This window comes from Excalfactoria chinensis, chromosome 2, assembly GCF_039878825.1.
Source record: "Excalfactoria chinensis isolate bCotChi1 chromosome 2, bCotChi1.hap2, whole genome shotgun sequence".
NCBI classification, from domain to species: Eukaryota; Metazoa; Chordata; class Aves; order Galliformes; family Phasianidae; genus Excalfactoria; species Excalfactoria chinensis.
The window spans coordinates 44,035,537-44,612,252 of NC_092826.1; the positions used below are offsets into that span (position 1 = coordinate 44,035,537).

The 576,716-nt window shown below is 41.3% G+C and overlaps 11 protein-coding genes and 1 long non-coding RNA gene across 27 annotated transcripts; 4 read left to right on the plus strand and 8 right to left on the minus strand.

Annotated features, from left to right (window-relative positions):
* Window positions 1-614: 614 nt before the first annotated feature.
* Window positions 615-1,854, minus strand: LOC140249231 (uncharacterized). The gene is made up of 3 exons (XR_011902969.1): window positions 1,746-1,854; window positions 1,539-1,640; window positions 615-748 (listed from the first exon to the last, which is right to left on the minus strand). It is a non-coding gene; the product is annotated as an uncharacterized lncRNA (long non-coding RNA).
* OSBPL1A (oxysterol binding protein like 1A) lies at window positions 1,641-74,955 on the plus strand. 8 transcript variants are annotated; one of them, XM_072330638.1, is made up of 28 exons: window positions 1,641-1,659; window positions 6,335-6,457; window positions 9,374-9,459; window positions 11,502-11,576; window positions 12,697-12,808; window positions 14,546-14,631; window positions 16,167-16,311; window positions 17,033-17,100; window positions 17,189-17,233; window positions 17,836-17,909; window positions 17,992-18,055; window positions 19,086-19,187; window positions 20,587-20,712; window positions 21,943-22,024; window positions 25,408-25,514; window positions 46,858-47,020; window positions 55,445-55,601; window positions 60,338-60,413; window positions 61,992-62,126; window positions 62,389-62,486; window positions 63,430-63,612; window positions 64,116-64,223; window positions 64,316-64,405; window positions 64,632-64,758; window positions 67,407-67,523; window positions 68,251-68,374; window positions 70,602-70,692; window positions 73,790-74,955. In XM_072330638.1, the coding sequence occupies exons 1-28, from the start codon at window positions 1,653-1,655 to the stop codon at window positions 73,890-73,892; spliced, it is 2,874 nt and encodes a 957-aa protein (XP_072186739.1). In that variant the 5' UTR covers window positions 1,641-1,652; the 3' UTR covers window positions 73,893-74,955. The 8 variants fall into 8 exon arrangements, with proteins under 8 accessions (XP_072186739.1, XP_072186740.1, XP_072186742.1 ...); XM_072330639.1 differs by lacking the exon at window positions 1,641-1,659 and adding an exon at window positions 1,794-2,056; XM_072330641.1 differs by lacking the exon at window positions 1,641-1,659 and adding an exon at window positions 1,805-2,095.
* CABYR (calcium binding tyrosine phosphorylation regulated) lies at window positions 74,942-78,847 on the minus strand. Its single transcript, XM_072330646.1, has 5 exons — window positions 78,725-78,847; window positions 78,225-78,397; window positions 78,080-78,133; window positions 76,922-77,708; window positions 74,942-75,448 (listed from the first exon to the last, which is right to left on the minus strand). Exons 2-5 carry the CDS (start codon window positions 78,361-78,363, stop codon window positions 75,409-75,411), a joined length of 1,020 nt encoding a protein of 339 aa, XP_072186747.1. The 5' UTR covers window positions 78,364-78,397; window positions 78,725-78,847; the 3' UTR covers window positions 74,942-75,408.
* Window positions 78,848-80,927: 2,080 nt separating this feature from the next.
* TTC39C (tetratricopeptide repeat domain 39C) lies at window positions 80,928-116,330 on the minus strand. The gene is made up of 14 exons (XM_072330293.1): window positions 116,016-116,330; window positions 104,988-105,036; window positions 103,255-103,383; window positions 102,223-102,337; window positions 97,629-97,983; window positions 96,198-96,366; window positions 91,733-91,826; window positions 90,467-90,574; window positions 89,880-89,989; window positions 88,977-89,100; window positions 86,372-86,469; window positions 85,376-85,480; window positions 84,098-84,136; window positions 80,928-83,511 (listed from the first exon to the last, which is right to left on the minus strand). Exons 1-14 carry the CDS (start codon window positions 116,159-116,161, stop codon window positions 83,422-83,424), a joined length of 1,731 nt encoding a protein of 576 aa, XP_072186394.1. The 5' UTR covers window positions 116,162-116,330; the 3' UTR covers window positions 80,928-83,421.
* A 15,686-nt stretch (window positions 116,331-132,016) lies between these two features.
* Window positions 132,017-243,339, minus strand: LAMA3 (laminin subunit alpha 3). Its single transcript, XM_072328221.1, has 78 exons — window positions 243,061-243,339; window positions 238,056-238,208; window positions 229,822-229,939; window positions 228,821-228,939; window positions 227,203-227,373; window positions 224,404-224,501; window positions 222,803-222,918; window positions 217,434-217,552; window positions 214,155-214,245; window positions 213,017-213,148; window positions 211,614-211,670; window positions 210,337-210,378; window positions 210,075-210,212; window positions 208,960-209,092; window positions 206,311-206,447; window positions 204,599-204,736; window positions 204,096-204,142; window positions 202,639-202,738; window positions 201,706-201,758; window positions 201,268-201,373; window positions 199,232-199,331; window positions 198,288-198,444; window positions 195,293-195,431; window positions 193,481-193,623; window positions 191,877-191,977; window positions 191,622-191,772; window positions 190,132-190,292; window positions 188,114-188,222; window positions 187,125-187,222; window positions 184,715-184,880; window positions 184,193-184,319; window positions 183,969-184,108; window positions 183,429-183,544; window positions 182,686-182,897; window positions 181,646-181,850; window positions 178,039-178,183; window positions 177,151-177,291; window positions 176,459-176,623; window positions 173,797-173,898; window positions 172,968-173,051; window positions 171,520-171,750; window positions 167,862-167,975; window positions 164,508-164,617; window positions 162,694-162,774; window positions 161,193-161,299; window positions 158,493-158,543; window positions 157,962-158,113; window positions 157,352-157,462; window positions 157,137-157,248; window positions 156,408-156,575; window positions 155,103-155,299; window positions 153,739-153,855; window positions 152,865-153,019; window positions 151,595-151,736; window positions 150,969-151,068; window positions 150,376-150,492; window positions 150,113-150,292; window positions 149,142-149,284; window positions 147,965-148,141; window positions 145,841-145,992; window positions 145,580-145,742; window positions 144,967-145,100; window positions 144,307-144,457; window positions 142,836-142,955; window positions 141,609-141,748; window positions 141,184-141,304; window positions 139,893-140,033; window positions 139,394-139,524; window positions 138,439-138,570; window positions 137,347-137,491; window positions 136,909-137,072; window positions 136,312-136,501; window positions 135,561-135,710; window positions 134,911-135,070; window positions 134,649-134,776; window positions 133,362-133,455; window positions 132,879-133,001; window positions 132,017-132,714 (listed from the first exon to the last, which is right to left on the minus strand). The coding sequence occupies exons 1-78, from the start codon at window positions 243,337-243,339 to the stop codon at window positions 132,569-132,571; spliced, it is 10,359 nt and encodes a 3,452-aa protein (XP_072184322.1). The 3' UTR covers window positions 132,017-132,568.
* Window positions 243,340-248,769: 5,430 nt separating this feature from the next.
* On the plus strand, window positions 248,770-279,698 carry ANKRD29 (ankyrin repeat domain 29). Of its 2 annotated transcripts, XM_072330264.1 has the most exons (10): window positions 248,770-248,882; window positions 253,120-253,230; window positions 255,551-255,649; window positions 257,376-257,474; window positions 263,210-263,308; window positions 266,327-266,425; window positions 271,581-271,679; window positions 272,536-272,631; window positions 273,673-273,771; window positions 275,079-279,698. In XM_072330264.1, the coding sequence occupies exons 1-10, from the start codon at window positions 248,871-248,873 to the stop codon at window positions 275,160-275,162; spliced, it is 897 nt and encodes a 298-aa protein (XP_072186365.1). In that variant the 5' UTR covers window positions 248,770-248,870; the 3' UTR covers window positions 275,163-279,698. The 2 variants fall into 2 exon arrangements, with proteins under 2 accessions (XP_072186365.1, XP_072186366.1); XM_072330265.1 differs by lacking the exon at window positions 266,327-266,425 and having other exon boundaries at window positions 275,079-279,692.
* A 5,826-nt stretch (window positions 279,699-285,524) lies between these two features.
* On the plus strand, window positions 285,525-312,346 carry NPC1 (NPC intracellular cholesterol transporter 1). The gene is made up of 25 exons (XM_072327589.1): window positions 285,525-285,746; window positions 292,261-292,383; window positions 293,620-293,726; window positions 294,339-294,514; window positions 295,383-295,550; window positions 296,197-296,446; window positions 298,462-298,538; window positions 298,994-299,364; window positions 299,675-299,901; window positions 300,369-300,469; window positions 301,411-301,513; window positions 302,228-302,417; window positions 302,799-302,981; window positions 303,696-303,810; window positions 304,325-304,452; window positions 304,544-304,684; window positions 305,157-305,246; window positions 305,357-305,547; window positions 306,328-306,443; window positions 306,992-307,121; window positions 307,909-308,109; window positions 309,025-309,256; window positions 310,231-310,344; window positions 311,101-311,263; window positions 311,865-312,346. Exons 1-25 carry the CDS (start codon window positions 285,666-285,668, stop codon window positions 311,945-311,947), a joined length of 3,861 nt encoding a protein of 1,286 aa, XP_072183690.1. The 5' UTR covers window positions 285,525-285,665; the 3' UTR covers window positions 311,948-312,346.
* Window positions 312,347-312,376: 30 nt separating this feature from the next.
* On the minus strand, window positions 312,377-325,500 carry RMC1 (regulator of MON1-CCZ1). Of its 2 annotated transcripts, XM_072327593.1 has the most exons (21): window positions 325,184-325,500; window positions 323,495-323,571; window positions 322,202-322,286; window positions 321,763-321,819; window positions 321,138-321,224; window positions 320,376-320,516; window positions 319,012-319,115; window positions 318,424-318,513; window positions 318,219-318,324; window positions 317,112-317,223; window positions 316,723-316,767; window positions 316,290-316,343; window positions 315,383-315,511; window positions 314,977-315,083; window positions 314,142-314,261; window positions 313,909-313,986; window positions 313,662-313,766; window positions 313,508-313,576; window positions 313,292-313,373; window positions 313,148-313,200; window positions 312,377-312,564 (listed from the first exon to the last, which is right to left on the minus strand). In XM_072327593.1, the coding sequence occupies exons 1-21, from the start codon at window positions 325,361-325,363 to the stop codon at window positions 312,502-312,504; spliced, it is 1,944 nt and encodes a 647-aa protein (XP_072183694.1). In that variant the 5' UTR covers window positions 325,364-325,500; the 3' UTR covers window positions 312,377-312,501. The 2 variants fall into 2 exon arrangements, with proteins under 2 accessions (XP_072183694.1, XP_072183693.1); XM_072327592.1 differs by having other exon boundaries at window positions 312,387-312,564; window positions 313,148-313,373; window positions 325,184-325,499.
* Window positions 325,501-325,788: 288 nt separating this feature from the next.
* RIOK3 (RIO kinase 3) lies at window positions 325,789-337,217 on the minus strand. Its single transcript, XM_072328956.1, has 13 exons — window positions 336,980-337,217; window positions 336,047-336,168; window positions 334,629-334,774; window positions 334,414-334,518; window positions 334,217-334,326; window positions 333,873-334,016; window positions 332,263-332,390; window positions 331,037-331,225; window positions 330,421-330,580; window positions 329,418-329,498; window positions 329,241-329,330; window positions 328,770-328,877; window positions 325,789-327,105 (listed from the first exon to the last, which is right to left on the minus strand). Exons 1-13 carry the CDS (start codon window positions 337,184-337,186, stop codon window positions 327,004-327,006), a joined length of 1,692 nt encoding a protein of 563 aa, XP_072185057.1. The 5' UTR covers window positions 337,187-337,217; the 3' UTR covers window positions 325,789-327,003.
* A 2,079-nt stretch (window positions 337,218-339,296) lies between these two features.
* On the plus strand, window positions 339,297-392,555 carry TMEM241 (transmembrane protein 241). 3 transcript variants are annotated; one of them, XM_072328958.1, is made up of 15 exons: window positions 339,297-339,433; window positions 340,171-340,217; window positions 342,744-342,821; window positions 347,542-347,623; window positions 350,845-350,922; window positions 352,305-352,330; window positions 353,770-353,821; window positions 355,052-355,100; window positions 356,570-356,615; window positions 357,553-357,588; window positions 364,809-364,843; window positions 366,076-366,145; window positions 369,266-369,359; window positions 389,051-389,115; window positions 391,856-392,555. In XM_072328958.1, the coding sequence occupies exons 1-15, from the start codon at window positions 339,362-339,364 to the stop codon at window positions 391,914-391,916; spliced, it is 891 nt and encodes a 296-aa protein (XP_072185059.1). In that variant the 5' UTR covers window positions 339,297-339,361; the 3' UTR covers window positions 391,917-392,555. The 3 variants fall into 3 exon arrangements, with proteins under 3 accessions (XP_072185059.1, XP_072185060.1, XP_072185061.1); XM_072328959.1 differs by having other exon boundaries at window positions 352,308-352,330; XM_072328960.1 differs by having other exon boundaries at window positions 347,542-347,572.
* A 10,244-nt stretch (window positions 392,556-402,799) lies between these two features.
* On the minus strand, window positions 402,800-468,009 carry CABLES1 (Cdk5 and Abl enzyme substrate 1). Its single transcript, XM_072330160.1, has 10 exons — window positions 467,071-468,009; window positions 440,099-440,170; window positions 437,445-437,537; window positions 429,894-429,971; window positions 420,297-420,396; window positions 418,637-418,793; window positions 417,671-417,774; window positions 408,338-408,444; window positions 407,261-407,468; window positions 402,800-405,787 (listed from the first exon to the last, which is right to left on the minus strand). The coding sequence occupies exons 1-10, from the start codon at window positions 467,559-467,561 to the stop codon at window positions 405,647-405,649; spliced, it is 1,551 nt and encodes a 516-aa protein (XP_072186261.1). The 5' UTR covers window positions 467,562-468,009; the 3' UTR covers window positions 402,800-405,646.
* Window positions 468,010-492,669: 24,660 nt separating this feature from the next.
* On the minus strand, window positions 492,670-523,806 carry RBBP8 (RB binding protein 8, endonuclease). Of its 5 annotated transcripts, none has more exons than XM_072328504.1 (20): window positions 523,709-523,806; window positions 523,183-523,294; window positions 521,859-522,085; window positions 517,394-517,436; window positions 514,498-514,593; window positions 513,232-513,344; window positions 512,485-512,560; window positions 509,136-509,305; window positions 507,640-507,738; window positions 506,473-506,570; window positions 505,711-505,838; window positions 504,202-505,087; window positions 503,994-504,120; window positions 502,945-503,042; window positions 501,942-502,056; window positions 500,751-500,921; window positions 500,064-500,133; window positions 498,937-499,033; window positions 495,039-495,180; window positions 492,670-493,341 (listed from the first exon to the last, which is right to left on the minus strand). In XM_072328504.1, the coding sequence occupies exons 3-20, from the start codon at window positions 521,968-521,970 to the stop codon at window positions 493,244-493,246; spliced, it is 2,739 nt and encodes a 912-aa protein (XP_072184605.1). In that variant the 5' UTR covers window positions 521,971-522,085; window positions 523,183-523,294; window positions 523,709-523,806; the 3' UTR covers window positions 492,670-493,243. The 5 variants fall into 5 exon arrangements, with proteins under 5 accessions (XP_072184605.1, XP_072184609.1, XP_072184606.1 ...); XM_072328508.1 differs by having other exon boundaries at window positions 506,473-506,504; window positions 523,709-523,803; XM_072328505.1 differs by lacking the exon at window positions 523,709-523,806 and adding an exon at window positions 523,519-523,706.
* Between the last annotated feature and the right edge of the window lie 52,910 nt (window positions 523,807-576,716).

A 576,716-nucleotide genomic window follows, 5' to 3' on the forward strand; every position in this document is an offset into this window, starting at 1 on the left:
GTCGCAAGATTTGTTTGCCTGCAGCAATGAATCCAACCAGTTGATTATGCACTACACAAAGTGGAAGCTCCCTGTCTAAATAAATTTCTCCTCAGGCAAGGCTATGGTATTACAGCTTCACATTCTGCAGTCAGGTTGCCCTGTTGCCTCATCCCAGAGCAGGACATAATGCAAAGTATACTGTGAAAATAATTGACAAAACAGTTCAGTAAGTTCTGTGCAAGGCTGTTTGCCATTGCGTTCAAACCTTAGCATGGGAAGCATTTCATGCTTTCTGCATCACTACTGCACATCCGCTGCCTGAAGAAAGAAGATAGAAGGTACATTCACAACAGACAGAAGCCTTGATATTAGCAGCCCTTGTTTACATTTATACACTTCAGAGTCCAAAACTCACTGGATTGTTACTCTGGGGTGTGTAAGGAGGCAAAGCTCTTGTAAATAATAGATGCTTCTTGAAGCACAGAGAGTGTAGTGATGCTGACCAGGACATGATTGTACATGGAAGAGTCATTGATCCACAGTACAGTTAATCCGAGTAGGCACAGGTCTGTACTGCATCCTTAGGCTGTGCAATGGTGCATAAATCCTGTATCCTCAGGATAAATTCCACCAGCTCATTACAAAAGAGAAGCCTGCGGGCAGCTCCCACTCTGTATTGGTGATTACAACACTAGCATGGCCTTGCTTTTATCTGGCAGTACAGCAAGAGGTTCTCATGCAAGTATCCTCTATAATAGTTGTTTTCCTGTAAGAAGATTATATAATAAATGCATGAAAGGGGATTCAGAGAATCTGAAAAGTATCATAGTATCATAGTATCAGGTTCACTATCTGTTTTACTTCCCTTACTCTGCCTTATTGAAACATTTGTTTTTCATCAATCCATTTTTAGTCAGGTCTTTCTTACTGAGATCCAAAAGAACCCCTGCACTGTTGTTGTCTATCAATTCAATGCCCTAAATCCCCAGTGCAGGATGGAGCTATACCATAATTAACTGGCTAAAGTGTACTATAAATGCCGTACAAAAATACAAGAAATATAACAAAATATGTAAACATTTAATGCTTGTGTATGTATAATATAATAAAAACAGGAAAAGGAAGGGAGGCTTGGTTTAACAGTGACGTTGCTCAGGGCAGTTATGGCATTGCAAAAAGCGGCTCAGTGCCAGAAACAGGGAGAAATAAAAAGGAAAGAAGCTCAGATAGATAAGAGCAAAGGAGCAGGCAACAAAAGATAGGAACATGGGCACCAGGCAGCCAGCTCTGAAAGTAAGGAGTGCAACCCGAAGAGCTGTGGAATTGCTGTTCTTTTTGGCTATTCATTTGTAGCGAGTTAATGATACATATAGTTACAGGTAGTGGGGGGAGGGGAAAGAAAGAAAGAGAGAAAGAAAGAAGAAAGAAAAGATAAAGAAAACAAAACAAAGCAAAAAACCATGACTCATTATGCCTCATTATTTATGTCCTAAGAATTTCCCAATAACCACTCAAGTACACACATGCCTCTTTTGGAACAGAAACTTCATCCTAACCTTTAGAGATACTTTCTCATGGCACCCACGGCTTTTCCAGCATGTCATGAGCTGGGCCGCGCCTCAGCACCACAGAGCTTCCCTGCCCTCCTGCCAAGCTCTCTGAGGAACAAGATGAAAGGTGATTACGCAGGATGAAAGCGATTCCCCAAACCACCTTTTTTCCCCACTTTTTCACTCGGAGACCTCCTCCAAGGTCGTTCTGACCCGGTTCTCCGCTCTTCTCGGAGCGCGTCCCGCCACCCCTTCGGTCCCACGGCTCCCTCAGGAACCGCAGCCGCTCGCCTCCTGTTTTCAAACAGCCCCGAGGCCGCAACACTCCTCCCTCCCTCGCTGGGAAGGGCGGTCGCTGCCGAGTTTCAGGCACAGCGAGAGGGCGCAGAACTACGCCTTGCCCTCCCCAGTCCCTCGCATAGCTTGCAGGCGGCTCAGTCGGCCCTGGACCCGCGGAGCGATCCCACCGGCGCTGAGGGGACGGCGGCAGGCAGGAGGCGGAGCGGCGCCCGCCCTGTGCGGCGGTGAGGGAGCGGCCGTGGGACCGGTCTCGAGCGGGGCTGGTGTGTATGGCAGCGGGGGGCGAGGGGCGCGCGGTGTTGAGGCTTCTGTACGTATGTTTGTACGTAGCATGTGTGGGGCGGGCGGCGGCAGTGAGGAGCGGAGCGCTGAGTGGGGCGGCAGCGGTAGACCGGCCCACGCGGCCCGGCTGCGTTTTCTTCCGCGGCGCCCTCCTGCTGCGTCGTTGCCGCCGTTATCGCCCTCACGGTTGTCCCCAGGGCTAGCAGGCAGGCAGGCAGGCCGGCTGGCCGCAGGAAGGGGGGTTCTGGCCCACCAGAGGGCTCGGTTCTGTATGGGAGTGGAGCGCTGCAAGGGTGGGAAGGGGGGGAGCTGCTGAAGTTCTCTTCGTAGGTCCCGTACTTGTCATAAACCCGATTCAGGGCTCTTGGGCTGAAAGAAGGTCTTTGACAGACATCTAAGTGCACGCAGCAGGCTGCTGGGGGTGCTTGGGAACTGGGCTTGGCTCGGTGCCTCGGCGAGAGCGTGGAACAGGTAGGTATGTGTTGTGCGTCCGTGCCTAGTGGCTGTCTGCCCAGCAGAGACGGTCCTTCAGCAAGGCACATGGAGCGTGATGAGGCTGTGCACATGGTGGGAGTGTGTTCATCCCGCTAACTGGAGGTTAAAGCAGCCACGACACTCGGCTTGGGCTTGTGAACAAGTTCTGTCTGTTGGTGCGGTTTGGTGCGTTTTGACCCCTCCTTTACAGCATTGCTCTGTGATGCGCCTGCTGGCACGTGTGAGGATTTTCCTGCAGGAGTCGGGTTTTTATTGCTCAAGAGAGATCTCCTGAAACAGCAGCCAGTGTACCCACTATCAGCCTTACAGGGACCTCCCCTGTGCCATGGGCAGGGCTGCCACCCAGCAGCTCAGCTGCCCAGGGCCCCGTCCAACCTGGCCTTGAGCACCTCCAGGGATGGGGCACCACAGCTTCTATGGGCAGCTGTGCCTCATCATCCTATAGAATAAGTAGAATGATGATAGAAAAATAGTAGAATAATGGTAGAAGAGGATTTGTGAATTGAAAGGTTCCTATGTTACTCTGCTGACTCAGAGCCTTAAATTGGGCAGGGTCGGTCATGTTTTTGTTGCTTGTAATTACTTTTTTCTTGTTTTTGCTTGGGTTCTTCTAGCAGCTAAGTAGCTGTTTCCTATACTAGCAGCTGTCAGGTGATTTCTGATGGTTAGGTATCTCAAGGAACTCCTTACTAAGCAGGCATGCAGGTAAAGTGGTATCCTGGGCTCTCTTGGGGTGGGGACAAACAGCCCCTCTGTGAAGGCAGATGCTGTAATTGAGGGAGAGGATTGCTCTGGCATAGGATTCATAGGGGAAGGTAAAATGAAGCATCTTAAATGTTATTCTTTATACCTTCTTAAAGGATAAGATTAAATTAGCAATCAGGTCCTACTCGGTTGGTTCTAATGAGTTCAACAGAGGTGCCTCACAGTCATACCTTAGTTATATAAGAAGCACTCAATATTACATTGCTCTTATGTTATTTTCTTGTGGTGTAGCAGTGACTGTAGAAACTGGTGCAGAGGCCTTTCAACAGCACTAGGCATAAAGATGAGCCATGAAAGGCAGTGTAACTTGTATCTGAATGAAATGAGTTAATGATAGCAACATCTGAGTGTGAGCAGATGTCAGCTCTCTGAAGTGGCTGGTAGCTTTGCATACAGGCAGCTCAATGCATATAGATTAACCTGTGAGTAGTATTGTATGACTGATAAATCCAAATTAAGCCTCCAAGTTTTGCCTTGGTACTGGCAATCCATCCCACTACTTTGAAGCCAGTTGGTGAGGGTTCTGGTGCTGTATTGATGCAGGCTGTGTGACTAACCAATAAGCACCTTTCTGCAGTGGGTTGCAGGCACAAGAAATAAAATTGCAAGTGCATGCAGTTTGAGTGCCTCTGTATTGATTTCTTTCAGTACTCTCAGCTTGTCACTCAAAATTCCCCTGGCAGTTGCTCATCTCCATTAAGCAGCAAATTATATTGCTTAAAACAGAGCTGGGAAGATGATGCTAAGTTCTGAAAAGAGTCCCTTTGCTGCCACTTTCATTTAGGCGCTTAATTTAGCTAGTTAGCTAAAACTTTAGGTTCTGTATCGCTTATCTAGTAAGTAACTGTACACAGATTCACTTTCCAGCCCCAGTAGTAGGAACAGTTTCCCATGAATGATCCTTCTATCTATGACTAATATCCAGACAGTCATTCTTCTGCATCACTGCATACTTCAGCATTACAAAGTGTATTTGAAATCGGAGATTTGGCCTGAGCAGCAAAACAGTAAAGCAGACAGACCTTTCTTAGCTGCCATACCATGGCGTGTCTCTTTTCTGGTAACATTTGCCATAAGAGTACAAACAAGTCACAGCAACTTAAATCCAGGACTATTTGTGGGGGGAAATCACATAAGTAGTTTTACCAAGTGATTCAGCTTTCTGTGTATCTTAAGCTGCTTAACATTCTGCTCGTGTACATAACTGGCCTTACTGCGTTGTTGTGCATTTGGATCGGTTTCTTGATTCCCTTCCCAAGCAATCTATTCTTCTTTCCTTCTCATTGGTACCAAATGGAAGCCGCAGGTTCTTAATATGTTGAAAGTGTATTGCTTTTTCTTCCTGCAGTGCATGTGGGTTGCTGACAAATGAGAGAAATACAATCCTGTTGTTACTCTCTGTCATCTAATATATTTGAGAGATTGCTGAAGATATACTGGGGGAGGAGGGGGGAAATGAAGGATGAGCTTTGCTTTGTTTCTCTCCCCGCTGTCCCTCCCCTTTCCCAGAGCCAGCAAAATGAGTGCTGTCTCTGTGTCCCACTGATGTGGTATAGCACAGCTTCAAAAAAAGCATTGCTTATAAGTGCACAATATAATTCTATGTAATGCATGATATGAATGATTATGTATTAACGTATTTGATTTTTGTTCTTCCACTGGACACTGGTAGAACCGATTCACTGGAGAAAACGGCGCTGTCCCACTAACAGCAAACTGCTGTGCTGCCTCAGCAAGTGGATAGGCTCCTGTTTAAAGGAGAAGATAGCTTTAGGGCCTGAAGGATTTCTAGAAGTACTAATGCTGTTTTTGCTGGCAGAACTGATAAGCAGGCACCAAGAGTATTGTTTAATCAGTATTGCAGGAGGTGGTTGTATGTTATGTCTGTAGTAGTTTGCAGGAGATCAGTCCAGTCTGTTCTTTGGAAATGTGCTGGAAAGATCTTGCTTAGTCTTTGGCAAATCCCTCCGTCTGAAAACTGATTCACCTGATTTCCTACTCCCCTCCCCTCTGCCCCTTGCTGACTGAGCCAAAAGATAGGGGGAAAACTCTTCTCTGCTTTTCTGGCCATTTGGCAATCTCTCCTGCTGTAGATTTCTCTTTTTCTGTCTCTTATGTTAACAAGATCTGTTGCTGTTACAGGCTTTTTATTTCTTACACAGTGTTCTCGCTGTCTTTTCTTGCTGAGTGCTTTCCCATCTTACCATGGTGCAGGAGCTCCCTGCATGTGTTTTAGTTCTGAGTGTACGTGGTGCAGTCAAGCTGCCTCTCCAATGCAATAGAGCATAAGTGTGTTGTGGGACTGATCAAAACCTCTGCCAGTATAGGAAAGTTGACCATTTTAGACTCGTCATATTCTTTGCAATCATTACCTGACTAGGAATTTTGATTCTGCAGGCTCTGGTAATCTGTGTGTGTCAACCAAAGGTACTAAACTGGAGGTGCTAAATTTGGGCAAACTTTTACTGCTGTTTTTAAGAGCTATAGATTGCATATCGCATCAGTGTCTTCTGAGACTGCTTTGAAAACCTGAGTTCTTTTATTGTACTGCTAAAGAGAAGGTCAAATCTACAGAGCTGAGAGTCTGACTTCCCTTCAAATCAATTTGAGGGGTCAGGTTTCTGAGTTCCAAGAGATGATGGCATCAGGCCCTGATGGGTATTTGGAGTGTTAGCAATTAAAATAAGTTTCTCTTAATTCTGAAGACATACTTGGGCTGAAACATGTACATTTCTCCTTTTCCCAAGTTCCCTCTGAAAAGCTTAAGTGCTTTGCTAATATGAAGAATTTTAATGCTTCTTAGTGGCATAACTTGACAATTAAGAACAGCTTGTGCATTAAATGTGTTCCACATAGGAAATAATAGTCTTTTTCATTCTATTTAAGGGAGAAAAGAGAAATAAAATTAAGCAATATCTTATAGCACATGAGACATTGTAAAATTGATTCTTTTTTATTAGAGATGAGTACTGAAGCAGAACAGCAACTTCTCCATGATGCTAGAAATGGAAATGCTGAAGAAGTTAAGCAGCTGTTGGATACCATGACCAAAGGAGAAGTAATCTTCGACATCAACTGTAAAGGTTGGTAGCCCTCCTCAAATGGTTGTGAACTCACTGCTAAAGCTACTGACAGGGGAATTGTCACTGATAGTATATTTATACTTTCTCTGTAATACTCAACAGAGTAAAGTAAAACACTGATACAGGTGTTTTTACCCCAGGACTCTTAAGGCTGTACTTAGGTAGAGAGGGTACTGTAGGGTAGAGAGCATAAAAACAGAGTACAGAAAAAATGTACACAAACTCTCTGAGTAATCCACAGAAGACAGAAATGTCAACAGGATGAAAGAATCTGTACCTCTTTCTGCCTATGTTCAAGCTTATACCAACTTTGAAGCTTTTTAATGGTAAATAAAACTGACCATGGTGCCAGGGGGTGGTTCAGGGAAGCATGGAGTCTTCATGAAGGCTGCCGATCTGGTACTGTATTTGCTCTGCTAGATACGATTTTTAGGCCTGCATTTCATCCTTGTGTAGTAGCAGCAGTGCTTAGTTTATCCTTTAGTTCAGCAATGCACAGCTGGGCAACTAATACAAGCTTGCTAATGGAAGGTCTAGGAAACTAGAGGGAATGTGCTAGAAATTGAGTTAAAATATATATATATATCTGAATATGAAATGCAGTGAAATCAGTTATGTTCTGGTTCTTTTAAACATTAGAGGGCACAAGTGCCACTAAAATGGTCTCTGTAGGAACTGTTCTGGTTGTGTGATACCCCAGGGTTGAATCTCTGTTCTTCTATAGTCACTTTTTGGAGACCCTCTTTCAATTCACTCTCTTCCAGTAGAGCACCTTGTTGAAAATAGTCTAAAACAAATTGAATCCTGACAGCCTCTACCATCTTCTTGTTACCAAAACTACTATGTATTGCTATAAATCCCAATCTGTTGAGTAGTACTGGATAGTAATTAGACAACTACATGGTAATCTACTAAAATGCAGCCTTAAATCTCTCTTCTACTTCGTCTCTTGCTCTTCTGTCAGTGTCTTCTGGATAATCACAGTTCTCCCTAGAAAGTCAGAATATAGGGATTGTCTTCAGTGCTACAGCAGTTCCTTCAGGAGCTAATGCAATGATGCTTGGCTAACAGGAATGAAGTACATCTGGAGCAGGTGGGTGGCTGTGCAGGAGGCAGTGTGAGCTTTTGAGTGTGCTTTGGGAGACTCAAGTCTGAGAGATTTCCATGCCTGGGTGTGAAAGCCTACTTTCAACATCTTGAATAAGCTGGTGTTCTAAAGCTGTACTTTGGATACGCAACATGAAGTCTAACAACAGTGTTGCCAAGCACCCCTATATCAGACAGGAGGAAGGGGGGGAATACAAACTTAGACTTTGCATACTAGCTGTGCTGTGGCTGGGTTCTGGCCAGTCAGTGCTTGCAAATAAGCAAGATGTACTGGACAAAAATCTAGCTAAATGATGTGAACTCCCATTTCCAGTTTTCTCTGTTCACCAGCATTAAAGGAAGATACCCCTCATGAAAACAATGCCAAGCCAGGGTTTCATCCAAAATGGTCACTCTTTCAAAGGCTGTCTATGTTATTCATTCTCCTTAAATACAAGCAAATAGAATATTTGCTGTGTCATCATTTTGTAAACAAATGCTACTATTTGAGACTTACAGCTATCTGACATCAAAGTCAGGAGTTAGGTAGGAGAATTGTTCTTTTTCTGTTGTGTCTACTTTGCTATCCCTGTGTTCTTACCAGTACAATGATATGTTGTTTTTAAATAAGTAGATCAAAGGCATCAAAATGCAAACATTTGTGGTTGCTTGAACAGAAGTAACAATTGCCTTGGGCTTGAGAAGTCACTTGTCACCTAATAGCAGAAGTATAAGCTTGGAGTGAGTGCAGTTATTGGATGAGAACTGAAAAACTGAACAGTTTCCTGAATTTTTCAAGACTGGATTCCTTAGCAGCAGCATTCTCTTGTAAGGCTATCTTGGACTAATTGCGTGACCCCTTTCTGTCATCTTTGGAAGAACTAGCTGTTCCACTAGGCTGAGGGATGAATGATGTCCATTTATTTGTGTCATTCAGTATTTGTAGTCTCAGAGTTAGTGATCCCCACACTATTTATCTTCTGTGGTACTTGAGCCCATCGGTCACACAAGGCAGGAACAACTGTAGGCTGGAAGGAACGGGGGAAAGGTTAAATCTGGAGCAGTGGAAGGAGCTGAGAGAAAAAGGAAACAAATAATGAAAGAAACAGCTTATGAAGGATAGAAATGTTAGCTGGAAACAGCTATAAGAAATAGAAAATTATTTCAGCTATGCACCACATTTTAATGTTATTTTGTAAAATGAGAACAGAAAGAGAAAGATGAACCTCAAAGGCCAGCAGTTTTCCCTTTGTGCTACTGGCTTATCTCCTTATGGCAAATTTAAGTTGTGCATCTTCCCAACTTCAATGCTTGAGAGTACAGGAAGAGGGAAAATATGAAAGTCACAGTAACTTAAATCATTTTCTAATGCCTCATTTTAATTTTGCTTCCAAAAAGAGTGATAGCTGTTAGGTGGCACTCAGAATGCTGTGTGTCTGTTGCTTACAAAAAATGAAGCACAATCCAACTTTTCTTAACATAGTTGAGTGTTGTAAATGGAAATTAACAGGACTTCATCAACACAGTAATTCCTAAAGCTTTAATGTATTAATTTTAAAGGAGTGATTGTATAATTCTGATCATACAGCCAATCCTCCAGGACATACTGTACTTTTAAATAGTCTTTAAGAAAGACTTTGTGGATTGAAATGTGTTACTTTTTCAAAGCTCATAATAGTTCAGATCATATGACTGGAACTGATGCTTCCAGCTTCCTTGTTCTTCTGTTACTTGAATATGTGCAAACCTCCATGCACGTGACAACAACATTTTTTTGTGTGCTGTGTGTGACCAAAACTTAATTTACTGTTTCTGTTTTGTATCTTTTAGGAAGAAGTAAATCTAATATGGGTTGGACACCACTTCACCTTGCATGCTACTTTGGACATGCTGTTGTGGTAGAGGATCTGCTGAAGGTATATTTCTGTTTATCTCTGTCTAAAAGGCAGAAAACGTTATTCTAGAAGTGTTTTGTATTTATTCATTTATTTATATCTGCATATAGTAAGCTCGCATCTCATACTAATAATACAGGTGTTTCAAGGGCCTAAGCTATCTTACTGAAAAATATAAGTATTTAATTTAGGCAATTTCACTTCTTGAGTTGTAGGAAAGGACAAAATGTTTCAAGTGCTGCAGTCTGTTACCTGATTTAAATTTTGCATAGGAATGTTTGCAGAGTTCTGTGCAGAGTAACTTGTAGGCGTTTTTTCCTCTAGGCTTATGTTAATGTAATTTGACTCTTTCTTTCTTCTGTCTTTGAAATGACAAACTGTTAATCTTAACTTCAGTATTTGAAAGATGATTACAAGCAGGACAGGAATCAACTTTTTACAAGGGTAGACAGTGATAGGACAAGGGAGAATGGTTTTAAGCTCAAGGAGGAAAGGTTTAGATTAGATGTCATTGGGAAGTTCTTTACAGAGATAGCGGGAAGGTGCCGGCACAGGTTGCCCAGAGACAGTCTAGATGCTCTGTCCCTGGAAGTACTCAAGGCCAGGTTGGATGGAGCCCTGGGCAGCCTGATCTAATACCAGATCTGGAGGTTGATAGCCCTGGAGGTGGCAGGGAGGTTGGAACTTGATCCCTGGGGTCCCTTCCGACCTGAATCATTCTATGATTCTATGATCTGTGGCCAAAACTGAACTATTTTTTTCTTCACAGTCATGTCTGTACTTTGTTTTGAGGTGTTTCTGGCTGAGTATGATGTTTTCTTTCTTTCTTTTTTTTTTTTTTTTTCTTATTCCTCAGCTCTTGGGATAACTTCAACCCAAGCCTGTTTGAAAGATTTGCTGTAGGTGGTAGGAACATGCTGAACAGTCTCAAATATAGAAGTAGCTTATCTAAACTTGAATTTCATTCAGAATACAGGCTACCAACTGTAATTGTGACTCCAAAACAGGAAACAAAGTTTACATTTTTTGAGAATTTCTTTGCTAGCCTACACACCTGCTTGGAATATAATGCTGTTCTCAGTCCAAGTGGGCTACTTGAAGCCAAAGGTAGAGCTTTGTCACTTAACGCATTTATTCGGATTTTCAGAGCTGAAAGAATATATGCTCATCATCACTTGTAGGGCTCTTGGAAGGGTATTATTTAGAGAATAAATGGAATAATAAAGGAGACTGTGCACCTTGGAAAGTTAAATGTATGCAATGTGCTCTGTGTACTTGTGCCTAGAGTAGAGCTCTGGAACGAGAGTCAGACAGCAGTGGGCTAGTTAAATAAGGTGATCTAGACAGGAAGGTAAATATGTTCTACCTTCTTTCTGATCTTCTGGGAGGTTAAATAAAGTGGTATGTGAAAAATGATTATAGAAAGACAAATAAGATTTTTTTGGTATTTTTTTTTGGAGGGGGGGGTCTATGCAGTGTGCCAAGCAGTTTTCCTTTCAGTGAAGCAACATGGTAAGGACAAAGTGTGTGATAAGAGAAAGAGGAAGAGAAAAAGGTCAGGTTTTAGATAGGTACCATCTTAATGCTGACATGGAAGTTTTGGGGTAAAAGAGCCACAATAGGTACCTAGAAAGAGTGTTATTTTTAATCTGGCAGTACCAGGAGGCAGGTGCTACTGCATGTATACACCTATAATAATAAGTGTATGTGTGTTTTCCATTACTATTCCAGTACTTTCAGTAAGTTTTTAAACAGCACAAGCAAGCAAAAACCACCAAAAAATCCCTATAGATTATTAAGCTCGTTTATTATGCTTATTTTCTGTTTATCACCTTCTCACAAGAGAGAGAGGTGGCTGGGGAAAAAAGGGCACGAGGCTTTTCCTTTTGGAAGCAAAATATAGAATTATGGCTATGACACTTGCATTGTATTAGAGTTCTGATCTGACTTGCCACAAGACCTGTGTTGGTGTCCTGTCTTTTCCTGCCCCATTTAATGAGAGAGAATAACTGTGCAGTTCATGTTTGAGGGATATTTAGACATCTTTTGCCTTTGCCATTTAGGCTGGTGCAGATGTGAATGTGCTGAATGACATGGGAGACACTCCACTCCATCGTGCAGCTTTCACAGGGCGTAAGGTAAAGCATGTTGCCTTTTTGAAGCCTCACCCATAGGTTTGTTAAAGGAAATCCTACTAGTAAGATTTACTACAAAATGTTGTTTTGCAGTTTGTCTCTAAAAATGACTTCTTGTCATCTGTTTTGGTACATTGTGCTCAAAAGAACAAGGCACATTGCATAGCTGATATAACTGTCCAAAACAAAAACATGGCACAAATGTCTTCTTTGCCCAAAGGCAGGAAAAGGCTGGTGTGTGTTGGTTTCGGTTTGTTGTTGTTTTTGTGCTGTACTTTGTCATATCTCTTTCAGCTTGCTGTTGGTGACAGTGTTACTGGAAGACAGAGAAAGAAGTTGTAGTATTTGTCTTCTATGCACTGTGCATTAGCTGTGTGGCTAACCTAACTGTTGCCTGTGCTCTGCGTGCCAGAGGAAACATCTAAGTGTGTATCTGCAGGTGCTAATTACTGTGTGGAAAACAGTATAGGAAATCATGTACTGCTGAAGTACAGCAGGCTAATCTGTGTTTGTGCCTGGTATGCCTGACACAGTAAGAGGAGTAGGAATTGTTCCTCTTAACTAAATGGAGGGAAAACACATTATTTTAATCATAGCGGCTTTTGAAGGGGTGAAAATGTATATTAGGACACATTGGTCTACTTGGTATCTGTAAGTGTGGTTTCTTCATAGAAATCTACAATTAGAGAGCTTCTTACAGGTCTGTGGTATGAGGCTAGCTTGTTCTGTTCCCTGCTTCCTACCATCATTCCCAGTCTAGCAGTACCTCTGTAATAATCTCTTGGCTCTACTGAAAAGGGTGAGTGTTTGGTCACAAGATTTCTCAAGAGCCAATCATACTATTTTCCTGTATCAAATACAGCATTTATACTGGCTACACAGGCATGTTTTTAAATCAGAGTGGGTCTGTTCAGCCATGTTCCCATTAGCTTCCTCAGCCTGGCTGATGTGGAAGTGAAAGTCACAGTTAATTCCTCTCCTCAGTCTCTCTAAAGCATTCCTTCCTGTTTTTGTAAGTGATGATTGGCAGTTTTGTAGCCCTTCTTACAGGATGTCAAAAGGTGGATTCTGGCCTCACCATGACTGGAATAGATAAGCAGTGTTTTTTCAAATTCCTTTCCAGGAGGTGGTGATGTTACTCTTGCAGTATAATGCTGATACTTCTATTGTTAATGGGAGTGGAGAAACGGCAAAAGAAGTTACTCATGATAAAGACATAAGGAATATGTTGGAAGGTAACTTTAATAGGTTATAGACTTTTTTAAACAGTTGCACCTTCTAAAAGCTGTTCTTTTCTGGCAAGTTACAGAAGTTCAGTTGAATTTTCTCTTTACATTTTGTCATTAGAAATAAATAACTTTGTTTTTTTTTCCTGAGGTTCTGATGGATTATTTGTTGTGGTACTTCTTCAAGTAATTTGGAGAGTGAAGTATTATAAATCCCAATAGCACTATTCAAGTAAATATTTCAGTCCTGTTGAATCCTTGCTACAGCTCTGAATGGGTATATAGCAGTCAAAGCTGTAGCACCCTGGAAAAGGAAAAACTGAAGTCAAGAATACTAAGTGGCTTTGTCAATAAGATTGCAAACTGTTCAGAATTTTTCCCCTTAACAAAGGTGACCTAGTATTAGATCAAGTTTAGAGCTTGCTGTTGCAGCCTTGGAAGTTACCCCAAAATGAAGAATGAAAGGGAAACAAAACAGCCTTCCCCATGTTTCTTCTACCATCTTCCAGGTGTTGAAAGTGAGGGGGATAAATGTTGAAATACTCGCACAGGCACTTGCACATACGGTTTTGGAGAGTTCAAGATCTGCTGCCTCCTGGTATTGCTATGAACTGCTTCTAAATACTGTTGAAGCGCTGTGTCCTGTGCAACAGATTGTGTAAGAAAAAAGTGATCTCTTCTGATTTGTCATTCAAATGCACAGTTAACAGTCCTTTCCAGTACTGAGCTGCTGACAATGAGCCGACAGTGTGCCCGGGTGGCCAAGAAGGCCAACGGCATCCTGGCTTGCATCAGAAACAGTGTTACTAGCAGGAACAGGGAGGTAATTGTCCCCCTGTACTTGGCATTGGTGTGGCCGCACCTTGAGTACTGTGTTCAGTTTTGGGCCCCTCACTGGAAGAAAGACATTGAGGCCCTGGAACGTGTTCAGAGGAGGGCTACAAAGCTAGTGAGGGGTCTGGAGCACAGGCCTTATGAGGAGCGGCTGAGGGAACTGGGATTGTTCAGCCTGGAGAAGAGGAGGCTCAGGGGAGACCTTATAGCTCTCTATAACTTCCTGAAGGGAGGTTGTGGTGAGCTGGGGGTTGGCCTTTTCTCTCGTGTAGACAGTGATAGAACTAGAGGGAATGGTTTCAAGCTGCGACAGGGGAGGTTCAGGCTGGACATTAGGAAGTATTTCTTCTCAGAAAGGGTAGTCAGGCATTGGAATGCACTGCCCAGGGAGGTGGTAGAGTCACCGACCATGGGAGTGTTCAAGGAACGTTTGGATGTTGCATTGAGGAATATGGTTTAGCTGGGAAGTATTGGTAATGGCTGGACTAGATGATCTTCTAGGTCTTTTCCAACCTGAAAAATTCTGTGATTCTGTGAAACCCTAAATAACTGCTGGGAGGAGAGGAAAATAAAACTTCTGAGTGATGAGAGGAATAGAAGAGAAACTGAGAGGAGCGCAAGGAAGATCTGGTGGGGCTAACATGTAGTTTTGCTGTTTTCCCTTTTACTAGAGGGTACAGTGCTGTGAGTATATACAAATAATGAAAGTATGCATGTGTTTGTATATCAACTTGCACATCTTTTCAACTATCTCAGTTTTTGACATCAGATTTTTACTCTGACTCTGGCTTTTCTGAGTAAATATCCCTCTTTTGTCTATCCCAAATAAATAATACTAGAAATGCTTCTTTCTTCAGGTTTTGAAGCTGTAGGGTTTCATATAGATAACATTTTATCCTATGCTTTTAACAGCGGTTGAAAGGACACAAGAAAGGAAACTTGAAGAAGAGCTATTAGGAGCAGCAAGAGATGGGGAAACAGGGAAACTGTCTGCTTTGGTAAGATTTCAAGTTCTTGTAATACCTCAGTGTCAAGTGGTTGAAGCTATAAAGCTAATATATGAATAACATGACATTTGGCCTTGCGTTTTGAAATGCTGTGACCTCAGAGAGTGAGTGCTTTGCACTGTATTGTGTAGGTAAGATGCTGAGGCCTTTTTTGTTGGAAACACTGTTTTGCAACTTTCAGAATCTTTGATGTTAGTTTCCTAAATAGTCCTCATGTGATTATAAATTCCAATGTAAAGGTTCTGGATCTCCTGATGCAAGCTTGTTATTGTGGATACCTTCATGTCAGTTTTACAAGTATATGTTTTCACTACAGTATGACCTCTATTTTCAGTCTTGGAAGTAGGCTTTTGTCAGTACTGTCCATCGCAGCTGAAGTCTCTGGTTTTTAACAGACAACCATCTGCATAACACAATTCCATGATGAGAAACACTTAAACTTCTTATGTACTGTACTGTGTGCTCATAGTAGTTTAAAATGATGGTACTGTAAGACTTCCATGGTTAGAGAAGAATTACAGAATTGAGATTGGAAAGTGCCTCTGCAAAGCATCTAGTCCAACTCCTGTTTGAAGAGCAGTTGGTTACAGGGCTGCTAGGAACCACATCAAATTGGATTTTGACTGTCTCAGTGCTTGAAATCAAGTTATTTTTGAGAGTGCCAACATTCTCTTGGAAGTTAGATGTGTAGTGTGAAATACTTTGCACTTGATGGGCATCTTTAGTCTTTAGAGGTAATATATCAGAGTAGTCTGAATGCTCTGTTTACTTTTATGGGAAATGCACAAATGTGAGATTCTGAAAGAGTGGAAGCCTACATGTGCTGTGGAACTCAGGTGTTTAAGACTTCAGTGTTAAAGAGCAACCTCTTCTACAAGCTGTCTCTTCCTGACTTCATTTTTATTTAATCAATTACATAGTTACTCTAATCTCCAGCTCCCACTTAGACTTGTACAAAAGGTTCTATTGCATTCTTAACAGACTACCTATAGTAGGAGCTTTTAAATGGCCCAGAACAGCTCTGTCACCAAGACTGGCAGGCCATCCACCCTGCCTAATGAAATTCTTGTTCTCTGAAACTGGGTGGCCACACAAACTTGTTTTGGACTTACCACTGGCCTGTGCTAACTTTCAAACTGTACTTGGAAGTCTTCCACAGATAGCAGTAAATCTTGGCTAGGGCCAAAAATCTGAAGGAGTTGTTCTTGCAATGTAGATGACTGAACTGCAGTCCTGGTGAATTCTCTCTGGCACTGTGCAGCTTAGCAGGGTAACAGCTTCTGAGCAGAGCAGTAGAGGTGAGAGGAGTATAGCATGTAGAAAACTAAGGAGTTTCCTACTATAGCTCAACACTTTCCTTGACTGCTGTAGTCCTCGTCCTTCTCAAAACATGCTATGTGCCTGCTTCGTTGCCAGACCTATGTTAAAGTGTTCTAGTTAGGAACAGATAACTTTAAAAGGAATGAAGGTGGCATTTGGAAAAGGAGAAAAACTGATATGCAAACCAGTCTTTTTTTTTTTCCCAGTTAAACAAGCCTAAACCACCTGATATCAATTGTGTGGATCAGATGGGGAACACGCCATTGCACTGTGCTGCATACCGTGCCCACAAGCACTGTGCACTGAAACTTCTGAAAAATGGAGCAGATCCTAAAATAAGAAATAAAAATGGTGAGTACCAAATGAAAGCATATGAAATGTTAAATGTCGGTCTACTCGTAACAGCTTCTATAAGGTATGTTACCTACCACTTAACGCTGAAAGAAAATCTAAGAGTGCTTTACAAGTGTTTCATCACTAGTATAGGAAGCACAATTCTGTCTAAATTGTAGACTTACAAACTGCAGCAAAATATTTACCACACATGCTTTTATATCCCTAACTTGGCTCTTTCTATGAAGTTTGTGTTGTCTATCTTAATCATGAAAAAACTCGTGCTTGGCTTTTACTTTCTTAATGCTAAACTTCAAACATTGGGACAGTGGTAATAAAAGTGATACAATTGAAGACATGGTCCAGAAAATTGCTTCTTATGAAAGCGTGTCCAGGAAATGTTTACACAGATGTTACTCAGCCTGTACTTGTCATCTGATAAACAATGTTTCTATTTTGATATTTGTGAATGTTTAAAACTGGTTTATATGGCTGAAATGTTAAAAACAAACAAATGGCTAAGAGCAAAGGTCCTGTCTGTGGCCAGTAGAACTCTGCAAAGCAGTTAATTGTACTAAAGTACAGAGTACTTTTGCATCTTCTGCTCCTGAGGGGTTTGTACTCCCTAATTCAAATGTCTGTGGGGCTAATGGGGTATATGCAGGGTGGTTATTTTAAGCTGATTGCACCTAGGTTTATTTGCATCAAATTCTCATGCCTCATCTTGGTTACTGAACAGATCAGACACCTCTTGATCTAGCCCAAGGTGCAGAAATGAAGCTTATACTGGGAGGTAAAACTGGAAAGGTAAGAACTTTTATACCAATCTAAAATGCCACTTGCTGAGGTTGTCAGTTTGGAGCTATTTCCTACATAAGCTTTAATTTCTCTACAGGTTATCAACAAACCACTGAGACGATACGAAGGTCTCCTGTGGAAGGTATGTCTTATTTCCTTTTCTAAAATAACTTATAAGATATCCAGGTGTGTCATTTTCTATGCTTAAGTAAGAGCTGTTGAATGAGGAACCCTTTCAATAATGCATTTGTTAAATGATGTGGCTTTTTACTTGAGTATATTGAATCAATTATAAAGGACTGGCTGAGTGTAGCTATATTTATGGCACTCCGGTCTTAACCCTTAATTTTTGCAGACTTTCTGAAGTTTTCTTCTGTGTGAATTTTCCTGTATATTCATACACACATGTAATATAAGGAACTGTTATTTAAACTAGAACTGTGTGTGAAGTGTAACTTTTGATATCTTAATGTGTTTTGTTCTAATTTGCTCTTATAAAATAGAATTGTATGATGATTAACAATCCCTGTAGTATTTAAAAAATAATTGGTATTTCAGTTGTTATTGAATAGCAGGCTTGGCAGAACTTTTCAGATATTTCTAAAAAAAGAAAGTATTCTCAGATTGTTGCGACCACCAAGATATGTAGCACATAAAGTTGTCGGTCATAAGGAAAATGTTGATTGCTTTTAAGTAACCCTTTAGCTGTTAACCTTACCTGTTCCTGTGTTTGGGTTTCTTTAGAGCTCACGATTTTTTGGTTGGAGACTCTACTGGATAGTACTAGAGCATGGAGTCCTTTCTTGGTATCGAAGACAGTAAGTTCTGTGCTTGAATTTCTGATTAGCAAATTTAAATAATTCCCATTTTCATGTTATCAAATCTCTTTTTCTTTCAAAGAGCTGATGCAGTAAATAATGAGCATCGTCAGGGATGCAAGCATCTAACACAAGCTGTGTGCACGGTAGGAAGTGAAATAAGACCTGTAATTCCTACTTCTGTTGTTGGGTTGTTTTCTTTTAATGTGATGGTGTTCTATGCTTAGCAACCTAGCTGAAGTTTTCATTGACTAAGCATGTCTATTGTTGTTAATAATAGTTAAGAAAAAAGGCTTGTGCTGTTGCAAGAAACAATGGCTTTTGTCAAACAAAGTATTCTATATGCCTTTTCATCTCTTTCTCTTCTTTCCAAAGTCCTGAGGACTTAAACAATTATAAGACTTCCTGATAGCACACCTCCTTTGATGCTGTTGTGTACAACAGTGATTTGGAGCATGTTATAGAGAATAGCAAATAACTAGCTCCTCCTTGTAACTATCACAGGCTATTTGTAACTGAATGTGTAATTTAAATTCTTCTCAGTTAAGGAACTGATTCACCTTCAGTTCAGATATGCTTGTGGGCATCTCCTTTGGGAGAGGAAGGAGGGGAGACCAGGTGAATATAAGCCAGGTGTGACAATCCACCTCCTGGGAGGAAATATTTCAGAGTTTCAGACCACAGGAGTGTTTGAGATGGAAGGAACGGTGTGTAATGCACAGAAGGGTGAAGTTCTCAAGAGGAATGTGTTTAGGATAATCTCAGTGCTTCTTATAGAGCTAACACGTCTTTGTTCTGTAAACTGACACCACAAGCTCTGTTACTTATGCTCTTGTATAAAAAGTGATTCTTGCCTTTCTATATCTACAAATTCCTCAACTTTGATAGCTTTGCACCATTGCTGAGATCTCTGAACCAAATGGTACTCTGCAAATACAGTATCTTGACATAAAAAACCTCCGTCTTTTTATTCATGAGGTAAAGTGCAAGACTCTGCACTTTTTATACTCTACAAAATGATCCTAAGAAAGCTTTTTGTAAAACTTTACCTAGTTTGCCTCAAAACTGAGGCAGAAGCTTCTGAATTACAGTAATTCCTCAACTTTACTTTCTCTTAAAATCAGTTTTCTAACTGTTCTATTGCACTCATTTTGTCTCTTTTTTCTATTGCTTTAGGTCAAATCTACAGACAGTTGCTTCTTTTCCGTCAGGTGTTTTGATGACACAGTTCATCGTTTCAAGATCCCTAAAAACAATCTTCCATCTCATAGTAGAGAGGTAATAATGAGCCTTTATTAAAGGCTTTAAGATGTAATCATTTCTGTTATGAAAACAGTTTGCATACAGCTAGTTATGGGTGCATGAGCGGCAGATTCAGTGTCTTTACTTTCAGGGCTTGGTAATGTAAATGCATATGTTGAATATTAGCATGACTATGGACTACATTGAAAAAACTGTCAGATTGTAGTCCTGTGCTGCATTGTTTTCCAGCCTCATGCCTGTATTATGACTTGTAGTTTAACTTTTCCCTCTGATAGATTTCTACTGTAATTTTATTCTGTTGCTCTTTCTGTCATAGTTTGTTATCCTCAAATAAAAGAATGTTTGATGCATTCTACTCTAGCTGGTCTCCTAGATGAGCTGATGAATGATATTTAAAAAAACAAAGTTTGGGATCTGAAACAGTGGAATAACTTTTTGTTCGTAGGGATTTTTGTAGTTAAGTTACTACTGCACTTCTGTAGGGTACTAACTGGAGGTGAATTGATGGTGAAGGCATCTGGAGTACTGTGTTCACTTCTGAGTCCCCACTTGGAGAGGCGTAGGGATATACTGGAGACAGCTCAGTAAAGGACTACTACAGTGATTGAAGGGGCTGGAGTAGCTCTTCTGTGGGGAGAGGCTGAGGGAGCTGGGACTGTTCAGCCTGGGGGAGACTGGGTGGGGAGAGGGATCTTGTCAATGTCTATAGATACCAGAAGATAGAGTACACAGAGTACAGAGATCCCAGAACAAGAGGCAATGAGCACAAATTGAAATACAACTGAAGACGTTTAAATAAATAACATAGTGATGGTGATGGAGCACTGGCACTGATTGCCTGGAGTGATTGTAGAGTCTTGATCCTTGGAGATATTCAAAAGCTGCCTGAATATGGTCCTTGGGTCAGCCTGCTATAGGTGACCCTGCTTGAAGGCTTGGGCTATGTGACTTCCAGAGGTTCCTTCTAATTTCAGCCTCTCTGTGATTCTATGAACAGGAAAAGAATCTACTTCTTAGCTATGATAGCACCTGAAGTTCTGTATGCAGCCACCTTCTGCATGACATTGTCACAGGGACCTTGTTGTCTGAACAGAAAACCAAAGGCATAATATGTGTTCTCTATACTCTTTTATTTGTTGATGTGACATTTTTGAGTTTGGATAGACTTGGAAGTGGTTGGCATTTGTACTGAGTCTTATCAGTTGAATCCTAGTAGCAGTCTGAGCATGTTGTAACTTATCTTGAATAAATTGTAACTTTATATAGTTACTTTTCAACTTGTTAATATCTCATTTTACTAACAAATATATTACATAGCAGAACATTTATTTATTTATTTATTTTCCTTTACATTTATGTTGCTTCCTTCAAGGGATGACCTTTGAAATGTTCTTAACTTTGTTTTTCTGATCAGAATTGGCTGGAAGCAATAGAAGACCACTCTGCGTACAGCACTCACTACTGCACGCAGGAGCAGCTGAGTAGCGATGATGAGGAAGATGATACAGTATCTGTTACAGACCTACAAGAAACATTGAAAGTATGTACTGAATACTTACTTGTCTCACGCATTTAGGCAATGGTAGACTAGTGCTGCTCTATGGAGGGATACTTCCATGTACTTTTGGTCCATATCTATTGATTCATTCTTCACAGTGGTGCAGAAATGTTGCCTTTATTTCCCACACTTCTTACTGTGATGTTTTCCAATTTAGACTGTATGTGTAAAATATTATGTTTATTGTAGCTGCAGTGAAGTTTCCCAGTTTTACCAATGCTACCAGAAGGTAGAGAGTTGTTTGAGACTTTCAGCCAGGAGAGGGAGCCTTGTGTATTGTACTTGTCCTGCAGCTTTGATGTTACCAAAGCTGACCTTCAGCTATATGCGACTCTAAAATGCATGCAGTGAAATGATGTAAAATTGAGCATTTAAAACCTTCAGTCACATCCGGGTATGTTGTACAGTGATTCTTCAGACCTCTAGTGTAAATAAGTTGTCTTCCATTATTCTAGCATCCAGGCTGTGATTCTTCCTTCTTGCCATATACATGCATTAAAAAAAATAATAATAATAATAATAATAAAAAAAAATAAAAAAAAAAAAAGCCAAAACCTTTAAGGGAAAGCAGGCAAAAGCACTGCAATACAAATAAATAAATAAATAAAATCTTCATGTGACTGAGCATCAAATGTCTTATAACTTACCTTCTGGTATAATAAGAACTGGAAGTGTTTAAAGGAATAAAGGACATTAGAGGCAAACTGGCTCTAGTAGTTTCTGGCAGCCTACTGAAGGTGTTAGTAGTAGATGAATGTCTCTAAGTTCACATGCAGGCCTGAGATTTGATCTTGGGATGGGTTCCTGTATATATCTGTACTTGCCATATGCCAGTTAAATTATGTTTTGCTTACTCTTGTGTTCCTGATCAAAGGGCAAGCAATGGCTCTTCCTGGGTTTTCAAGCTTTTTATTGAGAAAGTGGGTGGGGAGAGAATTGGAAAAGCAGAACATACATAGAAACTTCTAGTTTTGGTTTGTTATGCTCATTTAAACAAAAGCTGTTTGTAATGCAGTGTGCATGAATCTGATTGCTTTTGTCTTTTAACATACTTAAGTAACTTTCAGTTGTAACTTACGAACAAAGATTCCCAGTGACAGACTGATATTTAATATTTCCCAAGTTTAAACATTTCTGTATACTTAAGAGAATGTATTTATACTTGCCCTAGAACGAGATGCTTTTGAAATTGCTGTCCCTTCTCTTTTTCAGAAAGCACAAGCGTGCCAACAAAGGCTCAGTAAAGAGATTTCAGACTTTCTTGCAATGGTTAAATCTTTGGATGCTACAAAAGGTAAAAACTGCTCTTATAAAAACCAGTTTGTTACTAGGCAACTTATTCTTTTTTTTCTGCTAAGCAGCACGTGCTTTAATTTCACTGAAATTATGTATTCAAGCTCCTAAAAATGTGCCTGTTTTCCTCACTTAAGCAGATTCAAATGAAGTAATGTGATTATAATTGAGAGTAACTAAGAATTCAGATCTGCAGAAACAGATGTGTAGATTTGAAACAAAATTTACTTGGGTCTGTAAATGTAAAATTATCCTTAGATATATTGCTTACTTTTAAAAACCGTAGTTGGTAGTTTACTGCAAAGCATAAGATTCCTCTGAAAGGTGCAAACAGCTTGCTCTCTTCATGTAGCTTTCTCCTCAAAGAATCTGTGTTTTAGCAAGTAAAAACACATTGGAAGCTGGGGCATAATAAACAGGATGTGAAATGAAATTAAAAATCTATACAGGGAAATGGAAGCATGGTGTGATGGAATGTATTCCACAGACCTCTGCCATGAGTTTCTTGCCAGCTTTGAAGTGTCAGGCTTCCTTTTAAATAATAAATCTTAAAATGACATCTACCTGAGACATCCACAGTATAAGTGACTAAAAGCAGCAGGTCAAGCTGTTAAAGATTAGAATGCCTTCAATGTGTACAAAATTTGCTCATGTATTAAATGCACAAAGATATCAATTAAGAACACTTAACTGTTGCTTCTTTGTAACTCAGTCTTATTTACACATTGTGACTAAAATTCATAAAGCTCAAACTAGAGAGCAATTTGTTTATCTGTACAAGTCCATAGACCACAATAAAACAGCAGTTTTGGGGAAAAATTTTCTTTTACCATTCCTGCTACACCTCAAAAGGAGTTGTTCTTCCTTATGCTAATTGGATCAGTTATTGTGTGTGATGTTAACCTATCTTGCTTTAACTGTATACGCTGAACTTTTACTTTGCAAAGTTAAAGTTTTATAATACTTATGCATATTTTATTAGGAAGACTATGTAGTTCATAATGCAAGAAGACAACTATCTTAGTGTCACGGAATGGTTTGGGTTGAAAAGGACCTTAAAGACCATCTGGTTCCAACCCCATGCTGTGTCTAGGGTTGCCATCTACCGATCAAACTGTCCAGGGCCCCATCCAACCTGGCCTTGAACACCTCCAGGAATGGGGCAGAGCTTCTCTGGGTGACCTGTTCTAGTGCCTGGTGACTCTCCAAGTAAAGAATTTCCTCCTAACATTTAACCTAGTTTTCTCCTCTTTGAGTTTAGAGCTGTTACTCTTTGTCTTGTCACTAAGCTCCCTAATGAAATTCACTCTTTGTAACTCCCATAGGCCCCCTTTAAGTACTGGAAGGCTTTTATATTAAGCCTTCCCAGAACCTTCTCTTCTCTAGGCTAAATGATCCCAACTCTCTTCTGCTCCCTTCATAGCAAAGATGTATCAGCATTCCAGTCATCCTCCTAGTCCTCCCGTGGACCGACTCTCAACAGGTCCATACCCTTCTTAGGCTGGGAGCTGCAGAACTTAACGCAGTACTCCATATGAGGTCTCACAAGTGCAGAGAACCACATCTCTCAACCTGCTAGCTATATTCCTTTGATGCTGCCCAGGGTACAGTTGTCCCTCTGGACTGCAATCTTCTATAGTCAATTCATGTTGACTTATTTATTTATTTATTTGCCCCTCTCCCCCTCCCCCCCCAATATCCTTAAGTCCTTCACTGTAGAGCTTCTTTCAGTTCACTTACTGCTCAGCCTATGGGATTGTTCATACCTAGGTGCAGGGTCATACACTTGGCCATGTTGAACTGCATGTTGGTCAATGGGGCCTATCTCTTGAGCCTATCATGGTCCTTCTGGATTACAGCCTTTGACTCCAGTTGTGTTGACCACACCACTCAGCAGTATCATCTGCAAGCGTGCTGAGAGCGTACTGAATCTCACTGCCCATGTCACTGACAAAATATTTAAATAATACCAGATGTTAAATAATTATTCACACAATTTGTAAATCAGTATCGAGGAGCATCCCTTTGACAGATAAGGAAAGTTTTTCTGACCTCATAATGTTGACCTGAAAAACCAGTGAGGAATTTAGCTTTTTTCTAAAAATATACAATTTAAACAAACAAAACCAGAATAAAACCAAACCAGATACTGTCTCTTTCCAAGAAACTACTCATTTTGGCAAATGAGTAAGTTCCTGTTTTCCTACTAATGAGTTTCTAACTTCACGGGCCAATGAATTGTGTACAGATTCATGCATTATCTCCATAGGTCTCAATAGAAAACTGCTACAGTTCTCGTAGATCTCACATTGGATGTCTTTAAAGTATTTGTGTCCAGGGGCTTATGCCAAGAGTGCAAATTTCTGAGCTAAAAGTCCTTTTGTATTGAACTGCTGAAAGCCTTTGAGTAGTATAAAATAGCTATACTAAGGCTAAGTACTTAAAATTCTTTCCCTAGATGTCTATCAACATGCTAGTCTAAATCCAGGTATCTTTGGAATTTATTCGTATTTATTACTAACATCTTTCCAGCTCCTGCATTGAGTGTGCTGCACCTCTTTGTAATGTACTAGCTGCTCCAAGCATGTGGACTCTTAATTCCAATGAATTAGTGAGCTGTGTTATCAGAGCACATATTCACATAATAATGGTCTTTGCCTTGCATCCCACACAAGTTGCAAAATAAATTCAAGAGGATGTTTTAAAACTGTCATCACCAGGCGCCGCACCTTTACTTGTGTGACATCAATTTAAAGCACCCTTTATTTCATGATGTCAGCTGATCTAGGTGACTGGAACCACTAAGGGGGCACTGAGCTTAATAGGGACAAATATGCTCACTTGAGAGAATGTTTGACTTCTGAGGAATTGCTGCACTTCTCAAAAACTGAAATATGAGCTCAAATATAAAAGTTGTAAGCTTTTTGTCTCCTATATTGTGTAAGTAATGTGATAGAAGGAAAAAAAGCCCTATGGTTCTCACATTACCAAATATTAAACCAAAGTTTAGTGTCCTTTGTATTTGAATTCTGGTTCCTGGCAACTCTGGAGCTCTTAAATCTAGACAAAGATTAAAATGAGATTGTTACTAATCCATCTACCAGTGTCTTGCTGCCAGTTTGTCACCTCAGCTTTCCAAGCCATGCTGAAAGAGAAACTCTATCCATTCATGTGCTGCTTATACAGTACTGTGTAAAGGATGCAAAAGAAAGAACTTACATTCCCTCAGTGCTACTTTTGTTTGTTCTTTCCTCATGGAGAACTTACAGCACCTTCCTGTAGAATATGTGTGTTATGTCTGTGTTATTTAGGAAAAGAAATAGCTAAAAGGATCCTGTGGTTCATAATGCTCCATTAAAGCCACTCATTCTTTGATGCTTTCAGGAATATGTTCTCCCCTTCTGCAAAAAGTTGATGTGGTCTCTGAAGTATCCCAGGAAACTTGTGAGGCCCTGGCTGACTGCCTCAACCTATTCACAAAGCAGGAAGGGGTATGTATTTGTGCTTGTGGGGGCTTATAAAGGGTCTGAATAGCTTAGTATATTTTGCTAGCTGCCTTCTTAAAAATAATTTTAAAGAAATAATACAACCTAATTTTGTAGGCAAGCTGTCCTTTCACATGCTAAACATTTAATAAAAGCTCACTGTTCTAAGGAGTAGCTAAGTTCCTCTACAAAGGGATGTCTTGGTATCCCTTTGTATACAGAGCATACAGAAGAACCCCGGATTTTGCTTGCAAACTGCTGCTTACAGTGTTCACACTGGATTCAAGAAAGCAGTTGCTTTGCTGATTCAAAGGTTAAAATAATGAGAAAAATCATTATTTTTTTTAATGTGTGCTGGCCAACTGAAGTGTTGAAGAGTGTTGCTTCTGAATTTGTTTTTCAGACCATGTGCTAAGTGGGTGTACAAATGCTGTCTGTTGAACTTCTGGCTTTTCCAGTGACAGATACCTTGTATGGTGTTAAACAAATGCTTCAGTTTGGGAATACGTGGTACACTGATTAAATCCTGGGGTGGGAGGGAGATTTGGTGTTTTCACCGCTCTAGAAGACACTGTGGTACTTGGAATAAATTTTTGTCTGGCTGTACTGTGGTAACAGTTATGCTTCTTTTTTGGCACTTGTGGTCAGCAAGCTGTGTGTCAAAGTGGGGTTGTGTGATTGCTGTTAGTCCTCTAGTTATTTAACTGTGAGCTGCTTTAAGGTTGGTTGGTTTCTTTTTCATTCCTTTCCAAGCCTTTTTGTCCTCAGTCACAAGTCTTCTAGACTTGCTTGAGTCAGTCTCGAGCAAAGTGGAACAAGCATTGCTGTTTTGCGTATATATATTTTTCCTTTAAGCAAATCTAATCCTGAAGTTGCCAGTTCCATTTGTAGATGAGGAGGAATTGTTACAATGGTGGGTGTATAGTGTTAGCTAGTATTCCTTAATTGTGTTGGCATCTCTTCAGGAAAGACTAAAATAGGATATCAGAGCGAGCATGGCAAAACATATGGTAAAATGTAGTTTCACCTTACTTGAACTTGAGCTGTCTCTGTAGGTGGAAGAGGCCTCGTTTTGATCTGGGTGCATAGGGCTTGGGCACAGGGAGACAGGCTGAGGTGTGAGCTTGGATTTCCACCATAGCCGGCAAATCTGGAAGATGTGATCTGGAAGAGCTCTGTGTCTCGGTATTTTTAAACTTCCAGCTATTGCAATTTCAGAGTAGAATCCAGTGTTTTAAAGACACTGTCACCTCACAAGGGAATGGAATTACAGCAGCAGTCTCTCCCTAAATCTTGAAACTCTCCAAAAGTTATGTTCCTTGAGCATTACTATTCTTAAACATACGGCTTTTTTTTTGTTCCCCCTTGTAAGGCAGAGTGCTGCTATTTGCCGTTCAGTGTTGATTTATAGGCTGGAGTTCTGCTGGCATTGCAAAAGTGATTGTTTTCCTGCCTTAGCAAATGACCGCTTGTAAATGCTGTAGTATTTTCTTCAAATATATGGAATAGTAAAACATTACTCTGCTGAGGTATCAGACTGTAATATCAAAACACTTTTGACTGTGATGTCAGTAGAGGGTGTTGTGACTATGAACAACTGCTGGGCATGCTGTGCTGTAGCAAGCACTGACTCTATTAATGTGAAGCTTCAGGAAAGGGAACTTCAGCAGTTGGAAAGCTTCTTTTGTGCTTGCCCTGCTGTTCCAGGCCCTTAGGTTGCCTGGTTTGTCTTATGGCAATGAATGGAATTAAATCCAGCTGACAATTGGTCACTAGTGGTGTTCCCCAGGGGCCTGTATTGGGACTGGCCCTGTTTAATGTCTTTTCTGATGATGTGGATGAGGGGATTGAGTGCACCCTCAGTAAGTTTGCAGTTGTCACCAATCTGGGAAGAAGTGTTGATCTGTGTGGGAGTAGGAGGGGCCCTACAGAGAGATCTGGACAGGTTAGATAGCTGGGCTGAAGCCAGTGGGATGAAGTTAACAAGACCAAGTGTTGGGTCCTGCACTTTGTTCACAACAGCGCCAGGCTTGGTCACAACTACAGACTTGGGGCAGAGTGGCCAGAAAGCTGCATGGAAGAAAAGGATATGGGGGTGTTGGTGAACAGTTGGGTAAACATGAGCCAGCAGTGGCCAAGAAGGCGAGTAACGTCCTGGCTTGTATCAGAAATAGTGTAGCCAGTAGGTGCAGAGAGGTGATTGTCCTTTTATATTTGGCACTGGTGAGGCTGCATCTCTAGTACTGTGTTCAATTTTGAGCCCCTCGCTACAAGAAAGACATCAAGGCCCATCAAGGGTGTATCTAGAGAAGGGCAGCAAAGCTGGGAGGGGTGTGGAGCTCAAGGCTTATGGGGAGTGGCTGAGGGAACCGTGATTGTTCAGTCTGGAGAAGAGGAGGCTCAGGGGAGACCTTTCCACTCTCTATAACTCTCTGAAAGGAAGTCTTCTCCCACGTAAGTAGCGATAGCACAAAAGGGAATGGTCTCAAGTTGTAGCAGAGGAGGTTCAGGTTGGATATTAGCAGAAATTTATTCTCTGAAAGTGGTGAAGTATTGGAACAGGCTGCCCAGGGCGGTGTGGTGGTTCCTGAAGATGTTCAAGAGCCGTGTGGATGTGGCACTTAGAGACGTAGGTTAGTGAGCATGGTGGGGAGAGCTTGATGGCTGGACTTAGATGATCTTAATGGTGTTTTGATCTTACTGATTCTATGACAGCTCCCCAGTAGTTCTTCCTCTGCCTTGGAGGCACTGTTTGCTCTGCAGTGCCGTCAGCCATATGGCGTATGTCCTACAGAACCTGTCTCTGGAGCAAACATGGTTGCTGGCTCCACACCCTTTTCTTTCATCTTTAAGGAGGACTCTTTTGTCTCACTGGAATTGCTGGCATACCAGGAGCTGTCTCTCCTCCTGTACTGAGTCTGCTCCCTTCAGCGGGGGTAACCAACGCATCCCCTTTGCTTAGGATGATCCCCATAGTTAAGGTGTGTCAATTGTAGTGCATTATGCTGTACGCAACTGCACTGCTGATAGAGCACCAAGAGGAGATGTGGAAGAGAGCCGCCTTCCGCAGCCTCTCCATCTGCCTCCCGCAGCGTGGGCACCCGGCGCGGGGCCGGAACGGGCGTGACGTCACCGCCGCGCACAGCGGGGCCGCCGTGACGTCACGGAGAGAGAGAGGGGCACGGTGCCCACGCGCCAAAAATAGCGCTGCGGAGGAGCCCCGCAAGCAAGCGGCCCCATGCGCCGCCCGAGCCCGGGGAGCGGCGGGGCCGGCCAGGGGGAGGCGGCGCGGAGCCCCGCCGGCCCGGAGGAACTCCCTCGGTTCCTTCCCGCAGCGTTAGCACGCGGGGCGAGGTGAGGGCCGGCGGCTGCTGCAGGGCGGGGCGGGGCGGGGCGCTCCGGCTGCCGTCCCCCGAACGCTGCCGCGGTGCGTAGCGAACGCCGGGCCGCCGCCTGCTGCCATCGGCGGAGCCCCGCGGTGCCGAGAGGGGATGGGCGCGGAGACGGCTCGGCGAGAGATCAAAGCGGGCGAGGAGCGGGGGAACTACAGAGGGGCTGCGGGCGGAGCGCTGTGAGGCTCTGCTGGCGGCGTAGCGTAACTCGGAGCGCTTCTGCAGTGACTTTGGCACAAGGTTAGTAAGTGCTGCTTCCGAGCGGGGCTTCCCCTGCGCTGCTTCTAGCAGACCGCGGCGTTTCGTTCTAAAAGCAGTCCGGTTCCAGCATCGGTATGTTCCGTGGGAGCTTTGTGTAGCAGTAGCGAGAGTTTAACTGAAGGTTACGATTGCATTCGCTCCTTGTGTGCTGTTATTTTTGGGTAAGTTTAAAGCCTGTCCGTGATATGTGCGTTCCATGCGCTGAAGCTGTCAGAAACTGAAAGGGATTTTTTACTTTCTTTTTTTTTTTTCCTTTCAGAAAATCAATCCGTTTTTTGTTTTCTTCTAAATGTGTTTTCCTCGTTAACCAGATCTAGATAAAGCGTGCTGATAAGTGCCCCGACTCTCCTAAGTTTCACTTTTACCATCAGGGGTTTATACTTAACCAGCAACTGCTGGGTCTCATAGCTCAGAAGGGCGGCCGCCTTCATTTGCAGTCTGTCAGCATCTGAGGTCTTCCTTTGTTTATAGGTGGTGTTCTTTCTGGCTGTTTTGTTTTGTTGTTCATTTTTGCAAAAGACGCTTTGTTTACAGGCTGACGGCCAACAAGATCGAGGATTCAGGAAAGAAAAGTTGTTGGTTTCTTTACTAGATCAGGTTGCCCAGAGGTTCTAAACCAGGTTCTTCTCCTGGTTTAGGAGAGCTGTGGACTTGCATAGAATCAATGACAGCAGAGTCAGTTTGTCATTTTTGCAGGAACTTTAAGGTCAAAAAACTGCAGGTCGTAGTCCTTGAAGTTCGTTTACCTTTATCATGGTGTTATATGTTATCTGCTGCGTGGATCGCTGATGTACTGCAAATAAATACAAAAGTTCATGTTGTTTAACTAACAAATGTTAATTTTGGTTTAGAAGTTCAGCATGCGTTTTATTTCACAATTCTCAAATATCTTCGAATCAGAACTGAATGTCCAGGGGTGAAGTGTGCTGGTTCATGTTTCTGTGAATGAATGTGTGCATCTCTTTGGGATACGAATGGCTGTCGTTGAGCCTCCGCTATGAGGTCTGAGGGATGTGCGTGAGCACGGTTGTTAGCACAGAGCTGCTGTCTTACTGGGTTGTGAATGAAGATGCTTGTAAGCTGCATCCAGGTGGCCTTGGAAGAGATTTCTCCTTATCAGTCCCCTTTTGCAGGTGGAGGTGAGGGAGCTGAACTGACACTCAGCAGCCAGGGGAGAATACCTGGCATGGGCAGCTGGGGCAAATGTGTCTGCAAGGAGCCCTGTAGTAGCTCAGCACTCCTACCCTGCCTGGCCCAGCACAGTCATGATGACCTCTGACCGGTCTTAGGGGCTGCTGGGGAAGGAGAGGTGAAGGACTCAGCTGAAGCTGTGAAAGTAAAGAAGGCAGTTCTGATTTCCACATTAGAGCTGGGGATGGAGGTCGTGACTTGGCTGGCTGCTGTTTTGTACTTTACCATGTCAGTCCTTAACCCTTAAAGTCGTGACATCAGTGCCTTTTCCACATTTTGCTTGAGCCCATGCAGCAGCCCTTTCAATCACCAGAGTACACTAGAACTCTTATGCTGTCCACTGAGCTCTGCAGCCCTTGTTGAAAGTAGTGGAGGCCGAGGTGAGACCTCAGTGTGATATGTGGCCTGTGGGCAGTATTGCAAACAGCTGAAATGCTGTTCAGCTTGCAAGCTCAGGGATGGGAGGAGAGCAGGTTTCAGTTGGTAAATGGTTGCACCAGGCACTGCAAAAGCTGTCTGGTGTTGAGAGACTGGAGGTGTGTCTGTGTCAAGGAGATTTTTATTGGTTGCGGATGTCTCTGACATGACCCTATTCCTTCTCCTCCAAATGAGTGGCAGTGTACTAGAGATGCCTCGCTGAATGAATTAATCTAAATATGCCTGAATCGTGTTTAAAAGTAACAAGTTAATTGGAAGGTTCTCTATGCTAAAACAAATGCCAAAATAAAGGCTGACAGTATTTAGCCCTGAAACAGGAGGGCAGGGGATGTAATATGCTGCAGAATGGCATGTAGGCATGGAATACAAGAGAACAAAGCTGCTGGCAGAAGTCATTTGGCTGTTTGTTTCTCTCGTCACTTGAATGTCAGTGGTTCTAGTCATGCCTTGATGATTCTTGCTGTGCTAATTTTTGGATACTTTACATACATATGTCTTGCCTGTGCAGAACCTCTAAAGATGAGAGATTCAAATCAGAGCAATGCGATGGTGAAATGTTGCAGATGGCATCATGTTGTTTCTCTGGAAGCGTTTTCTTTACTGTACTGCAGCCTCACAGATAGAAGGCAAACTAAAGGTCTGTGAAGACAGCGTCCTTGTCAGTGTTATGTAAAGAGAGGAGTTTAGCCAGTCCAAAGTATCCAAGAGATAGGGGAATTCAAGAACGCAACTTTTTTCCAGAGACTTTCCCTACAGCAGCCAAGACTGAGTAGGTCACCAGAGTGGGAAGAGAAGTGAGCAGCAACCCTGATGGAAACTTGTTGAAGTAACAAATACCAGGGCTACGGTTAGGGAGAAGATAAGTAAATATCACTCCTTTTTTTGGCTTTTGCCAAAAAAGGATACACTGTATATTGACAAAATGCTTACATTCTAAAGTAGGTGGTAGGATCTGTGTCCAAATACTTATGTGAAAGGCTTCTGGGCACCAGACAGTCCCAGCTGCCAGCAGCATGCCTGAATGTTACTCTAGGATAAAAAATACAGGCTGCTGGGCTTTGAAGTGCAGCAGGCTCGCAATGTTGTCTCCTTAAACATGGAGTCATAGAATGATTTGGGTTGGAAGGGATCTCAGAGCCCACCCAGTTCCACCCCGTGCCATGGGCAGGGCTGCCACCCTGCTCAGCTCCCCAGGGCTCCATCCAGCGTGGCCTTGAGATCGTCCAGCGATGGGGCACCATCCTGCTTTTTGGGGCAGCCCATGCCTCACTGCCCTCTGCATGAAGAATTTCTGTCTAACATCTAACCTGAATTTCCTTCTTAGTTTAAAGCCTTTTGAACAACATATGCTTCAGAAGTTAATCTTTTTTTATTTATAGGTTTGAATATAATCTATTGGCAAATCTATCTAATTTTTAATGGCAGGGGAGCAAACTTGCTGACTTATATGCTCTTAGCAGCTTGTGTGAAAGCCATCACATAACTTGTCTGAAGGCGTTCTCCATTACCACACTGCCCAATACGAAGCAGTGCTACCCTGTTCTTGTACTGCGTGGACTTATTTTTTTTTTCCAAAGCTTGGCTTGCAGATTTTTTTCTTGGCGGTTGTTAAGCAGCCTTGTGTAAACTAACATGGAATGAGTTCATGGGCCTCTGGGGAGGTACAGTGTAGAAGCATATTAGCTTGAGAGTAAACCTCTTCTCTGTGCTTCTGCAGCTTTGAATCTGAGGTTTGCTTCTGAGGTCTTGTCTACAAATTATTTAGGGTTTGTTTTTTTTTTTTTTAAATCAAAAATGGGCAGAAAAGGGACTGAACCGGGACTGCAAAGAAGATAAAAGAAGATAAAGAAGAAATCAAGTTTAATGGGATGATATTTGATATAGCAAGATTTTAGAACAGCAACTTAATTGTTTTTTGTGTATATATTTGAAAGTGGTGATTTTGTCTGTGTGTAAGCTGATAGAGAGGAATAAAAAGAAATACAAGGAATGGAAACTTTCTTTGTGCATCCTCATTCCCTCTTGCAATGAGGATATTGTTTGTTTTCCTCTCCACCATGCTTGGAAAACAAGCTGGAATGAGGAGGGTGCACATTCTTATTCTTGGACTGTCATTGTGATTTCGTAATGGCATGTAAAGCTGATCAGCTTGTTCTTAGTTTTCTGGCTTATTGCGTATCTGGATGTGTTTTGGAAGAACAGATGAGAAACAGAAAGCTTTGATGGCTCTTCCAGATAGTCAGTGTGTTGACCATTAAGGACTGCTAATACTTCAGAAGAAAATAAAGCAGTAAGAAAAACAAACAAACAAACAAAAAAACACATCAGGATTTAAGATTTAACCTCTGCATACAGCAGCATATCTGTTGACTTTGGTTGCTGGGGTTTTGTCCTTCAGTTTGAGAGCTACTTGACTGCAGTTGTAGTCCAGCTGTGTGGTCTGTTTTTGTCTCAGCTGCATAAAATATCAGGATGCTGAACTGGCTGACTGCAGTCGCACATGTTTACTAATTGTCTGGAGATGCATTCTCCATCTTGACCTTTGTTTCTTGAAAGTTAAGGTTTTAATAATGATTTTTTTTTCCTTGTAAAACTGATACAAGCTAGTTCGTTAGAATAAGAATTAAGTGGTATGTTCTATTTGGTCTCCTTACGTGTCAGTGATTTAAAAGTTAAGATCTCTTGCCTTATGACCTAGTACACTGTTGATGTGCAGTTGTTTTTGACTTTTCTTGAATCGAGGAAGTTGAGTCTGAATTTCCTTTTTCCCCTCTTCTTCAGTTATGTAATTCTGATCTTCAGCTACAAAGAAAAAAAGTTGTTGACGTAGTCTACCTAGACTTCAGCAAAGCCTTTGACACTGTGTCCCACTGTATTCTTCTAGAGAGGCTGGCAGCCTGTGACTTGGACAGAGTACGCTCTTTTCTGGGCAAAGAACTGGTTACGTGGCCAGGCCCAGAGAGTGGTGGTGAATGGAGTTAAATCCAGTTGGTGACCGGTCATGAGTGGTGTTCCCCAGGGGCCTGTATTGGGACTGGCCCTGTTTAATGTCTTTTCCAATGATCTGGATGAGGGGATTGAGTGCACCCTCAGTAAGTTTGCAGTTGTCACCAATCTGGAAGGAAGTGTTGATCTGCTTTGGGAGTAGGAGGGGCCCTACAGAGAGATCTGGACAGGCTAGATAGCTGGGCTGAAGCCAATCGGATAAAGTTCAACATGACCAAGTGTTGGGTCCTGCACTTTGGTCACAACAACACCAGGCTTAGTCATAACAACTATAGACTTGGGGCAGAGTGGTCAGAAAGCTGCGAGAAAGAAAATGATCTGGGGTGCTGTTCCCAGACCAATTTGGCTAGACATGAGCCAGCAGTATGCCTGGGTGACTTGTATCCTTGTATCAGAAATAGTGTTGCCAGCAGGAGCAGGGAAGTGATTGTCCCTCCGTTGTTCACATTTACAGAGGTCATGCCTCAAGTACTGTGTTCAGTTCTGAGCCTCTCACTACAAGAAAGACATCAAGGCCCTGGAGTGTATCCAGATAGGGGCAAATAAGCTGTGAGGGGTCTGGAGCACAAGGCTTACGGGGAGCAGCTGGGGGAGCTGGGATTGTTCAGTCTGGAGAAGAGGAGGCTCAGGGGAGACCTCATTGCATTCTACAACTCCCTGAAAGGAGGTTGTGATGAGGTGGGGGTCAGCATCTTTTCCCACATAAGTAGTGATAGGATGAGAAGGTGTGGCCTCAAGTTGTACCAGGGGAGATTTAGGCTAGACATTACAAAAAATTTCTTCTGAAAGAGTGGTGAGACACTGGAATGGGCTGCCCAGGGAGTTGGTAGAATCACTGTCCTCAGAGGTATTCAAGAAATATTTAGATGTTGTACTAAGTAACATGGTTTAGTGGGGAAATGTTGCTGGTTAAGTGGATAGCTGGGCTGGATGATCTTGGAGGTCTTTTCCGATCTTGGCAATTGTGTGAAAATGGATGGTCCCTCATTTCGGTAGTATTGGGGGGTGCGTGTGTGGTGGGGTTTTTTTGTTTTGTTTTTTGTTTTGTTTGTTTGTTTTTTAATTAAAAACTAAATTTCACCTGACTGACTTCTCAACCGAAATTACCCTTGTCCCTACCTTATTCAGTAACACCTCAGAGCTGATAGCAGTTGTGTAATAGAGGTAAGCCGTTGTGGAATTTGACTTCTGTGATTGTCTTTATCTCATGTACTTGTTGGCCTGTCAGTCTCTCCCAAACTGCCAGTGACTTTGAAAGGGTATTTTTTTCTAAATATTAACATTCAGAATTGTGTTGGTGCTGTGCTGCCCAGTGAAGAAATGTGTTTGTATAGTGCTGACTGCTGAGTCACTGAGGTTATCACCGGAATTGGTAAATGGGCTATATTTGAAAAGTGTTCATGCAATGAAAATAAATCACTGGCTTTATGCTTTTCCTTGAAGGTACATGTAAGGCATAGTCATTAATGAGGGTTAGTAACCTGTTTCTCTAAGTAGTGCTTTCCCGCGTATTGTAAACACTGTCAGCTTTTAATTGCATCAGTAAGAGACTTAAAAGAAAAAAAAAGATAAAAAGAAAAAAAAATAGTGTTCCATGTTATTGGAACACAACTTGGAAATGGAGATCTGTGCTTATGTGAGGATAACTGATAAGCACACACAAAGCAAATAATACTTCTTTTATAGTAAAAGAGCTAAGCTGAATGATGTTGCAAATGAATGGTAAGATGTACGGGACCTTTGAATAAAGCATATCTATTTGTTATGAATATCCTGCAGAGTCCAGGGTAAGAGGACATGTAGCTTTGATGCAGGGATAGGCCTAATCTGAATATCCCTTGTCTTTATAGAATGCATTTGGGAGTGATGTCTCTGATGTGTGTTCACAAGCTCTGTGTTAAGCCACATGTAAGATAAATACAGACTCAGTCAGTGGTGTTGAGCAGGAATGGATTTCTTTCCTCTTGTACTTGTTACTGCTACATCATTAATGCTGAAACCTGAATATCAATGCAGTGACTTTTGGATCTATAGGTGTACTACAAAACTATATGAAAATGGCTTTAAAGTATATGTATTTGAAGGAAGTTCACAGTGTACATTATAATATAAGGGTACTCCTTAGCTTAGAACTTCAGTCCCAGGAGAAACTATAAACTTTTTTCATCTACTTCAGAGAGGTTTTTGCTGTCACAGCTTCTTTGCTTTGATGAAATCAGGTAGTTTAGATATGTTCTTTGACCCTTAAATAGAAGAAATACAGCTCCCCATTAGTCTTGGAATTTAATAGTGTTGCCTATTAGTTCCCATCCTCTTGCCCTCTCCATTTCTCTCACAAGCTATATAGTGAGAGAAATGTTTGGGAGAAAGAAACTACTCTCACCTTTCTGGAAAGCAAAAAAGCACCTGCAGGAACCTGAATTGACAGACATAAAGTTCACATAAAGCAAAAGCTCATCTGTGGTGATTTCATCATTTTGATGGAGAATGTATCATGATAACGGTTTAACTCCCTTAGGTAATGTGGTAATCCACATATGTCAGTAGCTTATACCTTACTGGAAATGCCAACACAACTATTAATTGTGGAAGCATTTTGCGCTATTCATGCAGATTGCATTGCCTGCTGTTCTAGTGGATCTAGTGGAACACCTTGCTGCAAGGTCAGACAGAACAAATTCAGGAGAAAATAAGCCTTCAGGAGAGCTTGAGACTTTAGGCAGTTGCATCTATCCTGGTGATTAGTGGAAATCTAGTTTTATCTGTTCTGTATCTCTACCACCACTGAACCCATACTTTATGCTAAGGTTTAATCTCTACTCTCAGAGAATCACAGAATGGCTGAGGTTGGAAGGCATCTTTGGAGGCCATTTTGTCCACTCTTGTTCACACAGAGCCACTTATAGATCAGGTTCCTTGTGGCCATATCCATATGACTTATGAGAATTTCCAACAATGGAGACTCCACAACCAAACTACAATGCTTGGTCATCCTGCTTGATGAAAAAGTGTCTCCTGATACTTAGAGATAACCTCCTGTGTTTCAGTTAGAGTCTATTGCTTCTTGGCCCAGCATTGGCACCACCGAAAAAGTCTTGGCTCCATCTTTGTGCCTTTCTTTCAGGTATTTATAGACATTAATGAGACCCACCCAAGCCTCCCCTCATATCTAGGCTCTCCCAGCTCTTTCAGCTTCTCCTCATAGGAGAAGTACTCCAGTCCTTTGATCATCTTGATGGGCCTATGTTGGACTTTGCTGCATCCAAATCTGTCTTGAACCGAGGAGCCCAGAATTAGGTGCAGAGCTGTAGGTTTGGCCTTCTGGCAGTACTTTTCCTAATGCAGCCAAGAATACTATTGTTCTTTGCTGCAAGGTTATGCTGTTGGCTCACTTTCAACTTGACATCTACCAGGACACTCAGGTCCTTTTCTGTAGAGCAGCTTTTCAGCTGGGTGGCCACCAGCGTGTATCAGTGTATAGCTCTCAGTTATAAGCTTTTTCTGGAGGCTGACTACTTCACTGGAAACAATTTGTGCATAAGCAGAGGCAGCTAGTTACATATAAAAGTCATTTTGATGTTACGTCCTTTGATGTAATGTCCACATAGTAGTTAAGAAGCAGCAGAATGTAGTCACTGGAGAAAATGTGAGGGAACTGTGTGCCATAAATCAGCTGATAACATACAGTCTGTGTTTTTTAACTCTTGTCTTTGCACCCACATACTATTTAAAGAATCTTAAAAGCAACCAGTCACTCTAAGCTATCAGATCCTGTTTCAGTTTGGGAGAGGCAAAGGGGAGAGTTTGACATTCCTCAGGCTCACGCTTCCATCAAATCTACCTTCTAGTTTTCTTCTGAGAATTGATGTTTTTTTTATTGGAGACTGTCACAGAAGAGCTTACCAGAAATATAAGCTGGGGCCATTTCTTCCTCAGAGCTGCAAATACTACTAGATTACACATTGAGGAATAATAGAAGATTTATCATTAAAAAATTTTCTACAGATTTAAGTCTAGATGAAAGTCCATAGAATATGTGACTGGGAAGTAGGTTTGTTTTATCTGCTCTGATCTTCGGTTACATATTGACAAAGAAAGTCCCAAGCAGCAGTGAACAGCATGATGAATTCTTGCCACAGAAAGAGTAGTAAAACCTCCAGAAAAAGGCAAAATTGATTTGAGATTATTCATAAGGAAAGAACTATTCCACCAAGTGCGAGTTTGTGCTTTCTAGGTGGTCCACATCATAGGGGTGATGTTGGATAGCATCTCTTTGTAATGTAACAGTAGATGTCATATTTTAGGCTAACAGTGGTGTTTGTTTTCTACCAAAAATGCAAACTGGGAAATGATATTTCACATTCTTGTTATGCAAATGTATTTTTGCTGGTTTGACCTAATGTTGGATTTCTGTAGCCTGGAGCACAGTTATCTGTCTGTCCTAAATGCAGAATGAACTTTGGTACAAGATGCTTGAATTCCAGGAAGTGTCTTAACAGCCTACCCCAGGCCTGGCTTCTGTCTGCCTGTTGTTGTCTGCTTTGGCATAAGGTCAGAACAGCTTCTTAAGAGGAAAAACTTCCCTATGGAGAAACACATTTCTTGATGCTTTAAGTCCTTCTAAAATCTCAAGTAGCACTGAGATGTCTATGTATATCTATAAACTCTCATTCTTTCATACTGGAAAGCTGGGAAGCATCTGTTCTCAGATACAGGAAGTGACTGAAGTAGATTTCATTTAGAAAACTAAATTCTAGCACTGTGTTGTGAAGCCCTCTGATGACTTCTAGCCTAGGCAGGAGTTCTAGCTTGCTTAGCACCTATACTTAGTTGAGTGTTTCTATTCTAAATTAAGAGCAGTGAATAAAGCATCTGAATTTTTTATAATTACAAAATACCTGTATGGTGTGCATGTTTGTTGGCTTTTATTGGAAATGCTTTTAGAAAAACTTTTAGGTAATCTATATGATGAACTAGATAGTAACTAGTATGATTAGGGTTCCAAAACCAGAGATTGTTGAGCTGACAACTGGCTTCAAACATGTTAATTTTTATTCAAAAGAAGCTGTGTAATAACACTGGAAAGCCAGTCAAAGCCAAACAGCAATAGAGCAAAAACGTGGCAATCACTTCAAAAAGGAAAGCAATAATATCAGTGCTTGCTGTGATCCAGCTTGGAAGAGGTGTGGAGGAAAGGGATGCAAACAGGTTGGTCAAAGTAGTCAGTGGTGTGTTGTGAGAAATACTTAAGGGAAGTGGTTTGATCAAAACAGCCTTAAGACCCGTTTTCAAAAGAAAACAGTCCTTAAGAATAAAAAGGAAATGTTTCCTGTGTGCATTCTTAAGAACCCTCACATCTTAGTTACACAGGGACCAGGCTAGCGAACTTCAAAGATGTCCAGAGCCTCTCTAAAGACAGGAAAAAAAAGTCCTTGTCACATCTGAAAACATGTAACAACATACTGTTCTTATGCTGTTGGCATCAATATTTATGCACTGGATTGAAGGAGGCACTTTGCTGGGTAAGGTTACTTGTGGCATCTGCCTCTGAGAAGATAGATGCTTAATCTCACGAGGGCAGCAAAGTATCTTGGGGTGTGGAGCTTTTTTGTTTTTATAGTCTTGCTGCTTTGCAACTTGAAATACACTTCCTGAACATGTACATCACCACTGATGTCATTCAGCTCCGGCTTATTTTGGCTTAACCTATTGGCAAACGTGAATAACAGCCATATTTAATTTCAGCTTGCCTCAGAATAGAAACAATACTTAGAAAATAAACAAAACAAAATCAGATGGCTCTTTCTTTTGGCTCCTTTTATTTGAGTAACTGTCATTGTAATAATACTGGAACACAAATAGACTATGGGATTTATCAGTTTACATTGAATCGTCTAAGTAAAATACAACTGCAAAAAATAAATACTTCAGAGAGGAAGACCTGGATGCCAAAAAGTTTCACCTTAGAAACAAAATGGAAAAGCTAACACTTGACCAGTGAAGAATCACTTGGAAGAAATGAGTTTCTCTGAAAGAAAAGCTGTAACTTGGCTCAGGGCTGCAGTGTCTTCAGTTAGTTAAAAACTTCAGTGCTTCATTGGTCTCTGAATAGATAAACTCTATTACAACCAAATGTGGAAACAAGAAATGGGAAGGAAGGCAGCAAGCATCACATTGAGGAAGAAGTGTCAGCCTCCTAGGAGGGAAAGGTGGGAGATGAAAAGTATTTGCCTCTAGCATGTGAGTAGTTCTCAGGAGTCTTACATTACGAATGTTGATAATACGTTTGTATGTTGAAAGAAGATCATACTCTCCAGCTCTTCTCTTGAATAGCAGTTCTTTTGTGCTTCCATGTCTACATGTGTTGGCATGATCTAGATGGGGTGGAAGTTCAGAATGGACGGTTACTTGGGTCTTGCTTGTAGCAGTGCTTCCTATATCTCTGTTTTATGATTGTATTTTGTCCTCCAGTAGCAGGATACTACTGTTTTAATTAATCAGATATAGGGAAGTATTCTAACTCTGTACCCAGAACATCAAAATGTAGCCTTTCCAAATGAGCCCTGCTAAACTCCTCCTCTTGAACTTTGAGGTGAATGCTGGTGGTTGACTAACAATGAATCCTTATGTTCATCTGGGGAATAATTGAGGCAGAGTCTTGTGACTCAATTCACAAAGTCTTTGGTTTATTCTATGGGCTTTGAGTTGGAATTAAAGTGAATAGATGACTCGGACTTCAAATTGGTATGTATGGGGTTTGCTTGCGCATTTGGGAGTCTTTCAGCCTTTGAACAAAAAGGAAATTTAATGGTGGCACTGCCTGTATATGAGTCTGTGACCCTGCATTTTCTCTTTTGAATTTGATGACTCTGATAAGCTATGTCCAGTGCTGTAGCTGCAGACTCAGCTGGCTAGGCTTCTGTGATGGACTGATGCTGTCTTGTGATACAGTAAGTAACCCTTTGGCGATCGTCAGAGAGCTCGGTTTGTCCTTGATTAACTGTTCACATCTCGTTTTGCATTTCGGTAATTGCACTAGCAGTAGTTCAAGTCGCTGGCAAGTGCTACCTGAGTATTCTATATTTAACTAAAGATCTGACAGATCTCTACCGCCAGGTAACTGGTAAGCTTATAGCACGCAGAGAGAGAACCGAAGCAATAATCAGTGATTGAAGTAAAGTATGATTTTCTTGATACAGTCCACTGTACCCCAGGGGTGAGCATGGGCCAAGTTTACAGGAACTACTTCACTGCAGAAGTTTGATACAAGACTTCAACATAGGTAGTGTGGCAAATGTTGCGTGTTGCTTTGTGGCTGGTAGTGATAAGAAGTGGTGAGTCAGCAGAGAAGCTCTGTGGAAAGGCCCGCATGTAAACAGATTAAGCTCAGAATGTTTTGTATGACATTTACATGTTTTAAGGCCTTAGGAATCTAGTGGTATGTTCATGAAACTGACTGTATCTGTTCGTTGTTTTTTTGTTTGTTTTAAACTAAGTGTTACCAATGTGAGCTGTCACCTTTGCAGTTTAATCATCTGTCATAAGAGCATTTGTAAAGAAATTGTTCTGTTCTCTGGTAAGTCAGATGCTGTACTTGGGCATGTTTGCGTTTCCCTGGTTGGGTTTTTGAGCAAATGGGGGAGGCTGGGGAGCAGGGTGGAAAGCAGGACTCGGCAAATTTGTATTGTATTTGTGCTTAGTGAAAGTTAAGTCCCATAAACAGAGATAAAAGCCGAGCCTTTTTTTCCCCTTCTTTCTGGAAAACTTCCTCTGAAGCTCAGGCATGTTTAAAACAATGAGAACTCCAGATGAAAGCAACTGGTTTCAGTTTCATTTCAATAGCTGCTTACGCAATGGCTGTGTACTGCTGTAGGTAGTAGGAAATTTAAAAGCATTTTTTCATAGAAGCATGTCTGGTGGAATTACAGTACCTGAACAGCGTGATTCAAATCTAGCCAACAAAATAAACAGAACTGTTCCATTTTCAAATAGAAATGCCTTGGAGGTCATTCTTGGTCTTCACGTTTCTTCCATGATGAAAATATATTTGTCCAAGGCGCAGGGGCAGACCTGACTCCCCTTAAAGGAAATTATATAGTTCTTTTTCTATGGTTAAGTGTAAAAGAGTAACAGATTTACTCATCAGTAGCTTAAACAAGTCATTGCAAAGAATTGGCTCGTGACTGGAGGCACTAGCAATAGGGACGGTATTGTGCTAACAGCAGAACCGCAACTGTGAGCTTGTCTGCTAGAATAGACAAACGGTTTATGTGTCTCAGACTCTCTTTGTTGAGGTGGCTAATTGCAAGATCTGAGTTTTGATTCAATTTGATATGAAGATCACAGAACGAGGGAAAGAAGCCTTATTTTTAATGCCTGGTGCTGCTTCTAAATAGATCTCTGTAGCATAATGAGTTGCAAGGCATAACTTTGCCCTTTGGGTTACATCTTTGTGTATACTGAACAAGTAGCTGACTCTGGAAGATTGACAGTTCCATAAAAATGTGTGAAACAATTGCAGGTTTGATTGACATTTACTTTGTTACAGAAAGGACTGCCTTTAATGTCAGAAGATATCCACTGAAAACTGGCAGTTCTGCCATACCAGTGTTTTTCTTCTAATTGTTTGCTTAAGTATTAATTTTATGCTAAGCGTTAGACCAGCCTTTAGCTTACTGCTGAAAACTTGAATCCTTGCACCTGTGCTTTGTGGCATTCGTGGTTCCATGTGCAGAGATGTTTTTAGGAGGAAGGAATTTCTTTAGCAGTTGGATAAAGCTGTTCAATTCGGCAGACCAAAGCTCCGCTTCTGAGCCACCAGAGGCGTCAGTAAGATACTAAGAGGCAGCTTTCCTGCCGTCAGCTTATTGCAGAGCAGAAGTGGTACGTGGTGTACTGACACTGTGAGGAGTCTGCCTTCAGATCCCCTGGTGGTTGCTATGTGAAAGAAGTGCTTCTTCCTACACAACTTGAATGTCTGCATATTTTGGATATTCTTATTCCTAGCGCTGAAGTTGAGTATTTTTGAAAGAAAAATTTAACTAAATCATACTGAGATGAAGTGAGGTCTGTCTTTTCTCTCAATCTGGGGAAACTTTAGAGCTAGGATATGCTGCATCCTAATTTTCTGTTTTAATGTTAAAGGCAGGTAGCTCTACAAATTGAGATTTGTGCAATGCTTTTCTTGCTTTATGTTGTCTTTAGATGATTTACTTGCAGCTGCAATAGCATGTTGCTGAGATAATCATTTATTAGCTGGCCGTACAGTGGTGTGACCCTTTCCTATCCTACAAAAGTGCTACTGTTGTTGGGCCTCAATTTAAATTAAAAGCATCCAGCACCACACAAAGCAAGTATTTTGTGTATTGTACTGAGTTGTCTTCAGGATGGACAGAGAAGCCTTGGTTTCAGGCTTCACAGATGAACTTCAAGACTTCAGCCTTTAAAAAAAGGAGGAGGAGTGGTGGTCTGATGCACCTTACTAGTCTCCGGTTTACCTCATGTAAACTAAAGATAGAGAGAGGAATGGGGCTGGTGTTTGTGATGCAGAGAAGGCATGTGCTGTTTTGGAATTGGCACCTGAACTTTCCTGCTAGTAATATGCAATGAGGGAGTTAACTTTTAAACTTGGATTTAGCAGGATTTCTAGTGGCGTGGAAAGACTATAGAAGTGACTGCAAACAGCTTGTTGCTTTCCTTTAGAAAATAATGATAGAGCGCTGACTGCTAAAATAACTAGATTCTACTACTTGAATACACGATTTAGTGCTTAAAGCCTGAAGACTGATGTCTATGGGGACTTCCCTTCAGCTAAACCAGAAGTGAAGCCACCTACCAGAATGTGGGTATCAAATCGTTCCGGTTGAGGTATTTAAAAAAAAAATAAATCAACTGCTGTGCTGACCTAGATACTGAAGTCATGTCTTGGTGGTTCTGTGTCAGTGTATCAGGTGAAAGTGGTGTCTATAGCAGGAAGGTTAATGAGTGTGTGTTTATTTCTTTGAGACAAAGCTGGTTAGTTTCCATCAGCAATTATAAATCTGATATTTTACTGTAATGATATTCCATTTAGAGATGAAAACAAGACTGATGCTAACTGTCACTGTTTAACAGGACAAGCATAAACCCGAGGTCCTTGATCAACTGCAATTGCTTTTGTACAAAGTAGCTTCTGACAAGGGTTGGATACGGAGCCTGACCAGTTGAACAAAGGTTTTAGCTGGTTTCGTGCTGGGCTCACTAGAGACATGCTGTTGTATAAATGTATGCTCTGAAAATATTGCAAATCTGTCCACATCTTTCTTAATCTTGGAAGAATGCCCAAACCCCTACTTTCAGAGCTGAGAGAGCTCCACACTGAGCATTAGGCTGTAGAAGCTCGTGTGGCCGTATCTGGGCTCTCTGGATGTGTAGGCCATCCTTTAGGCTTAGTGCTGTTGATAAAGGTTTTGGGTTGGATTTTCCTACCCCCTGAGTATTGAATTCAGGTTGCTTTAAAACCAGATCACTTGATCATGAATGAACATTCATAAATAGCAAGCAACAAACTTCAGCATGTCTTTATTAGCTTCTGGCTAGCATTGAGCTACTTACATAACAGACAAGACTACCGTGATATTGGTGGAAGTGAAAAGATCTGAATTTCTTTAGATAAATGTTTTCTTTCCATTTGCTGTTAAGTAGCATTGAAACTTAAGTTTTAGATAAATACTCGAGTCACTCAAGTAGTATATCAAAGCATTAGAGGAGATAACCATCTAACTCTTACAACTGCAAAACAATTTGTAAAGACCATCTTAATAACTAGTTTTCTTTTGTTGGTGTTTAATAATAATGAAAAGCAGCAGTTTAGTTGCAGTGCTTCATCCCCTCCTTTTTAAGAGATGGTAATAGTAATCTCGTTTCTCTAACTGGGCAGACCCTTAGCTGTTTGATAGCACATCAAATTTAACCTCCCTCAGAGCCTGCTTACCAACAGATCTTTTCCAGTGGCGTGTCTGACTTCTGTGAAGCATTGCAGTAATTGGCTTTGTTGGGACCTTTACAGTGAACTTTAATTGACAGTGACCATAACTAGTCCAGCTTTATTTCGTTTTGTTCAAGGTAAAGCTATTACATAGTGAGTGACTTACTGATTTTATTGCTTTCAATTGGTAACCTAATTTTGTACTCTTTAATTATCATTTAATTGGATTGCCCCTCTGTACTCAGAGCACGACAGCCAAAGCAGCTGATCTAGTATTTGACACAACTGAGGGGGTGAGAATTTCTTCCATAATTCTTTCTCCAGTGGTTCTATTACTGGCAGAATAGAAACGCCTCTCTGGAAGTGGTAGAAATCTGTTCTGGTATTTCTTTCCTAGCCCCTGAATTCTCATCCCATCATTTGTGCCTTGTGCTGCAAACACTGTTTGAGTGGTTGTTCCAGCAGAGGAAGGTAAAGCTCTTTTGTAAGTGAGAAGTGACCAGATAGGACGTATGAACAGTTCTTAGATTCAAAAAGGTAATTTTGATATATAAGCAGGTTGCTTAGGAAGATGTGTAACTTGTCCCAGTATTTGTTCCAGGAGATTTTCGTGCCATTGTGTGTTGTTAGTGGAGGGGGGAGTTAGTGACCTTAGAGAGTAAGCTGGAGGAGAAGGCAGTGGCTGGGGATGCTTGGAAACCTTTTAAACAGGGTCAGGAAGAGAGAGAGAGGAAGAGAAAGAAAGAGTAAGTGGCTTGGAGATTGGAGAAAGAGTGGCCTGTTGGAGCTCTGCTCTGCACTGGGCAGCCTCACCTTGAGTGCTGCGTGCAGTTTTGGGAGCCACAATATAAGATGCAAAACTCTTTAAGAGTGCCTAAGGGAGGGCTATGAAGATGCTGGAGGATCCAGAGGGCAATATACATGAGGAGCAGCTGTGATCTCTCCACTCAGCACAGAGCTGAGGAGCTGAAGGGAGGCCTGATGGCGGCTGCAGCTTCTCACAGGGAGCAGAAGGGCAGCGCTGAGCTCTGCTCTGTGTGACAGTGACAGGGCCCGAGGGAACGGCATGGAGCTGTGCCAGGGGAGGGGCAGCTGGACAGGTGCTGCACCAGAGGGCGGTGGGCATGGAATGGGCTGCACAGGGCCATGGGCATGGCAGTGAGCTGCTGGAGCTCAAGGAGCATCTGGAGCATGCTCTCAGATCTAAGGCTTGGATTTTTGGGTAGTCCTGTGTGAAGCCAGGAGTTGGACCTTGCGAGTCCCTTCCAACTTGGGATATTCTGTGATTCTGAGCTGATTCCACTCCCCTGAGAGAAGGAGAAGGTGGGAAAACACCCACGAAAAGAAGAAGGGTGGAGGGAAGGAAATAGGAAGGATGTGTTGCTCTCCTGTTACTAGTCTTGGACTCAGGATGCAGATATCATCCTCCTCTCTGGTGCTTATTGCATGTGTGGGCTTTAAAAACAAAAAAATCTTCCTTCCATCTGGTGGCTGGTCTTCTTCCCTTGTTGGCTTCTGGCTCCTCTGTAAACTGTTTTGGGAGTGCGGAGAGAGAGCTGTTTATATTGAAGTTAAATTTGTTAGCAGAAGAATCTCTTTTTTAACCTCCTTCTCTAATCCTCAGGGTTAAATGTTTTCAGCTCATAGTTCATTTGCAGTTATTTGTAGCTGGCTGTGCCATTTGCTCTGTAATTCAATTCAGATGATGCTTCTTGGCCCAAATTAGAGCAGACTAGTACAAGCAGCTTGGTGCATGTGGAAACTGATCGCTGTAACTCCATATTTAAGGTCGTCTGAGTAGAGCTGTAAATATTTCCCCTCAGTTTTAAGGCACAGTTATCTGATTTGAATTTACTTGTGGAATTTCAGTCTATGGTATCAAATGTTACCTGACAGTTTGCTCAGCTACTGAAAAATGCTGTGACCATGCTGTGGTCACAGTAATATTGTAATATTCTCATTAATCTGTGTGGCTTCAGTTCCAGCTGTTTGCCTTTGAACCAGTTACTTATTTATCAGTCTATTTTCTGTATAGCTTTCAGCTACGCATTCTCCAGAGAGATGAGATCTTATTCATACATGTATCTACTTATAGGTGAGGAATTTGAAACTGGAGCATGAGCAGGAGAAAAACAAGATCTTGTCAGAAGCATTAGAGACACTAGCTACTGAGCACCATGAACTAGAGCAGTCTCTGGTTAAGGGATCTCCTCCTCTCAGCATCATCAGTGAGGAGCAGTTCTATGATGCTGTTTCAGGTAAGTAATGATGTCCGATGTGTAGCCGGCATGTGCATGGTGATTGCATTGGAGGGGTGGGGAGAGCAGTCTCGCTTTATGTGAGATCTTTGTCTTTCTACTGTGTGTTTTAAGGAGAATGCTTTGTGAGCTCTGAGCATGCCTCTAAAATGTTTCCCAAGTTCACCTGTAGAATTGCATCGTTTCATCTGAGCATGACAGAAAGCTACAAAATTCAGGACTGTTATTATAGATCTGATTTCTCGGGTGTCTACACCCTTTTTTTAAATAGCAAAATATGTGACTCCTATTTTAGGGTATGTAACTGTATCTGGAAGCTTATGACTTGCTTTTCTCTGCGGTGGTGTTTCTTTTTTCTTTTGTTCCTAAGTGAAAATCCACTAACGAAGTTAAGAGAGGCTTGTTTTATTTCCCTTCTGTATACCTTAAGTGTCACAGACGGAAGAAGATCGCGAATCAGTATCTTTTGTGCATTTGGAAATATCTTCTGTCTATTCAGTGATGTTTTGTATTTTGTGTGCAGAACATGCAAATAAGGTTTTTGGTAAATTCTGAGTTGCATTATGTACAGCCTCTCCATAGCAATGCAGCTCAGTAATAACTCTAACTGGTTAATCCCACAATGCACAGCTCTTTTACAACTGTGAAGGATCTTGAAGACCTTGATGGTTAACATAGTCTAAACGTAGTAGATAATTATATTGGGATGGCATATTTCACAAGGAAGCGTGATCAGGGTTTACTTTTCCCCAAGTTCAACTGTCTGATGCTTCTGACAGATGAGAAAAGCAGCCTTCCCAGTCTTTGATGGCTTTTCTGAAGTGCACAGCTTAAATAAGCAGAGAATAGAACCAGGCAAAGTATGGAGTCTATGCTTAGTGTGTCTCAAGTAATGCACAGGAATTCAGTGAATTAACAACAGGCTGCTCCTTGGCAGAGTGAGAAGTATATCAAGCCTTCAGCAAGGAGAAGAGATTGAAGAACGCTAGGAACAGGTTCTTCAACCAGAACCAAAAGAACAATTCTGCTGGAAGGCCTCAGGCTCTGAGCTTGTTGCAGCAAAGCAGAAAATACTTGTTTATATGGTGCTGTTGGAATGTAGTCTCTCCAGACAGGCTTGCTTTCTGTATGTGAGAGAAGCTCAGCTTTTAGTGATCTGTTATTCTGTACCTGTCCTAAATAACCCAACACTGTCCTCTTGAATGTAAGTGTCCAAAACTGGCTCTCTGGTTGAGAAGTGTTTTTACTGCTTGAAGGTGCAAACAAATCACACTGAAAATAGTCACATAGCTGTGAAACCTTTACTTACACATATTTATACATATATATGTTATATTGAGCATGTGTGTGTGTATATATACATGTCAATTCTTGCTACTTCGGGAGAAGTTATTTGACATAATTCATCTTGATTGCAATTTAAATAATTTTCCAGGACAGCTCACTTTCTTCACTGTCTGTCAACCTCATCAGACTTAACGTTAGTCTCTCTTCTCTGAGCTGCTCACATGCAGTGCTTTGCAGCAATTTGGGTCCTCTATGTCTCTGAGGGCACATGTTTGGGGGAGGGGTACTCTGATTTTTATAGGCTAGGGAAGGGGGAATGTGACACGGTTTCCTGGCTGCTGGATGTGTCTTATGACTTCGACTATCAGTGCAAAAGGAGTGATTTGGGGCATGTTGTGCACTGTTTCCTTGTTTGTTTTCACTGGGATTCTGTTAATACTTTTCTAACCCTCTTACTTTTCTGCCATGTCTGTGGAGGCTCAGCCAGAAAGACTGTAAGGACAACAGTACAGTGAGAACAGACAGGTCAGGGGACATACGGTGCTGACTCAGATTTAAGGGATATGGATCTCCTTGTTTGAGCTAATGGGATGGGATATGGCAATGTTTTCCTAGCAGGGAACAATGGACTCAATTGTCAGAAGGAAAAAAGAAAGTCTAAGGTATTTGGACTTTGCGTCTTCAAAAATTTTGCAAAATCTCTTGCAAATGTCTATTCATTTTGGATAAACACACTATGAATCATCCTACTGCTTTGTAGGAGAGATTCAATGAACAGCAGTGTGTTTTAACAGAGCAACACGACAAGTTACAATGTCTGTCAGTGGCAAAATATTACTACTTTGAGAGTATATCTGTTGTCAGGACACCTTTTTCTAGGTATGTTGTTGTTGGTTTTTCTAGTTCTCTGAATTTTTAAATCTCCACTGTATGATTGAGTTTATAGAAGTGAGAGCATTGCATAAGTCAGCTTGTACTTTGAGCTAACAAATCCTTAGCTTTGACTTACCAGATTGAAAGAAAGAGCCACTGCTGTTACTTTAATAGAATATTTCCTGTGTGCTTTCTGCTTGTTTTATCTCAACAAAAGTATCACTGGCTGTGACAATTCAGAGCAAGACAACAATTTTCAAACTCATTTTTGAACATAGGGTGTAATAGAAAGAGTATGTTCACAGCAGGAGAAACTTGTCCTCGTTTACCAAGCTCTGATTCATGTTGTAGAGCAGTCTGAATGCATGAACTGGACTCCTGAATGAAGATGAATCAGAAGGTACAGTCCAGTTCCAATTAGAGACTCAATCCATGGTAGGAGAGTGGAGCTAATCTGAAGAGAAAACCAACAGAAATGTAGCTAGTTTGATTGCCAAGTCTTCAACACCATCTGTTTGGTGTGCAGATCTGCTTCAGCTCAGGCTTGCTATTTGCTAATGCTGGCATAGACTAAGCTGGTCACTGATAAGTCTGTTGGTGGAAACCGTGGGCACTATTTCAGAAATACCCTCTTTCTTTTCCAAAACCGGGGTCAAGAAAATGTTTATTGTGTGGTAAGACTGCTTACTGCAGTAGCTTATTTGCTGAAGTCTTCGCTATTTTCTGTTCTTCACTCTTTAGTGATACACTGATATCTGTGCTTTCTGTTACAGTAACTCCTTCCCTCCCTTTGCAGAGAATTTAGTAGACACTGAATGTGAAAGATACATCCCATAGGAAATGGGAGTTATGTTGTACTACAAAAACATAATATCCAGTATTAAAAACAGCAACATCAAGTGTGTTGTTAATCCAAACTCTGAGTTTAACAGGTCAGTTAACAGTGCTTCCTGGTGCTGTCATCTGAGCATCCTGGGAGTGGTGGAAATATGTAGTCAATAGCACATGGAGCACAGGAGCTCTTGGCTACAGGTTTGAGTGGTTAACATGTGCCAAACTCTCCTAGGTTTGTGGCAGACTGAGGAGGGAAAGAAGCACTGAACAAGCAGCAAAATTTACAAAGACTAGTGGCACCTTCTAGAGAGTTGGAGAAGTTTCAGCTTCAAGTGTACAATCCTCAGGAAGCATATGAAGGCAGACTATGAATGTGTAATCCACCTGCAGTACAGAGCTCAGAGGGCTGTGATTAGTGGCACAGAGTCCAGTTGGAGGCCTGTATCTAGCAGTATTCCCCAGGAGTTGGTGCTGGGTCCAGTCTTGTTCAACATCTTCATCAGTGACCTTGATGAGAGGATAGTGTCCACCTTCAGCAGGTGTGCTGATAATAGAAAGCTGAGAGGAATGGCTGACACCCTGAAGGCTGTGCTGCTGCACTGTGCGACTCGGACAGGCTGGAGAGCTGGGCAGATAGGAACCAGATGAGGTTTAACAGAAGCAGATGTAGAGTCTTGTGCCTGAGGAGGAATAACCACATGAACCAGTACAGGCTGGGGGATGACCTGCTGAAGATGCGCTCTGCAGAGAGGGACCTGGGAGTCCTGGTGGACAACAGCTTAGCCGTGAGCCGGCAGTGTGCCCTGGTGGCCAGGAATGCCGATGGCATCCTGCGGCACATTAAAAAGAGTGTGGCCAGCATGTCAAGGGGGGTGATGCTCCCTATCTACTCTGTCCTTATCGGGCTTCACCTGGAGTACTGTGTCCAGTTCTAGGCTTCCTGGTAGAAAAACGACAGAGATCCTTGGAGAGAGTGCATCTATGTGGATGGCCACAAAGGTGATAAAGAGCGTGGAGCATCTCTCCTGTGAGGAGAGGCTGAGCAGCCTGGGTCTGTTCAGGCTTGAGAAAAGAAGACTGAGAGGGAATCTGATCGATGTCTATAAATATCTAAGGTGCAGGACGCAAAGACACAAGGCCCAACTCTTTTCAGAGGTGTGTGGCAACAGAACAAGGGGAAACGGGCACAAACTGAAGCACAGGAAGTTCTACACAAAATGTGTGTAAGAACTTCATGGTGAGGGTGATGGAGCACAGGAGCAGGCTGCCCAGAGGCATTGTGAAGTCTCCTTCTCTGGAGATACTCAAGACCTATCTGAATGCTGACTTGTGCAATCTGGTCTAGGCAGCCTGCTTTGGCAGAGGGATTGGAGCAGATGATCTCTAGAGGTTCCTTCCAGCCCCTGTAATTCTGTGAGGGAAAAAAAAAAAGGCTAAGACGGACATGGACTGCAGTGGAAAGATACTTGACATTGCCTTGTCCCTTATTACCTGCGAATGTAGATTATATTAAACCCAACCTTTTGTAGTGCAGTGTCAGCTCTTCTACATGCTACTCATTGATGCTGGATTCATAAATACAGCTCCTAAATGGTATGAGAAGTGGTAGATTGGTTCTATTCGTGTTTTAGTTTATCTCCAATTATCATCACCATTAAAGCTTGGGAACTTACAGCTCTTTCCTACATATTTAGGGTACGTTGTCAAATGTCATTTTTGAATGTGTACCTCTGGGAGAGTATCGATTGCCACGGATTTTCTGTCTTGAAGGTAATTAAATGAATAATTTCAGGCATCTCAGAGAGTGGCAACCACCGGGTCTGTGTTGAACCTTGTCCGTGGTTAAACAATGCCTTTCTCAAGTGCATTTGTTCTTCTAATGCATTGTCCAAATCTTCCATCGGGAACTGCAGTCTGACCAGTTTTTGCAATTGAAGGTGACCCCTTGACTTTAGTCATAAGTTTCTGTTTTCCTTTGCTTTCCCAATTGTGCAAAATGTAGCCAGTGCATTTGCAGTTACTCTGACAATTTGGGTTTTGAGCTGGAGATCTTCATATTCAGCCTTTTCTCGTCTTGAAGAGCATTTAACGTTGGCTCCTGAATCCTGAGTCTTCTTCTGTCTCACCACCTTCACAGCCCACATCCCCTTCAGTTCACTAGAAAAAGAAAAAAATCTCGTTTTCTCCTAGTCATCTGTTTGACAGCTGCTCTGTAGCAACTTGTGAATATAAATCTTTTTTTACAGTAACGGGGGAGTATGCAAATCTTAATTCAGAAAAGAGTTAGCTCTAAGTACACAGGAAAAAACTCTGAGTGGCCTGTTGAATCAGACTCAATAAAATACTGGGCTTTCTTTGATACCTAGGAGAGCTCCGAAGGCTTGTTAAGCTCATTGGGTTGAAGTGGATAGTTGAGATTTTAGGGACTGGAAATGGAGATTTTTGGTGGCAGGACTTGCTGTAGACATATTTTTGCAATGAGACACATTTCTCAGAAAAATGGGAGAGGCATCTGTAGAGAGAGAATTTCTTGTATCGATGTCTGGTTTCATTCTTCTACTGTTATTTGTTGTATGTATCATGCTCAGCTGTTATTAGGTAAGCCACATGCCCTGTAGAAGGCTGTCTGGTCATTGTCCAGCTCTGGAGAGGTCTGCAGGTGCTGAGTCCAGTCATTTTGACATAATTTTCCCTTGGCACAGTGACATAAAGCCAGCATTTTGGAGAACTGAACACATATAGTGTTGAAAAATCCTTATGCTGAGAGGTGTATTGCAGTGTGATCAGTGATTCTGGTGAAGTTTACCTATCTTGTTCTTTCTGCCTCTGGGGTCCTAGATCTGTTGTAGACACCGGCCCCTGATGGTACAGAAGAATAAAGGTGTTGCACAGCAGGCAGACTGCTGTTATGTTGCAGGGTTTGCTTCATGTTTTAGGGTTTCTCTGTTACGATAACTGCTGTCACAGTTAAGCAGTTATTTCCATTGGACTTGACTTCCAGGGGCTTACAGATTTGTCATATGTTGGCTGTACAGTGTGGGTTGGGATGCTGAGGACCGAGTTGTCTTACGCTGCTAAAGAGTCTCTTCCTCTTTGATATTTGGATATGCAGCAATGTTTTTCTGAATATCTGGTCTTGTAGTCTCTGAAGAAATCTCTATTTTGTGTAACAGAGTTGTCTGCAGGTAAAAAATCATCTGCTTATCCTACTTTTTATAGGCAGTACCCACCGTGTTATGTAATAAATTGGCATATAACTAGATTGATACATTTGCGGAAACTTGTGAGAAGATTTTCTGGAGTGCCAGTCCACTTTTTTAGCATATCCTCAGCACCAGCTGGCAGCTCTTTTCATTCCCTAGCAACTGGCTTGATTTCAGTACTGACTTGATGAGAAGAGGAATTGATGTTTTTAATGAAACCAAAGATCCTCCCTTATGTTTTTAGATCTCAACTTTTCTAGAGACAGTGGAGGTGTTGTGGCACAGCCCATCCATGGATTAACAATTTGTTCTTTTCTTGACCTTTCTGTGGTCTGCATATTCATAAAATCGTAGAATTGTTTGAATTGGAAGGGACCATTAAAGATAATCTACTCCAACTCCTCTGCAGCAAAGAGGGACGCCTACAGCTAAATCAGGTTGCTCAGAACCCCATTCAGCCTTACCTTCCGTTTCTCCGACATTGGGGCATCCACCACCTCTCTGGGCAGTGTGTTCCACTGCTTCATCATCCTTATTGCAATAAATGTCTTCCTTATATCCAACTAAATCTTCCCTCTATAGGTTTGAAAACAGTTTCCCTTGTCCTGTTGCAGCAGACTCTGCTGAAGACTCTGTCCCCTTCATTTTATGTGAGTACCTCTTTAGGTACTGAAAGCCTGCTATCAGGTCTCCCTGGAGCCTTCTCTTGTCCAGGCTGAACAGCCCCAGATCTCTCAGCCTATCCTCATAGGAGAGGTGCTCCATCCCTTGCATCATTTTTGTGGCCCAGCAGGTCTGTGTCTGTCCTGCACTGAGGTCTCCACACATCTGGATTCAGTACTCCAGGTGAGGCCTCACCAGCACAGAGCAGAGGGGCAGGATCACCTCTTGACATGCTGACCATGCTTCATTTGATGCAGCCCAAGGTATGGTTGGCTTTTTGGGCTGTGAGGGCACACTGTGGGCTCATGTCCAGCTTGCCTCTCACCAGGTCCTTTTTGGCAGGGCTTTGCTTCATTCTTACATCCTGTAGCTTGTGTTGATAGTGGGGATTGCTGAAAATGTTGTCACTGCCCCCTTCATCAAAGCAGAGTTTAATTGACATGTTCTGGAGAAGCTGTATGTTTTTAAGAGAGAACAGGAAAGCATCTGGCAATGGACTGCTGTGACTCTTCTGGATGGACGACTGCTTCAGTGGCTTTGGATTGCTGGGTTTGAATTAGAATCAGCGTATGAGAGAGTGACTAATTTTGCAATTATTTCTCTGGGTATTTGCAGCCAAGAGCAGTAACATATGCTTGAAAAAGTGCATTGCAGGAACAATGTCTACTACAATCTGGGTTTGCTTTTCTCAGAAGTGAGGCTTGCTACCTCACTGGCTGTCTACCATTCATTGTTGTACCTGGTTCCTGCTGAAAGGTTTCCCAAATGAGGTAAAAACCGATGCATCTTCACTTGTCTAGAGCTGTTCCATTGCTTCCTGGGACTTGTACTTTGGATAATCCTTTGGCAAACTTGTCAAGCTTGAGTGACTAAAACATGAAACAAAAATAAGATGTTTTGCCAGGAAACTTTTTGGTTTTGAATTTGGAGCAAGGCTATCTTTTCTTGAGAGCTGGTTAAGCACTATCTGAACAAAACACTGGTTGGAAGTCAGGTGGTACTGTTATCCACAGTTTTAGCTGTGATGTGGATTGTACTATTAACCTACCTTCCAGAGTACAAAGCTTATTGATTGGTGAGCTTATCATTGTTGGGACTTGCATGGCTAGTGTAATCTTCATTGCATACAGTACCTCCTTTTGGTCTTTGTTACTTGCTCAAGAAACTGGAAATTGAAAGTTGCTGAAAAGCAGCGTCTAAGAGTTTAGACCAAACTGAGATCTTATATAGAAGGGGTCATCAGGACTTGACTGTTGAGCTGGTTAGGTAAGCTACTAGCATTTGCCTTAAGTTGTAGTAGCTTTGATTTAATAAAAATATCAGGTTATGGCTCTGTTGGATTGAAGATTTTTAATCTTCTCTATTCTTGTTCATCTCTTTAGTCTATTTCTAGATACAGAGCTGTAGCAGTCTGTGACAGTACTAGTTACTTACCAAGTGGATGCAGTCAGCAGGACACAGGAGCCTACTTAGGTTTCAGTTTTGTACGAGGAGAGAAGATCTGTTAGTGACTGAAGTCTAGCACTGGCAGTAGATTCATTAACATGCACCCGCTCTTTTGCAGATTCAGAATCTGAAAAATCATTAAGTGGGTTTGAAACTACAACAGCGTACTCACTAGAAGACAGCATGGATTCCAAAGATACAATAACTTCAAGCATGTCTGAAGAAAAGGTTTGTGGCAGTGGAGAGTCGATGTCTAACGGAATCAAAAAACACAGGTAGGATATTGCCTGTTCTTAAGGTATTATAGCATATATGAAAGGAGAGTGAAAGACCTCCAGGATCTCTGAAAAACATAATTTGTGGAAAACTTCTAAAACTTTGCTAGGGATGATTGAGAAGTCGTTATTCTAAGACTTTATGAAGAGAGTGTGTTTCCAAGCCTAGTGTTTTACTTTGTAGCTTATTCTTTGTTGATCTAGTCTGAATAAGTAAAAATAAAATATCATGTGCTATGCAAAAAATGAATAGATCTTATTGAGGTGCGTGTGGACTTTAATTCCTTCGTGCATCTTTAATGATCTATGCCTCTTATTGCTGCTTTAATTTCCAGTCACTCGATCCTTCTGTTGGTATTAGGAATGAATGAAAAATATTTCTAGCCTGTTATCAGAAACTTAAATGTGAACAAAGGGAGTCTTATTCTAAAAGTCTCATCTATGTTTTATGTGCTTATTTTGTGTTGTCAAATGATCCATTTTTGTTTGTTTCCTTGCCTGTAAAGGAGGACAATAGGTCTAGAGTTAATGAGCTGTAATAGACACCATGATTCTCAAGTTTCAGCGGAGGGCAATATAGTGTTTGTGCTGCAGATGAAGTCAAGCTTCAGTATGTTTCAAAAAGATTAATTTGGAAGCGTTTTGAACCTGCCAAACGATGATGAGGACACCAGATCTCTGTAAAAAACAGGGAATTAAAATTTAATTTTAGAGAAACAAAGACGTGCTTTAATTACTTGGTATCGTAAGCAGTTAAACTGCATGACTGCTGAAGCATGTGGGAATGTCAGAGACTTGGTGTCTCAAGGTTCAACCTCTGAATCTACGTCCCTCTTGTACCAGGCAGGCTAAGGCATATGAGGTCTTGGGTGGAGTAACAGGGTGGTTGGGAAAGATAACGTAAAGCAGCTGACTGAGCATACTGCTTTCTGCTGTTGTGTTGTTAGGGTGTTGTTTATGGCCCTGATTAGGTGCCTTTCCTAGTCAGAAGAGGCATTCTGGGGTGGGGAAGCACCAGGTGAACTTGGACTATTGTATTGCACTCACTGCCTTTGAAAGTGTGAGGAGGAAGGAGGCAATTCATGATCAACATAAAAACAGTGCATGTTGACATGCATTTTCTGAGGAGTTTTAAGAGCCATCTCGCAGGATAGAAGTTGTACAGTGTTTCTTGCCTTGTTTCTGAGGCTTGTGGTGACTGTGGTATTTGTCCTGGTAAGGCTTGCTGTGTCTGCCTGCAGTTCTGAATCCAGGACTGTCACCTAGCTGGAGTTTGTGGCTCCAATTTGTGCCTGTTTTGGTTTAGGAGTCAATTTACAGTTCATTTGGTCAAATATGCATCATCTGTGATGCCTCCTTAGCTACTTTGTGACATGCAGGGTGAAGAGAGCAGAATGTTTTGCCAGCATCTGCTTCCAATGTTTTACATTTAACTCTTTTTATTTAACTTCCTTTTGTTAACTGCTTGGAAGCAAGTTGCTTGGAGGCTTGATAAGAATCTTTTGCCTTGTACTTTCCAGTAGTTCGTCAGATGAATAGAGGAGCTGCAGCTGCATTTGAGTTGCATGTACAAGTACCCAGCACTGCTTATCTGTCTGTATAAATACAACTGTTTTCCTACCTTCATACAGAGAACTTGAGCTGTAGTCCACCTCTCTCTGCTTGAGTGGCGTGGGCTTTGTGCAGGGAGTTGGAAGCTGCTTTTTCTTGATTGGCTGTTGTTTAGGAGATGTAGGAATAAATCCATTGGATTCATAGAATTATAGAATGGCTTAAGTTGGAAGGGACCTCAAAGCCCACCCAGTCCCACCCTGTGCCATGGGTAGGGCTGCCCCCCAGCAGCTCAGCTGCCCAGGGCCCCATCCAACCTGGCTGTGAGTACCTCCAGGGATGGGGCACCACAGCTTCTATGGGCAGCTGTGCCAGCGCCTCACCAACCTCTGAGTGAAGAATTTCTTCCTAACTTCTAATCTAAATTTCACTCTTTTAGTTTGAAGCCACTCCCCCTTGTCCTGTCACTGTGAGACCATGTAAAGGTCCCTCTCCTGCTTGTAAGCTCCCTTCAAGCACTGGAAGGAACTTCAAAGAAGTAACCATGTTAGGATGTGCAGATGGATGAAACCTTTGCTTTTTGGATGTATTGCTAAGGGTGCTGTTGGTGGCAGTTACAACCTCACTTTCATCAGACTATTTAGCTTTTAAACTTTCTAGGTGAGTAATAGCCAATGAAACTTAAAATGCCAAGGCCTAGCTCTGACTCACAATTTGCTATCTAGGTCAGGTCTTATCAGAATAGCTTGCATGCTACTGATTGGTCATAGAGTGTCCGCGGTAGTGTTGATGATGTGCTTTGTAGCTTTAGATTGATTTGGGAATGGACTGCATAGTTTTTGAAGACTTCATGGGAGAGAGTTTGAGTGGTAGGAGTTTACTACTTTAAATAGCTTGGAATAATTAAAGAAAAAAAAAGAAATATCTCGAAGAAATTAATCTAAGCCAAGCATAAAAAACAAACCAACAGCAACAACAAACAAAGAAACAGCCGAGCAACAAACACCCTCACACAGAAACGTTCTGTAGTACCCATCACTGTGTGACATCCATTTGTTACAGTTTCCCTCTCACTGCTGGGTTTCAACACTTAGTTTTCCCTTTGGGAAACCTTCCAGAACCTTTCATTTGTGTTTGTGCTCTGCTCTTTGCGAGCAGTCAGGTTGTTCAGTCAGGCTTGCATGAGGGCAAGCTGAACAGGCCTTGCTCACACCATATGTCTCCTTCCCAGCAAGATTCCTGTAGTAGTTAATCTGCTAAAGGTAATGCTTTGGACAAATACTTTTTATCTGTTCTACTGCAAAGAAATTCCTGCAGCTGTTTTTGTCGCTTGCAGCTAAAACTAACTTCCTGAGCTGTTTCTGAAACTGACATCTGGAAGGAAATTTTTGCATTCACAAACCTTTCCCTTAATCACAGGGACTGGGTCAAGGTTAGTAGGCCTCAAGTCTTGGCTGCCTGTCATTTTTGCACGTGTCCTTACTTGCCCCCAGAAGCTGACTTGGTGGATTAAAAGTGTTCTGTTGCTTCAGTACACGTGTGCTACAAGGAGGAAAGAGCTGAATATCACAAGCTTGCGCTGTTACACTCACTCATAGAAAGAAATGTGGACGAATGGCTTGAACTTGAACGCCAGCTTCCAAGCAGTTAAACAAATTGAGTGGATGACGTGTTCACTTCAACAAAAATGTGAATTGCATGAAGCACTAATGGTACATTAGTGTTTTATGTGCAGAAGGGCTTACTTAAAAATTATCTGCTCTACTACCCTCCTTCTTTATCAGATACACAGGGAGATTCAGTAAAGACTACAAACGAAAATACAACTGAATGCTTGGTGGACACTGTCCTCTCCTGGACATTTGTATCAAAGCATCCACAGAAGTGTTTTATACTTATTGTTATTCAAGATTCTCTGTTTCAATCCACGTACTGATATCTGTCATATAGGGAATGGATGATACTGGGTTGATTAATTAAAGCAAATCCTCCAGTCTACTTATGCTCTCTGCCACAGGCAGTTAGGCTGTTAACAAGTAAGAGGAAACATAATTTAGTACCTTAAGGAGTTCAGGCACAGGTTTGATTTTATTTTTTGATAGAGCTGAAGGATCAACTTTGGTAAAGGTGTTTTTGCAACAGGTAAGTATGGGTGGTGACACAGCATATAGGGCAGCGGAAACAAACAGCCTAGCTTGGCAGAATTGGCTAATCTTTGAAATTAAATAGCTGATGCAGCTTGAGTGAGCTGTATGTAATTCTTATCTAACGAGGATTTTCCTCAGTACCAGCTTCACAGTCCAAACACTTGATTTTAGTGTTGCTGTAGCCAAAGGGACTTGATCTCTTTCTCTACACTAATGGCTTAATAGTTGAGCTGGTCAGTAGCAGCATGAAAACCAAACAAAATCTCTACTTTATTTCACGTAATGCTGATAATTACAGACTGTGTTGCACAGACTAAATGTGTAAGACTCGTTCCTGAAGCTGTTTTTTCTGTTTGGGTTTTTGTTGGTGGCGGTTTTGTGGTTTCTTTCTTTCTACGGGTTGTTTATTTCCTGTGTTGTTGCTGTTGTGTTTTGTTTTTGTTTTGTTTTCCCTGAGAGATTGTTTTAATTTGGGGCAACAAGTGCTCTTTGTGGTCACTGTGCAGGTGATTAGTAAAGTAAACCAAATAAATAGCGGTGGTATTTTCATGTATTTATGTCCCGTATCTGTTTTCTCATAGTGAATGTACCTACAGTGTCTTTCATAAAGAGAGATTCTCTTCCGTTGCTTTTATACAAAATGAAGGGAATGTTTCAGAAAGTTTTTGGGAAAAAAAACGCAACAAACCAACATTGATTCGTGTGCAGGTGAAACAGTTCATAGGCTTCAAAGTAGGACCATTGTTTCCCCTTTGGTTGTAATTTTACATGTATTAATTTGGAGCAAATAAAACTAAAATGAAACAAAGTTTAGTTTAAATGAGCTTATGAACATTAAAACTTAAGTGAGATTGGTGAAATGATTGATGAATTGGTGAAAGCTCCCCAGCACTTTATATAACTTGGTAATGGTGGTTTGGCTTTACAGCGTGGTTTGGAAAACTTACTTTCCAAGATAAGTGTTTGGGTTTATCCATCATTGTTAGTAATGGAAAACTTATGTTACTAATTCTCTTATTTCCTTATTTTTTTCTACAGAACAAGCTTGCCATCTCCAATGTTCTCCAGAAATGACTTCAGTATTTGGAGTATCTTAAGAAAATGCATTGGAATGGTAAGTAATCAGAAAGCCGTGATAAATCATTTGATCATAGAATCACAGAATGGTTTGGGTTGGAAGGCACCTTTAAGATCACCTGGCTCCAACTCCCTGCTATAGGCAGGGACACCTCCCTCTAGACCAGGTTGCTCACAGCCCCAGCCAGCCTGGCCTTGAGTGCTTCTAGGGAGGGGTCAAATGTTACTATTGACAGAATCATAAAGCTGCTCAGGTTGGGAAAGACTTTCAAGATCAACAAGGCCAATCTCAACCTAACTATGCTACCCTAACTCTAACAACCCAGCATTTTACTGTTTCATTTGATGCCTAAATGAGAATGTGTTGGGGAGAAGAATTTGTTTGTAGGTTGTTGGTTTTTTTTACCCACTTCTGCTTTACTTTTGCAACTAGGTAAGGTTAAGACTTAAATTTAACCTTTAAAGTACTTTATGGTAGTAGGGTTGGGTTTTTTTATTTGTTTTTCCACTTTTAAGGATATATGTATATTTTATTTTTATTATTAATTCATTTATTTTACTTTGCTCTTCTCCCTGTCCCCTTCGTATTCCAACCTCCCCCCGTACTAGCAGTGTTACTGGCCAGATGGTGGGCAGATCAGAGGTTGGCTGATTGGCACATAATCTGCTTCCAGCTAAGGGTGAATTGGAAAGAGGTCTACTCTTCACTAGATCCTCCAATAGGCTGAAAGTACTTACTGATAAACTTACAGCATCCTGTAACGTTAGCCTACCAAAAGGCACTAGCATTTCGTTGCTGTTCTCTTCTTTGTCTCCTGCTTTACTTAGGAACAGCACACAACACCAAGCAGTGAGAAATGGAAATGATAGGGAATGCTGTGTCAGCAGACTCAGGTCTCCTGAATTGTTATGAAGCATTCGAGATTTGTCACAGTGGCTCTAGCAGAGAAATATTATATCCCTAAAACACAAAGAACTGATTGAAGGCTTGACTTGCATAATGTGTACAGGAAAAGAAGAATCCTGCTATTGTGATTAAGAACAGAGATGTTTATTCCATACGTTGTCAGTGGCCATACTGTGCTTTTACTTTGCTACTGAAGGCAGCTTGAAAACTGATACTTCTGTTACAGAACCTTCTTTATGTCAGAATACAAAATTCCTGTGTTTTTCCTGTGCTGCCACATCTCTCTGTCATCTCCTCCTCTCCCCAGCCTGCTCATATGCCTAAAGTAAAGATAATGTGTTTAAGGAATTAGGTGGCCTATATCTATTTTAAGAGTATATGTAACATAGTCATCAAAAGGGCCCTTAATACCGTATTGTTTAGTCTCACTTTCTTCACGTGTTTGTTAGTAGGAAGCTAGTCGTTAGATGTTTGGTTTTCTTTTCGTTGTAAAAGTAGCCTAATGTGTCAACACAGAAGGGCTTACCCAGCTTATGAGGGTTTTTTTTCTTTTCAGCATTAGCAGTGCCAGGTCAAGCACATTGCATTAGCGCTAAGAGCATCATTTAGTTTTGTAATAAGCCAATTAGGATTGGGTTACTTCTGGTCACTTTATGGTCAGTGGATCTAATAGCTTGGTTTTTAACACGAGTTTCATTTGTGCATCAGGAGTTGTCCAAGATCACAATGCCAGTTATATTCAACGAGCCACTGAGCTTCCTTCAGCGACTTACAGAATACATGGAGCACACATACCTCATCCACAAAGCCAGCTCTCTGTCTAGCACAACTGAGCGAATGCAGGTACGTATAAGAACTGCTGTTATCAGCTGCATGTCAGATTCTCTTACTTTTTTTAGACCCTTGTCTAGGGAAGTGTTTTGCTTTTCCTAAGGCTCACTTTTTTGAGCCTTTTGTTTAGAACCCCATTTATTTTCCTCCTTTGTAAATAGAACCTTCCTATGCTACTTGAGAAGAAACATTCTATAGTACTGCGACTGCTGTTATTGTTTGATAAAGACTAAAATCCAGGAGATTAACTGTGTACTCATTTTCTTTTGAACAGTGTGTTGCTGCATTTGCTGTGTCTGCTGTAGCCTCGCAGTGGGAACGCACAGGGAAGCCGTTCAACCCATTGCTTGGAGAGACGTATGAATTGATCAGGTAACAAACAGGGAGAGGATGCATTGAAGATCAGAAGGTGGTGTTTGATGTATGAATGAATGTTTGATTAGATCAGTGAGGTAACTTGCATGCTGCTCCTTGGCTTGCAAGACGCTGTCGGATCTCATAGCTGCCAGAGGTGTGTGCTCTGTGTTGGTGTTCAGCCATGTGTCCCTCTGGAATGAGAAAGCACTGAAATTTTTGTCTCAGGAAAATGTTATAAAAATTGCTAGTAAAGGCAAGTTTTTATCTCCTTTTTATTATATACAAACAGTGACTTTTTACTGAAACTTTCTTAATGAAAAGATATGTATTAGATGTTAGAGTTGTTGTGGTAATTATGAGTGTCCAAGATGCAAATAAGCAATACTAATCTACTATTCTGCAGCAGCATTTAGGGCAAATTCTCCTCTCAAACAAATGACTATTTGGCCTGTGATTATGCAGATGTTTAAGGAAGAGGTTACTGCGAAAAGTAAACTGATGGATTGATTCAGTTTGGTTTGTATTGCTACACCGTGACACACGGTGTTAGAACCGCCGCTTGCAACACTGGAGGGCCCGGGTTTGAATCCTGCCTGTGGCGCAAGTGGTAGAACTGCCGCTCTGCTACACTAGAGGGCTCGAATCCCGGGAGTTGGACTCGATGATCTCTAAGGTCCCTTCCAACTCGCACAATACTATGATACTATGATGATACTATGATTGTTGCATGATAGTCTCCAATTACTTAGAATGAGGTTGTTATGCCTATGAGTTGATCATTTTGTATTACCTTAGAGCTTTAACTAAGTTTTCTATTGAGTACAACAACTATACCTGAGTCCAGCTGTCTGTTTCACTTGGAGAAAAGGGCTGCAGCTTCATTGTACTTTAGGTGCATGCTTTCTCATCTTTATTTTGTATCTTCAGAACACTGAGTTTTAGAAACTTTCTTTTGCAGAGATGATCTTGGATTTAGACTTCTTTCAGAGCAAGTTAGCCATCATCCACCAATCAGTGCTTTCTATGCTGAAGGTTTGAATAATGATTTTGTGTTTCATGGATCCATTTATCCTAAACTCAAATTCTGGGGCAAGAGTGTGGAAGCAGAACCAAAAGGCACCATGACTTTGGAGCTTCTTGAGTAAGTTGATGAATTATAATTGCATAGGTACCATGGCCACATCTGTGATGATTAGTGGGTGTTAGAAGTCTCATGGCTTAGGAATGGGAATGTCTGATGCTCACATCTTGATGTCTGATGGCAGATTGCTTTGTGGGGTGGAGGGAATGAAGTAATGAAAGCAATTGATGTCATTTGGCTTAATAATCTGTGTGGTAATAGAGGTAATAGATGGTTCTTACATCTGTGTTCTGCAGGTGCCTGGACATCCAGTCCAAGACTAGCACACTTGAGTCCTTTTCGCTTTCCTAACATCATTCAGCATCCACAGGGACTGCACTGACGTTGCTGTTTTAAGGAATTGATAAAATCAGTAGCAATAGGTTAATAAAATTCCTACTTTGCCTGGCTTATTGCCATGCCCATTTTAAGACTTGATGTGGGAGGTAGAAGATAGCTTGTTGCAGCAGTGACATTCAGTACAGAGAGACACTTATGGGTTGTTTTTTGCCTCCCTCCCTTAGACACAACGAAGCCTACACATGGACAAATCCTACTTGCTGTGTGCATAACATTATCGTGGGCAAACTTTGGATTGAGCAGTATGGAAACGTGGAAATAACTAACCACAAGTAAGTTAAGAATGTGGGAGATTTCACTTGCTGTGAGTTGAAAAAAGGAAAGTCATCGGCAAGTAATTAGTGCCCTCTTGTTCTGTCTGTAGAACTGGTGAGAAATGCGCGTTGAGTTTCAAGCCCTGTGGCCTGTTTGGGAAGGAGCTGCATAAAGTTGAAGGCTACATTCAGGACAAAAGGTAACAAATTCATTCCTAATAGGACACCAATTGCTGCCCTTTGTTTCTAGCAGTCATGCCAAGGGCATGAACTTGAAAGAGAGCGGGTTAGGAGTTGTGTAACACCAATAATGCAGTTTGAAGAATTGCTCTCAAAAAAAGTTTCTCATTCAATTATTTTTGTCTGTAATGAAATGAATCTCTTTTAGCTCCGTTGCAAACACAGCCTTTTCTTATTTTCTGACAGCAAAAAGAAACTTTGTGCGCTGTACGGGAAGTGGACGGAGTGTTTGTACAGTGTTGACCCAGCTACTTTTGAAGCTTACAAAAAAAATGACAAGAAAAACACAGAAGAGAAGAAAAGCAGTAAACAGGTATTAGTCCTTTAAGGGGCTGGTGCATCTTCATAAGCATCACGGGCCAATTCAGTGTTTTGGTGGTACTTAAGAGCATTAAGATTACTTTTCACTTATTCTGTCTTTCCGGGTGGGATATAAAAACAGATTGGATGGATATTAGCATTAAGGGATAAAATGCTTCTGCTCTCAAGGATTTGTATTCAAGTTTCCCAGACCTTGGAGTTACCTCACTACAGGGTTGTTCATTATCTGCCTCTTTTGACCAAATCATGTGGAGGAAATTGCGTATTTGTTGGTTGGATCATGGTTCTGATTGTGTGCAATAATTATTACATTTTAGTAGGAGGATTTGGACTTCTAGAGGTAGAATAGGCTGGCTTCTCATCTTGACCCCATTTTTCAGCTTTTCCAAAGGATGTTTATACTTTTACAGTGCTGTTCCAATCACAGTGAGGTTTTTTTTTCCCTCGGAGTTGTATTAATTTTCTTTTGGGAGAAAAAATTAAAGCGTTCTTAATTGTTACAGATTTCTGTATGCTTTTTATTTGAGGTGAACGGCGATGTTGGCAACGTACAGTGTGATGAAGAATAACCCTTCATAGCTGCTTAAAACAGGGATTGATCCCCTTTGATGACTGAAGCCAGACTTTGTTGTTGGTTTTGGTGTTGCTCGTTTTAATGTAAAAACAAGAGTGAGAACAGTTCTTCCTGTGCAGATTCGGATTGTTGCTGTGTCTGAGGTTGCTCCTGTGCCTGTCAGCAGGAGAGAGCTAAAGCACAGGGGATTACTGTTTCTCCTTGAGTCTGACCCAGTGAGCTCTAGGGAGAAAGGAGCAAAGAAAAACATAGCCAGTGTCTTTGTTCAGTCGCAGCTTCGCGTGTTCCAACAAAGCTTAAGATGACCTTTGCTTTTCATATCAAAATGAAGCACTCTGTTGTAACTTGAGCTTTATATGTGTTGTTCTGACTCTAGTAAAGCGCCCTGTTTGTTTTTTTTACTAATTTAACAGAACCCCATTTCTGTATTTAAAAAGAAAAAAAAAAAAGCATTGTAATGCACACCACGAAGCTTAGTCTCCTTTGAATGTGTGTCCCCACTGCCCCCTTGTGTTCAAGGAGTTGGCACTGCTGATGATAGTTGAGTTTCTAGGTGATCCACTTCTCGTGCGTGTCTGGATGCGGCTTCTCCCTTCATGGTAATTAAGCAGTCACTCGGTCAGGAAAGCACGTTGCCTTCCAAATTCCTTCTAGATGGAATTTTCAGATTTTTTTTTCTCTTCTGGTTGTTTTCCTGCTATTCTTTTTATTGGTTCTGAAGTAGACGTGCTTCTGTCTGTCTTTAGAGGATCTGTGGGGATGCAAGTCCTTTTTCAAAGGGACCCAGGATTCCCTCTCAAAGCCCTTTGATTTTTGTAGGGTTAGAACTACTGGAAATATGATTTTTGCCTAGTAATATGGCACTGGCACAGCTGCCCAAGTGGATGCCCCATCCCTGGAGAAGGTGCTCAAGGCCAGGTTGGATGGGGCCCTGGGCAGCCGAGCTATCCGGTGGCAGCCCTACCTATGGCAGAAGGTTGGAAATGGGTGTGCTTTTATGGCCCCTTCTAACCCAAACCATTCCCTGGTTCTACGGTGCTAGATAAGTTGTCTTGTATGTAAAAGTGATATTTTAACAGCATTATGATAAGAGTAGTCCCTTGGGTTAGACTGAGGTAATTCTATTCTGAATGAACTAGTCTTTTTAAATCAAGGTGGAGTATTTCAGGCAGATACTTCAGTGCAAACATATGGAAGAAAACGATGTAGCACAACAGCAGCTGTACTCATGTATGCCTGGTTACAGAATGATCGAGTAGTTCTGAGTACAAAATACTCACCATTGTGTGCAGGAGCACATGAAAATCCTTTAAAGGACAGGACAGGTTGCTAGCACAGCTCAGGCATCGTCCACTGAAAGCCTTGTTTAGCTTCTGAACCTGGTGTGTGTGTGTAGCTCTGTGCTTTGCAATCTGTTTGTTAAAACAGCACTGTAACCAAGTGCTCTGCAGGGAAACAAGATCCTTAATGCTACCTAACATGCTTAGGCATGTAACACATGAATCATCTCAGAGCGCCGTTGAGTCCGGTCTGGGTACTGGATTTTTTCTGTACTACCACATCAGTGTATGACACAACTGTCAGAGAGCAAAGCTTATTAGCAGCAGGATTAAAGCTGTTGGTGTGTAGCCAGAGTATTTAAAGCATTAGCGGCCTTTAAGTTCAGCTCTGTGCTCCAGTGATCTCTGAAATGTGCTGCTGCTGCTTTTAGCTGTGATAGTGACCTGAAGAGTATTATTCATCACCTAGTAGGCTTTAATTCAGTACTGTGGTGTAATCTCAGGTGGCTGGATTAATGTCATTACATACAGAAGTGTTTGTGGTTAAATGGGACGTCCTTCTGGTAGAGAAACTTACATTTCTTAACACATAAATATCCAGATCTTATCTGCAAAGAAATCGATGTGAGAAAGTTCTGGTACCCTTGGCTTGGGAAGGAGTACGTAGTCTATTTGTAAATGCTGCTATCCTTCTCATTGAGCGTCTTTGAAAGTTTGTTGCTGACATTATTTCCTTGACCAAAATGAAATGTTACATAATCCCTTTTCTTTCTGTGCTGTTTTCAGGTGAGCAACACTGAGGAACCCGATGAGATGCCATTGCCAGATTCTGAGAGCGTGTATGTTATTCCTGGAAGTATTTTACTGTGGAAGATAACTCCAAGACCTCCAAATTCAGCACAGGTCAGCCATGCTTCTGCTTACTGAAAAGTGTGTCTTTTATCCTGTTATTCTGCCTGGTCAACACAAAACAAATCCATTTGTCCTCTCTTTCTTAGTGGGTCTGGGTTTGCCTGTTCGCTGCAACAGCCTTCCCCACAGGCAGTTACTTAGTCGAATTTCTCTACAGCGTTGAAAGCTTTGTGCAGCCAGTGGTGCTTCCCCACTTCTCTGCACTCCGTTTCCAACACAGAGGCAAGCAGCTTTGTAAGAAAAAAACCTCTTCTGAAAGGCTTCCTTAGCAGGCAGACACTCTCTAGGAGATGCTTGCAAAGCCTGTTCAGCATAGGCTGCTGTGTGAAGGGCCATGAAGCCAGTGGGGAAGAGAATGAGACGTGTTCCTGTACGAAAATAGACTTGGAACAAGTAAAGGTGCCCTCTGTAGGTTAATCAAAGGGGAAATCTCTCTTCGGAGACAGGGAAAATACCAGTAGGACTGGAAAAAGAAGATAAGAGAGAAATAGTGCACTGAGTAATTGGATGCTGTCCTGGTTAAACAGAAGCACCAGGGATCAGCTACATTCTTCCTGACAGTGCAGTTTTGCTGGTATCTTGAGTATTCTTATCTCGAGTGACTAAATAATAAAAAAGCACTTGGGTGTTTGTTTTTAGACAGCTGCTCTGTTGTATATTAAGACTTGCAGCCAGAGGCTTTGTGAGAAAGTCACCTTTTTCTCTTTCACCTTTTCAGATGTACAATTTCACTAGCTTTGCTATGGCTTTGAATGAATTGGACAAAGAAATGGAAAGCGTCATTCCCAAAACTGACTGCCGGCTACGACCAGATATCAGAGCCATGGAAAATGGAGAAATAGGTAATCTGATTTCTTGTTAAAACTGAAGGACCAGGGAAAAAATGAAATGAATTCAACTTCTGAGTTGTTAGATGAACTGTTAGAATAAGTAGCTGCCCATAAAGATACAAGATGGTATTTAATCCTTGTACGGCTTCTAGTAAAAGTTACGTCACCTCTTTCTACTTCATGTATTTCATGGCTGCCTTTAACAGTGCTGTGTTTTAGAGTGGTGACCAAAGCTGTGTTGGTAACACACCCATTTTAGCTGCTGCTGAACAAGGAGGTATTCCATGCCATACAAGGAGGTATTCCAGTGACAGGACAAGGGGAAATGGCCTCAAGTTGCACCAGGGCAAGTTTAGGTTGGATATTAGGAAGCACTTCTTTACAGAAAGGGTAGTTAGGTACTGGAATAGGCTCCCCAGGGAGGTGGTTGAATCGCCATCCCTGGATGTGTTTAAGAGCCGCTTGGATGTGGTGCTCAGGGATATGATTTAGCAGAGAGTTTTTAGAGATGGGGTACTGGTTAGGCTGCGGTTGGACTTGATGATCTTTAAGGTCTTTTCCAACCTGGGTAATTCTATGATTCTATGCTGTTAACATGTTCAACAGTAAAATTTCGACTAGGAGGATGTTTTTCCATTAGCAGCTGTTGCTCAAAGGCTGGCTGGGCATAGGTGATACTGGTGGGTGGTGATGAGTGATTGCCTTTGCATTGCTTTTTCTTCCCCTTCACTTGGTTAACTGACTTTAATTCCAACAGCTTTTGCTCTTTAATTCTCTCTTCCATCCTGGACTGAAGTGAATGAGTGGCTTAGCTCCTAGCCAGGAATGCACCACACCACCTGCCCACTTATGTCCTCCTGTACAAGCTAGAATCCTAAACCTTATGCTGTTCTGTGCTCTCTTTAGCTTTAGAACCTTTGCTATGCTCTGTGGTCCAGCTCTATAGCTGGATAGTAAGAGGAGAGTCTTGGAGCATCAGAAGTATTTGTGATCTTGCCAGCTTCTGTTTTCATCAACCAAAGCAAAAAGAATATTTAGAGTGACAATTCTGAGTAATGCAGTCAATGCTACTTAAGCTGGGACGTCAGTGACAGATGTGTATGATGCAGAAACATTCCTCACTGGGAATCTGAACACTTTTGTTGTCTTAGGATTGTGAATTAGAAATGCATTATGAGATTCGTATGCTTTTTAGAAACTTCAGAGAGATTGTTACTGTAGGTGCCACAGAGTCTTAAGTGTCTTTTAGTCTCCTGACATGTGACTTGGTGTTAAATACTCGATTGTGGTTTGGAACAACCTCCCCCAGCCCTTTTTTGCCTCCTCTTGAAAGCAACGTGGCTACACTTGTAGACTAAAAGCACGGGGCGTTTTGGTTTTTATGCCTTACTGAGTGATTGGGGTAAGTCATGAAACCTCTGAATCAGTTTCACCTACATAAATAGCACAATAACTGTGACTACTTCTGATAAGCAGTCAGAGATTTGGTATGAAGAACAGTGACACAGGTGTACTACCGCACAGTTGTACTTTAGTGGGTTGTCTTCCTCAGAAGAAGCTAACTGCTGCTTAGAGGCTTATATGTGTGTATATACGTATAATACATAAAAAAAGAGCAGGTGAGTGAATTCCCACACTAACTCTCTTGACTGTAGGATTGTTCTGTAGCCAGTGGGATGGATGTAGTTGGTTCACAGCATCCCCAGTAACTTCCATGTCTAAATTCAAGGTGCAGTAACTATGCCTTTAGCAACAGGTCATGTTCCTTCGCTGTACTAACAGCATGAAGTTGATGTAGCAGATAGACCCATAACAGGCAGTGCTATTAGCCAGTAGGGTAACCAGGAACAGCTGAGTCTTTCAGGTGTTATCTGATTTGCTTCTTTTTGAGCTCTTTGTGAGGATTCAGATATGAAGGAGGTCACCCTTCACATAATCTGTTTTTCACTCTTCCTCAAGATGTTCTGAAGGGAAAACAAAACTGCCCTTTCTGCCAAGTGGAAGCTTGCCTTGGGCTGTGACCCATGCTAGCTTATTGCTCCAACAACAAAAGAATAAGGATTGATGATTCATGGTTTGGAAATGAATATTCCAACCCCTCCGTCGCTCTGCTCTTAGGCTGAAACAGATGCACTTCTGTGTTATGTAGAATGCTTTTTGAAGGGATAACATATTAATATGCTGGGTCAGATGGATTAATGACCATGTATTTTTACCCCTGTGTTTTCATTCCTTCCAGATCTGGCTAGTGAGGAGAAGAAGAGGCTAGAAGAAAAGCAAAGGACTGCCCGCAAAAATCGTTCCAAGTCAGAGGAAGACTGGAAGACAAGGTCAGTGTGCCTGCATGCCTATGGGTGTATTGGTATGAAAGTGTTGAACATTCAGGTTACCTGCAGGCCCACGCTGGTGGTGTGCAGTGCCAGTGGGAAGCTGACATCTCAGTATTGGTGGTGCTGCCATGATATATACAGACTGGGTCTGTGCAAACTGCAGCATCCAGAATCAGATGTAGTCTTTGTTCCTTTCTCCTCAGTGCTTGTGCACCCATGTTCATATGCTAAGTGTTAAAAGCTCATTGCCATCTCCAAGTGTGTAAAAGATTCTGCTGCTGATGGCTGCTTGTGAGGACAGTTGTTGCTGGTGATTAATGTGTAATACCTCAAATATGTATGCTCGGCCAAAGCGAGGAATAAACAACTCCTGCAGTGAACTCGATGGCATATTGCCCACAGCTTCTCAGATCAGTTGCTGGGTGCTGGCAACACTGTGCTCCTGCAGCATACAGGTTTTCTGGTTATTTCTTTTAAAGGGGGTGAAATGGCTCCATCAGCTCACTCTCCGCGTCATTTCTTCCTTTCCAAGACTGTTACTAACTATAAAAGTTAGAGGAGTTAAGGGAGAAGTTAGCTTACAAGGCAGCTGCCACTTGTTTCTTCAAAAGGGAAGTCAAGTGGGAGCTGTCAGGTGCAGCTGGCTCAGTAGAAGTCTTAAAACCACAATCAAATGAATCAAAACCAGGCAAAGCCTATTCAAATTTATAGCAAGAGATTGGTGGCCACTTCACAGGGGAGGAAAAACAAAAAGTAAACTCCTCTACAAGTAAGCAAACTTCATCTCTTCCCTACTAATCAACTGCTAATGCACCCAAACACCGTGGATTAGAAGCCTTCAAAATGTCTGTTTGTAACTATAAATCACTTGTGTTTGTGTTTGTTTTTTTTGCAAATGAAGTCACCCATCAGCCCAGAGTCCCAGGTTTGGTCATGTCTGACTGTTTTTCCTATGCCTGCTTTCCTGCAGTGTTTGGGTTTGTTTGTCCTGAAATTGGTGCAAAACAGTGTTCTTTTGTAATGCTTCTGAGTAGATGTGTGAGCTGGGACGCATACTGGGCCTGCACACACACCAGTTACTTCAGAGCAGCTGACACACACCAAGTGGAGGTTACATGGTAGTAAACCACGTGTGGCACAAGGGGTATCATAGTATCATAGTATCATAGTATCGTGCGAGTTGGAAGGGACCTTAGAGATCATCGAGTCCAACTCCCGGGTTTCGAGCCCTCTGTGTAGCGAAGCGGCACTTCTACTCCTGCGCCACAGGGGGGATTCGAACCCGGGCCCTCCAGTGCCGCAGGCAGCAGCTTAAACCACTGCGCCACTGGGGTGAGGGATTTCCACTGATTTCTGTTAGTTTAATCAGGGCAGAAGCGCCACGCAGGTGTTTGTTCATTTTACCACTGTGATGGCATTACACAAGGCATTATGTCCTACGTGCATCTCAGATCTTTTGGATCTAGCCAGAGCCTCCTACTGACCTCCCTGCCCTCTAGTATGGCACCGTAATGCTGGTTGCCTGTGAGCTTTTGCTCTTTAAAGTCAGTTGGTTGTAATCATAAGATCATTAAGGCTGGAAGTCTGCTAAGATCTAGTCCAACCATCAGCCCATCCGCGCTGGGCCCGCTAACCTGTGTCTCAAGTGCCACATCCACACGCTTCTTGGTGCTCAAATCAGCCCAGGGGCAGTGACTGCACCACCTCCCTGGGCAGTCTGTGCCACTGCAGCACTGCTCTTTCTGAGAAGAAATTTCTCCTCACATCCGACTTGAACCTCCCTCAGAGCAACTTGAGGCCAATCCCTCTTGTCCTATTGCTGTTACCTGGGAGAGAAGAGGCCAACCCCCCATCTCACCACAACCTCCTTTCAGGCAGTTGTAGAGCATTAAGGCCTCCCCTGAGCCTCTTCTCCAGTCTGAACCATCCCGCTTCCCTTAAGACTTGTGCTCCAGACCCTTCATAGATTCATTGCCCTCGTTTGATCCTAATGTATTTTCATTTCTGCTCTGAAAAGCAGAAAACCTAGAAAGGGAGAGCGAGTTAAAACACGCACATGCATGATTTACATCAGTGAGTGTGCTTGCTGCAGTGAGGCATACAAAGCAAGATCTGGCCATTATGGCCACTGGAGAGCTGAAAGGAAGCACTGGAACATTTATTAACCACAGGAGCTGCTCGTAAGCTGCCTGGTGCTGCCAACACAGCATGGCGAAACATAGCAAGAACTTTAACTACTGCTTGTCCTCTGGGGTCTGCTGTTGTGAGGCCGAAGATTGAGCAAGCCCCTAACAGCATTATATAACATAATGCTCAGTTATGCTGTGTGATGCAACTGCCAGCATTCTAGCCTTGTGAGGTGACACCCTCCATTGCTGACAGCCCCTCATCTCCCCAGACTGCTGTGTGTGTATGTGCACGGCTTTCCTATAAGGAAGAAGAAGAGGGGAAGAAACCAGTGTGTGCACGAGTTCAGTGTGTCCATCAGCAGCCAGTGTTGAAGCTGGCATGTAACTTGGTGCAGCTGGATCAGCTTTCTGGGCACTCACATTGGCCCTCAGCACTAACAGTGGGATGCAGCACCGTGGTGCTATAGTAAACCACAACTTTTCCTGCAGTCTGGGGGTGATGTTTCACCTACACTGAGGGTTGTTCTGAGTTCACATGTTACAAAAGAAGGTTTTGAGACGCTGGGGGAAATCTAGATACTGGGGAAATGGCGTTCTTCTGTTTTCAGGACTGCAGTGCTTGTGGTGTTCACATGGCTTGAAGAGACTGTTGTTATTTCTGCATGCCAAAACGATGGTTCACAACTGCTTTGAAGTGTAACTGTAGCTGTCCTTTGCTGTGAGGGTCTTGACTGCTCCAAAAGGACAAAATGCTGGTGTCAGTAATGTCACCTGGGAGCCACTGAAGTGCTGTGGGAACGGGGAAATCTGGCTCCTGAAAACAACTTTAAATATACTTCAGATTTTAAAGCAAGAGGGCTCCTGCAGTCATGGTAATTACTTGGAACAACAACAGGATGCAGCAAAGCAGTTCTGAACTACAGCAATGTATGGATAGCTTTGGTAACGTGCTGCGTGTTTCCTTACAGATGGTTCCACCAAGGCCCCAATCCCCACACCGGCACACAGGACTGGCTCTATTCTGGCAACTACTGGGACAGAAACTACTTTAACTTGCCCGATATTTATTAAAACGCAATAAGAAGCCTGTGGCTGCTACAAATAAGTCTTAATCTGTTTTAATGTTTTCCCTCATTTTACTTACCTCCTGAAAGAACTAACATGTTATCCAACAGAATATTACGCATCTCCGCAGTAAATCTGGCGGTACGTGACTGCGGTCCCTTAGGTAGGGGATTCACTTTTGTGGCTGGCAGTGGGTCTTATGTGGACAGAGTCAGCAAGTCGCCACCACGTACAGCTGCCTGGTTTGCTGAATACACCTATATTAGGTTGTGGTGTATGAGGAACGGAACACCTTGGCTGTTCTGTGAATACCTTCTTTCGTAGATAACATTGGCACGAGCGAAACTGGTTTTATTTATTCTGACACGGGAACGTCTAAAAGCACACAAAGTCATCGCAATATTCTGTTCTTAAAGCAAAGCAGGGCGTGTCACTTTTGTACAGAGGCAATTTTTCATAAAGCAACTTTTCTTTTACTGAAGTAACTCCCTTCAATCCTGAGCTCTGGTCACACATCCCAGAAGCGCGCCCGTCTCTGGAGCCTCCCTGCAGTTGTTGAAGCTGGTAACATTACTCAGAGGTATTTATTCCATATTTTGTGCAGTGTGTTTTGAATTTCGCTCTCCTGTTTTGCTACCAGCCTTATGGTTTAAGGAATTAAGAGCCATTTAAACACCTATGGATTGGATTTCAACTGCACACTAATAACAGGTTTGAAAAGAATCTGTTCAATGCACTATCAAATCTGGTGCCCAGCACCAATGCAAACAGGCAAGAAGTGGATCAGTCCAGGAACCCGGTGGGACTGTCTGCACAGCACAGGCTGCCTGGGAGGGAGCCTTGTGCATCTCAGAGGTAGGAAGGCACTTGAGCGAGGCCTCCCATGCACAGCTGCTTTTCCCCCTTTCAGTGGGGTGCGTTCAATCTTAGAGTGTAAGTTTATACTGAACTGTGTACAGAGCTTCTAGAGGGCGAGCTGCTCCTTGTACAATATTTTAACTGCTGTCTGGAGGTCAGTGTTAATTGAATAATTTAATTGCTACTAAATAAAGGCTTCAAAACTTCTTGCATCTAGTCTATGATGGTGTTTGACAGCGGTGACCCTTTCTAAGCAGGCCTCCCTGAGTTGCTGCAGTCAGGCTGGACAGTGTGCTTCAGTGACCTCTTTTCCTCTCAGTAGGAACAGTCTGCCACCAGGAGCTGGGGCAGAGCATTCATCTCGAGTGTGCAGCGAGACCACGGCTCAAGCCTTGAACGTGGACTCGTGGAACAGCTACAAAGGCAGTGAGATGCTTTCTGGTTTTATTCTGTGTGCAATTAGAATTACACAGGTAGGGCAGCTGTATTGGAGACGTCTGCACAGATGAGGAGAAATGCTTTTTTTTTGGCTGTACTTTGCTTAGTTCTTACGGTGAGGGCAAAAAATTGGATACCTCATCACTTCTTCACTGTGCTCAGCATTCCTTCAAGTCTTACCCTCAAAATTGCCCAGCTGTAAAGTGATCCTGAGAGCTGCGCTGTGTCAGTTCTTCAGCGTGTCATCCAGAATGTGACATTCCAATCTAGGAAAAAACAAAGCATTTAGTTCCTGCCTTCCCCAGAAGATTTAAGAAGGAAACCTCTACTCAACAGCAGGTTTTCTTTTGCTTCGAGGCATATTTTGTTTCCTCAGGACTGGGGCTACACAGCGAGCCTCCTAACAACTTCATCTTGCTGTGCAAAGACACAGTTGGGAATAGATTTACAGTCCTGTATGTTATTAACAGGAGAGCTCTCAAAAAAGGAAAAGTGGAACATTTTCCCTCTTGCTTTCTTCTTGCATTGCACAAATTGAAGCAGGTGCTTATGGTAGATTTTTGACCTCATCTCAAATAAGTTAGACAAGAGAGGGTCCAAAGATTAGAAAATGGTGGCAGTTGTCCCGCTCTGCTTGATGCCATGGCTACAACAATGAAAAGGCAAGAAGGCTAATAGCAGAAACAGTGAATTCCAGTCATACTGCAAGTCTTCATATAGCTGCACTTGGCAAAAGGAAGCATGTTAGAGAAGAAATCAGGGATAGCAAAGTAGATTTGTACATGGCTGCCAGAGCTGCAGCCTAGAAAAGCAAAGTTACTTATGGTCAAGAGTTTCTGCTGAGCAACCATTTGAGGACTCACCCATTTGACTTGTATTTCTGAAACCGGGTCTGTCAAAGTCCCCCCAAAGCATTTCTTGTTAATCAGCCAATATTTTTCATTTACAGTCTGCCTAAGCTCAGTTTTCTCCTACACCATTCTTTCTGTTACCTCACAACTGTGCTGGGACATGGCTTGGATGGACTCCACAGAACCAGGACACCTGGGACAGTGGGGAGCTCCACCCCCTGAAGTGTTTCTCCACCTGGGCAAGGGCTGAGCTGGGCACATTAGCACAGAGCAGAGCTGCTGGTGAGTGCTCCACCAGGACACTTGAGCACCAAATTTCTTCATGGCTTCAAACCAATTGGCCCCCTTGGCCCACCTGCAGAAACTCACCAGGCTCACCAAGACAGCACAGGCAACCACCACCATTTTTTTCAATAGCAAACCTTGTACATTAGTGCTGGAACATGAGATCATCATTCAAGAAAGTCATCAAAACTAGATCTTGCAGCTGCTGCATCTTTAGCAGCAGTACATGTATTACATCTCAGGATGCCAGTATCCATTTCAGAAATACACCTTGTTTTGAGCAAATCTATTAGAATCATAGAATCACAAGGTTGGAAAGGACCTACAGAATCATCTAGTCCAACCGTATTGGGGATCAAGAGCCCCCTTCCCATCACTCTTATCTGTATTTACCCACGGGAATGCAGGATCTTGCTCAGAGCTAGTCCCATTTCTTGACAGATTGCAGAGAGCTCTCACACACGTGCACTGGGGCCAAGCAGATGGCATGGATACAGCAGTTTCTTAGAAGCCATCTCCACCCAGTGTTGCACTGATGAAGGTGCTTTTCCATTCAATGAAGCTGAAGGGTTGGGAAGATGACAAGGGCCCAGGCTTTCTTACCTGATGCAAAAAGTTTGCTCAGTTGATTCCATCGATGCTACGGTTCCCATTTGCTCAGGCTGGAACATTGCATCATTAGCAGCCAGGCATGGGAGCGGGCCTACATTAAATGACAGCTGTATAGAAGAAAGAGCTTGTCCATCAAAGGTAATGATTATTTGACCTGGAAACTGCTGTATGCAGGAAGGAACCTCTGCATTCATTATCAGTTTATCAGTGGTTGAGGTGGCCTCAGCTGCGCTACAGGAAGGTGCAGCCTGCAACTCCTCTTTAGAAGGAGGTGGTTGTGGTAGAAGAGGTGAGAGTCCTTCCTGCAAGAGGACCGAGGAAAGCTGATTTGTATCAGTTGTTAAGACAAGGACCTGGTTGTCTGAGGGTCCTAATTCTCCACTCGTGGAGGACCAAGGCTGCACTCCTAGTTGTGACTTCGAAGCCTCTGAAACAGCAGAAACATCTTCCTGAATAGTCTGTGCAGTGGTTGCCACATCCCTCACAAGACAAACAGAACTACTGCTATCCTCCGCATTGGAAGGGAGCTGTTCAGGGTCAGAAGGCACATGCTCAAGTTCAGGAGATGAACCTTCATCAGGTCCAGTGGAGTGTTTGCTTTCTGGAATGGAACTTGTTGGTGATGAGCACGGAGTTGTTTCTGAAGACTTCACTTCACACGGCTCCAGAAGTTGGTCTTCCCCTCTGTCAGTAACTGATTCCTTTCTCTGGGACTCAGTAGAAGGCAAAGCCTCGTTATTATTTGATGTCTTCTCTTCCAGTTCCACATTTGAAGTTTCTGCACAGTAAAAAAAAATAATGAAAAGGCAGAAAACAAACATGTAATACCCACAACGGCAATGCATTAGCAAATGTTTCTACTTAAATAAAAACTGATTTCAATCTAGTCAGTCAGATGTTCTACAGCACAGTTACGAGGCTTCCCAAGAGGAACTTTGTTGCTTCCTATTACGAAGGGGAAAGAAAACTCAGAAAGCACTGGTACTGCTTCAAAACCACAGGCTCCTTAACCATATCCCTGATCCTGCAGTGGTGGCTGTCCTCACACACTGCACAGAGCTCACGTGCCTCTTTCACAGGCTTATATACAGTTGAGATGTACATAATCATCACCTGAAAATACCCTAGAAGAACAGACAGTTATCTTACCCTGCTTGAGATCAAATTTTTCAACCACTTCTGTGAAAGCCAAATTTGGATTCTCTGAAAACAAACAGAAGCACAGATTAAGCTGGAGTTAAGGTAAGCACTCAAAGAGCTCACGCTGCTCAGATAAGGAGCGGTACAAACAAACCTTTTTGGAAGTCGATGAACTGTTGGAAATAGGAAGCTAAAAATCCAGCAATATCTTCTGGTTTCTGATTTATGACAGCACTGTTCACACCCTCCAGCAAAGTCTTGAGGCAGCTCAGAACATTGTCTGGAGGCTCCATTGTCAAGCACTGAGGCTGGCTCACAGCTTCTCATCTGCAGCAAGAGAATGCCCAAGCTGAGCACCTGCCCATCCCTGTAGGATTCCAGCAGCACCATGGCAGCAGCCCAGGCCACCACAAACTCTTTTCCAGTACTTCCCAATGCTGATTTCCTTTGAAGGCCCCAATCATCATCTCCCCTCACTCTGTCTTTAAATGTAACAGGAAGTCTGAATGGCCATTGAGTTAGGAAACCATAACAGTAATTTAAAAAAATAATAACCCTTTTCAAAAACAGACAAAAAATCCAACAAAAACCAAACCACCACCACTAAAAGAACATCTCTTCTTCCCCCCATGATGTGACAAAAGACAAACTTACCTTAAAGCAAGGGTTTCCAGGGCACAGCTGCCATCCCCATACCACCCTGGTACCTGCTCCCGTTGCTGCCTCCCCTGCCCAGGGCTGAGCAGAGCGTGATGTCACAGTTCCCATGCATCATACCCATTGACATCCTTCTTCTGAACACTGTCAGAACTCCAGGTCTGTCAAACTGCACAATAAAAGCTTTGGAGATGTTTAGATACAGATATTTGTTTAAAAATGGAAGAAGTCTAATTAGAGGTCACAAAGCAGAAGCATAATTCCAGTCTAAGCATTTATAAAAGCTGCAGTCACTAACAAACGCATCTGTTCGAAATGTAAGAGCACAGCATAGGAACTTACAGGAACTAATTCACTGTGCTGGAACTTGAATGCCATTTTTGCAAGCCATCTTAAGAATGGTACCAGCTGCTCTACTAAAACACAATGGCCTTTGACCCAACTCTGGGGAGTCTCTCAGTCTGAGAGCTGTCAGCCTAACTGGAGACGGGCACCTTGTCCCACCAGCCTTTGACCCACGTGCAGAAGTAACAGCTTCTAGACAATGTTAAAATCTTACATGAGATAGAGGCCAGTTAATAGACAAAAGTTTGGTGACACAAAGTTCCAGACAAGCTTTATCCTTCCAAGAAGAAAAAAAATAATGAGTTTGTTCATTAACTCTTCATCAAATACAATTTACAGAAGATAAATTACACTGATCAGAAGTACGTTAAACAAATGGATGTGAATGAAACAGGGGTAGGTGTTATGCAAATGGTTTTTGCTCAACCGAGTCTAACGATCTCCCTTTCCTCCTCTACACCACTGGAACGCTGCCTTGGAAGGAGTCACATCAAGAGATAGACAACATTTTGGAACAAGCAGCAGTGAAGAAGCTCGGGGTAGTAAGAAAACTGTGTGAAAAGAACTTGAACAGAACTGTCTGCGGCTAAAGCATTGGTTAAAATACAGGGACTAAGTAGGTCACAAAAACTGTGGGTGATAAGGCAAAGATTCTGAGCAGGAGCATGAAGGCAACATGCAACTTCAATGCCGCCTACTCTGATGACCTGTACTGGGTTCCATTTGGGGCACCCAGACTTGCTAAAAAGATAAAAATGCATGCAGTGAAATAGGAGTAGTTCAGTATTTAACTCCAGAGAGCCTGAAGTGAAACTCATATCCTTACATAATCCCATCTAGAGACTTGCTGAGACTGGTTTTTGAAGCCTTTCCTACTCACCTCAAAACATCAGAATGAAAGACAGTGCTGTATAAGCATCTACAAAAGCTCTCATTAGCAGAGCTTTGTTTGACAGCTCTGTCAGGATGACAGAGTAGAGGCAGTGTATCTGTACTGCTCATTCCCAAAGCTCAGTGTAGTCCACCACTTACACTGCAGACTGCCTGTAGAACCTCTGCTGATCCAATGACGAGCCTGCTGTTCGGATGCCACTGGCTGCCCAATCCCTTTAAAAGACAGCTAAAAATATAACTTCTTAATGTTAGCTTTAATCTTATGTTTTTGTGACGGCATAATTCTTCATGAAACAATTGCTGCCACTGTTTATACGAGTACTTAGTAATGGCTGGAAAAGGAATTTGAATCTCATATGTGACACCCTGCTTTCACTACAAAAGTTCTAACATCACCCTTGTAAAACTCTACTTACTTAAAACTCTACTAACATCTACCCTTGTAAAGCTCTACAGCGCTGTAACACCTGCTCCTGTTCAACTTCCACATCGCTACAATGCAGCTCTGAAGCAAGAACACGATCAGTTACTGGGAAAACAACCAGACTGCTGTAAACTGAAAAGCAATTCAGTACCACATTAGGGGAATTTTATTTCAGAATAAAGCACAGCTAGAATAGGAAACAATCAGAGACAGGAGAAATTGAAGGGCTTGCTTTGGAGTAAATCAGAAGCATTTTTCCAAAGCGTAGGGATACAACGAACACACTTGTGTTGGGGTTCTCTTAGAAGCATGTTACACCTCATTGGTTCTATGGCTGATCTCAACACGACGCACGTAACTCACTTCCTAAACCAGGAGACTGCAATTATACTGGAAGAGCAGAAGCTGAGGTAATTACTGCCTAGAAAGCTTTCTTACAGTCACTTGATATCCCACAAGTTTTTCTGGTGCTCGACACCACCTTGTTGAGGAGGCCACCAATTTGAAAGTCAAATTCAAGGAGCCAGGGAACAGAACGCATGTCCACGTTTCTTTTAATTTTGCTCAGAAATATAAAAGTGCAGGTTCTGTAAATTAACAACATTTACAGTACGTCACAATAAATATGCCACTTGGTGACATCTATAAATCCTAGTTATTTATTTGAAATGAGCCATATTGAGATAAAAACTGCATCAACATCAACAAAAAAAAAACCAAAAACCTGACTCGGTAAAGATATTCTTAACATGTTAACTAGCAAGATGCATATCCTATTATTGCTATTAGACCATGCCTCCGAGTTCCCAAGTATAAAAACGTGATCGGTTTGCACAAAATACAGTAGAGATTTTGCTCATCACAGGCACAATCTAACATAGAAAATAAAGGTGACGTTTACGGAGCAGGAGATTCTCCCATGGAGGGAGGAGAAAAAAAAAAAGTTACAGAAACCGACGGTTCCATTTCAGTGACCATTTGCTAAATCCACAGAGAAGCTGCAACTTGCACAGAGATAAAACCTTTACATGAATACAGAGCGTCTTTTTGGACTCACTCGTGGCCCAGTGAGCAGAACAGGCTTTGTAATCAAGTTTACTACGGTTTGCTACCTCCAATGTTTGTAGACCCCAGGCATCCCAATAACCGATCACATGCAGGTGCTTTGTGTCCTGAATAACCCAGGTTCGTGGTATACTTAAGCAGTGTGTTTTAAAGGAGTTTTGCCATTAAATGCACTGTTTCTATCTATTTACCCGGAGCGGACTGTGTCTCTGACACCAAATATTAAAAGGTAGGACAAAATAAGATTTCAAGTACACCAAAGACCTTTCTTGAAAGTTATCATTTGGATTCTAAGAATTTGCTATGTATATACAGACACAACATACTGTTCTCTACTCAGTTCTTATTTGGGTTGACCAACTCAAGAAGTCTGAACACTCCTTTGTGATTCAATATTACTGACTAAATGGAATAGAAAAGCCAACAGCGTTGCCTCCATTTTAGACAAATAAACTCTCCTTCAGGAACTGCAACAGAAGAGTGTAAGCGCTCTAGGAGTGCAACCCATTTCCTTTGGCCTACCAAATCCAGCATTACTTTTCCCCTCATGTCAGCCTTGCTTTAGATGCAACCTCAAAAGCAAGTCAATGAAGGTTAGATGTGGGGCAAGGTATGAAACCTTGGCAACACAGCAACGTCTTCTGCACCAAGTTATTAAAAAAAGAAAAACATTTAAGCTAAGGAACTGTTTAAGGCAACCTGACCAAAGCAAAAATAAGGCTTTTCGAGAATGATTTCCAAAGATGTCCAGTTTTCTTAGCTTTGCAAATTAACATGATTCAATTGGCTTCCTGGTCAGATTTCCACTCACAAGTTACTTTAAAAATGTATTTACCTTCTAGGTAATGATACTAACTGAATACAGAACATAGGGAGATGCTACAGACAAAGTGTTTTTGGTTTTGTTTTAAAAAGCTACAAATGAGGACACAGATGGCCAGTAGTAAGAAAAGAGAATACATCTATGTGAATCGTGATGTAAGTTTCAAGCTCTCAGAGGCACTTCAGTACCTCAACACCACAATTTGGGGATATCATATAGAGACTTAAGATAGCACAGCATTGGTAAAACTACAAAAAAACAGGGCTGGAGGTGGGCGGTGGGTGTATTGTTTTGTCTGTTTTAATAGCTGTAAAAGTCACTGCGATAGAGGTTTAGCAGCTCCAATGGAAAACACGTAAAATTACTGTATGTGGCCTGCTTAACTGAATGCGCTGGTCAGGATATTAAGAGCAAAATGAAAATCACCCTCACTGTAATTACAAATAAAGCAAAGTATTTGGCTGGAATGTACCGGAATCAAAGATCCTACGCGTTGATAGAATTTATATCAGAAATAGGAGCCGAGTTGAAAGGGGAAGCAACAAAAAATGGAAAGGGGATGGGAGATTTTAAATTGGCAAATTATTCATCATGAATTCAATGAAATGAACCTCTAAAATTCAGCAAGATCTGCTCTTTGTGGCTATATGGTTTTCCTTCTCTTGTGTTTTGGCTAATGCTTCAAGAAAGTAAGTGTTCTGCCCGCTCCCTTCTTCAACATTCGTACCACCTACTTTTACTGTATGCTAATCAAAACAGAAACACTCCCCCTTTAGCATATTTTAGATTTAAATCTACTTTAAAATGTTTTTTAAAAAAAAAAAAATCCCATCTGCCAACACTGAAGTAAGCCGTGTGCTTGTTTAGGCTCCCCCGATGAGTCGCTTAATAACTGTGTTCCCCTTGGTTTAAACAATCTGAAAAGTTAAAATACGCAAGGTCACTTAACCTTCTGCTTGGTTGATTTACTTTCAGTTGAAATTGTAGTATTTTACTAAGCCGTACCAACTCTTAAACATACTATGAAAGTGTCTCTGGCACAAGTGGTTTCCAGAAGAAAAGCTGGTCTTCCCAACAGCCATTTCCTTCTGCTTCGTCCTAAAGTGCAGAAACTGTGGGAATGGACAACACAACTCCCGTCCATCACTGTGGAACAACTTCCCTTAGAGAGGCTAAGGCTGCATGGATGCGGACGTGCAATCTGTTCTCAAAGTCATAGCCTGTGAATTCCTCCTGAAATGAAAAAGAAAAGCAGGCAAATATTAGTTTCCTTCACTTTAGGATAGGAAAACAAGTTTACTAATAGTGCTTAAGAGGTCAGGCTACAAAACAGACTGATGAAGTGGAGATTCTGTATTGCTATTCATACCTCTGGCTTACAAAAGATCTAAGTTGGTGAAAAGAGCAGAAAGCTTCAATTTTCAACGTGTTGTTTGGATCCTATTCAGTTTAACACTACCTGGAAAATTATGCAAGTCTTACAGCTCAAGAAAGACCCCAACACACCCAAGTCAGGGACCAGAGGGAACACATACGCAGGGGTGAGCTGCTGTTTTCAAACTTTTACTGCTGAATCTTAGCCGAAACATTGGTAAAGCTGTAACAGTCCAGCAGAGGTCACCACTGTGAGCTCTGTACTATTACTGACCTATAAGCACTTACCTACAAAACACAAGTGCACTTCATATACATAAATATACACCAACTAAGTTAGCATTGTAGATTACAGGTGATGGACACTGACGAAAAAAACAAACCAGATCACCACAACTTCTCAGATACCCTCAGAATGCTAAGTGTGATGTGCCACAGTTTTTACCTTGGCTTGGAGAAGTAAGGTTTTGCCTCTTGGCACCGTCTACAAAAAGAAAAGGCGCTGCATTAGAATTGCACTGCAAACGTTTCAGAACATACCTCAAACATACAGCCTAGGCAGTCTAGAATAGCATCTCTACCTTGAAAACAAGGTATTATTTCTTATTATAGAGAACTTCTTTAATTGAAAGTATTGCAAATAACTATCAAAGTACCAAATAAGAAACAGAAAAAATTAAGTTTTCTCTTTCAGTAATACCTGGCTATAGTCTTATTTATTTACATCAGTTAAGTTACATTTGCAGTGTATAAACCATCTACAAAAAAGTTCTTATTATTGACATAGCCACACTAAAATCTCAATTAAATGGTTCTAATCAGGTTAATTTAACAGAGATGAATAGGATTGTATGACAGAGCCAACATATAATTGTGAGTCATTTCAAAGTAACATACATTTAATAACAGCGTGCTTTTTATACTACAATGCATAGCCTTCAATACACTTTCTTCTTTTACATAGTCATTACAGAGCTCTCAGATATGAATTGCACGATATCTCAAGCTAGTGAGTGCAATCTTCTAAAAACAGCACCACTTACCCCTAATTCTAGCTCCTGCTTCTCCCCACCCAACCCCATCTCACATAAGATAAGCAGCATTTGTTTCCTCACTAAGTGTCACAAGAGAAGGCTTCCTTCACACACTAAGTGCTATTTACCACAACAGCTACAAGCCAAGGCTTCTTCAGCCCCCAAACACCCAAAGCAAAGCCAGTTAACTGTGTGCAAATGCTATTTATAAAGCAAGAAGGAAAACGGAATGTTCCTAATACTCAGAGCCTTCAGATAATTTCACGATCTGCCACCCTTCTACTTAGCAGCAGTTGCAACAAACGTAAACTTTTCGGTGAGAAGGAATAAATAATAAATCAAAATACGGTGCTTTGCTCATCAAAATTCTTGCTTCAGTGCTGACTGCCCATAAACATCACAGCTACAGAAAGACAGAAGGTTTACTCGCGTTTATTTAACTGCTATAGAACTGTACCACCAACAATCAGGAATGTAGCAACTCCCCTGAAGAATCCCAGAGAGCCTAATAATTTATGTGAGAATAAAACCGCGTCACAACTAAGTACGGCATTACAGTGTTCACAACAGATACATTAAGCTTCTCACCCATAAACTTTGTTTCACTGTTTGTACAGTGCTACGCTGATTCTGCACCACACTTGTTTTATTCTTTTCTTACAGAGTTTAGAAGTAGGTGATACCGTTACCTCTGGATTGTCTAACAGAAGACAGCCAAGCTCATAGCAGGCATATGGCTGGATGTACAAGTTGTTTTGCCGGCACAGTTCGTCTTTAGCAGCCTGCTGAAAGTACTATAAAAAGAAAAGGAAAAAAAAAAGACTGAAACAACGTCTTAAAATGGAAGATCCAATCACTTAAAAATCCAAAAGTACCTTTCAACTTCAAGCATTTGAAATTAGCCCAAGTAACACGAGAATACGTTAGCATTTCCAATGGCACACATTCTTTAAGCAAGCACAGGGAGGTTTTCGCTAACGCTACTGAATCGAGGCAGAATTATTTGTTTGCATTTTTTTGCCAAGCAATATGTTGACCACGTCAAGGTTTTTCCAACATTATATTCTAAACTACTAAGGCCTAACAAGGAACTTTAACTTTGGAGATTAAGTACATGGATTGTTTAAACTACTGCTGAGGGCAGGGTGGGAGGGAGATGTAATACAGCTCTCTAGTTCCTAATGTGAATTGTATTCAGTCCTGGGGAGGGAAGGGAAAACAGAAGTTCTGCCTGCAGTAGCAGAACTATTATTTTGCATTTGCTAATTATCACACCTCTTAGTGTCTAATAGCTCAAAACCTCCAAACAAACAGCACATCCAAGCCTTTAAAGGTCGACCAACAAGTTCTGTGTTTTGTTTTCAAGGTGATTTTCTTTTTGTCGTACAGAGCAAACCCAGCAGCACAAGAACTTTTCCAACCTTCTTCCCAGTTTCCACGTAACTCTTGCTCCATAGGACACGTGAACTGCCTTGCTTGCTCAACATCAGACAATTGCTTTTACAACAGAATGGCCTAATTCAAGATTTGAAAAGAACCCAACGTATTGTGTTGGAATTCATACAACAGACCGATCAATAGCATTGAAAATTAGCAGTTTGCTTAACAGACTTCCTCAACAATATTTACTGATTAATAAAATTAAAGTTCACGAAATACAACTAATGGTATAATTAACAACTTACCTGAACAGCATCTTCAGAATTTCCCAAGCATTTGTGTATGGCACCAAGAAGCAAATTCCTCAGACCAACAGCAGATGAATCATCAACATCCTGACAGGCTTAATGAAAACATTCCAATAAACAAACAAGATGGATTGAAATCTTTCCTTAGACAAGAATTGCAATCTACACACTGATTTTTCACTCTTATGACCAAATTCCAGCAGAAAATGTGAGATGGCAATAGCAGTTGACATCAAAGTAATCTGGTTTCTTTTAAATACAACCCATAGAGCAACAAAGCTGGTGAGGAGTCTGGAGCACAGGCCATATGAGGAGAGGCTGAAGGAGCTGGAATTGTTCAGTCTGGAGAAGAGGAGGCTCAGGGGAGACCTTATTGCTCTCTATAACTTCCTAAAGGGAGGCTGTAGTGAGCTGGGGGTTGGCCTCTTCTCTCGTGTCATTAGTGACAGGATCAGAGGGAATGGCTTCAAGCTGCACCAGGGGAGATTTAGGCTGGACATTAGGAAGTATTACTTCTCAGAAAGGGTGGTCAGGCACTGGAATGGACTGCTCAGGGAGGTGGTGGAGTCACTGGCCATGGGGGTATACAAGGATCAATTGGATGTTGTGCTGAGGGACATGGTTTAGTGGGAGCTATTAGTAATAGGTGAACGGTTAGACTGGATGATCTTTTAGGTCTTTTCCAACCCTGGTGATTCTATGATTCTACGATTCTATGATTTTGTGTCAATCTCATCAAGCAATCTGTCATCAATGGTAATGATTCCTTATCAGGGATGAATTGGCCCTCTGAACTCACAAGCAGGCGATGCATTCTTCTCACATGAAGAGAACACATTTCTCTGTTTGTCCTTGAATGATCAGCTAGAAAGTTAAAGTCAAGAAATGATCTACTCCTCCTGGTGTGACTGGCAACTGGGTTATCCCAGACACTGAAAGAAACAACGCACAGTCCGTGGTCCAAGGAAAACAGGGTAAAATATCCAAGCATTTCAGATAAAGTACATCTGTTCTGAACTGAAGACAGTTCAGAAAGACACAGAAATCCACACTGGACGTAAGACACCAGATTAGAGAATTCTGGCATCATAATTCCCAGTGCTGATGAGTAGGTAAGGCTCATTGCTGGGCCAGACTGTGACTCAGCAGCATGGTGCTGTATTCACTGACACACGTAACCATCTCTAGATGAATCAGGCCCCATTTTAATCAGGCTTATTAGCACCAACTCAGAACAGCCATTACATCAATACTAGTTCCACAAGGAACCGTTTACACCTGTCTGCACCATCACTTCTAGAGACCCCAGTAAAACATGGGTGCCTACAGGACTTTTCAACCCTTCAAAAGGAGCTCTGGGAGTCTGGGAACAGTAGAGCTCCTTTAACTTCATATTCTGCCTCATGCAATAAACTCTGCCTGATTTAAACCAGTTCTGCAGTCAGCAAATAAACCACCTATGAGTAACTAAGGCTTGGCTACATTAAGTATTTGGACACAAAGGTAACCCCGGGGAGTCTCTTACAAGTCTCAAGTTCCTTGGTATTTTACTTGCAAAGATACATGTGGATACAGCTTGACCCCTACAAACCAGAGCTCTTAGCCCCAAGGAAAAGTCTGGCAATTCAAATCAGAAAAGTAAACCCACGTTGTCCAAGAAGAAAGGAAACAAAAAAAAAATTACTCCATCATCCCATCGTTCCTGAGATACACGTAACGTACAGCAACATTTTCACTGGGCAGAAAACCTACAACCAAGGACTGCTGATGCAGACCCATCAGTCAGTATCAAGCCTTACAAGAAGCTTATCTCTGAATTTTAATCCATATTGCTACTTCACATTAAAACATGCACCACCGGCTCCCAACTTATAAGAAAGATCTGTATTGTTTTTGAGTGTGCAAGACAGAAGTGCCTACTGCTTGCAAACTTTAAGATTGACTGTTCTATAGGAAAACTACAGGAAAAAAAAAATACCAGGGCCTATTTTTATATGACTAAATCTGATTTTATAAGCCTCACCGTTATGTTCTGGGACTAGTAAATTAGGGATACTAATGCAACTGTTACCACACAAGTTAAATGACCATAGCAAACTGCATACCTCACTTAAAATCACAGAATCATAGAACCACAAGCTTGGAAAGGACCTACAAGATCATCCAGTCCAACCGCCCTCCCATTACTGTAGCTACAGCAAACCACTAACCCATATGTTGTAGCTCCTTATCCAGACGCCTCTTGAACACTGCCAGGGATGGTGACTCCACCACCTCCCTGGGCAGGCTATTCCAGTGCCTGACCACTCTCTGAGAGAAAAAGTTCCTTCTTATGTCCAGTCTAAACCTCATCTGATACAACCTGTGGCCATTTCCTCGGGTCCTGTTTGTTGCCTGCCAGAAAAGGCCAAGCCCCTCCTCATCACAACCTCCCTTCAGGAAGTTATAGAGTGCAATGAGGTCTCCCCTGAGCCTCCTCTTCTTCAGGCTCCCTGAGCTGCTCCTCATAATACTTGTGCTCCAGACCCCTCACCAATTTCGTTGCCCTTCTCTGGACACGTTCCATAAATATAAATAACTGTATCAAGAATCCATATTATACCTTGGCTCATATGTTGTAGGTTGGAGAGGGAACAGTTTGGAAGGGCTTTCCACAAGTATAGCACTTCAATGGATGCCAGGACACAGAGCTCTTTGGTTGGCATTTGTTTTCTGAATCTATCTGCCTGCAAATTAGAAAGAAAGAAGAAAGAGGAAAGATCTGTCATTGGTCCTTCTACAAAGAACATAATACTCACAAACAGTTTATCAAATAGTAACTGTTCCGTGAAAACATCCAACAATTTTCTTAAGAATCACTGTTGGCAATTTAGTTTAAAGCTTAGGACTAATAAAAGACTTTTTATTTAACTTCGGGGTTACACATTGATCAAAATTGGAAGCTGCTTTATTTGCAGCCAAAATTTGTTTTCTTCTGTTTCACAATCCCAACTATGTACTAACTGGATGCTGACACTGCAACATCTGAAAATCCTCAGTTGGGTGATACTCAAATGAAAGAACCATGGCTTTAACTAAATATATATATACAGATATAACATCAAAAAGGACTAGGAAAAACAAAGCTAGAGAGATGATTACAATCACAGAATGGTCTGGGTTGGAAGGGATCTTTAAGATCATCAAGTTCCAACCCCTGCTATAGGCAGGGATAATCCCTCTAGACCAGGTTGCTCACAGCCCCATCCAGCCTGGCCTGAGACCTTTCTCTGAGTATCTGTATCTTTAAATGGTTACTTCAGTTGAAAAGCCAAATCACATTTTGTTTGACGAGGCTTTAAACTACATGAAACTACTTTTTTTTTTCCTCCCCTGAATCGTTCCCATTAATTCAACAAAGTAGGAGAAAACAGATACTTCATTCAAAAAACAAATGATGGTAAAAAATGAAACACGGTTATCAAATTACTGTTGTGAAACAAGTTAGCTTATGCTTAAACCAAACCTTCTTCACTGAAAATTGTTCGATCTGATTATTTTTTCTTTTGAAAAGCTTCTGAACTTCCTTGAACACATTCTGAGCGCCATTGACATCACCGGTGGCTCCTTGACACACTATGACACAGAAACAAAAATGTGTTAACACTGCTGGGATAAGAAAAAAGGGAAAAAAAAGATTAAACATCATGGAGCTATGGGGAAATAAAAGTGCACTTCTGCAAAGGACCTAAAATGGGACTTGATGAACACAGAAATCCCAGCTCTCCCAGGTATGCTCTGAGATCATTAACAAGTCTGTACTGTTTTCCATAGCCATTAAAGGACCTGCTATCACCCAACAGCTAAGGATTTATTAAGTAAATCTTTTCAGTACACTATCAGCTTAGCAACAGGTCGCGTAATAATCGTAGCTGGAGGGCAAGGGCATATACACATGCATTAATGAATTACATAAACACAATTACATAAGTACAGTCTGACAGACAGCTGCATAAGCAGCAGCGAGGAACACACTAAGAGCACTAGCCAACGCCAAAAGTATCGTATCCCGTCATTGATTTATCACTTGCAATCATCGCTGGAAATACTCACCTGCTGTTAAATAAGCGTAATAGCACTGAGACCACCTGGATTCATTCTTAAGCCTTTCAAAGGATTCAAAGGCGTCTTTGAAATTCATCTCTATCATGCTGCACCAGCCTAAAGGGAGAGACCAACGTACTGAAAGCACAGTAATTCAGACGTGGTATAAACATCACTGAAGCATTGCATCTGCTTATGAGAGCTGGAGCTAGCTTAACAATTATATCAGTAACTGGAAAATGTAAAAACAAAACTAATCGATAACACGTTCTAAATCTGCTTTAAATTAGCTGAAAAATACTGAGTTATTTGTGCTATACTAAGCAACAAAGCCAATTCACGCTGACAACAAATCTAAACAGACACCAAAAGCTCTTCCTCAGCTACTACCAGCTCCCTTATTCTTCTTTAACCAGACACACTTAAAGCTTCTCTGCTCTAAAGATTTCCATGCAAACTGAAAGCAGAGAAAAGAATGACAATTTCTGTTGATGTTAATCATTTCCTTCTATCGGTAGCATAAAATGCAACACAAAATATAGGTCCTGCAGTCTCTAAAGCTCCATTAGGATCTATTCATTTTTGACATAAAAATAGCAATTTCATTTTAAACAATCTCCTGCAGGTGAACAGTTTCAGAGAACCTGAAAATTATAAACAATTGTTGAGTGCTATTCAACCAAATAAGATGACAAGATGATTTGATGATCAGAGGGCTGGAGCACCTCTCCTGTGAGGAAAGGTTGAGAGAACTGGGTTTGTTTAGCTTGGAGAAGAGAAGGGCTGGGGAGACCTCACTGTGGCCTTCCAGTACTTGAAGGGAGTGTTTAAACTGGAGGGGGAACAGCTGTTAACAAGGGTGGACAGTAATAGGACAAGGGGAATGGTCTTAAACTGAGACAAGGGAGGTTTAGGTTAGAGATTAGGAGGAAGTTTTTCACACAGAGGGTGGTGATGCACTGGAACAGGTTGCCCAAGGAGGTTGTGGATGCCCCATCCCTGGAGGCATCCAAGGCCAGGCTGGATGTGGTTCTGGGCCGCCTGGTCTGGTGCACACAGCAGGGGTGTTGAAACTGGATGATCACTGTTGTCCTTTTCAACCCAGGCCAGTCTATGATTCACATTATCCAGTCAAGACAACAGCAAACACTCTAAAACCTTTTTTAAATAATCCTAAACAAAACCATTCATTTTCTTTAATGAAGCTATTAGTCAAAACTTTAAAGTGAAATATTTACCTATAAAGATATAAAGATGTAAAGATATCCCATTTACCTATTTCATATAAGCAGACATGTTGAATCTCCCTTTGGTCTGTTGCAAGTTCCAAAGCAGTATGAAACGAAGCCAAGGCACTATTGATTTGACACTAATAAAGGTGAAGAGAGGGGAGAAAAAGTCATATGTCTGAAGTTATCAAAATCATATTATCCATCACATTTTAAAAGAACACAATCAGTTTCACATTAATATGAGTTTAAATACAACGACAGAGTGAAAACAGATAGCACTGCCACACAGATTGCAGCCTCTGGTTTGATTAGATGAGAGGCAAAACATCCCAGTGAGAGGAAAAACTCAGAATTGATTTCAGATTTGAAAGAAATTAGAAGCCACCACGAAGCTACCGGTTTGAAAGAGAAGGGATAACACTCCTTTGTATACCAGCTTTACACTGCACATCAGCCACCTTCCCTCCTCCCACCTATTTACATCTTATCACTTTCAAATGGAAGCATGGGCAAACTGTGACAAAGTCTTTATTTACACCACTGAGCACACTTCCCAAATAGGTCCTTTGGTAAATGTATTTTTCCCTCACACTTCATATAAACGATATAAAACATAATGCAGAAGCCAGATTAAAAGTCAAAAAGGAAGCATCACTAATATAAAACAACTCCAATCTGTATTTAAATGAAATCTCACACAAGAACACAAAGCATGTGCCTGCAAAGTAATAATAATCAATTCTAAGACATACAAAAATAAGAATTAAAACCTAGGGAATGGAACCTGTCCTGTCATGTAAGGAGAGAAAGAAGGGGGAAGTGGGAGGATATTGCTGAAGCTTAATAATGTAACAGTGATCACCCATTACTCACACTCAGTTAGGATAATCTCTCAGCCTTCAAGATCAGTGTCTGCATTCTTTCTGTTCACTGTGAAGCCTGAAACTGACTGCAAAACCTGGTAGAGTTGTACCTCAGGACATGCCACTGCTCCCTGCCCTACCACCTCTAGAGTGATTTTATTCAGTTTCTTCATTTGTCTCATCAGGGAGAACTACGTGAGATGCTTCACACTGCATCAAGACAGCACAGCAGTTACAGCAGCTGTAAAAGTATAAACCATGAATACTACAAAAGGAAGCAATGACTGAACGAAGATGTTTTTGGTATGGCAGAAGAGTCCAACCCATCTGCCTTTCTGTTGAGCATATCTGCCCTCAAATTTACTAGGGAGTCCGTGCAATATACAGCTTGCTCTGTTTCATAGCAGCACATGCTCCTCAGAATACCTTAATAGAAAACACTGAAAAGCGGTGCCAAATGCTTTCTGTATAAGCTTTCCTTAAGCATCAGGCTCAGTAAATACGCTACAGAGATATTCCTCAATAACAAAGTACCAGTTATCTCCAGGCACTGGAACAACACGCAGAATACAAATTTCTACTCACGGTGTTAATTCTTAAAATAAAATTAATTACCGCCTACTTACTGTTTCAGAGAGCAGAACGTAAGAATTATGCAGGCAGATGAGTCAGCAAGTAGAGCACCAAGGCTGACTTTTTACTGTTAGGATAATGAGAGCTGAACAAACACAAACGTGCACACAAACGTGCAATTCCTTGCTCTTTACTTCTGCTTCTCACAGTATCACAGTATCGTGCGAGTTGGAAGGGACCTTAGAGATCATCGAGTCCAACTCCCGGGATTCGAGCCCTCTGTGTAGCAGAGCAGCATTTCTGCCACTTGCGCCACAGAGGGGATTCGAACCCCAGGCCTTTGGTATTGCAAGCAGCAACTTATACCACTGCGCCATCGGAGGCACACAATATTATGCTCTTGAGCATAATATAAAGACAGCAGAAAAGATTAACCCATAAAGCTTGTAACATACAGGGCTGCATAACACTGAAGAATATTATTAAGGATAACGTGAATACAATAACGCTGCATGCCTTGAACTTTCTATTATCAATCAGCACTATGAATTTGTAACGCTCTTAAGCAAGAACTGCTCTTAATTAAGGAGGAGTGAGGAAACAATAGCTAAAACCAAAAGGGGAACAGCAGCACTTCTGAAAATAAACCTTACATGTGAACTCTGTTGTTGTGGGTTTTTTTCTCACTTAATCACTATGAGTTCATTCTAAAAATCTCGCTCTCAGTTTCAGCGCTTCTTATTACCCTTGCCCAGCCTAGTTCTCCTTTCTACACTCTCCCAATCCTACATTAGGATGACGCTACTGACACCAAGATGTCTGTAAAAGATAACTGAAAAAAAGCAAGGGAACATGTCAGCAGTGTATATAGGAATGTAATATCACTGGACGTTTTTATTACTCTGCAGATTGAACGCTGTAGCACACCTGAGCAAACCAGTGGTGTTCTGCCAGTCAGTGAAGTATTTGGTACTCAACTATTTCAACAGAGTCTAACAGATCAAGCCTCAGAACACGAGGCTGTTTGTTGTCTTTTTTCTTTGTCCCAGCCCCAAAGAGGTGGTTATACATACACACCCAGAGTACAGGCAAAGAGAAGTGACCTTGCTCAATTCAGGATTCTTTCACGGTTTGGTTTTACCTCGTGCCCTTACCTCTCCCTCTTTTTAAGTATTTCAAACTGGGCTGTTTTGTTCAGTTTATAAAAGCAGATTAAGATCCTTAAAAGGCACTGCTATCTAAATAGAAGAGAAAGCAATATTGCAAGCTAAAAGGCAGAAATACATCAGACCCAGATCATTACCTTTCACAATTTTTCACTCAGAGTTTGGTGAGGCGCTGGCACAGCTGCCCATAGAAGCTGTGGTGCCCCAACCCTGGAGGCGGCACTCAAGGCCAGGTTGGATGGGGCCCTGGGCAGCTGAGCTGTTGGGGGGCAGCCCCGCACAAGGCACAGGGTAGGAACTGGATGATCTTCCACATCTCCTCCAAACTAAGTCATTCTATGATTCATAATATAGAAACCTATCTCATCATAAATATCTATCTACCAGCACATTAGCTTACAGTGTGAGAGTAAGCCCACTTCTGGTTCAGAAAGCTTCACAAATGCCACAAACCAATGCCCAAATCTGGAACATTTGTAACCAGAAGCGTACTGCGCAGAAACACAGCGCAGCTACCTGTACCACTGTCACCAGTAACATGCGTCTTTGTTATTGTGGCAACAATCTTTCAGCAAATAAAGCTTGTAATTTCTTAACAGAGCCTACAAAAGAGAGCAAGACATCTAAGTAAAATACTTATATAGACACTCATCAAACTCAGTGCTACAGTACCCAGGAGAACAAAGCAAGAGCAGGGAAAAAACCCAGCTGTTGAATGGTCAGCTCCCATGCAAACAGATGTACGTAAAGGAAAGGACCATTTTAATTCCTGTTAGCAACTAGAAAGCATTCTGCTGACCGAGGCATGGCTACAGAGCCTAACAAATGGTATTCTGCCAAGCTAACTACTTTGTTAACACTGCCATGTGGCCTCTAGCATTCTTTTACTCCGAGCTAAACCTTGATATCCATCAACAGCACTACTTTATACACAAACACTCCAAAATAACACTTAGGACAGTATAATTCCCTACTGCTTCCAGAAGGACAGAAAAAACACATCACAATAAATAAGCAAGCCACATGCAAGAGCATGCCTGCAAAATGATACAGGCCACAGAAGATCACTCCTCTGTTCTCTTGCTGCCGCTTATCTTCCTCAAAATTGAGCTGCATTTGTGAGAATTAACCGCAAACTGTAGCAAAAGAATGGCCACCGGTATCGAGTTCTTAAATTAGGATATGAGAAGAACGTTCCGGTTTTGTGCTCTTTGGTTGGGTTTCCTTGATGATATAAATGCTTTAGAAACATTCTGGACTGATAAACACAGCAGTGCAGTTGTCTGGTGTACTTTTACCATCTCGGATTATCCTTCAAGAATAACTGAGCCAAAAGCCATGAGGCTGCTGCTGCGTTTGAATAATACCATTCTGCAACAGTATTCACAACCACATTTCCATGGAATACGTTCTGCTCGGGTCACAGCTCACCATAGCAACAGAAAACATCCTGTTTTGTCCTCTTAAAAGCAAAAGCAATTATTTGAGGGAAATTACTGCAGATGATTTAGCTGCAAGCGAACAATGCATAAAATGAAAAGCAGAAGATAAATGCTATGCACTCAGTAGCTAATACTCAGATTTCAGCTTGACAAGCAAAACCCTAATGGCTATTTATGCCACAAGAAGTTACCAAACAAGGTAATTTACAGAACAAAGTTATAAACACATGTAGTATAAGAATTAGAATTACAAAGTGCTATTAAATCAGGCAGGAGCACAAGGCATGCAAAAGCCTGCAACTAGCAAGAAATTAATCCTCTCTTCTCACTTACCTTACTGTAAGCCTGTACATTCCAACACAACTTATTGAAGTCTACCCAGTTCATTCACATCAGAAAAATATCAGATACCAGAGGGAGGAGATGGGGAAAACATCAGCCAAAAGAAAAGAAAGATGCGGTACCTCTAATCGCTGTATTCTTCCCTTGAAGAACATGAACAGAGAAGAATTGGGGTAAGCAGATTCTTTCTTTGCAAGAATCTCTTTTGCCTCTTTCAATCCTGCCTTGTTATCGCTGCCATCAAGAGCAAAAAAGGGGCGAACAACTGTGTGGTACCACAATAGAGCTAATCTAAAAGGAACACAAGAGCAGAAATGATTACAGCTCATAAACAGAGACTTAAAGATAATGACCCTGAAAAACAAAGGATATGCGTCTTTTCTCATACAGCCTGACTATAGAACATAACACTATCACCATACACCACTGCATGGTGCATGTACAATTCACTGCACATTAACCAAAAGCAAGGTAACCAGCAGGCTCATGCTACAAATCAAAGCATCATATCCATCAACTCTTTACAACAGATTTTAAAACAGAGAAACCCATCAGCAAGCAGTAAAATGTAACAGTTCACTGGGAAACAAAAATAAGACCAACCAACCCCACTCCTCAGCACATACACACCCCTGAGATCAATGTAAAACAGAAATACATCTGGTGTTTAGAAGGGCAGTTTTCTACATGACCTACATCACTCACAAAACAAACAAGGGCAGAGCACAGAGCTTCCCAGGGCCAGCTGAAGGAAGACCTACTCCACCATCACACTGGGAAAAGAATGCTGCTTCTTTCCCCCCAGAAATGTCACAAAAGAAATCAAAAGAAACATTTAACCTTAATGGTTTTCTTAACCAAAAGTCTAACTCCTCGAGCAGAAGAAACCAGCTCTGCTGTCAATATTTCAGAAGTGCCATTTGGCTGTACTTAAGGTAGGTCTAGCAACAGAAGCATCAATTTGGAGAGGACATGATAACAAACTGCTCTCATTAATAGCTTTAAGTTACATCAGACTAACCCTTCATCCAAGAAAAAGACCTGAATGCAACACAAAGGTTCAGGGAAAAATGAGTATGTGAAAGCTCAGAGAACAAAAAGGCAGTAAGGAAACACTCAGTTTTCTTCAGATGCTAAAATTAAATTGCAAAGACTGTTGGTCAATATTAAGGATAAATAATTGACATCAATTACTCTCATACAAAATGGTATGCTCTCCTCATAGAAGAGCATAAGTCTACTGAGCACTCAAGGGGATGCTTGTATTTACTAACATATGGGTTATTAGACATTAGCATAAAAGGTGCAGCAACAAACCCCAAGCACACAAACAACTAACAGCAGAGAGATCTAGTGCACTACTAAGTGATGAATTCACTAAACCTAGGCACGTTCAACGACAAACTGCAAGTTAATTTTACCTGCTGTTGTTTTCTTTAAAGCAACATGACGGTTCTTTTTGGCTTTGATTTTTTTTTCCTTTTTTTTTTACCCCCATCTACTTACTTTCAGTACTAAGTTATCTACCAAAGCATTTCAATATAGCTACTCACGTAGCTAAAGGGGCCTTCATGTCCTTACTTTCACTTGCATACATCAGTGAAGAAAGCCCCTGTAGGCGGTCTCCAGGAAAACCCAGCAGGTTGATGATTTTGAGCAGGTTTGGGGGCACCATGGATATGCAAAGATGAAAAAGTCCATATCCAAAGCTAACAGCACCTTTCAGTCTGTTTAGCGAATCCTCCGTTACACCTTCTGCGGCAACATGATTATCATTTGCAGCATCAGAAGTCAAGGATTCCTGAGTAGTTTTCTTCTGATATATTTCCTGAAGCGTATTAATGTCCGTATAGCACTTGTTGTAAATCTTCCAGGCTTTTCGGAGGATCCATCCACCTTTTATGTATGCTAAATGTCGAGGAAAAAAACATTTCAAGAAACGTATTTCAGAAGCGGAACACAATCAGTAGGAAATGCTGTTTCATGTATCCTAGGAAGCTATTAGCATTAAATTAACGCCGCACAAAGGATTTTGCAAAAAGAGCTGCTACTGTCACGTAAAAGAGATCTTTCATATTGAGTAATGCAAACTTCAGTGCTTCTTAGAGACCTTTAAACAGTGCGCCACACAAAGGGACTTTCACAGAATCACAGAAATTTTCAGGTTGGAAAAGACCTAGAAGATCATCCAGTCCAACCATTACCAATACTTCCCAGCTAAACCATATTCCTCAATGCAACATCCAAACGTTTCTTGAACGCTCCCATGGTCGGTGACTCTACCACCTCCCTGGGCAGTGCATTCCAACGCCTGACTACCCTTTCTGAGAAGAAATACTTCCTAATGTCCAGAAATACTTCCTAATGTCCTGTAGGCAGGAAGAAATACAGAAACCAAAAACAACCTAATGCTGGATTCTGCCCCACTTTACAACGAAGGCAAAATCCCTGTCTGGCAGAGAAAAGAAATGCTTGAAAGAGGTTTTGCCTGAAGTCCAAATCACGTTCAAAGCAAGTTTAGGGAAAAATACTTAAAATGGAGAAAAAAAAACCCACAAAAATCCATCCCTGGGGTCAGACAATAACAATTTCAACATCATTACTACCCACATCCCCCAAACTGTGAAATACAGGAACTTCTAATTAATAATAATAATAATTGACAGAAACAGAAAAAAATAAAAGAATGATAAAAAATAAATAAATCTGTTTTCAAATATATTTCAGTTGCCTCACTTCTTAAATTTCAGATGCAAGCTGGGTACTTAAATATCCCTAACAACTTGGTCTTGTCCATTCCTAGTTTAGAATGAGAAGCCTGAGCCTCCCTGCCCTCTTTACAGAAGGACACGACAGCAGAATATGATGTCAGATTTATGTGCTTGCACAGCACCCATCCTGGTTACAGCACACCCCTGGACAACAGCACAAGTGGTGAACAGAAAGCAAACACAGAATATACCTGTGTGCATTCGCTGCAGAAGCTGACACAAGCATTCTGACTGTGTTTGAGCCCCAGGAATTACAAACTGCACTAACAGGACTGAAAATGAGAAAAAATAAAAGAATAGAGCACTGGTGTTCTAAATGGATACCACCAAGTTTGCAGAGATCAGTGTTGTAACTGATGTCAGATGTGGATTCAGAAACTGTACCTTATGTCAACAACAGGAAAATGCTAACAAAGCCCAACCTCCCTTTGTAAGTATTTGACATAATAACCAAGTAAATTCCAGGGAAAGCATCAGCATTGATTAATTGCTCCTTTTTCAAGCCTAATTATGCAGAGCTGGCTTGATAATCTTAAATCACAGTGAGAAAGGTGGCAAAATTTATTATCTCAGATGTGACAGAAGGGTGCTGCCAACATAACAAAGTACCTATTAAATAAATCCTGTATTTTGAGTTCCATATTAAACCATTACAGGAATAAAAGCAAACCTCTGCCATGAATCAGCTGCATTATGAGACTTATGTTAGTCCAGTTCTCAGCAATTAGGTCAATTTTTGCTGTGCAGAATATTTCAAGAATTTTGTGGTTCACCACAAGATGAATAATCAACAACTTCTAATAGTAAAGCAATAGACAAAGAAATCATAGAATGGCTTGGATTGAAAAGGACCACAATGATCATCCAGTTTCAATCCCCCTGCTATGTGCAGGGTCGCCAACCACCAGACCAGGCTGCCCAGAGCCACATCCAGCCTGGCCTTGAATGTCTCCAGGGATGGGGCATCCACAGCCTCCTTGGGCAACCTGTTCCAGTGCGTCACCATCTTCTGTATGAAGAACTTTCTCCTAACCTCTAACCTAAACATCCCTTGTCTCAGTTTAAAACCATTCCCCATTGTCCTATCACTATCCACCCTTGTTAACAGCCGTTCCCCCTCCTGTTTATATGCTCCCTTCAAGTACTGGAAGGCTACAATGAGGTGTCCCTGGAGCCTTCTCCAAGCTAAACAAGCCCAGTTCTCTCAACCTTTCCTCATAGAAGAGGTGCTCTAGCTCTCTGATCACCTTATTTGCCTTCTTCTGGACCCATTCCAGGAGCTCCACATCCTTCCTGTACTGGGGGCCCCAGGCCTAAACACAGTACTGCGACCTACCCCTTTTTTAATGCAGTCCAGAACATATTTGGATTTCTGTGCTGAAAATCGTCTAGTTTCAACCCCCCTGTTATGTGTAGGGATGCCAATAAGATAACCAAGATGTTTTACTAATCCTACAGATCACTGTTAATAGCTTTGAAATAGTACTACATTCACACACATGCACCAAACAGAAATGACATGAGGGGGAAACAGTTTAACTAGAGGCTTTACCTTCACCATTGTGCTACCACACTGTGACCAGAACATTAACAGATTTGATATGCCCAGATAAAAATAATCTAATGCAATAAAAAATTGAATTTATGATTCCTTAAACATAAGAAAGAAATCAAGCCCAATCACCGAGCTGAGGTTTCTCAGGAAGAACTTCTCAAAGTAGCTGTCATACCCATGACAGCAGCTAAGAAAAGGTAGTTCAGCATTGCTGTGGGAAGCTAATACAAGCTGCTGTATTACTAACTTCTTGATGAAACTATTTTTGTTACATCCATGAGGGTGGAGAGGCAAACTGAAAATGTGTTAGGCATATGAGAAAGCAGCTTGCATGTCATCATATGCTTCTTGTCAAATTGTTCCAGGAAGAAAAAACACAAGAAATTTTTCACTCATCATCCACTGATCAACAAAATGTACCCGCCTCTGTACTGGTTTGAAATGAGACTCATTTCAGTAATCTGGTTGCTATTTCAGTACAGAAACATCACCACAAAAACAAGATGCTTATACACAATCAGAAAGGTAATGCACTCGCAAAACCTAAAATAACTGACCCAACAAATGGTGTCACAATGGCAGTAACTAGCCGTCACTGACACTGCATTTAACTGCTTCAAATTCTAACTAAAGATTCCAGGTTTCTTTTTTCCTCAGTAGAATAACCCAAATATATTGCATGCTCTGCAGTTCTCTGCTACCCGCTTCAGTTCTCTGAGCGGCAGACAGGAGAGAAAGGGAACGAACGCCACTCAGTTATATTACCCAACCCAGTTACAAAGCAGGAGGGTGTGAAGGGAGACAAAAAAGCTACAACAGCATCAAAAATAAGAAAACCTTTCTGCAGCAGTAGACGTTGATACGGCAATCAAAAGCATGCCCCAAATTTCTTCTAGCTAAAACCAAAACATATTCTTGACACCTTTGGCTTGAAAGAAACCAAGTCTCTCTTACAGAAATAATTCTGCCCTTCACAGCAAGATTTTAATGTTTTAAAGGATCTGTGTGTTATTTCCCCAATTTCTTTCAGGGATTTCACTGATAGCCTGCTCTGGCTGCCACCCCTTGATGTTCACTAATACTTATGAGAACCTGGAAACGTGTTCCCTTTGCATGTGACCTTTACCACCTTTTCTGTAAACTCATGGATGAAGGAGAGTTTTAGGATTGTGCATAAGAGAACCCTATAAACAGCTTTTCAGACGAGACAAGGAGGTTTGTATTCAATAAGACAGGATTAACCCCTTTGGCACGCAAGGACACACTTTGGTGACCAAAGAGTATGAACTGATTTAGCAATTTAGACTTGAACGTGCTTCATTTAAAGTTACTTTCACTGCCATCTTGTCACCTGTGTTGTCACAGCCACAATGCATATGGGACATGTGGATTTCCCCAGGTGGCCTGGCTGTCAGCTCTTTATACCTCTCCTCTCATGAATGCCATGTGAAGCACACAGATGATAACCACCTCTGTACCAACTGCTCTAACACCTCTTTGGGAATATGGAAAGGATTCCAACCAATCTAAGGTGAATATGTTGGTTCCAAAAAAAAGAAAAAAAAAACACAATAAAAACAAAACAAAAAGCTGTAATCTTCAACTTATTCATCATACTATTGCATATACAATGGTAGAAAAATATCTCTACATGCTTATCAAACTTGGGACACTTACCCTTTGACTCAGATGGAACTATGCTCTTCCTCAAAATAGAATCAACTTAACTGATGTGAACAGTTACCTGGCCATATTAAGGTCATGCTTTACTACAAAGACAGTGTGCCAAAAATACATACAAACATTAAAGCCACAATGCACCTGATAATTCTTGTTTTACAAACGAGAGCACGGCCAAGTAGACTTGACAGTCCGCTACAATGATTTGTCTTTGCAGACGATCTATCATGGATAGAGGTGATTTTCGTCCATCGACCTGTTTGGAATAACACAAGCACAGAAATTCTAGCAAAGATAACAAAGAATACAAGTCTAAACCAGACAATTAACAAATCCAAAACCAACTACAAGCATTTTCATGGGTAAAATCATGCTAAAATGTCTTTGATAACTTATCAAGCAAGCTCCTGATTAATAAATAGGAAAACTTTGAATACTTGCTATCAGCTTTTTATTATTATTATTATTTTTTAAGATTCTACATAACCTCCGAAAAGATATAAATTCCATAACTTTAATGCACTCACAAACACCTCAGACATGCAACTAAAAGATGATTCTAACCAGAAGAGCAAAGAAAGGAGCATACGACAAGGCCAGGGAAAACACAGTGCCACTTAGGAGCACACGGGTTCATGACTTTCTATCAAGTAATGTAAAAGCTGAAGCAAAATGACTACTCTTTCTGGTGCAGATCCACTACATCACGTGCTCTTTCTGAATGCTTTATTCTTCTTTCATTATTTAGAATCAAAAAAATCTAGAAAGGGGAAAGCTCCCTGGGAACATGCCTGGCACTTTCACGCAGGCTCAGTCTCATCCTTAAAGCACTGCTAGAGTGCGTATGAATGAAAGTCAGCCTGAACCAGCTAGGCTAGGAGCTTCCTGAAATAACTCCAGTAGCTCACTAACTTAAGGTCTTAAGAAAATAACTACTAACATTAACACCCTGCTTTAAAAGAGTAAATGCTTAAACGTGACTACTTGATGACACTTAAGATATCTAACTGACATGTTCATCTTATTTTCTACATTTATTATTTATCTCAGCCGCCCTTCGTATATCAAAAACCATCTAGCAAAAAAAACCAAACCCCAACAAAGCACAGAAGGGGAGTTTCCAGAAATGTTTATCCAATATATGATTCCATATTTTACAGATAATGCTCTTACATTCTTTTTAATTTTATTCTTGATTGTTTCAATAACTCCAGCTTCGTCACTCTCACACAGCTTTTCTGTAGCCTTTAAGTCATCGCATGCCAGCTGCATCTTCTCCTCTTCAAACGTCATCATGGCATTCTGTCAAAAACAGAGCACAGATTTGGGAGATAAAAATGAAATATTGCTATTTCCAGAAAGGCTGCTGGAAGTTTTGGTGAAAGTTTGCATGAAATCTGACTACAAAATTTCCTTTTTCATTAACATATTAACATCAACACGTACATCAGCACGTGTACTACTACAAAGAAGCATCCAGACATCTGTGTGTGCCATAACAAAACCTTACAACCAACCAGATATATTAACTAAGACTTCTCCCCTCGTCTTAATAAAATCTCATATGCTACCAAACTGCGTATGTTGTCACATTGCACTAAGTGCAAGAAGAATTGTGAATTCACTTTCAACGATTGTTATGGAAAGCACCATTTGCTTCCATGCAGAAGATACTGCTTTTATATAACTCATTCACAGAAATAATGGGCCTCCAAAACCATAGAACCCTATCATAGAATCACAGAATGGCCTGAGTTGAAAGGACCATAATGGTCATCTAGTTTCAACCCCCTGCTATATGCAGGGTTGCCAACCACCAGACCAGGCTGCCCAAAGCCACATCCAGCCTGGCCTTGAATGCCTCCAGGGATGGGGAATCCACAGCCTCCTTGGGCAACCTAGTCAGTAATAAGCGACAGCTACTGCATAATAAGAAACATGAACAAGAATCCCTGCATGTGTAGGAATGAAAAAAACAATCAGAAAAAAGAAAACACGCATCAGACCAACTGATTCAAATTCAGAAAGAATTTAAGGACAAGTATCTTAATGCTTTATTAAACAAAAGCCCTGAATGACACAGACGTGCAGAGTGCTGCAGCTATGTTTAGAACAGTAGCTATGCAAGATTTGTTCAAGATCCACTGATGCTGCTCTGTGATGTTACATTGGTTCAATGCATCAATTCAAATAAGCAAACCTTGGAGATTCTTCCCCTTTCTCTTCTCCTCTCCTTTCCACTGACTCAAAACCAAATCACACGGCACAGATTTCCTAACCAATATTTACCCTTGTATTGCATACAGACATAGAGAGAAGTCAAATTAACTTCATTTACAACATAGGTATTTCCAGCATACTGCAATAAATTCTGTCTTTCAAAAGAATATTACCACTGGTAATTGCAGGTGCAATCTAACATTAAGCAGCAACATCAGGATAAAGAGAGCCTAAAATTAAGATCTGCTCACTTTAAAAAAAAAAAAAAAGAAAAGATATTCTTATTTTTAATACAGATTAAAAACAACAGCAAAAGCCATTACGAAAATGTTATGAGTATTACTTTAACAATACCTCTATGGCACATATAAAAGGGTTTTCTTAGGGCCCTTTTAATGGAACACATAAATATTTCATGTGTTTGAGAAGGTGAATCACAGAACATTTACTTTCTATTTAAACCACATCAGTCAACAAGATGTATATAACGTAATGACTTGTTTTCTGCATACCCTCCACCTAACTCTTAGAAAAAACTAAGTCTCATAAAAAGAAACAGATTCAGGCACTATGAACTCACAGATTCACATACATTTACCTCCACCATTATGAACTCATACATTAATGTACAAACATCAACCACAGGAGCAGGGATGTATGTTTACTCTCTGCTCCCGTCTACTCACCAAAAAACTGACAAAGCTGGCTCCAAAGCTCATTAACGGGCTATGATTTCTGTAAAGAAAAGAAAGAGCAGTTAACTCTATTTATACGCATTTCCCATTGTAAAGATTGATATTGATTTTGAATAACACATCAGTAAATAAATGTAGAGAATTTTTTTTTGGTTGATTGGTGGGGTTGGCTTGTTTACGTGTTGAGTTGCATCATTCCATAAAACGCAATGGAAACGGAAAGGCAAATTATCGTTATACATGGGCACATCTATTCATCATACCAGGACTTGAATATATCTACAAATAATTTTTACACACTAAGCTGTTGATTTTATTTATTAAGTGCAACCAGCGCCATAAAAACACATTTACAGCACGTCGGAAATAAATAACATCAAGCTACCAAAGCTTCAAAATCCACCAATTTTACTCTTCTTCATTATCTATCACTACCACTTTGACCTTGCACACAAACGTTAAGTGGTTCTAAGAAGAGATTCCCACCTCTCCCTCCACCCACAAAGCTAACTCATTGCAATTATAAATAATAAATCATATGCCACAGGAGCTGTTAGAAATAAAAGTCACTACAAAGCACAAGGGTGTTTGCTCCTCTATTCTAAAGAAAGAACATGTATCTTACTCCGCTACATGGAACAGTTCTAAGACAACTTGCTGCTTAAAAAACTAGATCAGGTATTTTCCTCTTTGCTATCAGCCAACGTGAATGGCCACCAATAAACAGCTCTACTATTATTCCCTATCTGGACTGCTGTCTACCAACAGCTGTGTTATAAAGAGCGGCAGCAATCAGCTACACAAGTTATACACGCTGCCTGCGGCACTCTCAGCACCTCCTTGCAACTCATGAGGCATGCACTTCCCAGCCTCACCACTTTGCTCCAGAGCATGTAACCTCTACCATACATCTCAAGGGCACACACACTGCAGCACCAACGCTGCACACCCACAGCTGCCCAAAAGACCAGCACAAGAAATGGTTACGCTCATGCCCTTATGTACAAAGTCACACTTACATCATACCTTCAAGAAAGCTCAAAAATAAAGTGAGTGTTTCCTCAGGGCGGTGGTTGAGTCACAATCCCTGGATGTGATTAAAAGCTGTTCGGATGTGGTGCTCAGGGACATGATTTAGCAGAGGGTTGTTAGGGTAGTTTGGTTAGATTGTGGTTGGACCTGACGATCTTTAAGGTCTTTTCCAACCGGAGCAACTCTATGATTCTATGATTTCCCAGCTTCCCATGATCTGTGTATTCAGAGAGACAGCAGGTTGGCCAAGACAACCAGGTAGGCAAATCTGGGATAAATATCTATATATATTTTTAAACATCATTTCAGAATCTCGATTTGGTACCTGTAGATAAGCAGTATTTCGTACTGAAATCCATTCGGAGCAAACTCAAAGTCGTCGCCCTCAACAGCCTTTTAGAACAGAGGGGGAAAAGAGCAACAAAGCCAAAAGGTGTGCCAGAAATCATTAATTCCTTTTTTATGCCTGTATTAAAACTTTGCAAAACAGAACCGAGATGGGGAAGGTTTGTTTCCTCTGCACGCAGACACTGACGGAATACGCTTGGCAACATTTGGCTCTCAGAAGGAAGCGGCATCCACACATTCCTTAGGACTTGGCAAGGAATATAGGAATCTTCTCACCAAAGCATAAATGCAAATTAAATACTGTGGAACTACAGAACAAATAGTAGAAGAGATCCATATGAAAATATTTGCAATTTGAGACTGTTATTTCTTTTTTTTAATGAACAGTTATAAATACAGATCCTTCTGTGACAGAAATAGCTGCTGAACCTTAAAAAGCTTGAAATACGTCAGATTTAGACATAAAGTGATTCCCTACCCATGGGAACAATATTTTCCAATAGAGCGATGTGAATTAGTGAGCAAAGCCGCTAAAATAGCATAAACAGAGCAACAGTGGAGAATGAAACAGCAGAGCATCTCATTCAGCAGCTCAACAGGAACATCAAACAGAGCAGGCTCCTCCAACATCTTCCAAAATATCTCTTTAGGAGGCGTAAGAACCTGTTCTTAAGAGTGCATATATATATATATATATATATATTAAAATATTGATGCCTACACATGCATTTTGAAAGCCTCTGTATTTCTTTTGGGAGAATTTGAATACGGCAGTAGTTATGTTTAAGACTCAACTGCTCTTCCAGGATTATAAAAGATTCTGAACTGCTTATAGCAAATAATAATCATTTCCAAAACCAAAAACCAAAAACCCAAAAAAAACAAACAACATGACAGCTCCTCATCTTGTTCTTTGAAATTCACAGTGCCCTCCCAGGAAGCACTCAAGGCCAGGCTGGATGGGGCTGTGAGCAACCTGGTCTAGAGGGAGATGTCCCTGCCTACAGCAAGGGGTTGGAAAGAGATGGTCTTAAAGGTCCCTTCCAACCTGAACCATTCTATGATTCTATGATTCACAGTTCTTACCACCTACCTGGACTTCAGTAAGGCCTTCGACAAAGTACCCCACAGCATCCTTCTCTCCAAATTGGAAAGATATGGATTCGATGGGAAGACTGATGGATGAAGAACTGGCTGCAGAACTGAGTCCAGAGAGCAGTAGTCAATGGTTCCACATCTGAATGGAGATCAGTGATAAGTGGGGCCAGCGATCAGTGCTGGGACCAATACTCTTTAATATCTCCATCAATGACAATGATACTGAGGTCAAGTGCACCCTCAGCACACTTGCTGATGACATCAAGCTGTGGGGCACAGTCAATACACCAGAGGTACCTAGATCAGCTTGAGCAGTGGGCCTTGGTGGACTTTATAAAGTTCAACAAATCCAAATGCAAGATCTTGTACCTGGGTTGAGGCAACCCCGATTACCAACACAAGCTGGAAGAAGAAAGGACTAAGTGCACGCCTGCCAAAAAAGACCTGGGGGTACTGGTGGATGGGATGCTGGGCATGAGCCAGCTATGTGCCCTCACAGCCCAGAAAACTAACTGTATCCTGAGCTCCATCAAAAGGAGCGTGGACACCAGTTAAAGGGGAGGTGATCCTGCCCCTCTGCTCTGCACTGGTGAGACCTCATCTGGAGTACTGCATCCAGATGTGGAGTCCTCAGTACAAGAGAGACATGGACCTGTTGACAGTGTGTCCAGAGGAAGGCCACAAAAATGATATAATGGATGGAACACCTCTCCTACGAGGACAGGCTGATAGCAGCCTTTCAATATCTAAAGGGGAGCTAGAGAAAAGAAAGGAGCAAACTCTTCAGCAGGGTCTGTGGTGATAGAACAAGGGGAAATAGTTACAAGCTCAGAGCGTAGATTTAGGTTAGATAAAATCTTTTACAGTGAGGGTGGTGAGGCACTGGAGCAAGTTGCCTAGGGATGTGGTTGATGTCCCATCCCTAGAGACTTTCAAAGCAAGGCTGGATAAGGCCCTGGGCAACCTGATCTACCTGTAGGTGTTCCCGTTCATTGCAGGGGAATTGGACTAGATGACCTTCAGAGGTCCCTTCCAACTCTAAGGATTGTATGGTTCTATGATAAATGGGATAAGAAATGCTTTACCATACTCCTGCCTAGTCACTGGGTAGAAATTAAAGTTGCAGCTTTGTGGAAAACTATTTGTAGAGTTTCAGCACTTAAAGTCCATTTTAAGCAACAACAGCACTTATTGCTCAATCTTCACAAATATTGTGCTGAATAATTTCTTCAACAGCTTAATCTTACCTTTATCTTTAGAGCTAGAAAAACACTGGTAACGGCACAGTACAATCATAGCAAACACTAACACACGACAGACGACCAAAATAAGTTTCTGAGAAAAGCATGCTTCCACGAAAATAAGCCTCCGTTCAATGTATTCTGAAGACACGGCTTTACATCCTTCTCAAAAACCCCAAAAGATGTAAGATTAAAAAGCAAACAACAACAACAACAACGAGGGTTGTTAGATTTAGGGTACTATGGTTAGGCTGCGGTTGGACTTCATGATCTTTAAGGTCTTTTCCAACCTGGGTAATTCTATGATTCTATAGAGGCTATACTGACACGGTCACGAGATGCAGAATTCAATTCAAATGAACCCTGGGATGCTGCATTATCCAAGTTGTCTTGATCACTTTGAAGCAATAGCCTCCACTGGGCAAAGAACAGTCACAAGACTTTTAGATAGCTCAAAGACAAAGGAAAATCTAGTGTCAGTCAGGTAAATCCCACACTGAAACCAGTGAACTACATTTTCTCTCACGAATTCATGCAATATAGTTTTGTGGACTGTCCCGTGTTATCTCTGCACTGTCTTCTCAGGAACTTCCTGCAGTTCAACAAACAGATAAAACAAGTCTTGCACATGGAGAAAGATAACCCCAGGCACTGGGACATGCTGGGGATAACCCAGCTATTAAGTAGCCCTGTAGGAAAGGACTGCAGTGCTCTGACAAACACTGAGGTAGATGTGAGCCAGCCGCGTGCTATTGCTACTGAGAAGGCTGCGTTAGGCAATGTATTGCCAGCAGGTCAACAGAGGTGATCCTTCCTCTGTATGCAGGGCTGGTAAAGCTGCGTATGGAGCACTGGGCCCAGTTATTTGCTCCCCAGTTCAAGAGAATTATGACATACTGAAGACAGTCCAACAGAGGAACACCAAGATGCTGAAGAGACCACAGCACCGATCTTGTAAGAAGAGGCTGAGAGAGGCAGGCCTGTTCTGCCTGCAGAAGAGGAGGCTCAGGGAAATTCATCAGTGTCCATTGAATGGCAGAAGGGAGGGTGCATTCCAATCTGGAACAGCATTAAGCTCAAGGCACATATCAACAATTTACTTATGTACAAATAACCTCAGCGTAAAAATGGTAAGCAGCAAAATGAGGAACTTCAAAACAGTGAAGCCTTCATAGTAAACCACCAATTGCCACAATACTTTTGCTCTTACCTGTGCCAGCATACAGGTATTGAATCAAGGCCAGGTGTGCAGCACAAAATATGAGGTCTCTGAAACTGTGTCTGTATCCACCCACCATTTAGCTCCATTCGGCACCAGGTTAAGTGCTTTGTGACCGATTCACCAAGGCTTTTTCCAAGCATAATACTTCTCTGTATAGAAACCTATCCTGATCACTGACAATCGAGCCTCATACCCATCTTAAGACTGCTACTCCACCTTGCACAGTTGTTAAGGCAAACTTCTGCAGCAGAACCAGACATCACCATAAACATCTCTGTTTGTATTTAAATGGTATCATGTTTCAGGGGCTATTCTCCCAGTGACAGTAAGTGCTTTTGATTTGCTAGTTAACCAAATAAAAAGTAACCGGCAAGATCTGAATTTACTAACTACTAATTCAAGTGAGTTTCACCTGCATCACATTTCAGGGATGCTATTCAAAGAAAGCACCACGATGCCATAATATCAGAGACCTGAAATACTGAAGGTAGCCACTCACTTTTTGCCAGCTTCCAATGAGCTGTATTACCCGGGCATTCTTTAAGGATGGAAAGTCAGCTGTATGCACCCACCATCTCTTTTCAAGGCATATGCGCTGGGAAGATCAAGTCTGCGCAATGTATGAGACATATATAAACTCATAACAACAGATAAGGAGTAAACACTGTTTCAGCACTGAGGAATTACTGCTTCCTTCAATCCCACGTGCGTGTTCTAAACAAACACATTCAATAGCAGGGGTAAAAAAAGCTCAGCGATACAAAGAAAGACTGAAGATATTAGACTGATGCTGGGTGTTTGGTACGTTTTGCTGCCTCAACAGATGCTGATCAAATGGAAAATAAGTTCTTTTATTACTGTTATCACCTTTTCAGTGATAAGCATTTGCATCACAGCAAAGTTCCCACCTTTGCTTTCTGTGAATACTAAGTTTACTAAACTTAAACTCACTGAAATAGATCTCTTTTCCAGCTATATATTTTATATGAGATGCTGCTTCTCCCAATTAATCCCAAGCCATTCACCTCCTTTCGTGGCACAGCTTCAAGATGACAACTCACTTTCAGAAGAAAGGCATTTACCATGCCCCATTTTTATGCACGATGATAACATTCGAGAGTTTTAAGCTTCTGTTTAATAAGGCTGACAAGATACGGCTCTATTTTATCACTAAAATAAATTAAAAAATAAAACTGAAATACATTAGAAGAAAAATCATTTCTTTTCCAGCATTTTTTCCTATACTTATTTCCATGATAGTACTTCCCCCTCCAAATTTATTAAAGGCACTACAGTCCAGCTCGCACTTAACTTGAAATAACACAGAGTGATTAACCCACCAATACAGCCCCCAGCTTTTCTAGGCACTGCCGCTTTTGTCACGACCCACTAAGAATTCCAGTCACACAGATGGCGACGCTCAGGATGAAACAAAACAAATTGTTCTCCTCCAAAGCAGGAGCCGGAAGCTTAATGAAAAATTAAGAATTTGTCTAAGTCCATAGATAAATATAGAAGCAGCTAATGAATATTTTAAAGCGAGCAGAAACACGACATACACACAGCAATAAGGAATTTAATGCAAAAAACAGATCACTCTCTCGGCCGAAGTTTTCTCTCAACTATATTCTAAATATTACTTATGAGAGTACAGACATAGGCTGGTTCTTTATACGAGTTCACATCTTGGCAGACACTGGCACATGAAATAGCTAACCATCCTTCAAAGTCAGCCTCTTTAAAATAAGTTAGCTGGCTTTAACATGAGGTCCACACACTAACACACCTCCTCTACAATCTCCACCAGTATGGCTTCTAACTTCTGTGCTAATAAGTCACATTTCTGTTTACCTTTCTGTCATATACCCACAAACCCTTAACTGCCAGATTTTGTTCCACTTGGCAAATGGATCTCTTCACCTCCCTCCATTCTTTTTACCACTTCATTTGGCAGCAACACCTGTTTCTGACTTGAAGGCCAAAAATCCATGTGGTGTCTTCAATGTGATCTCCTCTATGTATTCAGGTCAGTCTTCTAGTAACGTGCACCATTTAGTCCAATGCGCTGTCTAACCCCGAGAAATGAAATCTTACTTTAAGGTACACATTTACTACACATGTAAAACACTGCTGCTAAAAACAGCTTCCCTCATATCTATCTCTCCTTTCTATCTAGCAGCTGCTCGCCTGCCTCCGTCACAGCAATAAATAATAGCTCACAGGGTTGCTATCAGGGCATTCAGGACTTCTTTGCATGCTGTCAATCAGGATGCCATCAGCCTTCACCCCGCTGTCTTACGTCAGTTCCCACTCTTCTGTCCTTATCTTTAGAGAAGCTACTGAAACATCTACATTGCATTTTCCCTCTTAACTCTCCTTTGTCGAGCTCCATAAACAAGAGTTTCAACAGCAGCGAGACAATCTACCTACTGATCAATGCTGGCTTAATGTCACCTTGCATTCCCATTACTTATTTTCATCTGTGGTCTAAAACTCCAGGTTTTAAATATACGCCTACTAAGCCTTTCTCTTGGTTTTGTTTTCTTCCACTCTTTATTCTTCTGCAAGCCTTCCTTCACCCAAACAGGTCATACAGCACGTTTTTCTTCATTGACCCCATTCTTTAAACCTGCACATGTTTTTAGAATCATGCTTCCACCACACTGTCCTTATTTTTCTCCTGAGAAGACCTTATAGAATACAGCTCACCCACCTCCTTCCATTTCTCTTCTCATTTATGCAGAAGTCGAAAACTTCATTAATCCTTCTCAGAAGGAAGAGCCCATTCATAATACAGTCAAACATTTCTGCAGCAGGAGACAGAAGGCTGCTGGATTTCTAATATCCCTAATCTTCTGCTCTATGCTGTGAGTCAACGTTCAGTTAAAAAGCTTCTGATTATACTTGACAGTCTTCTCCCTTCTTAGCTGAAGGATGGGGTTTTTTTAAGCCATTTCTGAATTGGAAATGCTCTTAAAAAAAAAAACAAAGAGTCAGCAAAAAACACTTTTAGCATCTTCTATTCTTAAATGTTAAGGAATCTACAAAACAGGAATGCAGAAAGAACACTCCAATTCAGCATTCTTAAGAGTGCCAAGGCAGTCCACCAAAGCAATGCCACCCCACAGGCTGGCTCTGGGCTCCACCTGCGATGCCAAGTCCTTGGTTAACCTTCACACAGTACTCACCAGTTTAACCCCATCGGAACTCAGATGGTGTCAATACTGTTCATACCAAATAGAGAGATTAATACCAGTTCTGACAGTTTCAACTACGAATTTATACTGATAACGCTAAACAAATGAAAGGCAGTGGTGCCATCTGTTGCAGATCTATGAAAACACTGTATTTCTTCATATTTACCCCATGATCAGAAAGTTCACACTACTATCAGGTGGGGATTCTAGGTTTCTTAAAAGAAAGTCACAAACAAAAATATGCACTTATCAATGTGGCTTGTAGTTGAATTTTCAAGCCCCTATAACTTCTGTCAAATCTGGTGCAATGACAAACAAGTCTCGGGCCACACCTGACAAAAGACTAATGGTTTTATAGTGATATTAATCCAGTTCCAGCTACATGCTGCATCTGGCAACAGACACATGCATCTGACTTCTTTAGGTTCTAAATAGACATATACAAACCCTAAAGATCAAAAGACACAATAATTTCTTAACTATGTCTCTCATGAAACAGTAACAATGATTCTGAAGCCAACCAATTCAAAGGCAGGATTTTACCATTGCAGTTATATACACACTGCAGTTTCTACATCTGTTTCCTCAACAACTGCATTACAAGTATTTATGGGTTGTTTTTTCAGGACTGATGTGGGGCTCAGATGGGTTTTTGGAAGAGCCACAGACAGCAAGTAGCAAAGAAACCAGTTTCAGTTTGCTTTGGAACATCAGCTCTCCTTAGGGTCACCAAGGCAGTCCAATGTCTCAGAGCGGCACTGACTTCTCACAAGATCATTCAGATGGCAAGCCAGGAAGAAACAAAGGTAATAATGAAATGAAATGCAGAAGCAAAACCAGTAGCTTCTAAGGAACGATTCTAATTAATCAAACAACGTGCTTAACAGAACTGAAGTCTCACCACATAATTGAGTTTTCAAACAAATAACCCTGTAGGTTCTTGAAATGTTTCTGTAGCGTGTTTTTTTTCCCATTTATGCCTTCACTTTCAGCAGTTATCATCTGATAACTGTTAACACACGCTCACATCAGGCTATGTTCAAGAAGCTGCATTTCATCAGACAGCTTTGAGTCTTAATGTTGCAAGTGACAAACATCCACGCGGAACCATGGAGAACTCCCAGCAGCTGCTCCTTCAGCCTACAGTCCCATTAGGGAAGAGGTCCTACTTGATCATTTCAAGTGCATAGCAACAAAAACATTCTTATTTAAGGTTGTATGCAAATAAACACACAACTGTATTACTTAAGTCCTCGTAGGGAAGAACACATCCAAAACAAGTACTGAACTGAAAGCTATTGACCTCATTGCAGCCTTTCAATACCTGAAGGGAGCTTACTCCCAGGAGGGGAGCAAACTCTTCGAAAGGGCTGATAATAGCAGGACTAGGGGAAATGGTTTTAAGTTAAAAGAGGGAAGATTTAGGTTGGATGTTAGGGGGAAGTTCTTTACTAGGAGAGTGGTTAGGTCCTGGAACAGGCTGCCCAGGGAGGTTGTGGATGCCCCGTCCTTGGAGGTGTTCAAGACCAGGTTGGACAGGGCTCTGGGCAACCTGATCTAGTAAAGGCGTATGTTTGGTGGCCCTGCTAGGCAGGGGGGTTGGAACTACATGATCCTTGAGGTCCCTTCCAACCCGGGTCATTCTGTGATTCTATTGACCAAAGGAAGTTCCCCAGACGTCTCCAGAACTGGAATTTGTAGGAGATTAAGCATGTTTTGCTGTATTTTCCTTCCTACCTCTGCATGAAACTGTAATATACACCTAACCTGCATCCCAATAAAGGGCTGCCAGTTCCAAGCAAGAACCCTGCTGCATATTTTGGGACAAGGCAGGCGATTTTCACAGTCATTTAAAAAACAAGACGGTGATTATTAGTTTATGAATGGCAAAACCACTTAACCTGATGAAGGAATTCCAATTTACGCCTGATGGATAGTGCTCAAAGGCCCAAATCAAACAATACACTGAAGCTAGAGGGCACCTTCTGATAAAAATCAAACAAACAAGCCCGCACCTGGAAAAATATAAAGAGAGATAAGCTTCTGCACTTCTGAAGTGAGATCTATAGAAGCAAATGGTACAGGTAAACAAGAATTTGCAGAGGACATCGTTTCTTATCCTCTTCGTACTGCAGGGAGAACCAAGCTGCATTCTGAACACGGGAACCACAGCCATTGTACTCCCAAGCATTACTCTACAACATAAGAACGCTGCTTATCCGGGATTCCTGGACTGCTCCTAGATTCGTATCAGTGAGAGAAAGCAAAACAGAGAGGGCAGAGCAAGAAAACCTGTAAGATCTTCCTTAATTGGCACCCTGAAAGAAAGAAACAACCTATGACATCAGCCACACGAGAAACGAGCAACTCACACAACACAAGCACGAACTGCGTGCAGGCATATGAGGGATGGAGCTGGGACCTTCCTCATCACCTGCAGCGCCGCAATCAGCTCTACACCACAGAACCAGCTGGCAGCAAGGCAGCACTACGGAACAGGGCAGCACGTACTAAGGATGGAACAAAACCTTCCAGGCTGTGGCAGGTACGCAGTGATGCAGTACTCCGCTATGAAGGGGGAGAAGAAGGGTTCTGAAGCTGCAAGCCCAATTCCAGCCTCCCTTTCGCACCAAGCTTCACCTTTAGCAAATAAAACTTCAGCGCTGAAGTACAGCATCGCTGACGAAGCGTTATTCTAAGCCAGCGGAGGTATTTTTAATCACACAGACAACAGCCGCTCAGAGCACATCAATTATTCAGAAGAGATGCACGACTACAGCAGCCCCGCTCAGACTAACGCGAGGGCAGGCAGATCCTCTGTCTCCAGCCCGGGGCAGCTGCGCGGGTGCTGCCGATACAGGGAGGTGCCCGGGGGGCTCACCGGTACTTCTTGAAGAGCTGGTCGGATTCGCGGAAGCCGTTGTTGAGCAGCATGTTGATGCCGGCCAACGCCAGCTCCGAGTCCTCGATGGGTAACGGAGCTTCCCCGTCCTCCCGCCGCGCCGGCGGCTGCTCCGAGCCGGCCATGACGGTGAAGGGACAACGGGACGCGGCCGGCTCTTTCCTTCCCTTATCCCTACCGCGGAGGAAGGCGCCGTGTGCCCGCAGCCGGGCCGCGTCCCCTCAGCCGCCCTCCCGCGCTGCAGCGCCGCGCAGCTCCCTCGCGCCCACAGCCCTCGGAACCCGGCGGCGCCCGCCTCGCTCCACACCGCGCAGGCGCCGAGGGGAGCGCGCAGGCGCGGTGGCGGCCGGCCGTCTGAGGGGCGGCGGGTGGTAAAGGGGGGGGGGAAGGGTCCCGCCTGCCGCTCCTCTGGGTGGGTGAGGCACGAAGCGACGGGAAGGTTGTGTAGGGCTGGGGAGCTTTGGGAGTCTCTGTGGTGGGGATGTGAGCCTCTGGGTCCTCCCACCATCCCTCTCTTCCTCTGTTGAGGGCAACCAGGTGAGGAGGATGACGTTAGGATTCCTCAGAGAAAGCTCTGCCGCCCTCGTATGGCCGCTGCCCCTCCTCTGACCCCCAGCGGGCGCTGATGCAAGCTTGGAGGGGGTTCTTTTGTGGAGCTCTTTCCACGCACACACATATACGTGTATATATTTTTACCTTTTGTTTCTTTCCTCAGTTACTGCAGCGTCACCCCCTGCCGCACGACCCTCCTCACAGGCAAACAGCAAACCGATGCGAGGTTTGCCACAGAATCCACTGAGTTTCTCATCTGGTGTGAAAGCAATTTCACGCCTTTCCTTTAGCAGGGAATATAGCTGCCTTCTTTGTTTTTTTGCGATTTTAATTAGTGGCAGCATTCACTCAAGCAGTGACTGCAGTTGCTTGTTTCCTTCTTTTTTTGTTCCTCCTCACTAACATACAAAAGAATGGGACCACAGACTGTTTTCAGAGCCTCATCCTGTCAAGAGAAGCATCTTTTTCCCGTGAATCAAGTAGCAGTATTTCTGTACCACACGTTCTATGGGAATAGCTACCACCACCCCAGAGAAATATTCTGTACCTAAACTCTTTTGGAATGGTTGCTTTTCAAAAAGCAAGGAATATGTAATGCTGGGAGCCTTCTCAAATCTGCCAGGTACGAATCAGGTGCTTTGGCTGATTCCCAGCCCCTAAGAACAAAGCGTGACTCTCAGGTGGTTTAAATAGAGCGTGCCTTCTGTTACACCTCACATCTCCCAAACAGCATCTCCAAGGCTTTGGGGAAGTCAGCACAGAGGGTGTGGGGAACCACGTGCTCTTCTGTGTATTTATTGCTCATCTGTGAAACTTGGCCTCCCGTATTCAAACAGCCTCATAAAAAAGGAAGTTACAGCTTGCAGTTTATACACTGTTTCAGTTGCGTGTGAGACACCGCATTGCAGATAACCGTATGGGAGTCATTAGTATTGTTTTTTAACTATTTATTTTTATCTCCTATGCAGGCTTTTGTGGGCAGGGAGTGGTTTGTATTTTGATTTCCCTTAGTCACATATAATCCGTTTGGCCAGGAAGCAATGAGTCTCGTGGGCTCCCTAAGAATCAGGAATAGAGGAGGCAAATTCCTACCTCTGACTACTGTTTGTGTGGATCAGCAAAGAGCCAAGTCCTTTGTGAAACACCTGCTTCTTTTCCAAAGCTAGACCTGATTTCCTAATCCCCACGGCTGAGTAATAGCGTAGCAGATCTGTGTGCTCTCCACAGGCTTTTTGTTCTACAGGGTTCTCGCCCTAAGGAGCAAGAATTCTTTGAGGTCTTCTTTTTAGCACCCAGCCTGCACTCAGGCAATCATCTTTTTCTTCTGTTACAAATGCTTTTCTAACTCTTCAGTAGCTAGCTATTTATTTTGAAACACCAGACGTGAGTATTTAAACCACGTCTCCAGAAACATGGCTCTAAATCTGTGGAAGAACTTGGCAGCATAGTTCTGCATTTCAGCTGCTCTGGTAGAAAGGTAACACATTTAATCGTCACTACTGAAACAGTGTGACAGCTGCAGTTTACATCTAGGAGCTTAGCACAGCAGTGCCCATATTGTTATGGACTGCATTAGAACTGCATTTTTCAAATGAACTTGATTAGAAACCAGCAGGGCTGTAAGTCTGCCACGTAACAGCAGATGAGGTCTTGTGATGGGTTACTGTTAGTTTTATTCACATGCAGGATGTGGTACTGCTGATTCAGCCTACCAAGAATGGTCTGAGGAACACAGAAATGAATTGGCTGACCTAAGCTGGTATGTACTTCTCAGTATCAATACTATAGACATCTTTGTTGTTAAATACATATATTTTGACCCCTGACAGCATAGTATCATCAGTGCAATAGGTGCTCACAAGAATTTCAGCCAGTAAATTCAGCAGAGGTTCAACTGGTGACCAGCTTTCCACTTACCCCACAGCTAAATGCAGTTCAGCGCTGGATAACCTACGCTACTGTTATCTCTCTTACATAAAGAGACTGAGCAAACTGGTTTGTAATCACTGAAGAACAATACAGTAAGCTAGTGATGGGAAGCAAGAACTGCACTGCAAATAAGTTAATTGGTCTAAAATCTCCAAGATTTTTACTCAGTTTTTCTTAGTACCTGTTAAAGAAATCAAAGGCAAAGTAACTACAGTTTTTACATCCTGTAGGAGATGAAAATGTAGTATTTTTATCCTCCTTTTGCAGGACATTGTTATCATAGTTCAGTGTAGCCCATACCTTTAGATACTAAATCACTCTTCCCATTGACAAGCTTTCCAAGCTTCTGGCCTGTCTTTGTGCTTCTGACAAGGAAAATTCCTACAGTCATCATCTTTATAGAATCTCTGAGTTAATAACTTTTTCAGCAATATTTTTCCTCTGTGAGTCTAACTGGAATTTAGCACTACCATAAATTCCATGAGTCGCAGAGAATGGCAAAAATGGTAGTAAGAGGGAATCAATTATTAAAGAAAGCATAAAGATTTGTCTGTAGCATCTGAGAGAAGGAGTTAGAAGCAAGGAAGTCCTATGCTAGTACTTCCTTGAGTTTCTTCACTCTATAAAGAGAGTCCCACTTGTCCAGGGCCCTTCTCCACTGTGTCTGGTTGAGGCAATCCAACTCCTTGCTGCTTGCTCAGAGTGCCCTAAATCTGATTTTGTTGGGTTTCTTTTTACCTATTTCATTCCAAAAATCCACATCTATCCTGGAACCCCTCAGTAAGCTTGGTTCAATTTACACTTCTTAAGATGGAGATACAATTTCAGCATTGAACGTGGAATATTTGATCACCAGCAATTAGGTTAGAGTCACCATTCGTTTAAGTAAAGAGAAGTAAAATCTTTCAGGATTGCATTAGCATTTCTCCTGCACTGCAGAAAGCCTGGCCGTGTGTGCATATAAAGTGTGGAAAGTACAAGTGAAAATCAGAAGACTTCTCCCACGTTTTTTCGATTTCCAATACAAGCCTGCAGAGACAGCTGCTGTAATTTTGAATTCCTTTGGAAGGTGCGCCATTCTAGTTAAATATCAGGTGCATCCCCATTGCTAATTACACAGGGGTGGAGGAATCCAGGATGCAGCTCTCTAGCTGTTGGAAGGATGGCTTTCTGTGTCAGTCGCTCAAGCTGGTGAATACACCAAAGTGAGTATCCTCTCTTTTTGAATATATTGCATTTGGTAAGGGGAAAAATTATCAAAGTTCTTAAGAACATTTCTAAGGAAATGTAATTTTCAAGCAGCTAAAGCCACTTGTTCTTGTGCTTTGTTCCTCAGACGGTAGTCATGGATCTCACAGTAATGAAGGTTCCTGCCTATTGTGTCTTATCACTTCAATATTAATGAGTGGTGAGCTCTACATCTGTTATCATCACACATTTTCCATCCCGAACAGCAACTAAGCAATACTACAAAGCTAAGCTAATCTTCAGAGCTTTCTCTTCATGTTTTCCTATTAATGTCTATTGTCATTTTAAGAACTAAACCCTGCCTAAGGACATGCATTGAAATGACTGTCTCCTCTGTCAATAAATAGAGACCATGCATACATTTCCTGGTAAAATGAAACAAACTTCATGAGCCTCTGCATCCAAATTATTTCAGGGGTGCTGAAATTGAGTGTCTTGACTCTTTCTTCTGATCAAAGAGTGTTATAATAGTAGCAGTTAGAAGAATAATTTCTGCTTGTGGCAGAGAACTTCAGTCCAGAATGTACTGCTCCTTATTCTTATAGACTTTCAGTTTTCTTGCTTAGTTTTCATAGGCAGCCCTTCCTTTATTGAGAACTACCAGTTGGACAGTGACCAATTCCTCCATCCTGCTCTCTTGAGCATTCATTTGTGACTGCCCTTTTCTGTTTCCTCAGAACACGCAGTCTGTAACTGTGGCAGTTTTGCACAGAGAAGTCATGGAGGTGGCTGGCTTAGAGGCTGTAAAGTTCCTGTAAAGTCTAAAAGGAAAGTGAAAGGTGAGATGGAGCAATTAAGAAAGTTTTCTTAACGTTCTTGGCTGGTGCTGCTGTTTGGTTTTTGTTGTTTTGGTGGTGGTGGTGAATATTTTGTTTATATTTGACAGTGTTTCTTTTTATCCACGCAAATAATTGCTCTAGACCTAATATATTAACAGTCATGTAATGAAATGAATTCATGTGCTGTCACAGAGTTGTTTTTACTCAAGCATATGAAGGTGTGTAATTTTTGCCATATAAAATATGCTAAGTGACAGGGCGCTTTGGTGTGTTGCTTTTTTTATCCTTCAGAATTTGCTAATCACTGAGCATATGCACACAGTTCCAGAGAAAACAAAGGCATGCAAAAGTATTAAATACTTACAGCTGCTCTGCTGAGGCAGCAGCCACATGCTGGCCTGTTCTATGAGAATTAATTGGAAAGGCTTCTACACAAAATAAGCATCATCTGACTTGAATTTTAGGAGCCAATTTAGGATGTTTTACTTTTGGAGAAATAACTTCTTATAGGCTTCAGTACTATGTTTGATTGCAAGAATATCAGCTCAATCTGGCTGTAATTGCCAGAGGGAATGAAATACAAAGAATAAAGTGATTACCAGAAATCAACTAATTCTTGTCCAGTCCTCTCTCAGGAGTCAAAATGAGTTCATGTAGGTCATAACAGACAAATCTTTCTCTAAATGTCCTTAAAGTATTTTCACTATTGAGAGTCTGCAAATTAGGTTTCCCTCTTGTTCTTCCTCCAGTAAGCACTGAAAACAATTGATTACATCTTTACTGCAGAAGAGGGATAAGAGCAAAGTAAAACTGATGAGAGGGTGAGGTAGGCTGTCCTGCCCATACTGGAATATATAAACACTGTTCCACATGACACCCTTGGTTTGACACCTTGGGAACTTGGTTGGGTTCCTGCATTTTTTGTTTGTGCATGAAGCCATTTCAAAGCTCTGCTGCATTTGAGAAGAACTTACCTTAATATAGTCCCTTGTACACCTGTACGTATTTCTAACTATATGTGTAGTGCTCACAAACAAGTCATTTACCCAGTTACTCAGGATGGGCCTTTGTGCTTTCAGATTTAGGTTGAAAAACCAGTAGTCAGCAAGGCCACAGATAGCCTGTAGCAAATATAGCAGCCTTGATAAATGCCCTTTGTGTTGGTGCGCCTCTTAGTCCCTGTAATTTAAAAACCAGAAGTCCTTGTAGAGCATATTTTTATGTATTTAGAATGAAATAATGTCTTGCTAAGGCATATTTTCCCTTTACTAGTTTAGCAGTAAATATATATATATATTTTTTCAGAAGTGTCAAGCTGCTCGATGCATAATGCAATTTGAAATGAGATTATGTAAAGGTTACTTGTCAGCAACATCCTTACGTTTCTACTTTCGTTTGGAACTTTTGGCATTATATGTGCTTTTATATTTAGCATCTTAACATTTCCCGCTTGCTTATTTCCTCAGTCCTTCACTGCAAAGGTAGAATGGCCTCTGTTGGGTTACCGAGGCCTTATTCTCGCCTTGTTAGACGTTAGGATTGTTTTTCAGTTTTGACATCCGCAGTCCTTTTAACTCACCTTTTTGAGAGTGGGGAATATTTGGTTACAAATTCTAGTCAGGAAAAATCAGTAGATCCCACTGACAACAGCTTAATTGTGACACAAAACACAGACTTATGTGGGCAGGTTGTTATTTCTTATGCGTAGATACATCACCCAGGTCTTTTTATTGACGGGTAGTCAGGTAGTCACAACTGCCACAATCAGTTCTTGAGGTAAAGAGAAATCATGAAGGAGAGACCGGCTGCCATTTGAGTGCAAAAAGCACCAAGAGCTCAGCTTGTGAGGAAGGCTTATGAAGAAGCTGAGGCAGAACGTTGAATCTCCTGGCATTAGGGAAAGTTGCATGGATTCCTGTGCGGATGTCCTTCTTCAGTTGTATTTTCTGTTTCTTTTTGCTGTGGGTTTGTAGGTGGCCATTCCACTTCAAGATTGCACAAACCATGGCCGCCTGGAAGTTACCTTGTGTCACTCGCACGTGAGGAAATCTTGCTTTTTCATCAGGTCACTTAAGTTCTCTGTGAATCACTTCTCATATCTATTGTAAGGTACAATGTCTCTGTACCTGTCTGTGCATCAGTACTGCTGCCATAAGACTGAGCAGTCTACAACCACCTCAGACAAAAGCATCTTGACTTTCTATAACTGGAATAGACCACACAGATCATGTTCATTTCAGCAGCCTTGCTGCCAGCAGTGTATATACCTACAAAGATGGTGAGCTTCTTCCCCTGCATATGCACTTTTAGCTACTGATATCTTTGTCCTTGATTATTTCAGTTCCTTATGTTTTCAGAGTTTAATCCTGTCTCCTGGAACATAGCGCTCTGTTCTTTACAAAACTCTTCTCTGAGGCTTGCACACACAGACATGGCAACTGGCTTTTAAAAGAGGCAGGATGATCTGCAGCATATATCATAAGACAGAAAAAAAAGCCAGAAAAGCATATTAAGGGACAGATGCTACCCCAGATATCAAAGTTTTTATTTCTGGATAGTAACTTCTCGTGTGCAAAACTTGGGCTTTGGGCTGAACACTTTTGCTGCTCTCAAGAACGTGACCAGTTGTACCATTAATTAGAGGATGCAAGGAAAGTCATCTATTTGTATAAGCTTACAGCAAAGACATGATCTATTAAGTATGTCTTCAAACAGTATGTCTATTTATATACACTCAGGCTCCAGCATTCTCTAGAGAAAACAGCTTAGGTAGATCTGTGTGCTCGCATCCTTTTTATTCTAGTAGGTTTTCTATCATAAATATTTGATTGAATTCATACAACATTCTTACCATTTTGATGTGTAAAACTTTAAAGCAGACATTAAAGCGTGTGTTTGTTGTTTGCAGATACTATTTTTGGCACCTGGCATTTAATTTGAAATAGAATTTAAGAGTCTAGAAGCTGACTGGCTAGACTGTGAGTTGACAGTTCCAAAAGGAATGAAGCAGAACCAAGTGTTACCTCCTGATATTTAATGAAATCAGCAGGAGCATGTCGTTGCCTGAGGTTCTGTTCTCTAAAATGAAGTATTTTCTCCCTTGTTTACCATTAGGTTTTCCCATTCTTCCACTTCTGGAAACATAGGCTATTTGGAATACACTCACTGTCCCATTTGGTTTGTAACGTGTTCCTATTCGGGCTTTCATCAGTCAAGGGAAGTATGTGAGTTAACAAACATTCCTGTGAGTTAAATGTTCTTCAGAACAATGCCTGTCAGAATCTGGGTATCGGTAGTGGCAGACAGAGCATGTGCTCAGCAGGAGAAACGCTGCATTGCAGATAAAGGGAAATGGCAACGTCAAGATTCTGTGTGCATCTAATGGTAATCCCAACAGGGACTTATAAATCTTAATGTGCTACAATGTTCTTCTGAAAATAACAGCAGAATCAGCAGAATGACAAGTGTATTACCCTCCTTTAATTATTACTTTTTAAGTGTATTTGGGTTTTGAAAGCATTCCTACCCTTAAACGGCACAGCGCCTTTTAAAGCCATGTATCAAGTGACTTGTTCCATACTGACTCACTATTTATTCTTCTACCAGCAGTGCTTTGTGAAGCTGAGAGCTACCAACCATGTAAGTACCTTAAGCTGAGTTACGTAATTCTAGCTGTTATGAGTTATGCGCAGCAATAGCCAGGGTAATACAGTGAGAAAAGCTATGCTTTTACTGCAGGCCATTTTGTTCTGAGCTCCTCTTCCAGACACAGCACAAGAAGAAATCATCTTTTGTTGTATTTCTTCTGTACACTCTCTCTTTTTTTTTTTTCCACTTTATTAGCATTTTTCTCAAATGCTCCCAGAAAACATTCCCCTCTTTCTCCTTCCGTTCCTTTCATTTTATTAACTCTTTCACTTACCTATTTTTAGAGGGCTGTAAGCACGTGGAAATATGTACTCTATCTCACAACTATTTTATGTGCCTTTCACTTGGGGTTCAGCCTACATTTTCTCCTCAGGTTCTCAAGCTTCAAATCATATAAACAAAGCAGCTCATATATACTACTTTCCTTGGTGTAAGGCTGAATTTGAGAAGATACACATGGACGCACCTGTGTTCCTGGCTTATCACAAAACCAGTATGGTCAATAGAGATTTCCTTCCTTGGTAGCACCAAGACTCTGTAAACTAAGAAGGTAGAAAAATGCTGGCAGATCTACTGCCATGGATTCAAGCAACAAATTAGCATCATGATAAACTGCAGCATTGTAATACAGAGATGCTAGGAGCTAGCTCCACTTCTTACTTGGGTAACTCAGTACTAGGAAGGATCAGTGACAAAAGCATTTACAATGACATATCTTCCCTATGATTGGAAGTAGGAGATAATTTTTTTTATGGCTTGTTTTCTTTTTTTTTTCCTGTGGCTTGCTCTCAACCCTGAAATGGCCTCAAGTTGTGCCAGGGGTGGTTTTGGTTGGATATCAGGAAAAGCTTCTTTACAGAAAGACTTGTGAGGCACTGGAGTAGGCTACCATGGGAGCTGGTTGAGTCACCATCCCTGGTTGTGTTTAAGAGCTGTTTGGATGTGGTGCTCAGGGATGTGATTTAGCAGAGGGTTGCTAGTTAGTGTAGTATAGTTAGGTTGTGGCTGGGCTTGATGGTCTTTTCCAACCTATAACTCCGTGATTCTACAGCTAGGTAGTAAGGCAGTGCAATTATTCCTTAGGACTGTAGTCAAGTGCTGCATCCATCTTCAGGTTCAGTGAGCTTCTTGCTGCTCCAGATGGATCCTTGGGAGCTTGGAGCTGGGTCTGTTGCTGCCATGTCCTATTATGGCTTATGTTAAAGATTGTGTATGTGTGTATGTTTTGGAGTGAAGTAACTAACTCCCCTCCGCAGATGATAGAAGGATAACTTAGAGTAGATGATATCCAATTTTTATGTAACTAGAGTTGTGGGACAAGTAACCATACTACTCTGAAAACTTATGGGTCTTACTCAATTCAAGTAGATGTTGTATCACAGGTACCAGTGCTACTGAGCAGTGTCATATCCATACAAGTCCTTTTCTAGCCTTTTCATTTGTTTAAAATCGAGAAGGTCCACATATCTTGGAATTTTCTGTAGATCCCAGATAAAAAAATAATGAATTAACCTCTGCTAATAGTAAAAGCCTTAACATTTTTGTCTGGATTTGGTGGTGGAATGTGCTCTCATAAGCATAGCTATGCCTGAGTCGCAGATGCATGTAACGGAGATTGTTGGTGCCAGCCAGGCTGGTTTTATGCATTGCTGTTACAGGACATTCACAAAAGCCCTGCATTAGCGTTCCCCATTGAAACACAGAAGGCTTCATTTAAATCTACATGTAAAGAAAAATGTTGCCATATGGAATAATCACCCAGATTGTGATATGATTCCATTGAGTCTAACCACTGCTCAAGGCACAGTGGTCCCCTCGATCTCTTCCCAGTCCTTTTTCTGTCCAACTCCTGCCTGCCTTCGTCAGAGCCTACCCAATTAGTGTATTCTATCTTAATATACAGATAAATTAAAAGATAAGATGCCAGAGGCTAAAATTCAGGAGTAGATGATGCAGTTTTTGCTTTTCACCAAACTAGAATTGAGCTGTGCTTTGTAAATGACACCAAATGCTATCTATTGGTTGTAGCCCTGAGCAGTCTCTGTTCTGCCTGTCCAGAGTATCTGAATCTATTACATGAGAAATGAGGGCACTTGTCCTAGGCGACAAAGTGCTGCCCACAACTCCATTGCCAGAGGGTTCTCTAAGACTGGTAAGACAGACATAGTGTTTACACGATGGGATAATTTTAAAATACCTTCAATAGGTCTGGGGTGGAAGCTCCAGCCTTCTTCATAGCTAAAAGGAGGAGAGAATTCAGCCTTTGCCAAGGGCATCTGCTGAGATTCTTGAGCACAGAAGATACTGACAATGGGAAGTGAGCAGTTGAAAGGTACAGCGTGGAACAAAACCATCTCAGCTGGGAGGCAGGCAGAGGTGTCTGGGTTTGGGTTGCCTGTTATTACATCTTACGTAGAAAGCAGTTTCCACTAGAAATTTTTAATAGCAGAGAAAGTTCATGCTAGTCAAGGCTGTATTGTAGGGTATAAGCTCAGCTGTGTAGCTGTCTACACAAGTGGAAAGGAAGACAACACTTTGCCTTGCAGAGGTGTCTACTCAAGGGACATTCCGAGGGAGATAGCAGAAAAGGCACAAAGGGTTGTGAGAAGCTATCTTATGACTAATTGCTGTTTGCAGCTGTGGGTAGACACATGTTTAATTATCTGCTGCATGCATGCAAATTTCATTTGCAGTCACTAGAGCCCAGATGTTCCCTGGCATAATACAAAGTACAACAAACAATAGGAAAAGATTAGGCGAGCAAACTAAGAGAGGCTAGGAGGGGCAGCTTCATGCTGTATTCCTTCCTGCCATATGCTAGGCCTGTCCTGCCATTTTTCTGACTTCCACGTGCAGATCTGTACATCCGTAGAGAGAGAGATGAAGCCTGAGAAAGGCCACGGCCAGCAGCTCCCAGCCCAGGCCAGCAGAAGGGGCTGAGGTGGGATGAATGGGATTGGGCACCCAGCAGGAGCTTGGAAGGGAGCAGGGGCTGGGCTCCTGGCTGCCTTCACACAGCCTGCAACTGTGCAGCCAAGCAGCACTTCTTTATGTTCCTGGCTTGCTGCTCTCCTCAAGGCATTTCCCTTGGTAGGTGTTCCTCCTCTCCTAGCAGTCCTAGCCCACCTTTCCTTCCTTGCCTTTCTTTCTTCATCTGTAAAGTCCTTTTCCACTGTCTAGTCTCACATCTGTTCTTACTACCTTTTTTTTCCCCCTACTGCTAAGTCATTATTCTATCACAGAAAGGGAACTGAACGTTCTTTTAACTCTTTGTAGGAAAATGCTTTGTGTAAGATCTACACATTGAGTTCCCAACGCTCAGAAACAAGAGTCCAGACAAACAGGACTCCCGCCTTCTCCTGTTGGCCCTTATCAGGGAACAATAAAGCAATGCTGATTTATATTGATCCTGCACCTGGCCTTTGTTCTGCTTCAAGGCATTCAGCCTCTCTTTGAAAGGTTTAACTTATTCATTCCCATTTAATTAAATAACAGCTATGATCATTAGTGCTTTTGTGGTGTCTGTTTTGAATTAAATTTGTTGTGAGCATATCTAGAATCTTGATTCATTTTATCTTCCACGATAAATGCAACATACGGAGATTTAACAATGTACGTCTTCTTTCTTTTGTGCACAGAGGTAACACAGTTCCCAGAAAGATTTGTATTTCTTTGAGCCTGACAAAGGCACAGTGGGACCAATGCAGCTGCTTCAGGTGTGGACGAGCAGGGAAGAGCCTGAGGACAGGTAGGCTCAAAGGGATGGGTCCATGGCTGTCACTTTGGGGCTTTCCTTCAGTACCACCCTCACTCCAAAACCTGTCATTCACGGTTTATTTCCTCAGCCTCCCTACTTCCATCCCTACTGCTGCTGCGGACACCATCTGAAAAGTTTACATTTATATGTATTTATGGAGAAAAGGGTTATGTCAGGTTTTCTGGAGCCTCTGTCCTGCCAGATATTGCATAACCAATTTAATCTGCGATAAAAATTCTCTATAAAACTTGGCAATAAGTTTTGAGTACAGTTTTATACGCTGTACATAGAGCTTTATGCATGTTTTAATGAGGTGTATGAGCCAAAGTCCTGTGCAGTGGTTACATCTTCCCATTAAGGCAGTGAACTTTGGATCATGCCTATGCATTTTCTTGGAGAATTGCCCAGAGTGTCTTTAGCTTCTTTTCTACTTCAGTTTCTCTGTCTCCAGGGGTACGCCATTATCTTTGATTTAACTGAACGTAGCAAAGAGAAAGATAGAACTTACATACTTGTCACCTTGCTTCTGAGGTAAGTTTTATTCGTGGGAAGCTTTGCCTTAGCCACAGGAATTGGTGATGGTGAATACTGCTAACCCTCCAGGTGTATAGCAACCAGAAAGTGATTCCCATTGGAAAGTAATGAGAAGGGGCTAGGAATTAGATTTGTGGCAGGTGTCAGTACTTCACAGTGTAAATCCTCTATACAAAGAAGTATCTTATACTGATAGAACTTGGCTCAGAACCACAGAAGGGCTGAGTTTGGAATGGATGCTTTGAAGTCATCCGGCCTAATGACTCTACTCAAGCCAAGCCACCCACAGCCAGCTGCCCACAACCATATTCAGAATAACATAATAGTTATGTTGTTAATACGGTGTTAATTGCAACTGTGTCCGCAAGAGCTGGACACAGAGCCACTTATTTCAGTATACTCTAAAACTGCTCTCTGTTATCAATTCAGGCCTCAACAATTAGATCTGAAAAGTTCTTTCCAGGCTTGAATAGTGACAGCTGTCTTTCCTATTAATTTATGAAGAACTAAGATTCTCATGCGTGCAATTATTCATTCTTAGCAGCACAGTCCTTCTGTGACAGGAATCTTTGGCATAAGCTCACGCACAATAGAGAAACCCATTGCTGTTCCAAGTTAAATAGAACAGAGACAAAAGCTCATGGATGCCAACTGTCTTTTCATCCCATGCAATAATGCTCAATTTTTTATCAACGGGAAGGTGACATCCTAACAAAGAAGCTACATCTCACAGAACACTCTGCATACACTTCACATTCAGAACCACCTGTAGGAAAACACAGTAATTGGTTGAGATGGAAAGTAGCAGTAGAAGAGTGTTTAAAGAAAATAAATACTCTGAATGCTATCAGCTGCAAACCAGGAGAGACAGCAAGGTATGAAAACAGGTCAGAACTTGATTTAATTGCTACGGAGGTCCCCAAAAAGTGACAGAGAAATCAAAATTCACTGGTTATTCTGCTTTCAGCTCTTTATACTCAGAGGATGCTTCAGTGCAACTCTGGCAGTGAGTAGCTTCTCGCTGTTTTGGGATGTCTAGGCCAACTGCACAAAGGAGTCTTATGCTTATGTCTTGCAATCTTAATGCCCCAATACAGCTATACCATAATATTATGGCACTACCCCCTTTAACATAAAGCATTTTCTTTTGCCAGGGACATCCATTTGGTGTATTTTTGGAACCATAAATAAATCTACACAAAAAAACTGGACCACAGTGCCCTAAATTTCTTTACATTGCTGGAGAAAAATGCTGAAGCTGTTTAAATGAGGAAACCACAAAGAAAATGGTAAGAGGTAAAAAGCACGGCCTGAACTCATTTACAAAGTCACAATGCATTTGACAGATCTCTCAGGGAGACCACATTTTCCAGGCTTACACTGCTGTTTTATGGGGAGCAAAAAGGAAATAGAGGGGGTGGAAAAAACAATGAAGCAACCAACAAGTAATTCCCCAGGGTCTCCAGAAGAGGCAAAGCTCCAAGCAGGAGCCCTTCCTACTAACAAGCGGTTGCAAAAGCAGAGAGAGCAGCTCACGTTGCTTCCTACTGAAGTAAAATCATGGGGGCTTTGCACTTACAGGAAAGCTCCTCAGCAGCAGTGCAGTGCAGCCCTTCAAGCAGTTTCTGAAGACCCACTTCATTTTGTTTGCCTGCAATTTGTGCTGTTAGCTCTGCTAACCATCTTCAGCTTGCATAAGACAGGAACTCACTGGATTTGGTGTCATCTACCTCAGGTAATGTGCTCCAATTGAATCTAATCCAAAGTAACTGGAGAAGAACCCTTTGCTCTTGATATGTATACAGATAAGAGAGGTAATAGCAAAACAAGTGCAGTTTAGTCTAGAGAGGAAATCTGCCCACTTTATGTAATTGATGAGCCATTCAAATAGTCATCACGTCAACCTAAACATGGTGCTAATGTGCTGTTATTTAGCTATGTACTTGCAGTGCATTGAGCACTGTATTTCATGTTTTCCCATAAAACTTTTCAACACCTTCCCCAAAGGCTTGAATTGAAAGAGGAACAAACAGTATAGGAAAGTTATACAGACACTGGAATATATATATATATTTCTTATTATTTTTAAGGTGAACAACAGAAACAAAAATCAGGCTATAATACTGCTGCACCCTTGAATACAGGCAGTGAGCAATAATGCAGGCTTAGAAAGGGTGGCCAAGGTTAAGAGTTCTTGCAATTTAAAATATAATCATTACTTAGAGGCTCAATTTGCAAATAGACTAAAGAACAAAAAATGAGAGGGAGAGACTCTTGTGGGATTTATTTACTTTATTATAATAAAATTACTGATAGATTTAGGGGTCCATCTGAAGTGGTGTAGTCAAAAGAGGTAAATAATATCTGGAGGTAACTAGCAAATGCCAACACTCAAATGACAAAAGCTTTGGAAATGCTATTTATAAGAATAAAAATAACATGGACAGAAGGTCTACCCAAGGCTCACTTTGCTTTTTATTCACTTAACTTTGCATTTTAGTACAACCTTTGGTCACTTCTGATCTGCAGTGCACTGGGGAAAGTGTTTATTCTAACAGAGATCATTTCCAACTTTGTTGTAATGTATTAGGATTGTACTGAGCTGATGCTTACTGGTTATTACACTATAGATTTACTGGGGCCTTTTTACATTTTTAATTTATTTCCTTTCTATCACCATTAAAAGTATTTTTGACAAAATAAAATCAAATGAAAGGGAACTCAAATCCAGGCCTGGATCCAGGTTGATGCAGACATCTTTGCTGTAATAACTTCTGTGTGGGGGAAGGGAAAAGGTCTGAGATTTTGTGGCTAGGGAAAACCTGCTTTAGAGAGCCTTCCTTACAGAGGAGAAGTGGTTCTGCAAAGCATCTCTAGGCAGACGGGGTCTCCACTCCTGTGCCACTCCTCTGTTTGCTTAAAGACCTCAACCCCACTGGATTTCACATCATCCCATTTCCCCCAGAGTAGCTCTACAGCTGAGAACCCCCTGAACTATGAAGTTGCTGTAGAAGAGAAGGCACTGCAGGACTTTGCATGAACAGCTTTCTGACAGCTATCCCACCCCAAACACCTGCAGCTACAAGTACAAGGACAGAGAAAGGAGAAGCCTTGCCAAGTTTATTTGGGCCAACCCCTGTGTTCAGAAAAATGGAAACTGGGTTTCTCCATCCACCACGGATCATGATCAGGTATAAAGATGTGAATGTCAAAGAACACTTTGGCTGGTTTCATCCTGCAATTGACACATGAGAATTGCAGCATGTGCGACTACTGCTCACAGTTTAACTTGCCTTCATTTAATCAGAAAGAAAACTGACAGAAGAAACTTTTGGCTAAGAAGCTTACAAGAAAAAATTCTCTGAGGTTTTTAGGTGACACGGTTCTAATAAGCAATGATGACAGACTCCTGCTTATGCAGGAAAACCCGATAATTAAAGCTACAGAATTACTTACACAAAGCAAGCTGGATTTAGGTGTCAGTAAAAAGGACAAGACATACTCGATTAAAATAACCAGGCAAGAAAATGTGTGACTTTAAGAACATACTGCTTTTATTTGGTTCCAGAATTTCTATATTTCAACAAACTCCCAGAGTTTCACTCCTTAAAGTGCTTCAAACTCCACTTATATTATTATTTTAAACATTAATGTACACATTTCTGTATAAAAATTCTGTTCATCAATCCAAAGAGACTTACATTTTTATAAATTTCTTTACATCGGTGGATCAAATTTGCTCTCAAGATCAGCATTACAGCAAATTCCTGCAATTAAGACACTGGAATTCCACACAACTATAAGCTGTTGCGGGTGAGAGCAGAATTTGACCCAGCAGGGTATATACAATTACATTTTCTGCATATGTTTCAAAAGACACAATGGATTACACCGGAAATCAATGACATTTAATAGGGAGTTTATCCAAGCTGATACCTTAAATTTGCTTTGGCAGAGTCCACATCCAAAGGATTCATTTTCTTACCAACTACTCTGTGACACAGCAAGCAGCAAAAGGGGAACCCACAAGATATGAATTCACACAGTACTTCAGCAGACCCAATCTGATGAGGGTACAAGCAAAGTTATGTGGCTGGGCACCCACGCAAACTCACAGCCCCGTGAACCTCTGAAATTCTCTTGGTGTTGACAGGTTTGCCATTGATGCTAATATTCTGAAGACAGCCAAAAAATGGATCTTTGACTGGAAGCCATAGCGAGTCCAAGTTTGCTACAACGAGGTAGAAGGATAAAGTCAGGATTTTAAAGATGAACTAATGTGAAGCTCTCAAAAGAGGAAGGATGACATAGGACTGAATACATGAACAGAACTTTTGTTTCAGAAAGGAAGAAAAAACAGTAGATATATTAAAAAAGAAAGCAGCGCTAATTTACCTGGAATTTTGCCGAAGTAGAGAGGCTGATGCACAAAATATTCAGAAGAGAGGGGTGGAGGTCCAATGGTGTAGTTACTTTCTGTGCCTACTTCTAGCTGCACAATGTTCTTCTTCCGAGAGACTGCAGAGAAACAAGTACATGTGAGCTCTTTCTCAACTCTACTGAAGAAACAAGCAGATGACACTATTTGAAACCAGCGTGAAACGTCTAGAAATTCAACTTGTAGGAAAAATAGATTTTATTTCAATTGAAAGTAAGATTGACACGTCTAGGTACTCTGGGGCTAAATACAGCCAAAAAAAGTCCTCTTATGTAAAGTCTTGAATTAACACAAAACACATTGTTCTTAAGAGTGCTCTAAGAATAAGCAGAGGAGAAACGAGTAACTAAAATCTGTGGCTTCAATGTTCTATGCCCATTCTTCTTTCCAAGTTTCAGAAGAGCTGGTGTGTGTGAGCTGGTGTGTGTGATACAACATACCTGCGATTGTATGCCACTGTCCATTCGTCAGAGATTGCTGAGGTGTGACTGATGTCTGGAATTCTCCAGCTCCACCACTTCCAGCAGCAATGAGCTGTAAAACAGTTATCTGTTAAGTTACCGCAAAGAAAGGAACAGAAAAATACAGTAATTTACTGAACTGGTGGAGGGCTGGATTTCACCTAGTTTAAGAGTCAGTCATTGTATGCCTACTCCAGAATTTTTTACTAGCAGAATCCCAGGAACAAATGTTTTACAAGTTTTAAAAGCAAAAATACATCTTACAAAATGGTTTTAATGCTTTCGAAATAGTCTCTTTGAGTCAAGGTCTTTCCTTCTACACCTACTTTTCCTTTCCCAAAGCAGTCACCTACAACCTTCACAGCTCCAGAGAGAATTACTGCAATGTATTTATCTGGTCCTTCATATAATTTGGTCTACTTGTAATTCACTCCGGAAGCTTGCAGCCTGATTATTTATAATGACATCTCCTGCAAGAATCTGCTTGTGTTTTCTCACATATTGCTCCTCACTCCCTGTAGGCAGGCTATTTCTCATCAACATCATCCTCTCCTTTGGTAATGGCCAAGCAGCTGATATGCTGAAGTCCATTTCCTACCAGCTTCCTCTGGTGGCGTTCCATTGATGTGTTGTTACTTCCTATTGCATCCTGTCCTTGCTAACAGCCAGCATGAATCCCAAGTTACAGCTCAAAAAAGTATCCGATCTCATCCAGAAGGGATTCCCCACTGTTGGTGCCCCTGCTTCTATGTGCTTTCATGTTCTGTTGAGCAGAGATATCTTTTTATCTGAGGTCTCTACGCAATCAAGCACAATGGTTTTGTGGTCCAAAATTCACATTCTGAAGCTATCACATCACAAAAAAATTCCAAAATAAAACAAAAAACAACATTATGACATGTCTGTCAGCTAGAGAAGTAGCTTCCAAGCAAATCTGGGAGACGTGGATAATTCCTGCATAGGGTATGATCCCACTAGATCTTATAGTATCAAGAAAAGCCTGAGAACATGAAGACTGTGCCCTACTGCTGATTAGTAACGAAAACACGAGCGAGCTATGGTGCATACACTGGAATCTGGTAATGTAGGCAAAAAGACAGGTTAAATGCTCCATTTTCTCTGCAGAGGTTTTAAACCACTCTAAGGAAATTGTTCAGTGTTAAACCTGGAGGCAAACATAATACATAAGCCCAGAGTTCAAGGTCAGAACTCCTCCCTGCTGAATGAGGGTTATACAGCTGTAATGGAATCGCAGTCTGTTCTTACCTTTCCTTCTTTCATGTAAATAGTCAAGTAATTGTCTGGCTTGCTTCCAGAATGGAGGAGTACACCTGTTGAACTCCTTGGACGAATGGCAAATACTATCCTAAAATCCAAGCCCATTTGCAAATTGCCTGTGGAGGGGTAAAGAGTAGGTAGAGGAATAACTGGAAATTGTCATAAAAATACACAAAGAAAACATCTTTTTACATTCATACATACACATTTAAGGCATAATTCCCCATACCATAATCTCTACATAGCTTACCAACAGCAATGTATCCTCCTTCCTTAAAGAAATGAATCCCCATCTCCATGGGAGCATCCAGGCATGGAAGCACATCCTTTTTTTGCTGAGGTGTATTCATGACTTTTCCATTCATCTTAAAATTCCTCAGGCAACCCTTGAAACTCTTCATTGGTATATTCTGAAAGCATGATTCAAAATGTGAACATGAAAGCATGATGGACATCTTTTTAGTAAGACTGCCCATTAGATCTTTTGTATTGTTGGACTATAGATAGCCACCTGTCATTAAGGGTACCTAGTCCCCATCTCTGGTGCAGTGAAAAGACACCTGGCAATTAAAAGTGCTTTAAACAATGTAGTAAGAGCTGATTTTGAGTTGATGTAACTCCTGCTTGCAGCACAGGTATTTCCTAATGATGTTTCAACACAATGGGAGTTGTGAGATCTCAACTACACTGTTTCTTAAGAGACCGTTCATTTTAACTTGTCTTAATTGTCTAATTTTTAAAGTAATAGGATACATATTTCACATTAATACTCCAGTGCTCAGAAAGTGCCTGGAAAGGTCTGCTAAAGCTTTTCAACACGGAACTCCGTCATACTAACATTTGTGCGTGTGATCAGTACAGCCTGGGGAGTGTGTGGAGGTGTCTTCATTATCTCTTTACCTGTCTTTTCAGCAATGGCGGCCCTCCCAGGTAGACTGGTGGCTTAATGTCAGTAATGGAATCTCTTGCTAATCTTCTCAATCTTCCATGCTGAGCCCTCAGACCATCAACAACAAGGAGGACATTCTCCCCATCTCTGCCACATACCACCTTTTCGGGTGCAAAAACAACAGAATGAGAAACCCCAACACCAATGAGAGCCATTAGAGCTAGCGTACCAAACAGCAACTGACAAATGGTGATTTTAGAAAGTGAATCGTGTACAGAATAAATAGAATATTTTTCAGGCTAGTCTGAAACCAGCAAAAGTAGAAATGGAAGAGGATGAATATATCAACTGAATATCAGGATGGTTTAAAAATGAGGAGCATCTTGCAAGTCTATCATTCAGACGGTCAGAGACTTGGATTCTGGTCATCTTGCTGGGACCTGAGAATGGAGTCACTCCATGTTCACTCTGCATGACTGAAATCAGGCACCTCACTGTATTCTGCATCTTGGTGAACCGTTTGGGAGATGTTGAAATGTTTAAACTGAAAATAACATACTGTGACCATCAGACTCTGCAAGTTCTCTCATAACAGAGACCATCAGTCACATGAGCTCTGAGGCATACAAATTAACTTCAGATGGCTGAAAGGAACACTTTCACTTTTTCTTTCCCCGCCTCTGCCTAATAACTTAGAAATTCAGACTGTGCCTACTGAATGCAAGTCGACATTTAAGACGTCTCCTGCGTCATACTACTTACTGTATGCCATTGCCCATCGTTGTATTTAACACTAGTTCTGATTTTGATTCGCCGTCTTCTGGATCCAAGTGAAAAGACAAAACGTCCTTTTGAAATGTGGAGAGCGGTGTAAGAGTTCTCAGACTTTCCTTCCATAAAAATTATCAATCCTCTCGATGATCGAGTTCGTATATCCACTGAGAAATGTAACCTGTAGCAGAAAGTAAGCATATTTGGACATGCATCTATTTGGTCAGGTGTTATATTCTCCCTGTTCTCCAGAAAAGCACCAGTGAAACTCAATTTGTGAAATGCAGAAGACATTCTGGGTGGAATCACAATGTTCTGCATTGCCCACCTTCTGAACATGAATGAGAGTTGACTTATTTAGGCTTAGAACTTGGCATCGATATGCACTGTAGCTGCCCACCGTACCCAAGCCAATCTACGTAGTTTGGGGAAGTATGGAAAAAGAAAATTTCCTGAACCTTTAAAATCACTATTGCGTTGTGCCAAAAGATGTAAACAGGATTAAGAATCCTGGCTTTCAGCACTTACAGATTCAAGCAGCTTTGAAGATTCAGGTATTGGTAGGTGAATTGATAATATTTGTATTACCTTTCCATAGGTGAAGATGAAGGAAATGTGTAGGATATAAAACTGCTGGGGGTGTTTCCAAGGAGATACACCTCACCGTTGACATTTAACTGAGTTAGTAAAGTGTAGTTTTGCTGGTCATGCTGCACATTAGAATACGTCAAATGATCAAAATCTTTTTCATCCTGTAAGACAGAATTGCAATATTTACTGTGAGTGGGCATAAAATAATAAACTTGACCTACGCAAGAATTTCCACCTGAGGCAGTCAGTGCCCTTCTCTAAATGACAGAGAAGCTTGAGCGAGTATAGATTTTGTGTGGAACTTTAACACAAAGAGAACCTGCTTCAGAAGTGAGATGGAAGGCAAACAGTAACATCGGGCTCTATAAATCATGGCTGTGCAGACAAAGCCACAGCAGCAACGTAGAGTGAAGATGACAGTAAAAACAGGCATACCTTGAGCATCTTAAACCTGAGTGGGTTTTTGGATTCTTTCAGCAGCATTGGCTCAAGGTTTTCATACTGGTGGCAAGCTCCAAGGGAGACATCAGTCTTTGCAGTAAAATTCATGAGATTTTGAACCTCAGGGAGCTGACCTGTCCTAGAGTGACAAAAGCGATAAGTTCCGTGACACAGCACGCCTCTTCTCTAATGTAATCAGCTACATACTGTAAAACGGTGTTCTGTACAAAAAGGATTTCCCAGTGACCTGATGTTAAAATACCAGCTTCCATCATTGGATGGAAAATTTACATTCAAAACTGCAAAAAGTTTTCACGTTTATCCTGGTTCTGCCCGTTTCTTTTTAGGCTTAAAAAGAAAAGAAAACAAAAAATAATCCAAATTATGACGCTTCCTTCTCATCTCTTCTAAACACTTTTGTCTTTTGTCATAAAGGATACTCACTTCAACAAAAATGAGCATTAATAAAAGCAGTCTTGATTTCTGGATCAGAAAATGAAATTTTTCTTAGGATGTGCATAGCCAGGGAGATCAAGGGAAAAAAAACCAAACAGAAATACAGTAATTTACCCCCCTGTGCAAATTAAATATTGTAATGAGAGCTGTCAAAGCATAATGCCCATCACTACTTAATAAGCAGTTCTGGTATTAAAGCCAAATTATCAGATGGACTGCCGACACCCATTTCCTTTATGGATAAAGAATATTATTACATAATACTATCATTGCATAGGTCAGACAAAGCATCTTTAACCATTAAATTACAGAACACTTCACAACTGAGCAAATGCAATGGAACTCCTTGCCCGTCATTTTCTGTGAGAAGAGCAGTAGAGCTGGGAGCAGATCCTGAACTTGTTTCAGACAAAAATTCCATTATATCTGAACACCAGATTTAATTACAAGTTGAAACCACGTGCAATCTGTCTGGATTAAAGGATATTACAGGGCAGCAGAGTTATACGTTCATGAAGGTTTCATACGTGTAGAAGAGAAGCAATTTAGGAAAAATAGCATTCTTAATGTGATTAAAAAAGGAACACAAGACAAAAACGTATCAGACTGAAAGTCTGCCAGGCCAAATACCTTTCTATAAAGACATTCGAGATGCAACCTTCAAAATCATCTCCACCAAATCTTATAGGCTGAGTGAACGTCTGTGACTTCAGAAAGTCAAATGATTTTGAATCAATGTCATCATCAACCAGCAGTTTCACTCTGAAGAAAAAGCAAAGAAAAATGAGCATGAAATGTACAGAAATACATCCACGAATTTGAATGAAATGTACACTTCAAAAAGAAACATTTGACTGATGTGTTTTTCTCGTTACACTGCAAATACACCAGAGCTTCACTTGTTTACTTTTGGGATCCTTTTCATATAAACGTATCCTGAATTTAACTTGTGTGAAATTACTCTGCTTTTTGGTGGTAGATATCAAACAATTGAAATCCTGATTCAAGTGAAATTCATGAAAACTCATTGACAGCTGCAGGATAGGAATTCGTTCTTTGTATCAAAATGTTGCACTTAACACATTAGCAACAGCAAGTACAGATAATGTTGAAAGTTATAATTATCCAAAAATAGAATTATTCAAAACTCTCCTCTGTAATGAGTACTTATTTCATTTTATGTGTAGCACAGAAATCAATGAGACTTTAGCTTTCCTGTAAATCGACCTTTCTGATATCTATGAAATAGATCATGACTGAAAAAACAGACAATATCAGCTTCTTCTCTGGACCTTTAACCTGGACCGATATTAGATGCACTTCTAACTTACAGTGATATATGTAAAGGCTGTGGGGAAGTGAAAGAGCTTCGAAGCTCCAGCTTTACAAGTAGACAAAACTCAATAAACATTGATGTCAGCTGAAACATCACAGGTACTTATATGCACACCCATAGACCAAAAATCTCCATTTGCCTTATTATTTCAGCATGCTCTGCTCCTGTGTACCCAAATTACAAGTGCAATAACATTTTAATCTTCCTCCAACTACAACATAAAAGGCTCAAATAAAGAACTGGACTCACATGTCAGCTTTTCTTGTTACTGTCACATAATGCATTGATCCATCTTCATAATCCTTCTTCACTTTCATTTCATTCTCTCCTATCTTTGCATTTACAAGGCCAGGACTCAGATAGATGGTAAGAATATTAGGCTAAAAAAGAATTGCACAAAATAATCCTTAAATGCAGATGCATTACAGATGCCTTTAGTTCTCTACTATGTTGTCATTAATCATAGAATTACCTAGGTTGGAAAAGACCTGCTCAAGGTTAAGGATCAGTTACTGATCAGTTACTACAAATTAACTGTTGTTTGAAGAAATTGCCAAGAAGAATTTATCTGACTTATGCCATGCAAGATGACAGGCTCTGGAGATGTTTATACCAGCTTTTTCTTGCTTCAAGATATGGGAATCTATGTGAGACTTGGTAGCGATGACAAGCTGACATGGTCACAGACCAACATGATTGATCCAGAAATAAAAATGAATACATGTTCAGCTTAGAATATATTCCATACCCATAGACTGTAACTTAAGAGTGTTCCAGTCGATGCCATCGTTCGAAATCCAAAGCCAACTTGGAAATCTCTGGGAAATGGGAAACTCGCTGCACTCAGGCTCAGTGTGCCCTTCTTGGAGAAAGATGCAGATCTGACAAGCTGAAAGAGAAAACAGTTTCAGTGTTTTTCCTTCTAATCTGAAGAACTGGCAGCAGGGGTCAACAAAAGCACTACGTAACTGCAAGCAGCTCCAACCTGAACTAGACAAAAGGCAAACTGCAAGAGCAAAATTCCAGTGTAGAACAGACAGACTGAATGCATTCCAGTATCATTAGCTCTCATGTATGAAGCTCTACAGGGAGATGAGGGCAGCTGAGCGCGACATATTGTTCATCTGGACTGTTTGCATTGACAGGAAAGTTTCTTAAGATTTCACATTCGAGAATGCAAAAGTGAGCAGCTGGAGGAATGGATTGTACACACTGAGCTACGCAGATGGGCTACATATCTGAGGCTATGTGGGTCATAGGACACACCTGAGCCTTTTTGAGCATAATGCTTTTTAATATACAGGAGGTTACAGAGACACAGACAAAGAAAGAAGGCTAAATCTTCTGCACAGAGAAATAACCTGTATAGTAACTGGTCTATGAAAGGTTTATATTCCACAGAGGGAATGAAAATGTCAGGACGGTGCCACAGGAGAAAGGGCAAATGTGATCGTGTACCATGTAAATCGCAATAGGTAGAAGCAGACGTGTTAATTTTCATCTCCCCATGCAGCATTTGGTAAGACAACACTGAAAAAGCTACAGCGTCCCTTTTTGAAAGGAAAGTGGCAAAACTCATGGGTGTACAGGAGATTTCACAACACACATGAGTGGAGCAATTGCCTTCCTATGAGAGACTGTAGTGGAAACTCAGCTCTGTCAAGGAGAAAGGTAGAGAATTGACTCAATTATGAAGCATAAGCAACTCAATGAGAAGAAAGATCCTGAGTAGTATTAAGTAACTACATATTCTGCCCCAGTCGGTAACAGCAACTGGAGGCTAACAAATCTATGTGCTAAGTGTGAATTCTTAGTAGCACACAGTATTAAGAGGATGGACTACATCCTGGAACAAACTACCACAGCAGGAGTGCAGACTCCTTTCTCTTTGTATCTTCACATTAAAGTTGATTTCTTTCTTTGCCGTCACACGATAACCAAAGCTAGTTTTTGTTATAATTAAAACAACATCCAGGTTTTACAGACAAATCATAGACTATGAACTTTACCAAACATTTTAAAATGACGCTGCTGTTTACCTTCCAGTCATCTGAACATTTCTTGCTGACACCAACAGTCTCATCAAAAACAATAGATGAAGTCTTTGGGTTTTTCAAGTTTTTCATGCAGCCCCAGAACGGAGGTACGGTTATACCAAAGCTGGTTTCAGGGGGTAGAAGGAAAAAGAGTTCAGCAGCTTTCTATTTCAAAACAGACACCAGTACAACAACCTGGAAATGCTGACAATATAAGAAATAGAAAAATAAAACGGGCAATCTTTGTTGCACAAACATACTTCATGATGATCAAACTTGCTCCACAGGGCACACTCAAACTCACCACTGGCCAAAAGTCACAGATTATGATTGTGATACACAATAGAGAGTATGAAAAAACCTGACTAAGGAAAGAGTTTAGATGGAGTTCCCATACAAAGTACTACAGCCTTTTTATGGCTACTCACAGTTTCCGTAGAGAAGATGGAATTCCACCAAGATAATATTTAGTGAAATCAAAGACTTTAATGTTGGCTGTAATGGAGTCAACATGAACTGACGAGCTGACACGAACGATACTCTTAATTCGGAAAATCAATACACTAATCTGAAATACATGAACACTCAGAATTACTTCACTTACTAGGAACACAATTATTAAGCAGATTACATTTAAAGAGTAGGGCACAGAATTTTTTTCCTCCTCTTGTTTACTATTGCTCTGAACTAGTAGCACTAGTTCAGAGGTACTTGGCAAAAGTTATGGATTTAGTCAAAGGAAATGCCTACACAAAATGCTCGTCTATTCAAATAGAAGATGATGCTTTATTAAGCTTAGATGAGGTGCATTCTTAGGATAACCTTCCTAATGTTCAAACATTGCCTTCCACTTGCAGTTGAAGATTCAGGAACTGCTGCCTCCTGCAAAGGCCAGATCAGTCAGCTGACTGGAGGCAACTTAGCCCAGAGCAGCATAAAGACTTATTCCAGCAGTCACTGCAGCCTACACTACTTAGTTGGAAATGTAAGAAGGGGAAGGGGGAGAAGAAATCAAAATAGCAATCAAAGATTTTAACAATGTCCTTAGGATTTCACCTTAGTGGCTCTACAAAACAGCTGAACTAAAGTTAAGTCAACAACAGCACAAAGACTCTGAAAAAGTAACCTCTGTTACTGATAAGTAACCCCCAAAGAAATAAAGCTTTATATGGTTAAAAATGTGAACTTAAGTATTAAAATAACGTTGCTACGTACAGTGATCACAGATCATATCATATCATAGTATCATAGTATTGTGCAAGTTGGAAGGGACCTTAGAGATCATCGAGTCCAACTCCCAGGATTCGAGCCCTCTGTGTAGCAGAGCGGCACTTCTACCCCCTGCTCCACAGGAGGGGATTCGAACCCGGGCCCCCTGGTGTTGCAAACGGGAATTCTACCGCTGCGCCACCGGAGGCACACAGATCTCCTCACATAAAGCAATGTTCTGTCATAAAGGGCTTGATCCTTTGGCAACTGCTCTATTAAAACTGAATTTACTCACAGGTAAACAGAACAGTAGGTAGTAAAGGCTTGCATCCCAACTAATCCTCAACACAAAAACTTCACAGCAAATCTTTACAACAGAAGGTTTAGCTTCAAGGGAATTTATATTATTACAAACTGCAATCATTCCATCGTTTAAAATGACTTACTTGTTTATACGTCCCATCATTTAAAGTTATATTGCTTTCTATTTCTTTTGGAAGCTCAGAGTCAATTTTGTATCTTAAAACCAGACGGCCATTTTTAATAAGCACACTGATGTACTGATCCTGCAGCAAGAAAAAGCACAAACTGCTCAGCATTCCACATTTATATCAGTGTCACACGAACCGCTGTAATGAAGCCACCTGGCTGATTCAATCTTATTCTGGTAAAAGCATAAAACTAAGCACGGTAAAACTTATAGGGCTAATTTTAAGTACTTTAAAATCTTACAAAAAGATCTAGTATCAGCTCAAGATGTAGTTATCAAATCTCTAGAGGAATTCTTCTCATTTCAAGATGTTCACTAATTTTCTTTTTTCCTCAACAGAATTGAGTTATTACTAAATGATATCACAGTGATAGTTACCATTCCTACAATACTACTACGTAAGCGGAATCACTGCTGTTTTGAGCAGTTTTCACAGGTCCGAGTGACCGTGGTGTCACTACGTCAGTTCCTACGTTCTCCCTTACTCTAGATCCAAGGAAAAAAGCGCTTGCACCCCTGGAGTATTTCAGTATTTTGAGACTGGTTTAATTCAAGTTGCACCCTTTCTGTGTCACCCAAGTCCAAATCCTCTGCACCGCCTATCAGGAGAGCTACGTTGAGAGATTTTCAGTCAGCTTTGACAAGGTCACTATTCAGCAGCAATTAAATACCCAGCAGAGTCTACTCATCTGCCAGTCGAACACAGATAACAGTTTCAAGCAACTTTACTGCAGTTAGTGGGGCTGCTCTGAAAGTAATGCTTCCTATTTTATGATAATGGCCCACAACATAAGAGGAAAGGGATGATCCTTTTGGATTTCCTAGAGCCCTGACATCAATTTGACTGCTCCATTGCAAGGCTGACTAAGCTGGAGGCTCACACTTTCAGAGTCAGGCCAAAGAAGATGACAGACTTTCTCCTGCAACAAAATATCACCAAGCCTCGTGTCAGTTTGAAGACCATAGAGCACACTGCCAAGCTTGGCTGGACTGTCCTACTACACCCACCAGATAGTCCAGGTTTGGTACCTTCTGACTTCAACCTGTTCAGTCAGATGAAAGATGGATTGCATGGGCCGTATTTTCCTAGCAACAATGCTGTCATAGCAGTTGTAAGAGTGGGTCACTTCCACTGGTGCAGCTTTTTATGAGCACAGCATGCAGGCTGCTGTTCATTGCTGGCATAAGTGCATAGCTAATGGCGATGACTACGCTATAAAATAGTGTTTCGTAGCTGAGAACTTTCTCTACTGAATAGTGTTATTGGGCTCTTTATAGCTCTTGTAGTTTCCGTGGAAGCATTACTTTCAGATCAACATACATGTAAGTAAATTTAATGTGTTCTCATGTGAGTGAACTTTAAACAAAAAACAAAAATAACCCACCAACTTCTTGGGCTTCTAAAGAAGGCAGAAGCATTTCATTACCTCATTTGCTGCAAAAAACACTATGCCTTCATCTGCAGTAGTCTGAATTGTCTGCTCGTAGCGTGTCGGTACATTTGGATTCGTTTCCTTATATGTGACACTGGCATAACCAGTGCCTTCAAAGTAGCTTTGGTCAGTGTCTTTTTTATACCTGTAAAGATTCAATGTTACAGGTGTGAATATATGAGAGTAAAATCTACTACCCCATGGACTTACTGCCATTAACATTAAAAAAGCTCTGCATTTAGAGCATTTAATACAGAGCCACTAACAGGGTCAGCTTATCTAATCCAAGCAAAGAAAAAATACATTCCACTGGCTTCTATTAATTTTACATCTAATCTTTTAAGAGGAAAAACCTGATTTTAAAATCATTAGTGATTGACTTTTTGCATTTAATGTAATACTTAACCTATACAGGAGCTGGACACATTCATTCAAGAATTATGTCTGGGTATTACCATTTAAATTGTTGGCCAGTGAATTGAGATTGCTATAGATTCGAATCATGCCAACTCTGACATCTCTGTGACATGTATTAATGACCAAGATTTAGAACAAAATAATCATTTGTGTAACCGGTCATTCTTCTGGATGCTAAAAGACACGAAATTCTGATAATATCACAGAACTGTCAGTCTCTGTGCAACCGTATCGTACCTTCGGCAGGGCTGCACTTCAGTGGTATTGAGATTAAATGTCTTCTTGAAGTTGTAAAGGCTGATAACATTCTCATTTAGGTTGTCCAATTCAATGCAACCTTTGTAATGAGGATAGTCTAGCTTACGTGGAGGCTGAAAAACAGTGTCATCAAAAAACGTGTTATCAACGTCAGCTGACAAATTTTTACATTGACATGTTAAACTGCTAGGACTTACTGCAAATGTAAGTAAGAAACAGAATATGTCATTCTAATATTAAGGAATTATCATATCTCTGGATATAATAACCAAACCATCTGATACCACCCCAGGAGCACTGCAGCACAATTTAAAGCAGAATCATACGAGTGGACTGGGGAGAGTACTCAGCAGGCTGGCAGGTTTCATGGTGTCCTTGGAAGAATAGAAACCATCATATTCCCTTCTTTGAGTTCCAGTAAACTACAAGCCAGGCAGCTTCTGTAGCAAGTAGTATTTCTTTGCACTCATTCTATTCCTGCTGGCATGAACAAACTTTTACAGCCTTTGAAAGACTGCTAATTCCAACCTCGTAAGAGTAACAGAATGATTAACATGGAAATCTCTTTGATAGACTGAATGACTCTTCATACCCTAAAATCTGGTGGGTATCCTCCAACATAGAAGACTACAGTGCTGGGATCAAGATTTAGGAGGGTGTTTCCATCTCCACTGCTTGCAGTCAAAGGCTTTTCAGGCACTGGAGAAGTTGAGGTTGCCGCTTTGATGTAATTCAGCTTTATGTACTGGTAAATTCTAAAACCAAAACAAACAAGAAAAATATCACGTCACACTAATAAAAGATATTCCAAGCAGGTTTTGGAAAAGACTGTTGTGTGCTGTGGATTTTATACCTTTCAAGCTTAACTTGATCCATAATGGCTTCCTCAGTGTCGCTTTGCATCACAAGTGGATCCACAACAACTTCTGCTTCACCATCTCCCAGGTTATAGACACAAGTGAGGTGACCGTCTTTTATTGCCATACCAATATACCCTTTAGAAGACTAAGAACAGCAAAGCAAATAATCATTAATAAATGACTGATGTTAACGAAGTTAGAATACAACAGCCCTTCCTCGGGGACACCATCACACTGTGAATGAGTCATAAATCAATTCACCTGCCCAGCGATGAGAATATCATTAAGTTTATCAGTTTGGGGTTTTGTTTTGTTTTCCCCTAGGAATAATAAATAGTTTGGAGAAAAGGAGACTAGCAGGTTAATTCATCACTCTCAACAAATTCCCAAGGAGGGGCAATGGACAAGAAGGTACTGGTCTATGATTCTATGAATCTCTTGTCACTGGTAAGCAATAATAGGATGTGCGGGAATGGCACAAAGCTGTGCCAGGGAACATTCAGACTGGACAGCAGGAAAAATGTTATTTACTGTGAGGATGGACAAACATTGTAACATGCTTTCCCACATGGTCCTTGATGGCCCACGCCTGTTAGTGTTCAAGTGGTATTTGGATAATATCCTTAATGATATGCTTTAATTTCTGGTTAGCCCTGAAGTGTTCAGGCAGTTGGAATCAACGATCTTTTTAAGGCCCCTTCTATTTTAACTTTTATGCTATTCTAAGCTGTAGTCAAATGTGCCGTGCTGATTTAATGAATGATGCATTGCACTGATTCGGAGAGTATGGTTATAAATTAACTGGAGCGACACGCATGGCTTTTTACATTTATAACATAAAAAACTATAAAAGTTAAGGTAGTTTTCAATTCTGTACCATCACCCAGTGAAAACCACGAAAACATGGCGTTTACTAAAAATTTAGGTTCAATGTTCATGAAATAAAAAAAGTGCTACAAACAGCACTCAGTCAACACTCGGTTCCTACTACGTTGACTTAGAATCATGGAATCATAGAATGGAAAAGATCTCCAAGATCATCCAGTCCAACCATCCACTTACCACCAGTATTTCCTCACTAAAGCACTTTCTTTAGTATCACATCTAACATTTCTTGTACGCTTCCAGAGATGGTGTCTCAACCACCACCCTTGGCTGCCCATTCCACAGCCTGATCATGCCTTCAGAGAAGAAATTTTTCCTAATGTCCAGCCTGAACTTCATCTGGAACAGCTTGAGGCCATTCTCCCTAGTCCTACCAATAGTTACAAGGGAGAAGAGGCCAACTCCTACCACACCACAACCTCCTTTCAGGCAGTTGTAGAGAGCAATAAGGTCTCCCCCTGAACCTCCTCTTCTCCAGACTGAACAATTCCAGTTCACCCAGCCACTCCTCATGAGACCTGGGCTCCAGACCCCTCACAGCTTTGTTGCCCTTTTCTGGACAGGGCATCCTTTATATTAGGGGACAAAAATACACTTGCTATAAAGCATAACTACTTCTATCAGCCGTCTGTGTATGAACGAGACACACTAGAGAAATAACTGCAAACAAGAATCGAAAACACGTTATTAGGAACCTCACAGCAGGATATTTTCAAAATGATGTTGCCTGAGCAAGCATGAATGCAGAAGCAGCTCTGTATTATTCAGCATATTCAGAAAAGAAATTAAGAGCTGAGGGGGAACTGGCCCTTTTTTTCAACAAGGAGAGAAACTCACAGTTACGTGTGTTACAATAAGAGTCAAAGAAGTAGGAGTAGGGCCATGTTGCTTGTGCTGACTGCTTCACACACTGATAGTTCTGACAAGACTGTATGATGATATTTATGATTGAGAAATAAATTCCAAAGGAGCTAAACAGCAAAATATCAAAGAGATGAGTATTCAATCAATCACTAAGTTGTCTTGCCGGTGGAGGAATGAACTATTCTTTGCAGTGGAGGAATGAGTTATTCTTCACAAAATACTTATTCCACCACATAAAGGCAATTATTAAAAAAAAATGAAGGCTAGCAGTGGCTATGAACTTCATTAAAAAATAAATGATCTCCCATTTGTTTCTCAAAGCATGTTGCCTGTTCTGCAAATCAAAATACATTTTAGAATATACCTACATCTTTATTGCCCAGGTACAGGACAAACTTATTTGATGCCTCCTGGGGGACATCTGATCTTTTCTGAGGTCTTTGGAGAAAAAAAGTAAGTGAAGTATAGGCTTTCAAATCTTCAAGGTTGCTTGGAGGTCGAACCTCTACACCAGAGCTGCCATTGAACCTCATAGGAATAGCAACCTGTTAAGAAAAATAGAATTCAGTACTTCAGAAGTATCTATTACTACTGCTTCTGCTTATTTCACTGTTGTGTCCAATTGCTAAGTAACCTACAGTCACTAAAGATTTAGGCTCTGATCATACCAAACAATATGACTAGGAAACAGAACGGATAATACCATGTCCCGTATCTTCAAAACTTAACACAGCACTTGTTTTTTTCACTCCAGTCACTAACCAGCCTTAACCTCACTTCTGCCAAATCATCATTACTTTCACTACATGTAATGGGAAGGATGTGCCTTGCAGCTCCAAAGAGCAAGCCTATGAATTATTTACATGTCTACATACACATCTCAGTGCTTCACTTATCTGGGCTTGACTGTCTGTTGGAAATTATAACGCACTTCTGATAATAATAAATACATATCCTATCAGTGCTACTTACTGCATAGTCAAAATTCTTCTCATACTCTGCATGTTATTTGCGTTTACCTCAGGGATGTTTCTGCTGCCATCTGAGACCATGCCATCCATCGATACTACAACTACTGCAGTTGCTTAAATGGAGAAAGGGCAAGATGCTTATAGCTGATGCCTCAAATGTCAAGGCAGATGGAGATACAAAAGCACAGGGCCACGTGTTCTCAGGAAACGCCAGCGTTCCACTGGCCACAGGTGGGTAGAGATCCCTGCCTCTAAGGCTGCAGAGCTGACTCTGCCCCCCTGCTGCCAAAGTTACCCCGTGGTAGAAGAAAAATGCTTTTTGAATAAATCAGATTTGAAGACTGACCTGGAAAAATGGACTGTATGAGAAGGATGAAACTGGATGCTACTGCATCCACCCATTCTTATGTATGAATTCTGCTTCTCATCAGCATACTAAATTTAAGTGCTGAGTTACACTTGTTATGTCTGATCTTTCATAACTGCTTTAACAAAATGATATATAAATAGGAACAAAAGCACTGAGGTGTCCGAAACACTAAGAATAAGCATGATTGCAATGTTCAAGACAGACCTTATTTGCAGCATCTCTTGCCTGCTGAATCAGCTCTCTTATGCGGTTTACGTTCTCAGAGATATTGCTTATTGGCATTAGCTGTTGGTTGATACTCTCAATCTTGCTGAACAGATCTGGAAGTTGGTTTGTCAGTTTTTTTACTGTAATGGAAAAAGAATCCACGTCATTAAGGGTAGAACGGAGGAGAAAAATGAGTAAATATGGGTTATGAATACTTAATAGAAAAGCAGTAGGGTGATAACAGAACTGTTTTCATTGGAATAATGGGGATAATGATGAGGATAATGAACAACAGAGAGGAATCGGGCCTACGTGCATCCCCCAAGTAGTATGTCCTTCTGCCACTGCTGGAGAGAGAATACCAGCATAGGTGAACTGTTGGTCTGACCTAGTAGGGCATATGTTACAGCCTTCTTTGCTGCAAGGATGCACTGCTGGCTCACATTCACTTGCTGGATCCCCAGGTCCTTTACTGCAGAGCTGATTTCCAGCTGGGTGGCTCCCAGCATGTCCTGGTGCCTGGGGTTCTTCCTCACCAGGTGCAGGACTTTCCTCTTCCTCTTTCTGAACTGCATGAAGATCCTGCCAGTCCATTTCTCCAGTCTGCAGAGGTTCCTCTGGATGGCAGCACAATCCCTCTGGCATAACAGCCACTCCTCCCAGTTTTGCGTCATCAGTAAAATTGTTGAGGGTGCATTTTACCCCACCATCCAATCATTCACATTAATCTGCATTGGAAGCAGTACGCACCCCTAGGTACGCCACTGATTACAGGCCTCCAAGTCTTCTGAAATGAGCCACGGTATTACCTTTTAACACAAACTAATTCACCTTCTGCAGTGCTTGCTCCTTTTGATAGGCAGTGGAGAAAGTTCAGAATACTAGCTTAGATTAGATAGCCAACTTTTAGATGATTATCAGTAACTCAGCAGATAGCAAGTACCCATGACAGAAAACAGAACACCAACCTGAATTGTTTGCTTCTGTCAACGCTTTATTGAAGCCAGCACTCTGTGTGCTTCCATAGGTACCCTTCATTTTTTCCACATCTTCCTGAATTGGGATCAGCTCATCCATTACATTAGCTGTCACGTCCTTGGCACTTTTTACCATGTTCTTTGCACTGGTGATGATGTTGTCAATGTCATCTGAAAGGCATAAAAACGCATGTGTAGATTCTTACAGTAACTGGCGAAAGAGGCAAAAGAGAAGTGATGAGTAAGTAACTGACCTCTGTTTATCCCATTGAGATTATTTTGAAGAGTAACAAGATCAATTTGTAGCGCGTTCTTCTTTCCATCAGTGACTTCAAGTCTCTGCTTTATGTCTCCGAGGGTTGGACCAATAACTGCAAAACAGTGAAGGTCCTTTATGAATGTTATACAGAAATATCACCTCTCTGCCGGCTGGGTTATGTGGCCTGAATGCACTGTAAAACATGTGCAGGTCTAAAGATTTGCCGGGTCTGAGCGTTGCAAAGGAATATAAATAGCACAGTAAAAATGAGAAATTCAATTTCTTGTCTTTTTGTTCTTAGAAATAACAATCACGACGTGTCCCACAGTAATGGAACTATCTTCTTCTGATAAAATACATAATAAAGAGCTTTGTGGAACTGTGAAGATTTGTGATTTAATGAAAGTTTCTGATGTTGACCCATCATGCTGGAGGTATTTGAAAGATATGTAGATGTGGGACATCTAATGGTAGGATCAGCAGTGTCATGTTGATGGTTGGACCTGATGATCTTAGAGAGTCTTTTCCAGCCTAAATGATTCTATGGGTCTGTGATAACATTTCTATTCTCACTTTATTTCTCAGTACCTTTCAGTGTCCTTTCAGTCTCCTGTGCTTGATTCATGAGCGTACTGCTCTCAGCTTTCAACTTTGCAGCTTTTCCTGATAGGTCTTCTCTCTTCACAGTCTGGTCACAGAAGCATAGTATTGTAAGACTGCTTTAATAATTATGCTGACACTCAAAGAGGAAAAGAGAAAGCCCAATCCAGTTTTATAAAAGCAGCTATAGAAGGACAGTGATTTCATACGAAGAACAATACCTTAAAAAACATTTAGCTGTTAGATGCTAATCCTCTGATGAAGAGCTTATGGGTATTACTAGTGCAAAGTAAAAGAGAATAGCTGAAATAGCCCTCAATGATCACTGTGTTTGCCTCATTCATCACTCTGTTTTGCACTGAAATGGACAAGAAGCATTCAGATGGACAGCATCAACAGAAAGGCAGTAGCGAGCCTGGATTGTGCTGAAGCAAGACAAATACATGAACATGAAGAATAGCAGCTTCCCCATATAATGGCCACATATAATAAATACACCGTGCAAAGACACAGAGGTCTTCAATTTTAGTGCTTCTCAGAGAGTAGAAAAATAAACAAACAATACATATATATACCTTGTTGTAGCATTATTTCAGCTGCTTGCAGGTACTTACTGATAAAGCTGAGTCAGCTGCACCCCCAGCCTTGTTGGCTGCTTCCTCTGCAGCTTTGATGGCATTAATAATATTGTCATAGGCAGTAGAAGCTTCCACAGCACAGCCTACCAGCTCATCCTTCCTGGCATTGTTCTTTATTCTGCAGGAAACAGGGTGAAAAAAAAATGTATCCTTCTGCAAAGACTGTAGACTATGAGAAGAGACCTGAACTGAGTATTTTCCAATCAATGCCAACACAAGAAACATTTTTCACTTAAAACTTTGATTTCAAAATAGAAAATTTCAGTATATGAAATGACTCTTCAGAACTTGGGAAGAGTTGAGGTACTTGGAAAAACATGACTGTGGACCTCCAAACAACATTTAACTGATTCAGATGGGGAAGATTCCCCGGGGCACAGAGCCAACAAGCTTCTGCCATTGCAGCTTCCCAAATACAGCTCAGCTCAGAGGAGTTTGGAGAACAGCGGCTTCCAGATGATCTTTAGCTGCTCTAGTCTATGGAAGTGGTAGATGGCACACACAGTGGAGCAGCTTCAGGATCACTTGTGTTTTTGCCAGAGAAACAGTGCACTGGCTCTGGAGCCAGAAACAACAGGCAAATTCTAATTGGTGTGATGACAAAATGCAAACAGTTTGCACAGAAATAAATAAATAAATAAATAAAAATAGGGTTTTACTTTCTTTCATTTTGTCATGCTATACCATGAAAGGTTTCCAAAACCTTATTCATATTTCCAACATAAAGTACAAGTATTGCAGAAATAACAGATTCATATCAGATTTCTTATTTCTTTTTCTCATATTGCCTTTCCAGAAGATTCCTTGAAGGACGAGAGAACTATAGGATTATTTTCCTCACTAAAGCTAAAAAGGCATAACTGGAGACTCTGCTAACATTTCTTACAATTATTTACCCCAATCAGTGACATCATAAAGGAATCTCTGACTGCAAATACAGGAATTAGCATCATAAAAATATATATATAAACACCATAAGCATTTATCTGCTCTCTACCTGATGACAATCTCTCTTGTTAGTAAATAGTGAGAACAGGAGTATGGAGCTATATTTCCTGCAATCGGGAAAAACACAAGAAGACTTGGGTTTGGGATGAAAAGGAAACATCTGTACAGAAGCAGAAAAAGACAGACTCTTTTTCCTAACTTTGCAAATGATTATTAAAGCAAGCGAAGTTACACACAAAGCTTTGCAACTCTGAACACTGTGTACGAAAGTGGCTCATTGACAGGAACAGTAACATACTCTTCCAGTTGTTTTGCCAAGTCTTGCAAAGATTTGGCATGTTCCTCAGCCCTCACCACCAAAGGTTCTTTGCTTGCTGATAAGGAGCTATTTGTGAGCTTCCCATTCATATCCTTCCTTGCTCCATCAAGCTGAGCAGACAGGCTTTCATATTCCTACAGGTTTATAAAGAAGAAAATAAATAAATTTATCACCATCAGTGTTACATACTTCTCACCCCTGAGAAGACTAAGGAGCAAAATAACCCTTTCTAACCTACTGTGCAATTTGCTGGAAACAACTGCTAGCCATTACATTATCATAGTATCATAGTATCGTGCGAGTTGGAAGGGACCTTAGAGATCATTGAGTCCAACTCCCGGGATTCGAGCCCTCTAGTGTAGCAGAGCGGCAGTTCTACCACTTGCGCCACAGGGGGGATTCGAACCCCGGCCCTCCGGTGTTGCAAGTGGCAGTTCTAACACTTTGCGCCACCTATCATTCTATTATCATTCTATATAATGGATACAGAAGCACAAAAACTGCTGTACTAAGTCAGAGGTCTCTTTAGCCTAGCATACTGCCCAGGTAGAAGCAATTGCCTAGAAAGAAATACAGGAACAGCACAATCACTTATGGTACTTCTCAAAGATATTCTCTCAAACTTCAGATACCCACAGCTCAGACACATAATAACCCTTAACAAGCGTCTCCTCCAGAAATGTATACAGGCAGGCTCCTTATAGAATGTACTGAGACCACCACCTTTTTTTCTATTTTTTGTTAAACAAGGCTCAGCTAAGCCTCATTTCCTGGTCACTGAGCTCAGCTACCCATTAAAGTGTCAGTATAGTCCTGGATTGTTTAAATCTTGACCTAAACAGGTTAACAATACCTCTTTGCTCTTCTGCAGTAATCCAAGCATACTGTTAGCTTGTGTCAGGGAAGACCGTGCAGAGCTCAAAATATCCAAGATGCCATTCTGCTGTACATTTGTCTCATCAATTCGTTTCTGAGGAAAAATAAATGGCCGAATATCAGATGACAGGGTTCAAATTAAGAAGCAAGAAAATCCCATCTGTCTAACCTAGAGCACAAAAGGGTTTTTTTCAAAGATGCTACTGTTGTGTTTATCTGTAGTGTCTAGGATCAAATCCTATGGATTAGAATAGTGACAGAACTTGGGAGTCTGTACTGGTACAACATACAGCTCACCAAGACAGCTGAGCAGGGGACTACAGTAGTTCAGTTACTATTGCTCAGACAAGCTAGAAATAATACACTTCTAGTCAGCCTACATCAACAGACAGGGAAGATCATTTAACGGTTTGTCCTTGCAAACCTGGAAACAGCTCCCAAGTGACAAATCTGATCTTTTCTGTTCTCTGCAAGGCAGAAATAAAATCTTTAAGTCATCCCTTCATCCGTGGATGTCACTAAAAAGGAGGTGTGAGCCCTCCCCACTTCACCTTCTTGAAAGCTCTGGTGGGAAAACAAATGGAAGTCCTCGGTCTAGAATAGTAACTGTGACAATTCACAGAGTAGCTCTAGGGTAACAGCATACCACAATTAGAGTGGTATTGTAGCTAAGAGTATTAGCTCTCCTCAGCTGTGTTTCTATCATTGTAACAAGTCTCCAACAGAGAAGTGTAGCAGCAGATTTACAACACAAACAGATGCATCCATCTTTTCAGACAACTGCGCACACTCAGGCAACACAAAATATTGTACAGTCCACGCACATAAATGTGCAATTCAACATTCGAAAAAAAAGTTGAACATAGAAATCATTTTGCTCAAGCAGTGTTAGCAAACTGGCTAAATATGAGCGTTAAAAACAGTAGCATTTCAGCAAAAAAACAGTTTGTTGAAAAGAATGCAACCTGATACTCATATCTCAGATATAGTAGAGATACATCTCTATTAATCTCAAATAATTTAACAGCACTGAACATATTTTCCTCGTCCTTTATGGCTTTTAGAGACAATCGCATCAAGAGACTTACTACGGGATGTATATAAGAGCAATTTGATCTAGAATAGGAAACAAAACCAGTGGCAATGAAAGAATAACGGTCAAGCGCAGACTCTTTTTGCCCTCTCATCAGAAACGCATCCTTATCACCCTGTTCCCATTATATCAGAAGGTCACAAGTGGGAGCAGACTACATTTACTTGTCTTCGCACGGTCAAATGTGGCAATTAAAAGTAGTTTTATCTCCTGAGATGTAACTTTATTCTCTCAAACCCCAGTATTACCTTAATGTCTTCCAATAGAACTCCATTTTCTCTGTTTAAGTTCTCAGCTTGCTTGGTTTGTCCTGTTGCTTCATTCAGAGCTTCACGAAGATCAGTAAGTTTGGATTCGTATTCATTCAATGAATCCCTCATTATTTTAACAAGTCCGTGATTTTCTTGGTGGTACTTCTGCAGTTCATTCTTGACACGTGCCAGTACTGAATTATCAGGACCAGAAAGAAAAGCTTTGTTCAGAAAAGAAGGGAACTGAAACAAACCACCTTCAGAACGGCCTGACATCTAGGGTTAAAAAAACTAGGGTTGCAGAAATTACAGAAAGCCCTTTGCAGCACTGGATGCAGTGTTATTGTAGTAGAGATACTATTCAACATCTCACTGGATTAAATTTGCCCACAACTTTGCCGCTGCAGACACAGAGCACAGACTAGTGTTTGTGTGGCTATCTCTAAATCAAATAAGGATGAAGTTGATCTTCTGCAAATACTGAACTGTTTCATCACCAGTGTCACCTTCAGTGCAGACATCCACATTTGAGCTAGACATCAAAGCTTCCTCTGTAGCCAGCTGAGATACAGGCATGTTTTGTTTCACAGAAAGAAGAAACAAAATAGGTCATATGAATCACATTCTCAAGAGTGTTCACTTCAATGCCTACATGTTGGGATACAGAGTAGTCACAGGAAGGTATCAAAGTTCAGAGTTAGGGGAAATTAATATCAGTCACGTCTTTCACATTTCTCAACTACAGCACTTGTTAGGAGATAAGCCTGTGACTGTGCTGACTTCACTGATATTAATAAAAGGTTTATGAATGTGCCAGCAGACTACATATAGAGAATATAATAAGGACCACAACTAGTTAGTGAGAGAACAGAAAACATAAAGCCAGCTCAAATATCCTTGTATGATTTGACCCACGTACTACTAAGAGCTTCTTAAAATCTGTTGTTAAATTACAAGTGTAATTTCTCTGTAACAGCCTCATGTTCTGTATCATGCATATTATAATGCACAGAAATACTGGATAACTACATATGACTGGCTACATCTTTACTGAGATTCATTTTATTATTAAAGAGGGCTCTACTGGGTTTCTTCCCTGGCTCAACTCAGTTTATTACAAAGTAAGAAGGCCTTTACATCTCCTCCAGAACTACCACTTTCATTTTGGCTAACTGCTACAAGACCCAGCATTTCACTGCAAATTGTCCCTCTCTGTATTTCTTCATTCCAAACAGCCAACAATGCATCATATTTAAAATTGATCTTTCTAGAGAGCAAGAAGCTTAGAGAACAAGCCCTTACACAGCCGAGCTTCTGTTCTCTCCTTCTCCGCATCTGTCTGCAGTTGGCCAAAGTTGCGGTTTCGCATCTCTCTCATCATTCTTTGAGCTTCAGCCAGTTCTTTGGCAGCATCACCCGAAGGCAAATTGTTACCTTCTGAGTTCGTACCAGCTATTTGTTCCAAGAGCACTGAATTGGAAAAAAAAAACCAAGACACCACAAAACTATGTCAGATTCAAACAGAGGACACACCATGCAGAAGATTCAAATGACTGGCTGGTCTCTTTTCCAAAAAGACATGCCTATTCCTGAATGCTTTAATTGAAGTAGATCTGTTTTGCGTTAACTGTACTAAGCTAAAATGTACCCGCGTTAGCAAGACAACATCAGCCATGAGGTTTGTTCTGAATGACTGAATTCAGCAATTATGTCAAGCTTCTAATTTAAGAAAGCCTATAGTAGCAACAGAAATGGAAATAAGGCAGAAGTTAAGACGGTCCATTAAGTGCCTTCGATTTTCCACTGGTAAAGTTTCTCTGTACCTATTCACACAAAAGGGAATGCCGGCTCCTAAGTTAGCATTATGTATTAGATTCCTAATAGGAAGAGTGAATTCTGCAGCTAGGTCTAACTTGTGGTTAAAAAAAAACAAACAAACACAAAAAACCCCAACTCTCATGCTTAATTAAGAGTACCGTTTTAATGAATGAATAAGACAAAACCTATTACGGAGCTATAAACTATTTTTACCTTGTATATTATTGACAACTATTTGTATTCTTGAAACCAAATCCTTTCCTTTTTGATGAGTTTGTCCAAAATTATTTAAGAGTATCTCAGCTGCTTTATAGTTCATTTCAGCCTCGCAAAGGAAAAAGAATAAATTAGTTTAAGAATATGTGGAGATATCTAACTAATAATATATAGTCAAGACATGTGTATCTTTAATATGGTCAGTCACCTACCTTTTCCTGGAGAGCATTTACATCATGATTTAGCTTACTGAATTCTTTCTCCAATTCATCTGCCTTTGAGCCCTGGTTATGTAAAACAGAACGGTAATTGTTCAGTAAGATCTGAAAAGAAAAACAAAATCCAGTGAATCATCAAGACATAGAAGATAACGAGCAATTATCAAACCTAATCAACTGCTGACCAAGTAAAGCTGGGCTTCACCTTCTGTGAGTAAAGCAACTGCTGTTCTAACTGAAGAAAATTCCTTTAGGACGAATTTTGGCATTGGTAATTTGAATTTGGGGTAGTTTCATTTTTTTGGTCATGCAGAGGCATGAAGTGCCAGAAGAAAAGATAAGACCTACAGGAAAGCCTCAAAGATACAGCTGTCAAGGCCAGCAGGCCTCAGACCAAACAGTGATGCTGGGTTCCCTTACAGAGCTCTGTGCTGGACTAATAACCTTTTTACCACAGTTGAAACCCAGTGCTGTCAGATATCAGAATTCGAAATCCAAAGTTAATGTGTGTTTCCTTACAAGCTGATAAAAAGATGGCATGAATTCCTATGTTCAATTCCTATCTGCTTAATCTGAATCAACTTTTCAGTTTGCTTTCCAGTACCTTTAAGTCTTTGACGCGCATTTCCAATTGTCTCATCTGCTCTAGAGTGTTGGCATCCGCACGGACGTTTTGCAGCTGGGACTTAATCAGCTGAAGTTCATCACCTATTGTGCTCAAATCCTTCAGCAATGTAATTACACAGCTATCACAAGCTAAAGGGAGCATAAGCAAAGGAAAACAATAGATACAATTGTTATTTGTGCAGAGAACTTTTCACTGAGCACATTAATAAATGAGATGCAATAGAAATTCAATGCTTGTCACCTTCTCCAAATAACAAAGGCAACAACAAAGCCCGCAGTATTAAGGAGAGTACCAAATCCTGAAATGAGGAGAAAGAAGGCACCATCTACAGCTGGCTAGCTAATCTCTTTCATCATTTTTTGTCTAGTGTTTGGTTGAATCTTTGTTTTTAAAACATTAATTACAGAACATCACCACTTCTTTTTAAACTTCGTCACTCTTAAAAGAGCCATTGGTATATAGTCAAAAGCAGCAGACATCTTTGTGCAGTTCTGTGTTGTTACTTACAGTCACAGTCTTCATTGGGATCCACATCTTTTGGTTCATTATTGAAACATTCTGAAATCCAAAGACAACCACCAGTTACCAAAGCTTTCCACTACTGACTGCATTTGTAACCCTCATTTTTCTCGTCTAGCAGATACTAAAACCACTGTGCTATCCCTTCATAAATCCATGTCCATTATGCAAGACCTAGAATGTTTATAAGGCTTGAGCATGCTGAAAAATTCAGCTCTCACCAATGCTTTGATGAGATCAACATCTTTTTTATCCCTCAAAGGAAACTGACTGCAACCCCATAGATATGCTACTTATGTAAAAGCAGGAATCTCTCATATAATGTGCACTGAGTGTATTCCTAGTATTTTCCTAGAGTAATAACACTGTGATAGGAGCCAAGACTATATTGCCTATTAGTTAAAGCATTTTACACAAGACATAGGTGCAAAACAGTTATCTACTTTAACATCTACATCTAAACCAAATTTTAATTCCCGCAAGGATGTCTTACCCTCAGAGACATTTATAGCCTTTTTTTCATACGTGTTCCAGCTTGCTTCTCTAAGGGATTAATCAGCCTTGAATGAAATCGAGACTGTATGCATGGAAGGAGGCACTATGCATTACCTCAGGCATGGTGCTTGGGCCATAGATACAGGTAGTACGCAACAGACATTGCCCTCATTGCCCTTCCCAACAGGCTAGCACAAGTAACTGTATGTTCAGTGTGTTTTGTTTGCTTGTTATACAAATCCCATTATAAGAAGCTTGACACTTTCCAGGTGTATGTATGATCGTAACCGAGGATGCTAACTTCTAGGAGGCAGGATTGGAAATGGCTCCTAAAACTGACTTTATATAGGATAGGAATCTCTCTGTCTTGGTGTGCAAGTTCCCTTTACAGACCTGGTCCTACTGGCTACTGCAAAACTCCCTGTACTGCCAACTCCTACTGAAAATGAGAAGGGCTGTGCACATCTTTTACTCTGAATTAAAAGGATGCACTTGGCATAGGCTGCTGCTGCCAAGAGTCAACAACAGCTTGTAACTGTGAGAGGATACAGTGATAAAATGGAATGTGAAATTCAACAGCAGCATGAAACAGCCTGGAACAAAATGCCTAGCTGTGCCATTTCCTTTGGCACTTTCATATTAAGTCATCAGAAAGTTAAATAGCATCAGTAGTGAGCGCTGCTGCCAGAAGAAGACAAGTCAAGTGTTTTTAAGAGAAGGAAGGAAATAATTTTAAATGCAAATACATATGTGGTTCTGCTGTTATATAATACAGGCTTACACCAGATACATTTCAGCTGTCGCCATGATGTACCAATTATATAAAACTATTACTACAGCTCATGAACAAACAACATCAGCCAAGAAATGATAAAATGGATCTGGCCAAGTGCCGAACATCACGCACACAGAAGCTTGCTAGAACTTGCTGTGCTGATGATCACAGAGGGTTTTATTGCCAATGTGGAGAAAGAGATGGCTGTCTCCATCTGATCAAACTGAAAAGAACCTTGCTTGTTGCATTTTGCCCTGCAGATTGGTTTGTCATTGCAAACTCTTGCTTCAAGAAGAATGGAATGATAAAACATCAAATGCTGCTTGGATCTGTTCCACATGAAGTATAAAAATAATGAAGATTTATTACTTGAATGAAATACAAAATGAGAACTACTTAGTGAATAGATGGCACCAGGTGCCAACAGCAGCTCACATCACTGTTCTCCTAATTTCTGTGACCAGAGAAAATGAAGGTTATCCTTGCAGTCATTGCAATGGGATATGAACAGTAGTGCAGAGAAATGGATAACATGCACATATGAGGAGTTACTAGTCTGGCACATCACTAAACAGATCAGAAAGAAAAGATGCATCTGTGGAAAGAAAAGTATAACTTTACCAGGGAAAAAAAAACTTGGGAGAATCAAGGCTCTTTTCAAGTGCAGCGGCTTGTGTGTTTCTAAATATAAACTAGTATCTTATCTCAGGAGACCGAGGTGAATCGAGGTAAAGTCAGTCTGAGGAACACAGGAGGATAGAGCCCTTCACATCAGAACTGTAATCTAATAAGCAGGTCTAATATTATACCTCTGGCATTATATTCCTTTAAGAGCTTAGTAGTAGTGGAGTGTAGATATGACTGATACTGAAAAAAACAAGGATGTCTCAGATTGCATATAGGTATATAGAAGGATTTATAAAACAGCCCTTGAGAGTAAGATGTTTGACTTTCACTGTTAACACAGCTAGCTTGTATACCTAAGACGGCAGTGTCTGATGCAGACTCTGAAGACATCACTAATCTGTCCCAGATACATTTAAAAAAGACATATTGAATGTTTGTAAGATCCGTTCATAAGCTCATAACACAGAGTGGCAAGATATGACTTGAGCATGTCAGAAGAGGAATCCTAATGAATCCAAATACGTGGCTGTGAAGCTCAAAAGCAATATTCAATCAGCATTACTTATGAAGGGAAATACATGATAAAATGGCGTACAGGGGTGAACTCGATGACTCAGAACAATCCTTCTGTTGCTCTAATTTTATGTCTTAGGAAACCTTCCATTTTCTTAAAAATGATTTACATTTATTCTAAGTTAAGATCTCTTCTTCTGTTCAACTTAAGTACCTTCCCTCTTTGCTTCCCTGAGAGAAAACAACAGTACCTTCCACATCCACAGACCCTTACATACCTCCAGTCAGGCGGTCACAGTTAGCCAGCTGTCCGTTATTGTTACAATTACATTTCTGACAGTAGCCTCCATATTTCTGTGGATTTCCAAAATATCCTGGAGCACAGCTAGATAAAGAGGGACATGGGTTTGTTTGTTTTTTTTTCCCAGTAAGTATTTAAACCCACATTTGTCAAACATACTTTCACTCGACAAAAATAAACAAGTCTTCCCCTTGAAGAAACTGTCGGGAACTTTGATTTCACGCCTTGACTCAGACAAAATGAAGGGATTTTTGCTTTGCAGCATCCACTGCACTATGTTAAAAATATCTTTTCCAGTACTGCAGAAATTTTTCTAAAAATAAAAACTCCCACAATACTCGTATAAGAATAATTCACCTCATGTGTAAAAATACAATGCACACAGATACATACATAATGAGAGAATTCTACAATACCTAACTGGGCCAGCAACATCATTTTGATCTGTGATCCCACCACAACTCACATATTAACTAGGGTCACACTGCAAACAGGCACTGAGTTTTCAAACAGCAGTGGCACTGAACCTTACCACCCATCTCCTGGGTGAGACCTCCTTTAGTCATCTGTCAGCAAAGCAGTCTGTGTGAGCACTCCCTGAATATATTGTAGGTTAAATATATTGTCTGGTCTTGCAAGCTAGTATTCCTCAAAGTAACTCTGCTGTAAGATCTATAGGAGTAGTAACGTGTAAATCAAGAGACTGTGATAAAGAGCTGAGGTATGGCTAGATCTGGAAGAGAAAATTTATAACCTACAGCTCAGATGTCGAATGTAACAGTCTTGAAGTACAAGATAATGTGCTACTTGTGGTATTGTCTTCACAAGAGACATTGGGACTCAGTGGCCTCAAGCTTCCAAATCAGACAATTCTGTTATGCTGAAAATCCTTTTGGATTTGAAACTCACTAGAGTTGTTTCTCTTCCTGCTATAAATTGCTATGCTGTACCTCTTCTGCTTTGTCAAACCATCTACAATTCCAGCAAAAGAGATGGCTTCAGTACTATGTTTGCACACTCCACCCAAATCATTTTGATGTGCTTCCCAGCTAAAGGCTATGGTATTAAATGTTACATAGTTGCTACTGGTAATTAACTAAGAACACTGAAGCACCATAAATATGCTGGAAGAAATGCAAAATTGTTCTCAATTGCAAAAAGGACAAATTAAGTGGGAGCTTTTATAATCAGACAGGCTGAAGGACAAGGCAACATAGAGTACACTCCAGCAAAGAGGCTGACACTTAATGGTAAAAACTCTGTATTCACCAAACAGTCTTTGGACAGTGGTTTTCTTAAAGGAATATTGGGTTTATCTCCACAATTACACAGTAGGACCACACTATAGCAGCTGTTTATATAAATATATATTCCTTAAGTGTTTGCATGTTACATACATGCATACAATGATATACAATGCAGATCTCCTTTTATGGTGCTTCTCAAAGACCCTGGTCTGGAGAAATCAAGTCACTTACTATTCACAACGAACTCCAGTATAGCCTTCTTTGCAGAGACACTGAATTTCCTCACCGTTTGCCACGCAGCCAGTCGCAAACCTTTGGGAAGAAACCAAAATATTTTTGTGAAAACATAATCAAACAGATTTTACACTCTAGAGGCCAAAAATAAATGATTTTGTGATTAAATGTTTTTCATTCCATCAGCTAATTTAATCATCAATACATCACAGAATCATAGAATCATTTGTGTAGGAAAGGACTTAAATGGTCATCCACTCCAACTGCCCTGCAATGAATGGAAACACCTATAGCTAGAACGGAGCCTTGTCCAGCCTGACCTTTAAAGTTCTTCAGGGATGGCGCACCCACCAACTCAAGGGGCAACCAATTCCAGTACTTCACTACCCTTACCATAAAGAAACCTTTTCCATTATATCCAGTCCAAATGTCTCCTCCCCAGGTTTGAAGACGTTTCTCCAAATAAACTGATTTGACTATTTCTTTGGATTCTTTCCTGTGTTTCCTTGAAATTCTAACCTTGGACCAAAAAACAATGATTTCCTGGCCCTCTGGGCTGGGTATTAAAGCTCACTACACAAAGAAATGCCTAGAGTAAACATTAATAATGGTGTTGTGAAATAAAGCAACTCCACACAACTATTTTATCTTACCAAGCAAGAATCAATACCCTGTGCTGAACAAAGTTTCTTCCTGTTCAGATAGCTTTTCTTTTCTTAATAGACTGGAACATTAGAAGTTACTTATATGTATCTAATGGCTTTTTAAAAACTATTATTAATGTTTACTTATTTCTCAAGCTTAGGCAAAACAGAGTTGCACACAAATTTGAGAGTATTTCTGATAACACGGTGAAAATTTTTATCTGCTCTTTCTGGAAGACTTGATTAGATTCAAATTTTTCTAGGGAGGAAAACAGCTACTTGGCCAGTGTTTGGTAAGGAGAAGGCAGAAGGTGAAGAGGGGATGGGTCGCATTTGCTACTTTCATTGTTCAACTTACTAACAGTTGCATAAAGCGACTCCTGCAATGCCAGGTGGAGTGCATTTTTTTATGTAATAAATGTTCTTTATCACTTTAATGTGCATCTATAAAGTTACTGCAGGTTTCGTTGCCTCTTTAGATATTTCAGCACTCCTAAGACAAAATATGAGTAAAAATATGTTCTTTCAGCCTCAGGCAAGCACCTGCAGAAGAGGCCAATGCAGTCAAAAACAGATGTGCTGAAGAGTTCTCTGATAAACAATATATATATATATATATATATATATATATACCTGGTGTGTGTGTGTATATATATATGTATATATATATATATATATTTAATCTTCTGTATCTTAATTTTCTGAATTCATCAAAAAGGCTTCTTTTGTTGTTCCACTTAACCTCCTAGCTAGACGGTGTTAAATGTAAGATTAAAGATAACTTACACTTTGCGTTACATTAAAGAAAGATTCTGGATATGCTTAGTAATGGAAAAGACTTCCATCCTTGCTCTGAAGGGGTTACTTTTGTTACTGTAAATAGGCGCACTTTAAGTGCCTGGTGATCTTCCAGGTCACAGCAGCACGTCTTTGTGTTTCAGCAGCTGAATCAGAGTTGGAATACTCAGCTTACTAAAACAGGCAATGCCATGAAGTGAAGCAGCAAGTTACTGCTGGTCCAACATTTCAAATGGGTCTGATGCCCCACTATGTTGGGTGACATGAATAAAAGGAAATATTATTGTCTTCTCATATCAGCAGGATTTTGTTCTTCCCTTCTTCTCTCCCTTCACCCTCTGCCTGGCCTCTCACAATATTTTACAGTACCTGTTTGTATATGGGCAAGGACACATCCGACAGGAACCTTGAGTGGCATCTCCAAAATAGCCATCTTTACAGAGCTCACATTTTTCCCCAGCAGTATTATACTGGCAGTTCTTGAAAAGGAAATAAGCAAGATGGTTAACAGCACTTTCCTACTCAGTATGGCTAATTATTTTAAACAATTATAGCAAATTTACTCAGAGGATACATTCTTTCCCTTCCACATAACTAAGCATTTTTCACTAAACTACTTTCACTGCCAGGATAGACTGATCTTAATCATTCTCTAATTGTAGGAAGTACATTTTACTCGCTATTATGAGAAAAAAACAGACAAGCAAGCAATACAAAATATATTTTAAAAGAAATTTAATCAGGTGCATAGTTTGTTAGTGATCATTCCGCTGATGCACTCCCTTTGTGTTTCAATGGTATCTATGAAAAATTCAGTCTGAACACAACTTCAAATCTTGCATCTTAACACTAATTAGAAGACAGACATAGTTCCAAAACAGGCAATGAACTGAGCTTAAGAACGTTCTTAAAAATCCCATGAAATTCTATCAAAACAAAACATCTTCTTGGATTAAGATCAGAATTGAATTTCATGCACTTTTGCCAATGCACACATAATGTGTAACCTGGAATAACTGGAATAAGTAATGAAAAGAAAAGCCTGTAAGATGAATTAAAATGGATACAACTGAAATATTTTTTCCATAACAAAACTGTGGGAATTTGTTTCATTTTAAGAACATTCTTATTCCTTGCGTTGTCCAAATGTCAAACACATGTACACATGTACACATGGGGAGAGGATAAGCAACTTTCCTTTGCTTTATCTAGGGAGGTGCTAATTTAAAATAGAAGTTCTTGAAATACATTCTGAGCAGCCAAAAAATTTCCATGTAGCCAACATCCACGAGGTCTTCACGCTCCCGAGTTCTACAACTGTTTTCTTTGACATGCAACAGACTAACCCAGTGTTCCACAGACCCGAGTCTTTACTAATAAAGTGAAAAAGAATGTGAGAAATTGGCTGGAAGCAGTCACTGAGCAGACCACACACCCACTGCAAGGACACTGACTTCAAGCTATGACTGAGGGCCCTATTACTGTGATTTGCAGCAGATGGATATTTTCCCCTCTGGATGAACAACATTTCTGTCTTTCCCACCTCCTCTTATACTGCATTCTCCTCCACATTTCTTCACACCCAGACTCCCAAACACATAATCAGTGCTCGCCCCAGATCCTGCACATAGTAGCCCATAATTTGTATTGGTTCAAGGATTGATTATGTGGCTCACTTGTGAAAGTTTCTGGAAAAGAACAGGAAAAGCTCCAGTTCATACATGAGGCTTTTAACTGGGGGATGTTGAAGAAATACGAAAATACTACCATTTTAAAATATTTACAGAAACTGAAACAATTCCGTACATATATGTGAAATATTTTATACTTTTTTCAGATATAAGCCACTCTGAATGTATCATGGTGTTCCTCTGGCTTCATGGCATACACAGAGAGAAGAAGGCAACCCAGTGTTCCCAAGGCACAGTGGAATGAAGACAGAGCAGCAACTCATACATGGGTCTTCCTTCAAGTTTCATAGGGCCCATGCAGAGACAGCATCTCCCAGCCATCCAGTAATGCAAACTTTGACAGTCAGACTCTCAGCTGACTTCCAGACACCCAGGTGGGTGCCAGAATACAGTGTGCTAGGGCCTTAGTAGAAACACTTCCTCCTATCCTTCATCCTCTTCCCCATTCCACAGGGCAGCACTGCACCCCTGTCCTTCCACCACCATGCAGCATCTTACTTGTTGCCTTAGCTGAGGAGCACTACACTGCTGCCACGAGGACTTGGCCGGGGCTTAGCTCAAATAGCCTTCTATGGAGGCCATCACCAGAGAGCAGCTGATGTGGGAAGAGTCCAGTGCTCCAGATGAGGGTCAGGAATGAGAAGGCCAAGTTTTGCATTTCAGATATGAAAGTTGACATAAACTTGATGCTTCTGTGCTGCCTTCTCCACACTGCTACAGGTCTCTTTGATGGCTCTTGTATAGAGACAAGAACTTGCTCTTCACTGAGTGGAGGTTCATGATGGAAATACAGGCCCTCCAGGCTTTCATTTTTCACCACATCATACCAGGTGACTTTGTTTGCCTTAAATTTTGTCTCAAGGCTAAGCGTCGATTTAGTTCTATCCACCTGAAAGCTGATCCATCAGGAAGGAGGAAGGGATAAAGAGAAACCTAAATCATGTATTTCATGAGGCAAATGTGAAATTTGTATTTTTCCGGCTTTGTAATTTTCTTTAGAACTAAAACTTCCTCATTTCTACAGCTCTGCTGCAGCACTTTCGTGTCATGGCCTGCCCAGCCTCACCACAGCAGCAGACTGTAAGTCATTTGCCAGAATGTGCTGAATTGGTTTATAGCTTCCATTGAAACACCAGGGTTGGTTGAGACAAAGTCGAGGGGAATTACATAATGCATAGGAATGCACCGCAGGCAGAATGGATTCAAAATGAACAAGGAAGAAATAACAGAGAAAACAAACCACGAAAGATTTTGGCAAGGTTCTTGTTTTCACTTAGACAGTACGTGAAAAATTAGTGAGAAAAGTTCAAGTAGGAATTTATTCAGAACAAAATGTTTAAAGGACTGTCATACATACAAGCTAGAGAAGCCAAATATCACATTCCTCAGGCTAGAAGGGCTGATCAGTTCCTCTGAGTTTGCTTTACCTTTAACATGGTATGCTAGGGAGCAGACTCTGCCCCAGTGTATCCTTCGTTAACAGTTGGCATATTCTAATAACTCTTTTATCTCCTTTATCATTTACTTTGCTATTGTTTTAAGCTGCACATTTATACTAGCAGAGCTTTAATGATGCTAAGTAAACAAGAGATTCTGCAAAGAATAGTGCATGAATGTGCTATTTGTCATCACCTGCATACCCTAGTATATATTTATAAAACTAAAGATTGCATATGCAAGGATAAGATTCCAAAATTACTGTAAGTAACTGAAAACACTTACATATGTGCTAATTTGGTGACATTTTGAAAGGGAAAGAAAAAAACAAAAGCAAGGGTACAAATGGTTCTAACCACCCACAGTTATGTTAAACATCCATAACATAAATGTTTATACAATTTAGGCTCCTAGCAGTATAAGATTCAAAGAATGAGGCATAGGAAGGATTATTTTTAGTTGCTAGGAATTTAGCAATGCTGCACATTCTGTACTGCAGTAAAGCACGTGTGTGTGTGCGTTTTTTTTTTTGTTTGTTTGTTTGTTTGTCCTGATTTTTTTCAAATTCACTTTTTGAATGCTAATATTTACTTACTATACATTTCCCAGTACCATCGTGGCACCTATTTGAATTTCCATTGCAGTTGCAGGGGACACAGTGTCCAGTAAATAATCCTTTATTCTCACGATAAAATCCAAGGCCACATTCCTAGACAGTAAGCAGAGAGAAGGAAGAAAAAAAAACATTGAGGGTTGGTGGAAAGACAACTTTACAGGCTATGAGATGGGTATTTTGAAATAGCCATTTCCAAGAAGAAGCAGAGATGTCTATTTCTTGACAAATTTTTCTAAGTCCATGTTATTACTTAAATAGTTTTTTAACTCAACAAATAGCAATAAAGAACGGAGGTAATGAGGTTTCAGCCTAAATATCTATACCCTGTGCTCTACAGTTTGTGGCAGCAGCGATTTAATTTTGACTCTACCCTCCGAGCAGAACATGTTTCCTGTGGCTATGTACAAAGGTACAGAACATGACTTTTAAACCACAGAAAAACAATTGAATATTGTTTCCTACCACAATGTTCTCAAAGATGAACATATGGAAGCCTCACATATTAGCCAGCGGTTATGTGAAATCTTGATATTAATGGAACTGCTATGTGTTCCTTGGAAATACTTCTATGATATGTCTTTTACATTAATTCATCATAACTTCCAAAATAAGTCCACCTGGAGCTAAACAAAGCCATGCTTAGACAAAGAGCTTGGTGATCTTACAAAGCATACAGCAGTCTAATTTTTAAGTACAGGCTTGTCCCACAGCCGCGGGAAGCATGAAAAGAATGTTCAGCTATTGAAAGTACATGAGCAGAAACACAGCATGTCAGATCAAAGTTGCGTTTAAACAGGGGGTAGAACCAAAGGAATGAACATTATGAATGAATCAAGAGACACTCAGTTTGCTAACCTGCACCAGATAGATATTAACTAGCATTTAAAAGAACAGATTATTGCTTGGCGTGGGTAGAAAAGTACAAGGGCAGGGCAAGTAGAAGGAATTCTTCCTGGGCACAGAACCTATCCATACACAGACCTATCCAAAAATTCATGTCCATATCCTCCACTAAATATCCTCCTGGCACACCCACAATGCTGAAACTGAATTTTTATTTCCTAAACTTTTTCACTAGTAACTAAGCTGGCATGGTGCAAGGAAGGTGAAATGAAGTCTGGAAGCGAGCAGAAAGCTGCACTCCCCATGAAGAAAACACCTCCCAGACTCTTGCCTCAGGTGATGCAGTTCTGCACTGTACTTACATTTCACCTGTAACTCACAGAATAACATTCTGAAAACAAGTCACCGTGAAACTCCAAAGCCATAAATCTTTTTTCATGCAGTTGTACCACCAAAACTGATGGGAGTGATCTGAAGAGCAAAGAGTTTGGGGACAGCACCTCAAATCACGTGCCACAGTTGGCTGAGACAAATGTGTTCAAGCAGGGACAGAAATAACCAGAAAACTTATTGAACACATAACTAGAGAGGAGAAAACAAAAAAAATCACCTCTCCTAAAGCAGATCCCAAAAGGAATACTGAGTTATCATTGTTTAAACAATAGTTGCTAGAGGCATCTTTGCTTTCCTCACATATGGGATAAATGAGGAAGAGAATGTGTGCAGAATACTAACAACATCAACAGCTCTTTTTATATTGGTGAGGGCTTTATTTAGAATGAGCATCCTCACTTGGAATTTTTCAGATATATTTTCGAAAAACCAGGAAGTCAGTGTACACAGCTTTGCAGAAACCAGGGGCTGAAAAACATTAAAACAGCATGACTAAGTAAAATATAGGCTCTAATGCAAGTAAGTTTTCTTTACTGGAAGTCTTACTTCAGAAAGCAAGATGAATCACTTGTTCCAGAAATGTATAAAAATACATTTGGAAAAAAAGTAAAATAAAAATCTACACAGCTTTTTTTTTTTTTTTTTTTCTTCTCTATTTACATTCTCTTTAAACTTTAAACCAACACACTTGGAGTGCGTGGGCAAGTTCTTTGAGAAGCAACGTTCTTCATAGTGAAAAATGTATTCCATGTGAAGGGAAAGCTCTAAGCACTTTCAAGCACTTAGCTCAGGCTGATCTTATTCTAGTAAACAACAATTTAAAAGGAACTACATGCACATAATTTTGTTAGCAAAGTACTATGAGATGTAAGAAGATTTGCCTTATTACTTTTGCCCGTTTGGAAATCAGAGAGAAAGAATGAAGAAAGCAAGGACAAAAAATAAATTACCTGTCTCGGATAAAAATAATCCTTTTGAACTTGTTGCTGTTGACTCCTATCCTGAAGATGAGGAAACAATAACCTCTGCTGCATAGCTTGTGTTAAACAACATCCCATGTATACTAAAGCAACAACTTGCCAGCCTATGCTCTTCAGCCCCTCTGCTTGGGCCATCATTTTACTTCAGCTCAGTTGTTGACATGCAGTATTCTTTCAGTATTCACACGTTCCCTTATAGTCTCCTTTATTCCCCAGCTTCTGACTCAGATTAATGAGGCTATATGCTGAGATGGGCCCCACCTTTAAACTTTATACGTGAGTCAAGTAGTACGGCACACATTGCAGTTCCTGAAGTTAACAAATAACTCTGCAGTTCCTGCAGCTCAATATATACCTAACTCAGGGTGTGGCAGGCATCACCTTCTCTCCACCTAATGCAGTCAGACAGAGCTAGATGATTAGCACAGTAAATCACTGCCTGAGTAATGCTGCATAAACATACAGCGCTTACGAATTACCCAGGTGAGCGTCTTGATCACTTCCTTTGGCTATGTATTTTCATCAGTATGTGCAAAAAAATATCCTCCTTAGCTTAATGCAGGTAATATGTTGAAAGCAATGGGATGGCAGTAGGGGCTTCAATCAGTTTTCATTTTGCACATGGCAGAGAACACCAGATGTATGAAAAATAAGTTTCTAGCAGTATTTGCAAAATGACATTTGACAGACAACGAATAGCTACCCCGAGCAGTGGATACACATAAGAGACATATGCCAACTGCAAATGTTTTGTTCAGTCTCTCTGTAGCTACACCGACCAATGTAGCTATTACTTTTTCATTCCCACTTCAAAAATGTTTGCAAGGTTAGCGCAGCAATTGCTGCTTTATGGCAACCATCAACCACTTTTCTGAGAGAATAATTCCTCACATTTGTGCACTTTGTACACTGCTTATCTCCCCAGTACTTTATTCTGCTGTGAAGTGATAGCTAAAACAATTACATCAACAAGAACTGTATCAGGGATGGAATACACAACTGAGGCCATGATTCCACCACTCTTTAGATGGCAGTATTATTTTGCACAGTAGTGTTCAGAAAAATATCTGCAAATAGTTTCACAAATATGTTAATGTCAACTTTAAAATGCTCTCCTATAAAAATAGGAAAAGTGTCATTCATTAACAGAACAGGACAGCATCCAGGTTGTTTCCCTTCGACAACGTCATAGTGCTTCACACACATAAAATGACACTGGCAATTCCATAAAAGGCGGTTAAGAGTTGAATAGCCTTACAGGGCTTCTTAGTGAAAGTATTTGAGCCATCAAAAGTGCACACACTTAAAAGAAGTACGTTTAAGTACTTTAATAACTAGCCTGTTCCTCTAACTAAACCAGTATGTATAGCTGTAGGCAAGACAGCAGGCAATTGTGTGGTATGGAGGCAAACATTTCCTACCTGACATGAGTCACCAGCATACTCTGGAGGGCAGGAGCATGTTTCTACACTGTATGCAATGCTGCCACTTCCTGTGCTGGTTGTTTCTTCCAGCCCAACCTCACCAAGGGTTAATCGCTGAGTTTCAGTGAAGTAAAGGCCTCTGATGTGTAAAGCATCCAGTCTAGACAGGATTACCATCAGTTCTTCTCTGGATACAAGGTCATTGCTGCTGGCATGTCTGAAGTTTCCCTGCACATGAAGGATACAACATGAGTACAGCCCTACAGCTTCTTAAAAAGGGAACATGAAAAGAAGACAGGATGGACAGGAAAAAAAAGAAAAAAAAGAAAAAAAAAAAAGAGGAAAAAAGAGAACAAAGTCTTAGAGTCCCAGTGGTGAGGGGGAAGCAAACATCAGGAAAATAAGAACCATGAATAGGATAGGCAGGGAAAGGAATGATGAGTATAAAGAGAGATGTGCTTTGCAAGGTATGTATGGTTTTGAGGTATCAAAAAGTGAAGCAGCATACAGATTCTTCTTCAGTCATCCAAACTGACAGATTAACAAGTAAAACAAACAAACAAAAAAAAAGTGGAAGGAAATGTTTTTATTTTTATAAGAGTAACTGAAGTACTAGAAACCCAGTCATGAGATCTGTATTTCACAAGCTTATATTCTGCTAATACCTGAAAATGGAATTTAGCTTGAAGAAACATTATCCTTTCACCTATATGAGACAGAAATAACTCAGATTGATTTTCTGTGCACAGATTTAAGAAAGGAATAATCCCTGCCATCTTCACCTCCCCAAACATTGCAGGCCCGATCTATACTAAGCACCTCAGCTCCTTTGAGATTCATAGGAAAAAAGCAGGTAATGATTCATTCAATCGGTTTTAAACTAAAAGAGAGGAGATTTAGGTTAGATGTTGGGGGAGATCTTTCACTTAGAGGGTATTGAGGTGCTGGAACAGGTTGCCCAGAGATGTTCTAGATGCCACATCCTGGAATATGTTCAAGGCCAGGTTGAATGAGGCCCTGATCTGCTGCTTGATTTAGTGGTTGGCATTCCTACCCATGGTAGGGGTTGGAACTAGATGATCTTTTAAGGTCTCTTACAAACTAGGCCATTCTATGATTCTATGATCCCTATTAAGTACATATCCAGGGCTGCACTGAGTCATCTTCTAGTGGTGACTGATTCAGTATTACACCACTGGCTCTGGAGGGAGTGCTAAGGATTTGAGTTGGACAAAATGCCTAACTCAGAAGTGCTAAAAATAGGTGGCATGAAACAGAGCCTAGGTTCAATGTGGGGGTAAAGAGAGAAATAAAAGTCTATATTTATGATCTGCAGTATTGAAATCTATATTAACATTACTAAGTATATTTATTTATATATAACCTATAAATTTTTATGTACCACAAGAAAGAAAAGGGAAGGCCATTCCATTTCCATTTCTTACCTCAACTAACTGCACCCGGCCATAATATTGACGGTCAGGCAGAGGATTGTTAGGGTCCACATAAACAATCTTCATTTGCTGGCCCTGCATGAGAATAAGGATATAACATTGCCACAAAAAGCAGCAAAATAGCAAAGCGTTCACATGTAATATAATTTGATTAAGTGCATTATTCTTGTTACTTGGAGTGACGATACGTCATTCTGTAAGCAAAGCATAACAAGCAAAGAAATGAGTACTGTGTTTTATTGTCAGAAATGCTTTCCCTGCTTTGACCCACTGACATTCTTGCTTTTAAATAAAACACAAGATAATTAAATTAATACTTGCTGTTAGAAATTAGTTATTAGTTCCTAGTCAGAGTTTTGCATTTTCATAGTCTCCTGTGTAAGAAAATGTTGGCACGTGTAAAGGAATACAAAAACACTGGACTGACAAACACTCTGCTACCCAAATGACGTTGGGTACCTCATGAGGCATATTTCCTAATAAGAATCCTAGAATGCTGAATTAAATTTTCTGATGGTCTCAAGAAACAAAAACAGTGCCTTGGGAGTTTTGAAATACTAATAGTTTATCTGGATTTTTATTTGCTCTGAAGTCATTTACAGTTAATAATACACTACCTTGGTATCAGAGAGAGACATATTGATAGCTCTGAGCAAAATGCAATAAAATCACTTTCATAGAAACGTAGCAAATTGCTAAAAAACCTAAGCGCTATATAGGAACAAAATTTGCCATAGTTGTCAAGTAAAAGGAAAAGAAATAATAATCATGGTATGACTATTGCTTGCAAGACAAAAAAAACAACTGTTTTAAAACTTACTGTTAGTTTTATTTCAGGTCTCTTATCCAGAAGAACCATGCCTTCACTAGGTAAGCCAAAAGATTTCACCTGGTAGCTTAGGAAGCCACCGTATGAAGAAAGCTGGAACAAAATGCACATAATCAGAAATACTCTACTGTGCTGTCGCTTGTTATTAATATGATTTGTATTCAAATTTACCACACCTCAAGAACTGTAAATAATATATGTCTTTTATTCTTTAAGTCACATGTGAAAATACGTCTTGTTTGGATGAAAATATTTGATTTGTTTACTTTGTGTATTTGACATTACTTTGAGTAGTATCTGATCATAGAATAGAATCATTGAATCACTCAGGTTGGAAAAGACCTTAAGATCATTGAGCCCAACCACAAACTGATATGTTGATGTGATATGATACTGCTCTTTGGATAGTTACCAGTGCCATTTTATTTCTACACCTTGATTCATGCCTTCTGCGTTGTGGAAAAAAATATCACATCAACACACAAATGCTGTTCTTCTCCAGACTACAGAACAAATTTGGCTCATCAAGAGCAGACATCAGACTGGTAATTAAATTGGTCGTTTATGCCCAGTGAACAGCCATGGATAAGACAAATTAACCATGTTTGAATGTGAGTCTCATTGGCTAACTCATTTTCCTAACTTGCTACAGATATGAATCTAATCAGGAAATCTTTTTCCCATTTTGTAGATGATATAATTTCTACTGGCATCAGCTCTATTGTAAGGAGATGATAACAGGCCATTGTTGCAGACTGAGCTAAAACCACCTACCTGCCTTTTGGCTCAGCTACAGATGACCTCAAAAGGCCTCAAACAAAACCAGATTAACATTCCACTGCATTAAACAAAGACTTAGGCAAGCATGTTTGAATCATCTGTCAAACAGCTTCTCTGGGTTGTATGAGAAATTCTGTTTAAAACATACTATATAGAGACAAAAAGATGCTCAAGGCAGAGCCTAAATACTTCTTGTTCCAAGAAGAGCTAGCTAAAAGTTTTATGGGTGCTAGGTGAAACATAAATCTTGGAGGAGTTTGTAAGGACTTCTCATGTCTTGATCTCTCCAATGCTCATGTAGGAGCCTTTGCAGTCTTTGTGATGGAGAATATTGCATTCAAGAATCTCCTGTTTCCATTAACAACATCTCCTCATACAGCAATTGCTAACATTTTAAATATTCCTTTCTCTCTTATGATTATGGGAAAAGATGATGTCATCAAATCTACCACATAAATACAAGAGAATTTTATGCCTGAAGTGTATACATGCAATTTACTAACTTTTCATTGGAAATGTGCTCTTCGTAAAAGAAATAAGGATAAAAATTTTCCAAAAAAGCAATAATACATCAATTTAATTGGAACAAGAAGTATGTTTGGATTAGCATTATAGTCGATAAAGTATGCTTTATCATGAAAATAGTTCAGAAAATTGTTTTCAGACGTTGCAGCAAGAAGCCAAATAATGTAAACAGGGAGCACACTGCGTTGTTCAAGTGAAAGGTATTTATACCTCAGCTCAGGAGAACAGGATGAAAAACACTGGTGTAGTCCTTACAATGGGGACCTAAGTGGAACTTGAAAAATTATTCCTTATTTAATACTATCGTGCCTTTCTTATTGTTTTCTTACATATGATATCAGGACTGCATCTGAAAAACCTTTGTCCTACAGCTGCTTAGCAACTGTCCAACTGTCAACTCTTTGAATTGCACATTATCACACAGAGAAGGAAGCCAGGACTTTGGGCCTTTGAGCCACCAGCAGCAAATAACCCAGGTACCAGTCTGAAATGCTGATACTTATTAACAGTGAGCAAGGGTCTGCCTCTATCCACAAGCAGAAAGAGAAGTGAGCAGTCAAAAGAATACAAGAAAAAACAGGTGTTATGCTTCCGTTCATGGAAGCATTATCTGACGGAGACAACAAATGTACAGTTAATGAGCCAGAAATGTAGCGCTGGTGTAATACAACAACCAAATAACACAACTTTCAACCTTTCAATCCTTCTTTTCAACAGCCTTTTCACCAACATATTGAAAATGAAGGGTCTTTTTTTTTTCTTTCCTTTTTTTCCCCCTTGTCTGCTGTGGAGTATTTTATTCTTTGCTGAGCTTTTATTCTTTTGGAAGTCTGCCCAGGAGGGGATTACTCTGGGGTATGGATGTCCAACATTCTGGCTTGCCTAGGCTGCACTGAGTAAAGAGGAATTGTCTTGAGCCATGCACAAAATATAATATAGTTAATGTACACAAGTAACAAATCCTTTATTATTATTATTATTAAAACTAAACTAAAAGATAGTGAAGAAAACATAAAATTAGTAGGTTGGATACGGATGCTTTAGAGAATCTAAAATTATACTATGGCACATTGCCGAACTCTCTGTGTTCTGAGTTTCAGGGAAGTACTTTAAGGTACCAGCTCTATAAACCATAGTTCCTGATTGTGCTTTTCACAACCTTCTACTCAGAAGTCACATGTTATGATTGCTGGCATTTCAGGAAAGGCAGAAAAGAATTTAGTGAGGGAAGAGAAAGAAATGTATCTAAGGAATACAGAGAGACTCTGTATCATAAATGCTGGCACACACACACACACAAAACTAATCCAAACAATTTATTAAAACAGTGGAGTCGTGTGTAATTTACCTTCTCTCCCAAGTAAGATGGTGGTGCTTTCCAGTACAAACTATGCACTGAAGCAGGCAATTCTTGAACATCAGCCACCACACTATTACTGACTGGATTGAAAGTGACAGGAATGTCAATATTTTCATCCATTGCCTCCAAGCGCCAGTTCCTCATGTCCACAAACTGAAAAAATATAAAGGAAATGAAAGTTTGTTTCATCTTCTACTAAGCTTAACTAACACTATATCATGGGGGGCGTGGGGATGTGGGGAGGAGGGGAATTGTTTAGACTTTGGCTCCTGTTTCATTAAGGACTATACAACCTCTTATTTATTATTATGCTGGGGAAAAGAAAGCATAATGCATATCTACCAGAACATCTCAGAGCAGTATGATGAACAGACAGATAGGTTTTCAAGAACAGTCTTTGGTAACCATTAGATGAAATCTTCTAAACATCAATGCAGATTTGCAACCAAATAAATAAATAAAATAAAGGGAAAGGGGCTATTTTAACTAAAAGGCACATTCAGACTATACCTAAGATTCAATAATGCTGCACCAAATCTGCACTGTTGCTTACAGAATATTCTCTCATCCTTCACAACTAGTAAAAAATATTTGCAATTTTAGAAGAAATCTGGTGTTTGCGTAATGGAATAAATGTAGGTTCATGACAGCAGAGGAAAAAAGAAACCTATCAAATACACCTTGGTTCGACGACGATTTGTGCTACGACAGCTGCTTGTTACCCCGAAACAGAAACAAGTGGTGCATCCCTTGGGATTAGAAGGGTCCAGATAAAATGATCCAGGTCGGCAAATATCACATTCAGCACCTTCAACATTCTCCTGTTAAGGCATGGTTGAAAGAAATCTCAGAGTTTTCCTTTTGATTTTGGTAAGGCCCCCAAAATGTCCTGCACATAAAATGAATCTTCTGAAAAAATACTTAAGTGCATGGAAACATGAATGAAAACATGTAGCTGTCCATATACCATATTCCAAATACAAACAGAACTGACTTATTTGAGACTATCTTAGTTATGAGTTGTCTTTCCAGCCTATAAAGTTAACTGCTGAATAATACCTATTAGTCAGAGACAGCTGGTAACTTTCCTGCCAAAACCTTCCTGCTGGCTTTTTGAAACCTACAATATAAAAGGTCACTTGTGAAAGTTCACATTTATCATATCTAATTATGCAAATCAGAACAAAAGAAGATTTCCTGGATGCAACGTTGTGGTGAAATGTCAACTGACATAGCTAAAAAAAGCCTGGGACCTGGTTACCGTCCAAAAGCTGAGATGCAGATACACAGAACAGAGCTGCGCAGGATTCAGACTGCTTCAATAAATCCATGAACATCTTTGTTGTATTGCTGTAACATCATGTAAAAACTGAAATAAAACTGACAGATGCTGAACTCAAATAAATGCAGTTTACCTGCTATCGTGATAATCTGTACACATATTGCAAGGTGTGCTTTTCTAAAGCCGCACTTAATTCTTTATGATAAACTTATATCCATTAAATTTGAAATAACCACTGACGTGCAAACAATGCTTATGAATGCAGAAATAATTTCATTTATCTGACCTTGCAGAGACAAATTCCTGTCTGAGGATCACAAACATCTGGTTCCGTTCCATCTCTGTTACAATTACACGGTATGCAGTTTGGGAAATCATAAGTACCTGGAGCACACCGATCACACTGCCGTCCTCTTATTCCTGGTTTGCATCTTTATCGAACAAAGAAACATGCAGAAGGGAATCAACAAGAAAGGCAGGAACAGAGAGTGGGAGGGAGGAAGGGAAGATTAAGACAACAGGCTGGTGGCTTTTTGAGGAAATTGCATGGCTATGAAAAAACTTTATGACTTTAATGAAGAAAGAGCAGCAGATTAGTTCTGCTCTCTGAATCGAATAGTGAGAAGAACTGCAACATTTTATAGTGGTCATGGAAATTATGAAGGGATTTGATTTAGGAAGATATAAAAGCTCACAATGGAATTAGAATTCTGCAGCAAATCAGTGCTTGCAGTGCAGAACTACTCTATACGCCAAAGAATGAAACTTGAATATTGTATACAGGTAAGAGCACTTGGGAGATTTATAACTGGAGGATGTGACTGGGCATTTCCCAAGGCGCTCACCTGCTAACAAAAATGTGGAGAATCCCAGGCTTATGAATAATTATGGAGACTTCAACTTAACACAAGTCTTGTGTTAGTTCGCAGCTGTTCACAAGGGATACAGTGACGGCTGAATCTCTTGGATTTCATAGAATCATAGAATAGCTTGAGTTGGAAGGGACTTCATACATCATCTAATTCCCACCCCCCCTGCCCCCGCCATGGGCAGGGTTGCCAACTAATAGATCAAACTGCCTGGGAAGCCATCAAGCCTGGCCTTGAATGCCTGCAGGGTTAGAGCACCCACAGCTTCTCTGGATAGCCTGTTCCAGTGCCTCGCTACTCTCTGAGCAAAGAATTTCTTTCTAACATCTAACATAACCCACTTTGCCTTGTCTTATTACTGTCTACCTGAGTAAAAACTCAGTTTCCTTCCTGCTTGTAAGCTTCTTTCGAGCATTGGAAGATTGTAATGAGGTCCCCTCAGAGCCTTCACTTCTCCAAGCTAAACAGTCCCAACTCCCTCAACCGTTCATCATAGGAGAGGTGCTCCAGCCCTCTGATCATCTTCACAGCCCTGCTCTGGACCCACTCTAACAGCTCCACATACTTCTACTGGAGTTCCCAGGCTGGGACAGTGCTCCAGATGGGGCCTTACAAGGGCCAAGTAGAGGGAAACAATCATCTCTCTCCCTGCTGGCCACCCTTCTTTTGATGCAGCCCCAGATAGTGTTGTCCTTCCAGGTTACAAGAGTACACTGCTGGCTTACATCCAGCTTTTCCTCCACTAGGACCCTCAAGTCCTTATCCATTAGGGTTGCTCTCAAGGAGAGTTCACCTTCTAGTGTGTACATGTACCTAGAATTGACCTGACCTAAGTTCAACACTTTGCACTTGGCCTCACTGAACTTCATTATGTCTCCATGGGCCCAATTTTCAAGTATTTAATTGAGTTAAGTACAGGTGATAAAAAAAGACACCAAACTATGAAAACAAGGCTTGAGAGAACCTAAAATATCTTTCTGTGGCAGGAGCTCCTTCCTCCTGCCTTTGGAAAAAACTTTTATAGACTGATGGAAATGTAGGTCTGATGATCCTTCTTCCTTCTGTTTATACTAACTAGCCTATTCCTGTAATCTGCCTTTGCTAGCCCAGAGGTTTCAAGATGGTAAATTCCCATGTCTGCCATCTCTACCATCAACATCTTTATGTTCTGGTTGTGACAACATCATTCTTTCTAACAATCAGAGATTTGATGGAGTCTCCTTTGGCTCTCAGCACCAAATTTATACATGCACTAACACTACAAACATATGGAAACAAACACTTAAATGTGTAGACAAGATAAACTGCACTTCACATAAAATACAAAACCAATTACTCATTTCACCAAAGAACGGTGAGGTTTCTCTCTGAATGCATTACTCCCTGCACACAAGTACCTGGAGTTAGATGGGGACTTTGAACATCATGTGATCCACAGATGGAAAAGTATTAATCAGAATGCAGTACCTGGCTTTATACTTTCAAATCAGTTAGAAAATATTTGCCAAATGTCAGATTTTGCTTTAGATATATATTTTAACCAGTAAGTTGTCATCTCATTTATGTCACTAGTTAGGCTGCATGTTAGGTATATCACCATCACCATCAGGCAATACAACTTTTCACTGAGACAGAATATCTATTTCTGCAGAAATTATCCTCAATTTTACTTGAGCAGAAATGTGCTAAGCCCTATCTTTAAAGTATTAGATTTTATTTGACTGAATTATTCAATCTATTTTTGTACAGTTTTGGTTGCCTGTGTAACAATAAGATATGTAGGGAAGTGAAAGTAGAGATCTGTCAGATTAATGTATATCAGTAGGTGCAGAATGTAAACGAATAATAAAGGTGGAAAAGGCCTCTAAGATCATCTAGTCTAACTGTCCACTTACCACCAATATTGCCCCCTAGTGACCTGTCCCTAAGTACTATATCTACTTTATTCCATAAACACCTCAAGGGACAGTGACTCCGCCACCTCCCTCAGCAATCCGTTCCAGATATGTTTCACTTCAATCCTGAATCTTGATTTCTATCTACGCAAAAAGTTTCCTGTTTCGTCATTGGGATAAAACAATTATTCAGTTCATGCATAAGCAGCATGTGTAAGAAAACAGTTAAAGTTCAGGAAATAATATAAATTTCTAATATGAGCTCTGAAAATGAGTGTTCTCTGTCATACACATGGAACTAGTGGCAGAGTAGGAAAGACTACATTTCTTCATTAGGACACTGCAAAAGTATATCCAATCCAATCAAACTGACTCAAACTTGGCCTTATGCAACCTACTGGCTCTCACATATATATATATATTTGCTGTTTATCTTCCCAAGGAAATAAACAGAAATGTTCAACTACACTAATACTGATGGCATCTAAATTAAACATGCTTCCCTACAATTATGGCTGCGTGCTCTACCCATTTCAGACAACATAAATAACAGAATACATAGAGGAAGATATTTTTTACCTCAGCATACCAAAATACATAAAAATAATCATATCTGATAGAGGGCATAATGGAGCAACTCCAAATGGACGATATTTTCTATACACACAACATCTATTTTAAGTTCTTAAAAATTCATTGCAAGCACTTAAGTTTTATAGCCCTTAAAATCATTACTTGGATTAAAGTCCACACTTTTGACTGTGGAGCATCAGTCAGTTTTTAAGAATCTGGAGACAGCAGACACCATTACAAATGATGAATATGTCAGAGTTCCAGTCTGTGGTGAGCTGCTATCCAGGCATTGAATAAGCCTACATGACACATCCCCAGCAAACAAAATGCATGCCTGGGTATCTCAAATGCCACCATTAGTTACACAACCAGATTACCAGAAAGCAATGCATGTATTCCTGCAACAGCCAACTTCTACCTACTATCAAACACTGCTTATATCTCTGCTTAGCACTGTAAAAATTCCCTGCATCCTCCCATATTCTCCATATACCCAAAAAGAAGAGTGATGCAAACTACTCACACATCATGTATAATGGACATAATCCAAACTTACTTGCACTGCCCATTGTTTTTTTCACATTCTGGTCTCGCTGCATTAACAACTCCTCTTTCTGAACAATTGCAGCTCTCACAGCCAGCAAGAGGGTGATAGCTGAAGTAATGTTTCTCGCACACTTCACATTTTGGTTTCACAGTTCGAGGAGGGCAAATGCATTTGCCAGTTAAGTCATCACAAAGACGCTGCCCACAGTTGCATGCTATGTCAAAGAAAACATTTTACAAATCAATCACATCTCAAATTTACAATGATCAATTCTTATACAATCTTAATACAAAACAAACAAATGTTTTATCTTTTCTCTCCTTCACAATTTTGAAACTTTAGGTGGCTTGTTTAACTTCAGCTATCATGATGATGTGAGAGTGAGATCAGCCAAGGCCATGGAACATGATTATGTGACTGTAACTGTAGTTCCAAAGAGTAGCTTGAGACTCTGACTCCTTTCCATGGATTTGTTGCTTGAATTCAAACTTCCCCAAACTGTCAAGTATTAAACAAGTAATAGTTTTGGTTTCGAGGTAGTCGCTTTTACAAAGCAACATTAACAAACAGAGAATAACATATGGAAGGCATATGAGGACTAGTGGCATGATCTACAGATCTGCTGATGTTATTAAGAACAATATCACAATGAGAGAAATTAAGAATGTTATGTGTCCTTGATTATCTATGGAAAATCTTGAAGGTGTAAGCTGAGATACAGTAGTGTTAACACAGGAACTACTAAGCAGTCAGAGCAAAAAAATCCACTTAACTGAAGAGCAATATGGATTTTAACCAGTAAAACTGTAAGCCCTGATCAGATAATTCACATGAAGACACATCTCATTATGAACTAGGTGCACTTAAAGGGAACGAGTTTACTTCTACATTAAACTGAAAGCCATGCTAAATCTAAGATGGCTCAACCAGCCTGCCATAGGATCGAGCCCTGTAAAGAAGAGTGAAGCTGTAGTGCCTATGCAATGAAATGAGAAAATTAAATAACTAAAATCTTCTCAGGTACTGAATAAGCCAGATCATGTACTTACACTTGCAGAATGGGAATCCATAGTAGCCAGTTTGGCATCTACTGCACTGACGCCCGATGACATTAGGTCTGCAAATACACTGTCCTCCCAGAGGGCTGCAAGTGGGGCTCATGGAACCTTCGCTATGGCAATTACATGGCACTGCTCCATTGTTGTAGAAAGCCACGAGTGATCTTGCAGAATCCTTACAAAAGGCTGATGATCTATCTGGGCTGTTTAAATTGAAACATAAATTTTGTCAGTACGGCCATTTGGAAATTGCTCTGAGAATACTTTGCAGTGGTTCTGTAAATCACGGTTCTATCTTTCAAACAATTCTTGGAAACAAGGATGGCATGCAAGGACAGACTTACATTAATCACATTAGCAGTAAATGGTTTTGATCGTTAGGTAGATAGGTAAGTAAGAGTAGGTAAAAGATTTTTTTCAAAGAAAGTATGTATATTAGTCATATTAGTTTAGCAGGCCAAGCAAAATACCGAATAAGGAAATAAAGACAGAAAGATGACATAGATTTTCCTCTTCCATCCTGTGAGCAATAAAGCTACCTTTTCATTCCATTTACAATAGATAGTCAGGGAAAAATGACTCATGCAATATTAATGGGCAAGCATAAGCCATGAAAAGCATTTTAACATAGCAGAGGGATTAAGTTTTTATACATTTTTCTTTAATATGAAGTGAAAATAATATTGAATACCAGCTTGCTGTCAAATGCCCAATTTTTAGGAAGTGATGCTTACTCAATGTGAAAACTGTTTCCTCCACATTGGGTGACAAAATCAAATGACTTGTCCACAGTCTTTTTGTCAAGAATTTTGTAACTGTAGTTGTCTGCTGGAACAACTAAGACACTTTCCTTAAACCAGAAAAAAACTGAATTGTACATTTCAGGAAAAAAACACACAAAACAAAACAAACAAGCTGAGGCATTTGTATCTTTTAATGTTACTTCTTTATGAGTACTGGATTTTCCCCAAAAATACAACAGTTTAACAAAAAGGTAGGAAAACATACTTGGAAGATATATCCCCTCCCTCCTCCTCAAATTTACTCTAAAAGCATTGGAGTATATGTTTTTACTCTAAATTATTGTATTTTAGCATACAATAAAAGCAGTGTATGATATCTTAAAAACAAAAGCAGTGTACAAGATCCTATCAATTTGAAACACTACATTAAAAATCAAATTCTTTCTTCTTAGCTTTCATCTTTGTACCTACCTCTAAACAGCTGGTGAAGTTGGAAGAGTATTTTCAAGTACACTTACGTAATAAACTCACCAAAACCAGCATTCTTCTGTCAGGTATCATTACTGTAACCGAAACTTCAGGTTCAGAAATGTCAAGCTCAATTTGGTTTTCTGCAATCACCTGATCCCGACAGCCAGAAGAATGAGGGCAGAATGAAGCATTGAAGGAACCTAGAGGAAGTGTAATGCCGAACAATGACCAGTGTGCCAAAATACTGAGAAGAGAAGGGAGTTAGATTAAATTTGGATGCCTACCTGACCACACGCGTCCTGCATTCACATGCACATGCACAGGGAATGTTGGATGTGCTGGCTGGTAAAAATGTACCACAAACACATATTTGCCCAAGCGGGGCACCCTGCCAGTCATGGTTACCTGGTTCTGCAGAAACAAGAGCAGATCTAGTAGTACATTTCTTTTGTGAAATATTCTTGTTTTTATGAATTTTGCTCCTAGCTGCAACAGTAGAGAAGGGACTTGGTATTTCTCAAGAAGTTAACCATAACTTCAAAGGCTGCAGCATTACATCTGCATGCTCCTACTTGTTAACGTGTCAAGCACATGTAATGTACTTCTGTAGTCTCCAAGACTGATATAGGTTTAGAAAGAAACTGGCACATTTGTTTTTCTTTCAGTCTATTATCCCTGTGGCTTAGTCAGTCTGCAATATTATTTTGATCATTTCATTTTTATCATCTTAGAATGCTTCATCCATAGAAATTTTCTGAGAACATCATTTGTGACTTCAGAAATGGTAGTTTCAAAATATGAGCTACCTGTAACGATGTCAAGGGGACTCCATCAACTGAGTCAGAAGACAAAGGGGTACTCAGTGGACGATGAAGTGTATTTCTTCGCACTTCAGAGATTTTCCCATCCCTGAATGCATTCAAAACCAGCGTTGCTGGTGGAGTTTCATACACTGACGGAATGCACGTTACACTAGAAACAGAATAATATTAATTACTCGTGGGGTTGGGAACACTCCCTAAGCATCATGATAAAAAACACAGACAAATCCTAGACGTTAACACGGTAGAATGTAATACAATTAACAGTGCAATAGTAACAACTGTTACTCTTTGGAATTTTATGGACATGGTCAAAAAGTAAATGAAAACAATAGGTACAGACCTAACTTACATAGGGGGAAATGCATGCAGACTGATTTTATTCACTCAAAATTTCCATAAACTAAATAGTTATCAATAAAGAGTCTGCTAAGGAAACAAAGAGTGTTAGAAATGCAATTAAAAAAACATTCTACGATGCTGTTAGTTGCCTTCAGCAGAGCCTGTGCTAATGCTGAGTTCTCAGTTCTAGTAATATTTATGTAAATATAACCTTTAAAAATCTAAGTTTTCCCACCAAAGCCAGTGGGACTACTTACGTACTTAAAAGTTAAGTATGTACTCAAAATATCTGTAGAACCGATGCCAAAATAAATAACAGTGCTCCTTGAAAGCATCCCAACTCATCCACTGTTGTGTTTAACCAATTTTTACTTGATCTATTTAATTCTAAAGAATTTGATTGAGATAAATATTTCCCAAGACTTCAAGGAGAAAATATTATTTGAAGGTTTCATGCTGGTGTTTGTTCACTTCTTGTAGGTACTCAGAAGACAATGATTACTCTTTGTTTAGGACAGGTGAGGAACTGGAATGGCAATTATGTTCCAGAACCAACACTGAGATCTATTTTCCAGGTTTGTGTGGGAAACCACGTGCAACAAGTGCAACAACTGCTTCTAATACTATTAAACTGAGCCAGGATTCTGGACCTTTCAACTTGATGAACACTAAATACTTTGAGGAAAGCAAAAGTTATGCCAGGTATTGGTCTTAAAAATGGAACTGAAACATACAGCAAAATATGCAAATATAGAAAAAGACTAAAAAACAACCAAGTAAAAGTTACATATATCTACATTAGCTTTATTTTAAATCACCTTTTGCATCCATTTTTTCTCCCCATTTTACTTGAAGTATATATACCTGGGAATGCAAAATTCCTATCATGCAAGGACAAGTACCTGCCATACTAGAAAGCTATTACACTCATTTGTGAGACTGAACAAAATCATTAAAGCTGAAATTCAAAGCTATGCAGGCTGGCAAGCCAAGTACAGTCACATTCTTTTATTCAATTTGCCATCCAGATTTTTCTGTTTTCTATTTCAATTCAGGCATTACATTAGAGCTGCCACCTGGAAAACTAGCAGACCTAGCCACCTACTGCCTCTGAAGTCTTGCAAATGATTTTCACTTTTACTTTGAGGCTCTCTCCCTTGTCAGATCAGTCAGAAAAAAGAGCCTGAAGACTCAAATCATAAAGGACATCCAGGCAGCAAGACTAACAGAAGCTGAAATGTGGAGCTTCCTGATTCAGAAAAATGCAATGATAGTTCCTCTCTGGCACAAAGAACAAAACAGACAGGAAGGGGAAGACCTTCAACAGGATGGAGCAAGTGCTCTGCAAAACCTGAAACAAACTGCTTGGGAAGTGAAAATTATTTTCAGTAACAAAGGGTAATCAGCCTGAGTCAATCCAGCTGTGTATGAGTGCTCTAATTGCTGATCCTACACAAATATAGAGCAGAAGGATCACCTCCTAGTGCTGTTTTGCCTGATGAGTGCTGAGGGCACGTTTGTCATACAGGACCACAGTCAGGTGGAGAAGGGAATGGATTATTTGTGAAGCAGAGGTCTATCTGTTGAACATTTTGGGGCTGCCAAGTTTTGCTGGTGTATCTGTGAATTAGGAGTGCCTGGAAGGGCAGTCGTATCCTCAACCAACTAGCAATTAAAGCCATTTTGAAACAAGTGAAACAATGACATGCAAAATGAGACTCCAGAAAGTATAGTCAGTTATTTCAGGCCTGATAATTCAAGACTTGCCAAAGAAGCAGCAATGTTTTATGACATTGCACACCTACTACATTGGACAGCACGTGAAATACTTTTGCTTTCTAGCGCATTAGAACTCAGTAGTTCAGATAGTCAAGGAAAAGAACAGAATTAACAACATTTCAACTTTTTATTAATTCTACCTTGTAAAAGTAGCTTACAAACCATCTTTTAGTCACTGAGCAAAGGTTCATTAAAAAGCATTAAATTCCATTTGGTCTCTTTTTCATGATATCTTTCAGAAAACAGAAAGGATAAGCAAAACCAATTATGTTACCTTCTGTCAAGGCTGCTCCTATAAGCAGCTAAGCAGTGCACTTTAGGATTCACATATTCCAACGAAAATTCTTCAGCTGATATAATGCAAACCTTGTGCTGAAAAATAAGCACAATTAGTATTATAAATAACAACTATTTCCTGTATATCAGGAGAATAATCAAACCAATCTTGAAGTAAATTATTCAGAAAAATAACACTGTATTTTAGAAATAAAAATAAGGATATTATTACTATAAAACCTCCACACCTAGATGAATAGCCTGATAGTATCAACAGCTTCTGGATATGGATCACGTTAGCACAGCAATTGCTACTGGGAGCTAGCATACAGTTTAAATGGTATCTGTTCACACTGAACAGCGCCTCCAGAGAGGATTAATAACTGATATAATGCTTTCTTCATAACATTTCTATGAAACTACTTGTGTGTTTATAATTTAATCCTAACTCTAGACAACCAGCTGTCTTTGTGTTTCTGAAATGATAAACACAGAAACAAATTAGAAAAAAAATAAAAAACAAAATCAGTGTCCAGCAATATGTATTACTGGTGTGGGCCAAAAGATGGCAGTGAAGGCTTCTTATTCAAAGCATTTCAAAGTTCTGTCATCTCTAAAATGAATTCATTTATTATCTGAAACTTCTAAGAGACTCAGGAAACTCTAACATAGGTTTTGAGGATTAGAGAAAGAAAAAAAGAAGAAATAACTACCAGAAGTTTTTAATTTAAACTTTGCATATAGAAAACAGATAGGTACTGAAATAAAGCCTGTCTGAAATAAGAGAGGGGAAAATACTCTTGGTGATACAGAAGATAAACAGGAATTTGTCTTTGTTGTCTGACTCGGTATTTTCTGAGTATATATGAAGCAACATCTTCAATCATCTAAATTACATGCTTTCACAGAACATACGAACATAAGAATCATGTGCATATCTGCTTGGGAAATAAGGATTACAAAAGGGAAATGTAAATGGAAACTCACCAGAAGAAAATTAATTGATGATGCCTTAAGATGTATCTTTGTATCTGCTAAAAGGTCATAAGCTGCGATGCGGTTCCTATCATCGACAACAACACTACGACAAAGGAAACTGAGACAAAGAGCAGGATTAAAAATGAGCCTCTTGGTAAGGCCGTGCTGTTTATTCTATTGCCTAACACAGCTACCTGGCTAGCCTCACCACTGGTGCCCAGTCATTCTGCTGGACTGTAAGCAACAACTGCGTCTGGCCACTGGTAAACACACAGCATCCTCACTGGTGAGACAAAGGAAGCAGCACATATAAAAACATTCCTTGCCCTTTTTAGGTTGATCTACATAGAGTTCAAACCTCTACACCTCAGCTCTGATGCTGAGCTACTACTTTAAAGAGGATGTGAACATACATACACGCTGTCTGCAGATGTTCTCCAAGCTGCGTTACATGGCATGTAATTAACATCCAGTACCTAGTCAGTGCTCCTTGAGGTGCCAGAATGTGCCAGCTGCTGCTTTCCTATCACTACACATTGCTGATGGTGTGGATCAGCAGCTATCATCCACTCAATAGCACCTGCACAATTCTTGATTTAGGAAACTATCTGTCCACTGAAATACTCCTCAATACAAGAGAAAAATTGCTGGTCTGTTTCTCCTACTGACTACCTCCATTTACTTCCACATCTTTGGTAAAGACAGACATATTCTAAGAAGAAGAGTCTTGCTGAAGGCTTGGAACCCTGCCTTTCTGAGAGAGCACGACTCCTACTACCTTCCAGAAGTGGAAACAGCTCCCTCTGAGCAAGACTTGACACACTTTACTCGTGATTTTTCCAGTTTCTCTGATGTTCATGTTCTTCACCACTGTGAGTTCAACTGTTTCATATTTTTTTTAACAGAAGAGACACTCCTCTTCCTGATCAGGAAAGATGACACAGCAATTTACTTGCAACGTGACCATTAGCTTTATGTAGAATGGCAGCAGAAGGGATTTACTGCATTGCTAAATTTAAGTAGAAAAGGCTTAATTCTTGGGGTTATTTTCTACAACTAATCTCTTAGTGTATCAGATAAACTAATGAGTAAGATCAAAATAAGCCCGTAAGAGGTGCTTGACATAAAAACAATGAAACTGAAGCTTTATAAAAAGTGTTCTGGGGCTCAAAGTGTTACATAACAGGCTAAAAATAAGAACTTTGCCTCGTAATAACCTTGCAAGGTCACTGCTTCATATTGCTCTGCTCTGTATCATGTATATGCTGATGAAAACAATTTTTTCCTACTGGGCAGCTTCATCCTAAATAACCTTAAGCCTCCAATCTGTCCAACACTTGGCTCACAAGAAAAATTGATGCATGGCAGCAGTCTCCTCACACTCCCAGGGGCACAAACACCTGCAGGATCACATTTGAGTCATATTCTGAATTGCTCAAGTGTTAAAGACCATCTCACCCAGAACAGGCAAAATCTCTGAAACACCTCCAGTAATCTCAGCAGTCAACAAGGATAAATCAGCATATAGCTTACAACCTTGCCTACAGCCCAACTGCCAAAGGATGGCTACACTCAGTAATTCAGAGAAACATTTATACATCTGCTTCAACAAATCCTGTTACAGCAGTGGGAATATCCTTGTAAAACTGGCTGCTACTTTTCTTTATAGCCCAAACCCTCGGACTGCTTTTAACTGAAGAAGTACAAATGCTGCAGACATCTGTTGCCAACAGAGCTGCTGGATGCTCTGTGACTGGACTCCAAGGTTCATAAATTATAAGGATTTAAGTGTATATAAAAAAATCCCTCTATATAGAAGTTCACTTCAGCAGCAATATTTAATGCACTGACTGCACAGACTTAAAAATATATACAATACCCAGATAATCAGACAATCACGTATTTGCTTTTCAGTCAATCTAATATTTGAACAACATACATAGTATAATGGATTCAGAAATACAAAAGGTATAATTATATACCGAATGGCTGCTTAACTATTTAATATTTACCTTAGAAGTTCTCACCTGTATTTGCAACTGTATATTCTCACTCTGCCTTCTGTGACAGGTCCAGGGCTATTTACTGTTACCTCACCAGTATATAACTGGTCATCTTCATTGGCGTATTCAAAAACAAGAACATAGCGACCAACGTGAGGAACATTTATGGTCACCTGTAAATTGACCTAGGTCAACATTGGAAAAAAAAAAGTCTTCAGATTTTTTGTTCTTTTTCTTGCAGGAAGCTCCCTTTTCCTGTCCTGCAAGCTAACTAGTCAGCATTAGTCTAGAGCCACCCTTGTACTGCCACAGCAAAGGACAATCCAACAGAATAGAAACAGTGCTTATAAATTATCATTTTGTCTACTAATAAGAGCCAATCAAATTCAGGAAACAGCTGTCATTTAACAGTTCTGGGAAGATAACAGATAGTAGATCTGCAAGATAAGCTGAGGCTTATTATTTCTACTATCAACATCAGAATTTACCAGAGATGAAACTCCAATGGTGTTAATAAATTGCCATCCTCATCTCTAGCTTATCTTTAAAAACAAATAAAAGTGGACTATAATTCTCCTCTAAATAAGCATTTCCATGAACATAATTCCTACCTCTGAAGTGGTGTATACTGATTCCCTATGCAGGCTGAAAGCATCTTCTCCACATAGCCATTGCCACTTTCTGAAAAAACTACTTTTTCTTTTAGTTCACCTCTGCAAGTTGTTTGGAGTAATATTTTACAGGAAATACTCCAAAGTAGTTGAATAGAAAGTACTGTGGTTACAGTTTTTTGTTGCATTGGCCTATACAATTCAAATTTAAGACGTCTTTCTCAATGTCTTGAGGCTATGAACATTGGTTTCAAGCTGCAGCAGGGGAGATTCAGGCCGGACATTAGGAAATATTACTTTTCAGAAAGGGTGGTGAGGCACTGGAACGGACTGCCCAGGCAGGTGGTGAAGTCACCGACCCTGGGGGTATTCAAGGAGAAATTGGATGTTGTATTGAGGGACATGGTTTAGTGGGAGCTGCTGGTAATAGGTAAACAGTTGGACTGGATGATCTTTTAGGTCTTTTCCAACCCTGGTGATTCTATGATTTAAGCAAGCCACCCTGACTTCACTGAAATTATCAGTAGTTACACACATGCATCAGTGACAAAGCACCAGGGCCTGTGGCAGGTAAGTATCCTTGTTGTATTTGGTATTTTTAAAAGCAACTGCCACAGTAATAGAGGACATCACCATCATCATCCTACATGTAATTATCACACAATAAGATATTTATTTATTTTAAACCAAATGTGTTTCTGGTATGATTTTCAGTTTCATAAAACATGTTTCTCTTTCAACAGACCTACAGCAGTGGCATGCTTTCTTCTGCCTGCTTCTTAAATGAAGTAAAAATTTTTACGTAACTATATCTATTTAAGGGGAAAAAAAAAGATTAAGAGTCACTGCTGACAAGTCCTTTTGCCTCTTCTGCTATAATTAAGCAGCATGCAGGAATCTAACCTCTCTTCCACTGATATGCGACATCACTGGATGATGAGGAGTTGGCTGTCGGACAGGTATTCTGTGTTTTCCACCATGCCTGAAATACACTGCCTCTGAAGCAAGGACACAGGAAAATCTGTCCAGTGGCAAATGCTGATAGAGCAAGCAGCTTGCACAAAACAAAAAATAAATTATTATTATTGCTTTCAGTTGCAGCAGAATAATAACAATATAATCCAATGCAATGGTTTAATTTGCAGCATATATACTGACTTCTCTGTCAAAACATCTCCTGAATAGGTGCAAGGCTCTGTAACTTGGATCTGCAAGATGGATGCTTCATAATAATCTCTAGGTAACAGCACCATGTAATCCTAAAAACAAAGAATACAACAAATGCAGGACCATGCAGAAAAATACAGAATGAACATTTCCAAACTTTCACAACGTAGCAATGCACAAAACCAGCTACACAAATAAATTTTATGGAGAATATCTATCTGCAAGATACATGCTTTTGTTGTTACATATCTAATGTTAACTCTATTTGTATCTTCATAGAGATGGGAGAAAGGTGCAGCTCTGTGAACAGGGAAACTCTGCAGCCATTACGTGTTGTACAAGATGGTGTTCATAAAAGAGTGTACCCACCATATCTGTGTGTGTGTATGGACGTGTGATGTGTATGGACACATCAAGTCCAGAGCCTTGGCATCTAAAAGCCCCTCTTACTTAAAAGTTAGATCTGAAACACATATCTTCTAACTCAAGTTTGATTGTGGCTTTTAAGCCTAATGATCCAGTTGCTAGAGTGGAAAAGAAAACCAGTTTGTCTATTACCCTATCACTGCTTTGTAACACAGCTTGCTCTGCACAGTTTTTACCCACGTATGCAATTGACGTGCATGAAGCTCAATTGTGTTTCACTCTGCAGGTGAGATTCACGTATCCCAGATGACTTTATAAAAATATTGCATATAATCTATTAAGATGTGCTTGTGTGTTGCTAAGACATGCGGGCATGTTTTGGCTCTGCCCTTCCAATATTTAAGCTAATTTATAAAAACTTCTTTTTTGTTGTTGTTGAAAACATACAGGGCTAAGATCATTAACAAACTGAATTTCAAAGGTATTATTACAAAAAGCAGGCACATCAGTACTGTCACTTTCAGTAAGAAATATGCGTGCAAGCTCTTTAGTAACATTTTACACAGTATTGCATACATTTAACAGAGCCTCAGGGTTGATGACTAAAGATACTGGGTACTTGTTAACTCTATAAAATACATATATGAATTTCATTATGGTATCATTATGAAAAACCTTAAAGAACACAATCACCTCAATTTTTTATCTCTCTACTTATTTTAAATAGGAATTTCCCAGAACTGCTGTCACAGAAAACTTTTCAGTGTGTGGAAGAAGACTAAGGATGGGAGCATAAATACATTTTGAAAGTGACCTGCTAATTATAAAGCCCACCACAAAATATTTTTCTGAGGAATTTTTGTTAGGAAACTAACAACACTATCAGAAGCAAAGTTTTAAATATGACACCCAATATGTAAGAATTAAAAGTTAATATGAGCTTTTATGCTCAACCAATTGCATATATTAGTACTGCTTCTGTCTTTGAAGGTCCATATTTTGGATAGACTTGAAGTCTGTAAGTACATGAAAAATTAGAGCAGGTCAAATCAGAGGACAAAAAAATAATAACAAAAAAAAGTGTAAGAGTCTGAAGCCAGTCATACTACTGTGCTCTTTTTACTAATGTTGGATTTCAGTTCTTTCCAGAGTTCTTTCTGGCATATAATTCCAGAATAATACAATCCTAACAGTCTTCAAGCTCACGTTTTCCTCAATTGCTTTCTTACCAAGAGGACTTCTTCTGCTACTATACTGACAGTCCATGTGCCTGAAACCAGTGAGAAAGACTCTGTGGAGTTTTTTCCTGGGATTGTGACAAAAGCTGGCTCCTTGCTGGGTGGGAAGACAAACTCTTTGCTCTGAGCAGAACCTGCAAGCAGAAATAAATAAATTAATTAATAAGACTGTAAAATGTCTCTATCTCCTTAGTGCTCTAGACTTATGATTATTACACCTGAACTGGTAGAACCTTGTCAGTGTTCCTCTATCAAAATGTATTCATAACTGAACACAGTAAATTACAGAATTATGCAATTATTGTAATCTTCATTCTCATTAGTCTTGAGCAAATTGGTTCAGAAAAACAGGCCTTTTCATAGAATCATAGAAAAACTTGGGTTGGAAAGGACCTCAAGGATCATCAAGCTCCAACCCCACTGCTGCAGGCAGGGCTGCCAACCTCCTTACCTAATACTAGACCAGGATGCCCAGGGTCCCATCTAACCTAGCCTTGGACAGCCCCAGGAATGAGGCACCCACAACCTCTCTGGGAAGCCTGTTCCAGCACCTCACCACTCTCATACTAAAGAGCTTTCCCCTTTATAACAGCCAGTTTTATAACATTCCAAAATGTTTTCTTTACTTCTGTCTCCCATTATTACTGACAGACACAAGGCCTGTTATCATACAAATTTCTGCTACATATTTTAGATACCAGAGGTTCTCAAAAGGATCCGAAATGTTACAGGTAGCGAAGGTTTCCTCTTGGAAGCCCCATGATACAGACAAAAGCTTTATTTTAAGCAGGTTCCCTGTCTGCCAGGCAGCATAAGCCAGACTTGGCTATGGAACTGCTCCTATTCTGATGAGTGGTATCTCTCAAGACTTCAGATCTGTCCTCTCCAAATTATTGAGTGGAACTATGACTAAATTCCACTGATTCTCAGCAGGGTGATAATGCTAGGCATAAAAAGAGATAATCCTGAACACAGACATGGAATGTCCCTACCATTCAAAGGATATGGAGTACTTATCTTTTACCAGAGCATACTCAGTATCACATGTTGTTGAGGTCTGTAAACAGAACTAACTTGATCAATAGCGTTCATCATGAAATAAATATTATTCATGGCAGGAAGAGAGAAGCTACTTTTAAAATGAAATATTAAAGGCAACTAAACCAAGATAAGTGCTGTTATCCTTTATTTGAAAGCTTCACAAAATACACAGTTCAGAGCTTTTGAGGACAGAACTGAAAGTACCAAATTTGGCAAACATTTAAAAAACAAAAGTTGATTACTACTGAGAGCAGAAGTTTCATGCAAACAGAGCCACACCAGTTACAGCAAAATATGTTAGGAAAAGCACGGAAGCGCTGACACTGTTAAAAGCAATGCATTTCAAGTGACAATACCAATTTGAATTAGTCATATCTTGAAATGCTTCTCCGATCTATCATTTACCTGATCTAATGTTGTGCTGTTGAGTCATACCTACCTGTTTCAGGCCAAGTTTGACAAGCAGATATGCGGCCAGATAATGATTCACCTCCAGGGTTAATATATCTCAGGATAATGCGAAATAAGTAGAGCTTTGATTTTTCCACATTCAAAGTTATCCTCACTTCGTTCTGAAAAATGGAAGTTAATAAACAAAAACAGCCATAAAGTGCTAAACAGAAGAACAGTTAGAAGCCATGCAAGCACCATACAGATTGCCTACAAGAAAAATGCACATGCAGACAAGCACGTACTGGAATGACAGTGCTATGTATAACAGATGAAGACAGGTAAGCCTAGTGAGAAAATTAATTCACTTACAATTATAATTAGTGCCAACATGTTTTCCCTCAGCAACTGAAATCTTTCCTTTAGAGCTTTTTGAACGCAGGTTGACATAGCGGAGGACTAGATGGAAGAGCTTAGGGGAAGCCACAGTGACAGTCACAACCACCTCTGGCTGGGAAAAATAAAAAGAAAGAGAAAAAGGAGGAAAGGAAAGTATATTATTTGTTACTAGCACCCAGAGAAAGAAAAACCATTTGGCAAAGACAACTCTACAACAGAAAAGGAAGGTTCAGGTAGCTTACAAAAGAATATGGAACTAAACCTCCTGTAAAAACTCTTGTTGACTAACAGCTTACCCAGAAAGACATAGAATGACTTAGCTAGCTTGCATATTGATATTACACCTTGAAACCTGGGCCATATTTTGCTGGTATTCTCCCTGCCTCTGCATTAAAGGAAACACGTGGCATAGAGGGAATAAGCCAGAACCACTGACTTTATTTTGAGATCACACATAATGCTCCACAGTGCACAAAGATCTCAGCAATTTCTCCTACTCCTCTACCACATCCCTCAGCATCTTAGAGATGTGATACCATGACTGTTTTGCCATGAGGCTGAACTGACTGACATCTCTGGAACTATATGGTTCTCATCAGCCCTGGTCTGGCACCGAGCTCACAGGAGACTGAACTCACACATCTCCCATTATTTAGCATGGAGAACAGCAGAATCAGCAGAGAATTGTTCAAGTGTTGCTGGCAGATTAGAAAAATAATTGGTGCATTCTCAAGAGTTTGGCTTCTTCTTTTCATCTTAAATTATAGAGACCCAATCACAATCTAACTCCCACCATCATAATCCATTCGCCATCCCATTTCAAGATGCTTCTGGTATGTTATCCTCCCCACAACTATGGCTGATTCTGCATCTCCAAAAGCACAGAGGCTTTTCAAATTCTATACCTTCCAGAAAGGAGCATATATTTTCTCTTACTGCTAGAAATGTAAAGTGCCGGCTCTGTATTACTTGATTCTGACCACCACAGATATCTCCACTTTTTAAACAGAAATGCAAAGCAGAGAGCAAAGATGGACATAGAACAGATGACAGGGATGTGAGATCTACAAAGATAGGATGAACAAAATATCAGTGACTGCAGGCCAGGAGAGAAAACAGATGTGGGGGAATGTTTTACAACTGTTATTTTAAATGGAGAAGAACTACTGCTGAAAGGATAAGACAGGCACTAAGGGAACACTTGAAAGTAGATAGAAATAAAAAAGAAAAGGTGAGAGAAATAAACATGCCTCAGAAAGTTTAACAGAAGATCCTAGGCTTTTGTGGAACATTTAGAAGACACAGGTGAAGAAAGAAAAATTACATACATGAGTAATGAGGGGGAAAGACATGTCAGTTCTTGGCTTCAAGCAAAAGCAGAAAATGGTGAAAAATTATTCTTTGAACTCTGCCACAGACTTAGGTAGTTCTTGCCAGTGCTTTAAAATCTTAATGCAGCTCTCAGCTTCTCAGTCCATAATGAAATACCCATGTCAGCAGCATGGATGCAGCATAACAGCACTGGGTACCATCCACATGCTATTCATTTTTAAATAAAAATGTTATTGAAATAGCTTCACAAAAAGTTGTTACATTAGAATTTTGTGTGGCAGATATTGTAACACTGTTAATCTTTCAGAAAATAATTGGCAAGAATATTTCAAACTCCCGTAAGATACAGAAAAGCTATGTCAAAATTCTGAAAGTCCCTTGAAATGAACAACATGCGACTGTTTACGCAAGGATTAAACTGCGGAGTGCCTAGATATGGCTTGAAAAGCTTTATTCAGGTGAACAAAGTAATGTATGTTTCCAGCACGATTAGAAACTGTTCACCACTTCTTCACAAAATGCCAGATGGACATGAAATGCAAAAAGCCTCTAAGTTAGAAAGCAGAAGTTAAGAAATCACAGTTGCTCAGGAGTTGCCTTCATTTGTGAAAGTGGAATAATTCTGAAGAGTCAAAAAAAACCCCAAACCAAAACAAACAAACAAACAAAAAACAACTCCAGACACAAAGAGTTCTGGAAAAAAAGAATAAAGAGTGAAAGAAGAATAATAGAAAGAGAACCAGGAGGCTTGCACAACGGTTATTTACTCAAGTCTCTGGAGTGGCCCATCTGTCTTCAGACAGCTTACAGAGGCTGAGTTATAACTGAGGACTGAAAAATCAAATCAGCAGAGTACTACACATAACAGAGTACTACTTTGAGACTACAATGAGAAAATTCCATTTACTGCTCAAAATCCAGGTATGCTTGCTTAGCAATTCAGTCCACAAACAGGTCCTCGTACAACTAAATTTTGCTGACTTTCTTCTTGTGATGTACTTATTCCTTCTGTTGTTTATTTCTAGACTGTCAAGAGACTAAATGTTGCCGATGAGAGCTGCTGCTGCTCTAATCTTGTTTTACTGACTCACACGTTTTCCTGTTTGCTGTAATGGGAAGGTATCATATTCCTCATAAAACTGGCAAATTTCTCTTCCTCATCAACACGAGGTGCAAGTGTGAAGGCTTCATCATTGGCTCTGTGATGAAAATTTCATGCATTCAGACTACTATGGATCTCTGTAATCCAAGTGATTTAGCCAAACGTCAATCTTCTGCTATTTCAGCTGTCCTCATAATGATAAGAATTTCTGCCTTTAATACTTTAAATCTACTAGTTCTTTAGTTTAAGCCTACATAAAAATGCATCTCAAAAAGAAAAACAATAAAAAACCCAAAACCAACTCTCAGATTACACTGCTAAAGAACATATTTGCACTAGCAATGATCAACTTCAAATAACATCAGCAGTTAGTAACTGAAAGAGTGATAGACTGCCAAAACGTTCAGATCAGTGAGATCCTGTCCTTTCTTCAGTTTTGCTCATGACCTTGTGCACATAAAGTAATACAATGGGGGAATACATTTCATACACCTATGTTCTCACCCAAAAACTTTGAGCAAAGTACCACCTTACTTGTATAGAGGACATCCGGGCATATCCTCTCCAACTGAAGCCAGGAAATTCCTCAGGATCATAGCCAAACCGAATTTCCTTTCCCTTGACCGTTGTACCATCTTCAATCTCAAACTTCATGTGGTGCAGATCAGGGAAAAAATAGTTTTTCTCAGGTCTTCCAATGAGAAGGGAGAAAAAAAAAGAAATTAAAAAAAGTTAAACTTTCCAGGACTGTTCCTTTCCTCTGAATCTTCATGTTTGCTCTCATTGTAAGTTTAAGTATTCCAGACAGTGTAAAATACAAATATAACCACCAATTGAACTTTTAATATTAACTGGGAAGTAAGAACATGTTAAGCAATGCACTTAAACCATGTCACTCAGTAGCTAAAACAAATTCATTCTGAAATGATTTTTCATTTCACCACAATGTGAGCTAACAGAGCATGACGAATTTACTGCATTTCCATGTAGTTTGTCAGTTGAGTATCACTCCTATTTCCAGCATGTTTTGGCAAGAAACCTCCATGCAACCACCATAATAATTTGAAAGAATTACCAATCACTGTGTGGTCTACGTCTATGAGAATTTAAAAATGAAGGAAAATGATCTACTGATCTACTGAATCCTGATAGCAGTTAATAAAACTGAATGAGAATTCCCTTACCAGAAACTTTTACAGATAAATCTTTTTTTTATGTAACTGTTGACAGACACAGATACACTGATATATATGCACTGTGACTGCAAAACTTCTACTGGTTATTTAAGAAATCCAAATTTTAAAAACCTTATTAAAACAAAAGAAGAAAACCGCCAGACAAAATGAGTAGCATACCACAATTTACCAACTTATTTATCAACAGATCTACAATCTCATGTGAAAAGCGAGCAAAGAACTGATGTGCACTTTCAAATGAACATTTCTGAAGCATAAGCTGTTTGCAACAGTCAGACTCACTCCTGACAGGCCTTCCCCACAACATGTGCTCTGCACTGGCAGGCACCCGAGGGTTCAGCACATGCAGAGCTGATGGATCCTCCAACATCACACTGACATCCTGCCAAGTAAAGAACAGAAGCCAAATATCAGAAAAAATAGTAAAATTTACCAGAAAACACACCTCGCTTCCTCTAATTAAGCTCTATTATCAACTCATTTCCTCCTTCCGGAGCCCTTTAGACACCCCTCAAATCAAATACTTTAACGCCCACACATAAACTGCAATTATTTCTGGCTTCTCATATTTAATGTTGTTTTCTTTTCCTCTGCTTGTAACATTACACCACTATTTTATTTTTAAATCACAAACAAAAAGCCACATTTATTAAATGCTGAACCACAGTTCTGTAGAACTGCCATTCAAATGTTTTGCTAAGAAGCAAGAATTGCTATGTTAATAGCAGGGTTTTATGTTTGATTATTTAAAAGAACATCTAACTTACAAAAGGAGAAAGAAGTTTATTTTTCAGAGTCTAGTATCAGAACATAACAAAATCACACATGCATATACAGGTTTTTAACCAATACTGAAAAGCACCGAATGACTTGATACAGGAGACAAAACTCCTGGCAAGAAGTAAAGGACACCTCTAATAAAGAGGCATAGTACATCATACTAAGGAACAAGTAGGTAGGCTAAACATTTCAAAACTGACTTAAAAGGCTGAGAGTTCCTAAGCATATTTACAGAATGCTGAGCATCTATAATCTCACTGAAATCAAGGAGAATTAAAGTACTCCTCAACTTTATGAAGACAGATCCCTTTCATTAGATCTTCAGTTTGAAAACTAAGCATGGAAGGGTTCTTTGGTAGATCTGTCTTTTTTGTTTGTTTGTTTTGGTTGGTTGTTTTGTTTGTTTGTTTTACTTTGCACATATAAAACGATTGCTAAAAGCACGTGAGTGCTCTAAAAATAAATCCCTTGCATCATCCTTGGACAGGTGTAAAGCCCACTGAAGACAGTGAAAGTGTTTTCAATAAATTGAACAAATCCAAATCTACCAGGCAGGGCAAGGAAAGACAGGACCCACTGATGTAGCCCTACAGCCCTAAAGACACACGGCAGAGTGAGTATCCTCCAGTAGAATGACCACTTCCTTTATATCACTGCTATGCTGTGCTTCAAAACATATTGAGGCTCAGCCGAAAGCAATACACAAACATATCAGAAAAAAAAATGAACCTGCCTCCCCCCCCCCCCTTAAAAAAAACAAAACAGGCTAAGTTCTTAATCCAACAGAAGACTTCAGAAAGTATTAAACAGAACAGAGAGTTACCACTCTTACAAATAATGCCTACAGGAAAATCAAATATCCCTTGCCCTGCATTGAGACAGAAGTAAGAGAAGGAATTACCTTCAATTATCTTATCTCAGAATCTTTTATCTGTGATACTTTTTGTAGTATTTCATAAGGTGTTTGTATCTCACTATACTTTGTACTGCATTTTAACTCCTGACTTCACTGAAACCCTCTCAGAGTGGGAGGTATTAGACTTCAAAATGGATTAATGAGATGAACTTCATCAGTGAGGCTCAAGCACACAAGCAGGAATGAATGCCAGGCACAGAGTGTAGGATTGCCCAGGCTTACACTGATTCTGTGCTGGACAACCTTCAGCAGCTCCTTGTGCAGTCACACACAAAGGGCTGTGAGAGCAAATCCTCAGACGGGTGTTGGTAAACAAGGTACTGGGGATGGAGAGGCAAAAGATGAAGCCAAAGTGAAACAAATTTTCTCAAGTTTGAGAGTCACAGAACTTCCAGGAACTACAGTGGTAACATCTGCTTTGTTCTTTCTCCTTTTGGAAGACAAAGAAGGAAAACTTTCACAGGCGAAGCTCAAACTGAGACTTGGACTTCTGTTACAAGCAATAGTGCAAAATACAGTGCAAAAGTGACTCAGTAAATACATCCACATTTGAAAAAGTAACCTATGGAATGCTAAACACTTCTGTGTTAAATGCAAGTGTGCTGCTAGAAACATTCTTTACCTTTGCAGCCAAAATAATTTTTGTTTTCAAGAGCATAATAACCATCTTCACAGGTGTTACAGAAATCTCCGCACACATTAGATTTGCAATAGCAACGTCCAGTTTCCTACAAAGAAAATAATCTAATCAAAAATGTTTCAGCACCTCTTCCAGAACTTCCAGTATTCTTTCAATACTTTGAATTCCCTGCAACTGTGAAGAATAAAAATTGCTCTGATCTCAACAGCAACAAAGTATTATCTGGACACAATTTTTGTTATTCATTAAGTTTAATGAACAGATGAGAAAATCCCTATGTTTAAGATGATTCAAATTTCTTAGAGTTAGGATGTCACTAGTCACTTATTGTGTAAAAGCAGCTCTACTTCACCATGCGTTATAGTAATTTGTTTTTATAGAAATCTTTGACTTAATGCCTTTCATAGAATTTCACATTACCTGCTGACATTCTCCAGCTCCACTTAGAGTTCCACTCACATCGCAATGGCATGCTGCCCAGGTGAAAAAGAGAAAGAAAATCTGCATTTCATCTTTCCAAGATGCACAGAAGGAAACCAACAACCACTACCATCCTTAATATGCAATTTTGAGTAGCAGTGCAACATGGGGGGTTTTACTCTGGAAGGTTCAGAACAGCAAATGGGTACTGGCACAAGGTGAGATGAAAAAGCAAAGGAGGAAGAATGAGGATTTGCGTGCATGTTCAATTAGCTGATGTATTTTAAAGAATTCTAATTGTGTTTAATGAAAACAGTCAAGTTTGGATTTAGAATTGCTTTCTTTTCTAAAAACATTAAGATAACTGAAGCAAAACTCTGACTTCCACCCTGACTGGCAGTTCTTATTTTGCAGTGCTACTCTGGGACCAGCACAATTTCTTATAAAAAATACAAATGAAGTAAATGTTGTGGGAATTAGCTATGCTGACCTAGAGGTTAGGTGAAATCCAGTAGTGACTGAAATCAAAGAAAACTAATTATGTGAGACGTGTGGAAACCAAACTCTGAGATGCTTGGACTCTTAACCATTGAGAATCAAATGTGTATGCACAAACTAGGAGATAATAATAAATGAAGAACCTTCTTTCTTAAAACGATAAGCCAGATTCTGGTCTCAAGTGTTAAGTACAGAAATGCTGTAAAACTGCCATAAGGCCATATGAAGCATAAATCATTGCAAGTCAGAGAACACTTTCTATCATATGCAGTATCTTTTGCTATCATAGGTAATAAGGTGTCTAAATTAAATAATGTGGAAAAACGTGTTCTTAACAAGTCACTGTGTAGTCATGAAGTCCACAGCTAATAAGGATGATTTTCAAAAGAATTTAGAACACTTAACTACCCAAAGAAACACATCTTTAAACCATACCTGTACATCCCTCAGGGTTCTCCTCAGCCAGGTTCCAGTACAACGGTTTGCATTTACTACATGTAGGACCTTCAACGTGCTGAAGACACTGACAATGGCCCTAATGACAGAAATGAGTTTATATTAACTCATCTGTTTTACAAAAACACATAGCTTTTACTACTATGAATAATCAAATATTAAAAGCAACTCAAGCAGCTTAATGACCTTCACAGAAGCATGGAAACTGAGGCAGATTCAGACTCCTTGGATTTTTCTTTCTCATGCTGTCAGCACAGGATTGTTTCAAACTGCTTATTTTTCCGTATCTAATTATTCTAAATCTCACAGCAGATGCACTTGCTAATTCTTTTATAGACTTGTTAAAACTGCTCAAAAGCATTAACTGCTTTGTAAAAACTTTAAAATACTTTTTCTTTAAAAGTAATCAATAATTTTTATGCTTTTTTCCCTCCCCTATGGCTCACTTTTTCTTAGGAGGGCTGAGTGGAAAAGACAGTAGTAAAGTGAACCAATTCCAATTAATAATGTTAATATTGCCAGTAATTTTTTCAAATTATAGTAATGCCATACTAAGTAGAAGTAGATATGATGTCCATTTCTTTCTGTAAAATCGATTTAGGCACATTTTTCTCTTCATCATATTTTCTCATATTCTCCATTTATAAATAATTGAAAAAATAATTATTAAAAGCTACAACATTTTTCTGGGGCAACAATAACACTTTTTACTCCTATATGCATCTGTTCTTACAGACAAGCAGAAGCAAATACCACTGAATTCTTTTTTTCATAGCTTATTTTTTCTATCCTTTTCTGTAAGGGAATCTTTCAGCAGTATTATATGCTCAGATATACCAATACTGTTTCCAGGGAGTAACTGGCTTACATATGGTTAACTTACAGAAAATGTGGAAAATGCACACAGATGTTATACATAAGCATAGCTTTTCCATCTGCCACTCATCATCACAACCCACATGCATGTGTTATAGCAGTTTCTGATCCTGATTGTGATTTCTGATAGTATGCTACTAATAACCATCACACTATTAAGAATGATTATAGCAGAATATCAGCAGTTACTAAGCATAATTTTTTCAAGAATAATTTGGTGCTAAAATGCTCTATATCAACGCAGATGCACAGGCACAAATGCTTATCTGCACGCATATATTATTGTTCTAGAACAGCAAGTACATGAACAGTATGTATAAAAAGAACAACCATCATCACCCTCAACAGGGAGTAGCACTGATATGATCACAGAGCAAAGCACAAAGGTCATTTCCACATTCCATTTCCACTCTCACTCTGCCAATAAGCCTGTGTAACTCTTTCACAGTCAAAGATTAGGCTTCAGGCACTTAGGCAATGAAGTGAATGTGTTCAGCAAAGACCCAGACTGTACATGAACTGCTAACAAATACTGCTATCTGCAGTAATAGAATACTTACAGAATGAGAATCAATGCTACCTGAAGGGTTACATTCACTGTTGATTCCTTTATGAAATTTAAAAAACAAACAAAACATTAAAAGATCTTTTGAAAACAGATATGAAATACAGTAATGGAAAAGTACAATATAACATCTGCAACTTTCAAGGGCTCTCTAATCCAGTCATCCTGGAGTGACTTACTTTAAGACCATCAGGAACCTTTTATAATGGTTATTCAAGTGTTTATTTAGCCTGGTTTAGACTGTTTGTTTCGGTATGCAAAGCAATCACTTGGAAAAATATAGCACCAACCTACAACTGAGAGATATTTTCTTAGAATAACATACAGAACAATGAATGAACTCATCTAATATTCACTCTTTGTGACTCCCTGTGTGGCCCTCCCCACTCTTCAGCAAGTTTCTACAAAATTCCACAAAGCAGAATGCCCAGGAGGACCCCACAGTAAAAATGGGAGGTGATATGAATCAAATGGAGGATTTTCCATCTCTAGCATTACCTTCACAGTGGGGGAAATTGTGGGCTGCAGAAACGCATCTGTCACACTGTCTCCCCGTAACATCTGTTTGACACTCGCACTGCCCCGTTGTTGGCTCACAAATGCTGTGCCGGGAACCACGAGGAGAGCACTGACATGCTACAACACAAAACAACATTCAAAATATTGGTAGGGTTCATTTTGTACATACCAAGCAATAACTTTCAAAAACTCTACTATTGTAGAGCTTTTGAATATTCATAGACTGTTCATCATTTTTATTTGAAATTAATAATTCACAGTGTTCTCACCTCTGTTGGTACAAGTTTGAGATAAGCTGTTCCATCTTGACACTGTTTTCATCTTATTGGCAGAAACAAGTATAAATTGATATGAGAGAAAGAAGGGATGCCATCCAAAGGGACCTGGACAGGCTTGAAAAGTGAGCCTGCATGAACTGAGGGAGGTTCAACAAGGCCAAGCGCAAGGTGCTGCAATTGGGTTAGGGCAATCACAGATTGTGCACAAATCCTGAAAAGAACTCACTGAGAGTAGTACTGCCAAGAAGGATTGGGAGGTCCTAGTGAGCAAAAAGCAGGAAATGAGCTGGCAGTGTATGCCTGCAGCTTAGAAGGCCAACAGTATCCTTGGCTGCATCAAAAGAGAAGTGGCCAAAAGAGTGAAGGAGGTGATTGCCCCCTTCTGCTCTGCCCTTGTAAGGCCCCATCTGGAGTACCACGTCCAGGCCTGGGGCCACAAAACAAGGAAGACATGGAGCTGTTGCAACAGGTCCAGAAGAGGGCCATGAAGAAGATTAAAAGACTTGAGCACCTCTGCTATGAAGACAGGCTGAGGGAGCTGCTGGGGTTGTTCAACTTGGAAAAGAGAAGGCTCCAAAGACAAGTCACTGTGACCTTCCAGTATTAAATGATGCTTATAAACAGGAGGGAAATCTACTTTTTACATGATCTGATAGTGATAGAACAAGGGGGAATGGTTTTAAATAAAAAGAGTGAGATTTAGATTAGATGTTAAGGTTTTTGTTTGTTTGTTTGTTTTTAAACTGAGAGGGTAGTGAGGCATTGGAACAGATTGCCAAGAGAAGCTGTGATGCCCCATCCCTGGAGACACTCAAGGTGAGGTCGGATGGGTCCCTGGGCAGCCAGATCTTGTGGGTTGCAGCTCTGCCCATGGCAGGGAGTTTAAAACTGGATGATCTTTAATGTTCCTTCCAACCCAAGTCATTCTGTGGTATCTGGAACCATGATCTCTTTCCCACCATCACTGTTCTACCTTGGTTTTGATCAGAATATAGCTCCTCATTACATTCCTATATCTGAGGGCTGAGGAGGCCAGAAGCAAACTTAAAAATAAACTGTGTAACAATCTGAACTGCTTCAAGCTCCTACAAAATACACATATGGTAATAAAGCCACAAAAAATAAACAATACTGCTGTAGCTCAGAAAACAAATTTTTCCTGTGATACAATCTGAGGCTGAAATGAGTTATGGCTACTATTTCACTAATAGGCCTATCCCCTAAAAAATGAATAGCAAACCTGCAGGATTATTTTTTGCTAAGATTAGAGGCATGATCAATTATGGTGCTTACATAGATTGTTTTATTTTTAATATATTTGAGAGAGGAAAAAAAAACAAAACCAAACCATTTCCTTCTGTATGGTAATGAGACAGCAATCTCTGAGTAGAAAGAGGAAGGACTGTTACTCACGCAAGCAGCTGGGATAGCTGTAATAACCTGGAGCACACTGATCACATCTAAATCCAGCATAGTTAGTATGACACAGACACTGTCCTCTAGGGTCACATGTATCGTCCACTGAGCCAATGGAGTCACAATTGCATTCTGCACGGAGGAAAAAAAAGGAATAACTAAATAACCTGAGGGATGTATTTCTAAGTAAGGAGTTATTCAAAACAGAATTTGCAAAACAAAATAAATCACTTTTAATGTCAAATAATCATGGGGAATTCAGACAAAACATAGTTTTTTCCACCAAATACAAATATATTGAAATAAATGCTTATAATATCATTGTCTCCTCAAACACTGATAATCAGGCTCTCACTGAAACACTATGGTTTTTAGATCTATTCTTATTCCTTACAAAATACCTATTTAGGGAACAAAAATGTATCTTAAAATGATGCAACAGAAGTATTCAACATCTTTAAAAGATAATCACTGACAAAAAGCATCTACAAGGCCAGACTAAGTCTGATGTGTGAGAATAATCTTAGCAGTATGATACAGGAGGCACCTTGTGAGACTTAACAACTATCTGGATGGGTGCTTCCCTTGGATTTATCACTGTTTTAGGCTAATAGTTCTATCACAGATAAGAGCTGTTATTCTATGGAAATGATGCTGGAATTTACACAAGTGCACATTTTGTAGGTACATGAATGGGAGCCCATCTGGGAATCCCAGTTGCTAAGGTCTGCAGTTAATCACTTGCATTATACAACTAACAGAAATGGCTGACTGACAGAAATATAAAACAAACACTGTTCAAGTACTTCCTTTCTGTTCCATGTTCATATTCCCAGTTTCCCCTTTCAGTTCCTCCTTCTACTACAGCCAAGGATATCTGGCTTTGCTGTGTTTACTTCAAAGTATAATGGAAAGAAACAGGATTTGCTAGGAAGTTAGCATAAGAAGAATATAAACAGTGAAGCTTCCAAAAACATCACCACCACAGCTGTCTACTATATAATGTTTGCTCCTTATTTTAATTGCATCAGTTAGTTTAAAAACATTGATTTTTTTTTTCTCCTATTGAACAGGATTGAATACTACAGATTTCAACAAGGCAAGACCAGAGAGGCCAGTTTTAGTTGCAACAGCCAAGAAGCTATCAGAACAAGCTCCCTTCAGAATATGACACCTCCAAGTAGGAGTATCAGGCTGGGCTGCTCACCTTCTAACACTGTCTACAGCATGCTGCATTAATTTAAATTTGACTAACAGCAGCTTATTTTAATAGAACAAGCCGCAAACCGCAGCAGTTTTGAGTAATCCCATTGGCTGTGTTTTCAACTATTTTGCCTGCCTTCTACTATTTTTCTTGCTCTCTTAAACTTTTATGTCTCTTTTCAGTTTTTGTTGTTAAAAATTGGAACATATTCAATACAGATTTGATGTGCTTTAAGATTTGTACTTAATTCAGTTCAAATAAAAAGATTCAATATTTTAAAGCCAGCAAACAGGGTGCACCAACACAAAACTTGATTTCATGTTTTTCATTTTTAAAAGCTAATCTACTCCAGACCATAAAGATACAGTCATGTGGTATCATTTTATTCCAACATTGTGTTTGGTAACACAGTGTAATACATCTTTGAGAGTGCTTAAAGAATCCAGCTATTTCTTGGACATAAACAAGCACACAAAGTCCAAAAAGAAGACGACTTCTATAGTCATGAACCTAAAATAACAAGGAAGAAGGTGGCAAATCATGATGTTCTACATAAATCCTGTACAGGAAATTGAGCATGATAACTCAGTAATGTCTTACATTATTTTTCAGTGTAAAATTCACTGATTACAGAACAGTTTGAGATGGAAGGGACCTTAAAGATCATCGATTTCCACTCCGCTTGTTGGGGGCAGGGATCATCAAGTATTACCAAGGATTATGGGTCTCTCTCATTCACTGCAAAGGCAGACAAAACCTAGGGGCAGATAGGACTTGATGGTACCCTCATGAACACACAGAAGTATTACACTTTTCAACATTATTATCCTCCAGTCTTGATCAGTTTTCCTTTCATGTAAACAGTAGGCTAGTCCTTGACATCATATACACTGGTAAAACAACATGGAGATCATTCATGCTTCACATTTACATGTTCAAGGCCTGTTACATGGTGTAAAAATGAGTAAGAAATCACTGTGAGGGGCAAAATGTCACTTTCAAATTTACAAAAAGACAGGTTGTGCGGGGAACTAAGCAGATCCTCTGCAAAAGTAAATTAGTTCTCCACGGCTCTGCTGACTTTCTTTTTATTTTTACCATGCCAGTTCCTTGCCAGCAGTCAAGTATTTTCTGTTGCTTTCGGCCTCCATTATTAAAACAGTTTTCATATATTTTAGTTATTATTAAGGCAGCTGTGCTAACCAAAGCTAAATCAGTCTGATCTCAAGAAAAGCCTGCATAATTCCCTAGTATGGAAACAGTGCCTGGAATTAGTGCTTAGAGAATGAAAACGCATGAGGATTTCACTATAAAGGAGTGTTTTGCTCACTTACTGCTGTGAACATAACTTCAACCCCTGCAAAAACAATACATTGAAAGCATTGCAGTTAGCCTATTCAGGGGTCTGTTGGATCCTATAGATCTAGTCTGCAATCTTATCTTCACAGACAGGGTAAGAGTGGTGGACAGGCTGACAGCTGTCACACTGAAGTCCAGCTATCCCTGAGCAACAAAGACACCTTCCAAGAAAATCACAGACTTCAGGCTGGGTACCCACTGAGTTACAATCGCACACTGCAATCAAGAAGAGTATTTCCAGACACAGTCAGAGGAAGTCCAAGAAGAGAGCTCTCTTCTTTCATCATTCAAAATACATAAATAAATAAAGAAAAAGCCTCATAGTCAAAGTCTTCTCATCAGATTGTCAGATTTATTTTGTTTCTTATTAGATTTTATTGATTGCTCATCAGTAGGAATTAATAAAAAGGGAGACATGAATGAAAATCTACTAGAGAAAGAATCTGGCTCAAAGTAACTATGGAGTTTGATGTCAGTGCAAAAGCACACTTAGTCTGTCCTTACTCGTGGACAGACTCATCAATCCTAAGTGGTGAACCACTGAAAGCAGTTCCTCCTTTTCTAGGCTAAAATTAAACAACTTATGGTTTGGGATTTACAGTCTCAGGAGGGAAGGGTTAGTAAGATGCATAAGGCGGCAGTACATATAATTAAAGTACTCTAAGAAGAAACAGTTTCTTGGTATTGATATATCAGGCTGCCCTTTCTCATCAAAGTAAGGCTGCAAACTAAAATTAAATAAACCAAAAGATAAGTAACAGAAATGTATTAACTGGTATTCTAGATATTGTCAGGCATAAATTAACTAGAGTCTGACAGTTGCATCATAAAATAGTCAGTAATCACAGTATCGTGCGAATTGGAAGGGACCTTAGAGATCATCGAGTCCAACTCCCGGGATTCGAGCCTTTCTGTGTAGCAGAGCAGCAATTGTACCACTTGCGCCACAGGGGGTATTCGAACCCTGGGCCTCTGGTGTTGCAAGCAGCAACCACTGCGCCACTGGGGCAAACAATCGGTTTTAGATAGGAATCACTGCTCATCAAATTTTTCTTTTTATTTTTTTTTTTTTACTTCCATGAGTTTTGGGAGAGTTTCTTATAAACGCATCTCCTCATTAAAAGAATTCCATTTCTCAATACAAAGTACATATCTGTATTTTTGGATATGTGTGCTGAAAGGGAATGTTTTGGCTTACCCTGGCAGAAAGGGTAATGAAAATAGCCAGCTGCACAGGTATCACAGGAAAATCCCTGAAATCCAGTTCGACATCTGCACTGCCCAGTATTTCCATCACAATCACCACCCAGCACTCCTGCGCCATGGCACTGGCACGCTGGAGAGAACATCGTAAAGAAAATATTTGCAGTGTTACAAATCTTAGAGTATTTCACTTGGAAGCCAAATGTTGGCGTTTACTCTGGAGATCCAGCTCCAAGCATAAAAGAGATGGAACTTACGCAGACACTGGGGGCCAAAATATCCTGCACTGCAGCCACCTTTTAGTAATAACAGGAGCAAAAAGAAAGGAACAGAAGTAAGCACATGAAAATATGAAATTCCTCATATTTTTGCAGATAAAATGATACTATTACTTAGTAATTATTACTACTGAACTAACAAAACTATTTGTATGATCCTTACATTAGGATCCTTACATCAGTTTGAGAGCACTAATTCTTCAGATAGAAAAATTTCCAAGCAGAGACACTTACCTTTCTTACGCCTTCATACTGAGATGCTACGGTTGAAAATGTAAATAGTTTTAAGACCTGATTGCTCCTGCTTACTTTTCCTCATTTTATCATTGCAATTGTTGTTTGTTTGTTTTTTTCCTTCATTTTAAATGTATGTAAGAGAATAGGCAACAGAGCATACTTGAAGTCCTACATGATACATTTCAGATGCTATCCAGGGATGATAATTGTCTACCCAAAACTAAACCTTTGTGAGCTGTAATACTAACAGCGGACATTTTCAAGGGGTTTAGAACTTGTAAATGTGTGAGCACTCTCTACCTGTACCTGTTTTTTGGTTGTTCTTTGTTTGTTTCTTTGGCAAAACTAGTAAAAAATTAAGTGGAATTATGTTGCTTTTATAAGATATTACAAGGTATTCTAGCATTTTTGTTTGTTTGCTTGATTTTTTAAGTTATTAATCTTGAAGCATATTGCAAGTATTTACTTGATCTGGCACAGGCTGTGATGTCTCGATACTGCAGTATGATGACATATGCTAAAGAACCCACCGAGGCAATCATTGTACGTATTTCAGACAGCTTCAGGGTGGGCTAAATAAGAAATACTTATCCCTCAGAAATTCAAGTTCTTTACTGCCAAAGGCAATGTACAATTTGCCAGGTGTATAAAACAGCCCAGAAACAGAGGCTAGTTAGCCCTAACAGATTGACACTGCAAAGCAGCTGATGAGTGGTACATGTCAGAAAGCCTTGATAGATCTGTTCATGAGCATTTAACAAGATGGTCAGGCTCTTCTGCAGATGTTTGCCGGAGGGTTGCTGAACTGTTTTTGATCCATAACTTTTTGGAACTAGCCTATTAAACTGTTTAATATGAGTAAGACTATGTGATGAACTTGTGGAAAGAAAAGAGGCTTTTTGAAAGATAAATAGCAACACTGTCAAAACTACTACATAAATCTTTCTGAAAGAGCAAGCACAACTGAAATAATGAAAAACAATTAAATTGGGAAGATAAACAAAACACAAAGAACTTGCCTGTTATGTCACCGGCTATAGCGTCTCTTGGATTGGGAGAAGGATAAACAGGAATATCTTTAAAACAAAACAAAGTATAGTTTAAAGATACACACTTATTTCACTAAAAATCATGACAAATCATAAAGTTCTGTCCTGTCAATACAAAAAGCATGATAATTACATGACTCTAGAAATCAACTACTGTTTTGTTCCCTTTCCGTTTCAGTTAGGAAAGGGCTAAGAAACTTTTAACTTTTGTTCTCCAAATCAGGTAAAAGTCTGTCCACAAAGAAACACATGAAAGTCCAAACATCCTTTGGAAATGCTACTACATTGCTTGCCTGATCTCTCTGCTTTCGTACAGAAAACTTTCTTGATCTTGACAGCATTATGAGAGCTACCTAGGGAACTACCTGTTTATTTCAAAGTTTTTATTTCCAGATGAAAGTTCATCTCCTGCTATTTGCCATTATGTCTCAGTACCCAAAACCCCAGAATCTGTGACAAAATACTCCTAACTGTTGCTTTTTTTAGAATCAGATCACAGAGTCATACGTTTTTTTGCAGTTAACATAATTCCAATGTTATATCATCTTCCTAGGGGGAAAGCATTTAATTTTCTCAATTGTCAATGCTTAATTTTAATCTGTGTTAAAGTAAAAAATCTAATTTTCAATTAATTGATGTCATTTGATTTCATTCTGTTACCATTTTCACTAAGCGGAGGCACTCGGCATTTGTGTGACATTATTTTTACTCATGTGTTTACTTCCTTTGGCTTTACAAACATCTTTCCCTGAATCACTTAAATCTTAATCAAACCTGTAAACTTCCCTTCAACCATATTATCTATGCTTATCTGCAGTCCAGCAAAAGTACAAGAGCACCACTGACAGCTTCATGGTTTGCCAGGAGGGCCCTTCCAACATTATGCAGAAGGTAATTTACAACTATTTTAAATTATTTCCAGAATCTTCTGAGAGCCCGCAAACTTGGTTTATTAGAATTGCAAATTCCAAATCCTTTGAGGCCTAGAGATCACAAAACCATTTTTTCCCTTCTTTCTCACTAGTAATAGTCTACTTTCCCGTTCAAGTGAGTTATACATAATGACCCTGAGACACATTTGAACAACTGGTCCAAGGGCTTTCGGGCTGGAATTCACAACTTAGTGACAGAGAGATGTCTTACATGAATTCTGAGAACGCAATACAACCTATTTGATTTTCAGGGAACCATTGCTTCGTAAATAAACCAGACTCTGTTCAGTGTTATGACTACTGATTTCTCAGAAAATGCGAACATGAAAATCTGAAATGCCAAGTGAATCAAACAGATGAAATAAATCAAGTCTAATGAAAACAGTCCTTTAAAGCACATTTAAAATGCTAGAGAATAGACATTTCTATTTGCATACTTACGGATACAAAATGGAAAACTATAGAATCCATCAGCACAGTGTTCACAGTTTTCTCCCTGGAAATTCCACTTGCAGAAACAGCGGCCTGATACTTCCTCACAGCCCTCTGCACGCTCCATATCACAAGGACAAGCTAAGCGAGGAGCAGAAATTTAGCACTTCTTGGAAATGAATTAATTTGCCTTCTGCAGCAGTGCAACATGGAATTATGATGTTATTTACAGTTGCAAGTGTCTCCTTATTTCAAGAATTAACATTTGCACGCTGATTCATATTTCCCAAGTACTCTATCACCAGTTAACCTTTACAATGCCCCTTAGAGGTGAGATCTATGTTAGTGTTATCTTAGTGTTTAAGATTTTTTAATTCAGAAAGCTGCAAATTATTACTACACTGCACAGCATCTATTATTTTCTGTGGCTTCCACTCATCTCTCTCCTAAGTCTAGGCTGAGCATCATGCCCCATGCATCTTCCCTTACATGCCACATGCAGCACTACAGTAGAACTTTCGTTGCTGTTTGACCTTCCATCCATATCAATACCCAAACACAACAAACCATAGCTTCCTCCTACTTGTCACAAAGCTCCATCAGCCAGTTCATAATTTGGTTCTTTGCTCTTATCTATACTTACTTCATCTTTTTTAAATGTTATATTAGCAATTATCCCATTGCACTATTTACTGTAGATGATTCAGTAGGAGCAACAATCGTTATAACCTTTTGAGTTATAAAATAAAATTTACAAGTGACCAAGAGCCAACAGATAACTTATATGTAAATAAGAGAGCTAAGAGAAGCAAAGTCACAAGGTTATGAGATGAGTGGCTTCTCAGAGCTCATGCCAGCTGTGGGGCGTGTAGTTGATCCTACCTCCTCAGCAGCCTTTTATGGTTTACTTCCTGCTATTGTCCTGCTGCTGGCCTGAAGCCAGGCATGTTGAGAAGATCATCATTGAGGGGGTCTAAAGCAACACAATGTCATTTGCAGTTCTTTTCAAACATCTTTTGAGCACTTTTTTTCCCCCTCCCAAAAATATGCATCCCCAGCACTTGTTATAGAAAACAAACAAACAAAAACCCACAAAACCAAAACATCACCACCACTATGAGAAGATACTCAATACTGAAGTCCTTACATATACAGCCATCAGGAGCTCTTGCTGGAACTCCATAAGGACGATAGTAGCCTTTTGCACACTTCTCACAGTTAACACCAGCTGTATTATGCTGTGCAAAATAAAACAGGAAGAGAATGTGAACTAAAAAGGGGAACTTGGAAGGAAAATTAAGAAACAATAACATCCTTAACACTGTTCCAAAACACAACTAAGAAAGGATCATCTCAGGAAAAGGACAGAAAAAGAAGTATTCATGCACTAAAGACAGCATTTGTCACTTAATGTTCTTTAACTACCTAATCTCTACAGCTTTCTGTATTGCAGTATCCTCACATAAAGTAGCCAAATTTTCACTTTAAATTATGAAAATGAGCCACTTAACAGAAGATAATTTCAATCTAGGAATAAAATTCCTCCTTTTTTACACTATCATTATTCATCTATTTTATCCTGCTTTTTGTTTTGCTTGCTTTTTGCAACATGTGCATCATACAGACAACTGCATGGAGTTTTCCTCACACTATTATTTCTTATGAACACTCTATCCAATATTAACAACATCAAAATAAGCCAAAACCTCATCAGTCTACATGAAACAATACTTTATAGAATAACAATGGTTATTCCGTTAGAAAAATATGCAACTCTGTAGACATGCTTTAGAAACACAGAAAAAATATCATATGTATTTTGAAATACAGTAAAAATACATAAATCTCAAGTGAAAAAAGTCCTGAGTAAATTGCAACTCCTGCAGCAAAGCTCTCCCTTGTGGTGAAGGTGCCAGGAGCATGCACCAGTGATGGGGTTCATTGGTTGAGCAGTTAGGAGTTACAAAATGCTGGTGGAGTCAGCCTTATGAGCAGGGGATGAGAAAAGGGAGTAGACTTTGCTTTGAATCAGCCAAAGCAGTGGACATCTGCCCTCAGGCCCCACGTGCTGTTTAGTTCCTCCTCAGGATGTGTTGCAATACACGGCTGCAAAGAGAGACTTAATGGTGCAGCTGGCAGGGCAGTTGATGAGCAGGGCACTTAGTATATTGCTACTGTGGTTGGTATTCTCAGTTTGCTCAATAATTCTAGTTCTGCCAGGTGCTTCCTCTAGCACCTCCACAGCTGAGCTACTGCTGAGAAAGGCTAGCAGTAGATTAGGGAAGGTGATCTTCACATCTCACAGTAGATGGGGACGCATCAACTGTTGCAGCACATAGCATGGCAAGACCCAGTAGTGCTGCTCAAGACTGTAAAAGTACTTGAAAGTTGTGCAGGAGTGGACTCAACACATCACAGGGTGTGTTCCTCAGAGATTCCTACCACCCATGGCACATTAGAGGCCTCACCCTGGACAAAGCTGCAAGTGTTGAATGCCACTCTCTGGGTCTGGGACAAACAGCTTATTGATAATGATCAGAAAACACACTAACACCACTGATATTGCAGTAGGTGTACTACAGACTGCCTGGACAAGAAGGTGGATGAAGCATTTTTTATGCAGCTAGAGAAAATCTTGCAGTCATGGGCCTTGGTACTCAAAGATAATTTTAATCACCTCAGTGCAACAGGGAGTAAGCAACTCAGAAGTTAGTTTTACTTTATCAAAGACAATTTTGGGCTTATGAATGTGAAGGAGAAGATACTCTGTTCAAGAAGACTCCTACAAACAATGAAGAACTGGCAGAACATGTGAAAGCTGAGGGCAGCAGCATGCAGTGACCGTGAGACTGAATTTTAAGATCCTGAGACACACAGGAAGGACCAACAGGATAAATCTATCAGATAACATGAACAAAGCTCAGCACAGAAATGTTGACTGGAAGAAAAAGAACGTTTCTTCTGCTCATGCTAGTAAAAAATAATTCTACTCTTCTGATTGCTTTTTGGACAACATTTGATTATACTGTGGCAATAAGACGGAAAACACCCTTTAAATTTTATTTGACATCAGCTTTTTTTTTTTTTTTTTTTTTTGGCTTCTTAAATACAGCCATATTTTCAAATGCACAGGAAGGTAATAGATCATCATTATATCATTAAATCTTTATATGTAGGTTTCATAGGAGAGTAGGCTTAATGATAATTTTCCCTTATCATCATACTTCAGAAGACTCAACAACAAAAGGAAGACAGATTTTTAAATCTCTCTGGCTATACTTAACCCAGGAATCACAAACAAACAATAACAAATTTATATTGGAAGAAACCTCAGCAGGTTAGGTGATCCAACCTCACTCGAAGCACAGATAACTCCAAGATTAGACAAGTTGTTTAGAGTTTTGTATGATCTTTCCTGATAGTAGTCATAGTAGTATAAAAGTTTCTTCTTTTACAATAATGTATTACTCATTCATGACATATAGCATGAAGTCTCCAACTCCAAATTGACATCTGTTGGTCCAAACCAGCCAAGCCTCTAAGGATGCTAAGGGTCTGAAGAACATGGTATGTAAGGAGAAACTGAGAAAAGGACCTTGACTGACTTGGAGAATATATGTTTAAGGACAGTACAGTGTGTAGTGGCAGTTTTCTATATTTAAGAGGAGGTTACAGAGAAGACAGCCATGTCTTCTCAGACATGCATTGCAAGACAAAAGCCAACTACCACATGATGCAACTGGGGAAATTCCGACTGAACAGCAACAAAATTCTCTTTAACATAAGAATACTTAAGTGCTGTAATAAATTACCCAGGGACTATGTAATTTCCATCCTTGGAAGTTTTCAGAACTGAACTGGACACTTTTTAATGCAAACTGATAGTACATGCATCTGTCCTTGGTTTGACTGGAGCTCTAATCCAAATGTCTTCCAGAGGTCCCTTCTACAATTCCATGTTTTTCAATACCAAAAACCTGCCTTCTTGGTACCACCTATGTCCTCATTTAGTCCTGATGTTGAAGTAGAGTTCTCTACATTTTGCTTCAGTAAAGAACAAGATGGACTGCGTTGGTATTTTATTTAGGAAGTTTTTACTTCCCTCCATTAAGCAGAGAAATGGTAGACTTCATAATAACAGAAAAGGGAATGTTTTGTAGTTAATTTAATTGTTTTATTGTTTGGCTTTATTTGAGTCACATAGAACTGCATGTAAACACAATTTATGTATCATTATACATTGACAAGGAATGTTGTATGACACAAATTATTTTCAGACACCTATTTCCCAATTCTGAGTGCAAGTAATAACAGTAGAGTAATAAAGCCATTTAAACCAGTCAGCCTCATAACTACCAATGTAGGCACAACACTATAGTATATGTTCTCCAAATAACATTTACTTAAATGACCAAAATCTTTTTACCTGGCAGTTAATGCAGACTCCTCCACCTTCATAACGCCCATGAATATTTAGGCTTTCTTGACGCTGATCAACATCAGCATCATAGTAGCAGTCAGTGGCATGTCCATGGCAATTGCAGGCTGGAAAAGTAATACTCCAAGTCAGCTTTCATTATTGTGCTAGAATTCATAGAAACATAGAATTACGACGATTGGAAAAGACCCTCAAGATCATCCAGTCCAGCTATCTACCTACCACAAATATTTCCCACTAAACTATGCCCTTCAGTACAACATCCAAATATTTTTTGAACACCTCCAGGGATGGTGACTCCACCGCTTCTCTGGGCAGCCCATTCCAGCACCAAAACTTTCCTTCAGAGAATAAATTTTTCCTAACGCCCAACCTGAACCTCCCCCGGAGCAACTTGAGGCCATTCCCTCTAGTCCTTTTGATAGTTACTTGGGAGTAGAGGCTGACCCTCACCTCACCACAACCTCCTTTCAGGCCATTGCAAGAAGGTCTCCCCTGAGCCTCCTATTCTCCAGACTAAACAATCCCAGCTCCCTCAGCCACTCCCCATCAGACTTGTGCTCCAGGCCCCTCACAGCTTTGTTGCCCTTCTCTGAACACACTCCAGGGTCTTTCTTATAGCAAGGGGCCCAAAACTGAACATAGTACTCAAGAAGTTGTTTCACTAGTGCAGAGTACAGACTGATGATCACTTCATTGCTACTGCTGGCAATACTATTTCTGATACAAGCCAGAATGCCACTGGCCTTCTTGTTCACCTGGGCACGCTGCTGGTTCATGTTCAGCTGGATGCTGACCAACAACTCCAGGTTCATTTCTGCTGCACAGTCTTCCAGCCACTCTGCCCCAGGCCCATAGCATTGCCTGGGGTTGTTGTGACCAAAGTGCAGGACCCAGCACTCGGTCTTGTTGAATTTCATCCCATTGGCCTCAGCCCAGCTATACAGCCTGTCCTGATCCCTCTGTAGGGTCTTCCTGCCTTCAAACAGATCGACAGTTCCTTCCAAGTTAGTGTCATCTACGCATTTACTGAAGGTGCACTCACTGCCCTTACCCAGATCATAAACAAAGGTACTGAACAGGACAGGCCCCAGTACTGACTTCCTGGGGAATACCACTCATGACTGGTCACCAGATAGATTTAACTGATTAACACCACCAATATAGCAGAGGTGAAGAAGACAACTAGATTATTGACATATACATACACATATATTTTGCAGTACACTCTAAAGCACATATTTACCTATCACTGACTGGATTTTCATGCTAGAAACACAGGAAGATCATCTAGACATGAGGAAGACGTGCTCTCATGAGGAAGAAATAGTTGTACCATCTCAAAACTATATATTTATACATAAAAACAGAATTAGAAATCTCCAGAAGAATGGTCTCAGCAGTTTTGAAAAGATATGAAAAACATGTTCAAATGTTTATTCTACTTTCCCGATTTCCAAAAGTACATCTGGGTTGAACTGCATTCACTATTTACTTCAAATAAACAGTTATAGATAAGTTATACATATTTAAATAAAAAGATATACACAAAAGGAACTCACATAGCCATAAATAAAGAGATGTCAACAAACTTAGCTATATATTTACCCAACTGCTCTTCTCTTAATGGAGAAGTTTTAAGTATAAATCCATTCTACTGCCTGAGAATTTTGGATTCAAAAAGATGTACTGTCTGAAAAAGCGTGGTATAAAGAGCAGTAACAAGAGTAATAATAATAAATTGTTATGTTTAAAAGGAGAGAATTAGATGATTGAGAAAGTGAATTTTCCCTGGTTTATGGTTGCTTACAGTTTCAGCTGAAAGACTTTGTTTGCAGGCACCTCAATGTCACTTGCAGATGCCCTGGCCTAGGAAGATCAACTACTGAAAACATCTGAGATGCTTCCACTGATATGCTTGTGGTGTTGTATATGCATCAGCTGGTTTTACCAATCTCCTTACATCAAGATGGAAGATCTAAAGCAAAAAAATCCCCTACTGGTTTACCTTCAGCCAAAAGGCCAAACAAAACAAATTCCAGGACCAGGCCAATATTCATGACAGGCTTACAGAAGAGAGTAAAGATGAAAAATAGCTCCATGCTTTGAATAGATCCTACAAATACAGTTGAGAGTACAGTAAAGAAAATGTATCTAATTTACAATAGATCTGCTATATGTAACTCATAACTTGGTCACTATGGAAGATATTAGTCAGAATTAATCTCTTAACTTTCATGTCTTTATTCATGGAAAGCTCTGTCTTCACTGAAACGTTCCAGAGCTGTAATACAATTATGAGTAAGAACAAATAGTAAACAAGAAGAACAAATCAAAAGCAGGACCATTTTTAATACAAACTTATTTCCTTTTTTTCCTGCAGGAAAAACATGAAATTTTTTTAAAGAACCCAGAAAGGAAAAAAGGCTTCCAGAAGCATCTGGATGCTAGGTAAGCTTTAATTACAAATGTTAAACACTCCAAGAGAACCTTCCTAGGAGTTCAAGTTATGACTTTATAAAGCAATGGACTTCACACTCAGGAAAACCTTCCCTTTGCCAGGTCTAGGTGATGTCCATCTGGAAAAAAAATGGATTCCTGGAAGTACTTCAAAACAAAACAAAACGGTGAGAACTCTGGCCCTATTTCATGATGAGGGAAGAATTTCCTTTTAGTGTAATCCTACCAAATACCATTCAAATTACCTAGTACGACTGGGAGCACAGCTCTTGGAAAACCAATTCACCAAATGCTGTATGATCATGCAGACAAAGCTGGGAAACTGAATAATTCTCTGCATCTCCTCTAGGCCTTTATGTCTTAATAGCTTTGGACAAGGAAGCCTTTTCATAGAAATTGTCAAAAGCAGAGCTGATGAAAATCATCAGATTCCCTCATGGTTTGCTGCCAGGAACCAGATAGGTCAAGCCTAGGTTCCCTGGCTGGGTTTTGACAAATAGGATGTTGATTCGAGATATTAAGTCAGCAAATGAAAGAAGTGATTGCACGGGAGGAAAAAAAAAGAAAAAAAGAAAAAATTGCTGGAAGTAATTAAAAGGAATGAAGATAGGGTGTTTTTTTTGCCCTCAGCCCAACTGCCAGACAAAATGAGGATCTGTGCACAGAAATGAATATTTCCTTTTCTCTACACAAAAGCTCTTTCTAGCCAAATTCTCTGTGAGCTACATACAGCTCACAAGTATGTCTGTTTGATGAGAAATAATTTGATCAAAGTAACATTTTCTCTGGCAGGTGAACATAAGCCCCTTCTACCTTACAAAGCGCTTTCTTACAACTTTGAGCCATTTGGTGAAACACACTGTTCTAGGAGACTGGCTCTATCTCAAGTTCCCACCAACCTCTTTCAGCTTCCCCAAAGGAATCTCAGGCTGCTGGGATGTTAATGAAGCTGTTTTAATTCCTTCACTACCAGCTTCCAAAAGACGCCTGCACCTGGACAACATTCTCAACAAATCACCTGGAAGTGCTAGAAGCAATCCATTCTAACAAGTGTATTTTTTTACAGAGGCAGTTAGAAGCTAAGCTGTTTTGGCTCTGAATCTTGCAGGTGAACTTTCATAAACTCATTCTTCCAAGGACGTGACATTATTTATGCTCTTTGTCTATCTCTTCCTGGCAGAAAGTATTTTTCTTTCAATGAGGGGAATTCAAATGAGGTTTCAAACATTGTCCAAAAAAATTGTGTCCCAACATGTCTATCTCTGATCAAACGTTTTAATAATCTTTTTTTTCCCCTCCCCTCAACACTCTAAGTACTGCAATTTTGATTCAACAGCAGTTTCTTTATTCCTCAGGTTATAATGGTACATCTATTTGGCTTTCAGATAAGCCTCTCCTGCTAACGGTTTGTACCCACTAGCTACACATTAATCTTAGGAAAGGCAGACAAGTTAAATAACTTAGGCCAGACACCAGGGAAAACCAGAGGCTACCAAGACATTTGCTCAGAACAGAAGATGCACAGAGATGGCTAGTGTTGTACCACAGCCACTGTTTGTGGTCAAAAAGATGCACAACGTGTAATCATGTCTGATATCACATACCCCTCAATGAAAAGACGTGATCACTCTCACGCTTTCACATTTTCTTTAACAAGAGGATTAAACACATGGAAGATGGAAGAAAGGTCATGGGACTTCTCCAGCTTGACTACTCAGTCTGTGGGTCTAAAGCACTTCAAACTCTTTAATAAGGAGTACAGAAATAAAGACTCGTGTGGAGGGGACTCCTCAGCAGGAACATCATTGTGACTATTTGCATCAGGTTACAGGTTACAGCAACTGCTGGCTTGAGAAAGGAGTGCAACCCAGACCCCCATCAGTGTTAAAATGACAGGAAGCTCAGAGTAGACTGCTTATGAGCCCAAGACAAGCAAGGCAGAAGAACTGCACTGATTTATGGGTAATGTGTAACACTGCCAAGACGGGACTCCACTGCTGAAAGGATTTTCAGACACATTACATGGTTATTAGATTGTAAATTTAGCAGTCTTTGGAGACATGACATTTTGCTCTGGTTCCTGTAACAGTGAACATGCTCAATTCCCAAAGGACAGATTTCTTTCTAAAACAACTGTTTTATGAGAGAAACTTTTGAACTGTGTGCCTTCATAATATAAAAGATATAGTAGCTACTGTGACAAGAACAATGAGTAACACAGATCCTCTTCCCAACAAAAGACAGCAAAGACTGCATCATTATTTCTTACAAATCCCAGCTGTAAACTAAATACTTCACTGTTTCATAAAGGGGACTAACTGCATCTTTCCATACTTCGCTAAGTTCTTCTTATTCCCTCCAAAAATAAAAGTACATGCCACACAGGTAAACCTGCAGAGTGCCCTCTGTTGGCAGTACACAAATAATAGATGTCACAGCAAGTGTTGTCCCATGACACATCAAGTTAGAGTGACCTGCAGAGCTAAGTATTTATGCAGTCTCTCTCTCAACTGAATACAAAGGCCTTTGGCAACAGGGAGGTGAGTTTCAAAGCTGTACAAGATGCATATAATCACTGTTCTGCTAGGGAAGACCCATGGTTTGTCAGCACAGTGATGACTAGGTGGAGATGAGATGTTGATTTAACATACTACAGGATCATTTCAACTTTTCTCATGCAATATTTTCACGTGTATGGTGATATTCATTGTTCAACAAGAAGAGGAAAAAACACAATTAATGTTCACTCCATCGTTTAGTCCTCACTGTTGTGCAGAAAGAATTTTCTCAGTACAGAAAAAAAGGGTGTCAAAACCTACTGTATATTAGGTACTCACCATGGCTAATTCCTACCCATTCAAAGGCCCTTTTAAACAAACTTATTTTTGACTACTCACGTTCACATATGTTTGTGTTCCCAGCTGTCGCAGGTTGCCACTGTTTCTGATTATAGCCGGGGCAGCAGTGGTCACAGGTTTCCCCACAAGTGTTATGCTGACATTCACAATGAAACCTACAGAATTAAAGTCACTTGTTATACTGAAGTTGGATTTTATTTTATTTTTTCTTAATCATGTAATTATTCATGGCTGGTTACTTTAATTATATGATTATGGGCTTGTTAGCATAAACGAGTTATAGAAAACATGTATCACTGGATTCAATAGACTGGATTAAGAAACTTTATGCTAGAATATTAAGTCAAGCTAATACATAATATCTTAGGATGAACCCAATTTAGCTTCATTACAAAGCTCAGGCATGTTGACCTACAGTAAATCAAAACATTAATCCTCCTTCTATGTGTGCCTTCATCATTTTTCAGTTATGCTTTGTTTACAATTACTGTCTTTATTAAACCACAATAAGAAGTCCATCTCATTGCATTTAAAGTAGCTCATACTATTTATCAAGAAAACACGCACCATATTTACTTTGATTTAGCTGAATAGCCTCCATAAGTGCAGACTCTTATTATTAGGTCTTGTGTTGCTATCATGCATAGCAACTGAGTCCTAGGAGTAACAAAAAGACCCTGAGACTGGAAAGGCTTTTTCCCATTATCTGCATAGCTCAATAACCAAGGGGCAATATAATTTTAGAGCAGACATTTCTACTAAATTTATGGCTTTTGTCATTAATAAATTAAGAATACAATATTGAAAGTCATATTTTACTTTTATAAGTATTTATATAGTCAGACATATTTTCCTGTTGGGAGATGATAACAAACTATGTTTTGCAAAAAGAACTAAAGATTTCTAATGAATTATTAAATTTTATTTCAGATAAAAAGAAAATCTAATACTTTTTATCCCCTACTCAGCTCTTGTGAGGCCCCATCTGAAGTACTGTGTCCAGGCCTGGGGCCCCCAGCACAAGAAAGACATGGAACTCTAGGGGTGAGTCCAGAGGAGGGTGAACAAGATGATCAGAGGGCTGGAGCACCTCTCCTATGAAGAAAGGTTGAGAGAACTGGGCTTGTTTAGCTTGGAGAAGTCTCTGGGGAGACCTCATCGTGGCCTTCCAGTACTTGAAGAGAGCATATAAACAGGAGGGGAAATGACTATGAGAGTGGACAGTGATAGGACAAGGGGGAATAGTTTTAAACTGAGACAGGGGAGGTTTAGGTTAGATTTTAGGAGGAAGTTTTTCACACAGAGGGTGGTGACGCACTAGAACAGGTTGCCCAAGGAGGCTGTGGATGCCCCATCCCTGGAGGCATTCAAGGCCAGGCTGGATGTGGCTCTGGGCAGCCTGGTCTGGTGGTTGGCAACCCCGCACATAGCAGGAAGGTTGAAACCAAATGATCATTGTGGTCCTTTTCAACCCAGGCTATTCTTTGATATTTCATATAGAACAGTTCTTGAATGTTTTCACACCAATTATTAGCAGACTCTCATTTTTAAAATGTAACAAAAATGTATATCTGGCAGTAAAAAAGGACATTTGAATACATTTGCTGACATTAAACTAACATCATGCTCAGTTTACTTACTGGTATTGGTTTTCAGCACTTTTCGCTCTGCATACTTCAGCATGGCCATGGCAAACACATCGACCACCAATACTAATATCTTTTATACTGTAGTAATACTATGGAACAAACAGAGTTATATTCTTGTATTACGGTATAAATATCAACATCAGTTATTTCTACATTGTTAAATCTTTCCTATCAGAATTTTAAAGGCATGATTTTATAAAGGGACAAATCCAAGCAGTCAATTGTCAAATCTGTATTGATGTTATGTCTTAGTGAGAGTCCCAGTGTACTGGTTGTTAATATACAGATGGTAGCAAATGTACAGAATGAATAAGCAAAGGAAAACTCACCAGTGGTGGTGCCTTAGCTGAAGAAGCTGAGGCAGTCCTCACTGGAGAGCAATCTCCAAGAGATGCTGCCTCAGTGGGAGTCAGCCCTTAAATGAGGTCTCAGAGGAGGTGGAGTCGAGCTCCACCCCTTCCGGGAGCACAGCTACATCACTCTCACCTGTGCTCCCACAGCTGACCCCACACTTGCCTCAGCTGATTAATCAGAGGTTCAGGCTGTGATTACCAATCTCCCATACACCCAGCAAATCAAAGTCAGTGCCCACAGGGTGCCTGATAGTAACAGAATACATTTGTATGTTTGTGCAGCTCACAACAAATGCATACTGCTGTAACCTTCCACTCTCCAGCAGCTACACATCATCATTGCCTGAGCTTAAAGCTTGCTCAAAGTCAGCTTGATAATGGAGAAGTGAAATACAGTTACAGCATCAGCTTGTGAGACTTTGGTCCAATCAGCAAATAGGACACACTTTGTGAGCAGCACTGTTTTTCCCATTCAGTCATACATGGTCACAAAACACTAGAAACAGATCAAGATCACTTCCTTGACTCTCCATTGTGACTCAAACTAGATTTGAAATTATGACTTGAAGTCAAACAACTCTATAAATCATCCTAATGCCTTTCAGGCATCCAGGCAACAGGAGATAAAAATGTAATATGTTCAACTCACTGAAATCCTCTTTAGCATATAATATCAATAGTAACTACTGTACATATTTTTTGTAGCTCTCAAGTTGTTTACTTAGTGTACCAAGCAGAATGGAGAGCTGGTTGTAATTTTTGATCTCTGTGTACCTCTAGAAAAGATTAAAGGGACAACATTAATGCCACTAGAGGATAAAAAGGGTCAAAATATTTTGCAGTTTCGTCTCCTGTGCTCTCCCATTTACAATATAACCCCTGTAAGAGGTTATACACTCCACTGCAGGTAGAGTTGGCTGGCACAGAAAGAAGCCTCTCCAAGGCTGAGAGCTTTTTCAACTCCCTCTCCAGCTTCTGTAAAGCTACTTTGTTCTAGGTGGGTGAAGAACAGTAGATAGGAAATAAGATCTCATTATTTTTCTCAACAACCTCTATTCAAATATAGAAGTTAATTTCTATCCGTGCCTTCCACTTTTGGACTGTAAATAAAATCTGTGCTTCCAGAGCCTTCAGCACAGCTAGAAATGACTGCTGTTACTCTTGCAATTGTATTTGACTGTTTTTGTTTTTCTTTTTTATAAAGTAAGATTTTTCACGACTAGGTCCACGGTTACGTGCTGCTTAGCAGAGCTATACTGTACTACTAACAGTAGTTGTACTGTTACTGCTTAGTAACAAATCATATTAGTAACAGGCCAAAACAATCAATAGGTCACAGTATAGATATAAAACATACCCTATAAAATTCATTCTGCCATGAATTTAAACCATTAATGAAAGTCAGGCAGTTACTTGGACAGGAGAAGAGAACTCATCTGGTTTTCATCTGTTTTTCTAGTAAGTTGAACAGTAAGACTTTTCTTAGTAATATTAACTCTTTCCTAGACTTTGATGGTCTCCACAATGAGAATTTGTGCTCTCTTCTAGCAATTCAATAGAATACCCAATGTTTTATTCATTTGCCCTACATCCTATGGCCATAACATCAAAAGTACCTTACACTGAGTCTATGCTGCTTGCCAGGTAAATACTGCATTTACATTTGCCTGTAAGCAACAACTTAAAATTTACTTAAGACAATGAAGGTACTTAATGAAAATACTATCAAGAAACTGGAACATTTTAGGTACTTTTTATGCAAAAAACCCATACATGTGTGCAGTGCCTCACCCCAGGGTTTCCTCCAATTGTTACCAAGTCTTCATTTTAAATAAAGAGGTTAAAAATAACAATATAATATGAAGTTTACAATCTCTCCACTATATCAATTTCTATGCATTTTTCCCTAAGGTATTTCCTTACATGGGAGCAGGACTTTGGCTGTTTAGCCCTAAGGGATAGCCCAAAATCCACCGAAAACTCCTATGCATCTCAAATAATTTGTGTACAAATAGAACCTTTTGAGTTGGCTCTTTGATTCCTGCTCCTACAGAAACTCAGGTACCATTTCCTGCAAATCTCTTTGAATAAATAAAGGAAAGCAATGTAAAATAAAGCTAATGAGATCTAGCTCCTCAGCTCTGTGAAAGACAGTTCAGAAGATTTATGGATTGGCTCCCAACAGTTCCAATGATGCACCCAATTTCTTTTAATATTTGAAATCAGGGAAAGAAGATGGTCTGTTAAAAATCATTACTTCCCTCTCTAACCCAGTGCTATCTCAGCCACCTTCTTACCTCAAATGGACCTTTGAGGTAAGTAAATCCTAAAGGGATTTACAGATGGGTCACTGCAAATTTTGTTTGTTTGTTTGTTTCAGTATTGTAAACTTTAAAGACATAAATATTGAATATACCTCTGTGAAAACAGTACTTACTCTGCGGGTTACGGTAGGGTCTCGTTGAGCTTTTGATATCAAGTGGCCAAGAAGTGTATTAGTTCTGAGAAAATGAAGGCGGATGTTTGTTGCTTTTGTGAATTCTTGAAGACTAGGGGAATAAGTGAAGTTTTTTGCTCCTGGGCGGCCATTTACCAAAGAGACTACAATCTAGCAAGAAAAGTAAGTATATTTTTATTAAAACTTATCAGCTGCAAGTATCAGTACTGGGCACAAAGCCAGGTTTTGAGTAATAAAAGAACCAAAGGGTTTACTATTGTTTCTGAGCACATCTGCAACTGCACACACTGAAATCAAGACATAAAACACTCCAAGAAAAAATAAAAAAATGTGTCTTGGACTCTCCTGAATTCTCACTGCTCATATCACAATGCCATAAGGGTGTACCCACTATTGTGGGTACACAGAGAGAACATCATTTGGAAAGAAAAATAAATAAATAAATAAATGGGAATAGCTACAAATAGTTACATTAACAGTTGATAGTGTCAATGGAAGTTTTGCCTGAGTGAAAACACCAGATTTTGGCTCTTTCCCAAAGCACATTTATTTTTGGGTTAAGGCACAAACATTCCTGGAAAATATTATTGTTACCAGGTCCAATGCCTACGAGCACATTTAACAGCCTTTCAGAGGAAAGTACATGATGTTACTTGAGAAAATCCCTTCACATTAAAGTAGGTTTATCTGACTTTCCAAACAGGTGCTCCAGCACTTATTTATTTTTGAAGAAATTGGTGCCAGCAATCATGAATCTATATTAAATTAGCAAATTAATATATTAGTGTGCATGTAGACCTCCGAGTAAGAGACTTTATTTATTAACAGCCAGACAACAGATTTCTAGTTTCAAACATCTGCAACAATCTGAAGCGTGCATTAGAGATAGCACCAGAAATGTTCTACATAAATTGTTCTTGTAAAAATTTGTTGCGTTAGTAGGCAGTTTCTACTTTAAACTACAACTCCAGATTCATTTGCACAAAACTCTGGACAACTCTGGTGTGGTTTAGATGTGTATAATAACTGCATGGGACATAAAACAAGAACATCAGCAAGAGTGAACAGTACAGCCAGGAGTTTAGCCTCAATTCAATTCACACAAGCCACATTTCTGCTTATCAAGGAACAGCAACTAAACTCAAAGCAACACTTTTGCAAGCACATGTCGTATATTATTAAAATATATATATATATATTTTTACATGTTTTTTTCTTAGATAGCTTCTTATTCTTGACTGGTCTACAGCATTTGGTCCCATGAGAAATTCATATGCAGTAAGTTAATTCACATGCAGAAACTATGCAGAAAATGCATTCAGTATCTTCAAATGCATATTCCTAAAGAGAGGTAATCTAAACCATAAGAAGGAATCCATACAGGCAGCCCTGCCCACTGGTCTAAGTCAGATAAAGTCAGCTCAACCTCCTAAAATTTCAACAGCTACTTAAATTCATGGCTATGAATTTATTAACTTAGTTCCAAGCAGTAATAACAAAAAATAAAATACTTTATGTTCTAGGTTTTTATTGTAACTGCAAACTTCTGTAACTGTTCACTTCCACCATCACGTGTCATTTTTCTAAAAGCACTTACCTCTCCATTTTCAAGAGGCACAATGCGAGAATATTCTGTAGTGCAAATGACATCGCTATCCCTCCTCACGGGAACATTTGCTTCCTTTCCAAAGCGTTCCAAACAATCTGTTTTGGAGTCTGGTCAAATCAGAGTTATTTTTATATACACCATTGTTCTAATTTAAATTAACAAAGAAATTTTAGGTGAAAGCACAGGGATTTTTTTCCCCTAGTTAAAGAGAAACAAAGTCTGATTTCTTCACTTAAAGCATAAAAATGAAAATTTCTAAATATAAACTGTGAAGCTGGTGAGATGCTGGAACAGGTTGGCCAGCGAGGTTGTGGATGTCCCCTCCCTGGGAGCACTCAAGGCCAGGCTGGATGGGGCTTTATGCAGCCTGGTCTGGAGGGAGGTGTCCTTGCCTATAGCAAAGGGATTGGAGCTAGTTGATCTTAAAGGTTCCTTCCAACACAAACCTTTCTATGATTCTATAATAAAACATTTCTCGTAGTAAGTCATTCAGTGGTGCTTGACAAGACACTGCACAATCTTTCTAATATAATAATAGAAAAGTTTATCTATTCCAAGATTTCATGCTTGTGTATCACACAGTCATGAAGGTTGGAAACGACCTCTAAAATCTAGTCCAACCATTAATCCATCACCACAGTACCCACTAAAACAGCATCCCTCTGATTTTTGCTAGGAATTCTTTAATCCAGTGGGATGAAGGACACATGTAGCTCCAATATACAAAAAGGCAAGATAAGCAATGCAAAGCAAAAAATCCCAACGGACCAACAAACACTGACATGTTGAGTTACAGTTTTAAAATATTGTGCTCAATTTTAATCGCGCTCTTTTGACTCGTATATCATCTATAACTAAGATAAACATTTTTTACATCCACTGCCTCCACTACAGGTGAAACAATCAGCAAAATACATGGCCTGATTTTCCAGCAAACGATTAAAGAAACCTGCCTACAAAAGTGCAGCAATGCAAGAATTAATACTTACGAGCAAAATATTGCCAGGGAGTGTAAGTTCTTCCAAAGTCCACCGATCTTTCTAAGATCCAGAGATCTGGACGAGGAGAATTCGCAAACTTGATAAGAATATAGGCAACATGGAAGAGCTGGTAACAGAACATACAGCAGTATTATCAGGAACTTTTTAAACACCGCAAAAGTCCAGCAATATTAAAACTAATGCCAGTAAGTCCCTTTTCTGTTGCGTACAGTGAGAAAGTTATCCCCTGCTGTTTCATTTCCATTAAAATAATAGGCCAGATTCTCAGCTGGTACTCTCTATTTGTATCAACCCTCCTCAACTGGCAATGTGCTCCAATACATTAAGAAAGCTGCAGAATGACTGCATTATATGTTATGCCATCTGTTACATTTCAGAATGGTCCTGTTCCACATCTGATTGCTTAGGTGTGTTTAGGGTATAGTACTTAGCCTCGAAAAATTAGCATCTCAATTCACTGAGATAAAATACTTTTACAGAATCCTGCCACATTCTCTCTGCTTGTTGCATTCCAGACATGTAACTGTGCTTGTAGTCAAGGAAAATAACATTAGTCAGAATGCACACACTTTACACTTGTACTCCTTTGGCTGTATTTGATAATAATCCAAGTTATCTCCTCCCTCACTACAAGGATATTTCTAGATAATTTTGCCACTTTGTAAGTAGCAAAGGCAAGTCTCTGCAGTTTCATGCATATCAAATATAACAGGAGAGATTTTTATGACTGGCAGATCTTACATATTCTGAAGCTACTCAGAATGTGTCCCAAGTTTCCCAAGGCCACGTGCTCAATACGTACCATGGACATAGACCACAAAGGCAGAAAGCTCCCAAACACTACTGCAAATACGGATTTGACATGAAATCCTACTCTAAGTCAAATTTATTTAGATCATTAGACTTCAAACTACAAATATGTACAAGCTCCCAATCACAAACTGGGACTGCCATCTCTTGCCATGCCTGGCCCGTTCAACTATCTACTAGGACCAGTTCAGAGGCTCTCACAGCTGTCGGCCACCAAAAGCCAGCAAATGGCCTGTAACAAAATGGAGCAGAAATCTTTGTCCCTACCCAGTACTGTACATGATTTACTAAGTAATGGCATCAAACAAATTAAGTGGCAGTCATTCTGTTGACAAAACCATTATTTTCCCAGAGTTAGAAATGGTGACTACAGAGGTGGAGTACTGTCCTCCAATTACTGATTGAAAATCCTCAAACCAGATGTCAGACACAGCTGAATACTCTGAAGACCGTGCCAAAATTTGCTCCTATTGAGTTTCTGATACTCAGCCAAAGTAGCTTCCGCCACTTGACAGCCACATTTAAGAGTAGGGATTTTGGCCACACAGCCCTTACATGCCATCCAGTATGGGCATTCAGCATGAAACTGGGCACCCATAGGGAAGGGCCATGATTATGTAATTCCTAAAATAATAAAGGTTTATGTTCTCAGTTTTGGACAGTGGGATCTCTCAAAGCTGGGTCTGCACTGGGCAGGCAACTGCTTATCCATTATAATTCACACTTCCCCTGTGCTTTAATTCCATCCTCACATGCTCTATCAAGAATGGAGGACATTCTGCACATTCATCAAATCACATTTTATCAAGACAAGCAATATAGAAAGCTTGTGGGAACACAGAAGAAGCATACAAAAAGGCAGGCTGTGTCCTCTAGTATGCTATTTGTAGCCATGTACTAAATCACTGCAACAATGACCTTCTACCTACTCTCCAAAAAAGCTGGTGGCACCTGCCTCAGCCTGTCACACAGCTATTGTGTTCTTTCCCTCAGATACTACTTGAAGCGCTGATAAACCCGTCTCATCTTGTAACAGTTGATGCCTTCTATAAGCACAAGCAAAATAGTAGCAGTAAATTCTATTTCCACTGGACTTTTTCCCTGCTGAGGAACTGAATTATGACAAAATCTCGCTTATGTATCAGTGTTACCCAAGACTTGAACCTTTTAAACACAACTAAAGAGAACAGTGGCCAACATGATTCCACACAGTAGTTTTCTACATAACAAAGCTGGATTAGCACATTGTGCTCTTTGAACACCTGTGTGACAACTGTTATTCAGCTGTGGAATTCACAGAAGCTCAGAACTGTAGGGGTTGGAAGGGACCTCTAGAGATCGAGTTTAACTCCCCTGCAAACTGGAATTGGCTCAAGCCTATGACTGCTCCATGGGAACGTTCAGATCATGTGAGGCTCTCCCAACACCCCATAGTTTGAAATGCTGCTTGGATTTGTATGACCACACTAGGGAAGAGAAAGGAGACAGAAGGAGCATATTTTCTCAAACAGTATTAGCAGGTATATCTACACCACCAAAATTACCTCAGTGTAATATAATTGTTCTTTTAGCTTGTGATATGATGCTACTGTGACTAGCATCACACGTTACCCAGAAGTCAGTGAGGCTCCTACATTGCTAGATGGCTGCAAACAATAGAATTACAGAATCATAGAATCACAAGATTGAGAGGGACCTACAAGATCATCTAATCCAACCATTCTCCCATTGCCACTGCTACCACAAGCCACTAAACCATATCTCATAGCTCTTCATATCCAGACACCTCTTGAACACTGCCAGGGATGGCCATTCCATCACCATGTCCTTTAATAGCAAAGGCATGATCTTACTGTACTTGCTTTGTAAACTAGAAAAGCAAGCGAGAAAGTGGTAGAAGTTTGATGATCATTCAGTAGATACAACAAAACTCTCAAATGTGGGCCAGTGCAGGAATGGAATTTTAAGGAAGCATGAACTGCTCTTACCTCACAATAACAGTAGTTATCATTTATGCAACTGCTCCAAAACATTCCTCAGTACCAGCAGTTTCACAGAGTTGGCATGTACATGCCCAAGAGTTTCTTACTGTAATGAAGCATTAAGGTCCTAAGCACTGATTTTTTTCTCAAACAACTGATAAAAATAACAGCACATTTAAATGAAGTAGAAATCCTGTGTGTTATTAATCTAACTGAAACTTTGTTGTTGCAAAATGGCCAGTGCCCCCTTTACTTGTAACCTCTCAGTAGGACTTGAGGCACTCTTACAGATCTAGAGACTTACTTGCCACAACAATCAATATTTAGTGATCCATAACCATGGATTTTACAGATGAAATTGTAATTAAAAAGTGTCAAGTGGAAAGAGCTGAGACAGCCTTTTTGGCAGGCGTCTGGAAAAGTAGCTACTATAGAGACGTAGAGAAAAGCCTACATGGATAATATTTGAAAGGCATTAGACTGAGTGACCATGTTCCATACAGTTTAATGACATACACGTATGTGCAGCAGTGCATGCGCGGAAATGATGATGGTGACTGGAGAAGCTCATGCTGCAAAGCACACAGAAGCCATTCCCTACATGTTAGACTAACCTTCTTGGGTACAGAAGCCAGAAATAAGCCAGAGGACTCCTAACAGTGTTCACTTAGAACTGTGCATGCCATATTCATACCACTTCTTAATTCAACCAGCCACCGATGCTAAGAAGCTATGCTCTCATTTAGTTACCTAAGTTCGTGCCTGTGAACACGCCTCACTGGAGATGCTAGCTCGTTTCCCCTATCACAGTCAGTGTTCAGGATCAAAAGGGAGAATCACTCCACATTTCACAGGCAGTATTCTGAAAGGAACGCTTTTGGAAATGAAAGGGTAGTCCATTGTCCAGGTTCAATCTGTCCTTGGTCTTTTTGCCAAGACTTCAGGCAAATACATCAATGATTGTCAGTTATAATCCTGAAATTTCTCATGCAGCCCTTTTTCCATTGGTAATTGGACAAAGACCAACTCAATGCTCATAATTATTTCTTACATATGGCCTATTTCTTCACAGAACACTGAAGCTATTCATTTGGGACAGCATTTGTATAGTTCAGACCTCAGTTGTTCAGGAGATAAACATCCCCTTATGAAGGCTACAGTCCTACAATACAAAGAACACAGAAGGACTGTCAGCACTGGAAGAAAACATGGGGAAGCATGGAGGGTTGACGGCTATCAACAGAGGTTATGCTTTTACTATGTTGAGTTGAAAGTGAGGTAAAGACAACACATCACAGATCAAAGTAACAGAGATGGACCACAGGAGGGGAGATGGCAGAAGCTGAAGTACAGACATTGAGGGAAGTGAAATCAGTAAATGGAATATCTACAAAGATCTTTCTAACTGGATGCTGAAAAACCAAAGTAAGGTAGTACCAGGAAATCCAGGGAGAGCAATCCTTCAAGTACATATGTGTGTCCATACATTTTGAAAATTGATTCTCTCAACACCAATAGACACATTATTGCAAACATAAAACTAATAATAATAAGCCAAGACATTCAACCTGTCTTTTAATTAAAGCTTTAGGAAAACAACATATAGTCTATTTCTTAAAGCATAATATATGAGCAAGAAAGGGTTTTTTAGGGGGACTAAATCTGTCAGCTCTGCTTAAGATGCTTGTATTGGAACAGAGGAATAAATGGAGCATTTGTTATCTGGATCTAGCTTCAGGATCATACTTTATATACTGTTATGAATAGTCAAGTACAGTGAATGCAATAACTACTTTTGGAGGCACAGGTCAGCACAGCTTACCTTGATAAATCTCCTACCATCCCAGCTTTGTCAAGCTACACACAGATGATTACTATAAAACAAAAACTAAATCCATACGAAATATCTACCATGAAAAAGCAACTCAGAACATACATACAATTGTGAGAGGTTTTTACAAATCGCTTATGTGCTTCAACTGGAAGATAACAAAAACATGACATACTCTACAGGCTGTACCACAAATCTGAGATCTGTTTCAGTTTCCTTCCCCCCCTACAGAAAGTACTATTTTGTACACTACATTCCATTTTGTGCCTTCAGTTTACAATAGTAGCTAATTAATAACATCACTACAAAAAAATAACATTTAACATATTACTGCAAAAGACCTAACTGAGTCTTAAGCCTCTCAGAGCCATACTAATGCCCCAAAAAGCACAGTAAAAAAAAATTACAGATAACTAAAAGCAATGATAAAAATTCATGGACAACACTTCATAAAGATTAACAGTTAGACATTTGTTCTGCACCATGCACTATAACACAATCCAGAAACCTTACGTTCTACTTCTGAACATAAGAGTTCAGGAAAAAAACACCAGGGAGTATTGGTGTAATATTTGCTAGGCATTAAGAAAGCCAGAAACAAGAGCACACCTGCTATGGTCAATCCGAAGTGTCACAGGAACCACAATTAAGTTCACTCAAACATTACTGAAAAGTTTCAAATGAGTTGATGACTATGTTGAGAAGATCTTGATCAAATAATGGAATGTGTGAGTCTTCATTTGATCCAAATGTTTTAAAGAAGTGAGGAACAGCCAAAGCTTAAGTATCTAAACTGAGACACTGCCTCAGGGATCAACATTATAATTATTATTCAGAAGGTCTGTGATTGATTAGAATTGTAACTGCAGTACAGAGAGTCAGAAGGGGAAGTAAAGCAGGGCTTCAAGTTTTTTGCTTTTTCCTCACATTACCAGGAACAACAAAGCAAGCAATCTTCTAATATAAAGATTTAAGATCCTGAAGGAACTCTGTCAAAATCTCCCCCCAATCCTTCAAAAACAGGAACAGCAGCAGGTGGGTGTTCTACCACCATTTTAATAAACTCTCGGACTTTCAACTATTCAATTAAATTTTCTCTTCAGAACACTAGTGAAAGGCTCCACTGGGACTCTACTGAGTCTTAAAGACATAATGGCAGGAACACAACAAATTAAAAGTCTTGTGATGTTGCTCTAAGCTCCACTTCCACTAATTGTGATTATTTGATTACAAACTTGCAACTTAGTCATTGCTTTTCTGCATGCATATGTACCTTAGTCTTTGCCATATTTTGGACATGGACAAATACACAAAAGTACTTCTGTATTTTGTCTTCAGAAAAAGGTGACATTAAAAGAAAGAACAAACTGTCAGTGAGTAAAACCACATTTCTGATACCTTCATAGTATCACAGCACAGTAGTTCCGCGAGGCATTTAGGCACACATTTGATTTTAAGCACATTAATTTTACCTTAAATTTAAAAAATAAAATAAAATAAAATTGCACTCCAAGTATCTGTCTGCCTGTTGCTGTCAACTGCATAGAAATCCTGCAAGATTAACAGAGTAAGCTCTTAATGTTTAGGAACCTGAAATAAGGTAAGGAGAGTTGAGGTCTCAGTATTTGTTTGCTTAAGTAGACTTCCTCTGTCACAGTATTTACTTTTCCTCTTTATTATTAGTTGTGTGTACTACAGCATGAACTTGGAACGGGAGAATACTAAGCAAAATGTCAAAAGTAAATCTCAAGTTCAAACAGATCCTGAGATCACAGTTTAACTGACTGGACACAGACATGAAAATGTCTGTGAAGTAAAAAACAAACAACTGTACGAGCCCTACTAAATCCTCATCCGTCCACCAAATAAAACTATCCCTTCCTGATCACAAGACCTGAAATCATTTTGACCTTAGTCTTCTGTTTCCCTCATTTCCTCACAAGGGAGTTCGGAGCTACCATTCCAAGAGGTACCATAGTAAAGAGAAATACAGTCTTTCCTGCTGAGATATCCTTTAATGAATGCTAGTATTTCAGCACATAGTTGGTCTCTGGGGAGTTCTACAAGAAAAGGGCACTCAGTCAACATCCTTACCCTTGAAGGGAAGTGATTTCTCAGTTTACTAGACCATTAAAGACTAAGTGACTGTCATCAGCTCCTCCAAAGAAGCTAACAAATACTCAAGGGAACAGTGGTTTGGATCTGTTTAGAACAGTTTCACAGGTGCTACATAATGTTCTGATGATGACATTCAAGTGCTGGTTGTAAATATGAAGGACTATACAGCAAAGCAGTTTACAGACTCTAGGCCACAACCTAATTCTATGCTTTGCAAAGACCAAAGTGGGCACAAGCAGCTCAAAAGGTCTGCTCTACTGGAAGGCAATCATCCATCCATGCCTATTTCTAGCACCCTGCTCTGCACTTAACATCCCTACTGGAAGACATGGAAGACACACTTCTCTACAATTCTCTAGTGGAGAATGACCAAGTAGCTCACTTCCTGGGAGCACAAAGCATCAGGGGATGCTGTACTCCTCAAGAGTGCATTTTACCAGGAAGAGCAATATGACTCAGGGAGATCAGACCAAAGTGTGCCAGACTAGTGAGGATGCTCTGGCATGAACATTTATCAGCTTATACATGACTCTCTCCCAGTTCTAGAAGAGAGAATATGGTTTCCAGCTGAATCCCCAACAAAGTAGCAGCAATGCCTCAAAGAGAATCTGCTTTTCTTTTGGTATCTCTCCTCTTACTATTAACTAAATTGAAAGCCAATTTAAAAATAGTAATATTAGTCCTATGTATCATCAGTATTAGAAAATAGTTACTACTGTCCAAAAAAATACTTATATTTAGACACATATATATTGTAGCCCCCAATAGATATTTATAGCCACATATTTTCAGCTGGTGTAAAATTGCAGAGCATAACTAATTTCCTTGGATCAGTGACAAATTAAGGCAGCTGAGAATCCAGCCCTGTGGCTTGAAAGCTACATTTACAGCTACAGAGGCTTTACTGTGAGCTATTTGCCTATCACCTGCTGAAGAAATACAGGTGTTCGTGTTACTCTCATCATACCATTTCCTATTACACTGTTTTTGCTGTCTCCACCTTTTTAAGCCATGTTATCAATATTTTTCTGTCTACCCTGAAGATCTTGCTGGATGATAGAGGAACCAGAAGGAAACCTGAGGCAAAAATAGACTCCAAACATTATTCTCAAATTGTGTTTATGCAAAGGATCGTGAAATCTCTCTCTTTATGGACACAGGAAAAGGAAGATTTTGCAATGTAAGGCAGAGCCCTGGTTTTACCTTGCCAATCCCCTCAGATTAACAAGTTTCAATGTCTCTTCATGATAGCATAGCAACACTGAATCAGGGTGATGCCTGTGGCAAGAATCTACATCATTATAATCACTCTAATGAAGTTAAATTGGTTAAAAAGAGAGAGAGAGAGAGAGAACATAAACCAGATGAAAAGGTATGGTACTGGAAGTTAAAATCATCTGTTCAAGCATCCCTCCCAACTGCATAGCTTTTATGTAGATGCAAGAAATGACCATTCCTTAGACAACAGCTCACACACTCACCTGCCCCAGATCTAAAGTGATGTTGACTTCGTTGTACTTTAAGCCCTTAGAAAGAGGAGGACTTTGCCACCAGCGCTCCGTTCCATCAATGGCGTTAGTGATTGGGTGAGCTTTACTGGGATCACCAGCATTGCAGTAGTCACAGAATTGTCCCTGAAACATAGAAGATTAAGGATTTTGTCTCAGTCAAGATTGTACACACTGCAGATGTGTGCTGTTTTTCACTGAGGTTCTGAACTGGAGCTCTACCTAAAAACTGAGTTAAATCTTGCTTCTCTATGTATATAGTGTACTTGTGCAATGATTTCTTTTGCAATTAAAACTCACATTTATGCCTTGAAACACAGAATGAAATTTCAGAACTCTCTTAAAGACAATAAATCTTTTATCTTCTTAATAAATTTACTGATACTTTGCTGAAATTATCCGTATTACTTCTGCAGGCACTTCCACAGGAATGCAATGAAACAAAGACACTTATAGCTGGGATAACACCGACATAAAATTTACTCTCATTTCTCCTAAAAGACTGTGAAAGCAACATGTGTACATGGACCAGTAGTAGCAAACCCCTAAAAAAATCATCTACAACTTATGAACGTGTACATTTACAGTTATAATTTTATAGCATGAAAAGTATATATCCATGTTATTATAATATATTCTGAATCAGAAACTTGAAGAAATACACATCCATGGAAAATGCTATGGATTACACAGAGCATTCCCTTTAAGGACGATGAAAGAATCCCATTGTATCTTCATTTGCCAAAGTTACCACACAATTTTTAATCCACAATTAAAGCCACACTCCGGATATGCCCTGATAATCTCTCTTTGGCAGTTTCTAAAGCTCTTTATACTGTTCCTTACAATAATGATGAATAAACTTCAGGAAACTTAATTTTAATTTGGCATCTTTGCATGTCCCATAGCAGTATTTTTATCTTCAAGAAACCGCATTGTACAGTCTACTAAGATTAGTGCCGAAGAATTGAAATTAGCTATTAAGGAATCTTTTCACTGTCCAATTCACATCTTATTCCAGTCATTGGGTGTAGATAATTGATGCAAGAGAAACTGTGCCAGAAACGGATCTTTGTAGAACCCCAAAAGAAAAATATCCCTTTAATTTACCTCTGCCAGACAGTCATTTAAACCATTCCGTCTGTGACATGCTGACATTGTATTGGATTTGTGTTTTAAATAAGGTAGTATGTCATATTTGAGCCTTTTCCTTTACTAACTAAACAAATTTTTAACAACAAGATGCGACATCTTTTTGTTCTTTCCACAGCCTCTCTTGTCTAGTCTTAAATATATACCTGCTTGGAAGTATTCACACAGTTCCATACAACTGTCATTATTTTGTTTGCCACTGCTGTCACGCTAATCGGTGCAAATTAACTAGAGAGGTCACACTCGTCCACTTCTAACACAGGAATGAGGGCAGTAGTTCTGTCCTAATCCTGCTCTTCTGGCAAGCTCAGAATATGACCGTGGTGCCAAAAGACACAACCACCATTAGCTGATTAGTTGATCTGACTCATTAATCTTGAGAATTCCTTACAATTACTTGAAGGGAGCTTATAAAAAGGAGGGAAATCAAATTTTGACTCAGTCTAATAGCAATAGGACGAGGGGGAATGGTTTTAAACTAAAAGAGGGGAGATTCAGTTTAGGTGTAAGGAAAAAATACTTCACTCAGGTTGGTGAGGCACTGGCACAGCTGCCCATAGAAGCCGTGGTGCCCCATCCCTGGAGACACTCAAGGCCAGGTTGGATGGGGCCCTGGGCAGCTGAGCTGCGGGGGGGTAGCCCTGCCCATGGCACGGGGTGGGACTGGGTGAGCTTTGAAGTCCCTTCCAACCCAAATGATTCTATGAATTTGAAAAAGTTATTTAAAAAGGTACTAAATCTATATGCACATAGGCTGGTTAACTATGGCAATCAAGTTATAACACATTCCTCCTCTAACCGATGGAGAAGATTTGGATGATTTTTGTACAAACAACTACAGTATGCCAGGACACTACGGGATTCTAACATAGTTGACACCACATAGGCTTCACTAGCTACAAGTAACACTGCCAGCTTCTTCAATGAGGCCAGAGAACATTGTGTCACAATCCGCAAAAGCAATACATTAAGAAATGAACCCAGGCACCGAAAACAGCAGTTGCCAACACATGAGATCATCTTTATTGTTCAGATTTTCTGACAAAGGCACACTTGGAGTTCTGATATAGGTAGTACAACACCACGGGCCTCTCCTGAACAGTTTAGCAGAACACATGAAAAATCACCTTTACTTCACATTCACAATGATCTGGCTGGAAATACACAGGAAACAGTTGCTGCCATGGCAGTTCTAGCCTTGATCTGGCCACAGCCTCAAGAAAGGCTGAATGAAAAGAAAACAATGAGGAGTATTCAGTGCCAGCGTTACATTTACATACATCTCCTCTGTATTTCAGCATGCCAGAACACTTGATCTGAACTCAAGATACTATTTTTTCTTTTTTTCTTTTTGGACACGTAATTCAAAGCATTTCATTGCAACGACCGGAGTTTCAGTTATATAAAGTACATTCCAGCAAACCTGCCAACAAGACATTAAAAAAAATGAAAGAAAGAAAGAATAAATGATTGGGCTGAGCAGCCTTCCCCGCTCCTCCCTGGCAGTACCTGCAGGCAAGCTCCCCCAGCCTGCCTGCCACAGGACACATCTCAATCCAGGAGCCTGGGCACACAGCCACTGCTTGAATTTGGCTGCAATTCACCAGCTAGGCAGGTGTGCATCTGCTGGTGACCTTGTTACCCTCTCCCCCTCAGTTCTCCTGCGTGGAGGAGAGAAATGAAACTGCATAAAGCAGTTTGCTGAAATGCTGAAAATGATGAAGAAGTCTAATCGGTATATAATAAAAAGCTACAACGATGAAGGACTTGTTCACAAATTAATACCTAGAGGAGATGTAGCCACTAGCAGGACAGGACAGGTATGCAACTAACTGTAACTCACACCCGCACACCACTGTGGACAGATCTGCAGGCAAAGCCAGGCATGTCATTTATCTGCCAGAGCTGCTGAAATATTCTGTACTGTAGCACATTTGTTCACTCAGCACTGCTCTTATTAAGTTATTGTCCCTCTTGCCAACGAACGGAGAGAACCACTGCTTTCCTCAGTGTACATCCAGCACTGCCTCACAAGCCTCAGACTACACCTGGTGGCTGAACTAAGCTGCAACTGGAGGAACCACATGCCTGAAGGGCTTCCAACAGCCTCTTAATGCTCTTTCAAGATTTGCTGGGGATGATGAGCTCCACTAAGGAACACAATAAATCATATAAGGAACATATAAAGAACCAAAAGACAAGATGAAAAGAAGAGGCCAATTCAAGTACTTGAAAGGAACTTATAAGCAGGTGAGGGATCGACTTTTTACATGGTCTATTAGTGATAGGACAAGGGGGAGTGTCTTTAAACTGAAAGAGGGGAGACTTCAGTTAGATGTTAAGCAGAAAATTTTCACTGAAAGGATGGTGAGGCACTGGAACAGGTTTCCCAGAGAAGCTGTGGTGCCTCATCCCTGGAGGCACTCAAAGCCAGGTTGATGGTTCCCTGGGCAGCTGAGCTGCTGGGTGGCAGCCCTGCCCATAGCAGGGTGTAGGACTGGCTGGGCTTTAAGTTCCCTTCCAACCTAAGGCATTCTATAATTCTGTGAGAAGCAGCAGAAAAGAAGCTGAGCTGCTCTTTTTGCCCTATTTTAATTGCTTGTGTTAGTACCACAATAGAACTGTCTATTCCCTTAATAGAGAGGAAGATCCCTCTCCTCATCTTCTTTCTGACTTCCCTGTTCATAAGCACAGCAGCCACCATCCATCTTTGGCCAGACTCCAGATGTGAGTGACTCAGGTGTACAGCACAGCTTCAGCCTGGTACTGTCACAGCAGCTGCTAGACCCATCTCTGCCACCATGTGCAAAAGCCACCAGACTCTTAAGAAACAACACACACAAATACTTACGCTGATCTAAATCCTTCCAAATAAGCTCAGTTTCTGCAACACTTTCATGTGCTTCTGTCCAATTTTCCACCAATAAAAAAAAACAAACAAACAACAACAACCAAGACTCTTTTGAACTCAAGGAGCAGAGGGGACTGATAATATGCACATTGTGCTGCTATCGCATTTTCCATGGCTGGATTTCCCTGGCCCGGGGAAGGAATTTTCCAAGTTTTCTCAAACCACAACAACTACAGAAGTATTCAAGCGCTGTACCTCAGTGGGACTTTGTTAGAACCAGAGAGTGATGCAGCTGCATCCACATTTACACAAAGGCTGCAGGAGGCACAGCAGGCTCCCACCAGCACCAGCAGTCCTCCAGGGAATGGAATCAGCCCTGACCCATAGCTGCCCTCTAACCCAGGGTCTGCAACACAAGCATTTAACAAGAGGAACTCCTGTCCTTTCACTCCTTTCCTACAAACAGCAAACCCTAATTTCTGAAGGGATGCAGGTATAAAAAGGGAATAATTATGAAAATAATCACGTTGCAAACAGCAGACCAAGCAGTTTCCCCATCACTGCAACCTCAGCTGAAGTATTTACTACCTGCAGCCCAACTCTGCCAATAGGAAAACTGTGTTTCTCAGCCTGAAAGCACCTCAAAGCACTCTAAGCTTTTTGTGAGAGGGCATTCTGCAGACGCAAGGTACAAATGGGAGAGATCTGGGAGGGCTGAGGCAAAGTCCTCGTTAGGAGTTCTGACGGAGCCGATAGAAAACATCACCCCAGCCCACCACAGAGCTGACCTGCTGCTCGTCGCCTGCCCTCCCACAGGGATGCTCACGCAAGGAGCGTTACCACAGGAGAAATACCTCTCCATTAACGCCTCTGGAGGAGTTCTGTCCCTCTGCAGGTGCAACCTGCCCTCGTCCCTGAAGTGGGAGCCAGCCTGCCGTCGCCAACTCCATCCCCCTTCCCGTCGCCACCCGTTACCTGTATGGCTCTCCCTAGCGGGGCTGCGGCCGGCCCCCCCACCAGCTTGCAGTACAGCTCCGGCCGCCCGCCGCCCGCCTCCTCCCCGCAGGTGGCGGTCGCCGAGATGCCGGCCGTCTCGGCCAGGTTGAAGTACGGCGGGTGGAGACTGAGTCCGAGAGAGCCGGGAGGCTCCGTCTGCGCGGGGCACAGGGAGAAGAGCGGCGGGAGCAGAGCCATCAAGAGCCGGCAGCCCGGTGCTGGGGTACCGTGGGCAAAGCGACCCCACGCCGCAGCCATCCTGCGCCGGGCTCTACCCTCGCCTCCCCCGGGGCGGCAGTATAGCTGAGGCGGGCGGACGCCGGGGGCTGCCCGGCTGCGGTGTGCGGGGCGGGGAGAGGCTCGAACACACCCCCGCTGAGGCGAAGCGGCCTCGGGGAGTGAGGAGCTGCTCGGTAGGAGGCGAAGGTTCGGCATGGCAGCGGCTGCCAGGGTGGGGAAAAGGGCCTGTGGGCTGGTAGGGTTGTCCCAGGTGCCGGCCCCGCAGCCACGCTGAGGTGATCCTCCCCCTCTGCGGGAAACGTATCGCTAACGGAGCGCAGAGATATCTCCGAGCATCCCACCCTCACAAGCCATGGCCTGTCCCACATAAAACTAAGGTTTTCCAGGCTTTCTCCAACAGTTTCACTCAAGGTGTGCTCTGCTGCTGTCTGCAGGCCCCTGGGGAGGCACCTTGCCATCTCATTTAAGGTATTTGGCACAGGTTTTACAAAACAAAGTCAGGGAAGGAGAAAAGGGCTAAAAAACAAGCCATACCCATCAGCTTCACCACACTGCTATCCTCTTTCATGCCTATTCACATTCCCCAGCCCCTGCCCCCCCCCACACACACAATCACACATCCACTGCTTTCATAATAAAATTCATAGGATTCAGGCACAGAGATACACATACCTCTAATATTTTAATAGTGATTCATGTGAGTAGCAAAGGATTTCGCAACTCGTGAAAGCTATGCTACATGCCACACAGCACTAGCAAAGGAGATCTATTTCAGGAAGCACCAACCACAAGCTATTGATTTTGTCTGCAAGCAAATATCACCTCCTCTTGCCCTGTGTCATTACAGCTTTAGCACGCCATAGAAACATCTGTGGGAAGCCATTTTTCTGTCCTCCATAGGAAAGGTGAGAATAAATATTGCATACCTCCAATACTTCCATACTTTCAACCCCAGATTTGGGTTTTCTATCCATAAATGCTTTAATTTTCTAGAGCAACTTAAAAATATTCTCTTTTCCCAACTGTGACTCTGGGGAAATGAAATCATCTTAATACATATCCCATGATACTTTGTACCTCATAAAAAGTATGAGAACCACAGAATGCCAGGGGTTGGAAGGAACGTCTGGGGGATCATCAAGTCCAAACCCTTGCTTAAGCATGGAGAATTGTAAACAACAATTAGGCAATAGCATCTTTAAATGTTCCATTAAATGAGATGCTAAACTGTCAGATTAGATTTGCACTCATCTTTTGAAAATCCAGTAAGGTATCTGGATGTTCTGGAAACTATTAGCTCAGAGTAAGCAAAGCACAGAGCAGGTGGCTCAGATATGTTTGATGAAGCTTTAAAAAAAACAAAATGAACAGTAAATGTTCTCAGATCCATGTAATCTCTGCATCAGGGAAGGAATAGGGTGTGAAGAGCTATCCCTGAAGAATGGGCATGAGTGAGTTAAAAGCCTATGGGTGAGATTTAGAGACTGAGGGAATATACAGGGAGCCTTTCAGCTGGCGTCTACTACAGGCCACCTGATCAAGCAGGGCCTGTTGATGAAGAGACCTGAGAGGCCTTTCAGTATCTAAAGAGGTGCTGTGAGAAAGGAGAGGACAGATTCTTTAGCAGGGTTAAATGTGATGGGGCAAGGAGAAATGTTTTCAAACCAAAAGAGGGGAAGATTTAGATTGGATATAAAGAAAAAGTTTTCTACAATAAGTAGATGTAGTGTCCATGGAGACACTCAAGGTCAGGCTGGATGGGGCTCTGAGCAACCTGATGTAGCTGTATGTGTCCTTGTTCACTGCAGGGGAGTTGGACCAGGTGATCTTTAAGGGTCTCTTTCCTCCCACAGTATTTATATTCCCCATAGACTTCAACTGCAATTATGAATATCTGCAGCAATATCAGTTATTCATTAGGCAGTATGAATAGAGTTTGAATGTCCACAGACACAAAGCACCTGAATGCAGGCTCCCTGGCTTTTCTCTAGCTGGGCAGATGGAAGATGGGTAAACAATTAACTTCCAACTGAGTCATAAAATCAACATGTACAGAGGATAAGTAGGGAAAGGAAATGCAAGCTGATCTGTATGCAGTATTGTAAAGTGGTAAAACTTCAGGAAGGCAAAATTCCAATGTTGAGTGGGGAAGAATGAAAAAAGTAAGGAATAATATACTGTACAGATATTAACATACAGGTAAATTTTCAGCTCAACTGTTTGAATGCTGAAATGCATTTACATAGAGGGGAAAATGGTACACCGGTGTATACACTGGACTGAAAATCAGTCTTGTAGTTGTAGATTTTTCATTGAGCTCTTTGATGTGTCACAGTCTTTGTGACTAAAAGCACTGATTTGCTTGGAGCAAATGAGAAAGAGGAAACAAAAGAACAAAAGAACAAATGTATTGAAAGAGTCAAATGAACATTTGTGGAAATAATTCTGTACTACTTATTCAAGTAAAATACCAACTTTTAACATCAGTTAGAAAGTCCACGTGAAGAAAGTTTAATAAGTCACTTGTGATTCCCAGCATCTTGGGGTTCTTACACTGGCTTATACCAGCAAATCTGATACTGAGTAGTGTATCATAAAGGCCTCAGTAAAAGGACTGTGGAGCTAACAGAAAAATTCCAGGCTGTTTATCGCTGAAAGGATGAATGCACACAGTTATGAACACGCTGGGTAAACTGTTTCTATCATTAGATAAACTTTTCCTTTTTCAGATTGGGATTTGCAAATTCTCCATTCTATTTTTACAAAGGTTTGTGAGACACATAAATACTCAGCCCAGTTTGCCTGTGGAATTTGTTTCTGGAGTAGTTTTTACTATTTCCCTTGCTGTCATCCTTTTAAGGGTATTTCTTAAAATAAAGAGTAACTCAAAATACATTGCTAACACGACAGGATTGGCCTGTGTTTTTTTGTAAATATTATAAAAGCAACAAATAATTACACACGTAGCAGGTTGTGCTGCAGTTTAGAACAGGGAAAATTAATATAAACGATAGGCCAGATGGAAATTATTTTATTGACTGTTTTAGTTGTTGATGATGGGTTAAATGTGTTTGCCTGGACAAGAAAAAAATCAACTAAGCCCACTATTGTGGGGTGCTTTATTTGTAGGATGTTTATAGTGCCTGCTTTATACTGTAAGGAAGTAAGTTTCTATTAGGATCTTCTAAAATCTGAGTATTTCACAGATATCACCAGCACAGTCATAATGCAAACTTCAAGACTACTCAGTCTGCTAAAAGTAATACAATCAGGTTACGTGAAATGTACAACCAATTATAGAATAGCACTCTTCTGCCTTTGAGAGGATCTCATGTAAAGTTAGTCAGAATCAGCTGCTATGTCACACAGGGATTTGTGTTCTATAACTCTAAGCAGCTGGAACCCAGATTGCTGAGCAGAGCAGAGCAGGTAGGAAAATCTATTTCTCAAAGGGCAGTACTATTCAAGGGGCAGGAACTTCTAGTCCTTACACTCTTCTGTTCATAGTTCTTTCTGTGAAGTACCGGAAATGAAATATATCCTATGCTAACTTCATGAGAGACCTTGTCCTACCTTATTATGTAGGTATAATTTGTACTGGATCGTAGCCAGTCCCACGGGGGTTTGGACTCAGTGATCTCTTGCAGTCCCTTCCAGCCACTGCAATATTGTGATTCTGTGATATAGATGGGTGAAAAAAAGCACAATGTGAAAGCATGTGAGCAAACATACCAGATGACCCTGTGCAGATCCTAAAAGGAGTGAGCAGACTCCAACATGCACATGATATTCCCCACAGTGAAGGACAGCTGGTGACTCACCATAACATCCCAAGCCACCGCTAGAATGAAATCTCCAACTTTAACAGAGCAGGGAGAAGGTGAGGATGATATCAGGGAAAGGAGGTGTGCATAACTGTTTTAACTGCTTAATTATTAACATAGATTTGTTTTTCTACACAGACATGATTTTCTTTTTATGCAGTCATTACATCTGCTTTAATCACAGACCATACACACTTGAATATAGGTGTAGTTCCAGATTTTGTGGGCAAATTAATAAAGGCTCTTGAAAATTTGATGTTTAAAGTAGGTACAAGGGGGTGGAGTGTGTGTGTGTGTGTGTGGGGGGGGGGGGGGGGGGGGGAGGTGGGGTTAAGGAGGGCTTGTATTGCATTGGTCTTCTATTTTGTCATTCATCCAAAGAGGTTCTTGTTTTTCCTTTGTCAGAATACTCAGCGTTTTGGCTGAGGAATGCTAAATGGTTGGCGCGTTACAATAGGCTGGATAAGTATGGGGATTTTCCAGGGGTGAGGCAGGGAGTGTGTGCAGATTACTAATATTTTCCTCTATCAATGGGCAAGTACAGCTGTGCAACTGGATCAGAGCAAGGATGACTCTTAACTATGCAATCCGCTGAGCATATTCAGTTTTGCTAAGTTTCAGGAACAATCAGAGTGATCAACTTTGTATGATCTACTCAGTAATCAGAGCTATAGGATCATTCCATTTGGAAAGAACACTAGGATCATCCAGTCCAACCATCAGCCCATTCCCACCATGCCCACTAACCATGTCCCCCAGTGCCACATCCACACAGTTATGGAACACCTCCAAGAAGGGTGAGTCCACCACCTGGGCAAAGAGGGTTAGGGTTATGCTCACACCAGGCCATACAGCCTAAGGCGAGCTCACACTATTAGCAGCTTTTCACCTGCTTTTCTGTAGTTCACTTTATTGTATACACAAGATTAAATCTGCCTCGGGAAAAATTGCTGCAGCAAATCCTCTGCTTGCGGATTTGTAGATTAAACGAGTGGGATCTCCCAGCAAACATTTTCTTTCAATGCACATGCATCATTTTCTTGTGAATGAAATTTATGTATGCACATCAAAAGAAGAAAATCCCCCAGGGCTCAGTTTAAACCAACAAAAGCAAAGATGTTCAGGAATCTCCCACCACAGCAAGCCTCGCTTTGCGTACTTTATATCATGCCAACTTGGAGTGAAACCTGCAGCCAGGCAGAACAGGACATGTGCTGGCTTTATGGCTATTCATTTCCACAGAACTAAAATTAAGCCATTAAGAATGTACTGGCTTCCTAAGGACAGCATCATCCATACAAGTGGTGGCGGTGGAAGCGGTGGTGGTGTGTGCAGGATGACGGGATGCTCCCCCTCATGCGCTGGGTGCTGAGCGTACAGCGATGGCTTTTAGTAACTGTTTTTCCCCTGGATGTGAGGGGAAAAGGTGGGAACGCACAAGAAGTGCCCTTGGGACGGCAGCAGCGTGGCGGCGGGATGCTATGCTGAAGGCAGGGGCCGTTTCAGTGCTGGTTCCGAGGTGCAGGCCCGGTGTCCAGCTCTGAGCCAGCTGCCGGCTGATGCAGTGGGCAGGGGATGCGGAGGACCCGCACCTCTCGATTTAATGGCTGTGATCGGGACCGATACGAGCAGCTCCCGTCAGGAGGGAGGCGCCGGGCCTCGCCCCGCCCCGGGCCGCGGAGCTGAGGCTCTGATCAGTGCGGGGCGGGGCCGGCGGTGCGCAGGATGTCCTTCAAGGTGAGCCGGGCGCGGGGACGGAGGGGGGGGGATACGCTTCACGTTATCTTCCTTTTCATATCTTTATATCTGTGGACTTGTTTGTATTTATTTTAGCAAAAAAAAGAAAACGGCGGTGTCTGTGGGGCCTGCCCGGGCTGTAGGGTGCCCCAGGAGCGCTGTGGTGGCTGCTGATGGAGCCGGCGCGTTCCGCAGCTGCCATCCCGAGAAGGATGCTTGTTTAGTGTTACATAAACCACTCGTTTAGGGTCTGTGCTGCAGGTTTGGTGCGGTCGGAGCTTCCTTCTGACTTTTCAGATCGGTTGTGTAATAGTTGGGAGCGGCATTTGGCCGTGGTTCTGCGTCCCAAGCTGCGGTGGCCACTGATGATTCCCTGTGATTCCCATGGCTTAGTACGCTCCCTCCAAAGCCATGCAAATGCAGTCGTACTCGAAACGTTGCCCGAAATAAGTTTTTAAATCTGAGGACAGGATCAGTAAAGTCAATTGGCAAAGAGCTCAGCGAGCAGCGATAACTGCTGGGAACAGAAAACATTTATGCCAGATGCACATCTTCTCCTCAGTTCTGCACTGTCTGGATGCTGTGTTTGCTCTTCTCTTATTGATCAGCAGCTTTGTGCCAGCCCTTGGCCGTGTTGGTTGTGCTGCATTGCTTTCCCCCTCATTGAGCCTCCCTCTCCCCTGTCACTGTATCATGCCTATGCTGGGGCTTCTCGATGCCACAGGTGGGTCCCACCTGCAGCTGAAGCCCACGTGTGGGGTAGCATGGCATCTGCATTGTGCAGAGGGATGAAATCTCGGTGTTCGCCCCAGTTTTGGTCCTCCACACTTATTTAGCCTCTTTGTTCCTCTGCTCCATCTCCACAAGTTGTTCCCACCTTCATTTCGCATCAGCACCCACCTTTGTATGCTCTGTCCATCCCTACCTGCTCCTTCCTGTGCCCCATTACCCACATTTTGTCTCCTCCTGCTGAAGGTGGCTTACTAACCATTCCCTTCCCATCTGGAGAACTGCAATCCTCTGCTTTCTCCCTCTTTCCTGTCTTTTATTCTTTTTCTCAGAAGGCTGTATGCTTACCAAAGACCCCAACACATCTCCAATTGCTGCTGTCTATTCATGTTTTCTGTCTTATCCTTACTCACAAGTCAAAATTCCTTTCTCATTGCCTATACGCACCAACATCATCTCTTACCACATTCCCTGTGTTTTTGCCTGCCTTAGTTTAATGTATATATCTTCAAATACTTTCCTCATGACCCTTTGTATAGGATGCATTAGTATCTACTAAGGACCTCTGTCTTTCCTCTTAAGTCCCACTAGAATTTCCCGTTATGTCATGACTGATTCTGATTTCCGGTCCTTTTTCTTAAAACTTTTCACTCAGCTCTTCCTTTCTATCTGGACTGGTTTGGAAACTGAATAGGAAAATGGTATTTTCTTTTATTTTGACAGTAGGATGAACCAGTCCTTGAGTAGTATTTTCTTTCTCCTCTCCTTCCTCTCTTTTCTTTCATCTCTAAGCTCACTGCTTAAGAACTACATTCTTCCTCCACAGCTGTTACCTACCCTACTATGAGCTGCTGCCTCTTTGCAAGCAGTAAGGTAATGGTAGGGCAGGGTGTGGGAGCCGGTGGTCACGGAACTGGAATCATCATATGAACAATTAAAACAAGTAGCACAGCCAGGATTTGCAGCGATGCTTTAGAGACCTTGTTGAAATAAAGGAAATTCCATCCTGACAGTTGCTGACGCTGGAGGAAATGACATTATTAAATATGCCAATTTTCACCAGAGCTATTAGCTAATTACTTTTTCAAATGTTTATGATGTTCTCTTCCATGACTGTCAATGCTCGGGATCAGTTGTTTTCTTTAAAAAGTTCTTTGGAGCAGACTAGCTCTATAGTTGTCATGGGTTAACCTAAAATCTTCAGTATATAGAATACATAGAACAGCTCAGATTTATTTGCTTTTCCTATCTAATCACTACATAGCTGATAGATCGTCTGAGTGTACTGTATATATATAGCTTTTGAGTAAGGAATCCCCAGCACTGTGGAGGCATGAGGCGAAGTACTGATAGCAGTCATTCCAAATTGGGTCTAGTCATTCCAAATTGGCACTAGTGGGAAAAACCCGTTTTTGTGTCCTTGATGCTTTTGAGAGTTCTTTCATAGCTTTTATCTGATACTGAGTATGAGGATGTGTTTGCTGGAGGACTAATCTAGGGATTACAGGAGTAAGAAAGAGCTGGGGGTTTATGATTTGTCAGGTTGAAAACTTTGCATGTCTGGTTTCAGATGAGGTTAATTCTAGAAACTTGGTTCTCTTCTCTCCTCACATAAGCTAATGAAAACAGGTGAAGAGCTCCTGAATAGTCACTCTTGATCTATAAAAGTACTACATAATAAAACAAAAACACATTGCTGCTGCGCCCTTCTATGGACAACCAGGTTGGACAAAATAAATCCTTCTATGGATATATTGGAATACCCTGCAATTTTCCAAAACTTTAAGGGATGGAGTTAGGCAATAAAATTTGATTTCCCATTCTGTAAGATAAAAAAAATCATTATTTTGCAATAGTTTTCCATCTAATATAATAATAAAGGCTATATTCCTGACTATGATCTTTATAAATAAATATCTGCCTAATAAACTAAAGCAAAAGGATAACATGGACTGCTGTGGGTTTAGGTCACCTGTCTGTTTTTACATAACATTTTAGTGGTTGTAAGGGGAAAGGTGGAAAAACTACTTCCTGACCAGTTGCCAGCAAGGAGGGTATAGAGTGCAAGCTTTCTTTTAATCAACACTATTAGCAGTTTACAAGAGGAAAAGCAGTTTATGAGCTGTAAAAAGAAGATAAGGATTTAGCTCAGTGTGTGTGGGTACAACAAATATTGCTAACAATTTATAGGAGCTGTCTTATAATTTATTGGATGGATGAAACTTAAGAGCTTTTGTCTCACACAGCAGCTTATTTAACAATCTGGTAATGCCTCTGATTACTGAAAAGCCAACCAACTAGAAGTGCTCAGTGTGTCTGATCTATAATAAATACGTTCGAAATAATAGATCTTGTGTCTTCTGGTATCAACTAGAAATATTGTTCAGTTCTGGCTGTTTACCTCATTATTCTTGTGCATCAACATGAAAACATGGGAAAGTACGTGTCATTTTGAAGCAGCATGATTGACTTTTGTCTTCACTCTTCTCTCTCTGGGTTATCTTGGGGGCAGGATTCACTGGAGAGTAAGGTCCTTAGTTATACGGACACTCTTTTGGTCTGAGATTACTAACACTAAAATGGCACTTTCCCAGACTGTTAGTGATATTGGGCCTTCATGCCTTCATATAAACCAGAGGCATTCGCCTACTCTGGGATATATGTACCGCTGCCACCTCAGCTTTAGTTCATCTGAGCACTACAGCCACTACATCGCTTACTCATAAGGCCGACATTTTGGCAGCTGCCTGAAGGGATGAGACAAGGAATCTGTAAGCAAAATTTGTGTCCTTTTTAGCTGTCCCAATACATTGGGGAGGTAATCATTTACTCACACAAAGGAGAAGCTGCTTTGTGGCACTGTTTCTAGGACTGAGAAAGCTACCAGTGTGACTCACACTGGTCCATGATATCAAGATTTGACAGTTTTCCTATTTTACCTTACATTTTTGTCTTGCTTGTATAGTAAATGAATTCATTAGTCTGTAGACAGCAAGGATCTAGCCTTCCTTTTCTAGCGTCATCCAGCAGATATATCTTAAGCCCACATCTACAGCGTGTTAATTTTAGAAGAGGCAAACCTAATAATATTGAAGATACATGAACAATAATTTTCATATATTGGAACTTTATATGCAGAAGGCTGAAATGGAGGAAGATGTCCTGCAGCAGGACATGATTCACCCTCTATAACTGTGGTTAGCCCCGCCTCAGAAGGAGACCATCCAGCTCATTGTTTTTTGTGATGTTTCCCTGGGGATCTGGACTAGCATCATCAGCTCTAAGTGCAGAGCAGGCTAGAAGTCATGCTGCTATGGACACAGGGAAGACTTGAAACAGCATGAGGCAGCATGGAGACTGATCTCTTTAGCTGCACAAAGAAATCAAGTTAGCTTCCCTCCTATGCTCTAGCTGTAAAAGATCAGCACGCTATCAGCACGTATTTGTGTTTTGTCCAATGCATCTTATAATTTCTTGTTTGTTTGTTTCTGCTTTTTATTTTCACCAGAAAGAAACACCACTCGCCAATGCCGCATTTTGGGCTGCAAGAAAAGGAAACCTGGCTCTTCTCCAGCTGCTGCTGAACAGTGGGCGAGTAGATGTAGACTGCAAAGACAGTGTATGCACACAGTGCACATATAACCACAGCACTGATTTTACATCGCTTTCCGTAGCCTGCTGCACAGAAGGTGTGGCAGGGATCTGACTTAAGACACTGGGATTCTTTTGACACTTGGACATGATTTAAAATCCTTTCTTGTCAAGAAGCAAGTTTGAAACTCAAGATAAAATAGCATGATGATTTACATCAGTAGCAAAGGGTTAGGAATTTGCCAGCACTCAAAAATGTGTCTTACATAGTTATTTGTGGCACTGACATTAAAAACACAGATTCTAGCACCTCGGGCTTCTCTTTGCAGGGAAATATCATTGTGGTAATAGATCACTCTGAAGAGTCAGCTCAATCAAGCACTAGCAGCAATGATTCTATCAGCTAAAAGAGATCCTCACGATTAGCTTTTTCAAAAATAACCCTGGACCACAGTTTCCATTTAAGCAGCGTAAAAGTTACTTTTGATGTGTAGTTGTTCCCACCTCACATGCATGTGGTGGTCTAGACACAACCTTTGGTGGTGTCAGAAGAACTGCTGGCATCTTAACATCGTCCTCCCTCTATCCCAGTATCTTCTGCACTGATAACAAAACAGAGATTGCAGGACTTCCAAGCAAAGAGAAGCACAGATACATGACTGCTTAGGTGTTTCTGACTGTTTACATGGGTTGTTAATGATAGGACAAGGGGGAATGATTTTAAACAGCGGAGGTTTAGGTTAGATATTAGGAGGAAGTTCTTCACACAGGGTGGTGACACACTGGAACAGGTTGCCCAGGGAGGCTGTGGATGCCCCATCCCTGGTGGCATCCAAGGCCAGGCTGGATGTGGCTCTGGACAGCCTGGTGTGGTGGTTGGTGACCATGCACATAGCAGGGGGGTTGAAACTGGATGATCACTGTGGTTCTTTTCAGTCCAGGCCATTTTGTGACTCCACGATTCTATGCTTGACAGATTTAGTGGGATTTTCCTTACTGTAGTTGGAGAAGTTGAAGCTAGTTTTGAGATAATGGGTTAAAAATAGAAATAACATGCACATCTTTAACATATGGACAGTTGCTTGACTATGCAAAGCTACTGCAAAAAGCCGGAGAAAATAAAGATTGAGAAGTCCCCAGTTTTTCTTTGATTGGTGATGAGACTGACTTACAGGCAGTCATGCCTGTAAATCAAGCCTTAATGTGAACTTCTAGCCAGTAACATGAACCTGCCACATCTTCTCTTACTTTGAATGCATTCAAAGTGCAGGAATTTTCTAAGCTCATTGGCTTTAAGCTATTTTTTATTCATCTTAATTTCATTTTTACTCTGTAGGCAATTACTTGTCATGCAGTATTTCTGAAGATAATCCTTGTCATTCTGGCAAGGAAGGAAAGGATGCATGAAGTAAACAGGACAGAGATAGATGTAAAGAAAGAAGTTCTACTGCTGCTCAGTTTATCTCAACATAAGACAATCTTTGATCAAGAGTTTTTACAGTGTGCTGCAAAATATCCCACCATTCTATCAGACATACACATTCTCTAGACTAAAATATTTTAATACTGTTAAGGCTGTATGCTGCTTTTTTTGCAACATTACACATTTTTTCTTTAGATTGAACTCGTACATATGAAGACTTAAGATTGATAGATTTCATACTTTCATGTGTGGTGTTTGCGTGTTGCCCACACATCATATACATGTAACATAAGTCTTATTTAGGTCAATGCAGCAGTGGATTTATTGGGATATTGAGGAAACCTGAGTGTGTTGTTCTGGTCTGGAAGGTTCTCCGATGCAATGTGAAGAGTCATGGAGAGAGAAAGAATTTGCTGTAGTCCTTTGGATAGGGTATTAGTATTCAAGGCACTTGGATCATAATGCTGACTATGACTCACAATTAAATAACTCATACAAGTCACTTACTTACAGCCATCCTGTATCTAAGGTTATTCTTCTGGAAAGGATATAAAGATCTTTGACATTTTCTGATAAAAGCAATGTAGAAGCCAAAAATATTACTGATGTTTTTGGTACACTTATTTCAGGACAGTCATGTGAAGTCATTGTATACATTTTCATTGATTGATCAGGCTTTGCACTGCAGGCAAGTCTGTAATTTACTTGCTTTAACAGCTGCTAATTACTCACTTTTCACTTTTCTTTGGTAGAAAGTTTTATACTGTCTTAGAATCTGTTCAGTGAAAGACTGCTCCCCCTTTCAGGAAAAGAGTGAACAGGATCTCTGATCACTGACCATAAACCTCCTTCAGCTGTTTAGAAGAAATGATTAATTTCTGGAGGTGTCTATTGAAAATACTGATATGTTTTTCTTCATTCCCAGCTTGGCACAACAGCTCTGATGGTTGCATCTTACTATGGTCACGTACACTGTGTACGGGAATTGATATTGCAAGGAGCAGATATCAACCTGCAGAGGGAGGTAGGAGATGTTCTGCACTAAAACAGGGATTGATTAAGTGACTATTGATTTACTGCAAGTAATAGAAATATCTTGTCTGCTGCTTTTTACCAACTGCTGTTGCTGTGTGTTGCATGTATAAATAGGGTCTGTTCTCCTAAGGACAAGGAATCTGATGTCTGGAACTTGTAATAGAAAATGAGATGCCAAAAGTGTATTTATAAATAATTCATCAAATATTTCCAGCATATGAGGCTGGTGTGGAGCAGTAACATCTCAGGTGTGACCCTCAGGTTACATCACTTATGCATTTATCATGTTGCTAATTGTCACCGAAATTTACAACACCCCTGACTGCCTCAATGTAATTTGATAAGGAGAAGTCCTTTACCTTTTGATTTGCAGAATTTGGTCATTAACATGGAGTGTGGCTGCCCTTGCTAGCCTTGGCATTGTTTTGACTTGTTATACCCAGGAGTTCCTGCCTCTCATTCTGAGCCAACTCATCCCTAAATATCACTCCACTTAATCACCCATACCCTATCCTGCCTGTCTGTTTTGCATTCAAGACATCTCTCACACCATGATGTGATTGTTTGTACAAGGGAAAATATCAGCACTTAGTTTTGTGAAAGCACCTTTCTCTTGTATTCTGCTCAAGTAATGGTAAGGGGTATCTACAACCATTCTGGCTTATGTGATGACTACACAGAGAGAACACTGCTCTGGAACAAAGAGAGTTGTACTTATCCGAAAAGAACTGCAGTTTGACAAGGACATGCAGTGGCATGGGAAGAGGGCAGGAAGCAAGATGGCAGTATTTTCATCACTTCAACAACCCAAGAAAATGTTTCTCATTTTCCTTTGTTATCTGAAACATGAGCATTAATCTTGTGCTGATGTCTTCAAGTCCCTGAGTCAGTGAATGCTAAACCTGTTGATGTCATTTTTAATGTCTTTGCACTAACTGGCCTGAACTTGCTTTAACTATGAATGCTAGTACCTTTCAGTGTATCCTGTCCCAATAAAATATGTATTTAAAACATGTACTTTCCCTTAGATAAACACTGCTTGAAAAAAGGCAACAGAAGGAAAAGCTGTGGACAGTTTTATGGACCTACTCTTGAGTCTCACTCTGGACATATTGATTCAGCAAGCCAATAAAAATAGAAACACTGGAATCCTCCAGAATCACTCTGTTGCTGAGAGAAAGAAAACAGATTAAATATAAGAGCAAAGGCACTAATCTGAAAGTAAATCTACATACTCAAACTAGTGCTATTGTACACCAAAATTGTTGTGAACCTCATGGAAAGGGGAGACCCATAGATATGCGTGTGAGAAGGGGCTCTAAACTGGTCTTCATGGGTCATGTGCTATTATCACAAAAGTCTTTGGCACTGGAGAATTTCATCTTTAGGTCCCTTTTCCTGCACCTGCAGCATGTGATGAGAAAGCACAAAATTAGGAAAGCATGCTTCTCTTTGCTCTTTTCAACTGTTCCCTCCTGTACAGCCTTCAAAATGATTCAATATGTGATGCTAACCAGTTATCTCAGTGCAATGAGAAGAAAACTGACCGCTCACCTAAGATACTTTGTGTCCTCTGGAGCCCTCAAAATCATCATATCTTTTCAGCTGATATTCAATTGATTGTGTTTAATAGGTTTTAATCTGAAATGTGTACTTTGGGCAACAATGCTACGTGTTGGTGGGTTTTATTAACCCATTTATTTTTTTCCCTACAGTCAGGTGCAACTGCTCTGTTCTTTGCTGCACAGCAAGGCCACAATGATGTGGTGAAGTTTCTCTTTGAATTTGGAGCCTCCACTGAATTTAAGAATAAGGTAAGATGAAGGGTCTGGTTTTGCATGCTGATACATTCTGACTGTCAAGGGTGTTGTTTCTTCTTTTATGTATGAAACACAACATAGCAGCAGCAAGGTGATAATATTTCCTCACTTGAACATTTTATGAATAGTGTGAGTAGTGCAATATATTTTGAAAACATTAACTTGTGAAAATGTTTACTTATGTTACTTGGACTTAATGGCATAATTTGGTCAAAGATCAGTCCACTGATGGTGAGGTCAGTCAATAAGTCTTTCCTCTTATGATATCCTACAACACAAGAAGAAAGGATCTCTTTGTACATGTCAGGTAGGATCTTATTTTAGGTGCATATTTACTCTGCTTGCACATACAGAAATTTGATCCACATTGGCAAGTGTTTGCACACCACCATAAGAGACAAAAGAATATAATGGCTTCAGTTCACTCTAAATCACAATTTAGTGACAGGAAGATGAAATACGCCTTAGAATGTCTATCTTGTTGCTGTTGTTGATGTTCAGGCTAGTCCTTTTTCCAAATTTGAAATAACTGAAAGAGCCTGGGTCTGGTTCATCACCTCTCACAGAATAAATGGCATTAAGAGCAGGTATGCTGGCCACAGTACATCAACTCTGTTTCTTTGCTCAGGGCAGTATTAACACTAATGCTTTCAGCAAGCAGAGCCAAAAGCGCCAGATTTTCATGAAGCATTCTTGCCTTTGGTGTGGTGGCCACATTTCAGAGCACTGGGGCTGATGGAGCTGAAATGGACACTACCAGTCACTTAACTTGGCATTTGTAGTGACATGTATTTGAAGAAAGATAGCACTTTACTCAACAATAACCATATGGAGCACCACTTGGACTCAATTCCTTAAGCTCTAGGAAAGGTAGCATATATTACTGCTTAAAAATCCAAAGGTTTTGTGGTCATGGAGCTCATGCATGTCTGTTCTATAGGACAAGCATTGGTTCTGATACTTCAGAGGATTGTGCTAGTGGTAAGGAACATCATGACCACAGCAGAAGCATCAATCAGTGAATTTAACATTAATGAGATTGTGATTTAACACAATGTGGAGTACAGTTGTGGGACTTAGCAGCATAGGAGGTTGCAATGGATTCCAAAGTGTTGGGTAAACTCATTAGAAGAAGCTGCGTATATGCATATATGAAGATAGTAAGATTCAGAAGAAATATTCTTCTCTCACATTGGGCTGTATACAATTGGGTGAGTGAATTTACATCTTCTGAGTCATCTGACCTGTAGTCAGGCCACAAAAACCATGCTTAAGTACTGAAATGTGTCCCAGTCACAAAAAGCCTGGACCAAAAGCCAGAGAGTATTTGGGACAAAGCATAAGGGTGGGCAGTGTTTTTACTGAGGGAGGAAAAACAGCAAATGCAGGAAACTCTTGCTAAGGATGGAAAGAAGAGACTCAGTACCTTATTTTGTGTATGGAAACAGTTACATCCTCAACAAGCACAGCCTGTGAACCAGGTGTTTGTGAAGAAGTAGAGATTTGGCCCACAAGGTGAACAGCAGGCTTGCCATTATCTGATCCTTCATGATAGTAATGTGATCTGCTTTGAGGCATGCAGAATAAATTCGTGAGTCACTGAGGCAGATAAAATATGCAAAGGTCCAAATGATGGGAAAATCTTTCTGCATTCAGTCCCTCCTGATTCCTTCCACTTTTGGACAAATACAGTTCTACTTGAGTCACCACTGATAACATACTACATTGACAGTATGCATTTCCCATTGGCTTTTTGAATCATTTTTGTTCAATTTTCTAATTTAATAGTGTAAATGTCATAGCTTGAAATTATTACATCAAATTTTCTTTCTGTTAATGGGTGGCTAAGGTAAGAGGCTTCTCTGTCCCATCCTCCAAATGCCAGACATGAAAAAGCTAACAAAATACGCCTTTCTAAGTCAGAGATAAGGCACTTTCTGATTAAAGCACTCAGCTGGGAGCAGCAGTGGAAAAGATGAGGATCCTGCCTGTTTTCAAAGGACATTTCAAAATTTATCAGTTTACAAAAGACTTTCTATTACAAATGAAGATGTGGAATTAAAATACAACCAGAGATTGAAGGCATCTTAGGAAACAGACACTTCAAAGCAAGGCAATGCAAAACCTACTGTCTTCTTTGCAATGTAATTCTCTATAAATGCTAATTACTACGTTTGTTACTTATATGCAGGAGTTCAGGATAACAAACAATACAAGAATTCTTGTTACGCTTGGTATCATTTGAGTTGATATTCACTATGACAGGCTGTCTTAGTATGAACTGGTATAAATTTTTCTTCAGAGTGTCTGCTATGATGCCATGTTTCGGTTCTAGGTAAAAACGAATGTTGATAACACACCAATATTCACAGTTTCTGCTAAGCAGTGTTGTACAGAGCCAAGTCCATTCTCAGCAAAGGGCCCAAGGAGCTGGGAGGGAACAGAACTAGGACAACGGGCTTAAGTTAGCCAAAAGGATACTCCATACCATATGACATCAAGCAGAAGGAGTTTTGAAGGGAGTGGGTGTGCATCTTGCAGTCTTCCACTGCATGGGGGGCTAGATGGGCATTGGTATGAGAACGGTGAGCAATTGTTTGCGCATCACTCTTTATATATATTCATATGTATGTGTATTTAGTATAAGTATTATCCTTTTCCTTCTCTCTATCTTAGGAAATAGTTTTATCTCAACTGATGAGTTCTACTATTTCTTTTTCCCCCAATTCTCTCTGCCATCCCACGAAGAAGGGAGAAATGAGCAAAAAACTGTTGTGCTCAGCCACCTACCGAGTTAAACCACAACACAGGAAAAGTGAACATCCCTAGAAATAAGTATCAGAGATTTGGTTTTTTTTCTTATTCTGTGACATGTTATGAGCGTGTGTGTGGTTTCCATGGTGGCATATTTTCTGAGTGATGCTGCAGGTCATGCAGTGGAGGCTATTTTTCAGTAGGTAGTAATGACAGAAAACCAGTTTCTTTCCCTTGTAGTGTATTCCATAGAAAGTGATGCACCATGTACTTCTAATGTACTTGCAAGCAATGATGACACAGGTAAAGGAAGAGGTAGGCAAATAGAGATGTACATCCTGGATAGCACGTTCTTATCGGATGCTGTCCAAGTGCTTATGTGGGAGACTGGCAGCAATGTATGCACTGCCAGTAGGGAGAAGATCAAACTGTTTCAAGAAAAGAATGGCAGATAGCTGAGAAGACTGGCTCTTTTCTGAGCTCCCAGCTTGCTGGAAGGGGCTGCAGTGAGGGATTAGTGGAATCTGCGCTGTGTCAAAATTACAGGGAATGAGCAGTAAATGAGCACAAGGCTGAGCACTTCTTCCAGCATTATCGACTGTTAACCTCCTGCTACAGAGCAATTATTGCCCTAGAAGTGCCTCCGTTATTGCTCACATGTCCCTGATCCTAATTTCTGCCCCGCTCAGAGTTTCCAAAAGCCTTGCCAGCCCCAAAGATATTGCTTCAGTGTTTTATTTGTTTCAGCTGAGGCCAAAAAAATAAAGTGGGAATCACATGGCTGCAAGGGATTTTAAAACTCAGGCATTTACTTCTTTTTTTTTCATCCTTCCATCCACTTTCCCTGTAGTCTGTAAAACAGTTGGGTGTCCAGACAGAATTTTCTGGAGAAAAGGCTTTTGTGCTGGCCAAAGAGAGAGAAAGCATAAGGGAAAATAAGGTGTAAGCTCAATAGGAGTTGGAGGACAATTTTTCTTTCTACTAAAAAACATGGAACTTTGTAGTGTTTTGTCAAACACTGTCAATTCCTTGATTTAACTGAGTGCTGTCTTCCATAAGGTGTTTTCCATGGAAAGGATACCTGTCCACAGTTCCCCTTCTTGGAGCCAGACCTGTTGCTGTTTATCATAGTGGGACTTCCATCTATGTGAAAGCTGTGACATCTCCAACATGGGATCACACAGTTCTACTCCAGACACATGGCTTATGCTCTGCTGCACTAACTGTGGTTAGCTGTGCAAGCCTGCTCTTTGTTTGGGATCTGTCATTTGCTTGCCTCCAGAAATTATGTCAATAAGCAAACAGTCTTCTTAAAATAACAGTGTGTGGAGAACACAAGGGTTTTAGAAAATGAAAAACAAGCCATGAAGAGATAAGCAGGCCATAAAGAAATAAACAAACTACTCCCATATGCATCTGAATGTGCCCATTTCCTTACAAATGGGGAGCCTCAATATTTTTAAGCTTCTTGTAGGCCATCCTTCCATACCTCTCTACAGAAGATGATCAGTCTTGATAGCTCAGTTTTGTTTTTTAGCTCATCGATGTTTTTCTTCCAGTTTCCTTCAGGGAAAGTTCTTTAAAATGTCCCTGTTAGGTTTTGGGTTTTTTTTTCTGTTTATAGCCCTTTGATCTGGTAACTCATTACTCAAGCAAAACGGCTTTCAGCTGGTTGTAGACAGGAAATAGGCTTCATGAAGCTACTAGCTTTTGCCATTGTTTTTAAGTATGTAGAGGTGGAGGGGTTTTTATGTTATTGTTGTTGTTCCAGTCCAGGAACTACTGAGGTACTTTTATGTTCTGTTCTAGCAGTTCCTATTAATATGACAGGAAAGTCTAGAGACTCATTGTAGCTACAGAGCAACTTAACTCCACTGACCAGGTTGTCCACTTATTACTTAAATATCCCAGAATTAATATGCATTTCTTAGACTGTCACATAACGGTCTCACATCTGTGACTTAGCTGACACTAATGCCTTGCTTGCTTTTTAACACTGCATGGGGGGAAAGGTGAAGAGATTTTGAGAGTAATTACAGGCAGTCTCTGTGTATTACTTCAGCCATGTTAGACTTTGAGTTTTTGTGAGAGTTATAGAAATAGCACCACAGGTTCATAAGTTTGATTGGTGCATGCCATTATAAAAAATTCATTTGGCCATTTGGGCTGTTATTTCTCTTGCTGGCTACCTGTCCATGTGGAAAGTTTCAGACAAGACTTTGGAACTGTTTCAGAGAACAAGGCTGAGGGAAAATGCAGTCTTTTGCCCACACTAATAGCTCTGGAAGCCATGTGTTTGAAATACTTTAGATAGCTTACTTTGTCGAGGAGCAGCTTGAGACTGGGAGAATTCAAGGAAGGAGAGAGGAAATGTTTGGTATCAGTGATGTGGAGTGTGCGTCATCCTTGCCTGATAACATAGTGCCATCCCAGGCAGAAGATAAAGAACCTCTCCATTCCAGTGTCAGAAATGATGGCAGTTTTTGAGCGCTTTCAACAGGATGTGGCAAGCCCTGCATTTGCTGTCTCTGTTGTTTCAGCTGTCTTGGAGTTGTCAGGCAGCAATAATGAGGCATTTCCCAGCTCAGATGGCTTCTGTGGTAGCAGCTGTGCAAGGCAGACTTGGTAAATGTGCCTAGGCCTACCCTCAGTGTAACTACCACAGAAAAGTATTGGAAGTATCACTGATGATTATGGTTTTGATCTGATGCAAGCCTCCAGATCTAGCTTGTATGCTTTTGATGCATCCTGCCTACTCTCCTTCAGGCCAACAATCAGCAGGTAAAAGGCAGAACATGACAGGACATGTAGTTCTGATCAAAGAAGAGAAGATGATTGGTTGCTTCTGGAGCAGGTAGAGGGTGTGTTGTGAGCCAAGCTCTGAAAAGCTTTAAAATTTGCTTCTGTTGTGTGGTGATGTTCAGTTCAGCATCTTCACTCTCAACCTTCTGTACCCTTTCTTCATTTTTTCATAGGATGGAGGTACCGCTCTTCTAGCTGCTTGTCAGTATGGGCATGCAAAAGTAGTGGAAACTCTGTTGAAACACGGCGCCAACATTCACGATCAACTTTATGTGAGTTACTTGACGCGGATAATACTGATAATACTGTGAGTGGAACAAATGTGCTGTTGGTTGGACAGCAGCAGGTACTACAGCTCCAGCACAGGGAAGCATTTGCCAAACATTGTGGTTTTATAGTCCTCTGCTTCTCTAAGTTGTGATTTTTAACTGTCTGCTTTGTTTTATTTTGGGAGAAGTGGTACAAAACCAGAAAAGACGAGTTGGCTTCCTTTTGGTTCATTGTCTGCATGGAGGCTGAGTTCCAATTTGTATCAGATTTGTGATGTCCCTTACTATTGAACAAAAGCTCAAAATGTCATTTTCTATCACATCAGGTTTACATTGTAGACAGAAGTGTGAATAACTACAGTTCACCAGTTTTCTGCCAGGAAATGCAGAAATTACATTGTCTTTAAATCAGTTTTGTGCTTTGTCCTTAAGTATCAGTTAAAATGACGTTATTTGGTATCCGTGCATCTCTAGCTTGTCAGTTCTTTGGGCAAAGAATGTTAAGACTGAACTGACAGTGTTTAGTTGACTTTTGAGAGAGCTAGACTAAGCCAACGAAGTACTGGATTTAATTTGCTTCAACAGAGACTCAAATAAATTGAGCTTTTCAGCACTCAACAGAAAGGAGTGGCCGGTTATCTCTTCCACTTCCCACCACTCTTTCCTACTCCAGGGTAGAAGACAAGGCTGACAAAGAGCAATTTGTTCACTGTGAATACATAGGGTTTTTCAGCCATTACCACAGGATATGCAGGATGCTGTCAGTCTGAGGGCTGGTGACCACACAAGTCACCAACATGCCAGGGGCCATGTGCTGGTTGCACAAGGAGTCCCCACTTTTGTGGGGTCACCACCCCATGTTTATCAAGAAGGGTGCTCTGTTGTCACTGCTTCTCAAGTAGCAACAACCTTTCTAATCTACAGGCAGTTTGTCATCCTGTGCTTGGCAACCCCAGGGCTTTCCACCTGGTTTAAAAATAGCAGTACTATCACACCTGCAGATACTTCATGGGCAGTAAAATGACTTCCTTGTTGCCTCTCCTAGAAATGAGCAGTATTTGCATTCGGATTTAGAGATGTATTTTTATGACTATCAGTCATTAAGCAAAGCCAGTCAGAAACTGCTGCCTCATAAAATCAGAACAACAATCTATTAAAAATGAGTGTTAGCCTGGCTCCTTTTCTGAGACATTGCCAAGCAGCTTTTGTGCAGCAGTATCTGGCTGGCAGTTTCCGTGGCAGGCAGCCAGAGGAGAAGGATTTTGAGCAAGCTCTTGGGCAGTCCTCCCCAAACCATCAAGATAGATGTTTTAATTTTAAGTTGAATCCTGCGAGGAGTAGAGGAGAAGATGAGAATAAGACATAACAGTATTACTTGCAGAAATATGTAATGGCCTCTAAACAGCTTTCTTATTGCAACATCAATTCCAATCAAGTACAGAAACCAAATAATTAATTTTAATAACTGGTTGGATGATAGGCAAACCAAAGCTCTCCATCTTGGTTGATGCTATAATTAAGAGCTCACTTAATATTACACAACCTTGTAAACTTTCTAAATGGATGTATTCTTGCTATATGTGCCTCTGGAGGAAGCCTGCAAAGTACCCAATATGATCACCCTATTTTATGCATTTGCAAAGCAGACAGAGAAAACAGCCTCCTAGAGGACCCAGGGGCAAATATTCATCTGCAGTACCAGCAGGTATCTTTCTTCTTTACCACAGCAAGATCAAACTTTTTATCTTCAGTTCCTGGGCTCTCTATTCAGCTCATGCTTCTGGCATGAGTTTTATAGGAGGAGGACCTCAGCAGTATATGTAAGCAGACAACAGCATTTATTCCAACTGTGGTGATATGCCAACAGGTTAAAAATGGGTTTCTGTCAAAATGCCTATGTTTCGGAAAAATACATGCAGGAGATGCCTATAACATATGCACCTGTACATTTCAGACACAGTGGGGTGTTCACTCATGGCTCTACGTAAACAAAACATCTCACATTCTGGGGAATCTTGCCCTAGAATGCTCTGTGCAGTGTTGAGGATCTATGACAGGTAAAATATCTGTCCTACCCTCCATATGAATTTTCACTTCTAGTTCTTTGGATGGATTTTAATGTAGTTTGAACATTTTTTTGTTGATATGTGCATATGTATATAAATTATGGAAAAAAGCTTATATGAATCCAAGTGTTGTGCATTTTCTAATGCTGACATCTCCATGTGAAAAACACGTTGATGAAAAATAAATCCCAAATTAGTTCATTTCTTTTACAAGCTTTTCATAGGGAAATGATGGCTTCCGATAGGGCTAGGAGATACCCTGTCTTGCATGTGTTACTTTTACATGCTTATGCTACAGAGTCAATCTCTTCTGCAAGATGTGCCAGAGCAGCAGCATGGTAGTTGCTGGCATGGTGTAGCACTGCGGCACTGTACTCACTTCTTCAATCTGAAGGATAGGCTTCAGTACCAGAGTCTCCAGCTCTGCAAAGTACTTGGGCATGTTTTCACCATATGCACTTATGTGGCAGAGCACTTCTGTATAGGCATAGAAAATTAAGTGAGCCTGAATAAATACATTTTGCTAAATAGAAATGAATTTCTAGTTAGGAAGACTGACACTTTGGTGATGAACAAGTCTTTTAGTGTTCTAGACCCAGGATTTAATGCTCAGTGTGGTAACACAATGGGAGTCAGTACTTGTGCATTCTGAACAAAAACGTTACCATAGTTTGTTATCATAGAATGATTTGGATTGGAAGGGACCTTTAAGATCATCTAGCTCCAACCCCTATGCTGTAGGCAGGGACACCTCCCTCTAGACCAGGTTGCTCAAAGCCCCATCCAGCTTTGGTTGAACAAGACTTGTGATTTTAGTCATTGTTTCTTGAGCTTAGCTGTATATATGATGTTCCAGTGCATAATGGGTTAGAAAGGAGAACATGTTTGGTTTGGTTTTGTACAAAAAAAGTTGTGTCATTTCAACACAGTGTAAGCTGGAGGTATTTGTTCTTAGGATGGAGCTTCTGCAATTTTCTTGGCAGCTCAAGGAGGCTATCTGGATGTCATCCGATTGCTGCTTTCTTCAGGAGCAAAAGTTAACCAGCCACGGCAGGTAAGCTCTACCCTTCAAGGCAGCATTAGTATCTAATTGCTAAACTTTACAGTTAATAAAAGTTAACAGTGGTATTTTTACTGGGCTTTGGGTTCCCATGGTGGTCTTTCACTGGAAGGTAGAATGTGGCTGTGCCTGTATTTGTGTTTTAGTTCAGAACTGTTGTGTGGATTTGAAGCGAGTGCCCCAGTCATTTCTGCTTGAGCTCAACCTAGATTATTTCTGTAAGAAGTGAAACTAAAAGCTGTGGTTTAGGTGCGCAACAATTGTGCTTCAAATCAAACAGGTATCAGACATATGGTTGTTCTTCTGGAGCAGCTTTGAACCATGTGCAAGTTGGGTATGCTTGGGCCATGGGACCCAGCTAAATCAAAATGAAACTCTCAGTTTGTATTTGATGATGATGTAAGTGCCTTGCACTACCTCTTGTAACTACTGCCCTGCTTCTGCTGCACCAAGTTACTTGTGAACCTGAACATGGTCCATCACATCCTCATTCTTCTGAAAACTTTGGAAACACTTGGAAAAGCTTGTGAGATACAATAATATACTTAGTATACCTGGCTTTGAAAATATATATGTATATTAGTATCAAAGCTAATCTTTGACAAAGCCTTTCACATTTAGTTTTACTATGCATTCTCACTGTGCGCTTTGAAATTCAGACTGGAGCATTAACCAAAAGGGAGGGAGGCTAGCAGCTATGCCCTACACTGATGTTATCATTGCTCCTAGTCTGCCTCCGTACTGTCTCCCTAGGTCAAGGTTATGAAGTGTTGTTGGCTGTTGGTTAATATAGCCTAAAAAATCAATATGGAAAGATAGATCAGTGTATCCATTAATGCCTTTTGAGTGGGTTAAAACAAAGCTGGGGAGCCTTCGATTTACCTCAACCAGTTTACTCCATGTCACCACAAAAACCACACTCTATGCCTACTACTAGAAAAAGTAGTAATTATAATGCTTCAACTAATTCTTTCTGACAGTACTTTTCAGCTCTCCAATGCAATTTCTATAACACAATGCTTTGTGATGCATTTTTAAATCTTAGTTGAGACAGAGGTTCAGATCCATGTGAATGTTCCTCCTGGCTCTGTTTTGTCTCTGACAGCATGGGCTTAGTTTGCTTCAGGGTACCTCTGATCCCTGCTAAGATTATGGCTGGATAGGTCTGAGGCATTTGTGTTTAGGCGCACTGTAATCTGAAGGATTTCCTTAACAAATTGAATGTTTTTACTGTTTAATTAGCAAAGTAATGGTTGGATGGACTTCAGTCTCTTTCTAGCTAACAAATATGTACTCTGTTCAAAGGTGGCATGGTGGTCACCAGGAATGTAGGCCTAGATGGGGCAATTTTGATGCCAAATGATTCTTACCATCAGTTACAAACTGTGCTGCTCTTACAGCTATAGGAAACTATTTAAATCAGCGTGACACTAGATGTGGGGTGTCCAACATCAGCTCATGCTTCCCTTTCTCATACGTCCACATTTTCTCTCTATCTTGTGAGTTTGGGGTAATAATTCATCTTCCTGACCATGTGCATGTTCTCTATATGTGTTTTCTTGCTTCTACAGTGGGTCTTGTGCCCAGTTTCCCAGTCTCTCAAAGTTTCTGTTGACATATAGGCACATCTCTGGTGGCACTGGATGCCTTTGTGAAGGCCCCCACAAGGCTGAATAGCAAAGCTTTCTGGAGAGTTTATTCCCTGGAAACGTAATTTCTCTCAATGTTTAGCTTACTTCTGTTCTTCCAGACATTGTGATGGGGCCCCCATGGAGCTGGATTTTTTTTTGTCATCTTATTGTCTAGACAGAGCTTGAGATAGTGTTTGCAGACTGACGTGGGCAATGTTTCTTTTCTTCTCTAACTCAAATGCAAAGCTAGAAGATTATTTGCTGATGAATTTTATGCTTTTTTGGCAGCCTATGTCCCAGCAAGCTTTAGTTTGACTGCCTGAGTAGATTCAAAATACTCTGAAAATTAATACTTTTACACACGAAATGTAATCACGTATGTGTAAGCCAGTAAAACTACACAGAGTACAGACTTCAGACTTGGTTTAATTATTATAAATAAGAATTCAGCTGGTTCAATGATACAAGAAGACCAAAGGGGGGCAGGATGGTGGAGGAGATGATATTAAGCAGCCTGAAAATAAAGGCTCTCTGTCCCTGAAAGTCATCAGTGGGAATATTGAAGCTATTTCACCTCCTGCATTAATCCAGGCCTTCTTAGAATTTCAAGCCACCAGCAAGCACTGAGAAGGAACATCAGAAATTTCCATCAGGGTGTGTTTGGGATTGCTGGACATAATGAGATATAGTTTGTATCTACAATGAATTTATAATCAAATAAGGAAATGAACACATCTTAAAACACATGCAGCATTTAACACTTTTCATTCTATAAATGTAATGGTCTCCAGTCTGCTTGGTTGGGCAGAGAGACAAAAGGAGGAAAGTATATTTTGAACTGCTTCTTTCCCTGAGCTTGTTTTTTTCCTGACTCATCTCCATGCCTGTTTATACAGGAATCCTCACATCACGTCTCAGTAGTGTGTAATATTTCTTTTGCGCCTCACATAAACATGAGAATGGATAGAAATCTAATCTACTCCATATAAATGTGTTTACATAAACCTACATGTTAGACATTGTTTAAAAGACAGAAGCTGACATTACTCAGTGGGAACGCACCATCAACTTTATCACCTTTCTTCCCTTTAAGTGAAATTCTCCAAGATGGTCACTTTCTCACAACATATTTCTGCCTCTACCCTATAGCTGATGATGTCTAACAGCAACAGAATTAAAGACAGCTTATTGGTAACACTGATGTTATCTAACACAAGCGTTTCCTTCTGCTTCTTTTCATTCGTAACTAAAAAGACTCATAAATGTCACCATGAGTGAAAGAAAGCTGACGTGTTCCCCACGCTGTTCTTGTATTTGCATTTCTTACACAAACAGAAGCATGGGTTCACATTGCATTAGTTCCTCGTGCACATCACATGATGTAGACGTCTCTCAGACATCTTCCAAGTTTATAGGCTTCTTAGTGTCTCTCTTGCTACTTTCTAGAGCCCTCTGGTGGAAAAAAAAATATGAGGTGTCAGCTAATAGAGCTGTTGACTAGCAGAGTAAACAGTATAAATTGAAAGGGTTTTTGCTATCATGCTGCAATCACGTGCTCTGTGTGTAAGAGAGCCTTTGTTATTTTTGCATCATAAAGGCCATTCATTGTATTCACAGGTTATGTACTAGAATGAGGTCAGCCACTAACTTCTGTGTGATGATCATTTATAGAGATTTGATAGAAGAGTTGACAAAGACCGTTTTTCACTATTTGGGAAGACTGAAGATACCAGGGCTTACATTTGCTCTTTCTCAGAATCAGAAAGAGGAAAGACCAAAATACTATAGCAAAAGAGGAAATAACTTCTGTTTCTTCCCGTGAATTAAGCCACTAGCCCATAGAAAGCAGAACACTGGTTCAACAAGGTTTTTGAATAGCTTCAGTAGGTCACATGAGTCTTCATTTGGCACTGAAGAGTTTGCTTCTTTGATCAAGGTGGAAATATTTCATTTAAAATAAAAAGCTGTTTTATTCCAAAACTTCTCATTAAGGCTTTTTTGGGGGCACCGGTATATTTTGTCTCCTATCTTTCCTGCCAAGTGAGGCGAGAGGAACTGGCAGGCACTGAGGGCACAAGAAGGCACCCTGCTACTTGTGGCCTCACTTAAAAGTTGAAGTCCTTACAGGAAAAGTCTTTTGTTAAAGGCCCATGAAAATCAATTTGGCACCACATAACTGCTGGAGTTCTCTTTTAGTTCTGAGAATCAAACTTGTCCATTTATAAGAAAAACTGGTGAGGGGTCTGGAGCACAAGTCTTATGAGGAGCAGCTGAGGGATCTGAGATTGTTTAGTCTGGAGAAGAGGGGGTTCAGGGGAGACCTCATTGCACTCTACAGCTTCCTGAAGGGAGGTTGTGATGAGGAGAGGTTTGGCTTCTTCTCCCAGGTAACAAACAGGACCCGAGGAAATGGCCACAAGTTGTACCAGAGGAAGTTTAGATTAGACATAAGGAAAAACTTTTTCTCTCAGAGAGTGGTCAGGCACTGGAATGGCTGCCCAGGGAAGTGGTGGAGTCACTGGCAGTGTTCAAGAGGCATCTGGATGAGGAGCTACAGGATATGGTTTAGTGGCTTGTGGTAGCAAAGGTGATAGGAGGATGGTTGGACTGGATGATCTTGTAGGTCCTTTCCAACCTTGTGATTCTATGATTCTATGAAAAGGAGGAATAATCACAAAACTGACTTCCAGTTGCAGCAAGAAATACTTTCTGTTTCAGCTCACCTTTGCATTTGGGATAGAAACCTAACAATAGCTTTCACTTATTTTGAGCATGCATTTTATTTTCTAACATTTTCTGCTCAATTATTATATAAGATTTATTATTATTATTATTATTTGTTTTTTGCAAACCAAATTGGTTCACACTGTGTTCTTTGAAAAGTGCCTTGTTTTCTAGAGGAGCTCTTGCAGTTAAAATCTTTAATGTACTCACAATTACTGTAAGTCAGGACATTTTTATTTGGTTCCCCAAGAGTAGACAGTGTAACTCAACACTGAAAGTTGGTGATCATCTAACATCGTTCTTCAGCTTCTATAAGCAGTTTCCATTTAATATGTACAGATACCCAGCTGCTGAATTCATCTATGCACACTGAGATTTACCTGTATCTTCTGCCACATTTAGCCACCTAGAGTTTGAACTATGCAGCATACCTTTGCCCTTTATGTTTCAAATTTCCCTATGTATTTAAGGCACATCTGAGAAGACACAGAGGGCTTTAAGAACTCAAAGAGTAATGCTTGTTTCAAGTCAACTGTACAAGAGAAAATATCTAGGGGTACCCCTACACCACAACTGGAAAGGTTCTGACTTCATGCAGTGAGCTCCCATGTTCACCTTTCATAGAATCATTGAATCACCAAGGTCAGAAAAGACCTCCAAATCATCCAGTCCAACCATCCATCTATCTATCTGTGTTGCAGGAGTTTGCTGAGGAATTGAAGTTCATCCATATCCATAGGCAATGAGGACAGGATGTAAAAGTGAAACCTTTAACAGTCTTATTTTGTTCGAAGGATGGGACAGCACCCTTGTGGATTGCATCGCAGATGGGCCATAGTGAAGTGGTGCGAGTCATGCTGCTCCGAGGAGCTGAGCGGGATGCTGCGCGGGATGTGAGTAGCACTTCTGTACTTTGCCTGCAGATTCTTCTTGGCTAATTTTAAGGCTGCAAAGCTGTCTGAAGAGAAGCCCAGTGTTCCCAGAGCTTATTCTGTTTGTTGGGTTGTAATGTTCTCCCATGGGCTCTTTCTCCATGTGTGTCTGGAATAAGGAAATGACTTCTTGGAATAAGGGATTGGAGATAGAGTCATAGCATAGAATGGCTTAGGTGGAAAGGGATCTTGAAGATTGCCTAGTTTTAATCCCCCTACCACCTACTAGATCAGGCTGCCCAGGGCCCACCCAACCTGGCCTGGAATGCCTCCAGGGATGGGGCATCTACAACTTCTTTGCACAATTTGTTCCAGTGCATCGCCACCTTCTGAATAAAGAATTTCTTCCTAATATCGAAGCCAAATCTCCCCTCTTTTAGTTTAAAGCCATACCCTCCTGTCCTAGCATCATTAGACCATGTAAAAAGTCAGTCCCCCTCCTGCTTATAAGCTCCCTTCAAGTACTGGAAGGCTGCAACAGGGTCTCCCCAGAGCCTCCTCTGAGCTAAACAAGCCCAACTCTCTCAACCTATCTTCACAGGAGAGCTGCTCCAGCCCTCTGAGATGCCCATATAAATGAGAAACGGGCATGAAATATAGTATCACTGGTTTATTTCTCCTTGAAGTTTTCATCTCTGAGGGGAATAATCCTCCAGATGCCCTGAAATCAGTAGCATGTGTTGTGGAGATACCTTCTCAAAGGTGATGAGCAAGACCCTTCTCTCAGGATGTGGGGGACAGCTGGTGTTGCCCTTCAGACTATGGGAATGAGGATAAAATGTTTATGATTGAACTGATCTTCTTCCCTTTTTTAAAGGATGGTACAACTGCTTTACTAAAGGCTGCCATTAAAGGGTACAACAATGTGATAGAAGAGTTACTGAAATTTTCTCCCACTCTTGGTCTGCTGAAGGTTAGTAGTGAAACATACAGATTTTTACACAAATACGGGAAGTCAAAGAGTCTAATGGAAGTCCTAATGTTCCTAATGATGCAAGTGGAAGACAATAAAGACCTCAAGCTCAAAAAGTCAAGGGAAAAAAGGAATGGACTTGTTTAGTCACTGGGGCTACATACAAACAAATCATTTGAAAAGATGCTGTGAATTTGACTTTTGGAATGAGGAAACACATTGTGTTGTGGAAAGAATTATCTTAGTTTCTGTCAGCTGACAGAATCTGTCAACAGATTGCTCATGATATTGCAGTTTTTAGCATTATACCCTGCACTTTATTGACTTGAGTGAGCAAACCAGGATCCTGAGAGATCTGTTGTGAGCAATTCTCTCTTTGGTTTTGAATGCAAAACATGACTTAAAAAATAACAGCAGATCTTTGGAAGCTGCATTCTAATAGCAAAAGAAATTGAGTGCACTCATAAATCACACACTTTGATAGACTCTCTGGATGCATCTAATAGGCAATTTTGATATACTTGAAAATCCAGGTGGCATTAACTTAGTTGTTAATTATGAGTATGAAATATCTTCCACGCTTACTTGAGCTGTCAGTTTGCAGACACGAGCAAAAGGTCAGCTATGAAAAAATAAAATCACCATTCAGCTGTCTGCCAGTGAGAACATTAATCATCAGAGAAGAGAAATAATATGCACAGATGGTTTCCATTACTGCTTGTCCTTGTTTTTCACTTGCTAATGGCTGGTACTGCCAGGCAGCAGCAAGTGCTGAGCTCATTTCACCTCTAATCTATTGTCAAGGGCAATTTTTAAGAGAAGATATTACTGTGATAAAAAGATCTCGACTTTTTTCATTAATGCATTTAACATTGTCTCTTTTGTAATTCCCTAGCCTGCCTGCACCCTATCTAAATCATAGTCATACTCTTTGATGACATAACCTTTTCCTTATTATTTACTGTTTGTATGTTTGTTCATTGATAAGATTTTTGTTTCACTGCCCTTCTGATTTCAAATGTCTCCAATGGTGTTTTCCAGAACGGTACTTCTGCCCTCCACGCAGCTGTTCTGAGTGGCAATGTTAGGACAGTGGCATTGCTCCTGGAAGCAGGAGCAGACCCATGCCTCAGGAACAAGGTACAGCATGCCACCCTGGGCAAGGACACAGCAAGCCTTGGAGCACCTTTGCATGTCACATGCTAGCTAGGTTATATTTTAGGGAACCGTAATCTGGTATTTGTTTTGATAAGCCGTAACTTGTATTTGTGTCTCATATAACAGATGTGTAAGGAGGATATTTCTGAGGTGCGGAATGTGTATATGGGCTCCTTTAGTAAAATTTGCTTAGGATTTAGCACATTGCTAATATTAAAAATACCTCAAAATTACATGCACCTTTCCAAAACATCCTTATCAACATGTTAGTTTACTGAAATAGCTTCAGATTCCTTTTATGACGGCAACTCTTTATCCACAGAAAATTGTCTTTTTTTTAATTCTGTAAAGTGTTTTAATACTATATGTCTATTATATAATACTAGATGTCCATTTCTATGGACATTTCTTCTTCTGAGTTGTATTTATGAACTATTTGCTGTTGGCATTTGATATCTGGCTGGCTTAGTTAAGCCATGAATGAATGAACTGGTATTTACTTCTGGTTTATTATTATGTCAATGAAATTTTATAACACAAATAATCCAGCGTATTCATTCTGAATGTTTTGGTTATTTAACATGAGATCTATGCAAGTTATTTCTATATCAATCCACTTGAGGGCAGCAGAGTTAATGCTGCTTGCATGGCAGTTTGTTTGGCTGTTTTCCTCCAGCACGCAAGATTTTTTCTGCTGTTGATGGCAATTTGCAGCATACAAAATCTGTGTTTATAACCTCTTCTACCCATTTTTTCTTGTTTGAAATTAGATGTAAAACAGTATGTTTGCAAAACAGAGCACTGATTTTCAGTAGTATATTCATTATAAGTATTTTCTGTAATCAGTGTGTTGCTTTTTTTTTCAATACCTAGAGAAGACCAAACTCTGCTTTTCTACTATCTATCCTAAAGAATAGGGCTGACTATTTCTTAGCAATTAAAATCTCTCCTTGGATTTTTCTCTCCCCAAAATAAGGCAGCAACAGATTTCTCTTTAAATTTTATGCCAGCAGCAAAGAGAACTTGAAGGATACCATTTAGTTTGGGCAGGCAGCACAAAATAAGCTGACCAGACAGCTTCCTGGATAAGATTACTTTGAAGACTTGAGTGATACTTGCACACTGTATGCAAAGATTACTTCTTAAGATACCCCCAACAGCGGTGGAGACAACGCTGAAATAAGCATGTAATGGTTAAGCTCAGCACCATCTTATTCAGAGCTGAATGCTATTAAAATGTTTTGGAAATAATTGCTTATTTTTTCTAACTTTGATGTTTTTTGTTCCAGGCAAATGAACTGCCAGCAGAACTAACAAAAAACGAACGTATTCTCCGACTCCTCCGCACGAAGGAAAAGCAAAGGAAAAGCTAATGCAGAGAATGTGGTTTGGCAGAGTTGTGCCCCGATGACATTAGCATGACAGTAATCCTAGGATGCCCAAGAAGGGCTTTTTGGAACAGTTTGCAGAACTGATCAGCCTCTCCAGTATATGACTGTGAACGTGTGAGGCCCTTGCCAGGGAGCCACCGTGCCCTTGGGCCTCCACCTGGAATCTCTGAACTCAGAAGGATGACGACAAGAGCAGGGTTTGGCCTGAGAGCAATGTTTCCATACAGCCTTGCCTACACTCCAGGGTCCTACCAGTGCTGGCACTGACTTTAGCTCCTCCATGCCTGCAGTGTGTGCATCCCCCCACACCCAAGTGCTCCCAGTGTTTCAAAGACACATTTCCACACTGGCATGGCCACATGCCTGTGATGAGTGCCTCGGGGTGCACTTGTGGGTTGGGAGCATTCAGCCCTTGTGCCAAAAGGACACCCAGGTCTTGCAGCTGTTTGGAGTCAGTTGGTCCCCATGGTGCTGCTGCAATCCCTTTGCTGGCAGTGCTAGCCCTGCCAATTCCTCTGTACCACCAAGTGCCACACAGGGCTACAGGGACATCCCATCTGTGACATCCCAACAGGAAAAGTCCTCCTGCCAGCCCAGGGCTTTGGTAACATTTTGGTTTCTACGTCGAGCTTTGTAAAATGATCCAGAGCTTTATCAATTATGCCAAAAGATACCAAACAAATAATATCTAAAGTGATTTCCTCCTTGATGTAGCATCTGGACTGATTCCTCTGTCCAGCAACAGAGACACAGTGGGTCAGTGTGCAGCATTTTGCAATGTGCATGCACTGCTGTGAGAAAGCATCCCCAGCCCTACAGCATACATACCTGCCTTTCCACAGGCAGGAGAGGATCAGTTATTGAGCAAACCAACTACACCAGAAGTTTGGCTGTCAGACACAACAGTACAGATGCTCCACAAGTAATCTATGTATGTTCTGCATGCCCTCCCCTGTAAGTTGCACTACGGTTTGATATCCACAACTACTATGCAATGCACTCGTTCCAAAGTCTGTGATGGGAGTTAATGGAGAAGTTCACAGCATACAGGTGTTTTAACAGCTGGTAAGAGGGTTACATGTAGCCACACTTGAACAGGCCCACTAATGAATTTGGGCCTGGAAAATGAACCCTCAACAGCAAAACTGGCCTTTTTTGTGTGTGGCTGAGATGCTTAGAATGAGATGTGCTACTTGGTGCCTATGTGCAGAAGGCAGTGCAAATTGTTAGGGTGTTGTAAAGAGCCGTTATAACCATATTACTGTAAGTTGCTACATTAAAACCCAGTCATCTCTGCAGTATAAAAACATACTAAGTCCTGTTAGCCACAAACACGGAGATTATTTTACAGTGAGTTGGGGTATAATGTTAATCCAGTGTATAAATCCAGGCACTTCACTTGTCTTCAGACCCTGACAAATTGTTGAACAATTGCTTAAGATGTCGAGGACAGAGACAATTGTAAGGAAACAAAAAATATGCTCTGCTTTAAAAATGTCTGGCTAGGATTTAGCTCAATTTTTGCACTTTCACTTCAGCATCTGGAGGGAAAAAAAACTAGATTAGTGAGTTTGCACAAAGAAATGTAGTTTACATAGAGCGAATTAGCCATATATATTGCCAAATCATAAAGTTCTTGTGAGTGAGTGAACCCTGGGAAGTCAGGGTTGGATGAAGAGAGCAGACAACTTTGCTTGGCAGCTGAAATTTCTCTTGATTTTCTATTCTGCGTTAGAAAGGAAAGCTTTAAGTTTTCCAACAGTGTAAGTCAACACCAGGAAAAAAGAAATCTAATTGTTTAGGTACTACATGCTGCTGTATTTTTTAATTAAAATAATGTTGTGCCTCACAGAAACTTGCAGATGAATTGCTACAGAACCAGAGAATTACACAAGACGTGTGGAGGATGATTGGATCCAGGTTTCAATCCTTTGAAAGACTGAAAAAAGAAACTGAGCAGGTAGAGAAATGTTGAGAGCCTTACTGGGCAAGTTTGTTGCACAGCATTTTACAGGACCTTAACTCTAACTTCTTTAATAAGCAGTGCTGGAGGGGATGGGCTTATTTGGAGACCCCAGAAGGCTGAAGGTGAACGTACTGCTCTGGAGAAAGCTACAGGTTCTCCAGTCAGCCTTGCCACAACACTGATATTTCTCTCTAAAGTATCTTCATATAAACAGCTGGAAAACAAAACAAAACAAAGCAAAACCACATTCTTAAGATGAAGAGCCCTGTCATAGTTGTAAAGGGTAATCAATCAATGGAGGGCCTCCAGTAGCATCCTGCCAGGTTCAAGTAGTCTCACCCTAAAAGGGACAGCTACTCTGCAAAAGAACTACTTGAGCTATGCCTGCCCATGGGAAAATGCTTCCTCCCTCCCCCCCCCCCAACTCACAGAAGGACTTTCCAAGTCCTATTTCCTGCTGCCTCCACAACTAGCTACTGCAGCCTATGTTCTAATGCAGCAGGTGAAGAACATCTGGGAGGACACATCCCATATGGAGTATCTGATGGCCTTCTGAGGGGATGCAGTTACTAGATCTTCTTTCCTGAGCAATGTTGGGCTATAACAGGCTTTTCTTATTTCTAAAGAATATTTAAATGTGGTTTTGCCACAGTTTGAAGGGAGAGTCTCATAGCTCCCTTTAGGCTCTCCTTAAATGCTCAGTGGTAAGGTCCACAGGCTGCACAATATGGTAGAGAAGCATCAGGAAAACCTTTCTCTGCCATGTCCAGGCTGAAGTTGAACCTGGCTTCAGCCAAGACCCTCTTCATCCAGCTTGGGATTTTTAGGCATGAAGACCTTCTGGTATTTGCTTCATCTCGGAGCCTTTGAAGAGAGGGCTGGATTTGGCTTTGAGTTCCCTGTAACCTGGTGCTTATTTTGGCTGCAGTTGGGCTTGGAAGTTGCAATACTGTTTACCACCATGCAGTTAACCTTTTCACAAAGAAACCTTAATAATTCTTAGTGTTTATGTAATCACCGTTATCTTTAAAGTGCTCAGTAAGTACTGCTGTGGTTTGTTTGTTGTTCTAAAACGGAAACCTGCATTCCCTTCCTGGCTGAATGATTCGTTGATATGGACAGTAGCTCTTTACATTGTTGTAGGGCTTTTTGTGTGAGGGATTCAAAGTGCTCTGCAGGCACAGTCGTCTCTGGAAGTTCCAAAATGCATTTCTGGGATAGGCAGGGAAATAGATGATCTCATTCACACACCAATCAAACACAGCAGCTGCTCACCTGTTCACATTAATAGGCAAGAATAATCTTAGAGTAGAAATTAAGGGGCACCAAATCCACTTCATAGATGACAGGAAGAAGGTAGGTACTGGATAAGGACATGAAGTAGAAATGGGACAGGAAAACAAGCCAAAATGCTTTCATTTTCCAAGAAGTGTTGTAAATATATGTATCTCACAGAAAACAACAGTGCCAGTATCACAGTGCTTTTAAGCTTAGCTCTGCACACTGAGAGGCCTAGCCGGCTGCCCTCTCTATCTGGGATTTATGCAGGTATTATGGGCTGCTGACTTCAGCTGCAAGGGAATACAAAGCCTGTGCAAGAACAAGCTCCACATGAGCCGAGGAAAACTATAAAGCTTTGTGCCTGTATTTTGATATCTAGCCATTGCAAGATGGAGATGAGCACAAGGAAAGACCTGTGGGTACAAAGAGAACTGGCACTCCATCAGAGACTTGGTAGTGGTATGGCCTCAGAGATCACAGATACATGGAGCCCTTTATGTAGGATGATCACTGCTGTGCAATGTACAGGGACAGGTTCTTGAGTTACAAAAGGTAATGTTGAACCTCCTGACCTAATGCCACTTGTTGCACATGCCATTCTTTTCCTGGAGGAAAATTACCTTGCTATTGATCCACCCACCTTTGTTTAGATTAGAAGAGCTGAGAGGATCAGAGCACCAGATGAAATAGCCGCAGGTCAGACTTAATGCACTTTAACAATCATTGTTTGTCTCAGTTATTCAGCCAATCATAGTGACTACTGGAAAATCAGTAAGTAAATCAAATTTCACCTTGTCTTGGAAGTTTCACAATTGTTGTACATAAAATGAGGTAGCACAAAAACTGTCCCATTTGTCCTTCACTTAATGCAAATACTGAACAGACACAAAATACCACTGTTGTTTGGAACCCCTGTCATTACCCCATGCTCCATGAGTCAATGGTGTTAAAATGCTGATGTATGCCAACAGTCCAACCAAAGTTCATACACATGGCTCTTTTTTCCAGCATTGGAATAACCTACTGCACATATGGGACTAAATAGAGTCGTGCCTTCTCACAGCAGCTCTACATTCAGTCCTTTCAAATGTCACCTTAGTTTCATACTTGTCCGAATTCCAGTTTGACCTGCCCTTCTACACATTCAATAAAACCTACGTAAATGTAACACAGCATAAGCCTGATGATACTCTACAATGAGAATGTTGCTTTGCTTAAACATATTTTTTCCATACCACTGTTTGAATAAAAATGAATACATTACTCAGCTTACCACGCTTGTCTGTCCACTTCAATATTTCTCTGTCACCTTCTGTATTCTGTTGTTTCTATTTGTAGAATACCAGAATTAATTTTCTATTCATGTTAAGACCACTTTGTTCTATTCCACTTGGTTCATTAGACTTCTATTTATTTTCCGGGTCTTTACAGTTGAGATAGCATTCACAAAACAAATAAAACCAATGCTCCGGCTTCAAAAACAGGAAAACTCAATTTAGCGTGACAAAATAAGGTTTGTTTCAGAGATCCAGACATCACTGACAGATTTCCCTTGACATTAATATCCATTAGGTCAGATCTGAAGGGAAGGTTTCAAAAAAGCAACTCTGGAAACAAAGGAACAAGACTATATTTTTATTCAGTTAGTCAAACAAGTCTTGGTGGTTCAGCTACTATTCCTAACTGTAAAGCTGTCTCAGGAATTACTGAATTGTTTAGCGTGGAGAAGACAAGGCTCCAGGGAGACCTCATTGTGGCCTTCCAACACTTGAACAGGAGGGGGAACTGCTGTTTACAAGGGTGGATAGTGACAGGACAAGGGGGATGGCCTTAAACTGAGACAGGAGAGGTTTAGGTTAGATTTTAGGAGGAAGTTTTTCACACAGAGGGTGGTGATGCACTGGAACGGGTTGCCCAAGGAGGTTGTGGATGCCCCATCCCTGGAGGCATCCAAGGCCAGGCTGGACGTGGCTCTGGGCAGCCTGGACTGGTGGTTGGCAACCCTGCATGTAGCAGAGGGGCTGAAACCCTTGGTCCTTTTCAACCCAGGCCATTCTGTGATTCTATGATTCTATGAATGAAATAATGCAATATCCAAGAAGTAATATTATGTGATAATAATATCCTCCTTGAGTTTAAAATGTATGTGTCAATAAATTTTTTGCTTTATCCTCTCAGTGATTTAAGGAGATGCTAACTCTCAGGAGATCAGTAACAAGGCCACATGCTTAGCAACTCTATCTGCCCAGCAAAACAGAGTCTCAGACACTCATCTAAGCTGTTGCTAAATAAACCATTTTGTTCTGCCTGTGTTGACACGGCATTCTCACTGGACTAATGCTTTAATGTCCTGCTTTTAATGTTTGAGGCCATTCACTCAGAGCTGACCCAAGCTCTGCATAGTGCTGCTCTTTGTCAGCGAGCAGGAAACAACACTGCAACCTGTGCTGTGCCAGCTGGGAACACAGCTATGTCAGAACAGATTTTTACCATGGCAAATGTTTCCCTGACTCAAATACAGAGATAGAGCATGACACTAACATACAACACAGGCCAGAAAACGTCTGTGTTTTTATATGTACTGCACATTTCTGTTCCTGTAGGGTACATACATATATACATACTTGGTGTCCAATGGATGTGTATGAGTTTCTATAACCCCTTTGGAAATGTGATAGACGAGTCTCATCCTCTGATTGTCTGGACTATATGGCATTAAGAAACAAAAGCACAACTCCAACTCCAAATCCTACTGAGACAAACTTTAAAATTTACAAAATATCTTCAAGCCCAAAGATAAACATGCTGATCTTCAGGTGCACTGTGGATCTCAAACCTGACTCCTGTTCCTCCCCCCCAGTCGGATTTTGGCTGTGTCCACAGGGACCTCCTCTGATGGTTCTGCCTATATTCTCCATTTTGACAACAAATCCCGAGTTAAACATCACATGGCAGCATGTTGCTCACAGGCACAATAACCTGATGTTAATGCAAACCCAGGGCCTTAAGCAGCCATTAGTAGGGTAAACTTCTGAATTTGTTAGTATAATAGTGTTTATGCATGGTATCTAGCATGGGTACATACTTTAGGTATTTGCTTGTAGCAACCTATCAGTTATCTTTGAACTCTGCTGCAATAATAAGATGCCTTTCTACAGTGTTTTCCTTCAGCAGCTCCCTGATCCATACCTGTTTTTATATATCATGGACCGCTTTTTGCCATGCAATTGGTGCCACGTTAAAAAAGAGCAAATTGTACTGGAGGCATCAGAACCCAGTCAGATAATTCAGCTAGTCTGCCACAAACTTAGGTCAAGCTTTGAATCCTTTGAATTCAATTACAAAGCTTATGCAAATAGATAATACATATCTCCACCTAGAATGTAGTAATGTCAAAAATAAATGCAGAATATATGTGACTATAGGACTTGCTAAGTTTAGATAGGGATACAGTGGAACAGGTTGGTGGAGCAGCCATACAAATACACCAGGGCAGATCCAAAGATGAAAAGATAAAAGGATTTGATTCAGCACCTCCTGACACACTACACGTATATTTAACACTGCTGGCAGCTTCAGGCTGATTGCTGTTAGCTCCTTTGGTAGGATTTGATCCCATGTGGAGAGTATGAAGCCAAGAGCATCTGACCAAATTAATAGCTACACTGAGGTGAGCGTAATTAAAAGTCAAACAGGCCTCCACAGGTAAGGAAGGCCAACAAATGAAAAAAGAAAAACAATTGCTTACAATGTTAGTCAGGAAACATCAGCTTTGTTTAGTGCAAGTATTACTCTGATTTAGCTGGAGAAATATTCTTGGAACACGCTACAGTGGTTTCAACTGGCTCTACCAAAAAGTGGAGGTGTGAGAAACTGAGGGAAACCTGCAAACTCACCTGTTGTAGCTTGTCTCCACAAAGCTTGCGAGATTTCCAAGCAGAATATCCTGCCTTCCTATGCGCTTGTGGATTGTGTTGCTTAATGCAGCTCCCACTTCTTGCAGTGCCTTCTGGATGCTATCGCAACAGAAATAATAAAGGCTTGTAATAAATGATGGGGGAAAAAAGCAGCAATGGACGTTTTAATTGACTTTGCTGCAAAGCAATCACGTAATTTTTCCATCTGGCTGTGCAAGTAATTCTTCAGACAGATTGCAATCTGGAAATTGCACAGTCATTACCACTAGATGACACAGGTCTCATTTCTGCACTGAGCAAAGTGATGGAAACACTTCTGAATGCAAAGCTCAGGGCTTTCTGTCAAAGTAGAACAAGCAAAACAGGTACTTATTTTACACACGCTTCCAGGCAGACACTTCTGTGCCAAAATGATATGCAGTGAGGGAAAGTGTTTATTTGATTGTAGTGGGTGATTGAATCAGAGTCATTAAGGTAGGAAAAGACCACTAAGACCATCTAGTCCAACTGTCAGCACTAGTTTGGTGTAGCGGGGCACCAAATGTCATCCTATGGTATGAATTAATATTGGCACCTTCCTACAGGCAGGAAAACTTAATTTTGTGTATACCGATTGAGAACCAAAATAACTATCCCCTTCCTTCCAAGGAGACAATCCTTGGAAGCTATGTATAATCTTAGGCTTAAGGAGCCTTAAAAAACGTAACTTGACAGATGTCCTTAAGCAAGAGCAGCTGGCAGTGGGGACAGGCACTTCTGTGCCACAGAAAAGGCAATGAGCTGCTGGCAGCATTGATCTGAGTTAACTACTACTTTTTTCCTGACTCTAAGCTAACTTAAAGATGTGGCAGTCAAAGTGCTGACTTCATAACCATCAACACTTGCAACACTCATGCCAGAGAGCTGCTACAGCTAGCTTTGTATCCTCATCCCCTAATTGTGGCAGAGAGCTGCAACCAAGACCAAGGGCTGCAATAGGACTGAAGAAATACCCAGCCCTGTTCTGTGGGTTGGTAGCATGCAGAAGCAACATAAACACAGATAAATGCTCAGGTTTCCACATCTGCCAAGCAAAAAGATTTCAAAACTCACTCTGACCAAGATAGGTTTGGTCTGATCAGAGTTCATTAATAACTCTTTGCTTATAATCCACTTCGCTTACTCTTGGAAGTGTAGAAAATCTGGAGGCACTATGTGAAGGGATTGCACTGGAATAACAACATGAATGTACACAGCCTTCTAAACATAGATATCAAGCCAGGATTCAGAGAAAGGCTGAAGTATTACCACCTCTCTGTACTGTAGTAGACAAGTATGGTGCATGATGTATGGTGTTATGGACTTAATTAGTTGATGGTGGAAACTGCCACAGCAATTTTGCAGAAAAAAATTAGGTGGTTGGACTGGACAACATGCTGAACATGACTCAACAGTATGAAAAGCCAGCCACTTCATAGGTTGTATCAGCAAGGGCGTAGCCAGTAGGTCAAGTGTTGTTATTCCTCACTGACTTGTAAGGCCACACCTGGATTCCTGTGACCAGTTTTCAGCTCCCCATAGTAAAATAAGACACTGATGATCTGGGGCAAGTCCAACTCAGTGCCAGCATGATGGCTGAGATAACTGATTTTTCAGCCTGGTTCAGGGGACACATTACTGCTCCCCAAGACCACGTAATGGAAAGATGCAGGGCAGCTGGAGCCATGCTCTCCTGACAGGCAAAGTGGTACCATAGATTCAAGCTGGAACACAGGTAAATCTCATTAGGTACAGGACAGAACACTTTACTATCTGTGCAGTCACATGGTGGAACAGTTTGCTCAGAGAGGCTGCGAAGTCTCCATCTCTGAGACAATTAAAACACAAGTGGAAAATTCCCCGTCCAGCCTGACCTAAATGTGCTCTGCTTTCAACAGAAAGCTGAACTATAGTGACCCTCAAGATGTTCCTGCCAACATTAATTAGCCTGTGAATATACGATACCAAGGAGAGCCTGCATTTTCGTCAGCAGATGGCAATAGCATCTAAATTACATGTTTTGTCCCTTGAGTACAATGTGCACTAAGGAGCAGCAAAGGCAAAAAAGCAGGGGGGAAAACAGTAAGAAGCTGCAGTGAATGTGCCACACCTGCTTGTCGCGTTTCCTTTGAGACAGATCTGAAACAGATCAGCAGAGTGGAATCTCCTTACACCCAATGATTGCAACATCGGTCAGGCCAACTGATGTCAGCAGGTCGGCACAGCAAACAGACCCCTGCAAGGCAAACCCACGGGCAGCAAAGTCCCTGTGAAATCAACACCAAGAGCTGATTTCTGTCGTGCAACCCGAGCTGCCTCGCTTGGATATTATTTTTATTGCAGCTGTACTGCCACACGGCCAAATACACATGGGACTGTGAGACTAACGCTCTGAATTTGTGTGTTAATAACTTTAGAGACGAAACAAAATAAGGAGCTTTTGCCTAAGCTGTTACAGTCAAAATACATTTATAAGCTATGTGATTAGTACTTCCATGCTTCTAAATAGCAAACATAGTTGGTACAACCCACACCCCCCCATTCTAAGGAGGCACAATTTTGTTCTGAAGACAGCGAAGCACAGCACGCAGCTGTCACTAAACATTTAGCCGTGTGGAAAGTAGCAGCAATGGCAGGCCACGAGACTCAGGCAGATCACGAGATCCAACTAAAATAAGTGCTTATGAGTTCCCCTAACAGCAAGTTTACTTCCATCTCCAGGGACTGGCTTGCTCAGGACACAACTATCAGGCGGCCAACGTGACAGGGCAGCACGGCACTTCTGTGGTCATACCACTGTTGTTGAGGCAATGACCGCAGGCTTGAGCCATTGGCCAAACCAAGCCTGCCTCACCTCCACACACCAGCACGCACTGCCACCGTTCAGGGCACTTTTAGAGCTGCGGGCACCACAGGGAAGCTGTGAGGCTTCGCCGCAGCCACCTCAGGGAGGACCAAACGCTCACTGCCAGCTAAGGGGTCACGAGCACCGCCAGGCCGCGGGGCCGATTGCCAGGAGACCGGCACAAGCAGACCCCGCCACCGACTCGGTCCACACGGCAGCGTGAGGGGCGGCCCCGCCGTGGCGTGAGGCGCGACCCCGCCCGCCGCCGGGGAGGGGCGGGCCGCTGGCGGCGGCGGTTGGCGGAGACGAGCGGGTGCGGCCCACCCGGCGGGCTGGAAGCGGCCCTCGGCGGGACTGTAGCACCGCCCGGCTTGGCGGGAGCGGCCCTTCCGGACCTGCGCGGCCATCTCTCTCTTTCCTTTCTGTCTCTCCTTACTGTCGCCCGTTGCTGCGCCGCCATGGGGGGCCCGCAAGGCAGCCCCGGGCCGGGCACCCGCCGCCTGCTCCTCTTTCTTCTCCTGCTGCTGTCCCTAGCACAGGTACGGGGGTACGGGGGGGAGCAGCGGTGGTTCAGCTGGAGCCGGACGCCTGCCTGCCCGTCCTGGGGCTGCGGTCTGAGGCCACCGGAGGGGCTGTGGGGCGGTGGCGGCTGGGCTGCGCGGTGTCACCGCCGGGTGCGTGGCTGCGGTTGGCCTGGGGGCCCGGCTGGGAGCGCCGCTGAGCCCCGGAGAGCGAGCTGAGCCGTGCGGGCTGGGCGAGCTTTGTGCCCTGCTGCTGGGGAAAGCAGCAGCTGTCCGAATGTTGGCTGCTGCGATGCGCCCTGTTACGCAACGCTGGCTGCGTGTGAGTAGCCGTGCAGTCACATGCCCGTGTAGAGCCTTGCGAGTGTCACCGGTGCCTGGTGCGGTTTGCTTGCGAGTGTTTACTGAGGAAGGTGGTAGCTACCCGTGAGGCCTGCTATTGATCGGCGTGCCAGTCGACTGCGCTTCTGTGTGTTCCGAGTTGGAATTCCTATGCTAAGTTGCTTTGGGGTGTGGGCGCCTTAATTACTTTCTTGGACAGTTTGTTTACCTCGTTGTCCAAGGCAGCAGTGAGATGCTCTGCTTTCTTCTGGAGAAACAGAGTATCTTGTACACGTCAGTGTCATCTTTTTCTCCACTAATCGACTTAGAAATGCACAAAGTTAGGGTTTATACTGGGTTCACTTGAAGCTGCTAGGCTGGCCATCCTGTGTGTGCTAAGGATCTCCTGTGGTAGCCGCTGCTTCTCCTTGGAGGTTGAGCAGAAAACTCCTCTCAGAGAAGCTCATCAGTTTATCAGTGACTTGTGGTCTCCAGGTGGGCAGCTGATAGACTTTGCACCTGCCAAGCACTCCTTTCTGTAATGGTTTTGGTCTTTACTGAACAACATGGGGATGAGGTGTGGCCTGGGCTGGTACAGGACCAAAGAGATGCTGTACTTGAACAGCTCAGCGTCCTCCTCCCACCAGGGGTGTGACATAAGTTCCACTGCAGAAAGATGTTGTTGATCTCTACAGGTTCTCGTAGAGGATGTGGCTCTGTGGTTTATGAAAGGTTAATATGGCAAAGTGACTGTACAAAACTGAAGACTATATGCCTGATGGAAGAAGGCAGAATTGGAGTGGCAGAGTAGGGGAATGAAAACAAACTCTGACTTGAAGTTGTTGCTGTTATCTGTTATTTACAGCCTAACATTCCACAAAGTAGACCTTGATATCTCTCAAAGAGAAGCCAGACCTTCAGCTAGGCTGTATTTGTATAGCTCTTGCTTGCAGGAGAGAAACTTTCTGAAGGTTTACTCATCCCCTCTCAAGCATACTGGTAGAATGTTTCCATGCTTTCAGCTGTGGTGAGGGCCAAACTCATGTCAGGTAACCTGCTGCTGGCTGGGAGTTTAACTACCTGCCTAAAAGCTGCACTGAGAGCCTTGGTTCTTTTATTCCTGTTTTTTGAATGAGGGCTGTAAGCTCTTGCTGTTCTTTTCTCAAAGTTAAGGAGTAAACAATACCAAGTCTCTTAAACTCTTGTTCTCTTATCAACTTCTTAATGTGCTAGATGGCATTTTGTGTGCTTAGCATCAGCTGATGCAGTAATTATACCAAAACACAGGCTGTCAATTAGTGGTTAAGCAAAGCTGGACACTTGTTTCCTGTCAGTAACTGGGATCCCAAGCTACGACATCAGGTTAACTTAAATGTTTCTGAAATCCTTCCTTGTGGACATTAGTGGCTGATGCTGCTTGTTCCCTGCCTTGTCAGGTGGTCTGCAGTTTTGTGTGTGGCCTCTGGTGGGAAGGTCTGAAATGCTTCTGTGGAGGAACCTGCATGTCAGGGATTGCAGCATAGCTTCATAACAGGACGGTAAGAGTAGATGCTTCCTGGAAAATCAGGAATGACTTGTTTGTAGTCATTGTGGATGGAAAGTGAGGAAGATGTCTTAGGAGTGGAGAGGTGACTGAGTGGAACAGTGCTTGACCTGGCAGTAGCCAAAACACTCCATCTAGGTGTCATTACTGTTCCTCTGCAGGGCATCACAGGTATTTTCTTGTGCCAGCTACTGTTAGGGCCTTGTGCTTTCAGACTATGCATGCAGTAGTGCATCTTTTTCCCCCAGTAAAATCAAGCCACTGTCAGTTAATACCAGCCTGCTTCCCTGGATACTCAACTACCATCATTACCGTAGATTTCTCTTCCTATGGGACCGTCATGTTCCTGTGATGTGTTTGGATAACTCCAGAGTTAGGACTTGTTTTGCCTGGCCAAGAGTACCTAATTATTTTTCCTTCCATAGGGGAATAGTTGCTTACCTATGGGCAAAGGAACAAGAGGAACGTAGCTGATGGGGCTTGTCTCTAGGCTGGTTGCTTTTGAACAGAATACTTGAAGAGACAGTGTAAGAACGAGAAACCTGTAGAGTTTTCTTTAGCCCAGGGACCCCCTTCTGATAGGGAGAGCTTTCAGTGGGCAGATTTATGGACTTAACCTGCTTGTCTGCCTCCATAAGCCAATACTGTGTTTATTAAAGATGATATAGTACCATGTTCCCTTAGAGCTCAGTTCTTCAAGCTGGGGCATTATTCCACTATTGAGGGTTATATGGACTAGATATTAATGGAGGTAAAGGGGGAAATATGTTATTTCTTGGAATTGCTTGTCTTGCCATAAAATATCTCAAATGTACTATGTTAGATGAAGGAAGGGGGAAAACAGCTGTATCTGATGCTGCTGCCTTTTCCATACATTAGCGATCTTAGTTTGGAGAACCAAACAAAGTTCTCTTGTTTTCTGGAATCTGCAAGGTTACAAGTAGTCTCTGTTTCTGTATACAGGGATGTTGTTGTTCTTTGTCTGCTTCACAGCTACATAATCGCTGCTGATAGCTAATGTTTCTGGAAGCATTGAAGGTTATGGATTTGTTTCAACGTGCCGTTGAAGAAACTTGGACCAAAGCAAATGTGTTTATGATCTGTTGAAACGCCAGTTCTATTACAAACAAATGATAATGTCTGGGAACAGGAAAGTTGTAACAGAACCTGTGTGGAGTGTTATTGATAGTCATGGAATGATAACGTGTTCTTATGTACAAGTTTACTATTGGGATTCCTGGAGCCCAGACGTGAGGCAAAGCTTTTGTTTAGACAGAGAAATTCTACCAGAAGTAGGAGTTTACTTTTCTCAGCTCTGGCTAAATGGGAGGACAGTGTTAGTGCCAGGTGGTTTCTGAACTCTTCTGGGGGTAGGGGGAAGCTGCTTCAATTCAAAGGTAACTTTCTATTGCTTGCAAGAGTACTCATGAAAGTCTCATTTCAAGATACTGAGGGCTTGATGTGGTCTTCCCCAGGGCTTGCAGTGGAGCCTTCTGGAGTATCTTGTGTTGTTTAGAGGGGAATTTGGTTCAATATAGCATATCTCGTTGTGTCCTGGGACCAGGGGAACTTTTGCACGTTTAAGCATGATGATGAAGTGATTTGGAAGCCTGACTCTATAAGCAGTGACTTATTTACAATAACAGTTACTCATCTGTATCTTTTCCTACCTGTGATGATATGCTTTTCTGGAAGAGTGGAGAGAACAAAGTACTTACCCTCTATAAGAGGGCTTTGGGGAAAGAACTTTCAGCTCTATCTTATCAGTGATGAAGTAGTTATTTAGTGACTAGCAGTATCCCTGCTTGCTCTCTGAAAACGATGAGCCCAGCCCTCTCCCATACTTTGTAACTGACTCAGAGGTGAGTGTGCTGTTAAATTGCCACTGTCTGAGAGGTGTGTTGCAGACTTTAACTGCTGACTTTTTGATTGGCTTTTATGCATACTGACCCAGTTCTTGTAAATCAGGTAACACCAGAGCCCTATCAGTCCAGGGAGGTAATTCAAACTCCTTTTAGTGAGATCCTGCTAGGTCACATTGTGAGTATCTGTTCACTGGAATTGGCCTATTGGTGTTTACAATGAAGTAGAATGAAGTTTTATAAGTTACAGTTCTAGGTCTAAGTGATCTATTACAAGTAACTGACACGTTCACCCTTCTAAACAGGCCAAAAGTCTGAGAGGACTGTCTTGTTTTTTTCCACTGTAAGTTATATCCATCTCAAACTTCGGTAATGAGGCTTTAAGCTGTATATTCAAATTACGAGTATAAGCTGCCACTAAGCAAAATACCTTGTCTTGCTTTATTTACTTAAGTGTTTAGCTGAATGCTTCTTCTTGCATGACCTCTCACGTGAGGAAGTTGCTTTATGTTTCATCCTGGAAATGATAGTAGAAAGACTTAGAGGTGAATTTGTTATCATGTGGTTGTCTATAATACAGTTCATATTTGATTTTGTTGTGCCTGTGTAGTTAAAACCAAGGAGCTGCTAACTTAGAATAGTGATCACATTGGTAAAAGCAGCAGAACTTACCAGTCTGCCTGATGCGTTAACTGAAATTAAAGTAAAGCTTCCTATTGTAGAAGTGCCCTCACTGAAAACCTTAAGATTTCTGTGTTAATAGTGAAGTTTTCTACTTTGGAAGGAGTTAAGTCTCTTCAGAAAGAGGAGGTTGAACTCTGTGGAATTTCACAATCCAGATGTGTTAAATTCAGGGACTTGGTGCAGCACAGAAGGTGCTTTGAGGTATGATTGCAAACCATTCCAGACTAAATGTTTTGATCTGCATGAGATACAAGAAATGCCTAATCCAGTCCTCACTGGTGGTAGTAAGCAGCTCAAGTCTTTGCCCTTTTCTAAGTATAGTAGTGAGTCTTTATTTCTCGAGGAGGTGATTCAGTTGCTTCTGACATTGGTGCACACACACGCATGCGTGTAAGTCTTCCTTCTGCTAGACGATTTGTTTGCTGATAGAACTGGTCTGTATAGATGCAAGGAAGCAGAGGTCGAGTTGATGACTTCAGACATAGTTGGATGTAAGCTCAGACACTGAGTTTTGTTATGCATGAAATGAATATATGTTGTGTTTCTATGGGCAGTCTCCAAGTTGTTACTGTGATTTAGCTTATTGGCTTATGCTGGATGTTAGACATCCAGTGTTTAGAAGTGTGATTTTAAGGGATGTGTGCTAGCTTGTATATAAGAATATGGGAATACTTTACAGGTGGTTACAGATTAGCTAGAAGAAATGCTTAAGTAGAGAAACAAAGTAGCAGTCTGGATGTGTGGTACTTGGGTTGAATTCTGAACCACTGGTTTACAGTGAGTGACTTGGGTTTGAGCTGTGTTTCCTAGGTTAAGTTAAAGGGAGAAACTAACAAGTTCAGGTAAATAAATGCTTATCAGACACAAGAATCCAATTACTAGTATGCCTTTGCAAAGAATTTGGTGTGATTCAGCATAGAAATGGATGTAATGGAAGAACTATTGTAATCATAGGTAACTCTAGGATATGATGAATGCAGCCTTTCAGGGACCTCCCCTGTCAGTAAACAATTTGATTCATGGTCCAGCACTCAGCTCAGCAGTCTGCCCTTGCTGCATAAGCATATGATGTTTCTACAGATGTGAAGTCAAGGTTGCTCAGGAGATAAAAATAGGTCAGTTATCTTTAAAACCATACCACACAGTCTTCTGATGCTTGTGTGCTTGCAGAAACGCAGTAAATGTTTATGCAGTCCACATTCTGCTCATATCCCAGGTGGTTAGCAAAACTCTGGAGCTGTTCTCAAGCTTTCACTGTAAACAGTTTGTTGTTGCATTCATTCTTAAAGGTTTTAATTTTAAGAACAAATACCCCAATTTAGTACTTCAGATGTCTCAGTACAAGCACTACTGAACAGAAATGCAAGGCGTTCAAGGTGTAGTTGTGCGCTTTCAATTCCCTTTATTTTATGCATACAGTAAAGAACTGATTTGAATTTTTTTAGTAATATCCAGACCTAAGGATCTGTAAAATGCTGCTTAGCCTTCCCTGTTTGGATGTGGTGTGTTTTTGTCCACAAGTGCTGATGGAGGGCATCCCTTCAGTTTCTTGCAATAAATGACATTCTGTGGTGAGTGCAGAGCTGGGAAGTCCTGTTTTGGAATCCTATTATGCCGTTGCTTCCTCTGAATCTGTCAGTGAGTGGGTGAATGTGCAAGAAGGACTAAAAAGTTGTAGGGAGAACTGAAAATGTTACACATGAACAATGTACTTCCCTTCATGTTCACTGACTCATGCTCTAAAATAAGTTTAACCCGCTAATCATGTGCATTGTTCTACATGAAGAAACTGTTTTTTCCCTTTTATTTGGGAATGCTTTGCAAGTATTGCTTTAGGGTTTTTCTTCAGTAACTCTTGCACTTAGGAATTATGCAGTCTGTGACTGGGCAGAGAGGGGTGGAATTCTGAACTGGAGATATAACACTGTGTTCATATGCGCCATGTCAATACATGCTTTCCTCGATGGATGCTTTCTGTAGCACATACATCTAAATTACATGTTATCGAATCTGGGTTATAAATGGCTATTGGAATAGTGTTGGAGCAGTAATATGCAAACTGTCTAGAAGTTGAAAAATTGATGAATAGCAAGGAATAATTACTTACCTCATGTTGATTTAGGTACTTCCACAACAGTGCATCTGGTACGGAGAATGTGGAGTTGCATCTGGAGACAAGAGATACAACTGTGCTTATAATGGACCACCTATAGATCTACCAGAGGATGGCTACGACTTGCTGCAGGTGAATACATCTGCTGAAAAGTACTTCTCTTGTACTTTTGAGTTCTGCTTTGGGTTTTGTTGGACCCGCACTGTGACTTCTAGCTATATCATATTCACTTGGTTGGAAGGTAAACATTGATTCTCTCATTTCTCAGATCTAGCTTGTAGCCCCAGCTGTGTGAAGGTGATAGACTGCTGTTTCTATACAGGTATATGAGATGCCTCCAAACCATGTGATCTACATACAAACTTTCACAAACAAAATCTTAAATGTAGGAATGCTGCACTTTCCTGCTTATTTTCTCACTGCTTTGAGCACTTGCACTACTTAGTCCAACTGTTTTTAGGACTCTGATTTGTGACATTTATCAGTTATTTCCTTTGTATTCCTAAAAGAGAAGACTAAAATTGTATTCTGGCAGATAATTGTTCTGATCCCGTCCTTAATTAGGAAGGCAGTGACTGACACCAGCCATTCAGTAATGGAGCAAACTTTGTCCAAGTTCTGTTTCTGCAGCTGTGTCTAGTATTAAGCAGTGTTTCCCTATTGGGGTTTCTGTTTCCAAAATGAACAAAATGGAAGTTAAAATAGTTTCTAGATTTGATGCACAACATATGATGATATTGCCAGACTTGCCTTCTGGCAGATGGTGATTTGAAGCTTTAGTGTGGAATAACTACCAAGTAATGGCTTGGCTTTCAGCAGTAACAAATTAAATATGTAGGTGAGCTGACTGTGTTACACTTTTGGAGGACTTAATAACATACAAGAAATGTACAGTATAGGTTACACTAGTGTTAAAATAAATGCATTATTTTCTATAAACTGGATATTAAATAGTTCTTCCAGGTAGTCAGTGACTCTGCTTAGTGGCTTGCCTTCTAAGACTTGAGAACCTGATGCTTCTCAGGAGATGCATTGAAGGACAAGCTGCAGGATTACTTCAGAGTTGGATAAACTTGTCCTTTTACTAATAGACTCTCAGCTACCATTATCATTCTATATATAGACCCTGGTGACTAAAGATCATCTGAAAGAGTTTTTTAAAGGAAATGATACCCTGAATAATACAAATGGTTCTTCTGTCCATGTTCACTAATGAATCTCACTGGCTGGACTGATTCTTTCATACATCTCTCACAACAACAATTATCTTCTGCAACGTGCTGAAATAAAACTTTAATGAGTTTTGAGATCTTAAGCATGCTTTTCCTTCTTTCCTCTTTGCTAATCTCAGTATTATTTATATTTTAGGAACTCTGTCCAGGTTTATTCTTTGGCAATGTCAGTACTTGCTGTGATATCCTTCAGCTTCAGACTTTGAAAAACAACTTGCAGCTGCCTCTACAGTTTCTTTCCAGGTATGTTAATGAATGGCAAAGCAGCTAGAGCTTTTTAAAATTAGAAAGCACATCAGGCTACTTCAACTGAAGCAAGCTGTAGATGTGGTAATTTAATTTAAAGCCTTATTGCAGTGAGCTCTTGAAAAGACTTTCTTATCCCTGTCAGGAAGCTTTAACTCTGTGAAGCAATTTCTTACAGTCTGGACTGAGTGAGTTGGCATAAACCCTAGTGCAGTTTGTCTTGAGCTACTACATTAGTAATGAAGTCTTCAGAAGAGGGTGACAAAGTACTGTTCAGTCTTTCTAGTAGCAGCAGTTAAGCTTTCTTTTTAATTTCTTGTCATCTTCTGCTTTTAGCAGCTATTTGAGGTAGATAGAATTTTCTAGTAATGTTGATACTTCTGACTGAAGAGTATAAAGGAATTTTAAGCACCAATTACTGTTGTTTGGATAACTACTTTTTTACGTAAGTGTATTATTCAATTTCTCTGTATTAATATATTAAATACAAACTTTAAATGCTTTGTTTTATCATTGAGCAGAATGTTTACACTTGGTGTGTAAATCAAATCAGATATGCTTCATCTTTACCTCCTAATCTGATTCTTGTTCCTTAACTTTCCTACCCAGGTGTCCATCATGTTTCTACAACTTGATTAACCTCTTCTGTGAACTGACTTGCAGTCCAAATCAGTCTGACTTTTTGAATGTTACAAGCACCATACCTTATTATGATCCAGTTTCAAAAGAAAACAGAAGTAGTATTACAGAGCTGCAGTACTTCATTGGAGAACGCTTTGCAAATGGTGAGTAAAGAATATGCTGATGCACTTTTATCAAGTAACAAGATCAAGCCTCTTTCAGGACATGCTGGGAGGTGAATGGGGACAACTGTCATTTATAGTATGAAGTATCAATAGATGCCAGTAGGTCTCCCTTAAAACATCTACATTTGACAGGAGACATTACACTGATACTTGTAGTGTTTTTGAAGGTTCAGCTGAGATTTAAAGTCTATATTTTTAATAGCTGATAACATTGATGACTTTATCTTCAGAAAAGCAAAGTCTTTTCTGAGTATCACAAGTGTACCTAATGTTAAATCTATCTGGTAGTGAACTTTCTAATGTGAATTACTTCATTTCTGAGGCATATAGTTTGTTTCACTGTGAACTATTCTAGTCTCTTGTCAAATCCAAATATCTTTTTTCCTAAAAACAAGTGGTTTAGGCTCTATTTTACTTTTATGGCAAACATGAAGAATTAATTTGGTCTCTTTGTGGTTTTTGTACAGTGACATGCAAGTAAGTCATGAGGTATTTGAAAAAGATATATGGCCTACAACTCAAAAGTTCCTGAAGTATTGTGTCAGTCATAACCTCTCCAAAAGAGAAATTTCATGTTGTTACAAGGAACAGGATATAATAAAGAAGGTTCTGGTACTGTAGTGCAGATTCAGCAGGCCTACTAAGATGTAGTGTTTTGTTATAGCTAACCTTAATTGCTGTAAACAGAGCTGAAAGCATTATCTTGTTATCTTATGGTATTTCCTCTTGAATGCTATAAGCATTTTCTTTTGAACTTGATGAGTCTTCACTTAGTTGCCAAACTCAGACCTGTTGCTCAAGTGCTAATACTGCTTTAATGACTTCTGTCTTCATACGTTCTTTTTAGAAATGTATAATGCCTGCAAAGATGTTGAGGCTCCATCAAGTAATGTTAAGGCACTGGGGCTGCTGTGTGGAAAGGATGTCAAAGACTGCAATGCTACCAACTGGATTGAGTACATGTTTAGTAAGGATAATGGACAAACTCCTTTCAGCATTATTCCCATCTTTTCAGGTAAAATAAAATAATATATATGTATATATAAATGAAGGGGAGAAAACAAGAATTGGCTGTAAATGTTCTGTCAGAGGCTGTATGCAATAGTTAGTATGCTAACTCATTAAACAGCTGCCTAGTAGTGACTAGCTGTAGTCAGGCTTTCAAAGCAGTGTAGCCTATACTGAATCTTATTTTATTTTTTGCTTCGAAGTTGTAATTGCTTTCTGTTCAGATTACTACTGCAGGTGCCTAAAACTCACAGAGAGATGGTCTGATTTTAGAGTACTGGGTAGTTTGTATTCTTTGGTAATCTGGGGCAATACTCTGATCTTTCATGGTTTTTATAAGGAAGTTGTTCTGTTCCTCAGTCTGAACAGATGGGGGCAAGGGTTGTATGACAGCTTGTTGCTAGGGGTGGTAGGAGTGCTTGTTAGTTCTTCAGATTAAAGTGTTCTAAAAACATGATTACTAGGTATATGTATCTAAGGAGTGTTAGTGCCTGCATGGGGGAAGGCATCATTTTATCTGCTGCAGAACGAGAAAAGCTACTGCTTATGAAGGGGGCTTTCATGTACAGGGTTCATTCTTTGAACTAGAAAGCTTGTATTGTAGAAATTTTTACCTGGGAGTAAACTGACTCTATAACTTTGGTATTTCATAGATGTTCCTGTCCATGGAATGAATCCTATGAACAATGCTACCAAAGGCTGTAATGAGTCTGTGGATGATTCAACAGGGCCATGCAGCTGTCAAGACTGTTCAATCGTTTGTGGTCCAAAACCTCAGCCACCTCCGTTACCTGTTCCTTGGCTTTTATTTGGTTTGGATGCTGTGTATATCATCATGTGGATCTCTTACATGGGGTTTCTACTTGTATTTTTTGCTCTAGTTTTTGGAGTCTGGTGTTACAGGTAAAATACTTCAGATGTGCAGCTCTGAAAGCAATTTGCTTTTCTGTGAGAACTTTGCTTATGCTTCAGGGATCACCCAGCCTAAAGTCATGTTGTGTGACAGATGCTTGTGCTTGCAGAGGCTGTTCTGATACTTAAAAGTATGCTGTAGGAAGTGAATGCAGAAGCTTTTAACTGATGAGAAACTTTCATATGTTGCCTAGCTTAGGACCAAGCAGGCTAATTTTCAATTTGCATAATGTAATTGTAGGAGCTCAACTTATAGTCACTGGGAGCAATATCTGATATTGCTGGTCACGTGCAGTTACAGCAGACTTGTGCATTTGAGTTCATGCTCATGAAAATCTGGGGAAATGCTTATGTTTGCTTCCCCTGATTGACATGAGGCTTTTGTGGTAAGGAGTAAAGTCTCACTTGAACTGTATCAGTGTTTTGGATGGTATGAATTGAGATATCAAAGAACTGCCTTCCAGGAGTGAAGTAAGCTACAATCACATGTCAAACTCTACATGCCAAAGGGCTTTACAAAAGTGCTTGAAACCAGGTCGGTCCACTAATATCTTGGCTACAGGAACTGCATTTAAACAAGCTCGTTCTGCTCAATGTTAAACTGTTCTTGCTGCTCAAGCTGTTGCCGTCCTGTTCTTCTCCTCAAACTGTCTTGTTCATGAAGTAATAGAAGTGAGCTAGGAAACTCCAGTGATGGAGAGGCCTGTTTGCCACAAATGCGGTTTCATTAAGCCCTCCATTACTCCTGGCTATTGTTGCATATGAAACGAAGTATTTGTACTCTCCCTACCTGACTTTGTCAGCTCATGTGGCTGGGGGAAGAGTCACTGAAATGAAAGCTTATTGAAGATAATTAACTTGCAGAAGCTCAACTCCCAATCCCTAGGAGACAGCAATATCAGATACTGGTGGCCACATACAGTTATAGCAGACTAACTGGAATGTATGTTTAGACTAATGCTTGTACCAAAAGAGTCACTGCCTTAATACAGATAACTGCTAGCTGCTTTTCTCTTTTATCCTGTTCTGAAAAATACTAACACTGAGCTTCCTATGATTATAGTATTTTTAAAGTAATGCAGCTTTAATAAGAACAGTAGCAGCTATGGTTATAAATGCTTCGGTGTGGCTGTACTAGCCATCCTGAGCAGTGGAAGCCTATTAGTATTTACTGATAGCATTTTCCAGAGGTTTCAACTAACTAACATCTTTAAGTAGGGTTGTACTTTTCAGTGCAACTTTAATACTGTTCAGTTATGACTAAGAATCTAAAATTGCTGTGTAATAAGCTTTGAATCTGTGTGGACAATTGTGTATAACAAACTTATGCCATGCTTTGTAGCCTTGCCTGGTAAACTTGTTAAACAACATGGCTAGTTGACTGAAATGATGAGAGTGTTTGATATGACTGGTTTATAGCCAAAAATACCTATGCATCCCTATTTTGGATGCATATTGATGAGATGTGAAGAGAGCATAGTGCTTATCTCCTGCTCTAGGTATTAGATAAGACCATAAGCAATATAGGTCAACTATAAGTGTTCACTGCCTTCAGGACAGAAAAAGAATGCTTTTTCATCCTGCTTTGCTTTGCCATTTTGTCAGTCTGAGTACATGTAAGTTGAGCTATTAATGAAGTCAGGTATTTCTAATGTGGATGTCTCTTGCTAGGGATCAAGCTCTTTTAATCCTTCTAAACAGATTACAGCCTTGACAGCTGTCTCATGCCTTTCCAGCTTGGATCAATAACATGTTCTATATGTAACGTTTAGAACACCAGTAGCATTCAGAGCAGGTAGAACCTCTTTAAAATGATTATAACAGAATTATAATATTAGCAGGGCAACTCAGTCAACTTGATTGACTGGGGGTAGAAGAGACGAGATGCCTATGCTTTCTGGACGAGTCATGTCCAGTTTATTACTAGCTTTGGAAAGTATTTCTGCTGTACGTATGCAAGAAATCTTGTGAAAATAGGGTTAACATAGACTTTTTTTTTCTTACAGGAGACGGCATTTTGTCTCTGAGTATACACCAATTGACAGTAATGTAGCCTTTTCTGTGAACTCTCATCAAGATAATGGTATGTCTTGGATAAAAGCGCCAGATTTATTAAAATTGGCTTAAATTCTTCCACTTCTATGGGTAGACTCAAAATGTTTAGCTTTGCTAGCCCATATAATCAGTTCCTAAAGTACTATATTTTGATTGCCTGGCCGGTATTGCTCTAGGTTTGCAGTAATACTTAACTCTATTTTACTGGATGTCAGAAACCCTTGCTGCACAGGTTATGGATGTAGTAATGCTGCTATGGAGTTCTAGAGTGCTTTGTATCTTCTTGCATTGAAAGAGGCAGTGTAATTATGAGCTGGCCTCTGGCCTTTGACCTCAGTCAAAGGTTAATCCCTGGATCTGACCATCAGTGTAAATACTTCTTCCAGTGCTTACTACAGGGAGTAATATCTTAGCTGTTTCACTGTGTTTCAAGGAAATACTGTTAAACTGATTACTCAAACATTTCATGTTTACTTCTTACAGGGAAAATTACCTGTGGTGAGAGGCTTGGTGAAAGGTTTGAGAATGGCCTAAAGATGACATTTACATCATGGGGTGCTTTCTGTGTCAGAAATCCACGCCCAGTTATCCTCTTCTCTGTGGTCTTTATTGCGATGTGCTGTTCAGGCTTTGTATATGTTAAAGCAACTACAAACCCTGTAGATCTCTGGTCAGCTCCAAGCAGCCAAGCCCGCAAGGAGAAGGAGTACTTTGATAAACACTTTGGGCCTTTCTTTCGTACTGAGCAACTTATTATTCAAGCCCCAAACAGCCATCCAGACATTTATTCACCTTATCCATCAGGAGCAGATGTGCCTTTTGGACCTCCACTCAACAAAGATATTCTCCATCAGGTAACTGGAACTTTGAAAGAAAAAACCCAAACATTGCTAACAGGTATAATCAGGAGGAGTTGTCTTCCATCTGTAAGGTGATATGTCTAGCCAAACAGTCATTAGTTATATCCAGGTACATAAAAAATCATGCTATAAAATCCTTATTTGCTGTAATCCTTACTATAAAAGCAACAGTGATGCTCTCCTACTGACTTGCTGTTGCCTTCAGAAACTTCTAGAAATGTAGTATAAACTTAAGAATAGCAAAAGAAAGCATTTTCCTTATGAGATAGGACTTAAATTCAATATATATATTTTTTTTTTCCAGGTGCTTGATTTGCAAGATGCTATTGTAAACCTAGCTGCATCTTTTGACAATGAGACTGTAATGCTGAAGGACATTTGCCTGGCTCCTCTTGCTCCCTACAACAACAACTGCACTATATTGAGTGTACTCAACTACTTCCAAAACAGTCATTCTGTTCTAGATCACTCTGTGGGGGATGAATTCTTTGTCTATGCTGACTATCACACTCACTTCTTATATTGTGTTCGGTAAGCAGCACGATTAGGTGTTCTTCAAACTATAAGCAAGCTGAATTCTTCTCACGCTGGCAGACAAAACTAGCCAGTTCTTGCCAACTCCTTGAAGTACTCATCCCTTTTTCAATCCACAATACTATGTTAAAGTACAGGTCAGCATAGTGTGTTTGTCTTAATACTTCTCTGCTTAGTACTTCAGCATGTTTCAAACACTTCTGATAAATAGAATTCTGATGGAGAAGACACTAAGCTTTCATTTAAGTTTATAGTGAGGTAGAAGCCAATCCGTTCCTTAGAAGCTTAGAAGACGCTTATAAAACTGCAATTAAATTTGAAGCAAACACAGCATAAGATCAATGCATCACGAACAGTTTTATCGTATTTCCTTTTGGACAGTTATAAAACATCAGCTTCTTACTGTTTTTGTCTACTGGTGCTGTGCTTCACTTGCTGATAGTTATTGCTGGTCATCTCTTTAGGGCTCCAGCATCTCTGAATGACACAAGTTTGCTTCATGATCCTTGCTTAGGAGCATTTGGTGGGCCTGTCTTTCCATGGCTGGTGTTAGGGGGATATGATGGTAAGTGACAAAACAGTGTTGCGGCTAAAATCTTCAGCACACTTTTTCTTGCTGTCTTTGGTGCTGAGGTTGCATTCTCATTGACATGTTCTCATGACTGTTCAAAAGCACTCCCGAGAAAGTTTAACAATAAATAAATAAATAAAACTTCAAGTAAGGGTATTTTGACTGACCTGCTAGTAGATCAGTGCTGAAAACGAAGACAGACAACTCCAGAAGTGGCAAATGCAAGCAATCTGACTGAAATGTGCTTGTCCTGTTGATAAGCATGTGAATGTTCAGTCTGCTTTGAGCCTGCTTGAGGGTCTCTGGTCTCAAGAAAGTAGATGTGAAGTATCTCAAGCTGACATGCTAGGATGTGCATGTATCTTACTTCTGAGGTAGTTGCGTCACTGATCTGAGAAAGCAGCTAAGAACAGGTAAAGATGTTTACAAAGGAAGCTCTTGCATGACTATTAAAAAAACAACATTTTGTTCAAGCAAACTGTCAAACTGTACTTAACTGGGTATGTCAAATGTGTGAGACAGCTATTAAAGTCAAGCACTTGGTTAACTGAAGGTTGTTTTCTACATGCTTTGAGTAAATGCTAAGCATGCAGGAGTACAATGTGGCAAACTGCATCCAGTTTTTTACTGGGTTAAGTCAGAAGCACTACTTAAAAAACAACACCTTGTCTAACAATGCAATGCTTTAATGCTGGGCTACCATGACCGTGGTAGATAATGACTGATTATTTTATAGTGCAGTCCAGAGTGCTTACCAACTTATTCCTATTTCAGTAACACCTTTGAGCATTCAGTGTGATTGAAAAGATTCCATTCAGTGGAATTATAGTGGTGGGATTGCTTTGGACAATACCCTTTAAAGCTTAATTACACCTGTCTATGCTAGAATGTAAGTTCAATTCCATAATATCTTGTTCTCTTTTTCCATTCTACAGGTGATAACTATAATAATGCTACCGCTCTTGTTATTACTCTTCCTGTTAGCAACTACTACAATGACTCCAAGAAGATGATGAAAGCCCTGGCATGGGAAAAAGAGTAAGTAGCCTTCGTGTATTCTGAAATGTGTATAGACATTAAAGCAACTTTTAAACATAAATGCATGCAAAATACCTGTACTATACTGACAGTTTATTGGTGTAACTACAGGGAAGAAAGACATAGAGCTGTTGGAAAGGGTCCAGAGGGCCATGAAGATGATCAGGGGCTGTAGCACCTCTCCTGTGAAGACAGGCTGAGGGAGCTGTGCTTGTTCAGCCTGGAGAAAAGAAGGCTGTGGGGTGACCTCATTGCAGCCTTTCAGAACCTGAAGGGTACCTATAATCAGGAGGGGAGTCAACTCTTTGGAAGGGCTGATAGGACAAGGGAAAATAGTTTTAAGTTGAAAGAGAGAAGATTTAGGTTGGATGTTAGGGGGAAGCTCTTTACTAGGAGAGTGGTAAGGTCCTGGAAGAGGCTGCCCAGGGAGGTTGTGGATGCCCTGACCCTGGAGATGTCCGAGGCCAGGTTGGATGGGGCCCTGGGGATTGGATGGGGCCCTGGGCAACCTGATCTATTATACGTGGAAGTTTGGTGGCCCTGCTATGCTGGGGGGGTTGGAGCTTCATGATCCTTGATGTCCCTTCCAACCTGGGTCATTCTGTGATTCTGTGACTATTACTGGTCATAAGGTTCCCTTCATCTGATATATTTTATTTGTTTTTTTAAAGTATGATTGACTCTTCCCTTCTTGTTTTTTTGGTTTTTTTTAAGGTTTATTAACTTTTTGAAGAACTACGATAACCCAAATTTGACTATATCATTTTCGGCTGAACGGAGCATTGAAGATGAAATCAATCGTGAAAGCAGGAGTGATGTCAGCACTGTTGTAATAAGCTATGTTGTAATGTTTGTGTATATCTCCATAGCTTTGGGACATATCCAGAGTTGGGGAAGGTTGCTGGTATGTTTATTGTTCCCATTTCTCTAAACTATTTTGCTTTAAATAGCTTTCCAGATAGTTTTGCTGACAAGATGAAACACAAGTGTTCATAAAGCATTGAGTCCTCTTTGGGCAGGAGCTGAAGGAAGCATTGTCTTGTTATACTTGACAATTTACTTGTGCTTCATAGCCTCAACTAGGTCTATTTTCATTTGGTACATGCAATTAACTTCAACTACTCAGGCTTCTAGCTCCAGGTTTAAGTACTCTGGCTCTTCAAAAGAACCAGGGAAGTAAGCTTCTTACTAACTGCATTCTACATAAGAATGTATTTTTCTGCCTTTGCTATAGTCTCTTATGTAATGATGCTGGTTTGGCTAATGGTCATTGAAACTTTTTTAGGTGGATTCAAAGATCTCCCTGGGCATCGCAGGCATCCTGATCGTCCTGAGCTCAGTGGCATGTTCCATAGGCATTTTCAGTTACTTTGGAGTCCCAGTGACACTAATTGTGGTAGAAGTTATTCCCTTCTTGGTGCTGGCTATTGGGGTGGACAACATTTTTATTATAGTCCAGACACTTCAGGTATTTATTACTTTGTGCAGTTTTTTAAATGTCTGTTTCTTATAATTTGAATTACCTTCCTTTTGAGTAGAAAGTCTTCAGTGCTCGGCCCAATGTGAGCAGCTCTTGATTCTCATTAGATATCTAGTAGCCTGGAAGAAAGCCAAGATTATGTGTAACTGATGTTCACCCTTCCCAGAATGAAGTTAAAAGCCTTTATTCATGCTTAGCTGTTGATAGATACTAAATTTGTTTAATTTGGCTTCTAGTATGCATCTAAGGATATATGAATGAGTTTAATATCTCCCTTGGTTAGTTGTAGAACTCTTGCAGTATTTTAATATTTCAGTGCATTATGAATGGTGATCATTTACTAAACTATATGCTCATACCATCGACTTTTGACAGTGACATTCAGTGGGTGGGTAATCTGCTTTCCAACTTAACAGGCTTGCTAATGTGCTAAAATAAACCCTGGCACTGCTTCTGGCAAATGTGCAGTTTTGGCCAAGGCATTGAATTTGCCTCAAATGTAACTTAAAATATTGTAGTAAGGCAGTAAGAGTGGCAGTGGGGGAAGTGTTCATGCTGTACTTGTATTAGAGAATCAGCTTATAGAACATTTATTAATGCTTCATTGATAACTCCCAATCTGGAATATCTGGATATTTAAAGCTATACGAAATAACTTAGTAGGAATCGTGGAACTTAACAACTTATTATCTGTCAAAACAGAGAGATGAACGTCTTGAGGGTGAAACTCTTGATAAACAGATTGGCAGAGTCCTGGGAGATGTGGCACCTAGCATGTTTCTCTCATCTTTTTCTGAGACCGTGGCATTCTTCTTAGGTAAGGCTTCAAATGTTACGGAAGTTGCATCCTATTGCAGAACTAAAACATAAACGGAGCAGAAGTTCTAGAGGAAGCTTTAGCTTCACTTTTTCATTGTTGTAATCAAATTTAGCTGCTTCTCAGCTGGAGATGTCTCTAAGACTGGCACAGTGAAGTCACGTTCTGTATAAAGAGCTTGACAGGTTTGGAATCAGGTAGTTTTGATTAAAAGGCTGGAGCTCTGTACTGTATTGTCACTACAGCTGAAAATTTGGTGCTGGAAATAAACCAAATATCAGAATGATGCTTTTGTTGCACTTGGTGATCTTTCCACTGCTTGGAAAAAAAGATGCCCCTGTGATAGAATCTACTTGAGATTCACCTCAGTGTGTTGGAGGCGTATCTTATGCTGGCACCCTTCAAGTGTAAATCAAACTTACTTTAAGACAGGGCTGGTTTACATCTAAAGTTGCTTGCTGTTTGCTATCCAATAGGAGAGGGAACTTACTTGTTAAACTGGCTTGCTTTTCAGGGACACTGTCTACCATGCCAGCAGTCCGCACGTTCTCCCTGTTTGCTGGAATGGCTGTGCTCATAGATTTTATCCTTCAAGTCACCTGCTTTGTAAGTCTCCTGGGCTTGGATATTAGGCGCCAAGAGGTGAGTATAAGTACATCTGTAACTTCTGTATGATGGGGGTATCATCTGCAGAACTGTACTAAAACTGGCTTACTTTGCAATTCATTTCTAGAGGAATAGACTAGATATTCTGTGTTGCATCAAAGGCAGTGAAGAAATGAGGGGAGTCCAACGCTCCGAGAGCATCTTATTTCTGTTCTTCAAAAACTTCTATTCTCCATATCTGCTTAAGGATTGGATGAGACCCATAGTGGTATGTATACTGTGTTTACAGCAAGCAGCCATCTAAATCTGAGCAAGAATACTGTGTCTGAAAGTTCTATATTGAAGAAATATTTTCAGTAACAAAACAAAATTCTAGTATTTCTTTTACTTCAGCATTAGTACTGGGCTGAGATTTCATACCTGCAGGAGTACCTCTGTGCTGTATTAATCCAGAGTCTTACTGTTGCTGAAGAACAATGTGTGGCTCAGTTTGAAGTTTCTGTGCTTATTTACAGAAGGCATTCAGCATATCTTTTGCAGCTGCCTTCCATGACAAAATTCTTCCATAGGAAATCAGTCCCTTTTGTCACCCTGGGTTTTACTGCTGCTGTTTTACTAAACCTGGGTAGCATGCTTAAGCTAGGACCTTTTTATATTGGTATTGCCTTAGTAAATTCTAGAACTCTCTTGCTTGTTGATTTTTACACAGTTCTCTCTTCCTGAACCTGCTTTCTTTGCAGATTGCCTTGTTTGTGGGTGTTCTGTCATTCAGTACAGCAGTGATACACAATGTAGAGATTGGACTCGATCAGTCTCTTTCAATGCCGGATGTAAGTCTTGAGACCATGTCTCTGCTCTTTGGTTTGAAGCTGAAATTGAAGCTTGAAGTCTTGTGCTACCTCAAGATAATGTAACAGTAACTGAAAGCTTTCTCTTTAAGGATTCCTATGTAGTGGATTACTTCAGACAGCTCAGCAAATACATGCACGCAGGTCCTCCTGTCTACTTTGTTCTAGAAGAAGGGCACAACTACACCTCTCTGGAAGGGCAAAACATGGTGTGTGGTGGAACGGGATGTAATAATGATTCACTTGTCCAGCAAGTCTTCAATGCTGCAGAAATTAGTAGCTAGTAAGTATTTTGTGCTTTCTTTTTCTATATTGTTATAAGGAAGAGATGGAGTTGACCAGTGTGTCTGTTAAGTTTAGAATCAGCTGTTGACTGTACAACTGGCAATGTAGTATTCACTTTTTACTGAGGTTTATGGTGGGTGGAAGGGAAGAAGCTGTTGCATTCTCCTAGATGAGGCTGGATCCTGTCTGGATTGGTAGGATGTACTTGGATTTGGGAAAGGACCTTGATGATCCTTTGAGGAGTCATGAAGTGTCAGAGGAAAGACACATGAAAGCCTTTCAGAGTAGTTGTACGTGAAAGTGAAACCTAGCAAAGCTTATCTTCTAAATGTGGATAAGTCAGCCTAACAAATCTGTAATATGTTGACATCATTAAATGGAAAGTGCATTTGTATCGCAGCAGTAAGAGTAAATGAAGACAGTATCTTCTGAGTTCATTTTGCTGTACTTCAGAGGTTTTCTTTCTTCCTAATTAAATGGAGATCACTGCTTGACCAAAAAGGCAGTGGTAGCTGGGAGAGGATGAAATGTGAAGTGGGCTGGGGGTGGTCTGGAGTGTTGTGGTTGGCTATGGAACTCAAAAGAAGTTCCTGCTGTTTTCTAGCTGTTGTGTTAACAAACAAAACTGGCTCCTAGGTGAGGTACTGGAGTAGGGGACTATGTGGTAAGCTGAGGAGCTTGGATCATTATGAGCTGAAAGAGAATAACTTAGCACTGGAAAAATCAAAATGTTACGGAATTAAATATTAAATTACCAAAGAGTATGTTATTTTATTAGCACAAGGATAGGCTATGCCCCATCATCCTGGATTGATGACTATTTTGACTGGGTGAAGCCACAGTCATCCTGTTGCAGAGTCTACAATACCACGGGACAGTTCTGCAATGCTTCAGGTACTACCATTTGTCTCATTGATATGGCACTCACAAAATGTTTCATGGTATGAGTCAGGTGAATAACTTTCCTTCATGTGAGTAGAGGCCTCTCTAGTTGCCCTCTAAATTGTTTGAACTGCTGTTTGAGTGAACTTAACTACTCAGTATTGGCATGCTGCTGGTTGAAGACAGCTCACCTGCATGGTCAATGGGATTACTATTCCAAGAATAATTTTGATTGTTATGTGCTGTATTGAAATCAGCAAAAGCTTACTATCCATTTTTGTTCAGATCCTTCAGTTTGATACAACTCTTATTGGGTCTGATGTAGATGATACAAAAGTAAATAACAGTTGTCTTATAGACCTTGTTGTAGTAGTAATAAAAAAACCACTTGTGACTTTGAATTTAATGCAGAATTGTGGGCCTGTTCAGTTGTATCTTCTATAAAAATGCTTTTTATGGACTTGTATCTGGTATCATTACAAGTCAGAAGTTAGTAGTGTTAAGACAAAGACTATTTTAGTCTGTTGTCAACCTCCAACCCTCTTCCTGTATTTCTGCAGTCACAGATCCATCCTGCACTCGTTGTCGACCACTGACTCAAGAAGGCAAGCAAAGACCACAGGGTGAAGATTTCATGACATTCTTGCCAATGTTCCTGTCTGACAACCCTAATCCTAAATGTGGCAAGGGGTAAGAGCCATATTCCACGTATGTATTGTAGACTGATGTCAAAGGTGCTTGCTCTGGAAGTGTGACCCTTCAGTGTTCCTTTTAAAATTCATGTAAGCCAATTAAATCTCACCTGTTTGTATAATTTTCTCAGACGTAAGTTTATAAAAGTGATGTGTTATATAGCTAGAGTGGATCGCAGAATTGCAGGGGTTGGAAGGGACCTCTCTTAATGATCAAGTCCAACACCCCTTCTAAACCTGCAATAGGTTGCACAGGTATGTGTCCAGAGGGGTCTGGAATATCTCCATGGAAAGAGACTCCACAACCCTTCTGGGCAACCTGTTCCAGTGTTCCTTCACCGTTAACATAAGGAAGTTCTTCCGTGTGTTAGTATGGAACAGGCTATGCTCAAGTTTTAGGCCACTGCTCTTCATCATATTGCTTTACACCACCAAGAAGAGCCTGGCCTCATCCATTTGCCTCCCACCTCCCTTTAGGTATTATTAACATTAATTAGACCCCATGCCAGTCATCTTTTCCCTTGGTTACTCTGTCTTTCCTCACGTGGAAGATGCTCCAGGCCTTTTATGGTCTTTGTGGTCCTCCACCAGGCAACAAAGACAGGAGATTCATTATTTTTTTTTAACTGGGGAGCCTGGAACTGGACACTCATATTCGAAGTATGACCTCACCAAGGCAGGGTAGAATGGGAGGATCACCTCCCTCAACCTGCTGGCCATGTTCTCTTTAATGTACCCCAGGATACTGTTGGTGTTTACTGACATGTGAAATTCTGTTAATACAGAGGACATGCTGCATATAGCTCAGCTGTTGACTTGATAAACAACGGAACTGATGTTGGGGCTACTTACTTTATGACGTACCACACCGTCCTGAAAAAATCATCTGACTATATTGATGCTATGAAGAAAGCTCGGGACATAGCAGCCAATATCACTGAAACCATGGGCATCAAAGAGAAGAACTATCGTGTGTTTCCTTACAGGTATGCTTAAAGCATTTTTGCAGGAGGTATGCTAAGGGGCATAATTAATTTGTACAGCTAAGTTACTGATATCTTAGCAATCCAAGTTTTCTGTTTTAAGAAAGCCACAGACTGTAGGTGAAAAATAATTTGTGTCCAGCACTATTTTTCTTCACTGTGGTCAGTAACTAACTTAAATCAAGAAGCTTGTCCTTCGTTATAAATCTAGCTCAAGCCTCATCTCAGGCCTCTTCTAGTTTCCATACTAGGTTTCTGTGGTTATACTGACTTAAGTAGGTATGTTGCCCTGAATAGTAGCAAGTTGTTATAGAGAGTACTGGCTTCTAACTTCAGTTGAACTTCAGCTGGTGTTCCACAGAAGTGACTACTGACACTGGGATGCCATTTCCCATTGGTGACTCTCATAACAAGGAAACTGTCCTTATCACAGAAGCTAATCCAGTACGAGCATCTTCTCTGTAGTAGATGGCTTCCGTAGTATAGTTTTTGCTTCTATGATTCAATGATTCTAGTTGGACAGCAGATAAACAGCTGAAAATATTGACATATTAAAATCAGTAGAGATCTCATTAGATTAAGCAATGTGGATCATGCGGTCTTGTCAGCTCCATCTAGCAGATGGTTTTTTTCCAAGGTTCTTGTCTTTGGGGTTCTCTGGCCTTCAGACTTGTATACAAATGGCGCAAATGACAGTAGATTCTGACCACCTTAAGCAGCTTTGTTAAATATTCACTCAGTGCTTTAGAGTACAATTTAAAGCACATCTATTATCTATAATGGAATTAACACAAGGGGAATTAAGAATTGTTTTGAAGTCTGGAGTCCCTTCTTAATGGAAATAACATGGATCTGTGCAGAAACGGCTCTGTTCCTGGCAAGTAGGATGCCTAACTAAAGCATCTGTTCTTTCCACAGTGTGTTTTATGTCTTCTATGAGCAATATTTGACAATTGTGAATGATGCCATCTTTAACCTCTGCATCTCCTTGGGATCGATATTTTTTGTGACAGCTGTGCTGCTTGGATTTGAAGTGTGGGCTGCTGTTGTGGTTACAGTAACTATTGCTATGATAATCGTCAACATGTTTGGAGTGATGTGGCTCTGGGGCATCAGCTTGAATGCAGTTTCATTAGTAAATCTCGTCATGGTGAGTTTACAGGATGTTTGTTTCTGTTTCCAAGTATCAAACAGCTATCATGATCATGACTCTGAGTATCTTGTACCTGAACTGTAGTAGAACTATCTTAATCCTTCTAGATCATCTATAGAAATAGTTTGTCAAATAACCTAGTATAAATACAACAATCAAACTGTAAGCTATGCTGCACCTATGATGCAGCTGTTGCTGTAGAACTGCTTAGGCTAAGTGCTATTGAATATCTGGATGTGTTTGTGCTTAAGGCAAGGATATGTAGGGTTAAGTGTTAAGGCTTCTACTGCATTCTTGCTCTGCAGAGCAGCAGATCTGCGATGGGCTAGCATCAATATTGTTCCTAAGGAAGTAGATGAAGTAACCTGGGCAGCAAGTCACTTGGTGAAACACTGTAGAACTTAAATAATAGCTGACTTTGCTTTCAGAAGTTCTTGGCTGGTCTGAGAATGTTATGAGAAAGTAAACTTGGCCCATGTTATGACTATATATTCACACCATTCTACCTGCTGTATGTTTGCTGTGTTTGCCAGCTGTTCAATGTTGAAAATGATTAATTTCCACTTAAAAAATAATAATCCTTAAATTAAGTGTTAAAGTCCCTAACCCTGTAGTATCCAATAGCATGAGTATGTACTCACTGTAAAGCCATGCTATTGCAACTAGAGTCTAGAAACTGATTACCATGCTCAGCGTGTGCTGCCAAGTTTGGCTTCCTTCAACATCAAGCAAGTTTTGAACTAAAAGCACTCCATGTTGTGATTTTTGTTTAATTAAATTGCCTGCTTAGTAGTGACTGGTGCTGTACAGCACTCGAAAGCCCTTAGTGACAAACTAGTGCTCAATTTGTCACTTTCAGTGGCAAGCTCAACCTTAGAAACTCATACTTTATAACCTGTCAAGAGTTCTTAAGAGATGTTACCATCAAAATGCTTATCTAAATGATATTGCGTCTGTCTTCTGCCATCTAGAGCTGTGGTATTGCTGTGGAATTCTGCAGCCATGTGACGAGAGCATTCACCGTTAGTACGAAGGGCAGTAGAGTGGAGCGTGCGGAAGAAGCTCTGTCTCATATGGGCAGTTCAGTAAGTATCAGTCTACTCTGTAGAGGGGAAAAGGAGTAGCTAAGTTTGAACTGTATGAATTGAGGATATTGACGTAGTCTGTATATCACCTTGCTTCTTTAGAGGGAATAACTTATCAAAATTGCTGATGGCTCAACCTAAGTTTCTACAAGTAACAGGGTTGCTCAAGACTTGATTAACTTTATATTAGCTGACATTAATACTACCTAGCGTTAGAGAATGGAGCTAAAAGTTTGAGCTGAACCAGGAGAGTAATGGGGTTGTCCCACTGAAGTTGTATGTGCTTCTCTACCAAATGCTTGGAGGTGACTGGGAAAGGTCCTGAACAGGGGATGGCATTAGAGCTCTGAGAACATAAACAGACTTAAAACTAAGTGTCTCACTTAGTTTTAAGATAGCAACCTGGGTGTTGTTGGAACAAGTTGTTCTAGTGCTGGACGTACTTGACCCAGGAAAGGGACTTCACTGAACTGTGAGTCACCTCAAGTAGTGGCTGTATTTACAGTCTAACTGCCTGAAGTCAAAATCAAACTAGAATGGTTTGGCTGTACAGTTGGTACCAGTTTGGTACCATATTGAACCAAGCCTGTGGCATCAAGTTATAGCTAGGAGGTGGATGCTTCTCTTGAGTCGAGATTATGGTTCTAAAGATTAATAGGGAAGCTGACACACTGTATCTGGGAGCCTCAAATGACCGAAGCGTTTTTGAGCAGGAACTGTTGTTTTCCTAAGCGATAACTGCTTTTTAATCAACAGGTCTTCAGTGGAATCACACTAACCAAATTTGGAGGGATTGTAGTACTGGCTTTTTCCAAGTCTCAGATCTTCAAGATATTCTACTTCAGGATGTACTTAGCTATGGTTCTGCTGGGAGCAACGCATGGATTAGTATTTCTTCCAGTTCTGCTTAGTTACATAGGTAAGATGTAGCAGCCTATTCTAAAGTGCACTTAAAAATATCTAGCTACCTGTTGATACTTTTCTCTAGCTAAATGGAAAGGATTGCATCAGCCTCTGTCTTGCAAGCTGATCCCTTAGATTAAGAGGACTGAGTGGCAGTATGCTGTTACAGGCATGCTAAACTGAAGCAGCTAGTCTGTACAGTGTGCTTGCTCTGCACCATTAATGGAGTTGTCTGCCCAGGCACACGTGGCACAACTGTCAAACTTGGGAACAGGATGATGGGGGAAGCTACAAACCTGTTGTGGGACGTGGGTCTGTTTGTGAGTGATCTCACATCACAATTAGGAAAACCTAAATGCAGTTTTTCTTCTATCTGGAAGCTTGTGTGTGTGACTTCTTAACTCTCCCCCAGTAAGTCCAGCAAATCCTTGTCAGTCTTGTTAGCTATTGCCCCTTGCTGCAGCTATTACCAGCTGAACACAAGCATGCAGCTGAAGGCTTATCGGTATTATGCTGGCCAAGGAGGAGTAAGGTCATGGATGGCTCCTGCGGGCAGCTGCTGGCCGATATGCTGTAATGTTGAGACTTTGGAGTGACTCTTGTTTTCTTTTGCTCAGGTCCATCAGTAAATAAAGCTAAAACTCATGCTGCACAGGAGAGGTCTAGAGGCACAGAACGAGAGAGACTCCTCTACTTCTAGTTTTTAACAGTGTTCAGTGGACTCTATGAACTGTGGCTTAGGCCCAACTCCTCTTAAGAACTGAAGCTCAGCAGTGTTCTGTGACTATCACACTGTAACCACCACTGACTCGACTCCTGCACAGATTCAACTAGGAGATAGCAGCTGCAGCTTTGGACACAGCTTCAAACTCAGGAAACGCTACGCATGGCTCATGTAACAGTATTATTACTAAACCTAGATGTGTTAAGATTACTAAAACACTTCTGTTTTCAAGAGGTTGCATCTCTTCTAGAAACTTAAACCAGCTGCATTGCAAGTTGAATAGTTGTTTTGTACGAGATTGGACTGCTCAACCACTGACACTAATTTTAAATGCAGGTCAATGCAATTTTTGTCTCTATTTTTAGGGGGGAAGCCATCACAAGTTGTAATATTTTTTAGTACAATTTGCCAAAATGTCTTGTATATACTTTATTATAAAATAGCAATTTTGTAGTTCAAAAAATCTACTTAAATGCAATAAATTAAGTTTATACATTCCAATGGAAGAGGGTTTCAGAATGTTGTGGGCTTCATAAGAGCTTGTTCTCCAAATACTTGTTTGAAGAAGGTGACGTGTTCTTCACAGTGCTCACCTGGGAGAGAGAAAAAGAATGTTAACATGGGAAGGGAGAAAATGAGAAGCAAGAGAGCACAGCTTGAGTTGTCTTGTGGTAAAGCAGGTGTCTGTTGCTTCTATCTGGGAACTGGATCAAAGTCGTGCCCACACAAGGTCTCTTAGTCTTCAGGTTCAAGATGCTGAAATTGAATTCTGAGCCTCCCGGGTAACTCATGATTAACAACCCATTTGTGGGACAAGCACTTCTGCTTGGGTTGTAAAGTGAGAGGACTTGTAGCATAAACCAAGCCTTGCATTTTATCATGGGTGGGAACAGTCAAGATGCAGCCTTTGTGTGCAGGTGTCTTTTTGTGGCTTTACGAAGAAGCATTAATTGGAGATACCAGCTTTGCTAAATTAAGCACTGCAGACAACTGCAAGCCAACCAAGTCAGCTTACACTGAGAGTTTGTGTTTGGCTTCAGCATGTTTTACTTTAAAGTACACTGTTTAAAGGGGTAAGCCAAGTTAACTTTGGAAGTATGCTTGAAGGTAAGCCTAAATATAGACACAGTTCTGTTTGCACAGCTTGAATCTTCTGTTTAGCTTCTTATTGCTTACCTGGTGTGAAACTTGGGTTTCCCCGTAATCGTTGATTTCTTTGCTCAAAGAATCTGAAAATAGTGTAGAAAAGCATCTCATCATCTGCTTGTTTTGCTGCGTCAAGGAATTTGCGGGCTGAAATGCTGTCATGTCCTCCAATACCTCTGATGAATCGCAAGGCAGCCAAAACTTGGTGTTTGGACAACAGAACTTCCACTATTTCATCATTTGCTGTGGAGAGCCTCTGTAAAATCAATCACAGCTCTAAGGCCACGTTTCTAACAGATGAGTTAGATGGGAGCTTGTCACCTGAAGCTCAGTCAGGTTAAGTCCAAGCCACATGTGTGACAGGGACATACTAGAGTTTGAAATGCTTACTTTCAACATGTCCAGAGAGAGCTGATGTGCAGGAGGGTAAATGCTTTCCAGGGACAGTAACAGACAAGCCTAGAGCAAAAATGGGAATAACAATGAAATTCTGAAGACTCCTCACCTCCGTCACTGGCTTTTGGAAGCAACCCGCCTTACGTACCAAAGGCTTTGAGTCACTGAGCACGTGATACTGCAGAAACTGATGGAGCGTGTAGAACAAGTTATGTTGAACAAGAGTTTTGATGACCAGCTCGTACAGGTAGTGCTGCAAATACAGGAAGACCCCCATCAAAGACATGTCTCTGTACCAGTCTTTGGGTGTAGAAAGTGGGATTATTGTATAGGATTTAACATGTGACCAAGCAACTTCATGCAGTGAGGTGGTACAGTGCACATAAATGCTTTACCTGAACTGCAATCTGGAACTGGTTAAGAGAGCGAATGTATTCCATCAAGACTGCTATAGTGAACTTATGAGGTGCTTCCTGGACAAGACAAGAAGTATTAGCAGGAAAAGCCAGGGAAGTACAAACCTACTGACAAGTTATGCCCTCTCCCCTTACCCACATCAGGAAACAAGACCCTGCATGTAGTCTCGCAGCAAACGTAGCAGGTTTTATTTCTGTCCCAATTAACTTACCTTCTTCTCTGTAAATACAGATAAAACGTGTGTGTACATGTCAGACTGGTCAATAACTGCCTGAGTGCGGACTGGCCGTTTCAGGAGTGGATTACTTCTACTCTGGCCTGCTTCTACCACCTACAAGGAAAAAAAGAAGAGAAGAACGCAGTGCTTTTTGAGAGTACAGCTGGGAGTTAAATCTTATCTACATAGAATGTTTGTAATTATAGCTCCCAGCTAAAAACATGTTTTGTTAGTGAGAGAATCTGCATCTATGAACTCACATCACTGGGCGCACTCTGCTCACAGCATGGAACTCTAAGTTTGAAACAGCTTTTAAGTGACTGATGTAGCTTTGTGTATCTGAAATCTAGGAGATGAGCAAGCTTACTATATTGATTGATGCAGGCCCACACCCTTACAATGAAATCCTGCTAAGGTTGTACTACGTGAGCAGAATGTGTTAATTAGCCAGAAGTAATTCTGACAGAAAAGTGCTGCATACATTTTATGGTGACTATTTCAGTAGTCTGTAACTATTCAAATAGTCTCAAGATTCAAAGCTGCTCTTTGAACCCCTACCCCATCTTAACACATTCTAGGGTCTGCTACTTGCCTTACTGGAGCATTACTATGCAGCACCTACTGTAGCAGAGTGCTGAACAAAGCTGTTATCCCCAAGTGTGTGACAACCTGCACCTTGTACAAGACTTTCTGCTGCAAGCTTAAGGCTGACAGGGACCAACCCGAGGGTAGGTCTGACAAGCAGGTATTTTGGCTTTGCTATCATGTAACCTGAAATTCAAATAGGATAATGCTGTCTCTGTAAGCTGCTGTAGCTAACATGGTTTACCATAGTATAGCTTTGCTCAGCTTCCAAGTACTTCTTATATTCATGATTCAGTTTGTCAAAAACAGTTGCAATCACAGACAGTGATCCCCTTTCTGGCTCACTGAGCACTGAAAAGATATAAAGAAAAACAAAAACAGACCTATGAGGAAAAGTAACAAAGGAGTTTAAAGTTCCCTTTTCCAAAAGGAGATCTCTACTCTGTGCTAAACTTAAATGGGATTGTTCAATATTAAATGTATTATAACTAAATGGGGATGGGGGAAGCCAAATTATTTTGTGCTGTTACTCTTTAGAGCGGTGACTGAATGTACTACAGTTACCTTATGACAGCTCAAATCTCAGAACAGCCCAGCTAACCCGGCCGTGTTGCACATTCTGGGTACGCAGACAAAGCGTTTGCACTTACTTTGAGAGCACACAGTTAGGATAACCATTTTGCATTCTTTCCTCTGGAGAAGGAAATCCATTAGTCTTCCTTTATCGAGCAAAAGCTTTACTACAGGCTCAAGTTTCACTTGTAGATTCCAGAGATAACCTTAATTTGAAGGAATAAAATAAATGTATGATCTCAAATAATAGTTGAGATATCCCCGTTTTCCACATCAAATGAGAACGCACGCAGCCTGCTTGCCTTTCTCACTCTGTTTTAGAGCAGTGTTACCTCTGGAAAGATATTAAGGATACGTTCATCCCCAGTTACCAGCATGAAGAGCTGTCACTTTACCAGGTACAGCTGCTTAGGCCCTCTGTGTACTAATGCTATAAACCTGGATACTGCTCTTGCTTAGGACAGAGTTAAGGTAACAAAACCTTAACACTACCTGAGCTCTGGTGTGGAGGTTATAATTGAAAATAACACTGTTTACTGTCATTGGTTTGGTTGTTGCTGAGCTGTGTATACACAGTCAGTCTATCTCTTATTTCTCACACTGCTTTGACAGTGCATAAGCTGGGGCTGCACAGGGAGGGGGGTGTCAGAGCCAGGGAGGGCAGCTACACAACCCGCCTGTACCACCAAAGCAGGGAGGAGAAAAGGAGGAGGAAGCGGGGACAGTCAAGGTTATGATATTTGTCTTCTTAAGTAAACATTTCCTGTGCTCGAAGCCCAGCTTTCCTAACATTGGAACAGTTTGTTCTTGTTTTGCTCAGCTTGCACGTGCAGCTTTGCCTTCCCCTACTGAACCGAATCTCAGCCCACAAGTTTTCTCACTTTTCTCTGATTCACTTTCCCATCCAGCTGGGGTTCCTGATGAGGTTAAACCACCTCTATTAACCCCCACTTTACATTGAATTACAAGAGTCAGACAGCTCACCTTCACTTGCACTGATGATGATATCAGGTTGAAAGACGGTCCATGATGATGAATCTAAATATTAAGGTTCAATACCTTTCTCAGCGTTGATTCAGAACCATTGCTACTATACTCAGTTACTGTACTGAAACAGAACTGGTTAACATACCTTCATTTACTGCCACAGCTGCACCTTTGCAAAGTCTCACAACATACCTTTGGAATTCTATTTGCTTTCATCTTTTTCAGTATCTTTACTGTGGTATCTCTTTCTTACTGCTTCAGTTTCTTAGGATACTGAATGCAGTATCCTTCATAGGAGCCTTTGCTATTTCCCCTTGAAGTGGTAGTCAGGCTCAATTGCTAAAGCTGGATTTAGCTAGTCAGGATATCAAGTGCTGTTTTCTTCCGGGTGTGGAATGCAACTGACATTTAAAGAGTATTGAAAGGATACAGAGTTTACAGGGAACAGGAGACTGACTTGTCACAGAGGCTGGAACTGCAGAAAAATTGACAGCAATTAAGAACAGTAGTACTTGGCAGCTCCTCCATGCTACCAAACTACAAGCACTTACGCATCTAGCAGTCCTACAGCATGCAGGCAGAATAAAGAAGTTATGTAGCTAACTATCTATGAAGATATAGCTAAAATAACAACAACTGCTTTTCTGTAGGCACAGATCTGGGACAAGAATTACTGCTTGCTTCCTTGTTACTGTCTTCCTTCCCTCATTCTTTCCTAAACGTACAGTGGCAGTAAGCAGCGCCCTGAAGGCTGAACCAGCTGCTGCATTTCAGTAGCCTTGCTAACAGGTCAGAACATCTATAACACAGTAGTTCTACCTGCTACAGGTACTTGATAGGGTTGTATTGATCGAGGTGGAAGAACAAATTGGTGGATGGTAGTGGAGCCATCAAAATCTCCTCTTAGTTTGATGTCAAATATGACTGAAGTCTGAAATTGAGAAGAAGAATTAGTTTTCACAAACACGAGTCCCCAACTCATTTATTTACATGTATTCTGATCATTTTTCGTGTTTCTATCCTGTGCTCTCCATGTGAGTTTCACTGCTTCCTCCCGCTATGAGGAAAATTCTGTTACCTTCCTGCGCTACCCTCATACTTGCAGCACTCAGTCCTGTTCAACTCTTCTCACTAGCATCTTCACCCAGCGTGGGGGTATCATTCATTCTTAGCAAGAGCTTTGCATGGTGGAAATCAGCACTGATGTCAGCGCCAAAGAAACACAACTGGGTGGCCACCTACTCAGTGCAGTGTTCATTTCCTGTGTTCATACGTTCACGTTAACAGCCCGAGTGAAATGCTGGAGAATTAGAGCTCTGTGTTTACATTTCACTTATAATTCATATTAATGCTCCATCAACTAGTCAGCCTAACCATTTATGCTAACCCAGTTCTTGAAGTAGCACAGAAGAAGATAATTCCAGAAGCCAAAGCCTTTCCATGCATTAAGCACAAAGCACTACTTAGATTTCCCACTGCTCAAGCCATGCTATAGAGACTGTGGTCAAGTAAGTTTTACCTATACTAGCACATGCCTAAGGTTACATTTTAAGTCTGTACAGATCTGGGCCTTCAAATAAAAGACCTGAAGTTTTTGTCCTATAAACTGATCATTCCAATTACTGTGATACAAGAAGATCTTAGGATAAATAAAGATCCAAGTTCACTTTCTACGCTGCCTTAAAAGCATACAGAGTGCAACAGCAGAGTACTGCAGTGAAGTAATAAGAAATGAAAGTACAAAGAAACAGGCATTAGAAAAGGCCCCATTGTTATCTACAAGGCAAAAGGATGTGTTTGTTTGACTCGCTTAGCTTTATATTTGTTCTTCCTGTAAATACTCTGGCTTTTGGCAAAGCTAACCACACACAGAACTAACACTATTAAAACCTGTCTGTAAGACAAGAACATGTAAATAAATCAGACCTCAGTATCCTGATGATGTACTACCACCAAGTTATCCACAACGTTTAGTGCAAACTTTCCTGTTCTGTTCAGCTTTAAGATGTGTGTCTTCTTACAGGAGCCTTCTCTATGGAAACAGAGAAGAGCTGGTCAGTAGACCTATTTAAAATAGAAAAGCACGAGTCTTTTAGGCACATGTGAGGTATCACTCATGTTCTTCTCTCACCTTGGCAAGTGATAGAGGACTACTTCAGCTCCTGTGCTATTGGAAGTTCTTGAGTGATGCCTCAAATAGAGAACGTAAAGCTGCCCGTATCTAGTGAGACAACAGCATTAAAACATTATTTGAAAACAAAGAGTGAGGACAGAGGTGAGAACGAAGACATCCTTTTAAAGCAAAGGCTGAAAGTTTACCAGAATATTAGAACCGTGTTTTAATTAATTGCTTGATCTAGTTAATCTCACACCTTCTCATCTAGGATAAAAGTGAAACACTAAAACAAGAGTTGACAAATCACAGGGTGCAGCCTAATCCTCAAGCACATTAGACATCCAAGACCAGCTCTACCAGCACATCTGTTCAGAAATGAAACATTTCAAGATGTCTGTCCAAACCAGAAACAATTTCACGTAAGAGATCTCAGTTTCCTCCCCACTGTGCCTCAGAGAGTCACACTGACTTTGATCGAGGAAGTAACTGAAGCAAAGGCAACAGTACAGCTAAGAGGGAAAAACAAGTGCAACCCTGTCTCAGCCTCCCCCAACAGTCATACTTTCCCACAGAATGATAAGGCCAGACGAGTCAGATACATACATTGTAGCCATAGCAATATCCCTTTCAGAAAGGCTGAGCTTGGAGGATTTGGGTGCCACAGGTAGCTCAATTTCGAATTTTGAGAGCTTTGACATCGTCCCGCTCTGTTGAAAAAAGAGCAAAACAGAAATCCGCTGGTAAGACGCCAAACTGGAAGGCCTGGACCAACCTTTAACAAAATATTATGTTAACAGCTCCCCCATGAGGTGAAGAGTGGGAATAGTCGTAAAGAAAAACAGACTGACACTTCTCCACAGGGATCCTAAACACGTACTACTTGTATCACAAATTCAGCAGCTTCTTCACCTTGCTATCACAACTTCAACTTCAGCCAGCAAAACGTTTTAATTTTAATTAAATCAATCCAAATCTGTATGTTAATGCCACTCAAACATAAGTTTTCCCCACTTCCTCTCTCACAGCAAAACACGCAGTCCAGAACTTAAATAAATGCTACTGGAAAGGGGAAAAAGTCAGTCATTCTTACAAGTTACAGTCTGCTTTCATACCTGCTAAATCTACAACGTGCATTACCATGACAGAACATCCCTGTTTCCATGCAATGCTTTCTCTCCCCCCTTTTCTTGTGGAACTTAAGCAAAATTTCAGAGTTGCCAAATCCTCAAGACTTCTACTGATCTCCACTAATCACTCTCATTAACTCACTCTTCAGCATAAGGCGTGAACACCTCAGGGTTGTTAAGAGTTAGGGTAGTATAACCCTAAGGTTGCAGTTGGACGTGATGATCCTTAAGGTCTTTTCCAACCTGAGCAATTCTATGAACACTACAGGAATTTCTCCTTTACCAGAGGCATATTTCCAATTGTTTTAATACTTTCTCAGAAATCTTCACAGATTACCTTCTGAACATAAAATCAGCTCCTTAGCTACACCCTGGCACACACAGTATTAAGGAGAGGAAAGAGCGACGCAAGTCCTTATGAAGAAAGCAGTGGGAAGAAGGTTATACTGAGACACCTCAGAGAACACCATTTCAAGACCCTGTACAGACCCTAAGAGATCAGTACAAACCAGAATACCCATCTAAGCATTTTTTTTTCATATAAGTATGTGAGTTGTCAAGTATTACATCATTCATTTTCTCTTCCTCTTTCTCAAGATCAACTGTCCAACATTAGCTGAGCCCCCCCGTTTCCAAAGGGGACGTGAGATAGAAGCGACTGTTTTAAGCCACTCACTGTGAACTAGGTTACAGATTTTTGCCTTGCCACCTTTGCTTATTACCATTAAAAGATGTGAACTCGGACACCCCTCTTGGAAGAGATTCAGGAAAGCAATAGAATATTTGAGTGAAGTAGCAGCCTTACAAAGGAAGCACATAGAATGGAACACAACAATTTACCTTGAAATAGAATGGCTGCAGGACATTGCCAAGGACAGTGGTTGACAGAAGAATGACAGAGCTCTCTGGACAGTACATGTACCAGTTGACATTGATACTCTGATTCTTCAGAAGTTTCAAACTTCGTTTCTCCGGTAATACCTGGAAGCACAAGATGTTACCATTATATTATTCCTGGATTCCAACAGCATAAGTAGCACACAGCTATGGAGGAAGTTCACAATATCCCTTGCCACGAATGCCAGCGAGGGCAATTTATTCATCAGAGTTCTCCAAAAGCACAGGCAAAGGTAAAGAAACACAGAGGAGCTCAAAGGACTAGATATCAAAAGGAAGCTGCCAATACATAGAAGGACAATCGCTACCTTGACCAACATTTGTTCTTTGCTATTTTTTTAAGCATGCAGAAATCCTTCCTGCTGTTAATTTGCTTTGCATGAGGTAGTATCTCACAATAAATGTATATATTCCTTTCTACTAAGCCAAGAGTGTCTCTTCATATAGAGTTCTCAATGCTTAATTCAGTACTCCTTCATCTTTGGATCTTTGCTAGCTGTGCTAAATAACTTGTTACGTTCTCCCCAGCCCCCCAAAAAGAATTCATCTTAAAGAAAAATAATCACAGCCTGAATAAAAGAGCGGAACAACAACAACAAAAGACACACGGCTTCTGAATTTGAGAGCTAGAAGAGCAGAATTCAGAGATACAGGCCGAAGTATAGTGTAGGCCGAAGTCTGTCCTACAGGAGTTATTTGTATTACCTGATAGAATTCGATTCCTTGATCTGTGATGAAGACAATTTCTGTAGAACTTGTCCAGCAGAATCCTAGAATATTGGCATTCTTCATCTTTACACAAGCAAGCAAACAAACCACCTTTTACTTGGAAAATCAATTATTCAGATAAGCGAACATTATTAAACGAAGAACACGAGATCAAAGGCTATTTGGCTATCCAGCCCCTGGAGTTAATGCATTTGACAGCTAAATTCCCAGTAGGCATCTGAAACTTCTGTAGAAGCCTCCCAACACAAGTACTGCACCGCCTCAATTTTGGTAGCATGTACGATTTCCAAGCTTATAATACAGCCTGTTTTATTTCTACCCCCTGAGCACAACCAAGTTCTGGTTCAAACCATCCTGACCAGTTCAGTCATTTCCTGGCAAGAAAAGCCTGTTCCTTCCAAGCCATGAAAACCAAGTGTTTTTTGTGGTCAATCTGTTGATTTACCTCAGTTCAAGTAAACAGTGGTGACTACGCACTTCCTTTAATCCTCAGCAGTGTTTTGGAAAGTATCTCAGTTCTCTCAGAGAACAGAGGCCGCCAGCATAACTAGCATTAGAGTTTCAGCCAAGCATATAAGCTTTGGATGTTCGCTTCACTTACCTTACATTCCTGTGTATATTCTATCTGAGGGCTGTCAGGAATAAAATTCAAGAAATCCTGCAACAACACACACGAAGCACATTCACAATTACTAAGCATGGAATAGTACAGATACAAGATAACAAATATTAGCTAATCAAATAATTTCAGGCAAGATAAGCAGAACTAAGCTCGCCGTATTACATCCTACTTCACCACGGCTGTAATTTATTTTTATAGCACTCAGCTCCACCCACCCCACCTTTCTTCAGCGATGACGCTCACGCAGCAATAATGTTGCTCGGCATCTGCTCAGCCCCAGGGTTAGGGAAGAATTTTCACTACAGCTGCTGACAGCCTACAGAACTCCCTCTCTTCTCACAGGCTCCTTCTCTGGTACTTGAAGTATCAGAGCTTCTGCTCCAACGCCCTCCCTGCCTGCAGGGTGTCGGAGTCTTACCACACTCTTTGATGTTCTCTGCACAGCGAGTATCTTGTTTCCCAAGGAAAACTTGATGCACTTCACTTCTCCCTTGTCTTCCATCCTACGGAGGAAGTAAAAGAAGTTATGGAAATACTGTTTAAAATAGTCTGTAACAGAATTCTGGAATACACCCTCTAAAAGAGGACGAGAGGGAAAAAAAAAGAGTAACATTCAAGCCTGTCTTCTCAATCCAGTCCTAATGCTTCCCCAAGTGCTGTAACGCTGACATCCGCTGCTCAGCTCCTTTATGACCGTGACTGCTGCTAATGGACCCAAATCCACTTGCTTCTCCACTAGGATGCATCAGCCCCAAGAGGAATTTCTGAAGTCAAAGGGCAGAGTGAAGCTGTTTTCACACCATTAAGAAAAAAAGTATAAATATAAAGCAATTCTTACCAACCCAGAGTCAGCACAATTGGCACAACTCTGGGAATTTCATTGCCAGGGTGCACTACTAAGTGCAGATAAACAGAGAGTTATACAGGCAGACAGACAACAAGTTGTGGAACCTTCTGGAGCTCACTGAGTGATTTCATCTCTATCGGGATTTGAGACAAGGGAGTCAAATAAGGAAGCCAGAACTGGCAACTTTTAGGGCAGGCCGCACAAAATACCTGACATCACAGCAAACAAATTGCTTCCAACATCTGGATTTAAGCACTTTCCCTTAACAAATGGACAGCAGAGTACGAGGAGCTATCCCTTCCAGCACAGGTATTTATAGAACAGTTACCTAGAGATAAAACACCGTTGTCAGGTTCTGTAGAAGAAAACAAAAAGAAATAGAAGAAGAAAAAAAAACTACCAAAAGAAATGGAAAATGTAAAAGAAAGCAAAGTAGACTAAAGAAGCAGCAAAAAACAACAAATCCACAACTAGAAAATCCTGTGCTTGAATCAAAGGCGTGACATTTGGAAGCTTTGGTTCCCTCTACTTTAAAGTTGACTTCATGTTGACTTGTTACACCAGATCCTTGGAAGAGTCACCGCTGCTGGAGGAATCACAAGTTTGAATCCCCGCACTCTTCAAATGAGCAGCATGCTTTAATGAAATATTGCTGTTACAGGAGGAGCTGCAGCTCAATGACTTTCAGAAGACTACGGAGTCACGAGAGAAAGGCACGCCAGCTTAACTGCAAGAAGATTATGTCCGCTCATGGCTACTCACGGGTTTTATGCCAGAGACACAGTAAAAGATGAGGGCTACGTGTCACATTGTTTTATGACTATGGAATACCATCCTCAGACAACAAAGGTGAAGGTGCCTTACCTGAATGAAATGGAATTTCTATCCTCCAAACCTTTAACGACAACTCCTGTAGCTCCACCAGATCGAACAGCAAAAACCTGTGAATAAAACAATTATACATTAATTAGAAAAAAAATAAATAAATCAATTATTTCCTCTGAAAATTCAAGTTCATAATAATACTTGAACTACCGGCATGATAAAACAGTAAAAGCTGTACCACCTTTTTTGGTTTGCTCTGTAAAAACATCGGAGACGTGAGCTAAGCCGCTAAGCTGTGCTTCAGGAAAACAGCTCAGGGAGCAGGAAGTGAAGAGCTACAACTCACTGACCCACAAAGTTTATCTTGTCAGAGCATGTTCTTAGATAGGAAGAGCTCAACGGTGCATAAGATATCTCAGCTGACTTGCATTAATAATCTAAAGAATTCCTTATTACAGCTACACGTGTTTATATAAAGCCTGCTAGAGAAGTCATGCTGTTAGAGAACTGGGAAGCCACACAGACACGTAGATCAGGTCTCAGACTAATCAATACTTTGCTCTAAACAATTTCTGTGCAGCTTTACTACATCCACACTAGGATACAGTGCCCCCAGCTCTCAAAACATAAGGATTGAGGTTTATAAAGAGAAAGGACACAATCACTCTAAATGCTAAGCAGCAGCACAATACAAACGTCAGAAATACTCTCTTCCTCTTCAAGCACAATCACAGAATCATTGAGGTTGGAAAGGACCTTTGGGATCATCTAGTCCAAGCCTCCTGCAAAGCAGGCTCCCTGCAGCAGGTTGCACAGGAAGGCATCGGGACAGCTCTTGAGTGTCTCCAGAGGAGATTCCACAAACTGTGCCACTTTCGTGGGGAAGAAAATGTGAATGCTTCAATGCTGTATGGAATGGTTACAGAGATCAGACAGCCGACGGCACCCACATCAATCCAAGCACTGTGACATACCCTGTAGCTAGGCTGAGCTGACTACACAGTCCCACAGGGATACTGAGAAGAAAGGCATTTCAAAGAACTAATGCTGAGAAATGTAAAGCAAAGCATCTGTTCTGTTCGCAGCCAAGAACAAAACCACAAATAGCGTTATTTATGAACGCACTGACCTCTACAAACAGAAAAACCCAGTTCATCCGCTGACACTACAGACCTCCAGAAGGACCTCGTGACAGAGAAGGGACAACAAAAAGGCAGGCAACGTCCAGAACAAATGCATGAAGGCACATTCGTGAAGGGATTAGCGGCATATGCAGTGAGGTGGCAGGTGCCACGCAGCCCTCCAGCAGCGCACTGCCACACCATGCCAGTCCCATGGGAGCAGGATGATGAGCCAAACGCTCACTATGCAGAATCCCAGAATAGCTTAGGTTGAAAGGGACCTTAAAGCCTACCCAGCTCCCACCTGATGAGTGGGCAGGGCTGCCAGCTCCCAGCTCAGTTGCCGAGGGCAGCAACCAGCTTGGCCTGGAGCACCACCGCTTCTCTAAACAGCTGTGCCAGCGCCTCGCGAGAGAAGGAAAGCGAACCGCAGAGCCCGGTATCCGAGGAGAGCCGCAGGGAAGCAGCCCCGCGGCCTGCTCGGGCCCGCACCTGGCAGGCTCGGGGCCTTAGGGACAAGCGGAGCCCACAGAGCCGCTGCCTCAGTGCCCGGCAGACAGAGGCCCTCTCTTGAGGCAAAGCCAGCGCAGCCCGGCGCCGCACCCACCTGCTTGTTGGCCTCATCGAAGAAGACGCAGTTGACGGGGTTGGCCTTCTCGAAGTGCACGGGCCGCGCGCACAGCGCCAGGTAGCAGCCATCCTCGCCGCCATCATCTCCTCCTCCTCCTCCTCCCGCTCCCTCCGGCGCCGCTTCCTCCCCCGGCGGCGGCGGCGCCTCGCGGCTCATGGCGGCTGGCAGCGCCAACGGTGCCCAACGCGCCTCCCGGCAGCGGCCGCTTCCTGTTTACACTCCCTCCTCACATGACGAGGGAGAGGCCTGCCTTAAAGGCGCAGGCAGCACAGGCCCAGGAGGGAGACGCGAGGAGGCGGGCGGTGCAGCACTGGGGAGCTCCGCCCCTCAGCCTCTCCCTTCGCAGCCCGGTCCCACCACACCAGAACCTTGAAGGCCATCTGGTCCAACTGCCCTGCAGTGAACAAGGAAACCTACAGCTACATCAGGTTGCTCAAAGCCCCATCCAACCTGACCTGGAGCGTGGACCATGGACTCTACAAGTCATAAACCAAAAACAAGGGGTAGGAGCAAGACGATTGTCTGACTCAAAGCATTGAGGATCAGGGCTGACTAACGCAACACAAAGAACCACACAAGAATACCGTTTCAGTTTTTACTTTGCCACCACTCCTCCAATTAGTAAAAACAAAACCAAATCGCTTCCACAGTACACTGGGAGAACGTCACACAGCAGCGATATATTTTGCTTGATAAAGAGCAGCATCACAAACTGCAATCAGAGTTTGAGAAGTTGAGCAGAAATTCTTAATCCCATCCCACTCCACTAGGCCAAATCAGCTTTAAATGTGCTGCAGAGAAACACTGCTAGACTTTTCCAACTTGATAGAAGATCAACATTAAAAGCATGAAAGAATTTTTTCTACTGGCAAACAGCAAACTTCAGTTAGAAGTAATTCTGATCAGTATTTAGTTTTCAGAGTGTATGATTCTCTTCTACATGAATTAGGAGGTTTGGTGCTCTACTCAGATTTTCAGTGGAGATGCAAGATTATAAGGGTTCTTTTTTTTTGTTTTCTTAATTTACACCAAGTTCTTTAATTACTCATTTGTTTAAGACCAAAGGTAACTAAACTTACTTTGTTAAGCAACTTGGATTTCTCAGCACGTCAGACAAGTCCTCTGCTAGCTAAGACCCATTTCTTGTACTATCTAACTGTATTTACTGAGACGGTGAGAGCCATGTTCCATGTACTTTAAGTGACAAAGTTGAGGCTTTTCCACATATAAAGGCATTATTTTGTTACATTAACAACTTAACTACTATAGCACACAGTTTGACTTTTGGTTTTGGCTGGGATGAAGAGGGGCGAGATGCTCATTGACACTGTTTCCATCCACAATTTTGAAGTAGTTTTTTCCAAGTAGCAATGGGGGGGAGAGGGGGAAAACTCTCTCCCAATGTGCTTTCTCAGTAAACGATTTAAATGATGTGTAACTTTTGGGAGGAAAAAAACAACAACACTAAAACAAAAGCTCCGAATCATGCAAAATATGACCAGCTCAGCTATATCGGCCTAGTGTGAGCAGACAGTTGGTGATGCTGTCAGACCATCCCCAGCAGAAGTGACAGTCCATCCTCCCAGTGCCAGCCTGATGCGTGGGCCCAGTTAAAAACAAAGCAAACAAGAAGAAAAAACACACTGAGGCATCACCATCCGCTCATTGTGCTTTCCATTTTGGCAATCCCGGTCAACCACTCCCTCAACGTTGGTAGTTGACATTTACCACTGCACCAACAAAGTCAGTAGCAGCAAGTCTGTGTTGTTGTTTTTAAAGCAGCTACACACCCAGTGCTATTCATTATATATAGGTGGGTCTCCATCAGTTGAAAACGTGGACACCTTCTTTCCATGATTCTGCACGTGATCTTCATTCATCTTCTCTAAGGCTTCAATCTGGAGAGCCAAAAAATAAACTCATGTTGAAATTAGAAAGCCATGCTTGCTCTAGAATCATACTAAATAACAGTATTTAGTATGATTACAATAACAATGCATATTTAAATGACTGATCAGGTACACACAACTCATTTATTCTGCCTCATATATGTGCAATATGCTTTAGAAACAGCTCAAGACTTCTGTTCTTTTAAGTTAATAAAAGAAATAGCACTTCCTCACAGCTTCGTACCATACAACAGCTGAAACACACGTGTTGTGGAAAAGACAGGGTGATTCTTCAGACTTCAGCTGTATCCCACAAAGTACATAAGCATCTATTTCTCCCCTGCTAATCATCTCTGCTGCAGCTCAGTCAATCCAGCAACACTGGAGAAAATCCCAGTAATATTAAGATTACAAATCCACCGTAACCGCTATCGGTGGTGAAAACAGAAGACTGTCCCAGTTCAACACTTTCTTCTTTACAATCAAAGTAACACAGTAGCACAGCTTATGTTATTCTTCGGGTTACGTTTGCATTACTTCCTCTTGTACTCCGTGGGAGGTGATTTTATTCACTGCAGTCTAAAGCTTAACTTTAAGCATGGACTGCTCAGTTTCACTGAGATGTAAACAGCAATAAGTCTATTCCAGAAAAGCCATAGGTTAAAAGAGGTGACAGTCTCCTACATAGCAAAGCTGACAATGCACTCAGTGAGACAGTTTCCCCCTTGTCCCCTTAATAAATCAATCAGTAACTTAATGTTGGAACAGTCTGAGAAATCCTCATGACTGTTTTGCCCCATTCATCAGTTTAAGGACTTGCACCACAAGTTAAATGCCCCAACCTGTTTATCCTGGACAAGCATAAACCTGTAACGTTATCAAGATCCAAGTACAATTGCTATGTAGCCTTAATTTCATCAGTAGGTGGGGAATTTCTGACAACTTGTAAGTGCCTGTGAACAGGATGCATCCCTTGACGAGCGACAACCACAGTTTGACAGTAAAAGGTGAAAGGTGACCAGAAATTCCCAGTCTATACTTAGATTAACGTGATTTCATATCACAGTATCACAGTATCGTGCGAGTTGGAAGGGACCTTAGAGATCATTGAGTCCAACTCCCAGGATTCGAGCCCTCTGTGTAGCAGAGCAGCATTTCTGCCACTTACGCCACAGGGGGGATTCAAACCCCGGGCCTCTGGTGTTGCAAGCAGCAACTTATACCACTGCGCCACCGGAGGCACACAATACGTCTAACATTAGGCTTGAAGATTGAAAATACAAGCCTATAATCTTGAGTTCAAATTGAAAGTATGAAAAACAAGCAGTAACATATTCATTTCAACATTTCTTATTCTAAGAAAGGAGAGCCGTAAGGCAAGACAACAACGGTATCTTTTAAATGCAAACAGATCGCTATTTCCCTTAGCTCTGCAAAGAGCAATTATGCACAAGGACTTTTTACATTCGGGAGCAGATTATCAGGAATAGGGTGGAAAAGTCTGTCAGAGTTTCTGAAAACTGTTCTATGAGGAAAAAATAACCATTTAAAAAAGAGGCGCAAAATGGTTTCTGAAGTTATGCTCACGTTAATCATACAAACTAAACTTGGAAAGTTAAGTATTGCAATGGCTACAAGCTAACCAAATTGAAACGTTAAACACAATGTTATACCTCCGCTTGGAAATCTACTTCATTTTCAGCTGTGATATTTAAACCCGAGACAGCATTGAAGAGTTCACGCTCATTAAGTGCTTCTGCCACACCTCCTTTCTGGAAGAACTACGTAAAACAAAAAAGCACACATTAAACACAAGGGAAAGCAAAATATTTCTTGTTCTCCACAAGTTATAAATTTAGAAGCTTTTAGAGAAAAATGATGGTTTTGCCTTTGCTGGCCTATGGGTAACAACTGAGGGAAGTTTAAATCCACTGGTACTGTTTTATTCTTCCCCAGATATTGCCTTTCGGAGGAGAACGCCATCAGCACTGACATCATGCAAGAAGAATCTTACACAAATCCAGCCACAATTGTTTCGTGGAGTTACACTAATTGATTTTTAATTGATTCTGAATTCCACTGTTGCTGCTGTATCTTAGAAAGACATCCTTTGTAACAGAGGATTGTCAGCTAAGAAGTCCTACCTGCGAAACATTCCTACAGTCTCTGAACAAAAATTCAAGTCCATGAGGATGAGTTGGCTCCACAGACTGACTGACATCAATAAGCCAAACCTGTAAGCAGAGACAGCGGTTCACTTTGCTTTAGCATTTCATATTAGACGAAACCTTTCCTTCCTACATCATTCAAAATAGGCTCACCTTTCCGTCGTGCCAAAGCATGTTGTATTCGCTCAGATCAGCATGGACCAGATTACACTCTTTATACAACTGTTGCATCATCTGCAAGGAACCAAATCAATGAACAAAGCGTGCTAAATTCCAAATAAGTAACAGTTGCACAACTGCAACACAGCGAAGCATTTCCCCCCCACCCCCACCACACACACAAAATTTACGTACTTTCTTCCAAGCCCTCAATAACATTTCACAGGGAATTGCAGTTTGGGTGAAATGCCAGCAAATTAAGCCTCTATCACTGACCTTTGTCAAGTCAGTCTGATAAACTCGCATCAGCTCTGCCAGCAGTCTGAGCACATTAGACAGATAAACATTCTCCAGATGTATCCGCCACTCTTGCTCAATCGCACAGGGTCAGTTTTAGAATCCCAATTAGTATTGATACTCTGCTCATTGAAAACAGGGTTGTGTTGCTCTACCAGTCTCAAAATCTGACATACATAGTACCAAACCGCTGTTGGCTTTTGCTTGCTTTTATAACCATAAACTAACAGGAAACTAACAGAAAGCAGATATTTAGAAGGTGCATGTCTGAACCATATACAATAGAACACATGCCATATTCTAATTCATTCTCTGATTTCTACACTCATTTCTTTTTGTTTGCTTTTTAAAGTGAGAGGTTTACTACTAAAGCACGATTAATCATTATCAACCAAGTGCTTTGCAAACCAAGAAAGACAGAGAACTTTCTAAACCAAACGCTGCTTCTACAAAAGGAGGACTTCTTGCTCATGAGTTCTCTGTTGCAAAATACTCTGTCACCAAATTCCAGCATGTCTTCTACTCAGATTATTTTTTTTCTAGGGCTTCATTTCTTATTTATTCTAAGTAACTCATTAAACAGCGGCAAAATAGCCTTTGGACTCCATACTTGGAAACTGATCCAAGCATCCTAGAAAGTAAATAAACGCTGATTTGTCCTTCACGTTATTCAATAAATGTCACAGCGGCTTTGCCTTACATTAAGAACTTGATAGTAGGCCTTCTTCATATCTTCACTATTAAGCTTCACATCCTTTAGTTTAGGTGCTGGGACTTGATCGTGGCCAATGAAAGACATAACCAAGACGTGTTTCTTAAGGATAACCACTTGAGGACAAGGAATTCCTGCGTTCTGCATTCTGTGGATATAGACAAATAAATATTGATTAAGAATAAAAATAAAACCATAACAATTAAAAAACCCACAATCTAGTTACTGCTTGTTCACTTCCAAGCTGCATGTGAGAGATCTGACCCAGAAGTAGTCTTTGACACAAAGAGGACTGTAAAGTGGTTACGTATTTCTGCCCTTCTACATTTCACTTAGGACTCTAAAGTCTGAGTTATCCAAAATGTGCCTAAAAATGGTAGTGAAAAACTAATTACTTATACAGCTAGAGGCTGTTAATTTCACAGGCTTATAAATTCAACTGACAAATCCCTGAAGACGCTCTTAATTCATTAAACTGTAAGAAAACAGATGCTATTCAGTCTATGCCAACAACAAATGTAGACTTCTACCCAAACACATTCTAACTTTCTAAAACAGAGAGTAGGAAACCAACTAGCATTTAATAAAACAGACTTTTTTTTACCTTGTTAAGTTATGCATTTCTTTCTCAGCCCACATGCGAATAATCTTCCGTGGATTCAATTTACTGAAGCGGTCTTTGAACCTGTAGTCATCCTTGATGTATTTGTCACGGTTTTTGAATTCATTAAGAGTCGTTTTGAACACTTTAATGGCACATTCTGGAGGTATAACTTTATCATCTTCAGTTGTACTTCTCATGGAAAGAGTCAAGCACACAACAACATTAACTGTTCACATCCTCGCAAGAAAATGCACAGTTGCTTTATTGCTTTTTTGTTACCGTATCAAGCTCGAAATTACTTCAAGTTAAGTTTGTAAAGGCTGTTAAGCTTGAATATGAATTATTGGATTTCTGGAACTTCAATCATATGCTGCTTATCAAATAGGTTCCATCCCCCAGCTTGTGAAAATTTTAATTAAGTATGATAGTTCACAGTAGCCATGTTAACAGATGTAATTACTTCCAGTACATTACAAGTGAAAAAAGACCCATATATTAGATCCATAATAGTAGCGTCGCCATGTTTTGTTAAGCACCTCAAAATACACTGTCCTTTGAATAACAGTAAGCAAAAGGTCAATATTCCCACTACTCAGGAGTGGTCAAGCAGAAGAAACTAACAAACCAACCTTTCCCCCACTCCCAACACCATCTCACTCCTGACATCCCTAGGCAGGTTATCTGAATTTGGGTTTTATTAATTCCTTCTTAATGTACTTTAGATGAGCTATGTTTTCATGTACTGTAGTTTCTAATGCACAACAATTCCTTGAGCATGGTAGTCTTTAAAAGCAGAGACTTGCATGAATTGTAAAGTGAACAGCATCCTAATAGTAACCAACTAGGTAACCCAAAAACAAGAGAGAGCACCTCTCCCTCAACTGCATAGATTGAGCTGTTAAAAGTGGAGCGTATGAAAAGACAACCTTCAGGTAGCCCAAGATCATCATGATGGCTTTCTAGTCCAGGGTAGGTCAGTGGAAACAGACCTTCACAGAACGCTACAGTTGACTTGTTCCTAACACACCTCCAGAGAAGAAAGTGGAGGGTTTGGGGTTTTTTTTGGCACTATTTGGCTTGCAGAACTTATCACTGCATACATATGAACTAAAAGTTCAAGTCCTGGCAATGAAATAAACACAGACTGTTCAAATATGTTGTGTTTTCTCCTTTTTAGGCTCTCTCTAGCACTTCAAGCTACTGTCAGCAACAAACAATATACTTACGTTCCTCCGTATGCATGAAAAACAACAGATTCTTTCCCTGTGCTGATGCAGCCTGTGATGGTCTCTAGCATTCCACCACTGACCATCTTGTACAGAAGTAAACGTGTTTTAGGATCCACTGCTTTCTCCTATGGGTGAGAAATAAGTACATGAATTATTAAAAATAACCCTTCACTTTTACAAGTGACTAACTGCATGGGAAAAATAGCATATTAAAAGTGCTCACTCCATTGATGGGGTGGGGGAGAAAAATACTCTGATATACTGTCTGCTGTGTAGCACCCAGTATTTTATCAATTCTGCATACAGTATATAGTGTTATCACACTACCATAGAATCTCAGACTGGTTGAGGGGCAGGGGGAAAGGGAACCCAGAGGCCTAAGCCCTGGTTAAGCAGGGACACTTAGAGCAGGGTGACCAGGATTGCATTCAAGCAGCTGCTGAAGACCTCCAAGGAGGAGACTCCACAGCTTCCGGACAACTTGTGCCAATGTCAGGTGGAAATTCTTATGTTCCATTTACACACACTGCCTCTCATCCTGGCACTGGACACCACTAAAGAGAGCCTGGTCCCATCTTCTCTGCACGCTACCTTCCGGTATTTATATATCTGATGAGACACCCTCAAGCCTCTTCTCCAGGCTGAACACTCCCAGCCCTCCCAGCCTTGCTTCACAGGAAAGATACTCCAGCCCCTTCATCATCCCAGTGGCCCACTGCTGGACTCTGCCCATGCCTCTCTTGTACTGCAGAGCTGAGAACTGGACCAGTACTCCAGGTGCAGCCTTACCAGCGCTGAGCAGAGGGTAAGGATCACCTCTCTCAACCTACTGGCAATACCTTGCCTAAAGCAGCCCAGGATGCCATCAGCCTTCTTGACTGTGTGCTGCTGGCCCATGTTCACCTCACTGGCTACCAGGTCCTTTGCTGCTAGACTGTTTTCTACCAGCTAGGTGGCCCCCAGCACACTTCTGGTGCTAGGAACTGTTCCAACCCAGTGCAGGACATGGCATCTCTCCTTGCTGAATTGTAGAAGATTGCTGCCCGCCCACCTTTCCAGATTGTCAAGATCCCTCTGAATTGCTGCACAATCCTGTAGTGAGCCAGCTACCTCCCCCAGATCTCCTAGATGCACATCATCCATTAATTTACTCTAAGTACATTCTGCTGCATGGTCTAGATTCAGATTATTCCTCAGGAGAACTTCCTATAGTGTTTTCAAGAACAATCCCAAATATTACATTCTTTTTGTATAAGCTACAGTAAAGTAAAACATCTAAGTCCGAAAGGCTTCACAGCAGGAATTACCACAGGCACAGTTCCAGGCTCATTCATTAAAGCTATCTACTGACTTCCTAAGTTAGTAAGGAAAAATTTATTAAGTCACCTCATCTTCCTGAAACTCGCTATGAGGACAGATGTTTGGAGCCACATGCTTCAGAGTACTCGCTGGATGATTTCTATACACAATCTCTAAGCTCATTTAGCAGAGTTAAAGGCAGGTTTAAAACAACCTATTTTACTAAAAACAGTATCCATCAAGGAATTACCAAATCAGTATTTCACTGTTACATAAGATAAAGAGGATAAAAAGACTTAAAAACATACTGCAGTGGAATGTTCTTTCTTTTCATGGAGCCTTGCACTTCGACGCTCCTCAGAGTATGCATGCTGCTTTAAGGCATTGAAGACTTGATTTGACAGCTTTAAGTCCATCCCAATTCCATCCCCAACTTGAAACTCTGGTGCAAACTACAAGTAGAGATCACTGTTAGGTATCGGTACTAGCAGACAACACTTGGCAAAAGCAGGAATTTCTCATTCTTATCTGCAAAAATCTACGGCAGATTAAGACTTAAGGGACAACATGCCAAAAGATGAGTTTCAAAGCATCAAAAATGTATTGCTCTGAGTTCAGAACTCAGAGTGGATTTTCCCAAGCTTTCACTTACATTTTCCATACGAGCAGTGTTCTTTCTTCCACAAACCACTTCATCGTGTTTAGTAGTAATGTCCTTTCCTTTCCCTATGAAACCCTTTTTTGGTGTAATAGTAGGTTTATCTGCCAGCATTAAGAAAAACATGTCAAACTTGACATTAAAGCAAACATCGCTAGCGCTCATAAAGACTGGTTAGTACTGCCACATACCTGCCCTATAAGGATCATGCCGAGTATCCTGCCAATCGACTTCATCCTCTGAGCTGTCACTGTCAAAGGGATGCACCTTCCGATAATTTTCAAAGGATATGGAGACTTAAGAAACAAAACAAATAAGCACATCTGTGGTCATCAAGCATTTGCTACTCCCTCACAGCTCTGTCAATGTAAGTAGAATGCCTCAAATATTTCCATAGCAGAAATACCTTTGCTGTCTCCGTTGAATTTCTTCTCCTCACGCCGAAGCTGTGCATCATATTCCCTGTCAAATTCCATCTGCAGCATCTGAGCTAGCATTAGGTCACTGGAAGTGTCAACATTTTCTCCTGTAATAAATGGTCCTTCTGCAACACTATGTAAAATGAAAAAACAAAGTAGAAAAAGAAGTCTGTGTATATTAATCTACATCGAAACACTGCTCTATATTATTTAATCATTCTATACAACAAAACCCAGTGCAGAGCTGTATACAAACTAACAGATCTGAATGGTGACCCCCTAAATTCTTTTTGCCACTCCTTTACAAGGCGAATGTTACTTCAATGCTTTGGCTTACCATTCTGTAAGCAGCATGATGCTTGAGTTTAAGATGCCCCTTATGAAAGGGAAAGAAATAACACAGCTAGAAAGATACACGGAGCAAATATATATATTTATATTGAAAAATAAAAACAAAAGTCTCATAGAACTGTTTGAGTTGGAAGGGATCTTAAAGGTCATCTGGTCCGAATCCCCTGCAGTGAGCAAGGATACCTACAGCTACATTGGTTGCTCAGTGCCCTGTCCAGCCTGACCTTGAATATCGCCAGGGACACAGCACCCACCTTTGGGCAACCTGTCCCAGCACCTAACCACCCTTATCATTAAAAGAAAAGAAAAATCTCCTTCTATTCAATCTAGATCTCCCTTATTTTAATTTGAAACCATTTCCCCTTGTCCTGTCACAACAGATTCTGCTAAAATGTTTGTCCCCTTCCTTCTTATAGCCCCCCTTTACATACTGAAAGGCTGCTCTCAGGTCTCCCTGGAGCCTTCTCTTCTCCAGGCAGAACAGCCTCAGCTCTCTCAGCCTGTCCTTGTAGGGAAGGTGTTCCATCCTTTACATGATATGTGTGACCTTCCTCTGGACACGCTCTAACAAGTTCAGCTTTGTGTCATCAACATTGCATTGTTCTGCCTCACAGAAAAGGCCAAAGGCAGAATTTGCATGAATTTAGGTCCAGTAAACTCTTGGCAGTAAGCATTAAAGTACTTGGAGGATACAAGTGATACACAACCTGACAGTTTGAAAACTGAACTTTATATATATATATATATATATATATATATATATATATATATATAAAACCCTCTATAAAAGAGGAAACTACATTTCTGACAACTTCCCTCAAAACACAGCTTATGGACTGACTCAAAACAACAGAAAAGAAATAGCAAGAAAGGACAGAAGAGTCTCTAAGGAAGAGTTTTAACTAGAGAAGCCATCTTCAGTGGAAAGGTGGAGTTTGGAAATAACAGGCAAAGCACTTACTACGCTGCTCCACTACAAGCACACAGCACAGAGGACGACAGATAATGGCGACTTACAACTCTAGCGCTCGCTAATCCCGGATTTGAAACTTACGCAACTACTTCAGGAAAAGCAGCATTTTCCTCCTCCAGCTGCAGCTCTTTTGCCAGCTGTTCACTCATCACATCGGCAAGGGAACACGATATCGAGGCAGTTTTTGGAGTTCCCCAGGGACACTGTAAATAAATATTTTGTTTGAGTCAATGAGAAGTGTGATGGCAACACTGATAACCAGGACAACCAGAGGCTCTAAAACAAGCTGGTGTAATCCCATAAGAGCTTGTGTTCTCTAGACATGGAGGAAAGCATAAGGAACTGTGGCACAGGGGATACCTTGGAATCACAGAATGGCCTGGGTTGAAAAGGACCACGATGATCATCTGCTTTCAACCCTCCCTGCTATGTGCAGGGTCGCCAACCACCAGACCAGGCTGCCCAGAGCCACATCCAGCCTGGCCTTGAATGCCTCCAGGGATGGGGCATCCACAACGTCCTTGGGCAACCTGTTCCAGTGCGTCACCACCCTCTGTGTGAAAAACTTCCTCCTAATGTCTAACCTAAACCTCCCCTGTCTTAGCACAACACCATTCCCCTTGTCCTATCGCTTTCCACCCCTAATATCTGAAGGAGTAGCTCCTTAAGCTGAGAAGGGTGTGACTGAAAGGACATCGACGGTTATTTCCTAGCAGACAAGGTAAAAAAGCTTCACCACCACCTGAAGACAGCAAGAAGCCTCCCCACAAAGTCTGTTTACAAGTTTACACCACAAAGATGCCTTCAGAGACACAAAAGCCCACACGCAACTTTGTTCTGCAGAAGGAGGGCTAGAATCCAGGCAGCTCGCTGCCCCGGCAGCCCAACCAACAACACCCCGAGAGGCCCCGCGGGGAAAGGCCCCGTTTATCGGCCTCTCCACGAGAAGATAACTCCCTGCCGCCGCCAGGGCCTGCCCGAGCGCAACAGGCCGCCATATCACCCCCCGCTCACCTTGCTTTGCCAAGCTGGGCCCGGCCCGGCCTCGGGGGGGGCGGCGGCGACTCCTACCGGATCCATCTGCACGCGGAGAGGTGGAACGTTAGGAGGACGAGGACGGAGACGACGTGAACGCTCGGGCGGGCAGCGACACTCTGAACGGCAGAGCTTTCCGGGTTCGGCCTGAATCCCGGTACCGTCACCGGCCGAGCCGCTCCCCATTGGCCGGCGGGCGGGACGGGACGCGCCTTCCGGTGATGTCAGCGGGGTGGTGGGGGTGGGGAAAGAAAGGGGAAAGGTCGCTTTGGGTTGGGGAAGTGATCGGGGAATGCTGTGGAAAGCATTTGTGAACAGCTCTGTTCCATCCTGCAGTCGAACGCCCTGCAAATCCAAAGTTAATAGAGATGTTTCGTGTGTGATCCTCTGCCTGTTGCACCTCCATTTTGAGTGTAACGTTCACCTAGAAGTCGTGTGGGGATTGAGATGCCCTCTTTATGGGGCAAGAGCAGCTGCCTGGCACTTGGCAACGATGCAGCCTCACTGCATGTATGCACAGCCACGAACTAGTCCCTGTGCAGAAGGGAACCAGCCCCACAGTTGGCTTTCTAGGGCAAGAGAAATGGGGCAGGGTCTCACAGCCCCCTGGCATCCCCTGACTGGGGTGGGGGGTGTTCCCCGTGTGACATCTGGAGGGCAGTCCCCACAGGTGCTGCTGACGTTGGCTCTCAGGCATGCAGGGTTCTATGTTCCCGGCCAAAGTTCGTCTGATGTCATTAGCAAGCAGCGATGATGTAAGGCATTACAGTCTCTCTCAAGGCAACCTCTTCTGGTGTTCACTGCAGCAGAAAGTCCTGCGTGCTGTAGAATGAAAGGGCAGGCATCAAAGCACTAGGGAAGCTCCTGGACCAGGCTGTTAAGTCCCGAACAAGGCCATGACTCCTATACCAGACCAGTAACTCCCAAACCAGGCCATGACTCTCTTCTAGGCCCATAGCTCCTGAATCAGTCCAGTAGCTCCTGCCTACACTGTCTAGAGCAGAAACTGCCCTTAATTTTACTCAAAATATGTCTGAAGTTATTTAGCAATTAGTGGAGGAGTCACCATCCCTGAAGGTGCTCAAGAAAAGTGTAGATGTGGTATTGAGGGACGTGGGTTAGTGGGCAACATTGGTGATAGGTGTATGGTTGGACTGGATGAGCTTGGAGGTCTTTTCCAACCTTAATGATTCCCTGATTATATGATCTTCATTTTTCAACCTGCACTTTAAGGGATGGACCGGGATGGACCAAACCTGTCAGCACTAGGAATCAGATGTTGGTTTGGGGCCATCTTACCACACAAGATTGCATCTCATGAACCAGTGTGCTTGAATTTGTCTTCCAACCAGTGTGCAGCTTCCAACCTGCCTGAAGACTTTGTCTTTTGAGGCTTTAGCTTCAGAGAAGGCTAAACGGGTTCATCTGACGGCTTAGATTTGCCCACTGCTCTACCAGTTAGTTTCCTATCTTCCCAGTTTAGGACACACCCACCAGTCCCTTATTTGTGTGGCTTTATTCTATGCTCCTAAAATAGGGTGTGCATATACAGGGAGAGCCCTACACTTTGCCTGCTGAGCAAAGTCAAGATGAGATCAGCAAAGATAGGGCCTTGCTTAGACCTGGCATGGCAAGAATGAGGCTTGCAATAAAGTGATGCCCAGTGACAGAAACTGGGTTGGACCCATCTGTCACTGCTGTGCTACCTCCCTGCCATATTTAGGGCACACACGTCATCGGTGTACATAAGCACAGCTGTAAAATGCATTGCTTACTCTCCGTTTCAATTTTATCTATTTATATATATATATATATATCTTTTCTCAGGGAGGCTCACTGCAATAAGTGATGTCCAAACAGTGTGAGTTAAGCAATAAAGGCCGCAGTTCCCAAAATGACTCTTGGTTAAGTTTGTTGGCAGGCTGAAGGCAGAGAGCACGCAGGAGTAGCTCCAGTTGAGTTCTGAGCGTTTGCTGATTATATTTTAGCATCAAGCATTCCTGAACTTGTTGAACACACGTAAGGCTCAAATGTTACATTAAATACAAAGGAAGTGGTTTACATCTGTTAAGACGGGCAATGAAAAAAAAAAAAAAAAAAAAAAAAAAAAAAAAAAAAAAAAAAAAAAAAAAAAAAGGCTAAAAAAGGCTAAAAAAAGGCTAAAAAAGGCCGAAAAAGGTCCAAAGAAAAAAGGGCAAAAAAGACAAACAGACGGGTTTGCTGAGTGTAACAGCGTTGGCGGCTCAGCGGCGGGCCCCACCGGGCAGCATCGCCCCTTTAAGGAGGAGGTGCTATAGGAGCTGCCGCCGCGCCGCGATGGCAGCCGCGGGCTGTGCGGGGCCCGGCGGGCGGCGGTGACCGATGTACCTGAAGCGGCCGGCGGGCGGCCTCGCCTTCTGCATCTTCTACCTGGCGTCCTGCTTCACCAACAAGGTGAGCGCGGCCCCGTAAAACTGGAGTCGCCCTGCGCGGCGATGCCCGGGGAGGTGCGGCTGTCTAGCAACCGCGGTGTTCGCAGTCGTTCGCAACAGAAATGGCCACGATGTGCCCAGAAGTGAACTACTTCAACTTAGTTTGAAATAGTTTGCATTGTGTGGCGTAGACAATACAGTGGCCGCTCCTTTCTGTCCAGTTTATCGTAGAACTTCAGATTGCTTTGGGTTGGAAGGGACCTCAAAGCCCACCCAGTCCCACCCCGTGTCTTGTGCAGGGCTGCCCCCCAGCAGCTCAGCTGCCCAGGGCCCCATCCAACCTGGCCTTGAGCGCCTCCAGGGATGGGGCACCACAGCTTCTATGGGCAGCTGTGCCAGCGCCTCACCAACCTGAGTGAAAAACTTCCCCCTCGCATCTAACCTAAATCAACCCTCCTTCCATCTAAAACCATCCCCTCCCTTGTCCAGTCACTGTCTACTTGTGTAAAAAGTTAGTTCCCCTCCTGCTTATAGTCTCCCTTTAAATACTGAAAGTTCAGTTATGCATTTCTGCCTTACAAATGCATACATAATCTATAATAATGCAGTTCTAGAATGGGAAGCAAACTTACAGAAAACTTTCAGGGTGTTTCTTTTACTTTATTTTGGTAGGAGCCTCTTGTATTTTCTTGCAATTGCGTGTTAACATTATAACTCTGTGTGTGCTTGATGTCCATTAATTTGGTGTTTGTTTTCCAGTATGTCCTGTCTGTCCTGAAATTTACCTACCCTACCCTTTTTCAAGGGTAAGTACCGTTTTAAGAATACAGTTGTTCGAAAAATGACTTCAGTCAATAAATTCAGTCAGTAAATGTCTTGCTGTTCTGTGTCAGAGCTACTTTTGGTACTTCATTTCATTGCTGGCTTTTACAGTTAAGAGAACGTACTTAATGAAGCCTTAATAAAGCAGGCATTCATTTGTCCTGGTCAGTTTTTAAGCATCACAGTGGTGATTTAATTAAGATATATAGACTCCATCGGTTCCCGGTTATCTGCAAATTTTATGCTTCAGGGTAGAAAAATGGCAGTTATAGCACAGATTGTCTGCATTGGGAATGGCACTCGTGTGTAACATGTGGATTTGGTGTATTCTTTTCCAGTATGCTAATGAAAGCTGGCCTTTAACCCATCTTTAGACATACACCAATACAGTGCTGCTTATTTTCATGCTTAGTCTTTGTAGTAGCTGTGTGTCCTAAGTCCCTACCATATCTTGATGATGATAAAGTTGAATGCTTTGCCAAATATACGTTTGTCATTGTTAATCCTTTGTGAGGTGTTTAGTGAAATCATGGCCTATTGTATTCCAGTCTTCTTCCATTTGCTCTTTTGAGTCACTGGTTTAATCTGTGGACACTTAGATATCTTTTATTCCTTTTTTGCTGCTTAGCATGGGTTATGGTTTTGCCCGACTTACAACTCCAGGGCTGTAATTACTTCTAGGAATAACTCCCCTGGGAATCTCCAGCTTCTTTGAGTGTAATCAGCTCTACAAAATATGCAACAAGTGCTTCCTTCAGTTCTGTCGCTTGTGTGCAAACAGTCTCTTGGACAAGTCTTTTAACACACAGGAAAAGGGCTTTGAGTAATGTATGTAAAATACAAGCCTGGTAAGTCAACAGTACAAAAAAGCCTTTGCTCAATAGCCTTATAGGATCTGTGTTACCACATTTACTTCCTTTTTTTCCCGTTATTTGGAAATACATCTCAGCATCTCAGTAATTTTGTTTTGTAAAGGTGACCATTGCTTTGAAAATTAAGTGACTCAGATACACCTTCATTTAGAGCAAAGGCAGCTGAGCAAAGGGACAAAGGGTAATGCCCAGTCACACCGTTCAGTGATGTTGGTTTTGTTCGCTGTATAACCTAAGACTGCATCACGTAGTGCTAAGGATTTGGAACTCTTAATGACATCAAGCTCCGTCCTTAAAACGTGAAATGATATTAAATGATGGGAATTAATCACTGGTTTGGAATAGAGCGTGATCAAGCCTTCAGCAGACGAGGGATATCTGGCATCAAGCTCTTATATGCCCCCTGTCCAAAAAAGATGAAGTGAGCTGTGATAGTGGTTTTGGATGTTCATCAAACCCTCATGAGCAGTGAGCTCACTCTTTTCTGACTATGTCCAGCTGCATGCCATGCTGCATATAGCATTTATGTATGTATGAGAGAGAGAGAGATTAAATAATTGCTTAAATGCATTGCAGTGACTGGGAATAATCAACAAACCCACTTTTATACCTGATACATATTTAATGTGATTTAACACTGTAGCATAGTGTCCCTGCCTGAGCTGTACTACATGTCTGGGTACTTTGACCTGAGAAGCACCTCCCTGGAAACCATTAGCCTGAAAAAGGAGGAGTGGTCATTTATTATAAAGCTTAAAAAAGTCACTGTGCATCACTACTGCTCTTAAGTTATCTGCAAGGATTGCTAAAGCCACACACACTACTTCCATAGTAAACTAAGGAATGCCTTTGTGACAGGGTAAGTGACTAGATATCTAAGTCAATTCAGAATACGTGTAATTGTTTTATAGCATTTGAATGAGAAAACTGCAGTATTGTGATTTATATGCTAAATTATCTGGATGTAATTTTTTTTTCCTCTATAGGCTCTGAAGCAGAGGCTCACGCAGGGTGATGATTTGATTGTTAAAGGCACTTCAATTACTGCATGCTACATGCCATTTGAGTTATAGGCAGCGTGTAATCTAGGCCCAGCATGAATAACAACGAGAAGTCATAAAGCTAATGTTTGAAATTACCAGGACGGTACGCTTCATCCCTGGGATTTATTAGTTAATTGAGCTGGGATCAGTCTGTGAATCCTGAAATCATATTTATTTGCTCTAGCAATAGCAGTTTATGTCTGTACAGATGTTTATTTCTTGTCACAGTCCTTGCCTCACTTGCATCTCTAGGTTGTGGTTTTAACATCGCTATGATTACTGAATATTTTGTTGGAAGAAACAATGAAATGGGGATTCAGTAACATGACTAAGGAAATTGTAGTACCTGGTTCTATGTAAAATGCTTGAAATATGAGGTGGAAAGCATCGGAGTAATAAAAAATCTGGAGGATAAGACAGCCCAGAAAACAAAAGATTTAAAGAGTAGTGCCATCCCTGGTGACCTGGAAGAGCAGTAGATGACTGTAGTCCTATGTGTGCTCTGGGAAATTCTATGTATTTTAAAGTCATGCTCCACATGGTTAAAAACAAAACACCAAAAAACAAATGATTTAGGGATTCTGTTCTATTTCAGGTGGCAGACATTAGTTGGTGGACTTCTGCTTCATGTCTCCTGGAAGTTGGGCTGGGTGGAGATAAACTTGTGTTCAAGGTACTGTGAGGTTTTCAGTATCTGCTACAAACTTACTGTTTGTATTTCACTAGCTTACCATGTCACTAACTTGCTGAAACGTGAGATGGTGTGTGTATCTGTATGTGTGTGTTCTGCCTCACTTGTGTTGGAGAGATCTTGTGTTTCAGTCTAATCAGTGTTCAGTCACACATTTCCACAGATTACTAATATAGAGTGGATTCAGTTTCACGTTGGCAAGATAAAGAAGCATAACCATTAGAGAAGGCCATGAGAATAATATATCCAGTGTCATTTTTTGCATCTCTGCCCTGGATCATCAAAGAGTTGTGGTCAATAGAGTGGAATCCAGTCAGTGGCTGGTCACGAGCGGCATCCCCCAGGGCTCAGTGCTGGGGCTGCTTCTGTTTAATATCTTCATTGATGATCTGGATGAGGGGATTGAGAGCACCTTCACTAAGTTTGCAGATGACACCAAGTTGGGAGGTAGTGTTGATCTGCCAGAGGGAAGAAGGGCACTACAGAGGGACCTGGATAGACTTTATCGATGGGACAAGGTTAATGGCATGAGTTTCAATAGGACCAAGTGTCGGGTCCTGCATTTTGGTCACAACAACACCAGGCTTGGGGAGGTGTGGCTGGAAAGCTGCCTGATGGAAAGGGACCTTGGTGTGCTGATGGACAGTCGGCTGAATATGAGCCAGCAGTGTGCCCAGGTGGCCAAGGGGGCCAATGGCATCCTGGCTTGTATCAGGAATGGTGTGGTGAGCAGGACTAGGGAAGTCATCCTGCACCTGTGCTCGGCAGAGTCTCATCTCAGGTACTGTGTTCAGTTTCAGGCACCTCAAAAAAAAGAACATGGAGGTACTGGAGCAGGTCCAGAGAAGGGCAGCAAGGCTTGTGGAGGGCTTGGAGAACCAACCCTACGAGGAGAGGCTAAGGAAGCTGGGGCTGTTTTGTCTAGGGAAAAGGAGGCTGAGGGGAGACCTTATCGCTCTCTTCCAGTATCTGAAAGGTTCTTACAGTGAGAGTGGGGTGAGTCTCTTCTCACTGGTGACAGGTGACAGGATGAGGGGAAATGGCCTCAAGTTGTGCCAAGGTAAGTTTAGGTTGGACATTAGGAACCACTTCTTTACAGAAAGGATAGTTAAGCACTGGAATAGGCTCCCCAGGGAGGTGGTTGACTCACCATCCCTGGATGTGTTTAAGAGCCATTTGGATGTGGTGCTCAGAGATATGATTTAGCAGAGGGTTGTTAGAGTTAGGGTACTATGGTTAGGCTGCAGTTGGACTTGATGATCTTTGAGGTCTTTTCCAACCTGTGTAATTCTATGATTCTATGATCTATGTGTGAGGAGAACCAGGCTAAGTTCTCCTTTTTATGTTTTTATGTGCATGCAGGTGTCCACAACCCCACTGAAACCTAAACAAAGCTGTAAACAGAAACAAGACTTAACTTCCTATCTTTTATCTACAGTGTAAATAAGATGCAGATATGGAGTTCAAAGCTCTCATCGATTTTGGCAGAGGCAGGATTAAGTACCAAACTTTGCTTAAGCAATGGTTACTGATATACATTGTCACCAAATATATGCTGTTTATGCATATTTTGTCTTTGCAGTACAGATTAAAAAGCAAAGGAGTACAGCCATCACTGCTGTCCTTTTTAATTCATCTTTTTGTCGCTAGTGGAGAAAATACTTTTGCTTTAAGCTGTGACAGTAAAAGAAGCTTGGAAAATATATTTTCATTTTTCCATAACTTGAAAGACTTTTAAGATAATACTGCACAAGAACTACTTTCCACTGTTGAAGAGGATGTTTTTGTATGAGAAAACTGGGTGTAAAATTAGTTTGTGTTTTGTAGATTGAGACTTCAGGCCAGTAGATGTCAGCATACTCTAAGGAAAATGGTTAAAATACATCTTGGGAAAGCTCTGTAGTGATTTTCTAGAATATTAGCTATGGACAAAACAATATGGCCAGAATTAATTATTTGGCTATAATTCAGACTAGCACTTAAGCATGAATTTGAAGCTGCTTTTCTTCAGAAGGATTAAGTGCATGCTTTGTTGAACTCAACTTTCAGCATAGATCTGTCTAAAAAAAAAACAAACCCAAAAAGCAACCAGCGAAGAACCCCATAGTATTTCAAAGCTTTTCTCAGTCATCTCTCAAACTCCTTCAACCTGCAAAGATGTTTTCCTAGTGGACTTAGAAGAGCTTTTTTACCCCCTCTTCCAGCATCTTGTTGTATGCATCTATCTTTTTGGTATACGTGTATTTAAGAAGACTGTTTCCAGTCCCCAGTCTTCTCATGCTGCAGGTAATAAACTGTTATCCATCTACACTTCCATAAAGCACAGAGTATTTCTGTTCTGCAGACAGATCTTATGAGCTTTCTGAGCTGGTTCAAGGCACACCATAGTATTTCAGAAGAACTGTTTTACTACCTAGAGATGACCACCCTTTGCTTGAAGATTATGACTGAGTCAGAAATACTAGCTTCACAATAAAACCAAATAAAAATAAGTCCTTAGTCCCATTAAACATATTATTTACATTATTTGCTCTTTGGTTTGATGAATATCTTGGTTTTTTTTATCTGTTTCTCTTCAGTACTGCCAACTGCAAGAGATTCTCACCATCACTGTTGCTTCTTCAAGGTGAATAGCAACTGTCTGCAAAATTTGTGTCCAAAACAGGACTCAGTGGGGTGCAGAAGAATGTGTGTGCCATTCACATAATGCCTCCAGTGCCGTGATCTGCTGCCCACCTTCTGCCTGACCCCAGTAGGCACCTAAGACCTATGTTCTGGTTGGCATTTCTTCTACTGTTGAATTTTTCCCAGCTCAGAAACTCACATAAACCAAAACTTCAAAGTCTGGTTTTAGAGAAGCTGCCCACTGACTTAAATGGGCTTCAAATCTAGCCCTATTACATGAATTCATCAGGTTTTTTTACGTCACTAAACTTGCTTGTTTTGCACGTACGTTGCTGTGTTGCCAACATAAGGAGCTGCTATTTGGTTTGCATACAAGACAGATTGTTGGTGCTGACACATTACATCAAACATCCATGCATTCTTTTTCAGTCCTGAAATTCCCACTTGGCAGCATAAAATTCTCCTGTCGCATCATGGGAAAAGCATCTTAAGTCCTTTTCCATTGCACTTCACAGCATTGCACTGGAAACGGAGACATATTTGGGATGCCTAGAATTTAGTGGTGGGGAACATGAAAGAACGATATTTTTATGCACTAAATGGAAATTCAGTTTTCATCTTGTTTTCCTTTCTTCTTCCCAGCCCTCCCTTTTCTTCTTCCTTTCCTTCTTGCTTCAATTTACTGCAAGTCCAGTTGGGGTGGGGTTTTATTTTGTGGTTGGTATCTGATGTGAACTCATTGATAATGAGGCATGACAGTTTTAGGTCCTGATTTTAAAGAGCAAATTTTTATATCAGCAAAAGGATCTAAAGTCCATTCTTTTGTTGCTCTGTTGTTTTTTTTACCAAATTCCTTATATAGAGGTTTGTATATATACATTATATGTATACACCTCTCCATATATAAAGACAGGGGACATGATGTTGGTTTTTTTTTTCCTTGTGTTAAAGGTAACAAAAATCCTTGGGCATGTTTTATCTTATTTAGACTGTTCTGTTTTCATCTTTATTTGTCTTTTTTTTTTCTTGTACTTCATGAAGTATTGTAATACAGTGGTACCTATAATCGCATTTTGACACTTACGTGCTAGTTAGAAGCATAGTCCCAGTTAATGAACTGCAAATACTTTGGCTTCATCTTAAAAATGAGTGTTACATGCTAATACTCTCTTGACTTTAGTTCAAGACTTAGAAAGAATGAATGAAGGCAGCAGTTTCTTCTTCATTCCTGGGAAGCCTCTGAGTTAGTCCTTTGAATCTCTGTCCCTCAAAGTCTTACATTATTCTCTCTGAAGTTTACCACCTACCTGAACCTTTTATTCTTATAAGTACCCAAATCAGACAAGGAACAGTGCAAATTCCAGGGCTCCTTCTCAAAACTGAAGCCTGACTCGACTGCCATAACCAAGATTAAATTTAAACAAAATCCACAACAAAAAACAACAAAACAAAGCACCATCAATCTGCAATGACTTAATTCCTCCATTAATTGTCAAAATGCCTCCAGGAGTTTGGCTTAGTCAAAGGGGTGTCATTAGGAAATCTCCAGAGACAGGCTCCCACAGAGACAATCCGATCTTCAGCAGAAATCTCTTTTTAAATCTGGCTGAGAAATGAAGAAATGAATGTGTGGGTGGGCAAGTGTATTTGTACATGGTGAAAATGTGTGCTGGCTGTGTGAGTGCACCATTTTATGCCTTCATTTGAAAGTTTTTCTTCCTTTTACAGAGCATCAAGGAAATGATTGAAATGAAATTTCTTTCCCTTAAAGCTAATAGGAGTAACTGCTATAAAATAATACAGTTATCGAATGACTAGAGCCAGGGAAAGAGTGAAAAAGAGGCAGAAAGAAAAGAAAAGCAGTAATATTGTCCACCTGGGATTAGATGAAGTGGTTCACTTCTGTCTCAAGAGACTTCCTTACTAAGTCAGAGGAATTCTGAACAATCAGTGAATTTAATATGCACGCTTTTGAATATATGTGTGCATACATATGTTATATTCCTTGCAAGTAACTGCTGCTAACTGCATGTTAACAGACTGTAAAGAAGTAATGAGATTTGAATTGTTTTCACAGGTCTGAAATCCTGTCCTGGCTTCCTGCATCGGTAATTTTTGTGGGCATTATTTATGCTGGCTCTAGGGCACTGTCTAGACTGGTAAGAAACATGCAGGTAGACATCAGTTCTGCATTGCCTCTACTGTATGAGCAAAGAATGTTCTCTTCATACAAGGGATTAATGCTGTTCTTGGGTTGGGTTGAAAAGAGAGGGGGAGGGCTTCAAATAATACATAATCTATTAACATTGTTAGAGCAATGGTCCAGTCTTACAAAGTGTAGAGCAGTAACAAGAAGAACAAAGTGCCTTCAGCTTTCCTTGAGCTCTCTCAGACAGTTCTGAGAACTGTCATTCTCCACAGTACTCAGGATTTTGCAGATGGATCCCCTGTTCTGAATTGTGCAGGTAGGAAAGAAGTTAATGAAGTTACTGACTCTAACTTTGCAAAAGGGTTAATGGGACGCATTTCTGGGGGAAATCTTTCCAAGAAAAGGATGAAAAGCATTTCTGTGAGAGGCTTTGATGCTTCATGGGATTTGAAAAAATGAATTGAAAGTTGGGAAGAGATTATGGGGAGGGTTTGATTCATCAGGTTTATTATCCATTTGAACTACAGTGACCTATGAAATGTTTAATCGGGGGATGTCAAATCTGCCTTCATTAGAATTGAATGCCTTTTACTTAAGTGAGCCAGTGTTTCTCAGAAAGTAAAAGTAAAAAAATATATATACATAATATAAATAAATGAAAATGCAAATATTCTAAAATAAATCAGCTACGTGATTTTTAAAAATTGCTTTACTGCTGTTCATGCTCTAGTTCCCTTCTGTTTTCTGTCACTTCACATTATATTCCAGATCCAGCTTACTTCTACCAATTTCTAAACCCCAAAGAAAGATCAAAAGGGAATTTTTAGGCAAGACACTTCTTGCAATGATCCCTTGAACATCCTAGTGGAAAGGCAGGGCAGAAAAGGATGCTTGGTCTCTGTCCACTCAAATAAAGTGCTAGGCCTCATACTGCAGTGATCTTTAGGAAGGACGGCTGTATGCTTGGAAGCCATATTCCTCCAGGTTAGCTCTGTATCATGATGATTGCATTCACTTCTTCTTGGTTCCTTGTCAAAGCAAATCCACAAGGTTTCCCGGTTGTAAACTCAGGAAAGATCTCTAAGGAAAGAGCTGTTTGGAAATAGCAATAAACCTTTGGCAGAAGCATCTTTTCTGCCTGATCACCTGTGAGTTGGAGGAGGTATGAATCACATCCTGGGTCCTGTAAATTACCTTGTTTCCCTGGCTTGCCTACTCTGTGATCATTCAAAAGTAAGATGTACTGGCTTGGCATAGGGCCTGTGAAAAGTTTTTGGTGTGGATCCCAAGGCATTCTTGAGGAGCATCACCCATTTTGGCATGTTTTTGTTGTTGTTGTTGTTCGTGGATGGGCCTACTTTTGTGGCCATTTGAAGGAGCAGTAGAATGACAAGTAGTCTTAGGCTATAGCTAGTATGTAATGCTGGCCCCAAATTCAAACCTACGGACAAGCTTTATTTTCACTAAACTTGCCTACAATGATTTTGTGATGCGGAGAGAAGGAAAATGGACTCTTCCACATCCTTGTATCTGAAATGGCTCGTTTCGCAAATTTTCTTGTGTTAATGGAGTTTCTACAGTAGAAATCACGTGAACTTTTTTGATCAGAAACACGGATGCCTGCTTTCAAACAGCCCTGTATAGAGACAGGATCTTAGTTTCCATTTGTAACCTCTCCAAGAGACACAGAAAGGCTCTCCTGCCCAAGAGCTGAGGGCTGAGACTGGAGCAGCACTGCTTAGCTCTGAACTGTGATGCATTAGCCAAAGCATGCAAAACTGTGAGGGGGGGGTTGTACAGAGTCTGTTCACCCTGCCTGTCCAAACAGTAAACCTTTCCTTTTGTGAGTATTAAGTGCACTCACAAATTTAAAGTCACATCAAAGACAATAGGCATATGGAGAAGGTTAGCAAGGCTAGGCAAACTGGAGCCGTTGTTGGCTCTGAAACATGTTTGAAAGAGCCAAAAGCAGGGGGGAGGAAAGAAAATCCATCAAATTGGCTTCATGAAAAGATGAATGTAGGTTTTGCTGTTGTCTTACCTTGTTTATGGTTGTTTTTATTTTTACTTTTATGGTATTTTCTATTATTTCAGGCTCAGGATGCTTGTGTTAGGTACTTCTGTTTTATTGTGTTTAGTTGTCCAGCAACAAGGTTGGCAATTGGATTCCAGAACTGATAAAGCAGGAGCTGACAACTTCACACCGGTTGTGTTTGTGTGGTTTTCATTCACTGCTAATTTAGAGGTGTTAAGAGTTATCTCGGTGAAACTGTTGTATTTATGGATCCACCCTCATTGTTATTATGGCTTAAAGTGTTTGATAAGTGATGCTTATCCTGCTTTGCGGGCAAGAAAAGAAAAATCCAGAAAGCAGAGATTTCTGATTACAGAGTTGAGTCAAAGAGGTATTTGCTGCCTGATACTTACAAGACAAGGACATCAGTATGAATTTAACTCATTCTCTACTCATGTGATTTAAATGCTATCCATAAGCAGGGAAACACTGCTTCCTGAAACTGCCTTAGCCTTTAGACTATCTTAATCAGAGCAGATAATTGCTTCTGTTGTGACTGTCTGAGAGACCAAAGATCTGATCTGGAGGATTCATTGTGAACCGCTAATTTGAGTTGGTTTTGCCTGAAGTGATGGGCGTTTTATTCATTGTTGTTATCACTGGGATTTGTTTCTTAATGATTTCATATTGGGATCGTGTCCAGATGCCTCAATGAGTATAATTTCAACATCGCTTTTGTGTGAACTATTATTACATTTCTACCTAAATTTCTGGCAGATCTTCCTAGCAGTAACTGAAAACAATTGCCTAAAATCATCTTACCCGGAATACTGTTGCTAGGAGTTACTCTGTATTAGTACCAGCAGAAGGAGATGGGAAAATAATGAGAACAGTTTACTGTGGAGATTGTAGGTATGCGAACAGAGAGGTAAAACCAGAGGCAGAAACCTGTGGCAGTTCTCACAATGGTAGCTCTGTATGAACATCTGGACAGGGCACTCAAAAGTGGTATTTAAAGAGACGTGTGCCTTGTAATAGTGATTGCACTCTTGGAACGAGTCTGAATTCCTTTAGGAGATATAATGTGGGTCTACAATTTAAAAAGCAAGCAAAATAATACAAAAACGTGGGGCAGTTAGCCCTAACAGGAACACCCTTCCTAGCTCTGTGACTGTTCTGAGTTAATTCCAGGCATTTTTGTTCTCTCCCGATGGCAGCCAATTCCAGTGTTCCTCACTATACACAACGCAGCAGAAGTCATAACCTGTGGCTTCCAGAAGTTTGTGCAGAAAGAGGTAATTTCACCTATTAATTAGTATGTTCAAGACACCTCCTGTGATATAACTGCCCTATAACAAGACATCTAATTTCTTTTTATGCAGGCATTAGTGCTATGTGCTTTTTTAATCTCATTGTGATAGCAAGCCACTAATGAGTCCCAGAGAGAAATTCACTTTTGACAATTATCTATATTGATGTTTTCTTTTCTCTTTTAGTGGATGAAAGACTGCAAGTGCATACTGACGGTTTAATTTCCATTTTTAAGACTGGCTGAGTCCAGTTTGCCTTTTCCTTTTGAGATTTAATATTTCTCTCAAGCTGTACTTGTGAATTTCATCATTCGAGCAGAGGGGAAGGAAGACTAGGTCCTTAGGTCTGACTAGTTTAACGTATCTAGTATTCAATAAACCATAGGTCTCAATAGATGGATCACATCTCTACATGGAATGCTGGAAAAATAATGCATTTTAGGCTGTGTTTTGGGAGTCTGTCCCAAGGCTTGCTAAAGTGAGGAGAATAATTCCTTCTTAGTTTTGTAAGATGTCTGTTTCTCTTCAGCTACACTGGAGATCTTTCTTTTTAGGCTATGAAAGGCTTTTCTAATTGTGTGGCCAGAGATGTACTGTATGAGGTACTGCTGGGAATTGACAAAATCATTTCTGAAATGGTCTGTGGCTTGTAGTGGAAGAGATCTTCCATTGATTACCCCTGCAGTGTATATAGAATGCAAGTAAATGCCAGTGTTTGCTACTTGTTACAAACTGAAGACCTCCCTAAGGTTAAGTGTCATAGCAGTGTGCGCCATTGGCATATCTCTGTGATGCTGTCCCTGCCAAAGTGTTTTATTTTCTCATTCTGGCTCACAAGTTTATGTTTCCTCTCTTTGAAAATTAAAGCACAATGGGGAAGGATAATGCAAACACAGGTCTTGCTAGGAATATTCTGGGGAATGATTTTGGACCAAAAGATTGGGAAACTTTGATGAACTTAGACCAAGACCGGTTTGGTTGGGGACGAACCTAATTAATTAAGTATAGTCAATACTTGAATATCTACAGTACGCAGTTCTGGTATACTTAAGATGAGTGTAAAAACCAGGTGTAACATTCATCCCAGTTTTTAAGTTTACTTGGTGGTAAATAACCTGAAAGTATATATATAAAAAAAAAGTTGGAGTAGTTTAATCTTGTTGTTCTTTTTGTTTGTTTGTTTGTTTCCCCAAATTCAATTTACTAAGCAGTACTCAAATATAGTGGGCTGTCCAGTGTTGTCTGCTGTCTTTTTCATGTGCTTGGTGAAGTAAGATCATCTGTGATTCCTCTCCTGTTTTGAAAGGAAAAAGCACTCTTTCACTATTTTTTAAATAATGCAGCTAATCATGTGTTCATTTTTACAGCAGATCTCTCATCTGAAAGTCTGTAGGTAAGTTTTAAAAACCATTCAGATTCAGTTTCAACTCGTTTTGGCTCTAGTTTCTGTATTTGCTTCAAATAGTAGCACACCAAAACAATGAAGAGTCTAAGACAGATTCCCGTGGGCGGTAAGCGTAAGTTGCAACATACAAGTAATTAAATATTTTTAAAATGCATTTTCTTTCTTCTTTTATACTATTGCTTAAATGGATACTTCTTTTTTTTTTTTTCTCTCCTTATAAAAATAGCCAGAAGGCTGGCCTTGATGAATAACAAAACAGTGCTTGCAAGAATGTTTTTGAAAGGAGATGGAACTCAAGTTTGATATTTCAATGGATAATATTAAGCAGTAAGAGAAAGATAATGGATAGAAAATAGCTAAAAATGCCTTTCCTAAGGAGGAAAGATGGGTGACATCTGGCATCATTCTGCATCACTCGTATTAAGTTACACAACCTTACCAGTCTTGGTTGGCTCTGGTTGTTTAGGCTACAAGAAGGAGATCGTGACAAACAGAAGTCATCCATCTGCATACTGAAAGTTTCATTCTTCCCACTCATTCCCTTGAAGATAGTGTGTTTGCTGCGCTCCACATTTCTTAACCTTTTAACTGTACTTAGACTGAACAATATTGGTTTATTTTTCTGTGTGTTTGGAGGCACTGATTTCTAACTTCCTCCCTGTTGTTTCCATTATCTGGCTTACCATGGCCATGTTTTCACTATTGGATTATTGTCAAGGATACCAGTTGGGCTTGTTGTTATTGTTTTTTATCTTCTTTATTCTGTCTTTTCCTTCTGTGTCCCTGGAGAGCAGGAAAATGAGCAATAAAAGCAAATATGTGTTGTTATTAATACTGGCAGTCCATAGAAATTCTACATCCACATATTGTGTGTAACCTGTAGAAATACCAGTCAGCTGCAGTTTAAGATTTTTAGTCTAGTTCTGTGGACTAGGGAAGGACCTGTGCTATTCTTAAGCCCTTTCTACCATGCTTCTTTCAGTGGAGTCACCACTGCTGAAATCGTAATACATGATTTACCTTGGTGATGGAACTTTTTTGGTAGCTCTTTGTGCCCACAAATGAGTTGGTTTTGGTTTTCTGAACTAACCTAAGGAAGCCAGATGGTGAGTGAAGAACAATACTCCCAACAAATTTCTTTGTTTTCATCACTGCTGAGATGGTTTGTCCTGATTTTCTTCTTGTTCAACCTAGCTCTGTATTAATTATGAAGAATGCCTGATAGAAAATATAATTTTGTTGGAAGAAAGTACTTTATAAATATCTGGAATAAAATTGAAGCTATATACATATACATATACATATATATATATATATGTATATATATATAGTTGTAAAATTAAGTGGAAGTGTCAGTATTCACCAAGAGTACAATTCTAGATTACAAGCTTTTGATCTTGCTTTTCTTTTTGTCCTCTTGCCCACAGTGTGCTGTTCCTCCTGATAGCAGCAGTGTGCCTTCCTTTATGTGACACGCAGGTGAGCTCTGTTTTGTAAAGTGGCTCTAGTTTGACCATTATATTTCTTAGTGAATAAGGGATTCAGCTTTTACTTGTAAGCTAGGGCAGGATTCCTGTAAAGGATTTTTAAACGTGTCCTATTACCATATTACACTGTGTTTGCATCCTAGTAAAACCTCTGACCAGTACAGACATGGAGCTTTTAGGTGAAGCCAGGGGCTGGGGATATTGTGGTGTAGCTTCTTAAAGGGATTAATGAATCACTAAAGTTTGAATTTGTTGCAAGCACATTGAGTGGTTTCCTGAATTAGGTTTGTAGTCACTCGACAGTTGCTGGAGAAAGGAAAGTTATCTCTAGATCTTGAGTAGATCATGGATCTACAGACATGGACATGCCTGTCTTTCTCTTTTGGAGGCTTTATTGGCTTTTGGAGGCTTTCTCTTTTGGAGGCTCCTTTCTTGATTTAGACTTTAGTTAATAGCTGAAGGTAAGTGGGAAGAATCTGGGTCTTGTCTGGATGTTTCCAATCAAACAGCAGTATTTCACCTGAGCTAACTCTGCTTGTGGTCCATGGTGCAGAGTAGGAACTTCTTGTGCATAGTTGTGAAAGGAGACATCATTTTTCTCAATTGATTATGAAGAGAGCCTACCTTTGCTGGGAGCATTCTTTTGGATGCGCTGCAGTTAATGAGAACCTTGGAGAAACAGACTGCTTGGCTGCTGCAGGGGTTGCTAGGGGAAAGGGGGCAAGGGAGCACCACTTCCAATGCCTTAGTGGTGTTCCTCTGATCCACTTGTCCCTCTGTGACTGCTTATCCATCTGTACCAGGAGGTCAAAAGTTAACTTTTCTGCTAAATGAAAAATGGCTATGATACAAGAATATACAGACTGGAGTCCATAGTCTCAGGTCATCTAAAATGATATCTGTATTTAAAAGAAACAGAGCTGTTTTTACCAGGGTTGAGAACCTGCATAACAGGACACAGCTACCAGTCATGTTTCTCTAAAGGGAACAGAAAAAATGTCTCTAGCCTTCTATAGTTTTCTTTTAATTGGAGCTATAGCTCCCACTTTACTTGCTTTATGAAGCTAACTGAAGGGAAATAGCAGTGCTTATCTATATATGAATGTGGTTAAGTGGTCATAGTGGTGACAAGCTGATGGTTGAACTAGATGATCTTAGAAGTCTTTTCCAACCGTAATGATTCCACAATACCTTTATTTACCTAGATGTTTTTTTATTGCAGTTTGATCCAAACGGTTATCTGTGGGCTTTAATTCACTTGATCTGTGTTGGTAAGTCATCTTCTCTTGGAGGAACAGCTACGAAGAGTGAATTTGTTGAAGAAGCAAGTCAACTTTATCATGATTTCTCTTTTATATTTAGGGTTTTTGATGTAAGAAACATTTTAAAATAAAAAAGGATGGTAAAGATAAGAAAATGCTCTCACAGCAAGTAGAAGGCAACAACAGATCAGACAGAGTAGACGGGTGAGAAAATACATATGCGTTTTAATTAACACTGAAGTTTTCTGGAGTTTTTAATAGTTGCCCAGTGAGAGACACTTTTCCTCTCTGAGCAGAGAAGAAACATGAAGAACTGAAACTTTTTTTTTGTACATGCAGATTTTATTTAAAAGTTGACAAAAAAAAATAATATCTATATATTAATACAGATATATATATATTTATCTAAAATATTATGGAATGTTTCCAGAAGAAGGGTGTTGAAATGTTGAAGTTTTTTGATGCAATCGTATGCATTTTTAAATACAGAAGTTAATTAACAATGTGTTGCATGTAGGGTTTTTATATTTTGCTTTTGTTGGATACACTGTAATTCTTCCCTGAAAAGCTGAAAACAGCCAAATGCAAAAAAGAATGTGAAGAAAAGCTGAGTAGCAGTATGTAAGTAGGAGATCTGAGTATTTTGGAACATTAAGCTGCATAGTAAGGGATTTGTATTTGGTTCTTAGATCTCTTACAAACGGAGTGATGCATTTCTATGTTAAATCTTGTCTGCAAAGTAGGGATGATTCCTTCTTTATTTTGTCTATTCATGCTGTAAAATTTGTAAGTCACAGGTTGTGTTTCTATAATTTGTGTTTAAGGAGATCTAGAGATCGTGCACTAAAATGTTGTTAATATATAAATAAGTAGTTTTTTTTCCCCATAGGAAATGTCATGAACTCCTGCTCGTTTAGATAAAACAAAAAACCTAGGGATTTACCACTTGAAATACTGACTTGCTGTAACTAGGGATGAGCTGAGCTGAGACTTCTTTGTAAAGCATTGCTAACTGAAAAGCAAATTGGTAAAGAGTGCAAAGAGCCTGGAGATCCCAGAAACAGCAAAGATGGCTCAGAACAGACAACTGTGGGGTCTCCATAGATGTTCTTCATATGATGATCTATCATTGAAATTACCCAGAAAAATAGATGGGTTGAAAAACCCATTCTACAGCACTTTTCTTTATATATTTGCACATGCACATGTTATTTCCCTCCCACGGTTTTTAGTTCATGATCTGGAGTCATCTCCTCTTCATAAGGACTAGCAGAAACGCACAGCGTGAAGTATTCTCAGAGGATAACACTCTGGAAACCATTAATTTGAAGTGATAGGTTGATTTTACTCATGATTTAGGCATCTTTTGTGCCACATCGCTAAGTGTGATTCAGAGAGGTCTGTCAGTACCATGACCAAATAAGCTGTTTGTCAGAATGATTGCATGTTATGGTAAATCCATGTCATTTCAATTACAGGGGCTTACAGAGTATTTCACAAGTTATGGAAACCTAATTCTTTAAGGTAATGTGTTTTCATGTTCTTTTAAATAAAAGGAGTTCGCTTTCAAAGAGGATTGATGTATGTAGCAGTCAGGTAAACTGTAGGGATCTCCGCTTTATCTGTGTTAACTGGATCACTCCATGGTTAATCATTAATGATTTTTGTTACAAGAAGAGCCATACTGTTGATAGTCCTAGCAATACCATGTGGTTATTGATGTTTATGCTGCTAGCACAAACACCAAATTAGCTTTAAACAGTGTGTTATCAAAGGATGATGACTCAGTCCTGGAAAAAGATCCCATAGTTACTGGCACTGACATTAAGAGGAAATGTTAGTTTGTGCTAACCTGAAAGCTGCATGGTTTGAGTGTGTCAGTATCTCCCTTTGCGACTCAGTCTCGAAAGCGTTTAACAGCTGGTGGGGTGCCACAGGACGTCAGTGTCTGTGCAACTCAAAAACCTTGAAATGTTGCACCAATCCTATATGCAGTCTAGAACGTCAGCCGTACAGAAGTTGTTTTGAAAGTAGGTGCAGTGTTCATATGGCATATGCATGGTGTTTGCAGTCGTCAGTATTGGGATAGATTTGTTGCTGCTGCATGTTATGTATATGTGCGTAACATGTATGTGAGGTTCAGAGAGGCTTCTTTAATTCAAAATCATATTCCATCTTTGTTTAAATTTTATCCAGGCTCACCGTGTCTTTACTTTCAGTGTAACAGAATAGCAACAGAAGTTTGTGCAAATGCTGTGTAAATTAATATGCTGATAAACTATTAACATAATGTTGTAGTATGAATGTTTATAAAATATATGTAATAATATAAGCATGCCACATAATTTCAATGTAATGTAGATACGTCATAATATTTTGCTACTACTTAATATAGAGATCTATTTATATCAGTGAACAGCGTTACTGAAAGAATACCTTATTTTTTCCTCTTCTCTCCCAGTGACTTGGACCAACAGTACATCAACTATGTATTCAGGTAAAATGAATAAGCCTTTGATACACCATGGCTGGTTTTTTTAGCATATATTTTCATCTTCAAACATGACTTCTTTAGGAAACTCAGAGCTACCACTACTTAAATATATTTATTTAGCAAGACATTGAACAGAAAAAAGTATGGCTTAACAGCTGCATGATTTTGGCTGTGGTTGTAGGTAGACATGCCAATGTATACCTGGGGAGGTAACGAGGTGTTAATTATGAATTTTTAATCACCGTGTGCACAAGTGATCTCTCTTTTCCAGAAATAATATTTACAGAGTAACTCCCTGGCAAAACCCTCACCACAGAAAATCCAACTTGTACCAAATTGCCAGAGGGGGAGGCAGTGATTATAAAAGTACCACGTGCAAAGAACATGAGCAATAACTGACTGTTGAGAGCGTTGTTAGTAGAATTGAGTAATTCAGACGCTTAGTTGTTTTTCTGATTTGGAGATATAAAACTGGCTTGTTATTTTGCAGTTAGTGAAAGAGCCTGAGTCACCAACCAGAGTCCCCTGTCTATTTCTCAAAAACAAAATATTTTAAAGAAAGATTAAAAAAAACCCAGACCTTTCTCCAAAGAGCCATGCAAACAGAGCACCTTGCGTGCATGGCTTCCACTAGATCTTTGTGACTTAAATTAAGTCATATAGAATTTTTACTAGATCCTCATCTGTTCATAATCACATCTGCTTGTATATATTGGCCTCTTGGAATGGTAAATAAAGTTGTATGAGAATGCTCTGGACTATGAGACCACTTGTATGGAGCTCTAAGGAAAGAGGATGGTTCAAAGGACTGAAAGATAAAAATTAATTTCGGTCAAAGTGGAGCGCAGAGCAGAAGTTAGGCATAAGCATAGGAAATTGAAGTTGTTCTTATGATTTGATTGTGTGCTTTAGTCTGACCACATTAAGGGTTCCTGATAGGAATACATCAGAAACACTGCTGTAGGATGATCGTGAATATCATCAACATGGTAACAGCATATACCTCTTTCTGTCGTAGACCATTCAGCTCTTCTGCTTCCATAAGAAAGTAATGCAGGCCACTGATGTGAGATCTGTGTGCTTGCAGTGTCTGTTCACCAGGATCCCAAGTGTTAAAAATACCTGAACATCAATTTGCTTGAAGCAGGCTCTTGTTTTAAGTGAGTTGTTGTTTTCTATTTAGTGCGAAGTGCAAAGAAAATCAATTTTACTCAGAGGACATGGTTGTTTATTGAAATTGTTCCGAAGTGTGGTAGTCATGGAGCTTGCAGATACGCTGCTGTGTGCAGAGATAATCTGTGAAGTCTTGAATGAGGTACAACTGTATGTCTAATGTTGAAATAAGAATCATTAAACAAGCAGTAAAATCAGTAGGGTTTTTCTTTTTGTTGTTTATCAGCTGCCTGACTCTGGCCCTCAGTTGTTATTTTAGTTGAAAATTGCATCTGGGCCCGAACCTTTTAAATTCAGATTTTGGCCAAGGTCTTAATTTTGCAACTGCAATTGAAAAGTTCGTGCCGTGTTCCCTGCCATGTTAGTTTACGGGATCCTTTGAAGTCTGTGTAGTTGTGTCCAGCAGAGAGCAGGAGCACCACATCACATGGAAAGGATGAATATTGTTATGGAGGTTTTCAGAAAGGAGTAGCTTCTCAATAAGGAACTGTGACATGCAGTCATGTGTGTTTAAGAACTCGGAGTTCCTATACTCCTTGCAGAGGAGTTGTGCAAATTGAGATGATGTTTTTTAGCACGTCCTTTAAAGCAGAAATGTGTTCTTGAACACCAAGGGCACTGGCAGGATTTGTCCCTTCATGAGGCCTGTCAGCATGTAGTTATCTTTGACAGGTCTGCCACTCCCCACATTTGAATGAAGCTGGTCATTGTGTTTGAATGCTGACAGAGAATTATTGCAAAAACTTAATTTCTGTAGAAAACAGGCCAAAATATTTTAAAATCACACTGAATAGAAGGCATTTTACTCTGAAACCTACATGAGCACAAACTCCTGATAGGCTATTCTTGGTCAAAATTACTGTAAATGTCCTTCTCTCTTGTAGATGGTGCCTAGCATTAAGTTTTGTGAGTTAGCAAGCTGATTCCTCTAATAAGGCTTCTCAAAGAGTGTTTTGGACACGATAGGATCCTGGTTCCACCTCCATGACAAGACAGTCTGACATGTTTCGGTGGTCTTGTCTGCATGAGCATTTATGAGGGAACTTCCTAGTGAGATATTAGTGCACCTTCTTCCTGTTAGCATCACTGTAGTAGCCATTGCAGTATCTTATTTCTAAGCTAGATCAGGCAGCTGGCATGTGACTGTGTTGGGAAGAGAATGCAGCTGTGTGAACACAGCCAGTTTTTTGTTGTCGTAGGATCTGCTCGTAGTGTTTCTATTCAGTGCAAAACTGAAATTGTACTCTTGAGTGGAGACACTGCCTGGATAGAATGGGTTAGAAGTTCTGTCCTAAGCTACTAGATGTTATAATGCACCAACATGCCACATTAAAAATATATATATATTTAGGGAAAAAGAAAAAAAACTGTATTGGCACCACCAGATACTTTCAGATGTAGCAAACTCCTAACACATGCTGTCCCTATAAGCACTGTTTCTCATTTTAAAATATGGAACAAGTTTGGGGGCAGAACACATTAAATAAGGATGCTAACAAATGTATTTGGACAGGAACTTTTCAGATCTGAAGAAATGCTTGCCAAGGACAAAAGTGTGGTGCTCTTCTTAAGCCATTGTTTACAGCATGATTATTAAATGGCTGTTTAAAACAGAGAGCACCACCTTTCTAGCCAATGTTGTTCTGTATTGACCTAGACAAGCTTGAGCAGTGGGCGCAGCTGAACCTCATGTGGTTCAGCAGATCTAAGTGCAAGGTCTAACACCTGGGTCACAGCAGCCCTCACGATCAGTACAAGCTGTGGGATGTAAGAATGGAGCACAGCCCCACTGAAATGGACATGGTGGTGCTGGTGGATGGCAAGCTGGTCGTGAGCCAGCAGTGTGCCCTCACAGCCCAGAAAGCCAGCCACGTCCTGAGCTGAATCAAAAGAAGCGTGGCCAGCAGGGTGAGGAAGGTCCTGCCCCTCTGCTCTGCACTGGTGAGACCTCACCTGGAGTACTGCATCCAGATGTGGAGTCCTCAGTACAGGAGAGACACAGACCTGTTAGAGTGCACCCGGAGGAGGGCCACAAAAATGATTCAAGGGATGGAACACCTCTCCTACAAGGACAAGCTGAGAGCTGGGGAGGAGCTTGAAGAATAGAAGGCTCTAGGGAGACCTGAGTGGATTTTCAGTATTTAGGAGGGGACTATAAGAAGGAAAGGGACAGAGTCTTTAGCAGGGTCTGTTGTGACAGGAAATGGGGAAGTGATTTCAAACTAGAAGAAGGGAGTTTTAGATGGGACACTAGGAATAATTTTTTTTTACAATAAGGGTGGCAAGGCACTGGCGCAGGTTGCCCAGAGAGGTGGTGGATGCACTGTCCCTGGAGATATTCAGTGTCAGACTGGACGGTGCTCTGAGGAACCTGGTGTAGCTGTAGGTGTCCCTGTTCATTGCAGGGGAGTTGAACTAGATGATCTTCAAGGGTCCCTTCCAACTGAAACGATTCTATGATTGTATTTCTCTGCCTTCTGACTCCTGCACTACTGGTACTTCTGATAATTCCAAGTGGTTTTTATTTGATGTTGTGTGTTTTTTCCCAGTAATCTTACATTTTCTTTTATTCTTTTCCAGTCCCTCGCTTTTCACCAAGGTAGGAGCCAGATTTCTTTCCCCAGCCGGCTGGGAAGGTGTAGGATGAAGGGACAGACATTTCTGCCTGGCATGCTGATGGATATATAATGTTTTAGAAGTGGGTCACAGCTTGTCTTGGGCTCTCTCCTATGTTGAGGCAGGTAGAGATATGTTACTTATTGTGGGGCACCTGGAGGAAAGCTTCAGTGCATCCTAATATCTATTACTATCTGGTATTTGTTCACGAGAGTGTGCCAGATGGCCTAATAGATACCAGTGCAGAGAAACAAAGACTTACAACAGTGGCAGAAATGTGGGGAAAGACTTTTTGCTGCTCAGTTAAACTGTATCTGTGAAAGAGCTGTGAATGTCATTCTTGTGAATTAAAAAAGCTGCTGTGGATATTCTGCAAGAGAGGCAGCTTTGCAGGCATAAATTGCTTTCCTTGCTGACAAAACCTCCTTTTTAGCTGGGGAGGAAGCCTCGGGTGGCTAAGCTCCCAGTGCTGGGTAAAAAGAGGGGAGCAGAGAAACCCTGTGTGAAGATTTTGTTCCTGCTACAGCCTCATATCCAGGCTGTCCTTCTGGAACCTGCTGGATCCCTTATTTGATTTTATAACTTAATCATGCCTTCTTTATTGATATTCTGTTTAGGACAGAGTTGCAGCACAGCTTTAATGCCATCTAACTCTTTGACCTTAACCTTCCCCACACTTCACAGGGAAGGTTTTGTTTTCTTCCTTATGTTTTCTTTGGGCTGAGGCCTGGGAGGTCTGGTATAGTTATCAGTCCCTCTTGGTTCCAGAAGGAAGTTTCTCTTTGAGCATTTTCCAGTCTCACTGTTTTATTTTGTTTGAAAAGTGATCATGCAAAAAGCAAAAGTGAAGAAACACAGCTTAGTCATAATTCTCATCACTGTTGATAGTTTTGCTTCCAGGCTACTGTTGTCTTTCTTACTGAGTCAAAAGCAATAGGCCTTTGCTTCCTTTTGTGTCCTTACCAGGAAACTGTGGAGTTGGACCTCCTTTTTGTGGATGTCTTTTAGCCATCCAGCACAGGGAGGTTGTACATGTGTGGGTAAGAAGGGTGGGAGAGACTTGTGTAGTGAGTAATGTGCTTTTTGTTGTTTAATGTCTTTGTGATTACTTCTTCTTTTAAAAAGATGTGTAATTATTGACAATTGTGAGCATGCTGTACCAGTCCATGCTTTTCAAAGAGTCTGTATGAAATATTAAGCCTAAAGTACCCAACTGCCTGTAATTCATGAGCAGTTTCTATCACCAGCCCTCTGCCTTCCATGTCTGATTTTGGTGGCAAGATTCCCTTCTGAGGCTTTGCTGGTCACCGGATGCCCGTGCACTTTGTCACTTGGGTACCAGTGCCTCTGCAAGTAATGCTCAGAGCATGCTGAGGTCCAGCCACAAAGTGCAATCACTTGGTTGCTTGGAGATCTGGGACTAGTTGAGGTCCAGCTTGGAAATTACAGCACTGTTAATTCTGAATAATGGACTTGTGTAAGCGCACATTGATGATAGTGTAGTGCCCTATGTATATCATTTGCAGCACGTTTTTTTCTAGCCATTGCCATGTGTGCTGGGAACCACTCTGAGCTTTTTCTCTGCCTTAACTTGTCAGGCAACACACTACTGATTGACTGACTTTGTGCTTTACTGCTATTACTGGGCCCAGTGAACTGTAAAGATCACTGATAATTAGCCGGGGAAAAACACCTAACATTAGCATTCATAACTGTAATGAATGTCTTTTCACCTTCCTAAGTGCAGTGAAAAGAAAATACTCTCTTCTCCTCCTTCTTGTACTTCGGCTTTGTGATGAACGTGTGTTGTTAGTGTCTGGAGGAAGCTGCAGTTCCGCTTTGGAAGACTTTCTTGCTTCTCCCAACCTACAGTGTTCCACCTTTGAAACAACGTGGAATTAAAACATCTGAAAAAAAAATAGTAAATCTATATGAAAAATTAACAGTGCCAAAGTAGGCTTTGTGCCACAAACTCAGAGTGTGATGACCATGTAGGACCTCAGAACTCTTTAACTAGTTCTTCAGTTGAAGATCTGGTCACAGCTCATTTTCTTGCTCATTTGTGTCTTTGCAAAAAGTGTGCATCAGTTGAGCTGCTGCTTGGTTTTGTTTTCATGCATTTTTCTAACTTGTTTAATTGCAGCTTTTGTTCTGTCTTCAATTGACATTTGGAGCATGAATGTGCTGTTCATGTACAGCCATATTCGTAGGACTGGGTATTTGACTTCTATGCAATATATGGGCATCTCTACAAACACATTTGTGCACACAGTTGAAATTCATCTTTGGACGGGGGACATTAAAGTCTAGATATTATTATAATTCCCTGTAGATTCTGTCTCAGTGGCATCACCAGCTGGCTGAATAGCAGCTTTGTTGGGAAGGAATTAGTAATGCAATGCTAAAATGACTGTGAAGCAGTAGTGTGTGCTCATGGCAAATTGGGCTGTGGTAGAAGGAGTACTTCACATTGTGTAAAGTCACTGTCAGTGTTGCTGAGGCTGCAGATGGAGAACTGTTCTGTTTGGGGCATCTCAGTTCAAGAAAGACACCAAGAAACTGAAGATAGAGCAAAGGCCTACTGACATTGTCAGGGACCTGGAGCATAGGGTGTATTGGAAGAAGAGTTTGAAGGAGTTGGTCTGGCAACGTGGAGACCAAGGTGCTACTTAATAATTGCCTCCACTTTCTTGAAAGGGAGTAAAAAGATGACCAAGCCAAATTCTTCTAAGGAGTGGCAGGTGGTGTAACATGGAACAACAGCCATAAGTTGCTCCCGATAGTTTGAAAACTGAATATCAGGAGAAACTTCTTCATTTGGAGGGTGGGGTAGCTCTGGAACAAGTTATCCAGAGAGGTGTGGAGTCTCCCTGCTGGAAGGCTTTTGAGACCTGCCTTTTGAGATGGAGCCATGGAAGACATGTTTAAGTATTGCTGATAACCACAGAATCACAGAATTATAGGGGTTGGAAGTGACCTCTAGAGATCATCGAGTCCAACCCCCCTGCCAAAGCAGGCTCCCTACACCACGTCGCACAGGTAGGCGTCCAGGCGGGTCTTGAATGTCTCCAGAGAAGGAGACTCCACCACCTCCCTGGGCAGCCTGTTCCAGTGCTCCGTCACCCTCACTGTAAAGAAGTTCTTGCGCACATTCGTGCGGAACTTCCTATGATGAAGTTTCAGCCCATTACCCCTAGTCCTGTCCCCACGTACTACTGAAAACAAACCCTCTTGCAAGTTAAAGATAGTATTAAGGCAACCCTGAAGATTCCTTTCCAACTACCTTTTAAAAATATATATATGTCTCATTCATTCTTCTTCACTGAAATAAGTTTCACCATGAATACAATTGCAAAGCTATCAATTCATAATGTTTGGACAATGTCATAACTACTGCAATATGGAATTAATCTTTTTATTGTATTATTTTTTAGTGTGGTGCTGTTGGCTTCTGCATCCCATCCAGCAGGTAAAGTGGATTAAGTTGTTCCTTTTTCAGATTTCCATATTGCCATTCCTTTTCATTCTTCTTTTTAGAGGCCAATCCTTACAGAAGGAATTCCATGGAATTCAATTGCAATGTAACTGATAATATATTGGTCAGACAGCACTGTGTAATTCTTGTAATACTTACTAGTATCTTTCTGAAGTGCCCTTTGCAAAGAAGCTGTGTGAGACAACCAAAAAACTTCAGCTTTTGAGGTGATAATGTGGCAAAGAACAAGGATTCCCTCACTGAACACGACCTCTTGAGAGCAGTGTTCCAGCACTCACAATATAATTGAGTTTCCTTCTCTGCATTTCTCTCAGTGCTACGCAATCATTTTGTTTTGTTGCTTTAAGATGTATCCCATCCTTCTGGCAGGATTTGAAGTAGCAGAAGATCACGGGCTAAAGTAAAAGAAACAATATTGAATGGTGCAGAATATTCCTCTCATATGCATATCTAAAATGATAAAGGTGTCCATTTGTTGCTCTCACTGAAACATTTTCCAAATCAGAAAAGCAAAGGAAAAAACATTTAAATAAACTTGAATATCCCCTTTAGATTGGTGATTTCTCTTGTTTATCTAGAATTTCCCCATCAATAGAGACAGAAATGCATTCAAAAAGTAAGCATTTCAAAATGTGAAAGATGGAGCATCTTCTTAATCTGTATTGGCCAAGGGCTGTAGGAACCCCAGGAATTGTTGCTATTAAGAACAGCCAGGACTTGGGTTCTTAGAAATGCAAGTACTCCAGAGCTCTGTCTTGATCTGGAAGGACTCTCTGAAGCCTCTTGACTTTGCTCTGTGTCGCAGAGTTCAAATTCCAAAGGGAGAAGCAGCCAACATGTATCTGTGTTTCCTCTTGCTTCAATAGGAACAATCACAAGCTCTGAAATAAAAGAAGCTACTATCACCGGCATCTGTTGCTTCAGCAGGATCATCTGTATTCTAGCAAAGAATGCTCTTAAGTTTTACATAATTCCTTTCCCCCTTTCAAGCAAAAGCAGGAACTGGCTAGAATCAAGGTCACAGGGAAATTAAGCAGGCTAGAAATGTGAAAAGCGTCATAAATGAAAAGTCAGCCAGCTGTAAAGACTCAAAGGAATGTTAAACTAGTAATGTTCATATAATTACTGTTCCCTGCTTTTAACAGAGGGTAATTTATTATTATTTTTTTCCTACGTTCCACTGAGTATATTGCTTTGTCCCTCAGGTGATCTCTTCAGTGCCTTGGACTTTCCATTCCTCTACTTCTACAGATTCCATAGCAGCTGCTGTGCCAGGTAACTCCTCTGTTATGTGGACGTGTAAATTTTTTCAAAATAAGAGATAATGTTAAGTTTCAGCCTTGACCCTCAGTTAAAAATTCCAGAGGATTCAAAACCTTAGTTATACTAGTTTGTGCTGGCCTAAGCCAGTAAAACTCCAGAGAATATGTATTGGTGCATATCTGTGGCTATTCATTTGAAGGCATGAGATTCAAATGTGCTGGACTTTGGCTTATCCCAAATGAGGGAAATGTGATTGTTTAAATATGCTTTCTGTAGGTCTTCATTACCTCAATAAATTCATTTAAAAACAGACAAAAAAAATAAAATAAAAATAAAAATAAAAAATTGGAATATTTTTCCCCTCTAAAAATAAAATACTTTTAATGCTGTCTGATGACAAAACTATTTCCTGATTGCTAGGTATTCTATTTGTATTTTGATTCTCCATTAAAAGGTGCTATTAAAAATTATTGTTAAATGATTCCCCTGCCTAGATAGTTTTATGGTATGGAAGTGCTGTTTGTTTGTTTATTTGTTTGAGAATGAACTGTACACACTATAAATATATTGCAGTTAGCTGCTGTTGAATAACTTGTTCCCCTGCAGCTAGGTGAAATCTGCTTCTTCTTGAAGAATCATAGAATAAAAGGGCAGTTTGGATTGGAAAGGACCCTTAAGATCACCTAACTCCAACCCCCCTGCTATAGACAGGGACACCTCCCTCTAGACCAGGTTGCTCAAAGCCCCATCCAGCCCGAACATCCACAACTTCACTGTGCAGCCTGTTCCAGCATCTCACCACCCTCACAGTAAAGTCCTCCTCAGGGCTGCGCTCAAGCCATTCTTTGCCCAGCCTGTATTTGTGCTTGGGATTGCCCCAACCCAGGTGCAGGACTTTGCACTTGGCCTTGCTGAACTTCATGAGTTTGTCATGGGCCCGCCTCTCAAGCCTGTCCAAGTCCCTCTGGATGGCATCCCTTCCCTATAGTGTACCAACTGCACTGCTCAGCTTGGTGTTGTCTGTAAACTTGCTGAGGATGCACTCAATCTCACTGTCAGTGTCATCTACAAAGATGTTGAACAGCACCAGTCCATGCACTGATCCCTGAGCAGTGCCAATTGTCATCGGTCTCCACGTGGACATTGAGCCGTTGACAACAACTCTCTGAGTGTGACCATCCAGCCCATTCCTTATCCAGTGAGTTGTCTATCCATCAAATCCATTTTTCTCCAATTTGACAACCAGGATGTTGTGCATGACAATGTCAGATGCTTTGCACGAGTAGTGGTAGATAATGTCAGTTGCTCTTCCTTTATCCACTGACACCGTATCTCCATCATAAAAGGCCACCGAGTTTTTGAGGCATGACTTGCCCTTGGTGAAGCCATGTTGGCTACTACAACATGGTTAGATGGGTTCTAATAGATATTTAGCTATCCCGGATATTCTCTTTCATGTTGTTAGAAGTTTACTACTGTTGTAAATTCCTGCTTCTGTTTCTATTGACCCAGCTTCAGTACATATATATTAGGTGGCATTGTACGCTACACTCTTCTAAAGCAATTGGAGAGGAATAGATGGAGAAACAAGCATCTCAGTTGCTCACCATCTTGTCACATAGAGTCTTTGTAGATGTAAAGAATTAGAAGGGAAAACCTATATAACGTAAAGTAAGGGTAATTGATGCAGATAAATATTCAACCTGCTTTGAATGTCTGAGGCATTAGTGCAAACTACTCGATTTATTTAATGAAAAAAATCTGTATTTAATTGTGACATCAGTATTTCAGGTATGATAATTAGCTGTTCTGCCTGAATTACACTGAACACCTTCAAGTCACTCTGACTGAAAGCACTTTTCAGTAGGGCAGGAGGGTCAGAACAAATTTTAGTCAGCTACTGGGCTTTCAGAATTTTGAATAGTGCTGCTTCACTGAACTGTCCGGTTTCTCAGGGTGGGATGCGCTGTGACTGGTAGCTGAGTTTGGTTCTGGTTTTTGTCACTAATGCATCATCTTTCCTAGCTATGTCCACTGGGGTCTCTTGCTAATGGCTCAGTGTAAAAAACCATAGCGCCTTCTATTCCTGGGCAGTTACCTTACAGTACCGGTTGTTGTATCAGAATAGCCACGTACTGACATGTGGTTGAGACGTGATTTTTGACATGCCTTGAGCAGGGAGCAGCACTTTGCTCAGGAGCTGGAATCCAGTGTAGAACTTCTAACCTGCTATTGCAGAGAAGATGTCAACTGTCAAGAACCACACACCCATTTCAAAGACCAAGGCACTTTTTGCTGCACCACCTGAGTGCCCCATTGATCCTGTTTCCTTTACCATGCGATTTCCCTTGGTAGTTAGTAATCTCTTGTGCCTCTTAGCCATATGTATCTTGAAGTCCTTTTCTATTCCATATTTGCTGGTTTACACTATTTCAGTGTTCGGAGAGTATGTTACAAGGAGAAAAAAATCCACAGCCAAAGGTTGTCAGCCCCATGAGGTCCAATCAGCTGTGGAACAGTTTCCTTAAAGGTAGTGTTGGCTACAGGAGGGACTACTGTCCTATATGACTTTAGAGTAAAAATTAACTGCATTGTCAGTAAGAGCTTTGGAGTGTTCTCTCTCTACTGCTATTGAATTTTCCACCTGTCATCTGGGAAGTATATATTTGAGTTCTTAATTAGAAAATAGGTTTAATGAAGTTTAAACACCTTGAAAGCTTCAGGAAGCACCTTTCCAATGGTTATCCTTTGGTTCAGCTTCTGTGGAGGTGGAAGTGAGTTTCTTGCCAACCACCTGGCTTCTCTTGAAATCAGCATTGCCTTTGTTCAGAGCTGTTTCAGTGTCTCAAATATTTGACCCTGTGTTTCCAATAATCTCTACTTTTCTGATTACACAAGTGTATTAGAGACTAGCCATTAAGACTTGCTTTACTCCAATTCCAGTCACTGACTGAACAAAACCCCAGATTTGCTGGATATAATGTAAGCTTTTTTGTTGACCAGCTTGCTTTGTTCAAATGAGATTAACAGGGTGCCTGTTCAGTTCTGCATTAGGAAAGCTGAGATGCTTGTAAAAGACTGCTTAACTGAAATTAAGAGACTATATTGACAAGTTTTCCCTGTCCTTTGCAGTGGACTCTTGGGATTCTTTCTGATGTTGCATGCAGTGAAGCTAAAAAGCAGCACAACCTCAGGGCAATATGCAGCATGGAGTTTCCTTGCAAAGGTAAGAAAAAGACCATACAGGAATACAGGAGGACAGAGGAAGTCCTGCATTTCCTTTGTTTCTCCTGCCGTTCCTACTTGATGGGGCCTGTCCATTCAGGCTGCTCATAGACATTATGTGTCCATCATGTATCAACTGAGTCCATAGTAAACTGGGATCATTAGCAAAGGCAAAGCGCTTTATATAGATCAAGTTCAGTGGAGCTGTTCTGATTACTGTAGCTGAGGATTTGGCCAACTGAATTCAAGCAATATAAATTGGTAAATACCAAAGATGTTTTGAAGAAAAATATTTTTTCCTGATAGTGTGTGCATCAGCTCTTGCCAGTATGTCAGAATCAAGAGCTAAGAGCAGTTCTGTGAAGGTCAGCACCAGAACTCCCACTGCCATCATCGTGGGACAGAGAATGTAATTTGCTTTGACATTACCAAAGTTTTTTACAGTATCTGCCACAGTGTTCTTGTATCCAAATGAGGCTTACTGTCTGGACAGTCAGTTAGGTGGATGAAAGACTGGTTGGAAAATCTGGCTCAGAGCTTAATAGTTAACAGTTCCTATTCTTCCTAGAGGCTTGTGAGAGCTCGAGTAGACAGGGGTCTATCCTGGGATCCATCCTGTTTAACATCTCTGTTAAGAATAAGAGATGATAGAGGGCACTCAAGTTTGCAAAGGAGACTCAAGTGAGAGGAACAGCAACTAAAGCTGCTTGGTTTGTTCAGTATAGAGAGCTTCATTATGGTCTTTGTGGCCTAGGCTTCCTCACAAGGGGAGTGAAGAAGCAAGTGTTAATCTCTTCTCTCTAGTGATGGTGATTGGACCCAAGGAAACAGCATGGAGCTGCATCAGGGAAGGATCAGATTGGGTGCCAAGAAAGGATTCTTCTCCAAAAGGGGGTTGGGCACTGGAACAAGATCCTCAGGGTGGTTGTCTCAGCACCAAGATGCATTTAGACAATACTCTCAGATGTATGGTTTGAATTTTGAGTGGTCCTTGATGGGAGTTAGGAGTTAGACTCAGTGATCCTTGTGGGTTCCTTCTAGTTCAGGATCTTTTATGATTCTATGACCAGTCAATAGCACCAAAGGACAGTGTTGCCCTCCAGCAGGACTTGGACAGACTGGAGGTATGAGTCTTGCATAATTCAGCAGAGACAGATGTGAAGCCCTGCACGTAGGAAGGAAGTGTCCCTGGCAATATTACAAGCTGGAGACTGCCTGGCTGGGAAGCAGCTCTGTGGGAAAGAACCTAGGGATTTTGGTAGACAACAAGCTGGCCATGAGCCACAGCATGCCCTGACAATAAAGAAGACCAAAAGTGCCCTGAATTGTATTAGAAGTAGCAAAGACAGTAAATTAATGGAATCCGTCATTTCCTTCTACTCACCTCTTGTTAGACCCCATCTGGAGTTGGGAATCATGAAATCATAGAATCATTTAGGTTGGAAAAGACCTTCAAGATCATCAAGTCTGATCAATAACCTGACCTACCAAGTCCAATCACTAAACGATGTCCTTTTGTTCCATGACAGTGTCTCTAAAATACCTCAAGGGATGGGGACTCTACTGCTGCTCTGGGCAGCGTGTTCCAATGCTTGACCACCCTTTCCACAAAGAAATTCTTTCTAATGTCCAATCCAAACCTTTCCTGGTGCAACTTGAGGCTGTTTCATGCATGCTATCACATGTCACCTGAGAAAAGTGACTGATACAGTCTTTGCTGCAACCTTTCAGGTAGCTGTAGTGAGCAATGAGGTTTCCCCCCAGTCTCGTCTTCTCCAGACTAAGCAACCTCCGTTCCCTTGGTCACTCCTCATAACTCTTGTTTTCTAGCCTTTTCACCAGCTTTGTTGTTCCTGTCTGAACACATCTGAACAACTTAATAGAATTCTTGTGGTGAGGGATCCCAAAATGAACATGATATTCAAGGTGCCACATACAAGGGGACAATCATTTTCCTAGTCCTTCTAGCAGCACTAATTTTGATGCAGGCCAGGATGCCCTTGGCCCTTTTCTGCTGGGCAACTTCCCAGACACACTTCCCCAAGCCTGTACTGCTACATAGGAGTGTTATGACCCTAGTGCGGGACTTGACACTTTGCCTTGTTGAATGCAGTTGAACTTGGCCCACTGATCTAGCATATCCAGGATAGAATTTTCTTTAGGGTCCTTTGATACAAGGAAGACACTGATGAACTGTAGTGATTTTTGCACAGTCACCAAGATAGTCAGGGGGCTTAGCGATCATGCCCTCTGAGGAAAGGCTGCGGGACTTTGGGTTTATTCAGTCTGCAGCTGAACAGCTGGAAAGATCCCTCTGGGAGAAAGTCCTTCTAGGCGACACTTAGCAGCAACTTCTTCAGGTATTCTAGGGAAGCTGTGCAGTCTTCATCTGTGAAAGTTTTCAAGATCCAACTGCACAAAGTGGTAAGCAACCTGCCCTGATGTCCTTACATCAGATCCTACTGGAATTACCCCATGATTTGTGAATCGAGAGTCTGGCTGTACTTGTTGTAAGTTACTAACAGCTTGTTTATTAAATTATCAGTAAATGCAGTCAGAAGAGCTGATCTGTCTCGTTTTCCCTTGTTGGATATTACTTAGTTTTCAGTGCCCTCAGCTTGGTCATATGAAAACCACAGCCTTGTTATGTTGATGATGATCACAACCTTCCAACTACACTGAATGGAAGTGTTACCTTAAGAAAAAGTAAACTTGCACAATATGCCTCTTTAGAATCTGTACTGAGACTATTCTTTGTTGATTTGGGGGTTTATTTTTGGGTTTTGGTTGTTTTTCTGGCTATAACAAGAAGGCAGCAATGTGGCTCATTTTTGCTTTACTAGCTGTTTCAGCATCGTTCAATTCGCAGAGTTTCTCACAAGTTTAAGTTTTCCACAAACATTCTGACTGCACAGATTTTAATACCTCACCTTTCTTCTTGCTCCTCGGTGTCAGGTCAGCTGACTTGAAGCTTACTCCTACACTTATGGTTTTTAATTCTCTGGGCTGGTGATGGGAACAGCTGGCTCTGCTAGTAGGTATCGTGAATAACAAGAAATGGTTCTATGTGTGGTATTTGTGACCTATCTGTAAAAAAATTAAGCAAAGATGTGTTGTGAAATATAATTTAAGCAGTTTGGGTCCTTCCCAGCTGAAGTGAATCAGAGCCACAAAGTCTGGACTGGATCAAAGCTTTCCCAAAGTTCAAGTATTTCTAGATTTGTGGGGGTTTGGCCAGCTCTAGATAGAAATTAGACGAAGTTTGTTCTAGCCACTGCTGTCAGTGAGATTACGTGCTTTTGTAGCAACTGAAGATTTTAGCTTGTATCACTGGGATAACTCAATCTGTTCTTCAGCCTTAAAAATCAGCATGCAGCGCGTGGTGTAATTACTCATCTCACTTAGGAAGGTTTTCGTAACAGAACAAATTAGTCCTTTACCTACTGTGACTTCTAACCTAGTGCTCAAATTATATGCCTTGTCTTGAATTCAAAGGGGGAAATAAACAATAAGGATATGAGATATTTGTATAATTTCTGAGTAATGTTGTCAAAACTAGCAGTTTCCTCAGTGTCTTTTACTGGTGTTTAAAGCTCACTATGGGAATGTTTTAGGGCTCAGTTGTACCCATTTGGGACAGTATTAGGACCATGCAGGAACTGCTGCTCTCAGTGCTGAAATGCAACTGATTCTGGGGTAGAAGACAGTGAATGCTTCAAAAATTCAGATACACATCAGTTTTAGAATGGGACAGACACAGGTGGGTAGAAAGCAATGAGCTGAATGGAAGCTTGCCTGCAAAGGTAAGGGCTGACCTACCAGCACCTGCAATATTCTCACTTGTTATCTTGTAACAATAAGGAACCGCTGATTTACATGTGGAGTAGGTAAGAAGAATCATATCTACCCGATTACTAATGCTGCTTCTTGCAGGTGTTAGGAGGCATTGTAGGTACATGCTGATCCAGCCCAAGCCAGGATGTGAGGGCTGTCTCATACACATCATAAGCCATGAAAGGTACAGAAAAGCAATATTGAAGTAGTGCTGTAAAAAATGGCTTGAAACTCAAGTGTGCAAAAAAAAAAAAAAAAAAAAAAAAAAAAAAAGGAAATGGATGTGGATAAAGAATACAGATAAAAACTATTTGAATTTGGACTCGGAGAATGAGATCCAGTGGGGAGAGCGACAGGGGGGCAAAGTCTGGGTAAAAACAGCAGCTTTCCATTCCCACTTGAGCATTTTTCTTGTATTGAGTAGTGCCCTAGATCGTCCTGTTAATCTCTCAGTCTGACTGCAGTTTTTAGCAGCAGTTGGAAAGGAGAAGCACTTGAGTCCACAATATGTTTATCCTGCAAATGAGCCAAGAAGAGAGAAAGCTGTAGCCCTCAGACAGCGAGCAGCACAGGCCTCTAGGGAGGTGCAGAGAATTGCAGAATCTGTTTCCCATTTGGATGCTTTGTACCTATATGACTGACAAGCCGGGGCTGAGATTGCTGCCACCACTTCATTTCTTGTTCTTGTACTGATAGACCAATAAACTAGCTGTGAGGTTTAGTTGGGCTTCTTTAAAGATCCAAGGATGCATTCTTTGTGAAGCCCACATATTTGGACTCCTTGCTCTTTAATATTTCATTCACTTTAAAACTAGAGCTGGGTCATAACTTGCTTTTACAATGGTTACTTTGGCGGCGGCAACTTAATCATTGCATGAGGCTTTTAAATTCTTCCCTGTAATGATTTTTGACAGCTTTCATGTCAAAGCATTGCTCTGTGCATAGACAGCTGAAGCGCGGGTTTCATCTGTGTGTATAACCCCGTGTGATATCTTTGGTGACAAACACACTGCACTTGTGCTGTGAAAGCAAACAGTGTGTGCATTAGTCATATCTGTATAGATTGGTGAGGAATGCCAACAAATTGCTAAAGTGATTTGAAAAACAAACAGAAAAGTCTTTTAAGAAGCCCGAGAAATATGGAATGCTTTGTCATAGCCTTGCATGGATTTAATCCCCAGGAGAGCAGGGATTTGAAGCTGCATGAGATTTCTCGTTTTAATTTGAAAGCTGTGCTAGCATCATGGGTTGTGTATTGGAAAGAAAAACTGGAGATGTTCATATATACAGACAGAAGCATCTGGTGAGAGCGCTAATGAGCCCTAACAGTGCTGTCAGGGAGTTTGTTTAGATTAAGGCTGCCAATCTATATCTGATGATGAAACCTGCTAGTGCCTCTAAAAATTAAGCAGCAGAAATAAATCACATCATGAATAGAAGGGAGCAATCGTATCGCTTAATTTTCAGCAAGATACTTGTTCCTTATGAATTTATACTCCTATTTCTTATTTAGTGTTATCCCAGTAAAAGTTGCAGCAGTTAATTCAGCATGTTTCCAGTAGGAACCTATTGAGCCAAGCTTTGTAAGTGGAAGAATAAAAGGAAAGGGCAGTAGAAGGTGAGTTTAGGATTCTCTCTTTCTTCCTCCTTTCTTTGAAGAAAGGAAGTTGAATAACTGAGATCAGAGTGCACTGAATTTTTCACTCATTTTCTTGTACACTGTCTGGAAGAAAATTCGTGCAAGAGTATGCATGTCTTTTCTTTATGCCCATCCAGTGCACAATTGTGTAATATCTAGTATAACCAAATCATGTTGGAAGCTCCTTGATACATAAGTGCATCCCCTGACAGCTGCTTTCATTCTTTGTTTGTGAACTTTAGAAGTATTTGCTCCAGGTCTCCCTGTATTTTATGCTGGCTGCCAGGCACTGCAAAAGTACATTTGCAGGAATGTCTGAAAGAGCATCTTATCCACAGGTCCCACATAACTAACTGTTGCCCACTGCACTTACACCCCAGCAGTTTTGGTCCTTCCCCAGAGCACCTAACAGCTATTCATGGTGTCTCCTGTAGTCTTTAATTTTAGATTTTGTGTCTGTGTATCTGCTCCTTCTGTCCCTGTGGTATCTTGAAGATAAAGGATAGAATATATCCATCTTCATACGATAAAGGATGATAACTCTCCTAAAGATTGGAAAGCACCGACATTTTTTTATTGGAGCAGAAATTCACTTTTTTCCCCACTTATCCTAAGAGAGGCTACAGCTGCAAATCTTCTGGGGCTCCTAGCCCGGTTATGCTCACTGCTCCTCTTTACCCATAGCAATTGGCTTCAGAATTTTATCTACTTAATTTAAAGAGGCAAACCAACTCAGAGCACTAACACAAAATCATCTCTTCTCCATATTTTTGCAGTTTTAATCCTTGTCCTAAGGCACGCGCGCTCCTAATGTCAATTTCTTAGTTCCTGTCTTGCACTGCTGCTTAGCATGTGAGTGCTATGAAATATTCTGGTCCATAATATCAGCTCCTTACTTCTGCTGAGGGGTGTTTACTTACAGAAATAAGTGCCATTGTAAGAGACTTGCTGTTGGCACCAGATGAAGCAAATGGCTCCCTTGTGCATCTCTGTCCTGATGGGGGAGGATTCAGGATAAACAGTCGTGTTTAAAGATTTTATGTGTGTATCGCAACCAGAAGAAGAATGTGTTTGGCTGCCTGGCACTTGCCCGTTTGGTTGTATTGCAGACTGAAGTGTCTCTTCTTTGTGAGCTGCTGTATGCAGGCAAAAGTGACAGTGAGATTCTTGGCTGAAATTATGTTGTTTTCTTGGCATGGACCTTGCAAAACTTTATGCAAGAATGTCATAAACTCCCAGTGCAGTTCCATAAACACAGTATGTGCTGCATGCAAGGCTGTCTCAAGATCTCTACTCCCTCGGCCTTGAAATCTGCAGATGCAAGTCAAAGGATCTCCCTGGGAGAGGGAGATTTGTATGCTGGAACTGACCAGTCTGTGCTGGTGGGTGCCCTCTGTGCATCAGTGGGGTTTGAAGTGCATCTCTAACCGGTGAGAGGGCATTTCCATGACCCTAATGCTTTCATGTATGCCAAGGAGGAGTTAAGTAGAAGTGAACTTCTGTCTCCATGCCACGTGTACTTTTATGCACGTGGATGTTCACACACCTGCACAAACATGACTAAGGATGGTAAAAATTCTTATTAATTTGTGGTCAGCCCTCACTGTATGAAATATGTAACTTTATTCTTGACACACATACCTGATTCTTGTCAGTCACCATGGGGACTGTAAAATACCTTAGAAGAGAAAATGTGTTTCTCAGTGGAACTTGACAAGCTGGTGAGGTAATCAGTGTGCTCTGAACTGCATCTTATAGATTATAAAAAAGGCCAGTTGCAGAAACCAGTAAGTATAGGGTTTTGAGTAGTTTCCATGGAGACAACTTCATAGTTATGTTGTAGCATCCAATACTAATTATGCCATGTAATTGTTGGGAAGACATCGGTCTCCATAACAACACCTCTGTGCTACATGACCACTAAGGTAAGTGGCACAGGCTCCCTGGAGCATGAGTCCAGTTCAAGGAAGCTGTCTTGTAAGAATGGCTGAGACTTATTGGAGATTTTGCATCTCCAAGTAATGACAGGTTTTGAGGTGTTTATTAACAGGCGTCGTATAGGGCTACAGTTGTGTATCCATTGTAAATGGCAGATGCACAACTTCTGGGCATGAAGGGGTCACATAGGTAAGTACATAAGGTTGTGTGTTGCAGCTTGGGGTCAGTATTGCAGTACAGTCTGTGCTCAATATAATAGACTTATAATCTCAGCAGACACGAAATGATAGACTGAGCCCAAAGAGATGCTCTGAATTAGTTTTTCTTCTGTCCATCATTAATATCCAGTGCACTGTGCACATTTGGGATTGCTGTTCTCTTGAACATAAAGATAACTTCAGGGTTGCTAATTTGGAATGTATTTTTCTCCCCTGCCCTTGAGAGACTGTCTCTATAGATTTGACAGTGGAAAATGACAATTTAAAAATAGATTTTGCCTGATGTATGGAATTCTGAACTGCAGAGGGTGCAGGTTTGTCGGTTCCACTGCGTAATTGATTCCCATTCTCCTCTGTTTCTATCTAGTCTCCTAGAGTTAGTTATATATGGAGAGCTGAGCCTGGGGGATGAATCATAAATGTGATAAAGAGATGACAAAAGAATAAGGACTGGTTTGGAAATAGTTTCTATCAGTAATATACCAATGTAAATGCCAAAATTATATGGGAAAACCATTGGCTGTCTAACATACCAATGCAGAAAGTTTCAAAACTTCATCCATGTAGGCTTCCAAAAATGACCAAAAAATAATAGTAATAATAATAATTTTTAAAAAGCCATGTTCTTCCCCTTTCTGGTTCTTGGTTCTTTTCAGGATCTGGATTGCTGGCTGCTTTTTTTTGGCTCTTAGAGACCTTTCTGTGTCTCCAAGCTGCCTCACAAATCTGGAGCCTGACGGTTGACCTTTGGTAGGCACTTGGTGTCACACTCCAGGCTGCTTTCTTCACAAACTTATGATGGCAGTGAGATGATGCTGTCTGGAATGAGCCTTTCCGTCTCTCTTCCCCTCCTTCTTCCAACTCAGAACTAAAAATCTTAAGTGCAAAATCTCAAGTGCATTCATTTCTCAATCGCACTCTGGGCACTTTCTTAAGGACTGAGATTTTGACTTTTGTTGGAAGTTAGCAAACAGCTGTAGGGCTCTGGGGAAGGCAAACTGAATGGCTGATGTCCCCTGCTTTATATCCAGTCCCCGAGATATGTGGTGCTCGGGGAAATTACATAAGCTTCAAACAATCCTGGGATATGACTGCAGGCTGTTTCTGTCCTATCGCTAGCTAGCATGAGAAGGAAGGGGCAGAGTCCAGCTTTTTCTCCATGCTTATTGCTATGGATGGCTGTCCTAAGAGGGAATAAGGCAATGGGTCATCTTACAGAGGCTTCCTCACTCTTACCAAGGGAGTGCTTGGCCAAAGGCTGCGGTCACTTCTGTCACTGCCATGGGACACCCAAGGACTGCTGACACCCTCAGTGCTGAATGTGTAACCCTGTATCGTTGTTCATAAAAGGCCTTTAACTCAAAATGGATTGGCTGTGTTAATGCCTTAGAAAACATTTTTTTCAAGTATTGCCTTTTTAAGTTTTTTGATGGAATATTTTGACCTTTTCTAGCAGTAAATGATTAGAAAGCCCTGGAAACATTGTTAGTTTTGAATGGAAAATTAAAACCTTAAAGAATACCAATTCTTCTTTGCAATCTTAAGCATAATAATAATAATAATAATAGCATGTTGATTTATTTCCATTACATCACTACTAAAGCAGCAGAAACACATCAGAAAGTGGCAAGGCAGAGACTGTAGCTCTGTTACTGTTGAGTTGTACGGAAAAGGGTCAGCAAAGGGTCTCAGTTATCTGGTCTGGGAATTGCTTGTTTATGAATTAGGTTTTCCCAAAGGAGTTGTGAGATGGGAAATACAATAGGAAATGGACTTTATACATGCACAGAAATACCAAAGCTGTACGTGGGGGAGAGATGTTGATGGAAACTTGCTATTTTTTGCTAACAGATTAGAAAAAAAAAAAACAACACAAAAAAACTTGATTACGTATCCCAAAGTTTCCTATGCTATTTTTGGTACCAGTGCTATCCCCACAGAGTTCTGAGTTAGTCATGACAGAAAATTGTTTTAATATTGACAAAGAGTATAAACACTTATTTAAGTGTTTCTATAGATTATAATAATGGGAAAAGGGCATTATATTGCTTTTCACACCTAAATTATTCCCCTTAAACTAGATGTCCTTGCTGCCTCTAGCAGTGCCTTTCGGCGCCATTTTTGCCTTTGCAAAAATGTTCATTTCCTTGGGTGCACGGAAACATGTTGATGTAGCCTGTAACATATCTGCCTTTGGCCCCATTTTTCCCTTGGTTACGTCACTGTTGAAGTCTTCTCTCAGAGGTCACAGTCCCTTGTACTCTGTACTTTGACACTTCCAGAGAGAACAGACAGTGATGGAAAGTATCAGCCTGATTAATTTGGACTTTAGTGAGAATTATGATATGGTGGACTGAATGGTGAAGAATTACTGCAGTCACTAAAAGCCATTTTTTCCTATAAATACAGTTTTCTACCACAATGCCAATGTTTTCTACCTCCAGGAAACTCAGGCTAATTTTTCTTGTCTTACTCTCTACTCCTTGGATTCATTCCCTGGACGTCAGCTGAGTCATCACTGAGCCACTGCTGTGGGGATGTCACGGTTCACCTGTGAGGAGCTTGAAATTGCCTCATCTTTTACCTTTAGTCTGAGATCCTGATGCTGTAAGATCAGGCTGTTAGAGTGATCATTCCTGCCTGATCTGGCTACCAGCTCACCTACTGGAGCCTAGCGTCTGGGAGGAAGACAGACACTGGCAGATGCTAAGCTCAGTACTTTGCAAGCAGTCAATTTCTTTTGTGCCAAATACATATAGCAAACTGTCAGTTTGCCTATTCAATTTGCCTCTAAAGTGTGACAGTGAAAAATAGGATCTTCTTACGTGGGTTATCAGCCTTCTCTGTCTCTTTACAGTAACCTCTATTTCATAATCTCATAAGGGTTAGATGAGGTGAAGAACAACTTGAAGTGCCAAAAGGCTACTGCTGAGCTTAACATAAGATGAAGTGTATTTTATTGCAGTATTTTAAGCAGCAGAGCATTAGAACAGCTGGCCATTCCTCAGAACTGAAAAAATAAATAAAAATAAAAATTCAGACACATAAATACTTTATTATAGTGTACCATATTACTGACTGGTAACATTTAGGGCATTACACAGAATATAGCACAGAGACAACTGGTTGTAAAGAAAAAAGAATGGAATGTTTTTTTACAGGTTCAAATGCACTCAAGTGGCATCAGTGACTGAGTTCCTAGTATTTTCAGCAGAAGCAGACATTATGTGAAAATCTGTGTGGGACAGAAGTGGAAAACCTAACAAACTGCATGCCAAGGGGTGTAAGTTTCCCATAAGCTAAGGTCAATATACAGATCCTTTTTCTCTGATGTGCATGTTGACTGCAGGCTTGCTGCAAATTCTCCTGATGCCTCTGACATCAACCAGATAACTTTATTAAACCATCCCTTGGTTCGCTCCAGGTGGTGTTTGTGATCTTGATAGGTAGAACACTCACCGCTGCTGTTGTTGCTGTTATTTGATTTGTGTGATTTGCTCCATTACACAAATATTTAATAATTCATAAAACAAAAGCAAGATGATGAATCATGTTGCCCTGCCAGCTTCTGAGATCAAAGGTTTCAAGGGAGACATGAGATGGCAAGAGCAGTTGAAGGCCATTGCAATAGCAAGCCAGAATGCAAGGAAAAAGAGACTCCTCGACAAACTGAATGGCAAAAGGAGAGAGCAGTTTAGCATTACAGTGCATGAAGCAGGAGACATTGAGACTTAAGTTTGATATAACCCAGAAATACACGTGCATTTAATCTTTTGGTTAGATATGCATTAACGGTCAGTCTTGTAGCAACAAGAAAGGATAAAGCACTGCTCAGCAAAGACAGTCAAAGTTACTTGGCCTAACGAAGCCTTCATTTATTCCTCTTTTAATGACCTTCTTTGCCTTTATTTGATAAGGCTTCAGCTGCTACACGGATTGTGCCTCTCTGCACAATTTATGTAAACAGATGCTGTTAGTCTGGTGCATATATGCCCACTTGTTTGAATCATGATTGATCCTGATTCCATGTCAGCAAAGCATGCTTCAGAGAGAACTTAATTTCTCCTCTGTACAGAAGATTAAAGCTGAGAGAAATATCAGTACCCGGATTACATTTTCAGTGGTCACATTTAAGAGAAACATTTAAATATAAATAGAGGCGCAGTAAAAATTGAATTCAGTACTATAACCTTTGTATACTTTATAGACTGGTGGTTATTGTCCATATCAGCTATCCCATCACTTCCAGAAGGGGGAAATGTATGTTCTGGCCATTATATCCATATATAATAGAGGGCACATGCTTCTTCATTTTGTTTTCTCTTTTTTTTTATGAAAGGAATCTGATGTCTGTGTGAAGTGAAGTGGCTCCTTGGTGTCCAAAAGGAAGTAGCTACCATAATCTTCAACCAAATACCATCTTTTAGGCAGAGGTTTTTTTATAAAGTCTCGGGATATCTGTCAGAATGAGTTACGAGTACTTGTAATTCTTCAGTCATATCCCATCAGTGGTGTATGTTTATACATTTCCATGCTATATATAGTGCGTGTGTATATATGAATGGTTGTAGATGTGTGTTTATACATTGGTAGGTCTTCCTGAAAATAGGAAGTCTTGTTCATGTCTGATCATTATAAACATGACATGATATCCTGTCTTTCATAACAGGGAGAATTTTCTCATGCAAAATCTATTAATTGCATCCGGTAATCCACGTATCCATCTTTACTTTCTGTATAGTCGGGGTCTTGGTTGTGTTGGTCATCAAATCCTGGAAACAAAAAGTATAAACTAAATACAGTGCTGAGAAAATTACCATAATTGTGCTAGAAAGTAGAGACTGGACACCTAATTCCCAAAGTACTGGAACCACGTGCATGTGTCCAGACATAGAAACACAGAGGATTCTCTCACTTCTACAATCCTGCTAGATGGAAGTTCAAAATCTGCTTTCTCATAGCATTGAGAAGCTAAGATATAGAGATACTCCTCTGTGAGATATTCTTTTCAGTTTTGGTAGACATAAAAAACAAGTGAAACTTAAAAACACCCGATGATTTTGCTAAATGTGAACATTTATACTTGTGCTCTGAAAACATGTTAGAGGGCATTTTGCCGAGTTTGGCATTTATTCAATGACTCTTCACCTCTTTTTAGTATCTTTTATGCATTGAATGTAATGTGTAGGTGGTGAGAAGTTAATTGCTGTGAAAGTCAGATTGATTAATTTAAACTAGAAGTAAGTTTTATCTTTATTTTTAAGTGTTCAGCTGCCAGGGCAAGTCTAGGCACTGACTCCTTTTGAGTCACTGTACGTGGTACCAATTGATTTTGCTGTTATTGTTTTAATAAAACTACAATTATAAAGGACAGAAGAAGGTAGTCAAGCCTCTTTTGTGGAAAATGTCATTTAGGGAAGCTGTTGATTTTTGCAGGCATTTAGGCAAATGTGAAATAAAGCAATCTACAGTTGAACAGCTGTTTGGCTGAATCCATGCTTCGTGGATCGTGAATTGGTCAGCTTTGTTACCATTGCCATGTTGCCACCATTCTGGGGAAGTTCTTATTTCCATGTCAGATCTGAAATTAAACAGTGCAAGTTTGATTTTGGTCTGGTTTTGCTTGCAGAATTCCTTCAGGTGCTGTGCCTGCGAGGATCTGCTATGCACAGTGTCTGAAACTGATAATGACACTTTATTTTGACGTATGACCATGGGAGTAAAGTCATATACTTCTTTTTTTCTCCATGCTTTCTTTGTATTTTTTCCCTTCTCTGTTCAAATGATCAGACATGATTCAAAGGTATCTGACTTCAGTTCTAGTCCCATCCTACCTTTCTTGCAAGGGACGTTGTGTACCACAGTTACCATTTACAGCAGGGATTTTTGTTCTACTGCCTACTCTCCAATCTGAGATAGGTTTCCAGTGCCTGCAACAGCCTCCAGTACTCTGTGAGTTTATTGGTGTCTCTGACTGTCCAATGCTGACTTTCTGCAGTTTGTGGAACTTCACTGTCAGCACTTGATCTACAGAGATCTGCTCTAAGGTCTGGTTTATTTCAAAGGGCTTCTCAATACACAGTGGACCACTCTAGTTAGTGTTTAGCTAGGGCATAGTCAGATCCCTCCATATTCTCGCACGTATTCGGCTGTCCCACTCAATGTCTTCTTTCTTTGTTTGCTTCTGGAGCTGCTCGATCTTTGAATCAAGATATTCTTGCTAAAGTTCAGAGAAGTTACCCCCTGACAATGTCTGCCTTATATTTGAATGTAGCAAGGTAGAGGAAAGCTAGATAGAAGTGGCTGGTAGTCCAGGTGAAATGAGAAATGTACACAAACAAGGAGGAAGAGGAGTGGTGTAAATAACTCAGAAAACCCACTGGAAGATTAACTGTTACTTTCCTGCTTTGAAGTTGTTGTTTATTGCAAGACCTCCCTACCTGACAAGCGTTTTATACCTGTGTGCAAATATACATGTGCTTACTCTCAAGTAGATGTATACACAAAAGGGATGTAACACTGAAATTTGATAAATTATTTCAGCGGCTGACCCTTGAAAAACAGAAGAACAAGTCTTGTTAGTCATTTTTACCCACTGTACTGGATTGTCTTGATGTAGCTGTTTCCAGCTGTGCTAGCAATGATCCATTTCCCTGGTGAATTTTGACAGTTATCTTAGCAGCTGGTTAAAGCATGAAGAAAAGGGACGCAACAAATATTCTGTCTATAAAAAGCTTGACATTGCTTTAATTCCACCAGTAGAGTGAAAACAAAGGTTACGCACATCAGAAGCTTTTTTCCTGATGTTTTGAGAAGATGACCTGGTGATAAATAGGAAGATTTATTTTGAGCAGTGAATGAACTTGATGAGCCGTTTCAAAACACCATCTTTGGATGAAATACGCCTTTTGTAAGGACAGAGGTTTTGGCAGCTTGGGGAAGGGAGGTTACATAGCTCGGCTACGTGTACACAAATTAAGGAAAACTTTATTATAATGTATTCTGTGTTCATTTGCAGCAAGAACTGTGACATTTAACTTTGTAGTTTAACAGTGAATCAAAGGAAATATACTACTTATACGGTATGCGCAGATATAGTTGTAATACTAACAAATCATGGTTGTGTCTGGACTAAATCCCCCATGTCTCAGATAGGAAGATGAAATCAAAATCTACATGTTGAAAACATCCTCGCAGGTGTTGTTGGTTATTTAAATAATGAGTTCCCAAACACTTCAGAAATGTTAGATTTTCAAAATCCAAAGTCAATTTCTGCAGCTTGAAAATCTTTCTCTAAGGTAACTGTGAAGTCAGAGATGGAGAGGATCACTGATAGGTTGGTAAGGAAGGGAACGTTTACCTATCCAGTTCTCACCCATTTTGGTGAGCAGCTGAATTTGGGGATCTTTCCTAACCAAGAAGCTTGAAACCTCTGCTCATCCCACTTGTGGGTTGAAATTCCAGAGCCCCACATTCCTCTGCCTGGCCAGGCTGTGGTGTGCCAGTACCCAAAGCTCAGCCTTTCTAACAGGCAGGACGTGTACATTTCTTCACAGAAGAAAAACAAAGTTTTTTCCTCTAAAGGGATTCCTCACAATCCTTACTCCAGGTTCTTTCACCACAGTTCATGCTTTGCCAACTTCTGTTGAGTTATCTTTGACGGCTGCCATTCCTGCAGTGCACAAACTCTGGAGTTTTTGCATGTCCCTGGTCATTAGGTTCAGCCTCATCAGTTTCTGTTTCACTGTTTGCACTCTTCAGTTCTTTCCTTATCACTGAATCTTGTCAAAGTATGCCACTCCCATTCAGAGATTGGAACAGGGATCTCAACAGCTTTGTTTTGCACTGAGGGGACCATGATATAAGTTGGGGAATGAGTGTGTTTCTCTGCTCTTCCAGCTTTTCTAGCTGAGTCCAACCCCACTTCTAGTACATGTGAGTATCAGAAGTAATTACAAGAAGTAAGTTGTAAAACACTGCTGTTTATAATTTCTGTGTGGTATAATCCAGACAGAGGACAAGGTCACTCTCTGTTTTCTCTTCTGATTCTTGTTCACTCCCTCTACTGGAAGGTCTATGGAAAGAAATCCCTTCTGGTTTTTGTTTGTTAGTTGGTTTCATTATCTAACTACTCAGACCCAGTCTTTACTCCAGTCCTACAGAATTCATAGAATCGTAGAATGGCTTGTTTTGAAAGGGACCTCAGAGATCATCTAGTTCCAGCCTTAGAGTTGTCAGTCACTAAATCTAGCTCTAGACATGGCTGCCCAGGGCCCCATCCTACCTCGCCTTGAGCATGTCCAAGGATGCCGTGCCCATGGCAGTCATTGCTCTAAGCTTCTTTTTTCTCCTTCCTGGTGGGATTTGCAATCTTAGGCGATGCAGGCTATCTGCCTTGCTGTGGAAACTGTTTCAGGTAGAGCAAGCTAGGGTGGGCCAATGGGTGGGGGCCTAGAGCAGTGCAGGAGATTGGAGCACTCTCCTTTGATTCACAGTCCTGGTCCCAGATAAGTATCCCTCACAAAGGTGCAGTTATTTCCTTCAATGCTGATGTGTCTTGTAAAGAGCTGAAACTGCTCTTCATTGCGACAACAAATGTCCTTTGTAAGGTGCACGTTTTTGTTAACGTATAAAATAACCTTAAATAAATCAGTGATTGGAACTATAAAAATAGTTGAGATTGAGGTTAAAAAAAGTGTTAACTGTGCGCTCCCTTCAAAAGCGTGTTGTTTCCATGGTACAACAGAGTGACACGGCAAATGTAGAATGGTTTATTTTAAGAAGTAAAAGAAAAACAACAGTCTTTTTTTGAGGTGGGGGGGGAGGTGGGCAAAGGAGCATTTGAAAAGATTTCTCAGGAACAATTTCAGCTCACATGGAAATGTTTTGTTAGATGATGCCACACTTGGATGTTTTTCCTAATCGCTGAAAGCTGTTTCAGAATGTTGTGAAAACGTTCACAGTGTAAATGTCTTTAAAAAGAGCTTTTGCAGCACTGCACAGTCACAGTTCCTACAAGCACACGAGTAGCCACAGCTCACAGAACTATTCCTGTTTCTAAAATGGCTGGGCTTTGGCCACCCAGTCTGTATCAGTTGGGAGAATCATCACCAGTGTCAAAATCTGGAGGGGGGGGGAGCTTTGTTTAAAACAGACCGGTTTTAGCTAATGAACATTTTCCTTTTCATCTCCTAGTTTCAGTGGTTCGGCACTAAAATAGGTTTGAAAGTCATTACCTTTAGTTTTGCCCTTTGCTCACTCCTTTTCCAAAGGCAGCTGAACGCCTGGGAGGACAGCGGTGACCTTTAAGATGAAGAAAGAGAGATTACTACACTTAGCGTGATTTTTAGTTCAAAGGACATCCAGAACGTCAATGTAGGTGTACTTTTGTAAAACTAAATACGTGTGCACTTAAAGCACTTAAAGAAATGCCGACCTGTAGTAAAAGGAACACTGGCTTCGGTGCAATGTGCCTGGAGTTCAGAGGCTTCTCTTGGAGCAAATCTGGCGGTTAGATTCCCTGAACACTTGTTTCTTTGTTTTTAAACGTGCCCCTCTTTTACACAAACAATCCAAGCTGGACATTTTAGTGATGTTTTTCTTTCTTTTTCTCTTTTTTTTTTTCCTTGTGCACACTTACTTCATGTGCTCTTCCAGCCCACATTTTGTTTCTCTTTGGCACTGAGGCACTCTTACATAACTCTTCAAAAATACAGCAGTGTTCTCCAGCCATGGTCCAAAAGGCTGCAGCCCGCAGGAGCATTTTTGCAGTGTTTTGGGATGATGGCAATAGAATGGTGTATTGTTTTTGATAAGGCCTGTGCTCATGGGGTTCTTAAATGCTTGTTTCTCTGCTCTTGGCCTCTTCTCAAGACTCTAATAAACATGACTCTAAAATGGAGTGGGCGACACAGCTTCGACTCGTGTCACTTCTCAATTGCTGCACTTCAGTTTCTTTCAGGAGAGCAACTTAAAGAAAAGAACGCTCTGTAAATGTCACGGCTGCCATCCTTCATAAATTCGTGTTTACATGCTCGGTAACGAATGCTGCGTATTTTTTCATCATAAATCAGCATTAGCCTAAGATAAGCTCAGTGCCAATATTTCTATGGTCATTCACACTGATGTAAGCACTGCAGCTGCTGTAAGGTGTGCAAGGGAACAACCCACCCCTCTGGTGCGAGGTGTAGCTGTATGTTGGAGTGCTGCTCTGGAACTGACAGATATCCAGCCTAGCATAAGAGGTAAAGTGCATAAAGGTGCATCTTCTGAGTGCTCTGACTGCCACTGCTCAGACTGTGTGCCAGCTCCCTCTGGCTGCAGATGATTATGGAACAGGCCAAGGTGTGACCTGAGCGTGGACAGGTGAGTTTTGAGGAATAATCATTTTGTGACCCATCCTTCTCCCATCTTAGTCTCTTCTGGGCGTGCTTGGTTATTCATATGTTCACTTGTGTATATATTTTACTGTCACGTAGCTGAGGGCTGCCAGCTTTACGTTATTGCCCCCCCTCCAACTAACTCCTTCAGCAAGGATGGAGGATTGGTGTACTAGCATCTCTTCTGCTGCTGCTTGTGATCTATAGATTCAGAAACCTGTTTTCTAAAATGCAGCCATAGCAGTTACGATGGGTATTGACTAATACACTGTCAGCTTGACCTCTGGTGTGCAGAGTTTACTACAGAGAATCGTTTACTTCCCTGCTGGACGTGTATTAGTGTTTTAACAGGTCTCTAATAGCTTCAGGGATGAGGTTCCTGCTGTCTCTCCTGAGAGTCAGCTAGACAAACAACTATTAGGAAATCTTAGCTGATAATTATTTAAATGTTTTGTTTCTTAATTTCATCTTTTGACTTGGGCAACTTTGTATTATTCTAAATAGTTCCTTTCATTCCTCAGCGCTCATGTTTCCCAAGTATTTGTAAATCATTCCCACAGGCATTGCTTATCCTAACTGTTGACTGAAAATCAATCCCTGCCTCTAATGACTCTGTCACTGTTCTCTGAACTCTTTCCATCTTACATTATCCATCTGGCAACAAAATGTCCAAAACCGAGGGCAGCCTGCAGATGTGGTAGCTCCATAACAGGGGCTGGGATCTGTTGTGAGCCATTGTATGTCAGGAACTAGCTGTTTTCTGGGATCAGTGCTGCAAAAATGTAAAGTCATTCACCCCCATCTTCTCTGCCCAGACACCTTGCTGTAAGATTTATAAACCCGTTGAAGCTGCACTGTTTTTATCTACCTCATTCTCTCTTCTCTTTTTCCTGTCCTTTCTACGCTCTTCAGGCGCTCATTCTCATCAGAAATATGAGGCTCTTAAAGCCTGGGACCTGACTGGTTTCCCCAGTCTACATTACCATTGGCAAATAAAAGATACTAGGTTGCCACACTGGTCCAGCTGGGATATGCAGCAGGGGACCTTCTGCCCTGGTTCCCTGCCTCTACTGTATCCCACATTCTGTAGGAGTCAGAATTCAGCTGCAGTGTGTGATAGTCACATTATGTTCTCCATTGACCCCCTAATCTAATGTGAAGCAAGTTTTTCTAGTCATGGAACCGTTTGGTCTGGAAGGGGCCTTTAAATGTCACCTGGTTCCAACCTCCTTGCCATGGACACAGACACTTTGCAGTAGATCAGGTTGCTCAAAGCCCTATCCAACCTGACTGTAAAACGTGATTCCCAATGCTACCCCACATTTCTGCCCCAAGCTAGTAGCACAGCTTTGCGTCCCCCAGTGCTGGGCCTTTTTCTGTTGTTTCTGGACAGAGGAGAAAGGAGGTTCCTCTGTGTAGGCTCTGTTCTCGTTCAGGAAAGGGAGGCTGGGCAGGAATGGAAGATCCCCCTTCAGCAATGACTCCTCACTTAGAATAGTCCCATTGGGTTCCTTCTGCCCACTGACTTCCTATTTTTGCTATGGAATGTCATAGTTAAAAAAGCAAGGGGAAAAAAAAAGTGACAACGTATGCGGAGATTTAATTTCAGCTCAAGTATTTCAGTTTTCATTTGTGATATCACAAGGTCACAGGGTTGTTTTTTATTCTCCTTTCAATTTTGCAGGTTATCACTGCTGGCTTATCACCGTTCTTCTTTGCCATGACTGCCAACGTACTCACAATTTCCTGGTAAGTGCCTACGTGAGCTTTGTTCTTAACAGTAAAAATGAACTGACACACCGTGCTTCACGTGGAAACACTTTTCAAATGGCAAGTTCTATTAGTGCCAGTAATATTTTGAATGTAAGGAGAACCAGGTGTGCAATGATGGATTCAGTATGGCAATATGAGTAGGAGGTTGTTTCTTCTGCTTCTGTGGGAGAATGTGGACATTTTGGACAGTAGGCCTCACCATAATTCACTCAATGTGTTTTACAACTAGATAGACAGATGCAAGTGGCTCATAAATGACCCACTCAAAGTCATACTATAAATCTGTGACAGAACAGGAACTAAAATGTAGGAGTCGTAGTTCAGTAACAACATCTTTTTAGCCAATAGATTCATGTTTCTGAACAGGCCCCGATGCCGTCTGTACTCTGAATGCAAAACTATGAGAAAGTAATAGAAAAATGATAATAATTAACTTCTAACAAAGCTGTATCTGTATTCTGTAAGGCCACACCTTACGAATCGCCTGTCCATCATTGTTTGTGGCTTGGTAGTGCTCTGGCTATCGGCAAACCACTGAAAATAGTTTCTTAGATGATAGCAGCTGCAGAGCACTCATGAGATCGTTAATCACTGAGTTTTTTAGTGCTGTTCCAGTGCTGCAGTGGACCATATCATACCTTAATTTCTGAGTGATGATCAAATGTGGTCAGCTGTGCCTTCCACAATGAACAGCAGACAGAGGATTTGACAGATGGTAAACCAAAGGTTAAAAAAATAAGAAGGGTTGGCATTTAGCCATGTTTTTTTTGCTCTGCTTCGTCTTGAAGCTGTAATGATGGTTTCTGTTGGCTTGGTAGTCTGGTGAGTATGGGCTGCGTGGGCATGTGGATGTCTGAAGTCCTACAGAAAGGGGTTCTTCTTCTCCTCTAATGTAAGACACGAGATGTTAAAAAGCAATTTAAACGCAAGTACATTTTCATAGAGCAGTGCTGTATAATTTAATATCTTTTGTATAGGATCACTTAGAATGCTACTTCAGTGACAGGTTGGGCATTTTTTGAAGTCTCTGTTGAAAAATGTTGTAGAAAATGTAACTATAGAAAGAAAAAGGGAGAGAAGAGACCTAGACAGGCTTGAGCAGTGGGCCCAAGTGAAAGAGTTGGGGCTGTTCAGTCTGGAGAAGAGAAGGCTCCAGGGAGACATGAGAGCAGCTTTTTAGTATCTAATGACTTTAGGAAAGAAGGGGACAGGCTCTTTAGCAGGGTTTGTTGTGAAAGGACAAGGGGAAATGGTTTCAAACTGAAAGAGGGGAGATATAGACTGGTTATATGAAGTTTTTTACAGTAAGGGTGGTGAGGCACTGGAGCAGGTTGTGCAGAGAAGTGGTGGATGTCCCACCCCTGGAGACCTTCAGGGTCAGGCTGGACAGAGCTCTGAGCAGCCTGATGTAGCTGCAGGTGTCCCTGTTCATTGCAGAGGAGTTGGGCTAGATGGCCTTTAAGGGTCCCTTCCAACTCAAGTGATTCTGTGATTTAAGAGTTGTTTCTAAAACTGTTGGGTATAGTTCTTCATATATTCATATATCCTTAGAAAAAGGACTTATTATCCATCCTTGGCTTTCAAAGAAAACCATGCAGAGGATGTATTTGTAGCTGGAGATGAAATCTAAACAAGACATGGGGTTAACCCTCTCCAGAAAGCACTCAGGTACTACTCATAGGCACATGTGGTTTAGATCTCTTTGTAAAGCATGCAGTCCTCACAGCCCCTTAATCCTTGGTGGTAGTTCCACAACTGGAAGCATTCCATCTCCAGAGCAGTCTGTCTGCCCAGCACCTTCCTCCCAGGGCTGCTCACTGTGAAAGTGTAAGGTCTTGTGCCATTGTTACATAATGTTTGTTCCCCCTCAGGAACAAGGGGAGTGTTTGATCTCTAAAACGACTCACCAAAACTAAGGCTGTAAGGGGATGCAATGCTGTTAAAGATCAGAAAGCCTTCAGCTTCACATGCGTGTGTTTTTTTTCCCATGGAAAAAAAAGAAAAACCCAACTCTTACAAATGAACTTAACAGAAGTTTGTTTTGTTTATGAAATTCATTAAGGAGCTTTTCTGTTTCATAAGCTAACTAAGCCATTAGGCTCAGAGGAGAGGTCAGAACACTCAGATTTGCACAGTTATGAAAGCGGAGAAGAGTCAGTTTCCTACCGTATTCCTCTCAGATTTGGGGATTATTACACACATTGAGTGGGTTGACAGCTTAGTTTGGTGAATGGTTTTGCTGGTAAAAACCATTCATTCTAATTTGCAGCCCTGCTTCTGGCCTTGGAGAGCAGCATGCCAGCACTGTGCTGTGAGCACTGGGAGAAGGAAGCACCCAGGAACCCCTGCCATTGCAGCCAGGGCAGCGCTCTTCCACCAGCTTACTCAAGAACTGCAGTTAGCACAGGGATTGCTATTGGCCTCCCTAGGCCAGGGTGATCTCCCCAGAGCAGAATGCAGTTACTTTTCTCATTAGATGCAATCTTCTCTATGTAGCCCTAATATATCCCACTTTTCTGGTGGGATCTGTAAAATAAATGTTTCTTTTTTCAGCCTCTTCCTAGCAAGAGAAATGAAAACATCACCAGGGATACTGTCTCTAGGTTGAAATGTATTTAGACAAATGAATACCTTTCCCTTCATGCTGTGCTGTTTGGCACCGTATCAAGTAAAGGGACTTGCCTGATGCTGAATTTGTGGTGTCCTTTGTTTACAGCCTTGTGATCAGCGGAGTTGGAGAAGCTTTGCTTGTTTACACTGAGAGAACAGGCACGTAAAGAGGAACCAGATCTCAGCAGCTGGAAAAAGAGCTGACTTGCAACCCGGAAAACCTATTACAAATAAAATACAACAGCAGGAATGAAGAAGTGCAACCAAGCACAGGGAAAGGGACCTATCGTCTTTTTTAATTATTTTTTTAATTAAGAAAAAAACTGTGCCATCAGTAGTGCTGGTAAGAGAGCAGCATACTTAGTAGGCTCGTTGCGAGCCTTTGCCTCAAAGCACAACGTAAACCATTTCCGATTGATGTGGTAAAAGAAAATCTGCTTGGCCTCACGCCTATGACTTTGTGCAGGAACCTCCCAGTAGCAGCTTCTTGCACAGGGAATTGAACTCAGGAAAAGCAGCGTTCCCCACTGGATGCCCCCAGTTCTTTTGTTGAAAGCTGACAGCAGGTTGTACCAAACAATGTCAGAGCCCGGATCCTGCCGTGAGTTCAGTATCAGGACGGATGGCCTTGGTTTCCAACTGTTCAGTAAGCAGCAAGCTGCTGCATGCAGGTCTGTAGTCACGTTGTCTGAGGCTGGCACGGTGATGGAGGCCACGGGGCTGTTGGAGATAATTCCTACATGGAGCTGTGGTGGGTTAAAAGTTTTGCCAAATGGGGAAATGAGCAATAAATCTTCGTGTCTCTAGTTCTTGCTCTTTGTGTCTTTTCTCCTCCTTTTCCCCCAGCTTCTTCTTGAAGACTGTGAATTTTTTGTCAGCTGGAAGGGGTGGAAGGACTCACACTGTTCCCAGTGGTGGTTTGTCTCTTGAATTATTGCAAGAGGCAACAGAGATTATGCACCTTGAAGGAATGTCTCAAAGAGTGTGAGGCAATTTATCTCAAGTGTTCTTAAAGTAATTTTATTTCTGGTTGCTTAATGGATGCTCAAAATTAGCCTTGATATTATTAGTGCCTGGGAAAGCAGTCTGTATGAAAATGATATTTAATGTTGAGTTGATAATACTGTGGGGAATGTCTACATGGTAAAGGGAGCTTGACAGCAAGTCATCTATGAGGAGATGTCTTGAATGGCATCTGACATCTGTGAGACATGGTTTAGTAGCTTAGTGGGTAGTAATGGTGATAGGAGGATGGTTGAACTAGATGATCTTGTAGGTCCTTTCCAGTCTTGTGATTCTATGATCTAAACTGTAGTCCCTTAATCTGAATTGATAATGTTTCCTTCATAACCAGGGGAAGGAGAGGGGAGCCCTCACAGAAGTGACTCTTCAGGAATAGATTGCTCTGTTAATGGAACTCAAAGACCTCCTGAAAGCTCTCATATCTCTAGCTTGAAGGCTGCAGATACAGCTAAGACAAACCTGTTTCAATCCAACAGGTTCCACCAGCTGTGATTTAAGGCATACATACACTTGAACTTTGAATAAAATCCACTGTTTTACAACCAAGACAGATTTTACAATGAATTGCTGTCAAATGCTTTGCCTGGAAAGATTTTAGGTGAAGATTGGTTGAAAAATGCTGTAGTTTAAATAGAAGAGAATTCAGAGGAGTAGTCAGGCCTGTGTGATAGATAAGCTTATCTCAGTATAAGGTCTGTTCACACTGCCTTGTTGTCCGTGCATGTTGGGTCATGCTCAAGTTGACTTGAGTGAGCCAGGTGATAAAATTCAGCTTTCGGAAGAAGGAGGCAGAGGGGAATAAACATGAAAGAAAGATGGGCTTGAACATAAACACTGCTCCTGAAACCAACAGGAGCCATCAGGTTAAACAGCACTGAGCTGCTTCCTTCTGCTTTTCCTTTTTATGCCTTACCACAATGTGCTTGTATTTATTTGCAAGTAAAAAATTGGAGGCTTCAATTGATCACCCCCATAAACCATGGAAAAAAATGGTTAATTCAAGAAAACAAGGTTGGGTTTCTGTGTCCACCATAGCTGGGAAGGAGCAGACTCTGAACCAGCCTGACCTGCTGCAGGTGAGCATGGCCTCTGTGAACCAGAACAGGTCCATCCATCCTGCTGAAGTTTTAAAGTAAGGTGAAAATGGAACACCAGGGCCTTTAAAATCCATCTTGGTGCATTCAGAGCAGTGCACGGCAATGGCCCAGCAGCTGGTACCTCAGTTTTTCAGCCTGTTTTGAAGGAGCTTCTGAAGGCTTGGCAGTTCCTGGGGACTGGGGTGAGATGGGGATTTGCTGCTCGTCCTCAGGGGATGCAGGTCCATGGCTGCCTCAGCACCGTTGGGGTCAAACTGCTCTGGCAGAAAGTCCCAAACCACACAGAGCTTTTCTGATCTTATCTTCTTTATACTTCATTTTTCTTCTTCTTTTTCCTTCCTTCCTTCCTTCCTTCCTTCCTTCCTTCCTTCCTTCCTTCCTTCCTTCCTTCCTTCCTTCCTTCCTTCCTTCCTTCCTTCCTTCCTTCCTTCCTTCCTTCCTTCCTTCCTTCCTTCCTTCCTTCCTTCCTTCCTTCCTTCCTTCCTTCCTTCCTTCCTTCCTTCCTTCCTTCCTTCCTTCTCTTCTCTTCTCTTCTCTTCTCTTCTCTTCTCTTCTCTTCTCTTCTCTTCTCTTCTCTTCTCTTCTCTTCTCTTCTCTTCTCTTCTCTTCTCTTCTCTTCTCTTCTCTTCTCTTCTCTTCTCTTCTCTTCTCTTCTCTTCTCTTCTCCTCTCTTTCTTCTCCTCTCTTCTCCTCTCTTCTCCTCTCTTCTCCTCTCTTCTCCTCACTTCTCTTTCCATTCTCCCTGAAGTAATTGGTTTGTATTATCTGCTGCCCAGGCACAGCCTGTGTCTATGGCTGGCCTTTGGGATAGAGGCTCTCGAAGTCAAGTGGCATGGATGAAGTAATGTACCTATTAAAAATCTTAGTAAAACATAGAAATATCTGTTAAAGGATGCAGCTCTGAATTACTGTTCTTTTGTTATCAACTCTTTTGGAGCTGGTGGAAGAGTGCATATGTATTTCTGTTCATGTTCCCCATCCTCACACAAGATCTGAAGGATTCAAGAAGTGTGATGTGGACACACATAGAACATGTTTTGCAAAGGAAGTTTCTATTGAGTATTGAAGAAAAGTTAGTTAGTGGGAGCTGTGCTAAGGAAAGGAGGCTTTTTTCCAACTGTTTTACCTGCAAACTACAGGGGGATGGATGCTTAAAGAAAACTCCATAGTAGATTTGCCTCGCACAGAGCAGAAGCTGAATGAGCAGCTTTAAGGCAGATCATCTGCTATGTGAAGCAGGCACCAGACCCAGTGTGACACCTTAATCCTGTTCCAGACAGGAGCAGGGGGGTTTTGTCTCTGTGTGGGGCTGGGGATGGATATCGGGGGCAGGAGTGGGAAAAGTTCAGGTTAAAAGAGTTCTATAGCTGGGGATAAAATAGGAAGAGATTTTTTTTCTGGAAATGTATTGCTTATTCATTTCTTTTTTTGATTAAGACACATTACAAATAGATGACTACTTAGTCCCAGAAAGGAATTAAAGGAGCCTGTGAGGGTTGTGTAACTATTTCCATATTAACTGCCTTGTTTGAGGAGCTTAATCCTTTTGTAACTGCACTTTGACCTTCTGTAAGCTTTCATTTCTACTAGAAAAGTGATTATTTGAGGAGAGTATTAGAGGAAAAGTTGGGCTTTTAGTTCACTGAGATGGGGGAGGGCATCCTCCCTGATCTTGGATGAGAAGGCAGAGCTTTCCTACCCCATCGGGCAGGACTTTCCTGCCCCTCAGTCTCTGTTTCCAGAGCAGAAGGGGATAGCCAGCTGGCATGTTATGTTCTTGATTTGACGATAGATAAAATCACTTTTTCTCCCACAGTCATGCTTGACAACATGCTTAGTGTATTTTGTCTTTAAGTATTTTGTCTTTTGCTTGTGATGAAGATTTAAAAGCAGATGGCTCAGAGCTGGATCAGCCACCACTTTGGCCTCTATAGAAAAGCTAAGTGCACAGTTCTATAAAACAGGCAATCATAGAATCATAGTATCATAGTATCATAGTATCGTGCAAGTTGGAAGGGACCTTAGAGATCATCGAGTCCAACTCCCGGGATTCGAGCCTTCTAGTGTAGCAGAGCGGCAGTTATCCACTTGCGCCACAGGGGGGATTCGAACCCGGGCCTCCAGTGTTGCAAGCGGCGGTTCTAACACGGAGAATCATAGAATTACCCAGGTTGGAAAAGACCTTGAAGATCATCAAGTCCAACTGCGTCCTAACCAGTACCCTAACTCTGAAAACCCTCCGCTAAATCATATCCCTGAGTACCAATGTCCTTTCCAACCTCTTCCTCCCAGCAGTGAATGGAAACCCTGTATGTGCTCCCAGCCCTGTCTTAGGCAACACAGCATAACCTCAGGTGCTGAGAATACTCAAAGCTTTTGTCCTTATGGTTCCCATCCCTTTGTTATTCTGTGCTGGGGCCATGTGTTGTGTGGAGGAGCTTGGTGGCTGATGGCTCCACTTTAGGTCCCATGTTGGCTCAAGCTGGGTATCACTGCACCTTTGGGAAGCTGGTGGGGACAGAATGCATCCTAGCGGGCACCCCAGCTCTCCTCACAATGCTGCTTCTGGTTGCCAGAGACCATGAGCAATCCTTCCAGTCATGGTCTCTTGAGCATAGCACAGAACTTCCCTTTCTCCTTTTCTCCTCCAGAGAGACATGGACAGGCTCAAAAAGTGGGTCCATGTGAACATAATGAGGTTCAGCAGGGCCAAGTGCAAGGTGTTGCACCTGGGCTGAGGTCATTTGAAGTATGTGTACAGAGTGGGAGAAGAACTCATTGAGGGAAGCTCTGCTGAGAAGGACAAGAGTCCTGGTAAATGAGAAACATAATAATGAGCCAGAAGTGTGCGCTTGTAGCCCAGAAGGCCAATGATGAAATCTCTCTGTGGTCTTCCAGTACTTGAAGGGAGTTTATGAGCAGGAGGGAAAATGGCTTTTTACATGGTCCGACAGAACAAGGGGCAATGGCTTTAAACTAAAGGAGAGGAGATTTAGTTAGATGTTTGCAGGAATTCAGCGGGCAGTGAGGCGCTGGCACAGCTGCCCATAGAAGCTGTGGTGCCCCATCCCTGGAGGTGCTCAAGGCCAGGTTGGATGGGGCCATGGGCAGCTGAGCTGCTGGGGGGCAGCCCTGCCCATGGCACGGGGTGGGACTGGGTGGGCTGTGAGGTCCCTTCCAACCCAAACCGTTCTGCGCTTCTATGATGATTCCTTTGGGGCAACACTAATTGCTTATTTATTAAATGCATGCAGCTTTATTCAAAGAATTAGGATGTAGGATAGACACAGAAGCTAAACATTTCAGCAAGGCAACTTTTGTTTCCTTATTATACTCATCCACTCATCCTGTCTTCAGCATGGCACTGATGAATACGAGCAGACTGCATGGGATTAGTGCAGATGGCTGCAGCCTCTAGACACGATGAGCTGTAACCAGAGAAAATAAATCTCTGCTTCCAAGGAGAGCCTTACACAACAGAATTTCGTGCGGCTCAGTCCTATTCACAGTGGAACATTAAAATTGCTGAGCAAAGAGCTGTGCGGCTCACGCCATGAATAGGCGTGTTGTGTGGGTAAGTTGCTTACTGCAGCCTCTCCGGTGGAAAGAACTCAACTGTATTGTTTTCTTTTGGGTTAAAACAAACAAACAAACCCATAAAACAAACCGTCTGTGATTCAGAGTTCTACAGAAAAAACAGCGGTCTGGTTCAGCAGCACGAACGCTGAATTGCTGGGCAGCAGCACTGCAAGTTTGGACAGCGGAACCCTTAATGGCCTGATCTGTGTGAAAGCAGGAAAATAACTTCCCGTTCCAAATCTCTCTGGTGTTTCTTTTTACTTCTCTTGATCCCAAAACCGTGACACGAAGGCATCCTTTGTGGTTCAAAGTCCTCTCTGTAACCATGGAAAGTTGATTTTAAGGAGTAAACGCAGCGGGTATAATGATGGGGTTGAGGTGTGACCTTCAAGACCTAGTTATAAACCCCCCCCTGTAGGCAGAAGCTTGGACAAAGGTTAGGTTTGAGTCTTGAGAGGGACACCTTACGCTGGGACCTGAGCTAGGAGGACGTAATGGGAGGTAACGGCATATGGTACGGCACCAGCTTCTGCTCCTCTTCATCATCTTATCCAGAAGTGACAACTGAATGGGCTCTGCAAAGGTCTCTGCCTTTTAGCAAAGGGGTCTTACGTTGGCCTCTCTGAAAGACTTCACGGAATCTCTTCATGGTGAATTCTTTCATCAGCTGGAAGTTGTCCTGCCTTAATAGGAAGGCACGGAGTACTCTGAAATATTTCTGACCATTCCAAAAATATAATTCCAGCTATAGAATTCTGACATCATTTTCCATGCGATGGTTTAAAAACAAACAGTAGTGCAAGACCACGGCGTGAGATTTCAGCTGTAACATTCTTCAGGGTCTTGGAGTTTGGGCTGGGTTCTGTTCTGTTGTTTTTTCCATCTAACCCATTCAGATTCCACACCATCATACTGGGTCCCACAGTTATAGTTACACTAAGTATTTTTAACTTTCTGGCTCAATTGCCCAGTTAAATGCAAAAAATAAATGATGTTACGGTGGCAGTATTGTTACAAAATGAATCAGAATTCTTTTCACCTATTTCTCTCTCTTTCTCCCATTTAAGAAACACATTGCTAGGATCTGAGGTCATTTGCACCCTGAAAAGCCTGTTCTCTGCCCAGTGCAGATGGGTTCCCAGGTCATCCTGTGTCTTGATGGCCGCCTTCAGTGTCTGATGGGGATCAGAACTGTGTAATCTTTAAGATCCCATCCAACCTCAGCCATTCTCTGATAAGGTTTTCAGCAAAGGTTGCTGCTGTGACTCCTGTCTCTCCTTGATGTAAATGCGAAATGGCATCGCTGGGACTCTCACTGCTTTCTTTCTTCTGGATGAGTGCATAAGCAACAGGGAGGCCCAGGTTTAACCAGGTATGTCTCAGACCTTTAAGAAATTAAGGAGAGGGCAACTTGGATGATCAGCAAATTTAATAGCACAGTGATAGCCCTCTCATTGTATACCTTCAGAAAACAGTCTGCAAAATGCCTGAACACCCCGCCGGTAGGGAACAGCTCTGCCCCACAGCTCTGTGGCCTTACAGACTTCCATGCTGCCTTTCTTTATCTTTCTAAGCAAAGATCTTCTTTGGGTCACAGGCTGCCATTTTCTTTAGCATTTGTCCCTAATTACTGAGTTGCCACCATCAATTAAATTCACCAGATATTTTTCTTCCTGGCCTCCTGCAGTTTTAATCTGAAACTTTCCAATTTCCCGTCCATAGACACCATCACGGCCTGAACAGGGTCCAACTTTCCATTATTGGACACAGCAGGCTTTTAAAATAAATCAGATGAAGGGTGGGGACTACAGCCTGACTCAACCCAGCATTGCACCAATGGCTTCCTGCTTTACTTTGGGGTTACTGGAATAATAAAAGGAAAACCAAAAGGGAAAAAAATATATATATATAGCTGAACAACAGCAGTGAGTTAAAAGCACCTGAAAGGCAGCAAAGAGGAAAAAAAGGATCTGAAAAGAGGATCCAAGAGCTCTTAATCCATCTACACAACAAGTAATTTGTACTGTGATACCCGAATGTTCCATAGTACCTCTGATGCGGTGGCTTGTGTGCTCTACTGACTGGCAGGGCTGCAACTTTGTGCAGTATCATTCAGGTTAGATGAAATCAAAGGCTGGGTACTGGGCATGAAATCGTTACTGTCTCTTCTGCCTAGGTTGTTTTCTAATTCAGCTCCAGTCTGTGCAGAAATAAGGTGTTATACAGGCTGCTCTGGAAGGCCAGTGACAGCTGACAGAATCCTGGGCTCAGAAGGTATCAATGGACTTTGAAAGAGGACATGGGAGAGGAATACTTGGCAGTTCTGGCTTTGGCTTGGTAAACACTGCAGTCTTTACCCATGGAAATACTCCAGGTTCTGATCATCTTCCAGTTTGCACAGTCAGCTCACTGCAGAAGGATGTTAATGGGCAGCTGGGGGGATGCGCTCCAAGAGAAGGCGTTAAATATTGAGCTCTCAGAAGTACTCTAGGCATAGCTCTTGGATGATGTGCTTTTGAGAGATGTACAAGTGAATGACATGCATTTATATGAATTGCTTTTGCTTATAAGCTTGAATTGTTCTAGTTTTGGCTAGAAAAAAAAATGCACACAAGAGAGAGAGATGGAAAAAAAAAAAGTACTGATCATAGAATCCTAGCATGGTTTGGATTGGGAAAACATGAAAGCCCACCCAGTCCCACCCCGTGCCATGGGCAGGGCTGCCCCCCAGCAGCTCAGCTGCCCAGGGCCCCCTCCAAACTGGCCTTGAGCGCCTCCAGGGATGGGGCACCACAGCTTCTCTGAAAGGCCACAGCGAGTTCTTCCCAAAACCCTTCTCCAGGCTGAACAACCACAGCTCCCTCAGCCTTTATTGAGAGAAGTGCTGGACTTTGTCCATCTAAGAAGTCTAAATCCTGCTTCAGTGTTTTCTTAAAATGCTCTTTGAGGAGCTGTGGTGTAGTTGGTTTGTGGACTGCAATGTGGGAGATTGCGACTATCTCACTGTTGGCCACGCCAGGCTGCTCACTGAGGCTGTGCTTTCACCTGTGGAAGCACGGGCATGAGGAAGGTGCCTAAGGCTCAGTACTTTGGCTGGAGGCTTTCTTGAGAGCAGGGACTTCCCAGGCTGGGCCATGGGGAAGGATGGGAGAGGCATTGAGTTCCAACCAGGTAACGCACCTAAGGTGGCAATAATTCCATCATTTCTGCTCTGAGCAGGATGCGAGCAATAAGGAAATCAAAGCTTTTTAGGTAGCTTTTTAGAACTTCGCAGAAGAGCTGTTTCTGCACCAGCAGCTTTCCAGTCTTTCTAAACCAAAAATACCACCAGGCTTCTTTTGTTACCAGCATAAACCATCATCAGAAACCACAAGCTCCCGTTGTTTGCAGCAGGTCTGTAATTTGGTTAACTGTTCCTCCTTCCCTTCAGCGGAATTTCGGGTCGTTCATCTCTGCCGATTTTCTACATCCGTTCTTGGTAGTGTGTTATCTATATCTATCTATCTATCTGTCTATCTATCTATCTATCTATCTATCTATCTATCTATCTATCTATCTATCTATCTATCTATCTATCTATCTCTTCTCCCCATCTGGAGTGGCTGCTTCTTCAGGACGTGGGCCTGGCCCCTTACTCTGGGCATCCCAGCTGGAGCAGGGAGTGGGCACAATGGGCCTAGAGGTGCCTTCCTACCTCAGCAACTTCTTGGTCCTCCCTGTTGCTGTGGGAGGAGCGCAGGCCATCTTCCTGGGTTACAACCCTGCTCTTTTCCAGTAACACGCTATAGCCACTGCTGCTGCTCTTGCTATTTGTCCTGAGATTTTACACTGGAATCTATGCAATGCTTTTGTTTAGTTTCCGGTGAACGAAGGCTGTCCTTTGAGCACATTTGGACCAGAAGCCTACAGCTCAGGCACTGAGACTGGGGCTGCAGGGCCTCACTGTGAAGCCAGTGGGTAGGAACAAGGTGTCAGAGATCCCTCTTTCTTTGTGTACAAGCTTCCCCAAAGGGATGTGTCTGAAAATTCTTTTCCCCTTTTTATTTCTTTTTTCTTCACCTTTTCTACAAGGTTTAAGACAGCAGATGGATGAACAAATGAAGTTCAGGCCCTCCTCCCACACCCCCACCCCTTCCCCGAAGGCGCAACCTGGGACAGATTTCAGTCTCAGTAGTGATGCTGGCACTACTGTTGCTGTGAACGCTCGGTCTCTCACTTCTCTAAGCAACTTTTTACCTTGTTCTTTTTTTTTTAATGTTGTTTCAGTGTTTTTAATGTGGAGACTGGTGTCAAAATGCGCTCGCATCGTGGGAAGGTGTTACCTTCTAACAAACTCCTCTGCCTCCAGCGAAAAGGCTCCTTATCACATGGTTGAAGCAATGAGCTGATGTTACTTCATTTGAAGTCATTGCAGACTACTCCAAAGATGCCACTGGCATTCGTTGAGTTGCTCTGGAAGATGATTAGCAAAGCATTCTGTGTATTTGTGCATTTTGGGACCCATGTAAATCAAACTGCTGTTCCCAACACCACAAATACCCATTCGCAATTATGGGGCTCTATGGAATACAGATGGCTATGGGAACGGGGTAGAAAAGCCAAACCTTTAATAGTGAATGTGGGATCACGGAATGGTTTGGGTTGGGAGGGATCTCAAAGACCATCCAGTCCCATACTTCCTGCTACAGGCTGAGTTGCCAGGCACTAAATCAGGCACTAGATCAGGTTTCCCAGGGATCCATCCAACCGGGTTTCAAATCATCCATTGCAAAAAGCGCAATACATGGTGCTATCTGGTGAGAACACCTGGCCTAACCAGGCCCAGGTATGTGCTAGATTTAGGGAGTGTCAGAGGTGGAAAAGATGGATCAAATACTAATAGATGGCAGATAATTGTGTGCAGTGTCCAAAACTTGTTCTGGCAGCCTGCTATGTGCATGACAACTGGTACAGAGCTGGCTGCCAACCTGAAAAACAACCTGGACTAAACCTAAGTAGCACATCCCAATCTCTCCAATTAACAGCGGGTAAGGAGATGGGAGCAACGCATGGGACCCTGCTTGTCTGTGTGCACCTCATGCTTATGTACGGAATGGGGAGGAGATGGTGCCCAAAAAGACCTTGGCTGGAGAAAAGATCCAGGAATTGAGGAATCTGCAGGAGATGGAACACCTGGAGATGCCCAGGCCTTCTTAATTAGGAGCTTTATGTCCCGCTAAGAAAAAACCAGAGCCATTTGACACATCCAGGTGAGAGAGCAGAATAATTTTACTGTCAGTGGTGGAAAAGAGTCTGGGTTTTCCAATAGTTTTATTTTTTTAAACTTTTATTTATTTTTATTTTTTCTAGAAAAAGCAAAAAAAACTCTGCATGGTAGAGTGTATGGTTTGTAATTTCAAAACAGAACAGCTGATACGGAATGGATGATTCCCCAAACTACTGGAAGTTGAATCTAAAATCATTTGCAAATCAACACTCGTTACCATGTAAGACAAAGGCGAACAATCAACTTTTGTTTGTTGCTTGGTACAGATTCCCTCTGTTACTTCAGCCTGAATTCTCCCAGGGTTGGGGAGGAAAGGGGGGCACATGCTGCCCGTTGTCCTAACCACCATCGTAGTGACCATGCTTTGTGCTTTGAGATCTAGCATCATCATATGGCTTTATATACGTTCCTAAGCGAACAGTGCAACAACGCCACCATCTTAAGTGTTTATTCCACATCGGAACTGTAACTGAACGTCACTGCAAAACCCTTTCCCGCCCCCAAAACAATGGCAACAATGACAACGTAAAGCAGAAAGTCTCCAGCAATCAGATTTCCTCCCAGAAATCTGTGTAAACTGTGGATCGGGATTGGGTAGCAGCACAGGAGACCAAAGACGTGACAGCATGATTCAATAGCGTCTCTAAAGACTACTGTAAGACTGCCGTTCTTTAGTCTGTATCTTGCAATCACATTTTGCTTTTTCCCTGCAATACTCTGAAGCAACATTAAAAACGAAAATCAAGACCCAAAAGCAAAAGGCAGAACCTTTGCAGAAGGTAAAGCCTCCTCTTAGCTTTGAGCAGTCACTGTTGAGAACCGATCTCTGCCACCAGAAGCAAATCTTGAATGTATATACACGATTGTGGTGGGGAGGGCCGCAGCCGAGGACAGAAGGCCCTGATCTGATGACCGCCATGGTCTGCCATGCTGCTGTGGGCACTCAGCCCTTCTCCTCCTGGGCTGCTGGGGCTGGGAGGCAGTGGGAGTGGGGCGGGGGGGACGACTGCGCAGGGGAGGGAAGTGCACACTTTTCACCCAACCCCAGTCCAATTGGAATGTATCTAATCAGTAATTAGATAAGTATTAGTAATAACTGCAAGCCAGCACAGTTGACCCTCCCCCTTAAAATGGAGGGAGAGCAACAGCGTCAGACTGTTTCCCATTTGTCCTGACACATTTCACATACCTTTTCCAGATCCTAGAGAGCAATTGTATGCAGGCGTTTTTCATACTAGAATTTAAAGGAGTCAAAGCTGGTAAAGAAACTGGATGCTTCCTGGCCTAACCAAAGGAAGTAATAAAACTGGTTAAAGTAAGAAGAAAGTAAGCATTAGTGTGTGTACATCCTCTGACATGTCCCACCTCTGGACATTCTGCTCACAAGCCCTTCCCATACTCTGAGCAAGCACTCCCAAACTTACAGAGGTAAGGCTTCAGCTACAATCTCATGGTCGAGATTTATTTAAAAGATATCAAAATCGTTAAGGATTTGACCGTACAGGATCTGCGTGGGGCATGTGGAGGGCAAGGCTTGGGAAGTGAACCTGTGCAGGAGACTGGACACGGGCTGAGCCATGTCTGTGAGCACAGCCCAGAGTGCACGCAGCATCAGGGAGTGCAGGGGACACTTGCCAGCATTCGGGTGCCCAGTCGGAGCTGTGGGAGTTGCAGGAAGGCTTCATGTTGAGCTCCAGTATTGAAATGTCGAAAGGAACAGGACCTTTAAATTAAATGGGCGCCGATTGTAGGTTTTGCACGGCCAATTTTGTCATTAAAAAACAGATCTTGAACAACAGCTGCTGCCCCTGCTGCTGGAGCCTTAACACAACTGTCACGCTGCTGAGCCCTACTTTATTTATTGTTTTTTTTTTCTTAATAAAACACTGTTTTAAGATACAGCACAATCAATGTGCTTATTATGCACTCTAACATAGAGCACAGAAATACAACACTACAGAGTGCAAGTCTTAACCATCTCCACAGTGGGAAAAGTGCGAAGGTTAAAAATAAGCATGTGGCTTAACACAAGGTATTTTTAAAAAACATGACATGGAAATCTCATACTAATGCTTTCACCTTTATCACGAACACGACTGAAAACTTATGGTCAGCTGCTGATTCTTCTCTCCTGATAGTAGTGTGATCCTTCCAAAAGGAAGATGCTGGAAAGATCAGAGAATTAGGAAACAATAAAACGAGCGTCCAAAAATGATCCCATTTACCGCTTCTCCAGTAGTTATGCTTTTCAACAAGTAAACGCGTAAGGTCACCTTGATCTTCCCCCTCAGTAACCGATACAGGCTGAAACAGCAAAGCCACCCACATGGACACAGGTCAGGTCTGCATCGCGCGCACACACACACACACATCTACACACAAACACCCCACAGGAAAAAGTGCACTTTCAATGGCTGATACAAAAATAGATTGGCACATTCTTTTTGACACAGTGAAGATATCCTCTTTAAAAGCTTTTTTTTTTCTTTTTCACAACGTTAAGGAGTCCTTTTGTGAGTTGCAGCAGGTCTGTAGAAAAAAGCACTATGAGAATGCACTCAAGTGGGCTTTCAGGGTTTGTGTGATTGAGAGAGGGGTGGCAATAGAGGCTGCCCCCTCAGGCTTTTGTACGACTGATGACAGGTAGGTCCGCAGTCCCCGCTGGTAGGGTCAGTTGCCATCCAGTTTCAGCGCATTAACCATGTACCAACATCTCAGTCTCCACCTGCTTTGAGAAAGTAATGACATCGAAATTTGTCAAAGCCAAGTCTTACGTCAACGCAGCGTTTCCCATCAGTTGTTGAAAAAAACTGGTTCGGAGAGGGAGAGAGTGAAGTGTTAGGAGTCTGATTTTGCATTTCCAGTAGTAACTGCAGCTCAGGAGAGCCAGGTGGGAACAGTCCGGAGCCCCTTCCCAGCAGGGCAGCCAGTGCTAGGAGTTCTGGATCAAGCGTCTGTAGTGCGGCATCACCTCGTGCTCAGGAAGGTGGAGAGCAAACTCCAAGGCCACCAGCACCGGGAACTCAAAGGCAATCAGCTCTCGCCTGTTCAGCCGGAACTTCTCTTCCAGTTTCTGTACCAGCAGCCCATGAAACAAATGAAAAGGACTTTGTCAATGAAGACTTGGCTTTCTAGTGCTTACTTACAGATGATATTATTCACGCTTGCACCTAAGTGTGAGCCAATATTTCCCACTGATTTTACTGGGGAGGTGGTTTACAAAGTTCAGCCAGACTCGCTATTTCTGATGTTTGTCATTTCACTCATTCCTGCTCTAGCAGATGCATCTTCCAAAGATTACAGTCATTACCAATGCAGAAACACCTAGCTTTGTGCAGTCACTTGTGTAGTGAAATACATGCACCTTCTAAGTGCCCACAGAATTCCTCTCTGCTTGAAATCACAGATTTTGTTTCGAGCACTGCACTGTTACAACACCCTGTTAGGGAAATTATTTATGCTACAATTAGATACATTTGACTGTAATGCCTCAGAGGAAAAAAGTGTCATCTAAAACAACTCTGAGAACAGTGTATGTTGGAAACTGCTATTCCCAAAGGAACTCAGATAGATTTCATACTTGCTTTCTGCTGTACTGTACTAAACCTTCCATCTGTTCTGCTGTTCTCACTGGATTTGGATGCTAGAAGGCAGCCAGCTCTTCAGAAATATTCTCCCCCACTCCACTCTTATGAGCTCCCTTGGCTTGTTGCTCTGCTGCCCACTGGATCTAATGAAAACCCCCATGTGACTTCAGGGTGGACCAATGATTCAGAATCAGCAGGTCTTCCAGCTTCCACTCAGTTTACTTTTTCCTGGCTATTTGAAGAGTATTTTAATAAACTCACTATCAGACCAGTTCTATGGCTGGGGCAGAAGGATGCGAGTCCAGTTCTACCTCCAGCAGAGTTCCCGTGTCTCTTGAAGTGAGTTGGTCATACTCAGCTATGAGACTAATTTTCTGTTGTGTAAACCAGATTGGTGCCTCAGTGCTTGCAAACGTATTATGGAATAAGACACCCTTCTGTTTCTTAACTCTTTAGTATGGAGTGGGTAGAAGACCAAACACCTTCTTCCACGCACACAAAAATAAGTTAGGGTGAACTTTCTAATGGAAACCATGTCCACTTGCCCTAAAGCTTAACCTGATGAATATAACAGTCTGTTAGATTTCTTCCCAAGTTACTGTCTACATTTAACTTCCAAAGAACAGTCTTCACTGACACTCTTAAAAACAAAATTAAAAGCAAAATGAATATCCTAAAGGTTAACTTTTGACTTATATTGACATGATGGTGGTGAGATGTATCTCAGACCTCAAAATATCCAACACCAAGGATGTTCATTCACATCAAATGGGTTTCTTTGTCCTCTGCTATGACAAGCATCACTCCTACTTCCTCATCAATGTAAAATAAAGGAATGCAGCTAGCTGACTGGAGGGCTGGATACCTAGAGGAAAGCATGACTACTGATAAACAGGCTTGTATACACCACACACTGGCACTTAATGTAGAGAGAGCACAGGAACTGTATGGATACCTACATCTATAAGATGCTTGACTTCGTGTTTTCTGAGGTCACTGCCAATTTTGGCTGCTAAAAGGACACAGGCTCCAGCACAAAGCTTTCTATTCTGCTTGTTCAGCTTCCCCTTGAGAGCGAGCTTCTCAAAGTAGACAAAGGCCATGGCTACTGTTGGCTCTTCAAAACCACATTCTTCTTGAGCAAGCTTGCGCATCTCTCTCTTCAAGCTGAATAAAGAGACCAGACAAGTATGCTGTGAATCGCATCTTAAAGTATTACTCATTTCACCGTAGGAGTCATTATTGCAGAGATTCCTTTTTAGTCAAATGGAAAGGAAAAGTGTAATTTACTGGGCAGGTGTTTATGCTCTATTTTGGGGACACACTGTATTGCTTGTTTTGACTTAATCCTTTCCCTCCAACAGACAGTTGTATCAAACTGCAGTAGTAACTGAAGAGCTTTGACATTTTTTTGTGAAAATATTTCACTGGAAGTCTGAAGCTATACACAATTTATTTAGTAGCAATGGATTGATTGCTTATGATCTACATGCAACTTTGCAGTTGGTTATGATTGATCAAATCCAAACCTGCTGTGTACTGCAGAACTCTAGTTACAGAGCAACAGGAATCAGTATCCTTTTGGCCACTTCAGTCACGTTAGATCACCATTACTTTAGTATGTATAGACTGCTACACTAGAAACAGTGACAAAATAGTACAGCTTTGCAGTGAAACCGATCACTTGTTTTGCTTCTGGCCGTGCTCTTTGCACAAGGCACAAAAGCCAACAGTGCCATAAGTCTGTAGTCTTTTTTTTTGTATTATTTTTTCTGGATCTAATAGTATAGTGCAAGCACAGCTCGCATTCTCATCCTCTTATACGTGGACACTGACACCTGAGCGGTACATGTTTGCATAGTCCCCCATCTTGTTTTCAGAGCCCACTAATCAAAGCAATCATCTGACTTATTCTGCACCTCTGCAGGTCCTGGAAAATCAACCAGTGCTGTGTGTCTCTTCAAGTACAACAGCAATCGCACTGCGATGTCAGACAGCCATATCATGTTGCAGCCATACCAAGCTTTGCAACTTACCTTCTTATTTTACTGAGGGTTAACTTGATGTGAGGGAACTTCTCCTTAAACGTCTCGTTCATGTCCTTTTTGAGATCTGATGGCTTCACATAGTCTATGACTGTGGTCTGTAACACATGGTTGAGAGAAAATCATTCTTAATAGTTTATAACAAACAAGATCACTCAATCTCCGCAAGCAAGAAATACCAAACAAATGCCAGTCAGTCTTCATGATTTCAGAGACAGGAAAAATGAAGTCTGAATTAACATAACAATTTGTTTGCAGCTGTTCCATCAGAAAGGGTGACCTGAGATCGGAGATGAATGTTCAGCACAAGCCCTGAACAGCACGTACCTTATTACAAGCCTTCCAAATACTGCTGAGAATGACCTTAAGCCAAACGTGGGTGGATGAAACCTCGCTGACCATTCTTGCTAAGCCAAAGTAAGTTATCACAATAATTGATTCGATGACCGGACTTTGTGTGTGGCTCTGAAACATACTGCCAGTCTCAAACGGACTGCTCAAAGGAACTGCTGGCACAAATTCTTGACTACTCTATCCTAGATTTATGACAAAATAGGTAACTGGCCTAAATGGTGAGTCATTCAATAGAATGAAAGATACAGTCTCAAAAATTACGTACTAAGTGAACAGAAATACTGAGTTAGAGCAACATGAGAGAAGTGTACAGCCTATTTCCTTTACCTTGAGATTCCTGTTCTTCATCATCATCCCTGGATGTGTTTAAAAACCATCTGGATGTGGTGTTCAGGGACAGGATTTAGCGGAGGGTTGTTAGAGTTAGGGTAGTACAGTTAGGTTGTGGTTGGACTCGATGATCTTTAAGGTCTTTTCCAACCTGAAAAAATCTACGATTCTCTTCTCATCCCCTTAAGAATTTCTCTGTTTAGCAGAGGGCCCTCCATGCCCAATCTGCATGCCAGCAGCAGCAGCTATGGGTGTGCAGCACTTCTCTCATTTCATCAGTCGTCATTCAGGAAACACTTGGCCAAAACTATCTACCACCACTCACTTGGTCTAAAACTATCAGCCAAATAACAGCAAACCCTTCTTTTTAGTAATGTGCCAATTCTCTTCCTGGCTTTGGCTGTTCCGACCTTGAACAAAAGCATGGAAGACAATACAGCCTCAGAGTATCCAGTTCCCGGTTTGTCTTTCCCTTCTAATTTCTGTTTATGGTTAAACTACATTGTGTTAACTGTAAACAAAGAGTGGTAGAAAGAGACATGCAAAACACACCGTGTTATGCCTTTATAGAAGATGAAACCTCCCTGTATTATATCCTTATGGGAATCTAAATCAGCTGAAAAGACCCAACTGAATATGTTTTGTTATTTTTTTTTCTTTTCTTTTTTCCCCAGTAATTAAACATGGAAGGGTTTGGGGAAGGAAGAATATGGCTTTGGAGAGCAACTGGACAACTCTTGTTATCTGGTCATGTCCCTGGCTGGATCAGATATGAGCATGAATAAGAGCAAAAAGCAACTAACCTGTCCTGCATTTTGTTTAAGAGCTATGGTACTGAAATAAGGGGTAATAACAGGAATTTAGAAGAAAGCAGACTGTGCTTCTCCCCTAAATAGCTCACAGCAGTATTTGAGGCAAACGAGCTATAATGAAGAGGAAAAAGCCAACTTCTTGGCACATGGAGTTGTTGCAGTCATACCTACCTTTAACAATGAGGGCTATTCAGCTATCTGAATTGCAGTGTGAAAAGCATAATTTGCCCAGATAAATTGCTCCCCGTGACATCTTGGCAGGTAATTTTGCTAGGCATGTCAAGCACAACAGCTGCTTGCCACAAAGTATAAATGCTCGCAAGCCCCCTCTGACACAGTTACATCCTATGCACTAATCCAGATTTTTCTCAATAACGAGAATGATTTCTTACAAAATTCTGCCCTATGCAGGAGAGCTGCCAGTTATAAGAAACTATCAAAAAGGAGGATACCACGTCAACTTTCTACAGCCAACCCTGCTGCCCTGCATATGTAGGTATGAGCCAGAGCACAGACCCAGGCAGTCCCCACAGTGTTCTGAAGGTAACATCCATATTTGGTCTTCAAGGTTGAGGCAGGCAGCTTGCTACCATGCCTGAATACAAAGAAGAAAGGTAAAGATGGAGAGGAGAAACCCTGCCCTACTTGGTCTAGAAGAGAAAGGCATCACCTGGATGCATGGGTCTGGCTGTTGCCAGGCCTGCTGAAGGCAGAAGGAAGAGCAGATTTGGCTGAATGTACAGAGTCACCTGCTTGTAGGGGGGCCCACTGCAGCCCAGCACGGCTCAGTCCTCATAAGCTGAAGAACAAATTCTTGCTGATTACCTCTCATTTATTTCCATGGGAATCTGTTTCCTACTTGCCTACTCCTTGTCTCTTCTTTTTCTTTTTTCCCCAAGATGACCATCAGAAGTTGTGTGCTTCTGATGCTTACACAGACATGCTGGGAGTTCTTTGTGATACCACAGGGATCTTCCTAGTGCTGCTGTAAGAGGACTACTGAGAAGAGCTACAGAGCATAATTTAGCACTGTTTGCTACTTGAGATACAGAAATGCGGGTCCATCATCACTCACTTATTTACAGATTCAAAAGATTGCTGAATATAGCAAGGCTACCCACTACTAAGTCCAAAGTTTATTTTGTATACTACCAGCATTTTTTGGTTGTCTTGGGCAAGCCTGGAAAGAACGAGCTTGGTGCTACTTTGCAAAGTTATACCACGCCTTGTTCCAGGCTTCACTGCAAACGTAACTACTCGTTGCTTGCTGTTACCGCAGAGCTCCTTAGTTTTATCTTAGTTATCTCCCACAAAGCCACCATGGGTTTTCCTGGCAGACCTGCTCTCGGCTCCTTCCAGGTCATCATTTCCAACTACACAGAGAACACCAAATAGCATGGATGAGCTGTGCAGGACAGAAACCACCTCGCAGAGTGAGGTCCCAAGCACCCAGCAGAGCCAGCTGGAGGGCTGTATGTAGGTGATGCTGGCCAGCAGGCTGCGCTTGCTTCCACTTCTAGCAAATGGAGGCGCTCAAGGACAGGTTGGATGGGGCCCTGGGCAGCTGAGCTGCTGGGGGGCAGCCCTGCCTACAGCATGGGGTGGGACTGGGTGGGCTGTGAGGTCTCTTCCAACCCAAACCATTCTATGATGAGACACATATGTGATCCTGCAGCTGTCTCATGGGTACCTTATACACTGCTCTGCTTTTACGGGGGAGTCCTCTGAGCCAGCTGACTGCCAGGAGACCTGCCTGTATTTAAATAGAATCTTTGTTGTTTTTTTTTTAAAGTTCTTTTTAAAAAGAGAAATAATACGTAAAGTGAAACATTCAGAGGCTTGAGAATAAGCAGACAGCTTAAAACTGAAAATGGAAAGGAGGTACAACTATTTTTAAACACAGAGATTTGTCAGTTTTGTGCTGGTGATAAGGATCTGCGATAAAGATCTCCCCCCTCCAACTCTGAATACTGCTGCTTCCTGCTAGACAACAGTCTCTATGATATAAATCACAATAATGAAATCCAGATGAAAGCCAGTGTGTGCTGGTTTTGATTCATGTAACAGGATAACAGCAGCATGTTTGAACACACTGGCTCTAAGGCAGCTGTCTCATCTTGTCAGTGCCATGCTGGAGAGCTCAACTAACTGTCCTGCTTCTCAGGAAAAGGAATTGTGCAACTTATTTTCTTTTTTCCCACGATTTTTTTGGTAGCTGCTGCAGAAGCCTGACTTGTCTCTGAACAGCGGGATGCTCCTTGCCCAGCTGATGCCTACAGAGACGACAAATTTGGGATGCTGCTCATCAGAGGGGCAGTGTTCTCTGCCACACTGTGCACCTATGAGGCTGTGGAGAAATCCCAGCCCCAGCTACCCCTTCACCTGTTCAAGCATCCTCTGTCTGTCCTTCCCCCAGGCATGGCTTGCACACTGCAAACCGCTCACCACTGAACTTTCCATAGAGCAGGAAAGGAGATGGGCTGGAGGAAACCTCAGTGTGTGCACAAGGCCAGAAGCATGGCCAGGGTGACCTAGTGACCTAAAAGGGCCAGCTGGGACCTTACTGCTGAAATGGGAGTGCTCTGACCTTTTTGTTTGCCAGCTTTTCTCCTGTTCAGCATTTCCTCTTCCTTTTCTCTCCTCTGCTTTAGAAATTTTATTTCTCTTGGGCTGTCTGGAAGTCACAAACAAAGCTGCTGTATCAAAAAGACATCAGTGCAAGCAAGGTTGAGTTCTGTCAGTCTGGAACAGCTCTGTATTGCCCACACAAGAGCACTGTACAACACTGATGCTCCAAATTTTATCAGGGGGTTGCAAACACTTCCCTAAAAGGAGCATGACATTTTTCCCATCCAAATGTTCTCAATCATAGATAATGCTATTCCCTAGCAGTTAGACATTCTGCACTGCCAGGGCTGTCACATACACCAGCACAGTACTGGGAATGATCCACCCTTCTCCCCCAACACTCTAATCTCCCATGTTTGTAACTTCTGTCATCTGGGCTCGTCTGTCTTGTTTCTCACAGCTTGCTTGCACAAAACACATTTCGCTTTAGTATTCAGAAATACTCCTCTGTTAGCTCTGCTCACGTTCTCTGTATACAAATCTGTAGATGTATATTTTAGTTTGGCGATGGGAGTTGCACAAGACGAACGAAAGCTTTGATAGATGGTGGCTGACAGATGCCTGGACAACATGATGAATGCTCGGGCTGAGGGGCTCTGCTCTGCACACTTTTTGCATGGCTGGCAGTTTTGAACTTGGAGGTTAACTTCTGTGTTATTCACACGCATTTTCAAGCAGCTGCTTTCTCAGAGGAAAGCTGTATATATAGTTTCCTAAATACAGGAGGAGGGAGGATGCCTGAAATGGTTGGAAAGATTGGCAGGATGAAATAGCATTGAAAATAAACCCTACTTTTTGGCATGCTACCAGTAAAAGATGACCTAGACTTGGGTGCCTCTACCTTCCCCTTAAGAAAGGTAAAATCAGACTAAAAAAGGTGAGTAAATGGAAGTTATACAATAAATTCTCTTCAGCTGCCTTACCCCGGACCTCAATAAATGCACTCCATGAAGAGCAGACACAAGTCCATCAGGTTTAAACAGACTGTCAGTAGCACGGTGGTAAGTTCTCAACCACACAGCAAGAAGAAGTCAGTGACGCTGTACTGCCTTAGGGCATGCCATACATGAGCTGTGTAGCTGTGAACTGTAACTCAATGTATATGGAGATGCCTTAAGTATGCATATATGTGGCAAATCCTGCCAGAGCAGAAGCTTAAAACAGTCATGGAAAATAGGAGTCATTCCTTTATAATGGTAATAATAACTACACAGAAAAGAATAAAGGAAAAGGAAGACTAAAAGAAGCTTCCATTGTTAAAAAGTTACTTTCAAAGACCTTAAACTGAAATACTTAGAATTTCACAAAGCAAACCATCTGAAAACTCCCTCTTTGAGTGCACGTAAGGATGCCAGTTTATTTTATCCTGTTAACACACCGAAATCGTTCTCCATTAATACAGTGCTCCATTGTCACAAAATACATGCTTACTGGAGCCTCAGCCAAATATAGCATCAAATCCATACAGCACTGGCTTTAACTATGAATATATACCACCACTGCAATCCTCTGCTCCCTGAGACTTTTGAGTACGAGGCGAGCAGCTGATAAGAAAGCAATCTGGAGAGGTTTAATTTATATCTACAGAAGCAGCTCAAAGAATATGGTGCCGATGCCAAAGGCCGCTGCCTGCAAGTGGAGTACTTCTGACCTTGGTGCTCCTTGTGAAAGACAGCAATGAGGAGCTGAATGCACTCCAGCACCGTGCAGGGCTTTTGTCAGACCACACGGATGGAACGGCGAGCAGTTCTAATTTTAAAACTGGATTGGAAGACCAATATCTAATAATGCAGCCTGGCTGTGCTCAACAACGGTGCTTCACTTGGCAGATGCAAGCTGATGGCCAGCCTGCTGCAAAAGCCATACAGCCTTCTGCAACACACTTTTTTGCTTTGATATCATTAAACCAATACACTGGAACTGTCATTAAGGACCAAAACCCAATTCCCAAGTGTATCCCTTGGGCACGGATAGATGGATACTGCAGGGATGTTGTTACAAGAGGGTCACTCAAAGTCAAGTTGCTACTGACCTAGGCTTTTCCTCTTGTCCTGCAAGTTCTTGTAGCAGAGAGCAGCCATGTGAACACACTCCTGTGCTCTCGTATTAGCAACAGAACCAAAGCTGTGGGGGTTGGCCCCATGCATGCTGCAGAGTGAGTTTTCTCCCCCTGCATAGAAAGTGCTCCCTTCTGCTCACAACAATGCAGGGTGAGCACAGAGACACTGCAGAACCTGGCTGCACGCTGGTTGATGTGAGACACTAGTGAAGAAGTCACTGTTCTGCCTGTTAGCTGGTGAAAGTTCCTTTTCGAGGGAGATTTAAGGATCTGCAAGAATTCCTGCTTCAGCAGTATCAGCCAGGAAGACATCTGTTAGCCATGACATGATGTTTCCCTCCCCCCGCCTCCCCCAGCATGAATTCTTCTACCTCTTACTGTTTATACTGCAGCAGAGATTGTCGACTCTCCTACAAAGACAGTCTAAAGGGAAATAATTTCTCTGGGGTAGACTAGAATTTACATATGACTAATGCAATTAACAGAAGTGGTGGGGTTTGTGCTGGACAATTATTTAAACTGCCTCTTCTGATTTGTTCATCAGGCTGTTTTGGGGCATCACTTTTAGAAATACAACAGGGAAACGCACAGCCTATAAAGCCAGGAACTTCGCTGCAAAAAAATAAAGAAGACTGATCCAAAAGCACTTTTCCTCGCCCACTACTATCTTTGAAGAGGAAGCTCTGCTATTCTTGGGAACCAGCTGAGGACTTGCAGTTAAAAATGCTCTGCAAATCGGCACTAATTCTGCTGACCACAAAGCCAATGTGAGTGATAATAACTTCAGGTTCCATAAAACAGGAGGGAGCAGCATGTTCCATAGGCGCCAATGCTAACTCCACTTATTTCAGACTAAAAGCCAAGCAGGACCACACATTTTGTCTGTCTTATGCCTCGGGATAAAGCCTGCAGTATTTATGCAAGCAGAATCCATGTAAATCTCAGTAGTGTTGTAGCAGAGGAGCAATCCTGGCCTGAAAGCAGATGGTGGGTTCTCAGGTGCCCTATCTGTGCATTCAGTGATTCTACAGCCAGGAGCACCATGCGAATCTGTTGCAGCTCAGCATCTAAAACACTGTTTGTTCACATCCTTGTCACTCACCTTTCTCTGCTAATTGCTCTGACATCTACGAGGAGGGGGAAAGCCCAACAGCTTGCAGCTGCCAAACATTTATGTTAAATGCTGGCCAAGAACTGAAACTTCAATTACAAACTGCAGCTCTCCACACACACTGCTGACACCAGAGCCACTCTCAGCTGCTCAGGCACTCAGGGGAAGCAGCAGCTGAAGCACTATTCCACCTGGGGCCACAGGTTGCTTGGAGCAACAACGACAGTGACAATGCTGTGGTCATTTCACAGAATGTTTTCATATCTGGGAAAGAAAACGCTTTGAAATTACAGCCTGTTACACTCCCGTTCACACCAGTGTGAACTGCAGGGAGTGGCAACACAAGCTGAGCCCGGAAAGCATAAGATAGACACAATACCTACTCGATGCATGCAATCCAAGTTGCCAAAGCCTGTTTAAACCTGCAGGCTCCTGGGACACTCCAGCATGACCTTTCCTCCCTTCTCTCAATGAAGGAAACACCAGCCCCTTGTGAAATCCCTCAGCCAAGCGCTGAAGAACAAACACCCGCTCCTTGGTTCCTTGTCAAGCTCCTGTGTTGCATCACAGCAAAATCTTGGATCCTGAACAAGAAAGCTCTTGGCTCATGCCAGCTATTCCCACCATCAAAGAAAACACAGCACTTCATTTCCTTCTGTCTGTTCTCAGATCAGTGCCTTCCTTTAGAGAAGGAACAAACAATGACAATGATATTAATAGTCACCCTTCAAGACCACTTTTCACCATGAATGCACCTAGTTATCCCTCTCTCACAGGGGAAAGCCCCAGCCAGCTTACCACAATACAAGCACAGTCACAGACCTCAAAATGCTGTGGTTTACTGGTGTATGTAAAAGGAGAGCACCCACATACCCAACCGTGTCTGCTTCATGGCAAGAAGAGATGGCCTCAAAGACTTTGGGTGACCTTAGAGGACTCAGATTGGCTGGAGTATGTTTCCAGCCTGAGGAAGGTTGGAAACGCAATCATGATTGCTAAGCTATGTTCATTTTGGATGCCAGTTAACAACATTTTTCTGTTTGATGGAAGACAGCTCCCTGTCCATGACAATAACCATATTAAAACCTAACAAATATCTTCCCACCCAGATGCAGCTCACAAAAAGGATGACACACTGTGGGCTGCCAGCCAAACATAATTTGACAGCCTTATAAGAAAAACTGCCTGAAATTAAGCTGAGAACTGACTGAACTTCTCACTCGGTTTTTAACCCAAATGCAGCCTCAGACTCAGGCTCAATGACGCCTTTCTGTACGACAGACAGCAAGGAGATTTGCTACAATCTATATGACGTGTGTAAAATACATTTATATTCTAGAACATGCACCTACCAATGCTATTACCAAGTAAAGACCAGTTAGGGGGCAGAAGAGAACCTGCAAAGACTGTATCTTTAAATACATCAGGAGTTTCTTTCTTCCAAGTGAGAATGTGAACGAGTCTTAAGCTGCAACATTTCAAATCCTACCCTATTTGTATATTGCTAAGAGTAATAATAGTGAAAAACATACAGATTCTGCTCATAATTGCTGCAATGAAAGGAAGGACTATCCCATGGTGAAGCAGACACCTGGGAAACATAGGCTATACAAGACACTGAGGTTCTATTCTAATGAGGGAATGATAAGCATCAAAATACAATGCAGTTTCAAGACTTTGGAAAAACCCTAATGGGCATTCTCCTATTTTGTAATAGATGCCAGTTAGAGGAAGTATAAATTTTCCTCTGTATGAGAGAGAATGAACGCATTGTTCGACAAGCCTTTCATCTAAAACATTTATGAAATACAGTGGTAACGAAAGCATTTACTGTTGTAATACCTCCGCAAGTTTGTTTTTACATGTCCCAGTAAGTAACTGTCAGATAGAACAAAGCATTTCAAACAGCTGTTATTAGTAGATTAAAAATAATAATAATCTTCTTGAATTGCAGCCAAATGCAACCTCAACGTTCTAAATACTGTTACCAACATTTACCTATGCTACACCTAGTTTTGCATATCACTTACCATATATGAAGGAAAGATTAAAACCCGCTTATGTTTGCCACATGGCCACTGGGGATCATCTAAAAGATTTGGGTCATATTCAACATAGTCTCCCAGGTCGCTGCCTACAAAACAACGGTAAAAATAACAAAGGGATTTATCACACCAAGAAATCTCTAGATGTAATGTTAGTGGCAAACTGTGAACTTGGTAATGCACAAAATGATCTTCGTGTGGGATGTATGAAAGAGAAAAAACATTTTGTATATGATATCAACTCTACATACTTCAGTAATGTGTAACACAACTCTGAAAGATACAGGAGATCGAAGGTTAATTAACTGCCTGGTAAATATGAACTTAGGGCTTAGAGAACTGCACAATTATTTGAAGCTCCATAATGAGGCCACAGGCCAAAAGTCTGCCAAACAAACGTGGCCTCACGTACCCTGCCTTGCTCAGGTGAGAGGAAAGTCAGTGGGGAGGTTTTGTTGAATTTTATTCCCAGCAACGAGTTCTCCTCTGTTTATGGAGATGTTTTGATTTGTTTCAATTAACATGCTGAAGTATCTTAAGCATACAGTGCTTTGGCATACATTTTGTGCCCAATTTTGTAAACACAGCACCTTCCAGTCTAATAAAGGTCAAAAGTATGATTTACTCCTTCAGCTTATGACTATCATGTTGCCATTGTGTATTTTCCACAGCAAACGAAGGTGATGAGCCTTTTGTGGTAGGAAGGCTGGCAGTATGACACGGAACCAGCGATTGTGTTTACTCAACCTCCCATGATCTGTAAGCCAGCTTTGCTGAACAAAAGGGAACAAGCAAGGAGAAAGGTGTTCTGAGTTCTATGTTACCTACTGCATGAGACTGTATCTTGCTTAATTTAAGCACAAAAGTGACTGGCAGAGACAAAGTGTCTCTCTATAATTGTCTATTGCCAGACTATGCAAATATATTAAAACAAACTTCTTGGTGAGTTACCTGCATCGATGCTCCCCTGGGTGCTGTTAGCCCTTGCCAAAGAAAGGCTACGATGGCTTGCATTGCGAAACTGAGAGAAGGATGATGTGGAGTCTATCGTGTTCCTCCGAGTTCCTAGAGCATTGGTTGGAAACAGGAACTGTGTATACGAAACAGTCTAAAAAGAAAGTCAGAGTATACAGATTTACTATCAGCTCAGCTGAGCAGGACCCCTTTGGTGCTCTCCAGTTTAAAGCAAGGGAAGCCAAATTAGCAAGAGACTTTCTGGTTTAATAGTTAGGCACAGATAACACATCACCTACGTGTGCTTCAGTGTGGTCAGTTTATCTATGCAAAAAAGCTTTTGCAAACGCATTAATTCTTCAACAAAACAAAACCACAAACATACACATAAGCTCTAATACACTGGATTTACAAAATCCTACTCAAGGGTCAGATACACAAACATGACCGTCTTTTCCACTGGGCCTTCTCTGTAGCAGACTTCAGCTATTATTTTTTTTAACTGAAATAGCATTCTTCTATACGGGTCCCTCAGCACACATCAGCCAGAGGCAAATCACTTGAACACCTCTTAACTTAAGCACTTTCTCTATTTCTTTTTGTCCTTCAGGATTTGGTCTGGCAAAGTCTTACTGGTATCATAAATGAGCTACCGGCTTACAGCAATGGCTACAGATCGTTCACTGCCTGGTCTTACAGCATGGACTCCATGTGAATGAATAACTTGTGATAAAATTAACTTTAAAGTGAACCAATTCCCTGCTTGCATTCTTGGCCAGAAACAGACCTTGCTTCTAGGTTTATTTAAAAAAATAACATTAAAAGGAAGAAAAAAAAATAATGAGTCTCAGACTCCAGACTGGTTTATGAGGAGGTCAGAACAGGTATCAAATAAAACATGCGAGCCTTAATTTATTTATAAGCAGACAGATTGTCCTCAAGAATTTACAGTCTGGGGTCTGGACTGTAACTCGGTTAGGTGAGCACACCATGTGCAGCAGCACTGACCTAGTGCCTTTAAATCCAGAAATGTCAGCAGGCTGGATAAACAAAGCCATCAGAAGTAAATCAGGTTTTCAGCAAAAAAATAAAAAAAAATAAAAATCATATATGATTAAAATAATCTTTCCTCTGTAGATTTGTTTAAAATGGATCAATTTTCCCTAAAGATTCATTAATTACTTATTCTATTCAAATGAACGCATACCAGGATCCAGTTTACATTAGTGTCCTCCTGCTCCTTTGGACAAATGATTACGTTAAGTAAGATCTATTTTATTAAACAAAATTGAAAGCAAACAGAATTACAGCTTACAGCTATCACCAGATATTATTTTCAAGCTCCTAACAACATACTCTGCACTGATATCTCCTGCTAGGGCCAAGGGAACACCGAGTGATTCAGTAATGCTCTACAGACTTAGACATTGCCAGAGGCAGATTTCATCAGCAAAGTTGTTAGCACTGACAGCGAGGACACTGACACTTTCTGAATTTCTGCTGGTCTTATTTACAGTTTGTATGTACTGTGCTTTAACTACTGTATTATGCTGCACGTTGCTAGCCATTTTTACACTTGCGCTTGTTGTTAGTTATGCCCTATTTTTTCCTTACTACAAAAAAAATCCTCATGAAGTAGGAACTGAAGTATCCCCACCTTCCCGTCTGCTCCAAGCTCCACACCTTCAAGACCAATGATCTCTTTCAGACACACGCCAGTAGAATGGCATTGGCGTCCACCATCCAACTTCATGTCCCTAGGGAACAGAAACCAGAGCAGAAACAGTTCTTAGTACACACCTCTTATTGACCTTTCACAATGCACTGCTGGAAGAAGGTAGCATTAACTCAAATGTATTAATGCAAAGCATTAATTAAAGCAGACCAGACAATTTCTATAGGCAGGACTGTGTTGCCTATAATATGTTACAGCAAAAACCTACCTTGCTCCTAGTTGCACCTCAGATTCTACCTATGCTGCAAAACCTTTCCTCATCACTGGGGACACTTAACAGCTCACTATGGACAGGGAACTGCAAGTCCTACCAGATTCAAATAACACCCAATAGTCTAGATGTGTATCATAATAGTCTGATGCTTCTAAAATACATGCCCCAGTGCCCCAAGCTGCAACACAGAGAAGTAATAGCCCAAATAAGCCTTCAGGAGGAATTTCTGCACCTTTAAGCACACGAGTGTCTGAAGCTCAGTGAATGTCTTCCTGGAGGCCTCAAAGGGAATGCAGGTCTTCCTGTCACCTGGAATAGAAATCTGTGTTCCTGCTTTACAAGAGCTGATGTTTTGGCTTTGTACACTCAGAGGTAAATGAGATGCCTGAGGCAATCAGGCTGTATCCCATGCTTTAACCTCACGATCAAAATGTGACTGAAGATAAAAAGGACAAAGATCAAGTTTCTGCTCCACAAACGGTGACTGCATGGAACTCCAAATGTTTATCTTGTGATATTTTTCTGGATGATTTCCACCAAGGTCCAAATGACATGCTTAAAAACCACAGCAGGAGAGATGATGACACTGAAGCTCAGAGAAGGCTCTTCACTTGACTGCTGCCCTGGGTTTACTCCTGCATTCTCTCTGCATAGCCTGCTTCCTTGTCTTCATAAGAAGTCACTCATTTTACTTCTCTGAAAATTAACAACCAGTATGTTCCCAGCAAGTCATGTATCTTGCTTCTATAAAAATCCAGCATACCTGTTTGCTGGAAAACATACCTCTAGGGCAAAAGAAAACACTGCATCCACATTTTAACCCAAACCAAGCCCTGCTAACTCACTGCCTGAGCTTCTCTTCATGCAGTGTCACGTTATCATTTTGCTTCCTGATACCATATTACTGAGAGGCTGCACAAATAATGACATAAAAATAACCTTTTGTCAGAGGCATCAGATTAGCTTCTCTGTTCTTGGGCAGAACATGCTTAAAGGAATGACATTTAGAAACACATATTAAATAGCAGTAGGTCTTATCTATGAAACAAACACACAATTTGAGGAAGTCACCAAAAAAACAAAACAAAAATCTGGTTTATCTTCAGTAATATCAGAATAGCTTAGGTTCCTTCCACAAAGATAATGAGGAAGAAATAATGCCATTATAAGTTTCAAAGCAAGTCACAGAGAAAACTCTCCATGCAATTAACAGAGAAGGCTCGATAGCTTTGTTAATTCATCCAACAAATATCTGGCATCATTTAAGGAGTCAGCAGAGCAGCTTTTCAAAACCAGAGTGGCTCTGGGGACTTAAATGAAATCAGTTCTCTGGGAGCAGAGATCAGAGTCAGCTGCAAGTGCGAGCATGCAGAGGAATGACTCCTGGACATTTGCAAGAGATCAATGAAGATTAGTGGCTCAATTTTTCACATCTTTCTGATGTTTTAAAAGAAGCCTCTAGCTTCATCATCCTGCAAGCAACGCTGCAGTTATTCTCCCTCATCCTAAGTGTTTTGCAAGTGCTTGTAAGAGTCTGCTTTCCTTTACACATGTTCTTTATTTCTAGGTAGCAAGATTGCTTATGTTGAAAAACAGTAATAAAATTATACTCTTTTCAGAGAAACTTGTCTGTAAAACTAAGAATTTAACTCGTTCTCGAGGAAAAGCAGTGCAAAATAACACAGTTTCTTATCGCTGTACAGATGAAAAGGATCATCCCATCTTATACTTCTGCTCATAGAAGATCCTGGCAAACACTTGATATGAGATCCCTAGGTGACTTCAGTTAATCCTTTCTGAGTTCCTTATTGCTAAGACCAACAATAAGCTAGGTAAGTTTCTACTGGGGGAGCCATCATTTTTCTTCTCACTCCTACTAAGAAAACTTCACCAATGCCTCAGCAAAGCTCAATTTGGATGCCTGTGACTGAGCCAGCTAAATAAAATAATAATAAAAAAAACCTTTCTGAGTCTAAATTAAGGCAGGTTATTGTTTCTTTGGTGGGTAAAAGCAAGCTACAGACCCAAGAGTGCTGGAGAACCTTCCCCACCCAGGCACTGCAGTTTTGCTGCTGGAGTAGGCCCAGCACAGCTTCTTCCTCACCAAGCCTTCCAAATCCCAAAAGCAACTAGGAAAGCAGGAGATGCCTCTGCTTTGCTTGCTGCATAACAAGTGAACCATACCTACAGAATGAGTATGATGGTTGTTTTGAGACCGCCAATGAGTAAGCACAGCAAATCACCAACACCAAGATCTCCAGGACATGGGCACTTGCATGGCACCATGGGCAACAGGCCCCACAGAGGGGGGGAGCACAGAGGATCAGAGCTTGGAAAAAAATGAACCAACACAAGAAACAGTAAGCTTCCTCCGTGTTTAAGGTATTTAGATTATCACTGGCACTGAGGAACTGCACAAACCAACATGCAGTAGTAAGAGCTGTTTACAAAATGCAGAGTAGGAAAGACAGTCCTTGCCAAATAGGCTTTTAAGTGAAGAAAACTTCCTTCCTTCTCTTCCTCGTTTTCAGTTTTCCTGTGGTTTGTTTTCCAAAAGTGCTTTTTCACAAAATTTTCCAGGGATTCAAACCCCTTGAATCTAAATGAGAACTTAAAATAAATCATGGGAAGCCAGTGACTACCTTCAATTTATTTGAGCAGGGAAAATGAAAAGAATTCACATGACCAGCCCAGTTTTCGACATTTGGGGAGCTACCCTGATTTAAGTAAATAACTGTGTTCTATATGTGTTTACCATTTCCAGAAAGTGAACTGATGAGCAGTGTTAGAAACTACACTCATAATTAAGCAAACTGCTGCAGTTATCCCAGATGGGAAGAAAAAGAAGAAACTTAGTTTCTCTCCCTCAGAGATTCTCCTGGAACAGAACCGAATAACCTGTGAATCCAAATTTGTTGTGGGATAGTAAAAAAGTTTTATCGAACAGGCAAATAAGAATCAAAACAGGAATTCTTAGCCTTTGTGTTGTATTAGTTGGATTAACAGAATACAAATTAGATAGCGTTACTTTTGGAAGTATAGCATTTCTTTAATGAATCAAACATTATGATTTGACGTGATCTATAAAGCTGCATGCAGGAGTCCTGCTGGGCACTTGCTCTTTAAATGACAGCAACACTTTAATCTGTGAATAATTCAGAAGCCTATTAAATATTGAATAGATTTATAGATGCAAGAAAAAGCCTTCTACCTACTGCAAAGGGTATCTGATAATTGTTACTTAGAGATACAAGCCTTTTGTGTTTATATTTTATGCTCAGTGATTCCTGACTGCTCAGATTTATTCCATAAGGAAGCGCAGCTCACGAGATGTCAATAAAAAATACTGCTCTCATCCTTTGCTGCAAATAATTTTTACTTATTGTCTCTGTTTACAGGAATGAAGACAATGACAACTGTGGAAAAGATGAACTGCCAGTAGGACCAAAAGCAAAGTTTCCACTAACTGTGACTGACAGCTTTAATGGGTTGAGAGTTTTTGGACCCTAATTAGTGTTGCTAGAACATCTGAAGATTCAGTATATAGTGAAAGGAGGTGGAGAAACTCATGGAATGACTGATCTAACGGGTCAGCATCCTTTTCTCTCTCCAGACATATTCAGGTGTCAGATCTTTGTCTTGATGTTTTGCCCAACATGGGGTAGAAGTTCAGAACTTAAACCTATTAGCCTCTGAGATCTGTTGCTTATCTTCAATCTGAGGAAACAAGGAACCTCATAAAAATGAGCAATGACAGCTCTGTAAAATTCACCTATGCAATTAGTTTCAAAATGTCATGTTGTGCTGAGGGCAAAGGGAAACAGTTTTCTTTGTCCTTCTGTAAAGCTAGCATGCACTTGGTTTTGGTTTTGTTCAGTTAGGTAGAAACAAGGAAAAAAAACTGCCTCATACAAAAACTGGCAAGGAACTTTGTAATAAGCCTGTAGGATGTAACAAAGTATTCCGCTTTACTATGAGCTTATGTCTACTATCCTGATGGCAATTTAGAAGCTCTCATTTCTCCACTAAACGTTTCTGTTTTCTACAATCACAGCAACGGTTGCTGGCTGATCTGCCAAAGCAACTGACTGCAGGAGTGCAGTCTGAGACAAACTCATCCAAAATGTGTTTTTTTTCCTCATTTCGCATGCAAAATGTTTCTTACTAAGAACACCGAAGACAGACAAAGATATTGGAATTTAGATAATGAAACCCTTTGGGAATGCCAGGCCTATGGGCTCATTGATCACTGCGGCTACATGTGATTTGGGATGATAGCATTGAAAACTTCTTGCTCTCAGCATCATCGAACTCATTAGTGATCCTGCCAGGCCTCACAGTGACAAAGTTAAATTCAGTGCTGATCTATCTTTAGAAACTAGAAGAAAGCAGTCTGCAGCATTTCTGAGAATAACACATTTCTTTTTAATCTAACGACTTAATGCTTTACTTCAGAAAAATGATCAATTTTCTGTGCTTCCATCGATTTGATTACTCATACTGTATTATTTTCTTTAACTGGAGGCAGGCTTAGTCAGATAAGCTCCTATACTGCTACCAGAGAGCAATATTCAGCAGCTATGCTTACAACAGGGCAACTTTCTAACCACTTAATTCAATGCCACAAAGAATAAACACGATTGTGAACTGGCTGGTTTTCTAAGGACACACACTATCAGATGCCCTGGATTTTTCTGTACATTAGATCATCACCTCCAGCCCCAGTCACAGGCAGTCATCTTGACCCTTGCTGATAGCTGGATGCAAAACCAGCTGAATCTGCACGACACTGCCAGCTCTACTCCTTCCCCAGCTTCTTGACATTCATCTTCTGGACATACCTTTAGAGAAACCTGGAAGCTCTTAGAAAGCTACTGTAACACCACTAACTAAAATACTACAATAGAAACGATTTCAATGTGTGAATGAAAACGAATGCTTAGTTTTTGCCACTAACAAAAAACAAGCCTGAAAAGCCTTTTTTCAAAACATGTATTTAAACTGTGAGCTATAAGAATGTGTGCCACAGGAAAAACAATTTAAAGCAACAGAAGTATAAAATCAACTAACTGCTACCTTTTTTCCTTGGGGGGGTACACAATACGGTACCTTTTTCATTCCCTGTAACACTGCTAATAATAAAACACATAACCTTACCATCCCCCTCTTTGAAAGTGCTCAGGCACTTGAAAATATGAAAAAGAATTGGACTGCTCTCAGTTCTAGGCCTGTGTCCTGCAAGACACACGGAGTGCTGCCAACAAAGCCCACGACAACTGCCAGACCTGTGTAACATCTCCTTGGAGGCTGAAGGGGAAGTGGTGCCTAACAAAGCTCCAAGAGCACATAAGCAATGGACAAAATTGGTGCTCTTGCTCCCACTACCCAGCCAGTCTTTGCCAGAACTGCTACCTGGAAGCTTGTCCTTCCTTACCACAGATGGGGCACTGCCAGGGTCCACAGAGCATCTCTGCACTGAACGGGTCCTGGGAGAGCAACAGCACCAGGCTTCAACTCCACTTGCTGTGAGCTGCCACTGCAACCACTTACCTTTGACAAAGGAGGTGTGCAGCGCAGCAGCTCAGGGGTGGCACAAGGCACACCTCTGATAACTGTCATTACATCCCATTTTCTGCCAGTCTGCAGAACTATACAGGAATTGATTCTTCTCTCCTTCAAGGGAGAAGAAAGGGGATGCTGAGCTAAAATTCCAGTTCCAAAACTCATTGCAAAGCAGCTCTTCCATCATTTTCAGTGTTGTATTTAATTAAGAAAAGGAACGTGAAGTATTAGCACAACATTACATATGATTCTCTAAATTTCTAAATACGATTTCTAAGTACTCCACACATCCTTGTGTGGTAACAGCATGTGTGTTTCCCAGGTAAGCAAGATTTTGCTCAGCAGAAAAAAAATCCAGGTTATAATACTCTTAGCCACGAAGATCTTGAGTACATTGAAACATAGCAACTGCACGTGCAAAACTGCAGTACTACTGGCAGCCCTTCAACTGCCTTACCACTAACCTGTGCACCAGACAATGACCTTGTATTTCACAAAAACATAATCAAAGCCAAGCATTCAACCAGTATTACTGGTGCTGCTAATATAATGCATGCTTCTGCAGACTGGTTGCTAACCATAAAGAGTTTGTGTGTCTGCTGATTTAGTAAGAGAGGCAATACTGCTGTAACAGTGCAGTCAGTATGGGCCAGCTCTCCCATCATGGCCCTTATTTACCATTAAGCAGTGCACAGGGTCTGCCAACTTAGGTCTTAATACTGTAGGACTTTGGGGCCAAGGAAGGGCAGCAGGCAAGACTTCTGCTTCTTTCCGTTGCTGACAGCCTTCCCTATGTTGCTGTAATCTGGCTATGTCTGCTCTTGCAGCTACTCTGGCAGACTAAATGAGAGTTAAGCTCATTACCCAACTCTTGATCATGCAGACAGGTGAAGCTTTGACTGCCATCACACCACCCACAAAGATGTGGGTAACCTTACAGTAGTCAGACCTGAAGAGAAGACATTATGGCCCGGATCTGTGTAAGTATCTATCTATCAGTGATTTCAGCAGCAGGAATGCATCCCAAGACCTTGATGGATCTTTAATTCTCAATTTCCTCTTGCACAAAACCACTGTAAGCTAGAGCATTAGTTTTCCATCGAAGTATGGACAAAACTCTGAGGAAACAAAATTCTAGTGACTGCTACTGTTCATGACTTCATTCTCTCCAACATACCACTCTTTGGTTTACACTTGCTTCTCTCCAACAAAAGAGAAAAGTACATAATTTCCCTGGCAAATGGTGTCCTCCCCTCTCAGCCCTGGCATGTGCAACCCGACATGACTTCTGAAACAGCAGGCAGCAAAATCTGCCATCCATCACTGGCAAACCCTGCTCTGCAGTGCACTTCCTTTCAGAATCCTGCTGCAAGCCACACTGCAGTAAACCTACTGCTGCCTGGCTGCAGGGGAGAGGGAACTGGTATTGGTATCCCAAGGGACAACTCAAATTTAGTCCTCTTGTGTTTCTCCCCAAACACTCATTTGTATTTAAGAACATAGCTTGAGGAAAATTCTTGCTATTGTAGAGAATGGTGGGTAAAGTCTATAGCATGCTTCCTGCATATGGCTGCGAAGGGGTCACAAAGTCCCTTCCATCCTGGCCAAGAGCACAGAATTTAGCTGTGTCGGCAAGAATTGCCTTTCAGGCAGCTTTTAAATTGATCTGTTAGTGCAGTTCAGCTGCCAGCCTTGATACAGTGAAACTCTTCTGTGCTGCCTACAATGTAGTGGGGGCTGGCAGCCTCCCCAAACACAGCTGTGCCAGGAGGTCTCCTCACAGACCGCAGAGCATACAAGTTGGAGCAGAGGTGGAGAAGCAGCAGCAACTCTGCCCTGGGCTCCTGCCACATGGAGCAGTCCCTCCTACATGAATATCCAACCTGTTCTCCTGCTTCCCTTAGGACTTGCTGTTTTAATTGCAGACATCTCCAAAATTCCCTTCTGGAAAGATTTTCTGCTTCTCCTCAGTTAGACAATAAAATTTACAGAACATAAACCAGCCAGGACAGATGCATCAGCAATCCAGAGAGAAAGCAAAGCTAAAGGATGCTGTCACTACAAAAGGCTACCAGTGTCCCACTCCTACTACCCATCCAAAATGTGTGTAGTAGTAAGCAACTACTGTGCAGCCTGAACAGAGTGGCTACAGTTTATTACACAGTGCCTCATCTGTTCATAGCACCAGCTGTTCCTGGAAGGAGGTGCCACTTAATTGTTTCTCTCTTCCTCTAATGCTCGGAAGAAAGACAGAGGGCATTTTATTTTATTTTATTTTATTTTATTTTATTTTATTTTATTTTATTTTATTTTATTTTATTTTATTTTATTTTATTTTATTATCTTGGCTTTTTAACAAAGGGAATGGAGCTGGATTGATGTGTACTGGCACTTTTTACCTCATCATCCCCATCCCTTCTTGCTGTGCAAGCACGGTGCAAGACATTACATGTTGAAATGATATTTAGACTCGCAGCTGGATCCAATATGAGTTTAATTTTGAAGATATAACCAGTCATCAGTGTTTCAAAATACATTCACTCTTCAATAAAGAGGCCATTTCTAGAGGGCAATGACCATAAATGAATGGCAGTGCACCAAAGAAGAATGAACAAAGCTGCCAATCTGTCAAGAATTTCCCTGATGTGTCATCCCTGCTTAACTGAGGGAAAAGGTTTCCTGTAAGACACAGGAAAGCAAGTCAACTTTCATACAAAGGTACTTCCTTTCCTTCTTGCATTAGAAACAATCTCCCCTTCTTTTGAATTACTGATGCATGAGCAGATGTTGCAGATAGCTCTCTAGAATTAAACAGATGACTGAAAAATATGAGCCAAGTTCATCTTCTGTGAGCTGGATGAACTTGATGCTAAGTGATTTGTGGGTCTTTCAAACCCACCTCACTGTATCAGCCAAATATTTCCCCCAGGCTTGCTGGGGTCTGCAGGCACGGAGCCAACACCAACTGCTCTCTGGGGAGTGGCCAGGCCTTAACCCTCTGCCCCAGGGGCACAGAACTGCAGCCCTGTGCTGCTGTTCTGCAGTTATGCCCCAGAGCCTTCAAGGTGACTTTTCCTCCTCAATACAGCTTCATTGCAAGAGCAAAAAAGCTTTAAAGAACAGCTTCAATACAGTCTTTCCTATTAGAGGTCACAGCCCTTCCAGAGATGTAACGAAACTCCATGGAAGTTGCTTGCGGCTCCTAAGCACACGTGTAGCATCGTTGCCAAAACAATGCCAGCATTGCTACAACTGTCTTTTTACTAGCTGACTGATCTGACCAATTACTACAAGTACAATAAAAAGGTATTATGTTCAGACTTGGTTATTTCCCAGTAGTACTGGAAATCTAGTAGAGTAGAACCATATTCATGTGGAAGAATCATAAAGCTAGGGCTGCATAGAAAATCAAAGTTGTTCTGTCTGCAGTACTTCTTTGGTCAAAGAAGAGTGAAGTCAGAAGAAACAATAAAGGCTGCGGATATTTCAGGAACATAAAATTGAGACAGGGTAGTTTTTCTCTAGTTTAATAGACAAAAATACTGCAACATGTATACATAAAGTAAGAAGTGAGAATTGCAATTTTAACCTGATAATGCCCCACGATGCAAACATATCTAAATGCATTTATCTTTTCTCAGAGCAGACATTTAAAAGCATTAGCTTCTGACATTCTGTTATCTGTACTCAGTTCTACATGCAGGCCCAGAAAGACTACATAGTACGTGTATAAATATACATACCCGACTTGGGTACAGTCTCGATATGGCAGCACTGAAAATATGCTGCAGAAGGATCTTCTGCTGCTGATAAGGACTATTCTAAAATATAAAAGAAAATAAAAGAAATCAAAGACTAAAATTTAGAAATCCCACCACAATAAGCAAAGCAACAGATGTTATCATTGAGGAATTCATAATCACAAAACTTCCATCGCCGACAATTTTTCCCTCCTCTTTTTGTATCTCATGATGAAGTATTGCATAACTGACTCTTTACAGAAATGCAGAAGCACGTGCCTTATGCTGCAAACGAGCAGTGGAGTCCCATCCCCTAAGCAGGCTTTCTAAGAAAAACACATTGATCACATCTTGCTTGGATTCCAGAACAGATGCTTTTCTGAAAGTCCTAGTGAAAGAGAGTCCACCAAAAGAGCCAAGGAACTGTTCTGACAATTCATCAACTCACCTACAGCAAAACTAACAAATCCAACAGCACCAGCAATCACCTGGGGTACACACAACTCAGCAGCTGATTTAAGACCCTGCATTCATTGGACAAAAAGAATAAATCCAAGTACTGGTCACAACCTTCCTCTGTTAAACTCGAGATTTTCAGCTCTCTGTTCTTGAAATACTTTTATGGATGAAGTCAAATTTTGCTGTTATGATAAGCTTTCAAATCTTTCCACTGTTTCTCCCTCTGTCTTCTCCTGTCCTTCTCTATCATCCTTCTTGGCCTCTGGGCATTACCACTGGATTCAGCAACTGCACAGACAGTACTGTCATCTAAGCATCTTCTAAGTTTCACTCTTACTTTTAAGCTTAGTATCTCGCCCTAAAGACTCACCTGCCTCTGTACAAAGTAATCCCATTAGCCCTCTGTTTATGACATACTGACACTCAGGCATGACTTACCACATCACCCCATTGCCCCTTTCTCCTCCAGCACCACGTCAATCTCAATTACTCACTGTCAGGACTAGATCCTCCTCCTGTAAACATGGCATGCCTTCGTTCAATACAGGCAGGTAACTCAACATTTGGCCATATGAAAGTGTAATTTCTATGCCTGCACAGAGCTTATCTCAGAATCCAGGGCGCTCTTACAGCAACTATTTTATGCTTATAACCAGTTTCCAAATCTCTGCAACATCTGCAAAGCCACCACATGCCATTAAATCAAATACCCCAGAGCAACCTATCTGTTTTACATCTACACTATTTAGCCATCAACCTCCGACATATCATCAATAAACTATCATCAAAACTACCTTGAGGTCAAGACTCATAAAACTACACAGACTTCCAAAAGCTCAATAATTAAAGTTTTAGGAGGTGAAGCTGAGCAAGAAGCCAATTCAACTGAGATATAAGATATACAATAGATAAAGAATTATTTATAAATATACCATCTTTCCTCGTTAGCTTCAGGACACCAACCATTATACAACTGTACAGCACATGCTGAAAAGACCCTTTTCCCCCCTAACACTAGCCAGTGGTCTACTGCTTCTCAAACTCCTCTAAGATACAACTATGGCAACTTCGACACTTCTAACCTTGTTAGTGTTACAATTCACTTATGTTTCACCTTCCCAGAAGGTGGCCCACTTGTGTCCCAAAGTGCTAGAACTCAATAAATTCTAGAACTTATTGCTGGGTTGGTTGTCAGGGCTGTTTCACTTCTTTCTTTTGATTTTCTCAGTATTGTCTATCATAGGTCCCTATGAGGTAAGGATTTCACCCACACTTTTCATCTCCGTCCTGTACTGGTCAAAGTTGAATGACAGACCCTAGCAAGTTACCTTGTTCTTTATTGTCTGAAAATCACCTTACACACACCTCTAAGTCTTGTACCCCTTATACTGTTTTTAAAGTACCGTTTCCTTATGGAATCAGCTTAGTCATAGTTCTTGGAAAAGGCTCAGGCTCCCTAGAGAGATGCTGCATGCAAGCGTCAGCTCTTTGGAAAAATGCAGAATGATCAATCTTCCCTCTCCTGGTTCATTCTATTGCACCAATTCTGTTTTCTGCCTTAAAAGTATATTTAAAAGCAAAGTGGTATTTACCCTTTAACACATGGGGTCTTTAATAATGAACATACAAACAGTGTCAGGAAACCCTCCTGGAGCAGATGCAGTAAGATCTGAATTCTTTAACAGCTCTCACTTAAGGTAACTATCTCATATCAAATAAGACAGACTCATGGTGCTGTAGTAAGTTATAAGCAAGGGGAATCATTTCTCACATTTGAGAAAGACAGAACACAAACAAGCCAACCCCCCTCCCCCCCCCCTCCACACAAACTGGCATATGATTAATTTTATGCCTGCCACTGCTTATTGCTGAATGGTTGCTACCCACAACAGCTTGCTTGTTCACTGAAAGCCTTGTTTGCTGATGTATGAAACTTGGCATAGGTTTTGAGGCTGACATCAGAAAGCATCTCTGAATTCAGAAAACCACAGTACCCAGCAGGCATATTCCCCCCATTGCCTCTGGCTGCTCCTGGAACACAGCACTTCCACTAATGTCCCATAACTCCCTTAAAGAAAAATAAATGGGTGCCTTCTTTGCCTTTGCAGTTGGCACTGTAGACAACAATGGGAATCTACCACAGAAAGCTTGATGTGCATCAGGAAGAATCAGATCAGAAAGGAAACAAAGCATCAGCAGAGCCCCTGGGTTGTATTCTTTTCTTTTTCCCTCCATATTCCTTTCCCTTGGGAACCAAACACATTTTATGAAACAAGGGACCCTCATTCTATAAAGACTGTCCAGGCAGAGTGGGAAAGGAGCACATGGCCTCTCCTCCACAGCCAAGTTACCAGACCTCCCCCTGCATCACTCTTAGAGGAGGCTGCTGTCCATCAGCCTCAGGAGCTGGCCTGAAAGAGAACCAGGGAGGCAGCAGTCAGAAGCTGATCACAGAGGGATAAAGCACCATTTGATTTAGAGGCTTGATGATGGCACACAACTCCAAATGAGCTCTCTCAGATAGCAGAAGCACTTTGAGTCAGAGTGGGCTTATGTGCCTTGACTGCCATTGTGCCACGTAGACGTGTTTAAAATTACTTCATGCAAAAAAGTTGACTTCTTATTTCTCATATTTTACTACAAAGTTGTACTAATTACTGTGGTTCACATAAACCACTATGTTGCAAGAGTGCTCTGACAACATCCAACTGTCTGAGGCCCTAAAAACTAATCTTCCAGCTTCTTTAATGAGGAGTATGCAATGAAACTACAAAAATATACAGAGCACAAAGCTATCCACAGAATCAGTAATTTGCCTGATTTGGGGAATAACATGTTTCCTTCAGTTTCTATCTAGGCCTAATCATGTTGCAGCAAAAGACTCCAAATGTAAACATGATATGCATTATACGTATCACATACATGCTGAATATTTCTTCATATGTGACTGATGATGATTGAGCAGCTAGACTTTCTGTCCCTGCAGGTAAAGGTGAACACACAGGCCATAAATGCCATCTTGGTACCAGACATCATTTTGGAGTCTCCCAGGTTTAAGCTGAGCCTATGTGGAAGTGGTCAAGAATAACCATCAACAGCGGTGAGACCACTCGGTCAACCCCTTAGTGTGCACGTGTGCATCATCAGAATTAAAAGGGCAGCAAAACAGACCTTTCATAGCCTATGGGTTCTGTTTGGTTTTGGCACAGAACCATATACTAATGGAAATTTGAGAAAGCAGTGGCATGGGAGTGAGAGAGGAGTATTGTTTTACTGCTATATAGGATGACTCCAGAAATGTTCCTGTCACATTCTTGCTCTGACTTGTTTGTTCAGCTGGCTCATGTTGCTATTTTGGTGGCCTGTTTCTGCTAGATAGGAAATCTTCTGCTTCACAGTTTATGGAAGAGACCACCAATAAACCTGCTGAGTAAAGGCAGTAGGTCTCATAGGGTGAAACCACACACTGGTGGCTATATTTCCTAATCCATACAATTGGTTGGCTTGCCTTTGCCTTTTAATGGGAAATTTATTTGGTACTGTTTTACAAGACTGCTTTGACAGTACTGTCTAGGAAATCTAGTCTTCCAGTCCCTTTAGTAAACCACATCCTACAAATCTGAAGAAACTTGTTTAACCACTGCGTGAAACTATCAACAGGAAGCTTAACAAAGAATTGCTGATACGCTGTGATCTGTGTAGGTGGTTTTATTGAGTTCTTAAATACCTGAACCACTGTTAGACCAATGGCCAGTCCTGCCATTGGTGCTCAACATGTGCCACCCCCAGAGATAAGAGGGGAAGTGGTCTCAGCACCCCAGGGCAAGGGAAGTCACAGGCTGAGGGCAACAAATAAGGGCAGTCAAAGAAGGAAAAAGAGCCCTGAGCTACAAACCACACTACGCTTTTCTCTGCCATGAAACTCAGACACATGCCAGAGAAAGAATAATTAAAAGCACAAGTTATCCTTCAGCCCAGCTATCAAATTAAAAATATATTAGTGTAGGTGCTTTCAAAGCTGAGTTCCTCAAGTCAAAAGGGCATTTTGCAGCGACAGGAAGTTGACTAGGAAAGTCATCCTGCCCCTGTACTCGGCATTGGTGAGGCCTCACCTCGAGTACTGTGTTCAGTTTTGGGCACCTCAGCACAGGAAAGACATAAAGGTACTAGAGTAGGTCCAGAGAAGGGCAACGAGGAAAGACCTACGAGGAAAGGCTAAGGAAGCTGGGGCTGTTTAGTCTGGGGAAAAGGAGGCTGAGGGGAGACCTTATCGCCCTCTTCCAGTACCTGAAAGGTTCTTACAGCGAGAGTGGGGCAGGTCTCTTCTCACTAGTGACAAGTGACAAGGTGAGGGGAAATGGCCTCAAGTTGTGCCAGGGCAAGTTCAGGTTGGATATTAGGAAGAACTTCTTTATAGAAAGGGTAGTTAGGTACTGGAATGGGCTCCCCAGGGAGGTGGTTGAATCGCCATCCCTGGATGTGTTTAAGAGCTGTTTGGATGTGGTACTCAGGGATATGATTTAGCAGAGGGTTGTTAGAGTTAGGGTACTGGTTAGGCTGCGGTTGGACTTGATGATCTTCAAGGTCTTTTCCAACCTGTGTAATTCTATGATTCTATGACAGAAGGGTCATAGGTTTTGGGGAGCTCCAAAAGCCTGATTCCAGCTGGGCTGAGCCTTCCTGCACACCCACATGAGCTGTCTGGGAAAAGATCCTGGGCAATGCAAGGAGAAAGATTTCCCACCCACTGCAATACCTGCACTCCTCTGCATCACAGGCAACTGTGTAGGTCTAAAGGTACTCAGAACCTCTGATTCTAGGCTGAATATATAAAACACATTCACCTCACCTTCCAGGGGCCCTTTTCATCCAGAATGACTTAACCCAAGTGACTGCAACAGACCAGTTTCCAGACCCCATGGAAAAGCAGGGTATGTGCTCAGATTACTTACTGCTAGAGATAGCTGGCCCTAGAGGATGCAAAGTGATGACTTTATATCTTATTTTTAGTTAATATCATTGTGACTCTTTGTCCATAGGATAAAAGCATTTCTAAACTGCCTCTGTCTTTTCTTACTGTATCTGCATTCTAGATAAAGGGATCTTTATTATGATTATGAAGATATTCTGGAAAGTTGTGTCTGTTGATAAAGATAAGAAGCCAGCTGAATAACAAAAGTTTATGCACTGTTTTCTCAGCAAGAAAAATATTCTGTTTTATTATCAGATGCAATAACCAATACATAAGTTAAGCCAAAACGCTGTACATATCCTGCAAGCAAATATATTTTTGCAACAGATGGAAAAAATGAGTGATTTTGTAGATTGTTTACAAGCCATTTATTCTTTCTTTTACAGGTAATGTTTCTATCAAGTTTATGCATGTATTTTATATGCGTATCTCAGAAATTACTCCTTCTCTGACGAATCTGCATAATACTTTATGAATACACAGGGTTTTTTTTGCTGTAAGAAATTCCCAGAGCATGCATATATTCATGTACAAACTGGACTAAAATTGGAGAGCTGCTTTTTAGAGTTGGATTCTACACATATTTGTTGTTTAGACAATAATCGGCTGCTAGTCAGACAATAGCTAAGTCAATAGCTCTGCATGCATCTGCCTGCAACAAAAACTGTTCCGAAAAATCTATCACTTCCCGGAGCCACATTCTGCCGTATTTATGTTGATAACTACCTTTCACTGCATTCAACTGCATATGTGAGAATAAATGCAAAGAACTCTTGCTTCAGCCAAGATAAACTTTCCAGAATTTGAATCACATAAGCCGTGGCTTGATGATATATCAGAATTTCAAACTAAAATAGAATTTTCAAAATAAGAGAGGTCAGATTTAGACTGGATATAAAGAAAAAGGTGGGGTTTTTTGTTGTTTGTTTTTGGGGATATTTTTTTACAATAATGGTAACTACGCACGGGAAGAGTTTGTCCAGAGATGTGGTGGATGCCCCATCCCTGGAAACACTCAAGGTCAGGCCAGACCAGTCTCTGATGTAGCTGCAGGTGTCCCTGTTTGTTGCAGGGGAGCTGGACTAGATGACCTTTAAGGGTCCCTTCCAACTCCACGATGATGGTTCTATAATGCTGATTTCTATTGATTCAATTCCACATTTGATAAAAATCATAAGCTATGCCCACAAATTGTTTCACAGATTATATACACGGTTCTTGGTCACAACAGTTTTATGAGAATAAATAAATGCAAGGGGCAGTTCACAGCAGGACAGTTTTATCTATATGAAACCTGGTCAGGTAACCTATTCAGGTCTGCGCAGAAAAGAATAGGATCAAAAAGCATGTGATGAAATCATCTTAGGAAAAAGAACAGATAGAAGAGGTGTCTTTATAAGTAGGAAGAAGGTAGCTTCTCAGGTCACTTCTGAGACAGATGACACCAGAATAAAGAACCTGTCTGGTTGATGGGAACAAAATAGACACCGTGCCATTGCAGCAAGGAAGAGCATGCTGTTGCACAACTCCGCTGTGACCTGTTAGTGTGAGATGGGTAGTGCACAGCACCACTCAGAGTGTGCACAAGGTCACAGCTGTACCTTGTCATACATGTCCCAGCATCCCCAAGTACTCCCCCTGCCTATGCCTGCCCAGAAGATAAGGATCTCACTTGTCATCTTGTCACAACCATCCCCATCTGCATGCTTACCAGTGAGCACCTTGCATGTGGCAGGGTACAATGATGAAAAACCAGAATCTGTCACATTCATCATCCATCTTGTAAGACTCAAGATAATTTTAATACCCTTCCCTTCAGCTGTCTTCCTGAGTCAGGTAACTCTCCTTCAAGAGGCAGCCCTGACAATTCGGCTAACTCTACACTTAGCCCTGCACTCCTTAATAGACACAGGACTTGCAAATCTATTGACTAGCACTGTCACTGACTGGTATCCAAACAAATAAGGAGCTCGCACTCTCATCAGCTACTTTGATGTTCTGTATTGACTACTCATTTGGTAACGGGAAGCGCACACTGCCCTGATTCATAGGGATACTGAACCTTGCCTGCTCCCATGCCCCACCAGTTGCCCTTGCAGAAGCAGCCTTTGCATGCACAGTACCTGCCATTTCTGGTGTCGTGCTGCCGCATGTTCTTGATAAAATGAACCTTCTTAAAGTTCTTTGGTCTGGGTGATCCTGAGAGAGTCCGACATCTGAAAAATAAATCAGTCGGGAAAAAAAAATAATATATATATATGTATATATATAAATATATACTCGGTTCCCTGCTGTACAGGCAAGGAGTCTACACAAAGGCAGGAAGGAAAGACGAGACAAATGATCTGAGGCCCCCTGTTTTAGGAATCAGCAAAAACAATGAAAACAATAAGTCTGGAAATGACAGCTCAAATAATAATAATAAAAAAAGTAATTAAAAATAATAATAAGACAAGGCAGCAGCACCCCTCCCTTCATGCAGAAAAACACATTTAAAAAAAAATCTCAGCAAAATAAAACTTCCTGTAATCTGCTGTGACAGCTCAGCTTAAGCTTTTGGAGGGAAAAAATAATGCAAAACAAAATGCAGTAGATCCCGATGAGATGTTTTTCCCCCCTCACATCAACAGCCACATTTCTGTATCCTTCTTGGCTACTGATAAGGGAGATACTGAGATGTTTCCTTGTTTTAACTGCAGAAAGATTTAAAATCCTTCACTTAACAAGAAATCATTACTCACTTTTAACTCTATCGCTTCCCATGCCTGTGGTGACATACAGAACAATGGAAAATAAAACAAATCACCTTAGGAAAAAATAATACTCCTCAAAATATTAATCCCTAAATTTATTTTATATCCAATCACTTTTAGAAACCGCAATTAGAGAAAGAAATTAGCAGAGGAAGGAGAGATGAGGCGAACAACAGTCTCTCCCTCCTTCCAGCCTTTTTAATAAACCACAACATGCTGTGTAAGCTCTCTCCATTTCATCTTACTGCTGTTTTGTTCCAAGTCAGAGAGCACACATGCCAGAGATAACTCTCAAAAGCAGTGCAGGGGACCAGCACAGTCCTTCTGTGTTGTGCCTCCATTGCCTACTTTCCCATCCTCTCTAACACATAGGCAGAGCTTGGTTGCTTCCTGGCCTCCTGAGGTTATTCTGTTGGACTCTCCTCTAAGAAAAAAGTTGAGGGAACTGGGCTTGTTTAGCTTGGAGAAGAGAAGGCTCTGGGGAGACCTCATTGTGGCCTTCTAATACATGAAGGGAGTGTATAAACAGAAGAAGGTGTGTCTGTTTGTGAGAGTGAATATCAACAGGAGGGAGAATGGCTGTTTACAAGGGTGGATAGTAATAGGACAAGGGGGAGTGGTTTTAAACTGAGACAGGGGTGGTTTAGGTTGGATATTAGGAAGAAGTTTTTCACTCAGAGGGTAGTGATGCACTGGAACAGGTTGCCCAAGGAGGTTGTGGATGCCCCATCCCTGGAGGCATTCAAGGCCAGGCTGGATGTGGCTCTGGGCCTGGTCTAGTGGTTGGTGACCCTGCACATAGAAGGGGGGTTGAAAACCAGGTGATCATTGTGGTCCTTTTCAATCCAGGCCATTCTATGATTCATCCTATGATTCTGTGACTGAAACTGCAGCCTACTGGTCCCAAGCCACCAGGGCATGCCAGTCCCCGTGGATGCCATCACTATGACCCCACGGCCAGGTCCCCATCACTGTTCTATTTTTACCTTCCCCTGTTAGTAAAGCCCTTACAATATCTTCTTTCTCTGTGGTTGCAATTAGATTTGTTTCCTTCTTCACAGGAAAACAGCACCAAGAGAGCAGTTCTACCACCTATTTTGCAAATTAGCAAACAAAAATACCGCCGCGCAAGCCATGCTTTGTTTGTATCTTTTGCCAATTATATCTGTTTGAATCATTTATGAGAATGCTTCATAACGCACTGGTAAGCATTCAATGGTAAGCTTTACTAAAATAATCAAGTCTTTGTAACAGGGCAATTGGTACAGCCTTTGCCATTAAGTCTTTGCTTTGAAATAGGCAGAGACAGCCAATCTGCATGTGGATAAACAAGGCTATAGGCTAAACACCAACATAAACCAGCTGAATTACGGGTCCCAGGATAAAGAGACATTCAACATTAAGCTGCTGCCCAGTTTAACAGCTGACCTGGAAGCATACCGCACACTGGTCAGATTACTGATCAGCCCATTTCTGAGCTGCTAAACAGTTGCTCCATTTTCCATCACTCCAGAGGATTGCTTAGTGACTAATTACATCAGTCCCCAGAGAAGCTGTGGCCTCTTGGATGCCTAAACCAAACCACAATGAAGCTGATGATGTAACGTGGATGGGAGGAATGAAGTAGTAGTCACAAATCAGCACACAAAGCCAGTAATGCTAGTTACTGAAATAAGATCGTGTACAATGGGAGAAACAAATACCTTAAAAATCCATAACAAACAGTATTAAAAAATAATAACCTTAAAAAGCTTATTTTATTAAAGCAGCTGTGCCTATGTTTTCCAAGTAGGAAGTTAGGAATTACCCATTTTTGTCAGTGGCAGCTCAGCTTCTCTATCAAATCTTAATAGTGGCTCTCCATTTTATAACCTAGAGCTAGGAAGCATGTAATTCCCACTGCCTACCACCTTGCGGGGCGTGTAAGGGTTTCAATACCATTATCGATATGAAGAACATCTTAATGTGCACATTCAACTACCGCCTCACAAACCAATAACTGGACAGGGAGTAAACAGAATCACCTGCGTAATGGGGCATTTTCCTCTATGTCCTCCAAGGTCTCCAGAGAAGATCGTTGGGAGATCAGCCGACGTCTACAAAAAAGAAACACAAAACATCACCACCGATTAGGGTACATCACAAAGTACTCTGAGCTGATGCTGAGTAAACTTTACAGGCCACAGTTAACTATCAGAGCCACACATTTGGGTAATAATCAAGTCTCATTTCTGTTCTTCTTATCTTATTAAATCTATTTGATTCCAAGCAGAAAAAGACAAACTGATTTCACACACGCTTCTGCAGCAAAACAGCAAGTGAAACTTCACATTCCCAACAGCTCCTCCTTCGTTTAGGCTTGCAAGTTTTCCTTTCTGCAAGGGTTTAACACCCACCCACCAGCAGTCCCTCCTCACTTGCTATGTTGCAGCTTGCAGTGCCATAAAGGAAGGGTCTTTGACAAAATAATGCCAAGGTAGCTCTGCAGGGACCAACTGTCATCCACACTGTTACAGGGGACAATTTCCATTTTCTGTTTCTTTTTGCCTGTCCACCCCTCACCCCCCTTTTTTTAATGCCAGTCATTTCTCAGCCATGTTCATCTCTGACTATCTCATCACTTGCTAGGAATGACTAAACAGAGAAAAATGCTGACCGAGCTGTCAGCAGAGGGCATGTAACTGTCATCCAAAAAGGAGCTCTGCTCATCTCTCCAAGCAGCACCAAGCAGTTTGTGCTTTAGACCAGATTTTTACAGCTGAGTCTGAACCACTGTCAACCTCTGCAAAATTCAGTTGTGAAGGAAACCTCACTGTTCCCAGTTTGCTGGTTATCCAGATGGGCACAGGAGGGAGCTTCCAGCACAGCCTCACTGCACCCAGGCTTACAAAACCATCATAAATAACAAAAAAATGTGATGATACAGCCCACCCAAAGCATAACATGGAAAGTCATCTTCCTTGATGGCAATCACCAAATCAGAGTCAGCCTCCTCTCCCAGGTAACAGTGACAGGATGAAAGGGAATGGCCTCAAGCTGTGTCGGGGAGGATCAGGCTGGATAGTAGGAAAAACAGCTTCTCAGGAGGAGTGGTGAGGCAGTGGCACAGGCTGCCCAGAGAGGTGGTACAGTCACCATCCTTGGAGGTGTTCAAGAAAAGGACAGCTGAGGCACTGATGGTCACAGTTAGTGGGCACGGTGGGGATGATGACTGGACTAGATGATCTTAGAATTCTTTTCCAACCTTAATGGTCCTACACAACAGAGAAGTTGGAGGTTTCAGCCACCGATAATGCTAGTATAGCAAATGATAACTGTTGCTTTTTATTACTGCTGTACATGTTATTAGGTTAATAACACGGGCACCAGTTCTAGGGCAGCTTTGAACACTGGTCACCCAGTTGCCTGCTCACTGTTTCAGTTCCTCCTGCATCCCTTGTTAGTCTCAACTCATTACACACAGCACTAGGATTCTGCCTCCTGGCTTCCGCTTGCTAATCCTGAAAGCCACACAAGCTGGCTGGGAATCCCTGTGCCTCCTGGCACAAAAGAGCTCATGCTGAGCTTTACCAGTAGTGATTCTGCAGTGCTGCAGGGACCTAAATGTGGCAAGTTAAGTCTGCATGGATTCTGAAAGAAGCGAGGGAAGCTCTGTGCTCATCCATGGCTGGAAGGGGAGCATGAATAGCTGAGCTCCCTTCCAGCTAGTGTGAATGTAAGCAAAACCCTGGGTATGTTCATCCAGGAAGGTGCACACAGACCACCAGAAAAGAAGCAGCACGGGTCACACACAAGCTGACAACAACATACTTTGGGGCTGCCCATTCTATCTATCCCCTATGCTGGCAGCCAGCAAGGATATCCAGCACAGCATCTCACCCAGCTGTGAACTGCCACATCTTTCACCTCTCCCCAAGCTGTTCCTTTTAATCAGTTCAGTTCCTGGCACACACACAGAAGCACAGCTGAAGATTTGCAGCTGCTCTGCTTAAATCCTCTCATACAACCTGGGAACCGCACCCTCTTTTCACCTAAGAAGCTCAGCAGCAATGAAGTATGTGCAATTATTCTGCTTTCAAATCTTTACTTTGAGGCCTAATTAAGATGACCTAAATACCAATATTTATAAGCCTTCCACAGCTGGATATTATACCAGAGATGCCAACTAATGAACTTACCTGCTGTGAACTAACTCACATCTTGCGCCATGGCACGTATGAAGAAAACAGTTTTGGAAGAGCAAAGCTTTTGAAAGGGGGGTTCTAGGGAATACAAGCCAAACTAGTTTTCCACTGTCTTCATTAAAAATTAAGCACCTCAACTTGCATTTAATATTTAAATTGATCCACCTTATTCCTTTCTGCAGGCAAGCGGTCAGGGCTTGTCTATACAACTTTCAAAAGGGTTGTTGCTTTTCAAAACATTGATTAACGTGCTAGATGTGGAGACTGGCAGTAAAATAAACAACCTGAACTGGCTTACAGCACAAATCACCAACACTCCCGAGGCAAAGCTGCGCCGATACCTATTTTGCACTAAGAAGATCCTATTGCAGTAATAACGAGGGGACAATCCTACTGTTAAGTAAGAGATCAAAACGAAGTAGCCCTGTGTGACTCATACAAGATTCATGTTTTTGGATAAGCCCTTGTGCAGATGCATTTGAATGCAAGAATGCTTTAAAATTTATGGAGAGTGAATATCAGCCAGCTAATGAACACTGAAATGCAACTATTCTTACTAATAAAATGAAAGATGCTTCAGGAGAAATGAACATTTCTCCTAGTCCAAGCAAGGCCTCAAGAAACACGGCCCCAGTTTAACTACTACTCCTATAGGTATCCCCAACCCCTCTCCCTTCACCCCAATAGGCACAGAAGCAAGCAGTGTTAGCTCTGGAAGATGATAACTCCATAGGACTTGGTTGGCTGCAGTCTCATGCAGATTGTTGGTTTTTGTTGGTTTTTTTTTCTTTAAATCTTCAAAGAATGTGTAATAGCACTTTCCCTTAAGCCTCGATCTAAAATATTTTCTCCTCTCATTTCCTCTCTGTTTCCTGTGCAACTATTACATGAGGACAGAAACTACTAATAGCCTAACATCAAATTTCCAACCAAAGCCAAAATAAAAGACACTAAAAAGATACTTGATGCACTGGCATTTTAAATCGTTGTTTTCTAAGACATTCGTGGCTCTGTTTGCACGCCAGATTTATCTCTGACCAGCTGTTTGAATCCCTGTAGAAGTTTCTTAAGACTTAAAATGTTATCTCTGTTTCTCCTTTACAAAGTCAGATTATCATGTGGCTCAATTAAAGAAAAAAAAAGAAAAAAAAAAAGAAAAAAAGGAAAATGAAACAAAGCAGTTCTGTAACCAAAACTGCAAGCAGTCAAATTAAGTACCCTGCAGAAAGATTTGTTGTAATAAACCCATTCATCTATGGAAAATTATCATCAATTGCTGCAAAATCCTCAGATCAATAAAGTTAAACCTACACAACCGTCGGCCCCTTAAGACAGGAGGTGATAAACAAAGCTGCAATCAGAACACTGGATAAATACACCCAGGAAGGAAGGAAGCAGATGATAATCCAAGAGATAAGGGAAAATAAATCCATGCATAATGACCTTCTAGCACAGCTAGGAAACTAGGAAAAAGGAGCTGTATTTTAAATGTGCTTAACTTCTGTGGAAGTTGTGGGTGAAGGTCCCCCCTGCTTCAGTTGAGATTACAAACCTCCGGGGGTGTAGGCACTGAGCAGGTAAGGTCAGCACACAGAACTGCAGCACCCATCAGGGCAAGCGTCTCCAATCTGTCCAAAACAGATGAATTTTCTCCAGATTTTTACAGGGTCACCAAGAAAGTGAGCCTCGATTCATCACCACTTCAATCCACACAGAAACAGTGCTGCAAAGTTCCTGAAGAAGCCAAACAGCACTGCCTGGGATGTGCCACGCTCAACACACAGCTCACTCAGTGGTCAGGGTGCTATCTGCATCCCAGCTCCACGGGATCAGCATAACCAGGACAGCTTTCCACAAGGCTTTTAAAGACCTCCCAGCCCACAGTCACCACAGTAAAAACAAGCAGCCTTTTCTCTCCAACCCCATCAACCTGCTGGCTAAGCACCATACCTACACCCCTAGGTCAAGCTGCTGTCAAGTAACACATCCCTCTGAAATATCATACAAGTCAATTAACAATCCCTCTGAAATATCGTGCAAGTCAATTAATACATCCCTCTGAAATATCATAGGCATCAGCTGTGTGCGAATCACCGCTCCCTCATGACCCCTAACTGCATGACCTGCAACTAACCCAGATGAGGGCCTGCTAATGAGTCACCTCTCGCCCTCTGCCTCAAGTTCTTCCTGGGTTTCCTACATATCAGCTCATTTTCTTCCTATCTTTTACCACTGTTGCACAGGAAGACAAACACAGAAAAAACAACCCTGAGGCTATTAAAAATTACTAAGGAAAACATAGTTTCATGCAGCTACCCAAGCTGATATAAGGCAGTGCTTAATTATGCACTATCGTAATTACAAAGCAGAGCCTTTCTCTGCAAAAACATGCAACTCAATTCAGAACTTTAAAATTGCCCAGTGTATTGGCAAGGCTATCTACATCAACAGTTAAGGCATCTGGCATACACAAAAAATGGGCTGTTATGTTAAATCAGCAGCCCAATCCAAACATATGCACAGGATATATACCAAGAGAATGCTGTTTAGCTGTCACTTACACACAGGCAGGATGAAAACCTGGTTTAAAACCACAACCTTCTGCAAGGTGTCTCTGACACAGAACTCCAGGGCTAACATGGCCCCCGGAAGCCTGTTCCTATCAGGGTACATGCTGCAAGAAGAGAAGCTTTCAGACCTTTGGCCAGACATAACTAGAACAACATCCTGACAAAATGCTTCCTTGGTTTCCATCAACCCATTGGGCAGAAAGCAAGGGGATGAGTGGAAAGCTATGTGGCATGAACACACGTTTCTTCCCAAAGGGGATGGTATCCTACCTCTACTGCCATCCAAATCCCTCTCTAGGTCTCACAATACATACAGTAGAGGCTTTAAAATCCTGCCCTCAAACAGCTGCCTGCTGACCTGTCTGCACATAACTTCTAAACATAAAAAAAATATTGATCTTGCTGTCTTGAAGGTAAGTCTACTATTATTTATTTGCATGTGATTTATACCAGCATCAAGTACACAGTAAAAAAGAAATGACTAAGAAAGAAGGAAATCAATATCACAATACTAAAGTATCCGACTGATTTCTTACAGCGTAGCAATGCAGAGTAAGATCCTGTTCAAAAATTATAATGTAACTTTATATATTCCTTCTAAGGGACCACAACATTCTAGCATGACTCTGTCCCAGTGTCCCTGAAGCATCAACTGGATCTATCTTCTTTAATGTGAGGGTGGCAGAGCACTGGAACAGGCTGCCCAGAGGGACGGTGGGTCTTTAGTGACCCACCTGGATGCTTTCCTGTGTGACCTACTGCACGAAACCTGCTTTGCAAGGGTTGGAGCAGATATTTCCAGAAATCCCTTCCATCCCTTACTATTCTCTGAATGCAAAATCAGGAGCAACAGATCTCTGAAGAGACAGGGGACTGGCACAGGAATTGCTGAGACGAAAACTGTTCATAGACAGTATGGTGTATGCACATGTATGTGTGTAGGAAAGCAGGAGATAGGTTGTCTGAAGCATCCTGCACAATCCCACTTGATACATATTAATTCTTAGCTTTACTAGAAGGCTTTCATCCTCTAATATATGTAACCAGTGATTTACAGATCTACTGGCTTCACTTCCCTGACTCTGCAGCAGTGTGATAGCTTTCAGAAGGCTCATGCACCATGATTTATATTGAATGTGCCAGAACACTGGCACGGCTGTGTTTTTTAGAACAACCATTACCTCATAACCTGACACACTATCATGGCAAGGCATCATCGGGCACCAGCTCAATTAAACACAGACCACAATAGCCTGTTCAATCAATATCAACCTAACAGATTCTACATGTGTTGCTTATGCCTGATAGACTCAGTGCATTGTAAAATGATAATTATTTGTAGGTCCACGGGAAATGCTGCACCTTAGGAATACGTATCCTTAGGATCAGACTTCTAAGAGAAGAAGAATCAAACCTAAAATTAAAGACCCTATTTGAATTAGGCCACGCTCCAAAAACAGCTTTGAAATGATCAAGTCCAATTATGCTGCATTTTAGAGCAATCAAAGTTATTAACTACACACCTGGAAGCCTAGGCTATAGATGGTGTCACAACAGCTGGAAAAAACACGTGCACTAAGACAACTGAAAAAAACCCTTCCACTCTCTCCTGTGTATAATACAATTAAGACCGCTAGTTTTTCCCTGTTTGTTTCCCTTTATTCCATTCAGGGTATTTCTTCAATTATCTATGGCCCTACCTCATAACCTTGCCTCCAGGTGCACGTGCAACGTATTCTACAACCCCAAATCCTAACATTAGATTCAGAAAAGATGTGATCAGGCACTAACACACCTTTTCTTTACAGATGCATCTTAGACATTATAAATTACCCTATGATATTCCTCCAGCAGAGAAAATAAGTCCTTATGAGAGCAGAACAATGACCAAACTGAGCAAGTGAAAGCTAGCATGAGGTATTTCATGCATGATATATAAACTCCAGCACAGATTGTGACAATATAAAGAGTTTACCAATGCATGCTTTGGATTCAGTTCTGGGCACATTTGCCACAAATTCCCTCAAGATCAGATGCTTTTCTCACCACACTATTACACATCTGGGAGCAAACTCTGGTCATGCTTTGACACATCCGTGAGCTCAAATATGGGCCTCAGAAGAGACAGCTCTGTTTCCTACTGGTCTTCTTGCTCAGGACAGGCCTGAAGCCAAGCAGCATGGCTGCCCTGGGAAGAGCAAGCTCCTTACACTTCTCCTCCACTCCTACCACTGTGACTAGGCACAGCATTTGCCTGGGCTGATAGGTGGGAGCAGAAGATTAGATCATTTTCTCCTCTCCCCGCTGCGGTCTCCCGCTCAGCAGCATACTGTAACTGGCACATTCCCAGCCTGAGGTTGCTCTCCCATGGTACACATCTCTATTAAAAATTAAAATGTTTTTAGAAGCCAGTTCACTCCTTTTAGAACTCTAACTTCATGCAATCTGCACTGTGGAAGATCAGCTATGAACTGAAGACAACCTCGCATCTTTCTGAACATCCTTCTTACTAATCACAGTAAGGAGTATGACTCAATTTAAGAGATCGACCTCTGAGGAACCCTCACTTCTCTCAGTAAGCCAGCATTGCAGAAGAGGCAGAGCTCGGGCACCAACTTGCAGACACAGGGCAGGCAGCTCTCCTCACAGCACGCTGACTGCTGCACCAGGTTACCCCAAGGGTGATCCCTCACACATTCAACCTTCCCTCAGCACATCCAAAAGGTAAGTTGCATTCATGTTGCACAATCAAGAAGGTAAGAGGTTGGCAGAGCTACAGCTAACTCCGCAGTAACCCACTTCAAGTGTTCCTTCACCTGATCCAATCTAGCGTGTGTAGAAGAAAATAAATATGTGAAGCAATCATTAATAACAGAGTTGCAACCTATCTTCTGGCAGAGATAGTTAATCGATAACTGTTCACACCCAAACCTTACAGCGAGGCTGGAGGATCCAAGTTACCCAGCTCTCTAACAACCACAAACAAATTACTAACATAATTATGCAGCCGCCTGTGGACAGGAGCTGTGGGGCAAAGCTTTATGTATGCAGTACAGAAATATAACAGAGAAAATAGAAGCAAAAAAATTATTAAGCTTCTTTTCTCCCCACTAACAGACATTTTTAATTACATTTTTTTTCCTCGATGTTTCATTTGTTTATATCCACACACGTTATAGATGGTTTTAGGAAGAAAACAACCCCAAGGCTACGCAGAAGTGCATGCAGTTTATACTTCAGTCTTTGCTATCTGCCTGAAACAAATCAATCCACATTTCCTCAGCATTAGCAGGACTAAGGATAAAGCACACACGGATGTAAGCTGACAAAGATTTGCTGTTTGTTAGCCTCCTCCTTCCTTTCTCCTCTGGAACTCTTGGTGCTTTCACCAATACCCTTCACAACATGGGGGCCAGCACTCCTTCCAGAGGCTGCGCTACTGCCTAATCCTCAATCATTGAGAGGATGTTTCTTGATAACATAAAACAAGGCACTCTGTCATCTGACTTGATGGTAATTTTAAAGCTCTGCAATGAATTGCAATGAATCTGCGGCTCGTTAGCAATGAATTACATTGATGAAAGGTTACACGGAACCAAGGACAAGTTTTACTGAGCATCTCCAGGCAGTTGTTTTTCCAGGCCATCAGCTCTCTGCTACCCAATGAACACACCTTGTACTTCAGAAAGTCAACTGCCTGTTTCCCTGATAATAAATAAATAAACAAATAGATGTATACACACACACACACACACACACACAGCCTAATAAAGTACAAAGTGCCCCTCTCACGCTAGGGCAGCCCATTCCAGGATTCCACTCACATCTTTTACAGAGGGATGCTCTGATGTAAGAGCACGGCTAAGAAATTTGGAAGGATTTACAGATTAATCAGCCAGAGAGAAGATGTGGGTTATGCCTGCTAGAAAGGTGCTCCTCTGGGATGCTATGTGCAGCTCAGCTTACCACAGACAAAAGGAAACACGCTTTGGGAATGCAAATGAATTAGGATGTCACAAAAAGTAATTCAATTTGGACCAGCGGGGATTTACGTTATGTTAGTTACCTGCAAGATCTTTATTTAACTGTAATCTTGGCACAACATCTAGTACTGACATTCATTTGGACCACATCTTATCAAACCTATTTTTTAGAGCAGTGATAACTTATTCCAAGTATTTTGGATCACATCTATATTGTGTGTGTGTGCGTTTCATTCATGTCGCCAGTGTGGAAGAAGTAAGTGGAACAAGACAGCTAATTAGTCATTCTTCATTTCTGTCCTCAATAACCACAGAAGTCTTTTTTCTGCAGGCATTGTCTTACATCAAACAATTCACAGATAACAAAAACGCTCTCTTCCTGAAGGCACAGAAGTATTTTGATACAGAAGATGAAACAGAATTAGAAATTACTGGCAACACTTCTTCACTTTCCTATCCACTGGAGTATGTCCATTAGAACGCTTTGCTAATATGTAACTATATTACCAGACTGACAAATTCTGCACACTTGGCTGTTTTGGTACTACAGAGCACAAGCCACTAATAGCTGACTGCCTCATTCAAATGAAACAACACAATTATCAGATGTAACTTACACAATTAATACTACTGCTGCCAGCATTTTCAGCCCAGATTTGGTTCTTTTATAGCTCATTTGAAGTCTTTAGGGGACATGTTATTAGTACATCTGTCCTGCTGTAAACATAATTATCATGCAAAGTTCTATTTATCATGCTGAGCAGGAAGCACTCTGTATCAGCCTTTCAGCTTGAGCACACTGATAAACAGGCATGGGAATGCATCTGCCCCAGCTAGCCAGAACTGTGCTCCCTGCCAGGGGTATTGCTGTAGCTTCCTAGTCGAGTCTACAGCAGTTTTCTGAACAGGCTCCCGATTCGTGCTACCCTCAGATCTGTATCTCACACTGCTTGCTTGAAATGTTAACAAGCTTCATGGACTCCATTACCCTCTGCTCCCCACTTCACCCCCTGACCCAGTAAGCTCCTGTGCAGGCTAACAGAGCTGCTGCTGAGGGAGCACATCACCGTCTGCTTTACCACAATCACTAAAGAGGGGCTACAAGAAAAAAAGGGGGCAAACTCTTCAGTGAGGTTTGTTGTGATGGGACAAGGGGAAACAGTTTCCAACCAGAAGAGGCTGGATATAAATAAAGGTGTTTTATTATTATTATTATTATTATTATAAAGGTGATGAGGCACTGGAAGAGCTTTCCCGGAGAGATGGTGTATGCCCCATCCCTGGAGACACTCAAGGTCAAGCTGAATAGGGCTCTGAGCATCCTAATCTATCTGCAGTCATCCCTGTTTGTTGCAGAGGAGTTGGAGTAGGTGACCTTTAAGGGTCCTTTCCAACTCAAACAATCCTATGGGTATAAGATGATTGGGGCTATACACTAGCACTATAAGTCATGTCTATGTCACATGCACCACCCACTTCAATGCAACACCACTTTTAATACATTAACACAGGCTCAGGCCAGGCACAAGCTGGCATAAGTGAAACAAATGCCAACTCACACTATAATGGATTTTGCCTAACGTTGATATGTGGTTTTAAAAAGTGACACCTAAGACTCTGGTACTTACATGCAGAATAGCTGGAAGCTTAATAAACAGAGAAACAGCCCTCGTGGACACCTATTAACCTCCAGAGACCTACAGAATTTCCTAACACAACAATAAGGTGAAATGAAATAAAGGTCAGCCCTGTATAGTCCTCCTGCAAACTGCTGCTTTGGAACTGGGTTAAGCCAGCCTCAGTTAGTGCTAATTAACTTACATTGTGACCAAAAAATCAGTGAGCATCTAAAACAGTTACAGTGAACAGGTTTATGCTGGACTCCTTCAGGCTCAACAGACAAAACAGCACACAGGGCTTTGGACAGTGCTGACCAGACCTCCACCTTCAGGTACCAGACACCACAGCTGCAAGGTAGATGGTGTGTTATGCTTGCTACAGAGGAAAGAAAGCAACCTAAGGGCAGCAAAATGTGAAGTTAATCATTTTCTTTATCAGTTTATACTCATTTCTGTCTGGCATTTAAGAACTGCCTAGCAGGACTCATGGGGCTTGTGGGCTACCCTGTGCTCAATGGAATCTCACTGCTGCAGCACAGAGCTGCAGAGGAGACCAAGTCCCGATGGCATCAGGAAGCAAAAGTTGTTTCAGAGAGAAATTACTTCACTGCTTATAAATGTGCACTAAAGCGTACAGAGTGTTTTTTAAAACATAGGAGAAATTCACCAATCTAATCTAAGACAACTGCTATTGTAGGCTGCTGCTGGTCCACGCAGAACAGTCTTATGTTCATAGAATCTACTAAATTCACTGTTAATACTTGGACCAATTATGGATCATATTTTAGGCAACTTATTCCCAGATCATTCTGATGTTTCGTTTAATTTTGCTAAGACGGGGTAGCTGTGAGAAATGAGCTAGCACAGCACTTCAATCAATTATTCCCTTTCAATTCAAGAACTGTGCGTATCCAGACTGCTTAATTTCTCCCATACATCTGCGTTTGCACATCTTCCTTCTCTGAAGAGCTTTCAAAAGCTGAAGTTTTAATCACAGGACTATTTTTGATCCTAATTTTCCAAGCTGCATTAAAGCCGCTTCGTGACCTAATCTGATGGTAAATGTACCATCATTATGCAGTGGTTTCAAGGCAGTCGTACACTAACTAGTCATAATGTTTCTTATTTTTAATCACTAACTTACCAGGTGCCTGGTGTCCAATTAGAGCTATCAGTCTGCAGACATCACTTCAACAGAGGTCAGCAAATGACTTGTTGAAGTTAAGTGCTGCCTGGCATAAATAAAGCACATTGCAGAGCTCTGCTTCAACATTAACCCCCTCGGCCATAGCCTGGTGCACAAATGCTGCGAGCAAAGGCAAATCTGCTTTAACTCACACCAAGCTCAGACTTCTGCTAACAGAAGAGCTGGAAGAACAGAAACTTCAGGAGCACCAACCACGTCATCAGGAACCAGAGGTGTCTGCTAGCCTCTGGGTTCAGAGTTTTGATTAAATGACACCCCCCCCAGAAAATATATATACATATATATATTCACCTTTACAGAGGACAAACAGAAACGTTTCTTGCTGTTGGAACACAGCACCTTTCTGAAGGATTCTGTTTCCTCAAAAAAAAAAAAGCTCACAGTTTCCTCTGGTTTGGTTCACAAGAATTAACAGCTGTGTTTCAAGGCAGATGGAAAATCTGGCTTACACACAGCTTCACCCTCTTCCCCACATCTAACAGCTTACTGATAAGACCACAAGAAAGGTGGCAACCGCCACTAAAACTACCATCTCCTCAAAATCATAATCTTCATACAGTAAATATAATGAGCTTTCTTAGTGCCACACTGCAACAGTGTTGAACAGGATTGCATAAGCAAAGTTATATTCAAATCCACTGAAAATGCAATGAATTCTCCAAGGGCATGCACTAGCTGTAATTTCATCAATATTCACTTATCCAACTCCTTTGCTTTTAGGCTTCAGTGCAGGAAGTATTCTGCTCTGAGTATCAGGCCAGGGGGGGAATAAAAAAAGAAAGAATTGCAAGGTATTTTGCAAAGTGGTCCAAACGTTTAAAGTCTCTCTCCTTCCCTCTGTACCTGTAAGGGGATGCTTGGATGGCCCCATGTCATACCAGAGGGAACAGGGAGGTTCCCAATGCCAGCACTGGTTCCCTGTACCTACAAAATCTGATTTTACTATGATGTTGAAACTGGTGCGTGTGCTTGAGATGATCCTGAGGTTCACTTCATGCACACCAAACCCATCTGCTCTAATGCCTAAGGACAGCAATTTTCCCAGCAATTCATAGTACCGATCCTCCAACACAGAGAAAGAATCTGTCCTCTCAAATGGGAGCAGGCAGAAGATGCTGGTTTATATTCATGAAGCAACACCTTCCACAAACAACACAAAGGCCAACACCCCAGAAGACCAGCTCCTTAGGGCAGCCCTCAAAAAGGCTGCCTGTAGCCGCATACTTTATGCAAAGTGAGAAAAATTATAAGGAGAAGCTGCGTGCCCCAGCCAGGCTCCCAGTTCACATCTCACTACCTGAAGTCAATTAAACAAAAGAGCCTTGGGAAAAAAAAATCTCTGCAGTGCCTTGAGCTGCTGCCAACAACAGAGGAGGGATGGGAAAGTAAGGAGGAAAACAGGAAACAAGAAGCTGCGTCCCATCCCAACATCATCTGCTGCGACAATTTTGCACTACCACTTTTGGTGCTGCTTCTACTGCTGTCCATGACTCTTATAACCAAAAATCATTGGGTCAGGCAGACTCAGGTGTCCCAATGGGACAAATCTCACGACTGCTTCTGAGGCTTGAAGAGAGAATTAGGGGCAGTCAGCCCCACAGCCTGAGCCTGGCTGCTGCTGGGACCAAGTCCAGGCAAGAACTGACAGTGAGCTGCTTGTAGGCACCGCTCTCCGAGGTGGCCATAGAACAGCATTATGAAACCACACCACATAAAGCAGGTAATTCTGACAAAGCTCACTGCTAGATTTGATCATTTCGACTCTACAGGGGACGACACCCAGACTCATGACAGGTTAACAAGCTGTTGGGCATTTAGCATGCCCTGGAGCACCTGACTGGCTTTGTTGGGGCAGGCAGTGGGCCGCCTGTACACGTCCACAAGCAAACTGCATTTTCAAAGTGGGAGGTGGCTGCCTTGCAGAAAACAATTTACCTGTCTTAAAAGTTAAAAAGACAGAAGTTCATCCTGACCACACTCAGTACTACTGAGTTGTAAGTATATATAAATCTCAGAGGGAAGAGGCCACATGAGATCCCCTGCATCCAGACCCTTCCAGAAGTACAGTTGCAAAGGTGAGGCTCATGGTAGAGCCCTCTCCCATTTCTCTGCACAACCTCCTCTAAACACACTGCTGATTGTCAGGGTGTACTTGCTTGCTTTCCAGTTTCACAACCCTGGCTAAGGGAGATAGCAGAGCACAGCAGCTAGCCTTGCTCCCACAGTACCAACATCTGCACAAGACACCACTGACTCTGTATTCAAGACACCACCGATTCTGTATTATCCATTCAAACAACAAATAAAAAGCCAAAACATATAAAAAAAAAAATGTATGAACTTCTGTGAATCTTTAAAGTGTTATCTTTTGCCCTCTGGTATGAGGGTCTTTCAGGCTGCATCTTTCAAAATCTTGTTTTTGATCCTGAAAGTTATCAACTTTGTCAAGAAGGCAAAACACAAAGAGATTAGACTTAAGTACCTCCACCTCATTCCTACAGCCCAGGAACTGTAAAAGCCTTCTCCATACACTGCAAGCTTGAAGCTCGTAATATTGGAGTAAGATTCACTGCAATGGAGATGGAGAGGATGATAAAGATCCTTTATCATAATGCGTAATTTGGAAACATTAGTGTTTCCAACTGTCATAAAAAACACCCTAAAAATCTCAACAAATGCTAAGCCACTGTTTATAGTATCTGTTGCTTGATCCTTCATTTTCGCAAACCAGAAATGACATGCATACACCTGCCACATCTCAATGATGACTGAACTTGCACGTGCGGAAAGTTCAAGAGATGTAGGGGGTACAGCTAGGTATGATATGATAGCCAAGTATCTCTGAAAGCTGAAACATCAAATGGGGGTATAACAGCAGAATTGTTTCTTAAGCTTACCTTGTGCATTCACTTGAACCAGCAGCTATTTCAGCTTAGAGTGGTATTTTGGTTGGTGAACACTAGAACTGTGAGCATATTTGCTTCTCCCAAACACTGCTCTGGGGCCAGTAATCCCTTTAATTGCCCCAAATCACCTACAGCCACCTCCTGGAATATGAGCCTGCTCTTTAAGAGCTTTGGACAGACAATGAAAAGCAGTAAAAACAATCTGGAGAAAATTCTTTGCAGAAGGGCTACTCTCAAGGAGCCCTTCTCCCAGAATATGGGAGGATATAAAGTGTGAAATGCCTTGAAAAATCTCACCCTGACATCACTTTGTAAAAAAAGCAGATGCGTGTCCAGACCTCCATGACTTAGCGTGCAGTACTCTACTAGGTTGTAGTAAGCAATATTCACCTTTAACATTAAAAGAACTAGATAAGCGAGAAAAGTCCCTAGTGCCAAGCATTTGATCTGGTCCTGTACAAACTCATGCACCTGGACACCCGTAAAAGCACTAACACTGAATGACTAATCACTTCTGCAGAAACCTTGATTGACAGGGCTCTTGCTCAAATGAATCCATCTAACCACTCCTTTTGGCTCTCTGTGTTAGGCAATGGTTTTGTGAAGCCAAAGGCAACAAGCTACCTGTGAGAGTAAGGCTGAACGGACCGGCAGCTGTCTGCAGGATCAGGCTCTGTTTTTATAAAGCCATTTTTCATTGTCAGAAGCTCATTCAGAAATACTTGTTGCAAATTAATCACTTCTTTCAAAGGATATAGCTAAGAGAGGATTTACTTCAGAACAGCGTTAGTGGTGAAAGCACATCAAAATCTTTTAGAAAAGACAGCTCTTAAGACTTTTAGATGGCACAGATGTTAAATGCAGACATAAAATTTCTAACAGTTAAAATGATTTTCATGTGAAACAGCTAACCTTATAATAGCACACATCTTAGATCATCTGACTTCTGTGTCTGTCTGCATATTCAGCATCACGGCCCCAAGCTGAATAAACACAGGCAGAGAAGAAAGAGATTCTTGTTTCCTGGTAAAGCTTTTCGCATTAAAGAACCAAAAGCAGGGCAAAAGGCCCATTCAAAAATGTGTCACAAAACACTTCACCACAGATCTAGGAGCTTTGTTGTGAGGAGAAAAAAAACCCAATGTGCTGAACAATAATATTGCCTAACGGGATTACATACACACAACATAACTTCTCATTTACAATCTTCTGTTAGTAAGGAGTTACATGGGAGCTAAAGTCCTACTGTACTGATACTAGTTACATCACTTTAGGACAGACAGCAAGTGAACAAGTGAAGATACAGACCACACGGCTGTTACTGAAAACAATCTTACAAGGAAGATGTTACACAGGCAATTAAACAAGCAATATACCACTACATACATGCACATCATTCTTCTATTTCTAAGAAGGAAGACAAAAACCAAACTTTTGTAGCATGCATTTTTGGTCACATAACGCTTCCAAATTACAGACAAGTTGCATCTGAGTAATATACAGAAGAAAGAACCCTGATGGCAGCACTACCACATATTAAGATGAACTAAGCTCAGCATCCTCCCAAGCTTGTTTGCATATTAAATTTTCTGTGTTTTTATTAGCTAGAAAGAGTGCAAAGAAAGAGGTCCCAAACCTACATATTTCTCCCAGCTGGTTCTCTCCCTTGTTTTTCCTAACACACAGTCTGCACCTACCTACATGCATGCAGTGCTGTGAAGGTTTAAAAATAAATCAATTGAAAACAAAATCTGGGAGTAAAACCACTATAGCTGTAGACAGGAATTACAACAACAGAAAAAAATAAATAAGCAAATCAAAAAACACAGTATTTTAGGAACTGGTAACATTTACACCCCCACCACCTAATACAGAATAAGCATCCTTGTGTAAAATAATGAGGACAAACATGGTGGTAAGATACAACCATTGTTTGAAGTGAAATACACGTTCAGCTTTCATAGTACAGCTCCAGTCCTACTATTAAGCTCTGCAGGCTTTACCCCACCTTTCAGACTGCAGAAATGGATGCTCAGTCACTCTGAGTGCCTGCCACCAGCTTGAGCTGTGCAGGAGGATGAAGATGGAGAGGACTTATGGGCTGAGAATGCTGTGTGCTGTTCTGCCAGCAAGCCCAGTCCAGCTGCTCAATCCCAACATCAGGCTGTCCCAACATGGGGCTACGTTCTCTTCTGAAAACAGGATGGAACAGGAGGAAAGCTGTGCTGAGTATGAGAACAGAACTTAAACTTACAAACTCTCATGAACACTGATATATAATATTGAAATTTCTGTTTTCTCCTCCTTTACCTGTTCCAATAAGCAGACAGGAAAGATGTCTGTTAGTGTGAATAATCTTTGCAAAGATGCTCACACACTACACGCTTCTCTTGGCACCACAGAGCAGTCCCACAGCATGAAGCCTCTCTCCCCCACAGCAGTAAACCAGGTGATACCTGGCAGGAGCCCACTGTCAGTGCACCAACTACTGCAGGGCACACAGCCTGCAGGGCCAGGCCAGAGCAGGCCCGTAGGTGCACAGCATAGATAACTTGTCTTCAAGCTCCTGGCTCTGTGCTCTGCCCTTCTAGGCTACACTGCTCAACAGTATGGTGCAGTCTGCTAGATTGAGAAAGCCCAGTTCTTTCTCAGAGGCTTTGCATTTAAATAATTCATATTTCTGATGACTTTTGCTTTGTTTTCTTCAGTGCATTGTATGCTTTAAACAACTTCTACAAATCAATTGTAGCATTGCCAGCAGGAACAGGTGACCACCCCTCTGTACTCAGTTTTGGTGAGGCCTCACCTTGAGTACTGCATTCAGTCTCTTCAACCCCTCACTTTAAGGAATACATTGAGGCCCCAGAGTGTGCCCAGAGAAGGCCACAAAGCAGTGAGGGGTCTGGAGAACAAAGCTTATAGCGAGTGGCTGGGATCATTCAGTCTGGAAGAAACTCAAGAGGAACCCTTATAACTCTCTGCAGCTGCCTAAAAGGAGATTGTAGTGAGGTGGAGAGGTCCACCTGTTCTTTGGGTAACAGCAACAGGACAGGACGGAATGGCCACAAACTGTGGTAGGGAAGGTTCAGGTTAGATATTTAGAAAAACTTCTCAAAAAGAGTGGCTGGGCATTGGGACAACTGTGCAGGGCAGCAGTAGTGTTACCATCTTCTGGAGGTGCTCAAGAACTGTGTGGATGTGGTACTCAGGGTCACGGTTAGCAGGCATGATGGAGACAGATTGACAGGTTGGACTAGATGACCTTAGTGGTTGTTTCCAACCATAATGATTCTGTGATTCTAAGGAGCACAGTCAAGTAGAACTGACTGTCACCTCACAGCAGGACACAGACACACAGTGAAGAGCTGACCAGGCTTTCAGGTATCTTAATTTCAACTTTGCTTGAGAAACTTGAGAAAACTGTGTGCTGTTCTGCCAGCAAGCCCAGTCCAGCTGCTCAATCCCAACATCAGGCTGTCCCAACATGGGGCTACGTTCTCTTCTGAAAACAGGATGGAACAGGAGGAAAGCTGTGCTGAGTATGAGAACAGAACTTAAACTTACAAACTCTCATGAACACTCTTGTCTCATTAGACAAGAACAATCTGCACTTCAATCTTCTGTTTCTTTGGGCCCATACATGTTAATACTCAAAAACGTAGGAGATCAGCAGTTATATGGCCACAAACACCATATTTTGAGTTACGTAAGGAGAGTTTCTGGCCATTTCTCTTGATGCATCATCACAAAGCAAGTTCTCTGACTCAGTTAGCAGGAAGCATGCTGCTAGCTCCAATAACACAGAATCACAACTACGGTCTGCAGCTTCAAGTGCTCCCCTCAAAATGAGAGGGTAGACAAATATGAACCAGAGTAGAGCTATAAGTGCAGGAAGCAAAATTTGCAGGAAATAAAGGAAAAGCACAAACAGTCCTTTTAAAGTGAGATTTTGCAAAGGAGTCCGGAGAGCTTTTCCAATTCATGGTTCAGAAACTCAAAAACAAAATAATCTCAGCTTGAACTGCTCCACTGCTGTTCTCTCTACAGCCCCAATTACACAAGACATAACTAATCCAGAAAAAGACACTGCAGAAGCAAAGCCTGATCTTCATTACCCTTCTATCTTGGGAACACGGATACGATGGTCAAAAGCTTCTCAAAAGTCGTGTTTCTTCGAACACATGCAGATGATGTATGCATACACAGAAGGAAAAAAGACCGTGTTGAAATTTTCCTGGGAACTGTACAAAACAGAACTGCAACAAGTACAAGACAACTGCTGGTTATACAAAAGCTTGTGCCATCCTCAACCGCTTTTATCATGTTCATTTATCCAGTACAATATTCAAGATAGGCAATTGCTTGACTGGAAACATTACCTCTGCACCGACAATAGAATAGACAGGCCTGATCCTGTCCCATTTGTACCTGAGCAGTTCAGACCATTCCTTTTCACTTGCCTCAACATTTGCAAACATGCAATGGTTCACAAGGTCTTTTCCACTTCAGCCCCTTCTTCTCCATCCCTCACCTCCTTTCCCAGTGTAGTAAATTATAACCCACATCACCGTGAGGTACTGCAGAAAACAGCAAGGAGGACTGGGGGTTAGTTCATAAGCAACATGAAAAAGCATCATTTTCCATGGCCTTGAGCACAGCATCAGTCTCACACTATAGAATTTCCCTGCTCCTGTTGCAAGGATGTACCATTCTGGAAGATGAATGTTCTGAGCTCAAGACTCAATGGGAGAAAAAGCACATTTCCATTAGCATCGTGCATTCAGTCTTAACACAAAGTACGAGGCCGGCAACATCTACTACTGCTGCATTAACCTTAAAAATGACTACTGAAGGGTGCTGACAAATTAAGTAACCAGCTCCTATCTGTAACCTTTTCTGTATAAGGCTGTGTGAAAAGATGGCATTCTACAAACACCATTTAGGGTTTAAACAGTTTTGAGTAAGGAAAACAACAGCCTTATAAAACTAAAGAGGTTCCCAAGATATGTAAGAGTTGAAGACAGGAGGTTACATTAACTCTGTTCTAAAAAGCATAATTATGCCTTTGTATTTTAAAGAACATTTTTTTTTCTGAGACTATTAATAGCAGCCTGTGATTTTTCCATGTCTTTTTACGTAACATGCTGCAGTACCTGCTCAGCTCACCTACCGGAGCAATTAAACCATACTTTGCACTGTCACATCAGAAAGTGCTTTTCCTCTCTTCACTTTAACCAAAAAAACACGGCAGTGTTTTACAGTGCTCAATTACGGAAATGATATCATTCACTTGGAGCAACGTGGAAAACTACAAAGTTTGCTTGTTAATTACCAAGTCTGCTCAACTCTGCCTATGTGCCAGGCATCAAAATGGAGTCACCTTTTTCATGTAGTTCCGTCACCTAACAAGGGCAGCCCTCTGTGCTCTGCAAATCAAGCACACCCCTACAGACACGTGTGCAGTTCTTCTGTCAGCCCGCATTTGCCTGGGTGGAACTGATTGAAAACTAGACCGAGAAAGGAGGAAGTGAGCCTCTTTTTCTGCTGGATCTGCAAGTATTAACTCAAGCACAGAAGCAACAGGAAAATAAAACTCTTTGTCTGTAGAGAGGCATGACTGACAAGGCACAAAGAATAAAGTTGGTAAGGAAAAAAATTCAAAAAGATGTTTTGAAGACAAGACATGATCCAGACCACAGCTGATCTCTAGCTTCTGTTTTCTATTATATCCTTTAGATAGGCTGAGCACAGTGAGATGGGAAGGACAAAGTCCTAAAACACTACTGTGATCAAGAAGGTATGGACTGTACACAAGGAGATCTGTGCTGTCCATACAGATGGCACAAGTGGTTCAAGTAACCTAGAGGCCAAGGGTCTTACAAGAGTCACCTTCTGGTTCTCTTTTCCATCTCTTCATGTTTTGGATGAAAGATGTTCTTCCTGAAGGTCGTTGGGGTGGCAAAGCTCTGCTCTCCCCTCCTCCAGTGCCATGTGTCCAAGAGACTACGACTGAGCAGATCTACCTCCAAAGCAGGCAAACAATGCAGTGCTGCTTGTACCCTGCAAAGAGCACACCATCACACTGGGGCTGGAATTTCTTCTTCTGCTAGCAGCTGGGAACAGGCTGTTCCAGTGTCAGCTCTATAGAAAAGCAACGGTAATAACATCTGAATCTTTCATCATAATGAAATTAAAATCCAGCCACAGTGCCAGCATGTACTCCTGTCAGACAGGGAGACACCTCAATTCAATTCCCCCATCTCCCTACTGGCTTCTTAACCTCCATGTGATCCAGTCTTGTTGGAGGGCTAGGACCTCTCCCCTGCTCTTCATCCCCCACAGACACAGCAGAACTAAATGATGCTGGGAATACTGAAGCCTACTGCTGCAAAGTGAGAAGCACTAACTTTTTAGTCCTCAATATCCTATCCAAGTCCAGGGAAAGAAAATAAAGCAGAATTTCCCCACCCCCCCACCCCTCCATTTGTTCCATGAGTCTTGTTCCAGTTGAATAATGCGGTGCACAGAGAAGTCAACATAGTGTCACCTTACAGATTTTTCCTGTTGCACAAAATTAGGGGATTTTTTTCCTCCTTCACGGTAAGATTTATGTTTCTTTTGAATGCTTTTATCTATAAAATGATGTACTTATAGCTGATTTCTCTTGACAACACTCAGGTTTGAAAACCGAATTACATTTGCCTTGGCAACATGATTACCTGCAGGAACACCAAAATGCAATCCATAGTTGTCCCACTGAAAAGTTATAATAAATAAAGTTATCTAGCATTCTATTTTTTTTATCCTAGCAATATTACGTCTATGATAACGTAAAGATTTATTTACAGGCATAACTTTATGCACTGACCCTTGATTTAACCGAGTAATTTCATTCATACATAAATGCATACTTAAGAGCTTGTGGGATCCGGGGTTAGAAAGAACATAAAACTCCTTTTGCCATCCAAGAAAAACAGGGGAAAAAAACACATTTCAATTGTGGAAAGAGAGTCTTTCTTTCCCTAAGCCTCAAAATTGCTAGTCTAATTTATAATAACATGGGAAAAAGTAAAACTGCTTACTAAGAACATGTAATTGTCCTTTATATTCATATACAGGGCAATGGAGCCCTTTTAATAAATAGATAGGTAGATATTCCTAAAGAAGGGAAGCCAACCTTTGTTTAACTTTCCATTCACTTCTAAATTTTCCATAACAGAAAAGTTTCCTCCAGCAAGAACTGAAATGTAGCCACTAAGAGCAACGTTGACTCTGAAACACATCATTAGAACAGAAAATACATTTAGCATTCATGACAGGAAGGCAGTTGCTACACACACAACACAGCAGCCACTGTAGAGGAACCTCACAGTTCCTTAAATACATGCTCTTCTAAATCTGCATACTGCATCCTGAAAAGCAAACCCTAAGACACGTGCCAGAGGGGTTCCCAAAAGCATCTCACTGGCACATCACATCTCCAAGCAGCAGGGAAATTTTCCTCTCCTAACTGATCTGATGAGTTCTCTGCTCTGTTCCTGCAGCAAATCAAACTTTGCTAAACCCCTCTTATGAACCAAGAGCTTCTTTGCAAACCGTAGGTAGATATATGATAAATGATGCGATTTGCATTTTCTAGCAGTCACATCTTACAACAAGCTGGAAAGGGTTTATCAATTGGGTTACTGATGCAGCCAGCTCTGTGCCTCGCTGCACCTGCTGTGTTGCCATGCCTGCTGTGTTGTGGCAGTCCCACACTCAGGGGCCATCCTGCCTGCAAGACTGTTTGCAAGAAAGGACTGCTTATGTCCTCAGAGTTACAAGAGTCTGTCCAGAGGCAAATGTAATGGATATCTGCATTGCTCAAAGAGAATCGGCTATTTAACATGGGGTAAGTTTATGTCTGCAGAAGTTGCAATGCAGAAAAGTTCAAAATATATATATACATATATATATATATATATATATAAAATAAAAGACAACTGAACTCCTGTATTTTCAGATTAAACCATACAGATAAGCCTTTTTACAGCTGTGTAGCTGAGAACTTGACTGAGAGACAAGGAACAGCTGAAATAAGGAACAAATAAATCACGGTTTGGTTCTGAATCACTGTTCACGCTCCTTATCTTTACCTCACTGCAGACTCCCCTGTCCATAGACTCCAGAGTGCCTACATGGTATTCATTACTCTGAACTCCAAGCACAGAATCTGCATTACGGGTGATTTTTTTTGTTCTTCCTTACAAACAGAACATTTCAGATCACGTATTTGTATTTTGGTTGTTTTCAACTGTTCCAATCAAAGCCATATCCTCCACCAGAATCATTCACAAAGTCATAATAGCTACTGATTAAAACGCACTTACTGTATAAAAGCTGTCATCTAAGTACTGTCATTATCTCATCTACCTACCGACCATCAAACTACGTCCTTGTGATGGTCTGGGGGGGCTGGTGAGTCACTCCCAATCCTCACCTTTTCACCATGCTTGCAGAAGTAGTATGCAGCAACTTAACAAAACAGACCAGCCTGCCTGCCTGAACAGGAGCTTTGCTGATAAAAAGAAAGCAATTGAGCTGGCTTTAGAGTCGTTTCACTTCAAAACCTGTCAAGCTTTGAGACTCTCTTTCAGAGACAGCTGTCTTAGCGTCTTTCTGTCTATAAAGATGACTAATTAATGCCCTAGAAGTTGTGCACACTACGTTCTGTCCCAGCTCTTCTTCGGGACTGACAGCAAAGAGATTTCTTTCTTGTCTTATTAGTATTACCTTTCTTGTTGGTTGAAGACGTTTGCTGAGTATTATAGTAAAAGCTGAAATATGCCAGAACAAACTTCTGAGTAATTTTAGATAAAGCTCTGTGAATTAAGGAAACAAAGCTGATGTAGCTATGCTGTCTACTGGCCTATGGATCCTCCTGTCACTGTACTACAGTGACTTCTGAACAACTGGTCAGCCTCAACTGCCATCTGAAATAGGACAGTGGTTCCAGATGCTCTAAGGAAGCAACAGGGTGAGGCTCAAACCTGTGCCTTGATCACAGGGAATCAAAGAATGGTTTGGGTTGGAAGGGACCTCAAAGCCCACCCAGTGCCATGGGCAGGGCTGCCCCCCAAGCAGCTCAGCTGCCCAGGGCCCCATCCAACCTGGCCTTGAGCACCTCCAGGGATGGGGGCACCACAGCTTCTATGGGCAGTTGTGCCAGTGCCTCACCACTCTCTAAGTAATGAATTTCTTCCTAAAGGCATGTTAAGATCAGAGGCGGGTGCCAGTCTGTACGGATGCTGGGCTGGCCTCATTCAGCACGTGCACAGCTCAGAAAGTAAACGGGACTTTGCACTTCCTTCACGGGGCCCATGAGGAGCCTGCAAGCTGGGTGCACAGGGACAGCAAGTCCCTCCCTGGCGTCAAAGACTTGGGCAGGGCCTGCAGTGCTGAGAACAAGCCGCAGCAGGACACTGGTACAACCACTCAAACAGCCCCTTTTACAGAGCCTTAATCCCCCTCTTGAATATCCCTTCTTTGAGGTGGCACAGGACAGCCATTTAGCCTCCTGAAATGATGACTGAAGTCACCCAAGCATCCCCTCCTTCAGAGGCAGCAATGAGCAGTGTACACAAGGTCACACACCTATGAAAAGACTTAGTTCAGCATGTGCACTTTCCATTCATTTCTCAGACCATTAAATCACTGTTTTCACGCTGTTCTTGTCGACATCATTCTAAAACTCAGGCTGCCTGAAGGGCTTTAGGTTCAGTGAATAACAGAGCCTCAATTGCACACGAAAGGTCCAATGCCATTCCAGTGGCTTACAAGCAAACTCCTGAGGCTTGCAAGATCCCAGAGGGCAGACAGTGCCCTCCACTTCTGTTTTGCTCCTCCTATGGGACTTCGCCTGTAACACACTCATTTCCATGAATCTCTTCTTTTGCTCAGCTCCACAGTAAAACATCAGTATTTTAAATACCCAAATACTTTCATATCTTCAGTGCAAGTCTGAGTTCGTGTACAACAAAACTCTGGTAGAGAATGGAAAGCTGAGAGAGGAAACTGTCTCCCCTCTGCATTGTCAGAGCTGAATGAGCCATGAGGTGGAAGGCGCAAGCAATTTCTAATGGGCAGAAACAAACTGAATCTTTCCAAGCTTTAATAATCATGCATTAATTTCAGAATTAGTCAGGAAATGAGATTCGTGCTGCAGGTCAGTACGTTCTGAAGACAAATCCGCTCAAAGCACAGTAGCTTGAATGCCTGTTCTTAGAGAACCCCCCTTCCCCCAGCAATTACTCAGCAGATATCCCTTTCCGTTGCCTTTCCCAGGCCAGATGCTCTGAGCACAAATTCACCCTCCCCATCTGCTGTCATGCAGTGACACAGACAAACACAACTGTAAGCACTGCTTCAACTTCAGATCCACTCATTGATTTGTTTCCTTGGCGAAACCACATTCCTTCCCAACAACCTGAGCCACGGGGAAAAGCCGTGCGTAGAAGAGGAAACCTCACATATGGAAGCGACGGTAGTTTTTTGGCAATAAGAATCATAGGCATAAGGAAAAACAAGTGAATGGGGTCATTACCCAACCTCCGGACTCTGTAATGATTTTAAACCAGTGTTGTTGTAATCTTGTTCCACAGAGGTCCTCGCTAATTGAGATGAAGCTGTTGAATCAATTAATTCAACACGAAACAAAACATGGCACAGCCTGACCGCAGGTTCTACCACCTAGCCGAGACAAACTTCTTCAACCCCAGACGAGAGCCTTAGGCATCAACAAGCCAACTCCTGCACCAGCGTTTTCCCCTTTCATGTAATTACACACCAGCCTTCAAGCAGCTCCACGTTCTTCTTAGTGCCATTCGTGCCTTGTGAATACACGCAGAGCTCAAACCCAAACCACGTTAATGATAACCTTGTTAAATATAAACCAGTCTGCAATTATACGAACTGCTAACACAAACAGAAAAGTCAGGAAGCTCCGATTGCGCGTCAACAATGGTTTCTGAGAACTAAATAAAAACAACAACATCACGCCCAACGGGGTAACAGAAGGTGGTTCTTCGTGCCTAAGCACAGAGGACTGCTCTGTCAAATGACAGACTCACTTCCAAGTCTGCTGCATAGAGAGCAAATGGGTAGGAGGAGAAGCAGTAGACGCACACATGATCTAGAGAAATGTGATTTTCCTGTCGGCTGCTCTGCACCCCCATGGCTGTCTCTGGGCAGTCGCTGCCATGCCAGGCCGCACCACCTGCCCGTATCTCCTGTAGGGCAGCACAGGCTGCGTGAGCACCTGCTTTGGGGCTGGTGCCAGCCACGTGCATGTCTGTGATTTACCTCTGTGTAGCACTGAGCTCATCCACACATCGGGGTCTGTCCAGCAGCGTTTCATTGAGACGAGGAGCAGAGGCTGGGTACAACCACTGCATGCACGCTGCCATCCTACCCCTTCAGCTGTCCGGCTGTTTAATACATACATGCTCCAAAACAAACAAATCTGTCAGACAGGCTGAGGCCTGTCCCAGCCTGAACATGTGCCCTATCACAGCCACAGGGCTTCGCATCTCCAGTCTGCAGACAAGGGCAGTATTGCCTCTCTGTGTTAACTTTGAAAAGCAGAGTCGTGGAAGGAGGAACCCAGAGGTTGGCAAGTAGGGGCACGGCAAAGTAACAAGAGGCTGAGGAAGAAGTGATGCAGATGGGACCAAGGACCACGAGCAGGATGCACGGGTGCAAGGGAAAGCAAAGAGGATGCTCTGGAGCACTCACTGCAGGAAGTGTTCAGACTCAGAGCGTAGACAGGCTGGAAGGTAGGGTTGACACCTCCAAAAAGCCATCAGTACACCCAGATGGAAGGTGAGAAACGGGGAACACAGCCGAAACAATCGCCACCGGAACACCTCGGCTTTCTGCAAGCCAGTTGGTTCTGACAGCGATTTTTCCGCCGCGATCCACGCTTAATTACCCTTCCTAGCCCTTGCAATAACAACACGTGATTCAAAGCCTACCTATGCGTCCGAGGGAGAAGCAAGGAGTGAGCGCGGCCAATGGGGAATGTGGGAGCGGCAGCCGACGGGGGCTCGGAGCGCGGTCCCCTCTCTCCCTCTAGCCTCGGATATCCGAGAGCGCTACCGGAGAAGCTCAAGCAACTCATTTCGCACCCGCAAACAGCCCATATGTATTTGCACGTTACTACACACGCTCGCAGCTTCTCAGCACAAAGTCTCCGCTTTTCGAGCAGGTGGGACGAGCTCGTCTCGAGGCAAAGCAGCCCCGCGGCAAGCGGCGGCCCACGGCCACACTTAGCGCCGGCGGCCGAAGGGCGTCCCGGGGAGCCGGCGGCGCGCGGCCCGCCCCTCCGCCCCGACCCGCAGCCCGCCCGAGGGGTCGGCGACGGGAGCGCCGCAGAAGCGCCGCGGCAACGGGAACACCGCCGCCAGTGGCGCGGCCCGCGGACGGGGCTCAGCACCTGCCCGGCCCCGCGCCCGCCCCTCCCCTCCGCCTCGCCCCCCGGCGCCGCTTACCGCGATCGCTGCAGCTCGAAGGCGGCGGCGGGGCCCGGCTGCCCCAGGTCGCAGCCGCCGGGGCCCTGGGGGCTGGCGCGGCCGAAGGGAGCGGGCAGCACCCCGGCCGTGAAGGAGTTGAGGCGGCCGCGGCTCCCCGCCGGCCCCGCGGCGCCCAGGAAGGCGGCGGCCGGCACCTGCACGGCGGCGAAGGCGTCTTCCTCCTCGTCCTCCTCCTCCTCGCGGGGCCGGGGCGGGTCGGCGGGCGCGGCCGGGGGGCTGCCGAGCCGCGGCGGCGGGGCCTGGCGGGGCCTGGAGGCGGCGGCGGGGCCGTCGGCGCCCGGCGGCGGGGGCCGCCCGTCGAGGGAGATGCTGGTGAGGAAGGAGAGCGCGGCCTGCCTGCGCCGGGGGTCGCCGCGCGGCGGCGGCGGTCCCTTCCTGGGGCACGGCTCCGGCGGCGACAGGGGCCCGGCGGCAGCGGGGCTGCCCGGGCCGGCGGCGGCCGCCGCCATTGTCGGCCCCCTTCCCTCCCCGCTTCCCTCCCGCCGGCCGCCGCCTCTCTCTCTGCCGCCCTTCAGGCCGGCGGGCTAGCGGGGCGCGGGCGGGCGGCGGGGCATGGGTGCCGTCGGTGGGGCCGCCGCCCCGTCGGGCCGCATGGATGTAAGCGCGGCGGGGCTGCCCTCCGCACGGCCGTGCCGAGCCCCCGCCGCCCGCCCTGCCCCTATTTATGGGTGCAGCCGCGCGGCGCAGCGCCCCGTGTAACAACACGGCAATCACGTGTGGGAAACGGGGAGCTGGAGGAAAACAAAAGCCCGGCCAGCAGCCCGGAGGAGGAGGAGGAGGAGGAGGGAGAAGGGTGGGTCTCCGCCAGCTCCCTCCTTTCAACCTCTCTCGGTGTGCTTTTTTTTTTCTTTCCTTTTTTTTTTTCCTCCCCCCTTCCCTCCTCCTCCTCCTCTTCTTCCCTTCCTGGATGCGAGGGGGCGGGCGGGAGCCGGGGGAGGTGGAGTCTGTGCCCGCGGTGAGCGGCACGTGGCTCGCCGGGCTGGCACCGCTACCGCTGCGGGTCGTGGGGCGGCCCGGCGCGCACAGCTCCCTCCCGCAGCATCCCGTAGGCTTCCCAAGCGTTCAGCTCCATCCCCAGCCTTGTACTTAGGAGTGAACGCGCTGCATCCCGCTCACTCTCTCATCCCCGGCCCCGCAAGGTGCGCCTTCATCACCATCCCAAAGCAGTGGCCGCCCTACCGCCCAGCTTTCTGCTCCGTCCCATCGGTGCTGTTGTCTTGTGATGGTAATTTCATCAACGGCTTATATAAGGGTTGGATAACACAAGCAGCACAACATATGGTTCGTGCGAGATAGCAACGTGTGCTCCGTAAAGCGTTACAATGGCTCGTGTGATATTCCCGTTACAGTCTGTGGATGGTTTACAGCCTTCCCAAGCTGTCACAAATAGCGTAAGGTCCCATGTGATTCGATCAAAAGTTTGCTAATTTGATAAACAAAATGGATTATTTGGTCACAGAGGGAAACCTAATGTTATTACTGGAGGAAGCTACGGACTTGCGTCTGCATTCCTCTCAAAACAGATCTTTTGAGCATTCAGTGACTTTAGAATAGAGCTCAGTGGGACAGGTTGGTTTGTGAAGGTTTGGCCTGCGATGGCCCTGGGTGCCGCCAAACCTTGCCTGTAAGGCCACAGTGTCCCCGGAGCACTGCAGCATCCTGGTGCTGCATGGGCAGCAATCTGAGCAGGCAGTGCTGAGCAAAGGATGGGAAATGCTGGAGGAAAGAGAGTGTTTCTCAAATCCCACTTTCTTCCGGTTGGATGGATTTTGAGGTGCGCATTCCATATCTCAGCACAAGAAAGACATGGAGGTACTGGAGCAGGTCCAGAGAAGGGCAACGAGGCTCGTGAAGGGCTTGGAGAATCAGCCCTACGAGGAGAGGCTAAGGAAGCTGGGGCTGTTTAGTCTGGGGAAAAGGAAGCTGAAGGGGAGACCTTATTGCCCTCTTCCAGTACCTGAAAGGTTCTTACAGTGAGAGTGGGGCAGGTCTCTTCTCACTAGTGACAAGTGACAGGACGAGGGGAAATGGCCTCAAGTTGCGCCAGGGCAAGTTTAGGATGGATATTAGGAAGAACTTCTTTACAGAAAGGGTGGTTAGGTACTGGAATAGGCTCCCCAGGGAGGTGGTTGAATCGCCATCCCTGGATGTGTTTAAGAGCCGTTTGGATGTGGTACTCAGGGATATGATTTAGCAGAGAGTCTTTAGAGATGGGGTACTGGTTAGGCTGTGGTTGGACTTGATGATCTTCAAGGTCTTTTCCAACCTGGGTAATTCTATGATTCTATGTTCTGGAGAAAAGCGTCAGCCCACCTTGTGCACACTTGTGTCCAGGTGTGTTTTAGCACCTGATTTGACAGCGTGATGCCTGCAGTCAGGGGTGCTCGTGAGAATGGTTGACCTTATTGAACCTCCTTGCATCAAAATCAGAGGGGAAAACCTCTTATGCATTTTGATTGTTATTTAGCTTTGAAAATATTTATTTTGCTGTTTATTGTTATTTAAATTACTAACCCAGCTCTTTCACCCCATGTGACATTTGCAGTGCGCATATCCGTGCCCATCAGCCCCGCTGCCTCTGCAGACCTCCAGCAAATGCCTCTGTGCTAACATGAATGAGCTGCGCTGTGGGTGCTATGTATGTATGTATGTGCTGTCTTATCCAACAGTGTTACCAGAGGGGGATTAAAACATCCCTTCCTTTGCGCAAAATAATGAACTCATTTTGAGAAAGCACCCTGCAACAGAAACACGACTTTCTCAGTCAAAAGTGACGCTATTTTTGTTAATGAGCAGGGCACCAGAGTACAGAGATAATTGGCATGTTAGAAATACCAGGCTCTCTAGACCTGTTTATATGTTTAGTAGCAAATACAAATGAATATGTACAACCTAAGGCGAATGTTCTTTTCCAGTTCCTTGCATCCTTTTGATCTGTGCTTAGCAAGGCTTGAGGTGACTCCACGTGCTACAGGAGTCCCATTTGCTGGAGGTTATGTGGAAACGTTAAACAAATTGACTTTGCTGGCTGAAACTTGTTTTCTTTGATGGGGAGCAGTGGTGGACTAGAGGAAATAGCAAAGTTGAAAGGAAAACCAAAAACACATATTCTGGAAACTTGCTTCTGTGACTGGTTTTTAAATCATTTTCCTCTCCAATTTCTCTTCCAACCAACCAGATCTACCCAAGTGAAAGCAAAAGTTTTTATTTCAGAGGTCACGGGTTTATGTAAGTGATTGGACGACAAGTGGTAACAGGAGTGGTAGAGCGTGATAACTTTTTTACCCAGTGCACCAGAGCTGGAAGAGAGGCTCATCAGCTGTGGGTGTTTGGAGACAGTGAGGAACTTGGGGTGACACAGGTGAGTGGAGATGCTGGGTTGAAAGACATCAGGGAGGGTGGAGGGTGTTTGGACAAAAAACGTAAGTGCAGCAATTTGCCACTCTGAGAAATGAGCCCGTAAAAATGGTGCCTCTGCTTTCATAGAAAAGTGAACCCAAGTGCGGAAGCCTTATGCTGTCGTGGTTTTAACATCTGCTGTCTTGGTTTTAATATAGTCAGTGCAAAGTCCTGTTGCAATGCGAGGGTGAAGAGCAAGTATGGAAGGCCGCAGAAGCCACAGCTGTACTCCTGGATGGCTTGCCTCCCCAGACTGAAAAACGTTGCTTTGTAGAGTTGAAAACTTTGCCTGGAGCTTTTAGTCAGAGACAGGATTTGTATTGAATTGAGAGTTAACTCTGTGAAACTAACTAGTCCTGAGCCACCAACATGAGTTGCCAGGGCAGTGCTCGAGTGTCCTCAGCTTACTGTTTGTGTGCTTTAGTGATAAAAACAGGCTTCTCTGCTTACTGCCACTTGTTAGAGCTGTGGAGTGGGGGCAGCTAGTGGAAGGAAAAGTAAATGTGATTCACTCTTGTAGTTGTGACAGCACTGTTTTCTACCTGTCAGGACCAGCCTGGTAATGCTGTTACACAAAACTCAGCAAAGAAGGCACCTGGAGGCAGTACTTTGTTGCTTCTGTAGCTAACAATGGGAACAATTGTCACCAGTGGTCATGGGCCTCACGGTCAGGTCCCAGCAGATTTTGTGTAATCTCTGAGCACGTTTGCTGTGCAAGACTTTGGAGAAACAGCAAATGTGCAATCTTACAAATGTTTGGGTTTTTTTCTTCCCAGAGTCTCTTTGTGGAACAGAATTGCTTTTTAGTCGAGGAAATAGTTGTAACATTGAAGGAAGACTTGGAATGTGAATTTAATAATCCTTCTGCTTAAAAAGGAGCATTTAGCAGAAATAAAGAAGAGAGAATTTAAATGCGTTTCACTGAAAGCCATAGTCAGGAATGGAAATTGGATAAGGACGGTACAAATTCTTTATGAAAGACTAATGCTGCATCTGGATAGTAAAGGCCTGTTCCAGTGCCAGACCCCAACCTTCAGCCTGTTGTAAATTTAGGCTGATTCTCAGAAATGCTAAGTACTCGCTTCCCATTGGAAAATGTTCAGGAGGCTGAGTGTTTTATTTTTCAGGGCCTCCTTTACTAATTGGGTATAAAAGCTTGATGCTAACCTGCTTGTCATCTTTGGAAAACAGATTCCCTGGCAGTGCACAGGTCCACGGTTGTCTCTTTATGAAGAACATAACTTTGTTTTCTTGCCTTGTTCTAAGGTATGCGCCAACAGTAGCCAGTGAATGTAAAACCAAATTCTTGCGTGCTGATTATGAAGTGGGAGAGAGTTGTGATTGCCTAACATTACGGCTGGAGCAGCGTGAGCAAGATCCCGTGTGTAACTGCCAGGATGAGCAGAAGCAGATACCCACAGCAGAGGTGAAATGTTGCCTGCACAGATCAGCTGACACGCAGATCATAAGGGCACAGAACCTCATTATTTAAGATGTCAGAGGTGTGGCACACGTGGTGTCGATGTGCCTGTTGTACTGCCTTGAGCGGTTCCTGAGATCATCGGAAGGCGAGCAGTGGGCAGCAGGGCCAATTGGATGGATATTTGTCTCTTAAAGAAATTAGGGCACTCTAATTAAGTGGTGAGACCTGGAATCCATATCATTGCTCTGACACACAGTACCTTTAGGTGAGGCTGGTGGCAACAGCTTTTTATTAAGATGACTTAACATTTTCCAATGCAAGACCATGGTGTTTTCTTTGTTAGCTCCTCTCTTTTTTTCAGGAAGCTTTGATCAAAGTCATTCTGGCAGCTCAAAGAGCAGGAACAAGGAAAAATCACGTTGCTTCTCCCACGTTAGAAAGTCTTCTGACCTTTCCTTTGAAGTACCCAAGCATGTCTGCACTGAAACAAGAATTTAGGAGGTGGGCTTCTGTGTCTGAGGTGGGGCTGGGAAAGGAGGAAGGAATGCCGTTCCTATCAAAATACACCCACCTCTGTCTAGTTTTAAGCCTTTGAATCATGTAATGTGCCCATGGTTCTAGCTAGAGACTTCTTACCACTTAGCTGCTGAAGCTGCCAGAAGTTATGCCTTCCTTGAGCAAATTTCAGCCTTCTAAAGCAGCCGAGAGCATCCGGACCCCAGGCCTACAAGGGATGTTCCCAGCTGCTTTGGGCTGTGGTGGAGGAGGCTGCCAAAATGCAGGTTCAGGGCATGCAAGCAATGTGGAGGAGCAAACCATATGTTTGGGTGCACGGAGGGGAGGAGCTGCGTGAGAGAGAAACACCATCCTCCCTTCAGCAAGGGGGCTGAGGAGCTGCACACTCAGTCTGTATTTTCCTTCCTCACTTCTTGGATGCTTGAATTTTTACGGTTACTCCTTCAGCTTAGGCTGGATTTGAGGATTTTTGTTGTGGTGGTTGTTTGCTGTATACACTTTGCTGTCTCTTGAAGAGCTGTCTTAAAGACAGGAGTTCTGTTTTCCTAGTTGCTGCTAAAATGCTGTCCCATACTGTAATGAGCTTGCAGATGAATAGACAAAACAAGGAAGGTGGCCACGTCCAAACTGCAACTGGAATGTAGCAGTTGCTGGCTCCTATTTGAGTGATTAAATGGGAACAGGGCCACACAGCTCCTCCCTTCTCTTGGAAAACAAAAACTGTGGACACTTGTAGAGAAAACAACCCCAATCTCTGTCCTTGTCTCGCTGATGTTTTCTTCTGTGGAATCAGAAATGTCTTGGCAGTATCACAACAAGTTAACGTAGGTGTGAGATTCAAAATGAAGCAGTCTTTATTCAGATGAACAAATGTCCTGTGCTCCTGGCAATCTCCTTAAGCAGCGGCATAAATAAAAAGCGGCTTGCAATGACAGTGGAACAGAACAACAGCACTGATGGCTAAAAAGAACTTCTACGCTGTTTTCATAAAGTGTCAGCTGTGATTTATTCCATTCTTTACCATTTAGAGATAATTTGGACTCAAGTATAGAACTGCTGGATGTTAAGATTTCAGCAGGAAGCCTGGGAGAACATCCGTCATCGCCGTGGCTCGTGTTAATTTTTAATCATCTCCAGATAATTTTAAAACATAGCTGCAGGTTTCTGAGACATTCATGTGAGCAAGTCTGTAAGTATGTTGGCTGCCTTGGGTAGGAAAATCCTCCAGTTCGCAGGACAGGCTGACCAAGGAGCTGTGAGAGAGCAAAAATGCTGTTGACACCTACTGAGACACAGTCTTCAATGAGAGTAAGAACATTAAATAAATAGTATCTGAAGTTCCCAGAGGGACATGCTGGCGGAGTGCTTCACTGCAGAGACTCTCACACAAGTTCAGCCTGACTGGAAATGTTTAATATACAAGAGAGAGAGAAAAAAGAAGTTCAAGAGATTTTTTTCTCCTCTTCTTGAAACTATTAAATCCAGGGAGTGCGACTTCAGTGGGAATGAAGGAGAACGGAAAACTTTTCGGTGGGGTGAGCTGAGGTTTTGCATCTTCTTAGTGGAGTTCTGCCTCTGTGCAGTGTGATACCAAGCACTATGCTTGGTTCGCTCCAGAATTTCAGGGCTGAGTTAGTTGTCCAGCTCTGAACTTTGGGAGATCCTCAGCATGTGGAGATCATCACTAGCTGGAGGAGATCAGAGGCAGAGCAGGCTCTCCTCATGGCACCTTGACCTACCTTTGCAGGTGGCCCAGGCCCTTGGCCTCCCCTACTCCTTGCTCTCTAGGAAGGCACAGGCCCTGTCTGGGTCCTTCCAGCAACACTCCCATGTAAATATATGCCATGGGCAAATTTCCAGTGTTATAGTACCCAGCAAGGTCAGCTCTGCCTCTTTCCCAGGGTAGCCAGAAAAGTTGGCACAACACATTGAGCAAGATAGAAACGGCGGCAACCTTGGTGGGGCTGGGACCTGTCTTGGCCATGGGCTGAGTAGGGGGAGGGAGAGCGGCTTTGCACCCTGCAAACCCCTGAGTTGCTTGAGTCAGCACTGCTGATGCTTGCATATGCTCACCAGAAGCACTCTGTGAGGGGCTGAGGGCCTTAGAATTCTCAGAAGTGGCATAGGTGGCCCAACCCAGGCACAGATGCCTAAGAGAGATGTCTGGAGGATGGGTTTTCTCCTTTGTCGGTGAGGGTTGTATGTGGAAGGGGACCCCTAAATCCTGCTGCTTGCCTTTGTTTTGGGATGGGAGGAAATTCAAGACCCATCTGGATGACTTCCTGTGTGATCTTTGGTAAGGAACATGCAGGGGGTTGGACTTGATGATCTCTAGAGGGCCCTTCCAGCCCCTTCAGTTCTGTGATTCTGTGAAATCCAACCCTCAGGAAAGACAGAAAATTTATCTGGAGGAATCACCAAGGGCACAGCTAGCTGCCACTTGGGGCAAGACAGCAGCTCAATGCTACTCTGAATAACAATAACTTGTCATATGCTTGTCTTGTATAAACTATCTGATAGCTAAACGTTGTTCTGAATGGGAAACCTTTGGCAGGAACTTTTTGTAAGCAGCCAATGGAAATTAAATAGATGGAAAAGTGATGCCCAAGCAAGAGAGATCCACAGACTTCTGCTGTCTCCACGCAAACGGAGTAGCACCTTCACCCAGTAGTCTTTGTGTTGAGATCAGTGAGGTTGTTTGAATATAGGAAGCATTTAGGCATGGAAGAAAGTAAGAGAAGAGAGACTGCATTCAAATGAAAAGACCGAATTTCAAGTTTCCTTGAACCCCAAGGAAAGGATAAGTCCTTTAAGCTGTGAAGAAGTAACTGCTGGAAAAATTCCATGAAATCAGTTCTAAAGTTTATCACAGAATAAAACTCAGTTAAGGGCCAGAAAGGAAATTGAACAGTTCAAAGATGTGGCAGTGTGGCAAAAGGGAACAGCTCTGCTAGAATGACTTTTTGTACGTATTTGGTGTATCTGCAGTTCTTTCCTTTTGAATCTTGACACACTGGTAATTCCCTCTTCCAAAGTTCAGATCACTGGTTTAGCTCTCATTTACTGCAATGCCTGGCTTTTGTGCCAGATTTTCCTCTCTAGTTCATATAGATATACACCGAGGGAAACTATATTTTGCAGATATATATAGTGTATACATTTAGAAGTATACGTATGTATGTTTAGAGATAGAAAGACATTTTGTTTTGCCCTGCAGGGATGTAATTTCAACTGGATCTGATAGGACATAATGCATACGCTCAAACTAGAGCAGCTGCAAGAATATGCAGCAGAACTATTCTGCTGGCTGTTTTTGGAAACATTTTAGCCATCTCCATTATACCAGCATGACTGCGTTCCTATGGGAACAAGCTTCCTCATAGCAAGAATCTTCTATAACGAGAGCAGGTGACTCCTGGTAAAAAAAACTTGGGGCTCAGCACACAACATAATATTTTGTAAATATCAAATACTCTGCAGTGCTTTGTCTAAACTCACTCATTTTCAAAACCAATTACATTTTTCCCCCCCAACTCTGTCAATGAGGCAAGACACAGCGAGCCCTGTTAAAACCATCGCTGAGACTTCTTATTAGATCTGCAATAGTAAAAGCTTGTTTGCACCTTCATAGCAACTGCTGTGTTGCTTGAAAAGCTGCAAGCAAGAGGCGGTACCCCTATTGAAGGGCACCGTATTGCAGCAATAAGGCTGCAGTAGGCTTTAAAAGAACTACCAGTGACTTAAAGTAGTAGCATTCTTTGTGAGGGAGCCTTTTAGAATCTGACTTTGTGTTATCATCTGCCTTAAATACGTATCTCCTCTGAAGAAGGATCTTGGGTTGTATGTTGTGAGAGTAATACATTGTCTTAGTGTTTACTTGCAGCAGGAACAATGCCTACAGAAGGGAACCCTTGAACTTTACAGCTCTCTCAAGGAAAGTGAGCCCTGGAAATAAAGAATTATGGGAGAAAAAAATCATCATTCTGACTGATGAGTTAGAGATTGAAGCAGTCACTGTAGCTTGCTGAATGCTTCTTTGAGCTGGCATTCTGAGCCTTCATACTTTGCACTGAGGCTGATCAAATGTATCTGCTTTATTTTTAACTCTGAGCTGGTAAAACTACCAGCAAAGTATCCATTGCGCACGTAAGCGATATGAAGGAAGCAGAACTTAATCTGCAGCTCTTTGCCAGCAGATAATGAATGAACATAGCTGGAAGTTGTAGCAAGGCTGGGATTCGAATTTCAAGGCAAGCTTGTAAGTTGTGGGGAAGTACGCGGTAAACTAAGTCAGTTGTGCTGTGTATCAAGGGTATTGATGTAAACAAATGGAACAAAGATGTCAGAGTTGTATCCTCTGGTCTTGTCCTTATCCCTCCTGTAATCACAGCTACAACTACTTGGGCTCAATTCTCAGCGCTGGTTCATTCACCTTATGTGTGCTGGCACAGTCCTGGCTTTCCTTGCTGAGGCTCTGGGCCTGGCTGCAGCTCCTCTTGTACCCTGACTGTGGCGAGCCATCCACCCACTGAAGGCAAGGGTACCTCATCTGTGGCATTTATTTCTCTTGTTCTCCGTAGGGCAGACAATGGTAAGTTGGTCCTGAAGAAATCCCTGAGGTGCCCGAGACTCAGTGAACTTCAGACACTTGTGGAAACCTCCAGGAAAACTGCTGGAGTAACCATCTTGTTGGTGATATGGTATGACCAGGGCTTGGTGTTAAGAGATTGAAACACGTCTCAAGAGAGTCTGCTGTCTGCCCTGGTATATGCACTGCTGGTTCAGGCCCCGTCAGCAGTTCACAAGCAGACCAAGAATCCTGCCTTCCCATAGAGTTTCACCTGACTGATTTTTGAGGTTAGGAAGTGTTTCTGTCTAAAGAAACGTTTAATGATCGCAAAACATAGCATCTACCCAGTGTACGTTTCCAGCTGCTCTTCACAATGACACACTGTCACTCCCCTCTATCTTTGTACTTCAGAAGGTACAGGAATTTTGAGCTGTGACACCTAACCAGTGTTTTAGTGGAGCTGCTGTTCTAATAGTAAATGATGAAGCATATACCGTACGCTTGGAAACAAGTACTTGCAGTTGCTGTCTTTAGAACAGCCCTCCTAGCTCAGAGGAGAACCATGCAGTAAAAACATGGGTGTGTTAATTCTAATGCATGCTTGATAAGATGTGAATTTGTTTGCATAGCCATCTGCTTGCCAACTAGAACAAGGTGGGTTGAGGGTTATGGTGCTTTTATTGCTCTGTATGAAGCAAACTTGGATACAGAGGAAAACAATGAACCACAAAGGCTGTAAGAATAATAAATGAAGGTAGGCTCGTTTTTTTTTGTCTGGGAACTTCAAAAGCTTAAACTCAGCAGGTATGAGTTTCTGGAGGGGACATATATGGGAAAGAAAGCAATGACAGTACCTTATAATAAGATACAAGCACTACAGAGCAACAGGAGGTAACGAAGAAAAATTAGCTCACCTCTTCCAGTGACCGGTGACAGCTCAACAGGGCTGCAGTCTCTATCCAGAGAGATGCTGCTCCCTTGGATCACTCTTAAATAAGAGTGAGGAGGGGCAGATCCAGGCTCCACCCCTTCCAGTCAAGCAGGTGCATGGCTTGCACCTGAGTTCCGTGGGTTGGCCATTCCTTCTCACCTGGTGCTCAGCAATTGCTTCAGGCCCTGACCTGGCAGTTCCGCCGCAGGATGTTTTTAAAGGGCAGAAAGCCAAGTGGTTTTAAGCCAAATGTTTGTCTATTTGGGGAAATATCTTGGAGAGTATTGATTGACTCTACCAAACGTCATTTTAATTGGGTCTGAATGTTTGCAGTTCTGCCTCAGTTTGGAGGCCAGCACCTGGTGTGGCAGGGCACTGCAACACTCAGTGCCAAGCAGGACAAGGGTTGATCCTCCAAGAGGGGCTGGTTACACTCACAGAGCATTTCCCCTCCCTGCTGTAAGTGTTCTCTTGCAAGTGTTATGAAATGCAAATGGAACAGCGCTGTGTGGGTGAAACCTAGAAAGCACAACTCCCATAGAAGCTGGCTGCCAGTGAAGCATCTCAGGACAAATGCTGTCTCAAGGAGTGTGCTGGTGTGCTCTGCTTCATATAGGGAGACTCTTCTCCTCTGATGGCAGTGGCATGGGCAGCCCGTTCCATGCCCACCGCCCTGTGGTGCAGCACCCGTCCCCGACCCCCAGCTGCCCCTCCCCTGGCACAGCTCCATGCCGTTCCCTCGGGCCCTGTCGCTGTCACACAGAGCAGAGCTCAGCGCTGCCCCTCCGCTCCCTGTGAGGAGCTGTAAACCATATGGAAGGGAGATGGCCTGAAGGAGGAGCAAGGCTGCTTTTTGCTGTGGGTGCAGCAGGATGGTGCTATGCCAGCTCCCCGGATGTGGGAATGGCTGGCTCTCCACCTGCCCTCCAGTCAAAGCTCCCCCCTGGAAGCAAATGCTGTCTCCAGTGCGGGAAGTGCTCTGTGCTCATACTTTGCCTCTCTTGAAAGCCACATGGCCCTGCCTGCACAGTTGCTGATTTCAGCAAGGCTCTTTGAAGTCCATCAAAGCAGTCTTTAATGCAGCGTGACCGACTTAAAGGCTTTTTTCTTTTTCATCAGCTTCATGAGGAATAAAGCACATCTGATGCGGGACACAGCAGTGCTTTCTCTTGTGCTGGAGGATGGGCGCTCCAGCAGGACAGACTGCCAGAGGAACGACATCTCTACTCTGACTCCTTCTGACAGGACTGATGGAGCTGTTCTTATGGTGAATTTGCACTCAAATTTCATAGTATCATCATGGTATCATAGTATCGTGCGAGTTGGAAGGGACCTTAGAGATCCTTTAACTCTTGACAGGGGAAAGAACTGAGTGGTGACCTTATGGTCCGAACGTGAGCAAACAACCTGTTACAGTGTACACACGCAGAGGAAAGAACAGCCATGATTCAAGGAAGTGGGATCCTCAACTCGAGGTCATCATTTTTTTGTGTAGGCAGGGGGTAATGGCTGGCTGTCACCCATTGGATTATATCCTCCTGGTGCTCCTGGAGTGACCTGAAATGAAAACTCTAATGCCAGGTGGGATAAACTCCAGGGCAGGGGAGGCTGGGATGTCTGTGCCCCACTGACCTTCCTGTGCCCATGCTGCCAGCCTGGAGGAGGTTTGTGGAGCCTCAGTGTTGGTGCTTGTTGTGAGGTTTTTGCTATCAGGTCCAGAATTCAATGGGGATTGAAATGGTTGCCCCTGTGCTGCAGATCTCTCACCAAAATCATAGCTGAGGGTTCCCTGTCTCGCTGAAGGTATCATGGAAAAGCTTTACAACCCAGCGCTTATTTCCAAGATGTGCCTGTAGTTTGGTTAAAAAAAAACCCACACCAGTTGGATTCTCAGGCTTATTTTATGCTGGATTTAAAGCCGTGTGTTCTTCCAGGAACGCAATATGAATGAATGCGAGCTCTAAATTATGCTGACCTTTCAATTAGAAATTTTCCACCACCTATCATTCCAGGACAAATATTGATTGAACAGTCCGTGTGTGTGTGTGTGTGTGAAGCACGGCCTGACACCCGGTGTGACCTTCCTCTTCTGTGCCTGATTCACCAGTGGTGGCTTTAAGCTTCCTTTTGTACCAAAACCTCATTTCATAACTGAACTCCCCGCTCTTTGGAACCTGAGTTTCCTCGTTTGTTTGCTCAGCGAGCTGAGATCTGTTGGGATATTTCTCTGTTTGTTTTGGTTGTTAGCTTTGTTGCCGTCTGAAATGGCCCGGGGCTGCTTTGTTCAAGGCCATTTTTCTGGAAGGGTTTTGTTCTGCACAAGTTTGCGGGTATCACCCGTGTGATTCCTGCTCCATTGTGTGCTGCTCGCCTGCTCAGGGCCATATTGTGTTTGCATGTGTGCTTGGCACCCCTGCTCTCAGCATTCACCGAGCATGGGAAAATGTCTTTCCACCGGGAGATTTCAACGCTGAATTTCCATCTCTCCAAATCCTATAGAAAATGTTGTATTTTGATCAATTTTCTTAAAGAACTGTAGAATGGCTTAGGTTGAAAGGGACCCTGAAGATCATCTAGCTCCAACCCCTGAATGCTCTTAAAAATATCAATGGACAGCATTAGCCTTCCTCAGACTGTGCTGTTTTCGGAGCAGAAACAAAGACACATATTCCTGTTGCAATGTAGCAGGTTTCTCCAACGATGGATTCCCCAAAGGATGGGTTTGGCCTCAGTCTTTAATAAAAGCACCATTTAATATCACACAATCTCAGAAGTGCAGGGGTTGGAAGGGACCTCTTAGATCACTGAGTCCATCGCGCTCTAATGCAGGTTCCCTGTAGTAGGTCGCACGGGTGGGCATCCAGATGGGTCTTGAATATCTCCGCAGAAGGAGACTCTACAACCTCTCTGAGCAGCCTGTTGCAGTGCTCCGTCACTCTGACAGTAACCAATTTCTTCCTTGTGTTAGTATTGAACTTCCCGTGTTTCAGTTTCTGCCCATTGCCCCATGCTCTATTGCTGCACGCTACCCTCATCAATTTGACTCCCACACTGTAGGTATTTATACACAGTTATGAGATCCCCTCACAGCCTTCTCTTCTCCAGACAGAAGAACCCCAGGTCTTTAGGTATCTTAGTCCAGGTACCTTAGTCTTTAGGTATCTTAGTCTAGGTACCTTAGTCTTTAGGTATCTTAGTCTATCTAGGTATCCCCAAAACTGCTGCTATGCAGGCCTGCAGCTCCCACCAAGGACACGCACACCCATGGAACACACAGTGCTGCCTTCTGACCCCTGCAAGGAACAATGTTACTTCTCACGTTAATGAAAAATACCCATGCTGCTTTCTTCTGAGATTATGGCCTGTACTTCTATATATAATGCATATGCCATATATAAAACGTAAACACATGCACACACTATATATATGCACACACTATATATATCCCTTCCTCCCATTCCATTTCCTTCTCACAGAACAAATGTTCCCAGTGAGAGGACGGCAAATTTCCATCACAAATGCTTTTCCCCTGACTGTTTTTTGTTTTCTAAGCCTGCGACATGAAAGCAGACATAATATTTTCATTTTGGTTCTCTATAAATAAACAGAAATCTCATTTCCAGAAAGCGTTAGTGGAGCAAGTCAAGTCCAGAGGCAGAAGATCACCCTGGTTCTCTGCTGCTGAGCCCCGCTGTGTCCCTGGGGTTGTGCTGGAACCAGTAATGGGTTCACAGAGAAAAACGGACCCCCTCGACTTGAAGTTCAAGCTAGGTCTGGTTCTGCTGCCCTGCTCTGTCTCCTTGGCTTTAAATTACCCCTGGGGGTACAGGTCATTCTGTGCAAGAGACAGAGCCTGAAGTGAGGTGCTGGAGACTGTGTGTGCCTTCCCTGTGCCTTTTCCTAATGTCAGTGGCTCTGTGAGCCTCCAAGCAGACCTGCTACTCTTAGAGAGCAAGGCGTTCAGATTTAAATGCTGGTATCAGGGGAAGGGGGGCTTATTCAGGCTGTGGCCCTCATTGAGTGCCATGCTCGTGCATGGATGTGGAACAGCTACTGCATTTGGGTCACTGTATTGACCGCTCTCTGGGACAGGCAGATGTCCTTGCTTAGTGCCCTGGCACTGGCTCTGGAAACAGTGCTCTGCAGTGGTGCTGTAGCTCCTTGCAGTGCCACAGGTGGCCCAGCTGCACGGTCCAATACGTACCCACATGGTGTTTCAGGGTTTTTAAAGGGAATTCTAAAGGATCTCAGGAATGTTCGAGGGTTTGAAAGCTTTCTGCTTTCGCAAGGTTTTTCCAATGCTTGTTTACGGTTTAGATGCTCAGAGCAAACAGATGCTCGTTTAGAAGCAGGTCAGAAGTCCCAGACTTGTAGGAGACGCTGTCTGCCTTGTTTTCCACTGTTCAGTACCCAAAGCTAAGCACGTAAGCTGCACCCATGAATAACCTGAGAGGTTCCCCTGCCCCGGGCACAGCTTCTCGCTCACGCTGAGATCCCTCGCAGCACACATAGTGGGACACCATCTGTGCACAAGCTGCAGAAACTTGTGCAAACATCACCGCTTGTTTAGAAGGTGAGGAGCTAAATGATTTATTAGCGTGCTCAGCAATGAGGCTGAGAAGGTTCTTCTCAGGTTGGCTTTTATCGCTGACACCCTACGGGGTCACGGTTACTGGAAAATTCCTTGTAACTGGATAGTGGGAGGGAGGGAAGTGTGTGGCATAGCCATCTGAGGGGCATGGCCCCACTCCGATGACATTGAAGGGGACAAGTTGCTGCCACGACACTGGTTTCTTTCTCTTATTTTTGCACAGGGGAAGGCCAGAGGTTGCCAGCACACTGACCAGAAGCATTATCTATCCATCCCCCTTGGCAGATGTGTGAGCAGCCACCAGCAGGGATCTCTGCCTCTCTGCGAGCACAGAGAGTGCAGCCCAGCATCCAGATGTGGAACTCTGTCCTGGGTTAATGGGTAACACTGCTGTGCAACCCCAGTTATGAGACCAATTCTCATCCCTATGGACTTCCCCTAATTTACAACCCCCAGCATCAGAGAATCACAGAATGGTTTGGGTTGGAAGGCACCTCAAAGCTCACCCAGTCCCACCCTGTGCTGTGGGCAGGGTTGACCCGAGCAGCTCAGCTGCCCAGGGCCCCATCCAACCTGGCCTTGAGCGCCTCCGGGGATGGGGCACCACAGCTTCTATGGGCAGCTGTGACAGCGCCTCACCACCTTCACAGTGGTCTAGAACTCCTTTGCTATTTTGTGTGCAGTTCTTAAATAAAAGCAGAAATTTCTACATTTAGTTGGAGAGGCTGGAGTTTTAGCAATGTGACAACTGCAATGAGATCACAGCCCTCGGCAGCATTATGGCAGTAAAAATGGAACATCCTCTAGAAAGAGAAACGCAATAGCTAAATGCACACACATAATTAGTAAGAGAGGGAGTGCAAAACAGCTGTCAGCAGGCCATGAAAATCCTGAGATTTCATGTGTTGAGAATTTATCAAACCTCTTGGATAGAAAGTTTCACACAGGCCGCTTGTGAGCAATGAATGGGTCTCTGCAGAGGTAAAAGAGATGTAGGGCTTTTATGATAAGGCTGGTTTCTGCCTTTCAAAAGACTGCCAGATCTGAAGAGCAGCAGATATTGTCTGGGTGGCCTGTGGGGTCAGCAGCCACAGAAATAACCACATTATTTCATTTTCCTACTCTGTTCCCAATACTTTTCCACTTGTGCGATATATTCTTGGTTGGTATATAGCATAAATATATAGAGAGAAGGTAGAGCTCCCATACCCTAAGTGGTAATAACATGTAGAACAAAGAGGGAGGTGGGATTTGAAATGAAGTCAGCCAGACTGAAATATGTGAAGCACCGTTTGCGTGATGGCGGAAGGAAAACCATTAGAGCAGGAGGGTAATCCAGACAGTGAGTTCTGAAAGTGGCTGCAGAACAGGCCATGGTCAAACAAAAGGATCTCCTCCATCCTTACATGAACACGCTTCTCAAAGCTCAGGGAATCAGAGGATATTTTCTCTCCAAACTCCCTCAGCATGGTTTGCCCTCTGCCAGTGACCCAACCTACAGCTAAGCCGTTTGCAAGGGGATGTGGATTGCTTTCTGATTGCTTAACTTTGGCATGTTCCATGAGCATGCTGAGACTCTCACCCTTTGCAACAAAACCCCCTTTTGAAAGCACTTCAAAAGACTGAGTCTGGATTTGTGAGAGATACGGGAAATTGCTGAGGAAAATATTTTACCAAGAGGAAAGCAGACAAACGCTTGGCAGGCAAGCAGTAGTTTTGTTCCTGACGAGGGATGTAAATCTGGGATTTAGGAGAGCTGAGAAGAACTGGAAGAAATGTACAAGCTTCGAGGGGTACGACAGACCCTCAATTATAATGGTTTGCTTAAAAGTAACCTCGCACTTTGTAGACAAAAAGCATGCCACACAAGTATTGGAGAGCCTGAGGATGAGTTCTTTAAGATCCATCAGACAAACCCACTGTGGCACGTGGCTCAGTGGGCAGAAGGGGGCTGTAAGAAAGAAGGGAACAGACTCTTTAGCAGGGTCTGCTGTGACAGGACAAGGGGAAACGGTTTCCAAACAAAAGAGTGGAGGTTAAAACAGGATATAAGGAATGAGTGTTTTACAAAAACGGTGGTGAGGCACTGGAATAGGTTGCCCAGAAAGGCAGTGGATGCCCCGTCCCTATAGACAATGAAGGTCAGGCTGGATGGGGCTCTGAGCAACCTTATCTGCTGTAGGTGTCTCTGTTCTCTGCAGGGCAGTTGGACCAGATGGCCTTCAAAGGGTCCCTTCCAACTCAAATGATTGCATAATTTTAAGTCACTGTGTGCACAGGGCTGTGCTCGCCCTCCTGTGGATCCCGAAGATTCCCTATGGGCCAAGAGCAGCTTGGTCAGTGTGGATGAGCACAAGCGGGCTTTGGCTGGGATCCTTTCCAGTTTCCCTTCTGGTCTCTCTCCATTTGTGAGTGAGCAGTGAAGGGGGTCCCGGCGCTCTCCTCGTGGAAAGCAGGATGGTCCAACTTGGTAGCAAACAGAATGACAAAAATGAAGCACCGGCTTTGGGGAGACTCCTGCAAATCTCATCATTGTGCAATGAAGGCAGTTCCCTCCAGCAGAATGACTCAGTGTTTACTGCTGCTCAGGGGGCTCTGTTGGTGCAAAAAATGCAACCGTGGGTTATGGGGACGTGGGTGAGAGCTCCTGCTGTAAGTAATGTCAAGTTTACATATTCAATTGGAATTATCATTTGTAGTCTCTTGGTAATAAATGCCTTACGTCTTAGTGTTCATTTTCTCATGTCTTTCCCAGTTCAATCCTAGGACAAACACATTCTGAACGAATTCTTGTCTGAGAAAGCCCAGAAGATCCACTTTTATGTATACTGAATTGAAAGCAGTTTTCTTCACAACGGGAAATATATTTCTTAAAACATTGTTTCGATGCTAGTTCACATTTGCTTTAATATAAATCCCTTTATACATGATGCCTTTCCTGTAGAGAAACCATAAACGCAGTGATTTCAAACAGCCAGCATAGCTAGGAGACCACCAGCACCGTATGCAAGCATACACTTGTCTTTTAAAAGCACTGATCACATTTAATGAATTATGAGATCTGGGCGTAGGTAATGGTGTGTCAGAACGATGTGGATGGTTGGCAAAGGTCACACAGAAGCCTTCCCTGCTCATCCTGATGTGGTTCCCCACAGGCAGCCCTGATGGTATGAGCTCTCAGGTCATGAGACAAACACAGCAGTGAGACACACAGGCCATTCCTTCCTCAGAAATGCAGAATGCCTTTCAGACTTCACCAAGACAGCACCCAGTGTCACTGCTGACACCAGGAGGCTGAGGAGCACGATGTCTTTTTTGCCACCCCCGCCCCTCTGAGACAGGTAACTCATTCCCCATGGGTTTGAGAAGAACGCTTGTATTTCTGGTGGTCTGACGTGCTTCTCTGTTACGGAACAAGAGAGAAGTTGGGGGAAGAATGGCTAAAAGCCTAATCTTCGTTTCTTTTTATATTTGTTTTTCTTCTTGAGTGTCAAATTATTAGGACTGAATTTCAAGAGTTCTCTTGCTTTGTCTGAATGATTTGCTAAGCAGTTAACAATTCATTACTAATTAACAGATAGTATTTGGCAAGCCAGAGAGCTGAAAGGTATTAATTGAATTGATACCCAGCGAGCAGCACGCATGCAAAGAGCAGAGTGATTTCAGAGCAGAGAGTCACGACGAATCTGATTTTTTTGCCTTCTAATCTGACAGCTATTATATAAATTCAATTACATCGGCACAGAGTGAAACACTTGCAGCAAGTTTAATATTTCAAACTCATTTCTCCTAGATGTAGCTTTGTGGATAACGCTGCCTTTTTGTTCCAAATTAGCACACTGACACAATTTGAGACACTGGCTGTTTCCCTGGGAAGGAAATAGTCAATCATGTTTCTGATAGGCAAGGATCAGTGCCTTGGTTCCAATGATATCCATCCTTACACGTGTGATGGAGTATCTGTGCTTTTGCAAACTGACTGAGGCAAATGAAAATCTGAATTAAAATAATTGGCGCTTCTTGGACATCTGCTCCACATTAAGAGAGTATCAACTCATTATCTGATACGCATTACCCGAGATCATGTTAGCAGCTTTTTTTATTTCATGCTTCTTTTCAATTGCAGCTCGAATTCCCAAGCTCTCCCAAATGGTGAGTCATTAGGAATGTCATTTCAAAGGCCGTATTTAATCTCTTCATCTTTTCCCACAACTGATTTACCCAAGGGCACAAGTGATGCACACGTAGCAGATTCCCAAAGGTCCCAAAATCATGATTTCTTTCCTATCCAGCCTTATTTTCCTCTCACTTTATTTAAAACCATTCTAAAAAGACTCACCGAGTTGGTTAATTTTAACTGTGAGGTAATGGGTGGCTTTTATCACCGCAGAAACATAATCTGATCTGAATTCTGTCTCCCCTGCTTCCTCTTTCAAACATCCGACCCCTAGCCCTGCCTCCTGGCTGTTCCTTCTGTCCTTTCACTACAGGTATATAAAGTTCTTCCCCAACACCACATCATTTTTAACGCCTTCTCCCTGTGAACCCATTGGCTAAGTGCAGGCACTATGAGGTAAGGGGTTAACTCACTGAGTTAACAAAGATTAAAGTCCTTAGTTAAAACAACAGGGATGCTTCCTGTGAACTACTCATAAATAAGAAAACGGTGATCTGTATTCCCACATTGTGTTAGAAGTGATATTCATTCTTGTACAGCAGTTGAAATGAACTAGTATGTTTCATCACCACATTAAGTTGCTCAGCCTCATTCGTGGCTCTGGCTGGAAGGCCAACAAGAACCTCCCCAGGGCACACAGTCTCCAACCATTCTTCTTGTGGTCCCTGCCAGCAGGGCTGTCTCCCACTTGTCACGGTGCTTCCACCCCTGCAGGCACTCCATGCCTCCTGGCAGTGGTTAGGTGCTGCCACTGGGATGTAGACATGTGGGTGCCCTGTCCCTGGATACATACAGGGTTGGGCTCAATGTGGCTCCGAGCACCCTGATGTTGCTGTAGGTGTTCAACTCCTCTGCAATGAACAGGGACAAGACGAGCTTTAAGGGTTCTTCTTACCAACTCAGACAATTCTATGATTCTATGCTGTACGTAAACAGCATGCCCAGGGAGGCCAATGTCTTTCCATGTGTGAATTCCAATGATATTCTAGAGGAGAGGCAAACCTTCTGTACTAATGAATGGGAGACAGAAAATGCAATTACAACTCATGAGAAATGTATCAAAATGACTCTCAAGGGAAGATTCATCCATATGGATAGCACCCATCATTTCAAACTTAATGGTCAGATGTGATTTTATGCCACAACCTTGATTTAAGATACAGCACCCACAAAACTGTAAAGTTTAACCCAAGCTGTGCTGACACTGCACTTCACAAGCTGTAACGCAATTCACAGAAGTCACTGTTGTGTCTACAGCACATCGTTTTTCCATGTACTGGAGGCATACAGAACACAAACTGACCTTCAAGACTGCAAGCAAAGCACAAACCTGTGAGAAAAATGCTTGACATCTCAGCTTTTATCTTATGAAACTAATCTAATGAGGTGCCAGAGAAGGTTCAGGCTGGATATTGGGAACAATTTCTTCTCAGAAAGTGGTGAGGCAGCGGCACAGGCTGCCCATGGAGGTGCTGCAATCCCCCTCTCTGGAGTTGTTCAAGAAGTGTGTGAACGTGGCACTGAGGGACATGGTTAGTGGACATGGTGAGGATGGGCTGATGGTTGGACTAGCTGATCTTAGTGGTCGTTTCCAGCCTTAATGATTCTACTGATTTGGTCCATCTTTCACTGAGTGGAGCTTTGTGCTTACATCTGCCTCATCTTGCACTTCCCTTGGCGGTTGTTCACACACAAAGAAAAGGCTCTTTCAAATTTTATGCTCAGTCTGTGCAGGGACCGACACAAAGACTAAACCTGCTCAGACTGAGCGGTCTTCCTGCACTAACATGTGGAAGAGAACATCAGTAGTTCTTTCTTCCAAATTTTCCACAGCTGATTTACTTAAGCACAGCAAAGACCTTGCTTTGAGGATCAAGATGACAAGACCAGGCTGATTTTAGCGTAGATTGTTTCTAAACAAGGAGTCCACTGGTAGCCCAGTACCAACAACAAGCACCTCGCCGATCTCTTCTTCTTCTGCTCTTCCTCCATCTGTATTTTTGTTCTCTTGTACTGTTTTTTGACAGAATTCTTCATTAATCAGAAGACAGACATTGTCTTCCTCCTGCTTCATCAGGGACAAGCTGTTCATCCTTTCTATTTGAGAAGAGCATAGTTCAAAAGTGCAACTAATTAAAAGCAACTAATGACTGGGATGGTCTTGCAGGCAATGAAATAGCTTGCCTGCAGACATTTTAACAACACCCAATGCCTGCACTCCAAGGAGCCTGAGAAACAGTTCATGATCCAAGCCTTTCTTTTGGGGCTAGTGTCTCTGGATCAGGTAGACAGCGCTCTGGATGTGCTAAAGTCATCACTTCACCATCTCTGTGTTTTTGGGAGTGGCAGTAGGTCACCAGCTATACCATCATTAGGCCTATGCCACTGTCTTATCATCTCAAACTTAAATATATGCTAGCAGTCATTAGCAACACAGGGAGGATGCTCTGTGCTCCAGTGCTAACAGAGGCTCTGCTGGAACTGCTGAGAGCTACCTGGGATCTAAATTAAGAGAAGGTGACTTTCCAAAATCACTTCAACCCATTCCAAGGGAGGGTGTCAGTCTTGATGGTTGGCCTTATAACACCAGCTTTTTTGGGATTGCTACTATGACATTCTTACCAATAGAAGTGAGATTGAGGTTACCCGTGCGAACATCAAGTCTTCAGCTCCTCCCAGCCACGGCTAGTCAAGTAACATTATATATCCACATTTTCATTTAAACGATGAACAAATCCTAACATTAATTAACATACCTTCCCCCTCATTTCATAAAACAAGAAGGGGTAGCATGTACATAAGTCTGAATCCTAAGATGCTATCACAGACTGCGTGAGGAAACTAGAAGACAGATGAAGCTGTGCCAGGAGGTGCAGGTCAGACCCAACAGGCATTGCTACCCAAAGGTTCCCTTTTACATACTTACACCCACCTTAAATCAGCCTACTCCTGTCACCTTCACTGCAACTTGAGAGTACTGGCTTCAATATTATTCAATATAATTCAGCTTAGCTCATGAATGTTGTTTTCAGTCAACCATCCCATTTCCCTCCAGGCATTAATCCGCTTCATCTTAGCTTTTGTCTGGAGTTTTCTTTCTTCTTCACTACTCACAGATGTGGAGAAAAACAGCCCAAATAACCCACAGTCCACACTTTCGACTGCAATCACAAGGCGCTACTGCTGCCATAAAAATGGTCAGTGCTACTTCCGAACATAACAAGTTGTGTATGCATGTAACAGAGGTAAGCTGGCATTAGAAACTGCTATTACAAATCACTGCAAGTAGCTGAAGCTGCATTTCTAAAATTAGTAGATTTCAGTCAACTTTTTTTGGTAAACAAGTTGCTCAAATTTCTGGTATTTCTTTAGGAATTTCTCTCTTTGAAAGGGAAAACATAGTGCATCTCAACTGTTGTTTGTATTCTTGTTTCTAGAAGCTGAAATACATGCTTTGTGTTTTAAGGGCAACTGATGCCTTAAAATAACAGCTAACCAAAGTGGAAATAGTAACTCTTACATTCTTCTTGAAGTAAACACAGTTCCTTACTGTCCTCTAGTGGAGCAGTACAATCTTCACAATCACCAATGGACTTGCAAAGAAAAAAGTAATTAATACAATATTCACTTGATTGTATGTGTTTCACTGTTCCGTACCCCAAACCTCTGCAAACTGCCTTTTGTACTTCAGCTGAAACATTACTGCTCTTTGAAGTCAATAAAGCTTATTGAACGGCCATCTAAATAATGGTACATACACCTATGTGTCTGCAGACACAGGAGATGCATCGTGTTTCTAGTGACACAACTCTTAAGCTATTGCTAGGCTGGCAGATGCAGACCAAAAGATAGGACACACCACGTTTTCAAGGGGGACTAGCATCTCAGGTAGTAAGATGCTCTAGTAAAGACACTGCAATTTTTGCAGTACCAACAAGCATAATGTGAACCTAAGTATAACTATACCGATGGACACATGCCAAGGTAGATACTTCCCCTAGGATACTCTCCTAGTTTCCTGTAAACTGAGCTTAAGGAATGTCTGAGGCAACAGTATCATCTTTAGCGCATACCATCCTTGATGACTTTGTCCCATCTTTCTCTTTTTAACCTGCCCAAACTGTGTGTATCCATAATATACTGCAGCAGTTCCACGGTATCCAGCATTCAATTGGATATGCAGGGAAATGCTCCTTTCCTCTAGTAATGAAACCTTTTATATGATGCTTGTTAGGAACAACCTTTCCTATTTACAGATTCCACACTTCTTGACTTCACCAGCATCTATTACATCCCTTTTTTGGTGTGTCCTGTTCAGATGCTTTGCAAATACTGCCCTCTCCCTTTCTGTTCTAGTTATACTTGTGTCCCCCTGACAGTGAACTGTGAACTTTCTACTTTGCCTTCCATCCCTTCTCAAAAACTTACAGTTAGGCTGAACACAACAGATCCTAGAAGAATTCTGTTATAGCTTCCTATCGCTGTGGTGATTTGATATTCCTTCAAACAGGGATAATCCATGAGATAACTTTCCCTCTTATATCCTGACAAATTGGATCTGCCAGGAGCTGAACCTTGCTTTGATACTATCAGTGAATCTAAAAGACACGTAGAATGAATCATCTTTCAACGTCACATAGACTCTGATTTTATCCACAGCTCTGCAAATCTTGCTCAATAGGTTGTAGGGTTTTTTTTCCCCCCTCTGGTTAAATTCAGTGCTTGTACTAATCCATAAAACTAATCAGGTGGCTGCTCCACTGTTCTCCTTGGAGTCTTTTTAAAAATCTAATAGTAGAATTGTCACTGTGTAGTCCCCAAATAGCAGAACTGCTTAGAAGTGACAAGTTCCATGTTACAGTCAAGAGGTCATCAGTTTCCTCCAACTTTCAAATCTGTGGGAATACCCCCCAGTCCTGGCAGCCTGCTGACATTCACTGCATCCCCCTTTTCTACTACCTCACTTCACCATAGCTCCTCTTACTCTTCCTGCAAAGATATTTCCTTAAGCACTTCCATAATGAACATTGGCACAAGAGACTTTTTCTTGTCAACTCCAGTGTTCACACACTAGTTTGATCATTTAACAATGCACTGTAAAGCTTGCTCTCTGATACTTCTTAAGAACAGGACTTATAGTTAAGAAACTACTCTCTCATGCAGTCTGCTCTACAATAAATTTTACATTGGCCGCATTAGTCTCCATGTTTGTTAACATAACTTTTTTGTGAGGCTTTCTCTAGTTAAAAGCAGCCTCCTGCCTATCTTTGTCAAAGACATTTTCTTTTTTATTTCTAATATAAAAGACTGGCAAACATTTATTCAGAGAACAAAATCATTGATGTAAGACATTTTTCAAGATACCTGAAGCATTTCTAATTCTGGCCGCACCTACCAATTTTCTGCAGAGTATTCACATTTCTCAGAATGTTAGATCCACCTTGGCATGGATTCTTCAACCTACTGCTATATTGTATAAACACTTATTGTCAACACAATAGATATTGGGAATATCTAAAGATTTTCACTATTATTTGGCTTTCTGCCTTTGCCACGACATAAGATTTCCCTTTGTGATGCTAAGACAAAAGTTAATCAGCTAAGCAGCATAGTACCCTACTCTTAAGTGATCCTGTCCACTGAGGTAAAAATATTACCTGGCCTCCTTCATTTTGTTCTTAGCCTCCAAACACAAGTATGGAGTTAACAACACTCCCCACTACAAAGAATTAAAATACCTCTGGAGAAGGATTCTCTGGAGAATCCTTCATAATCTAGTGGACTGCAGTGGTCATTGCCTAGGAGAACCCAATGCATAACTGCCATGCAAATTTAGAAGTAACAGTGTTTATCTCCCTATCAATAAAGGAGACATTATAACTTAAAACAACAACAAAAAAGAAGAACTGGATACTCAAATTTAAACAAGGAAGAAATGTGGCACTGTACATTTAACACCACCATTTTAAGAAAGAAGAAGACTGTACAGGTTTTTATAGCTCCAGAACTATTAACAGTAGATACCTTTCCAATTTAATACACTTTTATTACAAGCAGATAAAACTTACTTCTAGAAGAAAAAGTTTACATATAAAAATCCAGTGCAAAACGGAAGCACCCTACAAAATCTGCATCTCTGTTCCCACTGACAGGCACTTAGACCTCGCAAGAAGAACTGTGATCTCAGTGACTTCCAAGAAGTTACACAACAACAAAAAGATTAGATAGGATTTGCTGAAGTTGTAGCAGTTGACTTCAAGGAAAAGAAAAAGACTCATTGTTTGACGTGTGCAAAAAAATAATACAAAATGTATTAAACACAATATGAAACAAACATACATTAAATAGTTTGGTTTCCTGGTAGACACTTCAGATTTTCAAATGAATTTTTATAAAATTTACATATTTAACGAAATGATTTATCATTGCGAAGAACAGGTCTCTATTTCAAGTTTATATTAGCTATAAATACCTAAGGACAGGAAAGACGCTCTTCAAGTTGGTATGCTTTACTTCCCCATCACTTATGTCTTCTGCTCTTTGCCTTTTGGAGAGAACATTACAGCATAAGGCTGCCGTCTTTTTGGACGTTGGCAGGGCGCGACATCCTCTTTAATATACCCTTAAAAGAATAAGAGCACATCTGGAGTAATAAATATGATACAACAACATGCATAGTTTTAGTTCCATTTTTTGCTTACCCTCAAAAAATCTGATTATTTGCCCCTCCCTCCCTTGACAGGAAGTTACAGATCCCAGGGTGCTGTATCATTAATGAAAGCACTCAATTGCATTCTGGTGGGTGACTACCAAGTAATGCAGTACTGACAGGTAAAGCCCGAAGAGAAGAATGGAGGCTACGAACTGTTCATCTAAATACAAAATTGCATTTCTCCTCATCTTTTCTGCAGAAGATTTTACACAGGAGTAGCAAAGTATGCTGGTACTGCAAATTCAGTTGTCTGACAAAATCAACTTCTTAAAATGTATTCCAGTCACATACAGGAAGAATCTAGGCACATGTGTTTTGTGATTTTAGAATACAACCCAATGTTTTGAGAGCATTCTCTTCTATTAAAGACTTGTCTAACTGGAAGAAGCCAAACCTACAGATAAAACACACTTTGAACAGCTTTCTGATAAGGAAAGTGCATAGGAAATTTCTATAATGCACTCAACTTTGCTAGCACTGACAGTAAGCAGGCACTCCATGCAAATCAGTTACAGCAGCTGGCTTTTGTCAAACGTTTACTGTTTATCAGCAGTAACATCCGTTGAGGTGAGAGCAGTAGATTCCTACTTCATAACCGGAAAACACTTTCTATACAATCCTCAGTTATTTTAAAAATCCAATTGGTTCAAAATACCAAGAAGAAATAGAAAATACATCCTACATACATGCCTAACTTCTGATAACTACAGTTGTTCATCATCACTGGAACCCTTCCCAGTGTTCCTGCTGTACCGTCACCTTTATGAAGGAAGGACAGATCTGAAGTCTGCCTTTCATGTGCTGTTAAGGACTATCAACAACTGACCAGCTCTTATCTTAGCAGAACTAGAAGATTGCTAAGAAGCTAATTTAACAGGAGTGCAAGTAGATTCCAAATGAGTAGTAAGAGACAACCTCTGTAAAGGATATCTTGATCACTTGATGTTATAAAGTGGACATTACTTAGTCTAGATCAGCTTTCTCCTCAGTTGGAACACATGCAATGTTGGTTCCACAGGCAACCAATGTTGTAAGAGGAAGGACAATGATTTGTTCACCTTAAAAAGATAACCATCTCAAACCATGGAAGAATTCTCACCACTGTAAAGCCTATCTCATAAACTAAGGTATAGAAGGAATGATTTAGTCACAGCCACAGGGAACGTGTATTAAGAGCTACCAAAATACATCTGACCCTCAGCATTTCCATTTTTGTTATAAGGCACTCCCCAAGACACAGACAAAGGAGATCAGTGGTGCTGCCTGTCTGTCCTCAGCGAGTGCAACCTCTCAGCCTTTGCCTCTGAAAATGCAGACCCAGTTCCTGCTTTGGTTGAAAGACAAGTAGGGTTTCAACTATGGCAACACCAATTACTTCTGCCTTCTCTCCCTAGCTCATGAGAGATTCCCTGTATTGTCTTCCTAGTAGTACAGCAGCTGCTAAAAAAAGGCAATATTAATTCAAAATTACGGTTACTATTAAGTAAATCAGAAAGGCTAGTAGAGAAAGGCTGCCTGACACACTAGAAACAAAGCACTTTTTAATGTCCTTTTTTTTTTTTCCCTAAAATGGTTTCCTGGATTTATGAGCCATTTTTCACACTAACCTCTTTCCATACAGGTTTGAGTGGAAGGAAATCCAACCTCCCAGAAATTTTCGGGTGTATTTGGTGGAATGTAGCGAAATCTGTGTCTTGAACAGGCAGCTAGCTTCTTTTCTCTCTCCTCTTCTGGAATATCTGCATAATACTGTATGTGAGGAAAAAAAAAATCCAAGCTAACAGATTTATATGTATAGAGGAACTGCTTTACACAGTGACATTGTCAATCAGTGTTTATTAACATAGTTATCTAGAAAGTAGTGTCGAGGATAGCTTAAAGATTTGTCAGCCAGATGACAAATATCTGGCTGTTATCCTAAAAGTTCACAGAGTTTACAGCTTAAGCATAGCCTTACAGTGGCACATTTGTTAGCTTCATATCTTTTAGCATACCACAGGCAAAAGGTTTAGTAATGTGTATAATTACTTGTGTCAACAGTTTTACTGGCTGATTTCATGAAGCTGGCACAGGTGTCAAGGTAGATATGAGTTTCCTAGTAAACAAAGTTTCAACTTGCATTTACAAATAGAAAAAGTAAACATCATGCTACAAAATTCATGCTGCAAAATTATTTCCAGAATCCAAATTTAGAGCAAACTTAAGTCAAAATCCTTCCTGTTTTATTATCTTCAAACTAGGAGCACACAAATAGAGGGCTGGAACACTTCTCCTATGAGGAAAAGTTGAGAGAACTGGGCTTGTTTAGCTTGGAGAAGAGAAGGCTTTGAGGAGACCTCATTGTGGCCTTCCAGTACCTGAATGGAGCATATAAACAGGATGGACAGTGATAGGACAAGGGGGAATGGTTTCAGACTGAGATGGGGAGGTTTAGGTTAGATATTAGGAGGAAGTTCTTCACACAGAGGGCGGTGACGCACTGGAACAGGTTGCCCAAGGAGGCTGTGGATGCCCCATCCCTGGAGGCATTCAAGGCCAGGCTGGATGTGGCTCTGGGCAGCCTGGTCTGGAGGTTGGCAACCCTGCACATAGCAGGGGGTTGAAACTAGATGATCATTGTGGTCCTTTTCAACTCAGGCCATTCTGCGACTCAATGAAATAGCCAGTTTAACATGTTGATTGACCACTGAGACTCCAGATACTACTTGACAGTTGTACTTTGTTTAAAGTAAGTAGTACATTGATTAGCTATGTTTTATTTTAAATTAATAAATACATCTGCTGCTGTGCTAGGGACTGCACTGCAAAAAGTACACACATCCTCCAAGCTTCTTTGCTGCATGTTCCCTTACGTATAATGAAAACAAACACTGGACTTTTCAGTGCAATTTTCTAGTGTTTTAACTTGTGATTCTAGTTCAACATCTCCCAAAACAGCAATTGGGCACTTAACTATCACAAGATACTACAGTACTTTCAAAGCTGAAAACATTATAAGATTCAAGTGGCATGGAAAAGCTAAGTTTGGACTGCACAAGAAGCCTGGCCCTCATAAAAGAGGTAAAACAACTTCATCAAAATCATAATTCAAAAAAAAAATGCAGAATTGAAACCTCATTAAGTCAGCTGTAAAGTAATCTAGAGTGGAAAAGAGAAAAGGAACAGAACACTTCTGTCAGTAGAGATTACTTTACTTCCTGTCTCCATCTACCGGCAGCATTTCAAAAAAATCTACTTATTTAGAACAGTGAAGTACACTGATAAATTCCTTTTTTCCTAATGGATAGCAGGCAAAGCATGAAATAGACATAAAAATCTTCCAAACTGCTAACAGCAGAACTCCTTTCAGTGCCTGTATCTGGAGAAATTCAGCTTGCTACTGTCTCATCCATGGTTCCCTTCAAAGCAAAGAGCCCATGGCCAAGGTCAGAACTTGAGTGGGTATCAACAGTACAGGGGCTGAGTCAGATCAAGTGGTCTTCAAAGACTCAGCTGGAAAAACGTTTGTCACACAGATGTGGAGACTAATGAAAAAAGAGGAACAGGCATCTAGTACATATATCAGTATTCACTAATATAAGTTAAGAAATGATGTGGAGTCAGAGTCCACAAAATTAATCATAAAAATCTACAGTATCTGTGTGATTATTAGCTGAGTGTTTTTTAAGGATAAGTGATTCACATTATGTTTGTCCTATAGACAGTTGAATTTTAGAAAGTAACCTACTGAAAATCTGCAACGTACTGCATTTCGGTGGAGGGCTAAACAGATCACGACTGGTAGGGAGTATTTATGGATCAAACAATGCCAAAGAAGGCACAGCTTTAGAGGAACAGAGTTAAAACAAAAAACAACAACAACAAAAAACCCACCAACAACAAATCAATCAAGCTAAACAATCCAAAGAAATTAAAAGTAACTTTTTAATTTTAGCTTGTTTTGAAATGTTTTGGGTTGGTCAAGACTGAAGAAGTGACACATGGTAGCTACTGAGAAAAAAATAACTCAGCTGCCTTCTAGATGGAGATACCCACAGCATCCTCAACCCCCCACAGAACACTGCAGCTAGGTTTTCCTAGGTGGGAAAAGATGCACCTGCAGTACATTCACTGTAAAATAACTGTTTACAGAACTTAACTTTTATCTGCGGTCTTAAAGAGAACAAATCTCTCAAATGCTCTTCCTGTTAGTTTAGCACAGTTGCTTAGTCAGTTCTGTAATCTAAATGTATATAAAAACACCCGACTCTGATTATCCTTCTGGAAGTGTAGCGAGACTGAATCACACTAACAAACATTTTATTTTATGAACTCTAAGCAGCTCCTGCATGCAGTCTTTCTCTGATCTCACTGAGAACTCATCATAACAGAAGACATCTTACTGTATTTTACACTGTGAGATGAGAGAGATCTTTGAAATAGTCTTATGACCAGGACATAAAGGACCTAAATACCAGTTTGCCAGAGCATGTGCACAAGTCAGATCAGCTCACACTGAACAGGCAACCCCTCTGATATTGCTTGCAGCACTTAGCTAGAAACTATTTACTGATTTCAACCCACTCCCTAAGCATTTCCTCAGACTTAGAAAACTTTTCAAAACCTTCTGGCTAATAAGCCAAGGCTCCTTAAAATATTACTTATGCTTTGTCTAATTCTCCTTTTTTTTCCCCACAGGCATTTCATTGAAAGGTAGCTTTATCACGCATGTTACAATGTTATCGCCAAGCATTCCACACATTCTAAGACATTCATCTTGAATGGCCTAGACTTAAAATATATATATATATATATAGAGAGAGAGAGAGAGAGAGAGAGTGTGGTGTATATATATATATATATATATAGATATATATATATATATACCTATATATAGAGAGATATATATATTTAATTGAACGTAGAAACCTAATACTGTAAAAATCCTAGCTGTTAATGTTTCCAGAATTACCACTCTAAGTTATCAGGAAGTAACAAGAACTGGACTGACTTATCTGTAGCTTACAGATGCAGGAAACTGAAAGCTAGCATGTGGCTCCTGGGACAAGAAATAGACTAAAGGTTTTGGTTTTTCTTTCCTTCCCTTCAGTATCCCATTTATATTCCCGTTATGTAGTCCAATAAAGCTCTTCAGCTAAGTAAATGTAACTTAGCTATAGAACGACCAGCAGCAGAATCTATGAACAACACTGGTTCCAAAAGACTCTAGGATAATCCATTATTATTCAGCCGTTAATCAACACTTCTGGCACGTTAATTTATGAGATCATTGCCTAATTAACTCAGCCTACTCAGAATCAAATTAAATATGTTCTTACTATGCATGTAATGTCAATACTGTATCTTTCTTCAAATTGTATGTAAGCAATTCAGTAGTTTTGAAGGAAGGAGAAAACTTGTAAAGGAGAGACCAAAAACCCCATACTATTCTCCTGGTAATATAAATTTTGGTGTACATTTGCATATACATTTACATAAAAGACCAAAACCACCAACACTACTTACAATTTCACATTCCTTACAAGTATGGCCTTGCAATTTTCTTCTTTCCTCTTTGTTTCGAATCACCTCAATATGAGGAAAATCTAACACAGTATTCTTCCTGAAAAACAAAAACGTTGTCATATGATAAAGCATTTTATTTCCTCTACTTGTCTGAGAATTTCCTTTTTTACTCTTTTCTTTTAGGATAAAATAATGGATAGCTTAAAAAAAGAAAAACGTCACTGCATCCACAAAACCCAAATATACTACATTTCATATTTGAATATGATCACTTTTGTAATTAAAATAGTTATAGAGTTTTAAAAATACAATAAAATCCTCAAAAAAACCCACACATATGCATGTCAGGTGTTTATGGCTTTTCATCATATGAAAGTGGCTTGATCTGAATTAGTCAAAAAAGTGAGTTCTGAAGAACACATTTTGGGACTCAGAAGCTCCCGCACTGATCGCAACAGGACATTCCTCCTGCAGATATTCAAACACTGAACTAAGATTGTTTTCAACTAAGGTGCTCTCTCTTGAAACCACAGAACACAAAACAAATCCTTTATCTACTAAGAAAACAGGCCAATGTTAAAAAAAAAAAAGACTGTAATTATTAAAGTGAAGGGCTTGGTATCATTATGAAATGAAGACCCAGACTATCGATGATGATTAGGCAGAAAGGCAACAAAGGAAGCCCCAAGACATACAGTTATTTTGCATCCCTCTTTTATTGCCTAGAGGAAAGAAAAAAAAACAACAACGGAGATAACAACTTTTTTCTTATTTATACAAGCGACCCATCGGCTCTTTGATGATAAACTCACGCATGGCTACATGCCCATAAGAAACCACAGGGATTACAAAATACTTCATTCAACAGGATTATAAAAAGCAGAAGTATCATTCCTTCCTTTGCAACAGATAGAATTGATATTCCTTAATGTGTGTCCTTTCCCCCCTCTACTTCAGCTTTTATCTAATTCATAGTATCTTTTTACATGCACATCTTCAGCTGCTAATAAGTTGCATATGAACTGGTTTGTTCTATGACAGAACAAGGTCTCTTTAAGAAGGAAATACCCTTAGAATACTTATGTTAAACAAACTACTTTTATTATTATTTATATAAGGCAAATTACCTTTCATCGCTTTTGAAATATGGCTCCACAAAAGCTTTTTGTTTGGCTTTATCTTGTTTATCCTCATGTTCTGTAAACACGCAGAACAAAAAGTCACATGCTACATAAGGTTAAAAGACTGCTGGCAGAAACAGCCTGCTAATCATTTTAGAGACATTAAATACAAGAAAAAAAAAGCCATGTTCATGCTGCTCTGAGGTAGGAGATACAAATAGAAAGTAAAAATAATATAGAGTTGGTTGATCAATGATTGCAAAGCATTAGGGGGGAAGAAGAAAAAGAGCAGTGAGATAAGATGAGCAGAACAGGAGCAGAAAGGCTGCTTAAAATACAAAATACTGAGAAATCTCAATATAGGTGGGGAACACAGAAAGCAAGTAAATCACAATCCTAATCTACAGCCAAAAACTGGTGTTTTCCTTCGGAGTAACTCTACTGTACAGCTTCTATGTCAGCTTCCATTACAGCTCCCATATTTGTATGTATGTAATATAGATGAATCAAGAGAATAATTTTTGTATCTGTTATATTAATGTCATTACAATGAGTGAATCATCCCATGAACTTATGAACAATGAACTCACAGTTTATTTGACGTATCTGTTCCTATAGAACAGACCCTGACTACAACTTTTGCAGTCTGACCAGACTAATAAAGAAGAGATGAAAGATAAACGTATATCTCACTCTTTAGTTTCTTGTTTGCTACTGTTATTCCTCTGTCCTGCTCTTCACCATGCACAGTTTCTTTTTCATCACATGCAGTAAGACTATCTTCTGGTAGGCATGATTCATATTCTTCATCAGCTGTCCGATCAAACATTTCTGTTATGGTATCATTCATTTTTTTTTCTCTTCCTATTGAGGCAAAAAAAAAAAACCAAACCAAAACACCTGAGCAATGAACATTCCAAATCAGTCTCAACAATTTAAGTAAAGAATGCTTTGACTGAATGTATATAAAGAACTGGCATCTACGTCCAGCTCCAGTACTGATTAACTCAATAATAATACATTTATTCTCTCTGCAACTAATCCAGTAACCTTTAGAATGAACAATGCTCATATCCTTCATAAAGATACCTTGTTTCTATTTCTAACCCTCAATTAACTGCTGAATCACTTTGATATACCTTTAAATTTTAACAGTACGTGCATGAGATTTTGGTTGTTGTAATTATGGACTTTCCCAAGCAGAAGGAAATGCTTTTCTTTTCTTAGAAAACAAACTACAGAAATGTGATAAAGCCACAAAATCTTGAAACAGAAACAAAGCAATGACAGCAAACAAACCCTAACAAGCGAAAAACAAGAGAACAAAAACAAAGAATGACCAGCACCACCCTCAAAGCAAAAACCAGAATGCAATCACTGTTAGAAGTCATGGCCCTGCAACTGTGATTCACCACATATCATATGTTAGATGTGATATGAACACATCTGAATTTATTTTAACTATACTAGTTCTAATTGCATGCTATTAAAAATGAGATTGGTCTTCCATAGAAAGTCTGATATGATTATCTATCGGCCTTTCAAAGCACTTAGTTGTAAGCATGCTCATTACAGGCTAGAACATAGGGAAAAAAAAACTGTTTAAGCATGGTAAAAGCATGGTTCTGGCTTTGTCTTACAACAAACCTTGTTTAGACAATGTAAGTTTAAACAAAGAAACAACCAGTATCCATTCTAGTAGGAGATAGGTTGATCTTTGTAACTGAAAAAAATAAGTGTGTTTTTTTGCTGCAAGCCAGTTTGTATTGTTTAATCACATATGGGGGAAAAAATATCCTTTGTTTTCTTCTCCCCCCTACCCCCTCCCCCCCCAAAGAAAAGAAAAATAAATCAAACCAAAGAGGGGAAAAATGGAAGTCTTACTTGGACTGCTTTCCTGTGTTTGCTCTTGATTTTTCATTTTCAGTAGCACACTTTCACTAACATACGTATAATCCATATCAACAACTTCCCCTCCGATTCTTGACTGAGAATCATCCTGAATAAAAAGAAAGGACAATTACACCCAGAAGCAATTGGTGTAATCAATATAACCATTATACATCTAAAACCATTTTTGTCCAAAGAGTTTCCAGGAACAGTGACATTTATCTGGCAAATTACATTACTTGCTAGACAAGAAATTGCTTAAAGTTTTCATGTTCAAATTCTACAAAGAGAAAAACACATTAGGATAGATCTCATTTGAGAGAAAGCCAACAAATTCTCAGAGAGAAAGGAGAACTCTCAGCCATCCTGCTATTTCTAATAGGCAACCTGTACACAAATATAAGAAGGATAATTGTCATGAACTGCACATCTTCTATTACTTAACAAAGAGAGATGTCTTCATGAATGTTTTCACAGGAAAAAAATCACAGAAACATAGAATGACCCATGCTGGAAGGGACCTCAGGGATCATGAAGCTCCAAACCCCTGCCTGGCAGTGCCACCAAACTTCCACATTTACTAGATCAGGCTGCCCAGGGCCCCATCCAACCTGGCCTTGAACACCTCCAGGGATGGGGCATCCACAGCGTCCCTGGGCAGCCTGTTCCAGGCTTACTGGAAAAATCATGAGATTTAAAACATTTTTCTTTTCAACAAAATCCTAAGATACCATCAAGTCCATCTGTTTCACCCTGAATACCCACCGCATGGCAAAGTTTATCAAATACAAGACAGCTGAAATGCTACAGGATAACTGAGCTATACTGTGAACAAACAAACATTATATAGGAACATGAAAAACCATCAAGTGACCCAAATTGATTTTAGTTAGCAAGTAGGTTTGATCTGCCTGTTATGAAGGTCATGATATTACTTCTAAAGGCTTTTTTTCCAACATTATGGAACATGCCAACCTGTTGCAAAGCGATGGCTCACCTTTGTATCAATCACAGTTACATCCATTTTGTACTGTGCAAGGTCAGCTCCTGGGTCTATGCTCCACTGAAGGTTTTCTAAAGGTTTTTCTTTCAGGTCTGAATACAGATAATATGACAAGAAAAGACAAATCTGAATCAAACTCTGTAAGCAACATCTGATACGTACATTGTAAGTTCTATTTCTTTTCATCTTTGGTTTTAAGGATTGACTTTTCTCAAATAACGAACATAATAAACAAATCATGTATTTCTGAATCCTCAGAGAAAACATTTCAAGGTTTGTTGTTTATTATCAAACGCTGTACATTTCTACAAGGTACTTAATACATAAATACTCTTGCCGACATAAATCTATGAACGGTTCAAATCTAGTAATGTTAAAACTGCATAGAAGACATTAGATTAGCAAGAATACAACAGCCAGTTCTTAGGATGACAATGGACCAGCAGTGCCTGGTCATTGTTCTAGTGATGGCTTCCAATGTAGCTGTGAGCTGGACATTTAGATTTCAAGCTACACAGAAGCGCAAACTGCTTAAAGATTTGTTGTTTGCTTATTTAAAAAAAACCTTTTAATGTAAACTTTTTGGTATTTCTCTATCAAATATGCAGTGCAGCAGCATAGTGAAGGAACACAGGTAATACTACAATCCCAGTTACAAAACTTAAAATAAATAAATAAAGACAGTGAAATAGAATTTCAGGAAGCTTGAGTTTAAGCTAGCTGTAATTCACATGCTGCAGTAAGGCACTGTGCAAATAAACATGCCAAATAAATGAGATATAAGATTATTCTTTATTTGTTGAGTTTACAGCTGAATGTCAATGATGTATTCATTATACAGTGACAAAAGAATATGGGGAAGATACTACTAAAGTAAAGCCTAATGAGATACAGAAGATTATAACTGAAAATCTTGAGAAGAACAGAACGGGACTAAATATGAAGTGCAGAAAAGCGATTAATGTGGGAGAAGGCAGGATATAAAGAATTCTATTCATCTGTAGCATAAACTATGAGGATAAGGTACTAAAATGAAGAATTACCTTGCTCATTTGGCTGTACTTTATTTTTTGATAGTCTACAGGGGTTTGGTTGAAGTACAGATGCTGGTTCAGACTCTCCATGCCCTGTCCTTGTTTTCTTTCTGTTTGGTACATGGTCATTGGCAACCTAGCAACACATTGCAATTTTATTGTTTCTCAAGACTTAAATTTAGCATTTCAGGAGAAGAAAAACAGAGAAAAAACATACCTTCACATCATTAAAAAGTTGTTCTGTGTCTCCAGTACTTGGCAGTGGTGTAATTTTTAAGGGAGGGACTTCTTCTTTCATTTGGATCTGTTTTTTCGTATCTGCAAATGTTTTTGCCAGCACCGCCTCTTGTATGTAGGGCTCCTCTTGCATATCTCTGCCAAACACGCTCCTCTCGTTGTTGGCATTCTGAACTGACGATGAACCCTCATGAATGGGCTTCCCTAGCTGCAAAAAAACATCATACAGAGTCACCTGCTTCAGTTTATTTTTACAGGTCTCCTCATTTCCTGGTTTTTTCTCTTGACAACGAACTCCACAGAAGCGATCAGACAGATCCAAGGGCTTATCGCCTGTGTGTTCCCCATTAATGTGCTGAATATCTGATAGAAAGGGTACAGAGTTCTCTTTGTTGAAAGATGCATTTTCACAGCTCATTTCGTGCTCATCTTCAGCTTTCTTTCTCTTAGCACACCTTCCCTCTGGCTGCTTCTGGTGTATGAGAAGGAAATCACTCTTGATCACTTCATTTTTAGCTGCACAAGTGCTTCCAGCTGAAGTTGCAACCTCATTATTATTCTTTTTCACAACCATTTGCCTGTTGACAGAGACTTGGCTGATAACAGAATTGATTTCAGTTCCAAGATTCAGTGGTGCGACAAAAGCAACATCTTCAGATTTTGATCTATTTTTATGAGATCTGGAACTAGAAGGATGGTTGAAGAGGTTGATTTTGACATTAGGCTTTGAATCAGAATCTAAAACACAAGATGCATGACTTGTACTTGAGTTGTTCCGTGTATTGCTAGAAGCTCCAAAAACAGGAGAAACTACCTGAGAATCCCAGTCAACACGTGGTGGAGTGTTTTGAGATGGACCTGAAAGACTGAATACAGTAAGAGTTTAAATCATTTTCTGGTGGTTCAGGAAAGAAAGAGAGAAAAACAAACAAACAAACAAAAAAACGTAAGCACTTCCCATCAATGATCTGCAAGAAGCTGTCAGAAAACAGAAGAAAAAAAGAACAGGGAAGCTTTAAGGTCTAGGTAGAAAGGAATCTCTCCTACTCAAGGACTGTCTACATTTAAGCGCTATGAAATGGTAGAAAGAGAGAAGGGTTGAGAAAATAATCTATGTAGGCTCTTGAACAGATTTGATAACCATGACAACAGACTCTCAAAGCTTCTGCAAGAGAAAGGAAAGAGTAAAAATTTTGTTTTCAGTTTCTCATGGTTTTCTGCTCTGGAACTGCTCTGGTTTTCACTTGCAATCAATAAAACATACAAAAAATCACTCAGGAAAGGACTGTGTACATCGAAAGCTCACAAAGCACAACTCTGAAAGGGAAGTAAAAGTCCGCAGCTTTGCATTTTATCAGTTCCTTTTCTTCTAGTGGTGACTTACTTACATCAAAGAAAACTGTATAATATGAAAATAGTTTTATATCTGTGTCTGTACCTTTAAAGGAAGACACTGTTTAAAACATTATTTTAACAAGTGGAAACACACCCCAAACTGTTGTCTTCATTTCTTGATTCAGGAGCTGAATGCTTTCTTGAGTCTTCAGAATGTATGCCCTCTGGAGCCTGGTTCATCGCAGTACTAGCGTGGGGAGAACTCAGTACACTCTGAGACTCCTTGCAAATCACGAAGCAAAACAAAGAAAGGAAGTGTTAAAAGCTGTTAAAGTTTGTAAGCATGCTAGATTTAGACATAAATACTCCAAATCCCCATTCAAATATAACCATTCACTTTGAAAAGTAACAAATTAAAAGAAAGATTAACTTTTCACCAGCAGCTTTTAAAGAAATGTAATGGAAACTTAAAAATTCCTTCAGACACATACATATAAACACAGGCACTATTTCTACGTCAAGGAAAAAATATTATCATCTTCATTGTACTTACAAAGCAAAAACACTGGATACATCAAAAGTCTCAACATCAAGTAAGCATCCTTAGTGTGCTATGACTTGATTACTGCACAAGAAGATCCTAAGATTTACGCCACTACCTTTGTCAAACTTGAAATACACGTTCATAGCAAGAACCACAGCCCTCCAGTCTCCTCTGTGTGCAGACAAGTCAGCTCAGTTACCTTCCCTATTGCGATAGGAATGCTTTATTTATGTAAGAAAAAGTAAGCTAGAGTGAGCTTACTGGAACCCTAAATAAGTTCTGCAGAATTTTAATGCCTAATTGAAAAACATTGCTTTCCAAAACAACTGGCAAAATAGTTGATTATGTGAGAAATCTGTGAGTAATACTTACGGATTCATCCTGAACAGCAAGTCCAATTGTTTCTGCAACAACCGCAGCCAAGTTAAAAGATGGCTTTGTAACAGGATAACCTCCCATCCTCGGTTTATCTTTATGAATATAAAGAAATTCACTTACTAACTTACATATGTAAATATAGTATTTTAATCTACTTACACAAGGGATACAGACTCCGAACTAAAACAAAATAATAGCACAAACAGAAATCTAATTATTATGGAAATAGCTTGACCTGTATCAGATAGAATCACATGGAAGCACTGAGTAGAGCAGAGGGAAGAAAGCATTTCTGACGAGAATAAACTGCTGCACTATCACACAGACATATAATTCCTGTTGGTATAAAATTCCCAAAATTAAAATACAAATCTACGCAGAAGTTATATTTCAAACTCCCAGTTCAGGGCACGAGCAATCTGAGAACAACACACAGAACAGGAAAACTGAATATTTATAGAAAAATGATTGTGTTTGTTATTTCCTAGGTGACACTTCTACTATTCTTGTGTTTTTACTATGAACGCCAAGAAGCGAGTTTCCCTTGTTTCAGGGGCATGTTATTCCATTTATTAAACTGAGACAAAGTGGTAATACAGCGAGAAAATAAAAGAACTACAAATCACGACCCCAACTGCATGAGTAATTTCAACATTGACTTTCTCAATCATCTATAGTTAAATACTTCAGAGGAAAAGAATCAGGGACACAAAATTCCTGTCAAAGAACTGTTTATGGAGAAAGATTTAAAGACTCATAATCCATTCACAAGTACAAAGGGATAATTAATAGAAGCACTTATGTTACATAGTCACGTCAGAACAAGTGCAATGCTCAGAGTGTTTTATCTCGCGTTATAGTTGGAAACTCAGATATAACGCAATTAAACAAGTTTACCAAAACAATTCAGGAGTAAGAGCTGCACTGAGGTTCTTTTCACTTATTGACTTAAAGCCCTACTGCTATGCCACAAGACCACATTATCTACTAGCATTGCGGCAGGCAGTTCAGAAGCAGTTCTGTGATTAAGTGTTATTTCCTTTTCCTAGATCCTTTGTTTAAAGGGAAGGATCACAAACTGAACCACAGTTGTTTATAATTCCTCAGCTGTAATAAGACTTTCCTTGTTTAAAATAGAACTAAAGCCATTAATACACTTACTTGGTACAGGAGACAGTTGTGGATCACAGGTGTCTGCCACTAGTATCTCTTCTTCATGATGACTGCTTGCTTGTGTGGAATACAGTGGAATTTGAAACTCTAGGAAAAGTTGTATAAACATTATCATATGATGAAACTACATCTCCTGCTTTCACAGTTATGTACAGACAGAACCAATGTCCTAGTCCTAACAGCAGTTGAATATGAGCTTTGGTGTGTTAGTAGATCCATTCACCTAAACACACCTGATTGTTTTTAATATTTCATGTTAATTCAGTCTCTCGCATATATCCCTTGCTAGTCAGCCATAACATAACACTGACACAAAACTGTATCACTTTCTACACTGCATAAGCAGTAGGTATCTAATCAATATTTCATTTGCTAATAAAGCATTGAAAGTGTTAGAGTAAATTGTCAAAGAGAATAAATTTCTGCACCAGCTATGTTAATAAAAAACCAAAAAAAAACCCTGTGATTTGAATAATGGCCAATCTTCTGTGTGCCATGTAGCCCTGGACACCAATTGCTTTTCTTAATCATTAACCAAGACAGGCATTTACATAATTTCTTATATATCTATAACTTGCTTTAATCTGATAGCTCAAGATTTTTATTCAGAAAATTGAGAGAAGTCAGTATGTTTAGAAAAGATTAGCTGTTCACAACATCAAAATCAGATGCTTAAAATAAAGGGTGTGAATAACCAATCCACCCTGCTCCCCCACATTTATTCTGCTTTTAGCCTTGGAAAGCTTTTAGTCAAGACTTACATCTAGATCCAACCACACATGTTTTTAAAATAATAATTATTATTATTTCAGAAGATAAATTGATGCATTAAAAGCACCTGGATTGTTTATCAGATTTCCTGTGTATCATCAGAATACAAACCTCGAAAATATCTGTTATGGTCAAAATGCTTTAAAGCTATTTCTATGACATTACAGAAACAAGTCGGGAAATCAAATAAGCAAAGTACCTCCAGACTTCAGCACACACACACACAAAAAAGGAAAAAGCAAAGATTGTATTGGTGCTAGGAAAAAAAAAATATCATGTAGCTACTGGAATCAGATATTTATTGGTTTTAGAGAAATTACTTTGATTCAGAAGAATTGCAGAAAGTGGCAAAACATTTGTTTCACTCTCCACTAGGCGGTGATAAAGCTGTGCACAAAAGTCAAACTAACAGTTTTGGAGTTAAAGCAGATTTATGAGCGAGGAAACTGTTGCACTATTAGAAGGTTAAGATAAGCTTTGAGCTGTGATGTAACAGTTGCTGCCAAAGCCATTTTTCCACTCAACATATTCATATACATTCATGTATTATTGCATTAATAGGAAAAAACTACAAACCAAAAAACTGGCAGAGACTTTTTTGTTGTCATTTTTTTCTCAGTCTTTGCAATCAAACTGATGTTTTTCACTCTTTATCCCCTTAAAGTTCTGAAATGTAAAAAAAAACAAACCAAACCCAATCAACCATCTCTTACCATTGTTGCTCTTTGCCAGTTCCAAATCTGGGTGCGTATGCTCTGTATATCGGATATGCCTATTCTCTTTTTTCCTCCTCATGCGATTAACCATTGAAAAAGAAGAAGTAAGAACTGGAGAATCGGGAATGACACCTTCTTCTACATCCAGTGCTTGTTGCTTTTGCTCCCTGGAGACCAAATTAAGCGGTCAAATAAAACTTCAAGTTCACAAGATGCAAAGATTTAGTTTTAGGACAATCACACAGATTAAGAAAACAAGAATTCAGAAGATACAGACATCTCAATAACATCACTGCAAAATAAATACATATATACTGCTACAATCAAGCTTTTAAACAGAACAAATTCACAACTGCCCAATTGAACCCAAGAACAGCATTCAGCCCCAACTCTCCACATCTGAAATGAGCCTCGTACTACTGCACCACAGAAAGTATTTTCCTTGGGAGGGGAAAGAGGGGGGCAGAAAACATCAGCCAACAAAAACCAGCAAACAAGAATTGAGTCATTTCTGACTCATCCTCTGAAGGATATTATTGGGGCAGGTCTCTTCTCACTAGTGACAAGTGACAGGACGAGGGGAAATGGCCTCAAGTTGCGCCAGGGCAAGTTCAGGTTGGATATTAGGAAGAACTCCTTTACAGAAAGGGTAGTTAGGTACTGGAATAGGCTCCCCAGGGAGGTGGTTGAATCGCCATCCCTGGATGTGTTTAAGAGCTGTTTGGATGTGGTACTCAGGGATATGATTTAGCAGAGGTTTTTTTTTAGAGATGGGGTACTGGTTAGGCTGCGGTTGGACTTGATGATCTTCAAGGTCTTTTCCAACCTGGGTAATTCTATGATTCTATGATTTAAGGAAAAATACTCAATTGGATGGACTAACCTACTCTTCCTGCGTGAAATTCCATGCATACCCTGAGTATGCTCTCTTCAAACATAGGATGAAGCTTTCAAACAATTTCAAAGTGTAATGAACAGTGTGATACCAAAAGCAACCCCTTTACAGAGCATCTGAAGTTATATCTTAATTCACCTCACAGAGGCTTTCACAGAGTAGCAGAAAAAAGCAATGTAAATCGCTCATAACAGCCATGTAAACAATATGAAACATGAGTTAAGATTATTTTCTCTCACAGTAATCTCTAACAGTATATTTTAGAGTCAGTATACGAAAGTCTGCTTCACAAATAACTAGAACTTTCTTTCCAAAAACTCTTATATAGTTGTCATGGTTTTGCATAGGTTAACCCACGACAATAGTCATGACAAGAAAGCAAAAACAAAGCTAATTCCAATTCCTTTAAATTTAATTGTGTTTGTTTAGTACCTAATGAGTGCATTGCTCCCTGTAGTATGGTTGTGGTAGCAGAAAATGGAAGAGGCAGTGAAAGATAAACATAAGGAAAACTAACTCTGCCTGCTTGGTCATCTTTGGTAGCATTCTTCCTCATGACTCTCAGGAGAAATCATGGGCCAAAAGATAATGTCTCAACTATAAAGAGAAAAACGTAACGTCTTGATGTAGAGGAAGAAGAAGAAATAGGGATACATTTCTGTCTGCATTGAAATGAACCATGGTATCTTACATACAATAAGTTAATAATATGGTGGAAAAACTATTGGAAGCTGTCTAGCTTCAGAGAAGGAGAGTATTTTCAAAGCTTTCCTTTTTATCATGACCGTGAACATTTAACACCAAACACTGATTTGTCTATTTTCTTCTCTGACATCTCGATGAATACTATTGTGTGATACTTTAATTCCTCTTTTCTACCACATATACAGAGAAAATACTGTAACAAGAATGCTGTGCCATCCACTCACAATATCTTGAATCAAAACATACAGAAAAACAATGTATTCCCCTAGTTGCATCACAGATTTAAGTCAGCTGATGGAGTACTCGTTACATTTACTGGCACAGCCCTGTACGAACAATTGGCCTGCTATTAATATTTTTCCATATTTGAGCTCTGTGCAAGCCAAAACACAGTTCCTGAATGCCACCGCAAAAAAAAAAGCTTTTGCCAGAGACACCATACATTGTAAATATGCATTAAATCATCCCAGAACTGTGGAAACATTTATTTAAGATCTCAGAAAATGATTTTTGTAGAAATGCCCCTTACTCATCCCTTCCACAGATAATGAAATTCTAATTTCACAAAGATTCAGATAATACAGACCTTCCAAAAATTAACAGATTTCACTTTTATGAAGGATTCTTAGATTTTCTTCTGAAATACTAAGCCTCTGTAACAGAACACATAGGATTGCAAAAGCCTAATTTTCTGTCCTGCACTAAAAACAAACTGCTACTGTACACTGATCTGGTGGTGTCATACAGATCTTAATTGTTCAATTCTAAATTAAGCAACGGGATATCATTGTACTGAAATTAGCAAAGATGGTGACTATATTACAAACAGCAGGACCATACTCGTTAAATCACTCAATCCACTCAACTGCACTCACTTAGATAACCACTTACCATGCTGAACAAATTACTTAGTGTCACGTTGACCACTCTCAACTTTCTTACAGTGGCTACAGATTCTTATTACAAACTCAATTGAAAGACTAGGGATCTAGACAGAAAAACCTGAATGGATCTGTGTGGCGCCAATTCATTTTTATTAATACCTCTTCAAGCTACAATGGAGATTCATTCTCAAAATGAATTATACAGGAGAAAAAAGAGAAATTTGTTTCTACTAGGTCTTGAAAATGAATACTTCTAGTGTAGTGAATTAAGTTACTCTGAAAAGATGAAATGCACAAGAAGGGAGATAAACTGAAGAATACAAAAGGAATAGAACCACAGGCCTTTTGAAATGAACTCTGAGTTGTTTTACTCCTAAATCAAAGTTACTGTGAGATGAAGATAAAAAAATTATATACAGAAAAATCCTTACATATCAAGCCTACAGAATCCATCCCATTCCCAACGGCCCACACACATGACTTCTTCACAGACAGCAAAAACTGAGATAAATTTTGGATGATGTAGGACAACAGCTGTACAAGAAAGGAATGACTACCTCTGTCTTGCACAGTGTACCATATTGTTTAACTCCATCACATGAAACATTATTGGTATCCTACCAGACTGCAGGTTGACAGTTAATGTATAGCTCTTTTTAAAACCATTATCATTCAAAATGTACTGTTTTCTCATTAAAATTGTAAGGTTATCAGAAGTTTATTTCAAAAATTTACTAAAATATCCTGGAATAAATAATTATAAAAGGAATAAACTCACCTTTAAAAGACTTACAAGTCAGCATTTATATTGCCAGACACTACTATTAAGATTCAATATAAAACAGAAACTCTCAAAACTTACTCCAATTCCTTCTGCAGTTGCTGGAACTGTTCAGATATCTTTTTATTTTCATCCTGCAAGCTGTTTTTCTCATTCACTGCAATTAATGCAGAATAACAGAATCAATTCACACCTGGTATCATTGTGTTATATATGATTTTGTCAGGTCTTCTAAGGAAACTGAATCAATTCTTAATTCTTAATTCTTAATACCACGCATCCTCTATGCCTTACCAAAATGAATTTTCAAGTTAGTCATTAGAAGTGTTATAAAGGGATTGTTAGAAAAGACAAAGGTTTCACAGTTACTACTTTATCACATTAGCACCACACAATCATTAATTACTCTTGTCCGTGTGCATATGAGTGAGCCAGTGTTGTAAAGATGAATGATTTGCTCTCTCAGATCTATGAACAAAATTACCACAGGACACAAGCTTGACTCAGGCAACTTCAGAACTCGCTACTTTCTGATCACTAGTAACTTCTGAAGTCAAGGCTACTTTATGTTATATGTCACTATATGCTTTGACTCCAGGAACAAAAGCAGACACGCTTTAGCTCCACTACCTCATGTTGTGTGAAGGTGGCTCTGCTGACAAGCAGTTGCCACATGTTACATATTTTCAGAATGCAGAATCTCCTGACAGAACTTCTTGAACTTATAAAAACGCACCATAGAGCCATTCGATGAAATCATAGGAATTCATGAAGGACAAGTTTATAAAACACACTGCTTTTGTCTACAGACTTGTGGATAAAACTTACTAAGCTCGGTGATGAGTTTAAGATTCTGCTGTCGGATGTTCTCAAACTCCAACTGTTTCTTTCTCATATGTTCTTCAGTTACAGCACAACGATCACATAATCCCGCTCTTAACCTTCAGTAAAATTAAGAGAATAAAGCTTCATCAAAATAATGCCATACATAAAGCAGCTATCCATACTTAACTGGCAGTTTGAACATTAAAACTACCAAACCAGTAAAACAAAAAGGACAAATATGCATCTCGGCTGGTAACAAATATCAAACAAACATGAAAACTTTTAACTTGACACCAAATATTTAGAAGTGGAACCAAAATGCCGTGTGAGGTATTGCCTCCATGTTCTCTAATGGTCTAGATTAGTTGTTTAAAGCTCATTTATGATCAGAAAAAAAACACAATTATCAACACGCTTTATCTGACACATTCATTTATGCTGTGAAATGTGTGTTCGCTTTACAGATAATAACTAAAGGTATCTTATTTCTGGTACATAACAACAATCTAAGCAAAGACAGATTATTTTGATTGCTAAATAAGATACCAGTTGGCTAAGAGTTCTGCTTTGCTGCTGTTAGCAGATGGGGAAAAAAAGTTATATTTCCAATTCTGCAGTTTAATATTGGAAGTAAAAGCCATCTTGATTTGTAAGTATTTTAATATTGTGGAATAACAGAAAAAGTAAAATACTGGAGATGCCCCTTCATTTAAAGGATGAAAAAAGCACTGTAATCTCAAATCTACTGGTTTTGGTTTGCTGTAACAGACCATTGCTGAAGCAACAGAAGTGGAAAAGTGAATGGCAAAACAGGTCAGAAGGTGATCAGAGTGGCTTAATCAGAGTAGCAAGAGACAGAACAACTGATTAAATTCACACAGAACAGACCTGCAAAACTGAAAGATTTCTTAATGAATCGTTTCAAAATACATTACAGAGCTCACCCTAGGGTTTTGTATTTCTATTATTCTATGACTGACACTAAATTTAACCCTACAAATATAGATTAAAAACAACGTGTCTGTCTGCATCCCAGGCTAACCAATTAAACTTCAATTTGCCTTTACTGAGCTAAGCATGCTAAGAATGTAGAAAATAACGATTTGATTCACTCAGTAAAATTTAAATTCTATGCTTCTTTAAAACACACTGTCTGGTCTGTATTAGAAAAGGACTGACTAACAAACAAGCAAGACTACAAAATATACAGACCTACTCTGAAAGAACACCACAAATCCCCAAACTAAAACAAAAAACACACTAGTTCACCTGTCTTCTAGAACCTTGATTGTGTCATGAAGTGCCTTTTGCTGCTCTCTGAGCTGTTGGTTCTTGGTGTAAAACTCTTCAAGCCTCTCCGCATCCCTAAAATCAAAAGAAAATAGAAAAGTTATTTCCAACTTTAAGTTACAGCTTTTATCTTTTCAGTAGATAATTATCTCTGGTATATTTCTTTTGTATTATTGGATAAGGCAATAGATGCCCAGTAAAAAGAAACTAAGCTGAAGATAAACAAATGGTAACTTAGAAATGCCTGAATTAGAAAAGGAGTCAGCTAGTTTCTACTCCTGTCACTGCAACTGAACTACTGTTGCTATGCCTGTCTTTTGCACAAGACAAAATTCAATTAACAACAGTCAAGACACAAAATCTAATAGCACTCAACTAATAATGTCATCGAATGTAAGCTTGAGCACTTCCTACATCAGTGTCTTGCTGAGGAGCTAACTGGGAACTTTCATAGTCTGCTTATTTTGCACTTACTTGTAGCACAGCAAGCCACATTAGGTTTGTAAATCTTAAAATCTGTTAAAGGTTGACCTCATGCAGCAATTCCCAGTCTGTAGAACATGGATTTCCAGAACACGAACGGGAAGTGAACTCTTCCCAAACACTTCAGAAATGGAAGTAACTTGGGAAAGAAAAAATTCTCTACAGAACAGGACTGCTAAAATAATAACAAACATTTCTTCCTCAAAAGAACTAAGGAAAACCATTAGCATGAAATTCCCAGCTTTAGCTCCGTTTGACCTTGATTATCCAACCACAGCATCTCCAGGATTCAAACAAAGCATGAGCAACTGGCGTAATTATTCTACAAGCCAACACAGCTTTCAGGAGAAGTGAAGCGGGTGAATCTATGCAACATGACAATATCTAACTTCTGAGAACTCACTCCTAGCTCTTGTTTTTAACACTGAATCTTCTGCATATTCCAAGAAAGCAGATGTTTGTTCTCAGCACCCCAAGATGAACTTTTAAGAAAGCCAAGAAAAGAGCTGAGACAAAAAGACAATAACAAACACAACTGGTAAAGAAAATACATTTACCGACTTGTTTATACAATTCTTTAACAGAAACACTTTCAAATCAGCACTTCCTTTAAGATACATTAATCAAATATTAGCATACTGGTTACATGATTACTATAGAAATACAAGAAATTAACCATCACGGGTCATAAAGTGAATGGGACAGCAGGAGCCTCTAAAGCATACAAGACATATTTTATTCAATCTGAAACTTTTAAAGGAACTCTTATTTACTTCTGCACTACCATCCAGACTATACTGTCCTTTACAACTGCTTAAGCAACATAAAATGGTTAAATGGTAACAGTATGATGGACTCCCGGACTTGTACTTTGATATAGAGAAGGCAAAGGTCTCTTACTTCAGTTCATTAACCAAGTACAGCTGAGCCATGGAAAATGAAACACCTGCAGAAAGCAATCTATTTTTCTGATGCCTGTGACAAGAAGTATCTGATATTTTTTAGTTTGTGAAACTTACAGAAGTCTCAACATATGCAATTTTAAAATCTTTTCCCAAGCTACTTTGAAGTCATGCCTTACTCTACGTCATTATCTGTAAAAATACCTAGTAATAACTAACAATCCACCTCTTCCACTTAAATCCTACAAGATGTCACAGTAAGATATTAAAATGACAGGAGGAACAAGGCTTTTTATTTTTCATTCCAGTCCAGTTGATAAACTTAACAGACAGTTTTGGCTATGAGGCACTCTTCATAATGAACAGTCCCTGACCTAGCATTTACGAGTCACCAGACCCAACGTTGAGGTGGGATACAATATAAGGCACTCATTGTCAGACGATTACAAAGTCTGAAACTTTAAACCGCAGGTATTCAGATGCATCAAGGAGAACAAGATCTCCTACATAAGAGAATTGTATCTACAGTGCGGTAATCGGATTCCAACAAACAATAATTAAAAGCATTCGATGCATGTTCAGTCACATCACTGATAACAGTCAGCATCTTGAAAAGTAGTTGATTAAGATTTAAGATGCGGAAGCAACTGCTGATATACTAGATTGAGTTAACAATAACAGTAAGAGACTAGAAATGAAACTACAACTTTGTGAACTGCACATAATAACAAGATATTAAACTTTTCTCCACCCTAGGAAAGTACATACAGCCTGTAAGTATAAAGCATGATAGCAAAGACATCCTAACTGAAAGGAATCTAATAACTGCAATAGCTCATCCATACGTAGTAGCATAAATATATCTACTGTGATACTGTACAAAAGTTGACCAACCTGATCCGGAGGAGCGGTTGCACATGTGGAGGCACTGGGAGCTAGCAACATGAGTATTCTTGGGAATTAAGCCCTGCTGTGGGGTTGGGGTATTGCTATGTAAATGCACGGGGTGCCTCATGGTACTGGAATAAGATGAATGCTGTTCTGGGAGTGATTTGTTAACCCTTCCTACTAAGATCCTGTCCTGCACTGTTCCTTCAGCTGCCACTGCTATCTCCTAGAAGCTTCTATGTAGCACGTATAAGCCCACTCACCATTCAAACATCACAGATTTTTGTCTAGCTATCTACTTGTCATAGGTACCATGACACTACTGAAAGTTATCTAAGGAAGGGAAAAAACACAGGCATAACACAACCAAAGCCAATTTCTTCCAAAAGATAAATGAGAAGAAGCATGGCCAGTTTTCCTGAAAGTTAGACAGATATAATTATAGAAGAAAAGTAGTAATAGCAGACAATGAAGTGAATAAACAAATATGGAAAAGGTAGTATTATTTCAGAACACAATTCCACCACATGACAGGAATAGCAGGTCATTAACTGTACTTAGACCCTCCTTTAATTAGTTGGATCATCAGTATGACTACTTACAAGCATCTTTCCTTTTTCAGCTTGGATATTTTCAGTTGTAAGCCTGAAAGGTGAAAAGAAAATACACATTATACAACACTCTCAGAGAATAAAGTCTTGTTTTGCCAATGACGTATGTACAAGAGAGAAAACAGTAACTAATTTCAAGAGAAAAGAGTCAGTTCTTGGGTACGTTCTGCAATATCCTGGAAACAAATAAAGCTATTACAATCTCCAGGAAACAGGGACATCTTAAACACTCAGATTTGCACTTAACAGCACCCTTTTGGAAAAAGAAGGGGAAAAACAACCAAGACAACAAACCACAAAACCACATACATATGTATACCAACTACCGTCAATGTTTTTTCATATGCATACATAATACAAAATACATTCTGTGCATATATAACTGCATGATACCACTCTTGAAATCTAGCACACAATCAGTGAATCAAAGAATCTACTACAATAGATAAACATAAGGGAAGCTTACTGAAAATATGTCTCAGAGCTTTGAGATACAAAAGGGCAGTGCACATTATTGGAGGTACTGCCCAGCTTAAGCAAGATACAGTGACGTTTGTGATACTATCCACATGCAAGCTGGCTATTCCCATTTTGAATAAATAACTGTTAGCAATAAGACCCAAGCTATTTAACATTTTCTTAGCTATATATGCCATAGTAAATTTAGTAAACCATCAGAAAGCTATGAACAATTTGACTCTGAATACCAGGTTTCCTGTGAACTTTCTTGCAAAAGCACCAGTCCTTTTGGAAGACATTACGGTACCAGAATACTTCTAGAACTTCTGGCAATTTTACATTTAATATTGAGAAACATGGCAAGATTTCTTTTATCTGTAGGTGTCCAACACCTGTGAGATGTTAGGTTCTGTCATGCATATCAGCACAGAAAGGGTTGGTTTTTTTTGCCATTCATTAAGTCAATTAGGCATCTGCAATTAGAACTCCTATAAAGGGTGCTTTAATGCTGCTCCACACCCATCGGAAGGAATGAAGCTGCACAACAATGCATCTCCTGTATGAACAGGTAGTTCGTTCAGCAAGTATTCAGGATTGTAACACTGGCAATCTGAGCCACAAATTGAAGAGGCAGCACTCAAAAGACTTAGTACTGTGCTGCAGGTAACATAATCTCACCTCTCACCTGAATGCAGGAGGAACTAAACTAGCTCCTTAGAGGTTGTGTCTTTTCTTAATTCAAATGACTGCAATGAGAAGGCAGGAAACCAGCTTGTTACATTTCTCCGAGTGCACTGACTTAATACATTAGTTGTAATCTCTTACTTTTGCTCTTCCAGAGCTTTGGAAACTCTAACCAAGCTAACTTAGCTTTCCTTCATCTGTTAAGCAACACGAACAAACTCTCACATTTCCTTTTTTAACCATCTACTAAGCATATAAACATGTTCAACTATGCTATCTATGTTCCAAACTCAATTTTCTCTTACACCATACTTCTATGAAACAGACAAGCTACGAACTACAGTAAGGTCATGTTACCTACAGCTCATTAGCGCTTTAGCAAATGACTCTGTTTCCATTAAGAATGAGACTTTCTTTAAACTGTCATTAAGAGGATTAAATACACAACACTGTCTTTTTAAAAAAAAAAAAATCACAAGTTGATTAAATTCTGTACCTGTACGGTTTGAATTAATGGACATGAAAAATACTGCTCAGGAAAATTCTCAAATGCAATAATTCTATCTTCTTAAAATTGACAATGCTGCAGAATCTGACTTCTAGGAATGGGTCAGACAAGCTTATGTCAGCAGCAGTGAGATGAAAAATCCTACCTTAAGGGTATAGGAATTGACTGGATGATCTTCCATGTTCCCTTCTGGCTCTGTTTTCTAGGATTATTTACATTTGAAGAGCCTTTAGCCATTTCCTTACTGATGGCAATCAATGAGATTGCTTTCCTCACAGCTTTTCCTGCTTCAAGGACTGCAGTTTTTCCCCCCATTCCTCCATTATCAGTTTCAGATAAGGAAAAACTGAAAAGATTTAAGCTATACCTTGCACACATAACTCATTCTTCACATTTCTATGTGAAAATACAAAGCTTTACGCTAAAAAGAACAATATCTGAATTCACCCACAGGAACCATACTGACAAAAAAAAATGTGCAGAAAGCATCCAGATGATTATTTTGAGCTAGATTTAAGTGTTAAACACCTGCAAAACTTAGTCACCTTATAACACAGCATTATCACACTGCTTTCTAATTTGTATGAGATATGCAAGTGTTTCACACATTCCATAGGTAAAAATAAAAGCAAGCATAGCTTTAATAACCATTATTCCAAGTTGCTGAGCATGCTTGAAGTCCATGGAAAGTCAATGAAGCCTGACCATGCCAGATATGTTCAGAAACTGGATTGTAGGAGAGCTATTGTTGGCCACGATGATTTGGAAAGGAAATGCTAAATATTTTGACTGGAGATCCAAAGTTTCAAATTAATTTATTTATGTATTTAAATAAATAATAATAATAATAAAAAAAAACACTTTCTAATGAAAAAGTTCCAAGACAAGGTCAGTTAAGCTAGCATGGCAGAAAAGAGAAACATATACTCTTCGCAATGCAACAACAGAAAAATTCAGAGCAACCCACTCAAGAATGTGTGAGTTTGAAGTATTCTATTTATACATTGATAAATATCCACTGTATAATATACCTGATCACTTTGAGCTTTTATGTAAAAAAAATCCTGCATTCCATGGATTTGTAATAAGTAGGAACTACACCCCAATTGTACCCTGTGGACTGTATTGACACCACACTTCTCCAACTACTAACTTTCACTTAATCCAACATCCACCATCTTTAAAATACATTTTTGCTGACATTCAGATTGGAAACTCATGAGTCAATTTTAATTCTTATTTATAGACTTCAGAAACAAGCGAAGTCCAGGCAAGCCTGTGTTTGATGTTTCTAAAATATCTTCCAGTAACATTTTCTATAAGAGGATCCCCACCTTTAGAAAAAATTAACTCTCCTTAAGGCATGTCTTTGATGTTATCACGGAAGACCTAATTTTACCTAACACGGTGCGGGACACACTGACAAAGGGCTAGGCATGAAAAAAGTCTGCCTAGTGGCAAAATTATCTGGCCCCACCCAACATACATTCTAAAGAACATCTTTATATGCATAAAGAAAACCAAAATGCTAAATCACGTGCTGCACATCCCAAGAAATTAGAGAAGGGGTCACTTAATATCACCCTCCACATTAGAGCTTTCTGGTTTTCAAGTTTTTGTTGTTCAGACATGCCATAGATTGCCAGATCCCATTCTGTCAGTAATTCTGCTTTTATCTGTAGCTTACATCACACCCACTCTGAAAAGACTTTTTTTTTTAAAGTAAAATCTCAATAATGTAGTAATAATTTTTTTTCTGTGATTCAGGAGACAGTATAAAATTATATTTAATATGGCCATTTTTTAATGGAACAAAAAGTTACTAACTGGCATCTCTCTCCTTTAGGTTACCAAGTTGCTGGATTTCTTTTTCTCTGCAATTACTAACAGAAAGCGTGAAGGATCAGCATTACACATCATTGCATTCTTAGGTATGGAACATCTCAACATTACAGACCAATCCTCACAGTTTTTAAAGTTCACAAGAGATGATTTAACTGCACCAAAATGGTCAGACCTACATCAGGTTTGAGGCTTGAGAACATGACCAAGGCTACTGGAATGGTCCGACTATGAAGATCCACTTGTACAGCAAGATCCACTTGTAAAGCTCCTAACTCACAAAATACTCAACTGCTATTATTCCAGCCTAATGAAAACACTATTATATGCATAGCAATACTGTTGTTGAATATGCAAAATACTGTCTTAATTCCATTCATAAAAATAGATTGCGTGACTTCAGATAACCAGATACAATTTCCAACAGAGTATTCTTAGCAAACCTTGTTAGGAATACTACTTGAGAAACAATATTACAATTATAAATATACAGTGTGATAATTCATCTTTGACTGTTGCCACTTTCCCACACCACTGAAGAATGGAAAGGCACAAACAGTCAAACCATACTAAAAATTAGTATCACACTGGTCACTAAATATATAAGATATATATATAAGAACAAGCAACATTTTTATAAATAACACCAAGAAATTGCAGGACCCTGAAAATTTAGGGAATACTTTTACTTCACTAATTGTAATTTGAAGTTGAATTTGGAATAAGTTACACTGTAACTCACCTAAACTACCAAATCATTTCTAGCTGTTGGCACTTCAAATGTGATTCTTTTAAATCAGGCTTAGACAGACAGTCCGCAGTGAGTGTTTGTACCCACTTGCATAACACATGACATTAAGGATGCATTAAAGTTCCACACACATGGAGCAGTACTCTGGTTCACATCTCCCTATCTCTCTAGTGGTACCAGATAAAGACCTCTTTCACAGGAAGCCGCTTTACCTTGCACTTCTTTATCGTGACATTCTTTCAGTTTGGACCACAGTTCCTTGAAGAAATCTCCAGCAGGTTCTGCAGAACTGGGGCTCCCACAAGTTCCCCCAGATGCATTCATCTTGGTTTTCTTCTGCTCTTGACTTACTTTAACTTGTTTGCAGAACTGGCGCGCTCTCGCACTTTAAGTTTTAAACAGCATAGTTATGAAGCTGTTTCTGAAGACAGGTGTATGCCTGTAATGACAGATCGACAACACTTATGTTTGCATTTATCAGAGCATAACATGCAGCCATGGATGAAAGACAAAGCTCACACATATTCTTGTCAAGCTGCACCTATTCACTGACAGTCACACTATAAGTATAGAAGATGCAAATACTGTGCTGCAACTAATTATAAAATTATCCCTTCTACCCCACTCCCCTTAAATAGTTAGCATATTAAAAATAGATTAAGATGTCTGCTTGTTTTTATTCCTCCTCTGCATAAAACTACAGCTGTTTTCTAAAAGTAATCCAAGCTTCCAAAGTTTTGCTGTTAGTAAAACTGTTTGTCAGGAGTTTTATCAGACATACATTTGTGCACATGCATTCTTTACATACAGAGGATTCAAATGACACTCTTCTGCAAAAAGAAGCCTGGATCTTCTTGAAAGCTTCCTGATTGATTCTACAATGAAAGTAATTCCTGTGCCATGATGTGAAGGAATTAGATCAACCTCAGAAGTCACGAATCCCCCAAACAACCAGTAGTTCAGGATAACTATCAGCCTGCTCTGCCTTAAAAAAACAGATTGCCCCATACAGACAGAACAACTTCACTTGTCATTCTTTTTCCTTAGTGGTGATGATTCCCTACAGAGAAAGCATGGTACACAGATCTAATCAGTGCACTGGGTGTCCAATATAGACACATTCATGTAATCGCTCTCCTTCAGTTCCCCTTGAACGTGTCTACTGGTTTAATTGATCACCATGACAAGCTGGTGGTCAATGACCTAGCCTAGGAGCTGGAGGCCTTGGATCTCATTTCCTTTCTCAAACCTCCGTGTATAAGGTTAAGTGAGTTGCTTTCATTTCAGTTTGCACATCTTTAACATGGAATAAAAATAATGTTATAAATGGAACGTAGCAGTACTTGAGCCATATGTTTTCTACAGTGTACCGACACTGAGAAGCAGTAACAGCAGCTGACAGACATTCAGCAATCATTAGGCTTGACAGATTAGCTTTAACATGCCACATCTCTTAAAAAAAACTCAGTGGCCTGTTTCAGTGCCTGATTTCAAACCGGCTCACACTCTTACACTGAGAACAGCAGATAAGATTACCTTTACAAGTCAGCAATGCCTACAGCTCTTCAGCTCAAGTCGGACGGCACTCTGCTCACATCTTCGTGGCTGAAACACTCCGCTTTGCTCGCTGCCATCACACAATGCCTCCCTACGGAACCGATGGCCTAGTGACATTGGGAATGGCTCGTACGCTCTTATTTCCCTACCTCCAACCGCAGATACTTCAGTAAACATCCTTCTTTCCCTCAAAAACGTCCGGGCCGCGCTCCCCTCCTCCCGCTGCCCCTCATAGGTACCGGACAAGCGGCCCCTCTCCCGGAGCTCTTCCTCACCCCCTAACCCAGCAGTACGGCTTCAGCGCTGCGCCCTCACCCCACAAGCGGAGCTCGCCGCGCCTCCCGGCCATGACAAACGCCTGACAACCGGCCAGCGTGGTCACTCAGCGGGGCCGAGCCACGACGACGGGGAGAAGGGGGGGAGGGAGGGACTCCCCAGTGCCGGCCGCGCCGCAGCGCAGCGCCCGGTAGCTGAGGGCGGTGAGGAGCGGGGCGCGCGCCGTTACCTGGTTGGCTCCCGGCGGCTCGGCAGCAAACGGCGGGAAAAGCGAAAGCTGGGAGCGAGCGCCTTGCCCTGCCTTTGGGGAGGGGCCAGAGCCAGATCTCGCGATGGTTTCCAGCTGCTCTCGCGAGAGCGAAGCTGTGAGGGGCTGGCTGGTCTATGTGATGGGCTGTGTGTCACTTGGCAATAAAATCGCCCTCTTCCTGATGCGCTGAGTGCTTTAACCACGAATCTTTCTGTTTATAGGAAGCACTCCAGAAAATAATGTCATCAATTTTATTTCCCAATAAAAGCAGCTTGCTTTCATATTGGCTCACGCTGAATGAACTTCACAGCAATATAATTCTGTTGACTTCTACAGTGCTATCCTTATCTGTGTATCAGTAAGCGATAACGGATGAAGACCAGCCGTTGAACTTTACATTTATCTCCCTTCCAGATTTATTTGATTTTATGTATTTCATAATCACGTATTTGATCATGAATTACTGCGCAGATCCCTGGCTCATTAAACGTACTAGAAAACTACTGAAGAGCCATATATTGCACATCTACGTATAATGAATATCTTAAGCTGGCTAAGTCTGACTAGAACTCATCTCATTCATCTCCTAAGAACAAACACCATGCCTAGACAATAAAACTGGAGAAAAGACTTCACTGTTCAGCTTGAACAGGGGTAAAACTTTTTGTAGTGTCTTGGCTCGAGTTCAGATTTCGAAATAATATGGCACAGTAAACGAAAAGACAGAATACTTATCCATAAGCAACTCTGATGGAGGGAACCTGATTTCTTGTATCAAGAATGGTGTGGTGAGCAGGACTAAGGAAGTCATCCTGCCCCTGTACTCGGCCTTGGTGAGGCCTCACCTCGAGTACTGTGTCCAGTTTTGGGCACCTCAGCACAGGAAGGACATGGAGGTGCTGGAGCAGGTCCAGAGAAGGGCAACAAGGCTCGTTAAGGGCTTGGAGAATCAGCCCTACGAGGAGAGGCTAAGGAAGCTGGGGCTGTTTAGTCTGGGAAAAGGAGGCTGAGGGGAGGCCTTATTGCCGTCTTCCAGTACCTGAAAGGTTCTTACAGCGAGAGTGGGGCAGGTCTCTTCTCACTAGTGACAAGTGACAGGACAAGGGGAAATGGCCTCAAGTTGCACCAGGGCAAGTTTAGGTTGGATATTAGGAAGAACTTCTTTACAGAAAGGGTGGTTAGGTACTGGAATGGGCTGGAAAGAGCCGTTTGGATGTGGTGCTCAGGGATATGATTTAGCAGAGAGTTTTTAGAGATGGGGTACTGGTTAGGCTGCGGTTGGACTTGATCTTCAAGGTCTTTTCCAACCTGGGTAATTCTATGATTTCATCCCAGCAAATCAACTAATGATGGAAATTCTGTTCTAAGAGAACTGCAACGTTGTAGCACAGATAAAATAACAATTAAGAAAAGCTGTTATGACCCCTCCTTTTTTTTTTCTTTTCTGATGAGGCTGCATCAATGTCTCTAAGCATCCAGATAACACTGTGTTCAGATAGGAACTAGCCCACTGCATATGCATACAAAATAGGGTTAAAAGAGATTAGCAGATAACTTACATTTTTCTGTTTCTATAGATTTAGATGCAAAGATTAAAACCAGCTTTGAATTGTAACGGGGAACTCTGATTTAGGTATTTAATTGTTTTGAATACAACAATAAATATATCGCTCTTTTCCTGTATGTATACATATATATACACACTGGTGAAGTCCTTATTTATTTACATAAGATTTAGCAGATTGCACATACGCATCCATGGCCAGTGTGTTCCCAACCTCCCTGAGTTGCAGATCTGCATAGAGGGATATGTTGCTTAACATCTAGGCATGTTCATTTCATGAACTTTATGTTGCATTTGCCAATGAAGACATCAAAGGAGCCCAGCTTTGTATGCAGTGAATAGGAGCTTGTGGCAGTTCAACTGTTACCTGAACCCCCTAAACAGGGTTTGACTAGAAGTGCAGGAAGTGGCGGTCCGCTGAGTGGTATGATTTCTTACATCTGGGAATGCATGCAGTGCATACCATTGCTCTGTCTGGCACTGGCGTTATTTGCTTTTTCTGCCACTCCATCACCCCCCACTAGTTGAATGTGATTCCTCTCAAGCTGCTTGCGTAGCCACTTCTGAAATGGAGCCAAGATCAAATTCCCTGATGCCAGTAACAATGTTCACTTTAACGGACTCTCTTCTTTGAAGTGCTTTCACTGCTCATCTGCAGTCAGAAGCAGCCTGAATTTGTTCAGCTGAAACTCTCAGGTACTTTAGAGAGTCTTGATGGTGAAAAAAACCATTCCAGGACCTGAGGGATTCTGTTTCAGGACCACAGTGCAGTGTTCATAGCCCTCAGACTCTAAGGAGAGCACCTGTTTGAGTGAGCTGCGTGCAGAAATGTTTTGCTCTAACTGATATTTCTCAGGTTGTCATGAGTAGTCTTTAATAGTTTTGCATATATATTTCAGCCCTGGAAAGCTATTTCAGCTCGGAAGGCTGAAATAAAAATGTACAGGTCTGTGTACAAAATCGTGCCATCTACCTTCTGCTGTAGTGAATGACAAGAATACAGGACAGGAAAATAACATAATGGGAAACTTTTTACTTACCTTTAGGGGGAAAAAATATCTGAACAACATCCCCTGCCTTCCATGCCCCTCTTTCTCCGCCCGCCCCCTCCCCCCTTTCCCACACACACACACACATACCTAAAGAAAGAATTAAAAAGAAAAGAAGCAGCTAAGAAAACCCAAATAAAGCAGAACACAAATTGCAGAGAGAGAAGATGGCAAGCAGTATTTTGTAAAGCTGATTTATTTGGTCTGAATTTTAAGAAAGGTACTGTGTTGCTTTAGAAATCAAAACTCTCTTGTAGCATTTTATAGGTTCTACAGAGAGTCTCTGCTCAAACCATGCAGTTCAGCCAGTTCCATTTTTTTTTTTTTTTCCTTTGGAAAGCAGAATTAGCAAAATTTCTTTCTGTATTTAATTGACAATGATGATAAAATTTAAACTTTTTTTTAATTATTATTATTATGTTATTATTGTTTTTATGTTTTGTGGGGGTGTAAAACTTTAGGGAATCTCTGTGTCCTTTGCGTTCCTTCCTATTGAAAGAATAATTTTAACACAGAGATACAATGTGACTAATGAGAAGATCATTTAATCTGCTATTCATTGGGTTTTTTAGCTGCTTGGGAGATTTTTTAGATTGGTATTTTACAGAAGGATAATAATGTTCATTTTTAATCAACCTGGAAATAGCAGGCAATAAATACCTCCATAACTGAAGCTTCCTGTTGTGTGACTACTATAAGTTCTTCCTTAATCCCGTACAGATCTTTTTGTATCTAGCAGCTTGTGTCCACTGGGAACACTGATTTATTTACATTTTTAACATCATGAGAAAGACCTCATAATAATTTCACTTAAAGATAGACTAAATTATGATTCTCAGGGAGCCAGAAGTAACTATGGAAGGGTTTTCAAAAATGCAGTTACATGGACGGTGAGAACATTCACATTTACTGAAGGTAAAGAGTTATTTTGTCCTAACAGGCATGACAAAACCTGTCTTCATTCCTTTCTGTTCAGCTCAGCAAGTAGTTCTGTGCTCCAGTAGTTAATCAGTTACCAGATTCCACAGCTTTTGTTTTCACACCGTTTAATTTTTCTTATTTGACACCGTACTTGTGAATGGATTCACTTGCTGATACAGGTACAACCTTCAGGTGTGCCTGCTCTTTATGCCTAGGACTGCTTTTTGTTGCTGTTGCCACCACCGTTACCCGGTATGTTCTAAACAGGAAAACTTCAGGTAAGTATGTAGAAAGGAAGCGGTAAGAATGACAAGCACATTTCCTATTTTACCAGGAAGCCGATTCTGAACAAGTAAATCTAGTTTTAATTAACTCACCTCGTAAAACTGAATAGTTAAATAAAAACAGTAATCCAACAAGAACTAGTAATAGCACATCTTGCTGTAGTTGCACTACACCTCTTCACAGCAAGAAGAGTTAGCTTATATATGCTGTATGAAAGAGGAGACCAAGAGGTAACACTCGAACAACACACTCAGTGTACTAAGTCATTGGCGGTGAAGTTTCTCTCTCAGTCCATGCATGGCTCCTTAAACTGTCTCCAGTAAATACTCCTGCAGACAGATGTTGAGCTGAGCACAAGAAGGGTCAAAAAGCTGCTCTCCCCAAAATCCTGTCACCAAGCACCACAGAGGCTGGCAGTACCCAGACACCTTAAGGAGATCATATATGTAAGGAGCCATTTTAAGCATCAGATATATATATATATTTTCTTAAGGTTATCTTAAATTAATGTTAAATAAAGGCTTTCAAAACTCACCCTTCTCTTTGAATTGTGCAAAGTTCTGCTCCTGATCGGGGTGATAAATGTTTACTATTGACTTCCCCTCCAGCTATAAACCTCAAGCGTAAGTAAGATGAGGAAGCCACCGTGGACCACACTAGAGAGTGCCGAGAGGAGATCTGCTGCTCCTAGGATATATACAATGTGCAATGGATAACCTAATATGCCTTTCATTTAACTGGCTGGGCAGGTTTCTGCATTCTGGAGAGTGTGGAATCATACCAGAATTTGTTGGCATAACAGGCTCGTCGGACCGGTTCCTGGGGCGCAGGGAACCAGCACAACCAGTTTGCATCAAAGGCCGCCCAACATGCTGCAGCTCAGCACTGGGGAGGCTTCGTGCCTCACGCCTCCGTCAGCTCCCGGCGTGCTGCTCAGAGGGAATGATGTAGCCTCCAGCAAAATAATTTACAGAGGGGTGAGGGAGTGATACATTCGTGGTAAGTGTAGCAAGACCGTGGCGCTATAAAATTTCTTTCATTTTATGTGCTGATGCACTGGGCTAGAGGTCTTGCTCAGCGTAACTGCAAAAGTAAATGGGACAGAAAAAATACCTTTTTTTGTAGTGCTAACACCAAATCTTGAGGGTGAAAAGATAGAAATTAGGCTCCAATTCAGTCTTGCTTCATAGAATCACAGAGTTGTTGGAGTTGGAAGGGACCTTTAAAGGTCATCTAGTCCCCTGCAGGTTGCTCAGAGCCCTTCCAACCTGACCTCGAATGTCTCCAGGGCTGGGGCATTCACCACCTCTCTGGGCAACCTATTCCACTGCTTCACTACCCTCACTGTGGAAAACTTTTTTCCTTGCATCCAATCTAAATCTCCCCTGTTCCAGTTTGAAATCATTTTCTCTTTTCCTATCACCACAGATCTTGCTGAAGGGTTTGTCCCCTTTTTTGTTCTAACCTTCCTTACAGTCCTGCACTAAGTGCTTAAGCATACCTACACATATGTATAGAACTCTGCATAGCTTTGCTAAATGTGAGAGACAGAAGCCTGTGAGCCCACTTGTGAAATGCACACCTCATGCCTTCCATGGAGGTCTGGGTTAGTATAAGCTGCTCTGAATTACCAAACATGATATTTCAAGGTGAAACAGATTGTAGAACACCAAGGGTATAGGACATGCTTCCATAACCATGAGGAACTACTGGTGAGGCAACACCCTTCTCTGAAGGATACAGAAGCTGCTCTACTACAATTGCACACAGGCTGAAAGCAGCAGCTGTGCTGCTTCGTATTCATGGCTGGGAGGCAAGAATACTTCATATTAGTCCTGTGTACTGCATATTTATTCAAGCTGTAGGCAGAGAGCAGGATATGCCCCAACAGAATCCTGCATCTGTGTCAACTTATTACATTCTTTCAAATACAAATATAAACCATAATTTTCAGATCTACTTCTGTGATTGTCTGAGATATTGACTAAAATCAGCAGGAGCTTCAGGAGTTCAGCACTTCTGGAAATGGAATCATGGATGCCTATAATCAGCCTGCCAAAGTCAGCTTGGGCAGATTCCTTTATCTTTCACTTAGGCACCTAAATTTAAAAACTTTATCTTGAAAAAATTGCCTCTATTTAATGTTGCTGAAGACTCTGAATAAGTCCTGAAGCCTATGTTTGTTCATAAACTTATCCTATGGTGGCATCAGTTATCCTTTTTTAGATCTTCATTTCTAACTTTTAATAATAGATAACTAGTAAGTAGTCAGGATAGGAAATTAACATCAACATCCACCACTGTTGTGCACCATGTTTTTTTCATCGTTGACCAGAATAGATTAAAGAAATAAAGCTGATATTTGCATTTGCTCTATTGAGACTATTGCACTACTGTTTCACTACAGTTACCCTTCTCATAAGACTACATTTTTTGACAGTCCTGAGAGAAAGGCTTAATTCTGCAGAAAGCAACTGGATTACTAACTGAGCTGAAATGACAGATGTACACTGTTTGTGCTTGCAATCACACCACCTAAGGGTATGATTTCGTACGACTAAGCAGGGCTGGGCTTGGTCAGTATTTGAGAGGTGATTTACAGGAAAGTCCATGGCAGGAAGTGGATTTGGTGATTCAGTGGGCTGTACTGAGTAATTGGGCATCATTGCCAAATGTGATAAATACACACGTTCTGTATATGCAATAGTTTTGTTGCCCATTTGAAAAGGAAATTTTATAGAATCCAAGCCCTCCTCATAGGCACTACATTTGGAACCGTAAATTCTCATCCAGAGTGAAAACACCATGTGCGGAAGCAGTGCCTTCAATTTGTTTTAGTGTGTGTCTCATAATTGGATAAACTGCCTAACTGATTAACATAGGTAAGTTACAACACTAAGTGGCTGTTAGACTATACAGAGTGGAGAAGGCTCTGCTTGTAGAGTAGGCTGAAGAAAAGCTTCAAAGTTGGCCTGCTCCTTCCAGCTACGTCAGATGATCTCATAAATGATGCCACCTGAAACTTTCCATCTAGCATCCTGAGCTCATCATGGCAAGAACAGAACTGAGGAGAGAATATTCTGACCATGGGCTCAATAAACACCAGCCTTCTTGATACCATTTCTCCATCTTAAACCCAGAGCCCTATTTGCGTCTCTGTTATTCAGTCTTTAACGCACATTGGACTTGCCATTTGACTGCTCACTGGAGTCTGCAGATAGAGAGATGAAAGACACCTTCATTATCTGTTCTCTTGATTTGATGCCTTGAATGGGAATTAAAACACATTTGCACCTTTCCAGCCTCTTGCTCACCTGAAACAAAGCCACCATGTACACACTTTACACACTCAGTAGGATCTTCTCATCTAAGGTTGCTGGTGGGGGTGAGGCCTTAAACTAGACCTTCACATACTTTTCCACAAGCTGTAAAAATGTAATTGTTCAGAATTTAAGAAAGCAAAGGTTCTGGAGACAAAGGTTATTACATATCTCAATACAGTTTGGGGTAAGCATGACTTGATTGTTGTTCTCAACATTCTAACTCCTGACAGTTCTAAAAATACATATACCACAGAAATAGTTACCATTCAATCAGACTTACTTAGAGCTGTCCCCGAGATTTCTCTTCCTCCTGAACAAGTCAGTATGTTTATCTGAAACACTGATATTCAAATCCTGTCTCATTTCTAATACATTTTGCAACAAGGAGACCTTAATATAATCAATGCTTTCAAATCAAATCTATTATAAATGCTTTTCCAACTGAGAACAAATTTGTTTTTTACATCTTCAGCTTCAACTAAGGAAAGTCACATAATGCTTATCTGTAAATCCTTCTGACTTACACAATGATCACATGAAGTCTTCTTCAAGAGAAGAGACTCAGAGAGGTGCAATTCTGAAAAGTAGGCAATCTAAATGGTGCAGGCTTGAACTTGTTCTTATAGTAAAGGTATGCACAAACATTCATGTCTACAAGTATTCATTACAGAAAGTTTACAACATACCTCCCGGTAGCTATCAAAAGCTGCTCAGGGCTTTCACAAACAAATTCAGATAACACATATGCCCCCACACCCTATCAGAGTTAGGTAATATTTCTCTACCTGGCTGCAAGGACAGCAAGACTTCTGGTTCCTAAGGAGCAACCTGAAAGAAACACCAAGTCCTGCCTTGGATGGGGCAGGCAGGTAGCAGGTAACTTCTGACCTGGGGGTTAGCCAGAGCAAAATGCCTCCCAGTGAGCCAAAGGATGAAACCAAACGTGGGTTTAGATGTCTTTCTGAGCAAGAATAGCTTTGAAATTAGCTAGTACTGATTTGCTAATGAGAACAATTTCTCACTTATCTCAACTGAGACAGCAGAGCTGAGCACTGGCAGTATGTAAAAAATACCAAAAGAGAACTTTCTCTGTTCTCCATACATCTCCATAATGATACAGGGGAAGAAAAATCCTCAAAATGTTGCTCTTCTACTTCTCAGCTTGCATCTTTCTCTCCAGTTCTGAAGGTTGCCATTAACAATCGATCCATTTCAGTAATTCAGTAAACTGTTACAGTAATTTGAGTAATTTTGGATGCACGGAGGGCTCCACACAGACTACAGTGCTACAGGAATGTTTTGAGGGGAATGCTGTAAGAGCAGAATTACTGCTTAGCATTCCAGCATTCCATTTTGCTCTCAGAGGGGAAGAGAGAAGAACCTCAGACTATTAGGCTGGATTTGCTGCTCTGGAATGAGATCACACAAATGGCTGGAAGAGGTCATCCATCCCAACACACTGTCCTTTCCAGCACTAAGAGGGATCAATTATTATATTTCTGGGGGGGAGTGGAGGGGGAAAAAAGAAAAAAAAAGACTTTTGCAAACTAAAGTATCAGTATCTCCCCATAATTGTTTTTTCACCGTGTCTATTGTTTTAATTATTATTACTAGGCATTGTAGCTTATCTTTTTAGATAACATTTAGGCATATTTTGTCCTTTTGTTGTTGTTGTTGTTAGGAAAAGAATTTTTACGGAAGAGTTAATATTCGCTATAAAGATGATCGATGTCCAGAGAGCAGGACGCAGAAGTGGCATTGCTGGTGTTTCTGTTTTTAATCTGATGAATGAATACTTTTTGTTGTTACTTTTCTTCTTTTTCAGATGGCACTGCATTAAGTAACAGGCCTTCTATGGGGTGATGTGAAAACATGGGATAACAAGGACCTCTGAATTAGCTTTTCCCCTGCTGAAACTTGATATTTTATTTTTGCATTTTGTTTTCTACACCATTACTTCTTTTCAGCACAAGAGTTGCCTTCCTGCCTTAAGGTGATTGAGCTTGTGCTTACAGCCTCTTCTGCAGTCCTTTGTCAGATCTTGGGAAGTCCAATTCCCAGCTACTCATTTACCTAATGTTTTACTAACGCATCAGATACTTTCAACAAGGAGCTACAGTTTTCTGTTGCAGGAATCTAGTTGAAATGTCCTTACTATATTAAGTTTCTCTTTGTGTTTCATATTGCCAAATTTAATTACAGTTTAAATCTTGTTGTTCCTGAAGAAAGACCCACTGAATTTACCCAAGATTATTCACTAGGTCTGTTTTAAAAGAAGAAGAACACATACTGGTTGTTTTTCAGTTCTTTGAGTGAGAAACACATTTTTGGCTTAAAACTTGACATTTGTGAGTAAATACTTTTTGGTTAGAAACCTTTAAAAGCCTCTTTGTTACTAAACTTTCTCAAAATCCAGAGCAACAAGATAAAGCCAGCAGCTCTTACACTGTATTACTTCATTCAGTGGTTCATTGCTGCATTTTCTCTTTCAATACCTAAAGCCTCTTCAGTCCCTTATGTTTCTTGTACCTAGAAACAGCAAGATCAGGAGAGTGCTGGGAAGACAATAGGTTAAACTAAATGTAGGCCCCAATTTTATAACTGAAAAACAAAAACGACCTTTGCAGTTAATACATTTCAGGTAAATTTCCAAATTTCTTAAGTTAAATGGAGTTTTGCTAATGATTTTAGTGAAGCCAGATTTTGAATCTTCTTTTCCTGCCCTCTTGTTCTGTCCAGAATATCTTTCTGGACTGAGACTCTAAGGTAGCTACTTGCTTCTTTGGGGCAACAGGGAAAAACAAACTTTATCTAGTTAGTACGCATACTATGGGTCCATGCATTATTGTAACCTGAGAATGTCTTCCAGGCCTTGCATGATAAAAGCAGCAAATGAAGACACAGACCCTTCAAGCCTCCAGCTTTGACCCTTAGCCTGTAACCTGAACCATAAATACACTTGTATCAACAGTTCAGTGCATCGCTGGCGGATCACTAACCAACTGTCATCCAGTGACTATCTAATTCTGGTAAACTGGATTCTGTGGGAGAGGTGTAGCAGCATTTGTTGCAGTAAGCAGGAAATTCTCTGCTTCTCTAAGGTTAAATGACAGTAATTTGTCAGGAGCTACTCAAATGTATATGTAAAATTCCTCATTCATCAATCTATCTCCAAAGCAGCTAATCTGCTTTTTCATCCACTTCACAAGCTGCAGCTTACTTTCATTAAAGGGCACTATGAGACAGGATTCTGAATCTGAAGTTAACTTCTCTTGTTTCAGAAGTAGTCATTCAGAACAAATGAGTAACCTATAGAAAACCCATGGAAACTGGTGTTTATACAGACCATGTCTGATTCCTTAACAATGTCCTGTGTTTCCTATAGATACTCAAAATTAAAAAGGAATGTGCTCTGTTCTCATACTCATTTTATTTGCTCATTACAAGAAAAGATCTGACTTTTTACAGCTTTTCTTTGAGGTCCTATTTGTCACTGTTCCCTTCATTAAATTCAGTATAGTCACATCTAACAGTTATCCTCTGTTCCCACTTAAGTGGCCGAGCAGTCACATAAGTCTAGGCTTACTCACACCAAACTAAATTAATTTCTATGAAAGGTAATGGAATCAACAGGGACTTATTTGTTTCATCCAATTTCCTCTGCTGCCTCTGTCAGTTCCTCAGCTTCTATCATTGGTTGTTTGTATTCAGCAACTACCAGAGAGCTGTAATCACAGAATCAGAGGATAGCTGAAGTACTGGCAAACATTGACAGGGCAGGCAAAAGTGGTGGGCAGGCAAATGAAGTCTACACTTAATTTTAAAACAAAGCATCAGTAGTTGCCTGTCTGAGGGGGCATGTGCTCAGCCCTTTTCAGTATCTGAAAAGGATCAGACTTCTGGGAACATGCACAGTAATTCAACTGTCATTTAATAAGCTATGAATATTGTTCAGCTCTTAATTCTGTGATGTATGGCTAAAACATAAACTCTTCACCTGCACAGGAAAGATTTATATTTTGAAGTGATTCTTCGTTACATGGTGCTGCTCAGGTTTCTTGTTGAGCTGTGCTTACTGTGCTGTGCATAACACCGCCATATTTTCAATGTACCAGTGATCAAAAACAACAATAAAAAAGGTACAATGCAGAAACAGTGCAAGTATTGTTGTTTCCTGAAGTATTTTGAGCTTCTGAGAATTCTGAAGGAAATGGGTATTTGCTTTAAGGAAGGAGTATGTTTTTTTCTGGTACTTCTATAAGCTTGTGAGAGAAAACAGCAGCATCAGGACTGACTGCTCAGCCTCCACCTGAAGCATGATCAGAAGTTGACTCAAAGTTCTTCAGGATGCTGAGTCGTGCTATCTGAGAAAACAGACAGCACAGTATTTCGGTGTAGAAGGGCTCTTTGAATGATTCTATTAAACTTAACCAAATTCATCTGCAGCCACTTGTACTGATTTCCATTCCTAGTTAGCTCAGCTAAGCTAAGAAGTCGAATCTGGATGCAAACTTCAGCGATCAGACAGTTTGTTGGATTTTCTCATTGCAATCAGTTTAAACCTCATCTTCCTCAGCTGACAGGAAAATTAGAGGAAAGTAAGCTAAGGCACTAATTTACAGTTGTCTAGCTGCTGTGTCTTCGTCTCTTCTGAATGAACACTGCATGACTCTGATGGCATTCTCTAGTATACTCTACAGGAATTATCTTGTACAGCTGAGTTCTGAAACTTGTTCATATTCTGTGTGTGAGATTCATATTCTTCCGTTAGCAATAAGAAATGTCATCAAGGCTTACCTGGAGCATCTCTTTAGTGTTGGCGCTAATACTAATAGAGCTGAAGTGTTGGAGTTGGGTGCTATGTAATTCAGTAATCTAAACTGATTCAGACTTTCCTACCATGCCTTATTCAAGTTCTGCCACTATGTTCATATTAAGGAACTAAATTTTATTTTAACAAGTGATTTTAAAAAGTAAAATAATTGAAATTTTTCCCAAGTGTTATAGAAATGGATCTACCCATGCAGTTCAGTGGCCTTGAGTATTTCTGTTTGCAATCAGCAACATGCTTTCTTCTTATGTAAGCATCTAGAAGTGCAAAATCTGAACATACTGGTAAAGCCATTCTTTGTTTGGCCCAACACTGAGAAAAATAACTTTGATGCACCCGCTAGAATTAACATAACCACAGTTATGAGGGAAAGAAAGAAACACTCTGATAATCTATTTCTAGCCAGCACTAGCTGGGTAACCATCCCTCTCCCAGCTGGCCCAAACACAGGCTCTCCACCTTCCTTCTTGTAACTGGTCTGACTCATACATAGGCAGGAGTAGACAGTATGCTCCGTAAAATGGTGGCAAGCAGCTGTCTAAAAGAGAGCAAAGAATTTTGGCTAATAACCTCCTTTCAAATAAAGTAAACGAAAACATACAAGCTAAACAAAAACCTGAAAGAGCTTTTCCCCAATGTGGGCAATTCAGAGTAGATATGGAATAGCGAATATTGTATGTATATTGCTAGTCGTAATTCTTTTCTAACAGTCATGTCTGTAGTTCACTGCTGGCTCATATTCAAGCAAATACAGAAATATGATTAATTCTAACAGGAAATATCAGGGGTTTCCTATTTCAGTTATGTTTTGAGTGACACTGAAAAAAAAAGAGGAAAAAAAAAAGCATTGGATGTTAAACAACACCTGAGGTAGGGTACAGGCTTTGCTACCTAAGCAGACTTTGCTGATATGTCTTTAAGTATGAAATACTGAGCTACTGATGTACGCGAATTTATTTTTCCAACCTGAAATGGATGATTTTCAGTGTGAGGGAAGAATCTGTCCTGCTGTGCTTTCTCCTTTCATTGACCTGTTGCTCTTTGGGTTTCATGTTTTAGGATTTCACGGAACTGAGGGATAGAATGGGTTGCTTTCTTTTATAAACTGGATTGGCAGTGGATCTGCTGCTTAAATTCCTGTACTGGAAGAAACAGACAGTGCTTATTGCCCAAGAAGAAAATTGCTACATTCCCATACAGCCACATATCTTGCTGCTCCCCAGCAGATGCCAAGGAAATAGATGGCTGGTGGCTAGAGAGAGAGCTTCTCTCCTCACATAAGCAATCACTGTGTCCCTTTTCTTCACTGCAGCAGTGAGGGTTAAACCCTCAGCTGCTGTTTTGCCAGCATAAGTGAGATGTTTGTCCTCCTTCTTAGGGTGCCAGGGTCGGATCTTTCCTACATGCCAGGAAGCACTGGGACAGTCCAGTGTCAGCAACACTGGCTTCTAAGAATTCAGCACACTCCTATGCTTACTGCTCAGATGATATCTGTTGTTTTTCCAATGTCTGCCTCTTGTATTTTGAACCCAAAGAGGTACGAGGATTAATGTAAGTGGAATGTGCGTACTGGAACACAGCCTATTTGTTACAGGAAACTATTGTCACGCATTGCTGACAAGCTGACATAGACTCAATTGTCTGAATTGCAGTGTAAAAAGAGAAACTTAACATTTGAGGAAATATAAACCATTTATCAATTGCTAATCTTCAGGTTGTTTTCTTAATGTCAGTGAGAAACAATAATTTGGTGACAGAGAGGAGTTGCTTTTTGTCATAGGCACTCTACACGAGTCACCACTAATACCAGGTGGGTTTTCTTCAGACAATAACATTTTTCCTCTGTCATAGCCATTGACAATGCTAAATAAGAGGAGAAGCACCAACAAAAGGCATTTTGGTCTCAGTGAATTTCATGGCACAATAGTATTGACTTCGGCTGGTACTGGAGTTGTTTTAAGAAACAAAACTGCTCACTTCTGTTTCCTTCGTCTCCCATTTTTTTCTCGATCCCATTTATGTGCTGGGAAAGAAAGCAAAAGCTCAGTTGTGACCTGGCTCCCTACCTGGCTTAAAAAGAAGTCAGGTGGCTCGTTCCATCATTCAGACTGAGATGCCCTTTTAAATAAAAATACGAGTTACCACATTGAATTACTTCACACGTCTTCCTTTAGGGGATACCAGGATTACTGAGAATTCAAATATGTCGAATGTCCAGGATGTGAATAGGAGGGAGGCTATGGGAACAACAGGGGTGACAGTGAAACAGCACCTTCTGCTAAGCATTTGGCAGTCCTCGGAGAAACCAGACAATTCCAGCATCTGAAAAACAGTTTTGTGAATGTTTCCAATCAGCAGCGTTTTCAGCAGTATCAATCAAGCAGCATGCATAAGAAATCAGGAAAACATCTCTTTATTTAAGCAACTTTTTCCCATTTCAGTTTTGGTTCAGATCTTCCTCAGATTCAACTATGGGATAATCACCTTATGGCAGTTGTTAGGAAAGTTGGAAAAGTTAAACCAGGGTGAATATGGCCTTTTTGTTTGCGCTACCTGTACTTTTTGTACTCTAAAGCTCAGGGTGACACTTGATATTGTACTCAGTCAAAGCCTTTCAAGCAGCGCTCTCTGTATCAGATTAATGATGCTCTGAGCTACACCAGCAGCAAATCAACCAAATCAATACACATACAATAGTTCAGGTGGCTTTTTGTCAAAAGAATGAAGGACTTGCTGTGACAAAAACACCAGAGAGATAGAAATATGTGGGCAGATGGCAGGAGGGCCTCGTTAGGACAAGTGAACAGACTGAACCAGTGTCATCTCACCTGGCATGTGACCTGAGTTTGGCTCTGAGTTCCTTCCTTTCTTTTGCATGGCTCTTTGTTCATTGTCTTCCAGCGGTGATTGATGTTTGAAATCCATATGTTGCTGCTGCTTACAGAGCCTTAGCACCATAGGAAAGCAACCTGAGCTCTAGATACACTTCAAAAGCAGAAGGACATAATATCTATCTTGGGACAGCCATTTAGGCTCATTCTTTTTTTTAATGAAATAAAGCTTCTGAGAACATGACAGTTGCCTAACTTCGAGGAGCCACAGCATTCCCTTCCTTTTGATGGCTCACCTGTCTCACCTGGGTCCTTTGCATTTCCATGGAGCAGGCTGCCCACCTCAGTACCTCAGTAAGTATAAACTGAGGTGTGAAAGACTCAAAATACTGAAATGGGGAGGAAAACAAGAAGAAATAAACCTGCCCATTTTTTCTTAAATGTTTGAGTCAGAAATGAAGGAAGGACTGTCTTATCTCCTGTGCTGGAGTTGGCAGGATCAGACCACAGACCTTCCAGAGACACTGTAGGGATGTTACAAATATTAAACTGCTTTTTTGTGTTCCATTTCTTGATTGGTTTATCTGGTTTTATAATGCAGGAAGATCAAAAGGCACATAGACCTCTTGATGAGTGACAGCTGGGAGATAGTGCAATTGCAGAGATACCTGTTAACATCTACTGGGTGACTGACCTCTCTGAGTCTGGGCTGGCTTCTGACTGGGCTGGGGCCCAGCTACACTGAGTCCTCCAACACTAGGAAAGGCAAGATATACAGAAAGTGGAATTTCATTTCTATGCTTCTTGTCCCATCGAAGCTTGAGAGATAGCTGAAAGCATGAGTACTGATTCCTCAGGGCCTACAGGAGGAGCATGCATGAGGAAAGGAGCTGCCTTCCTGTTCTGTAGTACTTCCCCTGACACACTGCATAGTGTGACATATAGAGCAACACTTCCATAATGGCCAAATGCCCAGACAATTAATTCCTGAATTGCCCATAAGTTTTAAGTTATGCATTCCAATCACTAAACTGTTAGGAGTGCAGAAAGAAGCTTTTGCCTGCTGTCTCTCTACCTCACCTACTTTGCTCTGTGGAGGAGAAGAAAACCCTTCTGCACATGCCTGTGTGAGCACAGGCCCTGCTGCTGGCATTACCACCAGTCCATGCCATGCTGGCAGACTTGCTGTGCTGGGCAGCCTGCATGGTGAGCAGTTGGTAACTGTCCCCTGCAAAGCTCCAGTTCTGAGAGAAGGAGGTGCAAGGAACCGAATCCGCCATTTAACCCATGTTTCTATCCCAGGACCTACCCACAGAACTCTGTGTTAAATCACACAGACCTTGTGGTGGGTCCAGACTTCTTCCACAGTCTAATTTCCTCATGCTGCTAAGACAATGCCGGTCCCTGGCCACGCTTGCTTTATGTAACTTCAAGGACTCCAGCAACTTAAGCAAACAAGGAAAACCACAATCAAAGGGTAAAACATGCTACTCCTTGCTTGGGCTTCTCTCTCTCCTTTTTTTTTCTTTCCGCTGAAGGTGCCCAGTTGCTTTTTAATTACCTTACTGTGATTAGCCTTTGCTGGGCCTGATGTATGATAATGAACTGGAACTTAAACCTAGCAGCCTGAGGCTGCTGCATGACTGTGTAGAGTGGTAGCACCTCCCAGTCTGCTTGCAGGGCATGTAAGAGAACTTCTGTACCAAAGCTGGTGGGCTTAAATGATTCTTGGTGTTTTCTGTCAACAAATACCAGATGTCCTCCAGTGTGTTGCATGGCCCTGACAGCCATGTGTGCAGGCTTCACCATGTGAGGCCATTGTACTTGTAAGTCTCCTGTGGACATTATGATTTGGTTCAGTTAATCCCACCCTGCGCTTTCTGGCAGACTTCAAGATACAGCTCTCTATCAGTTTTCAAGATAAACATGCTGTACATGAGCCATATGTAATACCTAGACCACCATTCATCCATCCCAGCAGTTCATACTGAGAAGGAAAAACCAGGAGACAGTATGTTTGCAGGTAATGAATTTGAGCTCCTTCAGGAGCCAGGCAGGGGGGAATGGGTCTTCTCCCAGAATAACAGAAGGTCTGAGGTTGGCAGGGACCTCTCAAGACCAAACCCTTACTCAGGCAGGGCTGCCCAGAGCAGGTTGCCCAGGATCATGTCCAAACAGCTCTTTAAGTTCTCCAAGCAGGGAAGACTCCAAATTCTCCAGACCATGTCTTTCCCTGCTTGTCTGGGGAACCACAGCAAAGTGGGGTGGTAAGAATCAAGCTCAAAGCTTGTAAAGCTCGTGTGCCTGGAGAGAGTTGCTGCTATTAAAATGCACAATCTTAGCCCACTAGGAAAGTAAAATAGTTAATGGTGAAAAATTAGGGTGTTTTTACAATTTTATTTAAAACCCTAGGGGAGCCTATAATGGTCTAAATGGACTACTTAAGAGAAAAGCCTCATGCTTTCCTCTTTTTTGGTGTGTGTTTTAATTTACTGCGTGTAGCTGCCATTATCCATAAACCAAAACTTACAACTCTGTTACAACAGGAGAAAAGAACACTTTATTGTCTGCTGTTGGCAGATCACCCAAGGTCCCCTCCCAACTTAACAAGCTTTAAGCTTCAATAAGACACAAGACACTTCAGAAAAAAACATCGCCACAAGGCTAATGATGACAACAGCTGCCAGCAAACTTTCCATTGCAAGCAAGTAAAGACTTGAAACAAATTTTAGCTCAAGTTTTTGTTTTAGTAGCATCAGTGACATGTCTGTGCCGGCAAAAGCTCAGATTGCATTCCTTAACACTAGGACTGTAGACCTATCTCCTGGAGTCATTGCATTGCAACAACCTGGTAGTCATGGGCAGAGCTGTGAAGCCTTTAACAAATCTGACCTTTTTCTTCCTTTAAGAAAAGGTATTTACACTCCAAAGGGACAGTGAGGCAAGTCAATGGAGGATATAAAGGTGAATTTCTGCATGCCAGAGAATGTTAAGGTGTCTTCTGTGTTTGGAGGAGATCAAGAGGAAGAGACTGTGGGTCTCATCAAAGCCAGAGAGTCAAGAACTTTGTAATTCTATTTACTTTTTCTGATACTGATTTTCTTTTCAGCAAGTAATTTAAAGCCCAGTCTACATTGGTGTCCTTAAACATGTGAATAAGAACTCCGTAGGTTTGTGTAGTTGACATCTCACCTCTAGTCTTCCTTTCCTCTTCATTTTTCTTATCTACAGTGCAGTGCCAATTTTTCTTGTGCACCTCTTTCAACTAGAAGGGTCATTAGGTTTCTCCATACAGAAAGCCTTGAATGTAACTGGATGAAAACAGCATCCAAACCTCAGTAAAAGTAAAATGCTTGAACAGTATAACTGCAAGATGATGCAACAGGGATAGTGTATACTATTTGGTAGGAAGATACGTTCACCCTGTTCATCACTGATGCAGACTCCCTTCTCAGTGTTATCATTTTGCTTGGAATCCTCAAGAACTGAAAAGAAATACTGAACAAAAGTAGACCAGAAAGCCCTTTTGTCATCCTACCTTTTCCATCTTATGAAAAGCATGACCTTAAAATGGAGAGTACAGAGGTGTGATTAACCATTGGGTAAAAATGGCACTAGAAAATGGCACTAGTTTAAACAAATCTACTTCCTGTGCTACAATCATGAACTTTTACACACCAGTTTTTTGACTGAAGCGTATCATTGTTGAATACAGTATAACACAGAGGTAGAGATTGCATTTGGTCCAAGAAGAATCAGGAAATTCTGGGCCAGGTAGGTGCACTTCCCTTCCATGGTGGAGCACAAGCCAGAAAACCACCAGAAACTAAATGTAATTTAACCGTATGTCTGCAGTTCTGGCCCTGAAGTATAGTTCAGCAACCTGCTTAACTTAGAAGGCTCTTGGGCTGCACTGCTTATGTTGAAAATGTAATGTTGCTGCATGGTGATAAGAGTAGATAACTTCATCCAAGTTTACATAGCCTATGGGTTGGCACGTGCTTGGATCTGGGCTAAGGGATAGTGTGGCTTCAAATCGCTGCTTGTCTGAAGCTCCCATATTTTGGGTGTTAGTGTTCAGAAAATGTGTATAAAAAGAAATGGAGCTTCAGCTTGTGCTGGAACCCAAGCTTGAAATGCAGACTAGAAGTAATTGTGGTGTTCTTTATAGCCATGCAGATGATAGTGCAGACTTCTGTTACTGAAGCTGCACTGGAGCATCACGATCTGATCTTATGCTTTTACTTCATTAATTGTGCATTTGCTTATTTGTTATGTATTTACTAGAAGGATAGTATAGGTTGGCCTTTGTATCCTGTACTGAATTTATATTGTGTGAGGTCAGGAAAGCAGGTTTTAAAGAAATCTTAAACCAAGAATGTTGAGTCACAAAGTGATCATAAACACCAAACCTCGTGTTGCTATTTTTAGAGTGAATTTTCAGACCATAAATGTACCATAAAGATACAGTTTGCAGCTGGCCAATAAACAGAACAGAACAAGTAAAACACTCTACAAAAATACAGACCCTCTAAGGGGCTTCTACAACCATGATTTATATTAGTGGCCCTATCAGCAGCATGCAAAGAATGGTGCAGGAAAAGAAATAAAGTGTTGTAAAGGGGTTTGCAGTGACTAAAGTGAAAAATGCAGGCTGAGGAAAGTAAAGAATTCCAGATTTGAGATTTTCTGCTGAATCCATTGTATAGGAATCTGCATGCTGAATTTGCACAGAATCCTCCTTTGTATTTCAGGGATGCGGTCCTGGTTACTTATATATAAAATGTTTGTCTGCCTTGATAATATAGGATATATTTCCTAATTTATTTGGAATAGAACAAGAGCAAATTTCTATGCTTTTTCTTCAAGGCAGAACTCCCACTTTTGGCCTAAACGAAATAAACTTGCCTTGATTTATCTTTATTTTCTCTGGGACATGTTGTGGTATTAATTCAGCGAAGGACTCTCATTGTTTTCCCTGGGGAGTTCTGCTATAAAACATGGCTCCATGTTACACCATTCTGGTGATGGTCTTGGAGTGAGTAATCAGATCTGAAGGCAGAGACTACCTGATTGTGGAAATCTCTTGCTTTTTATGCACGCTCCACTTAAAACATCAAAAAAGAAAGAAAAGAACAAAGAGAGAAATTTTGGGTTGAGTTGTGCCACACAAAAGCAGAACTCCTTTTGTGTTTCGAAGGGAGATTCATCTGGAGAAAAGAAAAAAGAAAAGGAGGGGGAAAAAGAAAAAGCAAAAAGCCCCTGGATTGCATCCTCCCACGAGGACATTTAATTTAATAAAGCAGCCTCCTCGGGATTGCTCCACTCTTGCTCAGGCGCCTCGGGGGGAGGATTCTTCCTCGTGAGGGGGAGGATCTTGGCCAGGCATGAGGGAGACGCTGAGGCTGGGTGTTAGGGAGTGGATTTGTCCCTGAGGGCAACGTTCTCCTTTCCAAACAGCTGTATGGATTTTTGATGCAAATTCTGTGTTCATTATGAGTGCGAGAGGATTCAGTTTTAGGTAGATCAACAGTCTGGCAGTTATTTCTGATTTTATTTAATTAATTAATTTATTTTTTTCTGGTGAACTTGGTCTGCTTTCTTCTCCTTTCTGCTTGGACTTGTAGCTTGCAGAGCTGCCCACCTTCTGTAGCATGCCTGATGGTGACAGTGTGAATGAATTGTCGGCAACTTTCCCAAGAGTAGCCTAAACTTTGGCTTTGGTGAACCACTGCTGGTGATCCCACAAAGGACAGTGGAGTCCTTCCTCCTTTCAGCACAGACCAGAGGAGGTCCCCGTTCATAGCTGGGGTGGGGAGTGGTTTTGCTACAAGCTGCCCCTGCACCAGTCCTGGGCCAGAAGGGCTCTCCCCTGTCACACTACCGGTCAGATCCTGTTGCAGCATCAGTTTACACACTCAGAAGCAAGTGTATCCCCTAAAAAGCTAAAGCCATTTGAGGTTGACACTTCTGATGCCAGCCTTAACATGAGCAAGACTGAGATGAATCCCACAGCCTTTCCAGCAGCATGAAAGCCTTACAAATGTAAAATGAATGCCTGCTCTTGAGAAATTTGGTGTTTACCTGTTTTACGGTGCCTCCAGCCTGGAAATGGCAGCTGCCCAGGAAATAGCAAGGAGACTTGTATAGTTTTACAGACACAGATAATGCCCTTTTCTATGGAGAAATACTCTATGGCAGTAAAATAAAACGTTATTTGTTTACAGAACATTTCAGGTCAAACAAGCTAAGAACGGAGTCTGGAACGAGCAGGTCTGCAGCTTACACGGAAGAAAAGCCTGGCTAGCCAGCCTGTATGCTCGTGCAGCATGAGATACCATCCTGAGCTCTGGTGAGGTGGGAGAATACGTGGCTGTGTGAGATGGGTATTTCCATCTTAGCGACTCCCGTGGCAGTCCCTCCGGTTTGCCCTACTCGGTTCACTTCTCAGGAGGAAAAATGCCGACTAGAAAACAAAGCACCACCAGATGGCGCTGGAAGCGTTGAGTAACCGCCGTGCTCCCCAAAGCGCAGTGCCTCCAGTGCCACCTAGTGCCCCCGGCGGGCTCCTGCCTCAGGCCGACGGAGTGGGGGACACCCAGTCTGTGATGGGGACTGGGTCTGCAGGAAGGATTCCAGTGTGGCGATATTTTGCTGTCTTATATGTAGCGTGTATATATATTTATGTATTATGTATGCATATATGTATTATATGTATGTATTATGTGTGTTGTTAGAGCTGTAGCCATCGCACTCTGTGTGCTGCCCTTCTTCACCCTGTGACAGTGAAGCTAGAGAATGACTGCAGATGATAGTTACCAAGGATTCATTTTGAGTAACAAATCCCCAGCTCTTTCTGCTTTGCTGCTGAGCTTGCAAATACTTCCTGGCAATCTCTGTTGTTCATCACAGGAGAAAAAAATTCAAGCAAATGAACATCAAAGTAGTAGTGAGAGCAGAAGGACTGGCAGTTTCCACATTAGACCATCCCATGAAACATAAAAATAATAATAATTAGGAAAAAATAATAATAAACCAACAAAAACCCAGCCTCGCTTTATCTCAGAATGGATGGGACTTACTCATCCCTCCCCAGCTGCCTGCTTTGCACAGTCCTTCAGCTTGCCTGAGCACGCACGTTCTCTGAATGGGAAACGTCCCATCCTGCCAGTTCTTTCTCTCCCCAGGAAGAAGAGCTAACACTAACATTCTTCTCTTTCAGACCTATGATTTTCTAAGCTATGATTTTCTATGTTTGGTCACTTTGTTTCACACCAACTACTTGCTGTTTCTAACAGAAAGAAAACCTTCCTAATAGTTGAAGCAGGTTAATTGTAATTAATTAATACAACAAATGCTTAGAGGCATTACCTATTAAGTCATTATTTTGAGTAGCAACCTGTTGGTCTTGTGATGTTGTTCTCCTACCCATGCCAGCTCTCTACTCCTCCTGTGGATCACAATCATTCACCCACAAGCAATAGGCAAATATGGGTGTTGGTTGCATTTTCAGGCATTTTTTTTCACCTCGGAGTGGTTGCGGTGTGCTTTCTCTGCAAAGGATACCTGAGCCACCTAGAGGGCTGAGGGCAAGGAGAGGAGCAGGTTTTCATGTCAAACCAAAGTGCCTAAGGGGATTGCTTGCATAGATCAGGACACACGTTAAGACTCAGTGAGAATCTCTGGTGACAGCTTGGCTATCTCTTGCACTGAATGTTAAGAGTTCGACGAAATGAGGAATAAAATTCCTCTAGTAATAATCTTGAAAAAGATTGGAGGGAAGTAAGTCTTTCTAGCCACAATACCTCTCTTTGATCGATAATAAATACACCTTTTTTGGCCTGGTGTTAAAGGCAAGTGCTACGTGCAGAGAGTTCAGGCCCCGGATTAGGAGAAGACAGTGACAAACACCGCAGTTCCTCTAGCTTGAATAGAACAAGTTCTCACAATTAAATGTATACGTTGAGAGTTAAGCACTTCCGTACAGAGAGGTCTCCAGCATTTTGCTGAGTCGACTCCTGGGACACATGTGGGCCTGGACTCGCCTGTAACATAAGGACACCCAGTAGAACACAAACACAACTAAGAATGTATTCCCTCGAAGACACTTGGAACAACTACTTGTGCCTGCAGTAAGATTGTCTGATGCTTCCCAGTGAGAAAATGGGGGCAGAATAAGTAAGAACAGATGTGGGGATGGCTAGAGAAGCCAGGGAGAACAAGACCAGCAGAGTTTCCAGCAAGAAAATACATTTTTCTTCTGTGATGGAATTGTGCTTTCCCAACTTTCATCTTTCATTTGCCGTCTAACAAATAACTTTGAAATGTACTCAGTGAAGATCTCTCTCATCTCCCTTTCGTGGCTGGGCATAGACAATAGTCTTCCACTGTGTCACCAAATGCTCAAGTAGATTAGGGTAATCATAGGCTGTGCTGTGAATCTAAGTTTTTGGGACCTGTTGACTACCCATGAAGTTTTCCAGTACTGTCTCAATCTTTATTTATTTTTTATTTTTTTGAGGGAATTGCTTATAACAACTACGCTATTATTCATGCAAGTCAAGCGCTATGAAGTTACAAAATATCCAAAATAAGTTGTCTGTGTTACATTAATTTTTCTCTTTTTCTCTACATCCATGACATTTACATGATTTTTTTTTTGTCCACAGGGTCCTTAGCTTTGCAAGATGGGTTTTATTCTCAGAACAAATCGAGTTTCTATCCAACTGATCTCTGGGAAAGTGCAGGGGACGGACCCGAAGCTACAGTCTGAACCACCAAAAAGCTGCAGTTTGCCAGAGTAGTTTTATTCAAATCTGGCTGCAGATTTTTAATACACGCTACAAGCAAAAGCAATCAAATTGTTACTGGTTTTCATCTCTCTTCTCTTCTGAAACCTATAAAACAATGTGGTTTTGCCTATAGTTTTTGAACCAGGCAGGTGGTGAATTCCTGAGCAGACTGTATGTTGCCTGAGCCCTCTGCTGTTTGATTTGGATGGTAATTAAAATCTCCGTTAAATTACATGGAAATGTTGTGCTGACTCATTCTTGTCAAGGCCTGTGTAGTCCAGGTGGATGAAGCAGTGGAAAGGAGACAGGGGCTTCCCGTCAGATGGGATCCAGTATGTCCCGTTGAGGCTGGCACTGGTACTTGTTGGTTCATTGCAGACAAATGCACAAAGAACAGAGGTGCCCATTTCCAATGACCGGATTCAGAACCTCAACATAACATTATGCACTGTATTTCATTTTTATTTAGGACCCTTCTGGGGCAGTGGGGCCAACTAGATGTTAAGCAGGTGATACTTAACAGATCCCATTTGGTCTTCTTTGTTTTACATTCTTTGGAGACACCAGGTGTAGTTATCTCAGAAAGTACCAAACACAGCTTCTTTTGATGCTCACACATGGAAAGCTGAGTGCTGTCTGAGACTCTGGAGGGAGGGTAAGATGGGATGCCTAAGTTCAGCTGCTTCTCATAGTCAGGAAGAAAATCCATTGAGAACTCGGGCTTTAAATTTGCCATTTTCCTTAACTCCTTTGATACCTCTCCCTGTAGAAAGATAGATGGAAAAGCTCTGAGTTGAGCTGATGACTGGATCTTTTTGTCCCTTCTGAGCTACCTCTGCACCCCCAGGTAAGCTAATTCTGACTTAAAGTTTTCAACAATATCCCTAGTTCTGATGATCAAGTTTCATCTGAAGATATTCCAAATATATTTCTAGCTCCCAGCCATGAGCCAAAGGTTCAAGAAGTGACCTCCCTAGGAAAAATAATGAAGCAAAGGTTATGGAAGATAATTGGTGTTACTGACTGAAGTAAACCATAGTTGCAATATACATGAGCTCTAGTATGGTTGTTTAGTAAAGCACTTTTTGAAGCAAATATGGCTGTTTGTCTCTTTTCAGTAGTGGATGTAACTACATTCAGGCAAAGGCTGAGCAAGAAAACATTTTTTCTAAGACAGAAATGGTGAAGTACTGTCAGTCTTCTAGAATATAAGCATAAGATGGGTCCTCCTGTATCCTTTTAGACACTGTCACTTTGGACATCTCTTACTCTCCTCTTAAAGAAAGAATATTCACACAAAACATGAGAGACTCCCTGTAGACACTACAATTGAAATGTATTCATTGTAGCAGTTGTTTTTGCTGATGGAGTTTATCCCAGTGAATATTTAGTGAGTAGGGAGGTTAGAAACCTTGTGGTACAACAACAGTTAGCTCAGAGACAGGCTACAGTATTCATACAGTGAAAAACAAATCTTCTCATATTGTGCATAAGCCATTAGTTCTCTGCTCCTTCACTGCTCCCAGAACATTAGTTTCCTGCTTCTGATAGAGAACATCAGAGTATCTTGAAAAAATATCTGCTTAAAGTAGCTTGCCTTCTGTGGGCTCCTCTCTTGGTGTGACTGTGCTGGGTTTATATTCCCCACTATTATCACACTTATTACCAGCAGTGTGCCCAGGTGGCCAAGAAGGCCAATGGCATCCTGGCTTGTATCAGGAATGGTGTGGTGAGCAGGACTAGGGAAGTCATCCTGCCCCTGTACTCGGCATTGGTGAGGCTTCACCTTGAGTACTGTGTTCAGTTTTGGGCACCTCAAAAAAAAGGACATGGAGGTACTGGAGCAGGTCCAGAGAAGGGCAACGAGGCTTGTGAAGGGCTTGGAGAATCAGCCATATGAGGAAAGGCTGAGGGAGCTGGGGCTGTTTAGTCTGGGGAAAAGGAGGCTGAGGGGAGACCTTATCGCTCTTCCAGAGCTTACAGAGAGCAGGGCAAGTCTCTTCTCACTGGTGACAGGTGACAGGACAAGGAGAAATGGCCTCAAGTTGCCCCAAGGTAAGTTTAGGTTGGATTTTAGGAAACACTTCTTTACAGAAAGGGTAGTTAGGTACTGAAATAGGCTCCCTAGTTGAGTGACCATCCCTGGATGTGTTTAAGAGCTGTTTGGATGTGGTGCTCAGAGACATGATTTAGCAGAGGGTTGTTAGAGTTAGTGTACTATGGTTAGGCTGCGGTTGGACTTGATGATCTTTGAGGTCTCTTCCAACCTGAGTAATTCTATGATTCTATGATTAGTCTTACTTATAAAAAGAACACGTACCTTGATGGTACACGTAGCATTTCGTATACAAACCTACAGATGAGGGAAAGCTTAGAGACAAGAGCACATACACACAAGATCCTTGGGCTTCTAACCTGCTTTCATTCAGAAGTGCGTATTATTGTGGAGATGTCAGTCCTTCAAAACTTTTGAATTTTCAGACTAACCTCTAATCTCAGTCACATTACCTTATTCCTTGTTTGGTGAAATGTAGTACCTGAAAAAAGTGGGGAGGCCTGCCTTATTTTTCTGCTAAGGGAAAAAATTTTGTTAGGAACAAAACATTACTACCGGCCATCAGAAAATCCACGTGTGAAGGAACAAGAGCTGATAGTCTCCTCAACCACAGGAAGAGTCTCAGTCTCAGAGTTTGCATCTTATTGAGCTTAGGATAACTCAACCACAAGACACAATGCAGCAGGAAACTGGACTTCATTTTCCGCAGTAACTTGTTTTCTTAAATCAGATTGTTTGGTGTTTTCCTCTCCCTTCACTCCCAGAGAGTTACTGCTGAACTGCAATACCCAGCTTTGAACTTCCATCATCTTCATTTTTAACTCTAGCTCCCTTTCTAATAATTTTGTAATACCCTGTTAATGTAAAACCTAATTGCACGAAAAGCGAATAGTGAGCCTGAATATTAAAACATACTGGTGAGGTCTGACTGCTGATGAACTGTAGAGTGTTTCTATGTCTAATAAGTGAAAGTCCTTTCCTAATGCCCCATTCCATTTTCCAAACAGCAATGCACATGCAACTTGTCTAGAGTAAATGCTACGGTCATGGCCCCCTTCAGATTTCACTGTACCTCTCAGAACAAGATCACACTTGTAAATTCAATTTATATATTTGTTTAAAGCTCTGAGTATTAACTTTATTTTTGAGTGTTGTTATTGTTTATTAAATGATTTATTTGGTCACTATGCAATTTATTTAGCAGTATCTGTTTTCACTGTTGGCTTATAAAAACGGAGCAGTGTCATTTTGCAAACAGAAACAAAGTCTGAGATTCTTTGGATACATTTCTTCATTTTGTTATCTCCTAACAGAGAACAGAAAGAAGAAGGTAAGACTTCTTTTCCAGGCTACCATCTGTGGGAATTTCTTTATTTGCTCTCTCTCCATTTTTTTTCATTTTTAATTCTTTGTAGCCAGTGGATAGGTGTGCAGTGTGCTGCCTAGCATGGTAAATCCAGTGCACACCAGTTCAAATCACTGCCCGGCTCAGGACTGCCATTTAACACTCAAGAAACAAGTTCCTAGTCATCCCCAGAGGAAGCCATGTAGTGAAAATAAGCTGTTCCACGCCTGAAGAGTTTCTGTGAAATAATGGATATTCCATAATCAGGAAATGGCAGAGCGGAGCAGGCAAATATTTGAAGCCTCGTGAAATTTTGGAATTAACATGTATATGAAAATCTAATTAATGCTTCCTTTCTAAATTAATTTTCCATCTAATTGGCCAAGATTTGATTGGGAGCTGGAAATGTCATCTGGAAATATTTCCTCTCACAAGACTACTCTAAACAGAGCGCTCGTAGCCTCTGATTGTGTTCTTTAGTCTTAGATTCCTTCCTCCAAGGATTTTCAGCCATTGTCACTGTTTTGAAACATATTTACCTGGGCAAATATTCACTGGAAGTTCAATGGAAATGGGCTTCATTTTGGGTCAACAAGACAAAACAAATCCCTTCTGGTGCTGGCTACCAATGCGGTGTGTCCAGGTGAAGGATTCAGACGGATGAAGACAAAGCCACAGTTCAGCTCCCAGACTCAATGAACCATAAACCAGGGACAACCTTGTTTAACATATCACCAAATCTGATTGATATGTTAATATCATCCGAGTTCAAAGCAACTTGTCCTGGCAAGATAAATACTATTTTTTTTTTCTTGTAATTTACCATTTCCTTCTTCCGTAAATCCCGCAGACGAAGTAACAATGGAGAGGGGGAAGGGGGCTAGGTCGCCCCGATCATTTTAAAAGCTAAGAATGCTTTGGCAAAGTCCCTCTAACCTGTTACTGTAAACATCAGCAGTCCTGTCACTGTCCCAGACCGTACAAATACGCTGGCGGTGCCCCACCTAAACCAGTGAAATATGTACACAGTTCAGACATACAAGTTAAATCCCCGGTAGCAACAATAAGGAGTAGGAACCCGAGGTCTTTTCCCAGGTTTTATCTTTTGCAGGCATCAGCGCTGAGAGCGTAGTAATGCAGTTACTAAATCCTTCTCGGCCCGAATTCTGCTTCCTCTGTTTGTGTGGCACTTCCTCCCAGTGTTGTGACTGGGGCAATGGGGCTGGGCCCAACACAATGGTCCTGCACTCAGACTGTAGTCACCTGTGCCTTTTGGTCTCTTGATTTTCGACCTACTACACCTACATTTGAATAGAAAACCCTGCAGCAGCTTATAAATTGCATTTGCTTGACATTTAAAAATATAAAAAACAGCCCTTTGCTGCGCGGTCAGCCCCAAGCTCTTTCTCCCATTCAAACCTTTAGCAAAAGTCTTCTCTTTTATTTATTTATTTATTTATTTATTTATTTATTTTTCATTGAGACAGGACCAGTGTGTGCTCTGCTGCTTGAGAAGCCCCATCGTCATTTGTTGCTTGCTGCGTCAGTGGCTATTTTAGAACTGTGGGAGAGAAGCATTTAACATAAAGCCCTCCGTGACTTCAAAGACACTGCTGGCACGATTAAGGGCTAGCGCACATCTAAAGCCTCCTCCTTGAGCTGGATGTGCAGTTTGAGCGAGGAGAACTGGGATGAGAAGCCAGGCCATAGCTCAGTTCTCTTAGGCTGCTCAGAAAACTGAAAACCAGCTCTTACTAAGCCAGAAGATAGTTTACACTGATAGATTTCCAGCTGATTGGGAGACAGAAAAGTCAAGTCAGTGCTTTCTGGAGCACTCACTTAGGCTGTGTTGCGAGGTGTTGTGAATAACTGGGGGCTCCACTGCACTGCTCAGGTTTCTCGCTGTCCAGATTTCAGCTGTGTTTTGGAATGTAAGGAAAGAGTATTAGGTGGTTGGGACAAGGCACTGAGAGGCTTGAGGAAGCTGTAAAGCAGCGTGAGGTGCCAAAGGGGTACTTGGGCCAATACTAAGGGCTGGACTTAATCACACACCCATCTGTTCCCAGGTCCCATCTGTGGACACTTCTCCAGCTGCATAGAGTGCTGTGTGTGAGCTGTTCCCAGACAGGGCTCAGAATCATAGAATCATGGAACTGTTTGAGTTGGAAGGGGCCCTTAAAGGTCATCTAGTCCAACTACCCTGCAATGAATAGGGACACCTACAGCTACAGCAGGTTGCTCTGTCTTGCACCCAATGGTGCTCTTCTCAATCAGCTGGTGATGTCTCCAGAACTCCTATGGGATCTCTATCCAGACAGGGAAATGGCCAGGAGTTGGGATATTCCAGCTGTGCCCTGAGCTGAGTGTCACACAGGGTGATGGGCCTTGCACCATCTGCCTGCTCAGGGGCAAGAGGCCCAGTGTGGAGAGCAGCTAGCAGCTGTCCTTGAAGGGTTGTTTTGTTGCTTGCAGCAGGAGAGAGCACTGTCCCTTCTTGGAGAGAACTGCAGGCACTTGGTTCTGTTCAGGGAAAATGTAAATAATGACGAATTTCCATCCTGCCATCCAAGAAAGACAGCATCTTTTTGTACATTTGGTTTGGTGCACTGCAATTATAAATGCTGTTTGGGAACATTATTGGAAAAGTTAATAAGGGTCTTGTTCTTATTATTCATTTATTATCCAATTACTTCGTAAAATTGGATCAGAAAATGTAAAATGTATTTTTACAGAATAACAAACACTACAATTAAGTTTTAAAGAGTAGGTTGTTTTTAAATTCCTGCGGAGGATATTAAAACTGAATTAAAAAATAGTAAAAAATGGAATCTGAAAATGAACAACAGCATTAGAAGGGAATGAAAACAAGAAAGAAACAAAAACAAGTTAATGGCATTGCTGATAGTATGCAAGCATTGAAATCTTAACCCTTCTGCCACTGTGGTGGAAAATGTTCCCTCTCCCCACCTTGCCAATGATCTGTCTTGGCCCTCAAAGGCAACCAACCCACTTCATGGCTGCAGGACACTGCAGAATTACGTCAGGATTGAGAAGCCCAGGTCTGCAAACATGAAACAACCATATCAGCCATCATGGGTTTAGTATATGCACTCCTTACTTAGAAATTTAATGCACTTCACAGTTATTTACTTTTCTTTGATGCATACAATAAATCTCTAGTTTAATGGATACAATCCTATATACAGACAATACTTTGCTGAGAAGCTAGTCTGTAAGAAATGATATAAAATAAACATACAGACATTTCTGTGATGAAGTGGAGTCTTCCTGAACTTACTGGGAACCGAAGTCAGAATCCTGCTGTAAGAAGGTTGGTGTCTTCTGCACCTCATACAACAAGACGGCGCCCTGTTGGTCTCACTCAGCTAATGCATCTTTTTTGGTTGAGACCTCTGTCATCTTGAGCACAGAGGCAGAAAAAGGTAACAGGAAACCTGAACTGGAAATGATACTGCTCTATTTTAATTATCTGAAAACACCTCGTTGTATCTGAGCAAATCATTCGAGACAACGCATTTGATGAGACTGATGTTCCCTGTTGAGAAATGTTTGTGAAAAGGTGGAGTTTTTGTGTTTTTTTTTTTTTTTTTTTTTTTCCCCAATATTGGGGGTTGTTTATTGAGTTTCTTTGTGAAACTCTCTGAAAGTCCTTTGCAAATGATGAACGGTCCATGATCAATGGTGGAAATCTGCATTCATTCAGCATCAGATGATTATATATGTTATGGTGGTAGAAGGGGTATGGATATGTAACCGTAATGGAGGGTGGTTTTTGATCCATGAATTTTGGCCTATTTTCCACACACATGATCAAATTTAATATTCTTTTCTCAAGATATTAAGAAAAAGGGAAAAAAAGAGGGTAGTGTCATCAGAAATGAAACGCAGCACATAGCTGTGAAAGTATTTGACATTAAATTTGGCTTTGGATTAAAATACAAGCATTTTTCTGGGCTTATTCTCCTATTAGGATTTTTGAGACTTCACCAGACACTTCTATGGAGGGAGTTTGACTTGCTCATGAGCCTGCTCATGGCTTCACATTCCTTAAATATTTGCACTGGAGGGCAAGGTGATTTCTTTCTGCTTATGATCATGTTTATTAAATCTTTTAATAATATTGGAAATCCATAGTAAAAAAGCAGAGTACATAGAGTTGTGTGTTAAAGGTGTACTCCAAATGCACTGCCTTTACAGTTAATGTGCTTATTAATAGCAGAGGGTTTTCTGCCACTTTGCCAAGCTCATCTCTATTTTTCCCCCAAGTATTACTGGCACAGGAATGTATGCACATGAAACTTTTGTTTAATAAACTTGAAGTTAATAATAGTTTAACACGAACTGTGCCAGTAGTATTTGAGAATAAACTGAAGTCACATGTAATTAAACCTTTGTCTGGAAACAGGCTAAAAGCTTCTTCACCATACCTAATATATAATAATTCTTCATTGTTTTATGCTCTGATGGCAGACGATTAATTGTTTGTCAAAATATGTGGCCTTATCTTCTGCAGAGGCCATTGGAGCTGTAATACTGTCTACAAGAACAGAAACTTTCCACTGGCATGCTGCTGTTTTATTCTCTCAGCATGTGGGCACATAAACTTTGACATTTCTAATAGGACGGGAGATTAAGGGTCCTGAGGAAAAAGGGACAAGGAACTCAAGGGGTGATCTTGTCTTATGTCTCATTATGACTTCTTTATTAAGAGGATGACTTTCACACTGATTCATTAAAAGCATTGTCAGCTAATAAATCACAGTAGCATGCAGTATTGTGACAGAACCAGATATAAATAGGGAAGGTAGATTATTTTGTTGAAAATTCTGAGCTCTGTCTGAAGTTAAAACATAATTTATCCATTCTCTACAGCTGTTTTCACATACTTCTACTAAACTACACGAAAAATGTGCCATTCTGTGACCTTTAACTGCTTTTTCTTGGTATTTCCTCTTGTCTCTTGTTGAAAAGGGAGGCTAATATTTTGCAGTCTGTGTTCAGAAAGACAATTGGCTACTAATTTCTCTTACCCCGCTCTCTAAGTCCTCTTCTTCCCTCTGTGAAAGAATGATCCTAATGAGCCCTTACACAGAGAGGATAGAGACAGCAAGAAGGAATGAATGAAGGATTTGAAACCACTTTACTCATCCGGACTGAATTCAGCAATGTCACCGTGCTACCAATGAAGCAGTAACATTAGTTTCCAGTAATGCTGAGAACAGGTTTTTCTATTTTACTTATGGGAGTTCAGCTATGTCCTGACTAGGACGTGATACCCACTTTCAGCTTATTATGGTGAGTTTCCCCTATGTTCTTGCTGAGCAGCTGCCCAGCATTTTCCTAGGATTAGGATTGGATAGCATTCAGGTCTGGTGAACCCAAATAAGTTCTCATGTGCTCTGGGATCCCTGAGCATCACCTCAAGGACATGCACCTCTGTTCTGGATTCCCTCTAGCCCTTGCTAATGCAGTTTTCCACCTGATGACAATGCTCATTCAGGACTGATGTTGCAGTATTCAGAGTATGCACACCTCTCCGGGTTACCACAGGTGAAATATTTACCTTATAAAACTCTTTCTCCATGGTGCTTAAAAAATAAAAAGAAAAATCACAGTAATTTGGCATATTAAAACTTTTCTTCAGCTTGACAGAACTGCATTTTTTACCCTGAAAACTCTTCGGGAAACTTCCAGCCCTTCTACACTGCAGTCCTTCAGATGCTCACCACCTCAGTGGTGTCCACTTCCACGACCATGGGGAGGTTTCATGATGTCTTTCTGTGAACTGAAGTAGAAACATGCATCAGAGTCACATACAAATTTGTATGAGAACTTGAAGTGAGTTCACCTAGTTCTGCCACAGTTTTTGTCATCGGACAGTTGTACTGCTTGGTTGAAGGCCTGGGATCCATCTGAAACTGAGCAATATGAAGTGTTTTTCCTGGGCAGGCCTTGTGGCTTCTAACAAGGCTGAGGTCATGGCCTCATCTTCGTAGGAACCCTATTTGGGCTGTCTACATTGTTGTTCCTCTTTGTTGGGAAGCTTCTGGGAACTGAAGGTTTTAGTCATCTCTGACCTTGCTAGTTAAAGAGATTCAAGACTTAGGAGGGACACAGGCTATGTGTCAGTTCATACGGAAGTTAGGAGCACCTGAACTTCCCCTGGAAATGAGATTAAACAGCTTTTTTGAGGCCATTTTCAGCATATATGTTGTATATTAGTCATCTTGCCTGGCATCTTCTAGGTTGAATCTTTGTACTCAAACACAGCAGTGTCAGGGCAAAAATCTTTAGCCGGTAGCACAGTCCTGAGCATGGCTGCTGCCATGTTATGCAGGCAATGTTTGGGCCTCCTTCAGGGATATAGGTCAAGACCATTGTGGGCACGGTGGTGCAGGCAAGAGCACACCTTCCTGCAATGCGGTGTGGATATGAGGAGCAAAGACACTGTCTGAAGGCCCATATACCCGTCAACTATGTCCCAGACCAAGTGACTCATTCTGCCATCTCCATATTGCAAAATCAATTCTGATGCCATAAACATAAGCATGGGGTACCACTAAAATAAAGTGCTTATTCTTTTTGGAGAAGACACGCTTCATATTGTTGTCCGTTCCCTTCACCCTAAATTCTTTCCCAATTTCTAACAGCACCCCAAGCCCAGGTTCTTCACTCAAGGTACTCTTTGGACTGAGGGTTTAAATCAAGAGCAAAATTTGTAGCAGCAGTCAATAAAGCAGCTGAGTCCTGTCAGAGGGGCCATTTATCTTTTCAGAATAACTTTAGTATCACAGTTAAAATAAACTCCCTTAGAGGAATTGGGTCTCCTCCAGCCTTACCATCAACTCGGCAGGAAATAGAAGAGAGCATTTTCTCCCACTCACACACACTTGCTCTCTCACACACATTTTAGTTTCTACGGTACTACTCACTCCCTGGTGGAACTGTTTTCCAGTCTTGTTCAGCAGGTCAGAGTTTTCATCCAACAAACAAGAGGGAAGGGGCATAAACATGCTCTATTAATCAATGGTCAAAATGGAGGTGAAATGTCACTTAGCTCCAAACAACACACAGTGATTCAAGAAATCCTCAGCTCAGGCTTGACTAGGACCTTGTTTTTAAAGCAAGCTGATGACAGTCTGTTTGGCTATAAAATACAACCTGGTGAGGAAGGCACTCACTAAACAAGACTTACTCATTCTTACTCAGGAATTATCTCTCATTAACATGTTGAAGTTGATTCTAGTTCAGACAAACCAACAAACTTGAACAGCAATCTACCTTTCACCTGACATCAAAATTGTTTTATCTTTTTGCCATTAAGAAGACAAATCTAATCATCCAGTGAAGACTTGGGTTTTTTATTTATACAACTAGTGCCTCTGAAAACTCCCTGCAACAGTAAAGCAAAAACTTTAAGTTCATAGTTGGAATATTTCTTGCACACATAAATGAAATTTGCTGAAGGGAGTGATGTTTATATTCCCTCAAAGGTATAGATTCAGAGGTGTTTCAATAGCAAAGAGGTCACATGAAATAGTGAATAAGAACATGCCAAGGGAGGTTGGTACGCAGAGGAGATACCTAGGAAACAAAACACATCCTCGCTCCTTTTCAGCCTCACAGAAGTACTGTCAACTAAAATAGCATTGGACTTCGGTCTGTAGTATCAATATTAGTTTCCAGGAACTGAGTCAAAATCAGAATCTTTCAGTTTTAAATGAAAAAAAAACCAACCAAACAAACAAACAAAACCCAAACACAATGGAAGTCCCAGTTTTGTAGAATTTGAAGCCAAACATAAATAAATAAATAAATAAATAAATAAATAAATAAATAAATAAATAAGGTCCCTGCTTCCTTAGTTGAACAGTAAACTGTTTCGAAACACAGTAGATTACCTGCTACATAGATTCAAAATGGCCAGAAGTGAGCAGTCTAATATTCAGTGCCCCCTTTGTCATCCTCTGAGAGTACTGCTTTGCATTATCAATAGTCTATACAATGCATAGGTTGTGTCCTTCGGGCTTACGGATTGTGCAAGCTGTGGTGGTGACAGCTGGAGAGTGACGAATGGTGGGAAGAAGTGCACACATTCACGTTACCTGCTGAACAAATACAAAGCTCGGTGACGAAGAGAAAGAACGGAGCTGGCCAAAGCCAACCTCTTCCATACCTTCTGTGTTAAAGATAACACTAAATGGGCTGCTGATGCAAGTTTTGATAGGAGAGGAATCTTGTATTTCCAGAAGATGACTTGGACACTCAGAAAAAAATACTGTGGGAACTGATTATTTTCCATTTTGACTGACTAGTAGCAATTTCTGTGATTTTACTATAGTGCTTTTTTGTGTTTTCCTATCTGGGATTTATGCTTAAGTAGAAGCGTGTTTGCCCCAGCTGCTGTCTGTTGACAGTAACCGTAGCTGGAAGTGGCCCGAATAATGTAGATTACTGAGTAAAAACCTTGAGTGTTTAACAGAGCTACAGGCTGAAAGGCAGAGAAATGAGACAAGAAGAATACAAAGAGCAATATATTAAATTCCTTGTGTTTGAGGTCCTAGTTCCTTGTGACTAGCAAAGCAGACAGATGTCCATTCTCAAAAGAGGTAGAACAAGCTGGTTTTAAGTGTTATTATTTTTGGCTGTATGGAGCTCGGTTAATTCATTGTCAAGTTTGTTTTTTTTTAATGGTAATCCAGTTAACGGTCTCTATTTCAATGTCACAAATATCCCTTATAATTAAAATACAGCTGCTTTGCACTGAAGTAGGGAAGATTTACAAGGAATCACCTTCTCCTTTCTCAGTGCAGATAATGGATTCCAATGAATAATAATATTTTTCTTCTCTCTTTTTTCTTTCTTTCTTTTTTTTTTCCCCTCCCACTGGAATATGCTATTACCCAACCTACTTCTTTCTGCTGTATTCAGCATTTCCATTGTACGAGAGGTTGGAGACATCACCACCCCATTTCAAATAGTAACTCTCCCAGGTGGGAGTCACTCAAACAGTGTTTTGAATTAGAGGTGCTCCCCAGCTACATGCACCTCTGCCTGTTTACAGTGGTGCTGAATTTGACCTCTGCAGATAAGGTGGGGGCAAGAAAGATTTCTGCCTTTGGGATCTGAGGTGAACGCCCAGTTCTGAAGTGCACTAATGCAATTGGATCACACCCATTAGACTCAGCAGGTTTTTATACCCTCAGAGACGGCCTCGAGATAGAGGCCACAGATTAAACTGATCTGTGGACTGGCTGACTTTGAGACCATATCTTTTACACATAAGTTTCCAATATGGGCCAATATACATTTTACCTTGACCTTAATTTTTGTCTTTTGAAAGACAACTTCAGAATGTGAAGTCCTGACCCTGTCAGAGGATTTACTAATGATGTTGTCTCCCTCTATAAAAATTTCTGATTTGGAAATCACACACACACAAAAAAAATGGGATCCTGAGCGATTGCCTTTGCTCATTCTGTGACAAGACGAGGCACCTTCAGAGCCTTTGAGGATATGATTTGTCTCTCCAAATATTCTTATTTTGTCTGTGCTTCAGTGTAGGTGAGAATTTAAAAATACTATTAATGAATAGCATCCAGCCATTCATTAAATTTTTAAGGTCAAGATCTGCAGAACCGGGATTACCACAAGTTGGTATTTTACTAGGAATAGACCTTGAAAACCAGTGGGGTTCAGTCAAGACACAGGGAGCTACCTTTCATTTGGTGTTAAAGGCACAAAAGTAGACTTGAAATACATGTAAATATTTTCTAGATCTAACTGAAGGAACACTTTCCTGTTTTTCCTTCTTCCTTAGATAGTTTGCTTTCCATTATTAGCCTGGGGTACTTTCCTCCACAGCAACCATAACTTGTACTGCTCACTAGTGACATTTCAGGAAACATTACATTAAATAGAGCAAAGCAGCATGGTCGTGCAATTCACTTGATTGAATGCACAAGGATAGGAAGCCAAGCTGACCCCCTTTTCCATAGAGCAGACAAAACTCCCTCTCCATGTAGCATCTCCAGATTCCCAGGCTTGTCTGAAACACTTCTTCTGATTTATGAGTAATGAGCCTGATGGTGATTTCTAAGGAGTGAGCTTCCAAACAGAAGTGCTGATGGGCACTGCACTGTATCACATAAGCTAGACAATACCTAGGCAGACTCTCAAAGGATGCTTTCATTCGGATGAGAAACTATATGTGATTGAGTGTTCTCCTGTCCTTTCTTCTCTTGCTTTGCACAGTATTTAACCTTCAGATGTAGACTTTCTTAAGTTTTTCTTTTGAAGACCTTGTCTACAATAAGAGTACAAAAAAGGATGAAACAGAGTGGTGAAGGGACTGGTGAGACTGATTGATGCAGAAGTCTGGTTTTGAAGAGGGGAGGAGGGAGAGAGATTCCTTTAGTTGTGCTTAAAAGAAGCAAACTTAAAAACAAGACAGTAAAGTTGAGTGGAAGCTGAGAGGTTGAATGCAAACTCTGCCAAGATTTGAGAAGTTACAAGCTAATGCTGGTACTGCATGTTTTCTTAATGACTGAGGAATTCAATCAGGTTTTTACATCTAACTCCCAGAACAGAGGCAATGTAGGTTAAAATTACGTTAGAAAGTCAATGAAGTGTTCAAAAAAGAAGATTTGATATCAGTCTTTAAGGTTTACTAAACCTTATTATTTATTTATCTACTTATTTATTTTTGTCAGAGATCGTTTTTAACTGAACTCTGGAAGATGTCTGATTAAGTTCTGCCTACTATCTTCTGATTCTTAATTCTGAGTGTAAGACTGAGTTTGGTGAGGCACTGGAACAGGTTGCCCAGAGAGATGGGAGATGCCCTGTCCTTGGAGACACTTAAGGTCAGGCTGGATGGGGCTCTGAGTGACCAGACTGAGCTGTAGGTGTCCCTGTTCATTAAAGAATTGGACTCGATGGCCTTTAAGGGTCCCTTCCAAATGAAATGATTCTGTGATTCTATGATTCTGTGGTTTAGGCTGTGGCTGTACTACTTGTCTACATCATGCTCTTGTGCACACATATGAGCATGTATTGGCCATCTGATGAACCTGCCTGTATGCATGCTGTTAGAAGCTTGCTCCTGTATGATCTGGTTGCCTCAATGGGTTTTCATGCTTGTACCCACTTGGATGTTAATGCAGTTTCCCAAATGTGTGACTATCCAAATGGGGAAAGAAGAAGTTTCAAGTAAAATTACTGCTAAACTAGCTCATTATACTGAGTAAGTTTAGGCCAAAACCTGCTTTTTGAAAGTGATTGAAGTTTTGTCCAAACCTTCCATAGGGATTAAAGTAGGGTTTAGCCACATCTTTAGAATAAATAAATATAAAATGTAACAAGAAACGAGTCTTCCAATGGGGCTGCTTTTAACCTTTCACAAAACAGGTGAGCAAAACAAGCAGGATTATTAAAGAAAGGAACATCTATGATGTAGGGAGATAAGAAGTAGCTTTCAGGAATGGCATCCAGAAAAAGAGATATTCCTGGAGACCTAGACTGCCCTGACACTCCAGACATCTCACTGTTGCTTTAACTGGAGTTGCTGTGGGCAACTGTTGGATTTACCTCTTTCTGTCTATCCTGGACCTTTTTCTCTCTTGCCTGCATGCTTTTTTGAAGAGAGCCTTTGGTTGCTGAAGCCATGGCTCATATTTCCACAAAGTCACCAGCTTCTCCCGCAGGGGTGGTTTGATGGCGGTGGCTTTAGTGTAGGCCTTGGGGACAGGAAGACTGGCAAAAATATGAGAAAGAAAATTCTTTCCTTTTCCCCATGGCCCACTTGAGTGGTCAGATAACAGGACCTCAGAGCAGTTATGTACAGTTATGGTACTGCTGTTCATAAACAGCAGCATGTGCTCTGATAAGGCTGAGACTTCTCCAACACATGTCAAAGAAGTATGCTATGGAGGTACTACCCGATAGCCAGGATTGCCCAGGTCCAGCAGCAGTTGATGTGTGGCCCATGCCTGCACCCTACACCTCCCTTACAGGGACAGGCTGAGAGAGCTGGGACTCTTCAGCCTGGAGAAGAGAAGGCTTGGGGGTGACATTCTAGTGTCCTTCCAGTACCAGAAAGGGGCCTACAGGAAAGCTGGAGAGGGACTTTACGTAAAAGCATGTAGTGACAGGACTAGGCAAAGTGGCTTTAAACTGGAAGAGGATAGATTTAGACTACATATTAGGAAGAAATTCTTTACTGTGAGGGTGGCAAGACACAGCAACAGGTTGCCCAGAGAGGTTGTGGATGCCCCCTCCCTGGAAGCACTCAAGGCCAGGCTGGATGGGACTGTGAGCAGCCTGGTCTGGAGGGAGGTGTCCCTGCTGGGGGTTGGAAAGAGATGATCTTAAAGGTCCCTTCCAACCCGAGCCATTCTATGATTCCACACAACAGGGCTCAGAGCAGGCACACTGACCTGAATTTTTTTTACAACAGTTTAAGCTAACAGTGTGTGGCAGTATATTTTTTGGTGTAGAATACAGTGCTTTTCCAAGCAGCACCAGAACACTCAGCCTAACACGTCAAAGCAGTTGTATTTTTAACAAGAAGGAATTAATTTTTATTCTAGACTTGGGGGAGCATTCCATTTTTGTTCTGCTGATGGAGTATCAGAATTGCCTTTTGGTATGCTTTATTCATAAGCTGGTCTGGAGACAATTTTTTCCTTCAAAGTATTTTTCTTTTTTTTTTTTTTTAAATGAATTGTTTGTAGTTCACATTAAGTTGTTCCTCCTCCAGGCTATACATCAGTGTCTCACTATGCATCAGTTACTCCCTTAATTTACAAGCTGTGGTAGTCATTGTGTGTTACTATGTTTTTCATTTATTTATCTGGGAAAGATCCACTCCGAGTCAATGCCTTTCCTCCCTCGCTTCTTGCTAATCCTGCTTTTTGTATGGATTGCGACTGGAATATAACACAGAGCGAGATGCCCAGATTTTCAAAGCACTTGTCTTGCTCAGAAGATTTGCCCAGAAGAGTGACTGAAGGAGTCACATGAAACACGATGTTGCAACCTTCATAGTAACTGGAGCAGGAATTACTTCTTGTTGACTGATCTGAGTTAACCCTATGATTCTGTCAGTTTGATATTCTCCATTTAACTTGTCTCGAATGCGTCTTCCTCCATCTATACAGATCGTATGGAAGCATTTTAGCATCTTCTGTAATGACACTCCTCGTAGTATAGCTAACCCACACCCTGTCTCCTGAACCTTCCACTGGCTAATTAATTCTGGCAGATTGCTTTTTAAGTAAGTTGCATATTTATTTATTTACCTATTTAGTGTGTGTGTGTGCTCCCAGGAAAAGCAGTATTTCTGCATGGAAGGAGGGTGGCCCTAGTCTCCTCATTCTGCTTCCAGGAACACAATATTCCCTTTGATGTGCACTTACTCTGCACTGTGCGAGGCAAAGCTGAGCGAGCTCTTGTTTTGTGTGCAGGTAATTTATGCACTGCCTCTGGGAGCACACAAATGACAGGACTTACATGTGTGAACCCTATTTGTGCGTGAAATCAAGTGCAAATTTAGAGCAGATGGGTTTTTGACTTATAAGTGATAGAATTTATGGCCAAGATTAAAAAAGGGGGAGGGGGAAAAGAAAGCTAAGTTAGTTTCCCAAACCTATTCTCAGGTGCCCAGATATAAGACCTGATTTGCAAAAGTGAGGAACAACACCACTAAGAGAATAAAAATCCTCCCCCCCCCCCCCTCCTCCCCCCCCCCTTTAGCAATACTTGAGAAGGAGGTGCTTGTTTGCACTCTCCTTGGCTGATTGCTCACTGGTGTGAGTGCAGTTCTCTTCCCAGCTCCAAAATATTCTTGGACTATATGTGTGTTTGATGAGGGCTTATCCTAACCCTTTCCATTTCCAAAGTCAGAGGGGCAAGCTGGTTGGCTGTGGCTGCCCCAGCCTGGATCAGTTGGTGCATTTGATTCTTGCCAAGCTCTTGGCTGCTCTTTGGTCTCTGTCAGTGCTGATCACAGAATCATAGAACAATTAAGGCTGGAAAAGACCTCATCTAGTCCATCTGTTCACCTACTACCAACATTGACCACTAAGACATGTCCCTCAGTGGCACATCTACATGTTTCTTGGTCGTCTCCAGGGACGGTGACTCCACCACCCCCTTGGGCAGTGATGGTTGTGTACAATTACTAGCACACTGTGGCAGCCCTGATGAGAGTTTAACTGTCCTTGACTGATGCAGGTCCTAAACAGAGACTCTTTGGGTTTGCCCTGTATTTGAATTTTCATTCCATGATCACCTTTACAAGTTTGGACACACTTATAAGCAGTGTATGTAGATGGTGATTTTTTTTTTTACCAAAAGCTTTAGAGAGGTTTTATTTCCTCACTGCTCTTCTTTCCTTTCTCGTTCCTTCCTCTCTCTCCCACTTGGTCATAACTAGGTGAGATGCTCTGCTGCTGCCTTTCTTTGTTAGGCTCCTGTGCCAGAATCTGCTTGCAAACAGGGATGCAGCTGGCTAGGACAGCCCTGTGAATCCTATTCCTCCTATCCCTATTCCTATTTCTCCTAGGGAGTTTATAAGATTTCCCTCAAGCCTGTGGAAATGCTGCTCTGGGGAGACAAATCCATGGCATATTAGGATGTCCATCCATGAGGGGAGCCCTGTTGATGATTCTTTATTTTAAAAAAATCCACCATAAAGCCAGAAAAAAAGATCTACAGGAACAAGGCAGTCCAGCTTATGTTGCTGATTTGGGATCATTCAATATGTATAAACTCAAATTGGGACATAATAAAGTCTTCATAACTGGATGCTGTGTGAACAAACATGTTTGGCAACCCTAAATGCTGGTCTTTATTTTGAGCCCCAAGACATCTGTGGTTTTTGTTTGTTTGTCTGTTTGATTCTGGCCTCTATCAGCTACTCTGAAAATTTTATGCTGTACTGAAACTGAACCACAGATCTTAAAAACAGTCAGGATTCTTTTTGCAGGACGTAAAGTGACTCCCCGTCTGGAATAAGAACTTACTGAAGTGAGGAGAGGGTTCAGAACATTGCAGATGATACAGTGCAAATACTAATGCTTATGACTCATCTTCCCATTTGTAAGTCCGACTACCTAAGGCCATTTGAAAATTCCAGCATGAAGGATTCACAGCCATGAAACTGAAACCCAACAGATTACTGGTCACTGTGATCCTCTTACTGTTATCTCCAAGGCTCCCTCCCTTTATGTGTAGCACTGTTTTGTTATATCTTTCATCATACTACAGCAAGAGCTTTGGGCCAAGGCTGTGTCCTACTGTGCAACACTCTGGGAGATTTTTTTGCTTTAATAAAAGCACTGCAGCCATTCATAGCTTTGCAATGAGTATTTTGGAAAGAGACCAGTAACAAGAAGGATGCTGTTCCGTGAGCTGATGTGGTTTGCACCTTTCTCCTCAGCACTTGGTTGACTCAGCCTTATAAATGTTGTAATTCCCTGCTGTCGCTACTAGGCTGCTTGGCATCCTTGTCTTTAGTTTTGTGCACTGCTTGGAAGCAGAACAAACTCACAGTGAGGTGTGATGATGCATCACCATATGTGAACATGGAAAGCACAGCCTGTCTACCCTGTGCATGGCTTGGATGCAGCTGTGCATATATTATTCAGACTCTTCTCCCAGTTACTTAGAAAAAAATATATACCTTCATTGCATGACTGCTTGTTACTTGTTGGTAATTAGTCTGGTGACATTGTTTGCATTGTGGTGAGCGTTCAGCAGATGCTTGCCTTCATAGGCTGTAGAGCACCAAGTCCATAGGGAAAAAATTAGTCAGACTTGCTGTCCAGAACCTGATTTCAGCTGGTGTGCTAAGCTGGATCAAGGATAATTCAAAAGGTTGTGAGTGGCTTCTTCTCCCCTCCCCTTTCTACCAGAAAACACCATCACCAGCACTCAGATTCAGAAAACAAGACAAAATCAGGAGCTGTGCAAAGAACATTCAGAAACTCTAGATTTTTTCTTGCTGTCCTATACGTGAGCAGCTTTATTGTTAATGTTTTGTTACTGTTCTCTGCAATCCCAAGGTATGAAATTATTTTTTTAATTTCTTTTATCATAAAGCTGAAATTCTTACCTGGTAAAACCAAGTGACTTCAAGAGCCTGAGCTTCAAGGGAAACACCAAACACAAGTGATGCTCATGATAAAACTGCACGAATTGCAAGTCTTCCAGAATATCTGTGACTTAAAAACTGAATGACAAAGGCCTACAACAGCTCACATGTACGGAAAAGGGCAATGAAATTGTGAGCCTTTCTGTTCCTTTGTTAGTGACAGAGTCACATACCAATTTCCAGGACTGTAAAAACATCCTAATAAATTTCCACCGTTTCCTCAAGTTGAATGAATCACAGAAATGCTGCTAGCCTTGAAAAGGTTTAGATCAGCAGTTCAACAGAAAAGTCAGCTGAATCACTGTGTAACTGGAGACTGGCTGTAAATCACAGCTTCAGACTGGGCAGGATGGAGAGCTGCCTAACAACATGACCCTCAGTGAGTGCCCCCGAGAACAGCAGCAAGGCTGCTCCACAAACGGGATCACCGTATCCTCACCCCACATGGATGGACTGGTTAGAGTTTGAGTAGGAAAATAGAAATAATCTGAGTGATCCAGCAGATTTGAATTTAGAAGCAAAAGTGCATTATATCTTTGCCATGCAAAGGAAGTGCGAGGTCAGGCTGTCTTGTGGTCAGCGGTGATGGGAAACTTCCATTTCTCAGTAAGACTGATGGTTCTTCTGAGCTGCCCGTCACCAAGTTCCTGTCTGGAAGAGGCTGGTCCTCCTTGGATCAGTGCTGTAAATACATCCTTGTGGCAACCCTTGCGTATCTGTTATGAGCCAGGGTGCTGAGCAACTGTGGCAATAGGCGCAGTGTAATTGGAACAACATACTGGTGTGATGGGGATGCCCAGGAGGTCTGAGTTGAATTGCAACATTTCAGACTGATTTTGGAGACTCCTTGGGAAGGGTTTCCTTTTTATACAGATGGTAAGAAGAAGATGAATGTTTTTTGGCAAGAACATCATGTCTTCTCAGTGCTTCCTTTCAAATGCTCTAACTACACAGGGTGGGCCTGGGGAGAAGTTGTAAGATCGAGTCTTCTGCTGCTTCAGCTAAAATGGGACAATAGTGGGCTACAAAGTTCCTGTGGGTGATGGGAATGGGTGGAGGAAGTCCTCGGCTGGATGAGAGGCAGCCCTTTCCTCCTAGGCGCAAGCACCACAAGGCAGGAAGCGACGTCAGTAGTCTTTTGCTTTCCTGAGATACCTGAGAGGCCCAAGTCAAGGCAGGGAGAACTGAAGGAGGACTGTTGGGTTGAGATCCAGACTTAGAAATGGGGGAACACAGGTAGAGAAGCCAAGTCATGAAGGGAGGGGTGAAGCATGGGACATAGTCCTGCAGGATGAGTGCAAGGCAAGGAGTGGAGACTGGCCAAGGCTCTCTGGTTATAGGGAAGGGAGGACAAGGAGGAAGGAGCAGGCTGTGAGACAGCTGTGAAGATAAAGCCATCAGAGACTGCACTAAACTGGAAGGGCTTTTGAATAACCAAGGATAAAAAGGAGGTCTGACTATTTTGTGGGCTGTATGTATGTATGTATATCTGTGAATCCTGCCCACTTTGTTCACCCACCTCCTGTGTGCTCCCCACTAGGTGCCAGTATAGGAGCACAGCACTGCATGAGCACATTTAGAAGGCGGAAAACCAGTGGTGTTGCTGCGGTTTTGCAAACATACGTACAAATATTTATATATTATATAAATTATATTGTATCTATACCTACAATGTGTTCTTTGTTTACTCTGAATATGCAATATGCACAGGATCACCAAGAGCAGCTCTAGGCACGTCTGTGGGCAATAATGCTGTAGAAAGGTTCTGCGCAATGCAGCAGTGCTCCCCACTGCACCTGGGCACTGCAAGCCTCAAACAGCCAAAGAAAACATTTTCATGACATACTGTGAGTTTTATCATAAAACAACGAGATTCGGGGTCTTTTTATTTCAATCCATATAGCAACAGGCATCGATAAACTCCTACTCAGAATAAAGAATTCTAAAAATTGCTTCCACACATTGACGTGCATGCATTCTCAGTGCACAGCAGGATATTGCTCTGGATGGAAGGTGCCTGGTAGGTACCTGATAGAACCTCTAAACAGAGCCACAGGGCTCAAAACCCCAACATTTCAGCAATTTTTCAAGTCCCTTCAGGAGAAAGCTGTCATTGCACAACCTGCACATCTGCTCTGCATGTCCTCTGCACTGCAGACTTAGACATAAAATTGAGGGAATGAACAGTGAACAAAGCAATAAAGAGGACAATGCCATTGTCACCGACCACCATAGGAATGAGCAGCTTCAAGAAGCTCTGGTGCTTGTCAAGTCTTAAACCTTTCTGAAAAGAGGTTAAGGCTTTGTTTTCCCTGCTACCCCTGCCAAAATAAATAGAATGTGCTCAACTGAAGAAAACAAATACTTCAAAACAACGAAAAATCAATAGTACCCTCGTTATTCAGTAGCAGGTATACAGATCTGGTCTGACAGATTGTATTGGAAGTGTAAACAGAATGCTCGCAAACATGTATTAGTAATGCCAAGATGAAATGTTAGCTGAAATCTTATCAATTTAGTTTATAGAACAAGGAGGAATGATCAAAGTGTAGTTTACCTGCAAACCCTCCTGCTTTAGAAAGAGCTCTTCTTTATACGGTGTGAAAGTATCTAAAAACTTTTGGATTTCAGGTGCCTGTCTTTATTACCACAAAGATTTTAGTATTGCCTCGACCTGTCAACCTCCCTTGTCAGGAAGAAATATGAATGGCAAACCGATCTGCTTGGAGACATTTAAAGGAGTCTTTCATTCTTGGCCTGATTTTGTTATTCCCATGGGCAGAGGACAAAGAAATATACAGCTAAGGAACAATTTCACATAAAAAAATACATCCCTTTGTCCAAAAGCCCTGAGACGTGTCATGCTGTTATGGAGCACATACAGGAACTGCCTGTGCCCTTTTGTACAGAGCTGGCCTTTAGGCTCCGTGCAGTCTGCAGCCACGGGCCCCACTCATCTGAGGGAACTATGATTTTAAAGAGATGCTCAGCTTTTATTTTTCAGATATGGGTATTTCTAGCCCTGTTCCTCAGCAAATGGAAATATCATTGGGAAGGCATTGTTTTTCTTTCCCTGGAGGTCTAACAACAGGAGTAAAATGTAGACCCCAATAGTTGCTACACAGGCAAAGAAGGATGTGATGACAGAGGGATGGAGAGAGGTTTTGCCCTGGTAGATGTGATCTGCCCTCCGGCAGCCCAGCAGGCCTCCAGCAGTGGTCACTAGAAGCTGCTTTGGGGAAAAGTACAAAATAAACACATTTTTACTGCTCCGCTATTTAAACTGGGGAAATAGCAAGCAGGACTGAAAATATGAGAGGAGGAATCCGTCCTATTATTTTTGGAGCAACATCCTCTCTGAAATGTGTAAGTCATCAGAACAGAATGAATCCAGTGACTCAAGTGCAAGCGAGGCGAGTATTTTCAGCAAAGAAAAGAAATGACTCACCAGGAGATTTGGATTAGGAAGAATCACAGAGGGGGACTGGCCCTTATGTTTGAGAGGAAAACTGAATGTAAGCTGTGTTCTGCATCGTCCTTTGGTAGCTGCTCATGGCTGAGGGTGGGTTCTCACCTGTGATGAGGTTGCACAGCACGCTCTGTATGATGCACTCTGTCTCAAGCACTGGGGAACCACAAGGAGTGTCATCAACACAGTTACCTCTTCTGCCTGATCTCCACCAAAACAGGGGCTCGTCAGGTGTACTTCCCATTCTATTAAGAGGGTAGGAAAGTCACTGAACTTACTGTAGCCAAGCTTATCTGATCTGGAGCCTCTATTTCAGGTTAGTAAGTTATTAGTTACTTGTAGAAATTATTCCCTATTGGAGACCTGCTTTGAAAGGTGCCTGTTAGCTCACTGTTAATACATGGAGGTATAGAACTTGTGAATATGTGAGCATTAATGTTAGCATATCTGCTGCTGTTTCTGACAGAGAGCATCGACTTTGCCACTTTTTTTTATCTCCTTGAGTGTTTCTTGCTCTCCTTGGGATCCTGCAGAGCAAAATGCTTTGCTGACTCAGTTCTGCACTCCTGCAGCAGGCCAGGCACAAGGCCTCCTTCTAATCCTCTCTTGGGTAACCACATTACCCTTTGAGTATGCGGGCATGTGTGAGTGTGAACACTCTGCCCTGGAATTTTCATAGGACAGAAAATGGGGTAAATCAATTAGAGCAACACAAACACAATTGGTTTTGCATGAATCTATTTGCAAGATAAGAATTATCTCCACTTCTTTCCCGTGAACAATAACTGACAACATTATAACTCTCCTCAAATGCTTTTTGATAGGTTAATGGGCCCATTTTGAGAGCATATAATTGCAGCAGTTTTGGTTCAAGGGCTGATGTGATGGATTACGTCCCTCTTGATGCTTGGAGTTGGGATACAATACAGGGAGACTGCCTGGACCTTCTGGTGCCAGAGGGCTTAACACGGTATTGACAGGGCTGTGCATATTAACTCCAGATCAACCTTCTGAATGAACACAGGCACATCTGAACTTACAAGGCTGAAAATCTCCTTCCACAGCCTTAAAAGAGTTATTTTTAGTAAAGATTGTTGATTAAAAAAAAAAAGAAAGAAAGAAAGAAAAAAGCTCCTACCCCTACATACTACTGAGATATGAGCTGAAGGAAACTCTCCTGTCAGATCTGTTTCATATATGTTACGAGAACATCAAAACAGAAAAGTTCAGCAGGGCATTATTTTATTTTTTTTTTTCTTTTTTTCTTTTTTTCCTTTCTTCTCTCTTTTTTTTTTTTTCTTTTAAATTTATTTTCTCTGACAAAAAAACTGGAGGGTGCCAAGTCCAAATGAATCTGGAGGTATCCCTCAGCATTGAGTAATAGCTGCTGATTAGTTTGGCAGAAACAGTTTCCCAAAGCTTTGCAAATGAAAGTTAACACGCTTTGAGGCTGTCTTGGAAAAACGCAGCAGGGTTTCTTGTTTAGAGGTCTGTGCTGGGCAGCACTGTGCTCCCAGGCTCATCCCATGCTTGGCTGGATAATGTTGCACTTGCTGATTCTTCCCTTTGGAATGAGCAAGGCTCTTCCCACAGCCAGGTACGAAGCAATGCAAGGTGGGGCAGGCGCTGCTTTCACTGGTTTCCAAAGAAACTCACTTCTTCTTTTTTTTTTTTTTTTTTTCCCTTGGCTGTAAAATGCCATTTTAAAATGCACAGCAAAAAGCAAATGAAAACACATAGGTGAGAAATGATCTATCATCTTGAAAGCCTGCTTGTCATTGCGTAGTAAAGAGATTCCTGATAGAACCAAATTCATAGGACCATAGAACGGATTGGAAGAAACTTTAAAAACCATCCAGTTCCAACTCTAATGCAATAAGCACAGTTGCTACCTACTAGATCAGGTTGCCCAAAACCCCATCCAATCTGGGCCCTTGAAAAAAGTCTTGGTTTAGGTAGCACAAAGTATTTCGTAGACAAATGTCTTTTTAAAGATTATTCTTTTAACAAGAGTCTGATTCAAGACTTCCTTAGCTTAGAGAAACGAGCTCAAGGTCTCAAGAAATCTGGTATAGGTAAGGTTTTTGAATGGAGGCCTCCCACTTCCCAGTTTAGTTCCCATGGCTCTTGGTAGTTTTGGGATGCCTGTCTCTCAGCACATCTTAAGGCCTTACTTGTGCTCCAAAACAGAAGCCCAAATTTCAGAACTTCAGAACTGTTCATTAAATTACATCATGGATATCCAGTGGCTTGCAGCATGTTATCATTTAACAGCATTAAGATTGAAAATGTTCCTGGCTTTGCAGTGGGCTAGCCCAAGTTATGATGCTATTTGTGATTCAGGAGTTTATTGATGTAAAATACACAAAAATATTTTGGGAACAAAAAAAATAAAGGTCAGTTTCAGGAAAGGGAAAGCACTGGGGCCACTTATTTCATGGCTACAAAAACAAAGTTGTTAACAATTCCCCTGAAAATCATATTTCAGATGTTGTGAATTAGTTTTATAGTACTAATATAAAACTACAATTCCCTTCCCATCCCAGTTTCCTTTGATGTGGTTTGTTTTCCCTAGTGGGACTTTCCATCTTACAAAATCTTGGAGTACTCATACTGGTGGGAGGCATGTGCCTTTTTGGTCTCTAATATTTTTGTGAATAGTCAAAAGTTGGCAATTCTGAAAGCGTTTATTAAAAGATTTGTTTCAGTTCTTCATGGCCTTTTTCCATCCAGATCTTCTCTCATTAACACAGGTGATTCCTTTGTCTCTAACCTGTTCTACTGCTACTTGTGATCTCTTGTACTGACACTGGACATGGTCTTCTGCCATGGAGATCACCGATCTTCTCCAAATGCAATAATACGGTCTTTCTGCTGTTTGGTTTGATGAAATACAATATTCCTTCTGACCCTTAGTCAGCAGTAGGTAACCGTGACTCCCTATATGGCTTAATGATTCACATCTGCAAGATAGGTATGGGTGGTGTTAGATGTTTTGAAACAGCACCCTCCTTAGCATGTCCCTGGATGATTCTGTACCTTGTGGGGTTGGACATATAAGGCTATTCTCATGGCTGAAGAAGTATGTATGGTATACTGTATGGTATACATCTAATTGAAAATCATCTTTTTGACACATCGAAGTGGGAAGAATCTGCTTCTAATTCTTGCTTTACCAGTCTCTATGTCATCTTCCCCCTTCAGGATTTTGCAGTAAGCTACACTGCATAATGTTTTATTTTGAATAAAAAATAAGGTTGTTACCTGAAATCTTGGCTGATGGTACATTGCTTCTGTTTTGCAAAACTGTGAGATTAGAATGGACTGTGAGTACTCCGTTGCTGACAGATGTTGTCTAACTTGAGAGATCTCTTATGACTGAGACTCTAAAGACACTCCCAGCAGTCTACTATTGCTGTCACTATCCTAACCCATGTCTGTTTTGAATCTTCTTGGTGGCAGTTTGAGCCCATTACTTCTCCTGTCTTTTCTGAACATGGCTAGTACAGCTGTCCCTTCCTTTTTGCATCTTCTTTATATGTATGTATCTGAAGATTATTGTCATTTGTCCTCTCCTCCTCAGTGTTCTTTTTTTTTCCCCCTTGATCCACGCAGCTTTCCTTTGCTAATCATGTTTTCAGGATCTCTGGCCATTCTTGCTCCCCCACCAGAGTTATTCCCCATTTCTCTTTAGGTGTAACCCAAAAAACTCAGCACTCTGCTCATGGCAAGAACTCCTTATGTCTTTTAGGCTGTAATTCTGTCTATACATCACAGAGCATCACTGGGAATATTTGTGATAGGCCTGCCCTTTAGTCTCCAAGATTTGTTTGGTGACCAAGGTAATGATTTTTTTTAGCATACGTAGCATCTATTTCCTAGCTGTGTTTTACTAAATACCTTGCATCCCCTTTCAGTTTGGGTAACAATATGCTTGCTAGCTCTTTGATTCTGTATCTGCAGCAACCAGGAGTTGGGCCATCGCTCTGGAGACTTTAGTATTTGTTGAGTTAAACATTGCAGAGCAGTCTAGCATCCCCACCCTCGTCATGAATGAGTCTGGAAGGAATGAGTTTGAAGTCTTGCTCTGGTTGACTATAAACCTTTATTATATGTGGGATGTTCCTCGTGGAGAAAGGGAGGCAGTTGCCTCCCAGATGAAACAAGCAGAATTCATCAGCTTACTCACTGCCCCATGGAGCGATGTGCAATGGGAGTAATTCAGGGTGCCTGGCACCTGCTGGAGCAGGGAGGCTGGCTGGCAACCATAAACCCACAATCAACCTTGATGACTGCCCTTGGCGCAGACTGTAAATAACAAAGGCATTTATTTTATTTTTTCTATGGGGATGGGAGCAGTGGTGAGAGTAAACAGAGGGAATTAAAAGCATCATCTTGCTGCAAACAGGTAGTGGCATGCCCTGGGTTTTCACTGGCTGCCAGGCTGTTCCTCAGCCCTCCGCAACTATTTGTACTCAAGGAAAGGTGGATTATGCCTTCTCCCTTTCCCTTGTCCTCACTGCAACAGGCAAATGAGCAAATCTTCACAGAAAATAAATAAATAAATAAATAAATAATGCAGAAAATAGAGGAGACTGGATAACTGCTTAAGTGGCTGACAGTGCAAGACCTCCTCTTGCTTCCCCCCGACTCCCTTTTAAGCCTCCTTTCTCATCTATATCAAAGGATGCAACCATACATTCCTTCCAATCTCACTGAAACTTTAAATTTGCTTTTGTGACATGTTCCTGTAACTAGTACTTTGTTCCCATTATATCCATTATTTTATTGTGTTATTGTTAATGCTCAACCCATCAACTGAGACCTGTGATGTCTTTTTTTTCTTCTTTAAGGGTATGTGTACTTGACCTATAGCTGAGTATTCTCAGCCAGGTTGTCACTGACTACAAAGGACATCATAAAGTCCTTGCCAAAGAAGTTACCAATTACATATCACCATCACAGTCCTTCTTTTGTGCTGGCCATAGAAATTGCTTGCTGCAGTTCTAAGAGTGGGCCCTTGCAAATAGGAGGGCCAGAGTGGCCATGATTGCATTGTTGCTTTTATCCTCTAGTCTTGTGAGAGATTGGTTCACCAATTTAGTGCTGAATCCCCTTTTCTGAATTTCTAAGTAGGCTGAGTGGTCGTTTTTTGCTCCTTGGGTGGATGGTGGTTAGAAATACCAGCTGCTGTAGATGTAAGCCAAGGAGTCAGGGTCATTGGCTCTAGAGACGTTCCAGAGAAATCCAGGGGCTCTTTGCTGAGATTCCTCTGGGATGAGAACTGAAGGTTTCAAACTCTTTGTGCACATTATTGTCCAGAGCTGATACTCTGGGACATTTCCAGCACTTAGGTTTACTCAAAGCAGTTGGGTGGACAAAGCCAGGGAGCTTTTATTTCATTATACACTGTACATTTTTCCCAATGGCCACTTGCAGAACTGTGAACTGTCACACAACTGCCCAGGTCTAGATAGGAATATTAGACTGCTGAAAGGGAGATCAGTGGCAGAGGGCAGAAAATTAAGCCTTCCATTAATTGAACTTGTTTTACCTCCATTATATTTTGAATAGCTGTGATTTGCATCCTTCTTCTTCCTTGCCTGGGTGTAACCATCCCTGCACTGCAAACTCAGCTTTTCATGTTAAATGCTTCTGCTCCGTTAGTGTTTGGAGTTTGTACTGTAAAATGCAGTAAAAAGCATGACTCATTTTACAATTTAAAATGAAAACAAACAGGAAATGTATATAAAATATGACTGTTTGTAATGGTAGAATTTACATCTACAAGTATTTCTATGGAGAAGCATTTATCCTCCCACAAAACAGAGGTGCTAGATGGGTGTGCAATCAATTCTCAATTATCCACGAGCAGTTTATCCAGGTTGTGGATTAACTGTGCTGTGGAGGCTCTGACACTTAGCTGGCACTGTGCAGGGGGGTCCAGCTCCACTCGGAAGTACAAGTACAGCATTCCAGGACTGAGTCCAAAGCTTTAGTGAACTCTGTGTGGCAATATCAAAGTATGTCCCAGCTCCAGCAACATTTATCCTTGTGGTTGCGGTGTTGCAAACATGCCTTGAGTTGCACACTAGCTAATACATCCTCTTGGAGTGAAGTGCAGAAATACCTAAGAGATTGTGCAAAAGCCAGGTTGTATCTGGCAAAACCAGAGCTGAATTAGAGCTAATAAGTCTGGCTAAACTTAAGTTGACTCTATCTGGAGTCAATCACAAAGCTGACCAGTCTTCACTTTCAATGTATGCAGTGTGCTAAAAGATATGCAGGCTATGTCTCGGCTGTGTTGCTGGGAATGACTCTGAGCTTCCATTTCTGGATGCCTC

What these genes read in the sequence shown, in the direction of transcription:
- RIOK3 (XM_072328956.1), bottom strand. Translation starts at nt 337,186, where the DNA reads ATGGGGAGCGGCTCGGCCGGTGACGGTACCGGGATTCAGGCCGAACCC. An exon ending in TTTCATGCATACGGAGGAAC is followed by an intron (nt 331,226 to 332,262) that starts GTAAGTATATTG and finishes TTCCATGAGAAG; the next exon opens with TACAACTGAAGATGATAAAG. An exon ending in TGCTTTGGCACGACGGAAAG is followed by an intron (nt 329,331 to 329,417) that starts GTGAGCCTATTT and finishes CTCTGCTTACAG; the next exon opens with GTTTGGCTTATTGATGTCAG.
- RBBP8 (XM_072328504.1), bottom strand. Translation starts at nt 521,970, where the DNA reads ATGAATGCATCTGGGGGAACTTGTGGGAGCCCCAGTTCTGCAGAACCT. An exon ending in TTGCTGTTCAGGATGAATCC is followed by an intron (nt 505,839 to 506,472) that starts GTAAGTATTACT and finishes GTGATTTGCAAG; the next exon opens with GAGTCTCAGAGTGTACTGAG. An exon ending in TATTTCAAAAGCGATGAAAG is followed by an intron (nt 499,034 to 500,063) that starts GTAATTTGCCTT and finishes TTTGTTTTTCAG; the next exon opens with GAAGAATACTGTGTTAGATT.
- TTC39C (XM_072330293.1), bottom strand. Translation starts at nt 116,161, where the DNA reads ATGGCCGGCTCGGAGCAGCCGCCGGCGCGGCGGGAGGACGGGGAAGCT. An exon ending in CCAGCTTTGTCAGTTTTTTG is followed by an intron (nt 103,384 to 104,987) that starts GTGAGTAGACGG and finishes TGTTTTTGACAG; the next exon opens with AATGCCATGATGACGTTTGA. An exon ending in TTCTGTTAGACAATCCAGAG is followed by an intron (nt 84,137 to 85,375) that starts GTAACGGTATCA and finishes TTCTTTTTGTAG; the next exon opens with ACGGTGCCAAGAGGCAAAAC.
- CABYR (XM_072330646.1), bottom strand. Translation starts at nt 78,363, where the DNA reads ATGGAGCCTCCAGACAATGTTCTGAGCTGCCTCAAGACTTTGCTGGAG. An exon ending in AAAATTTGATCTCAAGCAGG is followed by an intron (nt 77,709 to 78,079) that starts GTAAGATAACTG and finishes TTTACTGTGCAG; the next exon opens with AAACTTCAAATGTGGAACTG. An exon ending in GAGCAAACTTTTTGCATCAG is followed by an intron (nt 75,449 to 76,921) that starts GTAAGAAAGCCT and finishes GTTTTTTCCTAG; the next exon opens with ATTGGAATGTCACATTCTGG.
- CABLES1 (XM_072330160.1), bottom strand. Translation starts at nt 467,561, where the DNA reads ATGGCGGCGGCCGCCGCCGGCCCGGGCAGCCCCGCTGCCGCCGGGCCC. An exon ending in CACGACACCAGAAATGGCAG is followed by an intron (nt 429,972 to 437,444) that starts GTACTGTGCATG and finishes TTTATATTTTAG; the next exon opens with AATAGTCCTTATCAGCAGCA. An exon ending in CCAGGGGAGCATCGATGCAG is followed by an intron (nt 417,775 to 418,636) that starts GTAACTCACCAA and finishes GTTGTTTTGTAG; the next exon opens with GCAGCGACCTGGGAGACTAT.
- LAMA3 (XM_072328221.1), bottom strand. Translation starts at nt 243,339, where the DNA reads ATGGCTGCGGCGTGGGGTCGCTTTGCCCACGGTACCCCAGCACCGGGC. An exon ending in CGCTAGGGAGAGCCATACAG is followed by an intron (nt 238,209 to 243,060) that starts GTAACGGGTGGC and finishes TCTATGTTTCAG; the next exon opens with GGACAATTCTGTGACTACTG. An exon ending in GGAGATGTTTTGACAGAGAA is followed by an intron (nt 191,773 to 191,876) that starts GTCAGTATATAT and finishes GTTTTGTGCAAG; the next exon opens with CTGCTTGCTCTATCAGCATT.
- NPC1 (XM_072327589.1), top strand. Translation starts at nt 285,666, where the DNA reads ATGGGGGGCCCGCAAGGCAGCCCCGGGCCGGGCACCCGCCGCCTGCTC. An exon ending in TGCTGCTGTCCCTAGCACAG is followed by an intron (nt 285,747 to 292,260) that starts GTACGGGGGTAC and finishes ATGTTGATTTAG; the next exon opens with GTACTTCCACAACAGTGCAT. An exon ending in AGAGTTGGGGAAGGTTGCTG is followed by an intron (nt 302,418 to 302,798) that starts GTATGTTTATTG and finishes AAACTTTTTTAG; the next exon opens with GTGGATTCAAAGATCTCCCT.
- TMEM241 (XM_072328958.1), top strand. Translation starts at nt 339,362, where the DNA reads ATGTACCTGAAGCGGCCGGCGGGCGGCCTCGCCTTCTGCATCTTCTAC. An exon ending in CGTCCTGCTTCACCAACAAG is followed by an intron (nt 339,434 to 340,170) that starts GTGAGCGCGGCC and finishes TTTGTTTTCCAG; the next exon opens with TATGTCCTGTCTGTCCTGAA. An exon ending in TGGAAACCTAATTCTTTAAG is followed by an intron (nt 356,616 to 357,552) that starts GTAATGTGTTTT and finishes CTTCTCTCCCAG; the next exon opens with TGACTTGGACCAACAGTACA.
- OSBPL1A (XM_072330638.1), top strand. An exon ending in TATTCACAAAGCAGGAAGGG is followed by an intron (nt 25,515 to 46,857) that starts GTATGTATTTGT and finishes ATCTACTTATAG; the next exon opens with GTGAGGAATTTGAAACTGGA. An exon ending in TAAGAAAATGCATTGGAATG is followed by an intron (nt 60,414 to 61,991) that starts GTAAGTAATCAG and finishes TTTGTGCATCAG; the next exon opens with GAGTTGTCCAAGATCACAAT.
- ANKRD29 (XM_072330264.1), top strand. An exon ending in ATATCAACCTGCAGAGGGAG is followed by an intron (nt 255,650 to 257,375) that starts GTAGGAGATGTT and finishes TTTTCCCTACAG; the next exon opens with TCAGGTGCAACTGCTCTGTT. An exon ending in ACATTCACGATCAACTTTAT is followed by an intron (nt 263,309 to 266,326) that starts GTGAGTTACTTG and finishes ATTTGTTCTTAG; the next exon opens with GATGGAGCTTCTGCAATTTT.
- RMC1 (XM_072327592.1), bottom strand. Translation starts at nt 325,363, where the DNA reads ATGAGCCGCGAGGCGCCGCCGCCGCCGGGGGAGGAAGCGGCGCCGGAG. An exon ending in TACATCATCAGGATACTGAG is followed by an intron (nt 317,224 to 318,218) that starts GTCTGATTTATT and finishes TCTCAATTTCAG; the next exon opens with ACTTCAGTCATATTTGACAT. An exon ending in CTATCAAGTACCTGTAGCAG is followed by an intron (nt 316,768 to 317,111) that starts GTAGAACTACTG and finishes ATTTTTCTGCAG; the next exon opens with TTCCAGCCTCTGTGACAAGT.